The sequence below is a fragment of the Neolamprologus multifasciatus genome, chromosome 12 (assembly GCF_963576455.1).
Source record: "Neolamprologus multifasciatus chromosome 12, fNeoMul1.2, whole genome shotgun sequence".
Classification (NCBI taxonomy): domain Eukaryota; kingdom Metazoa; phylum Chordata; class Actinopteri; order Cichliformes; family Cichlidae; genus Neolamprologus; species Neolamprologus multifasciatus.
In genome coordinates this window covers 12,523,459-13,100,174 of record NC_140450.1, presented here as the reverse complement: position 1 = coordinate 13,100,174, position 576,716 = coordinate 12,523,459, and the positions used below count along the sequence as shown (strand labels likewise).

The window sequence follows — 576,716 nt, the reverse complement described above, 5'->3', positions numbered from 1 at the left end:
CGATGGAAGATAATGCTAAAAAAATATGAACTAAACTCCATATAGAATCCAAAAACCATTCATTAATGCTGGTCATTCATGAACTAACAAATATCCAGTATAAGGTAATAAATTCCCAGATTTCTGTTACATCCTGAATAAAGAAACTGCAGACTTATTAATAGTCTGAAATTCTTCTAGTTTTGGATTATGCTTGTTTGCACATTAGCACAAAAGTTGCCACAGAATCATTTAGGCTGACATTTGCTTTTTATGTGTGGAGTTAAAAAAGAACATTCCTTTGTTTGGTTTTGACAAACTCCACCAGCAGTCTGCATGTGCATGTATATGAATTTCATCTTAATTTTCTTAGTTTAGAAGTCTCACCGATGAGCTGTTTTTCTGTATTTTCACATAATGGTCAAAAACATTATGTTTTCTTGCTCCTTAAAGGTACAGATGTTTAGAAAAAAGAGCCCCAGTGCTTCCTCTAGAGGATTGGAGGCACAAATCATACAGAGAGAATTCAAAACTCCAAAGAGTGACCACTCTGTGTACCTGAAAGCAATTTGATTTTTTCAGACTTGTTGTGGCAGGTGAAGCTCCACTAAATAAATTCACCACATCCTTATCACGACTGGTTGCGTCTTTGTCTTAAATGCCTGCTGTGACTGACAAATAGGCAATTTAATCAACAAATTCAAGCTTATCACAACACGTGTAGATGTGTGTACAGGTAGTAAATAATTAAGTAAGTATCTAAAGTAATTATCTAGTGAATTTAAGACACTTAGGTTAGTTGGCGCTATGGATACTTATAGTATAGTGTTGGCCTTTGATGTCATATGCTCACTTACCAATCTTACTCTTGCAGGATAGTAGAATCTTACCTTGAAATGTCAAATCTCTAAAGAAAAACATCCCAGTTCTCTTGTATTTGCTTCATTTTCCATGAGGGGGCAGTAGTGTTTACTTTTTCACTTGCACTCAATCTCGCAGCTGCAATACAGCTGCAAGCTGAGAGCACCATTACTTCAACTGAGGCATGTTCTTCCTTTGGCCACCACGAGGCGTTAATGTTTACTTAACTTAATTTTATGCATTTTATTTCTCTGCTGTCTCCCTTTACTTTTCCTTTGTTATACCGGTCACCTGACTCAAAAGAAGGCATTAATGTCAAACCCCAGAAAAAATAAAGACATTTTAATGTCTTTGCAAACAAGAGGTACCTGTGAGATACAAATGAACTTCCTTAGATTACTATTAACACATTAAATGTAACTTCTAGCACTTTAACGCTGCATCTTTAGGTTGTTGAAGAAGAAGAAGATTTAATGATATAGATTTCTTTTTCCACTCCACATTAGATTTTTAGAGGTCGAATTAAATGGTAAATGGCCTGTATTTGTATAGCGCTTTTACTAGTCCCCTAGGGACCCCAAAGCGCTATACACATCCAGTCAACCTACAAGCTGTGTTGTAGCCACAGCTGCCCTGGGGCGGGGCAGACTGACAGAAGTGAGGCTGCCATATCGCGCCACCAGTAGTAGGCGGTAGGTGAAGTGTCTTGCCCAAGGACACAAAGACCGAGACTGTCCGATTACAAGGCAAACTCCCAACTCTTGAGCCACGATCGCCCTACATATAATTAAGAATTATATGCAGTTTTTTTTTGTCTGCTAATGTTGGGTTTTGGTGCAATGATTAGCACGTTAAAAAGGTCGTGGGTTTGAATCCACCAGACCAACTGGGGCCTTTCTTTGTGGAGTTCTCCTTCTCTGTCTTCATTCCACAATCCAAAGACATAGACTTTAGGTTAACTGGTGATTTTAAATGGGCTATAGCTGTGAATATGTGCCTCTATGTGTTAGTCTGTGACTAACACATAGAGGCCTTGCTGTGGGAGAAAGTCAGAGAACTCAAACAAACATGGGAAGAAAAAAGGCCCACACAGCAAGACCCCAGGGTACCCTGTCCAGGGTATGTCGGCTCTCACTCCATGTTCTGCAAAACAGTAAATAAGTAGAAGAACAATGATATCACATGCTTCTTTCAAGATGGCAAAATATGTATTTTCTTCATGATCCCTATTTATATCATAACAGAAATTTGTCAAGATGTAAGGCATCTACTTTAAAAACCAGAGTCCAGAATGGGCGAACCAAGTAAGTAGAGGGCTTCCTAAATTGATGGAGGATAAAAGAAAAATTAAAGAAACTGTCTCTTGTCCATCCAGGTGGTCTCTCTTCTGAACACTATCCTTGTGGTCACTTCAGCTCACTCTGGGAAACTCCTGCTGGAAATAAAGAGAGTTATACTTGGGCTTCACTTATGAACAGCAGCTGTTTTACAGCTTCACAGCTGATCTGAGCATAAAAGAACAGCTGAGTGAAACAGGGAGGGAAAGCTGTGTTACCTTTCTGCTGTTTTGTGACAGTTTGGTGAATGAAAGCATGAGAGTGTATGTATACAGAGACCTTAACTGGATATTCAAGTTTTATGATCTGACTTTCTTTGAGGGGGCCCTCAGCAGGTGGATGCCTCCCACCTCACAGTGTGTAAGTGACAGTTTTCCTGCTCTGTTGCATCGTAACATGCAGTTAGAGAGAGACAGAGCGCAGGAAAGGAACAGCATGATAGAGAAAGCACCAGAACAGAGTAGAGGCAGTGAGATAGAGCAACTGTGTTCCTGTCAAGCTTCTCGCAGCTGTTCAACGTCACAACTGACTCCTGACAGACAGCCACAACTGAAGGACGAAAATAACCCTCAAGGAGAGGGCATCTACCAACACTCAACATCAGGGGTCAGGGGATTTCTGCCAGTGTAAAGCAAAAAATGTGACAAATTGTAAAAACTGAAGACATCTCACAGATGACAACCAGCTTCAGTTGTGTTACTTTCGCACAAAGATAACTGGTTTTATTGACAAGCCCGCCTACTGAAGATATTTAATTTCTCACTTAACTAAAGAGACAAACACCAACCAACCCGTCTTCTGCATCTGTTGGTACATTTCAAGAGGTGCTCGGCTATTTTAGTAACTTGGGTGAGGAATGTACAGTCGCTGAAGAACACAGGCACAGATTGGAGGTCCTACACTAAGTCTTCTCTCATCCACTCAGACCATCATCCATTCACCAGAGTCTCAGAATCCGGCGCACCTACAATGGAGACCGTGGCAATATTTGACTCGCCTGGGAAGGGGAGAGGGTTAAAGGCAACAAAGGAGTTTTGGGCAGGAGATGTAATTTTTTCTGAGGCCAGTATTGCAGCTGTTGTCTTTGACAGGTAAGGTGAGGATGTAAGTTGTGGGTGTGGATGGTCATTGATAGGGGATGCCTTCAAATGCAGTCTTTATGGGATATTTGAACATGCGAATAATGGATTTCCTGGTCTTTTGTGAGTCTGTAATTAGAAATTAACCACAGCATGTTGTGTTTTTATATTTTGGAAAGCTATACTGCTGATTTTTACTTAGTTTAATGGAATAAAAGCAGTTTCCTTAGAGTATGGTGCCTTGCCACTTGTAGCGACTCAGCCTTATCAAGCAAACCCTAATAACATTAACTATGACACTGAAACTATGTTTCAGTGTTGTTTGTGGTGGACTGTGTGACAGTTGTAGTAGTCAGAGGTTTCTGCTTCTGTATCATAGACTTAATAACAAAACAAATTTTTGCTTTATTACCCATCATTAGCTTACATTATAATTTCAAAATATTAAATGTTTAATGTTTCTAAAAGCCTCTAAACAAGAATTTAAGTGCACAATACTTTTAAAAATGTGCTTCTAACACACAATGCCAAACTTGACTGCCTTAATATTAGTTCTTCTCCATCTCAGAAGTGCAGATTATCCACTTGTATTAGTGTTTTTTATACTTCTTTAACTCACTGATGAAAGCTGTGAACACTGATTATTTATTATTGGTGCAATTTTAGTTAAACATGACAGAGTGAACTATCAAAGCAGGTGCAAGTGCTGCTCTTTAAATGATAACTGAGTGTTGTATGCGTGTGCTACAGATTTTAAATTATGACGCCTATCCTTGTTTTCTTTCTTCTTATCCTCTGCAGTCTAGCAGAGCGTATTTGCCACAGCTGTTTCCGAAGACAAGAGAAGCTGCAGCGGTGCGGCCAGTGTAAATTTGCACATTATTGTGACCGAACCTGCCAGCGTGCAGGCTGGGCAGAGCACAAGCTAGAATGCAGCGCCATCAAAGCTTATGGCAAAGTACCAAATGAGAACATTCGGTAAGTGGATGGAAAGGGAAATAAGTGCTATAAAAAAGACTGGCTAGTCTTTATTACTTACTATAGGACAACAAATGTGTAATTCAAATAGGCACTTGTATGCTATAAAGCAGTAAATGTTAATACACTTCAAAAGTAATTTAAAGATAATGTGGATTTGACTTTACACGTCCATTTCTCCATTGCTCATTTGTCTGGTCAGTGTGGTGGCCCGCATTATGTGGCGCCTCGACAAGGAGGGGAGCACGGTGTCTGACATGCAGCTGACCACGCTGGACGAGCTGGAGGACCACATTGCCGACATGCCAGAGGACGACTTGAAGGAGCTGAAAGTGGACATTCACAACTTCCTGGACTACTGGCCCCATAACAGCAAACAGCACACAATTGATGATATCTCACACATATTTGGAGTGGTGCGTTTAAATAACTAAAACATATATTTGTTTTTTTTGTTTTTTTAAAGTAAAGTCTTTAGTAGAAAAACCTGATTCATTAATAAGACAGTTTACCTGAGACAACACTGTTTCTGCACTTAATGCCTTGATTCACAGCTGCCATGAAGCCTTAAATATTTACAGTTGTTTTATTTACCTGTAGCAGTCTTATATGGACAACATGTGTGCATGTTCACATCAAAGATTGCTTGTTTTTCCAGATCAACTGTAACGGCTTCAGTGTGAGTGACCAGAGGGGTCTCCAGGCAGTAGGAGTTGGTCTTTTCCCCAACTTGTGTCTAGTGAACCATGACTGCTGGCCCAACTGCACCGTAATCCTCAACCACGGCAAGTAAGTTAACAAAAAAATACTCTTCATGACAACTCATTGTTATCTACAGCTCCAAATTCCTCAAAATTGATTAAAAAGTGAATAATACTTAACGTTTTCAGAGCTTCTGTGCACGTTTATGTGCTGTTACGTGTGAATGTGTGTGTGTCGGGTGTAAAACTGCTTCCTGTTTGTCTTTCAGTCAATCGGCTGTGAATACTATGTTTCATTCTCAACGGAGGTGCGTTGCCTCATCCTGAGCCTTTGAAGTTTATTATTAGAGCACCCTTTAGACTCTGTCATTAAACAATTAAATCATTAAACTTAACAATCTGTTGTAATTTTTTTTTTTTTTTTATTAGCGAGCAGTGTTCTGTGGTGAGCACTGCATGTTTGATGTGACTCGAATATCACATCAATACATGTTCACATGTGCTACTTGAATGCTCTAACCCTTTAATTGTCTTGTTTAGTGTAACAAAAGGCTGCTAACTTTTTCTTATCTTCATATTTCTTCGCCCGTAAAAACCTTTGTTGTGTCCACACAAAGTTTTATTCGAATGCAGCTGATGTGTCACTTTGTGCGTCTGTCCGTCACACCAACACAGATTGCCGTGTGTGAGTGTAGTAGTAGCTTCTACCTTTTATACCACATTTCTTCCTATTGTTTCACCTTTAACGCAGCACAACACCAAAGTAAAATAAGACAAAAAGAGCATTTTCATATAAATACAACCTTTTTATTTATTACCGTTTTGCATGTTATGCAAGGAGACCGAAATTGAAACTAACTTTACAACAAATTAAAGAAAATGAACCAGATATACGTGAAATGTTTTGCCACTTAAGTGCTGTGTGAAATATACCGACACTCACTAATATCTCACTCAGTTGAAGGATTAGTCCTTGAACTGGACTGAAAGCCACGCCGTGGAACAGGATTTCACCATCAATCACAAACTCTGAATGAAAGACAGCACACATGAAAGGAAAACCTTTCTGCATGTGTTTCCACATCTCTGCTCGTGTTTGACTGTGATTCTCATCCCCAGGATCGAGCTGCGTGCTTTGGGTAAGATTGCAGAAGGCGAGGAGCTGACAGTCGCCTATGTGGACTTCTTGAATTTGTCAGAGGAGCGACAGAGGCTGCTGAAAACACAATATTTCTTTGACTGCACATGTGAGGACTGCAAGAACCGAATCAAAGATGACATGAAGATTGGGGGAAGGGAAGAGGACGGAGTCAAGGTTAGTGTTCGCTTGTCTCCAGTTTAACCAAACACCCCCCACTGCGTTTAGAACTGATAAGAACAGTCGAGAAACATGAGAAGCAGTCACACAGAGACTATTTTAAGCAAAGATAAGTCTCAAGTGGATTCAGTCTTCTGTGCATTCAAACCTGCTTTTGAGAAACAGCTATTAGAATAAATAACCAATTTTAACTTGATTTGCTGATTAATTTTAAATTACTTTCTTTTCTGTTTTATTTTTTTAATAAAGTTTATATCCAGCTTTCAGTGCCAAATACACAAATGTTTGTCACATCACTGAAAGTCTCAGAAGTGAGAGACACTGCTAGATGTAATCTGAATCTATGTACTCCTGTTGTTACACTAATGTGCTCTGTATGCTTTTATAGATTATACACGGGTGTGTCACAAGTTATAAATAACTTACCAGTAGCTATCAGCACAAAAAAATGTTTAAGGAGTTTCTGTGTTTAACAGGATAAGTCTGATTACTGGCCACATCTATTTTGAAGCGCCAGATTGGCTGCCTAATAATAATAATGTGGAAAATTAATTAAAATTGTAACGAAGTAAATCTTGTTTGTTGTAATCAAACATTCTGTGTGTGTCACAAGCAGGTCAAAAGTCCTTTTAGGAATAAAAATAACCAGACTTTCTGCTTTATAATTCTAGAAAGTCTTACCAGCAGTAAATAACTCTGAAACTTTGTCACTTTTTAATACTTGACTTTTAAAAATCTGTCCAATGTTTTAGCCTTCAGAGGAACAAGTGAAAGAGGCAACAGATTATTGCTTTCAGATGCTAGAGAAGATGGAAAAGGCTCGATTAAATGGTGACTACCATGAGGTATTGTATCAAATCACTTAAATGAAAAAATAAAACAAATGTTTTTTTTTGATACTGTGTAATCTTTCTTATTGCGGTTCGTCTCTTCAGGTTGTGAAAATCTGCAGGGAGTGCATTGAGAAGACAGAGCCGGTTCTGGCAGACACTCACATCTACCTGTTGAGGATGTGGAGCACAATGAGCGAGGTTCAAGCTTACCTGCAGTACTTTGATGATGCTGCAGATTACGCCCGGAAGATGGTGGAGGGATACATGTAAGTGTGAAAATACAAAGGATTTTCCTGTTATACACATGAACATAATTTATCTAATGTTGATAGAAAGAACAGGTTTTCAGCTTGAAAAGGTTAAAAACACAACACAAATCGAGTCTCATCCCTCTAACAGGAAGCTGTACCACCCGAACAATGCTGCTCTTGGTATGGCTGCCATGAGAGCAGGAGTGACCCACTGGCAGGCTGGACAGATTGAGGTTGCACATGGGATGATCTGCAAGGCCTACGCCATTCTCATGGTTACCCATGGTCCAACGCATCCCATCACTAAGGACCTTGATGTAAGCATCACCTTAAAATTATTCAAATTAGGTTTCCTTAAACTTTTTAATAGAAATAAAATTTTCCTGGCCCACTGAGTGCTGATGTTTCTGTTCTGATTTCTTCACAGGCGATGCGCATTCAGACAGAGATGGAGCTGAGGATGTTCAAGCAGAATGAGTATGTTTATCACAGTATGAGAGAGGCAGCTCTGAAGAACAAACCCATGACCATGATGCACGAGCCCAAGTCTGTGGAGGAGGGAATCAAAAATCTCTTCCACCGGAGGAAGTGATCACATGACAGCAATCAGGAGAGCCCCACCCTGTTGTTTACTGTTAACAGCTGTCAGAGTGTTGTTGTTAGCCTAGCCATTTAGTCACATGATCATTTTCTGTATCACTTAGTTTTTCAGGGAAATATGTCTTTTCATTTAAAAAAAAAAAAAAAAAAAAAAATGTCTTGACCTTGTGAGTTTGCTTTGAAGATGCAAAATCCAACCACAGGAGTGAATTAGAAAGTAACAAGCACTGTTATCTCTGCCCTCATAAAACAAACAAAAAAAAAAACAAAACAGGCTTAAGTTAGTGCACCTGTACATCAAATAGACCCGCATCCTTTGGTGTTTGCTGTGACACTACATAAGGTCAAAAGATACAGTACAAGAAATGCAATGACGGTATGTCGTACTTTAACCCAAGTTTTACATTACCAGAAGATGTTGCTAGCTTAACTGATCTTTGACTGCACAGATCAAGATGCACACTGATGTTTTGATAGTTTTATTTTAGAATTAAAAAAACATCAACAAAAAAACCCAAAAACTAACTGTCTTGCAGATCCTGGGCTAATCACCAACGTAAGCTAGATGCCAAATTTGATATAAGGGCTTTAACTAAGTTCCTGTCTGTAAGCTGTAAATATTTACAGTGCAGCTTCAGAGTGCCTCAAAGTCTCCTAAATCTCCATTTTTGACAAAGCCAGACATTCTAGTGTTGTGCCAGCATTCAGCTAGATTCAAGCAAGGTCTTTGAGTAACCCGGGTTACATTCATCAAGATATTTGTTAGTACTCACTAGGAAGTAGACTTCGTTAATGAAAGCATCTTTTATACTTAATCTTCACGGCCTCCACATTTTGCAGGAAAGTCTGACAAAATTGCAAACATGTCACATTCGCATCAACTTTAACCTTTGCCCCAACAAATTAGAAATACACTTCAAGTCCATATACTGTAAGCCTCATATATTACGATGTCCATATATTATTAGACAAATACTGCATTATCAATTAAATGAAATACATTTTCTGCACAGGACACATCCTTTAAGCACATTTTGTAAAGGTTTAAACTAATTTTTGACTGTTCTTGTCAATTTCAGGTTATGTTATTTTTTTTTCCACTTCACCTCTTGGTATTATGTATTCCCCACACTTTTGTTTACCTTTTTCAACTGGGAACCTATTGACTATGTGCACGTTAGCATATGCTACTTCCGGTGCGGAAACTCCTGTGGGGAGCTTTGTTTCCGGTGTCCTATTTGCGCCTGGTTTACGGTCCAAAACAAGTTAAGCAAATGAATGAATCAAGCGGCGATTTACACTTCTATAGATGTCTTGGGCATTTACCCAATATATCTGTAAATAATGTTCATCAACTTGTTGATATTTTTCCCCCGCGCCTCAGGGCAAAAGAGAAAATGGATTCAAATGTTATATTTCTCAGCTGTCCCGCGTTTATCGCGGGTGTTATGTTCTAAAAATAACCAGTGATAGGTGAAATCAATTAGCCAATTTTATTTTTTGACGGTGCAAAACGTGTCGTGGACATTGTGGACATACAGCACTTCAGAGTCACACTGCTAGCGATCGATGCAGAGATTCTAGCGATCGATGCAGAGATTCTGTACTGTACAGGAGAGACGTCACGGAGGAGATCGTCTGCAGCGATCAGGACGCAGGACAATGTGATGTAAAAAAATAAGCATGCAAACTTGCACGAAAAAAATCTCACAGCCAGGTGAAAGGTGAACCGCGTTATTAGCAAGGGACCGCTGTAATTTTTAAGGTAAGTCACAATATAACCCTTCGTAAATACTAATGTGTAGAAACCGTTACCAGCAATCATTAATTTTTTGTGTGGCTTTTTTTCACGGTTTGTTAACATGCTGTGTAGGTGTGATATCGACATAATGGGGGAAACACCTGGTTTGACTATTGTTCACCTGTAGTGTGAATGCTGAACATTTGCCTGTTTAAATCATAAGACCAGTCACTATACAGAGATGTGCTTCTGAATGTGGACGATGTGTCTTCTGCATGCAGTAATGCAGTTCTGCTTGTATTGAGTGATGTAAACAACTGATCGATCTAAACTCTTTAAACGTCAAAATTGATCATTAGATTTTTTTATGACACAACAGTGGTGAGTGTTCCCACCTTCTGCTCTTTGTAACTTGACGCGATCTTTCCGTTTTCGAGTTTTGGACATGATTTTGGAGTATATCTTTGCAGTAGCGATTGACCGCAAAGTAAGGCTACCGGAAATGTACAACCCCACATCCGGTCTCAAACCAGGAAGTTAGCATTTTCTCGTGCACAGGGTCAATTACTGTTACTATGTTACTGCTTATATTTCTTTAAATAAAGTTGTTTTAAAAAAAAAAACAAAAAAAAAAAAAACCCACAAGCAAGCAAAATTTCTGAAACCAAAGCCCCCAAATTAACTAGATGGGGGCTTTATTGCAAAAACGGTAATTAGATTACCGTTACCTTCCCGTAGGAACGCTGCGTTATTGCGTTACTAAAACCGTGATTTTTTTGCGAGAATGTCTCATGACAGTGACGTAAGCAAGTGCAACGTTTGTGACAACAGCTGTGTGCAGATCAACAATGGATAATATATCGAGTGCAGGAGAGAGTATGAGCATGCAGCGTTTAAAGCGTGGAAGTACTGACCTTATTTTAAGTTTGATTCCATAAAAAGTGACAAAAACAGCGTCCGTTGTACGTGGGAAGAAAACTTCTTTTTACAGCGAAAAAAACCCCCCCTAAACTTCCAAGCAAGCACCGAGTGCGCTACAACGTAATGGGAAATTCACAGAGAAACTCGCGGATTCTTCCACTGACCGCTGCGGCACACCTGCACCAGGGTAAGCCTCCGCCTATCCTACTCCTGCTTTACAGGTGAAAATAGAGCAACAGGACCGCTAGTCTTTGACTTTATTTATTTTCTGCTGTGTTTTACTTGCATCTATTTGAAAGAGTGAGTGTAAACACACAAAAAATATATTTTATGTGCTGGAATGTGCAGAAAATAGGTTTAAATATTAAACAAATTTCTTCCAGTCACAGAATGTTGCATATAATTAAATTTTTGCTTGATGCATAAAGTTAAGATTAAAACTAATAAAACAAGTTTTAAAAAGGGACTTTTCCATTTGATTACATTTTGTATGATGGATTATGTAGAAAAAGTAGAATTGGGCTGAAAGATCTATCGCTTTATCACCTATTCAGGTTGTAAATCGTGTTTTTAAAACCTAAGTAATTAATTACTTTTGAAAAAAAATTTTCACCCTCCTTTTATTATCATGTATAGAAAGTTACATGCGTTTGCTTGTCGTCTTTTGTACAATGTTCCCAAGAGTCAGTGTCTACAACGAGAAGAACAAAATGCATTAAATACCAGCTAGTTAATCAACAAGGAAGACTTTAAAGAAAAGAAAGTCAGAAAACCTACTTACTGAAACGAGTGTGTTTGCATCCACCAGTTCCGTGACAGACACGATGTTCTTCAGGGTGGTCTTCAGCTTATTGCCTTCACGCTGAACCACCCCCTTCAACAAGCATGATAAATGAAGATTAGGCTCAGTGATCAACTATAACATTTTATACAGACCAAATGTGTTATAAGTGTTTTAACTGTCATAATTGTGTTTCCTGTAGATTTAAGTTAAGTATCTTGGCTTACCTTGACTTTCTCTCCAGTGGGCGACGGTAGTTCAGCCTCCTGTCCGATAGTGAAATTGCTGACGATGGCATTTGAGCCAGTTGTGAATGTCACTTTGAAGGTGTCACCATTCTCCTCGATCTCAGAGATGCTCTTAAGATCTTTGATTTTCTGAATGATCTCATCAGACATACCTGCGGCAGAAAGCAAAAAGTTTGGAAAACGTTGGTCAGATAAATTGTTATTTTAGTTCATTCAGTGCAGGAAGCTTATTAGTTTTGCACAACTCTTACCAACAGCCTTCATGAAAGGCTCAAAGTTCTCCTGAGACTCAAGCTGGTATTTTCCAGAGAAAGACATGTTGGCAGGCAGTGAAGGTAAAGAAAGAGGCGAGTATCTGCCTCTTTTATATTCTCAAGCTACAGCGGATCAATCTTTAACCTCAGGTGCCTGAAATTAAGGAAAGTCCCTACTTCACTACTTTCAGGTGTGCTCGCAAAAGATGGGCGGGCAGAGAGATAAGTCTTCAGCATGCTGTGTTTATTTGTTTACTGCTTTGTTGCATGCTCTGTGCCCTTCTATGCATGCCCATAGAAGGACACAGAGAACCAAAGCGGACTGACTGCAAAGTTAACCAAAACAAAATTGGATCAAAGGTGAACAGCCTATGAGATAATAGTCCCAACTGTTGCAACAGGGATATTGTGTCACCAGAGTTGCCACAAAAACACATACACACCATCATGTGGGGATCATTTGAATTTGCCAGAGATTCTTTGGAGGATTATCTGAAAGATAAAGACTCTTGTGGGCTTTGTATATTTGTTTGCCAAACACAGTGCCCTAATACGGTTCAAGCCCTGGTCCCAGCTCCTATATTTGTTCCACTTTTAACAGTAATACACAAAACTCTGGACTCGGACCTTTCTCTCCCATAGTCAACACAATACCCGTTATAATCACAAACAGAGAGCAACAGAATTATCATAAATCCAGTAACTCCAAAAACATTAATAACCTCCGGCCTCTTCAAAAATGTCAACATCCATTCAACTCTGTTGTCAAAAATCCACCGGTCTCAATCAGTATGGCACTTTTAAATGTCCGCTCTCTGTTGAACAAGTCTTTTATTATTAATGATTTAATTTTAGATAATAAACTTGACTGTTTATTTTTAACTGAAACATGGCTGGGTTCGGATGCACCAGTTGTTCTCACTGAGGCCTCCCCACCAAATTTTAATTTCTCTTTCTCTATTAGAAGTGGTAAGAGAGGTGGTGGGACTGCATCTTTAGCCAACAACACACTCACCACCAAACACATTTTATTTGATCATTTTATCACTTTCGAATTCCATGCTATTGTTTTCAGCAGCCCTCCAGTTTTATCTGTCACAATTTATAGACCACCTAAAGACAGTGCTGCTTTTATCAAGGAATTCTCAGAATTTTTAACAAACATACATTTAAAATATAATATGATAATTTTAACCGGTGATTTTAACCTGCACATAGATAATCCTTCTGACCCTGCATCAAAAGAATTCTTAAACATTCTTCATTGTTTGGATTTTACCCAGCACGTCACGCAGCCGACTCACAACAAAGGACACACCCTGGACCTGGTCATCACCCATGGGCTGTCCGCCAGTGTGTCCTCTGTTGTTGACTTGGCTGTCTCTGACCACTACTGTGTGTTTTTTAACATCACCGGTTTTATTCAGCGGGAGACCTCAGTGCGAACTGTGAGGAGGCGCTATCTAACCTCTGAAGTGGCTGCAAATTTTACCAGGGTTTTAGACGAATGCCCCCCTGTGATTTTACCTGCACCCTGTGATTTTATTTTTAGTCATTTTAACAGCAAACTGAAGAAAAGCCTTGACTCCGTTGCTCCACTCACCACCAAAAAGATTAACGTAAAACATGCATCACCCTGGAGAAACGAAGAAGTCAAAAAATTCAAAAGAAATTGCAGGGCAGCAGAAAGGAGATGGAGGAAAAATAAAAATACAATCAACCATGAAATATTTTGCGAGCAACTTAAAATGTACAATAATATATTAAGGAATTCAAGAAATTCATACTTTGCCAAAATAATCAGTAATAACAAAAATAATCCCAAGGTCCTCTTTTCCACCATAGATCATTTATTTAACCCTGATTTTAACAGCTCTCACAGAACCCCCACAGACTCGCTCTGTGAGCAGTTTGCAGACCACTTCAGGGGAAAAATCAGTGCCATCAGATCTGATATTTTATCTTCTCGCGATATGATTTTAAACACATCTGAGGACTCGATTGTACCCGAGGAGACACTGGACAGCTTTGTCCTGGTTAATGCTGAGAACCTTAAGAAAGCTTTCTCCACAGTGAGACCCACCACATGTCTTTTAGATCCAATCCCTTCTTCACTCTTTAAAACACTTTATGGATCTTTTGAAGCTGAGCTTTTATGCATGATGAATTGCTCTCTTCAGTTGGGTGTCTTCCCTGCTGCCTTTAAAACGGCGGTGGTGAGGCCCCTTCTGAAGAAGAGCAATTTGGATTGTAATGATTTTAATAACTACAGACCTGTATCCAACTTACCATTTTTAAGTAAAATTTTAGAAAAACTTGTTTTTACTCAGATTAATGACTTTTTGAGTGATAGACAGATCCTGGAGATATTCCAGTCTGGATTTAAGGTGAACCACAGCACAGAGACTGCTCTCCTAAAAGTTTTAAATGATCTTAGATGTAACTGGGACTCCCAAAAGCTCTCAGTCCTGGTGCTACTGGATCTAAGCGCAGCCTTTGATACAGTAGACCACGCTATTCTTTTAAACAGACTGAAACACATGGTGGGCCTCTCTGGTGCTGTACACAAATGGTTCACTTCCTATCTCTCAGACAGAACTTTTATGGTGAGTATGGATACATGCTCCTCTAAGATCCATAAAATGACATGTGGTGTGCCTCAAGGGTCAGTTTTAGGCCCTGTACTTTTTAATTTGTATATGCTCCCTCTCGGCGGTGTCATCAGGAGGCATGGAGTGAACTTCCACAGTTACGCTGATGACACTCAGCTGTACATTTCCATGTCTCCTGATGACACCAGACCAATGGATGCCCTTTTTAACTGTATTTTAGATATAAGATCTTGGATGGCAGAAAACTTTTTACAGCTTAACCAGGACAAAACTGAAGTTTTAATCGTCGGTCCTGAGGCTCAGAGAGAGAAACTCTTGTCTAAATTACAGGCATTTTCACTATGTCCTTCGCTACAAGTGAAAAACCTGGGTGTTATTTTTGACTCTGAGCTTGGTTTTATCCCACATATTAAACATGTAACCAAAATTGGATTTTATCATCTAAAAAATATAGCCAGAGTCCGCCCTATTCTCTCTCGGGCCAACACGGAGATGTTGATGCATGCTTTTATTACCAGTCGCATTGATTACTGTAATGCCCTGCTCTCTGGTCTTCCTAAAAAGAATATTTCAACTTTACAACTATTACAAAACTCTGCAGCTCGTGTGCTGACGAAGACCAGAGGGCGGGCCCACATTACACCGGTTTTAGAATCGCTGCACTGGCTCCCCGTGTGTTTCAGGATCGATTTTAAAGTTCTTTTATTGGTTTTTAAATGTCTTAATGGTCTTGGGCCTTCTTATCTCTCAGATCTGCTTTTACCATATGAACCCTCGCAGACCTTGAGGTCCTCTGGTACTGGCCTTTTGATTGTCCCTAAAGTCAGGACACATACTCATGGAGAGGCAGCTTTTCAGTGGTATGGTCCTCGTCTGTGGAACAGCCTGCCGGAGGAGCTCAGGGCCGCAGAGAACGTACATGTTTTTAAGAACAGGCTCAAGACCCACCTTTTTAATTTGGCTTTTACTTAACGTTTATTTATTTTACGCTTATTTATTCTATCCTGTTATTCTATTGTTAATTTAGGTTTTACCTAATATTTATTGATTTTATTCTTATTCATTTTTTAATCTTCTTACTCTATTTATATTTATATTTATATTGTATCCCGTTCTTATTTATTTTATCTTTTTACCCAGTATATACTCTTATTAGGTCATATCTCCAGTGTTTCCTCAGAGGGCGCTCTCTGCACCGGGGCTGTGATCGACCGTGGCTGCTGGGGCTCTGGGGGTCCTCTCAGCCTGGCTGGGGGGCTTCTTTGCCTCCCTCCTGCTGTGTGCCCAGCCTGGAGGCTGCGGTCTGTGACCGGCTTCCGGTGCAGACGGCTCCCCATGATAGTGTTTCCTCACTTGGCTCATGCGTACCCAGTCCAATTTTACTTTTTAAGTGCGTGTGTGTTTTAACCATGTAAAGCACTTTGTGCTACATTTTCTTTTTGTATGAAAAGTGCTTTATAAATAAAGATTGATTGATTGATTGAAGCTGTCTTATAAGGAAAAGTATTTGGAAGGTTTGAAATACTGTAATTTTACACACAAGACTTAATCAGGTCAGGAAAAACGACAGCACTTTATACTCTCTTCAAACTTTATTTCAACATGCAGATAACAGGATGACCACAACAAGTATTCACCCCTAATTTCATACATAAAAATAGGCTATATTGACAAAGGCACTCTACAGAAGTACTGCAGGGAAAAAGAGCAAAACCAGCATCATGACAACAAACATAAAAACACAACTATGTGAACTACAAGTCCCATTTAATCCCTACAGCTCGAGAGCTTGCAGTGAGACCTTGACGTCAAGAGCAGCTCATTGGTGGACTCGATGAGGAGAACTGTGGCCAGCCAAATGCAGGAGCCTGAGGATGATGTCACCGGGGTCGCTGCCATCGAACTGGCTGGTTTGTTCATCTCCTTCCTCCTCGATAAGGCAGGATTGATCTGTGGTGCAGCTCTCTGAGGCAGGGTTAAGAACAAACCAGAAGGAGTTATTACCAAAAATGGTCATCGTCTACACTTTATGATCTGTTGTTATCAGTCTTTGTGACCTGTATTCATGGACCCTTAAAGAGCAGGGTAGGGTAAATTAGGTGATCATGACCAAAGTAGTATACTAAAGCATGCAGAGCTCTATTAGGAATAAGATTTATAATTCTTGCATTATTCCTTACATTATACAAAATAACAAAAAAACAACAATGATTACAACTTCAGGTTTGGATGAAAGTCATCATGTTTACACTAGAGAATCTGTGACTTGTGCAGGTTTAGCTATGCTGAACCTTGGACCGGAATAGAGACTGCACACTTTTATGAATCAATCAAGTGCTTGTACTTGATAACCCTCACTGGAGTTTTTCAATGTTATAGCACTTTATAATTGTACTTCACTACATTTTAGAGGAAAATTTATACTTTTTACTTCATGTTGTTTACTCTAGATACTGTGCCTTTATCAAGTCAGATGTAATAAGCTTATAAAATAGGATGTATGCTTACACAGAATACTGAACAAGCCACCCAGCTGTAAATATAATAATGACAATCAGCTTGACTGATCAGCTTAAACTATAAACTTTGCTTTCTTGTACTTTAAGCAAATATTGCTAATGTAGTAGTTCTCTGCTATTTGCTTTAGCTTGCAGGATTATTTTTATTAAGTATTCTGCAAATGGTAGTGGTATTAATTACTTCAATAAAGGACTAAAATACTCCTTTTACTACTGCTTATATTTACATCAGGATTTTCTGACCTGCATCACAGCAGAGTCCTGAAGCAGCGCAGCGTCCTCCTTCAGAACCACAGGGTCGTCCTCCTGCCTGGCAGGGGGTGAGCAGGTAGTTCTCCTCCACACAGTGAGCTGTTTCCGGGGAGCCGAGCAGGCAACCAAGACCTTCCCCGCAGCAGATACTTGGCCCGAAGCAGCGGCCTCTGTCTCCGGGGCCACATGACATGCACTAGAGGTTGAAACAGATGATTATTTTTGGTGTTGCTTTGAACGTCACCATAATTTACTACCTTATAAAGCATTTTTAGGCTTTCTCAGTTTGTATTTTCTTTCTGATGGTTTTGGCCCCTGACCCAAGTTTTTCACATGCATGTCTCCTAAATCTCTCTTTAGGCTTTGCATTATCTGAATAAATGAATGAAGAGAAACATGTGCCAGTTTGCTAATAATATTGTCAGAAGCTTCAAAAGCTGCAAAGTTAAAGAACTATTGGCTGACTGATTGAGCTCACCTTGCGCAGCGGTGCATCCATTATGGACCTTTTTCCTCCGATAGGGCAGTTGGAGATGTAACACGCTGAACATACAGACAGGAGAAAAAGCAGGCACACAGACACAGCAGCTCCGGTCATTTCTGCTAAGAATGGAAGAGAAAAACAGAGAAAAAAACACTTAGTAAGGCTGACCACAAAATCCACGCTTCACAGAGAGCAAATGTACACACTTGTTAGCTCAAGTTCCTCTTTAGGTTGCTCTTGGATGACTGCTGACTTCTCTGTGTCATACGGTGTTGCTGGTGTGTCTTATATACTTCCAAAGCACCTTTTGAGAGTGACACAGAAACTTAAAAGCCACTTAGAAATCCTTAATGAGGCCTTTTTAATCACCTTAGCAGATGAAGCTGACCACTGTGTGGGCCAGGTCAAAGGGCCTGGTAATTGTGTGGCCTGGTTTGCTTCTTCCTATTGGAGATCATTAGTTAAGGGCTCCTGCTGCGTGTCCGTGCATGTTAGAGATGTTAGGAAAGTCAGAGAGGTCAAGAAGAGCAGGCAGCGATGAAATTATTCAAAGCGCGACTGGACAATAGGGTAGCACCAATTAAATTTCTTTTAAGAACAAAAAAAGTTAATTTTAAGGATTCAACTTTTTATTACTACCCCTGGGAGGTCAGGAGAGAGTGAAAAAGCTGGTTTCAAAGAACATTTCTGGCCTGCTGAGCCACCATGTCGGTAAGCAATGCTTTTTGCAGAGCTTGTAAACAAACTCAACAACAAAGCAAGAAACACACATACCCACAAACGTATATACACACATACGCACACCTGAAAATTTCCCTTTCTATTAATAAAGTCCTTAATTCCTCAGAGGAATTGATGCACACATTGTCCAGGGCCGAGGTTAATTGGTCTCATGAGCTAATTAACACAGCTAATGATTGGCCACATCTCATAAAAGACAGTTTCACCGTTTCAATAATATGAGCTCAATTACTGCAGCTCCCTCCTGATTTACTAACTGCCACCTCATCTCAATTAAAGAGCTGCTAACATCGTCGTTGTTCAAAAACTTCTGTGCCAACAGAGACGCGTGGGATGTTAATTTACTCAGATTTCACAACCAGAGACAGGTAGCTACAAACGCTATATGATGACAAGCAGGACAATAAAGTGGCATTGTAGACAGACAGGCCACTCTTGCCTCCTAGTGGCTGTGCTGACGCATGTCATCTATTTGTACATTTTTCATTGCTGCTGTTTCCATCTGCCACGTGTTTTGTGGGAAGTGGAGAAAATAATGGGAATACTGATTAAGGTGATCCTGCAATTGATAACCAGAGCAACGCACACAATGCATGAAAAAATACAATTTCAAAAAGAAAAAGAAAAAAGGGAATAAAACACATCATGTCTCACATGCTTGGTTTTTTTCTCCTGTAATGTGATATATTACACATTGCAGTGTCTCCCTGGCTATTGGCCCCTCTGTGATGAACATGTACATAACAATCAAGAACTTTTGACAATATTTATTTCATAAGCTCAAGAAATGTCCTATTTTATCTAAAAAAAATGATACTTATTTTCTTATAAATATGAAAACAGCCAGTATTAAGATACATCTCCTTGAGCTGGATTAATGGAAAGCATTGCTATCTTCCATCATGACATGTCACTTTGCAGCTATTAAACCTAGAAATTGTGCTGTTTTCAAGTGAAACATCAGCACCCTCCTCCCCACATTCCTCCAAAGGCTATGCAAATCCCTATTTCATAGAGAAATAGAGATGTCTATCTAGTGTTTCCTTATTTTTCTGCAGGAAGGCACTAGGCTTGTTGACTTCCTCTCCCCTCCCTTCCTTCCTTCTCTCCGAAGGTACTCATCTGAAAAATGAGAACAAAGTGATTGTTCCTGTTCTCTTTCTTAAGTCAGTTCAAATGCTATCCGTGGACAGGCGGCTCATTGTCAGGAGAGTTGCAGTGCGAACAGGAGGGAGAGAAGAGAGGCACAGGTACAACAGCAGCTACTGCAGCAGCACTTCAGCCCCAGCATCACAGAGAAAACACACACACACACACACTCTGCTACACTCAGCTGGTAAGTTACACACGCAGACATATGCTGCAACCGCACACAGCACACACTTACATGGCACTGACTGGCACATGAGGAGGGGCTTCGGGTCTAATGGATTGTTTGGAATGCGCGGTGTGGCAAGGACAGGCTGGGGTTTCTGCACAGAGCAACTTAACTAAGAGAAGTGAAGAGGATAAAAGAGCAGGACAATGTCCAGGAGAGACCCAAAACTTCAGCAGGCATCTAGGGCTCTTTGAAAATCCTGGAAAGAGGCAGAAAAATCCAGTTTTTGCATTTGGCATCTTGTTGTTGTTGTTTTTTTTTATTCCTGTAGATTGATTTTTATGAATTTCCATCCATGTATCTGTGAAAGGGAAATTTACTGGTAGAAATGTGTCATTTTAATGTTTTTCCAGAAGTAAAATGCTAATTATTTGTTCAGGTGGATTTAAATGTCAAAGTTTCACTGGTTTTCATTTCATTGTCACATTAGCTTTTATGACGTTTGTGTTGAAAGAATGCATGCAAAGCTGGATGCAGATGTTGAGCATTTGCTTTCAATTCATCAGTTAAAATGTTTGAAAAGCAAAAATGCCAAAATGTGATGGAATTACAACCTCCACATTACGAGCTTTTGCTATTTTTTTCTTTGACTTGCGTTACTACAATTTTTTTAGTGTTTGCCAGAAAAAATGAGAAAATGTAAGACGTCTCCTTTAATTTCTGGAAACTGTAGCAGGTGTTCAATCATAAATTGAAGCCTTGGGTATTTTTAAAATGTTTACATTTAAAAAGCCAACAGGTATGTAACCTGTGACAGACATGAAGTGGAAACTGTAGTCATGCAAGCAGTGGACTGGTACAGGTCTCAGCAGTTTCTCACTGATAAGCACTGCAGTGTTAACAGGAATAGAATTAATCTGCACCACTATTTTGAATGTCATGCAGAAGTAAGATAGTTCCCCTCTGACTATCTTCATCTTTACATCCATTACAATCATCTATTCTATATTTCTATATCATACAGATGCAAACTTCAATTTTGTGATTTTGCTTAACTGAACTCCAGTAAAGGAGAAAAGAGGAAGCTCTTCCTGGCTATCAGTCCCCCCCCCAAAAAAAAAAGAAAAAAAAGAAGGATGAAGAGCACAGAGAAAAATAGATGGAGAAGCGAAAAGGGGCCAGGAGGTAGAGGCGAACTTCTCACAGATAACTTCCTGGTTTCAGACAAGGAGAAGACCTGTGAGAAACGAAGAAGTGAAAGGTTTCAGGTTGAAACCTGAAAGGTGTGGGTGTCAACGCCACACCGTGCATGCGTGTGTCCGCTTGCATTCCTTCCACAGGAATCTTCAGAGAAGTGGTTTCATGTCATAAATAGAAACAGGACAGAGTTTCATTTGATGCACTTTTGTCAAGTCTTTCTCCAAATGTTACAACTGGAAGTATATGTAAGCAGTGGTGGAAAGTAAACACATCCAAGAACTGAACGTGAAAGCAAATGTGAGGTATTTATAGTTTATTTACTTCCTTATTTGTATAGATTTTATTGGACAGGTGTAGCTACTTGCTATTTTTCAAATTAAGAATTAAAATAAATGCATATGATGGAAAGTATAGTACTGATTTTCAAACCAGTCATTCACAGTGTATTATTTTGCAAAATGGCAATGCCCCTCATAGATATGAGTTCCTGCTTGAGATTTCTGAGGTTTAACCAGCTTGTTTTTGCGCCACGTTGTTTTTTGCTAAGTCCTTTCTTCACATTCATGATGTTTTTCCCCATCAATGTCAAGAAAGCATGATAAGATGGATGCATTTTTTGTGTAGTCAGTAGCAGTTATTTCTGATTGTGTCATTCTTATAAAATTTTAAGTGTATAAAGAGTCCCATTAAATATGTGTTAATGTGTGAAACTAGTGGATACTGGGGACAAATGTAATATATTTTTTAAAAACATTTTCCTCACAGGCTAATTGAAATACACTTGTCATCTGCTGATAGACAAAACACAGATGTGCACCAACTAATAGTACAACTGATATCTTGTCAATAATGGGAACAGGGCTAAAATGCCTATTTTAATGCAAGAAACCAGAGTTTTACAGCTGAGCCCTTGATGTGGGAAATAGTAACAGAAGAGGGTGGAAAATGTAACACTGAAAAAATACATCATACTAACTGGGTAAATCTGAAACAGAAGCAATCTTCAAAGTAATCACCTTACTAACTAAAAATGTAACTTTAAAAAAATGTTCAGCCTTTGTACTTTCAAATTTATTTTGATATCAGGCAATCTGTGTATTCAAGGCAAACATCTCTTTTGATTTTTCCAGAAACATTGGCGACTATTCCAGAACCAACTAGATTTTGATTCTGTGAACTGAGTTAAAAGTACATTTAACTCAAATGCACAGACGATACGATGACAGAACAATTTCTAACCTGACATACATTAATAGACATCACAGATATTAATAGATCCTACCAATAATAACACAAAAGGATCATGTGAAGAACATATTAATATATTTATTTAAAAGAACCAGAAGGGAAATATATAAAAAATGTATGTGTATGATATAATGCATGACACATGTATTGCACAAAAAAAAACCTGACACTTTCTTTCTGTCAGTAGTTGGACTAATATTGTTTTTTGAAATTTTGAAATGTCATTTTAAATGTAGTTTTAGTCAAATATTTCTATTTTCTCATCACCCTTGTCATCACCACAGACAGACATAGTGCCTGCAATTGTAAATGTTACAAGTATCACTGATGTCACACCAATGTTGCTGACTTGCATTCTACTGTGGTTGGTGACATTGATATTAGTACTGGTTGTTCGTGTTAGTTTCTAACAAATATAGCGAGGATAGAACAGATGCAAGTGTAATTGCACATTATTTGAAGGCAGCAGAAGAAAATACATGTAATCACTCGAAGTTGGTTCTGGTTTCAGGACTTGCTTCGTGTTACTGTTACTCTTCTTTAAACCAGTCAATTCCTGACGTTTACTCTTGTAAATTCCTGAAAGAAAATTCATTTTACACTGGATAAAGTATTGGGATAGTTTTTGATGCTTCAGTTTTTCTGTGTGATTATGATGAAACTGTCAGGCTCACTCAAAAGTTAAAAGGAAAACTTCAAAGATCCACATTTTATATGAAGAACTAAAAAGCCCTTTATTTTTATGTCATGTCTTGCTTGCCTTCTGCATCATAAAGTGGGCTTTGTAAGCTCACAAGTAGTTTTAACAGACTCCCTCTAGTAAAAGAATGATTAAATACTTTCTTCCCTGTTTTACTGGAGATATTTAACAACTTCTTTTCCTTTTTCATGCAGAAAGAAGATGGAAAAAGATAGAGTAAGCATCTCACCACGAAGAAGTCCTCCCCTCCGAGAAGAGCTAAGACAAACATCTCAGCGCAGTTTCTACCTAAGCCCAGCTCCACTCTTTATTCAGCCCCCCAAATTTTCTCCTGCTAGATATCCCAGCATATCACCCACCAGAGATGCCTACAGTGCTTTTAGTCCACCTGTTTTCTTTCCCATGCTTGGCCCCAGTTACACCCTCAAAGAAGGATCCCAAAAACGCAAAAGGACTCCCTTAAAAGTGGATGGCCATGAGGGAGGTGAATCTCCTGAGAAGGAGGCAGAAGAGGCAGAAGAAAGCCGCAGTAAGAAGACAGTGGACCTGCCGCTCATTCCCTTTTCCCTCCCACCTCGTCCTTTTCCATCTCCAAAACCCATCCCTGGCATGATCGAGCTCAACAGCCTGCAGCTTCAACACAGACCCTCAGATGTGAATTTTCCTGTGCAGGTAAAACAGGAGCCACTCAGTCCTTCCCCCATCTGGCCACCCTCTCCTCTGCTTCTTCACCCTCCCTACTTCCCACCTCTCCACCACAGCCTTCTCCCTTACCCCTTCTTTATGCCTGGCCCTATCATGCACCACCCCCCTGGTGGTTTCTACCCCAGAGAGGACCTCCGCCCCAGTCATAGCGCCTGTGAAGGAGCTCCTCGAAGTGGTACGAGCAGCGCTGAGAAGCTCGGTCTCAATGTTCACGTAGATGACAGCTACTATGTGGACGTTGGCGGAGACCAGAAGAGATGGAAGTGTCGAATGTGTGAGAAGTCCTACACATCCAAGTATAACCTGGTCACACACATCCTGGGTCACAACGGCATCAAACCACACGGATGTCACCTGTGTGGGAAGCTATTTAAGCAGCTGAGCCACCTGCATACACACCTACTCACACACCAGGGAATGAGGCCCCACAAGTGCCAGGTGTGCCACAAGGCCTTCACCCAGACCAGCCACCTGAAGAGACACATGATGCAGCACAGTGACGTGAAGCCATACAGGTAAATTATTTTTACATACAATATGTCAAAGAGGTAGAGGTAGCCATCGTGATGTTGAGTATCTTGGCAGTCACCATCTTGGTGTTCTGAAGCTGGAGGTAATGAATAAGGGGTGAAACCAAACAGATGTCGATCGCAAGCTAACCCTAACCTTCTGAGGTCACAAATCACCTTAGCAGTTGAGTTCCCTTCCCCTTAGACTTCCATGCAGTTGGACTATTTGTCAGCCTGTGGAGTGGCCTCCTGTGTAGAATTAGGCTTATAATCTACTTTTTAACAGCTTTACACCAGCTTTACTTTCATTTCCACTCATTCCAATACATTATATAGAGTTTCTGCTGTTTAATGCCTAGATTTCCTGCTCATTCACACTTTTTCTGCACCTCCAGCTGCAGTGTGTGCGGTCGAGGTTTCGCTTATCCCAGCGAGCTTCGAGCCCACGAGCTGAAGCATGAAAAAGGTCAAGAGAATGTATGTGTGGAGTGTGGTCTAGACTTCCCCACACTGGCACAGCTAAAGAGGCACCTGACCGTCCACCGAGGTCCCACATTGTACAGGTGAGCTCATTTCCTTCCTTTCATATTCTTATGTTCATATTCTTGTTATTGTTTAAAGTAAGCAGTTAGTTGGCTTAGCACAGCAGCTCAAGCTCCACCTATTGAGGACATCCACTAATTCTTTCCAAGAAATAGATTTTATTTTTAAAATTTTAAATTAGGCTAACCTCTTGCTGGCTATGGCCTCAGATTTTCTGAGCAATATTAATTATTCGTGGAACTCCTGGCACAAAAGTGCATTTTTATATATGCATTTCCCACATTGTTGAGACATTCCAGCAGGCTAACTGCAAATGTTGGTTGCTGTGTGTGCAGGTGTACAGAGTGCCAGAAGACTTTCCAGTATCCCAGTCAGCTTCAGAACCACATGATGAAACACAAAGACATCAGACCGTATATCTGCAGTGAGTGTGGGATGGAGTTCATCCAGTCGCACCACCTGAAACAGCACACGCTCACTCATAAAGTAGGTGTATAACAAAAGGATTAAAAAATGAAATTTTAAAGTTTTTTTTCTCTCTTGTTTTTTAATGGCATCCAAGAATTATCAGCTTGCCCAATTTACATTTTGGATAGTAAAAATATCAGCCATGAAGCAGTTTCCTCTTGAATTTTGCCTGCAGCTACTTTTAACTGCTTAACATCAAATTTTTATTCTTTAGTAGCATTAGAGTTTAGATAAACCACCTGACTCCACAAACCGTTTATACAAGTCCTGTATTAGCATGCTCAAGCTCTAAAATGCACAACTTATTGTTTATACCATTATATTTACAACTGTAGCAGCGATAGTTTTATCAAATAGATATTTTATATTTCGTAAATAAATTTAAATGCATTTCCACTGGCACTGCCTGGCATATTTGTTATCAGGGGACGATCTGGCCTCTCTAAAGCAAACCAGAAGAATGACTCGTCTTTCTCACACCACTACTTCCACGTTATCTTGTTCTTCAGGGGGTGAAGGAGCACAAGTGTCGCATCTGTGGTCGTGAATTCACCCTGTTGGCCAACATGAAGCGTCACGTCCTCATCCACACCAACATTCGGGCCTACCAGTGCCACATGTGCTTTAAGAGTTTCGTCCAGAAACAGACTCTGAAGGCTCACATGATCGTCCACTCGGACATCAAGCCCTATAAATGCAAGGTTGGTCGAGTTTGGCATGTGAGATGTGGCTCTTTCTTTTGGCCTTCTGTACAGCAAATTTCCCAAAGGTTCACGTGTTCGAATGACAAAGCACGTTAGTGGCCTCAGTAAGTATGACTCATGTCTGCGCTGTCAGGGGATCTCATTATGGAGTGACAAAGTCCATAGGAGAAGAAGAATATAAATTTGTAATTTAACTTACATGACCCGAATCTTTCCCTGGCCAGTCAAAACCTGCTCTGTATTCAGTTAGTAACTGGAGGTGTTGGAGGTCAGTATGGCACATTTTGTGTCCATATGTGCGTCCATGAAGTCGGTTTGGCAGGAATCAATTATTTCATTTAAATAAAAATTTTTAATTATAGAGATACTCTTATTTTTTCCTGAAGTATAGAAAAAATACCCACAGTCTGTAAATTGCACAGAAAAAAGTCACTCCCCTCAGCAGGAAAACCACAGAACTGGCAACCCAAGTGAAGACAGGATTATCAGTATGACAAAAAACTAGCCCTTTCCTGCCCTATCACAACAAAATCTAGCCACAGTGTTTCTACACCATATGACTGAGCTAGTTTTCAGCAGTGTTGCTCTAAAGGGCAAACTGGTAAAAGTGTAACATCACATTTGTAGGATATCATTATGAAATTGCTGTTAGCAACCACTAAACCACAGTTTAAGCCTCCAACAAAAAGAGAAAATGAAGCAAAACAGTTTGCCAGGTATGTCTGAAAGCAGTAAAATCCATCTACTGTGACTTATAAAGTTTGATATTTATCTTATCACACTGAAATGTAATCCCATGTAGCAAAGGGCTTGATGTGGAACATTTTTGGGGGGCAGAGTGAGGATAGCTATTTCCACTCTTCTTGCTAAGCTAAGTTAATGAGCTAGACACGTGTGTAATGCACAAAATGTTATTTTATTATTACATTTACAGGAATGCACAAATCATGACATCGTAGATGGGCCTTATAAACATAAAACAGCTGTTAGAAAAATGCAAGCTGTAAAACATATATATTTATTTACATATAAAGCAAATACATACTTTCACTGGTAATCAGTAGAAGGCACGAACTGTAGTAAGATGAGAAGCAGCAGGTCATTGTTAGCTACAGGTCTTGTTGCTATTTCAGTTTCATTTTATGCCTTTAATACTCAGTTATTTTACTATAAGGAGTAAATAAAGGCATCTAAAATGCAAGTGTCTCCCTTTTTGCAAGCTACACAAACCAAGTCTTGATAATCACAGCCAGGAACCAGACTTGTAATTTGTAGTGGCAGCTGCTGTTAAAGAATTTGTCTGTTTTGACCTTGGTTTTTTGGTACAACTTGAGGACTGAGACGATGACCAGATAGCAGAGAGGCTTATGGGAGTGGGAGCCTCCTTGTCCATAGGAAGGATATCGCCGCACAAACTGCCTCTCTAACAATGGCCCGCTGGCCTCCCCGGAGAACAAGCCCCGCAAATAGATTTCATCTCGCTTTCTCTGCTGCTGGAGGCAGCTTCCTGTTTTCTCACGGTCCTCTTGGACAGTTTACAGTCCCTCTCTCCTCCTGAAGGAAAGGACCACCCTAATAAAAAAGAATGCAGAGGAAGGACAGCACAGGAGTTGCCCTTCCCTGTTCTCCTCCTGGCCATGTCTCAGTGTTGCTTCCTCTCTCTCTCTCTCTGTCTTTTTCTTTCTGTTTTTCTTGTGTGTGTGTGTGTCCTTGCTTGTGTGTGAGGGGGGAAGACAGAGAGGAAACGAGGAAAATAACTATAGAAGGAGGGAGAAGGAATGTGTGTATGTATGCATGTCTGAAAGACTTCGCATTCATTCATGATTACGTGTAAACTCTGCAACTCAGCATCTGAGAAAATTAGTCATCTAACAAAGGAGATCTGGTAGAGAGAGAAAAATAACAGGTAATTAGGGCTTGCCTGTTATTGTTGGATGTGGACACAGTGTTTATTACAGCCACTGATGAAAAGCTAGAGTATCACCTTTAATACTCGATTCTTACACTTTGAATTTGAATCAGAGAAATATGCTTTGTTTTTAATCACTCCATTCATCTGACCGCTGCAGCTGTTACAAATGAGCTTAAAATATTATTTTTATTGCAGATAGTTTTTAAGGTTTGTAAGGTATTAATGCTTGTGTGTGTTTATATTATTCAAATTGTAGCAAAAATTCTAATTCAGAATTTTACATTGTATTGATAACATGGAAATTTTAATACAAAAATATCTTGGCCTTTTCACTTTTCAAGCCAGAAAATGGGCAACTGGATTGGTTGTTAACATAATATTCACTTATTTTTTTTAATGACTTGAAATAAAAGCAAGAGATTAAAATGTACTTACCTGAGAAACCTTGCGAATGATTCAGGATGCATAGCCTATGCATTACTGTTAATAATGTGTCAAATTAAACCCGAGGTCTTAATGGGTTCCTAATATCTGGACATGTATTCTCTCTCTTCTCTTTCAGCTTTGTGGGAAAGAATTCAACAGGATGCACAACCTAATGGGCCACATGCATCTCCACTCAGACAGCAAACCCTTCAAATGCCTATACTGCCAGAGCAAGTTCACACTGAAGGGGAACCTCACCAGACACATGAAGGTTAAACATGGTGTCATGGACAGAGGCCTGGATGAGAGACGTAAGTGGGCACACACTGCTGATGATGTATATTGTTTTGTATTTTAGTAAAATTTGTTGTTAAATGTAACTTTTTTTTTCTCCCTGTGATTTCAGTATTTAGGCAAAGAGGACGTTTCTGTCTGACCAGCCCGATGGACCTCCTCACCCACTTCAGCCAAGAGGAACCGTTTGACCTCTCCCAGAAACCCCCGGGTCTGCCCAGCCTCCGTCTCTCCCAGTCTGATGGTGAGAGCATCCCGGGAAGCTCCTGTCAGGAGGAGGAGGATGAGGAGAGTTTGTACAGAAGGAGCCAGTACAGCCCTGAAGTAGACCACCACGAGCCAGCAGGTGATCAGTACATGCCCGAGCTGGAGGAAAGAAGGCAGGGATCCCCTGGTGAACCGAGGGAAGGCAAGAGACAGAAACAGCAGAAGTACCAGGAAAGTTTAGAGGATGAGACGTTTGAGAGGGAGTCAGGAGCAGAAGGTCAATCTAAAGTTCCCAGAGGTAACAAGGTGCAGCTATTGGAGTCCGAGACATCCTATGAATCAGATGCAGAATTAGGTGAGCAGGTGTGCCGCCAAAAAATGGTCCGTAGACAGTCATATGAATATGACTCAGAAGAAGAAGAAGCACATCAGCAAGAGCTAGATGAACCAAAACAAAGAAAAGAAAAGTTGGATAACTTTCACAAAGCCATCGATGTGGAAGAAACAAAGATATATGAGCGCATTGCTCAAAGAGTTTACGGGTCAAACGGTGAAGAAGACAAACATGAAGAAAAGTGAGTCAAAGACTCAGAAGATAATTAAATGTGTAGCATTGTTTCTTGTTTAAAACTAAGTGGTTGTTTTGGAAGGCAACGACAATATGTATGCTTCCAAACATCTCTGATTAGGGAAGGGTGGTGAGTAGCAGCGAATGAACTTGTTGTTTATTACCAGAGCAAAAAATCAAGAATAAATACAAGCTGTGAAGAATATTGCATGTAAAAAACATATCAAATTATCATTAATAGTGACTGACAGAAGCTTTGGCTGGAAACGTGCGATGTATATAAAATGCAAACAGATATTTAATGTTTTAGTTTTTTACAAATCATTTTGAAATGTTTCTTAAATATGTAACTCTGTTTTGACTCAGAATCTAATCTGTGATATGAAAATTTTAAGTGTTACTGATCACACCATTGTACATGCTCTACTCTTGTTTGTGTGATATTGTTCTAAAAGTCAGCAAAAAACTGGATGAAAAATGTTTTTGACAGACACAATTGAAAAAAAAAAGCTAAAATGATTTTGTTTTTTTACAATGTATGTCTCGATTGTTTTTTTTAATCTACATGCTCTTTTTTGGAGATATTTCTGTGTTTTATTGCAATGTTGGTGATCTGAATATGATTCTGATGAATAAATACTGAAATAAAAGCTTGAATACACAAACTTGATGCTTTTTCTCACTAAATGCCTTATAAACATCGCTGCAAATGTTTTTAAAGCATATGAGCCCAGATGCTAAATTTCGATTCTCTCCGTCTCGCACATACCGAGCGAGAAATGATTGCTGCGAGTTTCAGAAAGCTTGCCTCTCTCCTCCTGCTTCTCTTTCAAAGCAGAGGAAGAGGAAGAGAAAACACCTCTCCCCTTCTCTCTTTTAGGTTGTGATCAAACAGCAGTGATGGACACAGTGGGTGTCCCAGACAAAGGCTTCATATGTCTGTATGACTCAGAATAAAGCATTGTTTCTCCTCGTTGCAGAAGTCTCACTGAAAATAGAAATACTACATGAAAAAATGGAAATTGCAATATTGCACAGTGCGCTGTGTGGGATAACTCGCACTTAAGATTGCTGGATTATAAAGAAATTAGCAAAATGTGACTATAAACATTACTTACTATGCTTTAGTCCACAGTATGTGCTGTGGGCTACATCTCATATAATCATGCCAGTTCAGGTAAACAGTCATTTCTTGTCAGATGAAATGCAGAACAGCAGCTTCTCTATTTTGACCAGCGACGACCACCGTGTCCAAAAGAGCGAAACTGCTAACAGTTTGAGGAAGTTCTCACATCCTCCTCTTCTTTCCTTTCCTCACCTACATGTTTCAGTCCCAGCCACTTGCCTGAAGAGAAACCACAGAGAGTCGGCCGTATCACCATCTCCTGTTCACAGTTAGCTCCTCTTTATCTAATCTCCTCTGAAAAAGCATGTTGATCGCGTTGAGTCCATCACTTTTTCGTGAACTGAAAGTTGAGAGACAATGAGAATCCAAAGATGAATCAGACACAGGGGAGAACAGGTAAATACGTCTCGGGTGGGAAAATGAATCTCGTGGTTAAAAACAAAAAAACAGCTCGAGTTCTGTAAAAACACTGACCATAAGCATCATGCCTTCAGTGGTTACTCAGAGACAGCCAAATCACACAACCTTTGTGCTATGCTCTATAAACTGAAGAAGAGAGTAGTTGACCAACAGGAATAACCCTCTAAGCCAGGGATGGCTAACTCATTTTACCTTGAGGGCCGCATTCAGCCCACTTCTGTTGCAGGCTGGAAGAGTGAAACTGCACTTCCTGTCAGTGTTCACGTCTCAGTTTTTCTACAAGATAAATGTGTAAAATTATAAAATAGAATTTATGTGTTTTCGCAGGTCTTTGCAATCAGGGAACATAGAAAATATTAATTCTAATTAACACACATAGAAAATTATTCAGGGCAGCGCTGTGGTCCGGCACTATCGCCTCCCAGCAAGAAGGTCCTGAGTTTGACTCCATCACCAGGCCAGGGCCTTTCTGTGTGGACTTTGCATGTGCTCTCTGTTTTTGTCTGGGTAATCTGGCTTCCTCCCACAGTCTAAAGGCATGCAGTTAGTGGGGTTAGGTTAATTTGTGATTCTAATGCACTCATAGGTGTGAATGTGAGTGCAAATGGTTATCTTTCTCTCTGTGTTAGCCAGGCTGGCTGGAACTGTCCAGGGTGAACACCGCCTCTCAGCCTGTGGTAGTTGGGATAGGCTCCAGTGCTCCCCTCCCCCCATGACCCTGATAAGGATAATCCTATTCCCATTTTTCCAAAACGTTGCTTTACCCAAACCATACTGTAGGTTGTGCTAGGGTTGTCATCTGTCTTAAGTCCAATAAATTATTGTTATGATGTTTTCTGTTTCATAATACTGTGATTAAAAACTTGAGTCAAGGACTGTTTCGGAAAACATTTTGTAACTCAAATGGCTGATAATGACAACAGTTTAAAAGAAAGAAAGGAAAGAAAATTTAACTAAACTTGTGAAAAAATAGGAGTCACAACACTTGGCTGGAAAGTTGGGCTGTATATTACAGGGCGGTTCCTGTCCTGCTATCCTGTTTCATCTGGAATGTATTTGAATACTGTTATATAAGCAGGCAAATTACAGCAAGCCATTTTGGGTTTTTTTGTAGTTTTTTTTTACGCAATAAATGTTTTCCAAATCATGCACATTCAAGAAGGAACTCAGGATGAGTTGATAACCAGACTGAGGATTAGTAACTTGTAACTTTTTATAATGTGGCTAAAATTGTTTCTCCTTTTAGAGATTCTTATAGTTGTCTCATTGTGTAATGTACATTTATTTAATGTCTTAAATACAAATTAAATAAAATTCAGACTATCACGCTGCTCATCCTAGCAACCCTTATATGATAAATTTATCCATTTTATTTTGCAGACACATACTATTGGTCAAGCATGTATGTGTTCAATGACAGTTCACATCTATTGCATAAAAAGCCTCCCTACAAAATGCTTTGTCATTCCCTGTATAATGCAGTTCTTTTATCACATCGCACCAACCTGCACCAACGTCCTCTAACACTATGGATGAGAAATAAAAAAGGGAAGCAGCAAGGGGATGCCCGTAAGCAAGATCCTGAAAACAAATACTTCTGATTTTTTTTTCATCTCTAAACCACAAACATACCTTTTTTTAACATGATGAGAGAAGTGTGGGTTTTAAAAACGTGATTTTCAATAAAGGTTCTGTAGACTTTGTATGGCTTTTTGCATAATGGAAAAACAGAAAGGCACAAGATGATATCAGAAATCCCAGTAATGGAACTGAATGGTACACTTCTTGTTTACTTGTAGTGACTACACTGTAATGCATCTCAGGTACAAATTTCCTGTTTTGCTGGTCACTGAGAAAACGAGATGGTGCTAAAATTCTTCCATGTTTTGTTTAACAGAGTGGTCCCACCCTAGTCTCAACCTGTCACCTCCTTTGACCCACAGCCAAGGAGCTAACTGTAATAATAGCTGAGGGCTGTCCTCCTGCAGCTGAACAAAAATACTGGCTGACAAACACAGAGGTGACAGGGGCAACAGTTTTTTACGGACAAATTAATGCACATTTAGGTAAACAAAGTAAGACAACTCAACTCCACATTTATCTCCAACTTCCTGCTTAATTTTGGTGGTTTGCTAGTATTTTTGGGGCTGCCTGCAGTCTAATGAACATGAGAGGACAGATCTAGTAAGCCCTATTGAAAAGCTTGATGAAGCAGTGGTGCTCAATAACTAGCAATGGAATTCTTCATGGCTTTATGTGCAACACAGCATGGCAAAGTGAAGCTCCTTCACTTTAACAGCTGTGTGTGTTTTCCTGTTCTGTCTTTTTCTTATATGAACAGTGCCCTCTATTGTCAAAGAGCAGGTTCTTCTCAAGTATTTCACTCTCGCTTGCAACATAGAATATTATTTATGTTTAACAGATTTTGGGAGTGACCAAAAGTAGCTTCTCTTTCATTTTGATGTGACTTTAATTACCAAAGCCAACCAAGTAATATGTAAACAACTGAATCCAAAAAATCCCCAAAATGTCAAAAATAGAATTCGGGGAATATAAACTAATATTAATGAATTACACATACATCACACCAAATGTAACAAGCTGCAAAGTATTATAGCTTATTATTTAAAGATAGATAGATAGATAGATAGATAGATAGATAGATAGATAGATAGATAGATAGATAGATAGATAGATAGATAGATAGATAGATAGATAGATAGATAGATAGATAGACTATTTGTTGGTTAAATAAAAACGTTTTCAAGTTATTTTGATCAGGAAATGTTTATCGCTTTTCATCTACAGGTAGAAGCTGGTACCAAAGTGGAAGTTAGCAACCTTGTGGTGAAACTTGTGGTTAGTAGGCTGGAAGTGTGTATTCTCTACATTATCTGCAAGTCATTCCTGATAAATTTCATGAAATCAAAACATTTCCTGTAAAGTATTTTGTTGCTTGGTGCACACAGCAAGGTAGAACAGTAAAAATTATTAGATTAAGTTAAATTAAATATCAATAATATCTCATTTTAACTTCATTAATAATTCATTGAGTCAAATGTACGAATTGTGTTTATAAATTATTATTATTGTTTTTAAAAAAAAATATTTTAATTTGTTTTTATAGGTAGCAACATAAAAACAAAACAAACAACAACAACAAAAACCAAACCAAAAACTTTTCTGCTTTCCTGTTTTCACTTTTGGTATAATCCACTTTTGCCGGTCATCAAACTCCCCCGGCGCCTGCCACGAGATGGTATCGTCTAATATGGCAGCCTCCGTGTTGAAGCGATGTGCTGCTGCTGTCAAAGTTAAAATTTTATCTCCATCTCTTTCAGGTAGACACATCATGCATTTGGTTAAGACTCAATATAGAGTATGATTTAATTTTAGTTTCATGTTTAACGTCTATTTTTTGGTTTTTACGGTCAATATTTGAATGTTCATAGACGTGGAGCTAAATGCCCTCAGTTCATGGTAACGTTAGCTAACAACATGAAGCTAAATTAACCGGCATTTGAGTTTTCCTGTCATTTTAAAGCCATGAGCAACTCATTTGCCCTAATATTTGATTGATGTGTGCATTTCTCTTCACAGCCCGACGATGGTTGCTTTCAGCGGCTTACACAGACAGCAAAATGTGGGAGGCGAGAGAGAAAGATCCTCAGAACCTGGGTAAGAGTTAAATCTCCACATTACACAGTACATAATGAAAAGACAAGCAAACAAAGGGCTTGTCAAGATTTGGATCATTATCCAGGGAAACAATATTTTCCACCAAGTCAAGAAGTGTCAAACTAATAAAGCAATAAGACTTGACTATAATGCCCTTAATTCCAAATAATTATTAAAGCATTAATAGTTTATTACCTTTAATAAACTGTTTAAAAAACAGATCATAAGCAGCCTGAGACGTGTAAAGAAACCTAAGTGCCACTTCCACTAAATATGGCACTATATTCAGTTTACTGCACTTACAGGTTGTTTTTTTTTCTGCTTTTGTGTCTTCATTTTAAAACAACAAAATCTTCTCATTTTGGGACTAAAACATACAAGCGCATCTTTAAACAGCATGTCAAAATCTAGAAATACTTTTAACTTTACATATATTTGCTGCTCCTGCGCTGGTCCACCAAGAATGCATTTTATTTAATATTTTTCTCTATTTAGCACTTTCCTCTTCCAATCACACACTGGTTGTTATTATTATTATTATTATTATTATTTTGACCCCTACACATTCACACATGCTCACACTCAATTGGGGCAGCTTGAGGTTCATTATCTTGCCCAAGGTTTCTTCAATGTGAATGGAGGTGTTATGAAGTCAGCCACTGACCTTCCACTTAGTATCCTACGCACTCTACGCACTCTATCTTCTGTGGCTCAGGAGCAGGTTGGCTTCAACATGGATGGACAGGATTAGAAATGAGTACATCAGAGAGACAACTCCAATCAAGCAGTTTAGAGACTTTGTGTTGGATATGTAAAAAGAGTAGATAGTGAATATATTAGACACATGATGTTGAGGAAGGAGCTGCCAGGCAGGAGAAAAAGTGCAGACCCCAGAGAAGGTTGATGGGTGTAGTGATGGAGGGCGAGTTAAGTATAGGGTGAGATGAAGGCAAATTATCCATTGTTGTGGCCCCCAAAGGGAACACCAGAAAATTACCCCCCCATCCATCCATTCGCTTCCGCTTATCCTTTTTCAGGGTCGCAGGGGGCGCTGGAGCCTATCCCAGCTGTCATAGGGCGAGAGGCGGGGTACACCCTGGACAGGTCGCCAGTCTGTCGCAGGGCCAACACACAAGGACAGACAACCATTCACACTCACATTCACACCTAGTGGCAATTTGGATTATCCAATTAACCTAACCCCACAAGCTGCATGTCTTTGGACGGTGGGAGGAAGCCGGAGTACCCAGAGGGAACCCACGCAAACACGGGGAGAACATGCAAACTCCACACAGAAAGGCCCCGGCCTGATGGTGGAATTGAACTGAGGACCTTCTTGCTGTGCGGCAACAGTGCTAACCACCATGCCACCATGCCACTGTGCTGCCGCTATATAGTTGTACAAATATTACATTACAATATTATAGAACATTATTCTAGTACAGTAAATTAGTTTGTCTTGGGAGAATTATTAAAAAAGAGATTTTTTTTCTGGACATATTTACAACATTTCATGCTTAAGTCCAGCATCAAATACTACTGTGTGTACACTTCATCAACACAGGGTGGCAGTGTAGCACTGCAGCCTCATGGTGTTACAGACGAAATTTACCTACTTCACAAAGTGTACATAATTTATACTCGTAGTTTACCAAAGTTTAAATACAATTTAATTAGATAATACCGAAGTTGTGAAAAGTTGTAAATCACCATAATAAAACTCATATATTTAAAAAACAAAATGTGTCAGCAATTTATTCTACTCTGGAAAGCTTATTCTCTAGTTTATTTTACTATAATTCTGGTATTTTTTTTTAAAATCCTTCTTAAACTTGCAGCTGTACTCGCCAACACTATGGACAGGACATATGACAGGAATCTCCCTGTTAGCTCTCTGATTATGTCACGGGTAAGCTGTGTCTACATTAAATGGACCATATTTAATTTTTTTATTTATTTGCTGTAAACTTGATTTTTCATGGCACACTGTTTTCTGTTTCAGTTTGTGGACAACATATCATCCCGGGAAGAAATTGATCAAGCAGAGTACTACCTTTATAAGTAATCAGATATCATTTTTACATCTTCTGCATCTGTGCCAAATGTCTGCTGCTTTTTTTGGTTTTGGTGGTACCAGTCTGTGTGTTTTTGTTGGACTGAACTGTCTGTTTGGTTTGTCTGTTTTGGTTTATATTCAGTCACATGCTCTTCTTTGTTCGGGGCAACTCCAGACCTTTCCTGTTTACTCCTTCCTCTGGAATCTGCACCCATTCTTGTGATGGCAAGATTTAGTGTGTTTCCCAACTGCACTCTAGTTCAGGGCGCATTCATTTACATAATCGGGAAACACTGAACGAGTTTAGATGTGCTTCTGCTGATATATTCTTATTCCTATCTCTGATTTCCAGGATAAAGTTGTGGTTCAGCAGCTGAAACTGTTTACCGTATACTTGTCATGTGATTTCCTCTCTTCCTCTTGTTGTTGTGTTTGTATCTATTTCTATTTTAAAGCATGTGAAACAACTTTTTTCCCTGTAAATTTCTTTAAGGTTTCGTCACAGTCCAAACTGTTGGTACCTGCGAGACTGGACCATTCACGGCTGGATCAGACAGTGTCTAAAATATGGGGCTAGAGATAAGGCCTTGCACACACTTAAAAACAAGGTACACTATAATATTCACTCAGTTTATTCTTTGGGAAATAAACTACGCTGAGAGCACTGTTTGGGCCTTGCATATGAACCTTATCTCAATGATCGGAGAGGAAATCTGATCAAGGCTGTCATCATGAGACAGCACAGACTCATTGTGAAGCACTGAGGCGTGTTTTCAAACCGATCTGACCAGCACAAATAATGTTAAACATGGTTGGCATTTTCAGCCCAGCGCTTTTTTTCAGTTCCTGAATGCGCTATAGTATCTGAGCATCCCTGAATTACTCCAGAAACAGATGTCAGGTAGCCAGTGACGCATTTACAGTGAGGTAAAGGCGATCACCGCTGTAGTTGTTTTGATTGGCGGCATACAACTCTGACGCAAGAGCTTTCATTGTCACTAATGCACTGAGAAGCAGTCTTATTGCTGCATGTGATATACACCTTCGTCATTAAATAATGTAGAAAAAAGTTGGTGTTTTTCCATGATGCCAATATTTTGATATCTCTGTGTGCAGATCCAGTATGGAATATTCCCAGATGACTTCACCTTCAATCTCCTCATGGATTCCTTCATTAAGGATGCAGACTTTAAAAGTAAGACAGTTTAAAAATCAATTTTCATTTAACCTTTGGGAAGCATAAGCACCACACAGACTGCAAGGCCAACCCCTTGCAGGTTTCCAAGCACATTCTTGTTTGCTTGAAATGTTCAAATCACCAAAATCTGATTTCAACATTTCTTTCCTTGTTTGTAAAAGACGGGGGTAAAGGGAAGCTTGTTTTTTCTATTTATTTATGTTTTCTATAATAACATTAGACCGTAAATAATTGTCTTGCAGAGCCACTGTTTCAGTTGAATGTGAAAGTTTTGATTCCATTTGATAAAAGTGCTTATATGCTGTAAAGTTTCAAAACAGTAGCTCAGATCTGATGTTGTTGAATTACTTTTTAGGTTTCGTCTGTTAGTTTCCTTTATTAGTGGTTCCCAAATGTTGCTATTGTGACCTCAACAGCTTACAGCCTTGCCAGATGAACTCTCAATGCCCCGTCATGTTTTGTACAACAAGTGATTTGGATTAAAACTGGGTGGGTGCATAGAACTAATTTTGGGGTGGTTTTGGATCCTTTGTCATTAAAAGAAAATTACAGTGTCTTTAATTATATACTCATGCACGACACTCCAGTTGATGGTTGGCAAATTCTATGTAAAGGACTACATAGTGAGCTAATGGCCAGCCAAGATTTAACTTAGTTAACAGTGCCTAGAAAAAGAATTTGCACAATAAAACACAACGCATCAAAAATCAGCTAAAAGAATCAATGTCCTGCGAATATGCTGAGTGTAATTAATAAATAAGTAGTTAATAAATACTTTGGGGAACTTCATGTTTCAATACATTGCTGTCATACACCTTGCTTTCATTTTGCAAGGTGTATGACACCTTGTTTGTGTCATTTCGCTTTATGCACAGTTTACAATATACTATAGACCACTGGTTTTATGCTCCTTTTTCTGGGATACCAGGATTCTCTGCTATACAGGACATAATCATAGTGCAGATTTGGACACCACTGTAAAATGGTGAACTCATCATATACTGGTAGTTTATCATACAGCTTCTTTTCACTTCCAAGAGTTTATACACACATGACACACAGTGGCACCAAGATGGCGCCGAGTATGGCAGCCTCATCGCGAGCTCCCCCAAGGAACAGCTGGTTTAGTGTTTAATTTTCCTTTTCCTTTATTTTTTCTCCCATTCTTATATTTTGCTTGTTCTTATGTTATTGTATTGTATTTTGCTCACCCCTGTTGCTTGTGAAGCTTGGACACAAGAATTTCACTTGCATGTGCTGTACCAGTGTACCTGCACATGTGATGTGACAATAAAAGTATTATTTATTTAACAAAAACTAAGTACAGTGTAAGTTTTAGATTTCTCCTAGCAACCCAAACAACTCAAACTTATTTTTTCTTTTTTTTTGTACTTAACTTGTCATGAACATTAACATTTAGCATGCTGAGGCCTGCAGATTCTGAGATGTAGCTCTTGGGTTTCTCTGAGCATTGCACAGTGTTAGCTTGGGGTGAGGCTCCTGGGAAGTTTGGCACCTGTCTTGACGGTTTTTCACAAGTAATTAATCTTTTGTGTGAACTGACAGAGTTCAGATTGTTTGGAAATGGCCATATAAGCCGTCTCAGATTGATGGACAACAGCAAGTCTTCTCTGAGATCAGTGCTGATGTCTTTTCTCTTTGGCATTCTGTTAACACACATCTGAATGAACTGCCAAATCCTCTTTTTTTTTCATCTCTAGACCAAAAAATATAGAGGCGGTCACACATATAATCAAATAGTTGTGTGCATTTGATTATGAGTACCTGGCTGCTACTTATCCCCTTAGTTCTTATGTAAGCAGTAAGAGTTTACTCAGTTTTTCACACACAAGCTTACTCCTATCCAGATTATGAAACGTCTGTAATATAAAAAATGTTTGTCATATAGAGATATTGGGAAATGTTATCTGAGAATGTTTGTTTTTTATAATTGTTCAGGTGCGTGTTCTGTGGTTGAAGAGGTGATGCTTCAGGAGGCTTTTGATCTTCCCTCCACTCAGATCCTGTCTCTGTATGCTCTGGGCAGTTACCTAGCAACCAGACCACAACTTGCTGTGAGTGAATCAGCAGCTCTGAAGGTGTTTAGGACAGCTAATGACTCTAGAATATTCTTATGACTGGAAATCGCAAAATCAATTTCCTGTGATTCAAAAAGGGGCATCTTAGGGGGTTTCATTCTAAACTTTTATACATTTTTGTAAAAAGAGATGCCCGATGCTTATTAGCATGTTGCAGTAGAAGTAATAAAACACTTGTTCTTTGCTGCGATCAGGTGTCAGAAGAACGGGCTCTGGGGGCATCGCTGCTCATCTGTGGACAGAAGCAAGACAACACCATTGGCCTCAGTGCTCAGCTGCTTGGCAATGCTTTCCTCGGTAAGTGCTTGAGTTTCTTTTCTTGCATTTTTTTTAAGTTATATTTTTTGCTGTGATTGATAGTTTTCTCCTGTAGCCTTTCATTATGCCACTTGTCTCATTTGTTTTCCTCCTTCTTCATCATCCAGGCAAGGTAGAAAATTTAAAGGGCATACATGCCGTCTTCAAAGGGATGCCTCTCTTCTGGGGTCGAGGATATCTGGGCCGAGCGCTGGCCATTATGGAGAGAGTGGCTGCTGCTTCTAGTGATGTCAAACTGTCCAAAGATACAGTAAGGGCAAACAAATCGTGCTTCATTTTGTGTGTTTTGTGTTAGGGTTGAACAACAAATTACATTTTTTCCTGACTGGTGTTTCTTAGTATATTCACAGAAACGTTTGTGCAGCTTGTTCTGGAAGAGACTTTAAAACCACAGATGGTAAATGGCCTGTATTTATATAGCGCTTTACTAGTCCCTAAGGACCCCAAAGCGCTTTACATATCCAGTCATCCACCCATTCACACACTGGTGATGGCAAGCTACATTGTAGCCACAGCCACCCTGGGGCGCACTGACAGAGGCAACAGAGATCATAGAAAGAAGTGAGATGAAGGACACATTGCAGCCTCTTATTGTACAGATTTGTACCTGAGCAGCAAAACATAAGGTGCACAGCTGACACCAACTCATAACTAAAGCAAATCTCCTTTTTTGGAGTGGATCAGTTTCTCTGTGCAAGTGGCAAGTTAAGTCCAAAAATACCAAATGCTTTTTCCTTTGAGCACAAGGCCCAAAAAAGGAACTGAAATGGACTTGATGAGTTGATGACAACTGATTTAGTTGTTCAGTTGCCTAACCCTTGTACGTATCCTGTCTTACATAAGTATGTCCTCAGACTAGAGACGCTTTCCTGCAGTATTGACATGGTGCAACTTCTTTATTTTAAAGATCTTCTTTATTTATACAGTTGATTTCACAATTTAATTGGGTATTAATAGGGCCTGTGCAGTTCAGTTCAGCACATCTAAATTAATTATTGGTGCCTTTCTGGCCCCCATAGAAATTGGGAGCAGAGGGTGTGGTGTTTTTATTGTTTTTCTCTGGGAGTTCTGGTTTCTCACACCTTCAAAAATAAGCTAAGTCTATGCTGATAATGTCATCTGAGGACACTCTTCTTTTTATGTCAAAGTTGTATCGATCCCTGAATTGGTGTCTGGGCCAGCACTCACCTCATTAAGTGTCTCAGGGTAATGCACAATTTACAAACATATTTAAATATCAAAATCAGTAATGAGAGAGCAAAAACATTGAACATTGCAACCCCAGATATCCCTGATTATGTCCCATGTGTGAGTCTGATTAACTTTACAAAAGGTGCCAATGATGGCATACACTATTCTTTCATATAGGCAGAAAAATATCAGTAAGACAACTGCTGCGTAATACAACACAAATGTTCTGTGCTCATGCAAATGCACAATATGCTAGAACTGTTTATAGTTATATAGTTCATAACAAACACCTATCTGAGCCGTACCAGACAGCATTGCTCTTTGTTCTCATTTGGGCACCTGATATCAACCCCCTAACTGTGGGTTTGATGTCAAACGGATGTATTTCTTAACGTGTTAGTTTGCTGTTGTAAAATGAACGTGGATTAAACTGCGTGCAGCATTGCAAATAGTCCACAGGCTGCTTATTACTTTCCAGGCAGGCTGCTTGGCACAGACAGCATTGTGTGACACACATGCTGTCATGATTTTGCAATTTTTACATATATGCGCAGGCTGTAGCATCTCTAATCCGCTCTCTGCTGTCCAGTTCAATAGTTCAGCTTTGTCTGCATCTAATGAGATTTTGAAGAGCCCGGAGCTCTGAGGTTGTCTTTGACAATCACTGCAACAGAAAGTGAACAGCCTGCGTCACACAGCAGCACAGCAATAACGTAGACAGAGAAGATAACGCCATAGGACAGAGAGGAAGTATTACATCTCAATGAAGGTGCTGCTGCCTCAGGTCACAGTTAATCTTACTTCTTCCTAAGATTAAGAGGTGACTTGTCAAGTAAGGTGTATAACCCTGCGTCATTAAATGTCTGGCCTGTTTTCATTCCAGTAAGAGACTTTACTTGCATAATGTAATTTTCAGCAAAAAGACCAGAAAACAGTTGTTTCAGAACATGCTTCATTACAAAATGTTTCTGCATAAATAACATTAATTTTTGTGATTATTTTTCAGCTGGGATATGTGAATGACTTGTTCCATGACCTGCCTTTGACCTCAGAGTCAGACTCTTCTGGAGAAGAGTCAGGAGGTGAAGAGGACAAGAAAGAAAACACTGTAGATGAAGACGATCAGGCTGAAGCTGCTAAGCTACCTGAGTATGTCAAGAAATTCAAGGTGGGTCTTTGTTTGTACTTACAGCTCAAATTTGCATTAAAATGTAATTATAGGGGCATGCTGGTAAAAACGAGGTTATAACTTAGAAGTCAAGCTGCTGTGAGCAGCATGCTTTGGGTTTTTTTAAGGGACAGATTAAAATATAATTATAAGGCAAGAGGTGGGGTGGAAGTATGTTTTCCCTCCCATTTGTCCATCTTTCAGCAAGATTACACAACAACCACCAAACTGAAACCTGATGGAAAGGTGTAGCCTAGACAAAGGAAAGACCCATTAATAATTTGATGTGGATCCAAATCATATAGTTTTCCAAAAATGCAAAATACCCTGTTGGGTTATAGGATACGCTTTCCAACTGCGCTCTAGTTTAAAAAGTTTCCCCCTTTGCAAACAACATAAGATGTTTTTTTGACTGTCAGAAGTGCTTTTCTCCATTCTGCCTACTGTCTTGTATTACCACTGAACTGATAGTAAAATAAATTAATAAAATTATTATTTTCCACTTATTTTTGAATAAGTGGACTGTTAATTAGGGATTCTTACATTGGTAGTTACGTTGTTGATTCGCTAAACGATAATTTATATATATATATTTTTCTCTTTAAATTAAAGCAAAGCTTCTGTTTGCATTTGTCGTTGCTCACTAAGGTGTAGTGGGCATGTTCTTGAGACCATGCTGAAAACATTTCCTTCCTCATAGAACATTTTCTTCCAAATTTTTCCAGCTGGCATTCTTCTTCTTCTTTCCTGGCTTTGTAGATCCATTAACGTTCCTGAAACATAACTACCACCTGTAGATCAGTGGACCAGTGTAAAAGCCTTAGCTGGGATGTGGATTTTATCAGTTGCGTGCATCAGGGTTTATAATGCTTCCTGGTGCACCTACAGGGGAACAAAGAAAACAGAGTCCAGTTTGCTGTAAAGTGGTGGTCAGAGCTTCTTTTTGCAAATCCAGATGTTGATACTTTGACTTTCAGTACATTCTGATATCAAATGCTGTAGAATATGTACACACACATAATTACTATTGGATACATGAAATATCTGCACCTGCCAGTTTAGTTTTTATCAAATAGCTGAATTTGAATCATTATTGAAAGAGTACATTTCATTTTCTGCACTATGCATCCTGACATGCGCTATATGTATCCACATAAAACCAGGTTTAATTTATCAGTCTTTATTTTCTATTCATTTTAAACTCATAGATGTCAAATTATTGTTGTGTAGTAATGATGCAAATGGATATGCACTTATACCACAATCATAAATGATTAACCTTCTGAATAAAAGTAGGTAGGTTTACAGAGAAACTTTGATCTCAATACATATGGCATTATTGCCACAGGGTAAAGATAAATTTCACTGGCTGACTGCCCACGTGCTCCCTATAGGCTTGTGTGTGGCTGCATCCAGAGGGGGATTTCCCCTCATGGCCAAAATGTTTGCTGGATGAAAATTTGGAACAAAAGATAATAAACACTGGAATTATTGGAAAGTCCGGTGTTCTTGAATGCATCATATCTTGACTGATTTTCTGTGCAGCCATGATTCTCGGTGTGCGTCACATATTGGAAGTGACTTTTCTGGGTCACAGGGTTTCACCCAAGTCATTTAAATGAAGTGATGAGATCATTCCTTTGTGCGTTCAACTTTTTTTTTGTCGCCCTGCCTCTCCAGGAATTGAGCAGCCAACTGGAGTCTCAGGGTAAAGTGGAGTCAACCTCTTTCCACGATTTAGTGACCGCTCTGGCCCAGCAGAACCTGGCTGCTGCCGAGACACCGGACCTCGAGCAGTTTGAGAGCCGGGTGCAGGCCTGGGAGGCCGAGAAGAGGCAGCTGATCCAGAGAGAGAAGGAGATGAGGGAAAAGGCTGAGCAGGAGAAACAGGAGCGATTAGCTGCCATGGCTGCAGTTCAGCAGGTGTAGAAACTTTTTACATGGAGCCAACTGTGACTCACTGAACTGTCCGTCGAGTATGTACTTTAAAATGTGTATACTTGTGAGTGTATTATTATCATTGCACCGGATTCTGTCACTTATTACTTTTGTATATATCAGTTATTGTGTTTGTGGCTCTGTTTTTATAGAATAGAGCTAATATAAATAGGCTGTCAAAATAAAACACACTTTCAGTTCTACCACATATTTGTATTTCACATTTATTGTTTGTCTGTCGTGGACTATGGGATGATATCATCACTGGAACTTATGCTCACATCAATTGTTAAGCCCGATCGTAGGGTGACCTCATGTAAGCAAAAAGATGGAAAAGCTACGGAAAGATCGCCCCATCACATCCTCCCACTCCTTTTCCTCTTTGCCTGCAGTCGTCTTTGTCACATGTTTGTGTGTTTTCTGTGTGCGCACGTCTGTCAAAAGCATCTTGGGGAGTTTTTTCTCACGGGCCACATTACACAAGATAATTTGCTGATAGCAAATCTAGAGAAAAACAAATTATTTGCCTAGAAAGGAATGCAGTTTTGACCTTTCCGTTCACATGAAAAAGCCAATAATGTTGTATAGCTCCTGATAAATGTAAGACCAGACAAAGTGCACGTCAGGCTACATTATTAGGAAACTATCTTCATAAAAGTTCAATGTCAGCTAATACAGAAATATCACTCTAATAGCAACGACACGTTAACTAACAAATAAAGTTTGGACTCTGCACAATAGATAAGATAATAGATCTTTGGGGGGGGGATGCTGTTGTGGTAGGTCAGATAATGCATTCATTCTACATTATGCTGCAGCTATTCAGTATTCAGAGCACGAGCTTGGGAAACAGCCTGGTATGCAGTCCAGGATGAATGAGCAGCACAAAACGCTGAAACAAGAACCATTGTGATCCCGAGGCACCTCACTAACAGTTCTCAGAGTGGCTCTGCATTCATAGTTGGTGTTTGCTTAATGGTGTTATTGCATAAATTGGACCGCCTAGAGAAATATTAAAGCACGCAGTCACACTTTCAGCTCTGGCTCCACTTACTGATTTATAACTGATTATGAATTAAGACTTTGCGTTCTTAAAAGAAAAGGTTTACTAAATCAAGATTTTACAGTTTTGTGGTGTAAATGTTTGCACCACCTAATGAGGTGAGGGGACTCGGTGGAGATTTATAAACTTAAAGAGGTGGATTCACTGACTTTTTATTTGAATATCTCCTTTTATTTACATTGCACTTGTTATCATTAAGTTAGTAGAGTATATTGTATAAAGAGGGGTGGTAGATATACTGAAGAAAGGATGTTGAATGCAGAGCTGCAGACCACAGAAAGGGTTCGTGAATGTGGTGAAGGAGGGTTGATCTGACAACAGAGTGTCAGATCAACCCTCTCTTTTTTTCATACACATATAGCTCTTGCAGAGTGTTAGCGAATGCAACACAGTGTATATGAACCATCTTCATTAGTCTGACAGTTGGCTTTCATTCCTGCTATGCTTAGACCACCTTGACAGATGAATTTTCTGTCACATTCAAAGTCGCTTAAATCGCCTTTCTTCCTCTCTCTGATGATCGATTTAAACCTCAGCAGAACGTCTTAATATTTGGATTAAGAACTACCTGAATAGGTGCACCTAATAACCTAGCAGTTGAGCGTACACTACAGGAGAAATTCAGCTGATTCTTGGATGCCTGCACAAAGTCACACAGTGGTGAAATATGTGCCACTAGAGTGTAATTACCATAAAGAAAAGTGCTAGTGTCCTTCTTCCAGCTTATCAGTGAAGTCTTTCTTCTTTGTACACAGTCACAGATTATTTCCACAGATTCAGGCCTTTTTTCTGTGTGATGCTTATCTCATAGCGATAAAGCTGTTGAAAATATATTAGCTCTAATCCGCATTAAAAAAAAAAGAAAAAAAAAGATGGCCATCAGTCATTCTTTGGCAGGTTAAACATTGCTGGTTAACAGCAGTGACAGGAGTATTTACTTTCTCTGCTGTTGTCCCAGAAGCCTTTTTCAGGTGTTTGAGCACCGCTGATCAAGTCAAACAGGTGAGATGTCAGGAAGTTTGACATTCACGTCACTGGTTATCCGATGCCCAGAGCCTTTTAAGTGTGTTAAAACACCCATGTCTGTTTTCTTGGAGGAGAGGAGGACGGTGGCTAGCTATGATGTCATGGTTTATTTGAGATGTAAATATTAATCTCAAAGAGAAATGCGTGTGCATTAGACATTATCAGAGCTGGGCTTGGATACAGAGGACTTGCTTCTATTTAAACCTTTTCTTATACAAAGAAACCTCCTTGGGAGAATTAAAATGCCTTTGTTGGTCAGTAAATTTATAAACAAGTCAACACATTCTTATTTAATCTTTTAGGTTTAGTACGTGCTATCTCTGAACACCATGTTCTAATTTTATCCACTTTTGGGAGAGTTTTATCTTCCTGCAGATGCATTTTTCCTTGTTGCATGCCCCCCCCCCCCCGTTCTTTTATATTTTGCTCCTTTTATTGATTACGTTTGACATAAACGTCTATAATTCTCCAAGGTGGGAGGGCGCAGGTTGGTCCTTCTCTTGTAAAGCAGAAAAGATGCAAGATAAGAGGGGTTATTATTAAAGACTTCCCGCTGAATCTCCAGGGAAAGATGTTTATTAATCTTTCATTATTCATCAGGGTCACTCGCTTCAACACTTTAAAAAGATAAGTGAAAACAAATAATGTTTAATTCATCTGTCCATTTGTTTAGAGGGTATGCATGGCTTTTATGTGTCCTGACGCTGGCGCATTGTTCCTATATTAAACTAATAAATTAAGGTGATGTGCAACGGCAATTAGACATAGGATTTATCTGCTGTCTGATTCATTTACCTGTTATTTTGACACCGTGAGCTGAAATATATGACCTTTTAAGCCAATTAAAATGCAATCAAAATAATTTTTTGCTCTCAGCCATTAGCTACAGTTACATGGTAACTTTAAAATAATACTTTCTGACTTTGAACACCAGACTTTGACAGTGTGTAAGTTGGGTCTTTGTTAAACAACGCGAAATTTCCGTCTCAGTAAGTAACAATCAGGATTAAGCAAGTGAGCAACGAAGCAGCAACCTTCAGCGTTGCAGTTACTCAAAATGAGACCGGCCTTTAAAGCAAGTCAGTTCCCATAGAGGCTCATGGTTAAATTCCCAGCTTCACAGTAGAAATAAGCACATTTACAGTGTATTACGACGCAGCTGTACAGGTAATACAGTTTTGTATAACCCACCTCTGCAAATCTATTCACTTGGCTTTAATTTGCATCATTAAGATGATAATTTCTTCCTAAAATTGCTTTGAGAGGATGGGAGTAGGGGATTTTTTAAATTGCTGCTTTAATGCTTAAATGCATAATTAAAGGCACCCTGCTCCAAGTGATGTGTGGGTGCCCTGTGATCTCGTCCAATGTTTGATTGTGTTTAATTTGTCCAACAAGTAGGCTGTTTTTAGGTTTTAAGACAGCTTTTCACTGCCCAAATTTTGCATCCTGTTTAACAGTCAGACAGGGTTAGGATTATAGATACAACTTGCTAATCAAACTAGCTGCAGGATAGTGCTTACTTTAGTTCTTAACTTCTGATCTTTTGTGTAAACATGGTAACTTCCAGTTTCAAAAGAAGAAAGTCCAATGGCTAAAACAGTAAACAAAAGGCTTTAAGACCAGAATTAATACAGTACTTTATTAAATTAATGCTTAACATTGAAATCTGAAAAGTCATGGATAACGGTAATTATATTTTTGCATAAAAATGTATAATTTCATGCTTGTACATAAAGGAGTAACCATTACAGAAAGATAAGCTGGTTGTAGCTGTTAACTGCGGTATACACCTTTCATTAGGTGGTAATCTAGTATATTTGTTTGTAATGTATATGCTCTTGCACCTCTGTAAGTAGTCTCAAAATCCAGATTTGAATATCTGGATTTTTATTAAGCTGCTTGAATGGGACATTTTTATTTTAAATAACAGATGTAGCTGCACTTAAACTTGTGTTTTCCTTTTATCTGCGTCTAAATTGTTGATGTTTGTGAAAATTGTCATGCGTCCTGTTCAAAGACACCAATGACGTCAGTGCAACTGAAATGATCTAAGTTATTCAGCAATCCCAGGCAAACTGGTGGTAATGACCTCTCTTAAAGTCACATGACAAAAAAAAAAAAAAGTCACATGACATGAAAGGGTAAACACGAGTTCACAAGTTGTGTCGTAAAATCATTACAATTACAAATTATAAACCAAATAAAGTCATATTCATTTCTCCACAATAGAGACAAATGATGAATACCTGTTATTTATAAGGACTGTTGTTGCTAGGTATTCCTGTGTCTGATCACAAGCGGCCATTTAATCAACAAAGCTTTTTAGAGTCACATTGACCAAGCAGAGGTGGATGAACCGCGCCTGAGCGTTCAGTGATGACATAACTATTTGGCAAGATGTCTCACAGCTGTCCCACTGAACTGATAAGCATGAAGAAGCGCAGTGGCTACAGCCATGATGTTGAAGCAAAAATAGAAGCAGCGGGATGTTTTGATATGAATCAATCCTCAAATACTGGAAAGAAATCTCACGTGCTCTCACTTCCTGTGACAGGACCATGTGAGGATAGCTGGCAAAAGTTTTCAGCAAATGTTATTAAAAGCCAAATTAAATAAAATTAAATAAAAAATAAAAATTGTGTATGTATATATATATATATATATATATATATATATATATATATATATATATGTGTGTGTGTGTGTATATGTGTGTGTATATATATATATGTATATATATGTATATATATATATATATATATATATATATATATATATATATATACACACACATATTTATATATATGTGTATATATATATGTGTGTATGTATGTGTGTGTGTGTGTGTGTGTGTGTGTGTGTATGTTATGTAATGTAATATAAGTATTAGATAGATAGATAGATATCTGAATGATTTGATAAAGCTGCTTCTTAATGGCGTAAGCATCAGTAATTTGAATGGAAGGTTTCCATTTAGTTACCTGCATTTCAAAGAAATGACACAGCAGGAGCTCACAAACAACATCCAGCATGTCCAAAACTAATTCGTAGACTCAGGGATTGGAATATAAATAAGCTAATTAAACGGTGTTCCTCATTTGTCTTGCTTTTGCCCTTTGGCTATAGGTTTGCTCCATCAGCAATACAGCTTCCTGCAGACTTTTTCCACTGTGCTCTAGTGGCCAAATATAGTCATCCGGTCATTTACAGATTAGCAGAAAAAGTCCTTAATGTCTCTTTAGTTTGCTTTCCTTGCTAATGATTACCATCATAATGTCTTATGCGCATCTTAAGAGAAGTAAGAGCTACAGTTTTTCCCAGGAATATCAATTGGCTGCATTAACGCTTCAACTTCCCAGAATGTTGTTGTTTGACTGTTGCTACGATGAGTCACATCTACTTTGGAGAAGTAACGTGTAACGTGCAAAACGCAGACTCTTATTTGTCATTTTGACTTTTATAAACTAGAGTGAGCCTCCTTCTCTGGTGTGGTGCATACCAGCTGAGGAATAAATCACCCTATGAAGAGATATGTTCCCTTTAGATGGATGTTTTAGTCTCGAATCTGACTGAAGGTCATGCTTGCAGGAACTGTGAATGAATATTTTTATAAGGTACACGTGATTAATTATGACATCTTCATCGACAGTCTAAACAAACTGGCAGAATCTGATCTAAAAAAATAAAAATAAAAAATCTACAAAAAAGGGGACCTGTTTCTGTTTGCAAGTTGGCAATTCAGTGCCAGTTCAAACAGTTTACATGTGATTCTCTGCGCCGTGGCTTTGTTATGCTGAAGGAGATTGCATACGGATGTTATCTATAAATCAACCAGACCTCAAGATAAACACTTCCTTGCTATTTCTAAACTTTACATTTAAAAACAAGGCAGGCAGAATGTCCTCAAGGACAAAAATCCCGTCCACCTGGGCTTATTCCTGGAGATGCTGGGAATCTTTCGTCTGGCTTAAAGTAACTGTAAACTGCTCTGTTTAGAGCTACCAGGTCAGCCCCTTAAGCTCTGCGCTATTTGTTGATACATTATTGGGGGGGAAAAATCATAAAGTAATTCAATAAGAGTTCTTGAACTTCAAGACCAAACTGTCTGCCTAACCAAGACTGTAAAGCGGAGAGTAAACTGCAGTCATATAACTGTTATTCTGTCCTTGGTTGCAGCCCAAACACGTCTGATTCAGCAGAAAAGAATCGCAACGAACAGATCGTGAAATAATAAAATGTTTTTGAATGTTTAACACAAGCACTGCTGAGTCATAAGCATTACTGCTGACTGTTTGTGGGTTTGTTTGGCTTTTTTTTATTTTCCATATATGGTTTTTGTACTCCTCCCTATGACATTGCTGTATGGTAAACAGATTAAAACAGAATTAAAAAGATTAATTTCTCAGTTCTCAGTTTAGGAACAAGTCGACTCAACTTTTAAATGACTAATTAGAAATCTGGGGAATTATTTTGTCAGAGAAACCCATTCTTACCTCCTGTTCCCTTTAATTAGTGAGATTTCCACCCAGAGGTCAAGAAATAAGTTGATACAAAAAAAAAAGATATGCAGTGGTTGTAGGTAGCCTGCTCCAGTGTTGCCAACTTAGCGACTTTGTCGCTATATTTAGCGAGTTTTCAGACCCCCTAGCGACTTTTTTTTCCAAGAAAAGTCGCTAAAAAAAAAGACGTGAAAGCGCATATCGCTTTTACTCTCAACAAGCAGCGGGTGCTGTAACGCAGTCAGTTCTTCTTTTACTCTTATGCTGTTTTGTGGATCAGGTTTAAAACTACTTATAAACACACACACACACACAAAGTAACTCCACCAGAGTGCCTATTTCGGGTCACTTTTGCCGGTCCAAGCCCGGATTAAGGAGCAGGGTTGGAATTGTGACATTAAAAAAAACAATAATTGCTAAAAGAAATTTAATTTGTAGTTCTAAATAAACTCTAAATGCATTTAGGACGTTTTTTGCTCACTTTATGTCTCGTCCACGATGTTATTTCTCTCTCCAGCAGCATAGGCTACAATTACGTTAGCATGACCAATTATGCAAATTAGGTGATGACGTCATTTAGCGACTTCTAGCGACTTTTAGGACAACCAATAGCGATTTTCCTTACTGAGGAGTTGGCAACACTGGCCTGCTCATTGAATGTGCCACATGCTGGAACCTGCAAAAAATATTGATTGAAGTTTAATTTCAAATATTACCTGCAAGCATTTGTGTTAAATTCACAAACAGATCTGCAATTGTAGGAACAGTGTTTGGACATTTTAACACATTAACTGCTCGTTATTCAAATTAATTTAACTCTTTTTGTGAAGACTTCTGTGATGCGTGAAAGTATTCCAAACTAATCAAAAATATTATACTTGAAGTTCATTTTCACTTCAGCAATAAATCCACTCAGTGTTTAAATAGTTTGTCAATTTGAGAAATAGGTTATGTCCCTTATTCATAGAGTTGGAATGAAATTAACAATACTCTCTGAAGCCCAGAGCTTAACGATGCACAAAGTCCGGGCCTTGCCGCGTTTTCTGATGATTATCTTACAATAGCTCCCAGCTAAAGTTTTTTCATACAGATTTAACAACAAGACATGACATGTTTAACATGAGCGAGCATTAAAAGGCTGCTGAATGGATTTAGTTACCTTTAGAAAGAGTAGCACAGAGTACTCTCTCACTCCAACTCAAACATAAACTTACAGCTGCTAGTTATGGCACATCTGAGAACCTGTCAAAACCTTTTCAAAATGGTGAATAAGCACATTATTACAAATTGCTGAGCTTTTCACTTGAGGCAGTGTGAGAGAGAGAGGCAAAAGTGAGAGGTTACATATTTTTAAGCAAAAAATAGTCCAAAGCTCTAGAGCAACATTTGTCAGTTATGAAACTGGTGGGTGTGTAGGCAGCTCATCCCTGAGTACAGGGAATTAAATAAGGAATGAAGACAGTTTTCTTTGACCCATCCCCGAGCTATCAAATCTGTCTCTACCTGTCCTCAGCGATCATGCCGCTCTACGGGTAGCAGTCATAATCCTAGAGCCAGCCTAACAGTAAACCAAAACACAGGAGCATTGTTGCAAGGGAAATAATCCAGAGCAACGCCTACTGTAAATGCTGTAGCAAATACAGAGTGGCACACACCTGTAATAGCAGTTTTTCTTCTCTATAAATGACTGTTCTGGGAAACAAAATCATGGGAGAAAAATGTGCATTCCCTCACCCGTAAATTATAATACTTTGAGGACATAGGAATCTAAAATTCCTTCCACAACACAATGTAGTAATTGTTTGGCACAGGAATTAAAGCAAAAAGAAATGCTTTTGGGAAGTAGGGTTTTTTTTTGTGTGTGTGATTTGCTTTCTTTAGACAGTACAGCTCACACAAAAACAAACGTACAAATAGAAAAGCCCATGCAAAAACCACATTGTGCAATGGTCTATCTACAATAACTATCTACAGAATTGTATTTAGAGGAAAATTGATTATTTCAGTAGTGTTGGTGGTTATTACTCTAAGTTACAGTGCAGCTATGCTGCAGGTTATCTGACTTCAATACACAAATCCAGGAAAAGCACATTCATGTGAAGCCTAATCTTTCCAATCTACTTACAGCACATTCGGATAGCCCTGAAACTAAACATAACTTCAGAGAAACAAACAACTGGAAGTTGTAGGGTATGAGTATGTTCACGCACACAGCTGTGTTTTCTGGTCGGGCTGACGTGTTAAGGCCAATTATGTAATACGGACTACATATGAATGCAATGCTAAAACAAACAAAAAAAAAACATTTTCAAGGCTGTAAAATGTCTGTAACTTTGACAGCAACAGATTGTGTTTTGATAGGGTCACTATAACAGGATGACGTCAGATAAGGGGACTCAAGGTCTCAAGAGTTCAACGTGTTCTGTCACAGTCTAGTTAAAAAGAAGTAGCAGCCAGAAGTTGTGGACTCTCCCCGTGTGTGTGTGTGTGTGTGTGTGTGCATGTTTTTAAAGGCTTGCACATTCACAGTAATCTTTACTTATTAACTTAAAACAAAAACAAACACCTTCCATGCAGACAATTTGTCCGTGCTGATTTTGCACAGATGACAGGTGACAGGTAGCTCAGGGTTAAGCACAGCACAGGCGACAGTCCGGCTGCATCTACAAGTGAGCCCGCACATTGACTGATCCCACCCACCGAAGCTAAGTAGCAGAAACTGTTTGTTTGTCAACAGTCACGGAGGTCCTTTATAATCATTCATTGCCCTCACATGCAGTGCTGGGAAAAGGAATTTTTACCGCCTTCTGGTTTTTTGCATATATGTCCTATTTACATGTTTCAGATCATATAACTAATGTCTGTATTAGACAAAGACAACCTGAGTACATCCAAAATGTGAAACTAAAAAATTTAGAAAGATTCGATTTATTGATTTATTAAACTTTGAAGTTTAAATAATTAAAACTAGCTAAAGCGACCTAGCCCCTTGTTAAATCATGGATTAACTGCTGTTAAAGAAATTTTTTGAAAAGCTGAGCTCAGTTTTTCTGGCCACGCCCAGGCCTGATTACTGACAGACTTGCTGTATCAGCAGTGTAGGTTAGTTGTCATTTACTTCAAGTGAACACCAGTGATTTCCAACACATTGTCCTGACTCGGGTTATGTAAGTGTATCATGGAAATACAGTGTTGAGGTCGCTACCTAAAAAAAGTAATGTATTACACATTACTTGTTCCTTTTCTTGAAAGTAATCCAGTAGCATTCTTAAAGTTGGGTGGATAAAGTGATTCATAACACTCTTTATGTGACTTTCTCATTACTCTGCAAAATGAACTGAAAGGCTTTGTCACATAATTACCAGTTATAAACATAAACCTTAGCTACAGTCCCACACACCACCACAAATCCCTACTTACAGGACACACATAGAACATAAAGCCAAAAACACAAAGCAAAGATGAAAGAGATTTCAAAGCGATCGCTGCCATAACGGCACTCTTCTACTTCGAGCCACTGAAGTTTTGAGTGCAGCACATTAGGATCAGTTGTAACTTATGCAACAATAGCAAATATACATAGAAAAATGTGTGACTGAAACACACACCCTTAGTAATTTAATCTAACAGTATTTTTGCTGACTGAATGGTACGACAATAACTAACTATGAGTAGCATGCGATTAGATGTGCATCTGACTAGTTTTTAAGTTGTTGCTATAAATACTCCAAAAATATATATACATTGTTGTGCTCACACTCATAGTAGGTATAAAAGATGAATGATGAATGAAAAGATGAATGCACTGCTTGGCGAATTCACGCTATGAAGCCTCAAGCCTGGTAAAACTTAGCTATGACTAAAACTTTCCATTATTTATATGTATTATATATACCTGACGTTCTTAGACAACTAACTACCTCAGTAATTCATCTCTACAGATTAACTACCGTGTACATCTGCTGGTTTGTTTAAATGTCACTTTTGTTTTGATGTCTTTTGTGTTTTTTGACAATTATTGAAAAGAATTAAATAAAAAGAGGACTACTGCTCTCACCTTAACATCGTGTTTATGTACTCCACAGTGAAAATGATGGATGCTTGTTTTGCCTTTAATTGAAACAAAATGTGTTTGGCGGCTGAATTTTAAGTTACTAATAAACTGTTCTCATTAAAATCTGATCATAGGAACAGAAAGTTTTATTACAGCCTTATTCAAAGAGGCTGTTTGTTTGACATTTTATGACAATCATATAAACATATGTGATCAAAATTAGACTGGAGACTAACTGATGTCACTGGAGCCTTTTCACATTTTGTTGATTTTTATCAGTACCTAAGGAACAAAACAACTCTTGAACCAGTAAGCAAAATATGAAATGGCTGTAAGGAAGTCAGACTGTCAAAGTAGAACTTTTAGTTGAATTATTGTCTTATTTCCCATCGCCTAATCTTGCGTGTTTTCATGTGAATCATTTGGTTAATCTTTGCGATCAATCATTTCTCAAAGTAGAATCCACCCTAACAGATCAAAATGTAAGCAAAATATAGATTTTTGCCTTTTCTTCCTCTCTCTCTCTGAAGTGGAAACTTTGAAAGCAAAAAACTACACTTTTATTTTTTAGACTCACATTTGTTTTGTCCTTTTTTTTCGCTACCTAATAATGTTATACCATGGTGTAAACAATTTGCTGTGAGTTGTGGTTAATCTCTGTGTTACAACATGTGCCCAAGACCTTTTTCCTGAACTGCTGATTAGGGCTGTGAAGTGAAATGAAGGGGAGGGGCTGAGCCCAGCAAGACGCCAGAAGGCAGAGCCTCATTTCAATGAAGTCACTGGAGTTGCTTGCTTTATCTCTCTGGCCTGGTGAGTGAAATCTGCTTCTGTCTTGCACAGCCAGCTGAGGATCTGATAAGAAAGCACCACGGAGTTGTTGGTTACCACAGAGGCAGCATGCGGAGGATGCTTTGGGGGATTTTGTAAGTTTTTTAAAGGTTAGTTTTCAGATAAGAAAAATTATTTTATTATTATTATTTTGAAAATGCTGCCCAGGCTTCTTTCACTTGTAGGTAAGTTTCTTGCTCTGGACTGGAAATACAGGCGATAAAAAGAGTTGCTTCACTTGTCTTGAAGTGCGTTTGGACTTCACAATGAATAATCAAACCACAGGGAGGACCATGGTCCCCACCATTCCGTCCATTATGTTCATTTTCGGGGTGGTTGGAAACCTCATCGCCATCGTGGTCCTTTGTAAATCTCGGAAAGAACAGAAAGAAACTACGTTTTACACGCTGGTGTGTGGGCTGGCGATCACGGACCTGCTTGGCACGCTGCTGGCCAGTCCGGTCACCATCGCCATTTATGTGAAAGGCGCGTGGCCCGGAGAGGACCCGCTGTGCCAGTACTTTGGATTCACCATGCTTTTCTTCTCGCTGGCAGGGCTCAGCATCATATGTGCCATGTCGGTAGAGAGATACATTGCTATAAACCATGCCTATTTCTACAACGACTACGTGGACCAAAAACTGGCGGGACTGACTCTAGTAGCAATCTACATCTCAAATGCTTTTTTCTGCGCCCTGCCAATTATGGGCTTTGGGCAGGTGAAGAAACAGTACCCACAAACGTGGTGTTTTTTAGAGTGGAGGAGCAACAAGACCAGCGATGCCGCCTACTCCTACATGTATGCTGGTTTCAGCTCTCTTCTTATTCTCACCACTGTCATCTGTAATGTGTTGGTGTGTGTGGCTTTGATCCGGATGCATCGACGCTTTGTGCGTAGGATGTCGCTTGGCACCGATGTGGGACGCAGCGTGGACCCGCGAAGAAGAGCACGCAGCTTTGGTCGTCTGGCCGGTGCAGAGATTCAGATGGTTATTCTACTCATAGGCACATCGGTAGTAGTCCTCATCTGCTCTATACCACTTGTTGTAAGTTTTTTTTTTTGTTTTTTTCGGTTGCATGTTACCATTACGCACGCTTTACGCATGGTTCTTTTTCACACAAAAATGTTTTTTAAGTGCAGAAAACTGTTTAGTTAGGTTAAAAAAATGTGAAAAAGAAAAAAATATCTGTAGTGAATAAAATTTTCCTTTCACCTTTTCAGCCACAACACTTACAGTCCAGATTAATCACTCTTACTCAGCACAGCTGCTGTATGCAGGATTATGTAAAAGTGTAAAACAGTTTACATTAGAAGTGAACTGACTCTCTTCCCTTTCATGTTTATATTAGTGGCCTCTCAAACATACGCATCCATATCTTTTCATTCAGTCACTATTCTCCTCTCCCCTGCAGGCTCAGGTGTTTTTAAATCAGCTTTATAAGACTCCAGTGGAGGTGCGGCTGGACAAAAACCCTGATCTACGGGCAATACGTTTTGCCTCTTTTAACCCCATCTTTGACCCCTGGATCTACATCCTGCTCCGCAAGGCTGTTCTCATCAAGCTCATTGAGAAAATCAAGTGCCTCTTCTGTAAAATGGGAGCAAGGAGGCAACAGAGACAGGGAAACTTCCCCTGTATTGATGCCTATCAGCTCTCCTCTGTGATCTCTAACTCCTTGGTGTCTAGTGACCAACGAGATAGCAACAGCACCTGTCAAACCTTCCTCTACTATAAAGATAAAACTGAGATGTGCACTGAAAAATGTCCTAGGTCAAACAAACTCTCTGCTTCACAACCACCTTCAGCAAGAAATTCACAAGCTTCTTACTCATCCCAAGAGGGCAGCGCTGAGGATCAGACCAGAGACGAGACAAACGCAATCACAGATCATCCATCATCTCCATGCCCTAAAGATCCAGCACTTCAGGTCACGCTGAACACCGAGACAGTAAAGGAGAAATGCATCTGACCCAACCAGAGAAATACTGTTTTATTTCTCTACAACAGACCTTTTGAAGAACTCAAAAATGGAAGTAACACATAAATAATAAGTAACTCTTCTATCTAGTAGAGCCCATGCAGTGGGAAAGAGACAAGTGCTGTGAGTGATATCGTCCCGTTGTTTGTTTCAGCACCCAGCAACCTCTGTGATGACTGACTGTGTGAGCAGATTTTGCCATTTTGCCTAAGAAAGATGTTATGGTAAATGGTCTGTATTTGTATAGCAAAGTGCTTTACTCAATCATCCACCCATTCACACACTGGTGATGGCAAGCTACAGTGTAGCCACAGCCGCCCTGGGGCACTGACAGAGGCGAGGCTGCCGGACACTGACGACCACCAGTAGGCAACGGGTGAAGTGTCTTACCCAAGGACACAACGACCGAGACTGTAGGAGCCGGGGCTCGAACCGGCAACCTTCCGATTACAAGAAGAACGCCCAACTCTTGAGCCATGATCGCCCCTATATATGTTTGCGTGATCACCCTATGTTAGACACATAACATTGATGAAAAAACTTATCATTTTCAATTTCATTTACTTTGTTCAACCATTGTGGAAACCTTTACTGTAAAGCTCTATTTACTGTCTCCAAACTCTGCTGACTACAAGCTTGTGGTCAGTGAAATGGTCCTGATTGTGCTTCTTGTGAGTAGTCACTATGAGTATTCACATAGTTATTGTTAGGACTTATTCATTTGGAAACTCTACTGTACAGTGCTTTTTGAAGGGCACAGTCATGTTAGCTCCATGACTAATGTAGAGTAGAGTTTATAAGGTTGTGAACACAGATGTTTTTGTTCTATAGCCCGGAAAACACACAAAGATATTGTCTCAAATTATTAAAAAAACAAAACACAGCGAGGGCACAGAGGCTCTTGTTCCACAGTAGACTGGGAAATTTCTGCATAATTTCCACAGCTACAGAAAATGTTCTAAAAATCAGTGGATAGATGCTGATTAATGAGATGCATTAAGTGGTCAGCTTGAGAAAAATCAAGTTCTAAATGAGCGATCTTGTGTAAAATATATTTTTTTTGTCATATATAATTATTCTTCTCTAAGAGAAGGTCAAAATGAATAAATTCCATCTCCAAAAGGATTACTCGTCCAAAAGACATATTGATGCGCAGTTATAAATTGTATCAGTCATGCAGTTTGATTAGTATTTACACTCACAAATTGTTGTCTTTCAGCATCACTATCTATGAAGTCAGGACTCAAAATATCAAAGAACCTATTGAAAAATGTTCTGTATTAGTTAAGACTGAAGCTAAAGGTTAATTTTAGGAGTAACACTTCTCTTTGAGTGTAATGTTTAAAGTGAGATGTTCAGTTTAGCAGGAAAGTTTTTGTTGTCAAAGACATAATGTTTACAGTTAACAAAATCAGGAAAAGTCTGATGATGCTCACATTTAAAAAGATGGTACCAGCACCTTTTTCCTCCTTGAAAATGACCAGATACCACCCAATATCAGATCTAATATGAATTATCCAAGATCACAAGTCTCGATTTAAATATTATTCTCAAGTTTCATGTGAGTATACAACGTAATCCTCCTCTCTGTTGCGTTTATAAGGCAAATTCTCCATTTTAATATTAAAAGTTAAACCTTCTGGTATTGTAACACTATACAGACTGAACTTTTGAACTCCTGTTGGTTTGAAGTTTTTCACTTAGATTATCTTTTTGTCTGAGTTTGAACATGAACATTGTAAACATTGTACAGTGAGGGCAAAAGTTAGGGATTGACATACTAGTTGAAAACTTTTAATTTATTTTGAGTCATTAAATTATGCACTTTATGCTCAGTTGTGGTTCATATTGTATTGCAGAGTGAAATTTGTGTACATGTATATACTGTATGAGCTTTGAATTCATTTGCTGTGGTAATATGTTATATCTGTAAATATGACTTGATGTACAAGAAAAAAACTGAGTGGAAATGACAGAACTTCTGTCAGATAAGAAATATATATGTCTACATTGATGATGCAGTTGTAAATGAACACAAACTGTTTCAGAGCAAACATCACCTTTGACATGTTGTCATATTTTATTACCATAAAGCAGAACTGCTTAATACGAGCTTTCTTTCTCACAGTCACATTTTCCTTGTTTATATTTAGTGAGATCATCTCATGACCCCCATTAATTCAGACAAATGACCCTGAGAAAAGCGTGCTACCACTTTTCCGAAGTTTATACATAAATAAACACAAATTCGATTATTGCTAGTCTACAACAATCTTACTGAATCTTGATTGTGTGAAAGACACACACACACACACAATAAGAGGAAATCAGAGGTCTTTGCTATGATGGAAAAGAAAAATCAGGGGTCTCTGGAAGCAGAGGTGCCCCAGAGCACTTCTTTCCTGAAACAATAAACACAATTGAAAGCTCCAGTTCACTGCAATTAAGCTTAAACAAGCATTGCAGTGGCTTAAGCAAACACCTCGACTACAAGACGGAGTGTGAGAGGATCCTCCAGACTCTGGGAACGAGATGCGTTAATTTAATTAAACTGTGAAAATCAGGATTGTACCGTAGCGGGAGATGGTGATACGTGGAACATTCATGAAGATTCTCAGTAATTTGATCATCTTTGTTCACCAGAGTCTGCAATACCCAATTAAATGTATTAATGGAAAAACAACAAGATTGATATCTACCATCTGGGTGAACAGGTGCACAAGCACAGCCTGTACAAATGTTCAGGATCGCCTCAATAACCCCAAACAGGCAAAAGTAAGTGGTGACGTCTTGATGCATTCTCAATCATCCAGATAAGTAAATCTCCAAAAGTTGATTCTGTTAATCTGGACGTTTTCAGTGGGAGAAACGTTTGTGACTTCTTCAGTCTCAGCTGACTGCAGCTTTCCATAATCGGTCATTATGGAAATGTACTGTTTATAAGACAGAATCAACTTTTGGAGAAGTAAGTGGTGAGACCATCAGCTTTAAATTTCAGCTGTGAAAGAATATCTCGGTGATGCTCAGAGAATTTGATCTCATGTGATGCCCAACTTGACATGTTGTGTAAGTGGCAAAGCTGTGATGCTGCTTTATGTCAGCGGGGTCCTCTAGTGACAGTCTGCACAATGTCACCTCTGTGCTCATTGATAAACAACAGAAAGCACCGGTTGCTTGACAGTGTCCGCTGTCGCCCTCGGTTAAGGAGGAAATTAAACAAGACGAGTCTGAAAATATGTCAGAGCCAAAGCGGAGCTGAAGCAGGTCTTAGTGCAGGAGCTTCATCCCTCGGGTGATGGCGAAAAGAGAAATGAAATGTAATTCAAAGGGAAAATATGATCCTCTGTGGTGTGTTTGGAGCCATTCTTTTCACATCAGTGTGACGACCATCCTTTCTCCATGTGACATCAGTGAAGCCACACAAGCTAAGTGCTAATCTCCTCTTTTGTTACAACAATTACATTTTTTAAATAAAGTTAAACATACAAATACAAATAGATTAAACAAACAAATGGTATAAAAAATTAAAATACGCTATTGTAAAACAATATTTTGATGAGGTAAAAATTAACCCGACATCAAAATATGGACAATAAAATAAAAGACATACAAATTGAAACATAGACATAAAGTTACAATATAATATACAACAATTAAAATATTTTAATTTCCACATAATTTTAAATGGCTTACTAAAAAAAATACAAAAATATATTTTAACAAAGTACTGCTGTCTGCATTACCTTAGGCTATAGTCCAATAACATATTGCTTTATACAATCACTTAACAAGCAAACAATCCTGGCTGGGATCTTCTTCAGAGTCCTGATTGACTGTGGGGGAAAAAAAGAGAGAAAAAATGTGGTATTATTATTATTATTATTATCATTAATATTATTATGAAGGGGTCTCAAAGTTATATAGGAATTTGTTGAATGTAAGTTTGTTTGTCTTACGATTGCTTGTTTACATTTTATTTATTTTATGCTGAGAGCACCACAACCTGAATCCGTCATGATGCCGATCATTTGCAGGCTGTATTATAATATCTAAGTTAATAAGAACAGCTGATGTGAAAATTGAAAGACATACTGGAGGTGTTGGATCATCAGTCCAAAAATATTAGCAACTGAAAGCAACTTGACAACTTTCAGTCTTCAGAATTTTTTGTCAGTTTTGATTGAGTAGGTTTTTAGCTTTGGTTAGCTAATACTACAACACAACATTTTAAATTCATATCTCTGGCTGGGATCATGATTGTGGGGTTTACTGCCTGCAATGTCAAACATAAAGGGCCTGATCTTTTCGAGTGGTAGCAAAAATCTCAGAGCTAATCAGTAAATGTTCTGCAAAACGTTTGCACGTGCATACCTAAAGATGACGACATTTTATTTGATATCAGTTAACTGACTTCCAGCTAAAGCCTTGTTTTTCATACTTAAGACATGCTTTTTCATGCTTATAAGTGAAAATAAAGAAATACTTTAGTACTTCTTCTTAAGATTTCTTTCTTTTCCCCCCCCAAATTCTGATTATTATTGTCACATTTCATTCCATAGAAGACGATAGTGTGAACAGCTCCAGGGCAGAAATTTGTTAGGATTGGGCTCCAGACTGTGTTAAATCCCACACAAATATACAGAATGCAGGGCAACTTATTTCAAAGTTTTTTAAAACAGAATTATTTACAACAGCAAGTTCCCATGAAACCAGCAACTAGTAACTTTGATCTCTGCTGTTATACAAGCAAATAGGAAAAACTTAACCACATGAGGTGACCTGTTAGGCAACAGACAGTGGAAAAAAACAACACAGTATGTCCTCCAACATATTTCTAAATCAGTTTTGTTTTTTTTGCCGGGTCGTAACACATGGGAAATTAAATACTTCAACAAAATAAAAGTCTTACTGCAGTTACTTATCTGAATACAATAAATGTTGCTGGGAAACGTTTTACACAGTAGACAAAAAGTGTGGAGTAACAATGAAAGTGTTACACCATGTGTTACTGTTGCTCCTCTGTGTCTGTGTGTTAGTGTGTGTGTGTGTGTGTGTGTGTGTGTGTGTGTGTGTCTGTGTGTGTCTGTGTGTGTGGGTGTCTGTGTGTTTGTGTGTGTGTGTGTGTGTGCCATGTTTGCATATCTTTGTGGGGACTAACAGCCTTTATGGGGACAAAATCCCCGTCCCCACGGGTTTGAAAGCATTTTTTTGGCTACATCCACACTAATGCATTATCGTTTGAAAACGCATCGTTTTCTCTCCGTTTTGGCCTCCCGTCCACACTGAGACAGCATTTTCACTCAAGGAAAACGCAGCGTTTTGAAAACGCTCTCAAGGACGCGTACATTTGAAAACAGTGCTTTCGCCTGGCAGTGTGGACAGCGAAAACTGAGACTTTTTGAAAACGATGACACATTTTAGTCATGTGATGCAGTCAAGTGACCAATTAAACTAAGATAGCGGAGGGCATTATACAGCAGTAGTTTAGTTTGCTCTCAATTTTGACAGCCCTGTTAAAGATTAATATCAGTTTGTACATGCTCCAGACAGCTTTTCTTCAAATTCTGTAATTCTCACTCACTTTTGCAACTTTATACTTTTGTGTCACTCCATCTCATTGTTAGTTCATTTTTTAAAAAACTGTGCTTTCCTTGCCATTTTGCTGCACGTTTCAAAGAGCAAAGTAAATAAACAGCAGACAGAAATGAGGCAGGTCGAATCAACTTGCGTTTCAGGCATGCGCAGGACTGGAACGTAAGCGTTTTCAGCCGTTTCAATGTGGACGCACAACTCACAATAGTGAGGACGCGGAGCGTTTTCAGACAAAAACACAGTTTTCAAATCTATCTGGGCTAGTGTGGACGTAGCCTGAGACTCAAAATGTAGTTTAAGTGCCAGGATTACAATTAGGTCGTGATTAGGTTTAGGCTAAGGGTTAGGGTGCGGCATTCTGTTTTGATGGTTAGGGTTCAGTTAAGCAGCTAGGGAAAGCATTGTATCAATTAGATGTCCCCATAAAGATATGAAAACCCGACTGTGCATGTGTGTGTGTTTGTGTGTAGTCCCCAGAGTCACATTTATCAAAGAACAGTAGGTCATTCCTGCAAGTTTAGAGTTCACAGAGTCAGTAATTTCCAAATGTGCATTTCAGATGAGTCACAGACCACCCAAGATTTGCTTTATTGCTTGTGCAAACTTCATATTATTAAGGAAATTAGCTAAAGCAGGTCAAATGTAATAATAGCAGTTAAAATAAGTGAGTCATCAACACTTGTAGGGTTGTTTATCTGACAAAAAAGTGTTGGTTTTTGTTGTGTTGATACAGCCTTAAACTAATAGGATGTTCAGTACTATTCATTCCTCTTGTGTATTTCCAGCTACTTTGTCACCACAGTTTTAGAATTTATCAGTGACAGATGTCACCAAATTCCTGGAAGGATATTGCCAAGTACAAAGAGGTGAAAAAAACTAAAGAGACAAATATGTTTGCCTCAAAAAAAGGGGGGGGGGGGGGGGGGAGCTAGAGAGAGAAAAGATTAACCCCAGGAGGGAAAAAATGCCAAAAACAACACACAAAAGCATGAATGCTGGTAACAATGTTGTAACAGTGTTGACCAGTTACATGGGTTATGTCATAGGCACTGCAACATTCACCACAGAAGTGTAAATAAGCCATAAAGATGGCAGGAAGAGAACAAAGACAGGAAGTAAAAATACAACATGAAGAAATAACATTCACAATAAAACAGGAAGGAGTAAAAAGAACATGGAACTGTCATCCTGATTTATCAACACTACATTTATTAATGAATAACTTCAAACAGGTAGTCATTTATTAAATTTGAAACTTAAAAAGGGAAACAACAGAAACCAGCCCAGTAGTCCAAACATAAAGATTGTAAAATCTTTGCCATGGCCAGTAAAAACCTTCAAACTCTAAAAATAGCACCACATCACTGAGAAATGATTTATTAAGACAAAGTTAAGTGTCTATATTTATATGTGGTTTAACCCAAAAAAAAATGCAATACTAGATTCTTGGCTCACCGCTTCAGGTCATCAGGGAGGTGCTCCAACAGAAAGTCACATGTTCACATACTGGAAGCTAGCAGTGCTTCCCAACTCTCACCGTTGTTTCTGCCAACTCTGGGGCCTCGCTTAATGATTCTTGCAGCTCTCAGCTGTTTTTTTTTTTTCTTAAGTCACCTAATATAAGTACGTTTCTCTGTTGTTTTTTAAAATAATAATTAGCCCCTGTGATCACCAATTACATGCTGAGTGGAATGACCCCTCGTCGTTTGATTGCACCATTAATCACTACAAACATGTTTATTCGACTTCAAAAGCTTTACCAGATACTCACTGCTGAACTGCTTCGCTTTCCAGGAATCAAATTACTGAATCTCTGTCTGTGGGTTTTCCTTTAAATAAATGTTGCTCTGAAACAGTGTTGATAGCTTAAACCTGTTTATATCCTGATTTGTTTTAAAGTTTCAACGTCTCATAACTCAAGCACAGCTGCACAGTGTGCCATAAATATTTAAACATATTTATTAATCACAGGCAGACGTACTGACGCAGCGAATGTGGTTGTGAATCACAGAGAATGAATGTCCTGGTGTTTTTCTCACAGTTGTCTTGAGTGTTGTTATTTAAAAATATGGCTATTTTGTGCTGGATACAAGCTGAAGATTTACATGACAAACTGTTGTAAATTTGTTTGGTTTAAAAAACAAGTGCTTGTCACATTAAAGCCTGTCGAGGGTATTACAACATAGCAGGCACCAGAAAAAAATAGTGTAAATGAAAACAGGTTTTGCAATTTGTAGAGCAATCCTCTAGCCATACTGACTGCTCTAAATGCTTTACCCGTTCATACAGAACATCATTTATCTTCTCTCTTCACCTACAGCCAAATTAGAATCATCAATTGCCTAACACATCTTAGAGATGCTGGCAGACGGAGAATATGCCACCATGGCACCACCATACAGCCCAGGTTCATTTATGTGCACAGTGCTGACATTATACACAGACATTATCTCTGCTATCCTCCCCTGTAAGTGTATTATTCACACTGATTTATTTAATCTTTATGTCTCAGTTTATTATAGGAGACAACTTTCGCTGTTCAGATTCAAAGACAGCTCCCTGTCTCAGAAACCTAGGCACATTCATGAGGTCCTTTTGACTTTGACCAGGAGTCGTGATTCCACAATTTCACTACAAACAGCACCGCCAGGAGCGCCTTTGCTGTTTTTTCCTACTTTCACATGGCTCTGCAAAGTGAATTTGACCCCTAGGGTCAAACTGTGAACACGCAAATTTTCTGGACTGCAGTGTGTGATATCACGCATACGTTTTTTGGGCCTCATCAAGCTAAATGTTTCTTGGATACCTGAAAATGTAAAGGTTGCTGCTTTGACATATTTCAGAAAATCCAGAGTACTTTGCAGAGGTTCATGTGCAAGTCGTCAGAACAGAGACTTTTTTAAAAAGCCGCCCAAAGACTAGTGGTAAGGGCGAGTGGACAGATTTAAATAACACATGGTTTTGGAATTTTTGTCGGGATGCACATTTCTGATCACATCTTGTAAATGGTCCTGTCCTTGGGCTAACAGATGTAACAAATTGTGTCAGTTCAACACACTACATCATACTTCAGTTTAAGATCAATAAGTCATCTTAAATATCGCTGAGTATATATTAATGTTGGGTTAGAGCTTTACCAGATGATGGTACAGGGTAAAGTGATTCAGATTTGAGGTATTTTACCATGATTTTTAATTTATCTGGCTTTCACAAAAAAATCTGCTAAAACTTTGAATCACTGCAAATGGGCTCTTTAAATATCTGTTGTTGCTGCTGCACTAGCCGACTATTTGAAAACCATCTGTAGCTTAAGTAAGTTGTGTCTCTGAGCCAGCAGCATGCATGGGAAATTCTGATGAAAGGTAGCTTATTCTAGCATGATTTAGTAGATGGTTCATTTAGGCTGCTGAAATAAAACAACATCCACAGGTCATAAATCTGCTACTTTAAACCAGTTTGGAAAGGTTTATGCAATCTTCAACTTCAATAGGGCAAAAAATTAGGGAAAAGTGCACCCCTCTGTATTTAATGAGTAAATTACTCTCAAAAGAGTACCTAATAGGCACGTTATTAATCATAATAAGTGTGTATTGCATGTGTTTTTGCTTGTTTCTATGTGCATTTGTGTGTAAATGGGAATTGCCCGCACTGCTCAGGTTTCGTGCTCTTGTGATTCTTGGGTTCAGTTTCTTTTCTTCTCACCAAAGGCAGTGAAACGGTATCCTCATTTCAACTGCCCGGAACGGGGACCACTAATTGTTGATGGCACAGGTCAACATTTGTGTAAGTGCTTTAGCAGAGACTATGTATAAGCATGCTCATTTGCACACACTGTATCAGATGTCGCTTCTAAGTGCACTTTCAGCAGGCCCCCCCAAAAAAGAAATGATGGCATGAAGTAGTGCAGATGTGGAGCAAATGCATTTATATCAAATCTGTTTCTCTTTTGCACCCACACAAATTTCCAAACCATTCTCCGCAGAGGAAAAGGAGCGCTTTCATAATACAATTCTTATATCCTTTCAGGACATTAAATAATTAGTTAAAAAAGCCAAATAAACAGAACCTTTGTGTCAGTCGTCCAACAGTTTTCTGTAAACTGGATCGAGTTCCTTGTAGCATTCAAATACAAACCCAGAAAGGCTTTTGCAGATAAACAGATTGAGTCACACATCATAGAATTCATACTATTACGTTAAGCATGATGATTTCATTTTGAAGTAAATAATTTATTTACAGAATTTATTAACGTTTTATAAATCAGTATTTACCAAACTGCTCACTTTTCTGGACAGTTTTTTTTTTTCGCTTTGCTTTTCCACCCTGAACCTCAAAACTTATTTACAGCACTTTAAATGATGCATAAAGGGGTTTTTGGTTAATAATTTAAGTTGTGAAAGACCAAATATTTGACATTACATTGGAAAAATGGAAAAATGTTTATGTGTATTCCTGCTCCATGATCTTTTCTTTGGTACACCTCTTTTTCTGACACTCACCTCTGTAAGATCTAATAAATACAAAACACCATCATTTTCTTTCGTAAAAGCCACATCTCACCCTGAGAAAGTAATCTCCTTGAAGCACCCATATCCTAAATGCTGAAAAATAACAGGAAGCCCAGACTGAAGGTTGAAAGATGTTGATTAAGTAGAAGTTTGAAATAGATACTAAAGCTTATGTAACTATCTTCAAAGACCAGGATGTCTTTCTGTCTGGGCTTTGACGCTGACAACTCCACATTCTTCTTGTTTCTGCTGGTGAAGTCACAAACTGCTCAGAGCATGAAAACATAGTTGTGATCATTTTTTCTAATATTTGGAACAGTTTTCAATAAAAGACAATTACTTTGGGGGCAACCCAAAACTAAAAGATAAAGTTAAATTAATACCTTTCTTCATATGAATGTTATGAAGTGGCTTAACATTTAGCTTACCACTACAGTTAATAGCTATCAAACAAACCAGCGCCACCATCTGATTTCATTCTCAGATGTTTGAAGTTGTTTAGAGGACTAGTTATATGTGTACAAATACCGGTTAAGTTTGCTACCTTTTCTTTGTCACTGATTCTGTTCATAATTTTTATGGACAGAGTTTCTAGGCCTATCCAAGTGGTGGAAGGCTTCCACTTGGGCGGACTCAGAATCGTCTCTGCTTATTGTGGATGCTGTGGTTCTGTTGGATTCATTGGGTGAATGCCTTCAGCTCGCACTGTCCTAGGAAAGGCTGGGTGTTCCCCCGGACAAGCTGCAGGAGGTGGAGGAGAGGGAGGTCTGGGCTTCTCTGCTTAGGCTGCTGCTCCCACGACCCGGCCCCAGATAAGCGGAGGAAGATGGATGGACCTTTCCAGTGACCTTTTGTGAAAGGTATCAATCATATACAGGTCTACTGCTGTCCTCGATTACTCTAGCTGATTGAAGCTTGTATTGTGATACTAAGTGGGATTGTAAAAGAGAAAATAAAACCTGATGTGAGTTGTACTCAAAAATGTTCTCGCCCAATTTCTGTGATAAATCCCGCTTTTAAGTTTATATATACTTGATCCGTGTGCAGATGGTCAAGAGGAAGGAGATCTGATGTAACCATGACAACTGAGTTTTTTAGGGTTTGTTTTTCTTTCTGTCTGTCTGTCAGTGAAGACAATGGAAAAAAAAAAGGAAATGCTGTAGAACGGTATCGTTAATCAAATCAATTGAAGTTAAGTCAGTTTTTATCACAAATGCTTGCATTGGGTGTCCTCAGATACTGTGACTGTGTTCATAATTAATAATAAGTATTCAGTTTGTTTACTTGCTAACATCCAAACATGCTGCTGAATGCTGCTTTGGTGCCACTGATGACTTTAGACCAGGAGTGGGAAACATTATTTCTCAGGGGCGTGAACTGACAGATAAAGCATGCAAAGGGGCATAGCTGGGTTAAAATATAATGCACACAGCACTGAATAACAAAAGAATAAGTCAAGTCAGTGAAATGTAAACACTCTTAACTTAAAATAAACCCACTGAAGTGCTCCATCAACCTTTAATCCTTTTAAACTGTTACATTGTCTTCAAACTAGCATTTGATAAACTTTAGCTTTTAGCATGTTATGCTCAATATTAAGTTGTGCAGGGTTATGACTTAATGACTACAGAATTGAATTCATTGCATATTAAAGTATTTCATTATCGGTACATTAGCAGTGCAGCACTTCATCATTTTCCACATATACTGTGTATCATGCACACTGTCCCGCTTTGTTGATGTTTATCATTAAAGATATTTTTAAGTGAAACTGTAGTCCAATGTTCAAGCGCAGCCCACAGAGACTTGGCAACGCTACCCCAGGAGAAATGAGGAATGAGGGCTACATTACTATAAAAATATTGGCCACTTTAAACAAGAACATCTGTGTGGGTGGACTGTGAGTGTGCAGAGGCATTAATTGTTGCAGACAAAATGACAGTTAGTGATTAAGCACAAAGTAGAATTGATTGCTAAAATGAATTTAGTAAAGCACCAGATGGGTAATTATATGAGCTCTCAACAATGATTGCTGCCACTTCAGGTGAGCCGACAAATTGGTATTAGTATTAGTAGTTGTATCGGGAGGTTTCTGGCTTTATCTGTGGAAGAGTAAAATAAATTGGGATCAGAAAAGTGAAAGGCTTGTGATGACCTCTTCTTCGTCACCATCACCACAGGGCTGCATTTCTAAAAAGGAGAGAAAGCCTGTAATTTCCTGATGTCTACATTAGCGAGATTAGGGATTTAGGTCATTGTTAATGTCATTTCTTTTTACTAAAAGGTGAAACTATTTAAAGTATTCTCTGAAAAGCTTCAGGGATTTTACAGGATGTCACCTCCATTTTGGAAGAAGGGCAAGTTTAATCGCTGCTTTAAGGAAGCCCAAAGTATCAAGTAGCACCACTGATTGCCTTTAAATTTCCATGAAAGCATGCCGTCATGCGATTGTGATGTTTTAGGTGCTTTACCATTGCGCAGTGTTGTTTTGTACCCTCCTGAGCACAAAAGGGCTTTCCAGCCTGCTTGCCAACATGACACCTTTAACGTTGGTTTTCACTCTCATCTCTCCTTATGCCACCTGTTGGCCCCAGTCATACTACTATCAGCACAAGCCGTGACCTCTTTCCCTGTTGCATAACCGCCACACAAACAAGTTGCTCTGAAAACGAACCAATCACCTTGTCCTTGTCAAATAAATCAGTGTTTAGGTTTCACCACGATCTGATCCCCCTGTCACAACATAACACGACCACAGTCATGGACTGAGGTAGCTGGCCAAGCAACATGACAGTGCTGTGTTCCTCACGTATCCTTCTGTGGAAGTCGATTTCCTCTCCATTTCCTCCTGAGCATCCTGCGTGAACCCACAAACCCTCCAGTGTGTTTGTTTTGAATGACTTTGCGGAGTGTCTTCTGTGTCGCGAAGCCACGGCTATGTTATCACGAAGCTCCTTCTGGATGGGATAGAAAATAAACATTTGAAGTTTGGGAAACCAATTAAGCTTATAATCTGCAGGCTACGAAAGGATCTGAAGTCAACATCACATGCAGGAGGCATTTCAGACTCCCACAAGAGTTTACATTTCTTCTTGATGTTTATATCTCTAAAATAAATCAGAGTCAATCAGTTCATTTCCAAAAGCTGATAATGAATCAGTGTGTCGTGGATGTGCAGAGAGGAAAGATGCTCTGTTTGCTTTTTTAACTACCCTCATCTTTTAAAGACACAAACGTCAAGGATATCATAGACTCTTGTGATTCTTGGGTTCATAGACTCTGAATCGTTTAAATAGATTAAGCTGTTTTCTTAAGTAGCAACCTGCGTTACACAAATGGCAACCACTTAAAATTAAGTAAGATCAGTAAGACAGTTTCAATCACTTATAAAATAATAAAAAAAAGTCACAAATATTCATCATAAAACTTCTGTGGAATCCTTAACCCTTGTGCCCTCCTCAAATTTCACAGTCTTTTGACAGCTTCGCGGACAAAAATGTACACACAAAAAATCTGCCATAAAATCCTCATATAACAATTGTTTTTTTGTTTTTGTTTTGCTGCTTTTTATAAACCAGTTAATCAACTTGAGTCCATATCAGAACGATCAAAATTACATTATTTTCAGGATTTTAATCATTTAAATGCCAGTTCAAAACACTGGAATGATTAAGGAAATATTTAAACAAGCATAAATTGCACACCTTATTTGTTTTTTTTACTACATAACAAAATGCTTTTTTCCCATGATATAACTCCATTTTGCTACTAACTAAAGAATACTAAATACATTTTTAAAAGTGCCCGATTGGAGGCTCCACTCTGCACACCTCACCTCACAGGTATAACTGAAGCTTGTTAGTTTGGTGACCCCTTCCTGCGGTGTGCACATCACAGTTGAGATGCTTTCAATTGCTCCTCTTTAAGTTTAGGAAGAACCTCAAAAATTATAAGACCAAGCCTACATTTAATTAAGAAGTAAAGTCATTTCTGGGCTTTATTACCCGAGGATGACCACAGCAGATTTTCTTGGATATGGATTCTCAAGAACATAAAGCTTTTCTTCTGCTCCACCTCAGGTCTGCCTCAGCTCATCTGATGGTAAATGGTAAATGGACTGATTCTTATATAGCGCTTTTCTACTCTCCCGGAGTACTCAAAGCGCTCTATACAACATGCCACATTCACCCAGTCACACCCATTCTCACAAGCACTTTATCTGTCCTTAGTGCTTTTTCTAACTACATTCACACACATTCATACTCCGATGGACGCATCGGAGAGCAACTTGGGGTTAGTATCTTGCCCAAGGATACTTGGCATGCAGACTGGAGGAGCCAGGGATCGAACCACCAACCTTCCGATCAGTAGGTGACCTGCTCTACCTCCTGAGCTACAGCCACACCACATCTGATGCAAACAGTTTGTCTTTGTCACATTTTTTCCTAATGTCAGCAACCATTCCCTTATTTTTGTTGATGTTGAGCAGTAGATTACAGGATTTTCCTACTTGTCACGACATGGTCAAATCTCCATGTCTGGGGGTGCATTCATGGCTGACTCTTTTTATCCCCTTGCTTAGGGCGAATGGATTTTGCTAAAATCATATTGTTTAAATCAGTAGTTATTTACTTATTATGGGGGTTTTTTTTGCTCCACACCTGAGATTTTCTATTAATTTCTTTTTTCCCAGTTTTTAAACCCCAATGATATTACAGTTTTTTCTGATTGCTTAAGCACATTTTTTGTAACTATTGGCTATTTTTGCAAAACTCTACACACAAATAAGAAAACCTGTCACCCAATTATCAAAACATTGTAGTTCTCTTGCAAAAGCGAACACAGCTAGATTAACTCTTCACACCTTCGTAAAAATGGTGTTTTCGTATCAAACAGTACACACAAGCCATCATCTACTAAGCACACAATGCGCCAACTGCACACTGATGGTATGAATACAAAACACATCTGGCTTTTGCTTTCTCTGTGCACAAGCTAGGCCATGTCAGTTTGAGCTCATACTTTTGTCATAGGTCTGTAAACATGGAGGGATCCAAACTTCAAGTACTGGTGTTTATTTACACACATCAAAACAAACACAAGTGTTTATTTCCAAGTATAGGATTATTTGCAATCGCCATATTGACTATATGGGTTTCTTGGTCTGCAGTGAACAGGCTTCCTCTGCCCCCAGCATCTGGTCATCTAGCAATTCTGTAAAGTAACAATTTCAGTATTTTTACATCTATGGTATTGTTGTGTTTCTCATTAGCATATGGCAGTGCTACAAATCTTAGTGCAAAGTGACTGTACTAACCGATACTCATTTCAAAATGTCCTTATGATGCTTGCTACAGTGTAGCGGCTCGAGTTAGGCTGAACCCGTCGACCAGCTTCCCTCAGGGTCATTCCACGGTTGATTACATGGTCCACTATTGTAGCTCTGATGTCATCAGCAATTCTATTTCTTACTCTTCTTACCCTTCCTCTGCCCCCTCCTCGTCCTCTTCCCCCCTCCTCGTCCTCCTCTCCCCCCTCCTCGTCCTCCTCTTGTTCCTCCTTGTCCTTGTCGTCCTCTTCATCCTACTTCTTCACCTCCACGTCCTCTTCCTCGGCCTCCTCTACTTCTCACTCTTCCTGCTCCCTCCATTGTACTCCACACACAGAGCTTACCTGTATTATAGTGCTTGGGCTGATTGCAAAGTGAACTAATTATCTAAAAAAGTTTTTACATGTGACAGTGTGCCAGACAGTTGGCAAAATAGTGTAAATAATAGCCATAAATGTGTATAGTTTTGCTAGGAGTGTGTTGATCATTTGGAAATTGAGTGTAAAGCAGTGAGCTGTGTTTACAGTTCTGCAAAAAGAGTGCTGTGCAGTGGATTGTAGCTACAGGTTTTCAAAGTGTGTGTTACAAAATGGCAAACTGAGTGCAAAGCAGTGTTTGTGCTTTTAGTTTTGCAAACTCAGTGAGTGGTTTTGCTATAAGTATTAATAGTTTTAGAAAATGTGCTATAAGAATCACAGTTAGGGTTTAAGCATTCAGAAAAAACTGTAATGTTGCCTCACATTTTGTATGAAGTTTGACAACAAGGTATAGTGAATTTACTTATGAGGGGAGTCTTGCTCATTGAATCAAACTAGCATCCCAGAGTATCTGGAGCCTATCCCAGCTGACACTGGACAAGATGCAGGGTACACTCTGAAAGTTGCCAGTCCATCACAGGGCTAACACAAAGAGACAGACAACCTTCCTCACCTACACATCCTCTGTCTGGATAAGCCAACCGGCAGCTTCTTGAACAAGAACAACTATAATATGAGTGACCTTTAGTTGACTCCAGTGAACAAGCAGCAATAGTAATTGGCTGACTGCTGTACTAAGCTCTCAAACTCTTTGAATCTATGTTCAAAGACATTTCAGATAAATGCTGAGTTTGATGTCCAGTATTTGGCCCCTGTGGACACAGATGGCAGCTGATCTGCTCCTCTGTAGTGTAAACTTCTTCCTCTCTCAATGAATTCAAAAGAAATCTGTATTGATTTACTGCAGTGAGCTTGTTAAGGTTGTCAGGACTGTCATCGTGAACTCCTTTTCCTGGATCCTTCACTGATATGGATCTTATAAACAGCCTCCTTACCCAACAGCTTTCCAACTGAGAGACTACACAGCGAGGGAGTGGGTCTCAATTATCTCTCTTCTCTTTTAACGTGCATTTTGTTTATTTTACTGGTGTTTATTCAGTCATTAAACAGCTGTCTCAACAAACTAATGTTATAGTCTAGCCACTGAAGTGACAACATACATCTGCAGAAACAGTTTAACTGTTATTTTTTGTGTGTGTAAGCTGTGATTGCATAGTCATCAACTAATGAGGAAAATTAGGTGAGCAAATTGAACATTAGCTGTAAAATTAGACACATTCAGTGGCCCAAATCACAGACTGTGAAACCATTTAAATAAAGCCGTGATCGTAAGTTACAACGTAACTGCTGCAATGAAACGCTAATGTGCCTGTTTCACAGATGCAAACATTAACATTTAGGTGCTTTGAGTGAGTTTAACTATTTTGAAAAGAATCAGAACTGCATCAAGAGAATGAGATGTTGGGGGAAGAAGGCGGGGGGAAACAGAAGGAGGAAGATGAGGACAAGGAAGAGGAAGAGCTTTCATTGTGGCTGAGCCCATCGTGTAAGGGAATATGTCTGCTGTACAGCCAAAGGAAACATTGCTGAAAATGGAGAAAAAACATTTGCCCAGACAGAAAAGGAATACAGGATGAAGCTTCTTTTATTTTAACTGCTTATGTTGCAGTTTTTTTTCAGTTTGTTTAAAATTAAATTTTCATTACAGATATTGTTTTACTTATTACAAGCAGTTTGAAGCATATTGTGATTTTAACTGTATCACTGTTTCTTAATTTATTAAAACCAGCTGGGATAAGCTCCTTTTGATAAGTCAGTCTGGATGACAAAAGCAATGGTCATCCTCTGCTGAGTGGGTGCAAACACAAAAAGCACACTTTGAGCCGATCCAAGCGTAAATAGCTCCCTCTGCTGGTTGCAATTAAAACTACACGTACAAAAGTCAAAGGAGCTTGCAAAGAAAAGCGTCGGGACTTCTTTAAGTTGCTTGAAGACGTTTCACCTCTCATCCGAGAAGCTTCTTCAGTTTTAAGGTCAAATGGTGGGGAGTCCCAGTTTCAAACCTAGTGGGAGTATCCCCCCACAGAGGGACAAAAGGACCCCCTGATGATCCTCTAATCGCCTGAGCCAAGGTGTGAAACTGGGTGTGGTTCCCAATCAGCCAGGGTTTCGGGTGAGCTCATTGTGAAATCTGGCCCCACCTTATCATGCGAATTCCTGAGGTCAGATGGCCCATACACGTACAAAAACAGTTTTTTTCTCCATTGCAGTATCTGTTTTTAATATCAATTTAAAACTTTTTTTTTTTAATGGCCTACATTAGCTTAGGACGTTTCTATTACTACATGTTACTTCTAATACATTACACGTTAGAGAGAAAGAATTACTTTCCACTCGATTATATGAAGTCTAAATTTGGCAGGATATTTAAAAGTTTAGGATGTTTGCATGTCAAATATATCAATAACTTGCACATATTAGAGAAACCAACATTAGCTAAAACAACTGATTAAGCCTGTTATTTTAAGGTTTGTACAAAGAATTATGATTGTCTAACAAACTCAATCATTTGTGTAATGTTCAGCAGTTAGTTGATAATATAATAAAACAAATAATCCTTAATTAAAAATTAATTTAAAAATTAATTAAAAATACTCTGTTCGTATTTTGTTTTACTGTTTTAGAGCATAAAGAGAAAACAGAATCTGGATGCTAAAAAGGAAACCTGCACATGCAAAAAACATTTGAATAGAACAGTCAACATCTGTTTTACTGTTGAATAATACATAACCATAAAATGTTGTTTATATTTTAATAACAGCCTGTAATATAATACCAGTCATGTAATACTCACAGGGTTAGTGGATCCTGACACATGTTTAACATGTATCAGTCATTTCATTTATTTACTTGCTTTTCTAGCAGGTCTCCATTCTGGGAGGGAACCTGCCCTATGCTCTGCTCAGGTTACTTCATCATTTCTCATGAGGTCATGAATAAAGAGGATCATCCCCAGCCACCTACTAAGAAACTATGTAAACTCTGAGTCAGACTTGTCCTCGCAGTGGGTCAATCCTGTGCTGTCGCGGGTCAGTTTAATCAAGTTTCAGCCACAGGAATTGGCTACGGTTACAAGGTATTAAATAAATTAAGATGTCTACAAAAAAGAAAAAAGAAGTCAGAGAGCAGTGGAGGAAACCTAACAGGTTTTTCACCAGATGAGTAGTTGAGTGAGTCAAAGGAGACTGAAGAAGAAGAAGGACAAGGATGAAGCAGGATGTAATTCTGACTAATCAGGGTCTGATATGAGGAGCATCTAGAAAAAAAAAGGAAAATCAGGTTAAGAAGACAAAAGAGTATTCAGCAGCAATAATGAAGTTAATGACAGCAGAACCAAGGGTAGCACGAGAGGAGAAAAGTTTCCTGATGTGATTGAAACCACAAAGAAGAAGTCTTCAGTCAAAGATGGGATCAAAGGACAAAAAATCCAAGAAAGAGGAGGACCCTGAAGAAGAGGAAGGGAAAAAGAAAAAGAAAGACAAGAAGAAGAAAGGTTCAGTAAAGGGAGACAGTGATGAAGACACCAAGAAGACAAAAGGCAAGAAGAAGAAGATTGAAAATTATGTTGAAATCTATGAGAAAGAGCTTCGTACCTACGAGCCAGAAAAAGTGGAGAACTACGAGGATGAGTATCACAAAAAGAAAGGTGAACTTTTTTTTCATCACTTGTAAAATGCAGAATTCAAGATGAGGGAGCAGCAGGTGCAAAATATGTATATTCAGGAGAATCAAGGACAATATAATGTCAGTTCTGCTTCAGGAAAGTTATTCGACACCCAGAGGACAGGTGGATCTTTGCAGTTTCAGGAGTCTCACTGTCTCTAGCAGTGTTGCTGCCTTAGTTTAATGTTCATGAGGCGGATGAACATAGTGGTGTAGTGAACATAATGTCGTTAATCTTTACGTGGGGTGGTTTCACGTCCATCCCAGTCCACAACAACCCAAAGCAAAGTCACACTGAACCTAACAAAAAGAAACATCATCTTACAAAAACAAAGAAACACAATGACATGCACCACAATATTGTAAACTTTAAATGTTAGCACTTTATTTGAGTGTTTAGACGGCTATTCACACTCACATTCAAGCAAAAGAAGTGAAAGAAAATGGATGGATGGATTTTAGGTTTATCTTTAAAGTATTTAATTATATAAATAAATCTTGTTGTTTCAAGAAGTAAGAAATATAAAGATATATATTTGAGATTTGTTTAGTTTTAGCAATTTAATTTAGATGTAGTGGAGGGGAATTAAAAGTCATTTGAAGAACAATTAAGCTTAAATCTTGTCATGTATTTGACTTGTGTGTTGTTTCATCATTAAATATTTTTTCATAATCTAAGTAAAACTCAGGTTAACCAGTTACATGTCATGATAGCAGCTCTTAGTTGTGCCTGTCCTCTGGGTGCTCCTGTTTCCTCCCACAGTTCAAAGACATGCTTGTTGGGTTAATTGGTGATCCTGAACTGGCTGAAGGTGTGGATGTGAGAACGTAGAGTAACCTGCTCGTTCCGTGTCTAAGGATTAGCTCAAGCCCTCCCAAACAATTCTATTAGTAAACATAAGAAATGGAACACCTTTAACTTCATCAGATAAACACATCACTTGAATAGACCTTCATTATGCCTGGTTCCAATGATAACCAACCAAAATGATGGACAATTTTGAGAGGAAAATAAGCAATAATCATAAGATTTGTATGTTTTATCTTGGATATTGTGTCACAGTGGATTACTCCATCTAGGGTGCCTCATGACTAGTCCAAAAAAAGGACACATCTCAACAAGTCATAGCCTAACGGTCAGACATGTGGCCACTAGTATCATTCTTGGCTTACTTGCCCAGTATGACATTTCTTTTTGACCAGTTCAAAGCAATACTTATTGCTTCATAATCATCTAATTGGATACAGTGACTATCCTATATAAAATATTTAAGATTCAAAGTATCTGTGAGAAACTTTTGAATTAGTGCATTAAATATGGCAACCTATTGTCTTATCTGAAAACATAACTGGAAACATCTGTGTGGGTTTGAATAAATTAAGCTTACGATAAGTTTCAGAAGGCCAGAAGTACTAAAACTCAAATGCACACTGTCACCTAGTATGTATGTATTTATGTTTACCACAATACCATAATGCATCTTCACACGTTACTTGGTTTTATTGTTCTCTTCTTTTTGAACCCTGTAGTGTACGAGGTGGTTGCCATCACTGGTGATGAGAGAGGAGCAGGCACTGATGCCAATGTGTTTATTACTCTTTTTGGAGAGTATGGCATCACACCCAAAGTCCACCTGGCTAGCAAGTAAGTCAGCTTTAAAGATTAGTGGAGTTTAGATATAAGCTTGCCTGCAAGTGTAATAAAGATGAAATGACCTGGTTAAATAAACAGCAAAGAGTGATCACTCTAAGAGCCTCCAGTTCAAAATAAACCCTGTCATTTCAGTATTTATTTTCTATATGAACTAAAACGATGTCTTTCCTCCTCTTTCACAGCACAGAAAAGAAGTATGTATTTATTGTTGTGTTAAAAAATTGCTGTGACAGCTTAGCCATCAGATTGTGCTGTGGTTTCTCCTGCATGATTTTCTCAAAGTTTGCATGACTTTGGTAATTATTTTCCTAGATTTACATTTTTACTTCTGATTAGTTTGTATTTATTTTTTACTGAATATTATGATGTGTCAAAAGAGGATGAAGTTCAGGTGACTTCTGAATTTTAACCTTTTTTGGTATTTCAGGAGTTGCACAGCATTCGAAAGGGCCAAAACAGATGTGTTCAGAATTAGAACTCACAATGTTGGATCCTTGAAAAAGATACGGTTTGTTAGACATGAGATATTTTTAACACCCTTAACCATTTTTTTTTTTACCAGGAACATGTAATTTATCCACATGTTTCTGTTTCTCCAGGATTGAGCATGACAACACTGGCCTTAATCCCAGCTGGTTCTTGGACAGAGTCGTGGTAACGGATGTGATTCGACCTCATCTGAGGTTCTATTTTGCTTGTAATAACTGGCTCAGTAAGATAGAAGGAGATGGCCTTTATATCAGAGACCTGCTGGGCAGCATAGACCCCATGGACATACCCAAATGTATGTATGCATAGATAAAACCCTCTAAGTATTTAGTCGGCATTAGCAGCTGACATGTTTTTAAGAAGTTTATATATCAGGTTTGTCTTTAAACTCTGCAAAAATTGTGACTTTTTTGTACTTTTTCTTAATTTTCCAGATAATAAATTTGTTGTGAGTGTTTTCACTGCAGATGTAAAAGGCAGTGGCACAGATGCAGATGTCTTTATTAACATCTTTGGGGAGTTTGGAGATACAGGTAACACGTGCAGCATATCTGGTCACTTAAGTTTGACCCAAAGAGAAGCACTTTAATGAAACTATAATGAATAAATGAAACTATAATATGTTTGCTATAATTTATTTATTTATTCATTGATTCTATTTTAGGAGAGAGGCGACTTGACAACGACAAAAATAACTTTGAAAAGGGCACAGAGGACAAATTCACCATCGATGCACCGAACTTGGGCAAAATTAGAAAGATCACCATTGGACATAATAACAAAGGCTCCTCAGCAGGATGGTTTGTGGAGAAGGTAAGAAACAGACACATAAACAGACAGGACAGATATTGTTTACAAGACTGTTCCCCTATGAGTCTGTAAAATAAAATGATGTTGACATGATTCTAATGGTCAAAAGATATGCCCGTCATGAAAAATGACTTCCATTTGTTGTATAATACATTAAGGATTTTACTGTGCATTATCTTGAAACAAAAGAGTCTCGCTGTGCCGCTGCCCTGCTTCTGCAGTCGTACTTAAGACATGTGATCTCCTTGTTTCCTGTCGGCCGTCTCATCCGAGACCAGCGTCCCTGCACCTCCAACACATACAGTGAGAGATGAGTTCATTCAAACAGACACGCGAAACACGCATGTCTTCATTCTACCTGCTGTGTAAAGGGACACCATGCCCCATTAAGAGATTGCCTTACAGCAAACAGACAGACGAGTCGGTAGATTTGTTGGTTACTGCAGCACAGGCTGACACCAAAGATCAGTAGTGACAATGTTGCTGAGTCATATTCTATTTGCATTTCAAATGTGTTTTGTGCAGCCACTAAATTACTTATTACACTGAGATAAATTCTGGACTAAAAGATTCTGAGCAATTATTTGAGGCTAGCTTAGTTTTTGTCATTGCTACTGAAACCTCTATAAGCTACGGAAGAGGATTAGGGCCACTGGATAAAAAATCTGAGAAAAAAGTCATAATTCTGACTTTTTTCTCAGAATTCTGACTTTAATCTCAGAATTCTGACTTTAATCTCGGAATTCTGACTTTTTTTCTCGGAATTCTGACTTTAATCTCAAAATTCAGACTTTTTTTCTCAGAATTCTGACTTTAATCTCAGAATTATGACTTTAATCTCAGAATTATGACTTTTTTTCCTCAGAATTCTGACTTTAATCTCAGACTTCTGACTTTAATCTCAGAATTATGACTTTTTTTTCTCAGAATTCAGGAAAAGAAGAAAAAAAAAGATGTGCCCACTTTTTTTTCCCAGTGGCCCTAATCCTCTTCCGTAATAAGCAATATACAAAAATTCTGTGTTAAATAAAAAATGTACATTTTATTACAGTTTATCAGAAAATACAAAAATACATTCATAATCAAATCTAAGATAGCGAACACATATAAAATAACTGCAGATTTTTTAAGACCAATACCAATATTTGGTGATTTATCTATTTTATCAAATTTTTACAGTTTTTCTCCATTGGTTTGGCTCATTTCTTGAAACAGAAATTACATTCTCAAAATAACATGGACAAACCTCCAAACCTCTTGGCAAATGTTCACAACAGAATGGCATTTCTCATTCATTTTATCAAATGGCAAATGCCTTAGTACATGTCTCAATTGTCTCAGTGCATCTTTGCAAATGATTAAGTACAAGTAGCCTACAGTTATACAGTTAGCCCACATTTAGCACATTTTCCAAATGAATAGATCTTGTAGATCTAAAGTGATTAGTTGATTCTCAGTCTAATGATCATTCTCTCCAAAACATGTCAGCATGATTTCATTGTATAAGTACTCACATGCACAACCGTCTGTTCAATTGTCAAAATTGGTCAAGAACATAATACCATGAATACCATATATGAATTTCTTTGAATATTTGATAAACTGATGACAGTCATTGACAGTCAGGTGAAACTAGGTGTCACACGCAGGTGTGTTCCATGATTGTGTGCTGCCAAACACAGATGTATAGAGCTTGACCAGAGCCAGTCCGATCTCTGAACATGGATAGACAAGGCCAAGCAAACAGACAAGGGGAAGTTCTTCCTCAAGGAAGAGGAGGAAGAAGAAGAAGAAGAGGAGGACTGAGAATGCGTGGTGGAGGAATAGGGGGAAGAGGAGGCCGAGGAGCACGAAGACACTGTGCTGTCCCGAATGAAATTCGGGCCACAATTATAGACCATGTCATAAACCATGGCCTCACAATGTCAGAGGCAGGTCGTCGAGTGCAGCCTAATGTGCCTTGCTCTACAGTCTCCTCCATCATCCAAACCTTTCGCAGGGAAAACAGGTATGTACTCTATGTAATCTATAATGGAATTATATGTTATATAGGACAGGGCACTATGCGTGAGGCAAAAAATGTATAACTTACTGTAGAGATTTTGTGTGCACCTTCCTACAGTGGTAGGTCTATACTAGCAGGTGGAGAGGACTAGTGGAATGTTTTGATACTAAATATGACAAGAAATATATTGAACAAATTACTGTAAACTATGGAATTACCTAATTCATACAGTTTAGAGTAGTATTCCAGTCACTGTGCAGCGGGAGAATTAGTACAGCAACCACTGAATAAGTCCTTGTTTTTTGATTTTGTGTTCATACAATTTACTACTGTAATGTACATTTTCTTTTTACATATGTATGAAACTTTCTTTGCGTGTGAATAAAAAATGGTTATAATTTCCTTGGTAGTGTGAGTGCAATCTGTGATGTCAAACCTTGGAGGCTACTCTTTTCTGTTGTATATTGTTGGTCCTCTGCCATAGTGACAAAACATCTAAACATTTTGTATGGCAGCACTCACACAATGCCAAAGGGATGATGCATTTTGGGGGCACTGACTATTCAGATTAGAAAGAAATGTAGTTTTGACACATGAGTGAACTGTTTTAGGGGAGATATGAGCTTTTGCAGGTGGACCATGTTGTTGTGATCAACCATCCAGGTTTATTTTGACAAAAGCACCAAGAATGATGAGACTGTCCGATCTGTGTCGAGAAATGAGCCAAAGCTATTGAGAAGGATCTTTGCCATTTTGGAGACACTGACTGTTTAAATGAGAAAGAGATTTAGATTGAAGCCTGAGTGAACAGTTTTGGAAGAGATATGAGCATTTGCAGGTGAGCTATAGTGTTGTGCTAAACTGTAAGAGTGTTTTGCCAAATGATCTTAGAGTTTTGAGAATGTAATTTCTGTTTCAAGAAATGAGCCAAACCAATGGAGAAAAACTGTAAGACACATGAAACATAAACATATTTCCATAATATTTGTTATGTGAAGTTAATTATGAGTCTTTACTAAAATAACATGACAGTGCAGTTACAAGTCATCTTTTTTTATTGTTCCAAAAAGTTCAAGTTCAATTCTGGTCAGATTAGCTGGGTGTTGTGTTTGTGGTATTCTTCTTTGCCTCATAAATGTACATTTATCAGCTGTTATATTACCAATATATTGACAAATGACCAATATAAGCCGATGAGCATGCTTACTTAATAGACTTGATAGATAGATAGATAGATAGATAGATAGATAGATAGATAGATAGATAGATAGATAGATAGATAGATAGATAGATAGATAGATAGATAGATAGATAGATAGATAGATAGATAGATCATAGAGCATAAGGACAAAATGGATGCTAAAAAGGAAACCTGCGCATGCAAAACACATTTGAATAAAACAGTCATCAACATCATATTCAGCACTCTAGGAAAGGAACAGCCACTAAGTGGATACTGAATGACAATCTTGCATGTTTCACCTAGGCAGCAGACAAATGTGCTCAGTCAGCTTTCCAGCCTTTAATTAAGAAACTGTAATTTGAAACTCGGACTGCTCTGCCTCATTTCATCCTTCTACTGTAACTTTCTCTGTAAGACTGATCATAGCATTGCACTAATGTGACCTGTACTGAGCAAGCACATGAGAAGATGAAGCACCACTATCTCATTTTATTTAGGTTTTTTGATCTTTGCAGTTTCTAGTGTGACCAATTATACTGAATATTGCAGTTTTTTTCTACAGGTGATAGTAGATGATCTTGGAAACAAACTAGTGTATGAATTCCCCATCAGCCGCTGGTTTGCCATCGATGAGGATGATGGGAAGATCCAGAGGGACGTTTTGGTTGGAGGGAGTCAGCCCACAGGTGAAGATGAAATTTGGAAAATTGGTTTTTAAGCCTGAGACAATTCAACTGGCTTAAATGATGCCAGCTTCAAGGATAGTTAACAATTCGGAGCTGTCTTACAAAAAGGTTTCCCTCAGTTTTAATTAATTATTAACTATTAATGAATAACTGCAGACTAACCTTACCAGAAAGCTGTGTAAGCATTACTTCTTAGATCAGACTACTATTGTTTAGATCTGGGTTATCTGGTCCTGCTCGTATCCTTGGGAGTACGGGTGCTGTGAACCATGGCGACCCACTGGCACTACCTGCGATAAGCTAACATGTAACTGTATCCATCAGGTATTGTGTACAATGTCCAGATTGTGACAGGAAACATCCGGGGTGCTGGGACCAACTCCAAAATCCACATTGTGATGCACGGCACGAAAGGCTTGAAGAACAGTGGGAAGGTAAAGAGGAAAATCAAGACACAGAACAGAAAGCATTTTACTAATAAGTGTTGCAGGAGTCTTTATTTTCATTTCCAAGAGGAGAGATCATTTTAAGGAACTGAGCATGATTTATTGAAATAAATAAAGTTTTTGGCAATTAGACACCAATGAAGCCAGATCTCAGAGCAGAGTCCAACTGTGGTAGGAAGTAGGACAGGACCTGTGGAGACTTGATAAGGATCTCTGTCAGGATGAACTGAAGGTAGAGTCTGAAAAACAGAATGACATAGAGCACTGAGGTTAAAAGCACAGAACAGAGGCCGACTGACTCGCAGAAGGGGGGGCAAGAAAATAATTGGACCAGAGTGATGATGACAGAACTGAGTTTCACAGAATAGACTAGCAGCCCAAACACCCAAGAATCTAGGCAGATGAGTCAATGCAGATCTTCCTTATTAAACATTTGCCTTAAACTTGATTCATTTGAAAACAGAGTTGTTAAAAGTGGCCTTAACTTCAGTGGGTCTCTGCAGGTGTTTTTCTTTAACTCAACGTTTTTCTGGTCTAATGCAGGGCATTTTTTATTCTGATTTAGTCCCTTTTTTTTTACTACCTGAATCTATAAAGTAGATATAAAAGAGGGATAATTTTGAAGACTTGAGTTGAGAGACTGGTCCAGTCAAGTGCCTCCAATTAGCTGAGGTGCTGCCTCACCGGTTTCACCCTCCTTTTGTCACTCAAACCATCCCCACCTAATCATGAATTATTACAGATTAGATGAATCCACTATGGTTGATTTTACTCTCTATATAGCTGCCATAGCCATACAGAGAGCAAATCCCCTTTTTTTCCCCAGGCAGCACATTATATTTATTCTATAAATTCTTTGGCATTGTAGGATTTAAAGAACTTTTTTTGGTCACGTTTGCCAATTTACCAAGGTTGCCTCTTAATGTTAAAAGCTCATCACTTTCATTATTAAAATTAGAAACATCCTGTCTCAGAGTAACGCTGACACCGATCACCCTAACCGACCGCCCCTCCCTGAGCCTGGTTCTGCTGGAGGTTTCCAAAGGACTTGCTCTTAGGGGGTCATATGCTTGTTGGGGTTTTCGCTCTTGAATTATTGTAGGGTCTACCTTACAGTACAAAGTGCCTTGAGGCAACTGCTGTTGTGATTTGGCGCTGTGTAAATAAAATTGAATTGAACTGAATGTGTATGTATTACTGCAGATCAATGTTGTGTCAATGTGTCGCTTCTTTTTTTATAGGTTTTTAAAGGTATTTAAATACATAAAATACTCACATGCATTACATTTCTTTTCATGTGACACAATTTTCTGACCAGTGAGCATGAATTAGGTTCTTTGTGGACAAACCAGACTTAAACTTTTCCCTGTTGTGCTTAATCAAGGTCTTTTTGGAAGGAGGAAAGTTTGAACGGGACTTAACAGACATCTTTAATGTCGAGCTTGCTGCACTCCTCAGTCCCCTGAGCAGAGTCACCATTGGACACGACAACAGAGGGATTAGTACTGGGTGGTACTGCGAGAAGGTATATTTCCACAAGCACCCTTTAAAATGTGTTCATTTTCAATTAAATCATTTAACAGAACTTGCGTTCTTTGCAGGTTGTGGTTTACTGCCCATTCACTGGAATAGAGCAGACTTTCCCATGCAGTAAATGGCTGGATGAAAAGGAGGGAGATGGGTTGATAGAGAGAGAGCTCTACGAGATGGTCTCACTCAGGCAGAAGAGACAGAAAAGTGAGCTGAATGTCAGTAATTACGGCTAGTCAGCGGTGGCAGCTAATGCTGTCATTTCCACTTTTATTTCCTGAACCACTCAGTAAATGAACTCACAACCGCATCACATGTAACACAAATTTGCATAATGACTCAGTAGGCAGCCTGTCTTTATTCTGCTTTGTGTGAAATAGCCAGTAAATTAAGTCCAATATCTATTTTGAAGACATGTAACCGCTGATTGCATTTGTTATGTATTATCTTAGTTTTCTTCTGGTCGACAAACATAAACAGCAGAAGTTTATTATTTCGACATAAATTTGTAAAGTGGGCATTCCTTCACTGCCCAGCTTCATGCCCATTCACAATCACAAAAAATCACAGTTGGGAGCTGTCTGCTGCAATCACCTCAAAATGGTAGTTTCTGTCCTGAGAAGATTTTTAATGAGCAAAAATGCATTTTCAGCTGCTCCCCTGACATCTTTAAGCTCTTGTCAAAAAATCCTTCCAGAGACTTTGTGTTCCTACTGCCCTCAAATGTGTAAAGCATACTTTATTTCACTCTGCCAAAGCAATCAGGGAGAATGGATGAGCTCTTAGTCACACTGACAAACAAATTATGATGATGGCAGTCCTAATTTAAGATGATGATTTGAGTTCACATTCCTCAGAGCATCCCTGGTCGCTGTGGATCTGGACGTCGGACCTGCCCAGCGCAGGAACCGATGCTGATATCTCGTTCCAGGTGTACGGAGAAAAGGGCAAGTCAGACGAAATCAGGCTGGACAACAAAACAGACAATTTTGAACAAGGACAAGTTGACAGATTTATGGTAAGTATCCTACAATTCAGTGCTACACACATTAGTATCAGCACGTCAGATACTGAGGCTGCACACAGTAATAAACGACTTTTACCTTGACTTAAAATCACAGGTTGAACTTCCTGATTTGGGAAAACTGACCAAACTCCGTATCTGGCATGAAAAGAAGAATCCTTTTGGAGGATGGCATTTAAGCAAGGTGAGAATTTCTCAACTCTAGTAATTGGATAAATTATCTCAGCTGTGACATTTCCATACCTATTTCTGCTAGTGATTTCATAAAAATCTCAAACAGCCAGTTTTTAGGCATTCTAGCCTAGCAAACACAAGAATGGTGCTAATATAAAGAAATCAGCATCCTCAGCTCCAACTGATACAATCAAAAATCAATATCATCTTTATTCATTCAGGCAACATTAATGAAAACATTAACGAAGGAGAAGTATACATTTCCTTGTGAGCGGTGGCTGGATACTAATGAAGATGATAATGAGGTTGTGAGAGAGCTTCCCGCCACCGGAGAGCTTATTGCTGAGCCTCTGCCCTGTGTGTATATCCACATTCACCATGAACAATCCAAATCTTATTAGCTAAACAAGAAGAAGAATGTAAGCGACGATGAATTATGTTATTGTTCTCTGCAGTGATTAAATACAGAGTAACTGTCTGCACGGGGACGGTCGGTGGTAGCGGCACAGATGCATCTGTTTTCTAAATCTAATTGGAGACCAAGGGGACACCGGTGATAGGGACCTGATCAACTGCAAAAACAACATCAACAAGTTTGAGAAAGGAAGTGTATGTATATTTAGCACTGCACTCTTAAACATAGAGCTCACAAAGAAAGCTTCACTCTTGTTTTGTTTTTTCATTTAGAAGTCACATGACTGATCTTCATCCAATCTAATTGTGTGTTTTTCTAGTTGGATGAGTTTCTAATTGAGGCGGTGGCCATTGGGCAGATCCGCAGGGTGAGAATTGGACATGATGGCAAAGGTGGAGGCTCTGCCTGGTTTCTTGACAAAGTGATTGTAAGAGAGGAAGGACAAGCTGAGGCAAATGCCGTGGAGTTCCCCTGCAACAGGTGCTCTCATCAGTCACAGTTGTTGCGGGGAAATAAAATCGACACTAACTAGTCACTTTGTTAGGAACACTTCTTTAAAGACAGCCTGCCTCATTTCTTTATTTTGATGTGCACGTAAAGTAAAGATCCTGATCCTGAAGATTTTATTTGCTGCAGTGCTGGCACATGAATGAATGATTGGATGATTACATGTTCCTAAAAACATGTTTTGCAAGTATATACATAATAGTTGTTAAACTGTGTGTGTGTGTGATGGATGAGATAATAGTTTGTTTACTGAATGTGGCGTGCAGATGGCTGGCCCGCAACGAGGATGATGGACAGATTGTCAGAGAATTAGTTCCGTTTGCAGAAGGACAGCGTCTTTACAGTAAGTTAAAGGAATCTGACATTTCAGTAACGTTTGAATTTTATTGTCATGCTTATATTTGTTCTCTGTGTGTGTCAGATACCAACTATCACATCGCTGTGAAGACAGGTGACATCCCCGGAGGTAGCTCTGACTCTGATGTGTTCGTGAAGCTCTATGGCGAGAAAGGTGACACCAGTAAGATGATGCTGGTGGTCTCTGCCAACGACCTGGGGAACTACTTTGAAACAGGCCGTGTTGACATCTTCACAGTGGAAACCTTTGACATTGGACAGGTTTTTGTCATTTGATGTTGATGCCAATGTAAAGTACTATGCATAAGTCTTCCCCTTCTATTCTTTATATTTTGTTTCCATGGAAATTGACTTTTTTTTGTAATTTTTTTATGCACCAAAAGGTGATTCCCTTGTTTCTATTGTACAGACTGTGTTTTTAGCACATATTTTCATGTAGGTTTGCACATTTTTCAATAAATCTCTGCACCTATTTTCCAATTTTCCTTGCAAATTATAAAGATTATAAATAAGAGGTGGCTGGAGACTTTTACACACTACTGTAGTACTATGAAAAGCTTTACTAAAGACCTATTCTCACTTATGAAAGACACATAGCCTTTTGTGATTCATTCTATTCTATTATAGGGTAATACTATCTGTATTCTAATAAAAAAAAAAGATCTTAACTGTAGTCTAAATGCATTTGTACCCTTACTACTAATTACTGTTGCTTAGTTACTGTTACAAACACATCATAGAAACAATGTTTGTAGTGTCTGTTTGTGGACAGTGGCTTAACAACAATAATTGTCAGTAGTATTATGATATTTTATTCAATTTGCTCCAAATATGAGAGGATATTTGCTAAAGTAAAATGGAAAAAACACATAACAAAGATTCTATTGTTTTGTTTTTTCCTGTGAACTTTTAGAATTTCTGTGTGAAACGTCTTTAATAAAATGTAATTGGTATCATTTATTTATTCTTCCAGATCAACCGTCTGTTGATCGGCCACACTAACAAAGGCATGCGTGCGGGCTGGTTCTTGGACAGTGTTCAAATTTTGGTTCCAGTCCATGGAAAGAATTACATGTTCCCCAGCCACCGCTGGCTGGACGAAGATGAGGCCGATGGCAAAACAACGGTGGAGCTCTACCCAAGCGAGATCCTGGATGTAGAACAATGTAGGCAAAACATTAAGCACAGGAAGAAAAACACTAATAAACAGTATTTAAATGAGTGAGTAAGTCAAAAGTCAAAATGGGGAGTCACCTTCAGATACCAAGGTTAATAATGGAGCCCTTCAGTGAGGTTACTATGCAGATGATACTAGGGTTATTGTACTCAGCCCTAAAAATATGAGAAATAAGGCATCTAACCATCTAACTCATACTGGCGTTACTTTGGCCAACCAGTAACATTGTGATGAATCATGAGTCATTTTTGACATTTTTGATACTGAAAAACTAATTTATTACTTCTAGGCTGGGCCAGTGCAATTCATTGGTATCAAGATGTTCTGAAATTTACTTAAAAGGTCATCAGTTGATCCCGAATTCCACAGTTTGATTATTGACAGTATGACAAAGAGAAAACATATTTCTCCTGTATTAGCATTTCTTTATCGGCCACTTTTCAAGTCTAGAACTGAATGTAAAATCCTTCTCCTCACATGCAAAGCCTAGAGAAATCAGGTACCATCATATCTTAAATATTTCATAGTATCATATCATCCCAATAGAACACTTCGCTCTCAGACGGCAGGCTTACTTGTGCTTTCAAGAGTTTCCTAAAGTAGACTGGGCCCAGCACCCGGTTGATATTTGGGTGATAGACACACTCTCTTCTTTTAAGACTAAGCTCAAAACTTTCCTTCTCAGCAAAGCTTATTTGGGGATGGGTGAGGTGAACCTAAACTGCTATGCTGCTATGGTCCCAGGTCTCAGGGGGCTTCTGCAATTCATTATTATCAGGATGTCCAAAAAACTCACTGAAAAGCCTTCAGCTAATCCAAAATGCTGCAGCAAGAGTACTGACAGGGACTAGAAAGAGAGAGCATATTTCTCCTGTTTTGGCTTCCCTTTATTGGCTTCCTGTTAAATCCAGAATTGAATTCAAAATCCTGCTCCTCACATACAAGGTCTTAAATAATCAGGCTCCATCTTATCTTAATGACCTTGTAGTACCATATTACCCTATTAGAGCACTTCGCTCCCGCTCTGCAGGCCTACTTGTTGTTCCTAGAGTATTTAAAAGTAGAATGAGAGGGAGAGCCTTCAGTTTTCAGGCCCCTCTTCTGTGGAACCAGCTTCCAGTTTGGATTCGGGAGACAGACACTATCTCTACTTTAAGATTAGGCTTAAACTTTCCTTTTTGCTAAAGCATATAGTTAGGGCTGGACTAGGTGACCCTGAATCCTCCCTTAGTTATGCTGCAATAGATGTAGGCTGCCGGGGGATTCCCATGATGCATTGAGTTTTTCCTTTCCAGTCACCTTTCTCACTCACTATGTGTTAACAGACCTCTCTGTATTGAATCGTATCTGTTATTAATCTCTGTCTCTCTTCCACAGCATGTCTTTTATCCTGTCTTCCTTTCTCTCACCCAACCGGTCGCAGCAGATGGCCGCCCCCTCCCTGAGCCTGGTTCTGCCGGAGGTTTCTTCCTGTTAAAAGGGAGTTTTTCCTTCCCACTGTCGCCAAAGTGCTTGCTCATAGGGGGTCATATGATTGTTGGGCTTTTCTCTGTATCTATGAAGCGCCTTGAGGCGACTTTTGTTGTGATTTGGCGCTATATAAATAAAATTGAATTGAATTCTCATTATGCGCTGAGCATTTATTTTCCACTCTTTTCTCTCTTTTTGTTTTTACACACCACTTGCAGTTACCTAACTCTGCCTCTCTCTCCCAGTGTGTCTTTTGCTGTCTTTTCTTTCAACCAGTCCCAGCAAATGGCCGCCCCTTCCTGAGGCTGGTTCTGCTGGAAGTTTCTTCCTGTTCAAAGGGAGTTTTTCCTTCCCACCATCACCAAGTGCAAGCTCATAGGGGGTTGTCTCTTTGTTGGGTTATTTTAAAATATTTTTTAGACTGTAGGGTTTGGGGCCTGCAATATAAAGTACCTTGAGATAAAAGTTATTGTGAATTTCCACTATTTAAAAACAATTACACTGAACTGAATTATTATGTAAGGAGTTTTGAATATATGAACTTACACATCTATAGTGTATGTGTTAACACCAATGCTGCACGAAAAATACTTGTGTTCACTTTCACATTCATCGATCTGCATTTTCTAGTAATAAACTATGAGATAACAATCATGACCGGAGATGTGGTGTTTGCTGGCACAAATGCTGTAGTCTTCATCCAAATCTTCGGGGACAAGGGGAAGACGGAGGTTATCACACTCGAAAGCAGATCCAACAACTTTGAACGGAATACCACAGAAATATTTAAGGTTTCAAATCTGGATTTTATGATTTCCAAAACTCCAAATATATTGCAACAATTTAACGTAAATGCAGAATTAAGTGTCCAAATGTTGAATCAAAACTTTTCAATTGTTTGACAGATAGAGGCCAAAGATGTCGGAAAGATCTTTAAGATACGCATCGGTCACAATGGCGCCGGCATTGGATCTGGCTGGTTCCTGGAGACAGTGGACGTGAAACATCTCATCATGGCCTTGGTGCCCAAGGAGAAGAAAAAGGAGGACAAGAAGAAGAAGAAGAAAAAAAAGAAAGAGGAAGATGAGGATGAGGAGGGTGGCGAGGAGATGCAAGAAGTGGTGCTGACATATCATTTTCCCTGTTCACGCTGGTTGGCTGGGGGAGAGGAGGACGGCGAGCTGGTGGTGGAGCTGCTGCCTGAAGATGCAGAAGAGATGGAAGGTACTAAATGAACAAGCTTTTAATAAATGAAAGTGTTAACTGTTTTATTTAACACAGTTCATGATGATGATGATATATGTGATAGTAATAATCACCATAATAGTAATTCCCGGTTGTTCAGTGGCCATGGATTTGCAACATAGTACAAAACAAAACCCTTTTCTCCTTGCGTACTCCACAATAAAAATGCACCAAAATCACTCTTTCAAATATACCACCTGCAGCAAAATGGAGCTGCTATTCATGCACGGATAGAGTCAGGCAAACAAAGCTTTGTTCGCTGGTCCATGAACCCTCTCTTTAAATTATATCAAAAATGCAACAGCATTAAATGCATTTTTAGAAATTGCATATGTTCTTTAAACACTTCTCTGAGTTTGGAGCATATTAAAGTTTCAATGCGTGAGATTTTCATTATAATTTTTTTTTATATTATTAATGACTGACATCAACTTTTGCAGTCTCACTGACTGTGTGCACTCCTTAGTTACCTCCCTATGTGGAAATCTAGTCATGGAGGTAATCTACCATCTGCACTGAATTCAAATGCCTTTTCACATGAATAATGCATTCAGAGCAAAGGAAGCATACCAGTGCTGGATGAAATTCATGATTACATTGCACATAATAATATTATTAAGTCAACCAAAACTAAAAGATTTAACATCATGTCTTTAAAGTTAGAGAGAAGAAAAGGTTTTATTCAAAGAGCACCTCTTCTTCCCATATGCATCCCTTCTCCTCACATAGTTAATTAATTTAATACATAGGCTTAAAGCAGGTGTATTTTCTATCAGTTTTCCAGTGAGCAGCCACCTGTCTGCATTTATCTTTTTGAACAAGACTTCACAGTACCACCTTATCCCATTTTTAGTCATTTAAGAAATTTCAATTAGCTACAGCTAATAAGCAATAAAGAACTGAAATGTCTTTTTATTTACGACATCTTTATTGTGTCTTCAGTGTTGTGTTTTAGCCATAATTGGTTCACACATTTTACTTGGAGGGCATGTATGACAGGTTAACAAGGTGTTAGTAATTGAACCCTTGTTTTGTCTGACAGTCAACACCTACGAAGTGTGTGTCTTCACTGGTGACATGATGGGAGCCGGGACCGACGCCAATGTCTACATTAATATTTATGGAGAGAACGGAGACACTGGAGAGCGCTGCCTGAAGAATTCTGACAACATCAATAAATTTGAGCGAGGGCAGGTAATAAAGGAAATACACAATCACTTCTAAATTTGTATGATTATACAAATGATAATTTAGATTTAAAGACGTCGCTTGATTATATTTGTGATTATGCTCTATTGTGGCAAGTTCTACGAATTGATATTCTTTAAAAAATATCTTAGTTGCTTTCATCACAGCTGAACACCTTTATACATTTGCTCAATTTGTTCATTAAAGGTACTTTAAGATGCATATATGTTATAACAAAATTTAAGAAAGAGAGTTTATTTATGACCAATTAAAGCTCCTGAATAAACAGTGTCACCCTCAGTTCTGTAAGGGAATTGTTCTTTTTTTAAATAAATAAATAAATAAATAAATACTTTTATGTGATACAATGTAAAAAAAGAAAAAAATACTATATTTTACTCATGAATGAGTGCCTTAACAGTGAAATAAACTGAATATTTCCTTAACAACCCCACCTCTCTTTCTCTCTCTCCTTCTCACCTTTTCTTCCTTCCTTTTTTGCTTTCTTTTACTTTTCCTTTTCACACTTGGTTTGTTTCGTTTATTGCTAGTACCTTTTTTTTCTTGAGCTATGCCATCACCGGACATGTTGCTTGGGAGACTTCTGCTCTGTTTTCTCGACCCCTTATTACCATTTTTATTAAACGTGCTGCAGTTGCATGACGACCGGAATAACAACAACAGACATCCCTGCAGAAATCAGAGGATAACAAGCAGGGGATGTGGAAGTAGAAGGAAGCTACAAGGGAAAAGAAACCAGCCCAGAAAACAGACACTGTCATGCTTGTGAGATGACCACGGAGAGGCTAACAGCTTTTGTGAGAAATGAGGGGCCCTTCATGTTTGTATTATACTGAGTGTCACAGAAATACATCTTCAAGAATCATTCAAGATCCCGTCACTAACATCAACTGCTTTCAGATGATTCGGGAAGACAGAAATAAATTTAGGAGTGGCAACTGGAAGGGAGAAGGGAACAAACAAATGGTGCCATCTTTGTCACATTATCATGAAGAAATTTAACTGCAGCTCACATATTCATTTAACTGTTTTCTGTGGAGTATGACCAGCCGTCTTCTCCTTTTTAAACATAATTGGAAAGGTGAAAAAAATGAATTGACTTGCAAATCACTTAGTGTATTTAATTAAAAATGATACACAAGAAAAGCATAAAAAATAAAATTTTGAAAGCTATAGTATATGCTTGTTGTGAAGTTTGAATTGCATTTCAAACAACTGCAAATACTTCGGGGATTTTTTATCCTCAGTGGATAATATTTTAAAATTTGAATACACAGTATTGGAAATCACTGTATGGACACAGAAGCACTTCTGAAAATTGTTGTCAGTGAACAGCATCCACCAAAGTGGATATTACACTTTGCAACATCTATAAAATATGATCCAGAAACACTGCTGCCCTCTCTAGCCTCAAGCATATTTAAGACAGGGGGGAAAAAAACATCCAGTGTTTGAATTTACCAAAATGTTTAATTCTTTTTGGAAAACATGCCCATCACTTCCTCCTCTCTAAAAATGTGAGGAACTGTATGACTTAATATTAGTGTGCATTTTAAAAGCATGAGTAACTTGCACATGGTAGGCACTGTTAAGGCTGAAGAGTACATACAAGTTATGGAGAAACATATGAATCCCACCAGATGATTCCAAATCATATGCAGCCATACAGATGATGATTTCTCAGGACAATGTCAAACCACATACAGGTACCTCTGTGACGTGAATAACATGACTCAATTGTAAAAACAAAAGTAAAAGAGTCAAATTCATATACAAATACATATCAAATCCAATATCAAAATTGGATTTGATATGTATATATATATATATATATATATATATATATATATATATATATATATATATATATATATATATATATATATATATATATATATATATATATATACTGCAAGACCAGACTGACCAACCTGTGCACTGCCTGGATTGATTACAAGAAGGCCTATGACTCAATGCCCCACAGCTGGATACTGGAATGCCTAGAATTGTACAAGATCAATGGGACCCTAAGAGCCTTCATCAGGAACTCAATGGGGATGTGGCGTACAACACTAGAGGCCAACTCCAAGCCCATAGCACAAGTCACCATCAAGTGCGGGATCTACCAAGGAGATGCTCTGTCCCCACTGCTGTTCTGCATAGGCCTGAACCCCCTCAGTGAGATCATTAACAAGACTGGCTATGGATACCGACTACGGAACGGAGCAGTTGTCAGCCACCTCCTGTACATGGATGACATCAAGCTGTATGCCAAGAGTGAACGAGACATCGATTCACTGATCCACACTACCAGGCTATACAGCAATGACATTGGAATGTCGTTCGGGCTGGAGAAGTGTAGTCGGATGGTAACAAAGAGAGGGAAGGTAGTCAGAACTGAGGGGATTGAACTACCAGAAGGCAACATTGCAGACATAGAGGACAGTTACAAGTACCTGGGGATCCTGCAGGCAAATGGGAACCATGAAGAGGCCACTAGGAAAGCTGCAACCACCAAGTACCTGCAGAGGGTCAGGCAAGTCCTGAGGAGTCAGTTGAATGGTAAGAACAAGATCCGGGCCATCATCACGTACGCCCTGCCCGTGATCAGGTACCCTGCTGGGGTAATAGGCTGGCCAAAGGAGGAGATAGAAGCCACTGACATAAAGACAAGAAAGCTCCTTACCATGCATGGAGGGTTTCACCCCAAGTCCAGCACCCTGAGGCTGTACGCTAAGCGGAAGGAAGGGGGCCGGGGACTGGTGAGTGTCAGCACCACAGTCCAGGATGAGAACGAACAACGAACATCCAAGAATACATCACGAAGATGGCCCCAACTGACAGCGTGCTCAGTGAATACCTCAGGCAGCAGAAACCCAAGAAAGAGGAGGGAGACGAGGAACCATCATGGAAGGACAGGCCTCTGCACGGTATGTACCACCAGCAGATAGAGGAGGTGGCTGATATCCAGAAATCCTACCAGTGGCTGGACAAAGCTGGACTGAAAGATAGCACAGAGGCACTAATCATGGCAGCACAAGAACAAGCTCTGAGTACAAGATCCATAGAGGCTGGGGTCTATCACACCAGGCAAGACCCCAGGTGCAGACTGTGTAAAGATGCCCCAGAGACAATCCAGCACATAACAGCAGGGTGCAAGATGCTAGCAGGCAAGGCATACATGGAACGCCATAACCAAGTGGCCGGCATAGTGTACAGGAACATCTGTGCTGAGTATAACCTGGAAGTCCCGAGGTCAAAATGGGAAATGCCCCCAAGGGTGGTGGAGAATGACCGAGCTAAGATCCTGTGGGACTTCCAGATACAGATGGACAAAATGGTGGTGGCTAACCAACCGGACATAGTGGTGGTAGACAAACAGAAGAAGACGGCCGTAGTGATCGATGTAGCGGTTCCGAATGACAGCAATATCAGGAAGAAGGAACACGAGAAGCTGGAGAAATACCAAGGGCTCAGAGAAGAGCTCGAGAGGATGTGGAGGGTGAAGGTAACGGTGGTCCCCGTGGTAATCGGAGCACTAGGTGCGGTGACTCCCAAGCTAGGCGAGTGGCTCCAGCAGATCCCGGGAATAACATCGGAGATCTCTGTCCAGAAGAGCACAGTCCTGGGAACAGCTAAGATACTGCGCAGGACCCTCAAGCTCCCAGGCCTCTGGTAGAGAGGACTCGAGCTTGAAGGATAAACCGCCCGCAGGGGCATGCTGGGTGTTTTATATATATATATATATATATATATATATATATATATATATATATATATATATATATATATATACATATCAAATACAATTAAAGTTTTTTTTAGGTTGTCTTTGACTTTTTGGGGGGTAAATATGGGATTTTGCATTTGTTCTTCTCTACATTTTACACAGCATCGCAGAAACTGGGAGTTTTCATATTACCTTGTTTTTGCTTACATGCTTTTCTAATAAGTCAGATATACTGTAGCAACTCTGGATGGATTGCATTCCATTTTTATATATTTGGGCCTTTTCTGTCTTTCCCTTGTAAAGTTTCAAAGCTTTAATATATTTCAGTACTGTTTCAGACCAACTTCTCTTCTATCAGTTAACACTCTTGTGAGTCCCGATTCATTTCTGCTCTGGTATCACTTTGGACTATCAAATAAAAACAGTTAAATTAAAAGTGATTTGTAAAACATCTAGTCGCTGTATTTTGCAGGAGGATGTTTTCATCGTGACAGCAGTTGATTTGGGACCTTTGAAGAAGCTACGAATCCGTCATGACAACTCTGAGTCTTACTCCTCTTGGTACCTGGATCGTGTTGAAATAGTGGACACAAAAGAGGATACAACGTAGGTGCCACAAACATACAGCCATGTGGGTTTTGCTTAGTTATTCAGCTGGATTCCAGAAAAATCTGACAGCAAACAACAATTAAAGATTTTGTGTGATTAGGAGAGTAAATTAACAACATTATATCTTGGAGTGTTGACCAGAGGTGTTTCTTCTGTAGATACTACTTCCCTTGTAACCGCTGGCTTGCAGTTGATGAAGATGACGGGCAGATAGCGAGAGAGCTGGTTCCCGTGGATGAGGCCTTCATGAGGAAGGATGATGATGATGAGGGCACGAGTGGCACTCTGGGCCTGGAGCAGAAATGTAATGAAGCTTCAAAGCTTGTTTACGCCTCAGTGGGATAAGATTAGTGGAAGACCAATATGACAAGTTTCATATACTTATATGATAAATTTATCCTGCAGCTATGTCTACTACATATACTCTTAAGATAAAAACTGGAGAAAAGAAGTATGCTGGAACTGATTCCAATGTCTTCGCCATCCTCTTTGGTGAAAATGATGACACAGGTGCGATAATTCAGCATCATCCCTGCAGTATGATGGCATCCCTGTTACTGGCTAAATATCAGAATTTAAAAAAATCTGCATGTCACCCATAGGGATCATCAATCTAAAGGCTTGTAAAAACTACAAGAATAAGTTTGAACAGGGGATGATCAATGAGTTCACTGTGGAGGCCGTGGATCTGGGCGACCTGGTAAAAGTTCGAATCGGGCACGAGAACTCAGGTGGGAAAAGAACATACTGTAAAACAAACAAAGCAGTCATATACATAAGCACTGCACTGTACAAAAAAACTAAACTTTTTTTTTCTGAATCAGGGGGTTCACCTGGTTGGTTCTTGGACTGGATCGACATTGATGCCCCTTCACAGGGTCAGAGGATGCGCTTCCCATGTGGCCGTTGGCTGGATAAAGGGGAGGATGATGGTGCAACTGTGAGGGATCTCTATCCAGCTGACTTACAGACTGAATTCTACACACCATGTGAGTGAACAGCAGTGATATAAGTACTCAAATCCATTAGTAAACGTAGAGTAGGCTTATTGAGAAATCGTCCTCTGAAAGTGCTTTATGCAAAATTTCACTCTGATAAAAGAGCGGAAGCATTAGCAGTAAAATGTATTTTAAAGCAGTCTGCCTGAAGAATGGTGCTTGTCAGACCATTAACTCCAACCTGTAATGAATGTTATAAAGCTGCAGTGGTGTCCTGTCTTTTTATTATCGTTCCTCCAATATGAAGGCTTGTTTCTGCCCTTGAAAAAATCATTTTCGATTGGCAGAGCTAAGTCGAAATTTCAGGTTATTTTCCAAAAAAAGATTATGACTTACTCACTCAAACTTTAGACAAAATTACTCAGAATTTAAGTTATTTGAGTGCGAATGGTTGTCTGTGTCTGTGTGTTAGACTGGCGACCTGTTCAGGGTGTACCCTGCCTCTCGCCCTATGACAGCTGGGATAGGCTCCAGCCTCCCCTTGATAAAGTTATTTTCTCATTAGTTGGAGTTAATAAATCCAAATTTTGAGATAAAGTTTGAGACAACAGCCCGAAATATTGACTTATAGAGTATAGTTTGTTTTTATCAATATGTATGCAAACTCAACTTATACATTATGATCCATTCATGTCAGTTAGTTTATACAAACAACAAGAAAGAAAATAAATAATATTGCAGTTTATAAAGCGGGCTCAAAGACTGTTATTATTTAATCAATGACGATAATTTAATGCCCTTCAATATAAGGGCATTTTTATAAAGCAGGCTAAAAAGTTCAACCAATTTCAGGATATTATAGTAGGAATTATCTATAGATATAATTTCTACACATTACTTTGTATTTTCATTCAGTATCTTACCAGTTAGATGTTAACTATTTAGGACAGCAAACGTATTAAAAGATCAAATGATTCCTTTGAGTTTCAACAACAAGTTAACACTAAAACAGAAAAATGTCATCAGTGACAATAAACACATTTTAAGCCAGCAGTTATGACTATCAGCTAGCACAACTGTGATCACTCTCCACAGATAAATAACTACATATACTGCAGGACTTTCTTCGTAAACTTCTTGCTTTTAATTGCTTATCAATGCTTGTAGTAAGGATGGTGGACAGTTATTACAGTTAGATAGTTTAGTCTGATATGTTTTCTGTAAGGCATAAAAGCACGTCTGGTATCATAACTGTAAACGTTAGCTGTGAATACTAATATATCCTTTCCTAAAATGCAAATGTTTCTTATATAAAAGACTAGATTATATGCCAGCCTGTCCTCCACCTTCATCCATGACAGCCTGGCATGTTTCCCACCCACACTGTCGTTCAGTGAAGAGCAAAAGGGGTAGCTCTGTTTTGAGCGAGGGTCTTACTTCTGAAGCACTAAAACCAAATAACAGACAAGTAATCAAGGTGGGATAGAAACAAAGACTATTATACTCGTTTAATTGTGGTCTCTGAAATTCAAAACGCAAGCTTTTGAATATTAAGTTGAAATATACCCACTCCTACATCATCAATATGAGTTAACCATGATAGTATTTGCTCATCAATAAATGGTGAAACCGCCAAAGCAACAGAGTTTCAGTCTTTGACGCATTGACATTTTTTTGTAGTGTGTCTAATACATCCACAACAAGATTGTAACACCTTGTTTTCTCTTTTTCATGCAGCTTTTGTGTTTTACAAGTCTTAAAATAGTTGTTTTCTTTGCTGACTCTTGGTTAAAAAGAAGGCAAGGAAATCTGAACACAAGTGGTCAGCTGTACATGACACCTGATAAACCGAAGTGTAAACAGTGATGGGACCAGTGTGTGCACGGCTCACAAAGGGTTCTTCCACCTTACCTGCCAACAAAAAAGCTTTTCCTTTTTTTTCAGTTGTGCCTTATGAGATAAAGATATACACCACTGATGTATTTGGAGCGGGAACAGATGCTGACGTGTTTATAGTCTTGTATGGCCATAAGGGGGTGTGCACTCAGCAGAAGCACCTGTGTGTCAACAAGAGAGAGCGACGCTTGTGCTTTGAGAGGGGAGCTGAAGACATGTTTATTGTGGAGGTAAGTGTAATGTGTGGCTACTCACTGATAGAGCTTTTCAAAAAGTGGCGGCCGGTTTGCAAATGATAAGTTGTCTTTAAACAGCTGGAGGACATTGGTGATGTTATAGAGAAAATCAGGATAGGACATGACAACAGCGGCACCAATCCTGGATGGCATCTTGACAGAGTGGAGATCAGGCGACAGCTCAGGAAAGGAAAGGTAAGCAAAATCCACATGAGATGACACCTTAATAGCAGCATTATATTGCCAAAACTATTCACTCACTCATTCAAATCATGGATAAGGTTTTCCAATTACTTCCATGGCCACAGGTGTGTGTATAAAACCAAGCACCTAGGCATGCACACTGCTTCTACAAACATTTGTGACACAATGGGTTGCTCTCAGGAGCTCTGTGAAGTCAAGCACTACTAAAGACTCCACATTAAACTTTTACTGTTATTATAACAAAGTGGATGCGATTGGGAACGACAGCAGCTCAGCCACAAAGTGGTAGGTCACATAAAATCACAGAGCACATACTGAGGCACACAAGGTTCATAAAAACATGGATGAGCAAGTCTGGTGGGAAAGAATTTGATTGTCCTGTACAGAGTCCTGACAGCACCCTTCTCATCCAACATCACAAACGCTCTTCTGGAAGAGTAGTCAAATATTCTCATAAAAACACTCTTAAACCTTGTGGAAAGCCTTTCCAGAAGAGTTGAAGCTATTATAGCTGCAACATCATGTTAAACCCTATGGATTAAGAATGGGATGTCACTCAAGTTCATATGCCTTTGAACGCAGATGAGTGAATACTTTAGGCAATGCACTGTAAGTGCATCGTTAAGAGATTTCTTGTCTGTGGCCTCATTAAATGATTAACAAATTAATAATTTAACATCTTCTGGCTCACACAGTTCATTGAGTCTCAGTTAGAGAAACATAGCTGGTGCCAGACTGAAGAGTTGTCTGTGTTTAATGGCAGGGTTCTGAGACGACTATATTCCCTTGCGAGCGCTGGCTAGCCAAGTCTGAAGATGATGGTGAGACGGTGAGGGAGCTTGTCCCCTCAGACATCATCACTCAGAAACTCCTCAGGGATGGGACACTGAAAACAACTGAAACTGAGGTTGAAGATGCTTTGGAAAGTAGGTTGAAAGTTATGTCACCGGTGGAATGTAACTACACTTGCTTTCAAGTGCTCTGCTTAAGGAAACATTAGAGGTGCTTATTTTTATTTCAGCTGTTGCATGGTGAAGATGTTGAACTAGCATGGAGCAATATAAGCCTTGGTAGATTTTGCTTTTCAGCATCCTAATATGCTCTTCTAGCATGCACTTTTTCAAAGCTGAAGCTGAGTTTTGAAAGGTTTAGTGGGGAGAATGGTTTAAAGTCCAATTTTGAGACATTCTTCTTCTTTCAGCTGCTCTCTTTAGGGGTTGCCACAGCCAATCTCGCACTATCCAAAGCATCCTCTTCTGTCACACCAACCCTCTGCATGTTGTACAAATTTTTGAGACATTTTGCTGTATAAATAGACACGCTGTGAGACTGGAAACAACACAGTTGGGAAAAAAAATCTATTAGCAAACAAGGTCTGCATTTACCGACCAAAATTTTTCCTCCCTCACAGCTCACACATACACGGTGTCTGTGCGGACAGGCGATATGTACGGAGCGGGAACCGATGCCAACGTTTTCCTCACCATTTATGGAGATTTGGGAGACACAGGAGAGCGGAAACTCGCCAAATCTGAGAATAACAAGAACAAGTTTGAGAGAGGAGAGGTATTAGAGGAGAAGTGCGAATCGTTATGTGATGTTGCACAAAAATAAATCTAAATCTGTTCAATTCCTTTTGCCTTTTAGGTGGATAAGTTCAATATTGAGGCCGTGGATTTGGGGCAGGTGTTTAAGATTCGTGTTCGTCATAACAACTCTATGGTTGGGGCTGATTGGTACCTGGACCAGGTGGAGGTGCTGGATGTGGAAACAGAAGAGGTATACATGTTCCTGTGTGAGCGCTGGCTATCAACGAAGAAAGAGGACAAACGAATAGACAGGACCTTCTACGTCAAGGTTGTGTTTAAAGACAGTGTTTTATTATTTTCTTCTTTGTATGTCAGAATTATTCCAGAAAAGAAAATTGATAGCTGTGTTTATTTTGTGCCTGTTTTAGGGGTATGAGGGTGAAAGAAGCTCTGATCCATATTCCAAAATGATTGCTCAGGCCAAACTGGGACTGGACAAGAATGCCAACAAGAAGAAAAAGAAGAAAAAGGCAGTAGTAGTTGAAGGGGGTCCAAGTAAGGTCTATTCATTGTGTCTCTTTGTGAAATGACGTTTCTGGAAGTGGACACAAATATCAGGAAAAAATACTGAAATTCAACATGATAAATAACCACAATATCAACAGGAAGAATCAATACAAACTTATAGAAATTTCATAAATACAGGTGATATCAATCAAGTCATAGTTCACCCTAATATTTACACCAAATTAACCAACATTAAAGAAATAGGTAAACACAGTGTTTGTGCTTGGTGGCTTTCATTTTAAAGTGTTTAACTTATCAAAGTTACGCCTTGTGCCTGAACTCACTCACCACAGCACTCCTAAAACTGAGACTTTTGGAAGTCCTGCTAATGCAGCTCTGACTTTTTTTTAGTGTGGAAAGGAAAGCAGAGACATTCACAAAATTGTAGTACGCAGACCTACAATTGCTTCAAAAAATGACCAAAAAAAGACAAAAAAGTCAGCTTGGCTCAGACACCTTTTGTAACCTCATCCTCTATAATCCTCTTTGTATTTCTCTACCAGGGATGGTAAATGAACTGGTACTTATGTAGTGCTTTTCTAGTCTAAGTGAGCACTCAAAGCACTTGATTATTACAACCCACATTCACACACACATTTGAGCTATATTTTGTGCCTCTAAGGACTTTCAAACACACACACACACACACTTTTTGAAGGATGCACGGGGAGGCAGATTTGAGGTTCAGTATCTTGCCCAAGGACACTTCAACGTGCAGAATGAAGGAGGAGGAGGGATTGAACAACTGACCTTCTGATTAGTAGTGGAACTGCTCTACCTCAGGCAAAATAAATCTCTGGTCTGAAACGTTGCTGTTTCTGTTCTTCTGTATGATACAAGACACAAAACAAGCATCCCTCTGCTCTCTTTCTTTGGCTGCACATGATAGTATGTGTGTGCTAAAGCACTAGAATAACACTGATGTAGCCTTAATAAAAGAAAAGCATCTACAAACACCTTAAAGGCTCATTATTTAACACAACATGTTTCGTCTAAGAAGAACAGCTGTATGCTTTTACAGTGTATAGTGATGAAGGATTATTTCTTGACTATAAGTCTTCGTGCTATGCTAAGGTAAATGGCTGCTGGCTACAGTTAAAAGAGTGCTAACAATCTTCCACCTTAATCTGACTTTCTGTAAGAATACACCTTTCCCAAAATGTCAAACTACTCCTTTAAGATAAACTTTAATATTGTCTCCATCCATATTTGAAAAAGATCAAAAGGTCACACTCAGCCTGGAGCTAGATGATAGTACTAATATTAAAGAAGTAGGAATGTTCTCTGAAGTGGCTGAGACTTCAGACTGAATTTTATATGTGAAAAAAAAAACTCAAAGCAGTTTTTCTCTCTCACCCAGTCATCCCTTATCACTTCACCCTGTCCACGGCGATCGAACATGATGCCAGCACCACAGCGAGGGTTTATGTCATCATCATTGGTCCCAATGACGTCGAGACAGACCGGCTGTGGCTGGACCTGCCAGAGGGAAAGAAATCCTTCACAGCTGGCTCCATGGAGCACTTTGTGTGCTATGGAACTGACGTAGGAGAGATCAAGAGGGTGGAAGTGAGAATCTGGGACTCTTTCTGTAGCTAAATCTGTGAAACTGTCTCCTCTCTGCTGCCTCTACAGATGCACTGCTGTTAAAATTTTAATAAAACCATTCTAGCTCAGCAATAATTAATTCTAGATGTGCCTAGATCAAACAAAAATCAAGTGATATACCAATTCCCTCTCCATCTCCTCTCCCTTCTCTTCCCTCTCAGCTTGGCCATAACGGTGTCACACCAGAGAGCTGCTGGTTGGTGGATGAGCTGTCGGTTGCCGTGCCAACCAAAGGTATCAAGTACATCTTTCCATGTAAGTGCTGGCTGGCTAAAGACAGGGGAGATGGTCTGACTGCCAGACTGTTCAATGTGCTGGACTCCAGCACGATCAACATTATCCGCAAAGTGAGTCACCGCACCTAAAATATGAAGTGTTGGAAAACATTCAGTTAATGTGTTACATAAAAACTGTATCTGTATCTCTGTGTACTGTATTTCTTTAGGTTGTTTATTCAGTCACAGTTGCCACAGGTGACATTCAGTATGCAGGAACTGATACCAACATTTTCCTGACCGTGTTCGGAGCCAATGGGAGCACAGAGGAAATGCTTCTGCCCAAAAATGAGGATCGGTCAGTTCACAGTGATTACTTATCAATAAAGAAACAGTTGATACTTTCAGTGCAAATACTGGAAATGTGGGATGCCTGAGTTTAAACAAACAAAATGAGCTCATCAGCACCTTTAAAGCTCAATAATATACGTGCTGCATCTCATTAATGTGACTTAACTATAAAGAAACTTCACATTTTGGATCAAAGCAGTGATTTCCTTTATTGGCACTAAGATCGTAATAACAAAGAGTCTGCCATATAAATGCCACAAGCACCACATGTTTCTGAATAAACACAGTGTTTTATGTTAATCTGTGCTGTTGCCTATGGACAAAATTGGACAGGCAGTTTCACTGTTTATGCCGTTTAACCTAAGATAATCTAACCAGCTGCTGTGTACAGCTACAAAGGCATGAAAGTTAAAATGCAATTAAATGTATCTCCAGAAAGGTTAAACTATTTAATTAGCACAGTCATGTCTTTAAATGCAGCTTAATCCATATATATTGGTTCATTCAGGTTTGAAAGAGGGCAAGAAGACACATTTACCTTGGAGATAGATGACATCGCTCCTTTGAAGAAGATCAGAATTCGAATAGATGGCACCGGAAGCCGCCCAGACTGGTTTCTTGACAGGGTAATGCAAAGAGTGTCTGATGCAACACGTCTGGTATTAGAATACAAAATATAAATAAGAATGAATGATAAGAAATAATTTGCAATTACCGGAAAGCAGATGCACATTTTGAGGTAGCACAAAACTTTAACATCAGTTTATCATAAATATTACGTTTTACACTCATGTGCTACTTTATAAGGTACAGCTTGCTAGATCCCCTTTTACATTCAGAACTGGCTTAATTCTTCATGGCATAGGTTCAACAAGGTGGTGTATACATTCCTCTGAGATTTTACCCCTTACTGACACGATACCGTCAAACAGTTGCTGCAGATTTGTTGGCCCCACAACCATGATACAAATCCCCCGTTGAGCCAAATCCCAAAGGTGCTCTGCTTGATTGAGATCTGGTGACTGTAGAGGCCGTTTGAGAACAGTGAGCTCATTTTCATATTCAAGCAATCAGTTTGAGATTACTTGAGCTTTGTGATATGGTGTGTCATCCTTTTGAAAACAACCATCAGAAGATGGGTACACCGTGGCCATAAAGGGATGGAAATGATCAGCATCGATTCTCAGGTAGGCTGTGGCATTTCAATAATGCTCAGTTGGTACTAAGGGGCCCAAAGCATGCCAAGAAAATATCCCCCACATCATTAAACCACCACTAGCAGCCTGAACTGTTGATACAAGCAGGATGGATCCATGTTTTCATGTTGTTTGCAACAAATTCAGACACTACTATCTGAATGTTGCAGCAGAAATCAAGCAAACAGGAGTGGCACTTAGTGTGATCTACTGCAACATTTGACATTTTGTGCTTTCAGAGATGTTTTTCTGCATACCTTGGTTGTAAGTTACTGTGAGTTACTTTTGGCTCCCTATCAGCTCAATGCAGTCTTTCTCTGGCATCAAAAAGCATTTTCACTGCACAGAGAACAATCAGATCACTGGATATTTTATCTTTTTCTGACCTTCCTCTATAAACCCTAAAGATGGTTATGTGGGAAAATCAACAGTTTCTGAAATACTCAGACCACCCCATCTGGCACCAACAACCATGCCACGTTCAAAGTCACTTAAATAACTTTTCTTCCACATTCTGATGTTCAGTTTTAACTTTAGGAGGTCATCCGGACTATGTCTACACACTTAAAGGCATTGAGTTGCAGCCGTCTGACTTACTAATTAAATATTTGCATTATTAACCGGTTGAACAGATGTACCTAATGAAGTAAGTAATGATTGTACAGTATCTGTGAAATTATATAAACGTTCCTATTCAGGTAATGAAATGAGGTGGAACACTGAACAGTTTTCACAAGTTAGTAAATTTCACTTGCGTGTTTGGTATATCATTGCAGTGGATGGCACTGTCTCTAAGCTGTAATTAAAACAATAACTCTTGTGATTTTTAAACCACAATCTTTTAATTTGCTAATTTAATAATGAAGCAATTTCTTTTTTCAGCCTTCGCAAATACCGTTAATTAATCAGATTCTTTTCCAGTGGAAACAGATGAATGCTAGGTTAACTTTCGTGTATTTGTGGATTGTTTAACATTTTTCAAGCCACAAATATACATTAATGCATTTATTCCAAAATCACAGTCAATTTTCTCCTCCTCTGCTGCAGCTAAATAGTAGATTTCACATGTGGACATTTGTTTAATGCAAATTGTGATGTCATCATCTGATTTAAAATGTTAGATCCTGATGAGAAACCTGACCACAGAGGAAGAGTACCTGTTCACCTACGAGAACTGGCTGTCCAAGACCAAAGGGCCCAAGAGGACAAAGGTGTGTGAGCTGGCGGCTATGGTGGATGACGAGGAGATGGTAGAAAAAACAACTTACATCATCCAAGTCCAGACTAGTGACGCTGCAGGTGGGTCACAGAATGTTTCCAATGTATAGTCAAGTAATTGCCTCAACTATTAAGAATGTGTGTTTAGTGATTCTAAAAACAGAAAACAATCACATATATTTAGAAAGTTGACCAGGTTAAAGAAACTGTATCAGTCAATTTTAACTTAATTTGTCAGCTTGGAATAAAGTTTAAAAAAATAATAATAAATATAAATATTCAAGTTGGGGGTTTTCTCTAATCATCCCAGAGCCCTCGTTAACTGCGCAAATTTCTTCCCCAAATGAATCAAAATAGTTTACGTTTGTTGAACTTCTATGAGTATTTTACATATTTTTTAAGTGTTAAATAAGACACTGAGTGCTTAACTTTAACAAGCATGTTTACAACTACTAATAGATTTTCTCATAAGTTAAAGTTTATTGGAGTTCTGTTCTCTGATCTTTGCAATATTCTAGGTGCTGGCACTGATGCCAACGTGTTTCTGATTGTGTTTGGGGAGTATGGAGATACAGGGATGCTGCCTCTGAAAGAGAGCACCAACAGAAACAAGTTTGAGCGAAAAATGAAGGACGTGTTCAGATTTCCTGATATGCTCAGTCTGGGCGAACTGTCAAAAGTCAGAGTGTGGCATGACAACAAAGGTAAGGAGACAAGGAGAACTACGGTCATAAGTAAGCACATAAGAAAGGAAGGAAAGTTTTAGCACTTTGGAATAATCTGGAGCATCGAGTTTTTGTGTTATTGTCAGAGAATGAACAAGTTGTTTGGAATGGTTGCCACGAAAAGTTTCTTCCCTCTAAAAAGAAAATAACACCACAACTTAGATTTAAAAAGTTTCATCTGAACATACCATAAGACTTCCGGAACAATGTCCTTTGGGTAGATGTCATCAAAGTGGAGATATTTGGCAATAATGCTTGATGCCACATTTGGCGAAAATCAGATACAACATATCAGCGCAAACACCTGATGCCAACCGCCAAGCACGGTGGAGGAGGGGTAATGATTAGGGCTTCACTTGCAGCCACAGGACCATGCCACCACATAAAAGTATATAAGAGTCAAATGTGACTCTAGAATACTTTTGTCTCACAGCTAAAGTTTGGCCAAAATTAGGTCACGCAGCAATGTCAAGCTGCAAATCTCAACAGAATGATTTGCACTCCCCCAGTTAAAAGCTAGGTATATCAACTCAATTGAAATGCCACAGAATTAAAAGAGCTGTGCATAAGCAATGAATTGAAGCAAAGTACTTTTTTTATTTTAAATTTTTTGACTCAGGAAGCTAGACAAGATGTCTTACAGGGGTACTTGGAAGATGGAATACCAGAATCTTGCTTAGATACTGCAAGAGTGGATGTACACCATAGTGTTAATGTTAGCTTGTTTACTTCAAATCTATTTTATTTATAAAGTACCTGTTCACAATAGTAGTCATCTCAAGGAACTTTATACTATATATACTTTACCTTTTTTTGTTAAACAATGGAACGGGGAAATTTAGATAAGTGGTTGAGATATCATTTGTGTACAGATGGAATAAATTCACCATTGACTGTTGCTCTTACTGTAAACAGGCCCTGCTCCTGGATGGCACCTGGAGTACCTTGACGTGAAAGATGAGACCCTGGACAACACCTTCAGGTTCCCCTGTGACCGCTGGTTGGCAAAAAACGAAGATGACGGGCAGATTATGAGGGAACTGGCTTGTGCCAACAATGATTCTGTAGACCTCAGTGACAAAACAAGTTAGTTATCCAGAGAGTCTGTTGGCATAATCATGGGTTGTGTAATTATCTGAGATGAATCACTTGCAGTAAATTACAACCATTTGTCACTTGTAAAATAATGCAGCAATTTGTGTCTCTGTGCATGGCCACAGAATATGAAATTGCCACAACAACTGCTAACGCAGATGACGCCTCCACAACGGAAAATGTCTGGATCCTGCTGGAAGGAAGGAAAGCCCGTTCCAAGGAGTTTGTTCTGGAGAATAAGAAAAAGAAGTTCTTAAGGTAGGTCTTCAGAGAGTGTAGGGTTTGCGACTCATGGTAAAACCTCTAATGTGGTCTTACATAATTGCCCTCTTTTACACATTTTTTTCTACCCCCTTTTATCTTGTAGTTTCATTTTCTCTTTACTCTCAGGAGAGATAATCCCATGAGGTGAAACAGAACCTCTCAAGCAGACCACAAAATTTAACAGTTTAAAATCAAACCCTACAGAAACTTCTCTTGAACCTTTCCACAGCGGTGCCACTGACACGTTTGAGTTCTCGTCAAAGCACGTGGGGGAAATCGCTAGCATCTGCGTTGGCCACATCACAAAAGACGGCAAGAAGGTGAAGAATGAGGCTTTCTGGCATGTTATGGAGGTGGTGGTGACAGAAAAGGAGCTGGGAAACAAGTGAGTAGACTCTCACACAACATGCATTATGTTATATAAAACTGATGGTGCTGAATCAATGCATCCTCTTGTGGTTAGGTATTTCTTCCACTGTGATGCACAAATTCCCCTGGCAGCCAAAAAAGACCAGTTCCAGACATTCGAGTGCTATAAATCCATCGAGAGCTTTGCAAGCAAAGTCCGCAACCTGGTCCCTGTCAAGTATGAAATCATCGTCATCACCGGGGACGTCAAAGCGGGCGGCACAGATGCAAATGTTTTTATCACCATGTATGGCGTCAATGGTGACTCAGGCAAGCGTCACCTACGGCAGAAGTTTCGCAACCTTTTCGAGCGAGGGCGGACAGACCGCTTTGTTCTGGAGATGCTGGACCTTGGGGAATTGCTGAGGGTCAAAGTGGAACATGACGGCACCAGGCCCAACAGTGGGTGGTATCTAGAGTGTATTGAGGTGACCAACACAGCCAATTCAGTCACAACAATCTTCCACTGTGGAAAGTGGTTGCACACTGCTAAAGCTGATGGACAAATTCAGCGAGTGCTCAATCCCAGATATTAGAATAATGCTAGAAAGAAAGAGTGGGTGAGCATTTGCTTTTTCCTGTTTGACTCATTTGTTTTGTTGGGTTTTTTTTTACCAATTGTAAGAGAAACATTGCACGGAAAAGTTAGCGTTAATCCATCTGAATATAAATGTATTTCAACTTTTTCAGGATAAAGCCAGTTTTTTGTTTTAGTTTGTTTTGTTTTTTTAAGTTTGTGCCAACTGTTTAGGCTGTCACTCTTCAGAAAAAGCCATTTGCTTCCATCTCGCACAAAGAAACAGAACTGAATATTACCCAGCTCACTACAACAAATATTTACCTTCATTTTACTTTTCCTCACGTCTCACTGAAAGGTTTCATACCAGTGCCAATCACTTGAGGGATAAAGGCAAAGCTGGAAAATAGTTCAGCAAAAATAAATTCATTTGCTTAAGCATAATACATGGGCATTGCACTCCAACAGGGGTTAAAATTTTCAGTATGCATAAATTTAAAAACCATTTTGTAGAATGATGGGTAGTATTACACAGGGATCAGGGAAGGCGAATAGCCAATCGTTGCAGCAAAAACAAAGACAACTAAAACAAAAGGCGGAATGCTGTTTAACATGTAAATTAAAAAAACGAATGCAATCATGTCCAAATCTCATGAACCCATATTTCATTCACAACAGAACATAGAGAATATATCAGATGTTTCGACCAAGACATTTAACTTCACGACCATCTGCGCCCCCCAGTCTATGTATCACCTTGAACTTAAAAGGCTGTAAGGTCAGACACCAACAGGTGATTCGGGCGTTGGCATCCTGCATGTGATGGAGCCACTGTAGCGGAGCATGATCCAAACAGAGGATGAAAGGGCAGCTCAGGAGGTAAAAATGAAGAGAGTCAACCACCCAGCAGATTACCAAGCACTCCTTTTCAACTGTGCTGTAGCAAGCATGCAATGGCTGCTGTTTTTTACACCTGAGGGCGCACCGGCCCGCCTCCCAAGTGGTACCCCAAATACTGTACCTCCCTCCGTCCAACCGCACACTTCTTCTGGCCGTGAGCCACACCTGCCTCAGGGACTCCAGGACCGTGGCCACCCACTGCACATGCTCCGCCCAGGTGTCATTGTGGATGATGCCAGCCACAGTGACATCCGGGTAGGCGGCAGCATATGCAGCCAGTGGATGCAGCACCCAGTCCATGAGGAGTTGAAAAATGGCTGGAGCTCCAAAGAAGGAAGTGTGACAAATTGGTACAACCCGTAAGGAGTACACAAGGATGCTTTTTCCTGTGAATCTGCCAGTAGCCCTTGGTTAAATCCAGAGTTGTGAAAAACTGAGCAATGCCAGTTCAGGAACTCTTCGACCCGGGACATGGGGTAGGCATCAAACTGTGACACCTCATTCACCTTGCGGTAGTCAATGCAGAACTGTATAGACCTATCTTTCTTCACCACAAGAACTGCGGGGCTATACCACCCACTGTGTGACTCTTCTATTAGTGGAGATATCGTCTGAATTTCAGGAGAGGGACCACTCTTCCTTCACGCCCCCTCCGGCCTCAGGCTATAAAAGCCCCCCCTTCTCCAGTACCTGCTGTTCTCATTTTCATGCCCCATCTTTCCCCCCATTTTCCCCGCCCTTCTCCTCTTCTCCTCGCTTCCTTTCCTTCATTCATTTCTCGTTAGTACACGGGGATCTGCCTGGCTCGAGAGCCGTCGCCAGTCCCCTTCGAGGCCTTCCCCAAACCGCAGCACCAGTTCACACTTCCTCATCCCTCATCGCCCATCATTACCGAGGATGTGGTCCCAGCTAGTGAACTCCAAGCTTCAGCATTTCAGCCATTTCCCTCTGAACAATTAGCCTTTTATGTTCAGGAAACCTGCAGGGCCATGAACGCACCATCACGCCTGGGCATATTTCAAAATGGTGCTCTATGAGATTGGTATGGCCGGGCAGGAGGGAGAACACATCTGCAAAATGCTGTTGCAATGCAACAACATCCGCTCTCTGGGCCTGTGTGAGATGGTTATCACAATGAATGGAGGATGGAATGGTGGAATTTTCCATCTCTGGTCCTAACTCATCTGTCTCCTTCACCAGAGTCACCAGAGAAGCAGTCTGAAGGTGGTAGATGTTGGTCCAAACAGACCAGTACCTACCAGTCAGTCAGTATCTCTTTCGGGATGCCAAATCAGGAGACGACCTGAAACAGCACCTGCGCTGCACTCTTAGAAATGGTGCACAGTGGCACTGCTTCGGGATATCGCGTTGTATAATCCAACAGAATTAATACACAGTGATGCTTCATACATCACAGATCAAATTTTGTTGACCGTTAAGTATGGACGAGATACATTGAACGTGACACGTGAAACAAAGACAAAAGGAGAACATATAACATTTGTAGGGGGATGATGAAATAAACATAATATAAACCAAATTCAAAAGAATGTATTCATAATTTATAATAAATATTACAATAAAAACTTTTTTAACATACAGATTTCATGTTTGTACAGTCTTGTTTGGATTGGCCCACCTGTTGAGGAGTAGATAAAGACATACACATAATCACACGCATAATGTGATCATTAGAGTAACATTTTACAGTGTCCCAGTTATTTCTTTATATGTTGATTGTTTTTTTTAAATAAGTGTATCACCACATGGACATTATCTATGATTTTCAGATTTCAGGCAATCTTGGATTGCATAAGAAATACAAAAAACAGAACTTCATTGTCATAAGTAGCTCATCTGGCTTACTGTGACTATTGTCTATAACAATTTACAAGGTATTGTAATCTGTGAAATACAGAAAGAATGCGATATAGTAGGCTTCCTTGTCATTGTGGCTATATTGCACAAACTAATCAGGATGAAAATCCAGTGAGAACAATAAATGTGACCTTGAGCTTGACCGTGAGCACAATATCAATCAATCAATCTTTATTTATAAAGCACTTTTCATACAAAAAATGTAGCACAAAGAGCTTTACATGGTTAAAAGCAGCCCACCCCGCCCTCCAACTCACTCCCCACACTGTCATTAACATAAACAATCACGAATACACACATCCCCCCCCCCCACACACACACACACACACACACACACACACACACACACTTAAAGAGTAAAATTGGGCTGGGTACGCATGAGCCAAGTGGGAAACCCACTAGGTGATCAAATCTGACCAATACTCCAGGAGGATTAGTGAATCTTGTCAGCTGTGGATGGATGGACAGATGACGGACACCTCGCCAAGGCATGACTTTATCGGTCATGCTTGTCTTATTTAGTGAAGATACTTTAATAAGTGGGCAATATATTTGTCAACTAAAAAAAAACTCCACTTTAATATCGTCCTGATTTTTCTTTTAGCTGCTCCCTTTGGGGGTCGCCACAGCAGCTCGTCTGCCTCCATCTCACCCTATCCCTAGCATCCTCTTTTGTCAAGCCAGACCTTGACAAAAGAGGTCCTCCTTCACTGCATCCACTAGCACACAGAGCCTGTTTCAGGTACTCCCTCTCCTCTGCATTCCTGATTCTACACCTTCCACTGTTTAATAACATCTTGATTGCTTAATTTAAAATCCAATACAGTGGTGTACAGAGGCAAGCTTGGAAAGATTGTGCCGTTTTCCAAAATGTGTGGACCCACTGTATGCCGTTACAGATCTGTCTGTGATATGTTGTCCAACAACAATTCAGATAGCTTACAGTTCCATAAATGAAATGTTTTTTCTAAATTAAAATGACTCCAAATGACACACGGATCAGATTAGTTCTCAGCATTTTAGGCAGTTTATTTGAAAAACACATACAAAAAGATCATATACAAGACAATAAATAAAAAAGAGACAGAACAGTTTGGGTTAAGCTATGCAACTTTTTGCATCATCATTAGTAATAAATACAGTACAAAATCCACCCAGAGTGAATCTAAAGATTTTCCACAATATTCACTGATCATGTTATTCTTCATTATGATTTAGCTATTGCTTTCATATTATTGATACATACTTCTACTTTTCTATAAAATACTCAAGATCATAAAACATTGCGCGGTTACAGCAAAACAGCAGTGTGTTGTACAAAGATGGCCACTTCCCTTTTTCACTGGCAGGTTAATAATCAACATTTTTTCAGCAGCAAAGAAACATCTGAAATATTCAAGAAGGTACAGCATCATATTAAACACATCTACAGAGCTACTCCCACATACACATAGGAAAACCTGAGAAGGACATGCATTAAAAAGCTTGTGCTTTAAGTTCTACTGTTCATTCCGGTTCATCAGCTTGAGTTAATACTATGGCTACTGTCCAGTTCGCTCTGGAGTTATGGGGTACACTGTGGAGGGCACGGGGTAAGGCCAGTGAGAGCACGAAATGAAATCATAATAGTAAGACCAGCCAGCTTCATTCCAATCCAATATATGTTATAATAATTTGCAGGATTAGTAGAGTATTAATAAGAAATGCACACCGAAAACGTAGTTAGCTTATTATACCCAGGTGTAAAACATCTATATTGTATAACCACAGTACACCAGAAGTTTGCTCAATAAGATCAATGGCTCAAGTTAGCATGTTAGATATACGTTCCATAATCCCACACAAAGCAACTGCCAGCAACAAATAATACAGCTTGTAATGTGGGCCGTAAAGAAGCACTAAATTGAGACCCAGATATGATTTATATTGTGGTCAACTTAAAACGTGGAAAAACGAAAATAAATGTGACTGATTATGACAACAGAAGCGAGCTAAGACAAAAAACAAAAAAAAGGGCTGCACCCTGACATCTGCTTTGCATCAAAGCAGGGATGATGTCTAGAAAGTAAAACATTTATTAACAAAGAAAAATCGAGAGATGATATGAATGGAATGTAATCCAGATCAACAGCACCATGCTGGCTAGAAAAAATGTGTCGGGGGAAACAACCCCAGTCGATTTTTCAACAAGTTTCTTTTTTTTTTATCTCGCCTCCGAAAAAAGAAAACACAGACGGCATGCAAAAGCATCCCCACCGACCAATGCATAATGAGGTATTCTTTTTTTTAATATTTTGTGTTATTTTAAATAAATATATTGATTAAATTGCAAAGTTATGAGATAGAGACATTAAATATTCCACCACAATAGCTAGCTAGCTACAGTTAGTAATAAATAATGATTGTTAAATACTTAAGGCATCTTTAATCACAGCATTCTATGTGAACTAGCAAACCTCCATTTTCATCCATCTGTAGTTTTTTGGATGGAGGTTTCATACGAAAAGAAAGGAAAAAAAAAACGAAAAAAACAAATGCAACACAAACAGTCAAGTTACCCTCCAATAATACACAAGGAAGCATGAAAATATTTAACTGAACTGGAACACAAACTCTAGGACAAGAAGAACCCACACCACCAAAACAAAAAAAGAAAAAAAAATCAGGCAACTCCATATTATAGTGCATTTACAAAACACAAGCTACATTAGAACAACAATAAATATGTTTTTGCAGCATTGCAGCTTTTTCTTCACTATGGTTAAAGTGGACAAGGACTCGGCATATTAGTACCATGTCCAGATTGGCATGTGAGCAGAACAAAAAGAAAAAGAAGGAAGAAAGAAAAGTGTACAGGTAATAAAAAAGAAAGAACGAAATGGCAGGGAAAAAAAGACAATTAAAACAAAATTAATGTTAAGAACAATTGTTTGGTATTTTTCAAATGGATGGCTTTTTCTCCCTTTCACCCTCCTTCAAGTGAACTACGCCAACATGGTTCATGCATGATATAGAAAAACAGCTTCTATCACTGAACGTATCACAGTTGTTCTAGCAATACCATACACTACGACCATGGGGGGAGAGGGGGTGGGGACAGTCATACACATTCTAGCACATATCACAGGCAAACTAGTTTGTATTGTCCCTGTAACACCAGAAACAATCTTTTTTTCTTCTTTTTTTGTTTTTAAATCAAACAGTGGGAGCAACTCAGATTGAAATGAAAGGAGCCGATACACAACAGAGGCCATTCACTGGATATAGAAATCACGTGTGCTTGTTCGATAGGCAATAAGGTTCTGGTGATAGGTAATACAAATGTCAGGTACTCTGATGGCAAGACTCAGGCACTGCATCCTCAAGCCCATGCCGGCCTCTCATGATCACGAGCGTGAACATGACCATGAGCGAGGCCACAGAGAGGAGTTGCTGTTAGACACGGATCCACCGGCAGCTCTTTGAGTCCTGTTAGGAGCGCAATGCTTAGCTGGGCGGTGATCAGTGTCTAACGGCAACTTTGGTCTACTCGGGATGAGTGGGGAAGGGTGCGGGGGAAGGAGTGGGGAAGGGGGTATCAGGTGCATTCTTGTCCTCCTCTATGAATGAGTGGGATCATCAGAGTCATAATATACGGTTCACATGCACAGACACAGTCCCTGTTTCTACTGCTCCACAATATTAACGACACAGCCCAAGCCTGCCATACAGCATGCACATCAGAGGCCTCTGCTCTAGATTATAGAGGCCCGACTACGACACTACACAGATCACTGGAAGCCATGCCTGCAGTTAGCGTTTTTAGCATCAACTCTGATGGCATCTACTAACTGTAAATCCAAAACCATGTTAGACAAGAAAGAGGGATTTTTGGCCTTTTTACATGACTAGCTCTTTCTCTGGTTGCCTACGATTAAACACACTGAATATTCTTACTGTTAGAGCTGTATTCACCCTCTCTGTAGGTTTTATTTTTCACAAACATATTTCTCAAAAGGCTTTTGCTTGCTACACAACACTGTTACTCTGTAAATACTTATTCAGTACTATACTCCATTACACCACAAGCGTTCAGCTACAAGAGTTCACACCAAACAACCTCATGCTAATCATTTGATAATGTTCTGTACAGATGTGCTGAGGGCTTGGGCAGAGTGCAGCTTCAAGGATTTTTCACAGGCCTGGGGAGAGGAATGGGGCAAAGGGTTTGGTTATAGTGGCAGAGAAATGGCCTTGATACACCACACTGAGCTGGGGAGGTTGGTCGTCAGAGTACCCTTTCTCTTGGCGGCTGTATGGAGAAATGTACACAATCTGACAGAACTGTGTGAAGCCTCAGCACATCTGTCCATATGTCCATACACGTCCACTCCTACCTTTAACATCCAGCCAAGTCCATTAAACCGAACCTCAGTCCAGGTGCCTATCTGTGCATCAACCCCCCCGTCCCTCTTTGCGTTGTAGGTGAGTGTGCTTTGTTGATCCCTCTGTCACAGCTGTCTCAGAAGGCAGGCTCGTTGAGTGATGCAGAGGGGAAGAGGGGTGTTTGGCAGAGCCTCTCCCCCTGGAGGGAGGGCAATGGAAAATTAACAAGACCAAGATCCATAGCTGCAGAAGTCAACAGGAGCTATCAACTGTCGGGGGTCAGCTGAGTCTCAATGTCCACTCTGCAGATGGGGCATTTCCTGCTGGTGGCCAACCACTGGTCCACACACGCCTGGTGGAAGAGATGCATGCAGGGTAATCTCCTGAGGAGACAGGAGAGACAAGGTCAGGAATTTAAAACAAGCGTAAAAGCGTCCTTCCAAAATGTCAAGCTGTGTAATAATCCCAGAGGTTTATGGTATAAGTGGCTGATTGATCACCAAATCTAGGCAAAAGTCATTTTTCCTGGAAAAAAGAACATTCACAGAAATGTTGATTGCACACCATTTGCTTTCTATTTTACAACCACAACATAATCAGCACGTCTTGAGAAGATGTTAAAGAGCAATTGCAGTGAACGTTTTTTCACAGTGTGCCAATTACTTGCTTTTAAAGTACAACCTAATAACTGCAAGATTATTTACATTCAAAATCTGAATTTCCTAATGTTTTCTAATGCATTTACTTATGCAGCTGAATTAATTTGTTTTTTTCATGTGTCTACAACAGCTGTTAAAGTTAAATTTGATATTTCACTAATTGTTAAAGAAAAAATACCAAAAACACAGAGCTGCTGCTTCGTCAAGGTCAGAATTTGTTTTTCTTCACCAATGAGTGAAAGTAACTAAAGCTTTTTGACAACACAAGCACACCATTTTCTCAAATAACAAAAACAAAACTATAAATGGACATTTGTATGATTTTTTTTCCTCTTTACACCTCTTTCCTCACACTCTTAGGTTGAATAATATTTAATATTAAACATTTAAACGTGGTTTCCTGCTTGATGTGAACCCAGAAGTGACAGCAAGCTTCATCCTTCAGCTCAACTAACAGCTGGATAAAACAACTGTTGTTGCTCTGCTTTGTTACACAAACTTCACGGTCTTTAAGGCTTCCACATGCGTATGATTCATAGGTCTGTCATACCCAGGAATCCATTTGTACCCAGAATAAATCCAGCCATTGGACTATGATTCACGTTTGACATCTGAAAGCAGCTCACATTTGACTTTCATATGTGGGGGGGAATAAGCTTAACGTGTATGTCATAAGGAGGATTTCTGTGTTTGAGGTACAATAACGATATATTTACTGTAGGTGTTCCCTCATATCAAATCACCCGATATGTATTTTAGGACCACACGTGCCAAGATTTGCTTGTGTCATAAATAATGGAGGATTTTCAAGATAAACCAGAGCAAACGTAACACAATCAACTGAGATGTTGGGTGTATGCTTTGTTTGAATAGAATTAAAGTCTACTACCATATCACAGCTCCATCCCTCCCTTAAATGCAGAAGATTCTGTTTATTCTTGCCTCTTTTCCGCCTATTCAGTGGATAAAATAATTTGCTCTGTCACTTCTGAACACATCACAACACCGGACACACATCAAAAGATTTTGCGAGAAGCTAATGCTGCCCGCGGGGAGGGTTTTTAAGATGAGGTGCTGGGAGAAATCCAGTGATGGGATTTTAAGACATGAAGCTTTTTAACTTAGGTAGCAGAACCAGTTTAGGGTTTAGAAATGCTTTGATCATTTGTCTTTATATCCAGTTTATGGGAAAGAAATGTGGTTAAGGATAAATTAGTAAATTAATCTCTGAGGACTAATCATCAGCAAAAGCATTTACCCTGACAGGCTTTGGGAGAAATTGTTTTTTAGAGGGGTAACTAAACCCAGTTGTCTGTGAGGGTAATGCAATTAGTTTTGTAGGTATTAATATAGTCATGAACCCAAGTTAAGGGACACATTTAAGTTTAGTTAGGAGATGAGCAAAGTAATTCCGATTCCTCCTGAGGGGGACATGAATGTGTAAATTGAAATTCAATGCAATGCATCCAAATCCACAAATCAACCTCAACCTGCTGTTACAGGCACTAATCATCTAACTGAACCACAGTGGTACATTCACTGAATGACAAACAGACTGATAATGCGATACTATTTGAGGATGTGAGAAACAAATACATCCTTCTAGGGAAAAAAGCGCTTTTATGCGCAGCCTACATCAACATCTGCATAACCAACCAAAGAAAAAGCAGTACCTGACATCCTCGCCATCCTCCAGCATCGACAGACATATGGTGCATTTTTCATCGGTGTCAAGCTCCTCATCATCCAGACACATCTTCAGGTCCTGTGGTATTCTCTGCACAGAAAACCACACAAGAGCAAACACACTTTAATTACTGAAGTGTGCAGTGTTTATGCCACAGGGGTCTCTGAGTCAGCTCAGGCAGAATAAAAAAAAAGTCTTTGAATTATACTTCCCAGAAAAAAATAGACATCAAGATGGAAATGACTCAATTACTCCTGCTCACTCAAAATGTACCAAATAATCTTGCATTCTGAGTATTTGGGTCATATTTGGCATAGACGTTTCTTTAAATTCATTCCACGTACATATCTGCAGACAGCTAGATGAGTCACCCAGCGCCTTGAACTGTGAAGACTGCAGCCCTGTCTCGCTAATCTGGCAACGGAAATTAGTTTGACCTTTGAACTACAGTGAGAGACGTGACCTTCATTCCACTCTCGTCTTTGCTCTTTGATCCTTTCAACCTGCTGCTGCCTTTCGCTATCCCTTTCTTTCGCATCTTCAGTTCTTCCCCTTTACCGTACCCCGTCAAAAAGGTATATTTAATCCAGCTAGGAGCTAAAGAGTCTCCAGCCCTACCTTTTTGTACTTGTGGGGGAAAGTGAATCTCTCAATGGTGGTTTGGACCGCTCCACGGTTTACGCTGCCCAGTCTGTCCTCCAGCTGCAGAAGCTCCTATGAAAAAAATCCCAGTTGCCTTTAAAGGAAGGACCTTTCTGTATTTTGCCACTAAAATAACACAAATAAATATGCACAATAAAAAGATATTAAAGTGTGTAATGTAATCATATCGGTGCCTTAAGGAACAGGACACCTTGCTTGAAATGAAAACAAATGGCATGAGATTAAAGGCAGCTGGACCATTTAAAGCATCTGGAGCCCTGGGTAATTGGAAATAAGAAAATCAGCTACCACTCAAGCCTATCCAGAGATTGGTCACAGAGAAAACAATGATAAATTAGTGTAGACTGGTGTGTCTGCTGAGGAGAGCGAGGAAATAGGCGCACAAACCTCATAGCTCTCTCTAACTGCAGATGCGTGGCGGGAGGGGTTGAGACTCTGCAGAGCCAGCAAGTGCAACTGGGGATATGGGTAGTTTCTGATCTCATGGACAACCTAGGAGATGACAGATAAAAGAAGCTAGCGTCAGCTTTGCAGCAGAAATCTGAAAGAACAATAGGGACACGGGTCATCCCCAGTTGCTGGGTGTTGAGATTAATCTCAGAAACCAGGAGAAGAGTCGCGGTGAGTTCATCGAGATGAACATGATTGATCGTATGGAGGCAGAGGGGAGCTCACCACTTGCGTTGAGGCATTGTTTCTAGGGAAGTGGTGCATCCTAGGAGAGGTCAAGTAGTGCTGATAGTGCTGCGGCAGCGGGTGGATGTGATACTGGTGGGGGGGAAGCCCAGCATCCACACTTAGATCCCTGGACAGAAATGGAAAAAACAAATCAGCCAGTGGAACACTGCGAGGTCTCTGGAACACTGAGTTTCGATAACAGCAGACTTGTGTACTTCTGTAGCTGCTCAATGGGTAAATCTTTTAAACAGTGAGATTGTAATATGATTTTTTTTAAATATATATATCCCCATACCAGGTCAGATACAACAAATTTGATTACATGAAAATTGGTTATCATGCAAGCAAATGTGTGAGAGTTGTTATTATAAAAGTAATCAATACACATGGACCAGCAGAAGGTAACTGGACAAATGGCTGTAGCACACATAGCTAAAATTAAGTGATGAGCTACTTAAATAAATACATTAAGAAGTTGTTTGGGTTTTTTGGGTCATTATTTTGTGTTTGTTTTTTGGTCTTTATAAGTTGTACTCTGTGATTTCACTCAAGACTCCCATTGACAAGAGTGCTACAACAGCAATTTATTTGCTTTCAACTCTTCATCTTGAACTCATTCATTCAGATCTAAAATGTGTCTGTAACTGACATTTATCTTAAATGGTCTAAAGATGAGCTGGTAAAAAATTGTTTTCACAAGAAAAATAGCTTTTTGCATCTGTGGCGCTGCATGTGTAGTTGAGAGAGATGCACTGCTTACCAGTCTGTGCCCTCAGCCAGGTAGCGGGGCTGCTGAACCACAGGCTGCGGAGGGACATGGAGGGGGGGAGCAAACTCATAGCCGGGTCGCAGCCTGTGGGGTTGGTGAGGAACTCTCTCTGGGGTCCGTCTACTAAGACAAATAACTAAGCATTTGAAAACATCCTGGAAAATAAGAGTTTATCATTTAAATTTAAAATGTCACTGCACAACTTCAGTAGTTACCAACGAGGTGCTTAAACTAAATATTTTGCCTTTTCCTCTTTATTTTTTTTTTTGTACCATAAAGCTGTGTGGATACCTGGAGGGTGGCAGGATGTGTCGGTGCTGGGCCTCGAGGATCTGCTGCTGGAGGAGGTATTGCTGGTGTAATGCCTGAGGTAGGAAGGGAGGGGCAGGGATGTCCTGGAACTGGGGTGCAGGCAAAGGGTTGAGGGGCGAGTGGAGCGGAGGGCCGTGTTGGTGGCTGGGCGGGGCCAGGTGGGGGTTAATGCCTGACTGTGGCTGCCCTGGGTGGGGCATGGGGAAGTCCATGGGCAGCGGGGCCTGAGGACCTAACTGGAAGTGCCGGCAAGAGGTAGCATGGCTGTGCTGCTGCTGCTGTTGTTGCTGTTGCCGGTTGAAATGGGATCCTGTGGAGTATAAGGAGAAGTTATCAGGTACCTGAGGGGGGAAATTAGTTGGAATTAATAGTAGGTGAAATGTGGTGTCACTGTGTGTGAGATATAGCATGTTAATGAAGCCCTACCTCTTACCTAGGGTGAAAAATACTTCTGTGGGGGTGGGAAAATGATGGTTACCACAAGTACCATGAGAATGAAAACCATTTTTGGTGCTCCACACAAAGCGCAAGCGTTCATTTCTTTAAATGTATTTCCAGCCCCTGGATCGACTCCTTGTCTTCACAGACAAAGGAACTGGATCAGAACAGAAGAACTGTACCCCTATACGGATATTGACGTAGCTCAGTTCTTGTAAATTCTGCAGCTGACAGCAGGTCAGTGCACTCAGAGGTAAACCATTATTACCTCACTGCCTGTAAGAAATACATTAAACTGTTTCTCTGCCAAGTCTCTATCTACACAACTGTAAAGAACAATCTGTTCCATATAAAAAATTAGACATTAAATTCACATTATAAATGTGCTCTACTGAAATCAGCTGTCTCTCTGCGTTATACACTTCCAGTAAAGCTCTGCTATTCTTCTCCCATATGAACATTCAGGAGTTGACAGGAAATAGCTTGAATGCTTTTTTTAACTCTCTCCAACCACAGCTATTTGGCAACTGCAGCAAACAGACTGCTGTCGAGACTTGACAAGGAGTGGAAAATAAAGACATAGGCTAGCTTGTGCTGTGTTGCAATATGGTTTTAATACCCTGGTTAAGCTTAAGGAGACCTTATTGTATCATAGTGGGACTGAGAATAATTAAATTTAGCTTTGATCAGATTTTGGGGGGAGGGGATCTCTGCCAGAGGGAACCACAGTTATGCTCTGCCATGTCTGACTTTTAAACAGTTTCTTATAGAAGACAAGACAAAAGACAAGACTACTTTGCTCGTAAACACTTGATTTCTCCAAAAAAATAAATAAATAATAATTTATGAAGAAAAAGGCAAAGTCTACATTGCATTTACTCGGAGCACGCTTGAAAATTGCAGTTTGAATTTTAAATACAGGAAAGACAAGCAGTGTAGCTTTCCAGATTTCGCATTTCAGCTTGACAGTTTGTCAGCGTAGCCGAGCAAACAAGATATGACCTTGCTGCCGTGGGTCAAAGTCTCAGAGTCTAGACTGCAAGTAGCACACTGCGTTTTCAAGCGTCTCAGTGAGAACGATCACCATGAATGACAGCAGATAGACTCATTCAGGGCCCTGCGATGAAGTAAGCGTGGAAATCGTCTATCTTTGTCACAGCAGGAGAGGAGGTGGGTAGGTGGGTTGGTGGGGACAGGGGTGGAGGGAGGGGAAGGGGAAGGAGGGGGGGAGCAGATAGGGGACAAGGGAGAGGGAGGACAATAAATGGAAATCAGCAAGAAGCACACTGAAGGTTAGGAAAAACACTATATTCTTTATTGAAAAATATTAGTATTTGTGGAATTTGTGTTTTCTTTCTTGTTTGTTTGTAATAATAGTATAACTCCATGCAACAAAAATAAATAACATACACTGAAGGCAAGGCCCACCATGCTCCATATAGGGTTAAAAAGAACAAAAGCGGCATCCAATGAGCAGACGTGTTGGCTACAGCACATGATTTCAGTACAGCAGGGTACATCTTTTCTACAGAAAGATTACATTGGATTTTTCACTAGTCAAATGTAGAAAAAACATAAACAAAAAATTATGAATCATAAATGTGACCATGCATTGAAAGTACTATTACCAGAACAAAAGGTAAAGAGAAACCACAACCAAACAATAAAGACGTTATTACTAATAGAGGATCTCTTTAGCAGTGCAGGAAAAATAGGCATCCCTGTGAAATGGATAGCATTTTGGTCTTATGTTAGTGGGGTAAATTGAGAAGTGATGAACCACCAGTGAGCATGTTTTCCTACTTAATCGTTTAGAGTTTCAGATGCCTGTAAAAGGGCAAAACAGGCCCTGACAATTCAGTGTGATTCAAAGCTTAAAATTTGCAAAAAGGGAACAAAAGGATTACACAAAAAAATGGAGACAGTTATGGCAGGTTGTTGTGTGGAGGTGCAGTGTACCTTCAGTCATTTCAAGTGACATCGCCACTGGTTTAAATGTTATGTTTTTAACAGTACAAAATGGCATGCACGTGGTCCCAATTTGCATGCTTTAATTTATTTATTTGTTGTTTTCAATCGCAGGTCACTTTAATCATGTACATTGCACCTTGTGTGAAGAGAAGAAAAAGATGAGCCAAATTCTGGTGTTCAACAATGCAGTGCAGTATTTGAGATCATGCAAAATGTATCCACTTTACAGGAATTTACAGCATGTTGTCTATCAAGACTGGATGGGAGGTACACAATGACATTCAACTGATCTAGAAAAGAGCTAAAAATGTTTACTCAGTGCTACAGCAATTTGACAGAAAAAAAGACCAAAAAAAAGGTGCTCTGTTCTAGGTGTTAGATATTGTTTTAGTCTGTTTAACATGGAAAGTCTATGGCTGAGTACATCTTGGGAAAGGGGGGGGGTGCTTTTTTTAATACCAATGTCGTCTTCTGATGGAAAGAGGAAATGAAGAAGGGATTCACAATACAGCTAAATGCAGAGAACAGGCAGAGGCCACGCCACACCACACAGCAGCAGATGATCATTAGCTACACAATGGGGGGGACGACAAAGATCTGATAAATGCAGAATGTAGAGCCAGCCTCCATACTATGAAACAGGGAAATAAGAACAGAAATAAAAGCACAATGAAAATTACTGATGCCACTGTTGTGAAATTAATGTTGCACTGTAGCTTTATCATTGTTTGACTGATACCCCACACTCGATTCTTTTTCCTTTTGCAATTCGGCAGCTTCAAACAAACAGCTGCTGAATTGCCAATTAGCAAATGAGAGAAAAGGGCGACGGATACACTGATAGCCCGGAATTAAAGGCTCCCCGGTCGACTGGCCACTTATCGATTAGCACACTGGCCAATTGAGAGGGGTAATAATTGTAATAACTACTGAAATCACGGTGGAAAAAACGGCGAGCGTTAGCAGAAGCAGATGATCTTCAAATGACATCATCCGTGCACAGATAAGCTGACTGGCTGGAAAGGCTACGTCTATTTTGCGGTATTTTTCTTTACAGCACAAACACGGTAGTTTCGAGGAAACGTTGGATATTTTTCTTAAAACCTCACAAATAAAAATGCACCGCACGTTAATAAAGACGTCTTTTTATGTAGGAATGTGTTTCTTTTTCTTTTTTTTACATGAGGCATTTTGGCCGCATGTCGCGTGCATGTGCAAGCCTTTGTGAGAAATGTTTCAAGAAATAGTCTGAGCCCAAGAAGCCAGTTAGCTTATCTGTAGCAACGAAGTTAATTTTTAATTCGCTGTATTTGCACCAAGCAAACCTTATAATTCGGTGCCTTATATTAATCTGAGACGGATGCGAATATAAAGCGTTATCGCGTCGGCAAGCAATTTGACCGTTAATTTCATGCTAGCTAACGGGAGCTAACCCAACGGCGGAGCTCGAGCTAGCTAGCCCAACAGCTGCAGTGAATATTAAGATAAACAGGGCACATGTTTTGGATCGATATGAATATTAATACCGTACCTCTGTTTCTTACTGAGCCGAATACAGGAAGAACCAGATATCCGACATGCACTAACACCATCCTGGGATCCTTATTTTATGATTCCGCTGGGTTATTTGGAGATATACAGTGGTAGTAGCCCATGCGGATCTACATTCAGGCGGCTGGTTGTTGCTGGCTGGCTGGCTTGGCTAAACACTACAGGCAAACCAAACGACTGTCTGACTCGCCTGGTTGTCGTTGACAAAAGCAGACATGTCATTTGATGTACGGAGCAAAAGAGGGCGATGTTGCAGCGCTACATGCCAAAGCTGCAGCTATCTCTGGGTTAACCTATCCGACCTTGCCAAGTTAATCTTTATAGAAACAATGTAAACACATTAACAGACTTAGAAACGCAAACGGCACATTGAAGTAACTTGTAGTCTTGACTTTAAATTATGAAATCTTCACTTAAGGAAGTTGTTGTTTAGTATGCCCGCAACATTAGCAGACTCACTGGAAACCTATTTGAAAGAAATAGTAGAATAGATAAATAAATAAACACATTAGAGACAAAGATGTCCTGGCCCTACAATTCCCATGATTCAACGCAATTGCTCTTTTCTTAAGCATTCCCGGAGAGTAGGAAATAATCAAAAATATGATTTCCCTGTTAGCAAAAAAAAATCACACTAAGGTACCCTCAACTCGGAAAAGCAAGTTAATAGATAAGATAAATAAGTACGTATAAGAATGTTATCGCGTGTACTTCAATATACTCACTGGCCGATTTGTTTGGTTTTGTTTAGTTCCCTGTTAATGTAAATAATCAGCCAATCACATGGCATCAGCTCAAGGCACTGACCTGCTGAAGTTCAAACAGAGCATCAGAATGGGGGAGAAAGCGAATATAAGTGACTGTGAAAGTGGCGTGGTTGCTGGTGCCAGATGAGTTGGTATGAGCATTTCACAAACTGCAGATGTTATGGGATGCCTTGTTGATTTTAGAGGCCAGGGGACTATGGTCTGGCTGCTTTGAGATTATAGGAAGGCAACAAACTCACATAACCTCTTTTACAATCAAACTTGGAGAATATAAGTTCTTCTGATGGCTGTTATCAACAGGAACTTTCATTGTACTCAAATGGTCTCCACATTGACCAGATCTAACTCCAGTAATATACTTTTGGGATGTGGTAGAACCAAAGATTTCCACCATGGATGTGCATCAGACAAATTTACTATGATGCTGTATGGAGCAAAATCTCTGAAGAGTATTTCCAGCACTTTGTTGAAACTTTGTCACAAAGAATTAAAGCAGTTCTGAAGGCAAAGCGGGATTCAAACAGTACCAGCAAGGTGTAACTAATAAAGTTACCAGTGAGAAAAACCTTTTATTGTCAGTAACCCCAATAACAACTAAAGTAAAGCATTATCTACTATTATACTGGGAACTGCTTTTGACTGGTTGTTTAAAGGCATTAAATTAAAAGAGAGGATTATCTTCACATGCATCGAAAATATATATGCATATAAATGCACTAAATTCAGAACAGCAATGTACCAAATCCCAGTCTGTTTTGTTAGTTGTGCTTTGCTGTTATGCTTTCTCTTATTTTTGTATATATTTCTCTTGTTTTTTATATTTCCCTCTTAATTTTCTATATTTCTCCTGTTTGCTATTTATTCCTGCTGTCTACTATTTATATTTTATTTTGGCACAATTGGTGCAATGCACCCACAGTTTAGTTTTACATCTTTTTTTTTTTTTTGCCATTTTCAACGCCTTCTGAACACACTCTCTTCACTCATTAGTATTAGTTTTATTTTCATCCCTAATCACTCTAAACTCCTGCACATCCTTTCCAGCTTTCTCTCTCTGTCCAGCCAATCAAGACTTTTTCTCCTTCCTCAAATACCAGCCTTACATGTAAGTCAGTATATTCCTTTGCCTTTGCCACCTCTCTCTTAGCCATATAGCTAGCCTCCCGGTACTGCTATTTGCTCTGAAGGCAACAGTTTCTTCCCCTACACTCTGATGAACAGAGCTAAATAATCCACTGTTCTATCATTTAGGTCATGTGGACATATGCACATTGCACTACTCAATTTTGCAATTATAGTTTATACAGCTTCTTAAGACTTTCTGTATATATTGTATATACTGCCTATGTTAAAAAAAAAAAGAAAAAAAAACATTTATTTTCCTTGTATGCAGAGAGCAAAGTGAACCGGAGTCATATTTCTCATTTGCTTACACAAACCTGGCGAAGTAAAGATGATTCTGATTGTAGTCTCTTAATTTCTTTGCTTATCTCAACTTTTATTTACTGAAAAAAATAGGTCCAGTTTTGTACCGAAAGTTTTTTGTTTGTTGGTTTTTATAACCTATTCCCCGATTTAAGTTAAGTTGGTTTGCACAAAATAACGTTTTTATTTTGTACAACGTATAATTTCCGCGTCAGTAGGGGGCACCGATGAGCATTAAAGTGGGAACCAGGACCACAGTCGCTTAAATAGAAGAAGAGTTCATTCAGCCATTACGTTCACTCACAGGCAGGTCGGAGCTGCTAACAGTTGAGGACAGGTCATTAGCAACCCGAGAAAATGCTATCTGTTAGAGTTGCAGCAGCTTTGGCCAGAACCCTGCCTAGAAGGGCTGGATTCGTAAGTACTTTAATCAAGCAAGTTGCATTTATTAAGAATATTGCAGTAAGTTTATTTAATATCCGGGCGAGCATTTATGGGCGTGAAGGGTAACGTTAATGCAGCAGGCCGCTAGCTAACTTGTCACCGGCTTATGAATGCTTGCGAATACCCTTCTAATAAGTCCTAGTTAATAATCGATGCTAAAAGTCTTGAAATTGGATGTTTAATCGTGTTTTTTAATGTTGCCCTTGTGAAGTGACTGACTTCGTCCTGTAGCACTAAATGTAGCACTCAAGCTAATGCTAGCTGTCAGCTAACAGCTCATTCAGCCACGCTTTGAAGGTCAGAAAGCCTGACAGCGCAACTCCTCTTCGCTGCACAAACTTACATTTGCCTCACTGCAAGAAGTGCAGTTGTAATCCTTATTTAAATGTCTCTTAACTTTCATTTGCGCTCAACTTTTAATTAAGTGCTTGTTATTGAATCCAGGTGTCAAAGACTATACCGGCCGCCTGCGTTGGGGTCAACCACCTCCACACACACAGACCATGGCTGCAGAAGACAGGTGAGAAAGTCAAAAACAACAGACCAGAAACTTCATCCTGTACAATGCAGGGCATCTCATAAAGGCGACTTATTAAAATAATTGGTTCTGCTATGCCGGTGAAACTGCTGTGTAATCCCTGTGTGTACGTCTAAAAACACCTTATCTTAGAAAAGGCATCATCAGTGTTTGAGACCCACATAACTCCCTTCTAATTAGGTCATTTAGAAATTGAAACCATGGATATTTTCTTTCTTTTATTATTATTATTATTATTATTATTAAATTTTTTTTTTTTTTTTTTTGGATAAAAGCACATTGAGGTGACAAAATTAATCCCTTTTGCAGCATAAAACCATGAGGTTTCACAGCTGTTTCTCAATTGTTCCTCTACTTCTAAGTTCTTCAATAGATTATTGGGGAAAGCTTTTCTAATCAATTTAACATCCAGTTGTATTTATTTTTTGACATTTTGTCTTTCACAGGCACAGCCGAGGTGTCCTCCATCCTGGAGGAGAAGATCCTGGGAGCTGACACCTCTGCAGACCTGGAGGAGACAGGGCGTGTGCTGTCTATTGGTGACGGTATTGCCAGAGTGTATGGACTGAGGAATGTCCAGGCAGAAGAGATGGTGGAATTTTCCTCTGGCCTGAAAGTAAGTCCAAAGGCACAAGGTTTCTCTCCAACCTGCACATCTTTTATATATAAAAATGGTTAAAGAGGAGCGCACCGTGGGTTTGTCTTGTTGAACTGACAAAATTGTAAAACTAAAAAATGCTAACAGTTTCAATTCAGTGATGTTATGTTTTTTTTTTAAGAAACCATATTTATTATCCTCCAGGGCATGTCTCTGAACTTGGAGCCTGACAACGTTGGTGTTGTGGTGTTCGGTAATGACAAGCTGATCAAGGAGGGCGACATCGTGAAGAGGACCGGTGCCATTGTGGATGTTCCTGTGGGAGAGGAGCTGCTTGGCCGTGTAGTGGATGCTCTGGGAAATGCCATCGATGGGAAGGTAATTTAAAAACTTTTTAAAAATAATTTTTTGTTTGGGATTGTGACATTCAAGTTGATTAACTAGGGCCCTTTTAAAGAACTCATCACCAGACATTATCTTGTAGAGCAGCTAGACTGCCTATTAATCAGCAAAACTCTGCCAGTTTAAGCTTTCATAAATGACCTTGTCTCTCATTAGTAAGCATCAACATGAGTTATTTGGACCAGTGATGAAATCTTGCCTGTTGTTTTTTTGTTTTGTTTTTTCCCTACCTATTCATGACTAGTTCAGTAATTAAATGGCAGTCATTGCAACAGGACTTTTATTTCCCACCATTTATAATACTTGCAACCATTTTGATGTTGAAGTTTGCCTTAAATTAACATTCTCTCTCACTCTCTCAGGGTCCTCTGGGCTCCAAGGTCCGTAGGCGTGTGGGTCTGAAAGCCCCAGGTATCATCCCCCGTATCTCTGTGAGGGAGCCCATGCAGACTGGAATCAAGGCTGTGGACAGTCTGGTGCCCATTGGCAGAGGCCAGCGTGAGCTGATCATTGGTGACAGACAGACTGGGTAATTATCAAAATTCAGAGATGGGTTTTAACAGTGGTTTGGTCTTGATGGGAGAGCTGTAGATGAGTGGAATATAAGTTATAAGTATAAGTTCAATATTCCACATTCCAGCAAAACTGCCATTGCCATCGACACAATCATCAACCAGAAACGCTTCAATGACGGAACTGATGAGAAGAAGAAGCTGTACTGCATCTATGTTGCCATTGGACAGAAGAGGTCTACTGTGGCTCAGCTGGTGAAGAGGCTGACTGATGCCGATGCCATGAAGTACACCATCGTGGTCTCTGCCACTGCCTCTGATGCTGCTCCGCTGCAGTACCTGGCTCCATACTCTGGTTGCTCCATGGGAGAGTACTTCAGAGACAACGGCAAGCATGCCCTGATCATCTATGATGATCTGTCCAAACAGGTGAGGATTTGCAGATGAATCTGCAAACTTTATTCATCAGTAAAGTTTAGCATGTTGTGCAGACTTCTATTGGCAAATGTCACTATTATTCTCAAATTGAATAATTTTCTTTCTCCCACAGGCTGTTGCCTACCGTCAGATGTCCCTGCTGCTCCGCCGTCCCCCTGGTCGTGAGGCCTACCCAGGTGACGTGTTCTACCTGCACTCCCGTCTGCTGGAGAGAGCTGCCAAGATGAACGACAATTTCGGTGGTGGCTCCCTCACCGCCCTGCCAGTCATTGAGACTCAGGCCGGTGACGTGTCCGCCTACATCCCCACCAATGTCATTTCCATCACAGACGGACAGGTTTGTTTGAAAAGTGTTTGGAGCTCATGTGCATCTGTTCATGTCTTGTATTGCACCTCTGACTTCTCCATGCCCCCCCCCCCCCCCCCCCCCCCCCTTTAGATCTTCTTGGAGACTGAGCTGTTCTACAAGGGTATCCGCCCAGCTATCAATGTGGGTCTGTCTGTGTCCAGAGTAGGCTCTGCTGCCCAGACTAGAGCCATGAAGCAGGTAACATCTGGCTGACCTCCTTTTTAAATGTATTCAAGAATAAGAATTGCATGTAATTCAGCAGGAGGCTAAAATCTTAGATTCTCTCTCATTTCATATTTTCCTAACTTTATAGGTGGCTGGTACCATGAAGCTGGAGTTGGCCCAGTACCGTGAGGTGGCTGCCTTCGCCCAGTTCGGCTCGGACTTGGATGCCGCCACCCAGCAGCTCCTTAACAGGGGTGTCAGACTCACTGAACTGCTGAAGCAGGGCCAGTACTGTGAGTTACTATTATTATTATTTTTTTTATTTCTCTAGAAATCCTCAGGGTATTTTACAGTGCAACTAACTGTCTTTAATGGTTCTTCCAGCTCCCATGGCCATTGAGGAGCAGGTAGCAGTCATCTATGCTGGTGTCAGGGGTCACCTGGACAAGATGGAGCCGAGCAAGATCACAAAATTTGAGAAGGCTTTCTTGCAACACATTTTGAGCCAGCACCAGGACCTGCTTTCCAGCATCAAGTAAGAAGAAAAACAAATCTGTATGTTTGAGCCTTTAAAAACCAAAATTGTTCAATCTGACGTCATCCGTTTTTCGTTTCAGGGCTGACGGCAAGATCTCAGAAGCATCAGATGCTAAACTGAAGCAGATTGTACTGAACTTCCTCTCCAGTTTTGAGTAATAGCACTTCGATTGATCTTCAGTGAGCTAACTGTCTGTGTCCCCAGTCTGCTTATATATGTGAACACACTGAAGGCCAAAACCTCCATGTACAGATTTGTCCAAATAAAATTTTACAACCCTGTGGTGGTGTAAAACTCTTCTGATTGTTTGGTCAGTTTGGAGTTCAAGTTGGTTCCCTCTGAGCAGTTTTCAGTTTGACGAGAACAAAAGCAAACATGTTTTGAATAAATCTATTTAAATATATCAAAATGGAGAAGGTGATACTGCACATAATGAATTCATGAATGCTGTTTACTGTAAGTCGTTCTTCATAGGAGCATCATATTAAAAGGGGCTGATAAATGAGTATAGATTGACTTAAATGCTTTTCTCTGCTGGTTTCAGAACTTGGAGGGAAATGTAAGCCCAGTTTCTCAACTGTAGGGGGAAAATGCTTAAATAAATTCAGTGACGCTGTCATGAATCAGATCCCTGAGTACTGTCTTATGTTGAGAGATTGAAGAGACAATGTTTATGTCTGCCTGGCTTAAATCAATACTGCATTTTACAGCTCAACACGTATTTATGCAGTTTTTAAATCTGAACGAATGACTACTTAAAGGAGCTGCAACAAAATGTTTCATTGTGTATTGACTTATTCTTTGAAATTAAAGTTCCTCACAAAAGGCAGCGCCTTCTAGTTATGCTTTTTCTTAACAAGCTATGTCAGTGGGAGAAATGAAAAGTGGTAAATCTACATATGTTTCTCTTCATGTCCAGCAGGTGGCCATAAAATCTTAAATACTACTGCTAATGAGGATAAGAGGTGGTTTACCACTAGATCTCAACTGTTGGCATTGTTGACCTGGAGTACAAAAGAATTGGTAGAAATTACAAGATCACTGTTTATGATGTAAATTAAAACAGAATTCAATGATTCGTGTATCTCATAAACCAAATTTTATTCACTATAAAATATGAAACAAGTGTTTAAACTAACACATCTGAAGAAAGTTGGGACACAAGGCTGAAAAGTAAGTGATATAGTAGAAGGAACATTTCACAGCTAATTAGGTTAACTGTTAGCAGGTCAGTACTACCTAGTGTAATACCCAGTATTATTGGGTATTTTTTAAAAAAAGCATCTTAGAGAGGAAGAGTGAAGACTTTTACTATCTCATCATTTACAATTACATCATTTAATATTCTGAGAATATGGAGAAATCTATGTAGGCAATGAACAAGGTCAAAAATCAGTGTTGGATGTCTGTGACCTTCAGGTGCTCAGACAGAACTATATTAAAAGCCATGATTCTGTCATGGAAATCACTGCATGGGCTCAGGAATCCTTCAAGAACTCAATGTCTGTGAACACAGTTCTCCATGCCATCCACAAATGCAGGTTAAAGATCTTCTGTACAAAGAAGTACCCATATTTGAACATCCAGAACACCACCATCTTTTCTGGGCCAAAGCCTATTTAAAATGGACTGAGGCAAACTGGAAAACTGATCAGGTGGGGAAAAAAAGAAAATTCATTTTGGAAAACATGGACGCCACATCTAAACTGAGTAACCATCCAGCTTATCAACTTTCCAAAAACCTGCATCTCTGATGGTATCAGAGTGACCAGATATCCCTATTTATGTGTTAAAAAACAATTCAGTAAGATATGCAGTTTTAATTGTTAAGTTAGATATAAACAACTCTCAGCACTGTCCCACACAATTAGTGTTTTCCCCAATCGATGCTGAAAACTATGTACAGGTAGAGCAATATATGGACCCATCCAGATGATGTTGTTTTATTTGCATCTTTTACCAAGACAATGCTAAACTGCATACTCTAGCAGCAACTGTAGGCAGGCTTAACAGGCTAAATTGGTCTGCCTGCAGTCCCAATATGTTATCAATTGACAACACGTGATGCAGCATGAAACAAAAATATGACAAAGAACCCAGGACTGTTGAGCAGCTAGAATCCTGTGTCACACAGGAATGGGACAGCTTTCCTCCCCCAAAAGTCCAGCAGCTGGTCTTCTAAGTTTCCAGACATTTCTGGACTGTTGTTAAAAGAAGAGGTGATGCTATGAAGGGTAAACATAGTCCTGGCGCAACTTTTTTGAGACATGTTGCTGCCATCAAATTCAAAGTGGCCTTATTTTTCCTTTAAACTGTTACATTTTCTCAGTTTAAACATTTTTATAGGTTCTATTGCAAATAAAATATGGGTTTATGTTACTCGAAAATCATTGTATTCTGTTTTTTATTTACATTTTATACAGCGTGCCACCATTTCTGGAAGTGAGTTACATTTTGCGGCTGATGGGAAAGTTAAAAAGTGCCAACGTGAATACAAACTACCGCATACCATTTCTCATTCATAGATGTCTTTCCTGACATACCACTGCAAGTCTACTGCTGATAAGCTGCATTTTTCTCTTCCTCTCCTGGGCGGCTGTGTTTCTCTTCCACACTTCTCTGTTTGTCTCTTCTTAAACAGGAACAACATTGGACAAAAAGTACATTTTTGGAAGTTAAGAACTTTGTTCTCTTTTGGTTACCACATCAAAAACCAAAGTTTATCATAACGATGGCTCTCATTTTCTTCCTTCATTTTCTGTAGGTTTTTTTTTCTTAGCTTGTTTTTTTTCTTATCCACATAAATAAATTCTCCTGAATTTTTTAACTTACATAACATCGTCTTTTTTTCACTGACCGCTCTTAAAAAGTTGCCATTTCACATTGTGCTCTGAGTCGCTTGTTCCTCCAACAGCATCACTGCCTGGCAAGATATAGTGAGACATGTGACAGAGAGTGAATGGAGATGCTTTCAATAAGCGCTATTGTTGATGTCAGTGTGACAAGAGAGATTAGGGTGACCAGATCTCAACAAACTAAATGTAGGACAAATCCAGTGTTTGTCTGGGACAAAGTGGGACATGTCAACAATGCTGGGCGGTAGACAAGTATATTTTATTTGAATGCAACTTTTCCATCACTATTGTAAAGGAAATATAATAAGAACAATAGGAAGCTGAAGTTTGGTCTCATGCAAGAGTCTATCTCTGGTGACAGTCTTTGGGTTTCAGTAGGGATACATCCATTACTTGGCATACCTTTTTTGAGCTATATCTAACAATTGTAGCAAGTTTTAGCCAAATATGACACACACATATTTTATCATTACTACATACTGCTGCGTCCTTTTATGTGTCATAGTTTCCGTCATATTCACCATAATCTGCAAAGCTTGTGACTTTTTGGTAACTTCCCTGATTGGCATAGCATTAGACAGGCTAACCTTAATTTGATTATAATAACAAGCTTTCCCTCCACATGCACTGGGAAAATAAAAATGCAGTGCTGTCCCAAATAAACACGGTCATCAATTTTAGGCAACCTAATTGGTCAAAGGTGAAGCTTTTAATCACCAGATACACTTGAACTATCTATATATAATATTATTACTACTATTACTACTATTACTACTTATTATCCTTTAGCAGTCCTACATGCCAAAACTGTGAAACACCAAATCATAGTCCACCTAGAAAGCAAAGTGTGTCTCCAGTGTGCACAAAGGAGCAGTGTGCCCCTAAATCAAATTTGCTCTGTGGGGTTAGGAGTTTAGTCAAACGAGCAACAATAGTCAGCTGTCTCTGAATTTTTCATATCATCACATTCCTGCCACCATGTATATGTTACTGTTTGTGAATATCTAAAATTATGTGGGAATTACCGAGTCTTTAACAGGAATTGAAACTGTACATTTGCACGTGAGGTGATTTTAGACATTCAGGAAGGAGGAAGTTTGTCTCTAAGTGGAAGTTAGAGATTGATCTTTGTACAAAATATAGTTATTAGACTGCATTAACAGCCTATGAGACTGATTTGAGGTCAGGTTAGTATGTAGGTTTGTTTATGTCATCTACCCATTCTGCCATACTTGGAAATGAAAGCTAATATAAACTTCTCCAACCAGCAGTGGTTATTCCATAACCATGGCTGGCAGAGTTCCATGGTAGTTACAATATAACCAGAGACACTATCAGTGATCCTTTTAGAGAAACTTTGGTGTGAGTGACCTTTGGTGTGCTGGATCCACCACTTAGAGATTAAGTAAGTTGACAGAGCTTTGTTCAAATTACTTTACTGGACCATTAGCAGCAGGTTTGTTTTTTTAATTAAACTTTTTGTGATAATTTGTAGTCATAGAATTTATATTTTCAGATAACTAAGCTGCTCGGTTGCGCTGGGAGCCTAATGCATCTCAAACCTTCTGTTTGAGAGGGGAAGCAAGTGAGGAAAACAAAGCTGTCTATAAGGTAGAGATGCTAAAATGGCTTTTTTAGACAGGGGGTAAACACAGGGCAAGGAATAAAGATCAGTTTGAACTGTGAATCCTGCAAAGCTACTCAGTTAGTTACTTTTGGCTGCTTTCTTGTTTCCCTAACAGAGCACCACAGGAAATGGATCCACATGTTTGATTTGGCACAGATTTTATGTCACAACCCTTTCCTGACACAGCCCTGCCATCTGGGCTTGGGACTGGTATGAGAATCACACCAGCTCGTGTCCACCTGAGGGTGGGTTTGTGTGTCCAACGGGTCTTAAACTGGAGTTCTTTCCATGTTCTGTGCAATATTTTTGGCTCATGTGCAATATCCTTGGTATGTGCAATATTTTGGTCCCAGTAGAACTACCATCTCCACCCTAAATGACCATAGCCCCTCCACCCTTATTTATTTATTATACTATATAACTGCCCTTGTATACAGACTGACAATGTTTCTGTTTCAATGTTTCTTACACATACACCCTGTATATAGTTTCACTCACATAAATGTATACATATACATTGCTTTTTATTTTATTTTATTTTATTTATTTTCCCCTTGTTGTATATTGGTTTCTCTTCTTCTTACTTTTGCACCTTTGTGGTCCAGCTACCCAATTTCGCTGTGCAAGAAACTGCACAATGACAATAAAAAGCTCTAAGTCTCTCTTTTGCATGTAAGGTAAATGTGTTAACCACCACACAGAGTATGTTAATACGTTAAAACTCCACAACTCTTTTGTCTAATTTGACAATTAACTAATAATTAACTAGTCTAGTCTATAACTAATGGACGGGTGGAACCACATTTTAATTTGTTGTCCACTTTGACCTTACTTCCAGCAGAGACCTCTCCTGCTTTCATCTTCATTTAGAAATGTTTTTAGTTCACCACAAAGAATCACAAATGTCCTTATGATGCAAACATACTGTAGCTGCGTTTGCATTGAGATTAAGATAATGCTTTAACTATTTCTTTAACTATTAGCAAGTGCATAAATGAGGTGATTTACCCTATTTAGGATCACAAACAAAAATTAAACAACTTTAGTACATCTGAGCTGATATTTGTGTGTTCTACTGCTATTACTGAGTGCTAAAGAACTAGCTAGCATGCAGGTAATTAAATCAGGTTGATGGAATTTCAACTCTAAAGAACATTCTTACCTCAGTCATTTGCAACCACGGGTGACAAATGTGTAGTGATAGTCTGCCTGTTAGCATGCATACTGGTGCTTACCCTATATATCCACATATCCATAACATCACTTGGAAAACAAGTATCCTTTGATAAAATCCTCTACATTTGCATACTTGCGGTTTAAAAGGTCACCTACACTGACTAAATGACAAGCCAAGCCAGTGTTTTGTATTAATAACTTTTAGGTTTTAGTGTGGATTCTAATTTTCCAAATCACCATCACTCTATTCCTTCCCTCTTTTTCAGTCCTTTTATTTTCCCAAGACATTAAATTAGCTACTCTGCAGCAGCAAATTAGTCTACTTTTGTAAAATAAATAAATAAATTCACAAGTCACTAGTTATTTGCATTATATCTACACTGTATTTTTGAACAGATAAGGCATAAAAGGATTAGCTTATTTTCTTTGATTCAAAGTAGCAAAATGACAATTTCTTTATTATTTGTCTCATTTCTTCCCAGTATTGGAAACGGTACTTTTAAAAGCTTAAATGTGGACAGAAACAGCAATTTATACAATCTATAAAAGAAACAAAAAAAAAGTCAATAAACTGTATTTTACATAGATTAAATTATATTGGGAAAATTACTTAACAGCAGGTAGCAGCAAAACTCTAAGGCAAAAATAAACATAAGATGAGCACAAGATTTCTCAGTTCACTCTATTTTAAGGGCAGTCTTGGTTTTCTTATTCACAGGTTTCAGGCCTCTAAACGCCTGCTTGCAGTGCACACACAGACACTCTTTATATTCTGGGCAAAAGGAATTCCATTCATTCATGATGGTAGCATTAAACCAATACGCAAGAGTAACCACATTTCCAGAAGCTCACACTGTAAATTAAAACATAAAAATAACTTAAACCCAACATGCTGTGTTTTGTTTTACGGCTGCATAATAAACAGCATTATATTGGATTTAACTAAAACTCGCCAGGAAGTCATGCTTCTTTTGCGATGCAAGTCTCATCCTCTGTAGTGCATTTTCTTCCTGTGACCAAAGTTTCATGGCTACACTAGGTAGCAGCTAAAGCCTGCAGGCTGTTGCAATGGCTACTGCATGGTGGCAAAACGTGTTCAAGACATGCACACAAAAAACGGACAGCAATTTAAAACAAATTCTTCAGTTCCATGGATTTAAAGGATAGAGGTCCCCACACTGTACTGTCTGTTGGGCCTCATGTTCAGTCAGTGCTGCCATAGTGGTTCCCATTGGAAGGGTTGTCCTGTAAACTGGCATGTGAGGCTTCTTCCGCCTGTGTCACCACTGGCTCCACTGGTTGTGAAAAGAAGTTGGCGACACAGAAAACCTGCAGGAAACGTGAGAAAGTTAGTACTCTAGTATTGTAACTGTACTAGAAATATTTAAAAAAGAATAATAACATGAAACTTACTGTTAGAGCAGCCACTATACCGCCCTGCAGAAGGCCAGCGAGCACATCACTCCAGTGATGTTTGTAATCGGACACCCGAGATAGACCCACATACACTGCAGTAGCAATCAGGAAAAACTGAATGGTGGGACGCAAAAGCCTCGCCCATTGTGACCTCAGCCGGGTTTGAATGTATAGCTACAGTAGCAAGAGAGCAAATACCAAAGATTTTAGTATCTTCTCTTTAACAAAGCAACAAATCAGTTTGTATTAAAGACAATATATACTTACAACAAGGAACAGCATGCAGTACATAGAGAAGGATGAATGACCAGAGTAGAAGGACAGTCTACAATAAATAAATGAGAAATTGAAATTTAGAAGAAAAAAAAAAAAATCAGCCTTTTATGTTTAAGTCCTTCTGTCATAATCAGTGTCTAAAACTGTCCTGTTGTACACCATCCATCCATCTTCTTCCGCTTTATCCAGGGCCGGGTCGCGGGGGCAGCAGCCTAAGCAGAGAAGCCCAGACCTCCCTCTCCCCAGCCACCTCCTCCAGCTTATCCGGGGGAACACCAAGGCGTTCCCAGGCCAGCCGAGAGATATAATCTCTCCAGCGTGTCCTGGGTCTGTCCCGGGGCCTCCTCCCAGTGGGACATGCCCGGAACACCTCACCCAGGAGGCATTCTTGTCAGATGCCCGAACCACCTCAGCTGGCTCCTTTCAATATGGAGGAGCAGCGGCTCTACTCTGAGCCCCTCCCGGATGGTTGAGCTTCTCACCCCATCTCTAAGGGAGAGGCCAGCCACCCTTCGGAGGAAGCTCATTTCCGCCGCTTGTATCCGCGATCTCGTTCTTTCGGTCACTACCCACAGCTCGTGGCCATAGGTGAGGGTAGGGACGTAGATCGACCAGTAAATTGAGAGCTTCGCTTTTACACTCAGCTCCCTCTTCACCATGACGGACCGGTGCAGCGTCTGCATCACTGCGGCTGCAGCACCAATCCCTCTGTCGATCTCCGGCTCCCTTCTCCCATCACTTGCGAACAAGACCCCGAGATACTTGAACTCTTCCACTTGGGGCAGGAACTCATCCCCGACCCGGAGTGGGCACTCCACCCTTTTCCGTCTGAGAACCATGGCCTCAGATTTGGAGGTGCTGATACTCATTCCCGCTGCTTCACACTCGGCTGCGAACCGTTCCAGTGCGAGCTGGAAGCCATCACCCGATGAAACCAACAGAACCACAGCATCCGCAAAGAGCAGAGATGAGATTCTGAGGCCACAGAAGTGAAAGCCCTCCGCCACTTGGCTGCGCCTAGAAATCCTGTCCATAAAAATTATGAACAGAATCGGTGACAAAGGGCAGCCCTGGCGGCAGCCCCCATCACCCACCGGGAACGAGTCCGACTTATTGCCGGCAATGCGAACCGAGCTCTTGCAACAGTTGTACAGGGATCGAATGGCCCGTAGCAATGGGCCAGACACCCCATACTCCCGCAACACCTCCCACAGGACACCCCGAGGGACACGGTCGAATGCCTTCTTCAAGTCCACAAAATACATGTAGACTGGTTGGGCAAACTCCCATGCACCCTCAAGTATCCTTGAGAGGATACAGTGTTCCGCGACCAGGACGAAAACCACATTGTTCCTTCTGTATCTGAGGTTTAACTGGCGGACGAACTCTCCTTTCCAGCACCCTGGCATAGACTTTCCCGGGGAGGCTGAGGAGTGTGATCCCCCTGTAGTTGGAACACACCCTCCGGTCCCCCTTCTTAAAGATGGGGACCACCACCCCGGTCTGCCAGTCCAGGGGTACTGCCCCTCTCCATGTAACATTGTAGAGGCGTGTTAACCAGGACAGCCCTACAATGTCCAGAGCCTTCAGGAACTCGGGGCGGACCTCATCCACACTAGGGGCTCTGCCACCAAGGAGTTGTTTAAATGCCTCAGTGACCTCACCCCCGGAAATTGGCGGGTCATCCCCGTCATCCCCAGACTCTGCTTCCTCCTCGGAAGACGTGTCAGTGGGATTAAGGAGGTCCTCAAGTATTCCTTCCACCGTCCGACAATTTTCTCAGTCGAAGTCAGCAGCACTCCGCCAGCACTATACACAGTGCAGGTAGAGCACCGCTTTCTCCTTCTGCGACGCTTGACAGTTTGCCAGAATCTCTTCGAGGCAGTCCAAAAGTCTTTTTCCATGGTCTCTCCGAACTCCTACCACACCCGAATTTTTGCTTCAGTCACTGCCCAAGCCGCATTCTGCCTGGCCTGTCGGTACCTGTCAGCTGCCTCCGGAGTCCCACAGGCTAACCAAGCCCGATAGGACTCCTTCTTCAGCCTGGTGGCTCCCTTCACCTCTGGTGTCCACCATTTGGTTCGGGGATTACCACCACGACAGGCACCAACCACCTTGCGGCAACAGCTCAATGCAGCAGCTTCGGCAATGGAGACGCTGAACATGGTACATTCAGACTCAATGTCCCCAGTCTCCCTCGGAATGCTGTTGAAGCTCTGCCGGAGATGTGCGTTGAAGATCTTGCGGACTGGGGCCTCTGCTAGGCGTTCCCAGCACACCCTCACTATGCGTTTAGGTGCACTGGGTCTGTCCAGTGTCCTCCCCCGACACCTGATCCAACTCACCACCAGGTGGTGATCAGTTGACAGCTCAGTCCCTCCCTTTACCCGAGTGTCCAGAACATATGGTCGCAGATCTGGTGATACGATTACAAAATTGATCATTGACCTGAGGCCTAGAGCGTCCTGGTGCCACGTGCACTTATGGACACTTTATATTCGAACAAAGTGTTCGTTATGGCCAAACTGTGATTTGCACAGAAGTCCAATAACAAAACACTGCTCGGGTTCAGATCAGGGAGGCCGTTCCCAATCACGCCCCTCCAGGTCTCGCTGCCGTTACCCACGTGAGCATTGAAGTCTCCCAGTAGGACAACAGAGTCTCCAGGTGGAGCACCTTCCAGGTTCCGATAAGCCTATCCCGGGCAGGGTAAACTGTTCCCTCTATGTTTTTCTCATAAGGGTCGTCTGAATCGCTCTTTGTCTGGTCCCTCACCCAGGACCAATTTGCCATGGAGACCTGGTAGGAGACCCTACCAGGGGGCAAAAGCCCCCAGACAACATAGCCCCTGGGATCCCTGGGACACACAAACCCCTCCACCACGATAAGGTAGCAATTCACGGAGAGGCTGTTGTACACAGTAATTATTATTAATGTGGGTGTATTTCATATCTCACTTGTAAACAGCAAATGCTAAACAGTACAAAAAAATATAGGGCAAATCCACTGCAACTATCACACCACATTAAATCAAATATGTTTCATTTGGTTTGTGCTCAGGATCTTTACCTGGCTTCATCCACCAGAAATTCATCGCCACTGCAGGTGAAGTTCACAATGTATCCACCAGCTTTGCAGTTGATACGGTCCCACACCGGGTTGCATACAGCCAGGAAGTTTGGCCTCAAACGACCAATGGAGTATTTGGCTATGTCCGTCAGAGACTGGCTGGCAGCAGCTCCAAACACGTAGCTCCCCACAGCTTTGTAAAGACATGAAATATACTTGGTCCCCAAAGACTGGTTCCTGACGCGCGACAGGTAAACAGAAAGGCACTCTCCACATACGATCTGAGGAAAAAGATCAAAAGTGGGGGGAAAAAATAGTCACACATGTTGACCAAAGGCAAAATAAGAGGCTTTGGTTGTAGAAGAATACTCCTGACTTACTACAATCAGTGTGAAGGGGATCATGACTCCTCCCAGCAGCTGGTAGGATATGGTGTCCTCTTTGAGGGGGTACCTGATGGACTCATCGTTACAGAAGAAACCCCGTTTGAAAGGGCTGTGTTTCGGGGTAAGGATAAAAAATGGAAGCCCAACTAAAAATAAAATGGAGCAAATGGAACAATTTCAGGTTTCAGCTCATCTTATGTCATTAATATTTGCATCATACCAACACAGGGAGTGAAGAGGCAATGCTGCTGCTATACAGTGCTTTAAAAAGTGTTATGATTCAGACACAGGAAACATGATCTGTCTGGATCACACAAACAATCTTTCTTCTCGAAGAGACACTTTCAACACTTCTTCATTGTGAGATTTTCCTTTGTACTCTCCCCAAAAAGGGCATACTATTTCATAATTAACTGCCTGAGGCCTTGAATTACTGCAAAAACATTTTTCAAAAAGTAACCAGGAAAATCTGTGATACAGCAGGAAGACCATTTTTATTGGCATATAAGTCACATGTTTAGCGTTAAACACTGAACCCATGATGTTACTCTGTACAGAAAACACCATAACATATGAAACGTGTTCTGACTTGTGCTCTTCCCTTCCCCTGTGGCTTCTTTAGACATTACAAAACTGCACCGTCTCTTGGCTAAACTGAAAACAGTACTGCAATAACAGGCGTATTTCCAAACATGAAGACTGAGGAATCATTGGTATTGATGCTTTTAGGCTAAATGACCAAATATAGAGTCACTGAAGCACAAAGTAAATCGTTCTGAAATCCTGAATAAACTTGAACTTACTGTTCAGGACATATGAGGTATAATCGTGCAGACATTTTAATTACGCAAATCAAACAATAAAATAAGGAACCAGTTCATTAACTAGTTTGTTCATTTTCTGTCTTCTTTGTTGACATCAGGTTGAAATCTGTTTAAAAGTACAGTACAGTTTAAAAGTGTACTGTTTTGTTTTAATTTTAGTTAGTTAGTACAAACATCTTAATCTTTGTCAGGGATTTATATGGTCCCCTGGCTATATGGTCCCCTGCTCAACCAGTCAGCTAAACTGGGATCCCCACCATCGTGAACTTTAGAGCTTAACATGCTAAATTGGACCTGGAGAGTCTAAGAGTCTAAGCTCTTGGATTTTGGGAGAATTTTCACAGTTTGACGTAAAGGTGAATTTGTCAGAAGCTCCACTTCACTCCAAGACTTGAGCAATGTAAATGGTAAATTGCCAATGTGTCTACATGCAACTGATTGCTCCAGAGCAGCAGAATGACAAAACTTCTGCTGTTAAAGATATGCTCACCCTTGCTGATGAGCAATTAATCAAGTGCATTTCACTAGCAGCACAAGGCTGCTACTTACCATCTTAATTCCTAGGAAGCAGGAAGGGTGTAGTTAGTTTTTCACAGGCCTGCATGTAGTCTAGATATATAAGACTATATATACACATGCACCTTATTGAAGTATGACCATAATACCTTATATGTTATTTCAGAGATGAACACTGTACATCTGTTTGTTTGATAACTGTAAAAAAAAAATAAAAATAAAAAATAAAAAAACCTCTGTAATCAGTGCACAGAGTTGTTCAGTCCTACTTTTAACACAGCCTTCAAATGCTGCTTATACAATGATTCATCCAGTATTGTTACTGTTTTGCATGGATGCTTTTACTGCAGTACACCTTAAATGCAGGTATTTCACTCATTTCACGTAAATAAATGGATTTCAATATTTCTTTCAATTATAAGTTCTGTTTAAGAATTAAAAACAGGGTAAACATCAGAGACTCAGTTTTTCCAGTCTGACTGGTGCCAGCTCCAAAACAAAACAAGCAATGACATGTACGACTCAGCATTGCACAGTCAACCACAAGACCCTGACTAAGCAGTGAAGCAGGAGTGCCTTGTAATCACAGGGAAGGGCTTGAGTGTCTGCCTGTATCTGTCCTTATCAAACACGGCAACTATCAAAGTGAAGTGAGTGTCCCAGATACAAGGTTCAAGGCTTTTACAGCTATCACTAAAACTCCAGTCATTGTCTTTTATTGCATGATTAACTCAGCACTGTCGGATCCCTTTCGCAGACGTGCACCAGGCTCTGTGCTATGATTACATTTCAAACAGTGGGCTAAAAATACGGCTTTGCTCGGGAAACACGAACAGGGTGGGACTTTATCGCCCTTTTTCCATCTTCCTGCCAGGTTACCTAAACCTCAAGCCTTCCCATGAGCATTTACATAATATATATCCATACCATTTGAATAGATTTGCTTTGACATCAACTTTATCTAACGTCTCTCTGACAGATCACTCCTTTAAATTCAGTTTGATGTAAAAACAAATCCTACGAAACAAACTTGTTAGATATTGGTAGCCGATGAATAAACAGTTTACAAGTCTTCAGGCTGGGACAGAATTTGATTTACATACCCAGGATAAGACACGCGATATCCAGCGCGATGAGAGGGATCCCCGTGGATTCAAACATGTTGCTCCTTCTTGCTCTGGGGGTTTCTGCCTTTAGAATAAATGGACAGTCCCGACTGTCTCGGCTGCTGATCGGCCGTCGGCTGCTTTTTGGAGTGACGAGATGCAGCCTATCTGCTGCACATGTCTCGCTACTCAGTCCAGAAAATTAAAACACACCAGGGTCATTATCCTGGAACTGCCAAGGAGCTTCTAAATCTACCGGGGAGGTAAAATATACTCTGGGAGTTTTTAAAAAAGGAAGAAGAAGAAGAAGACACTTAACTAAAGGCTAAATCTAATCTAAAAACACCACCACACACGTGACGAGCCTCTCACCCTTTGAGCTGCTCACAAACCATCATAACTCAGCGGGATTTCTTCGGCTCATAATACCCTCCAGTCCCCAGATGAAATATTACCGGTGACGCTGTGACACAAGCGCCTCTCTCCAGTTGTGATTAAAGATGCCTTCACTGACAGCTGGGAAAATATGTAATTTTGCTTAATCCGCCATTCAGGCCTACCAATACATAAGAATCGAATTAGGCTATTTTAACGACAATTTAAGTCGATAATTAATCAGCATATATAAATAATGTTTGTAATAATGTTTCCTCCCCTCCTGTTTTTAGGAGTTTTGATGGGCTTGAGACCTAAATCGCAACAAAAACCAATAGAGATGAAAATTTGTTTAACCGGTTTTAGGGATGTTTAATGCAAATCTGTAAAGTTCCAACTGGTGACAGGTTATTTACTTAATTAACAGGATGTCAAAAGAAGTAAAAATATACAGACAGGCGCAAACAGACTAAAGACCTGTTAAGTTAAGAAAACACCACGAAGAGTTTAGAATCTCTTTTTGCCCTTGGAAACATTTTGTTGAATTTCCGAAGGATGCCTGAAGGCAGCACTCAACGTGGAAGCGGTAATAGGAATCGTAGACCTATGGCGTGCCTGTGCTCTCTGCGACAGTCATGGGCCGATACAGAGCTGCTCCTCCCTCAGGAGCTGTAATGAGGTTTCAACGCCACTGCTATTAATAGGAGAGAGCTTCCGTAGGCCTAATCGGTCAAACATATTGATCTGATGCTGCTTCAGGGAGCTTCCTCGGGTTGAGTGTGTGTAGCATTTGAAAGAAAACCAAAACACATTTCCTGTTGGATCAAAACATGGGAAATACTTCTTCCTCAAACATACAGCGTTGTACTGTTTGCCTTGTTTAGTGTTTTGGGGTTTTCTTGGAAAACTGCAGGGAGCTTTAGGGATAGTTTTTGCCTCTTCATTTCCCTCACTCACTTTCAGGAGTTGGGGAGGACCCAGAACCAAAATTGCTTCTTAAATAGGAACTTTGCAAAGTTAAAATAGACCTGTTCTGTTAAGTGACAAGAGGAGCAAAAAAAAAAACAAAAAAAAACAGCATGTGCAGGACAAAGACGCAATGTGGAAGACAGCCAGTGATTAATAATGATTCATGATTAAATGCAGAGCGGTGCATAAACACATAGTGAGTAAAAAAGGCGACTCCAGATGAAACACTCAATGCGTCATGGGAATCCCCCAGCAGCCCAGGCCTATTGCAGCATAACTAAGGGAGGATTCAGGGTCGCCCGATCCAGCCCCAAGTAAAAGTTTTGTCCAAAAGGACAGTTTTAAGCCTAAATTTAAAAGTAGAGGCGATTTCTGTCTCCTGAATCCAAACTAGAAGCGGGATATGGGACAGGGGTCTGAAAGCAGAAAGCTCTGCCTCAGGCTCTACTTTTAAATACTCAGGAACCATAAGCAAGCCTGCAGTGTGAGAGCAAAGTGCTCTAATTGGGTGATGAGGTCATTAAGATAAGATGGAGCCTGATTATTCAAGATCTGGTATGTGATGAGAAGGATTTTAAATTTGAATATGGATTTAACGGGGAGCCAATGAAGAGAAGCCAATATAGGAGAAATATGCTCTCTCTTTCTAGTCCCTGTCAGTACTCTTACTGCAGCATTTTGGATTAGCTGAAGGCTTTTCGGGGAGTTTTCGGACATCCTGATAATAATGAATTACAGTAGTCCAGCCAAGAAGTAATAAATGGATGAACTAGTTTTTCAGTGTCATTCTGAAACCGGATGTTTCTCATTTTGGAGATATTGCAAAAATGAAAGAAAGCAGTCCTTCATATTTGTTTAATATGTGCATTGAAGGACACTTCTGGGTCAAAAACGACTCCAAGATTCCTCGCAGTGTTACTGGAATATCAATCTGTGTAGGATCACATTGTTTACAGAGTTTCCCCTGTTTCCAGCAGTGTTGAAGTATATTTATTTGGCAGTTTAATGTAATTTTTAAATACCATCTGTATTTTAGTGCAAAGACTCACCTGACCAAACAAAATAAATCAGTCTGATCGCAAGCGGTAACAATTGTCATTACACCCTAAGCCTTATTTCACCTTAACCCTTTAAAACCCACATATTTCAAACATTGCCTGGGCTTATTTTGTCATTTTGGCTGTAAAATTACAAAAAATTCTTATCTTTCAAGAAACATGGTAGCTTTGTGCTGCCGTGATACACACAACATCCCTGTAAAGCATTATAAATTATTTCCTAATTTCCTGGATGCTCCTTTTTCTTAAAGATGAGGTGTTGCAACCTCTTGCTTAAAAGCCTACGTGTGCAAGAGGTGCTACAAAAACCTCTACAAAACATTTATTTATAACTACTTTAAAATATTAAAGTAAGTAAACAAAGAAAAGGAAAACAGATAGACATCAGGGTCTCCAACAAGCAAGATCCCCTCACTCTTACTAGGAAGAAAAATACAATGCTTAAGCTCCCTGGTGGGCCACAGAACAGATTCAGTTTCATTCAAATTTATTTATATTTCACAACAGATTTGTTCTGTTAAAAAACAGGAACAAATCACCAGCAGAACCAGGCACAGGGAGTGGCAGCCATTCCCTGTGACTGGTTGGGGGTGGGAGGGGTGAGACAGGATAAAAGACACACTTTGGAAAAGAGCCGGAAATTAATAACAGCTAATGATTAAATGCAGAGCGCTGTGAAAAAGGTAAGTGAAACTGCAGACAACCCTTATAAATCTTTTCCCCAACATATAGGAATGTTTAGTTAAACAGAGCAGAACAGGTCTGACAGGTTTCCCATGGTTCATCTTTTAAGATCACGTGAAGTTCACACTGACCAGCAATACTCCTGCAACCACACAACACAGAATGCTGTTCAGCTATGGCAATAAGGTGTTGCAAATGAGGACCAGAGAGAGAGCAGATCTGTTTCATGACAGGCCACAGAGATCAGTGGTTATAGCACCAGGGCCTTTGGATCTGACCGTAAGCAAATGGGGCTATAACTGGATATGACAGCAGTCTGCAGTATGAATTTCTTTCATAGACTTCATGGATTCTCATATTTGTTTTGGGGTTTTTTTCTCCCTCAGTCAGGTTAAGTTGCCTATAATTTATCTTAATACTATTTGTGATATATTTTATGTTTTGGTTTCCCTGTTTTGCAAAACATTGGATAAAATAAAATGTTTTGATCTGTCAATCCTGTTTAACTAGCGAAACTCTTAATTACAAATCCTGTTTTTCCTTTTTTTTTTCTTTCCTTTTAAGATGGTTAAGTAAGAAAGATCAGAAAAAAGATCAGAAGAAGCACCTTAAAGTTGTTTGCCAAACTCAAAAAATCAAGGAAAAAAAAAGATGGGGAGAAAAATAAAATATTTCAAACAAAGACACAGTTAATGCTGGCAGTTCAGCTTGTGCTACAGGGCAGCAGTTTAGGTCGCTGGTTGAGCAGGTGCCTGTATGCCATAGAGTGGGCTGGGTCTGACCAGCACCCATATCCTGTGTGTCTTCCCCAGGTCGCTCTCCTGTCTACTCTTCACTGCTGAACTGTCAAATAAAGGCTGAAAAGCCCAAAAATAAATCTTAAGAGAGAGTGTATAGAAGTTTTTATTGGTAATAATAATAATTAATTTTTTTTTAATTTTCGCTTTAAAAAACTCAAATGAAACATGTGATTCAGGTTCTTTATGTCCTTTCAACAAACAGATGTTTTTTGTCATCGCGTCTTTTGCTGAAGAAACTTACAGTAATCATGCCGAAAGAAACTTATTAGATAAGGAAAAAACACACAGGAGACAAGCAGATAAGATATCTCAGTTTTATCAACACAAAACATAACATGAATCTCATCATGAACTCATCACAAAACATCCTCTTTATTAGGGAATTATAATGTTTTTATTATATAAACTAACTTCTCTCATGAAGTTCCTCGTTTCATCTGTTTCTGAGCGTGAACCTGAATCTCTTGTTTGGAGAAGAGCTCCCCCAGCTGGCTGTGCGAAGCTTCGCTCATGGCTTTTGTCTGCATACACATCTTGTACTTGTCTGGAGGAAGCTCATCTGCACAGCTCTTCTCGTGCCACAAATGGAAAAGGCTGCGAGATGGAAAGCGAATCACCATCAGCTTACTGTGAAGGTACTTCCTGTACAGGTGCACGTCCTCCAGGCCCCAACCTTTGATGCTGCGATCAAAACCACCTGACAGGAGAAAAAATCCCAAGGCTGGATTAAATCAAGAAGTTGCTATTAATTTGACTTCTACTGCCCATGACTGTCTTTTTTTAACAGCCCAATCAACCAAAATTTAAAGCAGATCTGAAGATAACTAGTCAATTAACTGGTTAATCAGGTAAAGTTCAGTTTTGGTTATTTTAACATAAATGAAAAGCAGTTAAGCTCCTCGGCAGATAATTTATATGTATAAGAAATATCTAACCTAAAATATCAAACCTGTTTTTCTAACATTCTATAAAAATGAACTTGACATTTTTACTATATTACTATGTAAAAATCTCTGGTTTGCTATCTTGTAATGCTCCACTGCATGAGGCTACCAAATCAAAGTCATTTGGCAGTAAAAAGGAAACAATTATAACTTTTAAATAAATAACTAAAAGATAAAAATTAACAATTAACATATTTAAAAGAAAAACATTTTGCAAGGGTTTCTTGTGAATAAATTTGAGGGGTTTTGTTAACCCTGAACTTTAGTTGTTTTTTTTTAAGGCTTATCTTTAGTTGAGCAGTAACATTTAACTTTATTCTGTTCCTTCACATGAAATTAATATATCTGTCTTTACCTATGTTGATGAAATCAGACCTGTACTGGCATGTCATGCCGAACCCAAAGTCACGCCAGAATCCGCTCTCCTTCCTTATCACCTGAGGGAAGAGGAGCAGCCAGAAATCACCTCCGGATGACATTTGCTGAAACTGAGCTGTTTGTGTGTTGTATTAACCTACCAGCTGCTGCTGAAGTGAAGGCAAGAGCGTCTGATTTCTGTAGATGATAGATGGGTTGTACTGGCTAAAGAGCACTGGGTAGTACACTCTCTTACCTACAAGAACAGTTTAAACAGACACACTGAATCCTGTGACAGGTTACTTTAAAACATTTACAGTCATTTAATGTGCATTTTATATAGCATATAGTATTACAAAAGTATGTAATCTAATTTAAATAATCTCATATAAATATTACCTTGAACTCAAACAATGAATTTCCTGCACTCTGTATGGAAATAAATAAACCCCCACAACAAAGTTCAAAAAGATGGTTTTTCTTGCAGCAGCTCATAATCCTAAAACTGACCACAGTGTTGGGGAGTAACGGAATACATGTACCGCCGTTACGTATTTAAAATACAAAATATGAGTAACTGTATTCCGTTACAGTTACCGTTTAAAAAGGTGGTATTTAGAATACAGTTACTTTGTTGAAATAAATGGATTACACGGCGGTACTTCCCTGTTTCATATTGTGGCGGGTCAGGACTGTTTGGGTTTTGTTTGACAGCTACGTTCTGTTGTTCCAGGTGGCAGCGTTACGGTTGCCATGGTTACATGGCGACCCTCTCTCTCTGCATGTTTCCTGGGTGAGAGAGCGCCTGTTGTTGTTGTGCTAAGCTAATAGGCAGAATGCTACAGGTATAGCTCTAAAGAATGTAGCATCATAGGCAGTGTAGTCCGTGCTGCAGGGAGAATGGACTGCCATACCCGTTATGTGTCTGTGAGCGAGAGAGGGAGAAAAAGTACGAGCTGTCATCGAGCAGAAACGGGAGCTGGAAGCATGTAAATACAATAATAACCACTGCAGCCAAGAAGAGTGCCTGACGAGCCCAGTTGTAAGTAAGCTATTAAGACTCGACTGTACGCTGTGTTCGTGTTTTCCTCCGAAACAATAAGTTCCGTTGGAGCAGCCTTTCAACGCCTCTCTCTGTCTCTTGCTAGCAAAGTTGACCCAGATAACAAAGTAAAGCTAGTTTTCGGCTACGAGCCCGACACAGAACCCACCGTATTAGCCAGAGGTCCCTTTACTACGGTTTGGAGCCGCGGACCTTCAGTAACAGTAATAAATCACAGCAATAGTACATTCATGTAGTTGTAAACAGCATGATAATATATTAAGTAATCCAAAGTATTCAGAATACGTTACTCTCATTGAGTAACGTAACGGAATACGTTACAGAATACATTTTGGGGCATGTATTCTGTATTCTGTAATGGAATACATTTTAAAAGTAACCTTCCCAACACTGACTGACCATCTGTAAAGAGATAATTAAGTAATCCTAATTATATAACAATCTTTTCAAAATGTGATCTGCTTTAATAATTGTAATGTAGTAGTAATAGTAATATTACAAATAATATAATATTTCTTAGTAATCTGATTGTGCAGCTTTTTAGCATCACCAAACATGTCACACTTCTACAAACAAAAAACAGGAAGTGTAAAACACTAATAAAACAATGATTTTAATATTTCACCTAATGATTCAAGCTGTAGCATGCACATTTTCTATTTTTAACACTTGGTGACCGGTGGGTCTCTCTCACTCTCGGTTTTTTTGCTGTAAAAAAAAAAACTTTGGCAGTGAGGGGAGAGATGGATTTTTCTTTACTGGCAGCAACAGAGGGTTTCATTGGAGTGAAAAGAATAGAACTGTGTGGTTGGTATGGGAAGCGATAACCAGCAGGCCTGAACAAAGAAATGAAAGAATCACACTTCAGTTCTATAATAAGAGACTGCTAACAAACTTCCAGAAATATCAGAAATGCCACAAAGACTGAGACAAAATCTAAAAAGTTTCATATTTCTCAAAGCAGACACGAGTTCTGTTACCCCCCAAAATGACAGTAATGACTATTCATCAATCATTTATTTACTAAAAGTTAACACCCGTGTAAGCTGACTGTTACTTACACGGTGGATAAAAAAAGGAAATTTTGCCAGCAGAGCTTATGAATCTCCAAGGGTCAACGTTTGTAAATCTTGTCCTTATTAGCCAAATCGATAATCAAACAACTTTTTTTATCTGAAAAACTTTAGACATGGGGTGATGGTGGCTCAAGAGTTGGGAGTTCGCCTTGTAATCGGAAGGTTGCCGGTTCGAGCCCCGGCTTGGACAGTCTCGGTTGTTATGTCCTTGGGCAAGACACTTCACCCGTTGCCTACTGGTGGTGGTCAGAGGGCCCGGTGGCGCCAGTGTCCGGCAGCCTCGCCTCTGTCAGTGCGCCCCAGGGTGGCTGTGGCTACAATGTAGCTTGCCATCACCAGTGTGTAACTGGATGTGTAAAGCACTTTGGGGTCCTTAGGGACTAGTAAAGCGCTATACAAATACAGGCCATTTGCCATTTTTTAAAATTTCAAATCTATTTACCTTAACCTGTTTATTGCCTCTTCTTGTTTGATAGCTGTGCCCATGTGATTTTTCAGAACAGACAGTGCAGACACCTGTAGCATGCTAGCTCTGGCAGATGCCTGTTCAGTGGAGCTGGGCCATAATTTATGAGGCCAGGACCGTGCTGCTCGTTGCATAGCAGCAAGAGCAGATGTGACACTGAATCTCCATCAGCTAATAATCACACACCACGAGGTGTTAAAGATACTGATAGAAATTAGAATTTAATGTTGTTGGCTGACACAGTACAGTAGCAGTTTATTTTTTGGATTCAGCCACAATAATTTACCTATATTCTGTCCAAAAATGCAAGATATTCTTTCTACCTGCTCAACAGAGCAAATTATTGAAGTGTCACATGGCGCAGGTAAGCTTTTTGGAGACCACCCAAAAACCTAGGTGAAAAGAAATTTGCTAACAGTGGCAAAAAGTGTCCCAGTAAGACTAAAAATGAAGCTCATGCATAAGTTCAATAAGGAGGATCTGTAATCACTCATCTGCTGGCTTTCCTGGGCGTTAGGCCCCGTGTCTCTGTGTCTTTACATCACTACCACTTTCCCACACTGTTAGGCTCAATACTGACATCATTACTCCAGTCCAGTCATCTTCTTGTTCATCTTCTTTGAGTCAATCAGCCTCTACTCTCCGTGACTTAAATCTCTGCTCACTGCTATCATCCCCGCCAGACTCTCATGCAACCCACCTCCTCCCCATCTCCACCTCACAGACACCTCAGTCAGTGCTCCATTCAAGCCTCAGTCTTAATCTTCACCACCTGTGCTAAATCCTAGCACTGCTGGGATTCTGTGAGATGATGTGAGAGACCTGATTCTTAGATGATGGGTCATCTAAGTCTAATCGCCAAATACTTTAATTAATTTCTCTATCTTAGTAAATCATGTTCACTTCTGCAAAGGGATCTCTCCTTACTGAACTGTGGGGTAATTTTGAAACCACAAAGATGGTCAAAGAAGTGTTTCAAGGGGAAATTCATTTTTAAATATTAATTGGGTCAGTTAACCTTTTACCAGATTTGACTTGTGATTCTATACATGCAGTTTTGTAAGTGGAGCTAAATAAGTGCCCTGAGGCATTTCAAGGTGACTGTCGGGGGACAGGTCTTCCCGTTTGCATAAAATTCAGTGTAACCATTGTAAGTAGAACCTGTCGTTTACCTTATATGAGAACTTACTACTCTGTGCTTGAAAATGTTTAACAGTTTATATTGCATGTTGATGACTTTACAGACCAGCTCAAAGGAAAGCGCTCACCTTCAGCCTGAGATCTAATCAACCACAATATTTAATAACACCCACGGAACTGATTTTATCTGCTCCATCAGCTGTAGTTTCTCATTAAGCTATCTTATTCTTGATTGCAGGAACCACTTGGGGGGGGGGGGGGGGGGGGGGGGACTCTCACCAGGTTCTGCATTGAGACGACAGGAAGTTAAGAAATCAGCTGTAAAGTGAATGTCAACATCACAGAAGAAGAGCAGAATGTTCTGGCTGCGCCTCCAAGCCCTGGCACCCACGTCTAAGCCCCGGCCGCGAGAAAACTCCTCGTTCAGCTGGATCAACGTGAAGCTCCTGAACCGAGTCTCTCTGAGGGGAAAGACGGAAAAAGAAAACAGGAGGACTTTCATGGATGTTTGATTAGTCTTAATATTTCTGCAGCCTGCAGATATATATGTACAAGCTGTGATGATAACACCACAATAGCCTGCACAGCCACAGCATGTGTGTATCCCTGGAGGTGCAGAAGCCTCACAGAACTTATTTTTGTTTGCCTGCAGCCGTTGAACACTCGTGCCCGAGCACAGACACATTTCTTAAGACTGAAGAGACAAGGGGAGTTTAATATTTTTCTTGCAAGTGCACATTATCATGAGAGTCATAAATCTGTAGAGTCTCGTCACAATTTCACTATAACTGATTGATGCAAAAATCTCCAACTCCTGCAAATTTAAGCGTTATAGACAACTGTGGACTAATCTGCAAGCGATCAGTATTAGACATGAGATATTAGAAATTAGATGATGAGTGAACTATGAAATGGTCTGTACATACCTAGTGGTCTGGTCCAGCACAGCTTTTACCTCGTCTATCTGATCTCGACCAAAGTAGACAACGGTGAGATGAACCCTGCCGTCCTGCTGGATGCATACCTCTCTAAATGTAACAGACATATGAACAAATGTGGGAAAATTTCAACGAAACAGAGAGCTGAAAATTACCTTTTTTTAAATTAGGGCCGTCTTTAAATCTGTGCATTGTCTCCTTACTAAAAGGCAATGAGTTTTATTGGTTTCCAGATGTATCTCCAGATGTCTGTGCTGGGATCAGATGTACAGCAAAAATCCCCCACTGTGGGTAGCTGTGGGGCTGTGAGGCCAGGGCAAACCCACACTTATTCCACGTGGACCCCAAGTTGGTGTCTAAACACAAGCCCCACAGCAGTTTTGCCCTTTGGGGCCCTTATATGGGTTTTCTATGGCCAAGCCCACTGTGGCCCTGGAACCAGCATGAAATGTGGAGCAACTCCTCACCACATTTCCGAGCACTACTGGGGTCTTTCCACTGTGGCCCCATGTGGAGTATGTTTACTGGGTGCCTGTTTGTTAATTTACTTCTAAATGTTACCTGAAGTTTTTGATGAATTGTTTGAATGTGTCCACCCTCTTGGACAGAGGTACGATGATGTTGATGATGATGCTTTGCGTGTTCACAATTTCGCTCTTGACTTTCATCACGGGGCCAAAAGGCCTGAAGAGTACAAGCTGCGTGAAGTCCTGTGGACTATCACCTTTAAACGTCAGCTCGTAAATGCTTCCTCTGTCCCGCTCTGTGCGAGTCAGCCCTGCGATGGAGCAGAAAGCATCATGATATGCATTCTGTTTTATTGGGCCACTATTTTCCTACAATTTCTTAGCTCTCTGCAAACAAATTAATGCAGTGTATGAAGCTGTGTGTACAACATGAATGAATAACCTGAGGTCTTTTTCACCTTGGATAAAGTCTGAAGGGGAGAATGTGCGTTTTCTCCTGATGTTGTCAGTGTGATGCTTGGGTCCATTCAGGACATGCAGAGCTGTTTCCACAGTCCCTATCAGCTCATCTCTGCGGTCTTTTCTCACAGGCCTCTCCGCTGGATGCCTGGTCAGCCCTGTTTCCAGCTGGTACACGCTGGATGAAAAAACAAAACCCCACTTAACAGCCAACATAAGGTACGATTTAAGTGCTACACAGCGCTCCTGGGGGCTCCTGCTGCGCCGCTGTCCCACTTACCTCTGCAGGGTGAAAGTGTCAAAGGGAATTAGTGCATATTCGCTGGGCAGCTTCACACCTGAGTTCACCTCTGCCTGGTTCAGTTGGGAGCGGAAGAACTCCTGGAGGACATCATGTAGCATTTACTACTACAGCTATAATGTCACACAAAATGTATTTATTTTCTTGTCCTACCTTCAGATCAGACTGCGTTGGGGTTTTGTGCAGGCTCTCCAAACCCTGAGGTAGGATCCCTTTGATTTTAGCTTTATCCAGGGACTCCTGAAGCTGCTGCGTCCTCTCCTGCAGAGCTTCCTTCAGCTGGGCTATTTGCTTTGTCAGGCTGTTGATATAATGTCTGTGAGAGTCTTCCCTCTCCTGCAGTAAAGCCATGTACCTCTCCTTACTGGTGGCACTTCCAGACCATGGCAAAGACTGCTGGCTGCCGTGAGATACAGGTTTGCAGGCCAGGAGATACAGCAGCAGCACACAACAGCAGAGGGTCAGCACAATGAGGCCAACACGGGCCACCAGGGCCATCAGCCACCGTTTGAACATGGTGGATTGTCTTTTAAGGAAATCCTAAACACTTAAGGCTAAAGATGCACCTAGGAAAAGACAAGTGACCCATTGTTCCTAAAGATAAATTAAAACATGTGGCTTTTAGTCCTCCGCTTTTCTTGTGATGTCCCCTTCTTTCATATCCTCAGATAGCATCTTGGCACGTGGTTTGGATGGTCATTTGTTTTCAACAAATCTGTTTGTCTTGAAGTGCTGAAAATCACTAGAATGAAAAATATACCACTTTAAGTTGTTGTTCTCAATCACTTAGGCTATTTAGAGTAACAGGAGGTAGACCTAGAGATGGCAAAGTTGAAAATGATAGCATTTTTACTGGGAGTGATCAGGATCGACAGGATTACAAATGAGCATATCAGAGGATCAGCTCAGGTTGAGCATTTTGGAGGCAAAGTTAGAGAAGCAAGGGCTGAGATGGACTGGATATGTACAAAGGAGGAAAAGGGAATATGTTGGATAAAGGATGTTGAAGACGGAGCTGCCAGGTCGGAGGGAAAAAGGAAGATTGCAGAAAAGTTTCATAGATGTAGTGAAATAGGACATGCAGATGGCTGGTGTGACAGAGGAAGATGCTGTAGACGGGGTTAGATACAGGCAGATGACCTGCTGTGATGACCTCTGATTGGGCCAGTCAAAAGAAGAAGAGGTATATGAACCTTCATTAGTGGTTGTGAACATACAAAGGTTCCAGTATCTTCCTACAGAAAGCTGTCTGTGTGTTTGCTTCTTTGGCCATTAACACATCTAGTCCCATCTACCTGATCAGAACTTGAACAGCTAAAGTTGGCACACAAGTACATCTTAACCCTCTGACGGCCCTTAACAATATGAAATGTTATGATGCCATCATATTACCTCGCAACCACCTAGCCATGGGATAAAATTACCTGTCTTTTACCTTTATGCACCTACAACAACTTATGAAAACATCTTATCATCTTAATTTAATGGCCAGCACCACAAAAAGGCCAAACAACACTGTAACATGGCCATGTACAAGTTTCATCTACAGCTGCAATCACAGTTCTGTGAAGCAGTGCTAGGAGTTAACTAACATTCAAAGGCCAACGTGCTGACTGACGTGTAACACCATATAAAGTACAACTAATGCTAGGGAAGGGGAAAATACTAGTTTTAAGATAAGCTGAAGTTCACCAAAGTTAATGCAGATGAATACGAAGGCCAATGCCAGCCTGAAACATGCAGCAACAAATCCTCAAACAAAGTTGCCATCAGAAAATGCTGGAAAAAACAATCATCCTAATGACCTTTGACGTCTAAGGGGATTGTTGAAGGTTGAAGTGTCTTATAAAATAAGATGTATTTTATGTAAATATGATGTATTTTATACCCCTAGCCTAGAGTTGGTTAGAGGTATAAATAAAATCTGTACATGTAAAACATCAAAGCAAACACAGATCTAAGGAGGCAGATTGTGTACCTCTGGACAAACCTGTGCCAGCAGCAGATAAAGTAGACAAAAAACAAGTCGATAGATAAAAATATAAAAAAAATAAAAATAAAAAAAAAGCACCAAAAGATAAAATCATGAAGGAAAATCTTGATGTTTTTATCTTCAGTGCGAGTTTTTGTTACTAGTCCACAGCACATGGCCTCGTTTCATTGCTGTTGGACTGCTGGTTAGATTTAGTTTGGTTGCTGTAAGACGCACAGAAAGAGAAATACTCTGACCTGACTGCCACAACCCCCGAAAGTGGGAAGTGACAGAAACAAGCATTTCTCTGTGTGTTTCTCTCCACCCTATGTGTGTATGTGTGTGTGTGTGTGTGTGTGTGTGTGTGTGTGCGTGTGTGTGCGTGTGTGTGCGTGCGTGCGTGCGTGTGTGTGCTGCCATAATCAGTTTATTCACAGCACAGTTGGCTCTTTATAACTCAGGTAGAAGCTGATTTTATGAAAGACACTTATGTTTGCACGTCCATCCAGGCGCTATGTGTTAACATACATGTAGGTATGAGATCATAATATGTTGACCTTTAGAAACTGTGTATAATTAATATAAGTAATTACAAGTTAAAAAGTTTACAATCTCACTTCCATTTAAAATTAGTATTACAGTCATGCCTTTAATCTCTCTCTCTTAATGCTCCTATTAAAGTCTTTCATCTGTTTCACATAAAGCTTTCATCCACCTTCTGGCAGTAAATAAATCATCACATTTATAACTAAAACATTGAAATGCGACCTCAAAGCAAAGTTTTCACTATAAATCTGCAATTAAAGACAAAAAAAAAAGATGAAAGAAATGCACTCACCTTCTGCTGAAGGGAAGTTATGATAGGGCGTCTATTGTCCTAAACAGCTTGTCTCCTTTACTTTAAAAATGTGTGGAGACATTAAAACATCTCCCTGCCCTATCAAAAAAAGAGGACTGAAGTGCCTTCACAACTGAACTGAGGACCTCCTCTCTCCGTTCCTCTTTCCTCGTAGTCTCCACCTTTTTCCAGCACCTCCTCTCTTTTCTCTTCCTGCCTTTACCCTTTTATTACTTTTCATACTTCTACTTGCCCTACAAGATCTCACACCATCTGTCTTCATCCTTAATTCCCTTTCAGTTCTTCCCAGGCTCCGCTCCACCCTTAAGACTACTTAGAAGGCAAACAGAGTAAAGAATGCCATTCAGACTTCGATGCTCTGCCACCTGCAAGCTGCTGTGAGGGAAGTAGCTAGGTACCCATCCGGTCCCATCATTAGGATGGGGTCTTGCACATTTAATGAGACACTGTACAGATGGTCCTTGTTTTCATTCAGCCGTCAACTCCTGAGGTCAGACTCCTTATGGGCTTGAAGTTTGCTGATTCGTTACTGCTCATAGATTTTCTTTCTAAGTGCAGTTACTTCAATTTGATATTTAAGTTTTCTCTTTTTTCATCAATATTTTAAATAGTGTTTCTGAAATTTCCATTATTGTAATGTAAGTAAAATTAAACTCAGGCACAGAATAGATGGGATTTAGTTAGTCTTGTTACATTGTCTGATTCACTGCTTTTAATTCACCCGATCCAAACACCTTCTTTTCACCTGCTTTAGTCACACTTTTCTGGATTTTGAACTCTTGAAAAAAACTGTTAAACACACTTTTGTTCATACTTTTTCATTGTTTTTTTTGTTTTTGTCTTTCATCGTAAAGCAGTCTCATGGGTGCTTACTCGTGGAATATCAAGCAAGTCATTCCATATAAACATATGTTGCCTGCGTCAGTGAATACTGCTTAGAATTAACTGAAATTTGCTTTGTACTGAGTTTTGATCACCTTGGAGTCTCGGAGACAGAGTCAAAGTCTAAAAAAGATTCAGGAAAAACTATCTGCATGGCTAGATGTCACTGCAAGCTGGTGAGAAACATAGATTGGTTGTTATTTGTGGTATTCGACAATTAAAATCCAAAGTCTCAATAAATTATAACAACAACTGTTTCTGAAATATAAGTCTAGTATTAACAAAACAAACAATCAAGAGTTTTCTCAAGTTAAAAGCAAATAGTGGCTGTAGTGCTGGAAAGAGGAACTCGAACATTACTTGTGTATTTAATTAGTGTATTTAATTGAAAATTCTGTGCAAACAGTCTGGTTTCCACCAAGACTCTAAAACCTTTGACAACTGTTTGACAAGTAAATAAACAACCTTAAAACAATGTACATCACATTCACTTGATTTCACCTGATAGTGGTGCCATAACCATGATTTTCAAGAAATAAGCAAGAGCCTGCATGACCAGAGAACTGTAGTTTTTATTGTTTAACTTATTTACATCTGTTGGATTACAAAATGTGGAATGTGGTCAGAATCAGAGTGAACATTTCTTTTTCTCGTGTGCAGAAAATGAAACATGATCAACTCTTTTTTTGTTTGTTTGTTTGTTGTTTTCTTTTCTTTCCTTTTGGCACATGGCACATTTTAATTACAGTGCAGCTTCCTGCTGTATCTGGACAATGTGCTTTGTGAGTTTTGTGCTCAATTTAGGCAGTGTTTTGCTTTCAAATCACAAAATAGACAAAAATAACTTACGACTGAGGAATGTAAACCACCTGCAATAATGCCACGAAAATGCGGTTTATGAGAGTGAGATTTAGTTGCTTCCCAGGTGAATTCATTGAGGGCTTGCACTGCTGCTCACTTCATCACCCAGCTCTGGTACTTCACAGACTTTTATAAAAGATTCACCACACCTCAAAACACAGCTGTGCTGTAACCAAACCGAAGTCTAACATTTATAAGAACAAAGGCATGGAAATGTGTGTGTGTGTGTGTGTGTGTGTGTGTGTGTGTCTGAATTCAAAGTGCAAAACCTAAAAATAAAAAACCTTTCAACACATTTCAACAAAACTGTTACCGTGAACCTCAGGATGTGTTCCTTCTATATTAACATGAGAACACAACAGGACAATAAAACATCCCCTTGAACAACAACAACAGAAAACAGCTAGAGCCTGTGGTACTGTAGGGGTTGGCACCAGTATGGATTTTAGACGTTATATCAGAAATAATTGGTTTGTAAGAGACTTGATGCAGACATTTACCACACATGGACGAAAGCTGGAGCTGCATCTCAAAGGCTGTTTTTACAAACGTTCGGCAGTCCTGGACTTTTTTCTATATATAGAGCAGCCAACTGCCTGGAGGATTCACAGCAAACGGGTCTCCTGCACATTAAACCTAGGCACCACGCCTCAGCTCAGCCTTTCAGAACATTTCTAGTAAATTCATCACCTTTCGCGTGCTACATGTGAGCAAGGGCAGCTTCATGTCCCGCTCTTTTTCTACCACTGTTCTGAGTTCATCTGAATAAATGCAATATGAATAACCGTTTCCTTGAATTTTAAGCAGCATGACCTCAATTTAATCATAAAAAAAGTATTTCTTAGTTTTATTAAGCCCTCTGTGTCTTTGCTACAGTGATATTTATTCTCCTCGGCTGCAGTTTGTTGTTCTTTTCTACTACATCTTAAAAACTGACCTTGAGCTACTGCTGGGAATGTCAAACACAAACTATAATTTTGTCTCAAAACTTGTCAACTGAAAAAAATTCATGGGGTGCCACGTACTGGAATAGTTTTTCCCATTTGAGTTTTAAATAACTCAGCCAATATGGATAATATTTAACCCCAGGTAGCACATGACAGGCAGCATTGATACACACTCAGGGGGGATCGGCATCTTCTTGCGAGCACTGCTGTTCATCAACACTCATTTGTCCACTTCAGTGAGAAAAAACTGCCCTCTGTTCAGTGCTGTTGTTAACCTCAGTCGAACCAACAAGAGAGGATGTGAGGGACGTGGAGAAAAGGCATGTAGAACAGGATCGTGAAAGGAGAGTGCTGGAGTGATGTGTGGGCGGCTGAAGATAATCTCAACCACAAGGTGTTGTGTTGCTATCATGGAGATTGTTGCTAGGCAACAGCATCCTTCAGTTCATTTTTGTGCTTTGCCGTGTTTAAACAGCAAAGCGGTCTCCCTCTTCCTGATGGTCTGTAACTCACACCAGCTAGTTTGGCCGGGCGTCGGCGTCCCAACCAGGCTGGTTGAGGCTGAGAGGTTATACCAGTTCATCCAGCAGAGTTCCTATACTGTGGTGCTGCTCAGGCGGGCCGGCTATGGGTTTGTTGCACATGGGGCAGACGCAGCGCACCTCCAGCCACTTTACCAAACACCTGCATAGAGGAACACAGACAGGACAGGAATGAGGAAAAAGAAAGCTGGACTACCTTCAACAAAATCTTCAACGTTTAACAGCTTAGTAATTTTTTCACAGAGTGGCAAGCTTATGACCCATGCATGAGTATGCGAGAGCCCTTTAGAACTCACTTACACCAGCAATCAAAATGCGATGCTGCCGCCATTCATGCGTAAGCAGCATTTGCAGAAACTATTTCTAGGCTGGGGGCAGTTAATTCCTGGAGCCTGTGCTGGTTGTCTCACAGTGATGACAAGACTGCAGAAAGTTGGACCGATAATAGACCTATACACAGTCTCCCCAATGTGTCGGTTTTACAGTTTACGGAATGGACAAGCAGAATGTGCTTTAGCTTTGCTGGTGTTGGTATGAAGGTTCTGTTACCTTTGGATGGAATCAGGTTCCCCACAGTTTTCCAGTGGTCATGGTAATAGATTTTTAAGTATGCTACATCTTACTGAAGCTCTCCTTACTGAGAAAACAGCTGGACTGGTCACTTGTGCAAGCTGCTCCTGGAGTCATGTTTTAAAACCAAGAAATCTCTTTGGCCATCTGAATTGATCCAACTAAAGCTGTGTGCAATAAATGAAGGATGCTTATATTAAACAAGACCAGAGTTTCAAATAATGGGATCAGAGTATATACAAATAATACCTGTCTGCCAAAAGCTCAGGCTTCAGATGGTCCTAAAAATCGGCAGATACATGCAGCTCTGGCTGTGAGCACAGCAGCTCCACGTGCCTGCAGTTTAGACCTTCTGTTTGTGAGCTGGAGCCAATCAGAAAAAGGAAGAATTAAAAGGGGAGGAGCTATGGCTCATTTTAGAGAGGGGAATAAATGAAAGGCTGCACCAAAGCCGATTATTCAGAAACTTGCATGAAGTGTAGAAGTGTTCAAGAATAATAATGATCCTGGGTCCCCTCTAATGGGCTTGGTATCCTTGAAACCTAGAAAAGTGACATAACCCTGATAAAGCCGTTTTGGTGCCTAAACCTCAACAAACCACAGGAAAAGTTTAAAAAACAAAAACAAGCAAACAACAACAACAAAACCCACGTCCTATATGAGAGGTAAACCCCCACACAGATAAGTGTGTTTGCCCCACCTCTGCAACACCTATCTCCTAATGGAAGTGTCATCTCAGGAATGCTTGACACAAGTGTCTTTAGGCAATAGCAGCAACCCACATATGGTTGTTTACTTACAATATTTGACACACGGAGCTTTTTCAGTTCTATTTTTCTGTAAGAGTCTTAAGAAACCAAAATAATGTCCTGCTGCCTTTAGCTGTAGTTAAAACAACATGAAGTAGAGAATGTTTAGCAATTTATACCAAAACTACTGTAGCCCAAGGCTGCTAGCCCAGAATATCAAATTGCTCCTCTGATAAGGCCTCTTTGCTTTTAAACTCTTCTCACAGAACCCAGTAAAAAAAAACTTCTCACATTAAGAAGCATTTCAATTTTAGACAACTGAAAGCACAAGGATATAGCTTTGCCTCCTCTGCAAGGTCTTCAGACCAGCTCTGTCTGATGTGCATGCTGGGATCCTCAGCAGGAACCAAGACATGAATGAATGATGACGAGTACTCCACCAAAAATTTCCATTTAACTTTTGATCAATGGACTTCACATCAGACGTGACCATTTTCACTTTAACAAGCCCTAGCAGGTGCAAACTGGCAAGCGAGTGTGAAGAAAGACTCCACTGTGCTCTACTCACTTCCTGTGGAAAGCATGTTGGCATGGCAACACTCCCAGCTCGTCTTTCACTTTGAAGTCCTCCAGACACACAGCGCACGTCTGCTGCGTGAGTGACAGACGGAAGGAAGCGGGAGAGGACAGTCGTTAGATTAAATTATCCTGAGTCAACAGCTTAAAGCTGAACGCAAACAGGTAGAAATGTCAATTTCATTCTTACCCCATGAAGACTCAACTTTTTTGGATCTCCTTTTAAAACTACCTGTAGGAATAACACAAGACATTTTTAAAGAAATGCTTTTTTTTTTAATTAACAGTTTAAATATCTTAAATTATTAACACCAGTCTTACCTCTCTGTATCCAAACCGCTCACTCTGTGCTTGGTGTCGTAGTTTGCTGTGGATGAGCGGAGAAACACATAAATAAACTTTGGCAATTTGTAGAATGTTCCTTTAACCACAGTGTGCATGCATTTCTTGGTTTCTGTCTTAAAATACACCTGTAAGAAAACATAAATTCTTTTTTAGAGGCAAAATTTTATTTTTAAATAGATTTGCACGATTCATTGATCAAAATAATCTTCATTTACTTTAAAGTGGACCCTAATTTTCTTCTGATTGGCTCCCCCTCCCAAACAAAAGGTTTAAGAAGCAGTTGGGTGGGCTGCTGTGCTCTCTCTGTGTGTCTCTGACATCATGCAGATCCCAGATGGGATAGACCCCTTAATGTGCTCACTGTAACGATGTATATATGGCAGAAAATAAGGAAACAGATAAAAGCTCCCTCTTCATAAGACTTTTATTAACATCCTTAATTTTTTCAATAAATACCTAGGGTTGCTGGTTTAGCCCAGATGTTACTAAGCAACCACATATCTTGAGGTTAAATTTAGTAGCCTGGGTTCAACTCTGACTTGAGGCTTTGTCTGTTTCCCCACTTTTCTATTTAATCTTCACTGTAAGATCAAATAACAGCAAAGAGCCTCCAAAAATAATCAAGATTATAAATATCTATATAACCATGAACTAACTGCCAAGAAATCCTAAATTTTTTGATAATGGAGTGTTTGTTGTACCTTTTAGACAAAAAATATATAAAAATATATCAGATTTGAATCTGCATGTATGACTTTTAATTTGTATCACATTTGCTACATTAGCCATATTTTTGGAATTTAGTCATTAAAAGTGTGTCATGCAATTTATATCATTTTTTGAGGGCCAAAAGGTCACGCTGATGATGTAGAAGTCTCAAAAACTCACAAAAACACATGTATCAAATACAATACGCTTGGCTTTAAAGGGCTAGTGAAGTACTGTCTGCACAAATATATGGTATTGACTGCTCATATTTTCTGTATGCAACCAGAAAAAATAGACAATGTGCAAATGGTTTTTGAAAAGCATGTCAATGTGGGACAAGGTTGAAAAAGCAAGCTTACTGATGCTTACACTTATTAGAGACAATTTCATGCTGAAAATAGCTTAATGATCTTCCTGCAATCTCTTCATATTTAACTTATTGTGTAACCTTCTTGTCATAGTCAGTAGCTACAACAGGCGGGCCCTTAATGACACAGTTAGTCACACAATTATGAGAGCAAGATTGCATAATTGTCCCTTGTGGTTCCACTTAAGAGTTTCAGGCTCAGAAAGACACTGAATGTCCAAAAGGAACTGCAAGGTACTCTCATGTGAATCCAACATGGGGATTTCTTACATGCAGAACCCAAAGTGAATGCTGATTCATTTTAAATTAATTAAGCAGTTTTAAAAAGGCAATTAGCCATGAATGGGTGCTTCTTGATGCATTCTCACTGTTTGTGCTCTTTATTTGTTCTGCCTGTAGTTTCCTAATCAGTTTCTGTATCTGTAGCTGTGGTTTATGTATTTTTCAGTCTTACAGGGATTTCAAATTGTAGCTTATGCTAAAAATACTGAGGTGTATGGCATCAGTTCATGTCATATACTTGCATATATTCCCAGTACTAATAAACTTTAATAAAAATGTATCAACCACTTGATTAAAGTAAATACAGTAAACCAAAAATAGAATATTTACACATAAAACTCAATTTTTAACTGACGTTTTGTCATCAGGTTGTTGGTCTCAGATTAAAAAATTGTTTGGACAGTGTTTATGGATAAATACACACAGACGCATTGTTCACTCACTTAAGTAATAATGCAACTACATTCAAAAATGCTAACACACACTTACGCGCACACACATGCACAAACAAGCTAATGAGTATGTTGCCTCTTTGAAACTCCGCACCACCCCTGAAACCAACAATGGAGAGATCTTTATCACTTGGCGAGCAGTGTCTATTCAAGAGGTTATTTTTGGCCTCTTGTTTTTGAACCAACCGAACATGGACCAAATGTCTGCCGCTGTCCGTAAATTGGGCCTGAAAGTATGTGCAGCGACAACATCTGAGAACAAATTAAATGTTTATCTAGGATGATATCCCCCTAAGCAGTGATTCAGCGCTTACAGTAAGGAACTGACAATTTTTTCATTGTTAATGAAATTTGGTTGTAGTGTTTAGAACAGTTACTCCTAACATTTTTTCCACGTGAACAATGTGAGGATACACGTTTTTCTTGTTGAGGTTTCCCATGCTCGAATAATGATGTGAAGTGGGTGAAAGGGGCGCCATGACAGAGATTTCTGTGTTTCCCTCTAACCATTGTGCAGCAACATCTGCAAGACTTAAAATTCCTCTCGACAAACGTCAAAGCCTCTCATGCCATGTCCTGCTTTATTGTGTGCTCAAATATGAGACCCGTAACAGTGTTACAAAACATGGTTAAATGCTCGCATTGCTACACCTTTGAAATATATGTTTGAAATACTTTTTACAGTTAATTCCAAGCCGATTACTTGGTTAATAAATTGATCTGCTAATCTGCTACAGTTGTATTAAAATAATCGCATCAGAAACATTTTCATAAACTTTAACTGACAAAAATTAAAAAGTTACTTAGCTTAGTCTTTAATACTGAATATCATTCAGATTTTAAGTATACAGCAGTGGTGAAAAAGGCATGAATGCCATGGTAATTTTGGTCTTTTAATCATTTCAAATCCAAATTTTAATTTATTTTGGATTTTCTCCAATCAATCAAAAGTATAAATTCAGGCTCAAATATATACATACACCCCCACTAATATTTGATTAAATGTTAAATTTAATTAAATGCTACACTTTTGCTAGCCATGAAAAGCTTCTGACATAATTCTGGCTGGATATTTGAACACTTTTTTAAATGAGTTTGTATAAATTGGCTAGTTTCCTTGGCATTCCACTTTGTTCCATGTTGTGTAGAAGATTCCAGTTACCTTCAGGATCTGTCACTATTCCCTGACATGATTTAAACAGAGCAATAAATTGATTAACCAGAAACAACTTAATCAATAATTCCAACCCTACTACACAGAGACTTTTACGTAAATAAAAAAAAAGATACTATCCATACCAATCAGGTGGAATTCCTCATTAAAGGGAGTTGGACACAAATCTTTCGTTCAAAAGACCCCAGCTAAAAATACTAAAAAAATACTCATGAGAGTCTTAAAAGGTCGAGTGAGCACAGGCCGTCTTCTGTGACATAAAGTCATTTGTCAGTATAACCTGGGGAAAATGAAGAGCCCCTCTTATGTGCAGAACATCAGCGAACATAAAACTCAAACTAACACAGCTGAAAAGACCACCACCATAAGCAACTGAGTAGCACAAGGATCAGTACTTCTACATCAATCCGAGCAGAGTTAAAACTGTAAAGGTCCCGACCAAGCAAGTATTTCCAACCAAGAGTCATCACAGGAAACTTAGAGTACTTCCTGGTCGATGTTAAGATACTTCGACGTGGACTCAAAGATGAAGTATACCTGGAGTGCAACAATGACAGAAAACAGTTCCAGGCCCAAACAAAAATGAGAAGCTGCCAAATCTGTGAGCTCCACCATGACTCCAAGACTGCACTAAGCCAAGAGTCCATACAGCATGCCCTAAACATAAATACCATGCCTTTGGCCTCCTAAGGCATGGTATTTATGCCTTAGGAGGCAAAGAGACTGTTTATTGAGTTGAGACATGGTTCATGTCTCAACTCAATAAACAGTCTCTTTTCCCTCCCCCTTCTTAACGAATGGTGTTCCAACCAAAGTTCATTTTCGCTTCGCACGCTCCTCCAACTACAGTCTTGTAATACCCGAAAGTTGGCACCAAGACTGGTGCATACACTGTGGTAATCTGTCTTCACCATGCTCGATGGGGCACAAACATGGACGCCATACAAAAGGTATATTTAAAAAAACAAAACACTCCCAACATCTTGTGCCTTAAAAAGATGATCTCTTGGGAAGATCAGATCCCCCGGGCTGAGATCCTTTCCAAGACTAATCTGCATGGAAGCAGCAGTGGCCAAAAACCGCATTTGCTAGACAAGCCATGGTAACCACATGACTGACCTACATCTACCCTTACTAGCCCAGAAAACAAGCTGCTGATAGGGAAAAGAGGTGCTATAGAGAGAGACAGAAAGAGAGAGAGCAGATTCCTCAAAAAGGAAAGGAGAATTTAATAATTGCCAGTCAACATTCAAACTGGGAAACGTGTGCACAGTAGGCATATCTACTTGCTATCGTAGTAGGCATATAAATAAATGTACATTACATTATTAGCATGGCTTTTTATCAGTAAAGTGAAACCAGAGAGGTTGAGGTCAGCACTCTCGACTAATGAAGCAGTAGTATCGTGTAACTTTCTGCATGCGTATCAGAAGAGAAAAAAAGTTTAACTCTTATTTTTGGGGCAAAGTCAGAAACCATTTGAAGAGGTTTTCATTTCCATGTATTCCATAAGTAACCTTTTTATATCCTGGAGACCTTTGAAATAAAGGTTATGGATCTCTCCCCATTCATTTCAATAGAGGTTAAAAAATAACTACCCCGAGGCTGCCAGTGACTTGCTTGACTACACCTAAAGTCTACTGCACAGGAAGTACCAACTATTTTGAACATCTGGCACTCAACAGATCAACCTGGACAGACTGAGACGACTGAAAGACGTGATACACCTGGATTACCCCAGCATCTGGGCTCTTTTGCACCACATGTGAGCAAGCACAGCCGTGGTGCTGAACCCCGCCATCCCCCGGTGCAAGCGTCATCATCTGACACCAAGGACAGCTAGAAAAACCGCTGACTGCGTCTCTGTTTTCACAGTAGATGACCTCCAGCATGTCCTTTTTGCTGCTGTAGCATTTCTGAAATAATCATCCTTTTGTTTTTGCTAAACTCAATCTGTCCTCAGAGTGTATGCAAGCGAGATGACGTCAATTTAATGATGACAGATGAGGTTTAAGAAGCTCAGTTTGAGACTAAACTGTTGTTAGATGCAAAAGTATGCCGTAGATGAGTAACCATTTATATTTCCATGTTTTCAAATTAACTGTCTGTTGCTGTTCTTGTTGTTTTTCTGGGGTTTTCTCCAAGATCTCTCCCAGCAAATTAAAGTTTATTTTAGAAAGCCATTCACTTAACAGCTTAATATCTCTCCTCAGTCATTCTATTGTCTGGACAAAAACACATTACCACCTCCCTCTTGAGCCTCGTGGATCTTAAAATATCTCTCTGACTAGCTGCTGTGCTGCTGAGTACAAACCCTGTACTGCACTGTAAGACCAGATGGGGACGTAATTAAAGTTGTGATATTTTTGGCGTGCCCTTGGTGTGGAACACTTGTGTCTTTTCGGTCTTGTACTTTACAGGTACAGCTGCGAAGATCTCGTCTCTGTGCAAGAAGTGGCATGTATTTGCTAAAGAAAGCTAAATCGTAGCAAACTTTAACCACCGCATCTTAAAAATTAAAATAGTTTTAATAGTGGTGGTCGTGCATAGATTTTTCGGTCGCAATCTAATGTTACAGCTGTGCATCACAAACACGATGACACACAGGATTAAGAAAAGAGCCTGTCTGAAAGAGATAATAGGAGACCTGCCCCCTAACACAGAGCGCCTTTCATCACTCAGTATTCATGTTATGAATCACCCGGTCTATAAATGAATTCACAATCACACTCCCACCCAAGAGTACCTTCAGCATGTTAATGGAGCCAAAGGAAGTGAGTCGCTGGTTATGATTCTTCAGAAAGGGCTTTAAGAGAAACAGGAAGGATCTGAGCTCTTTCAGACAGAGTTGATGCTCAATTTAGTGGTGGAGCCAGGTCACAGAAAACATTTTCAATCAAAGAAGCGTGTCTTCAGCATGTGAACATGAGTCAGTCCAAACTGAAACAAATATTTACCACTTACAATTTATCATTGTAGCTGCTGATCTTTTGAGCATATGAAGGACTTAATGGTTGAGGCTCAAAGTTATTCCAGATCTTGAATACAAAAAGTGAAAGATTAATCTCACCACAAAGTCCATTTAGAGCTAGGGTTCGCTTTAGGGAGGAAGCACATCAGCGAGAGACGCAGAGGAAAAATGCACGCCTCAAACACTCCATTAGTGTTTGTAATGAATCTGTTCAGAGGATGGTGGTTTATGAATTGTCATTTTCATGATGCTTTATGGTTGTTTTTTATTTATTTATTTTTTCTTACCCATTAGTGCATAGTTGTTGTTTTTTTTAACATCGGCTATACTTGTCATTGTTAGGACAGCTTGTAATAATGGCCTTCCTTCTTGTTCTGTGGTGCCGCAGTATTACAGTGTGTGTGTGTGTGTGTGCGCCTATCATTAGTGTTATTATTTTCATAATTATCACTATTGCTACTGATTTTGATATCACTTCCATTTTTGGTGCAAACACTAAGTTTAAAAGAATTACTCAGTGATAGTTCTTCTTTTCTAAAAATACATTTTTTTAAATGTATGCGTACATTTTAGGTCACTTTGTTAGGTACACCTGTTCAACTGCCCCTGAGCACAAATATTGAATCCTTCAACCACATGCATTTAGCCATGTGGATATGGTCAAGACAACCTGCTGAAGCTCAAACAAAGCATTACAATTGACTTAAGTGACTTTGAACATGGTTTTGGTTGTTAGTGCCGGATGGTCCGGGCTGATTATTTCAGAAAACGCTGATCTATGCCCACTTTCTGATGGCTGCTTTCAGTAGGATAACACACCACAAAGTTCAAGTCATCTCAAACGCGTTTCTTTAAAATGATTACTTCAAATAAAGCACAGAGCATCTTTAGGATGTGTTGAAACAGGAGATTCACATCATGGATGTGCAGCTGACAAATGTGAAGCGACTGTGTGACGCTGTCATGTTAATATAGACCAGAATCTCTGAGAAATGTTTCCAGCAACTAGTTCAAGACGTGCCACAAAGAATTAAGGCATTCCTGGTGGCAAAAGGGTGTATCTTATACGTTTATAAAGTGGGTGGTGAGTGTATATCTCTTTAAAAGAAGAAAAAAATAAGATGAAAAAAAGGCATCAAACACAATGTGCTTCCTTTTGAACATAACAAAAAGAACAGGACTTCTTTGTTACTATTTTCAGGCAGCAGAGGAGGAAATGAGATGCACGCTTGTAGATACAATCTGACATAAATACACCCTTATTCCCAACTTTCTGGAATATGTTGCCAGCATTAAACTCAAATGAGCATATATTTAAAGAAACATTTTCGTCATTTAATAGCTTCTCCTGTGGTGTAGGGGTTTACATATTTTCCTGACAAGCAGAAGATCCCCAGTTTGATTCTGGAAGGATGCAGTAACACTTTTGGGGTTGTGTTAAAAGGAGGATCTGGTGTATATAAAAAAGAAAATCTACCAAGTCAAACATGCGGAGGTATCTGCTGTGGTGACCTCCTTGTGTAAAAGGGAGATGCTGAAAGCAGCTTTTAAATGCAATGATTTTTAGTTATTTCACTGTTTTTATTGGCCTCTTTTACAAACATTGTTGTAGTTTGGACATAAGAGTGGATGTAAACACCTTAAAATACTCAAAGAACAATGAGTATATTTCAGAGCCTGTACTTTTTCACTTGTGGTTCAGCTTTTACCAGAGAATTTTATAAAACAACAATCTTTTCTTCCACTTAAGTGACAAATGTGTGTACTTTTGCCACCTCTGCTGAATTGCCTTTTGGGATAACAATATTTTGTCTTAAGGAAATTGACTTTAGGTTTAGATTAATTTAGGTGTGTAGTGATGAAATTTATTTCACTAGATTTCCATTATATTTCATTATAAGAATTAAAACGACTGAGGAACAGAGGAGGGATGTTATCTGCACAAATGCGAATCAAGATTCTCGCTGACGTCCGTCTTTATTCTGACGTTATTTTCTGTGATTTATTTCCTGAACAGCACATTCGTCCTGCCTGTCTTCCAGACAGAAAATGTCTTAAACTCTCTAGCATTTTGATAACACTAAAATTTGAACAACATTTCAAATTCATTTAAATGTCCAACAATAGCACACCGCATTATAAGAAATCAAGCAATTTTCCAAAAACAGATGCTTAGTCATCCAGAGAGAGCTCAAGATGAAACACAATCCCTACAGCAGGTGCTGACGTTTCCTTTTTGTTCACTGTGGACCTTCATGTATGATGGCTTTATGTTTTCCAACTGTGCACTATTTGTGCCGTGTTTATTCTGAACACAGTTTCTCCTTTCCTCACTGCTGTCTTCACACATTGTGACGGGAGGCTTCCTGTTGCCTCACATCCCGTCCTCCCATCCTCAACTCATCAGGGAGTTCACAGTCAACAGCAGGATAGGTCACCCTGTTCCTCTTTTTTTAACCTCAGTCCCTCCTACAGTGTGTTTCTTGCCTCCACACACATACAATGTCTCTACAGTGGAGATATTTAGGGATTACAATGTTGGTCTCGGTGGTGTAGTTTGGTTTAGGCCGGAATTCAATGCCTACAATCACAGATGCTTAACTTTTCCTGATGATTTATCATGAGAACCTTTTATGTGTTTATTTGTTTTCCAACTAAAATAAATGTATACAAATAATTTACAGACATTTATATTTCCCATTGCATTATTTCCTATTGCTTAATAGGGTCAATATTATCCCAGTTTGTAAATGTATAACTGAATTAGTAGAACTTACAGTTTGTCTGAGCAGATGTGAATATGAAGTCTTTGTTTGTGGGGGGTAATTTATGTTACTCGAATTGAGAGTTGGCTGTATTCATTGTTTGGCTGTATTTCAGGAGGGAAAGCAGATCATGTACTAATCGGAAGGTTGGCGGTTCAATTTCTGGCTGCCCCGGTCTGCATGCATGTCCTTGGGCAAGATACTGAAGCCCAAATTGCGCTCCGATTCATCGGAGTGTGAATGTGTGCAATAGAAAGCACTTAGGAGAAAGTGCTTGTATGAATGGGTGATTAAGCAATTTATAAGAACAAGTCCATTTACTATGAATCTGATTAAACTATGAAGCATTTTCTGAAACTGTGAGCTAAATTCTTGTAGTCAGGTGTACTTTAGATAACATAAACCCAAAGTTGTTAGCATCTACAATAGCCTGAGATCTTCTCAGTAATCAAACCAGATAAATTTGAAGTAAACAGAAATTTCTCCTTAATATGAAACATAAGTGTTTATTTCGCTTGCCTGTAGGGCTATTTGTCCATCTTGGTTCTTTTTCCATTCATGAATACATTTCACCATTTATTTGAGAGGCTTCTTCAGTTTAAAAAACAGATGGGAAGTCTTATCTAGCGGGGTTGTCCACTTCAGTTGGTCCTGATGCTGCACTTCATTTGATCCAGTTGAGCATGTTCCAACAAAAAACAGAACTCGTCATTACTCGCAATACAGAGCAATGATTTTTAAGAATTGTCTTTTTGCACTTAAAAACATCGCGGCGCCACGTTCATCAACACAGCCTTTGCGTATGACTTCTTTAGCCAGACACAAATACACAACAAGTTTTAGAGGTTTACCAATGTTTGCATGGGCAACTTATGCCTGATTCAGACTCCTTTTCAAACCCTACATAACCTGACATGCACCTCTAGGGAAATATAACTACTGTTGGATCAACGCAGCCTTCAACAACTGAATGGCAAGCAAGGTTACAGCGTAGGGTTGAAAGCAGTTTCTGGGTATGTCGTCAGTTAGGCCATAGATTTTTCTGCAGAAGTCTAAATCAAGTTTTAGATTGTTAAGTTGAGGTTGGTGGGGCTGTTCCAATTTTCCAACTTGAGGGTCGCTCCAGGTTAAAAACAAACCATGGGAGTCAGTGGCCCGTGCTATTGTTATGTGAGTTGTTAAGTTTTACAAGAGGTATGAATCAGGAGTGGGTCATTATGGTCACAACAGCCATTCAGTGAATTCTTGGTGAGACACTGCCACACTCTGACAAATGAGGGCTGCCTGGCTCATAGCTGGTGTCACCACCTCCGTTCAATAACTCAGTAATTCACAGTGGACATAGATTTTATCCTTACTCCCCTTATTTAATTCTAATCAAGGGAAAGCAGATGTCTAACTGGGCAATTCTCACCAAAACAGTTCTGAAAGATAAATAGCACCACAGGCAAGAGGAGTTCTATATATATAATGTTGTTTTGCTGTGAACCGTTAACACATCTAGAATCTGAAACAAGGAGAAAACAATTCCTACAAACTCTGCCCTGATTTGAAGTGGATTAAGACTTTGGTCTTGCTGTACGATTCTGTTGCCTCTCACCTAATGAAATAACAGCAGAAGATGAGGCTCAGGATGAAGACAAAGATGCCTGTCCCGAAGATCACCATGTAGATGTTGAGAGGTAGGTCCTGGAAGGTGATGGGCGGCATGGTGCACGACTTGTTGGAGTAAACGAGTCCGAGACCACAGAAGCACCCTAAAACAACAACAAAAGCAAATTTACAGGAAGGGTATAGCATGAAACAACACTGAAAGCCTGACACTAACACTAACACCCACACACACACAAATATACCGCAAAACAAAAACTGAATGTAACCTGTAACCTCATCTCTTTTCTGAGGCTCAGACCTGCATTGTGAACCTCAACAAGAATCCACAACCCGAGCCTTTAAACACAACAGGCGGTTAGACTGCCACTGTGCACATGTGATGGTTTTAATGTACTTTCATATATATGCAACAAACGTTTTGTCTGTTAACAAGCAGTTTTCAGACTCTGAGACTCACACACCAAGAATTGGTGAATCTGTTTTCATTAAAATGGCAAAATACAATCTGTAACTTTTCCTGTTTTTTTTTCCTGTTCTTGACAATAGCATCCATATAATCTACTGATACTTGTGCAAATATAGCACAAATGCAGCACTGAACATTTTTTGAAGAATACTGCAGCATGAACCAATCAGAAGAGATGGTAACCTATGAAACGTGCCATGCTTCCTTCCTACTTTGATGCTGCACCCTGCACACGGTTTTCAGTATTTGATCAGGGGTGTTTATTATTTTTATACCAAAGCCACTGTAGTCTCCTTGGTTGAAATGTTTGAAATAACTGTAAGTAACTGGTTAATTTAACTGTTTATTTGCTCATCTGCATCTACCCTAAAGGATTAAACAGTTGGTTAATCGCCAACAGCACCACCCAGCGTAATTGCATATCATATAATTCAAAATCCCCAAACAAATGAGGACTCATTAGTAATTGTGAAGCCTGGTAGTGTGACTCCAGGGCATAGCTGCAGAGGAAGATGTGGTGAAATCTCCACAAATGGAGCGCTATGTAACCAGATCTCTGCTTGACAAGCTGTTTTCAATAATAACATGCAACAGAGCACATAGCTGTGTTCTGTAAAAAAGGGGAAAAAAAGACAGAAAATTCTGAGCTGACTCTTAAAACAGCAGGAAACAGTGACTTATGCTCAAAAACACGACATTAAGTTCAAAATTAGCAATTTGTGTAAATAAACTACCGATAATTGACTGATAATACCCTCCGGTATTTGAATTAGGTGCTATCCAGTTTTGCTATCCCAATAGAGAAATCAGTCTAAAGTTTGACCTTTATATACATTAATAAAATAATAAACAGGAAATAACCTTAAATCCACACCAGCATGAACTGACAAGCTGTTTTTAAGTTAGATAAACAGAGACGCAGAGAGCACACTATGTGTTTTGTGCATCTGAGTGAGTAATGAGAAGTCAGCATGTGAGAAGGAGCTTTGTGAGATCAGGGTCATGCTAACCCAGGGAGTGATAGTGAAGTGGAGCTCACGCCGTACTCGTCACACTCAGGCTTCTCATGTCCAGATTAGAGCAGCAACAAGGCAGAAAGCTGAGAGAGTCTGCAGGTTTTCATTTTCATCAGACACCGCAGCAGCTGATTTCACTGATTAGCATATTCACCCAGAGACAAGGTGCTAATCAGTGAACTTAGCCCGTGTGCTCTTTCACAGAGACACTTTTGGCCTTCCAGGACACACGCATGGAAACAAATTTAATGTAAAAACAAACTGCAACAAACTTAGCCTGAAACAAATTTAACACCCATTCCGTCTGCTCTGCTCTGTCTGTGGGTGTTCGTGTGTTATTTGTCTTTGCTTACTAATCCTGTGCTGGACTGACAAGCCCTCCACCATCATAGGAAAGATCGATTTTCAGCACCATATTTTAATTTAATTGTAACTTCTAGACTCTATGAGAGGAGCTATGTATGCCTCAGAGGACCAAATGATTGATATTTATCTTTAAGAGGTTTCTTAAGTGGCGTTGTGACCCAACCACAGGTCCTAAGGGAAATGTGTACTCCCAGACTGGTTGGTGAGTGGTTGCCAGAGGTTGTTACAGCAAGCGTTTGCAGACAAGTTGATACAAACTAAGAGAAACTGCAGATATCTGCAAGTGACAAAAGCTGTCACAAGGACATTTTTGACAGCCAATTAGGTACTACATGTTTTTCCATAACTGGGGCTTTTTTAACTTGACCAAACTGTGTCATGTGGTTAGCAGTGTGGCTGTAAAATTTCAGTACTGGTCCTTGGTACAGCCCCTTCCACCTTCCTATTATTTTCTGCCTGTAACAAACAAAATATTTAAGCCATAGAAGAGCTGGGCTTCTGTACCAACAGATGATATTAGCTCTAATTCATATCACATAGAGCCAGGATTTAAATAAACAAATAAATAAATAAATAAAAAACACCCTAAAACTGAGCAATTGGAGCGCCTGAGGCCTGAGATTTTGGCTCACAAGGAGCACAACCTTTGAGAGGCTGAGCATTTTTAATTTAAGCATCCACCATTATAAAAATATGTTTATTTAACAGAAATTCAAGAAAAGCTGAATGGGTCAACTTACTGAAGAGATGGATGAACAGGTGGAGGAATAGATGAAGATCTTTACCAGTTTCATTTCCGTGGGTATTATTTTCTTCCAGCACCACTTTTTAATCAATGAGGAGATTTCCAGTTACCCCCGCAGCCAAAGTAATAGACTGACATTTCTATCTGACGCCTCTCCCACCTCACAGTGGAAACAGAAGTATCAGGGGATCAATACTATCCGCCTCTTGGTTCCACTCGTGCTGAACAAGCAGAGCATGTCTATTAATCAAGGATCGTTGATGGCTGCGAATTCAAGTTCCACCACTTCACTCAGCCAGAAGCAATCAATGGTAGATACACTAAGGGTTGAGCCAGATTTTTAACCAAAAAGCCACAAATGTCTGAAAAGAGCCTAAACAGGACAAAACCAGCCAGCCTTATGATTATTCATGTGACTGACTGGAGAGAACTGGCATCAGGGTTGGAAATTGTAGCACAACTGACAGGATTTGACAAAGATTTTGAGAGATTTAAAAATGTAAGAAGTGAAATAAAACCCACAATATTTTTAATAATGCTCCTTCCTTCTCAAAAAACTATCTTTCACATACAACATTTTTTTCATCAAATGTGCCCATGCAACACATGTGCAATTAACTAATAAGGGCCTATTAAGCTCTATTTGAAACCATTGTACTAAATACCCAACATTAAGCATCCCTCTCATCGTGTAATGAAATGTGCTATACAGCTACTGTCACTGTCATCCCCGCTACCAGTTATTAAAGGTAGGCCTTCACTACCGAGCTTGATTTTTGTGAGGTCTGTGCGATCACAGCTAACATCATTCTACGAGAAACAACTGGCAAAAAAGGTCAAAGTTACTTTGGTTTAGTAACAGCTGATAGAACAGCAGGTTTGTCCAATCACCTACCAAATATTTTTCCCATATTCTTGCCGGTGATAACCTTTTATGTGCTATGTCTCCTTACAAAGACATGCAAAGTAATTATACTGATTGCTCACTGGCTTTCACACTTTGTCACAATTTAGTTTGCTTGTCTTTTTCACACTCTCTACTTCCTGTATGGCTAGAAAAGGGGTAGAGATGGTGATAAACATCTCCACTAGTCCTCTGACAAGTATTTATGACGAGTGAGTACTTGCAAGTGCTTTTGTGCACAAATTATCCTCTTTGGTCATCTATACAATTCATAATTACAGACAGAATAAAAAAAAGGGGTGCAACTTCCGGGTCTGAAAAGTGAAACCAACACTGAAGTGTCTTTCTTATGGTAACCAGGGTTTCACAGAGAAAAACAGGGCTCTGACTGGACTAAACACGTTCCTCTTGAGTTTAAGGCCTCGGTCACTCATTTCAGATCATGTTGAATAAATCATTAAGTCCTTTTTTTGTACATTTTGGTTGTTCTACAAGTCAGTGTGTTCATTTTTCATCATATTGTTGCCCAGAATAAAACACACTGGAGAAATCCAAATATTCAAACAGTCCTGCTGAAAGCATGCATTACTAATATTTTCTGTTCCACAATTTCAACTCACTATTGTCACACCTCTATTTAGATCTGACACAGAGAAATTTCTACTACATAAAATGTCAGATAACTATGTTTCTCACATTTTGAAATAAAGACACACCCTTTATTTTTAATTGCAGATGTTTACTCTCTCGTAATTAAGTTTTATTTTTTTTACACTGCAATTAGGTGGATGGATCAGACTGATGCTACTTTCCCTGAATATAACCGAGGACACAGAAAGATGCAAGGCGATCGAATTTACTTCATCCTCTTTACACATGTCAAACAATCTGCCTCACAAAGATCATCAGCATACAAAGAGACACACACAGTGAGAGAGAACGGTGTAAATGTCAGCTCCTGTATTCATGTCACTGCCCTGCTGATGACACAAATCACCTGAGCAGACTCACAATCCAAATCTAGGGCATTTGCATTCAAACCTTTGTGCGTGCGCACCATGTCACATCATGTTGCATTTCCCTCCTCCACCTTTGTATGCGGGGAGAGCAGCTATATTAAGTGATTTTTTGATTTGGTTGAAGTCTTGCATGACCAGTGACCTATATATCAACAATCTTATGAGGCGTGCCGTTGCCATGGAGTAGTAGATGCAGAAAGCGGCTGAAGGTTAGCTAATGAAAGTTCTCATTTCAGGACAAAGAGAATCCGAGAGATTCTCGAGTTATTCTTCAAAAAGGCAGGAAATTCCCTCTGAGATTTGATCGAGCTGTAAAATACCTCGACTATTGCAGTTTCCCTGACAGCTCCTATGAGATGCCTGCTGGGGTTTTGTCCTATATATGTCGTGTTCAAACAAAACTGCTTTCTGCTGCTGTTGCTGCTGCTGCCTTTGCTAAAGACTGAGCTTCCCATCAAATATTCAGCAGTTCACATAGGGGGGAATCACTCAGGCCTGCCTGCATGGCTGCTGCTGTTTTCAAGACGAAAGTAGGTTGGGGCACAAATCTCCCCATCACATGCATGAAAGCACGACATGTGTCACATATAAACAGTAGAATGAAAAGGCACGATCCCAGAAACACTGACACACACACAGAGTTGCAGCTGCCTGTTACTGCTTCATTTTTCCAGCAGAACTCTTTGATACTGTGTGTGTGTGTGTGTGTGTGTGTGTGTGTGTGTGTGTGTGTGTGTGTGTGTGTGTGTATTATTTCCAATATGAATGGCAGGCGAGTTGCTGCACAAAGGGAGTAATTGTTCTTGTCTGAACACCAACAGTCCACTGAGGAGGCTGCTGTAGTTGTGCATTCAAACAGGCAAAGTCAGAGGAAAAAGACCCCCAATCCATCATCTTCACCCAGTCTCACCATGACAAAGAAACACTGAAAGACAATTTCACTGGAATGAAGGGTTTCATTTTTGTTTAAGTGTGACTGCGTTTGTTCACACTTTTGGCCTGTTGGAAGATAATCAGCTGAAGCTGTGAAGAGTGTAAGTGAGAGACTGTAGATAGGGTCAGAGCAAACAAGATTACCTAGAGAGGCAAAACATTATACAAAGAGCACAATGACCGGCCTAGGTTAACTCTCTGGAGTGAGTTTAGGTCAAAATAAAGGTTTTTATCAGGTCAGGTAGACTCTTAACCTACAAATCAATACAAAAACTGACCAAATTTCTGATTGCCTAATCGCCCTTTTGGTGGATAGTGTATTAATTTAGGTAGATTACAACCTTTATAACATGCTGTAATCTATAGGGCTGCAGCTTATGATAACTTTCTTTATTGGTCATTTTCTTTGATTGTTGCGTCTATAAAATATCAGACAGTCGTGGCAAAAGCCTTACAGCCAAAAAATAATGCATCCAAGCTTCAAATTAATAATTCAAACGTTTGAGAACCTAGAACTGGGTGATGTGCACATTGCAGCTTCAAAAAACGATTTTTTATTAATACTGCTGCTGATTAATCTTCTAATTACTGCAGCTCTAACAGGCATTTTTCTAGTATTCACTCAGCACTTCTAACTTTTGCTGTTAATACTTTTCTTTTCCGTGGACTTTGACTTATTGGACAGGACGAAGTACAGAGCTGCTTGTGGACAAGAAATCACTTATCACTAATACCACTACTATGCAGCTGTCTGCCTACATTAGTCTATTTAACGAAACTAGATTTTCGTGTGTTTAACATTTAGCACGTTTATAGGGTGTTTATATGTCATTATTAGGGACACTTTTAAGAACAAATGAAGCACCGAGCACACAGCTTATGACAACTCATTTTGTGTCTCTTTGTTAAGATCCTGCACATTGTCGTTGCACTCGCTGGGGATGTCTAAATTTAGAAAGCACTGGCCTGAGTCAGTCTTGTTCTAAAATCTCTGTTTTAATCCTACTAAAATAATAGGACGTATTGTTCATTATTGTCACAGAGACTAGCAAAACAAAACAAAAAACAACAACAAAAATGACTCCTCACCGTTACACCACTGAAACGGGTGCATCAATGCACCAGATGGAGTCCTTGCCGTCGGGATCCGATTCGTGTTTACCAACAAACCGCAGGCCTCCTCGCAGATGGATGACCGCAATGAAGTGCACAAGTAGAGCCGGTGACTGCCCGCCAGCTGTGTCAAAGGTGAGCGAGACAATAGCAGCCCTGAAGAGGTCGTGAAAGACGAATAAAAAGGTGGATAAAGGGCGTTTAATCTTTTTGTATCGGAAGTTGCAGCTGGGTTATGTCACATTGTCCACGTTGGCTCGTCTCAAAAAGCAGTAATGCTGATGTGAGTGTTTCCCCAGCTTCTCCTCGCTGTCGCTGTTTTGACTCTGTTATTATTAAAAGACGGCATGACACTGACCCAGCTGCAGCATCTGTGTGAGAAGAGAAACTAGAGCACAGGCTCGATTTCCCTGCTCCCGCCCCCTCTCCGGCAGACTGACGTCCGGGGAGACCAATGGCGAGGCCGGTTGATCCGCGCTGTGATGTGACGGGCTGGTGTGTTTCCTGTAGCTCATTAACGTCTGCAGCTTACTGATGCATGTATGTTTTACAGCAAGGGGTCTGGTTCACTGTAGCTCACGAGCCAATCACCAGTGTGGCATAACAACCTGTATATTAAAGCACACACTCACACACCTCTAAATGTCACGTCTTTAATAGATTCACAGTGCCCCCCAAAGGTACTGGAACAGCCAGTCTAATTAATTTCTTTTTCTGTGCGCTGAAGATGTTTGAGAGCTTTTATTTCCATTTTTTTTTGCGTTACACACATCATAAATGTGTTACCTCCTATGCTGAAGAGCAAAGGCGGTAACATATTTATGATTCCCATGTTTGTCATAAGAAACTACGCTTAATTATTAAGTAGAACTGGAAGATATTTTTCACTTGGCCTTAAAATAAATTTTTTTTAAAAACACCACACACATTAAAAAATTGTTTAAATGACAACCAAGTACAAAAGACGTGGGCCTAGTTCTCCTAAAATCTATCCTGATCTACTTCAAACACAGTCATACTTCACTATGATAAACGAGCACATTAATGTGTTATTTTTCCAATTAAAGTAATAGTTCTGCGTCGATAATGCCATAATTGCCAGCAAAAATACTTCCTTAGTGAAATACAAATATACTCTGAATCAGCACAAAGGTTTACACAGCAGTTTTGATTATCTGGGATTAAAAGCAGCAGACTTCGCGAGCATCCTACAGACACTAGAGCATATAAACATTTACATGTGCAGAGATCCATTCAGCTGCAGGAGTAGCTCAGAAGAAGTAGACCTGCTCATATGCTGTGATGTTTGCAACATAGACAGGTGAGTAGTTGTAAATAAGTGAGGATTCCTCTTCTGCAGGACTGTCAAAGTGATGTAAACTTCTCCTTGCTAAACAAAGCAGAGCAGACATACATGTGGTTAGGTTACGTTAGAATAAAATAGCTTAATGGAGGAATTTGATAGATTGGCATATATAAGCTTTAATGGTAATATTTGTTGGTGTTGGTCTGTTCTGCTCTTATGTGGTTCATGTACAAATCCTGTGTACATTTTAGTCGTTTATCATGGACTGATGGAATTTTGAACATTTAGTTTTAGATCTGCGGTCATGTGAAAATCCTGTGAAAAACTAAGTATACGTTTACTTCTTTAATAGCAATTAATCAAACTCACTTGATAAAATAATCGACAGCAAGTAACGATTTTATAGACCCCTTCTATACAAGCAGAAATTTTGACAGTTTGCAAGTCTGGAGCGTTTAGGTGTGTGCCATAATTTTCCCAGAAGAGGACATCCCAGCAAATTCACTTCAAGTGCAATACTCAGAAATTTAAAGAAACAAAACAAACAAGAGCCAAAACAAGACATCTCGTACTCAGGCCTTAGTAACCATGTTAAATGCTACAATGCATGCGAGTATACTGATGGATACAAATATAGCTTGTTTGGAAGGGCTGCCAAGACAAAGCGACATTTTTCCTAAAAAGAACACGGCAGCACAGTTTAGGTTTGCAAAGATGCATCTGAACAAACTGCAAGATTTCTAGAACAAAGTTCTTTGGAAAGCCAAGACCAAAGTAGAGATGTTTGGGCATTATGCTAAGTGCCATGTTTGGAGAAAACCAAGCAAATGCAAATGAGCACTAACCCCTCACACCAGCTGCCAAGCACAATGGTGGAGGGTAATTATTTGTGCTCTTTTTCCAGCCACAGGACCTGCAGGCCTTGCAGTCACCAAGTTAACCATGAACTCCAAATACTAGTGATGCTCCATCACTGCATCTCACTGGGTGTTAGCTCGCTCTGCGGTAAGTAATATCACTTCCCGTTCCTGTTACAGCGCACAGTGGGGCCTGTGTAGCCTTTCTACTTAGCCAATTTAATCGAAAGCGTCTAAATTCATAGTGTAATCTTCACATGCTTTATTAAAAATTGTTGGGACAACGATCCCAAGCACAGCAGCAAACCTGCAACAGAATGGCTAAAAAAAAGAAAAGAAAAGAATCAAGGTGTTGCAACGGCCCAAATTCCAGACCTCAACCTTAGTGAAATCCTGTCACGGGAACCTAAAGGAGCCGTGCATAAACAATTGTCTGCAATCTTTAATGAACTGAAGCACTGTTGTAAAGAACAGAGGGCCCAAATTCCTCCACAGTGACGTGACAGACCGATAAAGTCACACAAATGGATTACTTAAGCTATTGCCACTAAAAGCGGTTCTGCAAGCTACGAGTTTACACAGCACTGCATGGAGTCCTGTGAAGTTGTGTTTTTTTTTTGTTTTTTTTTCTTCACGCCTGCAAGTGAAACTGATCAAAACAGGGCAATAAATATACCCACAGTTCTGAAAGCAGTTCATGAGAAGATAGCACACTGTTTTATATAAGGTTTGCATCACTGATGCTGATTAGTTAAGTTGGTTTCACCAGGAAATAGCGGTCACCACAAAGGAAGCAAAAAAATAAATAAAAATAAACGATTTTTAAAAAAACAACACACACACACACACACACACACACACACACACACACACACACACACACACAGATACCAGTCCTGGTGATGGGTTAGGACCTTCTATAGCTCTGTCCAACTCCTTTTGGTCATTGTACACGCTGCTGTGTTATCCTGGAGGTGTTGGACTACCTGTGTAACCTATGTAGGGTCCATGTATCACCTTATGCTACCAGAAGTGACATTGACCCTAGCTGAATGCAAAACTAGCTGAATGCATCTGTTGATTTCATGTAACACCAATGCAACTGAAAACTGATTAACAACTCCCTCTGCTTCTTATTCGACTAGATTAATATCCCAGTTTAATTGGGTTGATACTATACTCGGATTAAAAAGTGTTCCTTTAATTTTGTTGAGCAGTGTATGTTTTTTGATAATGCATGCTTGTCATGTTACCTTCATTGACAAAAAATTCAGCTAGCAGCGACGATAACTGCACAGCGTGACGGGAGTGAGGGAAGTTCAGCTTTCTGTACCACTGAAAACGATTCACCTCCGGGTGCCACTGAACTCCGTAGAAAGGATATCTTTTACCTGTCATAACAAAACAATATATCTCTTGGTACAGTGCTGTTTCATGGAAATCCTTCAGCTTCCCAAATAAAAAAAACCAAAAACCTTGTAACCTTCGAAAGTTGACACAAAGTGAGCTCCGTTCTTAGCGATGTTTGTTGACAAGATGGTGAAGAAACTCTGTAGCATCTCATTTTCCTGGAAGTCCTGTGAGAACATTCGTCATATTAGCAGTTATCATTTAAGTGTCTCTATTGATTATTTTAACTCTTCTTCTTGTATGCAATACTCAGAACTGTTTGGATTTATTAGAAGAATTCGCTTTTGGGCTTCATTTCTACTAATGCTTTGTTTAATGTCCGCTCAAATGACGACAACTCTTTTCATGGCAGACAAATTCATTCTGAATGCAGATTAAAATACATATCTGTATAGTATATCTGTTAAACCCCTGCTGAAACGAAGGCTCCTAACTGTGATCATTGGCTGGGATTTTATTTCTCCAAACAATAACTATTCAAAACCTAACAGAGGAAGTAAAACTTTCTGTTTGGCGACACCGGTCAGAAGAAAGCTTATGCTGTACCTTTATTGTAATTCCATAGTTGTGAAAATTGCCAGTCAGAGGTTCCTGGGTCAAAGCATTGATGAGCTCATCTGGGAAAGTATTGAACATCCGGCTGGACTGCGCCTCTGCACGCAACACAAAAGGGTATTTGATTAAGTCCACTTATAAAATTGAACACATTTAACACAAAAGAAGAAAAAAACATCTGAATAGATAGCGCCCAGCAGACTGTTCACAAAGCTGAGGGATCTAGGACACAACAGCCGTCTGTGTGCATGGGTGTTGGACTTCCTCACTGGCAGAACTCAGGTTGTGAGGGTGGGTAGGTGCGTCTCCGACAGCATCACCATCAACACAGGAGCGCCACAGGGCTGTGTACTCTCGCCACTGCTCTACTACTGCTCTTGTAACTTGCCTCTAAGCGTTTTGTTCAGGCACTCTTCTGCAAAAAATTTCTAACCACTGGAAAAAAAAAAAAGTTCCAGCTAGCTTGCTTGCATGCATACATACATACAAAAACACATTCCTCCTGTTAATTCAAAGAGTAAAAAAAAAATAACACAGATTTACATAAAGACAGCAACCAAGCACGAACCTGTGGTTAAGTTGAGAGGCAATGCTAAGTTCTCAGCTGGGGTTTTTGTCAGGAGATTTTCACCAGCCACCAGCACAGTGAGTAGCTGCAATCCCATGCATGTGCCCCAAATAGGGAAGTAGTCCCCGGCATCATTAGCCTGAAAGTCACAGGAAGTTGGAAATGTAATTTTTCTGCACCAACAGCAGGAAACCAAAACAAAAATTTACGCTAACGTACAAAATGTTGCTAATTTTTCTCTTTTTTTTCCTTTTGTAATCAACAGTAGCTTAAATGTCCTGCAGATGTAGGGCAAGTGTACGTCACATTAACAACAAACTAGTCTTGATCTTAAACATTGTTCTCAGTGCAAAGATTAACCTCAAACTATTAATAATTGATTGAAGTTAACGTTAATTTTGTAGAGCAGAATTCCAAAATGCCATGTGTAAGTGTTCAAATATTGTTCAATAAGAAGCCCTTATTTTTCTTTGCTATTAAGCATTGGAAACCTTCAGGACAGGTACAAGATCTTCCCCTAAGAGGAGTTCATTTCTGCACAAACGAGACAGGCTTTTGAAGCAGAAAACAATAAACAGAGAATGATGTTCTGTACTAACCGCCAGAGCGAGCCTGTAAAAAATCTTCGCCACCCGGGCAAAGTCTGAAGTCTCCAAATCTGCAGCTCCCCCAATGAAAATCAACCTGAACCGACATCACATGGCAAATAAAACTTAGTGTAATCTATTTAGACACAAATTTCAGTTACCAACAAATTTAAATCAATATACAGTAGCTCACCCGTTTATCTTCCTGAAAATGTTCTCATATTCAGATGTAGTCAGAGTTAATCTGTGCAGGGAAACAAAAAACAATGAGTGTTGTACTATTTTCCATTGTTCAGACTACACAATGGTGAGCTCACACAGGGGGTCAACTTCTTCTTCTTCCACAAAATGTCAGGACAATGGAAACATTAGGCGAGTTAACATTCACCTAATGTTGAACGCTGATGCAAAGTCACCAAGCTCCAATGACTCAAAATGAGTTTACTCAAAGAAACCCTCTGTTTTTAAATATGCAGATTTAAAGAGACTGTTGTTTTGAGTGAGGTTTAATAGGCATAATGAGCTCTAAATACACCCAGTTCTTTCCTTTTCATTGGAGCCAACAGAACAGACTTCTTTAAAAGCTCATCTTTACTCTTAAATGACTCAACCCACCTTATAGGCAGCACTCTGCTGCCCCCAGACTCGATGTATTTCACGTAAGAGGAAGGTATGTAAGTCCTCCCAAATGGTTTCATAATTTCATCTGTAACAACCTGAGTTAAAACACCTGTGGAACAAAAATCACAGCAACTCTGATTGAACAGTCAACAGTGACACAGCTACGGAAATGCAGTGATTCGCTCTGCTTTCTAAAGACGTGTATCTCTGTGAGTGAAATACCAAATATAAAGTCCTGATGGTGTATTTTACTCACCTATCACAGATCTGTCATTCACAGCCTCGTTGCTGAGTTTAGTCGGCATAGCTCTGCTGCAGCAGAAGCAGCAGGCAAAAAACAAGCACAGATGGGTCGAAACTCCTGTGTTAAACATGTTTTTGGTCACCAGCTTAGTTCAGCAGAGCAGTCTTTTTTTACAAAGCTGTCAGAGCTGTGGATAATGAAAGCAGCCGACTTATATAAGTCGCGTTAGAACAGGATATAGTCAGTTCAGGGAAGTGAGGAATGCCCAGATTTACATGTGACAACTCCTGTTCCACATGCCGGTCAAGCAACATGACTGCTGAGGTAAACATAAAGGTTTTGCTGACAGCGCGGAGTTTTTGGCAACATTTTTGATCATTGAGTTTATTGGAAATTACGTAGCCTCATTGGTTTGTGCTGAGGTTTATAGTAGAGGTCATGTGACCACTATAGCAGCCAGCTGCAGTTTCATGCATGGATAAAAACTGCTGTCAGACAAGTTTCTGTTCCAAAGTTAAAGTTTAAAAAGTTTAAAGGTGTTGCAGTCAAATTTTTCCAATAGTGTTGTTTAAATACAAGTTCCTCATAAGAGACCAAAATAACGAACCCCATGCATGACTGTCACAACTTTTCTAATGCTTTATGTTAAAAGTGGCAAAAACAACTGATTTTGTAACCGATACAGTTGATTCACAGATTGTGTAACACGTTTTTTTTTGTTTTTTTTTAAACTTCAACCACTGATGAACACACATTCCTACCTTAAATTATGCAGACAGATGGCTTATGGTTTAGGAAGAGGGTAAAAAAAAAAAAAAAAAAAAAAATCATTGGTGCTCCAAGGGTTTCTAATACAGCCCGCCCAAATTCTTGCGGGCATAAGGAAACGCTGACATGAAGGCTGCTTGTGTAAATGGAAAAATTCAACATTCGGTTTAGGCAAACACACGTTATGCAACAATAAGATGTTATTGTAACCACCGAAGCTTAACATGTATTTAAATACTATACAAAACGTTTATGTAAAATGTCACTTAATGCTTTACTTTCATATTTTAAATGACTAACCTGAATCAACAGGAAGGATTTAAGTCACCGAAACAACTGTGCACCATTTGAGCACTCCAGCCTTTCCACTCATGGAGGATTGTTTGCATCCAGGGCTTTCTGCCAAATGGGCAAAAGTACAACACCAGTACAACAACATCTCCAAAAAAGGCATAGTTTGGTATAAACTGGACTCCGTGAGCAGAATCAAGCAGATGTTTGCACGTCTTCATAAGAAAACAGAAAAGCAGGTTCTTGTGAGTGACTAGTTGCTTAACTGAGTTAACAGCCATGCTACTGGGAGCTCTGTCAGACAGGAGAGTGACTATTAGTGGAGTACCAGGTAAGTGGGAATGAGTATTGCTGCATTTGTAATTGATTGCAGTCTAACATAAAAAGATGGCTTGCAGTTGCAGGTAGTAAATAAGAAAAACTGCCTGGAGGTGCTCACAGTCCACAGGAGTGTTTGAATTGTTGTTCAAAGGTTTCCTGGCAGCTAGAGGAGGAGCAGAAAATACAGGTTACACAAGGTAAGTGCAGGAAATTACTCAAAACCAAGGAGGCCTGACGGTCACCATGTCAGGAATATCTGAGAACTGTGGCACCCAACAGTTACGCCATAGAAAACAGCTGGGGGAACGACAACATAAGCCAGAAGGCTCCACCCAGGGGCGGATCAGAGGGAAGGTGCTGGCCCAGCTATTCCACCTGAGGCTAAGAACAGAGGTTAACAAATAATAAAAAAATAAATAAATAGAAGTAAACCATGACAAAATCAGGATGCTATAAGATGTAAATAAAAACTGAACACCCCCCCCCCCCACACACCAAAAAAGGTAAACTGAACATCAAGAGATTTTTGTTTCTAAAAAAAAAGCTTATCAAGTTATCTTACTGTCACTAAATGTAAGGTATATATGTAAGGCAATACTTTCCTCAAAGACGATAAAGAAATTGTGAAACATGATATTGTGTTGCCTGTTAGTCATGTCAACGAGTCACCCCTGATGGAAGCAAGCTTGTCAGATTTTGCTCTAGTATCTGTTGTCAGATCTGAAGACTCTTCATATCATTCAAAAGGTCTGAAGGGACGTTGTTGCCTGGAAAATATTTCTCCCTGTTAATGTATCCCATCAACAGATTGTCCAGGTATTCCTCATCAGTGTCATTCCAAATGTCACCATAGACATTTTTTTCCAGATTTGTCACACCAATGACAACTCTCTTTAGTGACAATGGCATAACCAGATCAAAACATGTTTTGGTGTCACTTATTCTTGTCACAGAAAACCTTGCAATCCCAGGGGTCATTTTGATGACATTTGTAGCAGTTGCCCTGCCATATAAGCCACGAGGTACTGGACTCCAAGAGATGGTACCGCTTTTGAATTTGTGTGTTACAGGAAGAGCAGCTTCAGGCCCCATGACCGCCTCATAAGACCTCATATCATTGTCCTCTTCAGAAACCGGCTCGTCCATATTTCTGTTTTGTGTCCTCTGCCTTTAGCAGAGCAAAATCTAGATAACATTTAGTGTTTCTGTTAAGCTGCTTTAATGGATGTACACTTAACAATTTATTTTACAGAACATATTAGAAAAAACAAACTTTAAAAATTTCCTCACAGGATGCAGAGATCGAGTAAGAAAATGGAGTTAAAACCAAACTTAAGCTTACACATACCGATACGATTATTGGATTAGTAAACTGCAAGTCCTCAAACGTCACATTTATATGTCCCACAGTGTTTGTCTTTTCAAAATACTGTACATTTATGGTAAAGACATTTGCTTCAGTCTCCAGGCAGATAACTTCAGATGCTTCAGCTCGTTTATTCCAGGATATTCGCACAGCTTAATTTGGTCCTTTCAGTCACACATTAGTCTAATTGAGAGTGGTCCTAACATCCATGGGAGCAGTGATCTTCATCTTCAAATGGCAAATAAATAATACTCTGGTCAATTCAGTTTTTCTCTGAAAAGAAAATAGACAAAATGGTACAAACTTAAACTCAAATAATAAATATTTATTTATTATTCAAATTATGAATTGGCACAGTCTGGTCCTCGTGTTTTTGCTGGCTTATACAGAAAGCACTTCATATGATTCTTAATCTTAGAAATGATTTAAAACTAAAATTATTTAACTAAAAAAGTCTGGAAAACTTGTTTTTCAGAATAAGGAACAATCATGCATACCTGACACTGATTTTTGTGATCAGATGATTTTCTTATTGTATACAGTATAATCACAAATAAAACGTAGTAATCTAGTTTTAAAGTAGATAATATATTTCAAATAAAATAGCAAAACAATATCAAGCAGACAGACTTACCTCTGAGTCTTTGTATTTCCTGACAAATATCTTTATACACAGCTGCCAGCAGCTCTTCTTTTGGCTTCAAACCATCCAGAAATACTGGGGGAAAAAATGCCACATTAAAAACACCCGCATCAGTGTCATTTATTTTATTATTCAGTGATAGTGCAGTTTGTTTGTTTTGTTTAATAATATTTTGTTCTAATCATCACACATGCATTTTTACCAAATTCTGATGTGTCGCTCTCGATCTCTTCTCGGTTTTTCAGGTACATTGGCCACACGTATCCGTCGAAATAGTCGGGAGGATCAGGAGGTGTGTACACTCTTAAACTGTTGAAGACAGAAAGTAACACAGTTACTTTCTTTTTTTTTTTGCATTAAGCAATACAACAGAATAAAAGTGCACAAATAATGTCAAGAACTTCATACAAATACTCGATAATCAAATAAATACCTTCGTCTCCTCTTGCAGGCATCATAAGGTATTTCCATGAAATATTTTTTGTCAAACAGTTCATCCAGAGGCCTGGAAGGGTAAAACATAATAAACCAGTAGAAATCTCCGTCAGATAAACACAATTCACAAATTCTTCAGTATAAATTATTATTTCTATTTATATCTGTCAGTTTTTTTCTAGAAACAATAATACATTTATGAATGCTGTATCTTTGCCTAACATTTAACGTAAGGCTCAATAATTGCCCCAAGTGATTTAAAAAAAAAAATAGAATTTCATAAAAACTGACATGAACGGCAAATTCCAGTATTATCAACAAAGTATTTAGTTACTTTCCAAAATATAAAGTCCTGTAAATCTTAAGATTTAATTTGCTAAATTTATAACTGAAACACACATGATGTCCTTTTATTTAATCCTCATTTGTGTACCTGTAGTTGAAAATGAGGAAGCCTTCCACTATGAGCACGAACACCTGGTTATCGACTGATGGTTCTATAAGCTGGGTCTCCAGGCCTTGCTGTCTGAGGAACGACTCGGGATCTCTTCGCCAGGAGTCAATGTCCCTCATCATCATCTGCATGTGCAGAGCCTCGAGGACTTAAATAGACCAGTGAGCATGACTTTCTTTCACATTTAAAATGAAAAAAATTAAATAACTGAATGAATTTTGCAGTCAGCCAAATATTGTTTGGATACTTCTCCTTTATTTTCTGCTATTGTGGCATTTTTATATCATTTTTTATATCACTTTTATATCAAAAAGTGATTTTTAAGGTGTCACATTTTTACCATTTAATTTTAATTTGATTGCAATGAATGGAGAAGAAAATCAGTGATACCCCACATTACAATACCCTGTATTTCTTTTTAAAAATGCTTGGAAATGCTTATTGTAGTCAACCAACCATGTTTCTATATTTTACATACATTTTTATGCAATTTTTAAACATGTGAAGGGCTAAAAATGATGTATTTAAGATTTCTTAATGTCCTTACACTATTTTTCACAGTTATTGACCCTAATAGTGGTGCATATTAACATTTTAAGACTTTAAAAACTTCTCCAGTTTGCTAAAACTTGGGAACTCGTATAAAAAAAATACCACAGGTCATATTTTCAGATGGACAGATGAACTACAAATTCTGTAGTGATCATAAGTCTGGATATGAATGTAGCCACCAAGTCTGAAATGTGAAGCTGAAGGACAAATGCCCTAAAACCTGCAACCTTTCTACTGACCAGTAGGGGGCGGGTTTTCTTGCTGCACAAAGAAGTCTAATTGTATAGAGGTCTATGAGAAAAAACAACCTATTTCTAGCTTTTATCACCACAGGTTTTTCCAATAATCCGTCCTAGATAAGTCTTATCTAATATGTTGTAATACAGTGTAAAGCAAATTGTCCTTACTGTCATATTGCTTGAACCCATTGCTGTCCATTGGCACTTCAGAGTCATCCTGAAGAAAGAAGCATATGTGATGCTTGCACCAAGGCTGGAAAAGTAGCAGTATGGCTTGAACACAGCCTCACAGTCTACCTTAAAATATGAATCCTGTGCAATGATGCAGCTGTTGGGTATTTGCTCTTGCAGACTTGTGGCAAGTGTAGTTTTTCCTCCATTGGTCATCCTAAAGGAAAAAGAACATACATTAACTAATGAACATGTACTTTTAACAGTAAATCTACAAAAAATAGCCTTGATATTTTTTTTAATGTTTGCCTCTTTCATTTAACTAAACTCTCTGAAATCACAGTCAATACAGAAATGTTTATCTGTAAAATGTCCTGCTCAGCCAGTGTTTCCTTCCATTACCGAAATTACTGCAACTGACAAAGAGGTTTCTTGCCATCCATATGTTCATGAATAAATAACTCAATACGTTTTTTAATTATTCTGATGCTCCTTTTTGTCTCTCCCTTTGTTTTGTCTTTTAATTTATTTTCCACTTCCTGTTTTATTTGCCTTTCCCATCTCTTATTCCACCTGCACCTTGTCATCACATATGACAGTTTTCCTGCCCTCTTTCTAGTTTCACCTTTGTCTAATCAGTCTTGAGTGTATATACACTCACTGGTCACTTTATTAGGTACACCTCCTTAACTGCTTGTGAATATCTAATCGGCCGATCATATGGTAAATGGTAAATGGCCTGTATTTGTATAGCGCTTTACTTAGTCCCTAAGGACCCCAAAGCGCTTTACACTACATTCAGTCATTCACCCATTCACACACACATTCACACACTGGTGATGGCAAGCTACATTGTAGCCACAGCTGCCCTGGGGCGCACTGACAGAGGCACATGGCAGCAACTCATTGCATTTATGCATGTAGACATGATGAAGATGACCTGAAATTAAACCTTGATTGGGGGAAAAAGATGATTTAAGTTTTTTTTTAATGTGGCATGGTTGTTCAGCCAGGTCTGCTACAGCAGACATCAGAAAAATTGCACAATACATTTTTAAATGACATTTTTAATTATCTAGCAATTATTTCATGGTACAGACTTTAAAGGGTTAAGGTATCCTCATTGCAAATGTTGCTCATTATTTTTATTTATTATAAAATTAAAAAAGAATAACTGATTATTATGGTGCTATCAGCATCAGTTAGGCCCTAGCTGGTTCTGTTTATTTTTTGTGTGAATGTGTGGATGACTGGTTGTGTAAAGCGCTTTGGGGTCCTTAGGGACTAGTAAAGCGCTATACAAATACAGGCCATTTATCTGCAAAATGTGTTGTCAAATGCATAATAAATGGTTTAAATTCTTTAAGGAACTTTTTTTTTTTTTTTGGAAAAAAGTTGTTAAAATAGTACCAGTTGACATGTTTTTATAACACTCTCAGCTATTTGTATATCAGCCTAAAAATAGATGTAGTTAGGGGCACAGCCAGCATTTGCCCCATATCAAACTACACCCATCCGCAGTTTTGGGTGTGGTCTGAGGTTTAACTAGAAAACTTTAAAATGCAGATTAGTAAAGAATTCCTGCATGCTGTTGGTAATAAATAGGCAGTGCAAAGTTCAGTGCCCCTTCTTTCATCCTTCCATCAGCCTATGTACCATTTTCAGAGGAAGGGTTATCTTAAAACTGCACCTTCTACTGTGGACGCAGATATTCAAAGCATGGTTAGCGAACCTTTTTTTGGAATATTTAAAATAAGCATTTGCAGACAAGGTTTGCATTGATCATCATTAAACACATAACATTAGATTAATACTAGGAGAACCAATGCAATTATCTGTTGTATTTAAGTTATATTTAAGTAAAAAACCCAGGGAGATTGGGGCTCACATGTCTAAAGAGTAAACAACTCTTATCAGTGTTTTGACATCACTGCCATATGCAGTGGCTTACTAACACGTGTGCCCTCTGCTGCTCTGTGATACATGCATGCTAAACAGCACTGGTGAGTAATTTAACATTTAATAAACTAATATATTTTGTTGCCTTTCTTATCTGCCTGTACTTTCTACTCATATGAGCAATTACCAAAAAGGTATTTCACATTAAAAATTAAAATAAATAAATAAAACTCGAGCATGGAAAATATCCTCAAATGTCCCAAAATGACCTAAAAAGAAGTAGGCTGTAAAATTGGTGTTTTGCAAAAGGTTCAAAATTATTAGTGTGTTTAATCACTTACCCACCAATTCCTACAGTTAGTGTCTTCATTCCAATTGTCTGCGTCTGCTCGCCGCAAAGCTACCGATTTATAGAACTTGTAATACTAACGTAATTAAGGAGTCACGTGCAAATGTATACACCACGCTGGTAGCTAGTCCTGCGAACGCAACAGTCCTCCCACGTGCTATTCTGGACGCTTACGATTTGCCGTTGGAGCCTCTGCGTCACTCACGACCTGCCCATTGAGGGAAAAAAAATTGTTTTGTTTTTTATTCATGTTGTTTTCTCTTCTTTAATCATTTATTACATTTTATACTGATATGTTCGTACTCAAATATTTATTTGCAAAAACATTGTTTCAAAGTGTTACAACTTAAATCTAAACATGTACAGTTATGAAATAACAATAAAAAAACAAAAATAAATTTTAAGAAAATGTAAATATATTTATACTTAATATATAGTCTATCATTATAATCTATAATATAACCTATAATTTGTTTGTTGTGAAACGTTGAAAACTTGAAAAAAAGCGCTACATTACATCTAAAAGGCAATCGATTGAGCGAGCCACAGGTTGGCGCATGCGCTGAATAATTTTTCCGCGTACTGAGCCGAACTTCCTCATTGAGGGTGCTAACTGCAGAGAACTCGACAGTCTTGCGACGATTGTGACTGAAACAGCACAGCGCGTTTCTTTTCCCTTTATCCGCCAGCCTCACAAATGTCGAAGCCTCCTCCCAAACCAGCCAAGCCAGGTAAGACCAAAACTACGAGGACATGTTGTTTAAACTTAACCCAAACTTGTGACGTGTTTATACGAGGACAACGCACCTTGTTGGCGTTAAACGGTTAATGGGCGGGCGCTCAACACTCCTCCACGGGCTCGGTTGATTTCTGTTGTTTGTCTGTGAAACCTTGTTTAGCTAATAGAAAGACAGGTCTTAAACTTTAATTGGAAGCCGTGTCGCTTTATCGCTAGCCCTGCCAGGACCGCGTTGGCGTTATTGAAAGCGCTTTCTCGCCATTCAGTACACTGACGGGGCCATCCAGCTCTTACCAGCAGGCCTCTGTCACTTCCCTATTTCCATCACTCATGCAAAGAGAGCACCGCGAGTCAGTGGCTTTGGGTGAATAGGTGATAAGTCTGCGTGGTCAGTGACATCGGCTCTACTTCCTCCTTGCTCAGATTATTCTGGTAACCTCTTCCCAAACCTTACTTACCAACGTTAGAGCACGTCATAGCGTTAGCATTTACCTACGCACTGTGTCAGTGCAACAGGTGTACACAAGCAGCCTGTGTAGGAAGGAGAGGCGATATTCAGCTTAATAGGTATCCTTTGTTCAAAGCAATTACACAGATCTCCTGGTGCATGTGTTTGAGGCTAAAAGTGAAACTGTGACTTCTCCCTCAATAAACTTGTAATGCTGTGGCAAGTGTTTTTTAAATTTCTATTTATTAAACAAAGTGTAAAATTTCATCCATCATGGTTGTAAGTACAGCATATGTGCACCTGTGATGAAATTTTAAGGCAGCGTGATGAGAGGGAGGCAGAAAATTGTACTTTAATGCGATAAAAACACCTTTTGATTTATTGTTGTAATCATTTTTGAGCATTTCGTTTGTGCCCATGCTGCACTCTACTGCGCTGGTCTACCCATATTGAAATTGGGTGACTATTAATGTTTTTATATGATTTGTAAAACTTTGGGATGTACAGAAAGACATTTAAATGTCCACAATGTCAAATCAAAGCTTTCTAAAGGAAAAAGTCAATTTCTTTACATCTTCTAGTCCAGACGTTCCCAAAGTGTGGGGCCCGCCCCCTAGGGGGGGCGCAGAGCCATTGCAGGGGGGGCGCTGCATGAAAAGGGAAAAAAACAAAAAACAAAAACAACGCTTGGACACTGCTAGCATGGGGCGCCCACACAAACGCAAAGCAGGAGATGAAGCATCGCTGAATATGTTTCCAAACCAACTTCATTCTAAGCCAAAGACTAGAAAATATGGTGAAGCATATCTTCCCTTTGATTTCACCTGCACAAGTGCCGAGGTAGGTCTCCCTGCAGGATTGGTTTTCCCTTTGTCGGGAGCAGCGCTGGGCTGTTTAAATCACGGACAAACAGTATCCCACATTCTTGATTTGTAGTTCACAAACACTTGTTGTAATGACTAACTACTCCTGACATTTTGGAGATGTTAGCTCTTTATACAGTAAAGTTACAGTGGGATACAAATAATATCAGGCTGATCCTGCCACGATTTGTTCCCCCGGTTCAAATCACGGACAAACAGCATCCAACAGTTGTTTATGTTTTTGAACCCATTTTGCAGAGGGATTTTTTGAAAAATGTATTGATAGCAATGTTGAATATTATTACACAGGAAAAAAAAAACAACTACATGTAAAATAATTACACCGTGATGCCTCTGCCTTTCTAAATGGAGGGACAGTAACTGCGTGTATATGTAAGCGTGTAAAACCTGCAGATAGTCAGATTAACAGTATTTCGTCTCTATCTGCCATTCTGCAATTCATCTCATGTAAACAATAACGTGGCGCACAGCGTGACGTGAAAAAGGCACATACCTTTGACGTTGCATGACGAACTCTATATTCCTCGTCCACACATAAACGCAAAAAAGGAGTTTTAAAAAATCTCCATTCTCGGTGATTCGAAACGCCGTTTGCGCGTGGACGAAACAGCTGCGTTTTCAAAAATACCCGTGTAGGTGCCGACGTAGCATAAAATACTTTATTAGTTTATTTTCTTGCTACCTGCATATTACTTGTATTTGCTTAATTGTTTACTAAATGTTTGAGGTGTGAAATAAACCGCAATGGAGCAAAATATGGGTGTGTGTGGTTGGAGGATGTGTTCTTGCGTGCGTGCGCGCGCGCGAGGGGGGGCGCGAACATTTTTCTTGTAAAACAAGGGGGGCCCAGCAAAAAAAGTTTGGGAACCACTGTTCTAGTCAATGGTTTCTGCAGTAGTGTTGGCTAATTGCACCTAGTACACTGCTCTCATCTTATGAATCAAATGTGGACGCAGGTAAATGCAGGTGTTTGGAGAAAAAATCCATCTCACAGATGGGGAGAGAAGCATAAAATAACCTTCCTCGTGTGTGAAGTTAAAGGTGGTTTATGTCTACGAACATGCTGACACAGCAAACACAGGCACATCTCTTTACCTGCATGAAACACAATCTTTTGTGCTCCTCACAGTCCTTGACGAATCAGTCACGATGCCTCACCTGGCTGTAGGTGAGATCGCCTGTCAGTGACAGGTGGCAGGCCGGTGGGGCTTGTGCAGGAGTAACTGATCCATCCTGCTAAAGCTATTTTATCCAGATTCAGGATTGGTTTTCTGTAACTTTCCCTTTGGTGGATGTGCTCGGTGGATGTGCTCAGTGTCTGTGCATGAATTGGCTTTGGAGAAAAAAAAAAAAAAAACATTGGCAAGTGTTTGTAGCCATGTGTGACCAAATAGCACCCTGGGGTATGCGTTCAGCTTGAACAAGAGCTAGCATGTTTTCTTTTGTTTTTTTTGGTTGGTTGTTTTTTGCACCCACTTAGCCACATTTTTGCAAGAAGGTTATGATTCTGTTTTTAAGGTATGTGCAGTTTAACAGAGGGAGCCCTGTGCAAACTCTGGTTTAGCAGATTAGAAGTTTAGATTACGTTGTTAAACTGAGCACTGAACATGACTGAGGGATCACATAACCACCATGACCAGACATGCTTTTTCAGAAGAGCTGCTGCAATAAAGTAAAATGTACACAAAAAACACATAACTGGAATACATTAAAAAGCTCACACAGTAATAGATGAAATATATACTGTCATTGCTTTGCTCATGTTAAGGCACAAATTTTCTTCTTTGTTTATTCATTAGATTTCTTTTTATCTTATTGTGGGCCCAGGGTTTAAAATGTAGCAAGAATTTAACTGAGTCAGCACAGGCCCTCAGTATGGGTCTGCAAAGCAGACGTGCTTACTGTGTTTGAACAGAGCTGGACTTGTGCGGCGGCTCAGCCCCCATCAATCTGAGACACCGAGGCAGTGTGTTCACTAAACAGAAATCCTGAGTAACAGCACAGGCAGAGGGGATTTACAGGGTCCAGCGGTTAGGCCTGTGAAGTAAAGAGATCAGGAACGATGGACTCTAACTGGCCTTTGCATTAAATGTAAGACGGTGAATCAGTCACCTTGTGTTTAGTTGTGGTGAACACCTTTAACATATAATTTCCTCTGTTAGACAGTTGACACTGATAATCTTTCAAGTTCAAGCTGAAAGGATTGATAAAATAACCAAATAAAGGCATGATTGAAGATATCAGATATGCACCAATAGTGGGGGCGGACACATATTTTTTTCACTGGGTATATTATTTAAAGCATATTATTAACGCCTGTCTCCAATTTAAAACAAAAAACGGGTGTGTCAAAAATTTAAAAGGAAGTCCAAATTACGCTTATCTACCAGTCGATGCAAATCACAGGAAATTCTTTAACTTTGCAGGAGAGCATATTTATCCTGGTTTTGTTAACCAAAACGGGGTCGCTATTTGAGGGCTGAGTGTAACCAGCTCAGTAGTCTGTTTAGTAAACTTTGTGTCTATGTTGTAAACAACACAGCAGACTATATGTAACCTTACGTTAATGCCCAGAAACGGGCAGCTAGTTGAAATATAAAATGTTTATATCAAGTATTTAAATACGTTTTGAAAGCTTGACTGTGGCTGTTCAAGCTTTTGATGTAGTTTAGCAGTCGACTAAAGCCACAGCATAGTAGCATCTCAGCAGCAGAGCTCAACCTCTAGTTTGAACTACCAGTGGCCCCGAGTGCAGCTACACACAACAACCACTCACACTGTTGATGCTGTTTTTTGTGCCTGTTGTACGTGCTGAAATGTGTCTTTTTGTTTACATAATAGATAACGTCTCACCTTTGATTTGTGAACTTGACAAAAGAGAGTAGTTTACCACATTAGAAGCTGCCTTCTGCACGCACTCACCTGCATGCTCACCGGACTGAAACTAGCTGGGTGTTCTGCAGGGCTTAACCAGGAGTGGTTTCACCTCACTTTTGTTTGTCACAGAGTGCGCACACATATTGTGTCTAACATCTAGTCTGTTTTTGTCTTCACTAGGCCAAGTCAAGGTTTTCAGAGCTTTGTTCACCTTCGACCCACGGACAGTAAGAGTTTTTTCTTTGTTAAGATTGATTCTTTTTACTTTCATAACTTTATTCTGATCATCAATTAATCTTAGTGTTTCTCACAAGGTTAGGGTGCTAGGGATGGGGTAATGCCTGAACTGTGTTTCAGCTCGAAATCTACGACATAACCAGAGAATCCTTTTAACTCTATGCCATAACCTGATGTGCACCTCCCAGAAAGTGTAACTACACTTTGAGTAAACACAGCCTGCAATGACTTTGAATGGTGTGGAAGGCTGTGGTGTAGGGTTAAGAGTAGTTTCCAGTTAGTTTGTAAGAGGCAGCTAGAAGAAGATGATGATGACACAGGGGAATCAAAACAAAGTCCCAAAATCTGAATATTTGATCATAAAATCTTAATTATACTTAAATATTAGAGGATTTTATTTATACTAATATATCAATACACTCCTCCACTGGTCCTGTCTAGGCTGTCGGCCAAAGCAATATTAACAGTACTTCAAACCAGTGGCTCTGGTGGGTGGGCATCAGGAAGGGCCAGTCACATTTCAGTAGGAAGTACCATCCCACCACTCTGCACGCTTCCTGCAGCTCAGAGCAGGTGTCTTGAGCAGAAGGACTGGTGTTTTAAGCTGCAGTTCATGATGATGTAGGTGGATTGTATCCATCTTTGTGATAAGATCTCACTGGGGAAGTGGTTAACTGATATCGAGCACCACCACAATGGTAACCTAGACAGGAAGGTAGCAAGTACGTGAAGCTAAATTCGGGAAGGGTGGGGCCAGCTTGTTAGCAATGACTGAACTTTCAAAGTAAGAGCGAAGGGATGACTCACTGGTAAATTAGCATCAGAAGGTGTCATTTTTTTTTTCAGACTTACTAAGAAAAAATAAATAACCTACTAAACCTACCATAAAAGGTAATTCTGTTCATGTGGGCATAGCTACGTCCACACGAACAGAACAGAATCAGCTCTTTGGGATTTCCTTAAATGAATGATTGCACATGCATCAAGATACCAAACGTTTCCTCCAAGTAAGCGCTATACATGGGAAACACTTTGGCAGAATAAGTCTAAACCACTGAATTTCAAACTGAGTTACCACTTGCTTTCATGTTTTTCATGTGTTGGTCTAGATTTGGTTGCAGGAAAAAAAATACAAAATACAAATGCTGCTTAAAATACAACACAAATCTGACATTAGTGTTGAGGTCAGAAAAGTGTGAATGCCACATCCTGGGTCACTGATGGTTATAAATGGCCTGTACTTGTATAGAGCTTTACTTAGTCCCTAAGGACCCCAAAGGCTTCACACTACATTCAGTCATTCACCCATTCACACACACACATTCACACACCGGTTATCAACTTGTAACAGTGTCTTTTTGTTTTCTAGCCAGATGAGTTATATTTCGAAGAAGGAGACATCTTGTACATCTCTGACACAGTAAGTGGAAACCCTAGAAGCTACAACAGCCATCTTTTATTCCACGGTTTTGTTTCCCATCGAGTTTTAATTTAACTTAAGTTTTTCTTCCTCTTTCTGTGGAATCATAATCTTGCTTTCTTTGCATTTTTTGCCTTCCTTTTGTGTTATTATTTTTCCATTTTTACACCTCCCCCCACTTCAGTGTTGTATTGAAGCAGATTAACTTATTGCTTCATTTAGTTATTAATTTATTTTGGTCATTTCTTTCTTAACAAATACTTCTTTATTACTCAGAGTGACACTAACTGGTGGAAAGGGACATGTAGAGGAAGAACAGGATTAATTCCAAGTAACTATGGTGAGTACACATCTCAATTTCACAGTTAAATGGCAGATATATTAATGAGTACAGTACCATGCGGTGTAGCTCGTACAAAAACGATAGTTCTGTCCCTTAAGTTAATTTTCCATGATGCACTGATGCCCTTGTTTTGTTTTTCAGTGGCTGAGCAGGCAGAGTCTATCGACAATCCGATGCATGAGGCAGCCAAACGAGGTAGATGTCAATATTTCTACTAGTCTTTATTTGTTGCTCTTAATTCTTGGTTGAGGTGTGGCTGCATTTAGATACAGGACGGTTTTTTTTTTAATCCTGAGACAGTTCTCTTTTGTCTGTCTGTGTAACTGTTTTGACAGTGTTTCTGTTCCTGCTGAAAACCTGTACCACTGTTTACATTATTAGTAAAGTTCTCCATTTGACTCTGTGTGTTCGTTGTGTACATACTGGTTATTTAAACAGGCAATCTGAGCTGGCTGAGAGAATGTTTGGACAATAAAGTTGGAATAAACGGGCTGGATAAGGCTGGAAACACTGCCCTCTACTGGGGATGCCATGGAGGACATAAAGGTAAGAGTAAAGTAGTTTTTTGATGTCAGAGATTATGGATCAGCTACTTATTACATTTCAGAAATCTTAAATGTTGACAGACACATACACACGTACACAGGGAGCTCTGTTTCCAATGAAAAGTTAAGTACAAGAAAATAGGAACTTGTTCTTTGCCCTCCATTGTTTCTCCATTACTGTTAGGTAACATTTAACATGAAATCTCTTCTCTTGTATTTCTGTACCAGATGTGGTGGAGCTTTTGCTCACCCAGCCCAATGTGGAGCTCAACCAGCAGGTGAGGCAGGTTTAAAGTCACATTCAGAAATCAGAATTCAGAAGGTTTGGAAGGAGTGTCAACAGTTTAATGTGTGTAAGGAAACTGATGTTATTCAACACCCAGTTTATCATGCTAGAAAAACAGAGAAGAAACTGTTGTGGACAAAAAATTGATCAACAAAAAGTTCAGTGTGATGATGTCTGTTATGATTTTATAAACCTTGTGTGGTTTGGGTGAAAGTAGATGCTTGATGCTTGTCAGGGTGTTTGCCAGTAACAATCATGTTTTGTGTTTCAGAATAAACTCGGAGATACCCCACTGCACGCTGCCTCCTGGAAGGGTTACTCTGACATAGTGGAAATGCTGCTTAACAAGAGTGAGTATACATCCATGCTGCTTTTTGGGTTTAAAAGAATACATTGGTCAGCAGGGTCATCTTTGCTGTTTTGCTAGAAACTCTGCAGGGATGGAGGGAAAGAAATCTCCTGAAATATTTTATGAAACTCTGAGATGGGAGCGTGCAGCTTCAGTTTGAGTAGACAATAAGTGACTGTGATGCACACATTAAAACAAAGTTTTTCATGAAAACAGGTTTCATCTTTATCAGTTTTCATTGGCTGTTGTATATTCTATGTACAAATTACACGTAAAGAAAAAAAATGCTGCCAGACATTAAAATATACATAGGTAGTTCAAGACAAGGAAACTGCCATCAAAGTACTGTCATTATAGAAACATAACTAAAATTACACATCCTGTTGGGCTGATTTAAAAAAAAAAAAAAAAAAGTAGATCTTACCACTTGAGGGAGGTAATGTGGTATTATTGAAGAAAAAGCCTGCATTTCCTGTTAAATCTACACCGAGGATCTGGTTTACTCATAATTCTTCAGTTTGTATAACAAATAACGTCTTTTTAATCCAAGCAAAGGTGGGTGGCAAAATAGACTTTCAAGTTAAAAGAAAAATTCTAGCTGCAAACCAGTCTGGATGTCAGGTGAAAATTTATGTTACTTATGTTTGCTTCAGATGCGAGAATAGACATCAGGAATAACGAGAACAAGTTGGCTGTGGACATGGCCACGAATGCCCAGTGTGCGTCGCTTATCAAAAGGAGGCAGGGAGGCCGTAAGTAAAGCTGCCGTTACGGAGCAGCCACACAGCATAACCCACACACACTCACACAATCTCACATTCACACAGTCCCAGAAACTCTCTCTGCTCAGTCAGTGTAAGTTCAGCACGTACCACAAGAGTCACTTGTTGTAGTTACTGAGCTGATCACAGGAAAACTGAACTACAGTCAAGTAAAAAAAAGTACACCCTCTTGTAATGACAATAATAATAATGGGTGAAAGCAGCACATAACATATTACATCATGCCACCATTTATTTAACAAAAATGAAGCCAAAGTTTATGTGAAATACTGTAAAAATTAGGTACATCTTTACTGCTTCTATGGGAATTAGAAGATTCATTGGCAGCCGTGAATGCACTCGATTGAGAATCAGCAAATGTAACCAATCAAGCAAATTATAAAAGCAGAACTTTTGCATGCTTTTGCATGCGCATATATTAAAAAAAAAATTATTTTTATTTTTTTCCCCCCCATTCGTCAGTTGAGGAAAGACATGAAGTGTACAGAGATGATGCAGCTACACATAATATGTAAAAATACTGGAGTATGTTTGTCATTAACTATCCGTTTCCTGTGTTGCAGAAACCACCCGCACACACAGCAATGCTGAAGAGTATTTGGACGATGAGGACTCGGACTGAGCTGGCCCCATTAAACCATTGCCTCTGTCTTCCATTTGGTTTGGGGGTCGTGATCCTTGCAGAGTTTTATTACAGGACCTAAAGTGGAATTGCTGTGTAACTGTAACTTCATTTTAGTTCAGTTATTTTGTTCAAACACCTCACTCCTCTGCCCTCAGCCTCACTTCAGTGTGAGTCTCAGAGCTTTGAATTAGTGTGTTTTACAGTTGGCCTGCTTTTTCTACCCCGAGTGGATTTCCACACGTGGGGGGATTTGTCTTGGAGGATCGATTGTGCACTGTGGGCTGAAGGGCAGAGTATATGCAGTAGCGGAAAAGGGACCAAAACTCTTAGAAACACATTCCAAACATACAGCTTATGTTTAACCTATTAAAGTGCCAATGCAGATTAGACATTGATCTGGTGTGTTTCTACTTAAGTTTTTCAAGCTCCACTTAAATTGCTGAACTACAAACATGACCAGAAGGAATTGGAAACACATTATCACAACTACAAACCTTTATGTACATTAGGAAGACTATTAAACATGTATTTAGCTCCAACGTTTCCCCCCGAATAGATTTCCCCACGTATATTCTCAACACTTAAATTATGCATGCAACCGATGTGCATAAATGGGCTTAATGTGGCCGGAGTATGTGTAAGCATCTCATCTAGCAGTAAACTCACTTGTTGAACTCTATACTGCTTGTTTTTATAACATTTCCACCGCCATTAAGAGCCTGCTTTCAGCTCACTGTAATTAAAAATAATATTCCTCATGTAAACTAAACATTACTCTGAACTCTTTCAAGCTTTTGATTTCCATCTTGTGAGCATATTTCTGGTTTTATTGCTGCTTTCCAACTGATTGAGGGGGGGAAAAGTGCCTTAAATGTAAATTCGTGCGAGTGTTTGCGGTTGTTTTTCTCTTCTTCAGTGAGAACATGTTTGTCTTCAGAGATTATGAATTTCGTAAGAGGACTGTTCAGGATTTCTGTCTGCTCTTTCTTCAATCTCAAATAAAGATTTTTTTTTAACTTATAATGTACACTGAATGGATATTTTTGAAAGCAAATAGAGAAATGTGTCTTGACAGAAGCAGTGCAGTGGGATTATACACTTACTGACCACTTTATTGGGTACACGTGTTCAGCTTTAACACAGGTATCAAATCCTTCAATCACATGGCAGCAACTCTATGCATGTAGACATGGTCTGCATTCACACTGAGCATCACAACAGGGAAGAAACTTTGAATGTGGCTCAATCATGCAGTTCGGAAAAGTGTGGGGGATAATTTATTGGCCTATCACCAACTGAGCATCATTTAAACACTACAGCCTGCCTAAGTATTATTATTAATAAATTGTTGAACCTGTCTTCAGATGGTTGCTCAACACAGTATGTAGTGGAACGGGAGATTCACGTTATGAATCTGCAGCGCCAGCTGTACGATATCATCATCTGAAAGTGGACCAAAATCTCTGAGGGATGTTTCTGGCAACTTATGAATCACATGACGAATTAGGGCAACTCTGAAGGCAAAAGGGTGTCCAACTATGTACTAGCAAGGCACACTCAAAGTGGGCAGTAAGTGTAATTAACTACTCATAGCCTCTCATCCAAACAAATTCCTCTCATTACTAAGTGCACATGTGAAAACATGTAATAAGGTTGTAAACTCTAATAATTATAATAATCCAATAAAGAACATGTTCCAAAAAATTTCCTCAGACCAACAAAAATAAATTCATAAAAGTTAAAGATTTCCTTTATTACAAAGTCGGCATGTTGATGACATTCCACAAAGGCAAAAAATACAAGAACCCAAAAATACAGCAAGTCTTTGATGAGTGATTCACGCTACATGACTGCAGGACCAGAGAAACTAAGAGGACAGGTAGAGCAGAACCAGGACATCGTGTTCTTCCTCAGTTTCCTCCTGATATACTGACATAGTAAGAACTTTGTTTTTCTACATCCATTCAATGCCAGATGCAAAAATAAATAAACCAAACAGTTACTGAACATGTTGCCTATACAGCAGAAGAAAGGGAAGCGGCTGCTTTTATTTAATCAAGAGCTGAAAAAGAAAATTCTTCTTTTTTTGAATGAGTTGGTTCTTTTTTGTATTCTTTTAGGACTTGATTATTCTTTGCTGGGACAACTTTTTTGCTTTTTTAAAGAAATGTTGTCCTTTTCCTTATATAAAATTATGAAACTAATTTATCTTCATTCAGCAGACAAGGAAGAGAAGATGAAAACTAGATTTTACCTAATATTTAATAAAATATTTCTGCAGCTGAGTGGTAAAAGAATGTAGTCTCTTTGAAAAAATCTACCCAGCAGGATGTTTAGTAACACCGAGCAGCAAACAGCATGTAAATGGTGTCTCAGCAGGACTGCGTTTCACTCCTAGAACTATCAATATAAAGATTCATGCCTTGACTTCACAGTAAAAAACTGGTAATAAATACACGGCTCACTGTCAGGTAGCAAAAGATACAAATGATGCTATCTGTGGATTCCACATTATCTGTGGAAGCCATTAAAGAAGCTCTGATTGACCTCCAGAGATACAAAGGTTCTTCATAGTGAACCACACACAGAGGCATACATATATGTATATATTTATAAATTAATTACACAGATTCACACAGTCAAATAAAAAAACCCAAATCATGTCCACTCTTTTCAAGAAGCTCTAGAAATTCTGCAGGATTTAAAGTAGCAGTACTTGTAAGACTTACTAAAACACACTTTTCATCTCTTTTTAAAGCAAGGGTGTCAAACGTATGGTCCACAGGCCAGAACCAGCCTGCCAAAAGATCCAATCAGGCTCGTTGCGTGACTTTTCCAAGTGTGAAATTTGCAAAGAAGACATTCATTTTAGGTTTTCATTTTCTTTTGCACCGGTAAGCAAATCGTTCTGAAAAACAATGATGAAAGTGTTATTGTCCATCAGAATCATCATTAGTCTGAATGTGGAAAAACAACCATTTTTCTTAAAGATGTTTCAGTTTGTGCATCATCAGTTTTATAAATAGATCATTAGCAATAACCTGAATGTACTGAAACTGCTCTTCACAAAAAGAAAGGGGAACAATTAGTCAGAAGCTTCAGCGATGCAGGCGGCCGACTTGAGCTGTAAGTCACTTATGAGCAAAGATGAGTCTGACACCCTTGTTCTGAAAATGCAAAAACCACATTTCCTCATTTTCCGTGACGTTTCTGTCAGACTGCAGTTCAGGCCGTTACAGGCGACCAGTTGAGTCCATTGGTTACATAAATGGTCTACATTGTCTACATTGTAGACTCTACAACACATAAAGCACCCTGTGTGAAGGGGAAACTAAATGGTAAATGGCCTGTATTTACTAGGTTTTTAAACTTTTTTTTTTTTTCAAAAACACATGAGATTCGAGACCTATTTTTTTTACTTTTAGAGGCATCTGTGGGCAGAACTTGTTGCTGTGTAAACATACCCAGTGGAGCATTTACAAACTAATCTAATCTTTCAGTTGTTAAAAAAGGACACTTTTTTTCTGCTAATATGGTGCTACTTTAATTTCAGTGTTGTCAAATCCATAACCTTCATATTTTTATATATAAAAAACCCCCCAGCAAATTACAGCCAGAAGCTTCCCCTAATTCCTGTCAATTATTTCCAACTAAGTAAAGGATGGAGATGCCGCCCTTTCAAACAAGGCACATTTGAGTGTGAAACTTGAATAAGGCCTTCAATAAGGCCTTTTTAAACACAAGCTGTGGTTATCATTAAGCTTTAAGGGGAACTGAAAGAAAGTGAAAATGATCCCACCTAATTGTCGATGCCACCTAAATTAGAAATACAGACATAAAAAGGAAGACTTGCACTTTTTTGTTCGTATCAGTTTTAAACAGTGTGAAAAATATCAGCTTTCAACATGATTGCCATCTCCTGCCTCCAAAGAAATAAATATTAAGAACAGCAGACATTTAGGCTGAAACTATGCTTTTATGATAATGCAATGAGTTTAAAATCTGACCATGTCCCCCCCAAAAAAAGGAAAAAAAAAGTTAGAGAAAGCAGAGATGACAGTGATGATATATTGCACCAGTGTTTGCAAATTACTCAGAAGAAACACTTCTTTTTAATGAAGATCACATAGTTAATGCAGTAATCTTGACAAGAATTTATGTTCACAGAAAAAGTTCTGTAAAAGACTTCATCAAAGAAGAATCTCAAGACAGACGAGGTTTTCCAAAACACAAAATAAACATTTCCAGCTGTTCAGCAGACTCAGTGTGGCCTCAATCAAATACCTTAAGAGGAACCCTTTCTCCAAACACCTCTTACAAAGGATATTATTGTTAGATATGAGTAGACCACAAGAGTCAAACAGTGTAGTGAAGATTTCACTCTGACCAATCAACTAATGATATGACATTAATCAGACCTTAAGGGTGAGGATGTGGGAACATTTCTGGGTATTCAAACCTCTGAAATGAAATGACATGAAATATGGAAGGCCTCTGATAAACAATAATACTGACACATTAGATAAGTACGGTCTCAGTATGTACATGCATTTGGGGGGGGGGGGGGAGCATGATCACATTATAGCCCCTATTGCACATTCAGTTGAACATCAAGTTATGACACTGAAATCCAGTCCTTCCCCCCTGATCTGCTCTGGTCTAAGACCACACTGGACCAAAAACACCGGGGGGGTTTCTTTTGTGTGTGTGTTTCTTTGAGCTCAAGTAACAACCACTCCTGCTAGGAAAGAGTTCAAATATTAACTATGCAGGTCTAAATTCCAGCAGATACAACTGTGACGTGAAAGCAGCAGAGATTGTGTCAGTTTCACAGATAAACAACTTGAAATAAAACAGTGGACTCTCATCAAAACCATCAGAAATCAGAAAAACACATTGTTACTTTTATTTATTTTTTTGAAAGGGGGGGGGGATTTTGGGGGGGCTTCGAAAACGTCTGAGAACGTCTTAACTAAAGCTCATAAAAAAGGTATTCAGATTTTTTTTTTTTTGGCTCAAACGATTTAATAACTAATAAATTTAGTTGGAAGAGAGGTACTGTGAAACAAAATGAGCAAATCTGCCTCCATTTTTCTGATTTATGATGCTTTCTTTTACCCGCATTTCTGCTTCTCCCCAACCTCTAAACAACAAAAAAGGTAGAGGGAAAGACGCACGAGACGACGGAAAACCCAAAGCTTCAGACCATTTCTCTCTAGCGTGAGATTTTAAAGGTGTGTGGAAGAACAAAATCACATTGTAGAGCGCTTCTGTCAACTTTCGGACCCCAACCTACGAGTAAGGTATAAAATAATGGAATTTTGTTTAAATAAATACATTCCTTAGCAAGGTTAAAATAAAATAACATAAAATAGAATAAAATGAAATAACTGGGATAAAACACATGACATCTTGAATAAGCTGGACAAACAGCTAATAAAAATTTCCTCCCAGAAAATAATTTCTTTCACAGATTTTCATTTTTTTGGTCTTGCTTTTTTTGTTTTTTGTTTTTTTGCAAAAATGAAAATATAGTTGTTGGTTTTTTTTCTCCCCACATTCTTTGCAAGTATCCATAAAAAAAAATTATAGTACCAATGAGTCATCTTTGAAATATATCTACAGCTGTACAATAGCTCTTGCAACAGTTTGACAATAAATCTTGCAAGTAAATTTACGAAGAAAAAAAAATTTATACATAAAAAAGCTTTTTTACAGATATGAGTTAAAAAGGGTAATAACAAACAATATAAAAAGAAGATAGAAAGACAGCAGCTGCTAATGAGATTCTTGGAGATTCGTCTTCTCTTCGATGGCCTGTTTCACTATTTCAGCCAACTTCAAGCGGTCGACTTTATCGGAGAAGGCTCGTCCTGCAATGAAAAGCTGCTGGTTAAGGATCTGGTAACTGGTAACAATAAAATTACACTCCTAAATGAGAGCCATGCTTAGTCTTTTTCCGCTAATCTTATAATAACAGAGACAATTAATCTGGTTTCTGTAGATTTTTGTCAGTCTGAATAATTAGGGGTGCAGCGAAATTGTTTATACAGTCTTTTCTGATCTTTGCAATAAGCTATTCATTCACCATACATAAGCTCACACCTGAAAAGTGAATGAAAAAAAACATGGATGACTTTAGAGAGAGCAAGCGACACTGACCGTCCCAACTGAGCCCCTGCAGGCCATCCCTCAGCAGCTTACAGTCTCTGTTGAACCTCCAGGCTTCATACATCACCTCATTCAGCTTCTCATCCTCGTTCTCTCCTGCGCAAAAAATTTTTTTTTTTTTTTACTTCAGAAGTTTTTTCTTTCTCTCTGAGAGATGTGCAACATTGTCAACAGAAAAATTCACAAGCAGACTCCATATAGACTTTAATGTACACTATCCATGGCCACTTTGTTAGGTACACCTATTCAACTCCTCCTTAATGCAAATATCTAATCAGCCAATCACATGGAAGGAAAAAAATTAGTCACAGGGAAGGAAAGTGATTTCGCACACTAACATCTCTGCCATTTACAGAGACCAAAAAATGCCTTGTTGATGCTAGATGGACAGCTTTGAGCTGACAGGAAGGCAACAGTAACTTAAATAACCACTCGTTACAACCAAGGTATGCAGAAGAGTATCTCTGAATACACAACATGTCAAATATTGAAGCAGTTGAGCTACATCAGCAGAAAACCAAACCTGGAGCCAATCACATCAGCTGAGAACAGAAAACAGAGGCTGTAAGTCACACAGGCTCAACAAAATTGAACAATGTAAAGGTGTGGGGGATATTTTATTGGCACACTTTAGCTCCCTTAATACCAAGTGAGCATCAGTTTAACACAGCCTACTGCAGTGTTACTGCTCATAATATCCATGACTTTATGGCTACTGTGTACCCATCTTCCAATGGCTGCTTCCAGCAGCTTAATGCACCATGTCACAAAGCCCAATCTGATTTCTTTATACTCAAGAGGACCTGCACAGTCTCCAGATCTCAGTCCAATAAAGCACCTTTGAGGTGGAACAAGAGATTGCTGCCTGCACATCCATCATGCCAAATCTGCAGCAACTCTTTGATGGCATCATGTCAAAATCCACCAAAAATCTCTGAGGAATGTTTCCAGCACCTTGCTGAAGAATTAACGAAGAATTAAGGCAGTTCTGGAGGAAAAAACAAGGTCCAACAAAATACTAGAAAGGTGTACCTAATAAAGTGGTCAGTGAGTGTCTATAACCTTATACAGCCTGATTAGAATTCCAGCAAATATTAGTCATAAATGTTCAAACATCAGTGAGTTTCTCTGCATTTTCAAGTTACGTTACAACCAATTAAAGGTTTGGGGAAAAAAAAAAAAAAAAGCTTAGCTGATCATCTGTTCCTCTGTACTTTGGCAGTTCTTATGTTTACTTTTCATCACAGACTGCCAAAATGCTTCTTAGTTGAATAGAAGTGAAAAACAGACGCCAAACTCAACAAGCCAGCACAACTTTTCATACTTCTTCATTAAAATGCTAGTTGTATACCAGCGTGGGTTTACTGACCAGCTTGTGGTAGTATACACTGTGCAATGACATCTCGTAATTTTTCCAGTGCTACGTTGGAGTCTTCCCCTCCGTTTTCTGGGTCGTGAATGAAGAAACTGTCACTGGGCTTTGGGCTGCAACATGGACAGAAAAACATATTTCAGAGCAGATCCTTTTTTTTTTTTTTTAAATACAAGGACTTCCAAATAAAAAAAACTTTGGAGACACACACACAAACAAAAAAACAAAAGAGCAACTATACCCTAGAAGTTTCCGCTTCCTGAGGATTGGGTTGTTGACAGAGTTTAGGGGCTTCAGGCTGACATTCAGATCCTGAATTCTCATGTTGGCCAGCTGCTCTGCGTGGGCCTGCTGAATCCCTGCAACTACCGCCTGGGAAGCAGAAAGAGGACAGTCAAAGCTGGTATCTATATTTCTGCCTAAGGAGGGCTATACGTAGACTCCAAGCATATGCCCTAAAAATGATCCGTGCTCTCCTCGAAAAACAAACTAAACATGGTGTTGACAGAAGGCAGAAACTGAAACTGATCCCCTGTTTCTCCCCATCATGTTACCAACGCTGGTGAAGTCTGTGGAGAGTGAAGAAAACGACGACGGCAACAAACTTAGAACAAAGAGATAACTCTTCAGGCTTCTCCCCACAGTTTCTATACATCAGAAGCTCCCTATTCACTAACAAGAGTTACATAAATATCATTAAATATTACTGTGAAGCAGCTCCGGTGCTATTGAGTTTTGTGTGTAAAAGAAGAAACACGAGACCTAATTGAAAATAAGTAAGTATCATTGAAGAGGTTTCTATCAGCTAACAATCAAAACCTGCAGCACGACTCCTATTAATCTGAAATGACTATAAATCCAAAATCAGGAAAGGTAGAAACTAAGTCTGTTATATTATAATAATTAAGAATACTCATTTAGCACAGTTTCCTCTGCCAGTCAGATCACTGACGCAATGCACTCACCTTATCCATCATCATCTGTGCCGAGGGCAGCACATTGTCAAGAGCCTCGGTGCAGTTAAGCCAAGGATGAGCCAAGACTCCCTCGATTGTTAGCCTCTCCTCTGGCTTCACCTTCAGCAGCCTGCAGGGAGGAAACAAAGAGGCAACAGAAAATACATGTGGGTCAGAAAAAGAGTGAATGAGTGAGACTAACAGAGGGATGGGACAAATAAACACAAGGAAGACAGTGGAGAAAAGGAAGGCAATATGGGGTAAACAAGATGACAGGAGAGTTAATGAGTCTGCTGAGGGGTGTACTACAAAATATGCTGGACAAAGTCAGGTATTCTTTGCATCAACTGGATTGACAAACCTAAACCATAAATCAGAGATAATGGGTACGACAGTAGGGATTGCAAAGTTTCGTTGTTATCAGACTCTGTGCCTACTCACAAACAAAAAAAGGGGGGGGGGGTGCTTGATGGGTCATGTGATTCTTCAGTTTTCTTCAATTAAAAGGAAATGGTCACAAAGGACGATGAAGAACATTTAAAAGAATTTACATGGCAAAAAGCAAAACTTGTGCAGAGTGTTATTGGCATGAATGACTATTTTATTATATAAATATTTAATATAATTTTTATTTTGGTCATTTATTTATTTTAGATCATTTGAAGGTTTTTTTTAGTTTTTATTGTGATAGGAGAGTAGAGAAACAACAGGAAGCTGGAAATAAGATCAGATGAAGACAAACCCAGCCCTGTGCCCTCAGAGAGCTAAAGTGGCACCCCAATTTTCCATTTATTTCTCATGTTGGAGCTGCTCATCTGAACTCTGATACATACAAATTTAATATTTAAAAAAAAGGTGACTGAGGTCTGAAATTGTTTCATAATGAAGGACGTGTGATAATCTATTAGGTTATAGAAAAAGATCCTGTAGGTAGACAAAGTATAGAAATAGGAAGAAGACTTACTTGCGTACAATGTCCTTAGCCATCTCAGAGATCTGGCTCCACTCGTCTTCGGGAAAGTCAAAGCTGCCGGTCATAATCTTCTTCCTCATGTCCTTTGGGATGGTGCGACTGTGATGCTTGGAGTAGAATGGAGGGTAGCCACACAGCATTACATAGATAATCACACCGAGAGACCACAAGTCACAGCTCTGTAGACAGAAAAGAAACCTTTTAAAAAATAATTCACCAGTGAACCAGGCCCGACGCACCTACAGCAGGAATCCCAGATATGAGTCTTGCCTTGTTATAGGTGTAAGGAGTGGGTGAGGTAGGTATAATTCCAGACTTTTCCTTCTGGTGCCTTCTTTGAGCCTCAAGTACCTGTACAGAAAACAGGGCCAGAATACATCTTTAAGATATGATGCATTCAGTCATTACTGATGTGTCAGCCGTCAGTGGAATGAGAAAGCAAGTGCATCTTTTTTTTAACCTGAGGTGCTACGTAGTAAGGAGTAAACTGAGGGGTCATCAAGTCTCCTTGGTCGATTTTGGCAAAGCCAAAGTCACACAGCTTCACAGGTGCATCCTGCAGAACAGACAGAATCACCGAATAAGAGATACGAATATGTTTTGAGCATAAAAACTTTTTATTAGCAACTTCATGTAAGATATTTTCTCTGGGGCTTCACGGAGTTTCACTTGATGGGATTTCTTAGCTGGAACACCTTTGGGACATTACTGAAATTGCTGCCAGAGCAGAATTGATTTCCAAGTCTGTCACAGCCACTGCAGATTTTCTAATTCTACATTATCTTTGCCAAACTCTGCTAGATATAGTCTGAGAAAAAAAAAAAACAACCTTTGATTGACTGTGTCAAAAAGTCTAGCAAAGCTTCTACTCTTTTGCACTTCATTCTGTATTTTGTATAAATAATTAATTAGCTAAAAGTAATGGGCTGTGGCAGCTTTAACGTTACTTCAAAACTGCAGTATTTACATCTGTGTGTGCAACAACGCAGCATCAAGAGCTTACCAGAGAGTTATCTTTGAAGAGAAGGTTCTCTGGCTTCAGGTCACGATGTGCAATATTTAGAGAGTGACAATGCTCCAACGCTTGGCTGATCTACAGGGAGGGAGACATAAAACTGAGACACCATCTATAGATTTATTAAAAACAGCCTAGGGTTGAACTAGTGTGTGCCACTTAATCCAAACAGCAAGTAGTAATGACAAGGCGAGGCTGTGTGACATGTTACTGCAGCTTTACAGGAAAAGACAGACGATGTCAAAAAACACAAGATAAAGGTGGGCCACAGTTAGGTCTGTTCACCTACCTGTTTGGTGACCTGACTGGCCATCTTTTCAGTAAAGTGCCTGTGCTGACTGATTCTGTGGAACAGCTCGCCACCCTCCATCATTTCCATAACAATCAGGAGCCTCGCTCTGTGAAGAACAATTGGAGGAAACCGTGAAAACAGGAGATGGAGATATGTTAAATTCTTTCTTTTATGACAAGAGATTCACTGAATCCTACAAAAACAGACTGAGCGCCTCACCTTGGGCTGGATTCATGGGGGAATTGAACACTGTTGGCATAAACTTCCAGGATTTGCACTATGTTTGGATGGTTGGCACACATCATATGGAGACGCACCTGGAGAGAAAACAATCGAAGTGAATTTAGAGTAACTCTCTTAAATCGTTTAAATTCTCCATGTTTAAGCCAGGTGAAAGTCATTGCAACAGAGAATAGCATCATATCATCAGTACAGTCACTCTGATGGGCAGTGTCGGCACTTCCCAGGCAAAAAGAGAAATTTAATGTGAGATCAATGACATCTATTAATATTCAAATGTTTAAACTACATCAAAGCTGACACAGAAATCATTTTATTACACGTTTCCACCGCTTTACTGGTTTTATTAAGCAGATGAGTCAACTAATGCACATTCGTTACCAATGAATGCCAAAAATTTACAAATTCTGCAAATGTAAATGCAAATTAAGCAGCTGCAAATACCAATACCTTCTTCTAAATAATTAGACCATCGGAAATTATACAGTGTCAGACTCAGAAAAAAGCAGATTGCAAACCAGACAAAGACAGTACGCCAACACCAAGTCTGTGTAGCTTGTTTTGACTGCACTGCTTAACTGCTGCATAAGCTGCTTGATCAAAACAGTGGGCTGCTAATGACACGGAGAGGCTGCTAAGACAAACTGTTCGCTGCAGGGAGACAGCGTTACAGACAAAGGCGCTCATACAAACAGGCTGAAGTACAAGAGAAGCAAGGAAAAAAAAAAAACAAAAACAGGAATTAATACAGACTGATAACAGGCAGGCAGAACAAAGCATACTGACACAGCCCCAGACAACAAACAGCAGGTATTAATCACAGCCATGACAGTGTTTCCTCTAACCTCATTTCTGGCCTTGGGGCGATCAATAAGGATCTTTAGGGCCAGGCGTTCCTGAGTTGACTTCTTCACACAAACTCTGCAAAAAAAGAAAACAAGTATCAACAAACACCTCACGCACCATGATAGATGTGTCAGATGTGTGCCTGTGCCAAGAATCAGGAATTAAGTATATCTAAACTCGCAAGACTTTTCTCATTTTCTGCTGTTTCTATTAACAATCAGTTGTTCTGCTTGTCACTCATCTGTATTACGTGATCTGTTCTCAACAATAAAAGACGGGCTAATGTAAGGAAAGATCTGAAGGGATGATCTGTTACAAAGCTTAGTGACAACATCTGAAAAGGTGGTGTTGTTTTAGGTGCATCAAGAACCTAATATATTCAGATTAAAACCTAAAAACTGTGCAAACTCTTTAACACGTTATTGACATAACTTTATAGCAAATTGGCTTAATTATTTACAGTTTCACCTGAAAACGATTTAAGCCTTGCCAGCTTTTCACGACATCCTGATAAACACACTAAATCATTAAAAGGCGTCTCTCTTATACTTGCAACCAGCTCCTCTACATGAGGTCACAGGTGAAATCATTAAACCACTATGTCACATAAAACAAGCATTTTATAGCATTCCCATCTACCTATCTGATTAAGAAACAAGATTATCATCAAGTCCAGTCAGATTAAACTGCATTCCCCAAATCCACAACAAATAAAATGCCAGACAGTGTCCTGTCATTACTTAAACAAAACAGCTGATATCAATGAGGGACAATGTGTAGGCTGACAATGTCTGGACACTTTTTTTTCTTTTAACTTGAGATGCCATTTCACCCTTAAAAAAAGCTTTAAAGTAGATAAAAAACATAATTCAACAGTATCTACAGTTTCAAATATATATTTTGTCTGCAGACAGCTAATTATTTGCATGTTATTTAAAATAAATATTCTTCTGTTAATAGACTAATCACTTTAGGACTTATATTTATAATCTGTGTATGTGTAAATACTTTATCTGTAAAGCTTGAATTTATATTTGCGTAGGCGTTCTTATTTTATTTAAAAGACTTTAAAGTTGCAAAGGTAGTTTCTGTGTGCTAACGTGCTGTTTTAGACTATTACACTCCCACATACCGCCTGGATATGATCTGATGTTGAATTAAATAAGGCCAAACAGAAGCACAGAGAAGACATCAGCTGACTAGCTGGATTTACTTTATTTTGTCAATATCAAAGTTTGTTGTGGGAATGGTGAATCTGCTCTGCATCTTTGTATGTAGAGTAAACCAAAGGAAAAGTCATCTGTGGATGCATATTTTTCAACGTCACAAAGATAAAATGAAGTAAATAACTCCTGCAAATGGGTTTCCTCAATCCACATTTTGAACTGCACACTCATTAAATATGAAACGTGCAGATACATAATTCATTTTTGGAAGAATCTAATAACTCCCTTTCCCTCTCCTCTAATCTACAGGGGCTCAAATATTCACTTTAAACACTTACTTTGAATTCAGATTACACTATTAAAGTATTACTGGGAGAAACATTCAGCTCTGGCCAAAGTTCACTTCACTAGAAACCAATACCTTCCCAAATGAATGACAGAATTAGTCCGGTGGCAGGGGATACAGTAAAATACATGAATGTGGTAGCAGACGGAGGCAGGGAAGAAGGAAGTAATAAGAGTTCCGAGCAAAAAAAACGAATTAGAAATATAAAACATGAGGTGAGCAAAAGTTGGTCAAAAAATAGCATGAATCATACCAGCATGTTTACATGGTGGGCTGATGAGTCAATTTCACTGTTTTCTCATCACTCAAGGCCAAAAATATACACATTGGGTAATAACAGATTGCTCTCGCTTGATCCAGACTAATGATAGCCTCAAAGTGCAGAATGAGCAGAAGAAGTCAGTGGCAGACACTGATATATTACCACTGCCATCTAACTAGAATCAGCAAGACAGACAGACCTGCACTAAAAAGACTGCGTATAGCATAAACAGACTTAAATCTGCTGGCAGAGCTGCTGCCTCTCTGTAAAGTTCAGCAGAAACAGAATGAATCTAAAAGTCATTCCTGTGAACAGATATCCCAGTGAAGCAGGGCAATGCAGCGTTTACTAATTTTAATATTAAAAGGAGTCATTTATAACAGTGATTGCTACTTGTGCATATGCGGTATAAGCTTTCCTGTGATCGATTACTCCCCATTTTACGGTGTGAAGACAATTAGAGGAATATAGAAGGGAAATGGACGACTTAAGCAAACTGCTATGTTTTATAATTGATCCCTTGTGTATCCACAGCTAGACTAAACCCAACAAAGCCAAGGAATTGGAAATAAACTCACTTTCTTGAAGAGGATTACAATTTTAAGCTGTTAGTTTACACAACACATGGGTAGTAATGCTTTTAACAGTGAGTCTGTGAACTGAATCCCAGCGAGTCTGACCATTTGTTGTATTCTACTCGCACTTCATGTTTCTTGTCCCTCTCAACTGTTCCCATCAATATGGGCGCAACAGGCTTGTGCAACAGGCTTGAAAAAACCTACCATGCCCACACGCTGCTGTGTTTTTTACAGCATGTCTCCACATTTTTAAACTTTCATTCTGCAATGCCAAAAGAACCGGCACAAATGGGCACAAATGCTGAACTCCCAAACTCTGCTTAGGGCCACCGTCCTGTTAAAAGAACTTTCTTTTGGACTGGCTGCCCCTTCTTAACAGATTGTCTTCCAGAGCAGCTGTGTGGAGCTGCTGTGCTCACAGCCAGAGCTGCATGCCTGAAACGACCATATTATCACTGACGCCATAAAGAAGCAAGAGTAGAGACAAAGACATCTGAAACTGAACTGAGTAACTGAGGTTACTTGCACACATACTTACCTCATTATGGCACAATGCCAAGTGTTGGATGGAGCGGTGTAAAGCACACCACTACTGGACTCTGGACAAGTCTAGGTTTGGAGAATGCCAGGAGAACATTACTGACCTGACTGCACTATGCCAGGTTTTAAGTTTGGTGGAAGAAGAAGAATGCTATGGGACTATTTTTTCTGGGGTCTACCTGGGCCTCTTAGTTCCATTTTTCGAGTTTTAATGTTTGACTCTGCTATGAAAGAACTTGTCTGCCCTGACACCTTTGGGATAAACTAGAAGCTACAGGCCAGCTAATGGACAGCTTGACTGACGCATGCTTGCATATCTCACTTAGACTGACTTCGCAGGGGAGATGGAGAGGGCTTAGCTTCCCTGCCAATGGAGCTGTCAGGTCGAGATGGCAGGGCAGCATAGCATCATCCTCATTCTCATTATTATCATCTCTGATGATATCCATGATAACATCCTCCTCCTTGTCTTCTCCATGCTTCTCTTAGGAGTTGAAGAACTCCAGGTTTTCGTGGGGGGCTAGAGACTGTTACAAAGAGGGTCAGGAAACCCCATGTCCTTGAAGTCATTGATCTGACGTTGTGGTAGTGGAGCCTGAATGGTCATTCAGAGGTCATTCCCCATAGTGAGATACCTGACTTGGTTTTCAGAGAACTGGGGTTACGCCAGTAACCAAAGGATTCTTCAGTGTCTGATCTGATAAATGCTCTTAAATGAGTGGGGTGAAAAATTCCCACAGACACATCCCAAAATCTTGCAGGAATCCTTTCCAAAATTGTGGAAGCTATTATAGCCACAAATTGGGACCAACTTCATATTAATGCCTCATATTAATAGAATATGATGTCAGAAAATCGCCTTTAGGTGTAATGTTTAGGTAGCCTAATACTTTTTCCCATATGGTGTACATGAACATAACAAAATGAAAACATAATAAGTCCAGTTTAACTGACTTCCACTGAGGTTTTGAGGGATACGTGCATTGGGTGGGATTCAAGTCCACCATGCTGCATTTACATAGACTGTGCTTGTGCCAACTGAGCCACCTCCAAAAACAACAGAAATCGTGCCTGTGCCAAACATTTTAAGCTCCCAGCTGCAATGCTCTTACACACGGGTAGCAGGTCCAGTCAGTTATAGCAAGTGACAAGCACCTGGTCCTTTCATAATTTTTAATGTGTTAACATGCCAAGGATAAGGTCAGGCTGTGCAAAAGCAAATTTAATACAAGAGAACCGCTAGAAATGCATACAGACGAGTTCGTCTAGTCAATAGCTCAGCTAACAAATAAATCTAAATCAGCTCTGACATAGACTCTGTGGTGTATTCAGAGACTCAGATGTATACATAGATTTAATCATACACTGCATGGGGACACAACAATCTGTCACCCTCTTCAATCAAATCGCTTTACTTAAAAATACTCTGAATCACAAAAATCTATTTTCAGGTATAAACAAAGCTACACTGTAACCTCAGTTAACACTGACTGCGTTCTCACAGTTGTGTTTAACCCAGGAGTGTTAAGAGTTCTCCCTGTGGGATTCTGCAGCACTAATAAATGACAATAACTCATTTCCATAGACGTCAGAAGCACAGGTAAAAAGGTGATTTCTCAATCACAAACAGATATCATGATAATGTTTCCTGGTTGTGTAATACTCCTCACACTGGCCATAGTTCAAGAAAAATAATCCTGTTCCACATTTTGGCACCAACAGACTGCAGCAGAAAAGATAAAATTTCAAGAGTAAAGAAAAGTCTTTTTAAAAAAGACTTACCTGACAGGGCCACTGATGCCAGCTCCCAGTTTCTGTGTCCAGTTTATGTTGTACTCGTCCAAAATAGATGTCTCCTGTTAAAAAGACAAAATAATACCATATAGTATATCAGAACATTGAAGAAAAGGCAGAGCACCGTGGTAGACAGGAATGTTAAAAAAAAAAGACCTAGGCTTAAGTTTATGAATCATCTGTGCCTTTCACAACAGTCAGCACGGGGTATGTCATGTTTTATGATCATTAGCTCACGAGAAAGAAAAGAAAAAAACTGTATAAAAAAACAACAACATTTGATCAATGCCAATACACAGGCAGTGATTATACCAGTACACAGAATATGATGTTTATTATAATACATACTGTATGTTATATTCATAACATATATTCAAAAGACTACTGCAGATACTAGTTGCATTATACTAAATGGAAAGAAACACATTAACCCTACTGTGTTAACACTGGGTGGTGTAATAGCTATACATCTATGGGCTCTAGTTTCACAGTACTACCATTCCTTGACAGAAAAAAGATTTAGAAAAAAGACAGTTTGGCTGCTATAACACAAATGCACCTGGAAAAACATGCTGCTACTACTGGTGCCAAAATAAATTATTTAAGGACAAGTTCACCCAGACAAGTTCAGTAATCAACTAAAAAAATCAAAATAAAACAAATCAAGTTCTCTTTGACAAACCCCCAAACTTGAGCCCAGACATTTTTGGCATTAGTCCCTTTTCCTTATAACATAATTTTCTGGGACATGTGAACATTAGCTGATTAAAATATAACTGTTGCAACACTTGACAATGTTTTACTACAGCTTGACAACCAGGAAAGTGCGATTTTGTGTCAAGACACTATTAAAGTAATCCAAAAAAAGATATCCGCTTATTTGGTCAAGGTGGAGTATTCGGCCAAAATCTCCCATAGCTGTTTAACTGGGACTAGACTTGCTGATTGTGAAAGCCATAGCATATGATTCACATGATGTCCACACTCATCAAACCCTATGTTTGATGAATGTGAGGTTTAGTGAATCACTGGTGACTCACTGAACCAAAAGACAGAAGCACTGTCATTCTGGAAAAACACCCCTCCATTTAGTTTCACTAAGAGATAAACACAGTCAACAGAACAACTCTATTGAGTTGTTCTGTTGTTAGGACTTTGTTAGGTTGTGGGGGTTGTACAGCAAACCCCCACAACCTAACAAAGTCAACAGATCTCATCACTTTAAGAGGGAGTCCAGGGTTCTTTAATCACAAACCTTGAAGGACAAGTGATCAAAAACTACGCAGATTTGTAATGCTTTAATACTTTTTTTTTCTGGAGCAAGGAAACATGCAAGATTATTTCCCAGCATTTGGTTTAATGCGCCAGGAAATTGATAAAACAGAGTCAGGGTTAAGCCGAAACCTACTCAGTGAACGTGTGCTCCAGTTCTAGAGTACCTCTTGCCCAACCATGAAAGCAGGGGCCAGGGCAACTCCAGATCACATTTTACTGTTGACATAGATGCCAGGGCAATGACACACTGAGGGGAGCCAGCCAGGAACAAACCCCAGATCCAGTTTGCAGGGAAATAAGGCTGGTTAATGATCATGACCATTGTTAAATGGGTCTAAACTGCAAAGAAATTAATATTATGTTTTTTAAAACATGTTCAACATTTCTGCCATGCAAATCAGACATAAAACTCATCTGCTGTCAATAAATATGAGTTTATGACTGTCTCATGAAACAAGATAAAACTGCGCTCTTCATGTAGCATGCATTGAGCAACAGCTTTAAAAAGATAACAATACCTGAGTGGACCAGTAACCAAGCAGAAGTGTCATTTAGGTTACCTTGATGAATTTGTCTGCGTTGTTATCCTCCGACATGGTTTTGTGCTCCGGACAGATGAAGTCTGCCTCCCCAAACTGAGACTGAACACAGTGGAAACGAAGGTTCACGTTTGTGTCTTGTCTGACCTTTTTAAAGAACCCCGGGCTGCACCAAGGCTTTCTATACTACTAGTTATAACAAGAAAAGGCCATCGGGGCAAAATGATACTCGGCTACAGAGCAACCAAAGCCGAGTGCCGTTCCTTTGGAAAACTGAAGCCCAGCAGCTGGTACGATTTAACGTTAGATCAGACCAGCTCGGCTCACAACCTCGGGGCCCGACTCGCTCTTCCAGTCGTCTCAAATTCACTGTAGTGACCATGTAGAGTGGCAAACTGCGAGCAAGGTGACCAGAAAAGAGAAGTCCAACAGGGACAAGTCCAGCACTTTTGGAGGCGCAGCGAGCAGGGGGGCCTTACAGTGGTATTTTTAGCCAGCGCAGTGAGAGCAGTGCTCTGCTAACGCTGCGGAGACACTAAAGACTGGCCAAGCTGCTGCTACATTTCACGGTGAAAGCAGTCGATTACATAACAAAGACAACAGTGAACGATACGGCGGGACGAAGATACTCTCTGAAAATTAGTGATAGACACTGGGTGACACCTGGGTTGATCTGACAAGAAGAGCACACCGCGTTCTCAGCAGCAGGACAATCTATTATGTCGTCGAGCCTTCTGACACGCTAGGTAACGAGCTAACCGAGTCGCGTCCGTTTTCCTGCTCCAGTCAAAGCCAGGGATGTTAAAATTCTCAGCAGACCGTGATAACTATCAGAACTCGTATGGAACAGCAACAACACATAGCAGATGACAGGAGTTATCGGAGACTGCATTCAGCGGTGGCCAAAAGATATCCGCATCTCTGGACTGTTTTGCTAATCCCATAGGGGTCTTGCCAGAGGAATACACACAACGCCTGTCCGAACAGAACGCCTGATCAAAATTATTGACAACATTAATAAATTCGGACAATATGTGAGGCTACACGTTTTAATCTATCACACACCACGTAATTTTCGGCGTATAATACATGTATTTGTTTTTTGTATTTTTGAAACAACAAATTATTTTTTACAATCAAATACGTTTGAACTGGATACACTGTAATGGGTCCTTATAAGGACCTAGTTTTCAATGCGGACTCAAGTCCCATAAGCAGCATTGTAAACTACCAATTACTTAACAGTGGAAGAAGTTGAACTACAGCAGAACTACCCCTGGCGGAAATATAGTTAAGCTCAACTTAAAAATCTACACATTATAGGAAATTTTATTATATTTAAAAAGTTAAATGCCAGCAAAAAACAAGCAAACAAAAAAATCAACCATCACACTTTAATTAATATCAGAATGTGCTAAAATTAATTAATTAAGATCATTTGTTAAACACCTACCTTCCTATCCCCCCAGGTGGCAGTATTCCATCAGGTAACCCCTAAAAATAAGACTTCCACGACTTCTTTAAAAATGTTTCTTATACAGAGATATTACCTGCACACCCAATGAGCTTTAGCTAAATTCAAATGTGAAAAAAAAAAATCTCATTCGCTTTCAAATTTTTATTTATTTAATTAGATTTGATGTACTTTAACATAATATAGACTTTATCAAATAATCGGAAATACCAAGAAAAATAGATACTGTCAAATGAGATAACAGACTCTTCTGTTCATGGCATGGGTACCCACCCACCAACGACTCATTTTGGGGCAGGATAATACAATTCACTAAACAATTGTAATAAATAACAAGAAATGTAACAATAAATGATTAGGGGGAGGGAGCATTTGGTATGATTGTCTTTATTCTTTAACACAGCCTGACACAAACTTTACACAAACTTTATTGTAATTTCTTTAAGTAGTCTTCAAGAATAGTTCTTCAGGCTTCTTGAAACACAGTCAAAGCTCTTCTTTGGATGTTGGCTGCCTTTTGTTCTGTTCTTTTTCAACATGATCCCTCACTGCTTCAATAATATTGACACCTGAGGATCCATCAATGCTTTTACTGCATTGGAAATGTGTTTGGGATCACTGTCATGCTAATGGTACTTTTCTGGATTCATAATTCCATGAATTTCCATAAGATTCCAAACATCACTGAAATGCTGAAATGCAGTCTCAAACCATAACAGAGCCTCCAGCGTGTTTTACAGATGGCTGTAGATACTCACTGTTGTACCTTTCTCCTGACCTCCTCTGTACATATTCGTGACAATTTGAACCAAAAATGTCAAATTTAGACTAATCATTCCATCAGACCTGTTACCACTTAGTTTACGTCTAGTTCTTGATACATCAGTCTTTTCTCCCTGTTTCTCTTCTTGACAGGCACCCTTTAACTGAGACCATTTCTGGTGAGGGCTCAGCAAACCAAATGCATCTCTGAAGGACCAGATAAATCTCAGGTGTTCTGTGTCAGATCTTTGCTGTATTTCCCCCCATATTTCTCAAGGACATGATTTTCAGATACTGTTCATCAGCTGCAAACATTTCTTTAACCCCGTTGCTTTTTCTTTTGTCCTTCCCCTGTCCAGTTTCCTCAATATGCACACCATACTGAGATTTGCCACATTTCCAGCTTATCTGTCTTTGGTAATCACCTTCTTTGGCATTTTTCGTAGATTCAACAAAAGAAATGGGGACAAATTATGTATTTTTGTGAAAGGCTGCTAATAACAAAGTCCCCAAAGGTATAATTTAAAATTGGTTCTTTGCTAAGATGGCTGTTATGTGTCGACACATCACATTGTATATATAATTTACTACAACGCTATATGTCAGTAATAGTGTCAGAAAACCCAGCTAATTGTGTTTTCTTCTCACCTCAGAATGTCATACAGTGAAATCTGTACTGCTCAAGCACGTATAAAGGTGGAAATTTCTTGCTGCACCACATATACTACTATACAGTCCTTTAGTCAGTGCTCAAGTTATGCGCAAGAGAAGAAGGAATTTTATTTTATGACCACCCAAGGTGAAAATAAAACTTGATAAGTGGAGTTATCACCATCGCATGCATTTGATGGTGTTAGGCACTTATGGGCTTTTATTTAGTGTGCACAAGTTATCTTGTAAGATTATAACTTGTCCAGTCAAGATAAGAAACATCATACCAGAGAATCCATCCCAGAGCAAGTAGTAACAGCATCAGAGTATTGCGCAGCACTGAATCATTCTATTTACAATTCACCAAATGTGTTTGTCTGTGAGTTCTTTGTTGTGTCGGGTAGATGAAGAAAAATATATGGAACGAAGTAATCACAGCAGGGCTTTGGGGTGGGGGGGGTATTTATTTACTTGTTTTAACTAAACCATCAGTTGGGAGCACATTGTGGAGGACAAAATGGGAAAGACTAAAGTGTTATGACAAGATTAAAGAAAGGTCATACTGGTCATTGCAATTCTCCCTTTATGGTTGAAAAGCATAAAGCATTTTTTTCCCTCTTTCACTTTTTTCTTTTTTTGAGAATGGTTAGATGGCAGACCTTTGGGCCACAGTCCAGCTCAGATTGTAGTAATGCAGCTGAAAGATGTTTGCTAACCATAATAAATCCAAAAGAGGAAGACAACAGAAAAATAGCACTAAATAGCACTTGATAGGCATACACTTTGTTCAGGATAACATCTTCAATAATAGCTTCAATATTAATACCATTTTAATAATTTACATGACATAAATATTTATGAATCTCATTTAATCCACAGGCTACAACATTAAAGTGGCAAATGTATCCATCAATACCTACTTAAAGGACTATGTTTATCTCTTATTGTTGGTCTTTACATATGTTTCAGTTCCATATAAATTATGAAGTAATATCTTTTGATTATTATAGAACAGAAAGTCCTGATATTTCTTCATGCAGTGACTCATTATGTTAGACCAACAGGTCAAACCTTTGAACTTTTCTCAATAATATATTTCATATTTGACCGTGGAAATTTTAAATGAAAAAAAGGACAATGACAATTAATATTATTTATTTTAAAAAATATTGGAAATTAACTTCAGACACAACATGGACATGTTGTGAAGCTCTTTTTCCCCCAATGTTATTTATAATATTATAACATTATATTCATTTTTCATTTTTATCAGAAATTAGTCTCTCTTTCAATTAAAAAAGAAAGACAGATGGAAAAAACCCAGGAAGATCAAAAGCAACATTCAAAAATTTGAGGAAAATTAAGAAATGCTGAATTATGACTATCAAAATAAGTGCACTATGACCCTAAATTGAATAAGGAAGAAAACAGATACTCGAATGAAAATCCCTTGCAATGACTGCCTGAAGTTTAAAACCCATGGACATCACCAAATCCTGTTTCTACACTTAAGTTGTTCATTTAGGTTTTTACTGCAGCCACCTCCAGTTGCTCCTTGTTTGTGTCGCTCTGCCCTTGAGTAAGTGAAAAGCATACTCTGTTAGATTGAAATCAGGTGACCAACTTGGCCACTGAAGAATATCACATTTATTGCTGTGAGAAACTTTTAGGTTGCCTTTGCAGTAGGCTTTGGGTCATTATCCATTTACATTCCAGTCAGTCTTGCACTATTTGTCTGACTCAGTTCCACTGGCAGCCCATACCTGCCCATGCAACAACATTGTCTCTACCATATTTGACATTGTGGGAAAATGAAATAAAATAAAATTTTAAAGGTATAGAAATGGGCAAGAAAACACAATTTTCAGGCTCATGTGCAGCCCTGGTTCCTATTGCAGATTTGTTTTGTATAAAGTGATGCTGCACAAGAATTTAAGCACAATCACGCACTGTATAAATGTTTTGCAAAGTGGGAAAAAGTATTTAGACTTGTTACATAAGATCTTAGGGGGATTGGTGCCACCCAATGCCCCTCTTCTAGACACACCCCTTAGCCCTACTAGTTAGTTTTCTAGGTCCATTTATTTATTTTATTTTACTTTGTTTTTTATTTGATGAAACTTTTTTTTATCCTTACTTTGTTTTAGTTTAGTTTACTAGACTGAAATCCTCTTTGTACAGCTGTCTTGTCATATCAAGATTGTGGAGGTTCCACCAGTTATTAACGAAAAATGGGACTATCTCAAAGTGACCCTCCAATCCTGCTAATTGGAAACCTTCATGCTGCAGTGGATACTAGCCATCACTATGCCCACACCCGCCGTGTGTGTGTGTGTATGTTAGTAGTGAGTTCGCCGGCTCACGTGGATGACACTACATAGTAATTGAAAATTCATGGACTTCCTGAAAATAGTGCCATGATGTAACTGTGTCTCTTTTAACACAAATGTCTGCATTGGGTTTTTACGTTAAAGATGGTCATGTTCATCTGTTTACAAGATCAATAGTTTTCAAATAACACAGCGTATAAAAATATAGAGTGAAGCGTTTGCGAGCCGTCACGCCTCTCATATCCCTCCGCTGTTTTTGTCCCCCTTTCAGGCTGTTTTGGTCTTTTCGCTGTTAGCAACGGAAAGAATCCGAGATAGCTGCAAACCCGATTTTGAGATAATAATTATATAACAAATTGACAAGAGGTGTAACACACATGTTCATTTCGGAAAAGTTACTAGAGCGTGTTGTCTTTTTTTAAATATTATTTTTTCAGTTTTAATAGGAATTGTACAGGTCGCTAATTTAGCTAGCAACTGTTAGCCAGGCTAGCTGCTTAGCAAAGCATCCTCCTGAACAGGCACGTTGACTTTAGCCTGCTGGCTAAGCTAGGTCTTCGGATTGCCCAACGTTAGTGAGGTACCGCACACCGTCTCAGCGTCAAGAAATTGCGGCGTGAAACTGGTCTGTTAAAGACGCTGTCTTTTATGGGATCACCATGTCAATGAAGGCCGGTGGAAATCGCAGCAAGCCCGGCGGTGGTAGCACCGCTGGTGCCGCCGCCGCCTCCGGTGCCGGAGGAAGCGGCGGGGGAAGACAGAATCTGGGCAGGTATGTGAAATTAAAACGTTAACATAGCGAAGCAAAAACACAGCAAGGAGGGTTGGTTTGACACGTTTTCGATATTTGGCCATAGTCACTGCCAAACGGTAGCGGTTGTAAGAGATGACATTGCCGTTAAGTGGTCCAAAACTAGTGCGTGTTTGTGAACGTTGTGCGGGCCTTGCGACGTGTTGGTCAGCCAGTTGTGCAGTTCAGCTAGCGAGGCCTGCCTGTCTGCTTGGTCCAGTGCTGTTGCAACTTTCGACGTGACATTATCTTCTCTGGCACGTTAAATCAAACATGCCACCACGAGGTTGATTTTGCATAAATACATGTTCGGGTGGACATTTATCTTTCCTCACATGTGTGTAGTACTAGTGACGCTGCTTGCCAAGTTGCTGGTATCAGTTTACTCTAAGCTTGAAGCCAAGTCAGCTAGCGTTAATTAGCCAATTGACAGCCTATGCTTGCATTTCAGTTTTGTAACCGTTGGCTAATGGGGGACACGCAACGGCATTTGTTGTCTTTTGGCTGCCATGTAGCTTGGTACGTTACCGCAACATTGCTGCAACGGGGTTGCCAGGAAATGGATATAAAGCGTGTGGGCGCTCAGAAGAAAGGGGCGGGTGTGGAAACGGGGGTGAGGTGGAGGAGGAGAAGGGGGAATTACAGACCGACTGGCTTTCAACCTTGACGTTGCCATTGCTGTTCGTGAGAAATAGTGTCCTTGAGGCATGACTTTCTCTGTACACGTCGTCCCAAGATGAAGATAAAGCACACTGTCAGTGCATGAACAGCATGCATGCTGTGATTTTTGGTGGTCAGGCTGCTGTTCACCGGTCACTAGGACAGCACTCCCCATTCATTGCGTAGGATTCATCGTGAAGATGCTATAAATGAATATTGGACCAGTTTATAACCATGCTCACAAAACCTGCACATTACAGCTCAAAATGGCATGGCTAAGTGTGTTTTAGAAAGCTTAGGGCTGATTTACTGCAACGGATATAATATAGGGGTTAGTGGCCATTGCTTACGTTGAATGGTTGGTTATGTGCCAGCTGCTGAACAAGGTGCATTTTAGGACATGCCTGGGAAAACTGTGAGCTGCTGAGTGTTTGGCTAGATTGCATCACAAATATCATTATTATAAGCATAATGTTGTGGAGACACTGGGGAAATTTCAGAATTTACATTGCACATTGGAAATGTGATCTGCAAGAGCACTTCTGTCGATCTTAAATATGAAGTCAATGTCCACAATTAAAACAAATGATCAAGTAAGATGGCTGTGTTGATGGTTGTGGTGATGTCTCCACAGCTGGAATCGATAGTGATGGTAATAAATCTTATACTTGATAAAACCAAAGTGATTTCATTATCATGTCTGCAGCTGCAAACATTTCACGAGTGCTCTTCAGTCATAATCTCAGTAAAGCATCATTATAAGACCCTCATGTATTCTTAAACCTGGTTCTCTGTAGTTTGCTACAAGTGATTGTAGTATGCAGATACTTGCAGTATTCTGTGAAAGTATATTTTAGAAATGAGGTTAAGGTTAAAGCAAATTATATAGCTTGTATTGATTAACTTCAAGTGCAGTTCTGTATCATCTTAATCATTGCCTCTTATGATTTCTCTTAGTGAGTTGCACATATCAGAGCATGTGCTAAGTCAAGTCTTTATTTATTTTATTTTTTACAGTTGATGGTGAGTTTGACAACAATTTAATCAAAATGCAATTTTTTTTCTGTCCCTCAGGGGGAGACACAGTGGCAAAGGTCCAGCAGCAGTAAGTAACCTGTTATTTCTCATATACATTTGAGAAACAAAAATACCTTCAAGTTTGAGTATTTTAAAACACTTAAAAAATAAAATAAAAATAAATACAGATTTTTGAACATAGTGATGGTGTTTTTTCCTCTTGAGGCATGTCTTTGGTGGGCACCAGACTTTTTCTTATGCAGGAAAAACCCTCACAATGCTTTAACACTTCTTTTTCTTGGTTTCCTGTTTTTTAAAGCATTTTAATGCCAGAGAAAGCATAAATCCAGATATCGCCTTTTTAATTGCATTAAGAATGGAACAAGTGTATTGGTATTCCACAGTGATGAGACATTATTTGGCATCTTTTTGTGCTCAAAATGGGAGCATCAAAATTAATTGTATCTTTTCTTTAGGTCATTTTCAATGGTGTATATGCAAATATGAGGATGGTCCATGTCTTGACTTCAGTGGTGGTACGTTTACTGTGTGCCTACCTTGTTCCTTTTTTTCTGTGTATAATGATTATAAGAATATGCATAGTTGCAAAATTCCTTGGATGAAGCAGCCATGTGAATCATGCTTACTCTAAGTGAGTTAGTAAGAACATTATTTACTGCAGTCTGTTTTACCACATGCTGTTTCTTCAAATTGTTTACACAGCACTAAACAAAGCCTGTTGTAGAGACAGCTGGTTGCATAAAAGGAAACCAGTGATTGATCAATCAATGGTTTGCCTTGCAGAAAAATGGGTTTCTGAACTTATTTTTGAACATGTAAATTAAAATTTGTACTAAACGGCGTATACCATATATAACGACAAGCCTCTTTAATTGTAGGGGACCAAGTGTGAGCTTAAAGTGAAAAATGGAGCCATCTATGAGGGAGTATTTAAGACCTATGGCCCAGAGGTAAGGCTCATGCATAATGTGGTATTCTTTATTGTGCCAATATGGAGGGAAATCTGTTACTTTCTCACTAGCTGAATATGATTAGGCTTAAATGTGATGGAGTCTTGCTAACACTTGGTACTAGTTTCACCCCTAAGATGGTTTAGACCTGCATTGCTTTTTCTGATATGTGAGCATTTACCTTCCCTTTTAGGTTGAATTATTTCCCAAAAGTAATAATCATAAGTAAATTTGAGGTTTTCCTCTAATTCAGATCTATGCTAGTATGCTGATGCCAGGATTACACCAAGTAGTTTAATTGATAAGATCTGCTTTTATGTGATTTATTTGACTAATAGTTAAAGTAAGCCTGCTACAATTTTCCAGATCTTTAATTCATAACCATACACCACAAATCTTTCTTGTGATGCTTAAAACAGATCTCTTGAGATTTCTCAGTATGTTTTAGTTTTAGGGTTTTTCTTGAGATTGTTTATAGCTGTTTTGTTTCTCTAGCTACTGTGGAGTATGATGGGCATGAAAGAGTGCATTGTCCCAGTCTCCTGTGTCCATAGTTTCTTGTGTCTTTTGCAGATAGTTCTTTTTCCCTCTTTGTTTCAAATTATATTTTTCTCCCTCAGTGTGACCTGGTGTTGGATGCAGCCCACCGAAAGAGTACAGAACCGAGCACAGGGCCCAGGAAAGAAGATATTGTAGAGAGCATCATTTTCAAGGCTTCTGATGTCGTAGTTGTGAACTTCAAAGATGTGGACCTAAATTTTGCCAGGAAAGGTAGTGTGGTCATATTTTTATTTTTTGGCAAAGATTCTTTTAGTTATTGAAACTGGAGCTGTTATCATGCGCATGTTGAAAACTAGGGGTGCAACGATACTCGTATCGATATTGAACCGTTCGATACAGTGCTTTCGGTTCAGTACGCATATGTATTGAACAATACAAAATTTTTAATTTATTTTATCAACTTTTCTTCTGACGATGCTGTCTGTGTTGAGAGCTCAATGGATCTGCGTTCGACTACTCCGCCTAGGCTGCACTGTCAAGCGCAGATCCACTGAGCGCAGCACAAGCTAGCAAGACAGAAGCTAAGCTCGTTGCAACATGGCAAATTGAACCTCCCCCACCCTCATTCAGATATGGCCTTTGGAACTATTTTGGTCTTCATGTGACGTATGACCCTGAAGGTAAGCGCGTCATGGACAAAAGTAAAACAGTATGTCGGATGTGCCACGCAATGCTCAATTACATGGGTACATGCGTTAGCGCAGTTTGCTCGTTAACGTGTTGACGCCGTCCAGCCCCACGCACGTGGCGATCCGCGGTAGCTTGTTAACAGAGATTTGCCGTGTTGTGGCGTTAACGTCATTTCAGATTAACGCTGACAGCACTAGTGGGAACACAACGAATATGGCTGCACATTTACGCCGACATCATCCTAGTGCAAAGACAAGTGGAAGCAGACAAAAACAACAAGCACGCATGCTACAAACTTTACCGGAGTCATTTAGACAGCCGTTGGCACATGATTCTCCTTATGGGGACCTGATATGTTTAATATGCTGCTGAGAATATAGCCCAGAAGAAGCGTATAGTATAGCTTTTATTTTGGAAAGAGCCATTTCTCTGTAATAAACTCTCTTTTCCAAAGATGAGTGATTTCTCCATCAGATTTATTTTTTTTATTACTTTGTTGTTTCAGCAACATTAAATTTAAAAGCTGTACTTTTGAGTTAAAATATATATTTATAATTTTAATAAGTGACTAATTAAAAAGGCAAGAACATTTTTTTGTATCGAAAAAATATCGAACCGTGACACCAAAGTATCGAACCGTGAATTTTGTGTATCGTTGCACCCCTATTGAAGACCTATGGACAATGCACAATGTTAACTGGGTCAGTTTGTCACACTGTTCATTTACACATACAAAAATATAAACGTATGTCAGTGAATTCCCATCTTTGCATACATACAATGTATTACCCTTCTCAGTCTTCTCTATCTTGATGTTGCAGAGGCTTTTCTGTGAGTTAAGTCTTGTGTGTCTGCTCAGAGTGGCCAGTCATTGAAGTCTAATTTGATCTATCGATTGGTCCAAAGGTTGCTCTAGTGCAACAAGGACACTCAATAAAGGCTGAAGGAGCCTGCTTCATGTAATTCATGTGCACCCATATGATTCTGCTTTGGACGATAATGGACTCTGCGGGAGAGTTTTGATGTCTGAAAATATACAGGCGTGAAGGTGTGAGGGGTTTTGCTTCATGATTTGAAACTATGGCACTACAATGATGCCACTTCACTTTAACAACTTGTGAAGTGAGTGAAGTTTACACAGAAAGATAAATGTCAAAAGTGCCAATGTTTGTCTGCTTGCCCCTTTATTTTATTTTTTTAAAGAAATGCTCAATAAGTGATCAGTTGAAATCATGGGATGTGAGGAGTGCGCTAGACATGGCTTGACCCAAGCTCAAATTGTTAGAATTGAGTACCTTTACAACTTATATCTAGGTGAATCATATCATAAATATGTCTGGTATGAATTTAACTGTTGGTGTGATCGCCAGTCATTTTATCTGTCAGTCATTCTTCTGACTATCTGTCATCTGTGTGTCTCTCCTTTCCAATGGTCTAGTCTCCTCAGACACAGGTAATCTATGGCTGTTTTCTCCTTTTGCACATCTTTGTATGCTCTTAAAAATATGTACTGTGCTCTTATATTAGACCTGTTAAATTAGATATTAAATGAAAAATGTAACTTTTATGAACATTTGGGCATGATGTTCTATTTATTTTTGTGCTATGTATTGTTACTGCATTTTGATTCCAGTATGATTCTCAAAGTTTTAGGATCACTGCTCTCATACACCCAAAAACTAAAAATTAGATATATGTATTGCTGATCAGTGTTGCTTTATATTTTTACCGCGTCTTCAGACTGCATGTTGCTTTCGGTGGAAGAATCATTCCCTCAAAATCATTCAAACGGATTTTTGGAGTTTTTAAATATTATCCAGTTTTAACTTTTGATACAGCCTATGTGATACATTTGGGTAATTTTTTTTAATACTAATATAAACTCTGTTTTTGTTAATAAGGTTACAAAGTGCTTTGTATTTAAAAAAAAAAAATCACAGAAATTGTAAAAACTAGAGAAAATAGGATGGGGGAAATAAACAACAAGCAGTAGCAACGATGAAGTAGTGACTTGTATAAGAAAAAGGTAACATTTATTGCTTTTGTTTAGTTGATCTTTTATAGGATTTTTCCTAAACATCAGGTTTTTTGGGTTTTTTTTTTTAAACCTTTCTTGGCCTTGCTCGGGTCATGCCACACTTAAATGGTAGATTATCAGCAACATTAATGTGATTCCATTGAAAGCAACTGATTCAAAAGTCATATTGGGCTCTCTTACATCATTTGTTTTCTGAGCATTGTTTTTAAAAAGTTATTAGGAGAAGTTTAATTTTGTTTGGCACTGAAATGCTTTGAGGTCATGTAATTAACTGCAGTCTAAATGCATGTTTGCTTACCTCTCACTATTCTCACACATTTGATTTTAAAAATTTTCTTTCTTTGTATAATTCCTTTGGTGGACAGTGTGCACAAAGCATGCCAGCAAACACTGGAAATATAAACCCGGCCTATTGGCCCAACTGCTCGTATGGTGTCAGTCTAATGTTTCTGAACTTGCTCTGTGCCTGAAACGCTTAAATGCCTTTTGTATTGTGAGATGAGTTATGATGTGTGAGATAAGCAACTCCAGGTGGCTGGTATGCTTTGAGCACATAGTTCACTGGTGCCAGATCTGCAAATGTGAGAGCAGACTTGGGCTAACATGAGATTAGAATTTCAATTCAGTTATAATTGGGGGTTTTCTTTGAGCAGATCTGTCCGTTTATGACTTTGTTGAGTCAATGTATTCCATACATTTACATAAAAATAATGAACATCCTGAAACCGCAATTAGCCCAAAGTAAATTGTTTAATTAATGTGCTCCCTTTCAAGATGTTGCTATGGTGATTCTTAATAAATAGGGTGCAAGTCAAGCATTGTAGACACTCCTCGTAGCTGGATTTAATTTCTGATAAAAGTTAGCCATCTGAAAATACTGTAGCACCTAGAGACATTATGCTACATACTGTGACAGTGATTCAGGACTCTCCCTTTATTCACAAGTCTTGCTCACACTTCCAGACTCACCAATGCCAGCTCAAGAAAATTACTTTTTTTTTTTTTTTGTAAAGGAACCCCCCCTCCCAAAATCCTGTTGAACCTGTGTTTGGATGTAACTCGGTGTGTCTTTCTGAACTGTCAAACTCTCCATATAGACGTTTGCTGTAAGAACTCTCTCAGAGGCTCTTGAAGCATGATGAGCACTTTGTTTTCTAAGCAGTGAGAGTGGAGCCTGCGTGCATGTGTGTGGTATCATGCAGTACATAAATATATACATTCTTTTCTTCATGTTTCAGACAACTTCACAGATGCAGCAGTGACTGGCCGGATCAATGGCGAGCATAAAGAGAAAGATCTTGAGCCCTGGGATGGAGGAGAGACCCACAACTCTGATAGCCTCGAGTCTCTGGATACTGATGTGGTGAGAAAAGTATCAGACACCAGAAACAGGCTTTTGCTAAACTTGCTATATATTCAACCGAAACAAAGAGTTTGTTTCATGTGATCCAGAGCATTTAAATTTGTTCACATGCTGATTGTCAAATTCTGTCTCTGCTACTGTTTTCACATTAGTCTAATGGGTGGGATCCCAATGACATGTTCAAGTACAATGAGGAGAAATATGGAGTCTTGTCCACATATGACAGCAGCCTGTCCACATATACGTAAGCTTCATGTTCTCCATGTATTTGTTTGTATACTTGTCATACTAGATGTTTAATTTTGAATCTCTGACAGTAAACAAACGTTCACTCTTTAAGCTGGTTTTATTATAAAATTAAAGACTTAGAACCACGCTGTCCCATGTTACTCCTTGTCTAACCTGAATTTATTTCCCAGGGTACCTTTAGAGAGGGACAACTCAGAAGAGTTCTTGAAGAGGGAGGCGCGTGCTGCCCAGCTGGCAGAGGAGATCGAGGCTAGTGCCACGTACAAGGCCCGCGTTGCTCTGGAGAATGATGAACGGACTGACGAGGAGAAATTCACTGCTGTTGTGCGAGGGGAAAGGGAGACTCACACACTTGGCAGGTGGTGCCAGGATATGAGTTTTTACAAAAATACTACTTGTTTCTGTGAATACGTTTTGTGTACACTTTGCAATTATGTAAATGTAATTGTGTTCGTAAACAGTGGGTTCATATTTGAACGATTTTCAATTTTCATTGCCTCTTGATACATTCTGTGGAGTTGTTAGAACTCGCATTATTCACAATTTATTGTTATAAGAATTTAAGAGGAGCTGGAAAAGGATACTGCAGAGCTTTGCATACAATCATCTGTGTTGTAGCTGTGTGCTGTCACCAGGGGGCACTGAAATAAAACTGTTGCTTTAGTTTATGCTTCTCTTGCTCATTTGGCTTTGCACTGGCAGTGAAGAACACAGGGTCATAATACACAAAGAACTTCGAAACTGAGTGTTAAAAATTTTGAACAGGGCCTACTACTACTGCTGTTAGTGCCTTTTTTAAAAAAATCTTTGTGGAGTTTGTTTTCTGTCGGTTTTTTTCTAATGCTTCTTGTGCTGCATGTAGAACTCTATTGGCCCTTTTCCTGTTCTTTGGGAGGAATATTTAAGCCTACTAGACAAGTAGACAGCAAATGTTCCTATAACAAATACTTCCTATAACTGGTAATTAAAATTAAAAAAATAAGCTCATTTTAGCTAATGACCACTTACTGGAATGGAATAAAGTATAGAATTAATTGCTCATCTTTATTATTGCCTTGTGTATATGTTTAGCTGAGTTAAATCTGTTTGTATGTTTGTAGAGAGAACAAGTACATTCCTCCTGGTCAGAGAAACAGGGAGGCAATGTCATGGGGGCCAGGGCGTCAGAATTCACCTCGTCTTGGTCAGAGCTCAGCTGGACCCCCCACTCCTCGACCAGGATCCCACGACTACAGTCCCAGCTCTGGATCCGACCAGAGGGTGGTTAATGGAGGTATATTTAATATGTCACCTACAAATCTGCTGTTACTTGCTGCAAATCAAACAGCATTTGTGAGAGTAAAGGAGTGGATGAGTGAGTCACTGTTGTGGTCAAACCATGACTCGAAATAAGTTCTTTTGCAGTGGCAAAGTGTTTGGGTTATTCTTGTGTTATCTTGTTAGTTTATTTTTATTTAAGCAATTTTATTTCTGTTTCCCCATCCCTTGTCTTTTTTTTTTTTATTTTTTTTAATTAAATTTCTCTCTTCTTTCTGTCCCCACTATACCTTTGTTTCCCCTGCACTATAGCTTGTGTCATCCTTGATCATTTGTCCTTGCCTCTTTTAGGTTCATCCCATTGGCCCTCACCCTGTCCATCTCCTTCCTCCCGTCCCCCTTCTCGTTACCAGTCCGGTCCCTCCTCCCTGCCTCATCGGGCAACCACGCCCACCAGGCCACCTTCCAGGCCCCCCTCTCGACCTTCCAGACCTTCCTCTCATTCATCCCACCTCTCTTATCCCTCCTCTTCATCCTCCTTTTCCCACCATGGGCCCACATCGCCAGCCTCCACTCTGGCCAAACGCATGTCTTCAGAAGGTACCCACATCTCTGTGGAGTAGACCTGGGCAAAAAACACGAGTTGAAGGTGGAGGGATTTAAGTCACAAAGAAATGTGAAATATTTCAAAGTTGATGGCGATCAGTTTTATTTTAAAAATAAGTTTGCCCAGGTCTAGTGTGGAACAGCAGAAATAGGAGAAATTGCTTGGTCAGACTGAGTTGGGATCAGATTTGAAAAACTCTGATTCTCTGTCAGTACATCAGGCAGTTTCACCTTGGCATGTGGGTGCACCAATGTGTGCCATGCTTTGGGTGTGGTAACACTTAAGGCACCAATTTATCAACTTTTCTGGAAGATGTATGATGATATTCTAATTTCAAAAAAAAAAAAAAAAAGGCTTGATGTTTGAGGCATGAGAAAGATGCTCAGAGATATTTGAATTGACAAATTTGATAAGTGGTTGTAATACCAGTTAAGTTTCACATGTAGTTTTTTAAAAGTCTTCTCTGTATTCCACTCCATTGGGATACAAACTGTTGACCAGAAATGTGATCCGTCAATTTCAAGAGGCCCTCCAAACCCCACCCCCCCAAAAAACTAGTAGTGAGGCTTAATCTCTTGATGTTAATTATTTTTACTTGAATAGAAAAATTGTTAACTAGTGTTTGGCCTCTCATTATTTTTTTAATATGCTGTTACTGTAGGCCACTGCTCATCTCACTTTTTGGCCTTTGCTTTCCCATTTCTCATCTCTCACTTTGCTTGGTTGTGATGTGGTGTTTGATCACTTTACAGGATCATCTGTAATTTCTCCACTAGCATGCATGCAAAAAATAACCTTACTGTTTGGTGTGATATTTATCAGCATGTATACTTGAGTTTTTAAAAGTTTTTGTGAGGCACTGGTGAGTTAAAAAAAACAAACAACAATTAACAGAGGGATGCCAGGAAACACGTTTACTTTGCTGTCACTGTGTGTTTACCAGCTTCTATCCATTTGCCTCTGTCTTTATACATCTCTAGGTCCACCAAGGATGTCTCCAAAATCTCAGCGGACGCCTCGTGCTCACAGAGTGCCACCCTGTCGGACCAGTGGAGTACCCCAAGGAGTGGACTTAATTTCCCATAATCCCCCTGGAGAGTCCATAGTGACTCCACAAACCAGGAGTAGCTCTTCCTCTGGAGGGACATGGTCCTCAGTGGTTAGCGGAGGTAGACTATTAATCTGAATAGTTTGTGCCATAAAAGGCTGATGGGATATTGTTGTCACCCTGCTGGGCGGGCAGGTAGTGTGGACACCAAAGCTTGTAAATGCAATGTAACTTGAGAACAAGGCAACATTGGATTTTTAAATGCATCCCAATGGTGAACCTACTAGTCCAATATTTTTCTCCCTTTGCAGAGATTTTAGTTTAATGCCACTGGAGGGCATATTTCAAAGCACCTGTCATTGTTTGTTATTTAACCTGAATGTGTTGTGAACACCAAATTCTTCTCCCCTCCTCAGCTCACAGACCTCGCTCCCCCCGACAGAATAGTATGGGTGGAGCTTCCCCTGGCTCCTCTTCCCTCCCATCACCTCAGACAGGTACAGCTCCTGTGGAAACTGTTACTACTCCAACATCAGCTTCCTCTCCTACTGCAGCTAGCCCTGCCCCCAGCATAGTCACTTCTTCATCAGGAGATGGTAAGCTGAAGTTTAACAAAGGATTTTTACTGAGTATGAATAGTGATATGAAAACACATGTCTGTTGATTTTTATAATGTATAAATAAGTGCTACAATCAGAAAAAGCTATCGTTAAATCATTTTGATGGGAGTAAGTAAACTTTCTTTTTTGTTTGTTTAGCAAAAGAATGTCGTGCCCAGGAGACTAGACAAACATCTCCTACAAACAAGGAGAACATCAAGCCTTTGGAAAGTTCACCTAGTTTTACAAGACAAGTTTGTAAAGGTTGGTAAACACTCGAAATTTGCATTAACTTTTTAACCTCAGAATGTTGAGAAGCAATACAATTTTAAACATGAGTACGAGGGTTTCTCATCTGTTCCTTTCTTTAGTAGTCGTAATGTAACAATGTCTTTTAAAAATTTATATTTCCAGAATGTGCATTTATTTCTCTCCATTCACTTTGCAGGACCGCCTTCTATACCATCAGACCACAGAAAACAAATAGATAATTTAAAGAAATTTAGTGTAGATTTTAGGGTAAGTATCTCTTGAATTTATATGACATACAAATTGCTAAGATATCTCATTTCATGTTTGTGAGGCTTCAGCAGAAGTTGTGCCCCTCTTCCACTCATCTTTCCTCTGTCCCTCTGCCAGTTGCAGTCTAGTTCCAACCCAGAGCCTCCCTGTGAACCAGTGATGACCAAGTCTGCTAGAGACCCTGCAGACAAACCTAAAGATCTTCCCCTGGACAAAGCCTCCACAGTGGGGAGGGAGGCCACTGAAGATGGTGTTGTAGTAATTGCTGCTGGCACACCTAGTGGTACCCATGCTCCACCGACTACCACCACAAGCACCAGTAAGCCTGGCAGCCCCGCTGCAATGTCTCAGTCTCCCTCTGCTACTGACCAGAAGAGGCCAGGGCTTGATGTGACGTCACAGGGAGTTCAGACGACGGCCACTTCAACGTTCAGCGGACCCAAGCATGAAGAGAAGGAGGAGAAAAAAGAAGCAGTGCAGGAGTGAGTGGACAGGAGACTCATTCCACGAGAAAACCAAAAATGACTTTATTGCATTTTGTGTGGTCTGTAGTCAGTTTACTATAATGCACAGTAGGGATTTATTACTGTCCAAAACCAACAACAAATTATTTAATGATAAATATTTATTAATTTAAAGAAACACAATTTAATCAAGTTTAAGTAGCTTTAGAAACAAATTCTTCCTTTTCATTCCTTTCTCTATTTGTTCTCTCTCTGCAGTCAAGTGAGAAAATCAACCCTGAACCCAAATGCTAATGAGTTCAAACCCAGGTTTAATACACAGGTAAGTTATAACCCGCTTCTGCCAAGCTTAAAACATTTGGAAACCAAAAACTGGGTCTGGTATTTAATTTATTTATGTCTCTATATGCTTTTGTTTTTCTTTGCATTTTCCCTCAGCCCAAACCAGCCAACACCCCAACGCCTCCCCGGCCTCAAGGCCAGCCCAGCCCCTCCATCGTGGTCCAGCAACCTCCGACTGTTTATGGCCAGACAGTCTGCTTCCCCCAGATGTATCCGCTGACGCCAGTCAGCCCTGGAGTTCAGGTGAGATACACACCTGCATACTGAAATGTGCATTATGGAGATATTTATTTTTATTCAGTGCAAATCACCCAGAGCATCACACTGTTGGTATGAAATGCAGGGTTCATTCAGACAAACCCCTAACAACAGTGACTAACATGTCTGTCTATGTTTGTCCTCACGTGGTAATTTTCTTTCCTTTTCTTTGATTCATGCCTGCCATCATTATTTTCTCAGTGTATTTTATGTTTTTAAGGACAAAGCTCACATTTGTTGTCATTTGTTTCATTGTAAACTTTTCCCCTCCATGTAGCAGAAGAAGCATTAGGGGGGAAAAAAGGTCCCCCTCCCCATGACATGTCTTCTTTTGAGAAGGTGTTAGTTACATGGTTTTCTTACAGAGTGAACTGAGAGATGTTTAGGTGATTATTTGCATAACAAGCTTAGAAATGTTTAGTCAAAGCATTTTTTAGAAGTTTAATATAGATATAATTTTGATGTTGCATATATGTAGCTGTGATCAATACATTTCTTATGTTGCTTTAAGAAAAACTTGGTGATCCAACATCAGACACGTGCAAACGATAACAACTAAAAAGTGGTTCTTCTTCCCTTTTCTCCCCCTCCTCCTCCCTCTCTCTCTCGCTCCATTAGAAAAGCATAATATGGAAGGTTTGTGAATTTTTCTAAGATTTCTATTTTTAAAAACTTTTTTTTGTATTATTTTTATTTTATTTTTTAAGCCCAATAAGTACTGGGATGTTTTGCTTGCTTGTTGAATTAATATCATCAGATGTTGGTTTGCCAACTTCTTACTGCAATTCTTCAGATGGACTTAAAACTGTGCTCATTTCCTTTTGTTCCATCTGTTTTCCAAACAAATGGCTGCAAGCTAAAATGAGTTTAAGCTAGCTTGTTTTTGCTGAAGGGGTGTTTGTAACACAAATGCATGGTGGACAATGTTAATGAGTTCAGGAACTGAAAAAACAGTATTATGAATGCTGTAAAAACACCTTTTTGGCTCATGATAGTCAGGTGTAGAAAGTGCATGTGGCCCCAGGTAAGCGATGACTCCCACAAGCTCTTACATTCTAGTAAGCGGTTTGTGTTAGACAAGAGAAGATGAAAAGTTTATCTGCAGCCAGATTGTTATTAAGGGTCCCAGACAAATGAGTATAGATGTTTATCCTCAGACTGTCTGTTTTATAATCTTGTTGGAAATCTCACAGAAAATTGAGTATAAACATGTTTTTATTTTTTGTTTTTCCCCTACCTTTCCTCATTCCTCACCTCTCTCCAGTCTCCCATGTACCAGGTTCAGATGCCTATGACAGTGAGCCAATCTAAACCCTACAGACCAGGTAAAGGTGAGAATAACCACCGCTTTCTTTCTCTCATTTCCCTCCCACATAATCTTTTTCTCAACTTGGTGAACAATATTTACAAACCATGTGAATACATAAATATTTTTAACCAGCTATTTGGACAGTATATGATAATAAAAGGCTTGTTTTCAGAGTCAGCCCAAACATTGTTTACAAAGTGGCATTGTTGTGGCATTTTTTGCAAAACGGTTGAATTAAAATGTCTTGTTGGTGGAGTAAATAAATTCCCAATGGGGTAAAAAACAAAGAGAGGGCTTCCTGCAGAAGCACACCACGCAGGAGCCTGCAATCTGAAATATTACCAGTCACTCAATATCACAACGAGGAGCTGGGAATAATGAAGGCTGAAAATAATTCCCCAGGCTTACATGAAGTGTGATGGATTGGTTGATTAATTACGTTGATTATTCATGTGGGGGATTGAGCTGTTTTGCCCACACAAAATCAAACGTGCGACAACAGCAATCGCTATACAATCATTTAAAGAATGTTGTATGTTCTTCTCACTACGCGGGACACCAAAAACCACTGATGCTATATATGTTGTTTTACTACACACGCTTACCGACCTGCAATTATTACGCAAGTACAGAGATGCTGTTGTGCAAGTATTTTTGTAGTTTGCTTTTACAAGAGAGAAACTTCAGGATTTTGTTTTTAATTTCTGATCTTGCAAATCTTTATTATCTTTCAGTAAGTTTAAATATGGCTCATAATACGATCAGTTGCTTGTGTTTTTTCTTTCTTCTCCCCCTCACATATAGACTTTACTAGTGTCTTTCATAGCCGGCACTTCTCTCTCACCAAAGCCTCTAGAGTTGGTATATATATATGTGTGATATGTGATGGTGAACTTATTCTCCATCTTGCCCATCTCTTAACATAAATCTCTAGTACCCAACATGCCCCAGCAGAGGTCAGACCAGCACCATCCGCCAGGCACACCCACCATGATGCACCCAGCCACAGCAGCAGGGCCACCGATTGTAGCACCGAGCCCGGCTTACTCAGCGCAGTACTTCACCTGCAGCCCACAGCAGTTCACCAGTCAGCCGCTCGTCCAGCAGATGCCTCACTACCAGTCACAGGTATGATTTACTCTGGCACCAGCAGTATCACAACTATACAGCCTTTAGCAGCTCATTGAGCAAGGATAGATTGAACAGGCTCGTCTATTAAGACTCGTATGTAACCATTAAAGTTTCTCTGGTACCATCAATTAGAACTGGCAGTTTTTATCTCCCGCAGCTGTTCACTTGTCGGTGATTTGGCTGACAGATGCTGGTGGTCTTTAGCAGTTTGATGGGGTGCCAATGTCATGCCAGTTTTTTTTTTTTTAATCACCTCTAATTTATTGAGCTCAAAGTGTACTCCTGCTTCTTATACCTGAAGAGTTACTACCTGTTTGCTACAGGCTGTCATAGGAAAAACTGCAGCTTTTACTGCAGTGACTTAAAAAATCCTGGAAAATCCTCAGTTATACAAACAGCGAGGCTCAAGCACTTTTTGGAGCAGAGCCTACTCAAAGCACACATTTATATTTTTTATGTTGATTACTAATGAATAGTAGATGGTATTGACAAAAAGATATCTGAGGCTTGATGCCGATACCACAATGACTGCTAAGTTTAAGAAATGTAAAATAGGTAAATAAATTTAAGAAAAGAAGTTAAACCTCATGAATGTTGCATTTTGCTTAAACACAGTCATGAAAGGATTTGGCCTCTTAAATACATAATTCTTTAAGGAAGCATTTTTCAGTACATATCGAACACACATCGTACGCACACAATCATTGATGCCCCAAAAATATTGAACCTTATGTCACTTTGATCGTCAGTGCCAATTAAATTGAGTGAAGATGGCCAGCTTTGGGATGAGACAGACTCTGACAGACAAACATGATCTCACACACAGGCTCTTTAAGGGACAGCTTGTGAGAATGTTTTATGCAACCTATGAACACAGAATGCATTACTGTAGATTTTATCAGACCACAGTTCATGTGATATGCCAGAACCACAGAGTGAGACCATAGAAGCCATTTTTTTTTTCTCTTTCAGTTTCATCACAGCGCTTACAAATTGAGCTGGTGTTAAGAAATGCAAGTCGGCTAACTAATGATTACAAAAAAGTATAAACCAAGAAAGAAATAAGCTTCCTTTCTCTGAACAGATGCATCAGAAGCACAAAAAAGTGTTTATGTCCATATTTCATGTGCAGCCTTTGAACAAATGTTGGCTCTCTAAATTGGCACTCGGTTACCAAAACTGTGACGGCAGGAGTTGATAGAGGGTTTCCTCAGTTTTTTTTGGCTTCCTTTTTGCCTCTTTCAGGCACAGCATGTGTTCAGTCCAGTGATGCAGGGCAGTGCCAGGATGATGGCGCCTCCCACGCATGGCCAGCCCAGTCTCGTCTCTTCCTCTACTACACAGTACCCAGAGCAGACACACACCATGTATGGTACGTGTGCGGCCAATGCACGGGATGTGATTTATTTTTATTTATTTATTTATTTTTTTAATGCTTTTCACTATTACTAACGCTGACTGCTGTTTCAGTGTCTCCAGGGCCAATGCCTCAGCAGTACCCCCACCCTAGTGCCACCTTGCACCCTCACCCGCAGCACCCTCAGCCCTCTGCCACGCCTACAGGCCAGGCACAGCAGGGTGGACCACAACATGGAGGCCCTCCTAGCCATCCAGCTGCCAGCCCAGTCCAGCACCCACAGCACCCGCAGGCAGCAGCAGGTGAGTGCCCTAAGGTTGGTGGTAGTAATTACTCCCTCCCCCCATGGAGCTGAATTTTTTCAAGTGGAGCATTATGGTAATGTATACATGTGTTTATGATTTTTGTTGTAGCAGCAGCAGCAGCAGCAGCCCAGGCCCTCCACCTGGCTAACCAGCCTCCACAGCAGCAGATGTATTCGGCCTTGGCACCCACGCCACCTTCGATGACCCCAGGGCCAAACCCTCAGTCCCCACAGGCATCCTTCCCTTCTGCTCAGCAGGCTGTGTATATCCACCCACAGCAGGTCCAGCATGGCTACAACCCCAACCACATGGCGCATGTGCAGCAGGTAGGTCACAGCCTGCTGTGAACGTGCTCAACAGCGACCACGGTGACTCAAGCCAGGCAATCAGATTGGCAGTGTTTCCTGTGCTGGACTTAACTGTGGGTGTGAGAAAGGTCTGGGATCCAGTCCAGTAGGTGTTTGAGTTTATGAATGGGTCATATTTGGCTTTTGTTTATCCCTTTAAATGAGGTAGACATTTTGTTGGCAGTATGATCAAGTTGGGACGTAGCGCTGTCATTCTCACGGTACGCTGAGGGGTACAGAGGAAAAGAAACATTATTTCCTGATAAGAAGACAACCTAACCATGCAATTCAGAGATATTCTTGGATACCCATAGCAGTTTGGCCCCATTGAGTCTATGAAGGAATTCTTTAAATAGACCTATTGAGAGTTCTCTTGTTGTGTGTCATATGTAGGCTATAGAGTTAATCACAGAGAAGGCTCACAATAAACCTGCCCAAAGTTTCAAATGATGACTTTAGTGTTTGTGCACGACTTAAGTTACTAAGTGATCAGTTTCAGTCTTTTCTACTCTCATATGTATGAAGTCAGTGAGAGTGGATGGCCTTAATATGATCATTTCAGACATGCAGCTCTGGCTTAGAGCAGCTGCTGTTCAAATAATCTGTTTATGAGGGGCAGCCAATCAGAAGGAAACTGGTTAAGGAGATAATGCAGATTGCTTCAGAGGGAGGATGACTAATAGCTGACAGTTTTGGGGGCTTTTTTCCCCCTAGATACATGAAACAAATGGGTTTCCCTAGCATTGTTACATTATGTGTAGTTATTTACCTGTTTGTGATCTGCTCAGAATTGTACACCAGAGGCCACTCTGCAATCTGTCTGGCTGAAGAATGTTTCACACATCAACTTTACTTCATCTGTTGGCCATTATAAATGCAGACACCAATACACTGCCAATTAGCTAATATTACCATTCTGATACATCATTCTGTCTCTACTGAAGGCCTTCACCAAGGCCAAATATCAGATATGGATATTTTTAACTGTAAATTTTATGATGCTACTCGAGTGGAGTAGCTTTCCAAAGCCCTAGGATTGTGATTGGCAGGATTGCATACCCCTGTCTCAGTACAGTAGAGATATTATAAACCTTGTGTTTGGCTAAAGGAAGCTAAACTTTTTCTTCTAGTGGTGCATCCGTTTCAGATTTCGTCTAGGCATGTATGATAACCCACAGTATAAGTCTTAAAAGCAAGACTTTCAAGGTAATCATTGTGCTATTGTCCTGTCCTCTGTTGTCCTGGCTCTTCCTTCCTCGTACGTTAAGGGGACTTTTATGTGTGAAGGGTCGACCACAGTGAAAGTGCTCTTTTATTTTCTGTTTGTTCTGCAGGTGTTAAAGTACTCGCACCGTTTCATTTTACAGGAAGTTTTCGTTGCACATGGAAAACAAACGTTGCCGTTTCCAAGTCAAACTTGAAAAGTAAACTGTAACCTCGTGTTATTGTCTTAGCTGAAGTCACATGCTGTATGTGCGTTTGTCTCTGAGCCCCACCTTTATGTAAACAGGCCGCTGAAGAAGACATAAAGAAAAACATTCAGAATCATGCGGTTTCTGGTCAGAGCTGCTGCTCCTGTCGGTAACAGACAGGCGGAGCCGTGAAACGCTGTGTCACTGAAACTCATCTGATTCATCGTTTTACCCAGTCTGGCTTTTGTCCTTCTGTTGGTCTCTCACTGTCACACTTTTGTTCTCACTCTGGCGCACTCACTCACACTTGTGCTCTTTCTCTCGCTCCCAGGCCCATATGCAGTCTGGTATTGTGCCATCCCACCACCCGGCACCCACCCACCCCCCAATGATGCTCATGGCTACCCAGGGTCCTCCAGCTGGTCCACAGCCACCTATGCCCCAGACTGCCCTTAACCCCATCCCTGTTTCCTCAACCACACATTTCTCCTACCTGGCACATCCACAAGGTATTTTTTATTATTTTCCTTCCTCTATAAAGAGACTGTGTTGTTTTCCTTCTCTAATGTTCTTTTACATTACTAGCTCCTCTTTACACTCTTTAGTGAGTACTCTTCATGGCAATGGTTGAAATATTTAGACTTCAATTTTTTTTGCATGGGGGGTGAGTGTCATTAATAGATATAATGGCAGTTAGCTGGGGCAATCACACATAATTTAAATTTTTTTATTCTTTGGACAGCTATTATCCCTCAGCCATGAAAGTCTAATGAGGTTCTGTCGTCACTCCCTGTGCAGGCAGGGGGGGCATGGACACCCAAGTGTCGGTGCCACGGAGAACAGCAATGTAATCGGTCATGTTCATGGACACAAATTGTGTTTTTTCTGTTTTTTTTGTTACAGTCAGCTCAAAATAATGAATTTTAATAGGAAGTAAGATTTCTGTGTGGCGACTCCCGCGAACACAGAGGCCAAGAAAAGGTAGCTTTGAAAGAAGTGGCAGCTGCTGTATTTGACCCAAATCATAAACTTGGCGTGTAAAATTTGTCCTGTGTAGGAATTGATTCAGATGAGAATTTATCCCCTGGGAAATAAAGCAATAAATAAAAGTTGTGCACATGTTACACCTTTCTGATTCAGTTAAAAATGACCATAAAGAGGTGATTTTTGTATTATTCCCAGCAGGCAAATATGTGCGTGGACACTGCTGACACATAGGTCAGCAGTCACTGGTCAGAAGATTTTAACGTATTGTCATATATTTGGGACAAAGTAACAAGTGTCAAGTCAGTACAATAAACACATTTCACCCCTGGTCATAAAAGGCTGAAAGATGTAAAGGTGGTAAAGGTGCATCCACTGGGAGACTGAGGGGCCACCAGCTAATAACTAACCAGCTCTGAGCTAACTGCATTTAAACACTGGTCGAAGGTGAACTGGTGACTTTCAGATTGTGTTTTGTAAGGAAAACATCGGTTCTCTATTCGATACACACAATAGGAGCCATGCAGATGGTCGAGTCATACTGTGGGCTTTGCAGAACCATCACTTATTTAAAGATAGGTCTTTAAAAAGATTCAGCTTGGGACACATGATCAGATAGGGTGAGATTTTGAGTAATGGTAATTTCAGAAGAAACACACTTATTTATTTTTTTTATCAGATATTTAATTCTCCTCAGGTTAAAGCAGGGAAAACTCCATCTTTAGGTGCAGATTTAGATGATTGGAGGAGAATTACTGGTTTGTTATTTGAGTGTAATTAAAACAATAGTTTGTATTTTGTAAAGCTGTCTAACGTGTTACAAAGAAACTTTCTGTCATCCCTGCAGTGCAACCTCATCATCAGCAGCAGCTGTAGATGGAGTGCGTCAGCGAGCTGAGGGACCCGCTCTGCGCCGCGCTTCTCAACCAGAGCCTTCATAACCAGGCGATGAAGAGGATGAGAGAGCCCACCCTCTCCTCTCTTCCCTCATCCTCACCAGACATGCTTCACATCAGCTTTTCTCTTCCCTCCCTCCCCCTTCCCTCCCTGACCAGGCAATAAGAGAATGTTAACAAGTTGATGCAGTGACATGTTTTAACGAGCTAGAGTTTTAACAGACAAGACTGCTCCTATTCAGCCCCCCGCACACACACATACACATACAGATCTGCAAACACAGATAGTTATACCTACATCTACACACACTTTCAGGGGTCCCAAATTGCAACTTAAGTCAGCTTGCCAAGTAAGAAGTGAAAGAGAGTAAACAATCAGCGAGTGTGAAGAAGAAAATTCAACTGGAACTCGTAATTTTTGTCCGCACCTTGTTATGAAAAGAATCTTCCAACCTTTAGACAGTATTAATCCTACTGTTTATTGCTGCTGCTATGTGCTGCATTTGTTTCCAGACTACACGACACGTTTCTAACCAAACTAAAAACGAAACATGACGAGAAACTTTCTGTGAAATAAACTCATGTTGGCAGCCGAGAGGACAGGAGAAAGTGTTATTTATGAAATTATAACGGCTGAGGTGATCAGATCCCACTTCTCACCCGACCCTTATGTAACTTTTAAGTTAAAACTTTTACTTTGTAGATAATATAAATAATTTAAAAAATGAGCAAAAAAATTTAAAAACAATAAAAAAGTTTTAAAAACTGAACTGCTTCTTGTGGTTGGCTTGTACTGTTGGTGTGTCGTTACTGTGAACGTGCACTCTTGTGTTCTAGCTTTTTACAGTGGCTTGCAAAAGGTCTTTACAGGCATTCAAGTAGTAGGGTACAGTACTGTGCAAAAGTCTTGAGCCACCCCACAGTTGCTTTGAAAATGGGTGTCGAACTGCATTTTCATTACCATTTTTAATTGATTCAAGTAAATAAATGAGAACAAATGGTGTTTTTTGTGACAGTCTGTGCCTAAAGATAACCTAAGAACCAATTCAAAATTTTATCTGTTTTGTACAGGAGTGTAAACACAAATTCATTGCTTGAGTTGGGTGCCTTTTTACGCTTGAGTAATTAATAAGTCACTTTTAAGTGGCTTAAGCAACTAAATCCATCCCTATGAAATGGTGAGGTACAAAGACTGGACTTATATAATTTAAGCCCAGTAATTTATGTTTTATAAATTACTGGGCTAAAGTAGATCACAGAAAACTCAGATCTACTTATCTAACAAAATATACTTTTTTGCCTTTGTCAACAACCATCATGAAAATGACTACCATCTTTAGCTTTATCAAGAAAGTGATTATAAAAGAATGTATGCACCAACTGTGGGCATCCATCTGTGAACCATTTCCTTGTAATCTTAAGTTATCTGCTGCACTAAGATGGTTATATGGGGAAAATCCCAGCAGAACACACCACGTCATGTAAATCATCTTTCTTTTGATTCTCATTTGGCGTTTTAACAGGTCATCTTGACCGTGTCTAAATGCACTTGGTTGTTGCCATGTGAACTGTAATCTCTGTATCTTACAGCTGTAAAACAGAGAAACGCCACCATGTCGCATTTGCCAACTTTAATCTTTGTGATGAACAAAGACAAACATCAGATACACAAACTAACCACACCATTTTGTTTTTTTGGTTGGGTTTATTTTAAAAAATGGGTCAAATATACAGTTGATATATATTTAATATAATTTAGATGCTGAAAGGGATGCAAACACAATGACAGATTTTCAAAGGTGGTTTTTGTTGACTGTAGAAGGGATGATGGGTTAAACTGGAATGTTTACAGTGCTGAGTTAAAAAACAAAACAAAACAGGATGAACAGTATTGAGAACACATGACATTCATCTACTGGACATTAAAAAAATAAAACATGGATTTGGGGGGTGAGTGGGGGCATTTCTGGAGTAGATGTTAAAGATTAAAAGACCCCTGAGGTACATGGGGATTTTCTCTTGCATTATCTCGATTCCTGCAAATATCAGCCATAAAGCAACAGAAATATGCGGTAGCCCTGTTTATTATTTCTAACATAGCATGTTTTCCCAGGATCTTGGGCAAGTCATTGACTATTTTTTTACTTCAATCTATGACCAGGTGCAAACACCGAAAGCCATCCATCCAAGCTTCTGATCGCTCCCTAGCTACAAACATGAAGGTGTGAAGCACGGGGCATCTCTCAGATATTGCACTACACAATCACACCCTGAGCTCTGGAGAGGAAAAACAACAACAACAACAATTAAAAAGGGGAAAAGCAACAGCAGCTTTCTGGCAAAAGGCACAGTCATTCTCCCTTAAAGGGAAATCAGCAAAGAGAGGGGACTGGTATTTTTTTTAAAAATAGTTACTGTTACCGTTGCTTTCGTTTAGCAGAAGAGAAACAGAGGTGTTGATGGAGAAGGTGATTTGTTTTGACTTTGAGCAACATAAAAGTTAGGAAGACCAACCGTACTTTTGCCAAAAACATTCTTGTTTTTGTTCCCCTTGAAAGATGTCAGTCTTTATCATGATGATTACATTAAAGAGAACTACACAACCATTGTAACAAATATTCCTTTGGTAGACAAAGCTGACTTGTTATTAGAGGAGTAATGACGACGATCTCGCTCTGATCGTGACAAGGAGGGAGTCAAGTTGCATTTATGCATTTTTCTTTTTCTCTTATTTAAAAAAAAGGAAAGAAACCTCTCCAGCAAACTGCAATAATTAAGAGGACAGCGAGACAAACAGAATCATATCTAAACCATATATTAAGCACAGATTTACTGCAAGTAAACCTAAAATCATCTGCTAAAGTTAGTGTTAAAGCAAGGTTAGAAGACAGACAAGTCCTACAACACCATTCCCCAAGAAATCCTGCTGCTAGTGGCACTGAAGCTTCAATTATTAAAATAAAAATAAAGTAAAAATTACAGAAAACATGACATTTCATGTTTGGCGTGTGAAAAACGAGAACACCATAAAGTCTGGGGTAAAAATCAGCTCTTTCGATGCCCTTTGAAGAAACTCAACATGGTGAAATGAGAATTTTTTTTAAGTCAGCTCACAGCAATAAAAATTTACACCTGAGTTGACACCTGGCATAGTCAGTGCACTTTCAACTGGTGGGATAAACCTTACAAAAGCTATGATGACAAACTCACAAGGCACCTTATGTTATCGATTAAATCCAGTTTAAGTGCACAAAAACATGAAGCTGGAGGACAGAGGAACAGCGTCCGATCACTGGTGTCTAACATCTCGTGACACTTTCAAAGCTTTGCTGATTGAAACCAAACTTCTTCTATGATACAAACATACAAATTCTATTACAAATAACATATAGTGTAAAAAAAAGACATTAACTTCACAGCCATTCCTTGGTTTTTAGCTGCTGTGGTGAAGTTACACAGAAAATACGAAAAGAAATAATTAATGCTGTGAGTGTAAAAAATACAGATAAGAACATGACGCTCCTCCCCCAAATCAGGAAAGCACATGTTAATATTAACTGAGCCACCTCAGGTTTTCCAGAGCATTAAGGGTTTAATGCTAGATTAAGAGCCCGATGCAAAACTGATTGGAAAAAGGTTGAGACTCCAGACAACGTGAAGGATAAATCAATTAGACTTGTGTTAAATGCCCGACTTTGACTCAATAACTACTTTGTTTTGGTCTGCACATAAAGTTCCCCCCCCCTGTTGTGCTCTTTGAAGTGAAGCCATTCAAGTTTATGTCTTTGTTTTTTTTGACATACAAGTGCAAAATTCACATTGGAGTGCCAAGTCTTATTTTGGTAAATCGTTCCATGCCACAAAATCAGTAAAATGCAGTGAAGGTATTGCTGAAAAAACACCCAAGAGACCGCTTAATTCACACATTACTCTATGCAGAAAAACTAAGACGACCCTTATTGTTTCCACAGTAATTAAGAAAGTAAGAAGCAAATTAAACACACTTAACTGATCGTCTGCAAGTGTGAGCACCTCCATAGCACATTTAACATGTCTTAATGTTAAAGTCTATGACAGAATAAGTATGAATTGTTTGGAAGGAGACAACCTCTTCTCTCTAAAGGGAACATGTCAGCACACAGATTAGGTTTGCAAAGGAGCATCTGAGCAAACCACAAGACTTGTGGATCAAAAGATGCCACAGTCAGTGCCACATTTGGTGAAAGCCAAACACAGCATACCTGCACAAAGCTGTCACGCCAACGTTCAAGCATCGACTGAGTCGACCGGGAACTCCTTTGTATACCAAAGTATTCTAGAGCCAAATGTAAGGCCATCTGTGTGAAGGCTAAAGCTTGACTAAAACTGGATCGTGCAACAGGTTGACTATCCCAACCACAGCAGCCTGAAATACTGCAGTGGGTCCTGAACAGAGGTGTGCACAGTGAATGGCCGCAAAAGAAGAGTGGGATAAAAATTGCTCCTCAACTGTGACAGAAACTGATCCAGCAAACAATCACTCAGAGTTATTGCTGTTAAAGGTTGTTTTATGAGCTCTTAAATGCCTGCGACCTGTAAACCTGTGACAATGGAGGAAAACGTTTACACGTCACATCTTATAGCATATAAACCAGAGCAGAAGTACAATTTTCTGTCGTTCATTCGGTTGAAACTTCAAACTCTTAAAAAGTGCTTGTAATAATATCCACAGACCATCTAAACCCACCGTTCACGGCTGCAGGATGGCAACATATTAAAATTCTCTTGCTACTTTATCACTCCAGCTTATCTGATTTTGTGGCAGAAATGATTTCTGTGGTGCTTTGTTGTTATATAAGTAATTACAATTATAAGTAATAATTTACTCTCCTGTAAAATAGTTTATTTTTAAAATACCTGACTATATTACAAGTAAATAATATATTTTAAGGCATTCAGCAGCTGGATTGTAGCTGCAGCTGCTTTGGGTACAATTAAAGAGCCGGAACCTCGTCTATCCTTTTTATTTAGTAAATCTGAAAGGACAGATTTTCCAGCTGACACTCAAAGTGACCCTGACCTACCCATAAGTTGAGTATTACTGCCTTAGGTGATCAAAATTCAACATAACACCACACACTTGCTTTATTCTCGCATAAACGGTCACATCCAGACGCACAACTCAAACTTAGATTTAGGGTAAAAATTAAAGAGCGGTGGTGAAAATCTGATTCTGAATCCGTTCTTCTCTGTAAGTTTGAAGGAGTGGAAGCGGTGCTCAATCCATTTTTAGCAAAATGTAACAAAAGTTTCCCCTTTTTGACTGTAAAAAAAATAAAAATCATTATTATTTTTCTACAAAAGAATCTGTGCATAGAAAAAATACACATTGCTTTCAAAGTGCACTGAAGATATACTTCAATACATAATAAAGCACAAGTGGGAGAATATCTAATGTAATAATGCTCTAAAATGAGCGCTCGTTGTCTGTGTACAAAAAAACAGAAAGAAAGGTGAGAGTTTGCGCCACACTGGAAACTTTGTGTGGAGGGTAAATGTCTTTTAAATATTTTAAATTAACCAATTTTGCAGGGAGTGCCTTCCCATCAGTTCTGGTTAAGTGCCAAAGAAATGAAAACAAGTGCACCTCTATAAAAATGACCAGAATAGAAATATAGAAAACTATTTTCTGCCTGGGCTTTAGGTCAATAGTCATTTGACTCTCCCACTCTCACAGAGAACCTCAACATTAATAATCAGCACTGTTATAAAGCTCCGAAAATACATTCACTGTGGACAGTCTGGGTGGAGGATGTGAGGGTCTGACACTGGTAAACACACACACACACGCACAAAGCGAGTGTTTGTGTGTGTTTCCACATACACAGTGGTATGCATTCATCAGACAAAGACTTCTTCACTCAAGTTCATCAGTCTGCTGCAATCAGGTTATATACCTGTGGGAGGGAGCGACAAGCAAACACAAGTGTGTTTGTGTGTGTCTGAGTGTGTCAGCTTCACGAGTGTCTGCTGTCGTTCAGAGGTGTTGCAGGTGTTTAACTCAGCGGGGTCAGAGCAACATGTACTGGTTGTCTATTGCCCGCTTGCGACCGCGGTCAGGTTCCAGCTCATAGTCTGAGTCCCGCTGAGGGATGATGGGAGCGTGGGTGCTGGGGTGGCGTAGCAGGTTCCTCCTTCCTACCGACTCGCTCCGACGGAGTGGAGGCGGGGCTGACAGCGTGGGCTCGGGGACCATGCCAGTGCGGGTAAAAGAATGGATTCCAGACTGGGAAAAGGAGCTGGAAGTGGAAAAGCTGGTGCTGGCCGTGGTGTTGGTGGAGCAGGAGGAAGGGGGCTGGCTGGAGCTGCGAGCCAGGCTGCAGTGAGCCAAGCTGGGCTCAGAGCTCCAGCGATGGAGGGAGAACGGGACGAGGAAAGCGCCTGAGAGCTGACCTGAGGGAAACAAAAGGAAATAAATCAGCAAACATGAGCTGTAGAAGTTGATTATATAAAAACTAAAAACCTCTTTATTCAGTCTGAATTTCAGATGTGCACTGATTCGCGGAGGTACTACAAACTGCAGTGGAGCACAACCTCAAACCACTGGAGAAGCTGCTCCTTTAATTTGTATAAGTACGGGTGTACTGCCTTTAAACGTGTGTGCATCACACTACTAATTCAGCGATAACACCGTTGGTACACATTATTATTGGAGGTCCAAATCCACGAGTCTCACCCTGTGAAGGCGGGGTGGAACCCGCCACTACGAAGCGGGACAGAGTGACAGCACCGGCGGCTCCACACTCCAGTGGGATAGGGAAGAGTCTGAAATGACTGAGCATGTCCATAACAGATGGGAAGCGCAGGTGCTGCACCCTGCACTGACCCCATTCTGTCAAAGAGAGGCGCAGGTGCTGCAGAGAGGAAAGAGGGAAAAAAGATGAGGAAACAGACGTTTCACGTTGGCTGAATTGAATTCTTTTCCTAACCACAGTGCTCAGTGTGCACACTTGTTTATCTATGCTTGTGTAATGCTTCCTGTGTCTGCACAATTTTCACGTTTCCAGATGGAAAAAAACAAAACAATTTGGGTTTCAAAAGACAATCCTCAACTGCAACCACAACTGTACCCACATACTGATCCGTACCTTTGCTTTTCCCTGGTAGTTGAAGGTGAGGACGTAGTCGCCCCTGCGTGTCTCACTCTGTCGGACCAGAAACACCCCGTGTCCCTCTGGTCCGGAGCTCTGAACCAGGTGGGCCGCCTTGACGCGAGAGATGGGTCCGTGGAACCAGGGGTAGGAGAACAGGAAGTGATCTGTCTTCTGGATTACCTGCTCTGGCAGGGTGAAGGTGACAGGAGCTGTAGGGATGAACAAAGACAGCGAACTTGTTTGTTTCTGTCCGAATGTGCAAAACTGGCTGAAATAATCAATACTGTGTAAACTGTAATTGTTCAGTGTTCACTGTGAAACACTGGTTCAGTGTTCAGCCATCCTGCTTGTCTGTTTTTATCTTTGAGCTGCTGAAGAGAGCAAATAAGCTCTAAAAACACACCAGAAACCCGGTGACCACCCAGTTTAAGACAGAGGAGCGCTTATAGCAGACGAACGGGAGGATGTTGTTGTAGAGACTAAAAGCAGAGCTAAAGGAGAGCAAAACAGAAATAAACTAAATGTTTGCACTTCCTCTCGTGCTGTTACTTTATCTCTGGGTACCCACGTGTGAGTGAACAGGATAAAACAAAACCTCAGAAATATGAAAATAACAGTTTTTGAAATACTCTGATTATCAGAGGATGTGTCGCCGAGGTAACGTCCCCTCATCCCAGTACTCACGCTGACTCTGACTTTCTGGCTCTGAGCTCCCTCTGTGAATGGCTGGGGTAGAAGTGTCAGGCGGGGAAGGGAGGGGCTCCAGATCCACGCTGACTGACCTGAAAGACAAGAGCAGACTCAGATTATACACACATGAATGTTATTCTCTCTGTAGACTTTGCTTGGGATTATTTCACCACGCCTTAGTCACATTTAGGTTGGACCACAGTTCCAGTAGCACGGATTCAGTCCTTGGTGTACATAACCACGGTGATGAAAAGCTGCTAAGACGCTTCATTGTTACTGCATAGTTGTCTTTGTGAGAATTTAGTCTGGTCTTTGATTTATTTACTTGTCACAAAAGGGATTATTTGAACCCTCTTTGGTAGTCTTAGCCTTTACTTGCTAGCTATTAAAAATAGCTAATTTAATACTATACTGCTATGATACTACTCTATATTTGTGACTGAGATGCAAATTGTTTTGCAAATTGTCATTTGTTTTTTGAGATTTCTCTTGTAACCAAACAGCTGTTTGTCATAATTGATGCGATATAATCACATGTTGCTATGGAAAAATGTGTATTCCCCGACTGGTTGGCAGTGTTTCCTGGAGATTTCTGGCTCTAGCGTCTGCTTTGGCTGGTGGCGGATTGCCGTGGCTGTCTGTAGCTTTTCATGTTTGCCCACAAAAATTCACTAAGTACTAAATCAGCTGTAGTAGAACTTGAAAAAGTGAAATGCATACCAAAAATGAGAAGGTTCTCCTTCAAAGTAAAAGTTGTGCAATCAGCACTGGAGCCACCAAAAGGTGCAGCTCTTAATTTGAAGGTGAACCTGCAGCAGCAACTCGCAACAGGTTGGGAAATACTCATTTTCCCCTAACAAGCAGTGGTTGGCAGATGTTCATAGATCGATCTCTAGGAGTGTGTGACTGCGACCTTATTCACTTGACCTGCATCGTCAACCTCAATATGTAAGCTGCGGTCTCCCCATTTCACTGGTGGGGCTTTTATAAAGTGAAGTGCTACATTGAAAGCCCTTCAGGACTTTACAGCTATGGACTCGAACATAACACTGAGTTGTGAGCTTAGACACTGTGTCAGCTTCAAACGAATCTACAACATATCAAAAATGTCACTGGCGTGGCTCCATGTTGTTAGAATGGACCTCCAGAACGACTTAAATGCAGTTTGCATATCACAGCTCAACAGCCAAGATGACATAATCTAAAAACTGTAAGCTGTCTGCAGCTTTAATGTTTAACACTCCGAATCAGCAGATGTAGTTGAGTACGCGTCAAGACATAGTGTACTACACAAACTGGTTAAAGAGTTGCACAATATCAGGCAACTAACTTGTACATTTGCAACTACTGTTGAATTTCTGGGACATTATGCAAACATTTAGACGCACAGTATAAAAACTGAAAGTTGAGCTTTTTACAAAATAAAATAATGAAAAAGTGGGGCCTAATATTTTTGACAGAAGGCCAAACATTGCCTACAGACTTCTATCTGCTTACCAGCAGGCTAGGACATGCATTACACTACTGAGGGTCCTCACAAGGATGTGCTGGTGGGGTGAGTCTGCAGGCTGAAGGCAAACAAAGCCACAAACGGGAAGTGAGTCCAGTTGAGATCTGAACTTACATTTCTTCTGTTTCACTGCTCTCTCTCTCTCTCATACACGCACACACAAGTGGTATATCTGGGCCGCTTGTGTGTGCCGCTTCCCGACAGATGAGAACGGGAAGGTTAAAGAAGGAAGTTGGAGTAAAATCCTGCTTAAATGCTGACTTGAGTTTGCAGAGCAATGAATAACAGGAAGACTTTACTTCTCACTGTGTATGTGTGTGTGTTCATTCTTGTTCTTCTATCTTTGTGACAATCATTTTTTCCCCTGAGTATGGACATCATTTCACACAGTCAGCAAATCTTCAAGGAATAGAATTTAGCCCTCAGCACACTTAAAGCACGCTACACCTACCACATCTGACCACATCTGAAGAAAAATGTGAGTTTATTTCCCTCACACTGCTTCCCTGATGTCTCACCAAGTGTTGTGTGCCTTTTGAGGTCCTCTGTAGTCTCTGCATGATGAATCGCACGAATAAAACCACGGACTTTTGGACAACAAGCCTTTTCCACAGTAGACATTGTGAGTTGTACTGATAGGAAAAGTATAGATGCTGTTAATAGGATTAAGAATGACTCTGCTTCACATAAGAAACAATACTTTGTTAGGTTTGGTATCTGGACTGTGAAAGTAAAGCTCAAGTGTAATTGTAAAAATTTATATTTACATTTGAGGCGTGTCTGAACAGCACTGCAGAGTCACGATGATCCAAGTGTTGCTTGGTGAAGTTACAAAAACGAAACCAGCTTTTAGATGATATTAGTGGGAATTTAGACAAAAACAAGCTGTTTTCAAAGGTCCAGATAATGCATTCAAAGGATTATCAGATGCAAAGTATTACACACTTGATTTTACAACACTGGACTGTTATTTCTGTACGTCTTTTATTTTACTTTTAAAGCAACACTGCAGCAAAAGTTGATCCAGAATCATATGATTGTTTCCAAACAGCCCTTCTTTCATCTGAACATCTTCACAGCTCCAACGCATTTGTGGGCTGCTTCCATTCAATTAATGCAACATGCAGGCCAGCTGCGGCTCTAAACAAAGCCTTGAAGAATCTAACATGTACTAACATGTAACATTTATTCAAATTTAACGGCAGTTCTTTTTCTAAGTTCATTGTTTGTTTTTTTTAGAGTGTGTGCACTTCCAAATATCTGCAGAAACGAGAAATGCCCCGAGATTCTCAGACCTCCCCCACACTTCCTTTCAGAGAAACGCTGACACACACAAATAGACAGAGATTGTCTTTATAACAAGAAGCAGAAAACCTGTGTACCACTAAGTTTTATTCCAGGATTGGGTATTCCTGTGAGTACAGTTTGCACTGATTACTGCTTAACAGAAGTAGCTTCAACAGTGCGGTCTGCATCTCCTTTTAGAACATGACTGATAATTCTGTCTTCTTGCATGACTTCTACTCTTCTTACTTTTCCCATTTCTTTAAAATTCAAAGAAATTTCTTTCTTTCTTCTTTCATTCTTTCTGTCCAAAGTAGAGAACTGATAGGAAATGAAGGACCACATGAAAGATCTTAATAACGGGGCCTTCAGGGTTCTTAAAGCCGTCTCCTACTTTAACCTTTGAAAAGCTACATTTACTGCTACACGTTCCCTCTAAACATCATACGTTACCTCTCAAAGGTGTGCAGTGAACACTAAGTTGACTAATGGTTCTGTTGACTGGTCAGTTAGGAAGAATACTTCAAATGCAGCAAAGTTGAAACCAGCACAAAGCTGTACGGACAAACCAGAGCGGATACAAACTGTGCAGTTCAAGAAAAGATAAATACGCTCGAGGCTGCACACACACACACCTGTTTGTCTACATATGCACATACATCAACATTTATTCTCACTTCCTTTTGCAAACACATACCTCAGGACAAGTAAACATCCAACACACCCACAAACACTAAAAACAGCCAACTGTTAAATATTTCCTCTCGCGATGTCAATTTCTGGGCTGACGCTCGTGTTTAAAATAACAATTTGGCAGGTAAGATTTTTTTACTTTATGCATGCTTTGTTATTCTTGTTGTTTATCCCCCTTTTGTTCCAATATAGACAAAGAAACCCTCATTATATAACCCCCCCCTACACACACACACACACACACACACAGAGTTTTAGGTTCAGCTTTTCGTCACGATATCTTTGAAAATGTACTAAATCAATAAGATGCAGCAGATAAATATCATTTTAAAAATGCTACCTAACACTACCAACGTACTGATATCAGTCAACAAAGCTGAGATTGGCCAATGCTGGCATGTCAGTGTGTCTCCACTTTCCACTCAGAAGTGAAAGTACAGCAAGGAAGTACCCACAGCAAGCTGAGAATAAAAACGCTCGTTCTGCACTATATAACTAATGTGATTGATGAATGTAATCTTCTACACTTTAAACCATAAACAAAGTTTTCTCTAGGTTACCAGGGGGTTGCAGACCTGTCGCTACTCCTCTGTGACGTTACAGAGCTTGACTGAATATACTTTGAGTCTCTTGTGTGATATTTCGTTTTTGATTCGATCTTCAGTCAATTTACACTCATAAAAACAACGAACGGGGTAAAGAAATGAGACACGTGTAAGGCAGATCACACAAACATCTGTCCTTGTTTTGTGTTTACACATCTCTCACCTGCTGCTGATGCACTCTTTTAGCTCTGTGGTCCAGGAGCTGACCTGCTGCTCGTTGTCCGTCTCAAATATCAGGCTACCTCGATTAACCTGCAGAGATAAAGATGCTTAAAAAAAAAACAGGCTACACAAAATGGACATGATGCAAATGCATAAAATGCCCTGAACCTCTGCACTTACTTAGAGCTTTTTCGTTTTTTTCACTACAACAGAATTAATGGTGTAACAGGAAGGAATGCACAGGGCAATAAAACACTGCATACTAATGTAACCACCGCAATTTAATAAGTACAAAGAAGAAAAAAAACCCTCATAACAAAATGTTCTGTTAAATTTCAAAAGGTTTACCGTTAAAAAGGCAAATAGCTCGAGGGAAGGTGTGCTTACTGTGCTCTGATTAAAAACAAAGAAAAGCTGCCTGCACCTGCTACAGGAAAGCATTTCCTTGGTAAGGGTAGATACTATCAATATCAAGAGCCTCTGGGTGAAGCAGAACTTTTGAAATGAAAAACAAAGGCATGAGAGCTTTTTGTTAAATCTACTAAAAAAGAAGACAACAGTGAAAGTTAACACTTTTCACCACTGATGTGCAAAACCGCTATCAAATACTCGCTCCTGTGGTTGTGAAAACTTTGTAGTTTGCTTCTTCGCTGTGAACAAAGGCTGTAATCCTCTGCTGTGCACAAATGTGCTCAATAAACAAACAAAATGCCATTCAAATATTGCTGCAGATAAAAAAAAAAAAACGGCTGGAGTGCAGCAACACCGCTGTCTGTTTGAGTGGGTTTATGTTTGATGGAGAGCTGAGCAGCTGGTGGGTAAAAAAAAGGAGACTTTTTGGTGGAATATCGTTTCACTTCAAACCAGCAATGTCTACTTTGTCAGTCCACTTTGTGAGTTTTGAAATGACAGTGTTTATCCTGTTCTGGCTGAACGGTGAAGATCTAAGCAATGTGGATATAAACAACTCAGCGGTCAGAGTCCCAAACTCCAGCTTCTCTTAGGAAACATAATTTTTCCATTTAGCTGTAATCGTGTACAAACCTTTAGAACAAACGTGTTAAAGTTGTCAGGCATCTCCAGCCGGTTGCAACGCCGGACCTCTTGGATATCTGAGCAGTGAGTCGTCAGCTTGGGACTGGAGGCCTGAAACACACAGTGAGTACATAATTAGCGTCTGATACATGAGAGTAATTCCTCTGATGAACACATAAAAGGGAAAGAAACGGAAAGAAAAAGGGTTTCACAATTGTATGCATGGCGTCAACCTTCCTCATAACCTGGCCTGATAATCTTTAACACATTTTTAAATGGGCTTGTGCAAGTATCAAAAGTGCAAAATGAGTCATCAGATACGAGCATGTGCCAAATTCTTTGAAAGAAACAGGTCAGGGTTGCTGCAGGTAGTGTACGAGGAAGCCTGGTTTTTCAAAGAAAATCCTTTCACCTCCATTGTTTTTGCATAGCAGATGATGTGTCGGTGACATACATCACATTTCAACACTCAAGTATTATAAGAAAAACACAATCAGCCCATCGTCTTTTAAACAAGATGAAAACATTTTTTCCACGCAAACGTCTTCTTCAACTTAACTTAAAGCGTGCAGTGGTCAAACTTTCATGGTCTGTGTAGATTTGTTACTCATTTGGTTTTCCTTTTCTGAGAAGTAGAGACTGTTCCAAACAGGAAATTGCCCCCCAAAAAAGGATGTCATGCAACACCGTGTACTACTCAGCTCAATCTGGCTCTCATGGGTAACATTTAAGAAGGCTGCCAAGTAAGGACTCGTTTGTGCACTGGGGCCTTTTTCTATTTTGATTAGACGCAGTTTGCACTTGTGCGATCACCTCTGTAGCTTTATTTTAATGTTGACCAATTAGGCTAAAAATACCACGGGACACAAACGAGCGTGACGCAAGCTCCCGCAGCGGGGCTTGAAGGCTGGCTGTGTTTGAAGAAACCTAAATGAGATATGAGGGGCTTTCTGGTGGCTGTTTGACCCGAGGCCCTCAGCATGAACTTATGACACTGCAAGTTTATTCACCACCAACAAAACCAGAAAGGATCCAGGCTTCAATATACTAAAAAATATACAGGATACTCTGAATATAAGAGCACATATGGAGATATTTTAAACTTCTCAAAATCCCCTCCCAGTCAGGTGAACCTGAAGCCAGCTGGACAGAAGGATGATGATGTGAAAGGATCTTGAAAGCCAAAATACTCCATCCCAAGCTGCTCTCATATGACTCCACACAGCTGTTGCAGACTTGTGACATACTTTACCTGGAGCAGTTTGCACTGGACCTCGCTTTAGTTTTTATTTTTTAAAACAATCCATGAAGACACATTTTTTGGGGGAAAAATGTATTTTTAAAGAATGCACACAAAAATCCACTAAAACAGCTCTGAAGAGCCTCCGAACCCCTACATCCAAACGAGTGGTAACAGAGCCAACGGCATAAACAAACACACATGCACGGACGAATGACTCAGTCAGCCATGTGTAAAGTGCCTGCGGCATGTCTGGGTCAGAAGTCACTGCTGAAACGAAGGCTGAGTGACAACTGAGAGAAACACATGTAGACAAGAACATCAGCAGCTACTATAAAAAGTTTAAAAACTACAGCGTGTCTTACGAGTCAGCTGCATACAGTATTTTCATGTTTGACAACTGGAAATGTCAAATCCTGTCAAACCTTGACATTTAGTAGTCAGGCGTCATGAAGAAGAAAACGGCTCTCATCACTAGTTTCTGTTACTGCATGTGTGCGAGTGCAAACGTGGTCATACAGAACAGAATATGAGAAAAGCAAAGTTCTGGATTGAACTTCTGATTATTTTCGCAATAATCCAAAATTGGAGATAAAGAGCAGAATTTAAGAGTGAACGTAATCACAAGCTATAGCGACAACTCGTGACTTTTTACCTTATCGATTTATCTGACAATTATTAAAAAATGTGGCCCGCAAACTCCCTTCAGTCCAAGCTAACATCTGTCACACCCAGCTGTGTTTGACGAACGTTTCAAAACGCAAATCCTAAATTGTTGAATCTGTCTCATGTAAGGGACAAGATTTCTGCAACGATCCAAGTTATATTTCTGTGTGGAGTTTGCATGTTCTTCTTCGGCCTTCGGCTCAGAAGACATGCATGTTGGCTTTACTGGTGATTCAAAATTATTTCAGGTATGAGAACTAGATAAGGTGTGTGAAGTGTACAAAAGAAAGCACTGAATGGCTAAATGTGGCTTGCAGGTGCTTTGAGTGGTAAATACTGCTATATAAATGCCAGTGCATTTAAATACTAAGCAAACATGTTTAAGGGAGCATTGGTTGCATGAAGGTAAACAGTGCACATGCAGAAATGTAATCTCAAAAGCACTGACATCAATTTATCTTTATCAAATTAATCTGTGTTCATAGCCAATGCGAGAAGTTGGCCTGTGGGTTTCCAGACTGCATGACTGTCTGCATCTGTGCATTAAATTCAGCTTTTTGTCTTAAAGTTTTGACCAGAAATGGCGATTTGTATCTGCTTGTTTTTTTGTCAGCCATGCTGTCGAACTGCAAGACGAAGTAGATCTCCGAAGTGCAGCAGTTAGTGCTGCAAGTGCCTTAATAAATACGTCACAACTAAGTGAACTCCGGTGTAGTCCATGCTGCGAAGCATTTCTTCACATGATCTGTTCAGTTCCTGTGAAAAGCACATCACCAGCCAGACGAAGAGCATCAAATTGCCCCCGAAGTGAAACTGTGTAATTAAACAGACTTGCACAATAATGGAAGCTAACTAAATCAGCACCGTGAGAGAGCAGAAGCAACGAAAGGAAACAGACGAGACAGTAAAAGACACGGCATCGGGCGCGTAAGAGGGAGGAACGGAGGGCAAAAGAAAGTGCAGGGAGGACAAATTCCACTGCTTTGTGCACCGCATGAGTTTGAGCGCATGTGACAGTGCATGAGCCCGAGGAATGCATATGTTAATCCTTTGCACACGCATAAAACAACACAGGAGCGCACTCATCAAAAGAATAGTTACCTTTCTCCCTCACAACCCTTAATGCTATGAGTTTCAACCACAGTGTCTAATATTATCACTAAAAAGCACAATGACGCAGACAGGTCAAGGATGTGACTCATTTAGAGAACCTGAGTCAGTGCAAGAGGAACTGATTAAAGGGAGCTCGCACCAAATTGCTGCCGCAGCTGTATTTCAGTCGAGTATGTTCACAGAAATTTACATCACTGTTACAAGTTTCAGGCTTTCTAATAATTTCCCCTGTAGAAAGATTGAGATAAAGCCAGAGAGATGACATAAATATACAGTCTAAGAGAAAAACAACAATGCAAAAAAATATTTTTCTTTATACAAGATTTGTATGAAAATAATCATATTGTCTGATAACAAATTGGAAGGTGAGTTTGAAAGCTAATATTAATCAAAGTTTAAAAAATGGATTATTAATTTAGAAATAAGAAGTGACAAAACTGTGCACTGAATAATCCTGCTTTTCTTTGGCCACTTGGGGGCAGTGAACACAAGTTTTAAACATCACCTTATAGGTCAGTTGCTACCAACACATCTGGCAGCCACAGAGCCAACATCATGGCTCATTTCAAGTCTTGCTGAATTCAATATTCACTCTGTCTTAGCTCTGCTTTTGGTCTCTACCAACTCCCGAGGGAAATATCTGGCTTTTTAGCTGCTAAATACTTCAGTGTGGATCGGTGAGTCGCTGACTGTCTCGGTGCTGAGCACTGAGCAGGGGAATTTGTAGAGCTCACCTCGATAATGAACCACAACAGTAAAGCTTGAGCCTGGGCAGCCAAGCAATGAGGTGAAACTTACTGTAAAGCTCAGAGGATTCAGGTGATGATTATCTGGGAGTGCGTACCTACATGTGACCCCTCCGATACCCCTTCTTTGATCTATCTGAAATCTGATCTATGTGCCACATTTCTGTTTGTTTTTCTGTTTGACTCAACCTCAGCCTCTTTTACGCCACCTCATGCATCGTGCGGAAACAGGGATGCGTGATAAATTGGTGGCTCGAATATCATCAGCTCATCAAAGGAAGAATAAAATATCTCCTTATCATTTTGTCAGCTTCTTTCTACTTAAAATTATCTAAAAAGAGATTATATTTGAGCTTTGCACTAGAGTCTGAGCATCTGCAGCCCCAAAAAAGCAGCAGAAAAAGAGAGACATTTGTACGTTGTTGTTTTTTTATCATTTAACACGGCATGCAGTTAATCAAGAAAGCAACAGGCAGATTAACTGCAGCTGCAGCCTAATTTACAAATGCAAGTTAAAACTGCACCGGATGTGCAACAACTAATGCTATCAGTCACTCTCACTCTGGGTGTGTGTGTCGGTGAACATTCGAGCAGAGAGTGACTCATTGAGAAGAATTTATTGTGTGAATATGAATGAGAGCCTGACTAGGAGCATCTTTGAGGAACCATGTGTGTCTGTGGAGGGGGAAAAAAAACAGAAGAAGAAAAAACATTCAGCAGATGTCTGACTGGTTGAGCAACAACGTAACAGGCCTGATTTCTGTGAATCAACTTCATCGAGGGAGCAAGTTCAAGCTCACAGCGCATTTCCTATTACTGCAAACTGCTGCAGCCTGTAATACTCCCTGGAGAGTGTACGCACGCACACGCGTACACACACACAAGGCGCAGTCTTTGCTTTTTATCTTTCATTTTTTAATCTGGACCCATCTCCAACAGAACCAGTGAGTAATGTGGGAAAACAGTCAGAGCATTTACGAACTGCGTGAGTGTTAATGTTTTAAAGCTCTCAAAGAAGTGCAGAGGTCTAGGTCTCTTTTTCTTTCTGCTCACCCGTGGTGACCCCCGCCCCTCCCTCGGCAGAGTCAAAGGAAAGAACACAGCAGTCTTGTTAGTGTCATAAACCGTATATAAAAGACAACCACAGACACAGATGCTATGAGGAAGAGATTCAACACTGCGATCACAACATAAAGCATCGATTTGTGACCTTTTTAAATACTTTCCTCATGAGTTTATGGTCTCAAACTCTAGTTTCAGTTCTCTATCAATATAAAATTATCTTTATTTTGTAACTTATGGAGCACATTAATGTCGAGAACATGAGGAAACAGTAGCCTGCCCAAAAAGATGCACAATGATCATGTAAGGGATACAAACGGACTAAAAATAGCAGCTTTATACCCATAAAAACATTTTTATTGTTCCTATAACTTTTTAAACAAGACTACCACATTTTGTATCTTTATACTGCAGGAACCAGCATCACAGAAGCAAGTTTTGGTTTTTTTTTTGGTGGTACCTATGTTCAGACAGGTACTGCCTATGTCTAGCACAACTGACCTACATGTACAATGACTGATGTAGACGTAAATATATGAAGTTGTGTCATCAGGATTTTTAAAAATACTCCCATAAGCAACAGCCATGTTAGCAAGAATTAGGTCTAAAAATGGGCCTGGCTTTATTAACCACATGTGCAACAACAGCATTAAAACAAAGTACTGACTATTCTGATTAAATGGACCGGACCATCAAAAAAATTATAACTGTGTAAAGTTGGCCAGACTGTCCTGTAAACCCACAGTAAAAAAAACACAAATTAATACAGTAAATGCTGAAAAGTTATCATTTAACTGTTTATCCATTACTTAATTGCTTTGGTGTAATTAGTAGTTTGGTGTAATTAATTTTCCAGAGCAGTCCAGTGGGGCCGATTCTGGCCCCCGAGCCTTATGTTTAACACCACTGCTCTATATGATACCATTAAAAAACCCCAACAACAACAAAAAGACACACATAGTGCTCTTTTGTAGCTGCTGCTCAGCACACTGCCAGCTGGTTACTATGTCGACTTACTTGGTGTGAGTGTGAGTACAAGTAGGAAACAGCCCCTGAAGCTATGTAGCCCTGACAATGCTCTGTTCTGAAACTACTGTCTGATGATGGAAAAGATTTTTTTTAAAACTGCAATGTCCATAAAGACATGCAAAGTGATGGTGAAGTGATGCAAAACACCTAAAAACACAAGCAACACTACAGTGTGATGTGAGAGGAGTGGGGTCCTTTTGCACGACTTTGTGCAGAGGCCTGTTGATTCGTAACATGTTATAATAATTAACAGATAATGCACTAACAGCTATTTACTGTCCCTGATATGTTTGAATTCGTTTTGCACCAAATAAAAAGTATTAAAAATGTCGGTTAAGCATTGTCCACGACCGGGGCTAAATGTGAGTCACAGCAGCACATTCTCACTTCTGCTGTTTTCTCCCCCTCCCAGACAAAAACTTCAAACCCTGTCTGTGAGGTCTGCGAGCAACTACACAGCTTGATTCATTACTAGAGAGACATCAACACACAAAAGCTATGCTTGTACCAACTACTGCCTGGCATCGACCTCCTCCACATCCAGACGCAAGTAACCCTAGAGACTGAGTACATTGAATGCGTAAATATACAATAGCGCCCACGGGAAAGCTTTTCATTTATGTCTTAAATTACTGCTCCTCTTTGTCTCGACAGCTCGCTGCATTGTTTTGCCAGCAGACCTTAAGGCTATGGCCTGTTCCTCACCCTGCAACTGCGGAAGAACGCAAGGTTGCAGCACACTGCCACTTTCACTATTTTAGCAATTATTTAGGACAACTTTCTGTAAATTATTGATGCATCCAATCTGATTGTGTGTGGTTTAAACAGTCAAGAGAAAGAAGCTCAAGTTTTACCAGTAAAACACAACATATATACACTGATACCGGTCTGGTTGCGTGGATCCTCTGGCCCGCGTTAAAGGGCGGCTACATGCTGCTGAGTGCTCGCAAAACTGCATGTGCTGTTGTCATGGTGGTGATCGAATTTGGGATCAATCACACGCCTCTGTGATGCTATCTGAGCTTAATTCTAATTTAGCTCAGAATTAAACTTCCCTTTTTAATGAGGCCGGAAATCATCTTATTTCACAACGTTAAACATTATCAGTGACACTTTGTCAGTGTCAGCTTGTTCGGGCTCGTTACTGTTATCATTTATCTTTTATTGAAATATATTAGACATTATTACAGATTAAACCCACCAAAACTGTCTTTTGAAGCTTTGACATCCCCACGTGAACGATACTTGCCTAAAAGTTATACGTTTCTGTTTAAAATCCAGATTAAACAGGAGGTTGTTCCATCTTTGCAGGAGTCCACTCTGCAGGTGGGGGAGAGACATAGGAGAGGTGGAGAATAAACTTAACCTGGGTGTCTGTGTCTTGTGTAGTCTGGGAGATGATTGAATGTTGGGGTGGGTACAGTTTCCTCTGCGGTGGGGTAGAGTGGGCTGCCCCGGGTCCTGTGGGGCTTGGCGGTGTTGCTGCCGTAGGCCCCGGTCTGGATGGGCCTGGGCTCCCTTGCCTTGGTGGATACCAGAGGACGGGGGTGCATATTGGGGTCAGCGGGGGAGCTGGCCCTAGGGAGGGACACCCTCCCCTCCCTTCTTTTCCTCCCCATCCCCGTCTGCCTCCCTCTTCACGCTCCACCACACCCACCCACACAGGTAGGGCTTTGGGGTGCGGGTGTGTCACCAGGGTGCAGGGGAGACATTCCCCCCCCCTCTGTCCTCTTCTGGCCACCTGTGCCTCAATTTTATCTCACAACTTAGACATCCACATTACTTACACTCTCATAACACACACATATATATATATATAGGGCCTTGAGGGTGGGCACGTTAACGGCGTCCAGTAGACGGTCTGTGTATTCAAACCTGCCTCTGGCGCCGGTGCCCACCTCTCAATTTTAAATCCATGTAGACATTGAGGGTTCTCGGGAGGGGCCGTGCTAACACCTGCTGCTCTCTGGCAGCAGCACCATGCTCTCCCTTGTTTTAAATACACTTTAGAGCAACACGCAGCAACACTACACTTGAGCGGGAGGAGGGAGGTATGGGGTCTTAACACACCCCTGTTCTCTGCTAGCCATCGGGGCGGGGGGGCTGGGAAGAGATGCTGGCTGTCCGATTGGCCTCCCTGCTGCTGCGGAGCCTGGGGCGGTCTGCTTGCCTCCACCCCGGAGGGAAGGGTAACATCTCTTGGGTCTGGGTGCCGTTTCCATCTCTGGGGGTGAGGATACCTGGACCCGGGATATAGAGTATGTTTGGGGAGTGTGATTGTGTGTACATGTCCATTTACGTTTATTCCTGCGTTGGGTGAGTGCTGAGTGTTTGTATATGTGTGCATGAGGGTGGGAATGCATGTCTGTGTCTGTGTGTGCCTGTTTGTCTGTGTCTATATGTCAGGTCGGGTCTTAGACTTCACCTCTCTGGGAACTCCAAGGCCCTCCAAAGTGTGGAGGCCTATCTCCCCTCACCACACTCCCTGCCGGTGACTGATGCCCTCAGGGGTCGGTGCGTTGGTGGTTCTTGGTGTCCGGGGCTGGGCGCTCAGGTATGTACCAGCTCACTCCCGGTGACTACTTGGCGGGGCCTGGCGCCTGCTGCTCGGTCAGGCCTCTTCCGGGGCGCGGGGGGCCCTCGGGCCTCCGGCCTCTGTGCCTGTGGCTCGGTTCACTCTGGCACAGCTGGCTGCCGGCAGAGCCGGCGGGCACGCCGGTGCAGCCCCCTCTAGCTTCTGCCCGGTGGCTACTGGGTGACCCCTCATCTGGGGATCCTCAGCCCTTCCCATGAAGGTGGCACGGATGCCCCTCCGGTGGTCCTCCTTGGGCTCTTGCACTCTGGGGCCTCTGGATGTCTGGGGCCTGGATCTCCTCCATGCCTGCTTCATGCCCTGGGGGACGGGGCTATGGCTCTCTACATCCTCTAGCAGACCATTACATGGGGAAACCATTTGAATACAAGCGCGCCGATCCACACAGGTGTGCACATGGGTGTTCACTATTCGTAGACTTAAATCACACCTTTCTTGGCTGCTACTTCAAAGCACATTGTGCGCTGTCTGTCCTGCGTGCTGCACAACAACATTCAATATTTAGTATTTACTGCTGTTTTCACTTAGCTAGATTAATGCGATGGTGTTGTGTATAGTATGTTGCATTGTTTTGTTTTTTTTTTTGCTTGTTTTCTATTCTTTTTCTCTCAACAGGTGATCCCGGAGATATTTTTTCTTCCCCCCTTTCTCACTGTCCCTCTCCCCTTCTGTTTTTCTTTTCCTTCCTCTTTCTTTCTCCCTTTCCTATCCCTCACTCATGTCTGTCCCGTCTGTAACAACTGAAAATAAAATAAATAATAAAAACAAAGGTCGATCAAATGGACCAATACGGCAATGCCATGATGATCCATTTGGCAAAATAAATCCATTGGGTATCCTTGTTGGTCTTCAGACAACAATTCTGACGGCTAAAGAACCAAATGGGACAGGCGGAAAAGAAAAAAAAAAAAAAAAAAAAAAAAAAAAAAATAAAATAAAATAAAATAAAATAAAATAAAATCCAGATGGTGATGAAAGAACATACGAGATTATGACTTTTATTGAACCAAAATGTCAAATTTAATCAAGTCCAGCAGCAGGATTGTTTTTTGTGGGGCACTTTTTATTACCGTAAATTGAATATGACTGTTTAAAGACATTCTCTGAGTCATGTTTTATCCATCATTTTGATTTTTTAACTAAATAAATTACAGTTTATCTGATAATCAAAGTAATTATGGCAGGACAATTTAAAGTAAATCCTTTCATAATACAGTTTTTCTAGGACGAGAATGTCAACTATGAAATATTAAGCTGATGGTGATCAATGCCAGTAATAATACAACACCACAAATTTTCACTTTGAGTCAACTTTCACTACTATGTTTCAAACATACGCACAGTCACACAGATATGACAAATATGAAACACTGATATGCAGCAGTGACAATACAGCCTACATCCTGGGCTGCAAATTCCTAAAAATGAACTTGAGGTTGTAATAACTGCCTTGTATAGGTTACATCAGCCCCCCCCCCCCATAAAACCCAAATATCAATGGACTGTAATGAAAGTCTTTTGGAACGATTTTTGATTGAAGATAAGTATTTTTTCAGTTCTTACTCAGCATCTTTAGCAGTTAAATGGTAAATGGACTGATTCTTATATAGTACTTTTCTACTCTCCCGGAGTACTCAAAGCACCGTATACAACATGCCACATTCACCCAATCACACAAGCACTGTCTTCTATGCTTTTAAGTGCTTACTAACTACCATTCACACACATTCATACCGATGGATGCATCAGAGAACAACTTGGGGTTAATATCTGGCCCAAGGATATTTGGGATGCAGACTAGGGGGAGCCTACCTTCCAATCAGTAGATAAGCTGCTCTACCCTGAGCTACAGCAACCCCACAGTTTAAAATCTCTCCTTTATTATATTTTTATTATATTTGTACTTTTTGCATTACTTTTTAAAATAGGTTATTTTATGTATTTAATCCAAATCCTACAGGTCATATTCGTACAAACACAGATGCTTTAATAACGTGTGAGCTGCTTTTTTAACTTTTATATCATCATTAAAGTACCAAAAGAATTATTTTCACCATACAATCATAAATTACTATTAAAATAACTTTTCTTTAAAAAATTTTAAAAAAAATCAAAGACAAAGTAATTTTCAGACATTGTAATGACTCTTCTTTCACCTTGGTTTACACACATGGCAGCAGGTGTAAACAGTTGGTGAAAGTAGCGCACAAACAAACAGAGACACGACAACAGATGCAACCATGCAACCTCTCACCCACACAAACAGATCTACAGTCTGTACGCACACACCCACACACACGGGTGACACACAGGATGTTTGGAGTCCAAAACAATCTTCCCAGGGTCCCTTTCTCAAGGCCGTCGGCACAGCAACTGACTGACACTCAACATTCCTCTATCCCTCCGAGGGTCACCGTAGCCAACGCTGTCTGGGGTGCATGCATTGTGTGTGTGTGTGTGTGCTGCACTGACTTTAGACTCTGCAGGGTTACCAAACTGGTCTCTGGAGAGATTCTGCAAACTGTATGTGCACAGTTATCCTACACACACACACACACACACACACACACACACACACACACACACACACACACAGCTTAAATGGTTAGAGCACCACCCATCAGACCCTCTTCAAGCATGGGAGGTCATGACCTCAATCACAGTAACCAACACATCGGCCTGTACTTCCCCCGGTTTGACGTCGGGATCACTGACGATTTGTTTTGTGCTTTTCTAGTCTTTGATATTCCATTTAAAAGGACTCACACAGCGCAGTAAAATAATCTTACTAAACAAGCAGAGACCTATATCCAAAACCTGATCCATTCTTCTGTGCAACAGAGTGTTATTGTTCCAAAATATATCAAGAAACTACACCAGCCAAGTTTCCTTCTAATGATATTATATTTTTCCATAAAAAGCATTCAAAACAAATCCAAACTAACTTTCCAAACTTAATTGGTTGTGATTTTTTTTTACATTAAAAAGAAATGATTTTGCTGTTCCTAATGTTCTGACATATTAAAGCTAATGTTTATAATGACCCACGTTTCAGAGAATGAGGTCAACCTATATAAAAGTAACCCCTGTGAGCCAGATGGGACAGGGACTATCCCTGATACAGTTATCTCCGTGGGCATAGAAGCCCCGCCCAGCTACTACTCAATCTTCTGTTTGCGAGGGTCAGCCAATCAGCAGAAAGCTGGCTTAAAGAGAGACTACCTGCACTACCTACTGAGCGTCTGCACCCAGGCCTTCTTTAAGAAAACAGTACAAAACTACTATCTTAGCTTTAAACTACAAGAGAAAAGATGTGCGCATCTGTGATATAACTAGAAATGTCAACTACATGCAAGCAGTGTTTATTTTAGTAATTTCAGGAAGCTACACAGATGTCTTGTGTTCATTTGCATGGTTGACATTTAATGACAACGCAAATACTTCATATGAGAAATGCTTTTGTGCAGACTGGCGCAGACAGACTAATTCTGGCTTTGGTCTGTTGATATTAGCTACAGAAAATGGCCAGCTTTAATCTTCCTCTTTGTGCCTGTCTGCATGTTTTTTAGTGGACATTTTATGTTACAGGATTGTGTTTATAATCTAAGATGAATAGCTTACTGCGCCGCCTGAATCTTGGCTACCGTACACAAATTCCTGGTATGTTTGTACAGAAAAAATTGTTCCCTTTTTAACGACTTTATGAACACATACAGCTGCAGCTGGCATTGTTTTTCCACTCTGCTGCTTGATTCTAGCACCTGTTGCGTGTGTCATGCAGATAAACACTCCTGAGTTTGCCCTCCATAGCTGGTGGGACAGAAATAGACTTTCTAAACCCCAGCTAACTCCAGCTTTTTTCTTTGACGAGGTCTCTTTTAGCTTGCAAAGAAAACAGATCCAAAACACGATAAGAACTTTAGGTCCCTGCTGAGGATTACATAGACAGAGAGCAGCTGTAATCACAAAATAAAACATTCATGCAAACTGAATCATGTTTGAATTTAACTCTGGCAGCAGTAGCATTTTGAGATTTGTGCAACATTTTTTAAAGCAGCTGTGCTAAAAATGCAACTTTAAAATTAATCATCACTACAGGCATTGAAGTTTAGTTTACTTTAGTTTAGCTTTAAAAACATTCACGTCACTGAGAATAACTCGGTCCAGTCACCTCTGCGCAGACTAGCTGTGCATATAGGTGGAGTTCATGCAGCAGGAGATCACTAGTGCTGATCACATTCACTATCAGCTCTATCTGTGGCATCATGGAGGATGTGGGAAACGCACACACACTTAGCACTACTTGTGGGGTTACCAACACTGATGTGATGACTGTGTTCTTGGAAACCTGTCAGAAGCTGTCAGAGACGTAGCCTTCTGTAATGAATAAATGTGTCACTTCACTGTGCGCTGCCCTCCTTGCTTAGTTCTCAGAAATACTGATATATAAGCAAATATGAAGACGTTAAGACAGCGCACTAAAGATTCACAGAACCTAGGGCAGTTCCTCGTAAATGAATTAGCTGCGGTTTTGCACACGAGTAAAGACCAATTAGTAAGTCTGACAGAGCAGAAAAAAAGAAGAAAGGAGCAACATCTTTCTGAGTTTGTGAAAACACGACTCCTGTGACAGCGAGCTTGAAAAGTCAGAGAGTTACAACATAACTTATCAACATGCATTTTTACACACAGGCTTAAAAAACCTAAAGCCTTTGAGCCATGAGAATATACTATAACATGATATAAACAAGTCAACACTTCTGAGTAACTGTTTGTCAGTTATAGGTCATGCATAGCTGTATAATGTGCCTTTATTCTGCCAGTGTTTATGCAAATCACAGAGAAGCATTTTCCCCATTTCTCCATTTTTTAAACCCCTCAGCAGCACTTTAAATGTGAGATATTCACCAGTGAGACTTCTGTCATCGCTGAAACACAGCAGAGGGATATGGCATTTCATTTTCTTGTGCGTCTGACAAAAAAGCCAACTTTTTAAAACCTCAACTGAAACAGAAATCACATATCAGTTACTCAAGATAATCCTCAGACCCACTGAGAGTTTTCATTGGATCTTTCTTCTACCGAAAACGTGCACGGTTTGTATTGGGGCTGCTTTCGACCAAAGACAAACTCCCAATAATAACATCTGACAGAGAGGTCTGTGAAATACTTTGCGGCACAGAGGTTTTTGGAAATACATCTTTCTTTGGAAATTAATCATCCTTTTTTAAGCTTGAAGCACCACGAACTGACCTGCACAGCATTGATAACCAAAGGGCAAAAGTGGCTTCATGACCCTAAATAGAAATGCATGGCAGCGACACCACTTTCGGGGTGTCTCAGTGGGCCGACGAGTGGTTCTTAAACACAGGGCAGCCACTGACGGATAGTCATGGAAAAAAATATGAAGTGAAACTAAGCTGAATAAATATCATCTCTGCAGGTTTTCCACTAAAACCTACAGTGTAAACTTGTGTGAACGGCTTGCTTATAATCTGGGATATATAGCAGGGTCACAGAAATCCCAATCTGAGTCCCTTTTCTTATTTAAAGCCATTTCTTTACTGTCACTATGGTAAATGGCAAATTGATCAATATTTATATACCGCTTTTGTTTTGTTTCTTTTTTTAACCACTTCAAGTGCTTTCACACTAAAAGCCACACTCACCCAAACACACATACACACAGATTTACACAGCACTTTATTCTACAGGCGATAAGAGCTTTTATCCATCACTCAGACTCACTCAAGGGTAGTTTGGGGTTCGCTTAGACACAAAGAGTGGAAGATCTGGAAACCGAACCACGAATCTTCCTTTTGCCCCCCAAAAATTGTATTTAAAATAACTATAAACTATAGAAATATATTTTTCCAGACTCTCTATGGAAAGACCAATGTCTGTGAATAGTTGTTACCAGGTCATTGCCCTAACCGCTGTTCCAGTGGGACCAACTTAAATCTCTTTATCGCGTAAAACTTAAATCTCTTTATCGCGTAAATACAAAATAATCCATTCAAGATGAATTTTTGGAGACTTTGCTCCGATGGTGAAATGTGCTTACTGAGAAGCAGAAAATAGATTATGCGATTGAGTGTAGTGGTGAGCTGAACGTGAAACTGTGCACGCTTACATGGGCTTTGCTGCAGCTGAGTTTCCAAGTACTTTAACTGATTCAGTTTTGCATCAATGAGCAAAATCTTGCAAAAATATTTTCACACCTGCATGACACGCTTTTCTCAGTAAAGAAGTTAAGAGATGTATCATTTTGGAAATCTAACAGACTATGAAATAACAATGAAAAGCTGGCCCACAGCTCTTAGTCTTCCATAAACTATGCATGTAGTTGTGTCGTTATTTGCAGCGCGATGCTGTTTATGCTTTTTACTGGCTGAGCACAAATTTGTAAAAAAAAAAAACAAGAAAAACAACAACAAAAAGGCACCAAATTCATGCAGCACTGAATTGAAAATTGCTTGTTTGTGTAGGATCTAGTAACCCACATGTGTACTTGTGTCAGTTATGGGTGTGTGTGTGTGTACTTGTGATGGTCAGTTATGGGTGTGTTGGGTCCAGTAACTGTTCATATGTGTGGAGGAAAAGTGTAATCCTCTCCAGCATGAAGCACATTTTTCTTCACTCCCTTTCTGCTGTGCATTTTTGTTTTCTGTTTTAAAACTGTGTGCAAATCCTAAAATAACAAATTAAACTCAACTTTAACTTTGACCCAGACACAAGCCGCACTAATCACTCCTGTCTTGCTGGGACCAGAGAAAGCTCTAAATGTTTATAAGCTACAGCTCATTTAACAAATCATATCAGTTTGCAACAAGATTTAAAAAAGAAAAAAAAAAGAATGAGTCCCAGACTTTCTGAGGTGAAATTCAGAGGGGTAGATAATGAATAATTGTTAGTTGTGTTTGGCTCTCTAGTGGGAAGTGTAGTCCAGAAAGAATCGGGAGGAGGGAGATCTGCAGGGTTGGAGATGTGCCTCAGGATAAGCCGAGTGGAGAGACAAAAGTGTGATGAGGAGAGGGTAAAGTACGCATGGACTTGTTACAGCCTATTTAATGCTTCACGGAAAAACTGTAATGAGAAGGAGACAAAAAAAGTCATTAGTCTGCAGATTAGTTTCTCAATTAATATTTAACAACTTAGTGCCAATACACGTGCCCTAAATGTGTTTGTAGACTGCACAGAAAAGAAGCAGATATAGAAACATTTTTAGTACTGTTTGAACAATTTTAGTGCTTTAGTGCTTTTTACGGACTTTTTTTTCTAGTGTGTGAATACTTAGAAAACATACCACAATTTGTTAGTAAATAACACTTGGAAATAAATCTTATTAATGAAATAGTTTAATCAGCGAATTGCACAAGCCTCGGAAAACTGAGAAAAATACATTTGAGTTATATTAAAGTCCCGCATGCCTTCAAGCTCCTTTAGGTAGAAGTAACAAAGATGTTGTTTAGCGCAGTGGTTTGCAACAATTTCTAAAGTACCATTAATACATGTCAGTAGCAGTAGCAGCTAATTTGCAGCCCTTTTTTTCCCAGTACTGTTGCAACTTTGTATATCTGACATATACCTCACCTCTTTGCTATATTACACAATCCAAAAAACTTGTTGCTTATCATTCAGATTCAGTTCGTCTTTTGAAACAGGCCAAGTTTTTCTCAGAATAATTATTAGTTTCACAGAGCCTCTTTAACGAGAATCGCACCATGTTTAAGTTAGTATGACTCTCGTTCACATTCCTGGTCAATATATATATATATATATATACATATATACACACAAAATCTCATGTCTAACACATATATTACAAAATAGTGCATTTTCTGTAAATTCTGTGAATCTCGGGCAACACGATGTGTGTGAAGCGTATTCAGCTGGGTGTTATGCACTGGGGTCGAGTGTTTTGACCGATGCAGGAAACTATATATTTTTAGATATAAGTTGTAACGGCCGCAATTTTTATTTTATTTTTTTGAGTATTTATAAAATGGCATGCTGCCATTTGAGTCTAAGGATTATTTTGAACACCTGACAGTTCTTTTTTGCTTCTCATCCGTAAACTCTCTCCATACTCTTTCACGTGATTCTTGCGTAGGTGATAGAGGTTTGCGGCATAATTTGCATAGTGCAGTTTCCTGGTCCGTTTAAAAAAAAAAAAAAGGTTCCTGGTCCATGTCAGACTTTTCATAGCCAAACCATGTCCATGCTACAGAGGCAGACCCTCGTTTAGGAACAAGGTCCTTGATTTGTTTTGACTGGTCCTCCTGTTTGGAGCTACCTTGTTCTGCCTCATCCTCACTGGTATTCTCTGTGTCTGCATCCACGTGGTGACCATCCAAAAGATGAAAAAATATTGCCGTAAACAGTGTATTTTGCGACACCACGAAATAAAAGATGCTGTATAATATGAAACGATAGACGTTTTAATTTTGTCATCCGGTATATTTTGTCATATCGCACAGCCCTAGTGGTGAGTGTCTGCATTGGTGTTTGGCTACACAAAATAAAGTGATTCATGATCTCCCTTATTTACCAATCAGAAGCCCGTGATGCATCTCATAATTCCTAAAAGGCAAATGGGTGCATGCAATATACTGATTCAGTAATCTAATATAATGCAGTAATAATCTATTATTGCCATAATACCACCAAGGCACATCTGGTCCATCTGTGAACCACTGCTTTACATGTCTGAAGGTGCTGGAAGAAAAAAAATATGTGTGCAATTTTTTTTTTTTGCAGAGTTTGCACAAAAGTGTTCGTTTCTACAGTAAAACCAAATATGGAAAATGATAAGATTTTCACACTAAAAGAGAAAAACTAACAAAAAGCCCTCAATAGCCACATTTAAAGAACAGGAAGTTTGTCTGCAGCCTTGAGAAAATTTGTAAATGAGAAACAATTTTAGAGCACAGCCAACCTGAAGAATTAGCAAATGTCAGATTCTCACAATGACCTTGTGGGAATCAGATATGTGAATGATCAAAAACTGGTATTATTAGAAAAGTGCAAAATAAATATAGCAGGCAAAAACAGATTAATTCTCCAAATCATTGCATACATTGAGCTAAAAATAATGCAAAAAAGTCCCGTGACTAAGAAAGTCCTTCTTTAAGGTCATAATATTTATTTTTCACACATAATGGTTTCTAATATTTTCTGGACTAAATTTTAATAAAGTTTTGCATAATCATTTCAACTGTGTGGATCTTAAAAAAGAAAAGAAAAGGGCAACCATGGAAAAACCTGCTCTAACTGTGCCTTTATGTAAAGATGTAGAAAAATCCCAGCACTATAAAAGTAGGGGGTACAGGTTAGAGCATAGCATTGCCACGGCTAAAGCAGTACACAAATATGGTGTCGGTTGAGGGATGTGCTCTGCTGAGTGCACTGCACTAAAGAAAATTAAAGGAAATCACAGAGCATGCAATATGTGACCTTTGAATTCCTGTCTGAGGAGTTCAGCATTTTGATTCTGGGTGGAGGAAGGCCAAACAAAAGGGGTCAGCCTTGTATTTGTGCAACCCTTTCTGCCTGTGCTTAGTCTGCAGCTCATGCTCATGCTGCATTAAACATTTCCAGTTGATTTTGCAAAACAACTATACACGAACTTCATCCTCTGCCGACTGCTATGCAGTTCATTTCCGTGACAACAAACCACCTTCGATAAATGCACATGCCTAATATCGCTGCGATTTTGCTTACTCAAACCGTGACATAATTGTTCTTGGTAATACAATAGCCTTTGCAGGTGAGTGTGAAAGTGTGCAGGTGTGAAAGTGTGTTCATGTCTGCATGGATCTGATGAAGAAGATGAATAAAGGCCAAAAAAAACTGATGGGTGAGGGTGCTGCACAGCTTGGGGGCTTTCCACACGCCACTCAGCAAGGTCATGTGCGCTGGCACTGTGGTTGTAGGTTGCACACACACACACAAAACAGAGGCCAACAAAGAGCTTACAACACGAGGGGGGGGAAAAACACATTTAAAATGCATGAGCAAATAAATAGTAGCCATTTCATGAGTCACACATATGCAGTTTTCTTTGACACAAGCAAAGACATATAAACGCAGCATGAGAGGACCTTGTGCAGAAGAAGAGAGAACTAGAAAGACACAGCAAGAGATCTGACAAACATCTTGACCACATGACTCTAACCACTCTACTTCCTTTAGATGTTTCTCTACATTTTTGTCACACTGAAATACACACAGGCAAACACGTGCATTTTCAGCACTGTGAGAGAGGAGAGAGAGAACTTTTCCACTCTGCATGAGAAATATGTTGGGCTCCTTTAGACTTAATGCAAACAAAAAAAAAGAAAAAAGAAAGAAAAATTATGTGACAAGCTGCCCGCTGCCATGAACTTTTTCTTGTTTTCACCATATCTCAGCTCAGCTGCTTCTGCTTTACAGTGTTCTTTTAGGTATTAAAAAGCAACCTTTTGAGCCTCAATTTAAAAAAAGAAGAAGTAAGTAATTCAAGTATTTAAAATGGCATCAATTTCTTTACTATTAAACCTTTCCAGTCACAGAGTGAGCAGGCTATGAAAGGTAGCCCTGATTGTTTTCTTTGCAGGTACAACCTACAAGCTGCTTGTGAGGTTAACTTTTATTCAACCAGGAAATATAACTCGTGAGATTAAGAATCCCCCTGACAGGCTGCATATTTTACGATGACAGGAGAAACCAGAGTTCCCGGTGAAAGCGAATCCCGTTTTGCTGGAAAACCTATTGGAAGTAAAATCTTGACCTGCCATGAGATCTTTTACAACTTCTACTTGCCTACATCCTCCTCAAAGGAGTCAGTCCAGTGTCGGTGCTGCTTAGCTGGCTTCTTTTCTAATTGCAGATATTCACCCTGGGCTTTTTAAAAATGCTGCAAAACTATGTGGAGGAATAACTGCTATGCATTAGTAAAATGCATTGCACAAGTCAGATGGTACACAAGTCTGTTAGACTCAAGCTGGACTTTATAGATTGCAGCTTAATGGCTTCATGGTAATGGGTGACCTCTACCAAAGACCAAGGAATAGTGGGAAAAAATTACAGAAAATTATGTGGTTATTATTTGACAAGCATCCAAAGGCACAAATGTGTTTGGTTTTGTGGTTTTAGGAGGCATATTTTTGACTTTTTTCTTTGAAACCTGTCTGAAAAATTAGGCAAATTTCCTAATAGTTCCTGGCTATTTTTCTGCGCAGGTCTTACAAAGTTATTTTTCTGGGTTTCCATTCATCCTTTCTTACGGATACTGTTAATGACAAAGTTATGGAAACACTGAAACATAACTCAGATGTTCACTGAAGGCTGTTCTGCACTGAATAAATGAAAACGAGCTGCAGATGGAAACATCAGATCTGTGTGGACAGATGAGGCCATCACAATGCTCCTCAAATCAATATGCGAAACAAACACTAATGCAAAAGTTTGGTGAAGGAGTTCATATTGTTTGCCATGGCTTGTGGGCTTAAACTATTTCCCTGTTAATTATATCATCTTGTTGTAATTTAATGGCAGGCAGCTGGAGAATTAGTGCAGCCAGCTGTTTAACAAACCAACTCCTCATAACAGTGGATGGAAACATTAATCTGCATTGTTTTCAGGAGATTTTCTTAAAATGTTATTGAAAGTGCAACGCTCGAATGAAAACATAGCCGGTGCTCGTTCCATATAACTAAAGCTGAATGACAAATTAAAGGAGAAATGACCATAATAAAGTTATGGGCCGGTGATTCTTCTAGTCTAAAGTCTGATGGAGCGATGTTTGTAAGCTATTCCCTCATTTGGTGGTTTGGTGATGAAGGTGGAAGGCAGTGTCAGAATACAGGCCTAATCTCTCAAAGCGGACTACAAAGGTCATAGCACAATTGTCATGCACACAGTACTCAAACCATTCGGTGACTCTTTGGCCCTGTGAACGAGGGCTTTCTAGAAATATTTCAGAACAACTCTGTATTGATTTAGCCTTCCTTAAACTAAGCCAGCATCTCCTCCCAAGGGTTCAGGATTCCCATTAATAAGTAATTCATCTGTACTAGAAATATGAAATTAAAGCAAAGATGCTATTTGATTGTTAGTAGCCAGGAACTATTTGACTATTCTTCCACAAATAGCAGTAAAATGATGTGAAACGTGCTAATTTTGCTTGCAGCTGTGTACACTGCACCTCGATTTCGTTATTTTTTTTTCCCTTAAGGGTTTTTTGAGCTTTTCTTTCTTCTGTTTGTACTAATCTCACTGCAGCACACTTGCTTTACCTGCCGCCTGGTAGGTAGTAACACATCCATCCTCTATTTTGGTTGTTTAATATTGGTTTTCAAACAGCGTGTAAGTGCATTACTGCCACTTTCTGGCAGAAGAAACGCCTTACATCATCCAAAGCATTGGCAGAAGATGAAAAGTTGCTAATTTAAAATGAAAAATACTTGCATAAGTGATCTCATTTTTGTTTTCATAATTTAATGACTAATATATTTGAAAGTCATGGCCATCCCTGGAAACAGGATCAGCTGTTCCTTCCTGCTGTGAAGTGCGTGGGTAGACAGGTTCATATAAACACGTCAACTGAGATGGATCCGGTACATAAACTTAAAGAGTGTTTCCATCACAAATCTGTACATAATTCATATCACAGGACATCAATGCAGACGAAAAGAATTAAAGGTTAAAAAGTGCCTTTGTTTTTTCTGCCCATATCTAGATCGGGGCAAGTTGAAGAAGAGGAACGTTTGCCAGTGATCTATTGTCTGTAGTCTAGAACCTATGAGAGGTTTTACTCCTTTGAAGCCTTGAGATATATCAACACCAAGTGCTTTTCTTGGAAATTTGTGGGCTTGTACTTGGCAAGATTTCTATGAGTCCTCATGTGCTCCTGACAGGAGTCATTACTGCCAGTTCTTACTGAACACTGGTTTTCTACTCAGTCTTAATCCCTCAAGCCTACTTTCATGCAAGACTGGTCTGTGAAGACTTTTTAATTAAGATGCAAAATCTAAAATTATATATATAAAAAAAGAATTGTCTGAAATCCAGCACTGGCAAATGGAGCTCTTATGTTTAACCACACAGAGAAAATGGCCTAATGAGACATTCTGGTAAAGAATGACTAACACTGACGCTAGCAAGCTACCCGTGCTCACGTTTGTACTTGAAATCTTCCGTGCTTATTATGCTCACTAATTCATGCTCCTGCTGTATCACTTCATAGCACTGCCACTTCGGCTCCCACTGTGACAACATACAGAGGCAATTTTGTGACTAGTTTTGTCCAAGCACTTCACTGCACTTTCCCATGACTTTACTTTCAACACTAGTGAACTCAGCCATAATTCAGCACCTCACCTTGCCAGCAAACCTTTAAATCCAACTCTTTGAAACTCCACAAGAAACTGATTTCAATAAGCTCCACACAGGACTTCCAGGTGATGTCATATAATAACCGATCCACATAACTTGCTGAAGCTTCCAGCCTCTGTCAGCTGTTTTTAATGCATCTGATGTTAAGTCCAGGTGCTTTGTGAAATGTTTGTTTTTAGGTAGCGATAACCAGCAAGACTTCATTTGGTCAGCAAGAGCTGAAGTAAAAATATTCAGCCCTTGTGCAGGCTTTAGCCTGTTGAATTATGTTGAGTTGTGCTTTGGGTGGTTATTTTAACATTTACTTTCTTCCCGTTTGAATATAAATGATTAAAAAAATAAACATATGACTCAAATTCAACACGAAAATCAACTGACTCGCCTCTGAAGCAGTTTCAGTAATTAATGAAAGTTGAAAACTTCATGAAGTTGGATTTTGTTGGAGTGTTGGCTGCTGGCTTGGTACATGAACAATGGAAAACAGTTACACAAAACACAAAATGTAGTGTTAGAGACTGGCAAAAATCAAACAAGAAAGCCAGCAAAAAAAATGGGACATCGAAAGTAAATACAACTTCAGCAAATCAATCTGTGCCTTTAAAATAAAGAATCTTTGAATATTGCCAGAGGGAAAAAAGCAATAGAAATCCAGTTTTCCATCACAAATAACTTTTCGGCAGGCTACCTGGGTATTTTTTTTCAACTTACTTTATTTTATACATTTTTTTTTAAATATTAACAGTTGGACATTTAAGCCTTTGTTTGACATGACAGTGCACAGATAAGTAGGGAGACAATGTGGGGAATGGCACCAATCGTTTAGCCAGCAATACAGATTCTAGCCTTTGGTTTAGAAGTCTCCAGTGCACTCAATTGAGCTATAGTGGCATCCTCCTTTTAGTAAAACAATTTCAAACTTGTGCACCCAATGTTTGTTTTTTAGAGCTGTTATTGATGCTGTACAAGCAAAAAAGAATAGATCGCATAAATCATTAAGAGCCCAAAAATTACCACGACATTCATGCCCATGATGTGGGTATATAAACCTTTGACCACAACTTCATGGCATTATTCACTTAGTAACCTGAGAATGTGTGGGTTTGCCGTCTTTCACACTCTCACCCGCACAAAGGCCAGCCATCAATCATCTACCCGGATGGTCACAGACAGAACGTAATGTAAGCTGAAAACTTATGACTATCTTTTTTCCCCCCACTTTGACTTGAAGCCATTTTAAAAATCCTGCTCTAATCTCTATATAACCCTCCAATCAAATCCACAGTAGCGCCGCATACAACTCTTATTAAAGAAAAGAAAGACATCAATAAACTCATCCAGCAAAACAGACCTGTTTTTCCTTCACTTCAGAGTCACTATGGGCGGCCATTACATTTCAAAACATTTATTATTCCAACCAACCACACATGCTCAAAGCCAACTGGCTAGATGTTTAAGGTCTTTGCAGAGCGCTAACTATCCTAATTTCTTTCTTTCAAAACATCCCTCAGATCCCTGTGGACTGGATGAGATCAGATGATGTAAAATTAGAGGAAGCGAGGACGAGTTGAGGCATGTGAGAAGAACCTTTGTCCTCTTCCAACCTTGTTGCCTTTAACGTCACAAACACGAACATGAACGTTTAGTCTCAAGTCTGTTTCATCTGTCTCAATCCACCAAAACGGTTCGTTACCTGAAAGTTTGCACCTAAATACATGCGGTAAGCACACCTTTGGTGAATAGTCAAAAATGCAAGCGCACCCACACATATTACATGACTCAGTTACTTGAAGGCATCATTTGAAGATTTCATGAAACTCGATCCCTGGAAAGCAGAAAAGATACAACTTTGTGGGTGAGATATGAAGACAGTTCTGAGTAAGAAGGAAACTATTTCTGAAGAGAGACAATCTCTGCTGTTCTAAATACTGTTGTGAACGGTGACAGACTGATCATTGTGCTTCTCTTGGAAGAAAAGACATATTGCATTTCACTTTGTTAGGGTAATATTTCATTATGGATTAATCTGCTATTTGATTTGAGAATCGACTGACTAAATGTTTGGCCAGACAATGGAAAAACATTATTGTTATACAATCACAGCTGGGTAATGTCTTACAGGCAGTCTTTTTTTGCCCAACCACCACTCCCAAACCCAAACTTATTCAGTTTACTAGAATACATAAAACCTAAAGATTTTTCTAGATCATGTAATCAATCTATTTCTTTAATGATGTGCTTAAGTCTGGTTTGCATTTTCTGAGAAAGCTGAAATCAACTTTGTTTCTAAATTAGTGTAAACAAGTAGTCATCCGATGTCATCCGCATACTGGAAACATAAAAAAAGGGTTTGTAGCAGAGAAATATTGTAGTTCCAGTAAAGCCTCAGCACTGTGCATGTGATCCTCACGAAGTAGGACATTATTTATGGTAAAACACACTGATGTTGAGCCTTTGAAATGCCATTTGCAAAAGCTTGGAACAGCACAAATAAAATTTGATTCACTTTGATTGTGCCGGCTTAGCAGCAGAAACCACAGAGGCAAACTTTTAAAATTATGCAAGAAAACATGCATTTTTAAATGATTCGATATGGATAAAATGGGCAAAACTAGAGAAGACTTTTCACGAGGGAAAATTAACTTTGATAAATTCTGATATTTTTTTGATTTCAGCCTAACCGTCAGTCTGTCTTTCTCATGTCTCCTCCTGTTGTGTTTCCTGCATCTCTCTCGCCTGGTTTCATTCTGTTTCTCGGACAGCTGACTGGGGCCCATGTGTTTAGGGCTTTAGTTGTGGTATGCAACGAGCCAAGCCAAATTAACGCTGCATGTTGCCATATGAGAGACTGAATTACAACAAGTAACACAGAACAGATGGACACCAGAGTCTCTTTGAAAACTATTTTCCACTGATGCTGCAAACTCCTCTCTTACTGTCAGTAAGAAAGTGCAGAGGGGAAAAAAGCAGTGAATGTTCACTCAAAGAAAACAGCATCTAATGCATATAAGAAAGCATTTGATTCTGTTTATCGTTGTGGTAAAAATCCATGTTTGACTCAGAAGATCCATTTTTGAAAGTTCTATTTCAGACTTTTTGCTGCAGCTTCATGATAAAGCATGACATATTAAATGGGAGGCAAAAAAGAAGCTTGTACGATACATGCTCACATACATAAAAGTATGTGTGCGAAAATACAAACACACTAAGACAGCGAAGGACCTGCTCGAAAATCAACAATATACATCATGCATGCACATGTACACACAAGCATGAAACAAGAGCATGTGGGAAAGATTAGAAGAGCTGGAACAAACACATGCGAATGGACAAGCACGCACATATGCGCAGCTGAGATGAGATGGGATGAGATGAGAGGCGTATGATTAAGATGAAGTCTACAGGAGGTCTGAGGAAACATATCAGACTGTAGCAGTCTGTGGGAACTCTCTCTGGAAGACAGAACCACGATTTTCCTGGCAAGACACAAACCTTGTCTGTAACCTTGACTACTGAACATCAGATAAAAGGAAAAGTAGGAATCGCTATTGAATAAACAGCCTTAGCGGTACAGAAACAGCAAAGAAAATCTAAACTAATTATGTCAAACATACACACAAAACCTCACAATAAAACACTTCATCACAATAAATAATTTAAATTCACTTGTAACATGAAGTTCCAGCGTTGAATACCGAGGCGAAATGAGAATTTGGAGACTGCTTCTCTTTTCAGCTGACATAACAATTTTCACTTCTGCAATATATCAAGAGTTACATTGTCTTAACTTTGTTTTTTTACACTATAGAAAATTTCACAGCTATGTGTACCCTCACAAATAAAAGACTTGACTTATTCCTATGGACCTAAGACAAGGCTAATAGGCTAACTGACTCTAAATTGGCAGCAGTGTAAAAATTGGATGTAGCCACTATGGTGTCATTTTAACTCTGCCTTTTCAAGCCACTCTGTTAGTAATTTGTTTGCACACCTAGGATTCCAAGTAGCCACGCCCCCTATTCCGGTCTCATGTTGGACAAGTCACACATAAAAATTCACCCCTATAGAGGTCTTTAGAAAGGGGGAAGCCATCCACAGAAACCAGAATTGTTATTTGTTCAAGGCAGTTAATAATCCATGGTTGGACATTTTGCTTTTTGGAGCATGCCTCAAGTGGCCATTTGAAGAACTGCAGTTCATCCAACTAACATTGCGGGGGTGCTGGAGTCTATCCCAGTACACACTGGGCAGGACTTGAGTGCACATTAGATGAGACATCAGTGACTCACATAGTTCACACAGACAGTGGTGGTTCAGCAAGCAGCAGCCTGCAAGCCTAAAAAATGAAAGCAATTATGCTATTGCTACTAATTTGACCAAAGCAAGCAAACTAAGCAGGAGAAACCAGCAACAGAAAGTTGCGTTAAGTTCCTTAACTAGAACGCTATCGTAATTTTAGTGCACTGTTAGGTTAGAGGATGATAGGTTATAACATTTTCACAGTATGATAACCATCTGAAGAAGGAGATCAGATGCTGTGATATACTTTAAACATGAAACCAAGTTATTAATTTTGACAAGCTGCTGATGATGGAAGGATAAAGATATAGAGATATATTATCTCTCTTGTTGCCCTTTTTTTAAACACTAAAAATGCACATTCTATGTTACTCATCAATTTTAATATGAAACCCAGTAAAATGTTTCAACTCTACTATAAATGTGTGCAATTTATGACCAATATTTGACATTATTTTTCTGTAGAATATTAAAAAAGTATAATATATTAACTTTGCAATCACCGAGGAAACTCCCACAGCTGTACAGAGATATAAAATGGTGTGATACAAAATGTTCTTTATTGTGTTGCCATCAGATAAACTGCATTCACAGATCAATTCCTTAAAACTGCACTTCTGGGATCTCACTTTTCCTTGATTATACTCCATGCTGCAGACACGGACACGGATGGAGTCCCAAGAGCTGAGAAGTCATTCTCTCAAGTCGACTACTGGGGTGCACATGCACTGTAATGTAAACAGGCTGATAGGCAGACATCCGCGTGTACCCTTCACCTTCATCGTCTGATCACAGAATTGATGTCACTCAGGCCCGTACAGACCCAAGTGTACTCACGGTGTAATCGAGGCTTTAATCTTCCACACAGTACCTATAGCAGCTGCATGCTTCAAATCTATTTCAGGCCTAAATATGGGCTAACACTTCAGATTATGCAGAAGTGAAACTGCCCTCAGTTTTAACTATAATTATAGGACAAAACAGACATTTGTTAGGACTTGGCTGAAAAGCGACTGCATCTTTTCCAGAAGTAACCTAGCTGACTGTTGTCTTTAGCATGTTTTTGCTTTTAAAGTCAACCTACTAAAACAGCAATACTCAAAGACAACCTAATGTGTTGCATAAAATCTTACGGGGTATCATCTTACTGGTTTATTGCCTTTTCAGGCTAATACTAAGCAACCGACAACTGTGCTGTTGCCTGCTGCTTTCTCACGCAAATTCATTATCAGTTTCCATGCAGCTTGCGCCTTTGTGCTAAATGAGCTCACTGATATTACTTCTGTTTCTCACACATAAAGATATAAATAAAAATGCATGCGTACTTTGCTCATGGATTATTATGTTCTGTGCAGCCAAGATATGTGTGATGTGTGCAGGCGTGCATGCTCACACACTGACACATTGCCTACAGATGTGAAAAACCCCAATTTTCATTCAGTATAGGGAAACTGTACTAATAGCAACCTCAATGCATTCCAGCTTGGTGTGTTTAAATAACTGTTAAGGGCATTAATGCACAAGTTTTTCATGTGTACATTAAATGTGAGAATGCTAGTCCACAGCTCTCCTTCCTTTTAAGGTCATTCTCAGGCCCTTATCTATCTGCCTTCCAAGATCACACACACACACACACACTCACGTACGCACGCACGCACACACATTAAGAGAGCGCGTATTCGGAGCACCAGTGCATTAAAGCAAAATTGCAAACAGCCAGGCAAATCCTGCCAATGTCTTCCCATTCTAAATAAACACGCAAACACGTGCACACATGCACAACTTTGGCTCTGAAATCAACTGAATTACCTCACACACATGGTTAGGGCTGTAAGCGGCTGAGGACTCGAGGGCTGCTAAATATAAAACTCCACAGACACACATACGCCCTCAGACACATGCACATGCATGCAATGTCTCTCTCATGGACCTTTATTTGTGTCTGAATGCACACTTGCACACACCCTAAAGAGACTAAACTCTGCTTACAGTGACCTTATAGATGGCAGGGCCCAGGACAGCATTCGACCTGCTCTGATCACTGGTTTAGGGGCTAAGTGTGCAACTACATGCAGCCTCACAGCTGGCCCCATCTGGAAATATTGCAGGGTTTAATGCCATGAGGCCTTGTGGGGGGAGCTAAGCATGTGGGGAGAGAGAGAGAGAAAAAGAGAAAGAGAAAAAGAAAGAAAGAAATACATCCTGCTGTGCTGCGAAGAGCTTACAGCAACAACTGATGTCATGTTTCCAAGTTACAAGTGCCACTTGGCATTAACAAGTGCTAATTAAGAAGTAATACACCAGTCAGGCACTGCATTTAAACCACTGACAACTTTAGTGAATAAAACTAATCATCTTACATTGAGTCCTATCATCCATCACCACCCACCTACACATCGCGGTAGACCAACCCCCCTGGAAATACACTATACAATACAGAAGGGATAATCCTGGCAACTTATTTACTGGTTGATTAAATGGGAAGAAATACTACTAATAATAAATAATAATAGTTGACTAATCCAAAAGTCAGAAAGCTTGTTGACATGTGTCACTTTCACGTACATTATCAGATTAGTTTGCTATGTGAGGCACTAATGTTTGCAGTGCTAGCAGCAGCAACCTTCTTCTTTCTTTACTTGCAGGTTAACATGAACATGCATGTGCTGAACATGGCTGCCTACTACTCCTCTTCAGTGGTTATATGCCAGTTTACTCTGTTACAGCCAACATATGGATTGCATACAGTTCAAAGTACTGCTGGTTTGAGGGTTGTTATCCATCTAAGTTTCCACCTTGCTTGTTTACATCTACCTGCCACTTGCTGCAGCTACAGTTTGGTTAGTGATGTCATAGACAGTTAATCTGAACTGTACTTTGATAAAACGTAAATAATTTTTGAAGCTATATAAGCATTATTTTTAATTATTTACTAAAAATCTCTACTATATTCAAACCAAAACTGTTCAGACCCCAGACTCCAATCTGACCAACCATCTGTGGGATTATTGTGAACAAGCTCGATCCACTGAGACCCAACCCTGCAGGTATCAGGTCATTTCACAACCCTGACAGGGTCAGAGCTGTTTTACTGGCATTTGGGTAAGTTAACTAATGTTAGATCGTCAGTTTTAATGTCGTGGTTGCTTCGTGTAAGGAGAAAAGTTGTGACTGGCTGCAGAAAACCCCAAGCAAACAGGAAACAGTGTGGGAGGTGTATCTACTCACCAAGGATTAAAAGAAGACATGAATGTTGCAGATTCGTTGATGTAATCGAGTGAAAATGTCACAGCGAGAAAATACTGAGCTATATTTCTGAGCTATAGAAATGCCCTGCATATGTTTGTATATTAATAAAGGGATGAGTAACAATAGTCAATGAAGTACGGACTGATTAAATCTATCTCATATGACTAGCAACTTAATTTCCATTTCTTTAACTAGGTTAAAGGGTAAACCAGTTAGGCTAATCTTTAAAGGGTACCAGTGTGAAACAAATCATCTATGAACTGTGATGACCCTATTGTGCATGGAAAGCATGAGTGAACCTGAAGCTCATGCTCTCCTTTAAACTAAGCTGTGAGTATATGACTAATATCTTTTCAGTTTGTGTTTTCAGTTTGGTTAACAAAAAAGCTTTGCGTTTATCATCAAAACACTCCCTCTAGATGCCACCGAATCACCAGAAGCAAAGGTGAAATGCAAACCGCCAGTAAGACAAGACGGTTTTTTTTGAGGCAAAGCTAAATGTCATCACAGTTTTCGTCTTGTTTTGTCATGTGGCAAACTATTCACTAAAAGGAGCTTCTTAGAGGCAGTAAAAATACCATTTATGCAAACAAAAACAAACACAGGCAGAGAAAAGAGATGATTTGAAGGAGGGGGGGAAACCCCTGCAACTAAACAGCTGGAAACAGGAAATGACTTTGTGCCTTAATGTGTGTGCGCTTGTTTTTGTGTGTGCGTTAACTTAAGAGTATGTGACACTGCTTGGCAAACTTTACCCAGCCCTTTAAAGGCAAATGTGGGTTTCCATCCTATTGACACAAACAGATCTAGTGACCTACCATGCATAGATATGAAACACAAGATGACGAACCTGTCAGTTGTAACATGTCTCAGTGTGAGCAGTTCTGAGAAGAGGTTATTTAAAAAAAAACAAAAAAACAACACATGCACATCTGCAAAAGCGGCAGACACAATCCAGTGAAACTCGGCAAAGCTCTCCTGTACTGAGAACAGCAGCAACAGAAAACGATCAGTGGTTTTCATGAACATCTGCTTGTTGCAATCAAACTAAGCATCAAGAAGATAAATCGTGATGTGTGTAGATCAGTAGACAATATTTTGAATTGACTTCTTCAACATTTCTGAAAATACAATATTTTGTTTACTTTCTTTCTCGCTCAAATCTATAAAGTACTGAGGATGCACTTGTAGTGCATGACTAGTCTCTTTTCATACACAGTTAACAAAAACTGCAGACTAGCATAGCTAAATTCTATTTGTTTGAATATAGGAGGATATGAGGTGACAGGAGAGGTTACACCGTGACTTTTCAGACAAAAAAAACTCTAGTCTGGTGTGCCGAGAAATAAAGTAAATGATTTGCAATCTCCTTTAATTTGCAACATCATGGCATAATTTTATATATTTAGTTGCCTGACAAGCTAAACAGTATTTCTGTAACCTCTTGACTTAAACACTCCTCACACACTTTGATAACTTTTATGTCCAATAGAGACCAAAAGAAAACTATAAATAGTGCGCAACTAAATAATTATTTTACTAACAACTCATACTCTTTTGTCTTTTCCAAATTATAATAAAGGCAGATAAAGATATTCATACTAGCCTGACTAAATAAACTTAAAAAAATTGAGAATAGTGCCATCGGTACCATTCTTACACTTCATGCATGCAAATAGAGGCGAGCAATCAGGCCAGAAGATCATACAAGGGTTTTACAATTCATGATATAAATGATACTTCTTTTACATATTTAGTTTAACTCGTGATCACATGAGTAGTTGTGTACGCATGAGATGGGCTAGGTCGGCGCTAGCTGGTTAGCAGCAGTGGAGCTTTCAAAATAAAATACTTACACATAGCAGCATTAATGATTTAATCTGTATGATTTCTCTGCAGATAATGTGGCAGATAAAGAAAGACCACGGTAAACGATTGTGAGATCACCTAAACCTACATGAAACACCAGTCCACTGATAAGGATGTCAAGACAAATCTTTCTCTATCTTTCTTTGTAAGCAAAAGTCATGAAGCTGTTTCAGATAGAAACCCCAGGAGTCAAATTTTGCACAGAAAGCTATTTAAAAATAAAAATGAATACTTTTCACCTGCTGTGAACTGTTTTCAAAGAAATGCCCACATATTATCATGTGAAACCACAGCTGAGCTGTTAGAGTTTAGTAAATCGCGTGTACGATGAATATAAAGTGTGCAAAAGCTTGTGTTTTTACCTTTGGAGGATCATAGAGCTCCAACTGGTAACTTTCCCCTGCTCCTCTTCCTCCTTGAATGTCTCTGATCCTCCTGACCAGCAGGTGGCAACGCTGCCAGCGGGGCTGTGAGTCTGAAACAGTTTCGTCCACCAGAAAGTACCTCAACTGGCCCTCTTTACAGCAGCCGCTCGCCTCGGATCGCCTCTGCCTTTTACTACGAAACCTATTGAAAGGAGCCATGATCAGCTCCTTCATTCCAGGACGGTGTGAAGCAGCTGTGGGTGTGGCTTCGGAGGAGTGGGAAGAAGAGGATGACACCTCTTCGCTGATGGAGGAAATTGCACCCACTCTGTCACCATTATTTGGAAGATTACTGTTGGTGGTGGTGGGGTTCCTAGGAGTAAGGTCCCGGGATGAGCGCGGACTGGCTTGGGGTGATTTCTTTAAAAGCTTATTTACAGACTTCCGGATTTGGCTGAAAGAGAAATGTGTGACTTCTGAGTTTTCAGGGTTCGAGGTTAAAGAGTCAGAAGAGTACCGTTCAGATACCTGGCGATGATCTGTGCCAGAGATCTCCTCGTTGCTATGGCTATGAATCACCAGTGTCCCGCTGCCAATTGTGCGAGATCCTGAAAGGGAGTTTCCCGCAGCGCATCTCAGTGGCAGCTCCTGCTCCCGGCTCAACACCACCGGCTCCACTTTCGGTGATGCAGTCAGTGGAGCAGCTCCTCCATTTGGTCTGCCAGTCTCCCGATAGTCCTGCACCCGAGGCAAAGCCCGCACTCGAGTGATTACAGGCTGAGGACGAAGGACCACTGGAGACGATGAGGGAGCGCTACCGGAGGCAGCAGAGCTTGTGTTCTGACCCAGTGGCGTGCCGTCTTTGTCGACCTCGCAGCAGAAGTGTTGCTGGAAGAGGTCAGTAAATTGCTTTGAAAAGGTCTCTGGTGGAAGCACGTCATGGTGTGGTCGCTCTCTTGCAAAACTCCGGTAGTGCCGGGCCAGCTCCTGGGCTGCAGCGATGGCATGCAGCTCGCAGAATTCCGTCCAGCCTTTTTGGGCAACTGCCACACCTTGGCCTGCTGCTGTTGTGGTGTTGGCTGGATGGATAGTGTTACCATTCATTGCAGTAACCAGAGTGGATGAGAATCACTGCAGAACAGAAAAAGAAGTAGGGTAAGAGAAATGAATGGATGAAGCATGGAAGAAAAGAACGAAAAAAGCCAGAGGAGCAAATAACGAGAGCAATATATAGGAATGCAATTAGATCAGGATAATGTGGAGGGTTGTGCAAGACATGCAGCACTAAACATGGGAAATGGCACAACAGTTACAGCACATTTTGAATTGCTTCAAAGTTTAAAAACAGTTCAAACACTAAAAAGGACCTTCAAAACTCTGATTTCATCTGCGCTTGATCTGTAACCGCACAAATTGGATTACATGGGCCTGCAAAAAATCTCTGGCAATCAACCAGAGTATCCTAGAGTATCTCAACACAGGGCCACGGTTCACTCAAAGGACAATCGGTTACCATTCAGTTAATGGGAGAAAATGCAGCGAGTGTACACATTTTAAGTAAATTTCAGGAAATTGTTTCCTACAGCAGAGGCGAGCAGAGAGAAAGGAGAAACAGCGTTCTAACCTCTACTGATATGGATGATGGCAACTCAAGTATTTTATGAATGGAAACAGTAATTAGTCAGTCAGACAGAAGGTGAATGAGGCCCTGACTGAGGAAGTACAGTTAGAAAATCTCTCAATCAGCCACGCTGCCTGTATTTTCATCCGTGTGTTTGTGTACTTACACGTGACCTATTTTAATGGTCCTTCTGTTTTTTCCCCCCAGTGTATCACTCATGTTTTAAAACACGATACACAAACAACATGATTATTCATTAACTTAACAAACATCATAAGTGTAGTAAAAACAAAAGTGTTTATTTATTTATTTATTATACTTAAAGGGGATTTCTTTAAGTACAATTAACACGAAAAATAAATAAATCAGTGGCGTTGGTGGAGGGGGACAGGCTCATCCGGTAGAGAGCGAGGCCCATATTAATAAGCGTTTTTGACCCTATAACCTGTCTCGCAAGGGTAACCACTTCTGCCGGCTAGCCTCCACCACAACATCTGCAGGTGTGGGTGGGGGGGGCAACAAGGGGCCCAGGCAGAAGCTGACTTAATAGACAGAAAGTCGTAGCAGTCAACCAAAGGGCATTTCAGTCATATGCTACCGAAACCAGGTTTGGTGAGAGACTCTCAAAGATATGGAGAGAAAAACAGCTGCAGACAACATCTAATAAACTTCCTGAAAGATTTTAAGAGTTTTTAGCTTCTGTTGGACAGCTCTTGTTGACCAAAGCCGCGCTTCATAATCTTTGCTCAAACTGAAGTAAACACCGACTGCGTTTGGACTTAATGAATGTGGCAAAATCTTAAAATTTTAAACTGATTAATCATCCAGCCTTAAACATTCACACACGCAACCTCATTTTATGAGTGAGACGGTAAAGATGTGACATGTGGTAATATACTGCACTGAACTTGATGTGTTCGGGTTGCCTTGGAAGGCTTGGCCTCCTACAGTAGGGCTCTGCTACTTTTTTTGCGTGCACTGTTTCACTTCCTTGCTTCTGTTAATGCACAGTGCTTCAGTGTTTGCTGATTAGTCTAATCCCACAAGGCTTTCTCTGTTTAAACTTGTGGCTTTTCTTATAATAATCAGTAAATTGAAACTATCAAAAGCCGTCTACCATTTTACTCATCAGGGCCCACAAATACATTATCAACTGTAGGTACTGCATCATTCGTGCACCGAATACAGCTTCTCTGTACAGTGCACACGTGTTTCAACCTGTCCACCACCGTTAAAAAACTAGTACTGTTGTAATTTAAAAGAACTGTGTGGTTAACAGCTTTAACCACACAGTTCATCAGAATAAAGGAAGGATGTATTCCTAAGTATTCAACAAGCCCTTCTCTTTTCTTTCTTTTTAAACGCCCATTTGCTGTGTGTGTGTGTGTGTGTGTGTGTGTGTGTGTGTGTGTGTGTGTGTGTGTGTGTGTGTGTGTTTATCCTTTTTTGACCTTGAGTATACTAAACAAATAGGCATAGGGGATCAGGGAGAACACACTTTTGGGCATGTAGCATAAGGATGACATAAAAGTGTGTTGACTTGGAAGTGAGTAGCCCAGGCATGACTGGGTTTTATTCTAGTTTTGAGAGACCCCAAAATGGTAGCTGGAATAACTGGACACGACTTCTGTTCAGGTATAGCAAGATTCAAGTGACGTTTAGAGACAGCCAATGATGGCAATGAAAGAGTCACATTTTTGGTAGAATAAAGAAGCAGAATTGGGTCTTCTGGAAATGAAAGAAGACAAATATGACTGAACATTTAGATAAAGTCCTAAAACGCTGACATATTAAATTCTGAAGCAGACAGGAAGAGCCATAGATAGGATATTTTAAAAAAAAGAAGAAAAAAAAAAGGATGTAGCTACTGTAATATCAGCTGTGTGGACTTTTGGAGCACCCATTTTGGTACTTTGTGCGTGTTCATCTTAAGTTTTTGTTTTGATCCAGACGTGGCCATATTGGAACAAGAAGGCAGGGCTGTGGCATTATCACCTGGTGCTGGTGCAAGCTTACTTAGTCAGGTGTTAACTAAAACAGAATGTTTCCTGACTCCATCGAATGGACAGAAGACGCCTACAATGATGCCGAACTTTAAGTCTTAATACGATTTAGCCAGGAAACAGGAAAAAAGAAACTTCTGAAGGGGGAAAAACATCTGTAGAGACCATAACTGATTTTTGTACTAAACTGTCAAAATGTTTTATTTCTGCACTAAATGTGGGCATTTTACCACGAGAGTCTATGGCGACTGATTCACTTTTGGCACCTCCTTCAAATAGCCATTAGTTGCCATCTGCAGTTCTTGGCACTTCTACATTGGCTTAATTTTATAACTGGAAGTTTGTGCTTGGATATAAGACACTCAAACCCACCACTGGAAGAAATACAGCCACATACACAGACATACATACAGAGGTGAATTTAAGCTTCATCTTAAAACTGCCACTTTGCATGTGTAAACACTGCAGACACATGGTGTAACTAACAGACTGTAACTGGGATACAACAACTAGTCAGATTTCTTCTTATGTGTTGCACAGTAAAGCGGTGAACACAAGTAGAATATTCACCATAACACAAACCAAAAGCAACACCTCAAGGTGCTTTTAGCAAAGAAGTCAACATGCATTATATATAAGCTGCTTCTTTTTCTGCCCTGCATGTCTTTCCATAATAAAGTGTTGAGCAACAGCTGAACAGTTAGATTATAAGACGTAAACTGCAGTATCATTAACAGGAGTTTAACCTTCTAACTTCAACATGTGCCTACAGTACATACCATCTTTCTCCAGTGCTGCAGAGAAGAGTCTAATCGGCATACAGGAAGTGTGAGAGTGCTTTTGCATATGGGTGCGTGTGGGCTGTTGTGTCTCTGTGTCTGGTGGGGGGGGGGGGGGGGGGGGGTTGTCACAGACTGTGGTCCAACAGATCACAGACAACCACAAGAAACAGGGGGTGGGGGGTCGCGCTGTGGTCGGGCCAAAACATGGAGCAACGTGTCTTGTTATCTAATTTCTCTCCGTGTCCTGAGCAACAACCTTCTGAGATGAAGACTTGTAAAAGTCGTGAGGTCACATCTTAAAATAAGCGTGCCGTTTTTTCATTAGCACCATCAAACATATCAAGGGGACACGTACGTCAATGAGGCAGTGAAAAGTTGGCATCGTGAAATATTGCGTCACTAAAGTTCCTGGATGTGTCCTGTCACAACAACTAATTCCCTTCCTGTACTTTTTCAGAGCATGCTCAGTGCATGCCTCACTTTGCCCCTTCAGCTGGCCTCCCAGAAGCTTGGTTCTATCTGCCTGGCCAGCCCAGCGATGACTCAGCACTGCCTAGAGAACATACACACACACATGCACACAAAAACACAGACACACACTTCCTCTCGCCGTATCCATTGGGGTCTTGGCCGCCTCCGTTCCCAGGGTTTTCCCTTTCTTTTCATCCTCTCTGTCCTCTGAGGATCTCCAGATGTGTTTGGACTCAAACTTCCTTTACTTTTTACCTTGACGAAGAGCCATATTCAAACTGTGAGGGGAAACAAAAAGGCTAACACAGTGTTTGTGTCTCCTTTCTCTGTTCTTATCCGGGACCTCTAACCTCAGCTCAGTGTTTTGTTATTGTATTATTGCTTTCCTAGACAGCATTCGGCAGGAGACGGCAGAAAAAAAAGCCAATCCAAACACCCGAAATTGCAACTGGAAAACATTTGTGCACTCCTGCCTTTTTTCCTTCCTCACCTTACTCATCACTCCCTCAAGCTCCTTCTCCTCCCCTACAATGCCCGCATTCTTCTTCTGCGAAGCACACGCATGCTCGCAATGGCACACTGATTGCTTTCTTCGTCTCTCTCGTGGGCTTTACAGAAATATGGCACCGCTTTTTTCTCCCCCATCGACACCACAAAACAACCTGAGGAACTGCTGCACTGTGTCGAGATCAACGTCAGTTTTTTTGGGCAAGAAGAAAAAAAGAGAAAAATGATCTAACCAAACAAATGCTACTGTGAAACTACTGATGCAGCAAGTCAACCACTGCTGTTTAAAAGAGCAAACAGGTAGTGACGCATACCACACAAGTCTTTAATGGACAAATGGCAAAATGTCAAACAAGTGTCAAAACGCAGCAGCTAGTCACACTTGCTGACATTTAGACAAATATAAAACAATCTTTTCTGAGCATGTGACATGAGGCAAAGTCCTTGTAGAAGCAAGCCTAACTGCTCAGCAGCCATCTTGAATCACCTCCACAATAACTTAGGCAGTAATTATCTATTATCTAAATTAGCTTGTAGTTGGTCAGTGAATATAAAAACTGTATCCTGACCTTGTCCTATAAAGTTAACCCCACACCAGGTCAGGTTGCGAGACACCACAATGAGTCACACAGCTCTCATCTATCCCTAATACTCATGATGTACACGCTCCAGAAGTGGACATAAAAGAGTCTGATTTTAATCAAGACGGAAGGAAACAGGATGTTTGAAACACAGACATGAATCGATCTTGTTAGCGTGAGTAACCTCATGACTCAGGACTTACTGGGGAAATTCATGTGTTATATTGCGGCATTTTATTCCCACTAAATGGAAGTGCTAGCAGTATGATTTACAGTAAACAGCGTCCTGGATGTGGTCTGCAGGGAACAGAGACAACATGATCTTTTGCTCAATATTTTTTTGTTTGCACAAACATTAACACCACATGGCTCCTCTCAAAAAGAAAAGAAAAAGCTTTTTTTGGAGCAAAACCAAGAAAATAAAATCTCCCAAGACCGCGGCTTATATAACACTACAACTCATAGATAATAATCTATGCTGCTGGTGGATGTAGACTGCTATTTATATCTCACAGGCCTGGTATCAGCTCTCACACACCACTGAGTTACCCTGTTGTCCCCATTAGGGAACAGCTCGTTTGATGCAACGGACACACACATCCATGAAAGTGTTGAAGTGACCTGAGTTTTCAGGTCATGCATTCAAATTAGGAGGTAGGGGTCTGGTTTGAGAGTGCTGCAGCACCTCTAATGGCCACTAGATGCTGGATGCATAACCGAAATGCAGACTGGGTGGGAAAATGTTACAAGTCTGACAAGTGCTAAACTACCTCGTAAAATAAGATTTTAAAGGGTTTTAAAAACAAGTTTACTTAACCAATAAACTGATTTCGAGGCTCCTGTGAGTTCGTATAAGGGAGAATTTTTGAGTCCCGCTGCCAACCGAAGCTGAAATGTTTTGTCACCCGAGTCACGGGTGACAATGCAAAACATTTGATGTTGGTAAACATGAAATAGTATAATTATCTAATTTATGTTCTTAAATTTTACTTAATGCCTTTGAGTTTTAAGTGGTTTAACTCAGGTTTGCCAATGTGAAATTATCAGACCTTGCATACTGAAAAATGACAGTATTGGAAGATCCTAACACCGACAAGATGACTATATGCCAATGAAACAGTATCAATTTAATTTTGGCAGATTCTGTACATCTCGGAGTTGTTGGGTTTTTTCATGCTAAAAGTACTCAGCACTCCTGACAATACTCAGCTCAGAGTCCTTGATAGTACCAAAGAGGCACAGCCTCAGCAGCTCTGACACTTTGGTTGCTGAACAGGTGCAGGCATAAATACTCAGAGAGCAGCAGCATTAACTTGTCCTTCATTGCTGTTCCACACTTGTTGTGACATTCGGTCAGTGTGTTGCTCGACCGTCTTTCCACTGTTACTGGACAGCTGGTTAAGCTAGGAAGCGTGGAAAAGATGACTAGCACCTTGTTACGTTGCTACAGCTGTTTTTGCCACTGTAAACAACCGGAAAAAGCACGCCAGACTTTAAAAAAAATAAATAGACGAGACTTTGCAGATTTATGGAGATTACATTTGGATGTTTCAAAGCATACCATTTTTCATAATGTAGTCTTCTTTTCCAGCTACTAAACTACCATTAAACTGGTCCAGGAAGGCTATTGGTGTTGCACTTTTCTCCTTATGAAAGTAAGGGGTCAGCAACCTCCAGTCACTAAAGGAAATATATGTATTCCCCAACAGGTGGCTGTTTCTAGTTGAAACTGGTCACAAAGAGGATGCTATACCAACCTCAATGTGATAGTTTTGGCTGCAGATTTCTACAGTCGCCCATAGTTTGCATGGAAGATGCCAACTTGATCCAAGTTTGATTTTGAAGACAACCGGTCTTGTTTTCAATTTACATCACACTCCTCACAGTTTTAACATCACTTGGCAAAGATGTTCGCAAACAAGTCAGCATCTTCCATGCAAACTATGGACACCCACAACAATCTTCTGGCAAGCAGCTTGGTTTCAAGCAGGTTTTCAGCGCAGTACCACACAGGCAGCAATCACCAGCAATCACTTGCCATTCAACTGAGGAATACACATTTTCCAGAGTGACCTGTGGTTTTCAGGGGATCACCAGTCATTAGGCATGTGTGGCCGGGGCTTGTCAAAATCTATAGTCATGTAAACAATATCGCCTAAATAATCAACTAGCCAACTCTATGATTACAGCTCTACTAATCAGCAAATCATTTTAAAATAAAAAATGTTTACAAAAAATTCCAAATTCACTGAATTCACAGTGGAAATCAAGCGAACTTTCCCTAAAGAGCAAGCTGTGAAGAAATTGTAAACTATAAGAATAAAAAGATAAATATGAGAAACTAATGATAGCAGAAGTGGAATTGAACTCCTTTTTGCACAAAGACAGGAAGAAGATGCAACCACAGGCGCAATAAACATTAGTTACTACTTGACTGCTACACATCAGCTCCTACACTGCACTCCCGCCAGACCCTCCAGACATGACATCACAGACACTACCTCCATGTTTTTTCAGACACACTTAAACATGAATAGATATCAGATTGTTGGGCGATGAGCTAAACTGTTTGCTCTTGCTCTAAAACACACAAACATACAGATGTGTGAGCAACTGGTCTGGGAATGTGTGTACATGTACACCTCTATGTGCTGATTAGTTGTACATTATTGCAAAAAATAGGATGCAGTCCTAACTGTCACGCTCATTAAGTAAAATGCAATTTACAGCAAACCACATCCGTCCGACCTTTATATAGCCCGAGCCTTATTACCGAGATCAGCCGGATCCAATCTATTGCTTATGACTCAATTAATATGCATGGCATAGAGGCTCACAGAGACATCAAACACTCGGCGTTTCCTGTAAAAACTGCAGTGGAAAATTTATATAAATCACACACACAAAAACCTAAAGCCAAAAAAAAATAACACAGCAACATGTTATGTCCAAGGAACTCGGGTCAAAAACAGATTTTATTACCTCTGAATTTTCACTCCCTGAATCATTGAATGAATCACAGAGATACGGATAAACTTATGAAGCAGGGGCACAGTAAGTGATTGTAAGAGGGGGGAGAAGGCAATAAAGCAGTGAGAAAAGGAAGAGGAGGAGGAACAACAGTCACAAGGACAGAGAGAAAGACAGATGGGCGGATAATGAGAGGCCAGGCAGGAAGTGAGAATAACAAGCAGGAGAAAGCTGAGAGGAGAGGAGACGGCGCCAGGTTTGTGGATGAAGGTCCAGGTGGCAGAGCACAAGAGGAAAGGAGACCAAAGGATCACTGCTCTGCTCTGCCTGGGCAGCAATCACAGCAACAGGAAGCCCTGCCCTGGCAAGCAGCAAACAGTGCACACACGCAAAGACACCGTGCATGTACACACACATGCACACCAATGTGCTGCCTTACGTGGGGAGAGAACTAGAATATCAAGTACAAGTGCTGTTACTTAAAATATTTAACTGTGAGCATGATGAATACACATTTGTGGTGAAAGCTGCAAGTGAAAAAAAAACAAGTGGTTCTGGGAACTTTTCTGCTTTCGTATTTTAAGGCTAAATCGCATATTTAAGAATAACCTCTAAATTATTTTATAAATGTTCGATTTATCTACTCTGATACATACACCACACTGATTATTTAATAATGACCTAATATGTTAAATTTAAAGGTACAGTGTGTAAAATCTCACCACTAGATGTCAGTAGATTGCAGACTGCCATCGACTGAATTCTGTTTTGTTATTGATCCTGTTTTTGCCGCTATTAGCAACACCAGTCTTTGGAATTAGGGGTGAGTTTTGATTATCGATTTATCGATTAAAATCGATTCTAGCTTGGATAACGTGATATCGATTCATTAAAATCCTGAATCAATTTTTTAATATAAATTTATTTTGCCCGAAACGCCAGAATCTCAGGTTAAACCTCACAAAATCCACAACCACCAAACAGCTAAAACAGTAAATGAGAGCAGGTACGCGGATTCTTCACAAAGACGTAAACACAAAGCGCGGACCCGCCGACAGATCAGAATCAGCTAAATGTCGCCTTTCTCACCCGATGGCACGGACACGGTCGGGGCTGAAAGCCGACAGCTCGCTGATTCTGATGTTTCGACGGGTCCGCGCTTTGTGTTTATGTCCTTTTTGCGCTGATTCTGAAGCTGCAAGTTTGATCTCTCTCCAAACAATATTGACTGAAAACGCTTACCTGTCTCTAATAAACCCTCTGTAACTTTGCTCTGCTTCACTTCAGCAGCATCAGGTAATGTTCATATGTTGATTAACGGTCTTCTGTTTTTGATCTACTGCAGAATTTTTTTTATAAAATCCCAGGCCTGGAAAATTGCCTTCATGTTTTTCTGTGTTTTATCCTCAGTTACTTTGACACAAAGGCATCTGCTGTGATGTTTACACCTTTGATAAAGTCTCACAAGTGTCAGCCTTCTTTTTATAGATATAAAAATATAGAAATGTACTGATGCATGATCTGAATTATAATATTTCTGACTGTCTGAGGCAAAATTTCCCCAATTCAAATCAAATCGAATCAAATCGAATCGAATTGAATCAAATCGTGGATCGAATTGATTCTGGATCTTGTGAATCGGAATTGAATCGATTCTAGAAATCAGTGACGACACCCAGCCCTATTTGGAATGGAGCTAAGGTCATTGGACTTGGACACTTAGCGAATAAACTGTCATATAATATGAGAATATAATCAATCTATTTATCAAAGGGAAAGTGTCATTTTTAGGACACCTAAGCCTAACATTAGCCAGCATAATGTTAGCTTATAACCATCTGTTAATGATCCGTTGTGAGCCAACTCCTGAGAAGGAGAATAACAAAAAATAACTATCAAAAAATAACTAGGTATGCTTACGCACGTTTTCGTCTCTTCGCCACTACATAATGTATTTTAATAATTATAATTCCCCAAAACAGCTCCTCAGATAACCTAAAGAGTATGAAATATATGATGTATAAAAAGCATCCCACTAAACTCTGTGTTAATGAGCATTTACTTCTTAGCCATTACAAACTCCTGCACAACCCTACAAGTTTTAAAGAAGTTTAAAAACAACAGCTAAGTTGTGATTTCAGCTATAGGGTATTTCTAACTTAGACTAAGAGGGTGGATGATATGCGAAAGTGGCTAATGCTAATTTGGCATATGATCTTCTTTTCAGAGAAATGCCACAGACAGTGTCATTAAATAAATATATAATTAAGTGCAATTCAAGCATCCTCTCTCCACAAGAACAAAGCAAAACCGAGATCATTTGTGACACAGCTAAGGTTCATCATAGCCTGCACGATGCACCTTGGAAGTGCAAATTTATGCACTGGACCTTCAGCTTAGAGTTGCAGGGGTTTTTTTTTATCCACATGCATAAAAAAATTATATGATCACATCAGCTAAGCTAAAACTGTTGAGAGAAAAACTGTAAGTCAGATCATAATTCAGCACCAACAGCTTGTGACATGATCATTGGTCAGATATACGAGAGCACACAAAAAGCCAAATTAGCTACAAAATGTTCCCGCTGAAGAACAGCTGGTAATTTTAGCTCTTATCAACATTATATTAATGGGAGGAAATGGGTCAGCTTTTATCGGCTTCTGAGATAAAAATAAACCGAGTCACAATATGAAACTGAAAAGATGTGAAATCGCTAATTGTTTTTTTTGCCATCACTCCACTGAGACACGTCGTCACTAGTGTTCTTAGTATTATGATTACTTATTTTTGCTATGTTTTAACACTGTTGCTATAGATGGGAGAGTGAGAACGGCGAGAATAAATGGGTCATTACAATCCCATTTTAAGCAGCAGCAATCACGTTAGCAGCCTGATACAGAAACTAGCTTATTTCTCCTTAATAACTGTAGAGTGGATGAATAAAACCATTTTGACTGCCTTGATTGACAAGTATACCAACAGAGACCATTATAACCAGTAGCAGTCTACTAATTAGTCTTCATTCAAATCCTCTCAACCTGTGCTGCTGGTGCCTTTTTGAGCATATTAAGTTAATTTTGTTTTAGAACATGTGGGCACCACTGTGTGAAAGTTCAATTTTAAATTTCATCTATCTTTTTTTAGTACTATCAGATTTTAGATACAACTAACCAAGTTTTCTACTGTTAGCTGTTAAGTTAGTGACAAGACAAACTGGCAGTGACCAATAACCTAAACTAAATACTTTAAAACAAGGAATCAAGAAATTAATGGGCACTGCTTCAGTGGCTGCCTCCATCCAGTCTTTGTTAATGTTTGTTTATAATGGAGCACTGTAACGAAAAATAATTTCCCCTAGGGGTCAATAAAGTATTCGGATTCTGATCTTTTATGTACAGTCTACGATATGAACTAACAAATTTATACTTTCATAACTTCTCTAGTTTGGTCGGTAAACTAAGAAAAAATATCGCCGTGCCTGTGAAGAGGCTGCTTCATGGCTGTAAGTGTACATAAAGTTAATAAATGTCCCACCAAGTTTGATCAACAACATCCATAAAAAACAAAAAAACAGAAAACCGACATGAATAAAAATCCACATACCACTACTATCCAAGTCTGTTTTCAAGAGAAAAGGGTCCAGGAATTCGCTCTAATACAGCCACCATTCAATATTGTTTTGACAAGCACAACTGCCTGCTGTACTGATAGGCAACATACCAGTTAACACAAACCGACACCATGTGACCTTTTTTCCATTCCTTTCACTTCATGTTTTATACTTGAATGCAACAAGCTGCTCTGCATCACGCCAAAGTGGCACGGCCTGACATCAGCTACCCGCAACGAGCTGCGTTGAGGCCGATTGATCAGGTGCATAAAAGCAGAGGCTGACGTGAAAAAGACATAGGCTTATGTCTATGTCTTTTGACATAGCCTATGTCTATGACATAGGCTGAGGCTTACTGTTCCTGTTTGTGTGAAGTGAGATGTGAAAGAGCTTTGATAATACATAGAGCAGAAAGCGAGACGCACACAGCTTACATAATTGAAGAACATATTGTAAAGGAGGAAGTAGCGCTGAAACATGAGATAACTTTGGGCTTAACTTCCCATAGCCCGAGGAAAGCATCAGCTGATTCAAAGGTATAACACGAGGCACTAGGCACAGCCAGAGACCAGTGGTGTTGTTATACAAGGTTTAATCTGGATATCACAAAGACATGGATAAGCTTTGGCTCTGTAATCCTTGTTCCAAACGCTAACTTGTTGTTCTGTGAGAATGAGCAGGAAACCTTTTGTCTAACACATGTAAAAGGAAAACAATTCGGATGTAGCCACATTACTCACAAAGAAGCTACAGAGTAAGAGCAGGGGTGTAACAATACTGAAACTGAGACTGAAATCACACTACAAAGATCTGCAAATCTGGACTTGCCATGCCATAAGATTGAAAGTGTTAAAATATTCCTATATTAGAAAATATGTTGACCAGCCATCTATCCCACATGGTGATAGAAGTCCTTCAAGTTTCCCGAAAATGCACTTTTTCAGGTTTTCTTCATTGAATTATCAGAAATAAGGTCAAACATCCTGGATTGCCAGTGCTTGTTTCTTTTATTTTGTATCATCATCATCATCATCATCATCATCATCATCATCATCAAATTGGTGCAGTTTTTATATCTCAACAGACAGATGCTTAAATTTATGCTCAAAAATTAGATTTTGGCTTTAAATTCTGAAAACTTGTTTCTTCAGACCTGAAGATTTCTTTATTGGTGTGTTTTAAATTTATGTCCGTATAAAGACTCAAAAATGCTGAAAAAATAGGAATGATTAAAGAGCACTAAATGTAAACCCAACTCCATGTGCTTCAGTGTTGGCCAGTACATCGGATGTACTGATATACTCTTTATAATGTCAAGCGCGATATGAATTTTTCAAATACCACTACAGTGCTGAACAGATAACATACCCACTGTGGCTTTCAAGTGGTTTAAATGTACTTACTAGAGGCCACAAGAAATGGTGATGGGGCCTAGAATAAACTGTTCAGTCTTCCAAAAGCTAAAATACTTCACACTGATGCTCCAGGAGAATCAGAAGGAAATATTTTGTAAAAAAAAAAAAAAAATCTCCACGTTAAATGTGGAGTGAAAGCAGGGGGTGTAACAGTTGTGAAACCGAGACCAAAATCAGTCAAACGTCTGCCCGTGTGGAGTCTGCTTTAATCGTACTAGTCGCAAATGAGGAGTTTAGTTTTTTATCTGTGACCCAATCAGAAATCACATGATCAGACCTCTGGCAAAAATAATTTTTATCAGTCTTCTTTTTAAAGAAAAAAACTAACAAAACCTAAAGCTGTAATCTAAAACCGCTGTTTCTGAGAATTGTTACACCAAATCAGACCTTTACCGGACCTGATTGTAATGAAGTCTTTGCCTGTAACACAGACCTCCTTGTGGGTTGTGTTTTGTCAGCTTTGAGGCCTGTACTGTCTGTGATGCCTGTCATTTGCTGCTGACTTCATTCCCTCCTCACATGTCAAATCCACACAATCAAAGCAAAGTCATAACTTGCCTCTCTCTTTTCTCTTTTTTCTTTTGCCTGTTGCTACACGAGCCCTATAGTTTAGTATTTCCTTCACATGCCAGGGTCAGGATAATGACAGACTGCAGATTGTGTAAAGATGTTTTGTATTAGTCATTGGTAGGATGTCGGACAGCTGGAAGGATGTGTATTAGTCAGGATACATAATATCATCATATTAACTGTTTCATTTAAGCTAAAACCCCAGTTTTGTTTTCCAGTGCTCAACGTGGATTACTCCTGCACACAGTCTGAATTCCTTCTTATCATCATAGACCCAGCCTTTGCTTTTCCTACTTTCCCAACCTGCCTCCCTGTCTCAGTTCCCACCACAGGAAATAGGCAGAAAGTGGCTGGACTTTATTTCTGTGTCTTAAGAATAGCAGCATTGTGTTATTGTTGTTGGAATGCAGAGGCCTGAGCCTTCCCCCCCCCCCCCCCCCCTTAAGTAATAGCAATTTGCCCATATGTAGTGTATAGCAAGAAACAGTGTAACCAGTACAAAAGACAAGTCTTGACCACTGTTTTTATCCCCTCTTGACTTCTCCAGCTCTGTGATGCAGACTAATGCAAACATAGAGAAGAGAACAAGAGAATATCCACTACTGATGTGTCACAAATCTGTTGCATTTCTGCGTCATCACAGGATAAATGATACACTCCTGACTTTTAATATTTAATTATTATTTTCCCTAAAGCTACACAAATGAGTCACAATATCAAAAAACACTGACAGGTGGGTTGATCATCTTGTTACAAAGCAATGTTCTGCTGACATTCATATGGATATTACTTTTGACACTCAGCTCCAGAACCAAAACTGCCAATCAATAAATAAACAGATGTATGAATAATTACAAAGACCAGTGGCCAGACTCACTCACAACAAAAATGGCTGCCTGCAATCCAAACAGATCACTAAAGAACTGAGGGCCCTACTCGCACAGGTCTGAAAACCGAGCCAAAACTTTACCTCTGACCTTTTGGGTACAAAATATCCCCACATTATCAAGAGATATTAAAATTTTGGTCTAATTAGCTAAGAAATTGTTGGCCAAGAACAAATGAGAATGCTTTTTTTTTTACCGTTAAACACAAAAATCAGTTCACTGTTGAATTTAAAACAGCTTCTCAGCTCGACTGTCACCAAAAGCTCGAGCTCAACTTCTTACTGGAAGGGAAGGGAACAAAAGCTTAGTTTCGGAAAAGCTGATGACACAATCCTTGACTCAGCTACTCACCACTAAAACTGAGTCAAATCAAAACAATTCAGTCGATTCAAACATTCACGACTCAAAACTCCAGATGCATGTCTGTCTGAAATCCACAAGCACTTTATGAATGAGTCACATGACTGTTCTGATTCACTTTGCCAATATTTAAGAGGTGCAATACTCTATCACTGTGTTGAGTTGTTGTCGGGATTTGGCTGAGACATAATTGACTCCATCATTCACTCAGATCAGCAGTGAATCATCTGCAGGCATCTGACTTCCCGGAAGGCTAATTCAGGAGTCTAAACCTTTCTACGTCGGGGCTTATAAGGAGCCAACAGAGTTTCTGTGTTAGGCCTTACAAAGTGCCTCTTTTTGGCACAAAGACATTTCCCAAGAATCCTGTTTTTCTGCACTGATAGCAAATTCTGTGCTTGTGATGGGACTTGCTGCAAACTGGACATTTTGTATGAGAAATGCAATCCTACTTTCACTTCAGCTGAGACACGACTCGTATTTCTGCTAAATAGAAAAACACAGCTATGTCTGACATGCAAGGGCAGAAAATTCTCACATTTGCAATGCTACAACCATGAAGTACTTAGCATTTTTGTAAAAAAATGAAACAACAACAAAAGAATAGCACAGTTTAAATGCAGCGACCAACTCCAGCTCTGCACCACGCAGCCAAGGAATCTGGAAAAACTTGTCATGATGGGCAGTGTTTCTTTGGACAACTTGAAAACAAAACAAACTCTTGACCCCATCATGCACCTTCACTGTGTGCAACCACCCACACACACATATCCATCAATGTCCAGCAAATGCTGAGCCTACAAGCGCACACATGCTTTTAAGTGAGATCCTTATGCTGCTGCAGCTAAATCAAGACTATAATCAACATTCTTCCAACAAGAACAAGGGTGCATTGGAGTAAAACACACACCCACAGACACCCACACACACACATACTCTCTAATTATTGCTGTTTTGGAAAAAACACAGGCACGCATGCGTATCCCCTCTCTAACACTTGCACAAACGTGTTCACACACAGGCAAGTACTTAACCCTAGTGAACGCCTTATATGTATATGTTTGTGTGTGTCTGTGGTGAGAATCCACAGTTAAAGCTGAAATTTTAGGCTTCAGATGCCAAAAGCTGTGCAAGTCATATCACATAAACACACACCAACAGCTCAATAATGTCCGGGTTATGACCAGAAAATAGCCTTCTTTCCTTCCCCTTTTTTTGGTCCTAATTTGTTTCTTCTTTATTTCTCAGTCAACTCCCAGCTCCCTGCCAAATTATCTCCCATGGCTTTCCTCTCTCTTTTGCCGCCTCCTCCCTCCTCCCTCTTCCCCATAGGGCCACTGTGGGTCAGACCTCTCTCGTGGTCTCATCAGTGGATTTCTTAGAACCCCTGGGGGAAGCGGAAAAGCTGACTCTGATAACATCTCAGTTCAAGACATCGAACCATGACAGTGTCTGATCCGCATCTGATAGCCAAAGCTTCAGAGTTCACTCCTCTCACTTATTTCTGGATGCACAACTGGTTCAAAAAACAAAAAAGGTAAAAATGAACACGATGAAGCTGCACTCCTTTCTTTCAAGGAAATACGTCTCAGACAGCTTCCAGGATATTAATGTGCTGTATTGCATAAAATCCCCAACCAAGTAATCATATCAAGTTGGAAAAAATCTTGTTATAATCATGCTGAAAAGAGTCATGCTCCTCTCTAGAGAGACTCCAAGATACTCTGGTGGTGAAAAAATTATGGCAGTATCGCTAGGATGAGCCACAGAATTCAGGTTTATTATTTATTTTTATGTTTGAATGCTTAGGTGCGTACACCACACCGCCTCTTTAGTCCACGGGTGTTAAGCATGCACCACCAGGAGCCACTGCATGGCTTTGCAAAGTGTGAAAACTGAAAACAAAATGCACTGCTAATCCTGGATCGCACAGGAATGAAAATGTACAGAAAGCCAAAAGCATTTTGAGATCTAACCAGGCTGTCGGATTAATAAAAGTCATAAAACACTAATGCTGTTTAGTTACAACAACACCACATGTGAAGGTTTTGTTCCTTCTATAGCTCCAATCTGATCAGTAAATTCAAATGCACTACATGAATGCCAAAGGTCAGGCATAATGTTCAACTTGAGCTCATTTTTAATGGCATGTCTCTGTTTAGTTTTTAAAAAAAAAACATTTTTAGAATATACTTGTAATTGTATATTCAGTTTTTCTTCCCTTTCTTCCTTTTGCATTGATACGGTTTTATGGGCATAGCCCACTTCATGTGGCCTATGAGTGTGACACCCCCACTTTAGCCATACCACAAAGAGCAAAAGAGAAGTGAAGACAGAACCAATGCATCCATGCATCAGAAATCAAGAAAATCTGTGGGGAAGTAAAAGGGTTTTTTCTGAGAAATAACAGTTTCGCTTGAGACTACACAAGCCAAACAGGAATCTGGAAGTGCTGCAAACCTGTAAAAAGATTACAGATAGGCTTTAGTCTGTGGAGGGTTTTCACCAGCTTATAACAATGACGACCAAGACTGAAGAATTTTTTAGGATGTATTTTCAAACAAAAGATACTATCACAACAGACAAAAGAGTTAAGTTGTGGTTAAACTACAAAAAAAGGAATATTCCACGACTCAATACAGTTTCACCTTCTGATGCAATCAGTTCAGTCATTTTAGTTTGTGTCTGATATGGTTCACTGTTTTCCAGCTGGTAATGGCCTACATTACATTCTCTTCATGCTGGAAGGAGGAACTAAACTCCTTGCTGTCTCTCTTTTGCCTTTCTAATTCATTAATTTCTGCACAGAAGACGTAGCCATGGCTGCACCTACATCGCTCACCATCGCTCTTTATCCCACACTGTAAGTTATGGTGACTGAATAGCGCTCCCTTAACCCAATGCACTATTAAATATTCTCTTGGCTTTGCAGGCCTGTCTGGCATAAACCCCGTCAGGTTGGCTCGACAGAGTTAAAATTATCAGCCAAAGAAACTATATACAAAACCGTGTTACTTTACCACCCAAGAGGCATATTTTTTGCCTCTGTGGCTCAAGGTGTGACTGTTGCATCGAAATGACTCAGTCGTCAAAGTATGCAGACCTCACAAGGTAAATATGTACCCTGCAGGTAAGTTTCAGCACCTGTTAAGATCACACAGATCACACACGGGCAAAAGTAAAATAACATAACCACCGAAAAATGTAGAAGAGGCAGAATTATGCTAAGAAAATGTTAACGTGAATGACAGCTCATTATTACCTCCAATATAATGTTGTAATTATATTGTGACCCAAACAGTGGTGCATGTAATGGGCCATCTAATTTTACTGAAGTCAGCATGTCTTTATGCTATTTTACCCATTTGATGGCGATTAAGGATGGCAAAACATATCTGGTGGTCATGAAAATGTTTTAAATAAAAAATGCATTTAAGCCTTGATGTGGTACTCCCCAAGTTATATCACAACAAAACAAACCCCAATTGAGTGTTAATACATTGGTATTAACATGTTTAGCAGCCTCTGGTGTTTTTTGTTTTCATCTGCATCATAACCCCAATATTTTCCAAAAAGCATCTTAGAATGTAGTTTTCCATCTGCTCTTTACTACACATTTTTTGGTCAGAGGATTTCAGCAACCACCACAGCTAGTGAAGCTTTTACTTTGAAGGATCATGCTCCTGTAGTACACACACAGACCAACGTTGCCACATAAAGCACTCCACAGTCACACACCTTAAACTGAATCATCACAACTAAAGGCACGTTGGCCAACACGCCTTCACCTTCCCAAAAGTACCTTCATTTCAAAGCTCTAAAAGCTGGAATCGGTGCAAACAAAGACACACACACACAAACAGCCATGAGCCAGAAATAGACCTGAATTCCTTCCAACACACACACACACACACACACACACACACACACACACACACACACACACAAATGAGTACTTTGATTTACTCTCTCTCTCTCACACACACACACACACACACACACACACACTCTCACACACACAGCACTGGACTCTCAAACCAAGTGGCTTCTCCCCACTAGTTTCTAATCTCCATCCAGCAGTCATGAATAGGCGCAAACTAAATTTCAGATGCACGTTTTTAACACTGTATTTTTTTAAAGCGCACTTTATCAGTGCCTATCTCTGTATTTAAATACCTTACACGAATCACTAAAATCAAGGGACAGTGGGCTTAGTATTGCGTCATCACCATGGCGACCACTGCTGAGTAAATTTGCGCCAAAGCCTTAAACAATTTTTTGAGTGACATAAATTCACTCGAGTTAGTTACAAACTTGTCAACTGCACATTTTCATGTGTGTATATTGTGACAGCTGTGCTCGCTGAGACAGAAGAAGCTGTTCTGTGGTTTGACAGGACCAAGTTAATTTCTAGTTAAAAGGAAAAAAAACACTTTAGGGGCAAAAGGGGAAAAAAAGGAAAATCTGCGCCAGCACCGCCTGCATGCAACCAACTCGGGAAGCTACTCCTGCAGACCCTTTAAACTATACACGGCCACGTTTTTTTGTTTTTTTTTTACATTTCTTTTTTCCGATCTTGAAGAAAAAAATGTTCACATCGCTGCTGCAAATTTTGGGATTAGTCGCCAAGTGGCTACATTTAAGAAAGAAAGAAAGAAAGAAAGAAAGAAAGAAAGAAAGAAAGAAAAGTTTAGCAATGCTAAGAAGAGAGTGTGGGAGAGGGAGGGGGGTGAAAGTTACTGCCACAACATACTCACGTTCTCCGTTATCTCGGATGGGCACCCACCGCAGCACGACGACTAACCAACAAGTTGGACTTCGCATAACGGAAATGTGTTGTGCATTAAAGTAAGTCTAAACGACGTCAGTGAAGAGCAACGTGAAGTGGACACCGGAGGAGAAGCCGTGCGATAAAAAGTCCTTCGCTTTCTCCCTCATTGTGACTGCATGCGACTGGTCCTCCGCAAAAGGGGGGAAAAAAGAGAGAGGAAGAAAACTTTCAGCCACGAACTTGACGCGGAAAAAAATGGTTAGCCCTCATTTCCGTCAAAAAAAAAGAAAAAAAAAGTGTGGCGGTCCAGTGAGCTTTCGCGATTAAACTTACTTCCGCACTTGTATTTTCAAAATAAGACTTTCTATCTTAAGGGAGCAATATCCGAATTGTAACACCGTTATTACAGTAGACTAAAACAAAAGTAAAATATTGCGTGGAAAATATTTACTTAAATTAAATAAGAATTAAAAATTAGGGTTTTTTTTATAAAGACAAACAAACTGTGTGCTTACAAAACTCATTAGAATAAAAAACACCAAGGTAATGTGCTTAGTTTTAGCGTTTGCTTTTTTCATGTTCATTGAGACTGCAATGTCTACATGATGAGAAGTGTTTGCATTGTAATAGACTGACAAATGCCACCCCCAATTAAAAAGTAAATACCAAAAGTAACACTGAAACTAATAAAAACTGAACTGAAACAGAACATTTTCCAACAATAAAAACTAAACTGAAATGAGCAGTTCCACACAGGAAAGGAACTGAAACTAAACCTAAATGAAAATAAAAATTCAAAGTGAAATGTAATGTACTTTTCTTGTCTTACTGCCCTGTAAAAACAATTTTTTTAACCGTACATTTACAAGTCACCTTTTCTGCCTTACATGGCGAAATTAGAATGACCAATAAGTCTATAATGCATGTCTTTGGACTGTGAAAGGAAGGTGGAGTAGAGGAGGCCCACGCAGGCACACGGGAAATGTCCAACCAAAAGGGCAAATGGAGAGTCAGTGCAAACAAGACAGAATACACGTGTGTGAACTGTAAAGCTGCAAGGAGTAGAGGTAGTGAAGGTGCATGAGTTTAAATACCTGGGGTCAACCATCGAAAGCAACGGACAGTGCACAAGAGAAGTGAAGAAGAGAGTGCAGGCCCAGAGACGAGTGTCGGATGTGATTTGAGATAGATAATTACAGCAAGAGTGAAAGGGAAGGTTTACAGGATGTTGGTGAGACCTGCTATGATCTATGGTTTAGAGACGGTGGCACAAACAAAAAGACAGGAGGCTGAGCTGGAGGGGGCAGAGTGGAAGATGTTTACATGTTTGTTGGGAGTGGCCAAGTTAGACGGGAATAGAAATGAGTACATCAGAGGGACGGCTTAAGCGGTTTTAGGACAAAGTTAGTGAGATGGTCTGGACTTGTGTAGAAGAGAGAGACTGGATATACTGGACAAAAGATGTTGATCACAGAGGAGGCTCATGGATGTAGTGAAGGAGAACAGTGCAGATGATATGAATCCTAGGGATAGGGTCAGCTGGAGGCAGACCATCCACTGTGGTGACCCCTAAAGGAAGCAGCCAAAAGAAAGAGTAGAATTAAATTGTTTTATTCAAATAGATGGCCATTGAGATTGAGATCTTCTTTTCAACAAAGGGCATACAGTTTAAGAGCACAAAGTCACAATGACACAGTATACACGCTCAGAAATGAAAAAAGCTATGTACAAGAGGTCCCTTTAGGGGTTGCCAAAGCAACCCCTGTCTTCTGTCTTCTTGTAAATGAAGACAGAAGACAGCCTTCTTGCTGTCTTCTTGTAAATGAGAAGACAGAAGGAAAAAGAAAAAAGTACAAGAGTAGTTGCAGATACACAAATATAACATTTTAAAATGCTCCAATGGAATCAGATAACTTCATAGTTTTTTTTAGCTTGTTCCATCTGTGTGCAAGAAAGTATTCAAATGTAGTTCTTCCATAGTTTGCTGTGGGTAAAAGGTACAGCCAAGGTAACAATGTCCTGTGAGCTGACATTTAAAGTCCTATGTTTAAATTCAGGCAAAGAGCAGAGATAACCAGGCGATCTTTGTGGAGTCTTGCAAATAAACCCCATACAGTGCTGTTTAAGCTCTCTAGTACAAGATGAGAACAGGACCCTCTGTGATGAAACAGTGATACGTGAAATCAACATAAACCACACCTTACTTTTTCCTGCTGTTTTGTATTTCTAATGAACTTTCCTTTATATTTTCCTTTCAGTTTGTTTCCAAAGTTCACTTTTGCTTCATTTTTCATTAGTTTCAGATTCAGTCTTTTTAATTATTATAATATGTTGGGTGTTTCTAGTAAGTAGGCTATTACAAAACAAACGTCACATTGTGGTGGCAGTTAACATGAAATCATGAAGAAATGTGGGGCTTGTTGACAAATTTGACCAAAATTACACAGATGAAAACTGGGGACATTTCCTGTTTGATTTATGTATTTATTTATTGTTAGCGTGTTTTATGAGAGTGCTTTACTTTGTTTTTATTGGTTTTCAGAGTCAAGGTTTCATTTTTATTTGAGTCAACTGAAATTCTATTACATCTTCTTTTAGTTTTCAGTTGTCTTTTTGCTATCAATATCCTCACTTTGCATGCAATATGGCCCCTGTTCATATTATAGTGAATATTTATTGTCACCTTAGATCGTGTTATTATTAATTATACACGTGGCAAGTATGTAAGTAAGTAGTGTGTGGAAAGGGTCTCCAGTTTCAAGTTTCTGGGTGTGCACATAGACACAGACCTCCAATGGAGCTCTAACACCTCTGCGGTTTTAAAGAAGGCCCAACAATGTCTCCACTTTCTGAGAATCCTCAGAAAAATGGACCTGAAGAAGGAGCTGCTGACCGTCTTCTACCGCTGCTCCATTGAAAGTGTGCTGACATATTGCATCGGTGTGTGGTTCTCCAGCTGCACCACAGCACACAGAAAGGCACTCCAGAGGGTCATTATTATGGCCCAAAAAATCATTGGACATCCTCCTCCCTCCCTGAAGGACCTGTACAGCACTCGCTGTCTCAAGAGGGCACGCAGCATCCTACGGGACGGTACACACCCAGGACACCGGGTGTTTAAGCTGCTGCCGTCTGGCAGGAGGTTCAGCCTGCTGAGGTCCCGGACAAACAGACTCAAGGACAGCTTTTACAACAGGGCAATAGCCCTGATCAATGCAAATAGCTGACCTGACTGGCTACCTCCCTGGACTTTTTTTTTTTTTTTTTTTTTTTTTGGGGGGGGGGGGGGGGTAACAATGTTTAAAGCAATAACAATAATAATATTTATATTATAACAAGGTGCAATAATAATTAATGTGCAATAACAACAGTGTGCAAGTTAATATACTGTGTTGTGTTGTTTGTGTTGCGTTGTGATGTGTCATATCGTGTCGTGTTGTGTTATATGTAGTGCCGACGTAGGACAGTTTTCCAATCTCATTGTACTATTGTACTATGTATGACTGTGCAATGACAATAAAGAGTAATCTTATCTTATCTTATCTTATCTTAAACAGCTGACTGCATTTAGCAAATCCTCTGTTTAAATGCAGAATTTATTAAAAATACAGTAACTGAATGTGCTCATCTAATTCCATTTGCAAACTGCAGCTGTCAGATATTTTCCCGTGAAGATGCATGTGGCGCAAGACAAGAATAAAACAGCATAAAATCAGTCTCTTAATTGTACAGCTCAGTGCACACCAACTAAATTACTTACAGCCACTTTTCACCGGCACTGTGCTCGACATGATACAATCAAATATGAACCTATTTAGGAATATGCACCAAATATTGAAACAAGGCACAATCTGCCTGAAAACACGCATATCATTTAATTTATTGTCATCCTGTATGACTGCATATTCACAAAAAATATGAAGTAAAATGAGCTCACAACAAACACAGGATGTTTGGGACAGCTGGGCGGTCTATAATCACTCTGCCCAGCAGTGTCAGCAACCTATTTCCTGTGCAAACATGCTTATATGTTTGCCACCACTGACCCATTTTATGCACACAAACACTGTATTGTGTCTCAGCTGATTTCACTCAATGAGATGTATCCACAGCTGTAAATGTATCCTTTAATAATCTTCTAAAACTGTCATAAGGACAGATTTTATGACAGAAGTGTGATATACATAGATGAAAAAACACTTTCTGAGTCATCAGTGTTTAGCTTTAAGAGTGTACTTTTATGTTGAAATTATCAGGGAGGAAGTAGCTCCTATTGAATACCATCCTGGGCAGGTTACTGCAAAAGGTGTCTAGTTTCTTAGGTGAAGTCTTTTAGTTATTGCACCTTTATTTTGGTACTTTATTTATGGATGCAGATCATTAAAAAAAAAATGTTATTAACAAAACAGATGTTCAGGTGTGTAATGTTGTTTGCTGTGGCAGTTAAGGTAAGTAAGGAGATCACTTAAATGTGACGTTAATATTTTCTCTTTTTCTCTAGCACATAAGACAGGGGAAATAAAAACAAACGAAGACATATTTTATCTTGACCTACAATGGATAGTTGTGTTTTTCTGTTTTGTTTTTGCTTTTTATTTCTCTAGAGACCCGAAATCCGTTGTTTATTTCTTGTTTGATGGTAAAAACGTTAATTTATATTGCCAGGTATGAGTATAAAGTTTGCAGCTATTTGTGAATTACATATCTAAAATTGTTAAACAGCGACATCTGATGGCAGACGGCCTGCAGTGCATGAGGAACGTGTGCCTGTTTATAGAAAACGTCTTTTTTTTACGGTATCATAAAGGGAAATTGGTTAAAAATCACCGGATATTTACACAATAAACTTACATTTCCTGGAGTCTATCCCTTCTGTCACTGAGCAAAGGCAGGATATACCTTGGACAGGTCACTAGTCCATCAATTCAGACGTATAGCCACACTTACTGACATTTCAGAATCACAATTTAATCTAACATGCCTTTGTACTGAAGGAGGAAGCCAGAGCACCCGCAGAGAACCCAGCTAGCAGTTAACTGTTAATTTGGCACAGTCACATATTCCTTCAGTCTGCGATTACAGTAACAAAGTTTTGGAGTTGTGAAAAAATTTACCCATCCAACTAGACTTTTAATGATACGTGCTAAAAAAGAAAGCTGTCTCAATATTACATTTTGCAATTTGAAAACAAACAAACAAACATAAAATCACACTGTATCACTCTTACCCCTTTTCTGCGCAAGTCATTCGTGTATCAGTGATAATGGTGTTATGCACTAATGAAAACTAACGGAACTGAACCATGGTACCAAAAAGTGATTTGAATGGAGATGAGACTTGATGACAAAATTAAGAAACCAAAAAAAAAAGAGCAAAAGTCAGCTATTGTGGTTGTAGATATATGCTAATGGCTGCAAGTGTAATAATGTAATTGTGAATATAACACAACGCACACATAATGTGAACAGCTCCATGACTGGATATGCTAGAATTTCAGTGTCAACAATTTTAAATTTGAAAAGGCCCGTTGCAAAGTCTCTCAGTTTTAACATCCAAAGTTTAATAATAAATATTCATATAAACCAAGAGCATCACACACATTTTTGTGTGCGTTCCCCTTATCTAGAGATTTTCTACCAGTCTGCCGTGGTGAGAACGGTATGTTGTGCTCTGGGAGCAGCATCGGAGCAGACTCAATAAAGTAATTAGTGAGTCTTACTCTGGGATTTCCTGCAAAGTGGGAAAACACTTGAAGTTAAACAAACTGTTATCCATCATGGGCAATACTGAAGGCCCTCTGCATCACTGCACAGACAGCAGAATCAGCTCTGCTGCCACAAGGACAGACACAGAACATTTTTCATACGTCATGCAATAAATCTACAATGCAACCTTGAACTTACTGAAATTGAGCATGAGCTACAAGAGTACAAAAAAAAAAAAGGCTAACTATGCGTTTTCATGCTCATGTTTTTCATTCCCCTCTTTTCCAATCTCTCCTTCTGTGCTCCATGTTTCTTCTAGAGGAGTCAGCATTATGCCGATTGACTCCACTAGAAGCATGTAAAGGCTTTACAGAAAGAAAGAGCAAGCCCACATGCACTTCCCCTTTGGGGTGCTCACCATGAACCCTGCAGAGTCACGCCTAAGAGGTCCGTCAGCTCTCTTGTGTTTTCTGTGACTTTGCTGCTCAAGTTCAATCCATGTTCACTGACGGTTCGCTGCAGGCCGAAAATGACCTTCAGGCCACCGGGAAATGCTCTGGCACTTTGCAGGTTTTGAAGAACCTCACACATCTATTCTCTGAAAAGCAGAAATACATCTTTAAAGAATGATTTAATTTCACTGCAATTTAGAAATGCAGCTGGGGAGACAAAGTGTGAATATGTGTTTATGTGTTACTGTTTAGATCTCCTCTAGTGAGCAGAAGAGCTCACACAGATACAGGAGAAATGTGTGCAGTCCGTGTCTGTATAGCTATTTAATATGACTGTATGCATTCAGACTCATACTGTACCAAGACTGATATAAAAGCTAGGAAGTGGCAATAAAAACTAAAAACCAAACTAGGTGTAAAACCTTTGCAATTAAAATTCCAAAAACTTGAAAAGATAATAGTCAGGTGCATTTCCCTTAATGTCTTGATATGATATACATGCACATTCAAATACAACTAAAAAACACTGAAACAAGAAGCATGCCCTCAAAACTAAATTAGGAGAAAAGTAAGATAAACTTCAAGAAAAATGCACGTGTGTTTCTGTGTGTCTTTTTTATGTGCTGCAGAACTAATGGCAACCCAGTGAAAGAGACGTCTCTCTTCTGTATTGAAAATGTCAAACATGCAAAGAAATTTGCATGTTTGACATTGCAAATTTGCACACACAAAGAATTTCTTAATCCTTTTCTCCAATTCTGGAAGAGAAAAAAAGAGACAATCATCTAATCCACTGTCGTTCTAAATGTCTTACTACTTACATGGTAGTATTCAGTTCATTAAGGCACTAATAGGTCAGGAGGTGCAGGTAAATAGAGCAGGCAGTAAGCAACACTTGCAACCCTGCAATACTAACATGTTGCAGAAGCTCTGCAAATAAGGCATTGAGCCCAAGGCTAACTGCACCTGAGTCACTCAGTGACTGCACACTGAGTGTGCAGTCACAAAAAGGCAAAGTAAGTAGTTTCTTGACCAGTTTGAGACAGCCACCAGATCACAGCAAAACACATCTCTTCATGTATCATAACAACTTTCTCTCAGGTGGCAGTTGCATGGGGGATGTGGATGGGCGGCATGCATTAATGATATTCATGTGCAGAAGCCTGGAAGGACTTCACACAGAACATTCAGATTAATTGAGAGAGGGAACTCTGAAGTCCAGTGATCAGTTTGTTAATTACTCTACCTCATGTTTATGAGTTTATCAATTACCTGTACATAACTTATAGTTAACTATGCCACATCATACCTGAGCATTTTAATTCTGCTGTGATTTTTAGCTCTCATATTTATATAGTTTCCATTCTGATAATCAAGACATAAGGCACTCTGCAGATCTGCAGTAATATGCACAATGAGGCAGTAAAATACAAGGTTGTGACTGGAGTACAAATACTTTAGTTTTCCCATTTTGTGTGAATTTAGGCTATACTTCCTCTGAATTATACCTCAAAGGGAAATAATACATATTTTCTACAGAATACGGTGCATTTCTATAGATTAAAGCACCGAAAGACTGACAGGTAAGATATTTTTTGTGCTGCAGAGTGGTGATAGAGTATTGATGATATTTTTAAATACATGTTGCCGGTAACATTTACATAATTTTATTCAAGTAAGGTTTTGAATGGAGTCTTTTTATGCATTTGAAATGCTCACAGGCAGCTCAAAGGAAGAAGTTCTAACACAGCCAGGTGAGACTGCCAAAAGATGAAGCTGTGCAAGCATAGTGGAACAGGAGAGATGAAGGTAAGAGAGTCCAGTTGAAAATCACAACGTGGTTTGCTTTAGTCTGCTCTACTTGCCTGCATTTTTGTAAAAGTCGTGCCACTAGAGGTGGAGCAGTAGACAGAATTCCTATTAAAGCTTCAGGTGCTGAACTGTGAATTGTAATTCACCCACAATGCACAAAAGTTCTTCACGGGAAGCAAAGCATGTCTGTGGGGGGAAATAAAGGTGGCGACTTACCTGGAAAAGTTCAGTGCTTCTTAATTGAAGTTTTGACAAAACTCCTGGTGGAAACGAGTAAAGGTTTTGGAGTCTTGAAAGGAAGGAAAGCAGCTTCAGCGACCAGGTCACAATGCTACAGGCGCAGGCGAGAAAGCAGCGATGGTACCTAAAGCGTAGTGATTCTGCTGCTTTGACCTTCATGTCTCAGCTCTCGCACTGCCACAGAAAATACACAAAATATAGAGAAGATCCCTCAAAACCCTTTCCGATGATTATTTAAAAAAACAGGTTAAATGGGGCCTTTTTTCTGCACACATGACATCTGATCATGAGACTATTTCCATATTTCAGCGCCAGTGCTGACTCACACAGACCTGTCTACGATTCACCAGACTGTAATTCAGATTCTCCCAAAATGTTAAAAGGGGTTGACTTTAGTTTCCTGCCTCTGGCTGCTTTTAGGATTATTTCCAATGAGCAGAACTGTGCTAAGGGGGCCTGCTACCTGACCTGCATGTAAACTGCTTTGCAAATCAACACCTCGTACCCAAAGGGCTGTTAATATAATTCCTTAAAACCGTTTGTTCCATCTACGAAAATAATCTGTGCAGAATTAAACATAGACAACAATATTGTTAGAATATGAGTGAATCATATGAACCATATGAAGGTGAGTGACCTTCATATAGTTTCTGTAACCTGGAGGACATTGGACAGGCTGTGGAGGATGGAGGATTTAAACAGGTTCAAACTCAAGTCTGACTACTGAATACTTTTATATTATTTTAATTTTGCTCATTAGGCATAAATCTGAACATAATGAATAACATTGGTCAACTTTGATAATCAGGCAGTGAACATAAAGGTCTAAAACAGGGATAATTACTGATGGATATTTTCAGAGGCCTACCATTTCAGAGGCCTTGAGAAAGATTTGTGTGAGAAAGACAAGCTATAAACAGGGGTACAGAATAGCAATGATATGAGTTATAACTGTACAGATGAGACCAAAGTTTTGCTTTTCTTCCTGGTAATTACAATATAATACAATTAGCTTGGGTTCTGCTGAAAACAATCAGCAGGAGGAGCAGCAATAAAGGCTGCTGCTGTACTAGGCTTGTATTAGTCGATCTCCTCAAATGAATAACTTCAGCATAGCATTATTAATTCTGTCAACCACACAATTGCTGCAGATTTTTTGGTGGCACATCCTCGACACAAGCGTCCCGCTCCACCACATCACAAGGAACTCTACTGGACTGGGATCTGGTGACTGTACAGTGAACTCCTTGTCGTGATCAAAAACTAGTTTGAGATGATTAGAGCTTTACCAACTGGCGTGATATCCTGCTGGAAGCAGCCCTCAGAAGATTTGATTATCAAGGAATGGTCGGCAACAATACTCAGATAGGCTGTGGGATGTAAATGATCCTCATATTTGCTTTGCTTGGCCTAAGCAAATATGTCCCACACCATTACATCATCAGCCTGATGTGCTAATCAGGCTGATCAGTGCTTAATTTTGACCATGATCTGAATGTTGCACTAGAAATTATTTTTTTTAATTTTCCAACTTTGGTGAATTAGTCTGATAGTTATTACAGCTATCATAGTTAGTTATCACCCATTCTTAGTTGTCAGGAGTGGCACTCGGCATGGTCTTCTGCTGCTGTAACCCATCTGCTTTAGGGTTAGATGTGTTCTGCATTCAGATATTCTTTTCTGCGTACCTTGAATGTAAAAAGTGGTTTATTGAATTCCTGTTGCCTTCCCATTCTCCTCTGAACTCTGAAAAGAGCAAGAAATTTCTGCCCAAAGACCTGCTGCTCACTAGATGCATCCTTTTTCTCACCAGCCTCTTTAAACCCTAAAGATAGTGTGGGAAAATCCCAGATAAACTATGCTCAGTTTGAACTTCATGAGGTTGCCTTGACCATGTCTACGTGACTAAATGCTTTGAGTTGCTGCCATGCAATTTACTGATCAGATACTTGTGTTAAAGAGCGTGCCTAGCAAAACGGCTGACACGCACAAGCAAACAAAATGTGCAACTGTGTACGAAAACAGACTGACTCACATTTACAAATTATGTCTAATTAGGTGAAAACGGTTAAATGTTTAGACAAAAATATCCTAAAGAAAGTCAGAGAAACTGTAATATGTATAATAAAGTTTATTTATGCAGCACTTTTTAAAACAACGATACAAATTAAACAGAAAGCATAAAAATGTGGAAATGAACAGAATATTAAAGACATTCATAAAAGCTTTCAGTAAAAGGAAGTTTGAAGCAGACAGAGTCAGTCAATATCTGCAGAAGTGATTATTATATCAAAGTTATATGCATTGATCCCAACTACTATAGAGGACATGACCTCTTTAATCATTAGTGCATAATATGGAAATAAGTAGCCTAGTAATGAAATGAAAACACATTTTTTGTGCCTTATATTGTCGTGGTTAGAGGAATTTTGCCTGTTTCAAGAATGACAACGAAATATCTGAGGTAATATTGGACCTCAAGTAGACTGTGGCACTTCTCACCCTCGGGTATTTAAAGATTTGAAGGGCCAGGTCACCCAGATCAATAAAAATACTGGCGATGGCCATACACAGTACATACACCTGCACCTTACTATAGTGAAGTATCTCAGCGTTACGGCAGTTTGACCAAAACAGAAAATCCTGAATATATAACTTGAAATATGAAAATTGTCCTGGAGCCCAAGTCATTAGGTTGAACATGATTCAAAAACTCAGTCCAGCAGCTTTGAAAAGTTGCATCACCAAAAGGGGTGAAAGCTGGACAGCACAAAACTGGGACTTCAATCATAAAGCTGCAGAATTGTCTTTGCACTATAACATGGTTAATGTGACATTACAACTTCAAACTATGTGGATTTGTCTTGTGCAACGTCTCCAGATTGTTATTACACAACAGAAATCACCTCATGCTTTTCCTTTTCCTTATAAAAAGACTCTCCTGTTGTGACCTTATCGGTTACCTGTTGTTTTTTGCAATGTCCACATGCTTAGCAAAGTAATTTGCATGTACAATCTCTGCAGAATAATAAGGAAGGAATGAGAAACTTCATGGTTCTTATTAAGGGAAAAAGGTCACAGCAAATATAAAGCTGCATTATTTTATTTGTATCTAATAAAGGATCAATCAAAGCTAAACTCATTGCATCTTTTTTGAAAAACTGATGATTGTAATACATAATAAGAATTATGATTTTAAATACTGCAGATTTTCAAATTGCAATTGGCAAATATAACTCGGTTTGTGGACAAAGAGCATATTTTGTGTTTCTTGGCTTATACAAAGGATAGTGTTAACATTTATGGCAGTTTTTTTCCTCTCTGACAGGATTTTAAAATAATCTCAAATGCTTTTATTCCTTCATTTGCCATTAGTTAAGACTGAAGTTAAGTCTCCATTCAGTCACTTCACTGTATTGCTGGGTTCAGATAGGTGAAGCACTGCAGAATGATCAGGAAGGAATGATATACTGTGGAAAAAGAGGCGATCTACCTCAGTAAGCTTACTGGCTCTGCAGCCACTGCACTCTCAGTTCCTCCACCTCTTTGCCGTACCAGTCATGGAGTTTGGAGAAGCAGCCGGTTCCAGGGCATACGGGGCTTTCCAGAGATGCACCTTTTCTCCGGGGAGGCACAGGCGGAGCCCTCGCTCCATCAGCTCCGTACCCAGTGACATTTGCAGGGTCCCCGGAGCTTTCCCATACCGCACAGGATGAAGCTCCCTCCACAAAGCCGTTAGCCAAGGCAGCTGATGGTTTACTCCATGTAACTCCATTCTCCTTGGAGGGCCCAGAGATGAGCTGCAGCTCATCCTGTTGGTTCTTCTGGGCAGAGAAGGAGGCTGACATAGGAGGGACACTTGATGATGACGATGATATGGAGGACGAGGAAGATGAAGAAGAAGATGCTCCAGACCTGGACCGTCCCATATGGTTTCGCTTTGAGGACTTGGGCCTGCCCTGCAGGTTTCCAACTCCAGCCCCAACAAAGCCACCTCCGGCAGCCTCCTGGATCTCCTCCAGCTGCCTCTCCAGCTCTTTCACCACCAGCCTCATGTAGTCAAAGCTGGCCCTTGACAGCGCTTTCACCCAGGACTCCATGGCTGCTTGGTTCTCAGCAGCCATCTTGTACACACGAGCTTTGGCGCAATCAAACTTGATGGCAAAGGCAAACTCCTCGGTCGACTCACACAGCTCCACGGTACATCCTTCAAGAACGATGACGCCAATGGGCTCTCGGCTGTCGCGCTCTTCGAAGTAGAAGAGCATGTTACCCTTCAGGACAAACCAACGGCGGTGATAAGCAGTGTTGCGCTCCCCCTTTTTGAACAGGAAGCCCGTCTTGTCTGGGGGTGAATCACAGGTGGCGTAGTGCGCCACGCTGCGCTCATTCAGCTTCATCTTCTCCCCTCCTCCGTTTCAGATTTATTTACCTAAAGAATATTACAAAGTCAGAGGTCATCACAAGGTTAAATTTTTCAGCTCATACTCAAAAGGTACAACAAGAACCTGCACAGTTCTTGCAAACTTTAACTTGTGCTTATCTATGTTTGCTGAAAGAAAAAAAAACTTTATCACAGTACCATACTAAATTGTGGTTCACTGACACTGTAAAGTAGTTATAATAAGTTATTCAATAACAGTCTATTTGCATTTCTCCTTTCAGAAAAGGTCAGAGCCGTGGGGCAGGAGTTAAAAACGAGTGACTGAATTTTGCACTCTTGGGAACTTTAGAAAGGGCACATGCTTGCAAAGTGGACTTCAACCTATTCCTGTTCTTCTTCTCCCTGCTGAGACATCCTGCCAATGTAAACACTGTCTATTTACTTTGTTTTGCCTGTCATAACACCAACAGAGCGCTGTAGCATGCATAAATACTGCAACCCCCTGCAAGTGCAAGACAAATTGAAAGTCTAACTTGCACAGCATGGACAGATTAGTGCGTTACATGCTGTTTAATCACATGTTCAACTGTAAACTGGGGCTCAGATTACCTCCTGCTAATCCAATTTTACTCTTGTTAGGAAACAGAAGTAAGGCACTTTATTATCTTGATGGTAGTTAATAGCTTGTTTGTATTATAGCTTTCGCTTTTTGGTAATGAAGCTATTATCTGAGGACCATGAGAGTAAGCTGGAAGGGAAACTTGTCTGGGAGGCAGTGGAAGTCATTGAGGAAGATGTGGTGGAAGATCGGGCTGGAAAAAGGAAGACAGTGGAGCGTAGGAAGGTGGTGGAGCAGGAAGTCCACCTTGGTGTATTCTCTGTAGCTCCTTGATGGTCAAGCAAGGCTCCTCCGAGTGCTCGAGATTCCTTAATTTTCTAGTCCTTGAAATTCTACAAATGTTTTTTCTTTTCTTTTTCCTTTTTAAAATTTAAACTAGATGCGTACTGCCTTAGGATACTGGGGAAACCCCACGTCGATAGTTTTCCCAAAATGGGCATCAATACCCCATCAGACAAATTCACCTTCGCACATGCTATAACTCATGGTTTTTATTTTCCTCCAAGATCAGAATAAAAACAGGAGATACCACTTAAAAAGCTCATTAGCTCATTAGTTCATTAAAACTATAATAACTTAGATATGAAACAGTATTTTAGTTAACTGAGATAAGTACTTTCCAAAGGTCTATATATATTTTGCAAGGACAATGGTAAACAGTTGCAGTGATTTATTGAAACATGCAAACGTGACAGGAAATACAGCTTATACAGTGTTGAAGACATTCAGAGCTCTTCTCTGGATGTTGGCTGCCTTTTGTTGTGTTCTTTGTTAAGATCATTGTTTCAGTAATCACTAAAAATTGCTTCCATCAGACCCGTGTCCACTGATTTTCAGTTCTTCTGTAATTTGGCATTCCTTTGGCTTTTGTGTTTCCCTTCCTTAAAAAATGGCTTATTGACAGCCATTCTTCCACTGAGGCCATTGCTGATAAGGCTTCATGGAACAATAGATGGATCAACTAAAGAGCCAGATGCATCCCTCAGATCTTGTGTCAGATTTCTTTTCTGTTTCTTTGGAGCACTGTTCATCATTTTTAGATACTGTTCATCTGCCGTAGTTTTTTTTTTTTAAACCTGCCTCTTCTTCTTTTTTCCTCCTCTTGTCCAGTTTCCTCATGTCATTTAAGGACACACTGTATACCATTCCAAGATATGCCAGGTTTTCAGCTAATAGCTCTTTTGGAATCAACCTTTGGTGCAAGAATGTCATTTGTGTGCCTTTCAGACTGTTATCTTTGGCATTTTTCACAGATTCATCTGAGGAAATGGGAGCAAATTATGTGGCTTCGCAACAGCCTGCTAGTAACAAATTTCCTGATGACACAATTTAAAATTGGTTCTTTGCCAAGTTGTCAGACAAGTTGTAGACAGAAAACTGGTTCATCCTTTGAGTCAGGTGCCTTTTTATGCTTTAATAACTCATAGGTTAGTGTTAAGTGACCTAACAAACAAGTAAAAGACTGCCCTGAAAATGAGTGAAAAAGAGCCAAAGAAAAACTTTGAGAGACATTCAGAAAGCCTCGACAGCCAATGCTCCAGACCATTTAAAAATAGAAAGGAATAACAGAGGTAGTAATAACAGAAGTGTTTGTAACACAGATTCTTAACTTCTTAAATCTACTCCTGACAAATAAATATGCAAGTAAGGAAAAAGTATAACTAACTAAAGTATAACTCTTGCTTACTGACCGTCCAAACAAAACCCATCCCTCACTTACGTGCTTGTCTCATATCCAGCCGACATCCACCTCCGTCCTCCCATCACATCTGGAGCTCTTAACTGAACAGTCTCCCACTTCTTCTGACTTCTTCGCCCTTCTCGAGTAAATACTAAAAAAAGACCAAAGTAACGAGTTTTATTTGACGTTTATTTTACACTCGGGAAGCCGCATAAACGACAGAATCCAAGAGGAAGCGGCCAGTTCAGCGTCCTCGCTCGTTTTAGACGTTAAGAGGATTATTAGCCACAAGTTTTTTCCACCGCTTCGTGTTTTTTTGGAGCGAGTGATTCAGCAAGGAGGGCTGACTGGTCACAAGCATTTGACACATCAGCACTTTACAGGAATTCGTGCTGGCCTTCAGTAACACAGCGAGAGCAACACGAACGAGCGTGCTTGAAGGCACATCTCTCAGTGCCAACTAGCTTCACGCCTTTAGCCTCTTTCGTGGAAACAAACATGCATCCAACGTCTGTCCAGCCGGCAGACTGCAGACGAGCTGTTAGAGGTGGACTCTCACAAGTTAGGACAATATTATAATAACCAGCTAAGTGTTAGTATTCATTACCTGCGCGTAAACAGAAAACCTCCCTCTTCTTCCAAGTCCCACAGTCTTTTTTTTTTTTTGTTGCTTTTCCCTTTCTCTCTTCCTCGCCTCTTTCTTTTTTCTTCTTTCCCCCGGTCACGTGACACACTAACAGAGCGCGCGTTGTGTCTAACCCTGCCAGCTTAACAGGGCGGGGTGATCACTTTAGCTCTCGTGCCGTCCTGGTGAAACAGCCGTCATCCGGATAAGCAGTAATATAAAACAGGCGCGCCTGTCTGTGCCCTTGGAAAGGTGGCTGCTGTCTGCTCCACCTGCACGGATGGAGCATTGCTGGATATACAGGTCTGTGCAAAAGTCTCGAGTCACCTGTCATTACTTTATATTTAGGGTTTAAATAGAGTTTGTATTTAAAAAGAAAATGTATTGAACAATAATTCCCCTGGATTTCCTAAGGTCTTTCAAAGTTCCTCTTTATGTCTTTATGCCTGACCATTTTCATAGACATTGTTTTTGTTTATTGGGCAACTTAACACTGAGCTATGAATCATTCAAGCATGAAAAAGGCACCTAACTCAAGGAATTAACCAGTGTTGTGTCTACATCACAAACAACTTGGCAAAGAACCGGTTTTAAAATGTATCTCTTTAGGCACTTTGTTACCAGCAGCCTATTGTAAAAAGATCTCTGTTCCTATTTCATTAATTATATCTACCTGAAATACCAACAATAACACAGTTTGAAAGGCTTCAAATAGTATTTGGTACTAACAAGGTGATTCCCAAAAAACTATTAGCCCGAAACTTGGAATACCTCAGCACTTTGTGCAGTGTTGCCTTAACAAATTGAGGAAATTGGACAAACGGAGAACAAAAGATGATCTGACAGGCCTAAAAAAACTCTCTATAAGTGATATCCTTAAGAAACGGGGGGAAAAAATCTAGCAACAGGATCCTGAGAGATCCCTTCAGATGATCCAACTAATGTTTGGAAATGGTCTCAGTGGAAGGATGGCTGACATGAACCCTTTCTTAAGCAGGGAGTTCAGGCTGAGGTATGCCACATTTCACAAGAACTGGACTGAAAATCAATGGCAACAGGACTTGTGGAGCGATGAATCCAAATTTGCTTCAGTAATATTGATGCATTGATCTTGACAGACAAAAGACACCCAACATCCAAAAGACTCCTTTAAGAAACCTGGTTAACTATTCCTGAAGAAATAACAAGAAAGCCTTTCTAACCGAGTTTAGGCTATGATGCTCAGCAAAATTGATCATATTAGACGTCAATTTTCAAGCTTGTTGAAATTTGTAGGGTTTTTTTTCTCCCTTATTTACTGGATTTTCATGTATGCTTGCACATATTTTAATTAATCACTGCAAGCGTTTCCCATTTTCACTGTAAAACATAAAGAAATTGGTGACTTAAGACGTTTGCATGGTATTGCATTAATCGGAAACATTGTTTTAAACAGTCAGTAGCTTCTCGGGATTCATGTGGTCCTAAGAGTAGCTGTTTTTATTTTAGACATTATCTGGTCTCTTGATGTGGTCTGATGTGGACTAAATGGAAAATACAAACACCAGCCTCCCTTCTTGTGTTTTCACTCTTTCTCTGTAAATCTAATCGACTTTAACAAGTGCCTGAATAACATATTTTGTTAATCATATTTCAAGTAAAATAATCACATATAATGGTAATTACTGCCTCAGGATTCAAAATATATTTAACATTCTCCAATCAGTAGGGCTATTGGTTCCTAAATTTTTAATATTGTAACTAAATAATCATAGCTTTGTTATATATCAGTAACACATTCATTATAGTATCATAGCACCACGAGCATCTTTAGTTTGTTCTGCTTTGTGAAAATTTGCACATTTACTATAATTACAACATAAGGCACCCCGGGATTAAATGCAAGTAGTTTTTTTATTGTCATGGCCTGATTCCCATTCACTTCGGCTGCAAACAGCTGCCCAGCTCTGTTGCAGTCCTTTCATGGAGAGCCCTGCTTGAGGGCACTCCAAAAGGCAGAGTTAAAGATATCTTTTTCTCATGCACATTCTTAGCAGAGCTTTCCAGTTCATGCATTTGAACTTATGATGTTCCCCTCTGTCCTCTAGGCCACCGCTGCCCCGTTCCTGCAACCCTGTCACTTTTATGGCACTGAGCTGCTGGCTGCGGTCTGTTTTTGTATGACCATGACAAGCCACCATGAATTCATCTGAATTATTCTAATGAATACGGTATTCTGAATATCTTCGGGAGACAGCTGATGGCCTTTAGCACTGCCAGCTTGCTATCTCATCACACTAATCTTCAATTAACTGATGCAGCTGCTGATGCCATTTTCTGTCATTCTCTTTTTGAAACGTTTGCTCTCACTGCTTTTTGGTAACTTTGATGAAGTGTGACGCTCTCGGAGGCAGTTTAATTTCCTCCGTTGGGCTCCCGGTTCACAGAGGCTCAACATATCCGTGAGATAAACGCACAAGAGGACAGCTTTTAATAGAGAATACAGACATAAAATCAGCACTAAAAGTATTGTTAGGCTTAAAGTACACACACACACGCACACTGACCAAGTGCAAAGTGTTTACTTCTCACAGGTTATTTCCCAACAGTTTGTGGACACACAATAAAATATCACAAACAACTTTTTGAGACATTCCAATCAGCTTTAAAAGCGATTCATTGCTGAGTCAGTTTAGTCCTTAATTCAGTATCTGAACAAAGAGGTGAGGTTTACAAGTGTGTGTGATGCCTCTAATCTAAATGTATCAAGGGGGTGTGCTAATAAAAAAAAAGTTGCTCACCAGCAATCATGTTTGCATGAAATACCTGTGAATGCCTCTCATCTAACCCCCCAGAAAAGCTATTTTTGTGTGCAATATCTTCAGCATACTAAACGAAGTTGTGCAACATTTTCTGTTCATACTGTGGATATTTTCTGACTTACAGACCTGAAATGAGCACATGGAGCGGGTGGAAATTTAGTCACCTTTTAAGTCGCCTTATTTTTTTACAGCATTTTTTTTAGACCTCAATGTACTTCTTAAGTACATGAAGTACATGAAATTATCAGAGTGGAAAAACACATTTAACCTTAACCAAATGAATTTTACATCCACCCACCTAGAAGAAGTCACAGATGAGCCTGGTACCAAACTGGTACAAAGCAGACCTTTCATGCTGTTGGTTTTTACCAGTTACACACATGGTGATATCATTAAACTAGAGCCTGACTGATGTAGGACTTTTAAGATACCCGTATTTTGTGATTTAAAAAGTCGGCCAATATTTTTTTTCTTTCAGACACACCTATTTGTTTGTAGTTATTTATTTACTCCTTTATGCCGACTCTGTTCAGAAAGGCTGGTTGTGTTTCTGGCATTCTATATAAGTTGCAAAATGCCCTCTGCAGCTTCTCTACGCAATATCAACACTCATACCATATTTGATGGGTGTTTCTGTTACTCTACTTCACAGATGTTATATTAGTACAATTTTGCTGCTGAAACGGTGATTATATTCCATAATATTGATGCTTACAGTTGGTTTTAGAAAAAAATATGCTGAATTGGCTGTAGATGGGGACAGTTACAGTGGGTATAGAATTGATTTAATTTCAGCTTTTAACTGAGTTTAGTGCCTTCTCGGTGCTGAAAAGGTCATTTGGTGAAATTGCAAGGAATGAAAAGTGAAGGGAAAAAAAGTTTTAACCCTTCTCTACTCTGATGGCCATTAACTAATTTTCATTGTACTAAACCTTTCATTTAATATGTAAGTTATTGCATTTTTTGTTTAGCTGATTTTTTCGGATGTCAAGTGGGAACTTTGATGAGTTTTGACTGATTTTCTATGTATATCCTGTATATATTTGATCTATTTGGAGTAATATTCATCTTGTTACTCTGTTTCTTTATAACTCATTTGGTTTTTATAAGTGCTATATATATATATAAAAGTACTTCATCATTTTTTAATTACCTATGACTTACCCAGAGCAACATGGAAATTTGTCAGGTTTATAATGACGTCAGGATTGACCCGATGGATGAGGGAATGAGAGGGAATACTTCTTAACTCTGTTCTGGAGGCCAGAAAATCCAGCATTTCAGGCCCACTACCAGACAGCCTCTCCACAGAAATGCATAGAAAAACACAGTGATGGCAGGACAAAGTGAAGAGTCAGTCATGCGTTCATTCAGTCCCATGCCTCTCTTCTGATAAAGCACAACTAGGTATTTGGTTTTCGTCACGTTTCATCTCTGCATTATATTTTCCTCCTCCCGCTGCAGCCGACATTGTAAAGTTTCTCTAAGTTATAATAGTTAAGTTTTTCATTCATGTAAACACGATTCGGTATGTATAAATAACTCATCTTGCTCTGCCCTGAAAAACATATACCTCGAGGGAATGTCAGCTTTCATCAAAATACCTCTCAGTCATCCAACACAATATCAAAAATATCATCTCTTTAAATGTTAAAGTCTCTGTAGAAAAAATGCCTGAAATATACATGTACATTTGTATACAAAAAAAATTTGATGCAAATTATTACTTCTTCAATAACCCTTTAAAGCTGTAACTATGCCACACTGTACTGAATCTCTGCATGTCATTGTGAAATAAACACAGCTTGCATGGCACCAGATGAGCGGATAGATTTTGATGTACAATGAACATAATGTCTGGACAAGGACCAGTGACCGCATCATCAACCATTTCAAAACATGAGTCTTTCCAAAAACATGCTGTGGTTGTGCATATGGCACGTACTGACATAGCTATTATTTTCTCCTTATCTGCAGTCCAGCAGAGAGCGTTTCGCTCCCAGGCCGAACCGTTGGGCTTTCCAGACACAAACAATTACAATTCTTAAAAGGCAAATTCCATCGGTTGAGTGGAGCTATTGATTTCCATCTGAGTACGCACAAAGCAAAAACAAGTATAGACATCAATCAAATACTGGCTGACATTATTTCACCCCATCTTGTACTGGTTCATCTTTACTTTTGATGATAAGGTTTCATAGGTGTTCGAATCTTTAAATCAACCATTTATATGAATGAAAATATCACCTCCACATCAATAGATTCATCTTTTTGCACACACACAGTGACTACCCTTCCTTTGCCAGTTAGACAGTAACACTGCTCCAGCACAGCTGCTTCCCAGAGGTTGCTTAGTGCACAAACAGCACAAGCACTATGCAAGGGCTATGCAAATGGTGGTGGATGCTTGGCATCAGCTCTGGCTCTTCCCTGCCTGATCAACCGGGGTCGATCGGTGTATGAAGCAAGCATCCCTTTGTCTCGTATCTCAAGTGTGTCAATGGGCCCTGCAGAGAGAGAGAGAGAAAAAAGAGGAAACATATTAGTGTGAATATCTGGCTGCACAGTGGAGAGCCACTTGACAGAGCAGTCACAGCACTAACAATCACTTTTCATTGACCAAAATGAAAATATGCCAAAGCACAAACGCCCAGTAACACATATACGAGCCATCAAAGTTATTAAGACTGAACAGTCTTGCATTTTTCTTCGTGGATTAAAAAGCCTTCCCTTTTGTGACAGACAATTTGCCCAGATTGTGGGACTCCTTAAATAGCATTTTTTTTCTGTGTTTCTCACTCAAGTCTGAAGTGGTTCAATGAGCAGAGGACCCCATCTGGGCCACTGTGGCTCTTACAGATCTGATCCTGTTGTTGAAATATTGTTTACCTTCCCCGAGTAAGGTGCAGCTGATGCCTCTAACTTTTAACAATCTCCAAAGGAGCGTGAAAGCCTCAGATTAAGTTTGCTTCACCACCAAAGCTTTCTAAGTTGCACCGAGCCATCTCACGGCCTTTGACTCCATCTTACACACATGGCTGCATACACCCATGAGTCTTTTTGCACTCTTTTTCACCTTTTAAAACTCCTGCACACGTATCCCCTTTAAAATGAAAATAAATGCATATGAGCACGCACATGCATTTTAATAACACACATGCCCACTCACGTTCCCAAATCATCACTTTGCCTGAGTCACTGACAGAGAAGCACCAAGACGAGCCAGTATTCAGGCCTAATGTGCACCAGATTTACTTCTGAATGCTCTGGCGTTTGGCAATGTAGGTCATGTCTATTTGTATTCTAATGAACCCTGCACACAGCATCTCCATTACAGGTGTAATGCCTCTGGCACAAAACACCAAAATGATTTGGTTTTCATTTTGTTTAATGCTTCCCCATACCAATTTAATTTTTCAATGATTGCTATGAAATATAGTTGATTGAGGGAAACAAAAATCAAAGTAAATGATGCATGCAGAATGGGATGAGCAAACAGACAACTGTGTCTCTTGGCAGACTATCACCACAAACAATCAGACCGAGACACAACAGCTAATTAATATTCACTGGCAAAATGTGTCTCACTCTGACACATCTTTTGGGTTTTATTGCACATTGTGCACATGCCAGGTTGGAAAATGGAACGAAGACAATACAGTCAGTGGGAGCACTATAAGCACATGCATTGACTATTATAGCAAGAAACAAATCATAGTAACAGAGCAGAGGGGTGTACTACAAAGCATGATTAATGGGGTAGCAAGCTATGTTAAGCTTAAAGTCAGAGTTTTATGTGTTATAGAGGTGGTTATCACCTGATTAGATCACCATGGCAACTTTTCCTGAACATATAACCTGGTCTGGAGCAGGTTATGTTCTTTAATGTATTTATAATCAGCTGGGATCACCACAATTATGTTGATTTATTTACAGTGTGCTTTAAGTGCCATTCAGCTTCTCTGCTGAAGGAATGCAACCTGTTAACACTACCAATTGAAGCCCAGCTATAAAGTTACACCAGCACAAACTGTGCTTTGTATTGTCTGTGGTTTTACATTCATTCAATTGGTGATGCAGAAAATGTTTAACTCTGCTTGAATTGCAGCTTCTGGAACACAGAAAATCAATCAGGTGCATTTGTAGGCTATGTATCACCAAGAATACCAAAACAATCAATAAAATGAATTTCACTTTGATCTGGGCACAAAGTAAACTGATTTCCACGTCTCCTTTATTAGGCCGTGGGACATGTTTGGATTTACAGTTTTATTAAGACTCTGTGTGAGTCTTGGATCCAAATCCTGGACAAGCCCCTGTTTAAGTTACAATAATGTGAAATGGAGACCTACACTTGTAATTTGTCATTCTTAAACTTGGATTGTTGGTTAATTTAAATGAACCCCCGTTCATGAGCTCATCCTCTCCTCTGCACTTGTTACTATAACATATCCAAATGTACACACCAAGCCTTTACATGTAAGGATTTTTCAACTCATTATGGAACGCGGCTGTTTACTGATTCACCCGATAAATGGACAATTGACGTCAGCAGGACGTGGGACTGAAATGTAAAAGCTGTACATGGAGGCGGTGCTGGACGCATAACAATAGGGAGTAAAAGCCATCATCTCTAGAAGGTTTTTTGTCATTCAAAGTCAGAAAGTACCTGACCTTTTTTTTATTAAACCTACAAACGGGAGTGTTTGCTGTACAAAGTGTCAGATATGCTTTAATAATAGCTACCTCACCCACATGTATATGGAGCTGCATGTGCACAAAGAGAGTGTTATGCATACAGATGCTGCTGAGTGGGAGTAAAGCATCATCCAAGGGGAAAGGAAGTAAGAAATGAAGAAATAGTGAGAGAGAGCATGAGACGGGGGGGGGGGGGGGGGGGGGGGGGGGGGGGGGGGGGGGGGGGGGGGGGGGGGGGGGGGGGGGGGGGGGGGGGGGGGGGGGGGGGGGGGGGGGGGGGGGGGGTGGGGGGGGGGGGGGGGGGGGGGGGGGGGTGGGGGGGGGGGGGTGGGGGGGGGGGGGGGGGGGGAGATTGGAGAGAGAGAGAGAGCTGGGTTATAAACAAGAGCTGTGAGCTGTAGGGAGTAGGTCAGTGCATTTGAGTCAGTCCTGACTCATGATGGAGGCGGTGAATATCCACCTCCTCCCTGCCCATTACAACTTCATCCTCAAGCCTGGAGCGCTGGAGCTCAGCTAGCCTTTGCAAAAACTGTGAAAAACTCCTACACCCATGGTCAGAGGAGTAGTGATTTTTGTGTTACAAGAACAATCTGATAATAGGTCATGCATGTATTAAAACCAGTGACTGATGAAACACTTTTGCATCGGTCAGCCAGCCCAAATGGCAGAACAGTTTCTCCCACTTCATACTGGCATCCTTCTGTCACACATGTCTGGTAGATTAATACAGAGTAGGTTGAAAGTAATACCAGAAAGGCAGAGCAAATCTCAACACACTGAAACATGTAAACCTACTGAAAGCTAGCTGTAGTCTGTGTGTCCACAAATGATATAATTTAACGTCACTTTTACAAACAAAGTTCATGTGTACCTGCTTCTGTTTTAACTATGTTTAATGGTTGAGAAATTTTATTAAAATGAATAAATTTCCACTAGTGCCCAAACATTTTAAGGTTAAAAACAGGTTGATACAATGATAATCTGTTTTGCAGTGTTGAAATAAGAGGGCAAAACAAACAAATTTTTTAAAAAAAACAGCAACAAAATTTTGGAGTCAGCAGATTTAGTTTAAGAGAGAAATATTTTTTGAATAAACATTTAGAAACACTTCAGAAAAATGGACATGTCAGCCACTGTGATGTCTTGTATTGGTTAGTCCTGATGTGAAACATTAAGCAGAGCAAGTGTTCTAGTCTATCCTTACATGCCACACAAAAGGCAGCATGTAAATGTGCAAACATGCTTTTCAGACCAAGGGAAGAAATACTTTCATTTTACTGAAGCACCTAGTCATCCAAATCTATTCATAAGAATTCAGACTGAATACATTTTACGTAATGTTAACAACACTTAAAGTATTATCCTTCTTATGTTATCCTGAAATACACATTACCATTTTGTTTAAGACAGCTTGTTCCCACAGGGTAAAATGTTTGCAATGTCTAATATAACGTACTTAAGCTAATGTAATGTAATTGTAGTAATATAAGCAAGCTTCCTAATGTTTCAGTCAACAAAATATACTGTTAGCTTTTTAGGTTTTGTACTGTTCTTTGTACTGTGCTTAAATACATAATCATACATTCAAATACATGGGAATATCTTTGTGTTTTCATATCAACATGGGTATTGAGAGAAATGTCATTCTACTGTTTCTGGTATTGACCACCACCTTTCTGGTACCCTGGCAACTTTATGTTGATGTGGCAAAAGCTTATCAATGCCAAAGCAGCCACGCCCTAAAACATACCTGAATTGAGCACTTTTGACTCTAACAAGGCCCATAATTTAAAAAAAGTATATCATGTTGTATTCAGTAAGACATCTGAGTGGAAGATGCAACAGCAAATGGCCACAAATGAGACAGAGTGGGAAAGGAAAAATAAAGCAGATGCCTCCAAAGTTTTCAATGTTTTTCTTTTTGTTTAGTTATTTGATCACGGTTTTTGATCAGAAACGGGTAAATTTGGTATGCATTTTGGGTGGTATGATGTTTAGCGCTGTCGCTTCACCGCAAGAAGGTTTTGGGTTCAACCTCAGTTGGGGCTGGCCCTTTCTATGTGGAGTTTGCATGTTCTCCCACAGGTTAAAGTAAGGGTTAGGTGACTCTTAATTGGTTGGATGTGATGTGAATAGAAGTCTTTCTCTGTTTATCTGTCTATGATGATGTCTGACTCTGTCTAGCCCTGGTGACTTGTCCAAAGTCACCTCTCACTCTGTGACAGCTGGGTTAATTTCCAGCCGTAGATACTGAGATGGATAAGAGATTTAAAAAAAAAATATGGTAAAGGAACCTCTGCGACAGACTGGCAACCTGTCCAGGGTGTACCCCGCCTCTCGCCCTAAGACAGCTGGGACATGCTCCAGCGCCCCCGTGACCCTGAAAAGGACACGCAGAAGCAAATGGATGGATATGGTAAAAGATTTTTACGTTTATTACTAAACTGAGCTAGCCTAAGAGTTTTTAAGCACAGAATTTGCAACAAAACAACTTTAAACATCTTTAATCACATGATGACACTGTGCCAATTTCCTCAGCTACTAAAAAACTACTACAGTGGCAGAAGCCCATATGAGTAGGATCTACTGATGATGTACCTATTTGTATGAGTATTTCGATATGTACGCATGTGTGCATGTTGCTGCCGGACATAAAATCCATGAATACAACATTAATACAGTGGATGTTCTGTGCTGTGAGCACTAATCGAGTGGAAAAACATACATCCACATTTGCTACATAACAGCAGGGCAATGCAGCTAAAAGAGCATCAGCTTTCACTGCATCACCATCTCTCTGTCTGTCTCTCTCTACGCCACACTCACTTTCTCTCTGTCCCACACTTTTACCCTATGTGCCCTCATCCCCACTCGTGCTTACTCTTTCTCATTTTTTACATGGCTAAATATCCACTGATCCCTAATCTAGATGCCGATTTTAGATTGTAAGGCCAGCGAGGTCTTGCATTGGATTTAGTCATCAATGTGCAATTTTCATTCCCCTGGTTTTCTCAGCTTTAGCCTTCAAGATTTCCACCCCCACCACCACAACAGAACATATAAGTGATATACATATTAAATTCACTGTTTATATAACATGCCTCCCGAATATCACAACTGTCCTCCACACATCTTTACCTTGCTTCCTTATTTCTTACTTCTTATCTTCCTTATTTCTTTCCTCAGTTTCTCTGCTTGCCGGCTTGCTCTCTCCTCTCTCACTGTTTGTCATAAAAAAATATGTTTAGCAGCGGTTCAGAGCTTTGTCAAGGCTAATGTTGGTACAAAGGCTTTCTGAGGCAGTGCTGTTATCTCCTCTAGTCTAATCTAGCTAATTAAGGGCATTGCTGGGAGGAAGGTGCTACTATTCTCATCTAACTCCTGGGTGTGCTGTCTCCCCAGTCTGGCAAACTGACTCGTGCTTTTACACACACCTTTGTCAATACAAAGACGTATATGCAGACACACACACACAGATTTGAAAACGATCTCAGATGTACTGAAATATCAGCCATATGCTCACACATTTCTCTCTCACACACACACATGCAAAAATAACAGACTTTCTAAAACATGCTTCTTAATGGAAGCCAATAAAGTGGAGACTACCAACTGTTCATATAGACTGAGATGGTCCGATGTTACTGCTGATTTAAAAGGAAATAGTTCAGCATTGTTTCGCCTGATTCTCTCCACTCAAGAGGAGAACTGATAGGCTTACTGTCCATTTAGCTTCACATCACAGGGGGTGGTGCTGATACCACACCGGGTGGAGGGTAGATGTCAACATAAATGAGACTTGCATTACTAAAGACAGGTTTTTATTAGAAAATAAAGTAAAAGATTTTTCAATTAGTATGCGCTGTGGAGACGTCTGTCGATGCAAATCAAAATGCCAGCTGTGTCAGCTAACACTTCCTTCTCTCTCCCTCCAACCTACCGTGTCACTCTTTTCATTTTCTCTCCCTCCTTTTACTTCTACAGTCTCACACGTCAACAAAATGAATCCTGGAAGGTGATGAAGGAAGAGGTAGTACCAACTCACTTGTCTGTCTCACAACCCTAACTGTGAATATAGGCAGGTATGTGTGAAGATATATTCTGTTTATGTGCCAGCATATTGGAAGATCTTTAAGTCTTTGTGTAAAATCTTGGGGAAGTGGGTGCTATTGTTTCATCTAGAAAGATATTAATTCATTATATTATTGCTAATGGAGAAGATCCCAAGTAATAGACTCAGTACCAACAATCTCCTGGAAGAAACAAAACAAAAAACAGTCTACCAGTATCAGTTGGTAGACTGATACTGGTAGAGGACCAACAAACAGATACAGTGGTGTGTCCAGAGGGGAAACATGGGGTGGCACTCGCCCCATGTTTGAAATATGAAATAGGCACTCCTGGATACAGTGCCCTATATCTTTAGATAATAGCATTAGCAGGAACAGTACTGGGATATAACTTGTTATATTTAACAAGTTACTTTATAGTGTTTTAATGTACTTTATTTAAGTATTTCTTAAATTAAATATACAGACTTGGTATGGCATATGCACATGAAATTTTCTTTTAGTGCTTGCTATTTCTTTTTCACTATATTTTAAATTCAAATATACTATGTGCTCCACAACAACTGTAAATTGTAAGAAAGTGTAATTACCTTTTTTTTGCTTACTTTAAAATATACTGTCGTTTTAATATTTTTAAGCTATAAGTAATGAAATAATTTCCAGCTGCAACATTAAAAAGATCCAAATTTATGAATCAACAGTTATGATCTAATATTATCATGTATATTATACATGATAATATTGTGCCTATTGAGGCTTGGTAAGTTGCAGTGGCAGTTTTCAAGCAATGGCATCTGTATGAGGGCACAGGAGTACCCATGAACATGAAAATTGTAAGTTTTATACACCAATTTTAATTCCCTGTCTTGTTCTTGGTTCTTCCTGTGCTGTGCTCTTTAAAAATATCCTTGGAACACCTCTGTACTGTACATACGAAGATACTCTAAAAAAACACAAAAACACAGACAGACTCATGGGGATGAGCTGGAGCAAACAAACCTTCCTGATGAACAACTCGTATAGGCACACTCAGGAACACTCACCGCTTCTTCCTGAGCTCTCGATGTACATCTCGATGCCCACGGCGATGCCTTTTTCTGTTCCACTCACTATATCCGCTCTTTTGTTTATTATTTCCAATCCTTTCTTCTCTCTGGATAATCCAAAGTTCAACTGGAGTAGAAAGCACTCATAAAGTAGAAAACACTATGAATGATTCAAAAATGTTTAAACTAGACACAACAAGGGGGGTTGGTGTCAAACCGTGGTGGTGGTTGATTTGCGAAGGATTGTTTTCTGGGGCTTGAGAGAAGGTGTGTGGGGAGGCACACAAGGTGGAGCAGTGTTTCCCGTTGGTGGGAAACTGTGGCTGACTGGTAGACCGCCATTTTCCAACATGAATTCATGGGAAAGAGAATGAGGAGGAGGAGGGGAAGAGGAGCAGCAGTGTACTGGGCTGAGCCTCAAGTCATTCAGCTCAGCCTGCAAATGTAGTTCTGTGTCATCTACATCATACTGGAGGTCGCAGTCCGGGCAGTAGCCATGAAACTGAACCTTCTCGCTGAAACGTACACGTTCCCTCTCACGTGGCTCCCTGCCAGGGGCCTTGGGGCATTTGTTCTTTTCATGCCGTAGAAGAGGCATGGGTCTGGGCAATGTAGGAACAAGACCCGACTCAGGGATTCCACTGTCATTAGAAATGAAGCATGGTGTGGAGGAAAATAAATCCCTGTTTGATTTCAATGGGAAAACCCCACCATTCCTTAATAGAGACCCGTTAGCCTTGGATAGATTCCCTGATAACACTAAAGTTGGATGAGGCAGATTTTTAACGTTGTGGTCCTCGGCTCTCAGCGGGGTATGTCTTGGTGGTGGTAGAGGTGGGTGTGGCTTCTTGAGTACAGTCAGGACTCCAGGAGGGTTGATGGGGACTGGCATTAGGGAAGCAGGTGTTTTAAATATGCAGTCTTCAGGAAAGAGCTTCATCTTCTCCAGGCTGGATGCAGTGGTAGTGGTGGTGGTGGAGCTCGAGCTGGAGTTCAGTGTGTCTGTCTTTGAGCTGTCTGTTAGTCCGTCTTCCTCCAACTGCAGGTCACAAGTTAGGGTGTCAATCTCATGAACAACCTGTTGGTGATAATAGGAAGTGTAACTATGACAGCTGAAGGAAAAATGAATAAGTGTGTCACAAGAAGATGAAATTAGGCCACTTAGATTATGGTTTAAACTGTAAAAGCTGCGTCCTTATTCACAAGGGATGTCCACAGCAGATATCTCCACATGTTTCACTTGGCAGAATTTTTATGCTGGATGCCCTTCCTGATGCAAGCCCAGAGGGATTTGTGTCTCCTCCTGAGACTCACCCGAGGAGCTTGTGATTTGTTAGGAGAATGTGTGTAAACCACGTCACCATGGAGCCACTGGTTATGGTATAAGTTGTAATGATGCAATATTTTGGTCAGTGATTATTAATTAGATTGACCTAATTTTGAAACATTGTTTCTAGAACCAAAGTTCCTCCTAACAGCCAAACTCTTGTTAACAAAAGGTTCTCTTTTTGTCATCCTGGTTGAACTGAGATGAACTAAACCAGCCAAAGCATATGGGAGAGTTTGTTTGGATTTTTTAGTAAAGAGCAAAAGTTTAACGCTTTAGCAATTAGCCCACTTTAAAATTATTTGTTTTATATCAATAATCTTATTTCCATAATTGCAGAAGCCATCATAAGTTTATTTAAATGTAAATCAATTGCCCTACAGAAAATATTAACTATTACAGTCTCATCTAAAAAGTTACCAACTTGGAAAATATGCATTAGGATATAGGGCTGGACCAGGTGACCCTGAATCCTCCCTTAGTTATGCTGCAATAGATGTAGGCTGCAGGGGGATTCCCATGATGCATTGAGTTTTTCCTTTCCAGTCACCTTTCTCACTCACTATGTGTTAACAGACCTCTCTGTATTGAATCGTATCTGTTATTAATCTCTGTCTCTCTTCCACAGCATGTCTTTTATCCTGTCTTCCTTCTCTCACCCCAACCGGTCGCAGCAGATGGCCGCCCCTCCCTGAGCCTGGTTCTGCCGGAGGTTTCTTCCTGTTAAAAGGGAGTTTTTCCTTCCCACTGTCGCCAAAGTGCTTGCTCATAGGGGGTCATATGATTGTTGGGCTTTTCTCTGTATCTATGAAGCGCCTTGAGGCGACATTTGTTGTGATTTGGCGCTATATAAATAAAATTGAATTGAATTGAATTGAATTGAATATAGGGTAAGAAGATGAAGTAGAGGAAAAGACAAATTAATATCTTTGTAAGTTCTTAATTACATTTTAAAGAGGAAACACTTCCAAATTTATAAGACTGAAGATTGCTTAATACATCCCAATGACAACCACAGTGAGAGAAAATAACTATCAATAGGATTTATGAGAGAAGCCATGAGCCTGCCAGATTCTGACCTAAGTGATAGATTACATCAATCTCATGCACCAGCAGAATTCAAGAGAAGGAGCAGCACCAAACATATCCTTTGATGCAAGACGGAAGAACCATCATTTGTAATATGCAACAAATTTTGAGAAAGAAGAAAAGAGAAAAGATGACAAAGACAAAGGAATGTAAAAAAAAGGAACAGTGCAGAGGAGTGAAAAGATCACTAAACTGTTTGTCTCTTATTAATCAAAATACCATGAAAAAGACATAACCGAAGGCTTTGTTTCCTTGAAATGTAACATGTGACAGCAGACCATTAGGAGACATTTAACAAATCTGTAATGAAAAAGAAATTATGTAAAATGCCCTACTAACTTTAGCAGAAAGGATATGAATACAGTAGATACAGTAGATATGAAACAGCTGATAGAAAAATACATCTATGTCTTCCCATCGGAAGTTTGCATCCACATCCTACATAATGAAAGTACTTAAGAACTGTTTGGGAAGATAACCAGCAATATGTACTGATAAAAATAAATAAAAACAATAAATAGAGGAAAACTTTAATCAGAGTATAGAATTAAGCCAGTTAAACTTTTCATCATTTAAGTTGGAGGGAGGGTTAACAGATGCACTAACGGTGCTACAGTGAGACCCAATACAAGAATGGTTTTATAGATGAAGGCTACTGACCCCTTTTTTCCTCCTCATCTTTTCTGGTTGTTTTTTCACTAGTTTTGCGTTTGGTTATGGTCAGTGTCACTACTGGTAGTGTGAGATACCTGGACCCTAGAAAGGCTGCACAGTCCAACACCTCCGAGCACAGTCTCCAGAGCATGGAGGAGAATTCAGAAGACAGGTAGTTACTCTAGGAGCGCTGGACAGTGTTGTAGAAGATCCTTACCCATCAGCAGGGCATTCCTTTGTGTAAAGAGGAACAGGATGAACATTGCCAGAGGCCTATAAAATGAGCTCCAGCAGACTACCGATGGGAATGTCTCTGACCAAACAATCAGAAATAGACTTAACGAGAGTGGCCGGAGAGCCGAACATCCTCTAGTGGGTCCTGTGCTCACTGCCTGGCACTGTGGAACCTGATATGGCATTTGCCATAGAACCACAGAATTGGAACGTACACCACTGGCACCCTGTGCTGTTTACAGATGAGACCAGGTTCACCCTGAACACATGTGACACGTGATTTTGGAGACACATGTGATTGTCTGCATGACCAGTTTGATGATGGGTCAATGATGGTCTAGGGAAGCATATCCATGGAGGGATGCACAGACCTCTACAAGGTGAGCAACAGCACCCTGACTGCCATTAAGAAATGGAATGAAATCCTTGGACCCATTGCTTTAAACTGGCAGACATGCTCACTTGACCTAAATCCAATACAGCCAAATTGAACCCCAGACTGTCCAGGAGCTCAGATCTCCTCACAGATCTGGAAGAGGATGGAAAACCATTACTCATCTCATTAGGAGCAGGTCCTGATGTTGTCGGGCATGCATACAAGCACGCGGGGCCCATACACCAATGAGTACCATTTTGAGTTGCTGCATTTTGGCAAAATGGACTAGTCAGCCGCATAATTTTTTCACTTTGATTTTATGGATTGTCTTTGAATTCAGCCCTCTGTAGGTTGATAATCTTAATTTTCATCAAACAATGTGATATCCTTTCATTCCCAATAAATCCAAAACCCAGTCCATATCAGCAGAGATATCCAGCATGAATTTTTCCCCATTAAGATCTTATGTGTTTTTAAAATGTTCGTTTAATTTTTTTAAAAATTAGACCTGCATATATTCAAGTGCACATGCAAAATGCTATAGCTGAATTTCCTCTAACACTGTCTTATTAGATTGTCACATCATGATTATTGTTGTTATAAAAATGTATCAAATGTTGATAACAATATTAACTAGATATCTATTAAAAACAGAGATGAATACTTCATCAGTATTCACTTGGAAGTGTTTGACCATTCTTGGAAGATTGCACCATACACCACGTCGTACTGCTCTCAGCTGCTCTCATATAGCTAACAAATGATGGAAGTAGCCAGCTTAGTGAAGTCCCTTGCTATGTGTTTTCACTTTTGCCATCTTGGTGCTTTGATACTGGATGCGATGAACAAATGGTGGATCTGAAGGTTGGATGGACTACACATCTAAGAATGATTAATCTACATATATATGCATGTTTTTTCTTCTTTTGTTTGTTTCTGAAATTGATAAATAGAATTTAGTTTTAACCAGATTATTTAAAAATACTTATGAAACAGAGGCTAAAGGTGTTTTGCTTTGTAAATACTCACTTTGGTAGTGATTTTTCTTTAGCAAATATTTATTAATCAGTAGAACAATATATGTTATATTATTGTATATTCCTTATTGACACAATATTAATATTTCAATTTTAAATATCAATGTTATTCTCAGTATGTGATTATATTTATCAGTGGTTCAGGTGGTAGAGCGGGTCGTCTACCAATTGGAGGTCAATGGACCCATCCCAGATACTCCTGTCCATGTGTCAAACCCCCAAGTTACTCCAGATGCATCTTTCAGAGTTTGAGTTTAAGTGAATATTAGATAAGTGCTTACATATAGATAAAAGCACTGCCTGAATACGTGTGTTGTGTAATTGGATGAATTAAACTTGTTGTAGAAAGTGCTTTCAGTGCTCAAATTAAGTAGAAAGGCACTATGTAAGTACCAGCCCATTAACCATTTACCATCAAAAACCCAGGCTATTATAGTTAACTAGAGCTTACTATGAAAAAAGTCCAGCTAACTGAACCGAACTAATGAAAAAAGAACAAAGATGTAGACTGTAGAGGAAACTTCCTTCTGTTCTGAACTTCTACTTTGCCCCTGACAAATTTTAACTACAAGGAAAATAAAATTAACCTTTTAGTTATTCAAAATTAAACTGAACATTTTTAAATAACTGGCAATAAATTGAATAAGTAAACTCACTAAAGAAAAACATTAAAAAGTTGAAATAAAAAAATAAAATAAAAGCTATATTAACCCTAATTGTGACACCTCTAAATTCTAGCTGTCGACAAAACAAGATGCACCCACCTAAAACCAACCAAGGGCTGACTAGACAACTAAAATATGATAGACCATGCACACTTTATCTTTAGAAATGTAAGTACTTGCACTTTCAGCACTTCCATGGACACAGATACTCTACTATTCATTTACACCTACAGTGCTCAGGCAATATCTCGATGCTGGAAAGGTTTATAATACATCATAAACATTGCCCAAGAAATCTTTAACACAGCAGATAAAATTTAATAATCATAGAAAACTCTACTGGGAACTAATAACTGGTACTTAGTAATATAATGGCCACGTTATTGAGGCATTTTCAGAAGTCTTTCCAAAAACCTTCCCTTTAGAGTACATTTCCTTCCTGCTTCTCTTCCCTTGTTGGAGAGTGGTGCTTCCTTTGAAGCCCAGAACTGAAGTGGTGTTGGACATTTTGCTAATGTTTAACTCAGCAGCTCTCATAGGGTCTAAAAAAGTCTAACATAAGTTGAGCTGAGCATGCATAGGTTCACAGTATCCTAGCCGTTAAAGCAACCAAGGAGAAAATTTCTCTAGAAAGTAAAATTACAACTTTTGAGACAAAGATGTTGTTTATCTTTTGGATTAGGGGTTCTCATCTTAGAGTACCCAGTATGTTAGCCTGCTCTCAAGCACATTTGCTATCATGTGGTTTTAAATGCATGTGCAAACAGCAACTAAGGAGAGAGCAAGTGACTGAGAGGGAGCGATAAAAATAAAGATGAGAAGGCTAGGGCAGAGTGCTAAACTCTCCATGCAGTCTTTAAATGGATAATTTGTTGGGACACACACAAGAGGTAATACTAGTATCCCAGTGTGCAGCCCCTGTTGTAGGCCAAGCAGCTTCGTCGGCAGTGCCAAGCATCTGGGCAGGGTCCCTCCTTGGAGCCAGGCTCGGCTCCAGCCCCGTCTGTGAGTTATAACAGATAACTGCATTTCAAATGGATTACACCCCAAACACTGGCTTTGATAGTAACACCCCCTGGAGGTATGTGTTTAGTGTGTGCGGTGTCAGAATAACTGATCCTCTACACAATCTCCCAGAAGCAAAAGAAAAAAAAGCAAGAAGGGAAGAAAAAGGAAGGGCACATCACATAAAAAGATCACAATAGACAGATTACAATGGCTTCTTCTTCTCATTTATCTCTGGTGCCTGCTGTGACATATTGTAAACTGCTGAAAAACACAAAAGGAGCGTAATTTAGTCAAAGTTGCAGGAAAAAATGAGAGTGAGGGGAACAGAGCGGCAGAAGGAGACAGATGCTGTGTCGGCTACCCATCCATAATGTACCACAGGCTGTACGCAATAGAGTTGTATTAGAATGACAGCTTGTCATGTTAAGGTTAGAGGTTTGGCAGAGCGGACTGGATGCCTGGTGTGCGGTCGGCAGAGGAATGCAAGCATAAACGCAGGTAAGACTGCAGGTTATTTCAAGTGAGGGGGTGAGACTGATTCAGAGAAACCACTCTAATGTGAATGAAGGGAAAATATGTCACAGAGGCAGCTATATATTACTGGTTCTGTGACTGTGAATATAAACCTGAAATATCATCCTGATTTCTACAGAAACATCTGTAGTCTCTCCATCACTGAGATTTGAGACCTCAGTCAGACAGCTCTAAGAGTTTTGATCTTTTAGGACTAGAAAGGAGGAGGACAGCCACAAATACACATGCCAAGAGACAAAGAAAGATGAAGATAAGCAAGACACCACAAGGAGTCCAGGGAGGTGACAGGTGAAAAGAAGAAGACCACTTTCTCTCTATTATTTGGCAGGAAATCATTTGGACCAACAAAACAGTCAGCATTAAGATGATGAAATTCAATGCAAAATCACCTTCCTGCTTGCACCAACTTGTCCATTAAATATTAATTGTGATCACATTTTTTCACACTTTCATCAAAGCTTATGAGTCAGGGTGAAGAAGCTGTCCTGCCATTTCACACCCTATGTCCTCCCAGTGCCAAATGTCTCTCATGTTGGTGATAATGATCACACACATTAATGGGAAAGGCAGGAGCACGGTGTGTAGTCTTTTCCAGGCCCCACTGGTGAGGTCGATGTCAGCCCTCCATCTCCTCTCAGTCAAGGATGCTCAGAAAAAGCACCCTCACAGCAAGCCTGTGGAAATAACACGACACATGGCAGAACACTTCTTCTAATTTACCTCTTTGAGCTCTTTAGCTACATCCTTAAGATCTCCCAGGATGGTTTCCAAATTCTCCACGATTGTCTTGATCTCCTTTTTCACTTTTACTTTGGAGACTACTCCTTCACTTCTGCATTTGGTGTCCCCTGACATTCTTCAGTTTATGGCACAATCTATTTCATGAAGGATCTCAAGTCAAATCCTTTGCTCGCCATGCTGCCACTTTGCCAACGCATTTTCTCTCTCTTTTTTGCTATGTAGTCCCCCAGCTGCCGTCACCTTTTTCTCTCCTAAATCACGGCCAGGACGGAGAGAAGTGGCGTCGGGCAGCATTCTATAGCTAACACTAGGCATGCGCAATAGAGCGTAACACACAAAAATAACGGTTATGTCAAAATATTGTATCATACTGCCTGGGAAACGGCGCCCGTCCACAGGTTTATGTCCAACGGCAACAAAAAATGACGTGCCACGGGCATCCTTCACGTCGGACAGAGCGCTAAATTCAACATTTTGTTAGAAAATCACCGACGCCAGCGCTTTAAAAAATGGTTTAAGCAAAGAAGGGAAAGAAGAAGAAAAAGAAAAAGAAAGAGGGCAGCTGTCCGAAGGCGTTACACAGTTGTTCGTTATTGTAACGGTCCATAATCCTCAGGCATCGACAAAATGATAATAAGCTCCTCCTGTTCTCCACATAATTAATAGATGGTAATGATATACCATGATAGGTAACGACAACCGAGAGGCACGGTCCTCGGAAAAACACCCCGTCAGTTTCATCCTGTCTACATCGCAGCCTCCTTGGAGAGTCTGAGCACAGTGATGCTCGTGCGCGGTCTCATCTCGCTGTCCTTACGCGCTCTCTCTCTCTCCTCCTCACGCTCTAGAATCTCCCCCCCCCCTCTCTCTCTGTTACATCAAGAGGATGCTGCCTGATTCAGTCACTGTGTTTGGCGTTCTCGTCATTATTGTCCTGCAAATTGTTAACATTTCTTCGTGATTCAGAACGGTTCTGTTTGTTGCGTTCAAATACATCATTACATCCCACCACAGGTGGGCTATCCCTTACAGGTCTAACCTACTGCCAGTCCCGCAATATGCATAATTAATATGCAGGACTTCTTATTATCTGTACTAGGATATAGAATAAATAGTATTGTAAGGGCTGTAAAATAAATGTATTAAATATGACTATTATGAATAAAATTAGGATATTTGCCAACTTTATTTTGTTGATTATTTAGATATGGGTATGTAACGCTAGGAGATAAAAACAGTGATTTAAAATCAAAAACAACCAAACAATCTGCATCTCTCCAACTGGCTTTGAACTGGCTTATATTGCAACCTGTGAAGCCTCAACTTATTTTAGGCTAGAGCTTAATATTCTGATTCACAGAGGAGCAAAGGAGTTCTTAAAATGGTTAATTTCTCCCTGATGAACTCTAAACCATCTGCCTGATGGTAGCAACCAATGTTGGTAGCAACTCATACAAAGAGTACAGAATGTACTCAGATGGATCACACAGCATTCTCTGTGACTGTTTAAGTAGCCTACATACTTGTTCTGTTGTACTGGCTCAGACAGAGTATTGTTGAACTTAACCTGCTGAGTCACTATTGTTAGAAATGCGTTAGAGAGATACCACTTGATAATTGAAGAAGTAACTTCTAAGTGTTTGACACTAAAGGGGGGGGGGGGAGATTAAAAACACTAAAAGGCAAATGAGCATATGCTTTCCTCAAGATGTTTTGAAACTTAGTGGATAATGGAAGAAAGAACGTCATCCGTGCTGAAAAGCAAACTGTTTTGCAGTTTACAGCTGGAGATATGAATAAAATTGGTGTTTTAATAATTGTTGTGAAGCATAAGAACACCTGCACTGCCGCTAATACAAGCAGTCTTTGAGATTTCATCACCATTATCCTTTATCTTTTTCGACTGATTATCTTTCTTGTTGTACAATTCAGATGCTGCAGATTATGTGAATTGGACAATGTCATAAAACAGCCTGAATAATTTTAATATCAAAATTTGAGGTCAAAGTACACAGATTACACGTGTAATGATAAAAACGTTGTAATAAAATCCTGGCTTCTGATTGGTCACTGCTCGTTACAGCCTCCTTATATAGCGGAAGTGGAACTTGTCAGAGTTCATCCTGCTGTCTCAGAAAGCCAGTGCTGCAGCTTTTGTAGCTTCTGTGACCCTCTCAAACCAGACAGGAAATATCTAAAAACAATGTCTCTGTCTTTCGAGGGAAGAGTCGTGCTTGTTACTGGGGCCGGAGGAGGTAAAAATCGCCGTTAGCTGAGCTGTCGACTATGTTGACGCTAAAATAGCCTCTGTATTGTTAGCACCAAATGCTAATCTGGTAGTTGTGGAGTTAGTTCCTTAGTGAGCAGCCCAGTTATTAGGACGGAAATTGCATTAATCTTTTCTCTTCGTGCGCGTTTGTTAGCTGCACAGCTGCTCTAATCACGGCGTCTTGCTGACTGCTAACACTGGGCAATAACTGCAATATAGTATACCAAAGCAAAGTCAGTAAAGCAAACGTTTGTTATTGTTATACAACATGAGCTATTTTAATTCGAGCAGAAACAGACGTCTGTCGGTCTTTTTATTTAATGGAAACGGAGATCAAAGTACGAATGTTGCAATGGCTCGTAGCTCCAGGGAAAGTGTGTGAAAGGGCATGCAGCAACGACACAGCAGTGCTGCAGGTGGTGATGGGTTTTTTCATTCTTTGGAAGTAAGCTTATAGCTTTTTACTCATCTGTCTTTCTTTGCACAGGTCTTGGCAGAGAATATGCACTGGCTTTTGCTGAGAGAGGTGCCTCAGTAATAGGTAAATAAAAGATATTAATTTTTCACTTATTTTACCTTGTGTTTCTATCGTAGTATTGTTAAGATGTCCTGGGACACGTGCAACAAAGCAGAATTTGGATTATCCAGGTCAATGAAGCAAAGTCAAATCTTATTTATTTATATAGCACCTTTCAACATAAATATTACAAACAGCTACACAAGAAAAATTCCAAAACATTAAAATGAAAAAGTTACTTAAAAAAATAAATTAAATTAAAAACACTGAATTTTTGCTGCCCTTTCAAAGACATCACTGAGTCGACATATTCCAGGGTCAGAGGGAGAGCTACTGTTGGAAGAGCGCTGTCTTCCTTTAGTTCTCAGCCTTATGTCCTACATAGCCAGCTGACCCTATTCAAAAGACCCCAGGGATCTCCTGGGGATGTACAGATGTAAAAGTTCACCGATGTGTGCTAGTGCTTGTCCATGCAGAGCTCCAAAAGTCAAAACCAGAATCTTAAAAATTGGACTCTGAAGTTAATGTGGAGCCTGTGGAAGATAATTAGCAATGCTGTGATATGTGAAATCTTGGAAGATTTAGTCAGGTTCTGAACAACCTGCAGATGTTCCAGGGAGGCTTGGGAAAGAAAAGTGAAAACTTAATTACAATAATCCAGACGTGATGAAATCAAGGCATGAATAACAATTTCCAATTCAGAGTGTGACACAATGGAACTCAGCATAAAAGCAACAGTGAAGCAGATGTAATATGAGCATCTAGAAAGAAAGCTGAGTCAAATGTTACACCAAGTTCCCTGATAGATTTATCAAATGTGGTATAGGGACATAGTTTCCAGATAGGCAATGGCAATGTACCAAGTTAAGCTGCCATGGTAACATAGCTGTAGGCTTAACCTGTGCTGGTGTAACCAGTGTGATTCTGCGTTGTGTCTGATAAAAAAGGTAAAAGAAAGAAAGACCTCCAAGTAAATAATTTGCCCACTCCAGCTCCTCTCCCACAGGGGAATTGTAGAAAAAGGGCTGGCATTTATTTTTATATTAAACATAAAGTATGCATTTACACGTAATATATTTGACATAAAATAAAACAAAAACAACAACATGAAATCCGACATACCTGATAAAAAAGGTAAAAGAAAGAAAGACCTCCAAGTAAATAATTTGCCCACTCCAGCTCCTACGACCAAATACAAACAGTGGGGAAGAGGGTTAGCTCAACCCACCACAACTTCCAAGCTAGAAAGGAGTATATATTCATGCTAGCATTTATGGCGCCTAAGACACATTTATGATACACACATACTACACACTTATAACATCTAACAAAAACAGGCTTAATAATGACAATAATTGAACTAAAATCGCAATCATAAACATCAGGGTGGCTAAATATGAATTATATGTGTGTTTTAAGGTGTTGGAAAAGAAATGACACCCACCTCTCCCACAGGGAAATTGTAGAAAAGGGGAGAGGCAAAAGGGGTACATTGTATTTATAGGATTGCACCAAAGAAGAAGAAGAAAAGAATGAGGAGGGGCTCTAACTGATAATGAACATAACTACAGGCTTGGAGGTCCTAAAAGTCAGGTATAAAAGGAACGGTTTGGGGGTTTAGAACACATTTTGTGTAATTATAACAAATGTGATTTATGACCCTGTTACACTGGTAAACACCTAACCTGTAATTTAGTTAGTTTACATACTCCCTCCCTTTAGAGAGAGAATACTCTGTTTAGTTCATCTGTTTTTTAGCAGTCTAGCATCCACAATTTTCAAGTTATCATATTCAAATTTTGTGTGACAGTGGAGACCAACAACCGCTCGAGCTGATTCCACTTTGGCGAAAATCGAGTGAAGGTCCCACCAAATGTGAAAATCAGTACAAACTTCATATTACCCACAATTTTTTTTTTTTTTATGGGTTGTCCTCAAGCTTCAGAGCGTTTACTAGGCCTTGGGGGACATGAGTACCTTGGTTGGCTAAGCATTTGACCTTGACCTTTATTGTTACTTCCCAAGGTCGAAGTTGACCATTAAATTTCTTTTAAAGAAACCATATTGAGTAATATATCATATGAAAGGGCATGGAGAGAGCTGTACAACACACTTCTTATTTTTTTCAATACGATGCCATAATAGGGTTATGTCAGAATCATAAAACATCAAAGTTGTAAATATAGACCTTGCCCTTTCTGGGAAGTTGTGGTCTCTCAGTGCTGTATTTTTATTTTTTTAATTTAAAAAAATATTAGTGAGTATCATATTGGAATACAATATGATACTAGCTCCGCATGGATCCAGCTAGTTTCATATATCCTGTTCATAGTTTGAACATAAAGTTTATACCACTTTATGTTCATATCACTTGCTGCTGACTACACTAAAGCACCAGCTGATTTTTACCTGAAATGAGCAAAAACGTGCAGATTGCTGCATCTGTATGACATACTGGTGAAAATACCTGCTGGTTTAGTGGCGTTCCAGGCTGACGTTGAGTTGATTTGGGATTCACTGATTCAGTTTTAAGAGACTGCGACTGACTTCCATATTACAAAGTGCAACACATGACAGTTGGTTCCAAAAATGTGGGGCGCAACAGATCTTCTGTAACAAATGTCCTGAATTGAGGTGCTACACAGAATTGGTGGAGGGAGAAGTTGGACTAAGATAAATTATATTGAAATTGTCGGTAAGAAGCTTGCATTATGACTGTTGGTTCTTTTATTCTTAAAATTACACAGTTGCAGGCATAAATATTTTCAAATTTCAGTATATTCCTCCTGCCATGACTGAATTTGATCTTAACTCTGTCAAGGAATCAGCTTGCCTATGCTGTTTTCTTAACCTAATCACTCATGGAGAATTGCAAAACTCACCCCATTATTGCTAATCTTTTTCTCCTCGTTGCAATAAAGTGAATGACCTTGGGGCAGACACTAAAGGAGGCGGAAAGAGTTCTGCAGCTGCTGATAAGGTGGTGGAAGAGATAAGAGCGAAGGGAGGCAAGGCAGTGGCGAACTATGGTGAGTTCTTCTCTTCTCTTCTGCTTGCTTCATGTATTTAGTTCATGTAATGGCTGAGTGAAAAATAGTATTGATTTCTATCAGTTGGACTTGCTCAGTGATGAAACTGTTGGTGAGTATTGAAGATGTGTCTCACCTTTAGGAGAAAAAAATCGTTTTTGAAAACAAAACAATCACTCTGTTTTATTGGCGATTTTAAATGTTGACTTTTTGTCCATTTTTTTTGCCACACATCACATCAATACTTAAACTTGAAAGAAGAGTGAGGCTATAATCTTTATCACTATAAAAGTTTCTTATATGCCTCCCAAATCTGCTCATTGCTTCTGTATATATAACTATGAGCCAACTATAAAGGAAGTCCAATATAGTCAGGCTTTCTTTGCGTTAGCTGGCTTGATAAAACCCCAGCTGTAGATAACGGGTACTGCAACAGTGGTTATCAACTTTCTTTGTTAAGCCCGGATTCCTGCTTCAGCCTCTGTGAGTGCTAACATAAAAAGTGGCTTTTCACATGTCATCTGACTCTTCCTCTGCACAAATTGCTGCCTGCTCCGATCATTATCACATGATGATAATGAAAAAAAGGTGACAACATCTATAAATAAAATAAAAATAAAGCAGTGAAATGCAACATCTTGCAAATAAGACAGGAAATTAATGCCGCAGAAAATCATTAATCTTTGGATTTAGTGCACAGAGAGGTAAAATAAACAGTTTAACTCGAGTTAATTATGTTATCTGATAAATCTGATGGTCTACACTGATGTAACTTTACAGCTGAGCTTCATTCATGACATAATGTACGTAAGGTAGGCTCCTTAACAACTTGTACATATAAAATGTATTAACTCAGCAGAGCATCTGTATTAAATTTGGTGAAAAAAATGCTGATTCCAGTCGATTTTAACCTAAAATTCCCAACTAGATTATATATTCATATATTCAACATATGTTGTCGCTGTGATTGTACCGAGGGGGAAAATAGTCACTTTTGTGATATGAAAAACTCAGATTTTGAACTTGGTTAATCTCACTTTGAAGTACAACCTGAACTAAAGCTAACAAGAAACAATCTTTTAAGACCAATTTCTCAAAAAGAAAAAAAAAAAGAAAGAATGTAAAACTGTGAAAAATGACAGTTTTGTTATGTCTATGCAGATTCTGTAGAAGATGGAGAGAAGCTGATCCAGACAGCATTGGATGCATTTGGAAGAATAGGTGTGTATAAACCTTCTATGGAAATCCTGCGGCCACTAGTGCTGATACCTGTCACTACTGATTTACGAAATGATCATAAAATGATTGTCAGCAATGTCGTTACAGTTATTCACTGACTTTAATATCGTACATTTTTTTCCAGATGTTGTTGTAAACAATGCTGGGTAAGTCCTCTAATAGCAACAATCACACATTTTATTTTTTTATTTATTATTAAAAAAATGTTTACTCGTCTCATGTGCTATTAGAATGGCCATTTGGTTGCAGTTTCCAGATTCATTTGAGCATGTAATATTGGCTTATTTAAAAAAAGGGGGAAAAAGTCTAAATGCAGGGAAAAAAATGCTAAAACCCTTTCTTTGCTTTTCCCTACCAAGAATACTTCGTGACCGATCATTTGCCAGGACGAGTGATTTGGATTGGGGTAATTACACTTTAATTACATATTTACTTGATTACCTGTGTGTCTTCTTTTATTTACCCCACAATGATATAGGTAGATCAATATGTTTTAAATTGTGTTTAAAACCTGCCATATGCTTCGAACCACACTGTTCTAATGCTAAATATCAGAGATGTGTATTGTTATGCATTAATGTTTACTTGTGTTTTTCCTCTTACTCTGCATCACAGACCTCATTCAAAGAGTTCACTTGAGAGGCTCTTTCTTAGTGACTCGAGCTGCCTGGAACCACATGAAAAACCAAAAGTTTGGCAGGTAAGTAGCTCAGCTTGTAACAGCTATTGACGCAGGTAAAACTGTGTCATCCTCTTATTACGTGGGTAGGATATTTTTCTTTCCTTAGATCTGTCAAGTTACAGTATCCTCAACAGGCAACATTACTGGAGTGTTATCAAGACCTCGGTACCATGTGATCCATGTTCATACGTCAGCAACAGTACTAAAGATAGGCCGACAAAAAACGTTGACTATGATTAAGTGGTCTCTTGAGGATAATTGTCATAGACATATTCAGATGCTGCTTTAGTCACTATTCTTTAATACAAATAGACCTCAAATGGTGCAAAACCAAATTCATATCTTGGGTTGTTTTTGGGTTGTTTTTATGATTTTTTTTTTTTTTTTTTTTTTTACATGCTTTTATTAGCATGATTTATGGTTTTGTTTTTGCTTTTTTTCCCTACTATCTTACACCATAAAAACTGCTTGATCAAGACATGCAGTGTTAGAAAGAGTCTGTAAGCCTTTTGGAATTACCAGGATTTGTCTGTGACTAATACAATTTAGTCTGATTTTTGTCTAATTCCCAAAACACCAGCTTGATGTTCCATAGCACCGTTTTAATATTGAAATAATCAACTTGTTCTCAACCTGAAGTCATTTTACGAAAGTTGCCTTTTGCCCATAAGGCACCGTACACAGAGGGATTTCAGGAATATTTCAGAGATCTGCAAACACTGCAAACAGATCTGGGGGTGCCATTAGCATTAGTCCCATTTTTTTTATTAGCTGTGGCTAACGTCCAGCTGGCATCTTAGTGTTTTGCTCTTGGTGCAGCTTTTTACTTTCCGCCACTCATTATTTGTAGAGAGACGACTGAACAGCTGTGTCGAACTTGACCACATTGGAATTGTGGTCAAGTTGCACATCTGTTCCATATGAAGCTTACTGCCCACTCCACTGAGACTATCCTACACTTCTTTTGCCTTATCTAAAATAATTTATTTCTTTGGCTGCCTTGGAGCAAAGCGGACCACAACCGAGTGAATATGTCAGTTGTGTTTATGTTCTCCTTTGTTAACATTTAAGACTTTCTTGAACTTGTACTGAGGATATGTACAGACTGGCTTTGGCGACAGTTATTTTAGATTACAATGTATAAATGTATACATTGTTTATTTGGAACTGATGAAACAATTAAGTTTCCCTTTTTCTTTTATGTTCTTCTGTAAAAGCTGAAGATTTTACTTTATTATATGTTATATATACCGGTGTTAGTTGTGTTGTTCTTCAGTATATTCATCATGTTCAAGTTCGGACAGTAAAATAAATAGTATTTGAAACAAAATCAACCTTAATCTTCACTTAGGAGCAAAAGTGAACCTTTAATCTTGACAGAAATTGTGATTTGATTTATAACATGCTAATATTTTTTCCATGTCGCTCAGCCATTCTAGTGGATGATTGTTACTAACTTGAAACAGTGATGAAGTTAGCAGATGAAGTTTGTATTGATTTTTGCTTTAACAATGCCATGCGTTGCTTATGGAAGATAAATGATGACAGTGTAGACTTGAACAGACATGCAGTGCATATTCCGGTGTTTGATTAATGGGGGTTTTACTAACAGGCCTCTGTTGCATGTGCAGCTAATAACATTAGCAGTGGCTGTTTTCTGGAACGGAACTGTTATTGAGATTTTTATTAATTACAGATGGGCTTTTCGTGACATGCAAAACAGACTCTGAACAAAAGCCTGTTTTATTTATGTTCAGAAAAAAGTCTGTGTTATAGTTTGCAGAGGAATGTTGCTCAAGTGTTATCGTAAGTAATAGATGTCCTTCTCAAGTGCACACAAGCCATTTTACACAAATAGCAGCTCATAAACACTAAAGTAACATTTGTACTGCACTGAGCTCGAGAGCATCTTATTACTGTGTAGAATAAAACAACCTTTGGTAATAATGTTGCTGATACTGAATGAAGGTTGTCCGGCAGCTGTGGTTGGCTGCTTTTTGGTATAGTTTGGATCTACTTGCCCCAGTTGGAGCAGTGCTTCTCAAACATTTCAGAAGACAAGTCCAGGCTCCACACCCCACATCTTATTTTTTAAAATTATTCCTCTTCCAAAGAGTTCTGCGTGATTAGCTTTAGTTTTAAACCATCTATAACCCAATAACACAATGTCCCCGTCAGTGGGCCACGAAGAGATCATTAAATGGTGCAAAAAAGGATGTACTGACATCTTACAAGAAGCTGTCCACCACCATCAGCAGAACACCAGAGGAGGGACTGTCTCGAGAATGAACAATGTCAGTAGAGTTCCAGAAATGTATAGAAATAATGTCAAGCTTTATTAAGCCTGTTCCATAAGCACATCTTGGTCCACCGCCTTACACTTTGTGTTTTTGTTTTTCATTTAATTTGTCATCCCTCTGTATTTTGCAGTGCTCATGGGAAATTTTAAAATCCAATCTCGGTGTGCAGTCACCTCAAACAAAAATGTACGGTACATTTAAAGGTAAAACCACAGCAGAAAGAAATGAAATGATAAAGGTCATAGCCTGACTCCCCTGCTCACTCACTATATGAAAACATGAAGGAATACACTTACATAATGTGTTTATGTTCTGGATCAAGTCCCTGGTGCAACATTTTATCATGCGATGCTCTTTAAATATTACTGTGCTGAGACTCAGAAAACTGACTGAGACATTTGAGCACAGAAATTGATATTATTATACAGAGTATTGTATCTGATGACCGGCAAGGTGTTCCTCAGAAGTCTCCTGCACCTAATGTAGCGTTGTTTATGATGGTCACCTTGATAAAGCTAGTGTCTGTGTAAACATGCTAGGATTGCATGACTAGATGCTTACATATGCACGTTCCTGGGTGTAAGCAGGCATGAAAAATATCTAAGTCTTTGTAAGATTGTGTGTGGAGAGGCCGTCTGGGTCTCTTATGACTCCTTCGTGATGCCTGTCACTTTGTATTAATCCTAACGTTGCCTCTGGTTTTCTGTGGCCAGAATCATCATGACTGCTTCAGCCGCAGGGATCTATGGCAACTTTGGCCAGGCCAACTACAGCGCTGCCAAGCTGGGCTTGCTGGGGCTGGCTAACACTTTGGCAATTGAGGGTCGCAAGTACAACATCCACTGCAATACGATTGCTCCTGTTGCTGGGTCACGGCTCACAGAAACAGTCATGCCTCCAGGTAAGAGTAAAAAACATATATTAACATATATAAACATATATATTGTATGCAGCTGGTCTATATGATGTAGGTACACACACCCTTACAGATAATGTTTTTTTTTTTTTTTTAATTTTATCTCATTGAACAGGCTGAAATGGACAAATGGGTTTTAACCAAAGCATTTTTTGAGAGCAGTTGCATAATGTAATACCATGTAATGTGGATTTACAAAATTTGAGGCAACAGCACTCCCGTTCGACATGCAAATTTTTCATCTAATATTCAAGAGCAGTGTTTTCTTGCTTTTCCAAGGGCCATGATGAAATCATGCACCCTGTGAGTGCTTTAAAAGTTTTAATGTGTCAGCCCTTTATTTAAGCAGGCAGCTATGTCCTCCTTGCAATACTGTATGTGTTGTCTTCCAGTATTAAGAGAAAAAGTAAGCTAATAAATCATTTAGTTTTTGTGTTGAACGCATTTTAGAAAGGGGCAATCAGGATTGAATGCCTACAATTAAGATTAAGCAACTAAGATATAGAATTGGCAATCTTATCTTGTGTATTAATATAACACAAAACAAAAAAACATCACCCTTAAGAATAACTGGGACTGGGAATGTTTTTCCAACCCCTGACTCGGTATTTGTAAAAATCTGAACGTCACAGTTACACTGAGCATGCTTTGTGACTGCAGCTCTGGAATAAGAAGTATTAAGTGAATTAAGGGAAAGGTTTTGTTGCCCTGCCGTGCCAGCCTACGGTAGCATCTGTCGCACACTGCGTTGTGCCAACTGTCACAGGGGCCTCACCTTAGTAAATGACTTGGTTCCATATGTTTGCTTTCACTCACTGACACTTTTCTAAAAAAAATTAATGACAAAACCCATCTTGCTAAGCAGCAGCGAGTTCAGTGAAGCAGAAGGGCTTCTTTTTACCACTAGGGTACAGATATTTTCAGCACACACAAGGGATATTAAAAAAAAAGTTTAAGCTTGTGCCATATTTTCTTTTTTCAGTTAATTCCAGCATGTTTAAGAAATATTTCGCTAACAGATTGCTAGTACTAGGACTGATACTGACCTGGTCTCATGAATTCAAGCATTCTGTTTGTTTCTTCATGTGAAGCCAGTTCATGTTTTTGCCATCTGTCTTGCAGAAGATTATAAGTTAAATGCAAAAACAAACAATATGTAGTATTGTACTCCATGTATAAATGAACCAAATGCAACATATTTTAAAAATCAAGACCTTCTTTGCCCTTTATTACAGATGTAAACCAGATGTTTTGTTTTATGTAGATCTTGTGGCGTCTCTGAAGCCTGAGTATGTTGCTCCTTTGGTCCTCTGGCTCTGTCATGAACAATGCCAGGAGAATGGAGGACTGTTTGAGGTACTGAAACTGTCACTATACTCCTTGTAGCTTTGTTTCATCTTGGAGAAAAATAATGTACAATAGCATATTATTTTTCTATAGAGAGGCAATATTTCTTAATCTCCATGTGCATTTGCTGTTCTCTTCATGTTTGACTCCCTTTAGGTTGGTGCAGGGTGGATTGGTAAATGTGAGTACTGTGTGTTTTGTCCAGAGGAAATGTCTGTATGCATTTGCCATATTCATTAGTCCCCCAGACTGCTGCTACAGTATGTGTGGGGTTTATACTGTGCCATGACCCCTGTATTTGTGTGTGTGTAGTGCGCTGGGAGCGTACTCAGGGCTATATAGTGAGACAGAGGAACCAATCCATGAAACCCGAGTCCATCAGGGACCACTGGGAAAAAATATGTGACTTCACAGATGCCACCAAACCTGCTAATGTACAAGGTCAGTGATGCACCAGGCCAAATACACACTTACGCAATTGGTAACCTACAGAAAAATGTATAAGTGTATCGTCACACTTGAGGACAATATACACACACACACGACTTCAAGTCCATCCTCATGGGTTTTAGCTGTATTTTTTACTATATTAAAATATGTTTAATACAGTTTAATCATAAAAGCAGATTGTTCATAATGACTAATACATGGCTCACAGAAACGGTCAGGCCTTCAGGTAGGAGTAAAAAACATATATTGCATGCAGCTGATCTATATGAGGTGGGTCCTCACACTTTTGCAGATACTATTTTTTTTTTTCTTTTATCTTATTGGACACACTTGAGGACAATATACACACACATGACATGACAAAATATGGGCTCAGAGAGAAAAGAATGAATAAAGACACTCTGAATAGGCAGGCTTTTTCCCCCTTTCACTCATAGTGGAGTAAAACTTAGTAATTCAGCCTAAACAGGCAAAGATGAGCTAAATTGAATTAAAATGAATGCTGTTGAGATGCTTGTCATTTGGATTTCGGATGTGATTTAATTGTTTTCCGCTGAACTTGTTGTCTGTGTCCAGACTGGACATTAAAATTACCATCATTACCTGAGGCCTCAGTCAGATAGTTTTATTGATCTTACAGCGAGCAACTGGCAACCACTGCACTGGCGAGTAATCTGTACTCCCCAACTGGTTGTGAGTTTGCTGGCAGTTGCTAGCATGACACTGGTTGCAAAGAGGCTGCACTGAAACCTCCTTGTGATTGCTTTGGGTGCTAACAGGGAATCATTAGTTTGCATGGAAGATGCCAACTTGTCTTGCAAACTAATTACTAAGCAGTAATGAAACTGTGAGAAATGCAGTGCAATTCAGAAACATAAAAATGTTTACCAGTCTGGATGGGCAAGATACTCATGGCTGTGAATGGGTAAATGAGACATGTGGTACAGGTCGGACTTGAACCTGCGCTACTGCACTTTAACCCTATGCTTGTCTGCTCCCCGCTGAGCTCAAGTGCCTCCCAGAAAGTTTTTAAGTTAAACAAATATTACACTCTGAAGTGATCGGGTTGTCTAAACATGGACTCACAGCACTGCAAGCCACTGTGCCATGTGCTTTCTCTGAGCAGATAGTCGTCACAGATGTGCTCTAGTGTAACGTTTCACCAAGACTGCAAGCACGGCTTTTGACAGTTTCACATGTGAATTATTTCATGTTACTGAAGCTCAGTGGTCTTATCCTTCAAAGTAATTGACAACCATCATTGTTAAAAGATGTAAGCTTTTATGAAAATGTAAAACACGGTCTTTAAGAATTGATTTCTTGCCTTTAGTCTTGAATGGTCATTCACTGTGAGCTGAATCATTTCTCTTCAAAGCAGTAACCACGCAACACAGACCAGAGATTAGACTATTTTCACAGCGGCTTTCCTTATTAGTGCCTGGATCACACTTTCACACTTGTTTGACTCACTCTTTGTTGAGTCAGAATTATTCAGATTTCAGATCATTACATAGCTACATAATTTGCCCTTTGGTCTTGGAGTAGTAGTGGGCTAACTTTGTGCTACTCTAAAGAAATTCATGTCTTTCATGTTTTAGTAGCACGGCCTTAGTAAATGTCTAGATATACACAACCTTTTTTCATTGTCATTGACAATTGACATTGTCATTTTCCACAATACTGGTTTATACCCAAATAAATCTGCAGTTTTGTTGCAACATTGATGTGATATTGGTTGATTGTTAGAAGAGAGGGAAATAAAAAAGCTGTGTTTTGAGACCTGTCTTTTAATTAAAGTTAGGATTAGCCTCTTTTGAGTGGAACCACTTTTGAAGAGCTCAATGAAAGGAAAAATAAAAGCGCCTGGATTGTTAGCCCTCATGTAGTCATGCTGTCAGGCTCGGCACTTATGAGGGTGATAACCTTCTGAAATCATCTGTATTTACAGTGAGTTAGGTAACAATCAAAGACTGAGGAGCAGATGGTGGTGGAGATTGATGTGAATGAGGTGGAGAAAAGAAGCCAAGTTCAATATGATGTTGAGTGTGAACGAGTGTAGTATTGTTCAGAAAAGAGCTCCAGCAAACAAGAGACTGGCGATTGTTGATTATTATTTCTCTCCACCTCCTCCACCTTATCCTTCCTTTCATATCCACATTCAAAGAGAGGTTGGCGGTGTTAACATTAACAGAATGGGGGTGGCAGTCCCACAGGGCACTAGCTGGTCTCATTAGCATGGCTTTGTAGTACCACCTCATTTGTATCTTATTTGTTGCTACCTCTGTTTGGTAAGTGCCTGCCGCTGAGTGACGGTAATAGGATCTCTGGACTTCTCAGTCTTACCCTGGTCCCGGTCCGTGCACGTTTCAGCTATTTTCCTTTGTTCATGCGGCAACAGGTTGAATCAGCATATATATTTAAAGAGTTGTGTCGCCTTTGTTGTTACATTTACACTTTTTGGGTGTTCTTAAAACAACCTGAGAACCCGCAGGACTCGTGCAAACAACTGTGTGAATAGAGAAATGTTTATTCTGCAGGTACATAAGGGCTCGCATGTATTTCCATTTTAAAGCTGCTTCTGGATCAGTATGTTTTAGACTGAAATTCATTTATTCAGCATTTGTATAGTTTCACTGAAACATGAACCCCAGGGTTGTTGTTCTATAGCTGGGTTAAAAAAAAAAAATCAGTCTTTGCAGTTTCCTAACTGTGAAACCAGAATGAGCGACTACACATAAGAGACCTTTGAAAGAATATTTCGAAATTCAAAGACCTCAGAGTGAGGTTTGAAAAACGCAACCAAATTCCTGTTTTGCAGCCTTTTAACAGTTAAACAATAAATGCTAAAGAGCTGAACATACTACCACATGCCCATGCTGCTGTATTATTTCATCTGCTCATACGGATATTTAATTACACGTAGAAAATGTAATTACAGTAATTGTAGGTCTCCTGCAATGCTCAGGTCCTGCTCAATTATATAAATGTTGTTGTAGTCTGTTTGGTTGTTGCTAGGCGACGTGATCACATAGTATGTCATGCATAATTCAACCTTTTGTAGATATAGATTAATGTTATTGTCATGCCATTACAATGATACAATGGTTTTATAAAGTATTATAGTTGCATAAACAGTAGAAAACTGGTCATTTTAGCTCATTGGTAGGGTGTATACTGATTATGTCATAATATTCAAACCTCCAGGGGACTAAGATGTTCCTTTAGGCTTATAGAGGGAGACTTTTTGCATTATATTAAGAAAGATATAATGTTTATTTAGAGCCGATATGACCTGGAAGAAGGTGACTTTATTTGCATTCATTTAATATATGCTAAAAATATATTTTTAGAGCTGTTAAGTTGTGTCTTGCATCGCTTTGATGGCTGGCTGTTGTTGTCTTGGTAACCTTTTAATATACTTACTACCAGCTCATATGATCACCAATGAGTGATACTGTGCTCTCATTGGGGGACAATTCAATTGCTACCCTGGATGTTGATCAAATTTTTTTGCGTTCTGCCCACTTTGTGTTTGACTGTGATTTAGATTGTTTGACTTGAAGTCGCCAGATGTCATTCATTTTCTCTGGTCAGCCGCCACTTTGCTGTAAATCTTCTCCAGTGTGGATGCATCTGTAGCGCGAACATTAACCTTATTCCTGCAGATGTGTTGCTGTAATTTAGATTATCTGGCTGATTGCTTTCCTCAAATGAACCCCAAAAATGATCAAACTGTGATAATTTTGTCTTTCTTTCATTTTTCTCTCTTTTTTGAACAAATTTTGCATCTCTAAGGAGCTGTTATCATGATTTTAGATTGAAAACACCCATATTTTCATTGGTCATTATTTAACATTGATTACAGTATAACCGTTTAATTTCTGCAATACAGATTTTTTTTTCTGTTAATGGTTTGTCTTATATTGAATTAGTGAAACTTGAATAGATGCCATTTGTTTATAACTATTTGGTTTAAAAAAAGCATAATTATATTTGGCTGTCTGTATACACAAACTATATATAATTTATGTGTTGCAAAATTCTAATATGTAATAAATGTGAAATGGAATGCAGTACCTAGATGAGGAGTATTTGGTCAAATCCAGCATGATGGGGAGGGGGGGAGGGGGAAAAACAAGCGGTGCAGAAGGAATTGGGGGGAGGCAACAGTCTTTCTTCTGTTTGCAACACACATGCATGCAAACTGTATACTCGGCTGGAGACTGCCCAGCATGGTGAAACACACTGAAGATACTTCTTAGACTTGCTGCACAGCTTGGGGTGTGTGTGTGTGTGTGTGCGTTCGTGTACGTGCGTGTCCGTGTCCAGGTCCCAGCATGCTGCTATATAAAACGGCTCCCTGAACTACTCTCCTTCATTAGCCGAGTTGTAAAAACCACACCCCACTCTACACAATATGCTTAATGAAACATTTGACATTTAGCAGATGATTATGTTGATGCTTTTTCGTTATATTACCAAGAGCTACACGAGAAGACTAATTATTATTGTCATGCCTTTACAATATATTAAGCTAAGTGCAGCATCTAAATTAGTGGCACAATAAAAACAATCTGTGTAAGTTATTGTTCGCATAGATAAAACAAACCTCACACAGTTGTTTTACAAATGTCATTGGTTTTCCTTTAAGACGGGTAGTTTCCTCTTCTGTAGCAATTGTTGATTTCTACTCGTATAAGAGAGCCAGTTTCAACACTTCACTCATGCTGTGTTTATTTCCAAATGAAAACAAAACTCTTTGACTATTGCTGAGGAATAAATTCATCTTGCTGAGAAGTAACATGATTATCTTGGTTGGCTAACAGCATGTATCGCTCTCACATTTATTTAGAGTCTTTGCAGTCAATGGTGAGTGTGCTGTCTCAAGTGGAATCGCAGGGTGATGTTGGTGTGAATCCAGCAGCAGCTGCAGCCTCTGCAGGCTTGGGATCAGGGATTGATCCTGTAAGTAAAATAATCTGTTAATGTGTTTTCTTGCTTTTTTTTTTTTCTTCTTTAGTTCAATGTTGATATAAAATTAATCATAAAGTTTAGTTTAAAATCTGTATTTACAAGAGTCCTAACTGCTGTCTCTTGGCTGCTGTGCTTTATATGAACTGTGGAACATGAGAAACATCAAAGGTGGATGTCAGATATCAGTCAGATGTAAACAAAAACTCAGAGCAGCTGTTTATTAAATGGTTTGCAAAACGCATGTCTTTGTCTGGAGGGGATCACTGCATGTGTTTAATACAGAGCCAGTGTATGTTAGTAAAAGTGGAAGTAGCTACTGGGACAGGTCTAACTGATTTGTGGATTGATGTTTTGAAGGCTTTGCCCTAGCATCTAGGGCATCTACCCTAGCATCTGACTATAAATCGAATGACTTTCATACTGGTATCGTAGCAATTTGTCCATGACATGGTATAAATGCCTGAAAGGGATCAGGGTGTGGAACAGTTGCATCTTCAGGTACAGAGTAGCATTATAGCATTTGAGCTAGCTGGTTAGTATTGTAACTTCAGGAGATATATCTGGAACAGTTTAGATAACTGTAAACATAGCTTTTAACCCTCTCAAGGCAGGCGTTGCCGATTTGCAACAGTTAAAAACCAACAACCTGATTACCCCGCATACATATTTTCTGAGGTTTTTTTACTCAGAAGTACCACTGCAGGACTTGGTTGTGCATTAGCAACAAAAAGTTTAATTTGAGCCTGAGAGGGTTAATTAAAAACATCAGGACTTTATTATCTAATGCATCTGGGATGCATTTAGGAAACATGAATAAAGAAACCCATATCCATTCATGCTTTCCTTTTTATGATGTAAAAAAAACAGACATACAAGATTTTTTTTTAAAGTCTTCCACTGTTTCCTGGCTTCTGCAGTTCTTAACCTTATTGCCATCGGTGTTACTCAGTCATCTGTTTTGTCTTCTTTATTTAATTACTATCATTCTTCCTACTGAGACTGTTCTACTCCTTGATATAGCTGGGTCATAATGACACATGCAGCTGTAAACCGTGTTTCAAATATGGCAAATCATGACTTTCTAATGTCAACACATTAAATTTAGTTGGGAACAACAATAAACCACTCAGAAACTGCTCCTAAGACATGCCTGTGTACTTGGATGTCACCTGTAAATATTGGATGGTACCAGACAAGGGCCTGCTCAAACTAGCTTTTAAAATGTAAAGTACCTAAGCTGTTGGCGCACCACAGAGCAGCGATGAATCCCTGGATATGTTCTCCTTTACTTTAGTGTGTTTCCTGTTACTGAAGCTCAGAAAAGGGAACTTGTTACAGCTCAAACACGGCTGAGCTCCTAAATAAAACATCAAGCTGCAAGTAGTGCTGCATCCTAACATGGTTCTCCACATAAATGGCCAAATTGAGCTTGCATTGAGCTGCGTGTAGTATGCAGTAGTTAAACTGCCCAACAGATGTCCAAAATGCTACTCAAACCAAATTCTCTTTTTGCACAAATATTTATAAACTTATTTTGAATTGTGTTGCCATTGCCTGATAGAATGGCTAATTAACTGTGTATGTGAATTGCCACATCTAGAAGAAAGACGGAATGAACACTATTCAGTGGAGTGTGAAATCTGCATTGGTTAGGTAATGCATTGCTTAAAAATATTATTAGGTGCCAGATGATGCACAGTGAGGGTGTTTTTAATGGTTCAGTGGTTACAGTGTACACCAAATACATGCCTATACATTTCTGGACAATATTTGGGGTTTTCAGTAAATGAATTCATGTAGAAATTAAAAAAAAAAAAAGCTGACTGTGAAACATTTACCTTTTATGTATAATGGAATCAAATGTCTAAAAACAATAAAGAAAAATGAGCACTTGTGGAATGTTTGTATATTTTAGAATCAGATTTTGTGTCATTTTACACATAAAACTCAATGTTTTATAAAAAACAAGATTTCAAAACAATGTTAAGCAACAACAACAAAACTTTCATGCATTAGTATGAAATATGATAAATAGGCCTGCAACAGGCCTGTCTAGTGTATATCCATACTTTCACCCAGTTGTAGGCTCTAACGACAATAAATTGTACAAGTCAAAGATAATGTCAGTATTACTAGCTGCCTTGGTTAAATAATTTTTTCTTCTGCTGTATGTTGTTTGAAACAAAACTAAAATCTGCTCGGTGTTAAACTGTACTTTCACATCGGTGCACATTTTGTTTCTTGGTGTTTCATTGATTTGCCTTCTCAAAATTACCTTTTTTTTTTTTTTTTTTTTTTTTTTTTTTTTGGCAAACTGTTCTTTTAAATCCTGTGAGTCATTAACAGCACTTACTAGCCAGGTTCAATAATATCATGATTCAGTGCCTAAATGTGAAATGAGGTATACTCACTCTTGTGTATCACTGTCCTCTCTGCTGTGGCTCTCTGAGCTTTTGTGGCTCCCTGGTTAGGAGATTTGGAACAGAGTCACACTGTAGCCTCAAGACAAACATCACAATCGTGTCCTCGGCTGACTTTTGTGTGTGTCTGTGTGTGTCTGTGTGTAGTTCTGCCCACACATGCTCTGCTAGTTGCATTTGTGCCTTTGTCCTTGTCATGCTAAGAGGTACACACACTACTTAAGTTATCAGCTGTGCTGCTTCTGTATTGCTGGCATGCCATGGAGCTCAATCTGTATACAGGTCTGATAGCCCAAAATATTATTTGTTGTAACATTTATGTAGGCGAAGCAATATACCAGAGGCATAGCAAGGTTAAAATATAGAGGTTTTTATTCTAGTTTAGTGCCACGTTCATTCAACAGTAGTAATTATGGTAGTGTCATTGAAATATCTTGGTTCATACAGAGATGTTTCTGTGTCGTTTTCTAAATGGGGTGAAAAAGAGAAGAAAGCACCTTTTTTTTTTTTTTTCATAATGCAATTCAAACTCCAGGTTTCAAGGTTAATCTTTCTAACGCTTCCATAAAGCAGACAGAAACAGAACTCGATCATATTGAAATGTATTTATTATGTTTGTGTGAGCCATATATTTTTGTTCTTGCACTTTTTACTCATGTAGGTTGGCCTTATTCAAAACTCAATAGTCTTTAGTTATCTTATATTAGGCCATAGTGCAGCCCTGTTCTGTTTCATTCTATCTGACTGCAAGAGACTATGAAATAACTGGATATCCATCGCACACATGCACAGGGATGAAGACGTAATGCCGTCAAAATTACATATGTGAGCTGAGTGGTGCAAGCAACCTGATGTGGCTTTTTAACAGGTGTGCACAATGAGGCTGCAGGCGTGCTGCTAGAAGCCCTGTCCCAGTGAAAGGATATATGGCGGTGTGACAGTCAACCTGTTTGGTGTCTCAACATTTCCAAAGCAATCTACTGTTCTTCTCTCCCTTAAAACCAACTAGGCTACCAGAGCACACACTGGCACACCCCTGGCCAGATTGCCTGCTGTATGTCTTCTCTTGCTTCCTTTGCTCATGCACTTCACAGGATAGAGGGATACATACTGACCGGGGAGGGTTTGGTTCCCAGTGATCCCACTGAGTTTTGATGTCCTATCTCAGCTGCAGGGGTGTGTTTTTTCTTCCACACTCAGATCTCCTTCATCTATATGTATGGTCACTGAAGGGCTGGGCAAACCTTTGAGTTCTTCTGAGGAAACCCGGGCCCAGACCATATTAATTAATTGGGCATCATTAGTTAGGGTATTGTATTACCAATAGGTGAAAGCTCATTTCCAGCTGGTGTAAAGATCAACATGTGGTCCCTTAGCAGTGCTCTAAGCTTGTATTTCCAAATGTTACTGAACCACCGGCTCTCAGTCTTAACTATCCAAGTGTATGTCGCGCCTGTCTCAGCCCATCATGTTGTGGTGGATAATTGTTATGTTGGGTGTCATCCTCTGGTGGGTCATTTTCTGAATGGTGCTCTTTGCCTTTGGCCACAACATGCTGTCACTTCCTTCATGGAAAACACAATCGTTCTGGAAGCTTTGTCTTCTCCATCCTTTGAACCCCTCGAGGGGAGTTACCAGAGATGGTTATCTGGTAAGACTGCCTTTCTTCTCACTGTTGCATCAACAAAGCATGTAACTGAACTTCATGTCCTGTCTGCTGCCATGGACTGTTTGTGTTGTCATCCTAATGGGCGTGGGATTACTTTGTTTCTCATCACTTCTTTTCTTTCCAGAATGCTGTCCACCTGTCATACCTATTATTTTGTCTGCCTTTGGCACTCAGAGAGGGGGCAGAGGACCTGTGTTCTAATGTCAACTTTGCCCTTTTCAGGCTGTAAGACTGTAGATTGGCACAAGTGCTGAGTTCTATAACGGATGCATTCTTTGTCCGTTATGGGCACAGGAAGGGAACCCCTTTCACACTCGGTTGTTGATACCACTTCAGGAGCTTAAAGACTTTGAGGTTTCCAAATTCTGTGCCGCTGTTGGTTGGGCTTCCTTCTTTGCCTGCTTCTACAGGGGTAATATGGCTGCCCCCCTTTTTCCCTGCAGTCTGAGCTTGTGGTGAGTGGAGATCCCCTCTGACTTTGTGGGTATGAGTCATCCAGGTATTTCATGCCGTCTCTTGCAGTCAGGAACAATGGAATGAAACAAGAGTTAAAACTGTAACTAAGGGTATATGAATTCTGGTTGACCGCCGGAGTTATTGTAGGAATTTTGATGATTGCTGGGTCCATGTGTCACCCAAGACACACATGTGACTTTCTTGGTATTGTATTGACCTCTCTCCACATGCAAGGTGGATATCAAGGTATTTCATATTATTTCATATATTCATATTTCATGGCTGCCATTCAGAATGAATACAGTCTTAGTTACATTCATACTCTAGCAGTTGTGTGCCTGGGATGATCACATTATCCTCCTCCTCCTTTAATACATAAAAAGCTAAGTGTAGGGAAGAAAAAAAAAAACCTGTCACAAGGTAGTGAACTCCTCGTGCCGGTCCCAATCTGGGATAAATGTGAGGATTGTGCCAGGAAGAGTGAAAAGTCTGTGCCAACCCAAATATGTGGATCCATCTGCTGATAACTGCTTGGGCAATAATGAGGAAACTGCAAGTACTCCTTTAGTTTTAGGTTGGTGTACTTTATCAGAAATTGGCAACAATAGTTTTAATATAAGGAGTAAAAGTATTATAAAAATGCCCATAAAGTGCGTTTTATTATTCATGTAAGTTTAGTGTTATATTGATATATTTAGCAACATGGTTTTGCACGACTAACAGAAATATCTGAAAAAACAATAGGACAAATGCAAAAATCTCAATCATGACTTAAAATGTGCATCAGTTTCAGGTGGAGGTGAAACAGTTGTTATGGATTTATCAAACAGAATTAACAGAGTACTATGTATCATGTGTTTTGATCAACTAACTGAGTAACAATTAAAATTTTATCACCAGTCTGACTCTTCATTGGAAAAGCAATAATTAATATATGAGGAAAAAGTGGCAAAATATCAGCAAGCTTAATTTGAAGTTACATATTTGTACACTGAATAATAGATGGAAAGAAGAGAAACAAAAACATAGATCTGCAGTGTGGAGCAGACAGTAAATGAGTGAAGAGAGACCGGACAACAAAGCTGTCCTTTTGCTTTAAACCTTTTTTTTTTCCCTCTCCCATATCATCTCACTCAAGTAACTAGCTAACTTGACTTACTCCTACACAAGCCACTACTGCTTTTTATCCCCGCTCCTCAACTGCAGCTTTAATCTCGCCGTGTGCATGCAGGAGAGCAGGCACTAATAATATTCCCAAGTACTGGGAAGCTGGAATCGGTCTGAAAACACACAATTCCCCACATCTGCATTTAAATGCAGTTTTAATTAAAAACTGCTCTCCAGAGGCCAGGTTTTATGATGTCTTTCGATCAGCTGAGAGGTGATATTATGCAGAGTGTGAATCGCACCATTCTGCCAAGCAATATTGTTTCGAACAATAGCTGTCTTATTTACAGCACAGTGGCTGTAAACATGACAAATGAGTAACTGCAGTACTGCTGTGACTGTAATGTTGCCAGAGATGTATATTTATAGTGCGCTTTAACTGGATTTCTTGTATGTCTTAATAATACTCGCTAACATGAAGGAGTCAGCGGGACCGTTTCACCCCCTTTCCTGCTCTGTTTGAGTCAGACACTTAATACAGTTTGTGCTCTTATGTGTCGCGTACTAGTGCTTCAGTACAATGATAAACAACATTCATATTACACAGAAAGCTGCTTCTGAGAACCCAGAGGACCTTCATGCTTTTCCTGGAATATGTTTTATCCTTCAGTAAAAAATACATTTTTTTTAAGCAGTTTCGAGTTTATAGGATGCACTCAAGCATATTTAAATTTGACAATATTATGCTGACAAATAAAATATTTATTTAATCACACCTCAGTTTCTGGGATTGAGAAATGGGATTTTTATCAAGGCCTTAAAATTCTGAAAAAATTATTTATTTTTTGCACCATCATTCTTTCAAAAGAGATTTCTTCTTTTGGTGGTTTCATGATGAGTTTCAGTCAGGCCGCAGAAAATTATTCAGATATGCTATATTCATAAACCTTCTACCAGTAACAACCTCCTACCAACCTCAGCCAGGGATTAACGAGGGCTTTAAAATATTTACAATACCGCTGAGACCTTTAAAAGACATTTGTGACTATGTCATTAACACTCGATTACTGCGATGGCGTGTTCGAGTTTCAGGTCATTTTCCGGCTGCTCGTTAAGAGAAGTGCAAGCACAAATTTAACATGGCTCAATTTCTGGCCTCCCTGCGCTGGCCACCGTTCAAGACCGGGATTGTTTTGGACTGATTGCTGATCGCTCACAAAGCTCTGCCTGGTGCGACACAGGAGTACATTTCTGAACTGCTGATTCCTTTCAACTCTGAGGTCCCACGAGTCCTCAAACTACCTCCCTCACAGATCACAGCCAAATCAAATATGTGATCATCTGGGGAGAATCTTTCTATATCTTCTGATGCGGTCTCCTTTTATAATATTTTATTAGCTGTTCTGCATACTTTTGTTTTCTACGTGGTTCTTGTATATTAAAGAATAAGTTAAACAAAATCTTTCAGGCGTCGGTGTGGACGCCTCTTTTTCAGACCTGATGATAAACTCTTTAATGCACTTGTAATGTGATGGGTGATTAAATCTAATCAAGTCAGAGTCAGATGAGCGAAGAGGAAACAATCCATAGTAACGATTAACTGTAAAATTTCTTTGTGTTACTCTAGACAGCGACTCGCTGCTTAACAACAGCGGAGGGTGATTAACAAAAAAAGAGTCTAACAAATTTCCTTCTAACTTTGGAAGATATGCACTCACTTGTTTAAACTGGATGTCTGCAGCCTAATTGTTGTCAGATTGAATAAATTTTTGAAAGAGGGAGGGGTGCATTTAAAGATCATGGCTCAAGAGTTGGGTGTTTGTCTTGTAATTGGAAGGTTGCCGGTTCGAGCCCTGGCTCGGACAGTCTCGGTCGTTGGTCCTTGGGCAAGACACTTCACCTACCGCCTACTGGTGATGGCCAGAGGGGCCGATGGCGCAATATGGCAGCCTCGCTTCTGTCAGTCTGCCCCAGGGCAGCTGTGGCTACAACTGTAGCTTCCCTTCACCAGTGTATGAATGTGAGAGTGAATGAATAGTGGAATTGTAAAGCGCTTTGAGGGGTCCCGAAAAGCGCTATATAAATGCAATCCATTATCATTATTATTATATCATCATCATCATTATCAATTATCACCGGCACCTGAAGCGAAGCAACTGATCTTCTGATAAGCCGGCATTTCATCTGCTGCTCAGTGTTTTCTTAAATGATCGTGTTCATTTCAGCGTCCTAAAAAATACATGTAGCCATTTAGAAATGCCTTTTCTCTTGGTGTGTGTGTAGTTCCATTACATGGTGTACTGACCCTTTCTGTTTTCTCTTCTCAGACTAAAGCAGTGGGACAAAAACTTCCTCCAACCACTTTCAGCTTCAACCATACCCAGTGTATCCTGTATGCGCTGGGTGTCGGCATGTCCACCAAGGACCCAGACCATCTGAGGTGTGATTCTGCATGTGTTTGTGTTATTGACTGTAGTTTCCTCAGTAGTTGTAAAAAGGCAAATTATATGAAATTAGACAGAAAATAATGCTAATCATGGCTTCAATCATTACTTTTACCTTGACCTGCATGGAGGGGGGGGAAAAATGCGCTGGATTCCATCCACGCTGAAACGCCTGTGCAGCCATCTGTGCTGTTCTTTTTATCTGTCAGCAACCTTTTCCTACAGAGGTATGCTGTTTCACTGAGCACTAACACTTGCATTTTAATGTAGGTTCCTGTATGAAGGCCATCCGGACTTCAGCTGCCTCCCCACCTTCGGGGTCATTCCCTCCCAGGCAGCTATGATGGGTGGTGGTCTGAGCTCAGTCCCTGGACTCAACATAGATTTTACCCAGGTTAGAAAACGTGCATGTTGATGTCTGCCGTGTCTGTATTTGTCCTTGTGTGCAGCTGAGTTTGACTTTTTTTGTTGTTGTACGTACATGTTCGTATCGTACGGGATGCTTTTAATTATGCTAATGCATCCCATCGGCGGTTACGCTTGCATCTCTTTGTCGCGTCTTTGCGGCGAGAACGTGAGGGAGCGATACAAGGACGGATAAGCCGGAGCTGCCGAATGAGAAATGCTTAACACCCCAACATCAGTCTTAAGCGATGTCAGTTAGTTGTGATGTGCCAAACAGCTTAATCACCTGGCCTTTTATATATTTAGATTCCTAACTTTGTTAATGGAGCTGATGATTTATCATCTTCGTCCTATTAGCAGCACCACTCACTGGCGTTTTGTTCTTTCTTTGCATTGTTTGCACAATAACGTGCCACATAGCTGTCGACAAATGTGTGTATGTTTTAAAAACAAACTGCCGCTTTGTGACACGCTTCAACACATTAGCGTTAAGTTATCCCATATATTCAAATGTGTTGTCACACACGGGGTGATGGCACATTGTTTGCATCTCACCGTCTGACTGTGTTTTGTTTTATTATCTGTTGATCCATATGCACAAACACTACAAAGTAAGCGCTGTAAGAATCAACTGTCACATGGAGGTGAGGAGTTTATGCATCACGCCGCTTGATTATAAAAGCTCTTAGTTCCTCCAGAAGCTTCCTCTCTAGTTTCCTCAAGGCAAATTCATGGATTTAAAAGATCATGGCAGAGAGAGGGGGCGGGGGGAGTGACAGTTTCTGAGTTTTGGGAGGAGAGGAAATATGAGGAAGCACAAGCTGGCATTAAAGAGAGGGGGGAAAAAGCACCCCTGTTATAACACTTTACAAAGTCTTGCTTAAAACAGTAACTGAGGCTTTATGACTTTTATAATTATATGTCGTAACTGCTATATTCATTTTTCTTTTTGTTTGTTTGTTTTTTAGGTGTTGCATGGAGAGCAGTACTTGGAGCTTTACAAACCTCTGCCAACTTCAGGTATTTTCCCTTTGATAATTCTGCAGAAAGCATTTTTTTTTTTAATTGCTGGAGAAATTCTGGGAGATGAAGCAGCTTGTTTACAGCTGCTGACTCTGGCAGCTGCCGCTGCTGCCTTCTTGCAGGACTTGCTCACAGCTGCGATGGCGGGCTCTCTGTCCTTGCAGCTGGCTTGCAGCTCTCGAAGCTGGCAGTGGCGTGGAGCTTTGACCTGCCGAGGGTTGGGAGCATGTTTGTAGCTGAAAGCGCATAAGAGACAGAGCGTGAACGTTGTGTACGGTTGTTGTTGTTGTTGTTGTGGTTGTTTTTTGTAACTTGGCATTTCTGATCATGTGAGGCATTTTGCCGTAGGCCAGATGTGTCCATTCTGTAGCTTTTACAGTTGTTACAGTCTCATTACAAAATATTATTAGATTCAGTTATTTTGGCCATGCCTGCAAATGTTTGTGTGATGTAAAAAAACACAAGCAAAGCTCAAGGTTGTCCAGACATGGAATCTACAAAGTTTGGTTAAAAACTTCATGAAACGTGAAAATATTTTATAGAGGGCTTCCTTGTGGCTCCATGGTGTACTGGTTGACACATTTGCTTTTCAATAGCAAGATCCCTGGTTTTAGACTGGGAGGAAACACAGCCAGCCTTGGGGGCTCAGAAGCTAGTGTACTCCCACTGCCAGTCTCAAGCCTGACAAATAGGAGTGTTGCATCAGCATCCAGCATAAACTCTGTGCCAAATCAAACATGTGGATCCAGCCACTGTGAAAAATGAGGGAGCAGCCGGCTGTTGTTGTGATTTAGAATTGAATATCGACTCCAAACATTTATTTCTTTTAGCGTTTAAACATTTCTGTTCATTAAAAGCACTTTTAGAGCCTTTCTGTGTCACTGTAGCCTAAATCACACTGCAGTGGATAACACATTACATACAGCAAGGGACAAGTTTAGGTGTATTTACATGGATGGGTATTTTCAGTCTCATTTTTTTTTTTATAATGCGTCTAGAAATCTAAACTCTGATATGACCGAGGTTACCTCAAAAGCACTGATACATTTTGCACGTGTCCTATAACAGGACTAATAGGATTGTGAGGAGCCCAGCTCTGCCTCATGCGTTACCATTACAGAGAACGTTTTTCATTCATCTTCTTAAAGATGAATGCCTCAGAGTTTCTCACAGTAGCCGACATGTCCTTGCTTTGTACAAAGTGATCATTAAAAATATTTATTTGAAACCAGATGGTGTTTTTTCTGGTTTGATCAGTGTTGTAACACCCAAAGCTCTATTTAGTTATCCATTATTTAAGACAAGGAGAAGTAGCACACTCTTGTGAGTCTTGGTGTTTTGGCTTGAAAATTGACTTTAGTAATTAACCTAATTAACTTTCTGACTGACTAATCTGTAATTGGAGAATTGAGGATCCAGCACATGCTACAGAGAGGTTTAGAGATTTGTCTGAAGGCTTTTAGAGGACTTGGGGAAATAGTTTGTATGTTTACAAAGTATTAATTGACCTTATGTCAGGTACTTTGACTTAAAACTAGTGAGGTAATAGTTTGCAGGGCTTGGATTAAATAAATAAATAAAATACATTTTCAGGTAAACTCACCTCTGAGGCCACGATAGCAGACGTATTGGATAAAGGATCTGGAGCCGTCATCCTCCTGGATGGTAAGGTTTCTTTTTTTCTTTTGCCATATAGGCCAAGCACGTGATATCATTTACAGTATTTATTCCATATTCATTTGTTTTTACCACTTTAATGTGTTTCTTCCTGAGAGTTGCCTCTAAGGCTGAATTAACACGAATTAATTTACAGTCTGTGTCTGCAGGGACTGAAATATGGGACTGGGAGCAGCTCTTATTTTTGTTGGACAAATCCATAGAGATGGAGGATGTTAGAGCAACTCTGATTTATAATTAATCCAACTTAAAACAAATAGCATGGGACACAAGGTTCTCTGGAGTCTTCACAGAAACGTCTTCATGCACACGAAACCAGTCAGCTTCTGTTAGGATAAAGTCATTTCAGTAAGATGGCCTGTCACAGTCATGTCTGTTACAAACAGCTTTGTTTGTCTCTGTGCCTGTTATGTTTTGAATTGACTTAATTAAATTAATCAGGCAGCGCGTCGACAATGAAGAGGATTTGATTCCTTCTGATAGCTGCTAATTGTTCCTCTTCATTCGGCTTCCATGCGGTTATTCGTGCGCTTCCTCCTGCTCTGGCTTGTGTCTGGCCGGTTTGTTTTTACCCCTGTCTGTTTATTGTTTCAAGTAACGATATGTGTAAGAGTGTTGAATTCACCGTCGTTCAGTGTCTTTCCACACTAGGGATGTTTGTTTAAATGTTTTAATAAGTTTCTCACTGCGTAGTAATCGTGTACTGCACAAGGATGAGTTTAGCTTTCTGAATCTCAAAGACATCTCACTTCAAAACATAAAAAGTCTTCCTGGACAGTTTTGCTGGACGTTAGTTGAACATTCAGATCTATTGATCTGCTGGGTTTTTTTCCACACATCTCACAAGAGAAACTATGCAGGGAGTGTCAGTTATCTGGACAAAAGTGTCGAGCTGATGTCAGATGATGGCCAGACTGCTTCAAGCTGATGGAAGAGAAACGTTAACACAAAGAACCATTTGTTCAAATCGGTGGTATGCGGAAAAGCATCTCTGAATGCACAACACTCAAGTGTTGAGTGTCACTCTGGCAAAGAGCAGGAACCTGAGGCTTGCACAGGTTCACTAAAATTGACCAGCAAAAGGTTGCCTGGTCTGAGTGTCGATTTCTTTTGCCACATTCAGATTGTTGGATCAGAATTTGGTGTAAACAACATAAAAGCATGAATCCAATCTAGGGTGTATCATCAGTTCAGGCTGGCGGTAGTATAATGGTGTGGGGATGTTTTCTTGTCACACTTGGCAACAACTGGGCAACATTTAAATGACTTGGCCTACCTGAGGATTGTTGTTGACCATGTCCATCTTTTTATAACCAGAGTGTTGTCATCTCCCGATGTCTGCTTCCAGCAGGATAATGCAGCAAAGCTCACATCATCTAAAACTGATTTCTTGATGTCAATAATTTCATGACCTCCACAGTCTCATGTGGTGGAGCTGGAGATTCAGCTCTTGGCTGCGCAGCACCTTGTGATACTATTATATGACCTATATGTAATTATTTCCAGCACATGTTTGAATCCACACCACAAAGAATTGAGACAGTTTTGAAGGCAAAAATGTCCAACTTGGTTCTAGCAAGGTGTAATTAATGAATGTCTCGAATGTATGTAACACAGTTCCAAAGAAAGTTTGTATCTCAGGTCTAAATACCTCAATTATTTACATGATTAGTGACAAAGGAGCATCATAGAGTTTTACAGTAGGGGCTGGGATTGGTGCTCTGCTGTGAGAGACTGTGAAAATACTTAAGAAGAACAATACTTCTAATTGTAAGGTATCTACGGTATGCAATATAGTTTATAGATTTGGAGAATCTTAAGGTGTGTGTGTTTGTATGCAGAGGAAAAGACTGAAACTACTGAGTTATAAAATAATAAAAGGTTGTATTTTATTTTTTGTGTGCAATTCATTGCAGAAGTAAAATTCTGCATGTAGGGCTTTAACATAAAGTGTAGTAGTAGTAGATCGTTGTGGATTTGCTTTCCCTTAAGTAAAAGGACACGAATGCTCTCTCTGGCTCTGATATTTGTCATTAACTGCAAGAAATTGTGCTTCCTGCAGTGAATACCTACAGTGGCAACGAGCTGGTGTGCTACAACCAGTTTTCGGTGTTTGTTGTCGGCGCTGGAGGCTTCGGAGGAAAGAGAAGCTCTGAGAAAGCCAAAGTAAGTTTTCTGTATACAAGCTGTTTTACTAAAGGGACAGTATAAGAAAATGTAGAAAAATAAAAATGTTATCACATGTCAAGTGTTTGTTTTGTACTGCCTCCAGCCTCCTCTTCCTCCTCCTAAACGCTCACCAGATGCTGTTGTGATTGATTCGACCACAAGAGACCAAGTGAGTGAGTCTGTGTGGGTTTTGCCGCACAATAAATTAGCTGCGTTTATAATATATGGGTGATATCGTGTGGGTCTGAAATAAACGTGAAGTTTTTCAGAGAGGCAGAAGTGTTTGGGGAGGGGAGTGTGTGCTGACTGTGTGATGCAGGGGAAGAAAAAGAGAAGAGGAATTTAAAACTAAATCCCTTAAGCAATTTAAAGGGCTGTGACTGTATTACTTCAAAGATATTCCTATTTTAGGTATCTCTTCCATTGCCTTCATGATAATTTAATTTCATCCCAGATCTGTGCATGAGAAGTTCAGGGGTTTATGAATTAGATATAGATCTAAACAATTTCTGTTTCCCCTGTGGTCACAGGCTGCCTTGTATCGCCTGAGTGGAGACTGGAACCCTCTTCATATAGACCCCAGCTTTGCTGCTATGGGAGGTTAGAGTCTAACATGTTGGGTTTTTAAAAAAAATTTGCTCAGGACTAAATCTCTGTCTGGTATTTTGAATGCATTTTGGTCTTATTTAAACGTGACATGCTGTACTTGACGTGCTCTCTGGTCAGGCTTTAAAGCTCCCATCCTGCATGGCCTGTGTTCGTTCGGCTTCGCTGCGAGACACGTCCTCAAGCAGTTCGCCGACAACGACCCCTCCAGGTTCAAGGCCATCAAGGTGAGCGTAACGTGTGATTTTAAACTGTATGATCCTGCGAATGAGGCTTTGGAGTTCATGCAAGGACTGCTTTCGTGATTTCAGAGAATGTCTTACGTCAGTGGTTCCTCTTTGATTTTTGAGGGTGAAAAGAGCTGATGAGTGGATCGTTACTCTGGTCCACCCTCTCTCTAGATGGTTTTCTCTAACAGACAATTACTGACAGATATCATCTGAACCTGTCATTCAGACTGTGCGCAGAGAGGCTTTCTTTAGACGAAGGAAAAAATCATTTGATTTCGATCATCTTTGATTGAGATTGAAGTTTAATATTCCGGAGACAGAATAACCTCAATAAAAATGCAAAAGTAGACCTGCAAAATTAATATTCTGCCATAAAGTATCATCTTCATGGTCGGAAACTTTACCGAGATGTTAGGCAGCGTTTAATTTTGGCCACTTGTACAGCTGCGTCAGCTTCTTTAGACAAATTGCTTTCCAGGTTAACGTCATCCGTTGCACCCGACAGCGTGACAATAGTTTAATATTCTCTTATTCATTCCCATGACGTCTCACACTTCAGTAATGGACTGATTCACATTAACACAACATTTTATAATCTGATTCTGTGTCAGATTGCTCCCTCCTTATTTCCATCACAGCATGGCTCTGCTGTAATGATGTGTCACTGAAGCTTCCTTCCTTTTTTTTTTTTGTTAGCTCCGCAATACCATTGACACTGTTTTATGATTTCATCTCCTGATTTCTGTCACAAGGCGTTTAAGCTGTTTGATGTGAAATTCCTTTTATGCTTTGGAAATATTTTTTTTTTGTGATAGAAGCTTGTGTGCAAAAAGGAGTGGGAAGTGAAGAGTTAACATGGCTACCATCTCAGAAACCTGTATCTGCACACGGTCTGAGCACGTGACGAGTTCAGTTTAACTTCTAATGCAATCAAAATTCAGACAGACAAAAAGCAAAAGGCTGAGTGAGTGATTAAGAGTAATCTCTTAGGCTTATCCATCAGATCCGCCACCCTTGCTCTCCTTAACCGCCCGTCTTTGCTCCTCAGGTTCGCTTTGTGAAGCCGGTGATGCCGGGTCAGTCACTGCAGACTGAGATGTGGAAGGAAGGCAACAGAGTTCACATCCAGTGCAAAGTGAGTGTCTTTAAGTTCGGCTTGGACACAATCAGAATGATTTTAGGGATGAATGGGTAAATGTTATGCTACAGTGAAGTTTCAGCTCCAGTCTCTCTCATCCAGGTGAAGGAGACCGATGCAGTCGTGCTGGCAGGAGCCTATGTGGATTTGCACGGAGCCTCAGGAGCATCTCCAGAAAATCTCTCTCAGGTACATCAGTCGGAAATTACTCCATTCAATTAACAATCGTCCCTTTTACCTAACTCTGTCCTAGAGCACCTAATGTCTTTTCATTTTTCATATCTGTAGGTAATTTGGACAAAATGAATTTGTACTTGGGACATATCACGATAATGGATCCTGAAAATGAGAATAAACATGAGCTTTTCATGTCATTTCTACTTATTCGTGCAGGGAGGTGGTCTTCAGAGTGAGCTGGTGTTTGCAGAGATCAGCCGTCGTATCAAAGACGTGGGCTCAGAGCTGGTCAAGAAGGTGAACGCTGTGTTCGGCTGGGAGATAACGAAAGATGGGAAGAAAGCGGCACAGTGGAGTAAGTCTACTGAATGCTTTGAGAATAAAAATATAACTTTAGTTCAGGTAACTACATTTGATCATCAGTATAACACAGAGTCAGTTTAATATCAGGTTGCACAGGTAGTCCAGCTCCTCCAGGGTGGCACATCTACATGTGCCGCCTCAAGAAGGTTTTCTGTCTAGTGGAGGAGAGATCATGAGGAGAGCTGGATGGGGTTGTACTATAGTGTCAAGTTCCAGCGTTCTACAAACGACCTTCATCATGACAGTTGCACAATGGCGAGCACAGATCCTTAAATGAAGTGTGTGCTCACAGCCGGGCACCATGCAGCTGTGCAATACCATTCCTTTTCTAGGGGCTGTCTGATTGGTTTACCAGTGGATCTGTTGCACCAAAGTAGGTCTGATGCAGCGCGGTGGTTGTATCATATTTAGAAGGTCCTGACTTATATGTGGAATAAATAAATACTACAAACATCCCGTGGAGTATGTTTGCAGATTACACTGTGAATAAAAGTCTGTAAGGAAAGGTGTAACAGCGAGAGTTTAAATACCTGAGGTCAACCTTGCAAAGCAACAGACAGTGCACAAGAGGGGTAAAGATGAGAGTGGAGTGGGTGGAGACAAGTATCAGGGGTGATTTGTGACTGGAGGAGTGAAAGGGAAGGTTTCTAAGATGATAGCGAGACCTGCTATGATGTATGGTTTGGACACAGTGTCTCTGACAGAAAGACAGGAGGCGGAGTTGCAGATGTTAACATTTTTGTAAGCAGGATGGAGAAGACTAGAAATGAGTGCATCAGAGGTACAGCTAGAGACAAAGTAAGAGATGAAAGGCTGAGATGGTTTGGATGTGTGCAGAGGAATAAATATGGAGCTGCCAGGGAGGACGAAAAGAGGAAGACCTCAGAAGATGAATGGATGTAGTGAAGAAGGTCATGCAGAGGGCTGGTGTGAGACGGGGGGAGATGGTGCGCTAGACAACTCTTAAGGGAGCACATGAATAAAGAATAAGAAATAATAAAGATTTGAACCTTTTACATGCAACTTTTGGAAGTTGGTTCACGTATTCCAGGCGGATTTATTGTGTTGTAATTGGTCTGCTAAACATATCTAACAAAAAAGGCTGCTGCTCATGTTGCTCGGGTGGTTCGGAGTTCGCACATTTAAATTTCCCCAGAGAGGGTTGGGAGTGATTTTTGTGATGGATTTACAAGGCCGCAAACCTCCTGTCAGCATAAAATTGATTGTGCTGCTGCTCACTGGAGTGTCCCGTAGTAAATTTGTGCTCGACTGTCTTCCTCCTCCTTTCTTTTCTCCAAAAAAATCATATGATTGGCTCGCATACGCACCCATGAAACAAAGGTTAAGACACAGGTCACGGGTTAATCTGACCCTCACTGACATTTTGCTGTTCAGTAGACCATTAAAACCAAAAAGAGATTGGTTAATGGCTGAAGAAGAACCTCTGATGTAAACTGAAATAAGCCGTTCAGGTCAACTTTGAAGCTTTGATTTTGATTTAGGTTTTTTCTTCTGTGCCGTTTTCCTTTAGCCATTGATCTGAAGAGCGGAAGCGGGTCATTGCACAAAGGGCCTTACAGCGGAAAGGCGGATGTGACCATGACTGTGTCGGACGAAGACTTCATGGAGGTGGTGCAGGGGAAGCTCAACCCTCAGAAGGTGATTGTTGAGTCGTAATAAAACTCTGACGTGACGTTAATTAGTTGCTGTGTGAAGAACGACCTTGTTTCTATTTATTAATTTTTTAAAATTCTGCACATTGACTCACCTGCTTCATGCTCTTTAAAGCTTCTGTGCTCACACTGGTAAATATTTTAGTTAAAGTTTACAAAAACCTGTAGAAATCCTTTTATGACCAAGTGGTTTTGTTTTTTAAAAAAAGCCTCATATTTTAAATCATATCTTCTTTGGGATGTTAAAATCACTTCTAGTACATTGTAATTAAAGGGAAAGTGCCTTTGAGGAGCCCTTCAGTCTGTAACGACTACCTCCCTGATCTCGTCATGTCAGATTTAAAAAAAAAAATAATGAATGCAATGATCTATCAGATCAGAAAGCTCTCGGCGGGGGTAATCAATCGGCAGTACTTGTTATGTCTGTAGCATCCCATCTGTCACTGGCGATGGCCGTCACTGTAAAGAATTTATATGCTTCCCGGAGCGCCTGATATTGATCTGAGGAACGCGTGTGCACGCTCTTAACAAAGAGTGTCATCGGGCTGGGTGCTGAAGATCCCGCGGGCGGGGTGCTTTTCCACTCTCCCTCATGATGAAAAGGAGCAGCTGGAGGAAGATTAGTCGATGGGGTTGAAAGGAACACCGCTGTCATTGCAGGGTCATCATAACCCCATCATGTGATTGATTTTTTTTTTTTTTTTTTTAAATCTTATCTGTGGAAAGCAGTACAAGTCGGCAGTGGTTCAGTTTTTCCCAGTGAAGGCGCTTCTCTGCTGTACGCTTGGCTCCGGACCTCGTGGATATGAATAATATAATATTCTTTGATTGTTCTGCTGCCAGAGAACCGGTAGCCACAGATTCCCTTTTGTCCGAGACCTTGTTGGTGTTAGCTGCAGGCGTCTTGGCCCATTTTGCTCTCTCTTTGTTCTTGAAAACGATTAACAGCCAGCCGGCTCCTAAACAGAAGAGACTGTGGCTCTTTGGGAAGAAGAAAAAAATGCTCAAGTGTTTCTTTGTTGTTTTCTTTGTTAGGCCTTCTTCTCTGGCAAGCTGAAGGTTAGAGGGAACATCATGCTGAGTCAGAAGCTGGAGGTTATCCTGAAGGACTACGCCAAGCTGTGAGCTCCTCAGCCAGCCAATCAAATGACTTCAAGAACTGACCAACCTACAAGCTCGCCTTCTCCTTCTGTGTGTGTGTGTGTGTGTGTGTATTTACATACTTTTCCTCTGGAGGGAAACACACAAAGTGACCCTGAGAATTAATTGTGAAGTGTCACTAATCAAGTTTCAAATAAAACGTCTTTATTCTCAGCCATCATGAGGAGAAACTGTAATTCAGAGCACCTGGTTATTTACACCTGGGTACAGTCGGTCCTTGCTAACCTGTGCCTAATGAATCATGTAGAAAATAAACAAAGCATTTCATAAATGTAATTGCTTCACAAAGACTGTGCTCAAATGTGTCTAATGAAACGATTGCTCTTCTATTAAAAAGAACTAAATGAGAATAAAACTTCATCATTTAACACTTAAATGGCTAAAGATGTCTTGTTTTTTACTTTAATGTATCTACTGACTGTGTTTAGTGTGAATGAGAGACCTGCATCTGCAGCTCTCTTCGCTTCCAGCAGCTTTTTGCTTTACTTTATCTCCTTCAGACACTTTTCCACATTTCTGATTCACTCTCAGCACTCTGTTGTTGTTGTTTTTTGTATTTTTGGCAACAGCAGTACATAAACGCTCTACACCCCCCCACGCTCCTCGTATATGTACCTATACTCACTGGCTAAGGGGCCCCGCAGGGGAAAGCTATAAGATTGTCAGGCTGTTGGAAATGCCACTTCAAATGTCAATGTTGTGTCCAAAAATGTCAGTTATTGTAGGTTAATAAGAACTCACTGACCACTGGAGCAAACATTTTTTATGCTACAATCCTGTTTTGTTAGTTTTTCTGGCAGGAAATGTGGGACACTGCTGCATTTCTTTGCATGTTAGCCAAACTGCCAACCATGACACTGAGGAAGCCCTGTCGTATGTACAGCGCTCTGGTTTTAAAGTATAGAAAAGTACCATAGTTCCTGCAGAATGACAGATTTTCTTCACATCCTTTTTTAAAACAGTATTTATCCTGTGTTTTTATTGTACAGTCATCTGGAGTTATATAAAAATTGAATGAGTGTGAATATAGACGTAAACTTCATGCTGAGACTGATTTTTGTCTGAAATGGTAACAGAACTTTTATTAAAGCATTTACAACATCTAAACTGAATTTTAATATATTTTTTTCCTTTGTGCACCACAGCAGTGGATTTGAAACGAAGCAATCAAGATGTGATTGAAGGGCAGACTTTCAGCTTTAATTCAAGAGGTTTAGCAAAAATAAATTTCAGCCAGGTGTGGCCTGTTTCTTTCATCTTTTCTAACAAATGAAAGGATAGGTCTGAAGGTAATTCTTTGAGCTGAATTTGTGTTTTGTAGCTGCTCATATTGAAACTCTCATTATGTAGATCCACAAACAAGAAGGCAAAGACTTTGGAAAATCACTAACTGAAGAATTTTAAAACATAATCCTTTGTGTAATTACTTCTTCCTCTTCTTTGTAAAAGTACAACCTAAAATAAACATGTAATTTTGCAGTTAAAATCACACATTGATTGTTCATTTCAGGTCTATTGAGGTTTTACACAGAGGCAAAAACTTGTCAGGTGGACCTTGTTGTAATTGCTATAATTACCACCAAATCTTTGTCAAAGCAAAGGTGATGTGCTTCCCCCCCCTTTTAAAGGAAATGAAGTGATTCAGAGTCGAAACAAAGAGTCACCACTGGCAGCTTTTTAAAAGGAAAAACTGAATTTACTGTATTTTTAGCTGGTGTTGCAGTGGTTGCTACAGTAAGGACTCCTCTTTATATGTTAGTCTTACAGTGGTGGATCCTCTTTTATCCTCTTTTTATATATAGTTTAATATGAGGTCAGTGTATGTGCAGTTATGCCGAGTGTGTCATATTTGATACATGCAGTTTTTGAGACTTCACTACATCACCAGTGTGACTTTTTCCCCTCTGAAAAACCAAAATAAATTGCACAACACATTAAAAAAACCAGATGCAAATTAAAAGTCAATATGGAATTGGAAAACTTTTTTTTTCAGGCTTTAATGGGTTAAATCTTTGGTTTGTAAGAGATGGCCGATCCTACGGAAGAGGATTAGGGCCACTGGAAAAAAAAAATCTGAGAAAAAAGTCAGAATTCTAAGAAAAAAGTCAGAATTCTGACTTTTTTCTTAGAATTCAGGAAAAGAAGAAAAAAAAAAAGACGTGCCCACTTTCCCCCCCCCCAGTGGCCCTAATCCTCTTCCGTACCATGAGACGAAAGGTCAATGTTTTAAACGTAAAGGAGCTCGTATAGCTTAATTCAAATAAACCGAGAGATTCACCGAACAAAGCGCAAGAATACATATGGAGCTGGAAATGGGTGTGAAAAAGTTAACCATCATTTATTAAATTCACTTTCATTCATATAGCGCCAAATAACAGTTAAAGTATTTCGTCTCGTTCAAAATGACTTAAATCACCGTTCTTCCATTCTGATGCTTAATTTGAACTTCAGCAGGTCATCGTTGCCATGTCTGTGTACCTAAATGGATCGACTCGCTGCCGTACGATTGGCTGATTAGATCAATATGCAGATTAACAGGTGTAACTAAGTGAAAACAAATATGATTGTGTATTGCAATGCTCTGACATCACAGAACACATCTGCTCGTGTTATACAATTCTTTTATTACATCAGTACATTTTCCTGTTTATAATACACTGATTTATACAATATCTCTACTATAAAATTAGAATAATCTGATCAAATTCACATTTTCAATATGCAAGTGTTTTTTAAAGCGCTTGATATGACGATCCGCTTCTTTGTGATCAAGCCAAGTGAGTTTTTTCTTCATCTACTACTTTAAAAGTTAATAAAGAGAATCTGAAATGTTCCAGTCTTTGAAAGAATAATGAGAAGTATTAGTTAAAAAAAAAAAAAAAAATTATTTATTCTCCAGTGTCTGTACGAGCAGATATCGTTTGGCTTTGATAAAACTCATTTTATTGTCCTTCTGCTGCAGGAGTACAAAGGAATCTCCAAACACTTTAATTGGTGTGAAAAGCAAAAACAAAAATAGTAGTACACATCAGAAAAAACAAAAACCCAGAACAAAACAAAAAGAAACAATGACGAGAAAAGAAAAATTAGTAAGATTACATCTGCCGCCTGAACAGTATAATTCTAAATATGAACATTTCCATAAATATACCTGTTTGTACACAATGATTTTCTTCATAAAGTGGCTTTCGTCGTTACCTACCGCTAATCTACGACTAATCGTTGCGATTATGCAGGTATTATCAGAAGCTAGTTCGTGGATCTTTATATTTACACACGCAGTATGTACCTGTGATCAACCTGCTTCATATGAAAGGTTTTCTATACTTCATCCACCCTGAAATCAAAGCTAATCTCTATTTGCTTCCCTACAGCAGCAAAACAAGGCTCTATGGGCAGTTAGCTTACTGAATTAACTCCGCAGTTTGTAAGAGCCTCTTCCTTACTCAAGTGGAAGACGCATCATGTGATACAACAGCCTAGATTGCATTTTCCAAACGTGTACTGAAGACAATGAGCTGCATTTGGATGATATAAAAAGAAGTTAAAGAATTTTTAAAAAGATAATTGATAATTAACTGTGACAAAAGAAGAAGTAAATCTAATAAAATTAAAATAAAGGCAAATAATTCAAAAGACATCTGTCAATCATGGTCCATTAGGAGTTAGGAGTCGATGAAAGGGAGGTGCAGGGTAACCGGAAAAAAACATTTCCACAGCAAAACTGAATTTCCACAAAATTTGAACCCCTCCCCCCCCAAAAAAAACCCTTTCCATTGTCAACAGCAAAGCTTCCTGCTACATGATCGGAAGCTTAACATTTCCAAAAACAAAACTCACCCAGAGGTGGTGTTTTCAGTTATGACGGCCCCTATCAATGTGTTAAATTGAAGCTACCTTGTGCAACCGATTATCAATAATAATCAACATGAGCAGGACCAGCAGTCCTAGTACTGTGCCAGGTTGGCAGAAGCAGCCTTCAGAGATTTAAGGACACTTAATAATGAATGAATACCTCTGGTTCTAGGCCGAGATGAACAAATATCTCATTACGTATGGTCATCATCTCATCACCAAAGACTATGCCTGCCTTCTATCCTTATATTCATAACACTACATATAATTTAGCTTAGTTTTTATGTGCAAATACACAAAAATCTGGCGCAATCAGACAGTCCACTGGGTGGTGGCACGCATACACCGATCAGCCACAACAAACCATCCAAAAAGACCAAAACAGTTTCCCAAAGCTGCTCAGATGAACAGCTCTGACCGGCTGAAGCATGGAGCGAGTGGTTTCGGGTCGGTGCAGCGGATCCTTCGGGTCCTGTAGGGTTGTGAGTTTGGGGCGGAGGGGTGGCCCCCGACTATGAGGCTTGTTCTGGTGGCAGATCACATTGGAATCTGGGTGTCTGGGCTCTTTTCCAAGTTCTTCATGCTGTTCCTGAGCAGTATTTGTGGTGGCTTCTGGGAGGAGACGCTGGGGAGTGAGGGCGGTGTGCTTGCATGGTTGGTGTGTGTAAAAAACAAACAAACAAAACAGAGGTTTCCCGGCAGAACATGGATGATGAATGTTACTCACGTCACGTGAGAGTGGTTTAAATGTACTAAATCCTGCTAGCTTGGTTAAGGAGCAGCTCAACATTTTGGAAAACACTTGCTTTCTGACAGTGTTCGACCACTTTCATGTCTGTCTGTTAAAAATAAAGACAGCCCTGATGTGGAAACTATTGGCTTCGTCTAGCAGTAACAAAATCAGACAAGGAGCACTTGTACTGCTCTCTGATGGTGTGTATGAAGGTAAAAAGCGTCAATATGCCAGACTCTTCTTTAACGGACGGAGCTAATTACCTATGAGCGCGTGGATCCCAGGAAAGTGTGTGCTGGTCGGCCAATTTTGTGACCGTTATTAGCAGTTTCCCCATTTCTGGTTTTTGTTCTAAGCCACCCAGCAGCTCGCTGAAGGCTCATATGTAAGTGGACAAACACGAGAGTAGTCTAAAACTGTTGCGTAAGGTCTGTATCAGAAAATGAATGAGAGAATCTCCCAAATATGTTAAGCCGCTGCTTTAAATACATGAACCATGTTTATTGGTACCATAGTTATGAATCCTGCGTTCATTTCAATTTCAGCTGGGTTACAGAAAGGTGCCTAAAACTAAACACAGCAGCAACATAACACTAGGAGGCTGTGAAGCGTCCTGATCCTCTACTACTCCAACCAAGCTGGTTTATCTGGAGCACCAGAACTGGATATGATGTGCTTTGAACGTCCACCGACTGTTCCGCTTTGTGCCGAGGGCTCTGAAACCTCTAAGTGATCACCTGAATGCTTCCAGAAGAGCTTTTGCCATCATCACAACTGATTTCCTAATACAAACTAAAACGTATCTTTTATAAGTGAAACAATGCTGCAGGTTTAGATTTCACACCTGCTCCTACAGCTTTCACTTCCTGTGCAAAAAGTGCTCTCCATGTGTTGTTCGGTGGAGACAGAGATGGCAGTTTGTTTTGTGCAGAGTCTCCAGCTGCTTATTTTGTCTCTCCTTCAGCTGATTCGGACTGAAGGTGTCCCGCGCACATTAGCCTACATTTACCTTTCTCTACATTTTAAAACACTTGTAAAAGCTCCTGTGTTTGGTTAGCTTTAAAGTCAAATTTGGATTCAGGTGGATCACAACAGGTGATACAGCACGGTCACACCCGATTAACCGGCGAGCGCTCCCTTCTGTGAAAGTCTATAAATCCTAGAAATGAATCAGTTGCCATTCTTCCAATCACGTATGACGCGCACTTCACAAATCGTGCCTCTGCTCACATAAACTGTTTTAATGCCACACTTTTCTGTCTATATGAAGAATTTCACATCGTTCTTGAGGTTGCCGTGGTTGTTGTTCGTAATGCTGAAGCGGTTCGGGAGGATCCTCATCTTCATGGTACCGTCGGCGCCGCAGGAGAAGATGTAGTTAGCTGGTCCCACTTCGAGCTGCATCACACCTGTGCCGAGGTTCCTGAACAGCGACTGGCGAGCGTGTTCGTTGGGAAAGGTGTAAAGGAGGCTATGCGTGTTCAGGCTCCAAACCTGGAGGAAGCAGGGAAGATTTGAAAAATCAGAAACAGGACAGTTTAATGGCGTTTGTTTCAGTCAAAGTGAGAATGCGTCTCTATAAAAACACCTATAAACAGGACCAAACCTGAATGAATTGAACCTGCTAAGAAACCTGATAAATTCTCTCAGATGCTCTAACTCCAAGATGAAAAAGTCACAAACTGCTTCTTAATTTGATGATTGTGCTGAATTCTTTGCTTTCTACAAGTAACTGTGTTACTTGTGTGTTGAGTGTGCAACACACTCAACCATCGAACAATCGTGTTCTGACTCAGACTGGAATCAGTCTCAGATAAACTGGTGAAGGTTCCAATTTAGAAATGACAATTCCAGCATGTTTTAATTCATGTGAATCAGTCCGGATCAATGAGCGCAACTTGTCTGCGACGTGTCTCAATGTGCAGTAGGAGATTCAACTTAACTGGTTGCCAACTGATTGCATCCTTGTTTATATTCCTGTATAAAAGCAAGGTTACTAAGCAACTATGTCCTATGACTTACAGTTAATAACCATCCTGCAGCAACTGGGTCACTGTTTGCAGATGATTTTTGAATTTCTGTTTCAAAATGTATATAATTGCCAGCTTCTGTTTTATTGCCATCTTGATGCATGAAAGTTGCTCCAAAGAATGCAACTGACTGCAAGTGGCAGCAGACCTGGTCCAAGCCTTCAAAACTACTATTTCAAAAGCAGGTTCACAGCAAACCGTCCTAATAATCTTTGCAGTGCCAGGGTCTCATCACGGTTATGATTATTATTGTGATGTTGGACCCTCCCCCTCCTCTCATCCCTTTGTAGCTATAGTCACTAATGTAGTTTAAACTTAAATGTGCTCTTAGTGGTATCCAGTTCAAACTTGAGATTAATTTGGTACCTTTTATTCTGTCATGGCTACAACTCGCTGTTGACATTTCATTGTTTCATGCATTCTTACTTTGGGACTGCCCCTTTAAGCCTGTATTTAAGAATTATTTCTTCATTGAAAACAACATCAATGTGACACGGTCAGGTTTGGGTGCTAGAGTATTGTGGCCTCTTTACCAGAAAAAAACAGAAATGCATGGCTGAGTTTCCACTGAAGACCTCAACAGGCTCTGAACAACTTGGATCATTTGACTCGTATCCTCAGTCTGGGAGCTGCATGATTCATTAAGGTATCGAATTTATTGAAGTCCAGCTCTCATCAAACACTTTAATTGTATACTGACTGACTGCAAACTGAAAACGGTTGTGCTGCACATTTATAAGCTTTTAAAGACTTCAGATGAGTAACCTCACACACAGCTTTGAAAGGGTTTTTTTTCTGAGCAATTATCCAGAGTGAAAGTCATTTGAATTTCAAGCAGATGTGCACTGCACCATTCTACATCTGAGCGACACAGGGGCTTCATCCTTGGAGTGACAGCTGTGTGATCTGCAGCAGCATATCCAAGTCAAAAAGATAAAAAAAGACCTGCTGTCTCTGGTAATATATTAGCTGCAGACATTCACATCCTCCTCCTACTGCCTTCTCCTCTGCCTTTCCCAGTGTCAACCCACTTTCACCTTACATGTTAGTCTCCATCAGTTACACAGCTGTCCCGAGCAGGTGGTTAATCTCAAGTGACAATGGATTTCTTTTGCTTTGCTGGAGCTCACCGTCTCCACCGATAAACGCAACAGAGACATACACGTCTGGGTGCCAAACGCCCTGGAGGACAGTTCTGCCGGGGACGAGTTTAGGAGGGTAGAGGAAATGATCAAGTCTCTTCATATAGATTTTTAGGATCACTGTACCCAGCAAAGCCCATGTAAAACTAAAGACCTTCGAGAAGAAACTCGAAGAGCATTTATATCACAGCAAACTGTCTGCTTCCCACTTGCAAACAAATTAACAAGTACTGTACACCTGAAAAGAATGCCATTCAGAAACATTTTATCACACATCAAATGTCAAAAAGACTAGTTGACATACCTTAATGTTGCCCTCAGCTGATCCACTGATAAAGCAATCCTCAGTTGGATCGACGGCTAGTGCTTTGACCGGCGAGTCATGGGCCTGGAAGCTCTGCCGCTGGTGCTTGTGGGAAAGCTCCAGCACGCTGATCCAGCCCTTCCTCCCGCCTGTGATAAGCAGCTGCTGCCTGGGGGCCATGGAGAGCACGGTGGCACCAGACTCGTGGCAGCTGAACGCTAAGGATAGAGAGAGGTAGACAGAAGAGAAAAATGTCAATCATAGTTCTTAAATGTTTTTCGCCATTTGATTTAATTTGTTTTCAAACTTTCTTTCCAACACCAAAAGGTATTTATTACAGAACAGTGGCTCTGAATGTGGGGACACTGGCAATCTCCAGGAATCTGTGAGCCATAACCAAGGAGCCTGCAAGGCATCCTCCATTAATTTAATATCTTGTCCTTTTCCCTGCTATCATAGGGGGAGAAAACTCTGAATAGTCCACCAGTCCATCACAGGGTTAACACAGAGACGCAATCACTCATGCTCACATTCACAAGTACTGCCAATTTAGAAAGACCAATTAGTCTTATAAGCATGTCTTTGGACTGTTGGAGAAAGCTTGAGTAGCTGGAGAAAATCCATTGAAGCATGTGATTAACCATGCCAAAGACACTACTAAATAGGCTAATTAGGTGCAGTGTCTTACCTTGCACAAGGCTGTTAGCAGGAGTCACTAGTGTGTCCCACAGACACACATTCCTGTGGAGTCAAAAATAACCAAATTACAATATTTTCTAACATTTTCATTACAGAACATATCATTAGACACAGCAGATTCAGTGTTTAATGAGAGGTGGCATAGGATTAAATTGACTGGAAAGTCTGTGGGACCTGTTGTCTGTTGAAAGACCCGCAGTGGCGATGAGGGAGGAAGAGCCCACAAAGAGAAAGTCATTAGCTGTCTTGTTGTGGCACTGCAGAGTCTGGTAGCGGGAAACAGAGAAGTGACAGTGACATTAATAATAAAGCAGGACAAGAGTAAACAAAAAGGAGTGTGACAGAAAAACAGGAGGACACTCGAGGGATATAGAAGAAAAATCAGCTAAATGAGCTGCGAGCATCTCACCAGGTATGGTTTCGGTGTAGTCCCGCTTGTGTTGGTCTGCCAGAGACTCAAGGCTCCATCAGCATCCACAATCCCAAACTACAGAAAACAAGCACAAAGCAGATATCACACTTTGCTGTAAATAGGATAGAATGATCCCTTATATTGCATTTGACATATATATTAAAAAATGTTTGTGCTCACTCCCTCACTGTGAATTTGTCCTCCAAAACATGTCAACAGCCTCATACGGCCAAGCACCACTTACATAACTAAAGTGCTTTCTATATCCTCTCATTCCTTTTTGCCCTCTTAAAGCGTATTTTGCGCTCTGGGCTGCATCAAGCAGGTAGGATAGCGCTGGCACGAGAGAGGCACCATCTGAGAAAATTATTAGCTTGAGGCGAGTGCCTCAGTTCAGAGTGTTTGAATCACTGAGCTGAAGAACAATGCGTGCTGAAGCCAACCTCCCCGCTGTGGTCCGTGCCTGAACGGCAGAGGAAGTGTGAAAACGTTTCTGAATGTGACAGGCTCACATCACTCTGCAGTCATGTTGCAAAGCTAAGAATAGCCTGACATCTGTATGGCGGTAGTCAGCAGGCCAATGTGTTCACTATCCTGGTACATAGAGCAGGAGGGGTGTGAGAGTTTGTAACCTTGTTTCCTTGATGGTTGAATCGTATCCTGGTGACTCTGGAGTTGCCTGGACTTCGGAAGCAGATGATCTGCTGGGAGTGACCCCATTCAAACATTCTCACACTACCATCCTGAGCTCCTGTCAGGTCTGATGAACAGAAACAAAACCGCACGTGACAACAGCTCATCTTCCAATACATCCCAGTGACCATTCAGACCTCAACAGGGGGTTTTTGGCACTTCTTTGTTCCCAAATTCATCTACTACATAAGTGAAGACCAGGTTAAATTCAATGAAAGCCGTTTTCATCCCAGACAAACACTCCTCAGCTGCATCACCAGTCTGCAGTTTGACTGGAAAATACAAGTTTGCAGCAAAGTGAGCGTACTCAGCCTTTTCTAAATCAATAGCTGCACTGGGACTAATGGAAAACAGCTCTGCCAGTATACGAATATCAACATAAGATAAACTTTTTTTTGGGATGTGATCACCCCCTGAAGGCTGTTTTTCAACAGCAGATATATGATGTCTGAATACCACTTTTAATAGGCGAATAGTTTTCTAATCTACTGACAGACATCGGAGTTGTACTTACAGTACGGCAGTGTGGGATGGGAGGTCATTCTTCGCACATTGTTGATATTTCTCTTGATCATCTGGGAGAAGAAAAGTGAAGAGGAGGAGGAGGAGAAATTCAGTGAGAAAACAGAACTTCATCATGGTAAAGAATAAATCTTTAAAACCGGGTGAAGTGCAGAGAGATGTAGTGAAACAGTGTTATGCTGTTTTAAAGCCCCTTTTACACAAAATACACGTTTCTTGACGGTGTCACATGACTTGAAGGAATGATTTTTAAATCCCTTCTCACATGGCTCCCTCACACGTGCTTCGTTCAGAAATAACATGATGTAGATTCTGATTAGGGCTGGGTATCGTCACTGATTTCTAGAATCGATTCAATTCCGATTCACAGGGTCCCGAATCGATTCGATCCACGATTCGATTTAATTCGATTCGATTCGATTTAATTCGATTCGATTCACTTTGATTTGAATCTGGGAAATTTTGACAGTCAGAAATATTATAATTCAGATCAGTACATTTACATATTTTTGTATCTATAAAAAGGAAGCTGACACACCAAGACTTTATCAAAGGTGTGAGCATCACAGCAGATGCCTTTGTGTCAAAGTAGCTGAGGATAAAACACAGAAAAACATGAAGGTGATTTTCCTGTTCTGGGATTTTATAAAAATTTTCTGCAGTAGATCAAAAACGAAAGAAAACCATTAATCAACACATGAACATTACCTCTGAAGTTACAGCGGTTTTATTAGAGACAAGGCTGAGCGTTTTGCATTTTGCATAATTTTAAAAAGTTTAAATTTGTTCAATATTGAACGGCAGAAATTAGGTTTTATTTTCGGAAGTATATAAAACGAAAAAAAAAAAACGTCGGCCGACAGCGCTGTAAACAACGGTAGACTTGTGCTTAACAAGCAAGCGAATAATGCAGAAAACAGTACAGAGAGAGAGAGGGAGAGAGAGGGAGAGAGAGCGCGCAAGAGAGCGAGCATGCGAGAGAGAGCTGTGCATCGTGGTCGAAGCAAAACAATAAAAGTCAGAGTGAATTCATGACGTTGTTTATGTGAAGCCTAGTTTGGATCTTCTTTTGCTGCTGGTTCGGTCAATATTGTTTGGAGAGAGATAAAACTAACAGCTTTAGAATCAGCGCATAAAGGGCGTGAACACAAAGCGCGGACCGCCGACAGATCAGAATCAGCGCGCTGTCGGCTTTCAGCCCCGACTGTGAGAAAGGCAACATCTCACTGATTCTGATCCGCGGTTGGGCTGTGTATTTAAGTCTTTGTGCAGAATCCATGTTCCTGCTCTCATTTACTGTCTTAGCTGTTTGGTGGTTGTTGAAATTTTGTGAGATTTCACCAGAGATTCTGGCATTTCGGGCAAAATAAATTTATATTAAAAAATCGATTCAGGATTTTAATGAATCGATTTTACGTTATCCAAGCCAGAATCGATTTTAATCGATAAATCGATTATAAAAACCCACCCCTAATTCTGATGATTAACTTTAATGTGACCCCTTTAATCATGATCATCAAAAGCAAGAAAGGTGCTTACTCCTGCTTCCAGTGAATCAACTGACAACCTATCATTTTCTCATTAAAGTAATTTCTGTCTAAAAGGCAGACACTAAGTCTAACTTAATGTCTTCACATGCTGTAGGTGAGGCATTTTAATTGATATTCAATATTTTGTTCATGCAGCTGACGGATAAATTAAAAATACTGGCATCAAATACTGGAGGGTTGGCCAACTGCCATTAGCCAACCCTCAGCCTCCCAGTCAGCATACCTATGGTATTATTTTGAAAATCCTACGTTACCTTGTTTTCAAATGACTACATTCACAAACTTAGGTGTCCACGTTGCCCGCACACCCAGGGGGGTGAGGACAATACCCCATCAGCCTAAGCGGAAAAAACGTTTGCCACTTTGCTTCCCTCCTGTTTGACGCTCTCTTTCAGGGGTAATTAATTTGTAACTCCATATTTGTTCTTGCACTCAGAAATAATCAGTTTTTTTTTAAAAAAAGATAATAAAATAAAGGATTTTGAGCTGTTTTATGGTGCATTTCATTTTTACTCCTCTCCTTTAAGGCCACTGTTTCTTCTGATTGGCTGCCCCTCATAAACTTTAGCATTTACATGCTCAGTTTTGGCTTGCAGAAACTGATGTTCATACAGTAAACCCATTATTTGAAACTTCTGGCATGTGTAATATGAGAGTTAATGAATAACTGTAGGAGTACACTAGGGCAGTGCCATTTCGTACCATCCTCATCTGGTATATATTTTTACACAATTAAATATTCCTTAGCGTTCACACAGCTAATCACTTCTGTCTCTAAGAAAAATCCTTCATTTAAGCAAAGACTGAGGACATAGTTCACATTAGTCAACAGAGACCATCCTAGTATTTACTGTACTTCATCATCTGATACCAAACTGATACAAGTGTGTCAATTTGTTAGCTAATAATAAACCCTGCTTTGAAGTTAAAGAATAAATACAAGGCTGTTCTATTATAATGATAGGAGGAAAAACCTACTGAGCCTCAGTATATCAGAGTGAAAATATGCAACATGACTGTTGGCTGAGAGAGGCCGAAATTAATGGCAATGTATTTTCTATCAAGGATTTCATTTATCATTTATCTCAAAATATACTCCACTCCGACACTGAACAAACTGACTGGTTGGTAAAATACTTACGATACAAAGTGGCTCTTACTGTCCAGTCTGCATATCAGGAGCAATAAATTAACTAGCTGAAATAACAAACAAGACTCACATCTACTTGACTCAATGACACCACAAGAACCAAATTATCTCCCTTTTGCTAAAGCAAACCTTCTCCGCTCGGTAGAAATCAGCACAGTTTTCCACAAAAACAGCAGAAACGTTTGATTCATACATCTCACAACACCATCTCAGTTCCTCAGTAAGCCAATGACAGGAGCTAATGTTAGCAGCCGCAATGCTTTTGGCAAAATAGAGACAAAAATGAATTATTTATTTAAGCTATGCTTTGAGGATTTTATCTTTGAGTACAAAAAGTGCAGACAACATCAATTAATTACACAAAAGCAGCAGGGAGTATTATAAACCCATTATCACTGCGTAGTGAATGAAAGCTCATGGAACCAAACTGTGAAAAACTGTGCTTGATATTACATCTGATCATTTCCAAACAGCAAAACAACAAAAATCTGCAAAAATCTATTTGTTTAGATAATCCGACATTCAGCCAACTTTAATTTCACAACTGTTTTATCAGGTTTTGGTGAAATGCAAATGTTAAAAGTAACACTTTTAAAACAGTAGCACATTTTTGAAATCGGCCTAATATTATACAACAAAAGTCACAATTATGTTATTTATATGTAAACACAAAACAAACAAAAGAACCCAACAAAAATCCCAGCACTCCTTGTGACTTGGCCGTTTTATTGTATAAATCCAGGTTGGGAGCTTACCACGGCGGCACCTCTGCCCGTCTGCACGCCTCCTAGCCACGGTACGTTGATAGGAGTGCCAGGGTTACTGTGGGTGTATGGCGTGGTACCGTGGAGGGCGGCAAAATCATCGCGTGTATGGACCACCAGGAAGTCGTCACCACCCACACTTAGAGAAAAAAAAAGAAAGAAGAAGAAGTGATATATGTGATGAGACGAGGTGCCTGGCTGGTTCAAACCAGTCATAAAGAGCCATCATTAGCAACAACGAGTCCTGCAACAGCTGGACTAATATGCACAGAGGTTTCAACAACAAACCTGCAAAGTACCTTAACGCCTAACGTGATTTGTGAGCTAATATTTATAATTCTGTATATAAAAACAGATACTCTCTGTGCTATACAGAGAGAGGCAGTGCAGATGCATGTACACAATATAAAGTGTCTTTATCCAATGCCTACATTTTGCTCTTTTGGCACGAGGGTGAACAGTTGTTGGCACTCTGGATGAACTCATGGCTGTTTGTATATATGTAAAAAGCAGACTGCTGTCTTACCCTTTGGCTTCAGCCTCGTCATCATCGATCCATGTCAAGATCTGAGTAGCCAAGATGGATGACACATCCAACTCCTGAATGTCATGTGTGGAGGCCATGACTAAACAGTTACGATTGGCCTGGGAGAAACACAGAGAGAGAAGTGAGCACAGAGAGGATTGGGGTATGGGAAATATGCTGAGTCCCAATGTAAATAAAATTGGATTGGATGCATGTGCCAAATCTGAAATGTAGAGATTCACCAGCACTAAAACCACCCTTTTCCATTTTCGCTTTTTAGAAGAAGCCAGTACTAATACAGCACTCCGGATAAACACACAGCTCAGACTAACGTAGACTAATGTGAACAGAGATGAATATTGAGAAGAATTCACTAATACCAGGTCCGAACCATTGAACAAAATGAACAAAAACACAGAAGATAAAAAGGCTTGCACAATCAAAATCTGCACTTTAGTTTGTCATCGTTTTAGTCTGCAGCCCTGAGAGTGCAAACACGTCAGTCTGATTTCGTTTGCACCGACGAATGCAACTCATGTGCCACACATCTATTTGCAGCTGGGGAATCGACTCAAATAGTTGCCATCTTTTTATAATAGTACAGAAAAACAAGGTATCCATCGCATGTAAACAAAGCATCCGATATGGATGTGAAAATGTGAAAAGAGTAAATCGTGATTTGCAATAAGCAAATCACAATTTACTCAAATAAGCATCATATTATTTATCAAAGGGAATAGGGAAGAGCTCCCCATATTCACAATACATATTCCTTAATTTGGTAAGTGGTACTTTTGTTTTACCACACAAGATCGATCTGTCACTATGCACAATTGGGGTAAAGCTACTTGTTTGATTTTTTTGCCTCTTGAGAAATGCAACACTGACATATTTATTGCCTATTAGTCCAGTCCTCCTATTAGTCTCCTTTGGTCTGCACAAACTACTGTTAGAAGTATCTGCATCTTCTGCGAGTTCTTCCTCGTAACCGACAACAATGTTTGACCCCCTGCACACATGAAAATATTGATTAGAGAAACAAATATTCTTAAGGAAGATTTCTGGAGGCGAGATTCTTATCCTGGGGGTGTATATCACATTAAATGTCTAACTCCCACAAAAGGTTACCTCACACTTAACAAGCTGAATAAACTTAACAGTTTATTTAAGGTGTTAACTTCGTTTGTATTACAGTTTTCCAATAGATAAAAGTATGATTCCAATACTTTTGCACTGAGGAAACTTTGTGTTTATTTAGTTATCCTTCCAAAAACACTCTTAAAGAGAGAGATTACTAAATCAATTTAATGGTAATTTTCTTATATTAAATGTTTAATTAAATTGAACCAGAGTAATGCATTCTTTTATTCTCATAGTACTTCGTATTGTTTGATGACATCTGTGTCAGCAAATTGTTACCTTGTTGATGGCAAAGGCTGTGATGATGTCAGATTCCTTGTGGATGATGCGTGCTTTTCCTCCAGGGCTGCCCAGATCTGACTCGGTCTGCAGACAGCAAAAAACACACACACACGCACACACAGATTCAATCATTACAACTGAAACATTTCCCGCAGACAAATATCCGCCATAATTTCAGTTTCCTTTCATGCTACAGGACCAATGACCCGACAAGAGAAGGGTTGGCAAGTGAACTATCAAATTATTTGCTGTAGATGATGCTCATAAATCTAGGTAAGCGTACTCACAGTTTTCTCTGCTATGCAATTTGTGTATTTTATGTTTATGTATTCGTTTGTCTTGCCCTTAGGGTTAGGAAAGGCCATGTTCAGTGCATCAGGCCACACTGTTAAATACAGCAGCCAGCATAACTGGGCTACTGTCATTAGACAGCATGAGAACAAAAACCCTTCAGCAATAAGCACAAGTACACACTGTACCACTGTGGTCCTGTGGGATATTGTACAGAGATGTTACACTTTGGCAAAGACAAGCATCCTCTAAGCATGAGATTGAATTAACGTCTTCACCGCATTTGTTCGAGAGGAAAAGACCATGTCATTTTCTGTCGGATGGAATAAAATATAACTTGACTTGCAGAAATCTAAATATGGTGGTTTGCCATTTTTGCCGAGCACATAATCCCTGTAGGATGCAGATTCACTGCGACAGTGTTGGGCCCATTAATCAGAAGCTATTCAGCTTCATAGCTTGTCCTCAGAGAGACTGGGTTAATTAACACTGAGCCAAATGGAGTAGCTGTAATATGGGAGCTTGCATGGTGAGAGCAAGAAGATTAGAAAACCTCTATGAAGCATCAGTTTACAGTGCAATTTAAAATTTATGGTTCACATTCACATGAATATTTAGACAGCTAAATGCAAGATTAATATCAAACTCTTGACAAGAGCATTCAGGGTACATGGCACTAAAAATACATGTACTGTAATCTGGTCCTGATCACAGTTTTAGCATTTAAGATACGTGACAGGTTCAAGACGTAAAATGTGCACCTCTGCATTAAACAGTATGGTCTCGTTTCATATGGTATTTACATTTCATACAGTCACATGTATAATGGCTCAGCCACACTAGAGTAAAAGTAGGACAGCAACCTCCCTGCGACTAGAAACCATTGAATGTTTTTGCTGTTGGTAAATTAATGCAACAGATCCCACAGGTTCAGTGTATAACCCCCGAACACTGAGCAAAAATTTTGATTGTACAGATTACATCCAAACAACTGCAGTCCAACCTGGATCAGATGCAAATAACTGGCATTTTACTTCTAAATGCAGACACATTGTCAACACATTGCAGTCAATCAGACTCAGTTGAGCACAACTCGTTTATGACGCCTCTTTGACTCTCGACTTCTACTCTACTGGTTGTATTTTGGTTATACTATGAAAAGCACAGCTTGTAAGTATTTGTAGAGAAGTTTCTGAATTTCAAATCTATGAGGTTTTGACTGATCTCTGAATGTAAGTACTTAATGTTTAATGTGAATTTCTTTGTAGATGGCAAAATTTGCAAGTGACATCAAGAGACTTGTGATCTTTACCCATTTATTCCAACTGCTGTATTATCACAAACTCAGAGCAAACTGACACTGATTTCAAAAGCAATGAGACTGCAAGTTCTCTGCACCCGATCGCCAACGACCGTTTTTCCTTAGTGTGACTGAAGCATAAAGAGGGGTCTTGTCAACTCAGACATACTACTTTGTTATGCACGTCTGAATAAACATGCTACAAGAAAAACAAAAAGGCAAGGTACTGCAGGCTTCAAAGCTTTAAGTTTGCAGTTGTGTCATAGGGACAATATGTAAAACTCATATTTAAGTCCCTTATAAACTATAAAACTCTGTGACCAATTAAACAGCCTTGAAGCGACAATGATTTTCACTTATTTATAAAAAAAACAAAACAAAACAAAAAAAACCCCTAAAAACAAAAAAAGAGCAAATAAATGTGGGAGGATTTTTTTTGAAGCCGACTTGTCAAACTTGTAAAAAATGTACACAACATCTGACATGAATGTTACATTTCTTGCAAGCACGCTATACTTGCAAGGCATTTGATCACCCGCAGTCTTTCAGTATCCATCACTGTCGACGTATGTACCAATCTTAGGCATCAAGAACTACATTCAAGCTTTTGCTGAATGTAGTTCTTGATGCACATTCACCAAAAAAAATCAAAAGCTTCAGTTTTTGATTTTTCAGTTGGTTAAATATTGCAACAGATACTGAGGTTTGATCAACAACCCATCCCACTGCAACACCATGAGCAAAAATTCATCAGAAGCAGTACCTGATTGTTTTCTGTCTCGTCCATCCCTGAACATTTCATATTGTCAGTCTGGTCCTCAACCGACTTTAATGACAGGGGAAGCAGCACAGGGTGGACACACAGACACACACACACACACACACACAAGTACAACCACCACCAGTGGCAAGCCATGCAAACACACACAGAGACTTAATTATTGTGCTGTTAATCAAAAAAGGTGCATTATTTTCATTCAAATAATTCCAACTGGAGGCAGTAATAAGAAAAAAAAGGCTGGCATGCAAAAGAAAAACAGTATAACAAGGATGTTAAAGGAACAATAATGCAGTTTAGCTTGGGAATGATGCATTTTGTTATCATATCAAAATAGTTAATGTGTTATTCAGTGACTAGGATTACAATGTGCCAGCAACGCAATCATGCAGCAGGGGGATATGATGTAAATACCTGATGTGTGCCCGGTTTCTTGGTGAAGATATTTCTGATAAAGGTCTCCTGCACTTCTTCCTGCTTCACCAAAAAGTGCCATAAACGTTTGACTGGCAGCGCCGAGTGGTGGCTGGACCTGAAAGGAACATTTAACATCACAAAGCATGAATGATGTTGTTCAACAGTAAATCCATGGACTATGTTACTGTGGTATCCAACGGGGTCAGTCTGCACATGGATAAAATGGTGGTCTAAAAAAGGGGGAAAAACTGATTTCTGTTTGAATTTACTGAATATTTTTCTATTTACTCCACAATTTATTAAAGTTAAGAGATATTTGAGTTATCACAAAAATTGGGATTTTACTATCTTACAGTAGCCTGTTAAACAGGAAAAAAGTAAATAACAGACAGTAATTAATCTGTTTTTATCCTTGTGTCTGCTGTTCTGAAACAGATGTTAGCAAAAGTGTTGCAGCTGGATGTCCACTAAGTGGCAGGGAGGATGACTTGGAGCCATTAATTATCCACATTTTTTTATTTGTGGATTATTAGGTTAGCCGTTTCCTTTCTTTTGTTTTACTTTCACTTTTAATTATTATTAATAATACCTTTAATACTAATTTTCATTTAGCATTTTTCCCAAACCAAATTAACTGATGTATTTCTTTATTTTCTCCATCAGTATGCAAATTGTGTAAGTCATGAGTTCACTAAGAACTCTGCAAATGAATTTATTAGAACTGCCAATTGGAATTTTCTCCACTCATGTGGACGCTGTTAAAGACAGTGTTTTAATTAGTAGTATACATCAGCAGTACACAGAGGTGTACTTGCTGTTCATTGTGATTCATAGCCTGAATTTGTATGTAAACAATGCAGGGACAGTTGGGCACTTTCCTCTTAAGCTGCATGCACAAGCAGGGAATATTGTTTGTTTTTTTTTTTGCTGATGTGTTTACTTTGCTGTAGATGAAAACTTTACCTCAGGCCACAAACTGAATCACTGCCACCTCACTTACATGCCAAAATAAATAACAAATATATGAAGAAGTACTGACATAAACAAGTTTGTGGAAATAAACATGGGGAAAATGCAAAGCATTGACTGAGGACCTCTGTGAATACACAAGAGAAAAAAATGAATAAATAAACAAACCACAAGACAAAAAAAGGTAAAAAAAATAAATAAATCTGATTCAATACCTGAAAGGGGTATTTGATGCTTCAAATAGGGCTTTGTGCCTGAGGAGGGCAGGGCCAGGTGTGGCAATTTCATCATGGAGGTGGGTGGAGATATACTTGGAAGGGGGGCCCCCGAAGATCTCCAGCCTTTTCTGCAGCACCTGCTCCCACCGCTGCAGCGTCTTCAGCACAGCATGACACAAAGGAGAGGCCACAGGCAGGTCTGTGGTTAAAAAGAAGACAATAAGACTAGCTGAGACAAGCAGTAAGAAATAGGACAGTGCTTATTTACATCCTGGATGTACATCCGAGGGGCTGGCGTATATTTTAGTTTTTACCTAACAAATCATATCCTGCTGTAAGGTAGAAGGACTTGAGATTGGCCAACACCAGCTGAACCATGGCCAGCCGCATCAAACACCAACTTAAAAGGAGAAGAAACCAGTTTAGAACTGAAATAGAGTCTTTAGAAAATTACATTTAGGTTTATTCAGATAGAGTGGAGAAAAATTTAGAGGCAGCACAAATAAATAAAAGACAAGCAGCTGTAAAGAGCTTCAGGTTAAATCTTGGCAGCTCAAAAATGAGTCACTGACTGGAGACTCAGTGCACTCAGTGCTGTGCCAATACCTGTACGAATTGTGGTTTGAATGCTCCCTTTGCGGTGAGTTGGGATCAAACACATCATCATATTCATTGTCGTCGTCGTCGTCTTCATCTTCGCTGCCCTGGCTCGCCTCGGAGTCATAATCAACTCTGTTTTCTGACGGTGGTAGTGAAGGCTTGAATGCAAGAAAATAGAAGGCAGACAAACAAAATTGTTTAGATCAACAACAAAACCGTATAAGGAAAGAAGAGACAACTTACAAAATTAAATGTATTATAGAGGATGTTAAATTAAAGTTATATTAAAAAGTCATTCTATCATTATACAGGCTGAAGATGCAACAATATCCCAACAGACATGAGAGCAGATATGCAGGCTTATGTTTTAAAACCACTTCTTAACCACTGTTACTAATATTTGGATTACCTTTGCGATGAAGTAATCCCAAATGCTGAGCTCTGGAGGGATGAACTGTTCTTTAAAGACAGAGGGAGCTTCCTGTTCCACAACAGGGACATGGTGCTTTGGACTCAATGGTCCCTCCCTCTCTATCCCAGACTCTTCCTTGGATCCGCTACGTGATGAGAGAAGCCCGAATCGTTTGGACTTCCTGTCTGTGCCACTTGGTGAGGCTGGAGTGTTGAGAGAAAGTTAAGAGTGTGTTAAATCGCCCTTTCAAGCTGCCATTAAAATGCATCTGATTGTGTTCATATACAAAAAAAAAAAAAAAAAAAAAAAAAAAAAAAAAAAAAGCACCTAGATTTTTTCCAAATATTTACAGTAACTTTATATCAGGTCTACCAAACAGAGTAGCAAGCACTAAGGCAAACCCACACCCACACATTAGTTGGTGGATTTCACTACGCTAACAGTCCAATTAATTTAACAGGAGTAAAGTGGTTACAAGGTCACCTTCAGAAGAACACACCAGTGTCACAAAGGAAAATACATCCTCCAAATGAATCACCTGGTGGGGGTGTCCTTGTTGGACTGCTGAGTTTTTCGATGACAGGGATTCGAGCGCCTCCTCCAAACACTGTCACCCAAAGCTTGCTGTTGAGTGGGTGTGCCATGATGCGAAACAGCTCGTTGCAGGAGTGAGTGGCCATGCCGTGAACAAACAGACTGAGGAAGACAGCAGTCAGGATCTCACACAGCAGCACAGCTAAGCCTGGCTGGCTTTCTTCACCTGCTGAGCTCAACAGACGAATCAGAGAGGCGATACCTGGTGAGAGGAACGAGTAAAGGAGAGCGGGGGGAAATAAGAGAAAAAAGAAAAAAAGATATTTAGACAGCAGAATCTGAATATAGACTAAAAAACTACATTTGCTAATTGCTGAGTAAAATATTGGGCCCCGCAGACAGCAGTCTTTTTTGTATTTTAAGAAACCGTTTATGGAAAATAGAAGTATACTAAAAAGTAAGTAATACATTTAAAGTTTTAAATGAGTCTGGTGACATCATATACAGTACATGGACAAATGTATTAGGCCACACCTCTTAATCTTTGACTTTAGTTTTTAGTCTCACTGGGACAGGTGTAATAAATCAAGCACCTAGCCATGCATTTGTAAAAAAAAAAAACAGAAGGAAAGAAAAGGAAAAAGGGTCTTTCGAAAGAGCTCAGGGAATTTGAGCGTGGTACTGTAACAGGATGCCACTGTTGCAACAAGTCCATGAAATTTCTTGCCGTCCTAAATATTTCACAATCAACAGAAAGTTGTCTGACTGCAAAGTGGAAGCGTTTAGGAACCACAGCAACTCTGCCAGTGCAGACCATGTAAAGCTACAGAGCGAGGCTGCTGAGTGCTGAGGTGCATTATGTGTGAAAGTTGCCAACGCTCTGCTGGGTCCAAATCTCCTCCTCCATTAACATCAGAAAAAAAACTGGGAGCTGGGAGCTTCATGGCATGGGTTTTGATGGCTGAACAGCTCCTGCCTTATGTCTTATATGAATATCATGAGAAGACATAAGGCAATATTTATGTTGTGTGCCATGCATGGTCACATTATTAATAGTGTTCATAATTAAGAGTTCAAAGAGAAGTTTAGAAAAAGTTTTTATCTTATTAATTTAGAAACTTGTGCAGTAGGAAACACCACAATCCCATCAAATCCCCTATGTATGGAAGACCCATGATATTAAGACATTTATGCAATGCTTTGTTCTTGAGTTTTCAGGCTCACAGTCGGTGTTCTTAGTCCATTAGCTAATTAATTTGCACAGATTTGTAGCTTAAAAGCAGTTTCATTATCGAAATTAATTAATTAATTAAAAAAATCTCAGTCTTTCCTCATTTAAAAGCAAATTAATGCAGGAAAGTACTTGAAAATCTAATCAGATCAACTAATCTGTACTTTCTACCTGTGGCGCAGGTAGCTAAAGTGAATTATTCAGACAAAAGCATTAAAACATAACCATGTGTGTAACATATAACATGTTGGTGGGACGCAGAAATAAAACAGCATACCAATAACAAGATTTATTGCAGCGTGTCACAAACAGGAAGGGTGAGCTGGTAAAGACTTAAGTGTGTTGTTCTTGTTTACTGAAAACAACCAAAATATGCTTCGGTGTGAAAAGTTTGTTTTGATTGATTTACCTGGCCACTGTGCAGGGGAAGTGTTGGGCTGAACAGACTCATCCATGCTTATAGTTTTGAGAGGCTGCTTCTGAGACAGCAAAACACTCTGGTACACAGTCCCAGTGAAATGGTTCACGTGGCTGTGGGAGGAACAGAAACAAGAAATCGACCCTGCAAAGTATGAGGTTGCGAAGCCAAACATTTATATTAAACATGAAAAGCTGTACAGAAAAGTGAGGAAAGGAAGGGGTAGGTGGTGTAAATATATAATGCTAAAATGTTTTACTTTGTTCCCAATTCTAGGATGTTGTTTCTAAGAGACACCACTTTTGAGCTCTGTTCTGTCAGGACATGAAATACTAATGGGCTGCATCTCAGGTTAGCTGCCTATATATGCTGTTTGGTGATAGAGAAGAAACGCTACGTAATAAAGAAAACATCAGTGCCCGAGTTCTCACATCAAGTGGCTTTCGAACATACAAAAATCCTTGGATGGTTAGAGAGGAAATCTTTATAGAGAATATGGAATGCTCAAGTCGCCAGGGAGTCTATTAAGTTTGTAACATCCAATAAGTCCCCCTTTAAGCTCCTACAAAAAAACTAATTGCCTCCACTTCAAACAGAATTCAAAAGTCAAAGGGAACGTCATTCAGAAGGAGCGGCAAGTCACAACTCTGCAGACATTTTTTCACAACAAACTTTATTCATAAAGCCACACATGCTGCAACTGTGCAGGTATTGTAACCTCACGTATGTTTAGGCTTCATTTTGATACAGCTCTTGGCTGATTTCCTAACCAAATTGGACTGAAGATAACAAAATCACTGGTAGGAAGGAAAAGAATTAAAACCCTGTCAACCTTGCAACACTCAACCCCCGCAACCTACATCCTCAAAATACCTTTTGAAAAATTCACACACTTGCTCAGATGCTCAAGAGGAAAAAGCACTTCATCAAACCTCTGCAGCGACACAACGGGAGATTTTTATATTATAATTACCATAACAAAGATAGTGTTAAATTAGAAATTGCCTTGCAAATTTAGTTACACTATTTAACTCAGAACAGCATGGGATAGATGGCTGTGTGTGTGTGTGTGTGTGTGGGACAATCTGATATCCTCGTGATGGCGTTGTTCCCACATCATCATAATTAATGTTTTTCCAGGGTCCACATTACAAGTGACCAATCACCTTCTTGTGACATCATACTTTTACGACTTGGAAAAATACCCGCCTTCAAAAACAAATGTTCTTCGAGAAACTGCCTTTTGTCTGCCGATCCAGCAATTTGAATTCCACTCAAGATACTTTTCTTTAATAAACGGTAAGCATTATACATATATTTTCCTTGAAATGGCTGAAATGGATAGCTGTTTGCTTACTAGTGATAGGCTACTTGCGAACCAGTGTTCTCCAGACAGAGAATTGCGTGTCAATGTATTATGATATATAATAAATGTACAGGTGAATATAGCTGTCATAAAGATGTTGTCAGGCGAAATTGCAGTAGCTTTCCTGATCATTTTACAAACATAACTGAATAGAATTTCACTTATGTTGTCAACAACATTAACACGGTGTCCCAGGGACAACAAATTTGTAAATTTCTGGATTACTGTTAATCTCCATAGAATCAAGAACTCATGTCCAGTTTCACAGCTATGGACCAGTTAATTATGTTTCCAGGTGATATTTTGATTCATAGATTCAGCACACAACCATTAGTCTAGGCCTTTTAGTTCAAATTCTATTCACTTATGTTTGTAAAATGATCAGGGAAGCTACTGCAATTTTGCCTGACCCAACCCCCAGGCCACGAAACACCAAAAAAGTTGGGGAACGCTGGTCTAGAGAACACTGGTTAGCTAATGCTGTCGTCAAGGAATTATCACTAGCAAACAAACAGCAAGCCAAGTGAGGAATATGTATAATGCTTACCGTTTAAAAAGTATCCTAAAAGGACTTCAAATTCAGCAGACAGGCGGCGGTTTCTCGCAAGTGAAGCGGAGTGCTGGATTGACAGACAGAGGCGGGCACAAGTGAAGAAAATTTGTTTTAAGGTGGGTATTTCGAAGTCGCAGAAGTATGATGTCACAAGAAGGTGATTGGTCACTTGCAATGTTGAACCTGGAACAACATTTATCATGATGATGTGGGAACAACGCCAACACGAGGATATCAGATTGTCCGTGTGTGTGTACAGGTTTAAAGTATTTAGTGAAAAAGATGCCAAACCATGTGCTCATTTAATCACATCACTTAGAGTCGTGTTAACTATGAAATAGTGAGGTCAGACAGCTTGCTCTGAAAGAATAATGAAAGTTTGCTCTCAGTTTAAAAATGAATCTTCATCTTTTCTGATACACGACACACGAGCAATTCTTTCTGCAGTCACGCACTGTGACTCAGGTCCCAGTCTGGTGAAGCACTAGTTAATAAAATTTGCTACATTATTAAGAAAAGAAAAAAAAAAAAAAAAAAAAAGGAACTCACATAGCAACAGGGCTGTAAGCCAAATGGGTCATTAAAAATTTTTAATAAATAAAAACACACTCATCCATTCTTAGCTTAAATCCTTCTGGGTTGTTGTCAGAGTGATTGGGAGTTATGGTAGATAAGAGTCTTAAATAAACAATGTTCCTCCCATCTGTCAAAACCAAAAATCTAATGAAGTATTTACAATAAGAATGACATACAGCAGCCCTGGAGCTTTTATAATTCATTCTCAACGTGATCAAAACAGACAAGTAACTGTCATACTTCTGTGTGGTAAATGTCCAACACATCTTTATTTCACCTCTCCCAAAAAAAAGTGCAAATCTGAAACAAAGAATATGCTTAGATGATCTTGAACAGCAGTTTCTACATTGCTATTACATGTATAGTGTTTGGCTGTATGACTGCATTACGCTCCCATTATAAAGTATGCTTGGTTACCAGCAGTCAGGTCCTGTCCCCATTATTTCTTATTATTCTGCTCCAATAAGCCTAAAAACACTAACACATATACAGGGTGAACCAGAGGACACAAATGTGCATTATTATTGGCAGCATTTTGGCTTTAATTCAACCACCAGGGACATATAATAAGAGTAGTTATGACAGATTAATAATTTGTCTTAATATTCAATGTGAATGTGATGGAAAATGAACAGAAATTTGTTATTAGCTTTGCTTGAATACATAAAGAATTCAGACTTTTGCTCAGAGATGCAGCCCAGTGGATACCCACAATGAGCTCCAACCTTTTGGGTCAGGTTATGTAAGAGTTTTTCCAAATTGCCCTGGTGGATTTCAGTTTAGTATAAAGCTACTCGTGTACTCATGATGCCTTGGTGAACAGTGTCTGTAACATGACAGGTTAGGGATTAAAAGTCTAAAAAGTATAGTAAAGTGAGTGTATTTAGCAAATGCTCAAGAGGAAATAAAGTTCTTGCAACACTTACCTGTATGTGTGTCCATCACACAAACACTGATATATACAGGCAGACAAGGAGGCTGCCAGTGTGTGCATCACATAGATCTGAAATAAGAAAAAAATAAAAAATAAAACATTAATTAGCATGAGAGTTCAATAATCAAGCTACACTTAAAGTTTGTTTTTCAATCAATGCATAGTTCCCAGAAGTCTGATCAAGAGCAAATAACAGCTAAAAGACAAGTGACTTTTCTATTCATCTGTTGAATACAAAAACACATTCCTTTTCATTTCCCAAACACAAATGCTTCATGTGCAAACAGCCTCCTATATGCAGCACAGCAAATATATGTTGACTCAAAATATTGCAAAATTAACCAAAATCTCTCTAGAAACAAGTTTGATGATAAGGCAGCAATTAGCAATCATGGAGAGACACTCACACACACACACACACACACACACACACACACACACACACACACACACACACAGCATCTATTAACATCAATTCTGATTAAAACTGCCTACCATTTGCCTTACTACCCCAGGTTATTCTTATGTTACGTATTGCATATATATATATATACAAGATTTCACAAGACTGCGGTTCTCTGAAAAACTATGTACATTTAGAGGAACTGAGAGGGCAAATAGCAGACAATTGCAACACTTGATCATTAGCAAGTGTGAGCACCTCTATAAAAGCAGAAGTGTTTGCTGGACTGGCGCATTCAGGTGTGTGTTAACACAATGCCACATTCTTCCCAGGAGAGGATGTCCCAGCAAATTCACCCCAATATCAGACTGTGCAATGCTCAGAGAAAATGTAAAACAAAGAAATCCCAAGAGCTACACCTCAGACCCTACAGGCCTCAGTTAGCATGTTAAATGTTAAAGTTCATGTCAGTGCAATTAGAAAAGGACTGAACAACTATGGCTTGTTTAGAAGGGTTGCCAGCACAAAGCCTTTTCGCTCTAAAAAGAACATGGCAGCATGGCTCAGGTTTGCAAAATGACATCTAAACAAACCACAAGACTTCTGCAACAATGTTCATTAGACAGATGAGACCAAAAGTGGAGATGTCTAGCATAATGCATGGCAACATGTTTGGAAAAGCCCCCCCATGGTCAGAACAGTGACCCCTAACACAGCAGAAAAAGAAAAGAATCAAGGTGTTGCTTTGGCCCAGTCTAGTCTAGACTGACCAGGCTGCCTGAAATGCTGTGGAGGGATCTTAAGAGAGCTATGTATCAACAAATGACCATAAATCCCAAAGAAACAGAAGCAATGTGAGAGAGAAGAGTGTCATATAGAGGTTTTTACAAGATTCGGTGCAGCCCTACTAATAAACATCATGGATACCAAGAAAACTACACAGTTGAAACTGTTGCAAACCTCTACTGTGCACATATGTTGGTGCAAAAACACAAACAGCTCACTACAGTTTTTAATATTATTTGAATGCAACGTCTCTCCATCTTTCAACGGTTTGGCACACACATAATCCAAATAAAAAGCATATGTCCACAACAGTATGCAGTATATAAAACTACAGACATAACACAACAAAATCAACTCTTAATTATCTGGATAAGGAAGAAATTAATTGTCTCACCTCGTTGGTAACAACATCTGGATGTGGAGGAGAGTCGAGTGCACTGATGGTTTGCAGGATGTCATGAGTCAGGTTGGTCAAATAGACAAGTGGATTGGCCACCACTGTCTTTACATTGGTTGTACAAGCCATCAAAAGAGGGATGGAGGTGGGCTGTGAAGTCACCGTCACCACAGATTGGATGAAGTCATCCTGGGTACAAATGTCAGAGATGAGTGTGTCAAATCATTATGGTACATCTGTAGATGTCTATCATAGTAAATACAAACCCCCACACCTATACACAAGGACACAAACTAAGGTTACACAACAGTAAACTTAGCAAACTAAGAAAATGTAGATGGAGTCTACTTTCTTACGTCTTTCTCTAGGATCAGGAAAGAAAGACAGCTCACTAAAAGAACAAGAAAAAGAGGGGAGCTGCTTTGAACCTTTGACAGCACAGCCTTTTCTGTAGCTATAATGACAAGATGAGCCAACTCGTGTAAATGTCATACATGATTTCTACATACATTTTGTGTGAATGACAGTTAATGAGCAAAAAAAGAAAGCTTTGGCACTGGAGGGGTGTCTGGTTCTTTATGTATCTACCAAATTCCTGAATATGACTGTGTGTCTGCAAGAATACCACAGACTTATGTTCGTCACTCTTGATGAATCACATTCAGCTGTCACCATCTTAACAGAAGCTCTGCACCCTGACTGAAGTCAAGGCAAAAGCAAAAATGCAAAAATTTCCTTGACAGCAAAGTTGAAATTTGACAACCATGGGAGCAGAGCTGGTACAAAATAATCCAATTTTATCTCAAATCATCGCTTGTGCTAACATTTAAGAGCACTGTTCCCATGTTGGCTCATTGAATTGTTTACCTCCTAAAATTTGACTCTCTAATCGCCAGCCTGAGGCACGGCCCTCCCTTAGGAGCTCCAGGAATCAGTACAGCCTGTCAGTGTGCAGATAGTTGCCTGGGCACAACAACGAGGTCTGTGCATGCGCGTGGTGGTGTGTGCTAACACAAGCTATTCAGATGGCTTCATGTTCCGTCTATCATGTGTACTCTTTGACTCATCTGCCCAGTATCATTCCCTTCAAAGAGAATATGCTTCAGTTAAATTAAGTGGAAACTCTGGGCGGATTATACTGCCCAGAATACTTCACTGTCTGTAGTGAAAAAGACCTGCTTTAAATATGACGCAGTATTCACGTATTGTAAGACAACAGAGTGGCCATAAAGAGAGCACTGTCATAATTAATTATTCTTGACTTGCTGCTTAAGACTGAATTAATAAGACTATAAATTACTGCAAGAAGCCCCTTTGAAAAACCAAACCAAAACTACAAACTAAGAAAAATGGCAGTGTTATAAAACTTTAAAGCTATACGCATCACTTTTGTCACTTTTAAATCCATGAAGACCAACACTAGCAATCAATGAGCAAAAAACTGTTTCATGTTTAATTCTAAACATGCTGATAAACGCAAAATCAAAGAGAAAAGCATGAGAAAATCTTCCTCTGAATCACCTGAATTATAATTATGTTGTAATCAACTAATCATTTCATATCAAATTACCCCCCCCCCCCCCACACACACACACACACAAAAAACCAATATTACTATTGTTCATTCATTCACTGACAAAACAGCTCCCACTGAAAAGAAAAGTTGCCATTTTAATTACCTGGTGAGATTCTTGAAGCAGCAGTATAAGCTCCATGCGTACAGAGGCCAGACCTCCTCCATGTGAGCCGTGCAAGCTGCAGTAACTCAGAAACATCCTCAGTAAGGGCTGGTTACTCTGCAGCCAGTGTCTCCTGCTCCTGTGGCCGTCACCACGGGGGCTCCCAGGCTGACAAAAACATTCAGACTTCATTAGTTTTATAGACAGTCATTCAGCCTTTCTGTAAATCCACACAGCTGGGTAGGGCACAAACAAAAAGCAGCATGCTTTGAAAAGGTATATATTAACCTGGTCTATCAATGGAGAAAAAAAAGTAGTGGGTTTTCTAAAGTAATTTGTAAACACACAGTAGGTGCATTGTGCAAGGGTAAGTATATATAATTGAGTATGCATGTCTGACAAACAGAGATAATATTTCTTCAAAATATGTCAGTAGACACTGTTGCTGTTTTAATTTTAATATAGCAAGCAGCCAGCTATCAACACCCACCTGCTCCTCCTCCACTAACCCAGAAACAGGGACATCACCCTGGACCGACAGCTCTGGCAGGCAACGCTTATAGCTGCAGCAATGCTGGAGAGCTCCCACCTGAGGGGAAAAGAAACAAAAACAAAACAGAATCCGATCTGTCAATTAATCAACAAGGCGCTCCTCATCCATGAAATGTAACATTTATATGCACACAGACAAGATGCTCAATAATCATAAAGGCAAGAAGGAGATGTGTGGGCATTATGTAAAATACAAAAGTTTTATTGCGTGGCTTCAAGTCTGCAGAAAGACTTGTTATGTAACACAAATGAATGAATAAATACATTTAAAAAAAAAAGAAAAGAAAAATGAAATTTGACCTCAAAGTTTGCAAAGATGTTTAAATATGTGTATGTCAGTACCTCTCTTTCTAACCACAGGCAGAGCTGGTAACGTAGCTTTCCTCCATCCAGTTCGTACCCTGTTGACAGTGTCCGGAGCTCATTGGTCATAATCTTCAAGCACGCTGCAAATTTCAGTTGAGTCACCAGGATGTCATCAGACGGTTCAATGTAATCATTGCTGTCCTCGCTCTCCTCAACCAGAGATACTGGTTCGTGGAACACACTACCGCTGCCACTCTTGCCATTTTTAGTTTCTTCTTCCTCATCCTCATCATTTTCTTCATCATCTTTGTCGCTATCCCATTTCAGCTCTAGGGGCTCATCTGGAACTACCACTGACGGCTGGCTCCAATCGAAACTTAACACTGAATCCGACCGGCTGTTTGATAAGCTGTTGCCCTCTGACTCGTAGCCATTCAGAGCTGACTGAGACCAGTCCGGGTCCGATGCTTGTCCGTTCCTGCTCCCAACACTGAGCTCAGCAGTGTTGCCTGTATCATCCTGGGGTCTAGAATGCTTGCGGACTTTGGGCATCTTGGAGAGGACTTCGAGTGCAAGCATAGGGCACCCTGCATGCAAATGTGCATATGCAGCTGTGAAAAACAGTCTTCTCTCATCCAGGCTGATGGATTCAGCTCTGCGAACCTCAGCAGTCAGACCAACTTTTGCCTTGTTTGATGAGCCAAAATGCCGGCGAAGGAGGAGTGGGTGAGTACGTAGGTAGGTGTAAAAGTTGAAAACCTCAGGGTTACATGCCGACACGGAAGAGGTACCTGCCACAGACAGAAAGTTAGACAAAACGGTTTCATCTATTTCTTTGGCGAGTACTAGCAACAATACCTGCAAAGACAAGCTGTGATATTAGAGGAAAACAAAATAAAACTATACCTGACCTAACTGAATCACTGCCAAAGCTTCAGACAACTTCAGGTATGCACTTATGAGAGAATTAATGACTGACAAAACTACCTTATCTTGTCACTCGAATGCAAATACAAGATGGCACCAGTGTTCACGGCAAGCCGTCTCCTCCGCTGTTGTTTGTCGTCCTTCTCTCTGCCCTGATGTCTCCACGTTACTTGCCTATGATCGCCAAACGCTTTTGAATCTCCGGCCTTTAGACTACCAGACGCAAGATTTTAAATGGAGATCTGAGAATTCTCCTTCGCTTTCGAAGGACTTTCCTGATTACCTCTGCCACTTACCATCTATCTTATGGTCTGGATATTTGCATCATGGACATAAAGGACTCTGGGATTTCTGATCACTTCCCGGTTTTGTTTAATACTATAGCAATGTGGATTTGAACAGTGATGGTCCTGTGCGGCAAACGCGCACGACTAACTCCCAGTCAATCGCTCACTTCACGGATGCTTTCCTTGACTCTCCCCTCTCTGATGCCAACTGTAATGGGGTTTTATCAGCGGATGAGCTTTCTAACCTCTTTTATACTACATGCGCTGACATTATTAACTCTGTGGCACCTCTGAGGATTAAATGTGTCAAATTCTCATAACCCTGGCTAAATGATACTACTTGCGCCCTTAGGCGTGAATGTCGTTGTGCTGAAAGAAAATGGAGGAAAGACAAACTCCATGTCTCTCTGGACATCCTCCATAATTGTTTATCTAAGTATCAAAAGTCTGTTGAAGCTCCCAAATCTGCCCTTTTGTCTAGCATTATTATGACTAATAGCCACAACCCCCGAGCCCTTTTTAATACTTTTAACTCTGTGATAAACCCTTGCACTACCACTTATAGGGATGCCTCCCCTGCTCTTTGTGATAAATTCTTAAAGCATTTCTCTGAAAAAATCTCAGCTCTAGGGGCTTCTCATCCATCATCAGTTTTAGACCCAGTTCCAGCCTCTGAATGCTTGACTGTCTTTCAACAGTTTGAGCCAGTGTCTTATTCTGCTTTAAAAGATATAATTGATCATCTCAAAATCTCTGGTTCCCCGCATGATTTTCTTTGTTTTCGTTTCTTTAAGGAAGCTTTACATGTTATTGGTCCTTATATCTTATTTCTGCTGAATGCATCATTGTCATCAGGTTGTGTACCGTCTGTCTTTAAGCATGCTGTTGTGCAACCTATTATGAAAAAGAAAAATCTTGACTTAAATGGTCTCACTAACTACAGGCCGATCTCCAAACTCCCTTTTATTTCCAAAATATTGGAAAAAGTAGTTCTAAAACAACTTCAGGCCTTTTTAGATGCAAATGGTATTAATGAAACGTTTCAGTCTGGTTTGAAACCTCGCCACAGCACAGAGACAGCCTTACTTAGGGTTTTTAATGATCTTCTTTTAACCGTTGACTCTGGCTATTCCGTGGTTTTAGTTTTACTTGACGTGACTGCTGCTTTTGACACGGTTAACCACAACATTCTTCTATCAAGATTGGAACATGTTGTTGGTCTCAAGGTTTTAACTTGGTTTAAATCCTACCTCTCAAAGAGGTCGTTCTCTGTTGCTATGGGGCAACACTCTTCGTCTTCTGCCCCTATTTATTGTGGTGTGCCTCAAGGGTCCGTGCTCGGACCTGCTCTTGTCTCTTTGTACATGTTGCCGTTGGGATTAATTTTTAGAAAATACAACATCTCCTTTCACTGTTATGCTGATGATATCCAGATTTATTCACCTTTGAAATCCGATGTGTCTGCTTCTTTGCAACCTCTGTTCAACTGTTTGCATGAAGTTAAAATTTGGTTATCGCATAATTTTGTTACATTGAACGAGAATAAGACCGAAATCATAGTCTTTGGTAGTCACGCTCTGCTAGACCAGTTAGCTGATGCCCTAGGCCCTCTCGCTAGCCATCTCTCGCTCACTGTAAGAAACCTTGGAGTGTTCCTGGATGGCTCTTTTGAACTTGAGAAAAAGGTCTCCACTGTGGTAAAAAACAGTGTCAGATATCCAAAGCAAAGCCGTTCCTTCCTTTAAAGAACCATGAAAAACTTATCCACACATTTATCACATCTAGATTGGACTACTGTAACTTCCTCTGCTCGGGCCTCCAACACTCTTCTCTTTACCGGCTTCAGTTAATTCAAAATGCAGCTGCGCATCTTTTAACAGGTACAAGAATCTATGAACGTATAACTCCAATTTTAGCCAAATTACATTGGCTCCCTGTTAAATATCGTATAGATTTTAAAATTCTTTTGTTCACTTTTAAAATTCTGAATAATTTAGCGTCCAGCTATCTTTCTGAACTACTCCACTTATACAATCCCAGCAGAGCACTTAGATCGTCCAATCACATGCTCCTAGCACAACCTAGGTCTCGTGACCGGGCCTTTGCAACCGTGGCACCTAGACTCTGGAAAAACCTTGTTCATATTTGTACTGCCGAGTCTATCCAGTCTTTTAAATCACGTCTTAAAACTTATCTTTTTACTTTGGCTTTTGATTCTAACTAGTTGGCTGTTCTAGCTTGTTGTGTTGCTACCTATTGTTTGTTGTCCTGTTTTATTGTTTGTTTTAATTGTCTCATGCTTTTACTGACTGTGAAGCACTATGGTCAACATTGTTGTTTTAATATGTGCTATATAAATAAATTTTGATTTGATTTGATGTAGATGGAAGCTCAAAAACTGACAGTTAAATTAGAGGTGAAGCATCATGTCATAATTCATGCTGGTTATAATTTCTTTTAATAAATTGAGCTCTGTGGTCAGAAGGTTCCTTGTGCAATTTCAGCTCACTTAACGAACCAAAAATAGTTGCAAGGTTGTGAATGAGGACTTAACCTTAATGTGTATTACAATCTGCAGCACTTCCAGTCTACCTCGTGTTATTACCTGACAACCTATATTGGACAGCCCTTTGATATTCTGACAACACAGGCTATATCAAACAGAAATTTACAAAGGAATCTTTTGACAGGCAGATTCTGGCTGAATTACATTTTTACATTCATAAATAAAATGGCCCTTGAACCAACTGTTCTCTTAATATTTTAAAAGAGTGGTAAGATAAAAATCAGAAAACTGGATTGGATTCCTATATTATACTTAAATTTATCTGAGAAACTTTGTTTAGAAAAGCTAAAGTTCACTGTAGACAGCTATTAAAACAAATGTGATCAGAAATGATGGTATGTGTATGAACCTAAATTTTCACTATGCTCTATTTTCTTGATTCTTCTCATAGTTATGTACAATTTATGTTTCTTAATTATCTTAAAAAATAAAAAGATTGCAGTAATGTGAATCAGACAGTAAAACCAAGTGTAACAGATCTATTGTTACAAATATATTTTTTAATGGAATTTTTCTAGTTAAAGAACATAAAGAGCACAGCAGACCTACCAGTGTCATATTGGTTCTCAGCAGACCCATATCTGGCAATGTTAGCTTTTTGTTCAAGTAGAGTATCCAAGGCTTTGCTGTAGTCCTCCAGGACCCAGTAAGCCATGCTCCGCAGAAATGGGTCCTGATGTGCCGGAATCTGAAATTCATGAACCAATTACAACGGCTCATCTTGCGTTTTTTCATGTTATGGATGCAAACATTTGGCATTTTGCTCAAATTATACACTTAAAACTGAAAAAACAACTTTTGGTGTCTGCACACCTGTTTGTCTTGTCCTAAAACATGTCTCTGGAGGATCTTTTTGTAGGTGGATGCAGTCTCAAACTCAAACTCATACAACCTTGAGATCACCAACGCTAGCTGGAGGTCCTGCATTTTCTCTATACACACCTAGGGGACGACAAAGAAGCCAGGTATTTTTTAGCAGAGGATTCTGTTACTGGCAAGACTGAGTGAGGTAGAGCAGATAAATAATACATATGACTTGGTATGTGTTGATCATCTGAAACTGTTGTTTACCTGTCAAAATGGAAAGGAAAGGGCCAGAAATGCAAACAACAAAAGCCTGTGCTCACAGCAAAAACTGAGTGACTAGTTCAAGTTATTGTGGTTGCTCCCAACTGGGAAGGTGTGAGGTGCATATCAATGAGACTACCTCCCAGTCAGACAGACCTGAGCAAAGTCAATGATAGCCCTTTGCCTGAGTGGTGCTTATTTCCATAAAATGCTTAAAGGGTTTCCAGTTACTCATGCAGATGAAATAATGTGACCCACTGCTTCAGGGACTCACTAAACAGAAATAACCTTGACAAATTAAAGGTTAAACAATCGAGATGACCAGGAGCAGCTTTCTGGACATTTCTGTGGCTCGCACTGATTGACGGCAAGCTTTCAAACTACTATTCACAACAAACACATGTTTTCACATTAACTAACCAGCACTCTCCAAATATAATGTATGAGGCATTAAGTAGAGTCTAAAAAGGGGGTCAGAGATGCTGGTTTATGAATGAGATAACATGCAACTGATAATTCACCCAAAAAGAAGTAGCGACAGCAACACCCAAGAGTCAATTGCCAACATCAAAAATGCTTCAGAGAATTGTGCTAAAAGCTTTTGACAAAGACACCACAGTGGAAATGTATTGAGGTGTTTTAATAATACAAAGAACACCACAGAAATACTGGTGTGCTCTGTTTTTGAGCAATGTGGTTTCTCTGCTTTTGAATAGATCATTAAACATTGCCCTTGACTATTGTTGAGGGAAAAAAAACACACAAAAACCCCAACGCTTACAAAGTTACAGGCAGTTCGCAAATGAAAAGGAGGAGCACTTGACTTAACTCATACTGCAGTAAGGTTTCTAACTGAGGTTTAGCGAGCTGAGATGCGTCGGAGGTGTTGAAGGGAAATAACATGGTTCTTGGAAACACTGTTTTATGTCTGTTTTCCACTTGCCTCCACAGCATCCTTAAGGGAGCCGGCTAGAAGGAAGAAGGCTGCAGAATGCTGGAACCGCTGCTTTCCCAGCAGAGAAAAGGCATTTTTCAATGCTGCTTTTCTCCACCGGTCCTCGCTGAAGTTATTGTGGAAAAACTCTGTCATTTTAGCATTCTTCTGAGACCTGGGGAGAATGAGATTAGGGATTGAAAGCAGAAATATTAAATTCACTGGTCTTCAGCGTTCTAACATAGCTAGCCTTGGTTAAATCTAGTAACAAACGTGATAACTGTATGTGTATTTCATATGCAAAATCATGCCAGTTTCATCTACCTGTACAGTCCCCAAACCACTGCCTTCTTTTTCAGTGCAAGGTAAAATATAGCTGCATCCAGAGGATCATTATTTCTCTGAAAAGAAGCCTTGGCAACCTGACAAAATAGAAGGAAAAGTACATTCAGTCTCTACCACCGCACACCACACAGCATTATCCACAGAACAAGTTGCAAATTTATGGGTCATTTTAGGGAGTAACTCAGTATGCTGCAGTTTAGAGCAACTTCAGCACAACTGTACCCCCATATACCTGAGAGTATTTTACTGAACACCCGTGAGGAAGCAAACAGGCCTAACATACTATTTGACATCCTTCAGAGCTGTTAAGTGTGCATGCTTAAATTATATGGATGCTTTTTTTTTTTTAAGAAAAAAAAAGGCAATCTAGATCAATAAATAGATTCAATAATTTTTTTGTTAATGTTCACTCTGCAAAATACAACTATTTGATCATTAAATCTTTAGTAAGATATTTAACATGACACACATTTTAAAAAAAAGCAAACTCTTTAATATGCAGATTTACAACCAACTATGGTCTGAAAATTTCTACTTCAAATTAGTCAATTTACAAAAGTGGCACTGGCTCAGGGATTAGCATTTGGGATCCGACAGCTAACTTGTTCGCCTCACCTTTTCAATGCATCTGCGTAACTTGTTAGTGCTGCGAAGCCACCAGCCAACACCCATTGAGCGCAGCTCAGGCCAGGTTGGTTCTCCCTTTTGCATTGCAGGTAGCATGTTCAGGAGCTCTTCCTCAGCTTCAGAGTGGAAACCCCAGGCATAGTGACATGTTGACAAGCCTGCAAAGAGAGGAAAAGGAAATTATAAATCTCTATTTTTACAAGGGGCGATGACATTACTGTGACAGAACGCAGTAAAAAAAAATAAAAATGTCAATAACTTTTGTTTCTGCCCATTCAGGAATTACAGTGATAACAGGACTATAAAACGACAAGCAGCAAAGCAGAACTTTACAAAAGACTTAAAATCAAGACCTCACACCATTTTTGAAGGACATTTGACATAAAAGAGTTTGAAACAACACCACTGTACCTTGCCGCAGTAGTTGTGCTCTGTGGGCTGGAGGCAGCGAAGTAGAGAGGAAAGTGTGAAGTCTGACAGCTAGCAAGAACTTCAGACCGCACTCATCCAATGTCTCTCCCCCTGGAGGTAAAAAGAATGATAACAGAGCTTATTTATTAAATTTTTACCCATCTGAAAAGTCTGTATTTATGTTATCATTTCCTTGCAGTACCTTTGCTCTTGCCCTGGCTGTCATTGAGGTCTATGCTTGTAGAAGCAATGGTGTCAGCCAGTGCCATGAGAGACATCTGCTCCATACGAGTTAATCCTGGCAAACTGGAGTGGAGGAGATGGCTGGACAGAACCTGGGCGTGTTCTGGGCCGAAGTATGTAGGACTGTACTGGGACAGGTCTATAACCTGGAGACAGAAAAGGTGCCAACCTGTTAAATTCACTGTTTGATATTTCCAGTTTACAAAAGACAATACAGAATCGGTCAATAATGTTACAAAGCAGAATACAGCACCACTGGATTCAATTTCACAACATAAGCATGATATCTATGTGTAAACTGACTATATAAGCTTTTTCAAATGCAGTAACCTTTTTTCAAAAATCTAGAGATTAGTTAATAATGTAGATTTCTAATGCATTAATAAGGCCCATCATGAAGATTCGACTGGCCTGCTTTTTCAGACAGGAGTAAATTTAAAATAAACTTTGAGATGCATGTCTTGCCTACCAAGAACAGACGGCCTGTTAGGAGCACTGGGACATTTCCTGCTGTAAAAAGGAGCTTTAGCCAGATGTGACACAGCAGGCAGGAATGAGCTGATGGACCTTTCAGAAAGAGTCTTATTCTCACTGCAGTGTCCCTGGTGCAAGGATGTGTGCACCAAAGATGCATATAAATGGGCCAGCATAAACAAGTTAAAAATGTGTTATTTTTATATCGTACTAAAGCAAATTTCTAGAATTAATATGAATACCGCTTGCCAAAACACAAGTGCTTTTAGGACTGGGTGATAATATGTCGATTATTGACTTGCAGCAGTAAATCCTTCTGCATAAAACATTTGAGTCTGCATGTCTAAATGAACCCAGTGTCACAAAGTTTTCACAACAGCAAAGAAAATCAGTTTTCTTAGAAAGTTAACAGTCATGTCATTTGCATGCACTGAATGGTAGGGAGAGAGTCCCAGTTTAGATTCATGCTTTCTGTAATCTATACAATGGAATACCGAAAGAGCTTACCTTATTTCCTGTTTTCTCTCGATCATTGTCCAGGGGGTCCAGATCCATCACGTTGGGTGTGTGAAAGAGCTCATCATAAGCATCGGTGTGGCTGGAACCATGCCCACTATCTCCACTCACACTGCCCACTTTATCTGTAAAGAAGTGTAGGACAGAGTTAAATAACACGAGACAAGTATTTCACAAGAGGCCTGAAGAAAAGTATCCTCCTGCTGGGAAGATGGCAGATTAAAATATCAGAGAGCTTTAAAAAAAAAACAACAACCCAAAACTGAATACATGCATTTGCTTTCATTCTTTTCACTATGTATCCCCAGACAGATAATGAGGGAAAATCTGAAAGAAGTGTAGTTGTTATTCTCAGTTTCTTCACCTTAAGGCGAGGTGGTTAATAATAGTAACTGGTTTTACAATGTAAATACCATTTCTTTGTTCTTGTTTGTGTACCTGCTTTAATGCATATCTGCAGAACATTTTTGATTTCTGACAAATATGCAGGCATACTCTGAAAAAGTCACAAACATTCATTTTCAATTCAGCACTATCAAACAGTCACCACTGGTGCCCTATTCACATGGGATTGGTGTTAACAAGGGACTTTATATATGACCTTTAAAAATACCCCCCAACATCTGCGTTTTATGCTGCATATTCACGTGGCATGAGAAGTCTGTGTTTCACTCAGATTTACTGACGTCTCTAGATACCACCTGGAGACCTATTATTAATATTAATTAGTGCTGTCAAAATTAACACGTTAACGTAGCTGTCATCATGATTAATGCGATAAAAAAATTTAACGCTATTAATGCATCTGGAGTGCAGAATGACTCAAAATCCCTGAAATGTTTCCGTCCACGCATTTCGGGCAGTTTGTCCATGTAGTTTATGGATCACATTGTGCAAGAAGGAATTTTCTTTTCACCGAAGCACTTGCAGCTTAAAATATCACATTGACGAGAAGCATACGTTAGTTGGGAATGCTGCTAGGACTTTGGCTAACACGTCAACCAGCTTGCGACAAACCACTCACGGAGCATCGGGGACTCAGTAAGTCTACCTTGGACATATTGACTGACGCAATTGCCAAGTGAAGCGCAACAAACTGCAGACCTGTTAATGTTGTTGAGAACATGTGCTTTACATCAGCGGTCCCCAACCCCCGGACCGGTACCGATCCGTGAGTCGTTTGGTACCGGGCCGCGAGAGTTGAGGCTGGGGTGTGTAAACATTTAAAATTGTAATTGTTTGAAAGAACACACACACACACACACACACACACACACACACACACACACACACACACACACACACACACACACACACAAGTTTTAAAAAGAACCTGTGCTAAAACTATTCAAATTCTCTTTGAATTTAAGCACACATTCTCTGTGTTTATTCTCCATTTACTATATATTGCATAAATGTCTTTTACAAGCTTAAATATAAAGTTTAAAAAGTGTAATTGCAGCCAGGCTATTGATCAAGTAATTGCAATTAATCATAATTAATCACGATTAATTAGAGAAAATTGTGAGATTAATTAGTTAATTTTTTAAATCTATTGACAGCACTAATATTAATATTAATAAGCTGCCACATAACTGCCGAGCATGTTAAAAAAGGCAACAAGTTCTTTACAAAATGCTGCCAAGCAAGTCGTGCTTCTGACTTTTGTTATTCTGATGGATTCAAGCTCGCCTTTTACCTTTCATTTATTTTCATTCCAACAGAGCATCCATAATGCTGTTTATAGAAAATATCAAAGAAATCAGTGACATCCTGATTATTAGTGGACTTATACTATCACAGAACATCTGTGTTTGATGAAATATGTTATTAGCTGTGGAACATTTACTTTGAATCAGGTCACAGATGACTTTTGCAATCATTACATAGAGGTCCCAAGCTAAACCGTAAATGGACCGGTTCTTTTATAGCACTTTGCTATTTTACTTGAGCACTTAACGAGCTTTATACAACAAGTCTCAAATAATAATATTAGACTTGTGTGAATAAGGCTTCAATCTTAGTTGTGAAATGCTTTCACCTGCAGAGTGCCAGGTCAACAAAGGAAAACAAAAAGGCGAAAACAGCAGCAAAAAGTAGAAAAACAAAAAAGCCTAGGCTTTTGTACCTATGGTGCAGAGTGTTCTTGTTCACCAAGTCTTCTTGTTCTTCTGCTTTCAGTTGCTCCCTGTCCCTTGCATCGTGTTCTATCACACCAGTCTTCTACATCTCGTCCTTCATTACATCCATAACCTTCTCTTTTCCTGCTGCCTGGCAGCTCCATATTTAACATCCATTTGCCCTAATATATCCACTATCCCTGCTCTGCACACATCCCGCCATCTCAATCTTGCCTTTAACATATTTTTGCATGAGAGTTTCAGTAACTTCACTCCAACTTGTGAAATGAATTTAATACTTTATTTCTATATTTTTGCAGGATTTGACTCCAAAACTAGACATTTGACATTTTACCAGTATTTAATTCATTACTGGATTTATCTACAGTGGTCCCTCATTTATCGAGTTACGTTCTAAAAACAACCCAATAAGTGAAATCCACGAAGTAGCCAGCTTTATTTTTTACAATTATTATAGATGTTTTAAGGCTGTAAAACCCCTCACTACACACTTTATACACCTTTGTCAGACAGGTATGAACATTTTCACACTTTTCTCTCTTGTTTAAACACCCTCAAAGTTCAAACCTTAATAGAAAACTAAGTCCAGTATTATAGAATGAAACCAAAGATCAAACCCTGTTTTCAGGCTACCGCACGTGCCTTTGACGGTACAAAATGTTTCGTTGATATCGTTGCGTTTGTTGGGGAGAAAACGTACAAACAGTACACACTGCTAGCAATCGAAGATTTATGTAAATGTGACAAGCTAAACGCATTCTGTACTGTACAGGAGACACGGCACGGAGGAGACTGAATGACAATGGTCTACAGCCAATCAGGACGAAGAACACAACGCGCTGTAAAAAAAAAAAGAAGAAAAAAAAAAGAAAAAAGCAGAAACAGCGAGGCCGCGAAAAATGAACCGCGTTATAGTGAGGGACCACTATTCTTAAATCACATGCTGTATATACCCACCAGGTTTTGGTGTGTCGTCATCAGCTCCTAGAAGGGCGTAAAGAGGCAGTGGAGGGATGGAGCTTATCTCTGTGTAGTCAGCGGACGAGTTCTCTGCTTTGCTGAACATCTTCTGATCCGTGGCTGTGCTGCCCCCAACACTGATGGTTCGAGACCGCACACGTTTTTCGGGACTGGTGGAACTGTCTTGAAGTGTTACAATTTCTCCAGCAATGCATTTCACGAGATGGGAGAGGATAGCTTTGGCACGGTGAACCTGAAGACAGATGAATAATATCAACATAATAAATCAGAATACATTTCAGATTTTCATGGCTTTTAACTGTATCGGTGCACCTTACTACAGCTTAAGCTATTGTGGAAATCAGACAACTATTATTAAAAGTTTTTTTTTTTAAATAAAATATTAAACAGCCCATAAATAATGCTTCTTTGGTGCTTCAAACATATTGTAGCGATACCAAATAGCAGACGTTGGCATGTACTGATTATACAGTTTACTTAGTTCTGTCAGGAAATGTCAAGAAACCACACCGGAAGCTCCATTAGCTGAAGCAAGACGCAGGTAACTGGAAGCCAGCTACTTAATACTTCAATCCAATTTAGTCAAACACATCATCGACAAATGCATCCTGTGTACTCACGCAGGGGTTAAAGAGGGATCTGAAATGGCATTCAAGGTCCTTCAATTACTGAGTAATTAGATTTGACCGGAAGTTTAATACAAAATGAGCTCAGGTTTCATATCCTGCAGTTCGCTGGTCCTTTTAGCTGATGCCACACAGAGCCATTGATTAAGTAACTTACTCAATGGCTCTGATGAAATAGAGATATTGGATGACAAATTTGATCTGTACATGACAAGTTATCTGGATATTCCACACACAAAAACCTAATTGAGTTTTTACAAATGAAAAGACAATAAACAATTAAAATCAATTTAAGGTTTACACTGGACAGTAAGTGGGTAGCACCCTGTGCTGTTCAACACAAACAACAACTTACCTGATTTTATTCAAACAATGTTGGCCTAATTACTGCAATTGTTCTATAACTGCAAAAGAACTTATAGCATCAACTAAAGTAAATTTGGCAAGATTATATTGTCCTAATGTTATTTTATTAAAAAAAATAAAATCTAACTTCAAACACAAAGATGGACTAAAGAACATATACAAGTTTACTACATTATTTTTAGTTGGAAAACACTGTCATGGGAGGAAAAAAAAGACGAAGGAATAAATAAATACTAATACGAATGGGAAAAAAAGAGTATCAAGAGTAAAGAGGATAGAGAGAGAAATAGACAGAATGTAATCTTGAAGACTGAAAGAAAACAGGAAATGAGAGACGGGGAGCAGGATATTGAAAGCAGAGACACACAGAAAAGGAGGCTGGAAGAAAGAACACAGGGGACAAAGGAAAAAAGACAGAGCACACAGGCAAAAACATCTGACAATACACAAATAGATCAGACACATACACACGCAGGTCCACAAGTATTTAGACAATGACATTTTTTTTGTAGTTTTACCACCACCGTGGATTTCAAATCAAAGAATCAAGATGTGACTGAAGAGCAGACTTTCAGCTCGAATTCAAGTATTACAATATACAAAAGTAATACATTAACTGTTCAGGAATTAGAGCCATTTTTACACACAATCCCTACCATTTTAGAAGCTCAAAAGTAATTGGAGACTAGACTTACTTTTAAAAAAAGCCTATTACTGCTAAAGACTGAGTACAAAAAGTAATTGAGTAATTTATTTAACTTACCTTCCCTAGGTCCATAAGCTCTAGCAACTGTACAGGGTGGTATTGGGGTAGAGTTGGAAAAAGTTGGTGAGCTGCTTCAAAGAGACCAGAATCTTCCATTTCTACAGGTAAGTCATAAGCGGTTTTCTTCCCACTGAGCTTCTGAGCCAGACTCGTCATTGATCGTGTCAGGGTCTTTTTGGGAAGAGTCAGTGAAGAAGTGGGGGCCCCAGGGCTGAGACCCTCCTCCTGGCACTGTCTGACAGCTGAGATTATGGAGGAAACACTGCTGCTGATGTCTTTGTCCTGGGCAACTGTGACAGTCGGTTTGGGTGGTGCTGGAGGCTGCCACTGAGAGTACACGTGCATTTCACACTCCATGCCAACTACCAAGATTCCATCTCGTACCCAGGACAGGGAGACTGGGATAGGTGGTGAGCCTTCGACAGAGGAGAACAAACTGACCGATCGAAGCAGAACCAGGCGAGACAAGCTTTGGTCTCTATTAGCATCAGAAGACACTCCCAGATCTGGAGGCTTTCCAGACAGACGACCATATATATATATCTTTGTCCCAATGCCAACTGTCAGAATGTGTGATCCATCCTCCTGGGAAACCCAGTCCAAGTGAACCAGACTCTTACCAGTAGAACCAAGACAGTTCTCGTTTCGTATGGATAAATCCATGTTACTTGGAATGCTGGCACTTGCAGTGGTACTACTACTTAAAGGATAGCTGGACATGGGGTCTGTATTGTCCAATACTATGGTCTGCTCCAGAATCCACTGCGAACCACCAGTGGACTCACACTGAAAGATGCCAATGTGGACCAGTGGCTCTCGAGTGCTTGCATTAGGGCTGTGAATGGGTTTTGGGCTATGCGGCACATTAAGGGTCGGGGTCAGGTGGGTGTTGGTGGTGCTGTAGTTTACAAATGGGGAAGATGCAGAAGCAGGGGGAGAAGTCAGAGGTCCATGAGCATTCAGATGAGGAGATAGGTTCAGAGGTGTGCTAGGCATCTGCTTGTAGGCAACTGCAAACCGTCCAGCGTGACAGCAGCTGACCTCAATGGGCCGGCCTGGCACACTTACTGCGCTGCTGCTGGGAAGTTTTTCCTCCACCAGGAGAGGCCATTCCTCCCACTGGTACACCAAGTTGTCCACAGTGGGGGGTTCTGTTGTCATGACATTACACCTCCAGAAGCGCACCTTACCATCAGAACAGGAAGTAGCAAGGAGATAAGGCACGTGGCCGGCTGGAAGAGAACATGACGCACTCAGGTGACCTGAGAAGAAAAGTAATGCACCATTAGCAAAGAAAGATTTGAACTATAATATCATTAGAGTTTAATTTCTGTGATTTATTAAATTTTGAAGACATTTGGCAAATATATTAAAAAAAATACAATGTAAAATGTAAACGAAACAAAAGATTGCCTTCGTCTATTCTTATGTTTCATTCCAATAATGTTAGCAGCAGCTTTTTACTCAGGCCTCTTTCAGCCATACACTCTTTTCTTAATCTACAAGTCGGCTTCCTGTCTCACTGTGCACCCTGCTCATTTTTATCTTAACAGTGTTGCCACAATCTTACCACATTTGACCTAAAAAACATTTATGCACCATGTTCAACACAGAACAAGCCTGAATGCATTCTTTCATATTAAGGTGCAAGTACACACTAAATTATAACTCAGTTCACAAAAATACACCACTGCCTTGGTAAACAACCTAAAGAAAAATAAAGAGAAAAATAAAATCCAATACACTTTTTGCATGAAGCACCCTCTTTTAGACTGTCTTAGGTTCTCACTAACTAATCTTATAGAAGCATTAAACCGCTTCATTTGTGAAAAGAAAATAAGTGTACATGATAAATTGATTTAAGTGCAGGAGAAAGCAAAGTCACAATCAGGTATTTCCACACTCTAGCACCAACAATGGACCATAAACATCACACAGTGGAAGAGACACAGTGGTTGGTGGTTTACACCGCCTCATCAAAATCATTAACAGCTCAACTTCAAGGGGAATTCTTTACATGATGCAGACAGAGCCTGTGATACCACAGGTCAGATCAAACACTAATAATTATCAACTGAGTTCTGATGGCAATCTGAGTTTGTTGGTAGCTTTCAGCTGTTTTCTTTTTTAAGTGTTTTTCTGTGATTCTTACATTCCACTCATAATGTTTTTCATCAATTCATAATCACATGTTACAACAAAGGCAACGTCATTAATTACTTATAATAAATCATCCCCAATACAAGGACACTGATGGAGAAATAAAAGGAAACTACGATGTGCACTTTACTTCAGACGGGCAAGATGTCATTTATACGCAACGGTTTAATCATTTTTGATGGGTTTACTCAAGAGTGTGTATGGATGTTGTCCCATGACTACATATAGCATATAGACTACATATTAGCTTTCTCTAAATATCAAAATTGAACCATCCCGTTAGGAAAATGCTACACAAACTGTTACGTCTCGCTTACTGTACTGACAAGTCTCGCCAATAAAAAATGCTAAGTACTGCACTGATTGTGTGGTGGGTATTTCATGTGATTTCATGATATTTCATAAGATTTAATGCCTAAAATGACTTTAGTGAGTTAGGGAGTAACATCTTCCATCATTAGCTAGCCGATCAATTATTTAGAGTTTAGGTTCAAGCTGCAACATTGAACCTTAGCATGCATCAATATGCATAAGGAAACAAAGTGGTTTTGCTTTGCATCCTTGGAATAAGAATGTGTGTCCTCATTGTCCCTCACCTGCCGAGGGAGTAACACTGATGGCTTCCACTTCTGCTGGAAGAGCCAGCTCTTGGCTGTACAGCCTGTGTGTTGTGAGGCTGAGACGACAGGCACTCTGCAGATTGGAAGTGCAGGATTTACTCTTCTGAGTTACTGGAGAACTGGGTGCGTCATAGACAAACTGAGAGCCGTTCAAGGGAGAAGTCGTGGTGAGATCCTTATGAGCTGCAGTCCCCTCTGTGGGGATACAAAAAGTGGGAATATATTTAGAACAGTTAGGCTTGGTCAAATCCATTCACCATTACTACACTTCATCAGAGTCATTATTTGAAAAATCTATAAAAAAAAAAAAACAAAAACAAAAAAACCTTTCAACAGATGAATCACCATCTGGCTAAAGCACACTGTGATACTGGAGGTCTCTTTCAATCATTAGAGATACTGTTAAGAATTTCAGAACTTTTACACAGCAGACTTGTAATAAAGATTGCAAAGGAGACAAATCTGGACTTGGAACTTAAAGAATGCAAGGCATCTACAGTGATAAAGTCATTACTTAGTTACTAATTATAATTTTGCAATGCTTCCAGCTCTTTTAACCCTTAAAAACTTCCCTTTATGGTCTGCAATCATTTATTTTGGCTAAGGATTAAACAGGATGGCAGAAAACCTCTCTGACATCACCCAACCTTTAGGGTGTATGAATATATAAGTACCCACCCATAGTGACAGGTCGAGCAGCAAGATGGAGATGCCACATGTGGAGCAGTGAGCGACCTGTTGGGCTTAATTCTACCACCACCAGAAAAAAGCGGGCTGAGAAGGCTGGTTTACTGGAGGCTGCGGGGGAGGGGGGGGGGAGAGAGAGAGAAACCCACACAGTGATTTTTTTAATGAAAGGTGCAAGCAGCTGCTATTAAATACAGGCATGAAAACTAGGAAAAAATAGGTTTTACCCGTGCGAGGAGAGTCAGGAGTTTCATGTATGCTCTCCGTTATCTCAGTGCCAAGAATCAGATGTTCCTCAAAAACATGCAGGAGCTGTGTCTCCTTCCCCTGCTGCAGAGAACAGCAGCAGATATTGTCAAACTACATCAGATGTAGACTCTGAACATCATTTTCTGTCTACACACTGACATAGACACAGGCTGTATTAATAGTACATGCACAAAGACACGCACACCCTAAGGAGACGAGGGAGGTTTTTTTTTTTTGCCTTTTATTATTGTGGTTGACCTTTCAGCGACTCAGGGCACTGCAGAATGCTTCATGCCACAAATGGTTTGCAAGTCAACAATGGGTTCTTTTGGGGTTGTTTTCAGGGGAAAACCTTCAAAGATTTCTGACAATGTCTGTCTACTGTTAGATGAGACAATCAGAAAGTCCCCAAATAAAGGAGGTTGAACTTTGTTTAGGGTGAAAAACCAACTCAGTTCTCTTGGACTCCATGTATACTTACAAAGTCAGTAATGGCATCCAGTTCTATAATACACCCTGGTTTTGCTGTGGACTGCTGACTGATAATGTTGAAAACCTCCCCAACATATTTCTGAAAGGTGACAAACAAAAACAAAAAATCATCAGTATTACACAGTTTAAATATGCAAGCAAATTATTTTACCAATTTGAAAATCATTTAACATCTTGCAACTGACAGCTAACAGGTGGCATAGTAAACAACTTTTTTTTCTGAGTTTTAAATGTTTCACTGCATTTCCGTTTCGCCTGCAGTCATTTTTCTCCATCAAGTCATCTCAGGCCAACACTAGTAATAGCAAAATGGCAAAACAGTGACGTACATTATTTGACAGATTCTATAAATGGCTGAGTGTTGCTATTAATGTGCATGAAAATTGTCAGGCTTGATCACTTACTGATATTTCTGGATTGGAGAGCTCACTCAGAAGTTTCTTAGCCTCAATGACAGCCTGATAAAGCCTGAGTGATTGGCCATCACTTGCCACGAAGCAGGCACTGGGAGAGTTACAGTACAAACCTAAAAAGAAAAACAATTGAATGTTACCACTGTTATGCTTGTTTTTTCTAAATAAATATGTCAAGCATGGCAGGCAAACACTACTGAGGTTTAACATTCACTCCTGTTTAATTCAGAAAATCTGAAGTCATTTGGTAAAGTAAGTTGCTTTTGTACATGCACAATGCACAGTAGATGTGTCAAGTGGACTAATAACCACACATGGAGACTCGTCTCAGACCTACTCTTATTTGGACATAGTTAACTATATAGAAAACAATAACAATAAACAATCCTTCACATCAATCAACCCTCCCAAACAAAAAACAAAAACACCAAACCAAAACAAACAAAAAAAATCTCATTACTGTCTTTTTGCTAAGGCAACACACAATAAAGTACTTAGCAATCTGACCAATAATAATATTTTCTCACCTAAACAGCTGCTGGGAATGAGCGTGGGCAGCCAGGCTACATTAGCAAATGCTGATGCATGGAGAGAATTGATTCTAGCAAGCTCCGAGACCCCGCCTGACAACGACAGCGGGCCAACGGGGTCCACTCTCCATAAAATCAGCTCACTGTAGATCGCATTGGGATCCTGGGAAACCATACCCAGGGACACCCGCGTGGGTCGTGACCCACGAGATAGAGATGCAGAATGAGAAAAACCAGAGGAGGAGGCCTCTGGAGGAACCAAGATGCTGTCTGCCTCTGGAGTCCTCAAGGCATTGTGGTGTGAGGTGGTGAGGAGAAGAGGGAGCAGCGAGTGACAGGCCAGGTCGTTGAGGTGAAAGCGGTGACCACAGTACCGTGACTTATGAGAGACACTGAGCACAGTCGAGAAAGCAGAGTCCTCTGCAAAGCTGACTGCCCACTGGTTTAAAGAGCCATCAGCATGTTTGGAGATCATAAGGACATTGGGGGTGAATATGCTTAATCGAAGACTACTGCTGGGTGCAGATTTTCCTTGACCTCCGTAGCTTATTAGAGCAGATTTGGCTTGAGGCAATGTGCTCCCAGGCGGTCGCTGTCTGCCATGTTGGATAGCTAGATCCACATTCTTGTTGCAGGCATACATTACCACACTTTGGCTCAGGGAGATGGCGTCACCTGCGGGGAACGCTACAGGAATGCGGGATGCAAATGACACCTGAGACAGAAAGAGATGTCATAGCAATGTCATCAAAAGTGACTGTAATTTGCAGCTCAGATTTAAAGAGGAGGACTAATTAAACTAATTAAAACAGCCAGGCCTAAAAAAATGAATGCCAATGAAACCTGAGATTCGGTTTTGTGCCTGAATGACCAGATTCTCTGTTCTCATTATTTTTACTGCTCATAAAAATGCACTAGGGCATGTCTGAATTTGATATGAAGTCACAGACAAGTACAATATATTTGTGTGAGTCGCAAGATGAGAAGACATTAGAACAAGTACACCATCACAACTGTGAAAATAAATCACATCCTTACTCTGATGATAAATTAATGATTTTCCCACAAAGCACTTTCTGAAATTCTGAATATAAACAAATAACTAAATAGAAAACTGTTTAATCTAAAGTTTAAAGTTATATTTTGAGCAGAATTCAGTTACCTGTGATTCACTGTAGGGCTGCATGGTTATAGTCAAATGATTAACTATTATTTTGATCAATATTAAGATCACGGTTATTTATCAGGGTTATTTATTGATTATAGCGGGAAAAAAAGGTTTTAATTACAATTTTCAATAAACATAAACTTGCTTTTATGTTGTGCAATATTTCCACTAATGTAAAATCTTTGCTTAAAACAATACTGAACTTCCTCATTGACCTAAATTAAGTAAATCTCTTAGAAGAAAAATTAAGTCTTTCACCCCATCGATTGTACTTGCATGATTAATAAAACTTAGCAGCAAATGTTTTCCATATGGTGTAGGTTTTACCAGAAAAATAATTCAAGAATAGATAACAGCAGCATGCTGGCCAATTTTCCAAAGCCTTTGTTGCTGTTCACTGTGTTTACTGGACACTTGTCTCTGCCCAAATAAAATGTGATTAGATGGATGATTTTAGTGCGTCTTTGGGAGCTAGATGGTTATGCAGATGTGGTGTACAGGCTTGCTTTTATAAATGTCTCAGATGAGGTTGAATGACTCATGCTGGCAACATCTGCATTGTTTTTCTTAGCCTTCAAGCATTAATAATACTGCAGTTTTTGGCATGTTTTCAGGAGGCTGAATATAAGTTAGTAGTCTTGCCTTACAGACTAGTCAACCCTACAGCACTTTTTGCAGATGATTTCTTTATAGTTAACGTTACTTGTGCCAAATCAGAAGTACTTCCAAACAACGGATGACGAACCACTTTGAGGGACAAGTTCTTCACCTTCTGTTGTGCTAGATATTAAAATTTTGTAGTATCTGTATTTTTAACAAAGACTTTCTTATTCAGACCAATCAAGAAAATTTCAAGCTTGCATGGGACAGACGCAGGCACACTATCAGGTCCTGATCAAGGGGGTGCTTGACTTGTTTTTACTTTGTGTTCTTTTAGAAGAACATGCATTTTCAATAACAGTTATTTATGTTCATTTATTTATTATAGAGAAAATCCATATTGAGATTAAATTAAGACCAATTGTGCAGCTAACTGTGCAGTTTCTTTGTGTATCAACCTCTGAAATAAGACTATAAAAGATAAAGAGGAAAGAAACTGGAGGAATACTCTCATGAAAGAAACAGAATGAATGTACAACTGCTCTATATAAAGAACAACAGCAGCAAAGTACCTGAGCTTGTCTGAACATGCCTGGGTGGTATTCATCTAACCAGTCCACATGCCAGACCAACAAAGAGCCATCCATGGGATGAATACTGAACAGCATGTCAGCCCCTTTATTCCACTCCTCTAACAGCACATCCAACTGGTGCTCCACTGCTGCCAGAGGCAGCTCCACAGTTCCTGGTCCTTGGGGTTCACTTAGTCTGTTCTCCTCTTCTTCAAAGTCATCTTCATTTTCAGGCTCTGGAAAAGAATACAAATCATGGTAGCCAAACAATATGTTAAATTCTATTCTAAAGGTTAGACTTTAACTGTCACTGTTATTACAGCTTCACATGCACACACCCATTACTGACTCATCCAAATCATTTCTCTCTACCTTCATTGGAGCACTCGTTCTGTTGCTCTACACTAATTCGAAGCTGCTGCAGAAAGACTTCCATGGCTAAAGTAAAGTGAAGCTCTTTGTTGTTGAGCCAGTGGACAGAAAATGGGCCTCCTGGTTCCTCATCATCCACAGCGTTCAGAGAGGAGATGGAGGGCAACAGGGGAATGTCTGCGAAACATACAAGTTATACGCTGTTAAACATTTAGAAAAATTAATGAATAAATAACAACAACAACAACAAAATATACATCAGACCGGGCTGCTGACATGCAGGACAAAAATCTATCTGCTGGAGCAAATTAACTTTCATGAATGTAAGCATGGTTTAGTATCCTAAAACATAATCCAAGCATACAAATCCTGCAGGACTTCTCAGCCTGAAGGCTGAAAGAGTCTACATGATTTTATCCTAATTCAGGTCAAATTAAGCAACCCAACTAAAACGGAGAGGAAGAAAATGAAATGCTCACAGTTACTCTGAACAGCTCTCACTGAGCACAAGCTCACTGGAATGTTAAAGAAACAACCTCAGGCAATCTGCAAAATTAATGGTATTTTTGCCAAGAGGTTAAGACTTCTGACTTCCAGCTGAGTTAACCATCCATGTACTCTGTATAGTTCAGGAATAGCAAATGATGTGCTTTAGTTCATTTGTCTTTATTAAGAACTTTATGTCATGTTAAAGCTTTAGTTCTTCAATATGTTGTGAGATTTCTTTTGGTATTTAACAAAATACCAGTGATGGGGATCAACAGGATTATTAAGTAGTTTCAGAGTGTGTTCAAGTCAAACCTGTGGCTGGGTTGATGCTGGCAGCAATGTGAAAGTGGCAGAGAGCATTGGCATGGGGCATGTTATTGCTGCTCTTCTTGTGGTTACAGTGTCCACTTTGAAGGTGAGGCAGGCCGCTGGTCCATGATAGCTGAGGTATGTCCCGATAGTGCCGCGATTCTTGAAAATCCAGCTGTGCAGAAAACAAGTATGATTATTATGAAGTATTGCTCAAATGTCAATTTAATATTTTATGACTGCAGACATCGTCTGTGCCATCCAAATGCATAATACTAATTGTGAGAGGCACTAAAATATTACATTAACCTGTAGAAATGTGGAGCTACTTAAATAAGATTAAAAAGAGGAAAATGAAACACCATTGTTCCCTGTTGCCTTTTCAGGCTGAAACAACAATACAGGTTGAGCTTGCCTTTTGGAGGTCGATGTGAATTAATCAACTTGTGTCGACTAACAAACCTCTCCAGCTCTCATCCCAGTCTGTGCTAAGCTACTCTACTTTGGTGAACAGGTGGTCCCCTCAGGGTGGGATTTTAATTTATTGGTATTGATGTTTAAACTGCATTTAAGTGAAGTGCCCAATTTGTCTTAAAACAGAGCAACAGGGAGCTGGCAACATGGAGGAGTGGCTGTCACAGAGAGTGTATAGAAGAAATTGTAAAGTTTATTTGGCATTTAGGTTATGTAATTTGGACTTTGCTTTGCTGTCTCACAGTAGACTGCAGCTAAATGCCCCAATGGAAAACAAGTCTCACAGGATGACAAACAATAATTTAAAAGCAGAGTTTCTTTAACCAAATATGTGATTGTATCTAGACTCACAGGTGCAAAATGAGTACGATAAAACGAGCTGTAAACCTGCAGGTTTTGAGATTTATGAAGACTACAAGTAAACTCACCATTAAGAAGACATGACAAAGCAGGTACAAATACTTTTAAATGAAATCCCATAACCTTGCCTCCTCCAGATGTTCTCAAATAACAACTTATTCAGAATATTGGGGCTTAATTAACTGCACTGATTTGCAACAACATTTGCTGGGATTTCTAATGAATAATTCCATACCGGTACTCTTACAGACTGTGCGTATCCATTTTTTTTGTAAACTAATATGCCCCAAGCTTTTCAATCATTGGTAACACCAACAACTTTCCAAAGATAAAATGAATGTCGGTTAGGATTTTGCGAACAAGCTTGGTCAACACACCAGTATTGCAAACACAAACATGCGCCAGACAACTGAAAAAGATTAAACACCAATCAAAAGTCAGAGGTATAATTTTAAGGTATTGTACACATTACAGAAAGGCAGACAGTTTCAAAAACCTTCATGTCTGAGACCATTAATTTTTCCTTTTAACTATACCAAACCTCTGTTGCTCTCCATCTACCTTCTCAAAGTTGTTTTGAAATTTCTCAGTGCCTCTTTGTTCTTTTACTCTCATCCCTAAAGTATCACTGTGCAATACATAAAAATGCAAAAGCTTGGAAATTATTTCTGCAGAAAAAAGGGGAAACCACAAATCATATTATTTGTACCATCCATTTCCAACTACACAGGAAATTACAACTTATTTCTTTTTGCATGTTGTATACAAACTAGAGAGCGATACAGCTTTACAAATAATACTTCTGATACGGACAAGTTATACCCAAAAAGCACAAAGTTTCCAATGCACAGTGTGATGAAATGAAATGAAATTTCTGCAGCCAGTGTAACACTCTGTCAGATTATCATTTCAAAGCAAAAAGGAAAGAAAGCATGACATCTGAACACCTGATAAAGTGCATATATGGGAGTATCTAGGGAAGCCATGAACAACGCTGATGATCATTTCACAGCTTGTTCTCTGTTATAAAGATAGAATTATTTACACAAAATGATGTGAGGTCCTTTTAAATATTCAGTTCATCCTAATTATTAATATCACTTAAGAAAAAATAAAACACTGACATACAAGTCTTACTATGCAATGCTAGACTTAAAGGTGTATAATGAGAAATTCTTCAAATTAAATAAAGCACCATAAAAATCATGTGTTTCACTTGTGTTAGTAAACTATATTTAAACTGATCACGAGCAAAGGGTCCTGCCAATTTAAAAAAAAAATTAAACTAAAGTAATTGTGCATTGTTATGTTTATTGAAACAACAAATTGCATTTTTGTGTTTGATTTTTAATTTCGAGCCTGTGTGCAAATAGTATCGATTTTTACATTTCATGTGTTTTCAGTGATGTGTTGCTAAAAAGGCCTTGTTTTCTGCACTGTCATACAGCCACACTAATAAAAAGTGAGCACCACTATGACTTAAACTGAAAATAAAGGTTAAATGCAGGATTGCTTAATTAGACTGTGTTAACTTTAGCAAAGTCCTGCTGATTATACTGAGTGTTTATTTTAAGCAGGAAAGTCAAAGTCATTGTGGCTTACTTCTTGTGAAGCTTGTCTGTGTGTCTTCCCATTGCAGCCGTTTTTCTTTGAGAGGCCAGCAGAAGATTTAAGCGTTTCACTGTGTTGGCCAGAAGAATTGTTTTTATGGTGACCAGATAAGAGGCTGTCACCTGGCAACAGCGTCTCTGCCCACAGCCGACATACACTGTCCTTACAGCAGGTGAGCAGTACATTACATACTGCGCCCCTGTTAGGATAAAGGAGGGAGAAAAAGAGACAGATTAAAAATAAAAATTAATGGAATTTTAATTTCAATTACAATTCTGTCTTACAACGATTATTACATCAAGATAACTGAGACAGAAATGATTATTTGTCTCAATCCATTTCACATTTGTGCTCTTGTTTTGCATTTCTGCCCCTTATTTTCACTTACTTTTGTCCCTAATAAAAAAAATCACATTGTGACACCTTGCCAGCTCACATTTATTTATTTAATTCTTAAATTATAGTTGAAGTTCAGTTAAATCTCTTTAATTAAGATAACTGTGTTTTTCCTTTTCCAAAGTTCAGTGTAGTTTTCTTAAATTTAATTGTGTACATAATTGTGTGGTTCTTCTGCTTGATGCCTGCAACAAGAGCACCAGATTGCTGCAATTCCCCTCCTGCGTGGAAGCCCTCTGAAGGTCACATACGATTACCAATATTATATAAAGCTATGAAACAATTTGGAATGTGCCAAATTTATTCAACCCACACCATCTGTAGTGACATATTTTAAATAAACAAAGACAGACATCAAACCTGTCCACAACAAGTTACCTCAAGCTGCTTTCTACTCCAATGTAAAGAAGATAAAGACCTAATATTTTTCAACCATCCTTTCAACCGGCTTGTTAACTTAGGCATTTTTTTTTCTTTTGCCCAGCTGTGGAAAGTTAGGTCAAAATTACCTAACCTTCAAAGAAAAGGAAGTTAAAGAAAAGGAAGTTAAAAAAGGCTATGAGATGACAAATTAACAGTGTCTGTACCGTGGCATGTACTTGCTGGTCTTCCTCCAGGAGAAACTGGTGACAGAGCGGGGATGAGCCAGGTAGATAAAGGAGAAGGCCAGCTCTCCCGGGTCACTCATATTGGCGTCTGGAGGTGTAAAGAGTGTGGTAACACCCATCTTCCACTTACTGGTGCTGTACCAAACCTTTATTAGGCAATCATCCTGAAAAGAAGAGGCAATGAAGGATATAAGCGATACCATAGGTAGTTCTAACAAAAAACGCACGACACCACAAGGTAGAAGTTAATTATTATCTACTAATTTCACATGAATCTAGAGTGTTCAGTTTTTAAGTGCGATGTAACAAAGGGACACAACTTACCTGACCAGCTGTGGCAAAGAACTCACCGTCAGGAGAGAACTTCATTAAATTAACTGGAGAAGCAGTCCTTGAGATACAAAATAAAATTATATTCAACACTCCATGTCAATAATTTTAGACTTGAAGATATAAAATATATAATAAGTAATGTTTAGGACAAAATAAAATAGGTTTAAACAAATTTTACTGCAGCAGGACATGCACTCAACCAGATAACTGAGTGCATGTCCTGCTGCAGTCAGATTTGTATTGAATATAATGTTACAGAAAAATGTGCATTAGCTGATTTTATTTTAAATGTCCATTTGGTCAAGTCTCTGTCTTGTTTGTGACTATTTTACAAACTCTGTTCTTACTTGCTCTGCCAGATACACCTCCAGGCAGAACGGCAGTCTCTTATAATCATTTCTGCCGGCTGCGCCGTTTCATCAGCTTCATCCTTTACTCCATCAACATTAGACCACAACTGCAGGCTACTAGAGCCTGTTAGGAGAGTGCAACCTGGACAGACAAACATATACAGATATGATCTTTCAGGACAGCTATCATCAAATTTCTGCTTTAAAAAAAAAGTATTAAAATTTTATATTTTGCCAGATCTGTAGTACCACCCCAACACTTCTTTTTAAATCACAACTGTTTATCTTAATATGTCTGTGTTACTTTAAGAAAGAACAATGGTTAGAGTACCTGTAGGGTGCCATGCTAGGTTCCGTACTATAGACTGTAATACAAATTGACCAGTCTTCTGCCATTGGCAGTTCAATTTCTGTACAGGAAAAACAGAAAAAGGCAACATTCAAAACAAGTATTTCATGTTTTGGCAATTATGTTGGCTGAAACTTTGTGCAATAATTCCCTATTTGAATAAGCTCAGAAATAAATCAATTCCCTGTTTCGATGGTACATGTGGAACTATAGATGAAGCTTTAACAAGCGCTAACAGTGAACTTTCAATTGAGTCACATGCAATCAGGCAACACACACACACAGCATTGTAATACCAGGGAACTTCTGCAATAAACGAAATACGGTTTGTACTTAAGATGTTGTAAATTCTTCTCATTTCTTGTGGCTATTCTTTGACTTCTCTAACAACAGCTCAGACAAAACAAACGTCTTTACGGACTACTGAACAGAAACCAAAACAGTGAACATGACAATAATCGCATGATTTATGCAAGTAGTTGCAGAGGAACAATATTCTGCTCCATTTCAAATATCAAGAGAGTTTTGCCACACAGAAAAAGCTTCATTCATTCATTCTGGATGACCTGAAAACATGCATGACTATACTATGACTGGAAGAAAGTGCAGGCTACTCACGGTCAACGATGCGTCTTTTTGATCTGGTTGCTGAACAGGCTCAAAGACACACACAATGCTTCCATAGGAAGCTGCAATCTGCCAGCAAAAAAAGGTCGACATTTTAGATATACTACAAAACAAATAAAAAGATATTACTGCAAACAGAAACATATATTGTCCTCCATATCAGCCTAGTTATCCAAATTTAAGTAATTCAAAAAAATTTGTGAAAACTTAAACTTGTGCTTTGTAATATAGATCGAAAATACTAATACTTATAGATCCAAATCAGAATCAACTATAACTTGCTTTATGAGTCATGACATATCTACATAGTAAGAGAGAAGACACCTTGACAACAGGCCAATAAATAAATAAATACCTTAAGTCATAACAACTCAGTGATGAGTGAATATAGTACTCTATTCACACCTCAATTTCATCAATTTGTAAGGGCTAAATTTTCAAGTAATTTCCATGGGACCCAAGAGTCATAATGTTAACTGAGCAAACGATAATACAAGCTGTGTCTTTAATGTGGTAAATAATATGCCAACTGCCAGAGAGGGAATTCTGTGAAGGGGTGAGTCACATGCACATGTTTAAATGTGTGTACACAGACATACAAGTCATCACATGCACAAGCATAGTCACATGGACACTACACAATGGCTCAAAGTATAAGACAGGCTTTTTGGGGCACAAATATAGGTTCTGCAGAAGCAGCACAGTTCAAATTTAATTAAATTCTAAAAGGCAGACACATTTATGCTGAGATCAAGTTCTGGGGATAAAGCAGTCAATTCAACATGAGCCTGTAGAGCGACTGACAAAAAGAAAGAAAATGTGAGTTATAAAAAATTAAGTCTCCTTCTCTGTGGTTATAATGATGACTACTCTTTGGTCTGATTTTCATAAACCCCCAACTGAGACTTTAAGATGGTATTATGCTAATATATATGCATATTACAAGAGACATCGTAAGGCTCTCATGAAACCATTAACTTTACCAAGAAGAGATGAACAGTAGATTTGCAGGGCTAACTGTGATGGATGCAGCTTTTAAAAAGTTATTTTTACTGTTTTATGATGTTTGTAGAGCTCGCTTGCTCCACCTCCATACTGACTTTCTTTATTTGATTTCTCATTGCAAGTAGACATATATTTCTCAAAATAGTGTAGTAATATTTATTCTCTAGACACCTAATTACCCTTTAAAATAATGTATTTGGAAAATATATCCTTAATAGGAACAACTTACTAAAGCTCATAAAATGATATGAAGTGCTACAACACTTAAAGTATGAGCACAAAGGATGTACTATGTAAACTAATAGCATTGCAAATATCACAGTGAGCAGAGGGCAATGAAGTGGAAATGGCAAGCAGACCAACTTGGCATACTTAAACAGATGCTAGACCATGCTGGAGGCGTGTGTGGGTAGTTCTGGCCCAACGGAATTGGATTTAAGGTCACAAGGGAAGAAGTGAACGACTGGTTGAGCATGTTTTATATTTATTTAAATTATTGCAGTGTTGCCTGCACTTTTTAAAAAAAAGGCTACCACCCTCCCTAATTAAAAACTAATCCCAGTTCATTAGAATTCTGCTATATGGTCTTTATTATCAGGTTTATGCAGATGTTGCAAGCTGCTTTTGTGGCTCCTTTTGCAGCAATGCTACTTACCAACAAGCAGAACTGTGAGTACTCGACTGTATAATGACTGTTGTCATTATGTACCAAGTTTTGTTTCCAGAGACACAAGAAATGTGCAGTGTATTAAGAAATAACCTAAATTCTGTGTTATTTTATCCTCTTCCCTTTTCTTTTTTTTTTTTACTAAAGAATCAAATTTAAATTCATGAAAAGAAGCCACTGTACAGGGTGAATATCTTGTAAATATATATTTAGATTTAAATATATACAAATAAATAAATACAGCCTGAGACAAGTAAACAGTATCCACGAGGGACAACCTTTAAAGTAAAATTGTCAGCAGAGCCCAAAGTTGATAGAAGAGTCATACTCTTACGATGAAAACTTGAGATGCGCTGATATATTGGTCAATATCAGTCTACTGACTGTCTTTAATACTCAGATAAAAGAAGACAACATATTAATGGCAGCCACTTATGGTTATGGCTTAGTCACACAAGTAAAAGTTGGCCATCTCCAGCGGTCCGCCTCCAAATGGCTCTCGCAGGTAGGAACAACCAATGCTTGCCTGGTGACTTTTCGCATTTGGCAATCAATTATAAACAGCTGTGGCCACTAACTGATTAACCAAAGGTTGAACGTGCAACACTTTCAATCTTTAGCTGACCGCTTTTGATCATAAGGCAATCGCAGAGGTCACCTGCTATGAGTCTCCAAACATTTGTGGTCTGACTGCAGAGTAACTGATATGAAGCTCAGAAAGAATGGCAAGGGTCAGTCAGATTCTTTAAATTGCAAACTTAATTTTTTAAGTGACGTTATGCATTTCCTCATTTTCCTAAGAACTTTGCAACCGCAATGACATCACTATCTACTTCCTTAATTAGGTCCATCAAAGCAAATGCAAAAGAAAATCTTTCATCGTCTTTGTTCTGCATATGAAATGGGAAAGGCAATTAAGAATAGAACAGAAAGACTACATTAAATAACTACATCTTTTTTTTCTTAAATGCAAATTACAATCACAGAAGATCTTTTGTTTGTGCCCACATTAAAGGACTTGTCAGTGACAACAGCAAATGCACTTGCTGTACAATCACCAGCTTCACTGGGTGGTTTTTACTTCACTTAGAGCTGATGACGGGAAGCTCGAGTTCATTAAGCTGCTCATTGATGTTGCCCACAAGTGACTTTCCTGAAAGCATAAGCTGCCAACACTTAAGACAGCAATAGAGATTGCTAATAAATTGCACTGCAAAACAGCTAATATACCAAAACAACTAAAAACAGCAAGTCACAAAGTGGAACTTGCTTACCACTCAATATAATCAACCACACATGTGTGGTCATTATATTAAAGTCAAAGAAAATGGTATGTCATGAGGCCCTGCAATGTTTAGCACCTTCTGCTTTTTTTCTTTTTAATTTAATTATGGGTCAGATGTTTCTTCAAACATTAAAGCTAATTTATAGTTGATCGTTGCTTTGTCCCAAGTAACCAAAAGACAGTTTATGGGTTTGGAATGAATATAATGTTTTATAACTTTATTCAAGGCTGGAACTAAAATATATTTAAATTCCATTTTTCAATTAATTATCCATTTTGTCTAAAAAACAAAACTAATACAAACTAATACCTTAAAATGATATACAACAAAGACAAGCACTGAATCTGCACCTTTTCTAAGCTCAAGAAACTAAGTGTTTGGTATTTTTATGTGGAAAAATAAATATAATTAAAACAATTAATGAGCTATAAATAGGGCTGGGCCATATCATACCATCCACGGTAATACCGGTATAATGTTGGGCAATAATAAGAAAATGAAATATCGCGATAGAATATGGGTAAAATGCGCATGCGCTGTGCCTTTGTTTTCATACGCACATGCGGAAAAAGCATGGCGGCGATGGAGAATGAGAAGGGCGAAAGCGGATTGTTGAATGAAATGGATGAACCAGAATTGGTTTGTAAAAATGCTGCAACTTCAGTGGTGTGGAACTGGTTTAGCTTTCGTCCGTCAGATACACAACAAAGCACTATTTTTGGTAGAGCGTGCTAGCGGGCCGTCATTATTACTGTGTTGCTTGGAAAATACGGCACACTTAAAATCAATCCTTTGATTTTTCTGAAATCAAAGGATTGATTTGATTTCATTGCACTTATAATCAATCCTTTGATTATCCTTTGATTATAAGTGCCCGTTATAATCCCGTGTGCCTTATGTATGAATTCTGGTTGTGTTTGCTGACCTCGAAACAATTTTATTTGGTACACGGCGCTTGAAAATCTGTCAAATGTTTTAGTACAACTTTGCTAAGCTACGAAGCCGCACCACTTGATGGATTGTCGGAGCATTACGGCTATCGTAGGCAGGAGCCTCGTGGAGTGATACGTACTGTGCTTCAACATAATATTACTGTATTGTGTGTGTATAACCTTTTTTTAAGTTTTGTGGATATTATACATGGTTATACTGAGGATATGTCGGCCAATTTCAACTGGAAATGCCTTTTGGTTAAACTGTCAGCAAGGAATTTGCATTTGCACTGTAAAATATTTATGCAACTTTAATGCAAATAAAAAAACAGCTGCTTGTTTAAGTGAAAATACATTGATGGGGTTTTTTTTTTTTGCACTAATAAACTTGTGGAGTTGTAAAGTATTTTGTCTAGCGTCAATTATATCGTCAGTTATATCGTTATCGCAAATTTTCAAATGTATATCGTGATAAATATTTTTGGTCATATCACCCTGCTCTAGCTATAAATATATGTTATCGTCTAATGGTCTTACATAATTACTCTGTGGCAAACCATTTATCTTTTACTGAAATCTGGCTCCATTTATTTTCACTGGGTTTTGCTTTAGTTACCATCACTGGGATCTCACGCTTGAGCATTCAAGCACAGGTCAGCCTGAGGACCCCAGTGAACAAAAGCACCACACAGTTGGCCTTACCTGTCCACCCTGCAATGAGCAGTCGACACAGCCGACCTGTATGTTGCCATGTTTGGCCCCTGGGATGATCTGCAGCCGCTCAAAATCACTGCCCAAAATCACCACGTCACAACCTGATGCATAGGCCTATCAAGAGACAAGACAGTGAGAGGGTTAGAGAAATGAACATGATACTCTAAGATTCATCCGGCCAGGATTGCATGAAGGGTCACTTGAACTGCACTTGTCCCAGAGCTATTATCAAGGCATCAAACATGCCATCATATGACAGTCCTCAAGTCCAAGCAGATAAGATTAGAATTCCATGCTCTATTTCTGTGGCACTCATAAGGAGCTCCTCACATGAACTGTGATTCACTATGACTTTTCCTCTTTCACAAGAGGACATAAGGACAGAAATGGCTCCCCGATTAATCCATTCCTGAAAAGCATGTTGCCAGTGTCTGAAATTAGCACTCTGACTCACCTGTCAAGGGGTCAGGTAGACAAAATCCATCAATAAGGTTTTTTTTTTTTATACCAGTCTCATGAGATGGAATTACATTTTGAATAAAACCTACCCTTGAAGGAAAAAAGAAGTTGATTTTAGCCCTCAATGCTCATTACAAAAATGTAATGTAATCTAATTACTCTAATCAACTTAAATCTTCTTTCTTCACTGTTCAGACTCTACTGTAATCACATTCTTCTTTGCATGGTGTCAAAGGTTTGGCCGCCTCCTCACAAACTCATGAAACCACAGAATGACCAGTACAGGCAGGTTTTCACATACTGGTGATTAGTTGGTGTTTATTATTTACTTCGAGGCAGAGTTGGGTGACAGCAGAACATATGATAACATTTTGACAAATAATAAAACAATGACTCAGAAAGCCTATAATACAGCAGAGACTTTCATTATTGTTGTTGTTGTTTTTTAAATTACATTTATTTTATTTACAAAGTTGCCACCAGTGTGGCGAACATTTATTTAATTCTCTAATAGAGTTTTAAGCTTTGAGATCACATGTATTTCAGCTTCTGTTTTTCATACATAACAAAGTCCCAAGCCCATTAAACAACTTTGTGCGGTACATTAGCACATTAGGTTTCAAAGGAATCTCCTAGGAAATCTGCTATTGTGACAAATCAGTTTAGCCACCCCCCATGAATCAAAGCTCCTAAACTGCTGAGGGGGGAAATACTTCCACAGTCTGAAATATCTTACCGTGAATGGCACATTGTTTACGCTTCCTACAGAGAAACAGTTGTCTCCAGGGTTGACAGCTCCCGTAAGGACCTGATGGAGATTCATGACTCCTGATTATAGTCCACGTGTTATCCTTCCTCTTCTTGCTCTTTTCACAGAACCCTCCCACTCCAGGTGAGATTCATGGGAAACCATGAGAAGGATTTGCTCATCTTTGTGTGTAACCTATAATTTCACATCAGCAGCATCACTACAGACTTGCTGTCACAAGAAGAAGAGGAGGAAGAGATACACAGCACATGAGTTGGTTCAGTCAGCGTCAAGCCTCAAGTACATTACCGACTCCCGGATATTGACTGCAAATTAATTTTAACACTCAGCACTTGTAATATTAGCATGGAAGAAATAAATGTCTCTAAACAGTCTTTGTCAAACCACACTATGAAGGCAAGGCATTCAGTAATCTTAAAAACATTTTGTAAAAGAGCCTTGGTGTACCTTGGTATTAGTCTTTTTATTTAGCAAACAGACAGCTTAGCAAACTGGCACCAAAGCTCTTCTGATCCCCGTGACCCATCTCCGAATTTAAAAATGCACACCATTAGTTCAGCATCAGCACTTTTAGAGGTTATAACCAAGAGGGCTTTAATTGAAAGAGATATGCAGTCAGCTTGGCAGACCAGTTTCTAATTGTGCTAGAAAAGTATTCAGAATCTGTAATAAATGGAGTAACAACCAGAATGGATAAAAAGTGATAGGGGCTAAAATATGAAGGGAATTTTTCACTGTGGCTAAAATTGGGAGCACTGCAGAAGCAAGGTGATGGTGTAGCTAATGTTTTGCTAGCTCTGTGCACATTATCTAGTTACAGGAGGGAAATTTGAAACCACTGTCAAAGGTACATATTTGCACATAGCTGAAACAGCACTGACTGTCTTAACAAAAGACAAATACAAAACAGTTCTCCCAGAGTTACTGTTCCTTCAGTAACAGGAACAGATGTGGGATTTAAAAGGGTTTACTATTTACACTTTAACAAACAGTATTTCACCTTTGTGTATTTGGCAGTGAAGTAAATTCAATACAAAGAGTCCATTAATCAAAAGGGTGCAGGGAATTTGTACGGAGGGTTAAATGGATCACCGGTGCAGGTTACACCTTACTGTAACCCTACAAGCCCGGTTAATCAACTTATTAACTGAACAGTCAAGGGCTGAACAGTCAGCAAATCACACGTTTAAACAAGTATAGATTACGTATCGACCGCAGGTGCGCTACTGAAAATAATGAACAAAAAGTTTCAGAGACAGTTTTAACGATCCAAAAGTTTAACGCTACAGAACAAAAATAACACCACTAGAAGGATAAAAAAATCCACGTCAGAGGGGTTAACATATGCTTCCTGTGCTGTGGCAACTCACGTGATAACGTTTCACAAGCCAGCGCATTAAAACACAGCTACCGATACCTCATCTGACTACCATTTTTTCTCCCGTTTAGATAAAAGCGTGCATTTAGCTCACTGTCACTGTGCAAAAGCAGACATTTCATACATGTTTTCAATCCCTGCAGTCGTAACGGTAACTTAGCTGTCAAGTTTAACTAGCTATCAGCAGTCTTTCAGGACACACAGTAACACCACCAGTAATTATCTGCTTACCTTATGCTGCTGCTTCTTGACATCTCCTGCAGATATAACATCAACGGTTACTCCCGTCGCCTGATGTTTTCGGTGAATACAGTTATAATCTCACGGATTTGGTTTTAGTTTAGCTAGCTTTTGCTAGCGTTAGCTCGCACTAGCCTCTGAAGCTCGCTCTCTGAGCAGGCTCCTAGGCTACAACGCTAGCACTAGGTCACTTATGGCGCACATTTGCCCAACAGTCTCTACTTTACGAGAGAAGGAACTATCTATTGACTCAAAATGTTGACTCTGAGTAGGAGTCACCCTCTGCCCGAGGTTAGCAAATAAAACCCTTCCAAAGAGGAAGCTTTTCCTTATGTTGAAGATATGTGATGATAATGACTGTTTCGCTGCAAAGCATCGTGGGTCTTGTAGTTTTAAAACCTTGCTCGCACTCTCACGCGTGACGTTCACGCACACAGGCTTACAGTTGAAGCTAACACGTTTTGCGTTGTTTTTCGTGGGTGCATTGGCTTGTATAGAGAAGGTAAATAGTTAAATACAGCCATACCTGGAGATGGTTGTATTTAACGTTTTTCTTTTACACTTTAAAAATGTAAAAACGTAAAAATATGACTTTTATGTTGTTTGAATTTTGCCCCCCAAATTTTTCATTAGCACTATCATACAATAGGAGTATTTTTGAGCACTGTACTGACTGTAGGTTGACCAGTTCATAACTAAAACGTGTGGGGCAGGGGCGATTGTAGGATCAGAGCTTTGGGGGTGCTGAGCACCCAGAGAGCTGCCCAGCCAGGCAAGATAAACCTGTCTCTGTCAGTCCCTGCATCCTTAAATGTTGTCCCGAGTTCTCTCTGACTGTCACTTTGGTGCATTTAAACCCCTGTTCCTCCTTGTCCTCATCGTCTGTTGTCTTCGTCTCCGTTTTCAGTCATCATAATTTTACCATCTCTGTGCAAGTCTGCAAATTTCTTTATTAAATCATAAGATTCTTAAATTCATCAAGTCTCTCTGTCCCTGGGTCCTCGTCACAAAACATGACATCACTGTTTTGTACATTTGAACACAATTTAATCCCACATTTGTGAAAGAAAAGCAAAACATTTTTTTTTGAAAAGTCTGTAACAAAACCATCAAATCTGATCAAGGTTATTTAAATGCTGCAAAAGAAGAATGGATTGGAATAAAAAAAATATATACATATCCTAACCTTAATTACTGGGGAGAATAATGAGTGATGCTCATAGTGAGTAAAAAGTAAACTGAGTGCATTTTTTGGACAGAGATTCACTTTTAATATGTGTGTATAATATAATACAGATACATAAAAATACTCCCAAAACAGAATAAATTATTACAAATAAATTATTACAAAATATTAAAAAAAAAGAATATATAAATGGAGGCAACTTTGCCTGTGGTAGAATGTATACGATGCATGAAAAAATCTTTACTGCAGATACTAATTTTACTAATTTAATAATACTAATTTTGTGTTGTAAGATTTATGACTTTCATGCTTTCATAGTGGTACTTGGGAGAGCTTGACATTTTATCAGGTGGTACACACTGTAAAACGTTTGAGAAACACTGTATGTGTCCTTTTGGAAAACATTTAAAGCCGCTGTACAGAATCTTTGAAACAAGCTTAAAACATTTTTAGAAACAGAGCACTCTGCTTCTCTTTACAGCTCCTCACTCCACCAGGGCTGTTTGGCACTTTCTGATAGTGCGCAAATGTGGTGCACACAGACAACTGGACGGTCCAAAAGTTGGCCTACCTATTACTGGCTGAGGTTTTAGTAGAGTTGTGGCTGAACCACATAAAAATATATCATTAATTGTAATCTCCCCAATCAATGATAATGTTATGTTGGAATGTTGTTAAAGAGGGTCAAAAATGTTTCAACCCAGTTTGTTTAGCAGATTCTGTATAACAGCTTTAATATCGGGAGAACACAACTTCCAGATTGTGTGAGTAAAATCAGGTTTTTTCTCTTTGTCAATTTAACAGTTTCTGTTGTGCCTGTCACTGTTCCCTGTCTGTTTTCTTACCTGGTTCTTCCTGACCTTGTACTTTCTCCTCACACTCCCCTCTTTCCTCTCTCCCTCTTTGGACTGACAATCATACACAAATAGATTGTATTCAATTAGATGAAAAATTACATTAATATGAAAAAAATTCTATTAAGATCGCTAACAAAAAGTCCTCTCTCAGTGTACTTTCAACCAAAAGGAAAATAACCAAACCACATGAACAACCAATAAAAGATATAAATATTGAAACACTGATCCAACATTATTCTTGATTGACGGATCATTTGATTTTACACTTTTACCTGAATGTGGCTCCTTTTTTTGAAAAAACTTCCTTATATCCATTATGAACCTGATGTCTCTCTGTGTACACACACACACACACACACACACACACACACACACAAAACAGGAGTTATAAGGTTAACGGGCATTCAGTCAGTTAGCTAGTTGGTATCCATTTCAAATAGGACAGTGGTAACCAAGAGTAGGCTGCGGACAATTTAAAGTTTTAGATTTTTAAATAGGCTGTATACATTTCAATGGGAGCAACAGGACGGTCAAATGTCGCTGAATTTACCACAGAGCAGGACGGATTGTAGGGTAGCAAACATTGTCGGAAAACACGCTTTCAACACTGCAGGTTACCTGGTGTAATGTTTTTCAGCTAAAAAGAAACATGGTCTGACTCCTACCTAACTATATAAAGAGTAACTGAAGGTTAAATTCAGCTAATATTTCCTGTTTTAAGCCAGGCACTTACACCTCCGCTAAGGAGGGGGGGGGGGGGGATTATCTATACTTTTGTTGTTAAAATGTTACGTCTCAAACAAGTACAGTACTGTATGCTTTTTATATTTTAGCAGTGTGTCACACAAACAGCAAATATTGTAAAAAAAAAAAAAAAAAGGAAAAAAAAGTAAGAAATCTTTGGGGGTGCTTTGATTCATTTTCAAAAATGGGCTAAAATCGCCCCTGGTGTGGGGTAAGGAATATGCCTGTATGAGGGACTGGGATCTTACCCAATAATGAGAGGAAGTTTAAACCGTTGATACATCTAACACAGCTCTGTCATCAGTCATTTGAAGGACTAATACTATATTTAATAAGTGAAAACTTTAGCTGTAAATGACAGCTAAATTTTGTATTCATAGAATGGCTATTAAAGCTGTTAACTCATCCCCTTTTGAGCTGTATTTTACTCTCAGTCTCAGTTTTGGGTTTTGTTTTTTTTTTGTTTTTTTTTTTGGGGGGGGGGGGGGGGGGTTGAGGGGGCTGGATTGTGCATATTTGTCACACTTCATCACCAAAAGAAACAAAACCAAACCAAAATGCAGTTTCAAATGATGATTTAATTTATTAAGTAAAAAAGTTATCCAAACCTACCTGGCCCTGTGTGAAAAACAACCCCCACCCACTCATTAAATCATTAATTAGCTAAAAAAAAAACAAAAAAACAAACAAACAAAAAAAAGGATAAAGGATAATAACATCTAAGAATAATCTAAAGAAACTCAAAAACAGATGAGATACAAAGTCACTGACGTTTATGAGTGTGGCAAGGGTTACAGTAAACCACAGTAAGAGCCATTATCCACAAATGGAGAAAACTTGGAACAGTGGTGAACCTCCCCACTACCAAAATTACTTCAAAAGCATTTTGAGTACTCATCCAGGAGGTCACAAAAGACCCCAGAAAGGACTGAACAATAAGATGTAGGCCAAAAAAATTGCATCCATGGGAGAGTTCCAAGGAGAAAACTGCTCCTGACCAAAAACAGCACAAAGGCTTGTCTCACATTTGCCAATAAAAATCTTGATGATGATCCCCATGAATTCTGGGAACATATGGGTTTGTGACCCATTACATCTGGCCTAAAACAAACACAGTGTTTTATAAAAATAACATCATACCCACAGTCAAACGTGGTGGTAGTGTGATTGTCTGGGGCTGCGTCAGGACCTCTATGACTTGCTGCAGTTGATGGAACCATGAGTTTTGCTCTCTACCAGAAGGAGAATATCCAGCCATCAGTTTGTACCCTGACCATTTATGCTCAAAAACCCTCCAGTGTGGCTGAATTAAACAACTGTGCAAAAAATAGTAGGCCAAAATTCCTTTACGGTGATGTGATGTATCACAAATGCTTGATCACCATCAGCTGAGATTTGCAATCTAGAGAAGTCTGAGTTCTATGTGAGACGTGTAGCTAAAAAGCCACTGTTCAGATGTGGAATCAAGATGAAGCCTCACTTCAGCACTGAAAATGTGTGCAGAAAATAGCAGCAGGTTCAGTGGACTGATGAGTCAAAATGTGAAATCCTTTATGCAAGGAGTGTAGTCTAAGGACCCCTTAAGGTTTGGGGTGTAATTTTGGCGAGTTTGACAATTTGGTCAAAATCTTCTGTCTCTTCAGTGTTGAGAAGTACAAATCCACCATCGAAGCATCTGATGAGCCCCAAATGAATTTGGAAGCATAACAATGATCCAAAAGAATCAAAAAGCTACATCATCAATTGAAAGAAGTCCCACAGAGCCCTGATTTCAACATTCTGGAGTCAGCATAAGGATAGTGAAACAGCCTAAATATATGAAGTAATGTGGGGAAGTTTTCCAAGATGGTGTAACAGCCTAACTCCCAAAGTAAATGGAAAAACCACGCAACTCTTGGAGAACTGATACTAATTTTTAAAGAGAAGGCATGATCTCAACAGCTGCCGATTTGATTTTGATATTATTATTATTATTGAATTGGAGAATAAAGTTTATTAAATAAAGTAATGCCCAATTATTGTTTTTGTTAAAGGTAAATAAATATTGGTCCTTGCTTGACCGAGACTCCAAAATGTATAAGTGAGGCGACTGAATTTCTTGTATTAATTACAAATAACCACAGGGTGTCATTGTTGTTCAGCACACTGCATTCCAGTTTATTTTCACCAGTCGGAATGATTGAACCATTAGGCTATTAGGCCTAATGATGTGATGCTTTTCATTTCCTCATGTCGCACCTCCATAAATACTTTGTGCTATCGCCTTTTTGTCTAAAGCAATATAATTGGATGGAAATGCATTGAATTTTAGTGAATGAGCACAGTATAACTGTAATCTCATAGAGGCCTATGCTCTGTGATAATTTACCCCACAGATAACTTCTTAATGTGCACTATATTTTCACAAATTCGGCTTGAGCTCCACTGTAATGAGCAAAACAGTGTTGAACGGGGATGAAAATGAGGATGGTGGGGAGTGCAGGCTTCAAACTCAATTAAGTCATGTTGAGATAAATGGGACAGACACTCTCCATTACTAATTAAAATGGCTGACATGTTAGTGACATTAGGGAAGGTTGACGGCGTTTAGCGATGATGAAATTGTTGACTTTCCAGTCAGGAAGTAGGTCACAGCATTATTAAAGATGATACTATAAGCTATTTCATATTGGGGTTTTTTTTAATATTCTTAACATTCATGGTTGATCAGCGTACTGCTGCCAGTTAAATGTAACCTATGTCTACTATACATGTAGAAAACTAACATGGGAGTCATTTTTGCACACAGGCTTGTACACACCCACGTATTTCTGCACCCACACACAATCCATCTTGCTGTATATTGTCACCCTGTCTCCTTTTACCATCTCAGTTTTCTAGCAGTGGGTTTGACTTTGAACACCATTCACAGAGAAAATAAAAGAGAAATCTTTCATAGACAAACTCTAGCCTGCAGTGTAGAAAGGATATTGCTGCTCAGTGTACTATTGAATGCTGTGAGTTTGACTAAGGGGGATTAGTTCTTTGCCAACATCTTTCTTTTTTTTTTTTAAAAAAAAAACAAACTTTTTGCTGCAGAGATACAGTAGATGTGTACCATAGTGTGCCTTTTTTAAAAAAATAAAATAAAGAAAAAGGCACACTATGTTGGAGTTTTTATTTGAAACTGGAAATAGTACAGCTTAGTTACACATTTAAGCCAAAACAAGACATCAATGACAGAAGATACTGAATTACTGACCAAAAAAAAAGAGTGTGTTGTATTGAGCTTCCTGCACCCCTCTAGTCTATTTCAGTAATAGGCGTGCCAAGCTAAAAGTTAGAAGAGACCAAATAATGTCTCTGTGCAAGATGTATTTGTCAGCGTCCCTCAAAACCTACAAGATAGTACATCTATGGAAAATGGGAAGAAAATTTAGGTTTTAAAATACTGGGTAGGATAGAATACACGCTCTACATGTTATGCATTATTGTACTTTTAGAAGCTAGTTCACATGAATCAATAGCAAATTGTAACAAATTAAGTATGTGTGAATGATTTGTTCATATATACCTACTTTGTACTTTTTGGAAAATACTATACACTCTGCCAAAGATGCAGATGCAATTTCAAGACACAACATGGTTGAAGGGTGTCTCCCCGGGTCTCTTTTTTACTTCTCACATATTTCATAATTTGCATTTATTGGCCATTATCAATGCCAACATTCATATATATTAGCAAAAAGGTGATACTTGACCTACTGACAAGTCAGGCTCTTTGTTACTCTAATTTGGCTTATTTTCAACAAGAACACAATCAAATGTTTTCATTGCATTGCTAAAATTGTTACTATATTATTATTATTAGTAGTAGTAGTAGTATTGATTTGAATTGCTTTAATAGCAATAAAAAGAACTATTGTGCATTTGCATGAAAAATTATTAGCTATTAGTATATTTGGCCTTACTGAAACTTTCATTGTAAAGCTGTGCAGTCCACTTTGAGCTCCACATATGTTTGTGCAAATGAATCAAATTCAAAGTAGCCTCTATAGTAATAATAAAATATATAATAGGAAACAATAGATTTATAAATAGTAAAACCTTCAGTTTTATTTTGACTAAAGTCCAGCTGTAGATGAAACATACAAGGGCAGTGTTATGCTGAAAGTGGATAAATAAAAATGTAATTACTGTTAGTTACTGTTAAAAAACAACCATTGTTAACTTTAATTTCCATCTAGTCCTTTGTTAAAGCCACAGGGAGTCACTGAAGAAGGGAAAAGCAGCTGCAAGTTTGTGATTCCTGCAATATATTAGCACCATTTAATTTCCTAAAGTGTACATTATGTTTTTTTCACCTCGTGTTTGAATCTTGCAGTTAGTTTTGTATTTATGTAGCGGTACAGTAACACGCAGGTTATGTTTGAATTGAGAATTTCAGACGTGGAAAGGATTAGTGAGAACATTTTGGTGTGAAACTAGACTGCAGAAGGTTCTAGTCTAATTAGGGAAGAATATGTTTTTTAAAAAGATACAAAACTTGTATTTAATTTTTCCATATTGAACAAAGACACAAGAGGGCAGTATTGAAACGTAAATAAAATCTCTCTTGGCAAGACTCTAAACTGACAAGGCACTGCAGTTTAACCTCACGGTCTAAATTCATATGCGGCTGCTGCATAATCCTATTGTTCCATTGAAAAAGGCACTGCATTATGAATGAAGGTGAAAACACCTCAAACCACTGGCCTGCTCGGTTTTTACAAACACGTAAAATTTAGTTTCAAATTAAAGCCAACATAAATCTTCATTATGAAGTTTGGAGTGCGTTCCAGATACCGTGAACTGAGCCACAGAAGGTTGAATCAGTCCTTCCTAATGCATAATCCATGAGTTTTTATTTTTCCCTTGAAATCTGAGTTGCCTCTTTGAAGTGCTTTGTGGTGTTATTATACAGTGGTTTGACGAGTAATAATGTTGATGTCTTGTATGAACTGTAATTACTGGATCTGGAGGTAGGAGGGCAATGCCAAAATGGGGCTTGAAGTTTCAGTGTGGCCATGCTTTGATGTTTCATGGGTTGGGGGAAGTGGAGCAAAGCTGCTTTTTCACAGCAGAAAATTCCCACAAGGTGCTGAACTTTGCCTGACAGACAGGGACATAAGTAACTAACCCTAATGGAGCATAGCGGCGAATAAAACAACTGTTCTTTCACAGAGAATAGCCATTTAACATTTGGCTTCAGTAATCACAGAATGCTAAAGAGTCTCGTCGCAGTGTAATTAAGTGTATCCTTTAAACACTCTTTAAACGATAAGCTTTCATTTGGATGTGTATGTATAAAACTGCACTGAGAGGGATAATGGGCTTTGTTTGCACACAGTAAACCAAACCAGCTGCACTGCACTGCATGATAATATTGTTTTCACTGGTGCCATCTCTGGCAGGCTTTCTGTATTTGTAATCCACCAGCTCCTCGTCCTCAGTTCTATAATTTCAACACCGTCCTTCACTTCTGCGTAATACAGTGACCGGAGTGAAAGCGTCCTTGGCTGTGACTCTTGAGTCAACCGGAGGTGTGGTTATGTGTGTGCCCGTGTGTGTTTTTGGCTGTCAGCATGTGAGAGGGCCTGAGTACATCAGGGCATGTATCCATCTGTGCGTGCGCGTGTGTGTGAACACGTGTGCGTCATTGCATTAGAAGTCCGTGAGTGTTTTCTGTGTGTTTGCGTTGCTCTTGAGCACAGTCATCCCGCAGAGGTGACTGTGAAACGATGGGAACAGGCATAACCGATGGAGGAAGAGGGGTTAACGGGCAGGCAGCAGGATATCCCATCACATTCGGAGTGTTGCTGCTGCGCCCACTTCCCTTAACTCTTCCCAGCAGCTGGATCCAGGAAGAGGTCAAGAGGGGTCAGGCAAGCTCCTCCCTCTGTCATTATCCTTCCATCACCTGCCGTCCTCTCTGTGCTGACAACAAAACTTTCTCTTCTGTCTCTTTTCTCCTGACGTATGCTTCTGGTCTTTATGGCCCTCACCCTCTTATTCTCTCTGTGTGACACTGCTTTTATGATTTTCGCATTATTTCTCCCCTCCATCTGGTCTCCAGTTTTCCCCTTTCCTAGCCTTTTATTTGTGTCTTTTTCCTCTTTTGATAGCCCGGCATCACCCTTAATTTCCTGATGTCATTTTCTCTTGTGGATACGGAGAATTTATGGGGTCCCTCTTGCTGTGAGATTCCTTTTATTTATTTTTTTATATTCTTGCAGTTTATCTCTAGATCGCGACTGAGATACTATACACCCAGTACTGCTTTCACAAACAGACTGGAAATTGAACAAAATTCTTTCAGGGGAGAATCTCTAGTGAGGAAGAGAGGCAAGGACTAAGTGTGTGCTGAGAGCCTAACACAGCCAAATGTGTGTCAAAAATCAAGCTGAAATCTGGGGCAAGTGGTAATGCAATATAGATGTTATGTCATCATAAATATTTGAAGATACACAACAATGTACTGTAATAGAATAATGTATGGGCATCGACTGGAATGAGCAACAGAGGTGATAATTTGACGTCTTTATATTCTCTGTCATGCAAATTTAAAGTCAGATCTTTCAGCGTTGTCGCAAAACACGCCAGTCGCCTAAAAATGGGCCAAACCTTTATTGATAGAACTCAATCTTTAAACAGCGCTTCAATTCTTTAGCAAGGAGTTCAATATTTTAGGAAAAGCTCTATCTGTGTTTGGACCAGTCAAAGCTAGAAGCTGCTGATTTGCATCTTACTCATTAGATTTGAAGTTCAGATGCATTCTTTATCTCGTAGATGTCTTCTGGTTTTTAGAGGAAAGTTGGTGCTAAGTGGTTCACAGAGTATTTAAGCAGTATTTTCCCAGATGTGTTTTGACTTTCTTTGAACTCGAATCTCTTTATTGTCAGATACTTTGGCATCATTCTTTGTCTGGCTGCTTCCTCCTGTCTACGGAAATACGGAGTGAACTTGCTTAATGAGCAGATTTGAACAAAGATCACAGAACAGACGTCCAGAACACATCTCTCTCAAACAACATGTGCCTGATAACAAATCAGAACCACTGTTGAAACTTTGTAGATGGAAAAACATTTACCACAGGAATTTTCTTTCCTGCCTGTCATAAGAAGCCAGTCCCACATTAAGAGCATTTTCAAAATGTTCAAAGCTGCAAAGCTATTTTTGACAATTTCTGCCACCTTCACTAAAATGGTTTGTTATTAAAGTGGACATCGCAAGTGTAAGTGCTATTTGATAAACAGAGTTTACTCCAATCGAGCTCGAATCAGGAATCACCTCACGTTTAAATCGCCGTGTTTTTCTGCAACATCAAATTATCTGTTAGTAGTAAAATATTCAATCCAGCAGTTAGTGGCTGCGGCAGATTGTTGAGTTATAGCTGTTGAATATACCTGTAATGGCTCTGGTTTGGCCATTATCCTCCATGATATCTGGTTATTATCCCTGTCTGATTTATGCTGCTTCCGTCGACCCTCACCCACAGTGACCTACATTCCCTTTCATCTCACCCATCAATTATTTAGAAGTTCAAAGCTAAGGTCTGTCTGGGGAGGAACACATAGGGCTTGATCATAATGACATTAACTCTCGGATGAAACTGTGAAAAAAATTCCTAATATTTCTGGATCTAAACTTGCTTTTGCTGTGAAGCTGGGGACAGGAAGGGATACAAACTGCAATACAAGCTATAATAAAAACACACTGTTTTGACAATCAACGTCAACACAGAATCCAACTGTTATTAAGGGCAGCAATAAATACAGGTCCCGTGGTTTTTCATTACAAAGTCCAATTTCGACTGGTTCTTTTACCACCTACTGTTACATGGATCACAACCACTCAGCCCCAACCAGAAACAAACATCAGCAATTCAATAGAAGCAACCCATTAGGACTTCCCAGAAAGCAGGATTGACTCTAACAGGAATCATACATATATGTCGTTGAGTACAGGACATATTATTTACACAGAAACAAACAGACAGGCAGAGAGACATGGGCAGACAGGCAGAATGGCAATGAGATGGAAAAAGAAATTCCCAGGACTGAAAAATAGATGAACCTTATGGGTGTGTCAGTAGAGGCTAGATGACTTATTCAGTGGGGTCTGTGTGTACCTGTTATTAAATCAGCTACCATACAAAAGGTGAAGTTTAAAGGTGGAGTTCGGGCACAAAATTGAGATGCTGGAGTTCAAATCTAGATTTGGAATTGGATCTGGATCAACAGTCTGGCATGAAGATGGGAATTATAATATACAGTGTCAGGGGAACATCTGCTTCCACTTTGTATGCCGTTGTAGTTCGTTGTAGTGACGCTGTGCTCTGCAGCATCATTTCCTCATAAAATCAATTTCACTCAACACCCGATATGCATTCGTGGGTGCAACAAGGTACACTGTACTGTACACAATTATCTTGCTTGCTCATGTAGACAGAGCAAGGAGACAAAGGTCAGCTGCTTCTGGCAAAAAAGTCATAGGATATAAACCTGGGAAAACTTTTTAAACCTTTCAGTTCAAATAACCACAATTAACCTTTCTGTTGCATCAGGTCATGGAGATGAAGGGAACTTAGTCGATTATTCCATAACAATTGCTGGATGTCAAGTCCTGGTTTTGTACTCAACATGCTGCATGTGGAAGAAGGGAACAGTTGTAAAGACATGAGGGACTTTTATGATGGTCAAATTGTTGGTGACTTAGACGAATGGGTCAGAGTATCTTCAAACAGCAATAGGAATAAATCATGAAGTGGCGACAAGGTGGTGGGGGAAGTGCATGACCAATGTGATCCGTGGCGGCTTCAAGTCACATCTTACAGGCCTTAAGGGATCTGCTGCTTAGGTCTCGGGTCCTAGGCTTGAGAGGTTTGGAGTTGGCAGCACACAAAGGAACAACTGCATATTAAACAGGAGTTGTCGTAATGTTTTGGCTTTGCTTTGTATTCATAATAGACTGACAGTCATTCAGAATCAGGTGCCTTTAATGATATCATCGAGGTAAAATTAGAGAAACGTCTGCTTTTAGTCAAATTTTCAAAGCAGTATCTACTCATGTTGTGAAAAGAGAATTCTCAACATAAAATGCAATGCCATAAAATCCCTTTTAAACTATACTGGAATGGAAAATATTTTACAAGTTACTGCATTCATAGTGGTTCGGAGAAACACAATTCATTTGCAAAAACTTTGCACTTTCTATTGGATCCCCCAACACAGCAACTAAGAGGGCAAGTCAAACAAAATACCCACTCTTTTCCCAAAATGCATCATCTACTTTGTCACTCTAATAGTCAGACAAATGATATTGCAGGAGATTAAGCCTCCAATACCTCATTTTGCATATCAGGTACATTATCAAGGACTTCTTGAGGAAATTTAGCAAGAAAAGTAACCCCTACGTCACCAAAAAGCTGGAATTGCAAGACATTTCTGAAGAAACATGATCACTACTGTGACCATAAGAAGCAGCATCAACTTTATGGCTTCAAGCCTCATTGCTAAAGTTTGAGACACTGGTTAAAACCTAAATAAAGAAGAGCTGCAGCCTATCTTAGGTGACAGCCTCTTCTAGTGTGAGACACCCTGGAGGTTGCCTGTCCATCACAGGTCTAACACAGAACGACAGATACACTCCAGAGAGAAACCCCCTTGCTGCCAATATGCAGGACAGAGTGTATTAAACACTGAATTTAAATAAACAGTAAATCAACATTTAGATTTTACCGTGTTTGCACCTACAGAAACAGAAATGAACTTACTGTATCCCAGTTTCTACGGACTTGTAGAATACTCTGTAGTAAAAGTAGCATTTACTCTTTTCCCTCCCTAATGTTTCTATTTTGTTTACTACTTCTACCTTTGTCTTATCATTCTTGCAGTTACCAGATGTTACAGAATTACCCATCTGTTCTAAAATGGAAAAAATGTCAATAAACAGATTGGGGAACAAAATGAGAAAACATCAAAATGTGGGAGGAAGCTAAAATGAAGCGTATTGCTCTAAGTGTAAGTACCTTCATAGACAATTTAAGGAAAGGGAATATTCATATTTGAGCACAGAAATTCATTCAGAGATTAACTATTTGAATAGAAGACTCCTGTAGCCTACCCACTAAGTATAAGACAATTTGTTATTGATCTGATAAAGTTCCTTAGGTGACATGATGACACCTACAAAGTTTAGGTGAGAGGGCTCAAACACTGGATCTAAATTTCAGGAAAACATATGTGGACCTCAGAATATTTTATCCCAGAAATAGAAAATGTATTCCAGCAATATTGAGGTTTGGTTATGAGGAACCATCTGGTTTGCTTGAACTCTCTTTCCATTTGCTGCTGACGTCAACAACCTCTCCCCTCTCCCTTTCAGACCTCATCAGCAGCATGACGTCCATTTGTGAGGGATAAGGGAGTAGGGAGCACACAGGCGCACATGGACAAGCACTCAGCGACCCCACCCATACACGCACACACACCAACACGAGTCTTTGTATCCAGGGCTTGAAAGGACGTTAGATTGACTTGCATATTAATTTCCTGGATACTTAGACAAACATAAGAGCTGCTTGCCCAACCCTAAACTTAAAGAATGTCTCCACCTTAAATTTTGAAAACTTTAATAATTGATATCACAGAGAATAGGCAGTACCAAAGGGAACTCGCCATCACATCACTATGTAAACAGCTGTATGTCCTCACAATAGGAGTAATACCTGGAGCACGTAGATGCACATTTATTCATGCACACATGCACACTGAATCCCATCTGAGATCCTAAAGACTATGCTCTCTAACCATCACTCCTAGTTACAGACCTATCATGCAGAAATGCTAACTTATTCATGGCTTTCATGCCAACCTGGATGCAGAGAGGAAACTGAAGCTGGCTAGGGCAAGGTACAGCAGGCTGCTGTGTGTCTGCATATATGCATGTGTGTTTGTGCACGGATAATCATTCTCACAGCAATTTTTCCCCGGATGCTTTACTTGGCCGTGTTTTACATCGATTTACGGTTATAGGTTAATTAATCAGAGATGAGTGCACTTAAAAACAGAGATGCACACATTTGGGACATAAATCCTGATGTGCTTGCCTCTGACTTATGGCTTTTAATATTTTTTGAAACTGTTGACTTCATATCCTTACTAGAATAGAAATACTGTGCTCTGCAGTGTCACATATTCATATTACAATATCACCTCTTAGTGGGAGCATTTGTGGCCAGTTTGCAGTATCATAAAATTACAGGACACACACAAGCCCCTGATAAAAAATGATGAAACATTGTGAAAAATGTTAAACTGCTGCTGTGTTAAACATACACTGAATGAATAAACATTCAGAGTTACCGTTGTTCATATCCTTTATAAAACAGAATAAAGTTCGAGCTGCAGCAGCAGCTAGTCATTCCTGAATACAAAGCATTTTCTTTTATTTAGCTAACAGCCATTCTACTTGATTGAGTGGCACTGTTAGGGTAAAAATAATAACTAGAATTTTCCAGGAGACCAATTAAACTTGTGTGAAAGTGTCACTTGCCAGTAAAACTTGGTGCTAAAAATGTGGTGACAATGGGAGATCTGTATATCCTGTAATACTTAATATTGTCTCCCAATTATCATAATATCACCCCCGAACTTCATTGTCTCACTCTGTCTCTCTGTCTCTCTGTGTTTGTGTGACAGGTTCAAGTGCGCAAATGTGTTAATCTAGGTTAATGTGCATTTGTGCACATATACATCCACCTGTGAGTGACGTCTCCCTGTGAGAACTTTCAGGCATCTGATGATCGTTATTCCGCTGCTTACAGGCAACAATTCCACATCGTTTTCATTTATATAATATATTCCTGTCTTTCTGCATAAATTGACTATCATCCAGGATCTGTAGAGCCTTCACTTGAGGTATTTGACAGTTACTTCACAAGGAGGAAATATAATAACAGATGTGTGATACACATAAACACAAAGACACACATGTGCACTCTGTAAGGAAAAGGAAAAGCAGAATATGTCCTGCTTAATTCCTGTTTTTTTTGTTTGCTTGTAGGCATTGTTTTTAGTCACCAGTATGAACTATGTAAAAACAATCTGCTGCTAACTTGCTTTATTGGGTATCAGGTATTATAATAGCTTCCGTTTAGTGCAGAGAATAATTTGGTGTTGGTTAATTTAACTCTGATGCTACACTGATTTTTTTTTTCGGTTCATATCTTAACACAAATATTATCCTTTTTGTGAAAACCAGTGAAAATATGCATGCACTTTGCGACATATTAAATCCCAGTAGGTTGAATAAGCTATCCTGATGATAAATTGGCCTAGTGTCACCATGTAGCTTATTTTAGTAGAAATGCACACAAGTTTTGCAGAATAAGGAATTTGTTTTCTGTAGAAAGGACAAGTAACTTGCAACGTGTACATTTTAAATTAAAGTTCAATTAAAGCTTATCTTTGCATATAAAATTATACGCATTAACAGAATATTATGGCCCTGAAAGTTGTGCAGACAGTTTAGTGAACTCTGACAGTGTTTCCAAAAACCAACAGCATCATTTTCAGGCATGCAGGTGTTTGCCAGTGTTAGATTAGAACCTTGTAAGTCTCACTTTCCTGTTTGTTTACAGCATCCACATTGGGAATCAATTATAAGATGACAGGAACAGCTGAACACAGAATACACCAAACGTTGCATATAGAAAGATTAGTGATCAGCAGTATGTTCGCCTCAAGTTTTAGATGAAAATACATATTTGCTGTTTTTTCTGTTTATACTCGGAAAAAAACAGGCTGCAGCACCCATTAGAGTACAAAGACGGCAGGTAGCATGCCGATTCAGTGATTGGCTGACAACAGCACAATAGCAGTTACCTCTGTAAATGGGCTCTGTTTCTTTCTCAGCTGTCTGTATGATCCACAGGTGAGCTGCAGCCATTAGGACTCAGGCAACAGCAGCAATGGCAGTTTTAACAAACGATGTTCCTCCAGCAGTCCAGCTGTAAAACACACAGCTCAGCAGGCCTCAAATAGACACCCAATCACCTACACCGTTTTGTGATATAAAGCACAACAAAACTCTAGTGTCTCCTGTAGGGTTAGTAAAACCTACACGAGTCTTTCAGATAAACACTGGAATGACTTGTGTGGAAACTGGTGAGTCCAAGTACAGACATGATGTGCTTAAATATCTTCACGTGAATGTAAAATTACATATTACTCAAATACAGTATTTAAATATAACTTAGATTCCGTTTCTGCTTTTATGTATGTTTTTTATAAACGTTTTTTAAGTATGTAGAAAATATGGTGCATTTTGTATCTGTTCAAACTTGACTAGCTACAACATTAAACACAGTCGTTCTGTATTGGGTAGGGAGTCTGTCTTGCTTTCACTTTCCTGGGAGTATCCATTTAAGTGCTACTTTAGGAATTTTGGCATTCGTGGCCTAGCCATCTAAAAGATCACTGTTTCATTTCATCAGCAATGCATTTCGTCTTTTCCAGCATGTTTTTGCCGGTGTTCTTGTTTCACCAATAGATTTTAAGGATTTTTATTTTATAGCTAGCTGTTTTGGAATGATTCTAGTCTGTGGACGTCAGTTTGTGTTATTCAGCGGCATTCTGAACCATACAGCAGAAGTGATTTTACATCACTGTTTAACATTCTTATCTTCGTGTTGATGCTGTAATTACTGGATTCCCAGATGGGCTGAATTCTGGGATAAGCTGTGCAGCTTTTGACAATCTTGATTGTATGTCTTTATTTCTTGCTGGCACTGTACATTTAAAGGTAGACTCACTCTTGGATGCACAACACATTGTTTAATTTATTAGGATGTTGTTTCTATTTTAATTCAAGCAGGTCATGAGATCCATTCCACATGAACTGTATGTTGCAGTCATAGTGCATATCAGTGCGACAGTGGTTGCTTATGTAAATGTAAATAAATACACACTCGCCTGTTATGAAAATTTATTTGTGATGATGTGTTAGCCGTGTGAAAGATTGGGCATACCCTGCCTCTCACCCTATGGTAGCTGGGAAAGGCTCCAGCTACCATAGCTACCCCCCCCCCCCCCCCCACACACACACACACACACCCTACCAGACCCTGACAAGGACAAGCAGAAGAGAAGGGATGTATGGATGCATGGATTACATTTATACAGAATTTGGGAGGTAATTACCTAAGACCAAGTGTACAGTTTTGATATGGTATGAATTATTTAAATGTTTCCATTTGATCCTGCTTATCTTTCACTTTGTGCCACTTTATATAAATAAAACATACGTATGTCTCTTCTGCATTAATCTGACAGCTGTAGTCACTTTTCATGTGATATGCTGTTATAGATGATACCAATGCTTTCAGCATTTTGGTCTTGTGATCACTTGAAAAACTCTCTTTAGTCTGAGTCTTTTGTGCCATTTCAGTTATTACTTATTTGCAGCTACAGCAAACATTTTCGCTTTAGCCTGTTTGATTTAAAAAAAAAAAAAATAGAAATACATTCTTTTAAATGTATGTCAAAAAGCAGTTCAAAGCAATGAATAGAATCCTTATTTACCATGTCATAAAATGTAATATTTGACTTGTGCCACTTTAGGAAAGCAAAGGGTTAAACTACAGATTAGTCAATAAAGTAGTAAAACCTAGAACCACCTTGGTTAAGTAGAACAGTAACGCAGTCTGCTTTTTATAGTTTTACTTTATTTTTTTACTTTGAAAGCAGGAATCTTACTTACTTGTAATTAAGTATTTTTGCAGTGGTAAGACGTTTTGCTAACAGAAGAAAAGGCAGCAAAGGAGGCTGAAGTGCCAAAGGAACAGGAAATTGCTGCACGTTGCTACTAAACTTTTAAAGCCACACAGTGGCAGAAGGTGCCTGTGATCCTTAAAGGCTAGCACAAGGATGTGAATTAGTTGTAAGACATTACTGGAAGCCAATAAAATGAGCAGAGGATATCTGTGACACTCCAGGAAGTTAATGTCATGGATTCTGTTCTACAGGCTGGAGAGAAGACTGGCGAATATAGGAGCTGTACTCTTTTAGTTGGGAGATGTAAAAAGGCCTGAGTGTGAGCCGAGCTGATTCCCTGAAGAATCGCTGTTGTGTGCCTGCTGTCTGTCCCAGCCTGGGCTCTGATGGTTGCTCTATTTCAACAACAGTTCTTCCACACAGAGTCCTAATGCGCCTGGGACAACTTCACCAAGATAAGTAAGATAAGCTCTGACATGAGCATATTTCCAGAGTTCAAACTAACTGGCGTATATCTTGACATTATTGAGCTCGAATTATATCCCGCCCGCCTCCCACACTTTGCAACACTTCCACTTCAAAGTGTATGTGAGAGTGTGAGAGAGACCGACTGAGATAGAGGGAGAGAGATTAAAGATTGTAAAGATGGAGTATGTGAAATACACAGGAGTTGTATGTAGTTTGATTTGGTTTGAAACTTGGAGCATTTGCCTGACTATTGATGTTAGGAGATCTAGATGCTTTTCTCATCTGGGTTTGTGTGAATCTATAATGATTCACCTGCATTTGTCAGCAGCATGCAGTACATTGATATCAAACGCAGAATTTTAATGATTTCACACAAAGTTGTTGCTTATAATTATACTATAAGATGAGATTCATTCCAGCCAAAAAAATTGCCAAAGAGGTGCTTTTGTTTGCATGCACCTCACGTTTTAATTCCATCCATTTTTCTAACAACTACACGGATATCTGCAGTGAAAAAAAGATAAAAGCAGCAAAGCGATTATGTTTCCTCCATCACATTGCACAGCCCTTTATAATGCCTCAACTGCATGATGTTAAATGAGTTTTGCTTTTAGAGCAAATTAAATGATAACAGATGAGGCAAGGGTTGGCAGACAGGAGTGCATTAGTTTACACTGAGGAACCACTGTATAGAGTTTGGCATTGGGCCTGTGGAGACACACTGTACTGAACTGTTACAGTAACATTATAGCAATAGTGCCTGACAGGCTTATACTCAGGAGCACAATTACACACACACACACACACACACACACACACACACACACACACACACACACACACACACACACACACACAGCTGCCTTCACAGGTGGCTTGTTATAATGTAATGATAAGCCCAAGACCTGACACAAGTTAGCTTTGCCTCTCATGAGTTTTTTGACATGATCTAGATGTAGACATACATGCTGACATACATGCTCACAGGTACACAAAACACAGTATATGACAGAACACACACACACGCAAGCAGTTATGTTTGTGCTTTGTGGCAGGCTTTCAGTTTTAAATGTAACAAATTGATGTTGATTTTGGCTTAGTTTAATGCTGGGTGTACACACTAGTGTGTTTGTGTGTTTGTGTGTAAGAGAGTCGGGGAAAGGCTAAGTGGAGCACGCATCGCTAACATCAGATAGTTCATGTAGCATAAATTTAAGCAACAACTTTTTGAACTTCGTTGTTGTTTTCATATTTTTACCTGATGGCCTCTCTGATGAGATGAGAGTCAAGGAAAGTAAGGGCTCATTTGTAAAATCCCAGTTACAGCAGTGTGCGTGCGCGCGTGCCAGGCCCGGGACCACCTAAGAGGGAAGGCGGTAGGCGCCCTGAGATCAGCGCAGAGACAACTGGCAGCAGACTTTGAACCTGATCATATTCCGATTCGCATTGACAAAAGCGGCGGCAGCGGCGGCGGCGGCGGCGGGGGGGTCGAAGGAGGACCTGCATCTTTATTGTGTCATCAAAATTACCAGTGACAGTTTGCATCCGCGGCCCGGAGCACAGCAGAATACAGAATACCAGTTAATCTTATTGACATTCCCAATAACCTCTTTGTGTTTTTTTCCTGTGTCGACACTATTAATAGCCCCCAAGATTTCTCTTTCTCCAAAGCGCATTCCACTGCGTAAAAATAGAAATACAGTTGTCCATAACTGGCACCCATTGACACAATAGCTCCCGTTCCATAGACGTAGCTCCTCCCTATGCATGTGTGAGAGAGAGTGTGTGTGTAGCGGGTGGGTGACAGCTGGGCTTGCTGCGCTCCGCTTCAGTCTGGTAAGAAGCTTCATCTCCAAATAGGATGACCGTCGGCTTTTGTGGAAGGGACTGCGTTCAGCTCCGTAGCTAGTTCTGGGACACCCGGTTGTTTGTGTTCGTACAGTTTACCTGAGGGAAGTTTACAAGGCAAAGCGTCCTTTTTTGTCACTAGTGTGGATTTCCGATGGATATTCCGATTTGAGTGGTGTGATTTGAGCGCGGCATGTAACAAAAAGAAGCGCATGAGAAAAGTAGCGCTCGTATTGTTATCCTAAAGCGAGCACCATCTGAACTGCTTTGAGGGACACATCTCATGGATTACTAAAAGGCAGAGCTGTGTAACCACTCCGAGGGATATCCATTCATGAGCTGAAGGTGAGATTTCTTTGTTTACGTCTAACTTCATGCGCTCATAGCCCGAACCAGCCTTTCTCAAACCCCGGAGGCTTGTTTTCTGTGCAGCCAGGCTACCGGGCGACAAGTGCACCAGCTTCGCGCGGTAACCGTATCAACTTAGTGTGTTTTCCCGTATTTACAAAAGCATTTTTATTAAATGTGTGAATCAGAAGGTGTATATTTTAGATTGATATGAGAACTGTGATCCTTTTCCGCAAGAAAAATACCATCTGGTGATTTAAACAGATCATAATTTCGTGCGTAATCCCTCCTATGCTGTTTGTTCATATAGTAGAAAGAAGTGTAAGTCTCCGAGGACCTATTTTGGATCAAGCTAGTGCGTCTAAACACGAGAAAAAACAATACCAGTGTATAATTTCAAAACATGAAAATAAGGAGGGGAAACGTGTTTGTAGGAACTTGCTGGAGTGGACCGACTGTAGTCCTCCCGCCCCTATGACTTCACAGTGCTTACTTTCAAACTACAGCCATTAAACACACTTATTAAAATATTAATGTTAATGTTATGAAAACGCATAATACTCGCTTCATTATTACAGCGCATTTATTTCCACATTACGTGGAGTAAATGTATCTGTATGTAAAGCAGATATTCATAGGGTGGACTAATTTTGTTAACAATCTTTCTACTTCACAGTATTTCTACAAAACTCTTGATTGAATCACAGGGATGTGATGTGAATTAATCATTTTACATTCATGTTTTTATTGCGAAGTGAGCTACTCTGCGGGCTGAGACTTTCTTCCTCTCTCTCGCTTTCTGCGTGTGTTTCATACACACAGAGGGACAGGCACACTGGTTAGGGCGTGTTCAGCCACCAGGTGATGGAGTGGTCACTGTTACTCTTTTCCAAAAGATCAGTCAAATGTTTCTAATATTGACCAGGGGCGCAGGTTGAGAAGGGGATTTTCCAGTAGATGAAGTGCTTCTGCACATTATTTCTATTTATTTATCAAGCCTGGAGGAGAGATAGAGGCCTCACAAACCACATCCAACACAAGTGCCAACACCCAGTTACTCTGTGATTGCCCCTCTCTTCCCTTCTCCTCTCCTCTCCTCGATTTCCCCAGAGGCACTGGGAATAGCTGGAAAAGGGATTTTCAAACTCTGAATGTAGGTTATAGATTAGAAAGTGTGCAAGTGAGCTGATAGAAATGGGTGAATCCAAGCACTTTTGAATGCAGACCGCAAAATATGCATCATGTCAACTGTTTTCCAGATGCACCACATGGTGTATCAGCCTTTTTTTTCTAAGTGGAAAAAGAAAAAACAACTTTACACCAGCTCTGAGAGGAAAGGGTGTTGTAGTTCATGTTTTCCCTGAAATGCCTGGAAATATTTGGGGCTCCTCTGTGTTTTTTCACATGTGACCTTATGTTTTTTTGCTGTCAGCATACACACTGTGCTGGGTATTACACACAGATCTTAAATGGGGAAAGAGCAAAAATGTTTTAACATGTTACCTCTTCTCCTCCTACAACATTAGCCTGGAGGCATTGAAAAATCCTGGAGGCATTTTTTTTTCTTAAGATGTTGCACAGCCCGCAAGTCCCACCATATTGCCTCACGCAGCACATCACCACCAATAAGAGTGCTAATCCTACTATTAGCACTTTATATTTTGACATGTTGGTTGTGCTGACACATGAATTACAGCATGATTACCTTAGTGACAACAGTCTGCCTGTTGTCCTCCTGAAAAAAAAAAACCCAGAATAAAGCAGGGCGACTAGAGTTGCTGCTTGTATTTGGAGCAATGCTCTGTGGAGCGTTTGATCCGCCGATCCCCTAACAATAGCAACGGGGATGGCATTGTGTGTGACTGATGTGCATTTGTCACACTGTATGTGTGCGCGCGTGAGTGTGTGAGACAGAGAGAGGAAGAGAGAAGCAGAAATAGAAAGAGCGAGACAGAGTTTGTATTTACCTTTGCCAGTTAAGGACAGATGCAGATGTTGCTTTAATACAGTGGGTCTGAATAATTGATAAAGAGCTTTGCTCCTGTTCAAATGAATTGGCCTTCTATTATAAACAGCCACAACAATCAGCCACTGTTAACTGCTGGTCCCCATTCAGTCAGTGTCAATAGTCTGCATTCAATAGTGTGTGTATTTATGCATATTTAATAAAAGCCATGTTTTATTGATGCACATCCTTGGTGTGTGGGCTTTTTTTTTTTTTTTTTTAATTTTTTTTAAGAAACAATTAGACTACAAGAAAGCATCAAACGCATCTTAGTCATCTGAATGTGATTTATTGATGCTTACCCCATTTTCAGTTTCCACGTCTTTCTAAATTGCCGCCGCCTCAGTTGCACTACCGTAACACTAAATAACAAACCTCTAGTAGCAGAACAAAGCCGGAGAAAGAGCATAATCCCGGCTTTGTGGATGTGCTTTTAACACATTTTGTTTTAGAAACGCGGGTCAGCTCAATCAAAGAAGCTTGAGTCTGAACTTTTGCATCACAGATGTTATGGCACAGTGTCTGTTTTTGGCTGGCTCTCTTTGCAGATTCAGTGGGAGTCTGCTGTGATTCAGAAGGTAAAAAAGCAAGCAGGAAGATATCCTAACCTGCTACAACAAATTATACAACTGCTCTATATAAACATTATTTTGTACTTAACCTTCTGCTGCTCCGTCTCACTTTTTTTGTTGGCAATGAGTTCTGTGATTTATTTGATAACTACATCATTTTATCTGAAAATAAAAATGTTGACAGAGATATAAAATATATTAGACCTATGCTGAGATGTGCATCCACCCTTTTGTTTAACTTATATTTGTGATTTCCTTAAGAAAAAAAAGTCTATTCACTCATTATACACCATACAGCCTTCTTTTACTGGAACATGTTGCTCGTTGTTTATATGAGATGATAAATGGTATTCACTGTACTACAGGCACTTGATATATATCAGTGCTGTAGAGTCCTGTATGCTCTATTCACAGCATGGCTCATTGAGAATGTAATCACTAATCACTAGCTTCTGCGCGTTGTTCTTGTTCTCGCTGTCTTTCACACACACACACACACACACACACACACACACACACACACACACACACACACACACACACACACACACACACACACACACACAGACGCATGCATGGATTCAATGTGTTGTTCTAACTGGCTGCTTTCTCCCACTTAGCCTTAACCCTTGTGGCTCCATAAAAAATGACTCTACAGTGCATCCACAAAATTAACCATCCATGTGTTAAACACTCTTCATACTCATTACATTAGCATAATTGATTGAGCGTGTTGTAAACTGCATGCCAAAAAAGCCAGAGGCATGAAGGACCAAGCAAGCAGTGTCTGTTGGTGTTTTGGCTGTTGGTCCTTGGCAATGCTTTGTTGTTGGAAATTAAGTGAATTAGAAAGTGATAGCCAGCTCATCTAGGAGAAGACTGAGAGAAGCCAAACTTTGCCGTGCGTGCTAGATGAAAAGCCATCCACTGAAACATTTTAAATCAGCTTAAATTGTGCACTTTCTCTTCATATTATTATTTTAAGCACTTAGTGTATGCTACATTAACATGTGGTAATACCTTTGTCACAGCTGGGTTTGGTTGCCTGTCATTACTCAGATGGAATGGAAAGGAAATACATTTGCAGGGATAATCCAAAAACAGCAGGGCTTTGTGTGATTGCCTGGGAGATGGATGAATGAGTGGCCTTGAAAACAACCAAGTCTTGCGCTACAGAGCACATGATGTAAATCACGGCACACAGTGTTAAAATATGATGTCCTAGTTCCCGTCCTGCTGTTGTGCTTTTGCAGGTAAGAGAAGCCAGCTGTGAGTCATGGACACATCCACAGTCTTTTAAGACTCATTAGGGCTGCATCCGCTACTGTGGTTGTGGTTATTTCTGTGGTTAGTTTGCTTGTTGGGAGCCAATAAGAAAGTGTGTGTGTCATGTGGATGTTAAGCATCAGAAAAAAACCCTGCTTACTGCCTCTTAATTTGCTTATGTGTCTGTGTCTCTGTGTAGTGCCTAAGTCAGACCCTTTTCCGTGCGTATAATACCACAAAGCACAGAGGGTGGCTAATGGCGAGGGGGGGTTTGTGTGTGCTCTCATTGTGTGTACTCTCTGCGACTGTGTGTGCGTGTTTGCATGGCGTTGTTCGAGTGCATCTGTCCCTCCTCCCCAGGCCCCAGCGATTGGCACTGCATCTCTCATCTATTAATCATAGAGAGCGCTTGCTCTCTCATTCCGTTGCCATAGTTTCAGGACCTGAGACAGTGTTGGGGTGCGTTACTGCCTAGAGAGAGGAAAAGTGAGAGAAAGAAGGGGAGGAGAGAGGAGGAAAGGAAAGGAAAGGAGGTGTGACTAAGGAGGAAAAGAGGAAATTATATAAAGAGTGTAGTGTGGGGAAGACTAAACAATTGAAAGAGAGCAGAGGAGGGAAGAGGGGAAGTGACTGAAAGAGCAATGCCAGGATAACGCACTGAGCAGGTCCTCACACTGTGGGTGAGAGTGCTTCAAGAACCAAAATGGATTCCATTTTTATCTCATCAGTAAATCCTCTATCTCCTCTCTCTTTCACACACATACGTACATAAACTCTTTCCATCTCTCCGCTTTCTCCTTCCTAAAGAGAGCAGAAGAATATTTTCACAGTAGGCGTCATCTTGTGAATAGCAGGCTCATGGGGCTGGTGCATCTCCAGTGTGTTACAGTACATTGAACTGCTGCTATTTCACCTTGCTTTACAATGGAAAAATCCTTCCACTAAGCTGAAATGGAAGATGGGCAAGGGTTGCCTGTTTCATGCTCAGTTGGTTGTTTTGATGGCAAATCATGCTGAATTCATGTGTTATTCCACGATGGATTAGTCCATAAATCGACCACTATGGAAATTTCCAAGGCAGGGAATACCTCATGCTATCAGCTCTTGTTTCTCAGTCTCTTAGCATTTTATCATCTGCCTATCTTGTTGCTTTTTTTTCTTTTTTTTCAGCCCTGTTCTCCTTCTCTCCAGATTTATATTTGCTTCCTTTCACGCAGAAGGAAAACATGAACATGTGCTGGTACTTTCACAGAAGGACTTCTTGTTTTGGCTGAAGGCTTTGTACCTCCCATATGACCTCATAATCTCATTTGGGTCTTTTAATGGCTAACCATGCACTAATGTGGTGGTTGTATTATCGCCTTGTCTCATCACATCATTCCCTGCTTGTGAGTATTTCCAGTGGGGGCTTCTGGGAGTGCAGTCCACTGGCAGCACTGTAATCATGGGATTCTCACTGCACAACCACCTTTCACTCAAATGCGTGTACACAATTACACACAAATTCACTCATACGCACACAAGGCGCATTTTTAGTGCACACAAATTCATGCGTCAGGGCAGTTTCTTTCATGTCAGTAAGATTGAAGAGGGATAAAGAAAGCTTGTCATTGTTACAGTGGTGCACGTAATGGGTGCTAGTGGGCAGAAACTCAAGAATACCTGATTGTACAGCACACTCTGTAATTCTCCCTTCACTGGGTATGGACTTTCTGCTGGGGAATTACTATTAGGGGACATAGGGACAAAGGAAGAAGTGAGAGGGTGTGTTTGCTCTTTGTACTGATGGCACTGAGGTGCTTTTGTGCTTTTGAAGTAATGGGATTGCAGGTGACATCATAGTGCTCGCATTCTCAGGTGCAGCAGGTGAATTAATCCAGGTGGGGGAGGGGTTAAAGGTTGTGTGTGTGTGTGTGCAGATTTTCTAGCTCTGTGAGTTGCTGTGCAAACAGACATGCACGGTTGTGCACGTGTTGATATACATGTATGTGTATCACTTGTCAAAGTAGAGGAAAGCCAGTGTGTAAGGTGATCGGTATGCTCAAGGCAGAGCAGCAGTCACTCTTCCAGAGGCTATAAGCCTCACTGAATGTGGGAGGAGCAGTTGTCTCTGAAAGCCGAACTGCTGGTTTACATACGCGAGCCAAACAGGACTTGACAGATTTCGTTTATGATCCACATTTCTGGATTTTTTTTTCCCTCCACAGCAATATTTCTGTTTAAATTATCTGCGATAATCTAATGTTGCTTGCTGTGGTACAAGCAAGCATTAGCTTGCTCTGAGCTTGGCAAGCTTACCTTAAGCAACCTTTAATTGATATCCGAGTCAGCATGTGATTTGTAACAACCATCCCAAACTCATCTGATTCACTGATGATGATCATAGAGTTCTTGTAATTGGTCCCGGGTTCATATTAATTATTTACCGTGGTCTCTAGAGTTCTAGGCACATAAACATGAACGGTATTAAGAAAGGAGTTTTACATCTGGTCATATGCGAGCAATCAGAATCAAGGAGTAGATTTAGTTGCTAACATGAAAAACCTTACCCAACCAGTATTATCTTAGTTTATATTCACAGTGTTTCTTATTAGAGGTAGAAAAATCCAGACTCTGTGTGCTTCTTCAGCATTTGTCTCAACCCTTGTTAAAAATTCTGTCTTCCCCTGGTCACAGTGGCTGGTAGACTACAAGTGATTCCCCTGAGGGTCCTCTATTTCAGAATCCAATCAGGCAGAACTCCGAACAATATTACCTCTGTGTGTGTGTGTACATTTATTACATAGTTAATGAACAAATTGCAGCCATGTGGCAAGTTCTGGTGGCGTGGCAGGTTAACAAAAAAAAAGCAACACCGAAAGCACGTGCACGCACACACGCACGCACGCACGCACACACACACACACACACACACACACACACACACACACACACGACTCACCACAAGGCTCCCAATGTTCTTGGCCTGTCTGTCCATCAGCTCATGCAGAGCACTGGGCTGGGAGTACTTATCATCACTATGCTGAGTGGAGGCCTTACAAAGGCGTACACACACACGCACGCACGCACGCACGCACACACACACACACACATACACACACACACACACATTCATGCATGCAGTTCAGTCAGCTCAGGGAAGCTGCTTGGTATAGTCAGGGCTCCTATAATGATTAAATGTAGGGTGTGACAGCAGCCTGAGCTTAGGAAACTAAACAGATAGGCAAACAGGGTGACTAGCAGGCAGGTAGGCAGCTAGAAAGGCAACTGTATCTCCAGTTGAATATATATAAATAGCTGCCATAATGGTGTTTACAGGTAATGTTTTTACAATCCAGGAAACGTAAATCCTTATACAGCAGAAAAGTCACAGGAAGGAGGCCGGGCTAAATGGTGCAGAATGCAGGACTTTGACATAAACACCAGTAAACCGATTCCTAATCCCAAGTGCTGTTAGGTTCCTGAAACACTTGGTCAAAAGAAAAATTGTTGTTTTGGTTTAGTTAAAAATCCGAAGCTTTGTCCATTTATACTCGAAGCCAGCTGAAGGCCAATTTATGGTCCCGCGTTGGTGTCTGTTTTTGTAGCTTCCCACCTACGCAGGGAGATGGATTATGGGAATTCACACAACGTGGAGGCTCGCGTACAGTCCTTCAACGAGCAAACACCGTGTCGCCCCTGGGCGATGACGCTACATGTAGGTCAAATGATGATTGGTCGAAAGGTTGGCTTAACCAGGAAAGCGAATTAACACAGTACACCGCAAGAAGGAGAAGCGGGAGAAACAATGGAGCACAAAGAAGTACATAGGAGAAGCACAGACAGTAGCTGCAGGGGATCATTTTAATTATTTTTACACTCAGTTTCACCCACCTAAAACAAAGTTCTTTGTAACCTTTGACTTTGGTGTTTCTAGCAGCAAAGTACCAAAAACAGTGCACGCATAAAAATAGAGAATTCTGCATTTCCAGTTGTTAAACATATTTTTGACTCTGCCCCCAAATGGCAGCAGATAGCCAAGCTTAGCAAAGAATACGACAAACAGGGAAAACCAGTAGGCATGTTTCAATTACAGTGAAACTTAAATTTAAATAGATAAATTACACATAGTTTTGTAGCAGTTTCCCAATGTAACTCAATCATTGTAAGTTGCTCACAAAATGTATTTGTTAGTGCTAACTAGTGACATAAACGTAAAGTATAGACAGCAAACTTGAGCTGGGAAAATAAACAAGACTGTCAGATAGACAGTTATGCTAGGGGCATGCAGGAATGCAGACTTAGAGATAACTGGGACATTTAAAAAGACAGGTACAGAGGAAGACAGCCTGTCAAAGAGGGTAATAGAAAGAGTCTGGACAGTTAGGAAGGGAGGCAGTGAAGCTTTGAGGCACAGGAAAGAAACCAATGCATCTCCTTTTCAAAATGAATTCTCGTGAAAAGAAATAATATTTCATCCTGCCCCATCCATCCCCCTTTAATCTGGACAAAAGGTGCTCTGTATGTGGGCAGGTAATCAGGCAAGCAGGTTGATAGGCAGGAAGACAGACAAGCTGTGAGGCAGGAGAAGAGAATTTGTGCCTTGCATGATAATATATTCATTCATCCCCCACTCTGATAATGTTCACAGCATGCTTGGGTTGATTCATTCATCACAGCCTACTGGGGGCCTTTTTACGTTATTTGTTAAAAAGCTTTGCTTTTCTAAACCTGTTTAGGTTTGCTGACTGGATTATTCTGGAGGTGAATGCTTCTGGGCTTGTGAAGGTGGGTAAGGCTATAGTGCATGTATTGGAACTAGTGTCTTGTTTGTGTAGGTATGCACTCTTGCATAAATTGGTGTGTGTTGAGACTTAGAAATGTGCAGCGAGACTTATTTTGGTCTCTGAGTTTGGTTTGATTGGGCAGTGCAGCAGCTGCATACAGAAACGCTGTATCTTTTGATGTGCTCCCGTCCTCAGCTAATCTTGGACCTTCTCATCTGTTTCTCTGATGGTTTTCTGTACTTTCTGTGGGATCTGTTTAACTTCATCCCAATAACCAAGACATTTTCTGTCTATTGATTATGGTATTATACAGCAGTTAAACCCTTGATTATTTAATTGGGTTTGGAATCAGAGCGAGGAGTGATGGCTACGTGCCGAGCTCCTCTGAAGAGAATTTGATGAGTCAACGCTGGTCAGGCTTTATCACAGAGAATTATTTCTGTTTCGGGTAGATTATTACAATCTGTGCATTTTCTCAATATCAAATCTTGTTTGCATAAAGGCTTTTAACTGTTCTCAGTTGGTTGACAGGTAGGAAAAACAGAAGACAGCTAATTCATTAATCAACCACTTTAGTTTCTCTCTCCCTTGTGTCTTTTTTCCTTCTGCGGGTTTTTGTCATGGTACATGTGAGCTAAGCCTGGATGGACAAGATATCCTAATTTTACCTGGTCTAGTAATGCTAGCCTGGTAACTAGATAGGAACACTGGGTGGAAGGTGATGCTGTGTAGACGCACTATCAGTTAATCATTTACAAGGTTTTGGAGGGTTTTACTGATGAAGGAAGTTTATTTTCCTTCTTCTTCCTTAAGTAAATTATTTTTGTGTTTTTAAAAAAAACATATTTATAACAGAAGGTTATTTCTTATTAGCTGGTTCCCACCTTTTAAATGTGTATTGAAGGGTTTAAAACATTTTAGAAGATTATTGTTTTGGTTCCTCTTTGGCTGACTTATTCCAAAAACTGAGTGTTTTCATACAGGAAATCCACGGCTCTGCTACCTGGTGTTCATCTTGAGAGTTTACACTGCAAAATTACATTAGATTACATCACCACCCATGACAACAAAGAAATCAAACAGCAAGAAAAGGCAGTGTGATGAGTCTGTGGAGGTGTGGCTCTGACCTAGATAAGATTGGGAGTTTGGAGCATTGAGCTGATCCCGTGGTGTAGGCCTATTGTTGTCATTCAGTCTGTACCTGACTTTGATCTCCATCCTTCCCCCGTGCCGCACTGGATTTGCTTCTCTGTTCAGTCCTGTGAGGTGCAGTCATCCAGGGCCAGTTGAATCCCCTCTAGCAGACTGGTTGATTGTTGCAGACTCTATCTAGAACAAACAGCGTTTTATGCAGCCAGCTGATAAGATGGGACATGGTGGTGTGTTCGCTCTGGCGCCGCTGCAAGCGTCATTTGTTTCACACATTAACAGGTGAAGGACTTAGTGTGTGCTTACAACTATGATGGTGTGTGTGAGTGTGTACTTTGCGTTAGTCAAGCTATGTAACGCTGGCTGACCCACACTGTGGTAATTTAACAGTCACAGATAGCACAAACCCTGTGAAGAATGAGGATGTGGTTACCAGTAATTGCCGTAGCTTAAGTATATTGCCATATGCTTTATATGCACAGTGGTTCATGTGCTTCTTACGCACACATGACACCATGCACATAAGTATGCGCAAATATAATCATGTGAGCTCAGGACCCCGTGACAGCTGAGCAATTAAATGACAGCCTTAAATACATCCAATAGGAGAATTCAGTATTTATGGCTACTGCGAAGTGTGCTTCAAGCTGCACATGTTTAGAGTAACATTATACGTATGCGATGCAGTTGCGCTTGCCATTTTAGCAACACTTACATTTGTGATATTTAAAATGATACAACTCACAACTCATCCATCCATAGTGTAACCTGCTCAAACTGTCTGTCTTTTAATGCTTGAATAGTTAATATTTTATTCTGGTTCTGATTGCAGAGGTCAGACCACTGCAGAGTTTCACTTATTTTCACTTCCACTTTACATCAGCATCTTTCACTTCACACCAGGCTTGTTCAGGGCAATTGTCTGTAAGAAGCTGCCTACACGACCTTAATTACCTGGGGAGGCTGTATTTCTTACCTCCACCACTTGCATAATAAGGCATGACTGTCTGTTTGAGTGCTCTCGTTTCCTGTCCCGCCCTTGAGGCATTCAGATAGTTATTCCATCATCACGGTGATTTCCATGCCTGTAACTCTAGGCTAATTACTTATAGTAAATACTGCCTGGGTTGTGACTACAGCGTCAACTGGAGCGGTGAGCACAGGGGAGGTACTTTTCATTAATTAATTGTTATTTGGAATCCTCTGTGAATGATTGGAGTCAGTTTGACACAACACAGGAAGAGAGGCGCTATTTTTATCCAAAGTACCTTACTGGATAGCAACAGAGTGGATTTTTGAGCATGTCTGAATCAGTTGCAGCCACACAGGGGTACTGTGTAAACTTTAGTTAGGTGCTAAGATTTAGTAGCTAAGCTTCAGTCAATTTAGGCTAACCCAGTGTCTCTTACTCTGTTCTGACTGAGCAATTTCTCATCTGCTTTTCATCCTTAATTCCTCGTGCCACTATACTGAGATTAAATAAAGATTGTGGTTGGGGGAAATATTGATTTTAGTGGCTAGAATGTTAGCCGATTCTCGAGAGCTTTTTATAGCCATTAGCAATGGTTATTCGTTCCCTGGGATGCATTGTGTTACATCTAACGAGAGTGTAGAAGCGGATGGCGAGATTGTAATCAATAGAAGCATTAATACTGTTTGCCCTGTGTGCCTTTCCTCCTCACACGGATGACCGCTGTCTTCCTCTTTTCGGTGAAACCACTGCTATCATGAGTTCAGCTCATGGGTCAAATATGCTGCAGTCACCATATGATGTGCTCATAAGAGTGGACCAATAAAACCGTAGTGGAAAGGTTAGTCATAGGAAACAGCTTGCTGACTACTGTAGGCCTGCCATATGCCTCAAGTAAACAGAGCTAAAAGGAGATATTATTCACAGTGGGACCTAATGAGGAGCTGAATGCAGAAAAAAGGGGGGACCTGACAAGTGTAGAGGCTTTGGTTACCCTTTTAACTGATAACTATCTCTCAAATGGACAGAGAGACGAGCGCACCTGTATTGCAGACATTTGTATAAGAGAACAAATAGTGTATTTTATTACCTGGCAGATGATGGAACTTTATCCGCCTCTGAGGGGTTTTAAGGTGGAGTTTGATGAACAAACATGTGTGAGCGATAACAAGCTTTTGACAAGCTTTTATGGGATTATGACCCTTATCTGGAAATTCTAGAAGACCTCTATAAAATAATATACACGGTCAGGCTCAAGCACGCAGGTACGTGCACAGAGGTATCCAAAGAAACACGCTTTGCCTCAAGTTAAAGGCATGCGATTCGATGGGCTGGGTTACCTGTCCGGTATCTGCTATCCAGGTTTTGGGCTGGATTCTGTGTATCAAGTGACGGTGGGTCAGACATGCACTGGGAGTCAGATGACTTTGTGGTCAGACGAAGATCTGATCCATGAGAAGGTGGATTCTCTGACTCAGGTTTTCTTTGTTTTCCTAGCGTCAGGTGCCTGCTGGAGACCACAATTTAATGATGAAGGAAGGAGTCAGCTGGCATGTATGAGCTTAAACTGAAAGAATCAAAGGGTTAATCTATTAAGCAATCCACTAAAAATTAATTAACAACTACAGTGATAGTCAATTAATCATTTGAGCCATTTAGTGCAACCATTGCTGCTTCCAGGATCTCACTTATGAGTAGGTGGGGTTTTTTTTGTCATGCACTGCTGAGTATTTGTTATAAATCAAACTATTCAACTAGAACACTGTGAGTTCTGGAAGAAGTTGTGTGTTTTTTACTGGTGACATGTGGAGAGTCCAGACCTCCCACCCCCCACCCCGAGACCCTGAAGTGGATAAACGGTTAGGAAAATAAATAGGTGTTCCTTTATTTAACTTCTTCTGATGACAATAAAATAATCTGTTATTAACAGAAACAATATGGTGAATCAAATTGTTTTCATCATAGAATTACATTAATCACTACATTGATTGAGATACTTTTTAAAAATATGTACTGGCCACTCATAGTACAGTGGTGTTATATAAAATATAATCAATCCAATGTTTTAGTCAGAGAGAGAGAGAGAGAGAGAGATAATAGCGAATCTCTCACACTTAACACAAATGCTAGATCTCTCTGGCTTGATTGTTTTTGGCAGCATCATTTCCTACAACTCAACTGGGAGCACTAAAACAAGGTATGGTACAATATTGCTGCATAATATAACACTTTGTCACGCCATCTGCTGTTTCCAATTTCTTTGAATTACAATATGTTCACGAATGCGAACATCAGAGTGAGGCCAAACTAAGAACACAGAGTCACGGTTTGTAACAGCGTGAGTATTTCTGCAATTACAATTTTTGGCAGTGTGGTGAATTTATCATTTCCCCCCCCCTTCTTTGTGATGTGGAGAAAAGACATGTCACTGTGATGTAAGTAGATCTGATTGCAGGGTGTGCTCTGCGTTTCCTGTTGAAGCATATTATAAATCTGGTTTGCTACGTTCAAGCAGAGAAGAACATTAAGTGTTCACTTGAACCCATCTGATTGTGCTCCTGCCCACCCACCCTGCAGCCCGAGGATGTAAGCTATAAGCTGTAGTGGTGGATCACAAAGAGCCATTGAACAAAACTTCCTCCCCTAACCAGATCAAATATATAGATAAGACAAACAAACTCGTGTCGGGTGCCCAGCCAATTCATCTGATATTTCCCCCGTCTCTGTTTCAGTCAGTATGGCTGCTCTTGAATGTAGCAGGTTTGTTGTGTTAGCCTTTAAGGTGTAGAGATGCACAGGAAAGTATCAGGTCACGAGAAAAGCAGATCTACCTGCCTGCAGGTAGATTGAGAAATATTACTCGCAAGTACAGTTTGTCCTTGTACACATACAGATATTTTGGCCTGGTAAAACAAGCCAGGAAAATTTAATGACACCTTTCATAACAAGTGCCGTACTGGAGTTGCATTGCAGTGCAATTGGACAATGAAAACGTATCAGTTTCATTCGTTTTTGTTCCCGTTGCTGTCTGCCTTGTTTGTGTCTCTTAAGCTACTGTCGTTGGCTCACAGTAGCGGCTCCGTTCTTGCTATTTACTCTCTACAAACCTGTTGTCAGTGCAACGCAAACTGTTGTGCATAAGGAATTTTCTCCAAGAAAAAGTCAGACTTCCACCGAGCTGCAGTAAACTGCAGTTTAAATTAGATCTGTGTTGTAGTGTGAACTTTTCTATTTTAGTTCTATTTTAGTTTGAAAATATCGAAAAAGGACGAGAACGTTTTCATCCTTCTTAAAGATGTCAGCTGTTGACATGCTGTACTCTTTGTGTGAGGAGGTGGACGAGGGGAAGAGAAATAGATCTGTCTTTGCTGGAGGTTGGCTTCTCAAGTGCACAGTATGGCACTCTCATAGTTGAAAGCGTGTGCATGTTTTTGTGTGAACATGTGTGCAAGTGTGTGTACATCAAAGTTTTCATTTCATGTTCCGTGTTCTCTGTACTTATGCCCATACCCTGCTGTGAGCTCGTGTGTACTTTACGTGTGCGCGTGAGTGTGTGTGTGAGTGAGCGTCTTTGCTGCTGACCCCTCATGAGCTGAATATTGCAATGCTGGGAAGGCAGAGCCAGGCAGACCAGGCTAGAGCACCAGAGGCGAAACAGGGCAGACAGCCTGCACACAGACCCTTCTTTATACCCCATTAATAACACAATTCTACGAAGGACAGCCTGAGGCCACAGAAGGTCTGTCAAGGTAGTTCATTGTGTGGTAGGAAGTGAGTTGTTCATATGGTAATAGCTGCTGAAGCGGGTCCCTTCAAAGCCCGTTTGTTTTACTGAAAGTTGTAGTCACTCACTGAGTGGGACTGGATGGAATGTGACAGGGTGCACTGCTGTTTAGTTACTGTAGCTTAATTGACCCTGAGAAAGGCGAGTGAAGGCGGAGGGAGAGGGTGGAGGAGGCTGGGAGAAGACTGAGTGCAGAAAGGAACAGAGGAAGAGGGAGGAGAAAGAAATGGACAGGGCAGTAGGGGGCAAAAACTGAGAACAGATAGAGAAAGGGAAAAAATGAAAAGAAACAGAAAGAGAGAAAGAAAGAATGCTACTTCTGCCATAATGAAGCTCTCCAATGGAATCTGTTTAGTCGACAGGAAAAGTCTTATTGGTGAACGCGCAAGTCCCTTTTTCTAATGAGCCGGCTTGTCTAGAATCATCATCTTTCTAATTATATACTTCATTCTTATTTATGGTTCAATTTATGGTTTGTCTATTTATCGGATGCTGATCCGCTGTTTCATTTTCTGGGTCAGGGAAAAGCTGAGTCTTGTCTTTTCTCATTAGGCTACATTAAGGAAACGGTCAAAAAGATGCTGTGCCCCTGCAGGGAAGCGGATGTGAACGCTTTTGCAAAACAGCAACATCGTCACCAATGTGAGATAATGCTAATGTCTACACCAGAAGTGAGAAAAGCCTTTATGTCTTTGAGTGGAAACTTGGCTCACACACAGCAATCAATATTAAGAAAAGTAGAAGGGACAAAAAAGTATAAAAACAACAGTTGATGCAATATATATATATATATATATATATATATATCCCTTCTCTCTCTATATATATATATATAGAATATATATATATTTATAGAGACAGAGAGTGAGAAGTACAGTGCTGCATGAGTAAAGCGCTGTTAGAGACATTGTGGTTCAAACAAGAGTGAAGATATGCTGCAAACTGCCATCAAGTTACCAGGTAAAAACATTCTCACCACAAACAGTCTCCTCAGTTTATCTTCTTCAGCTGAGGAAACCATTAATGAACAAAACATTGTAGCTTTAAAACAGAGCTAAGAACAAGAGAGGGTGAACATCTGCGGTGGATGTACGTATGTGTGCCTGTGCCACCGGATACTTCTCAAAGTGGTAATGGCCCATATCAGATTGCTTCAAATTTTCTTTTTTAAAAAAATCTGGAGTCATTAAAGTCCTTAAAAAAAAAGTTCATACCAAATGTGTTAATGTTATTCGAAAGTCTGCAGTTGAACTGTTGTCCCTTCAGAAGAGGAGTCTTTAATAATACAAAAAAAAGTCTTAAACTGTGTGTGTGTGTGTGTGTGTGTGTGTGTGTGTGTGTGTGTGTGTGTGTGTGTGCGTGCATGCACACGTGCGTGTGTGTTTGACTGTTTGACATTTGCCTGAAGCCATTACTAGGTAGGTCTAATCTGACAGATATGATGGATGATTACTCAGACACAGCACATGCTTTAACAGTACACACACGAACCTGTTGTGCATGAGCTACATTGTCTCTGGTTTTATACTCAAAACTCTAATTAGAAAAATAAAATAAAAAATATTGGCCAAGGCTCCAGACAGAGACAGAAAAAGTTAGAAAAAAGCTCCTGTCCCACTTTTCTATCTCCTCCATATAAAATCTGTCTTCTGTTTCTACTCTCCGGAGGTCATGAGCTAATCAAAAATGTACAGACCTCGGCAGACCTTGGTCAGCCTCTCCATTATTTGGGTTAAAGCTGAGCTCCAATCGGTAGAACTATTTTAAGGCATCGGCTGCTGCTCGCCCTGTACTTCCTATCTCTCCCTCTGTGGAAACACGGAGTCATTGATCTATTGCCTAGCAGCCCTCCTGCACTCCCCCACCTCTCAGTGAGAACCCACAAAGCAGCTTTCACCTTCATACCGGCTATACTGTAAGGTAATGAAATACCATTGTGGAAGAAGACCAGGTGAAAATGCTTTAAGTGACACCGTCACCTTTACATCACAAAGACCTGAGCCTCAGCAGAGGTTTCTGTTTTGTGTTTGGTACACCGCAACTGTGAATTGTAATTCATAAATTACAGACTCTGTGACACTTGCCCTGTGTAACATTTGAGAATATAAAAGTATTCCTCAGGTATGGGAACTGAAACAAAGATAAAATGCTGCCTGACTCTCCAGCCAAGCATTAAATAGCCTGGCGGAGCACTATTGCTGATGATGATGAACAAAGAGCCCATGCGCCTCACTTGGAGAGCGTTCTCTGTTTCTGTTTTGCTGTTCAGAGGGGAGCCTAGTTTTTTATTTATCTATGTATTTTTTATTAAATGACTTTTTGGAGAGGATCATTTAACTGAAGCATGACCTTGTACATTTTTTTATTCAATAAACCTCTACAGCATGTAAGATTTAAACTTCTTTCTATGGAAAATTTATGATGCAATTTCATGATGTTTTAGGAAAGACTGCTAAAGTGTCACTTAAGAGAATTTCAGAAAAATATCATCATTATGGTTCTGTTCATACCTAGCGTTATTATGGGTCTTGGAGGATTCAGTCAGTGGATAGCTCTAAGTAAGCTAAAATGCACAAATGCATGCAGGATGTATTGAGGATGCAATGAAATCCGATTGCTCAGACCAGGTGGAAGGCGTCCTGGATCTGGTCTGAGCAAGCTGGTCTTTCATTTTTAACTGGGAATGTTGACAACACATCCTTTTATGCCTCAATAAACCTATATCAAATAACAGAACATATCGATTTTATGTTGCAGTTAAGTAAAGTAAGTGAACATGTGTCTATATATTTAGTTACAGTGGATTGTGGGTCTTATTCCAATTGACTGGAGCAAGTCTAAATGATAATTTCAGGTTACAGGCATTTCCTAAGTGTGGCTATATAGTATGTATAGACAGATATTAGCTGAAAAAGAGAGCTTGTGTAACAAACAGCTACTTGAAGTCTTGTGCACAAGGCTCTCTTCTTGCAAACAGCTGAGCTAAGATGCATGTAAATGCATGACCACAGCCTATCACAATAATGCCTGACAGTTGGGACTTTTTTTGCCTTACTTTGATCAGATGGGAGGTCGCCGTAAAAGCTTAACCTGTCTTGGCTTGTCAGTACTCAGTTCATTGGACAGGAGGATGAGCAGCAGGAGAAAGGATTGCTGGAAAAAACTCATGTCCATAAATATCTCACATTCATCCTTCTCTTTTCCTCCGGTCTCTCTCTGTTTCTCCCTTCTTTTGTGTTATGTTCTCTTAGCTCTCTGCCAATGGCCAGTCTAAAAAAGGTGAGAACAGAAAATGGCACGTTTAAATCTGTGTGTGTATGTATGTGTGCGTGTTCGTTAATTAGACTGTCTGCTTGCTTCTTGGGCGCCTTATCTCTTAGAGAAAAAGTCAATGCATTCAAACTGTTTTTCAAAAGGATGAGGAGATGAATGTTAGCGTAGTTAAGAGGTGTGGGGTTTTAAGTTCAGACAAAAATCTCTTGAGTCTGTGTCTGAATAATTTTTGTATCGAGATCATTTTGACTTACAATTTTGACTCATGAAAGCCTTTATTTCATCTATAAGCAGGAAGAAATTAGCCTTTCCTGCAAATTAAGGCCCCCCCTTAAAAGCTAATCCATCTCCGATAAGCACTTGAGGGAGGGGCTCGTAACAGTGATAATGCAACTATTGAGACATCTCGTCACCGTGACTTGTGTTACGGTTCACCAGCAATCACTGTGTTCATTCAAAGGCTCACCCTGCTCCTACTCAGTCACCACTTTAGTTTACATAGCTTGTCCAGCCGTGTTGGGTTCCTGTTGCAGACTCTCCTGCTATGTCTTTGTTTGTTTTGGTAATGGATTCCAAGTTGGTATTGTTGCTTATGTCACTTGGTGATTGATGGGAAAAATTCACCTTCTCTTAACCCCCCCTTCACCTCCCAAAAGCCATCCTTGTGTGCCTTGCGGGGTGAACACACAGTGCGTTCCATCGCATTCTTCTGACAAACTGACTCGCTGGCATCCGGATGCTCGCTTTTTGGACCAGCGAGCCGTGTCTTTAAATCAAGAAGGCTCTTCTGAAAACAAGGTGGAATCTGTGTGGCTGTGACAGTGTAACTTCCAAAGCGAAGGCTGAGATTATATGCGTGGACGGTTTGGAGGTCTTTCTATTCATCGCCCTTGTCGCCCCATGGGGAAGGACTAATTGGTGGCCCCAAAGAGCCCCCTGTTTTGTCCCCGCTGCTCACAAAGGGATCTGGGTGCGGTCGCGTAGAGGATGGGGGTGGAGGGATGTAGCAATGGCGATGGAGAGAAGAGCAGGTTTCCCATAGAATAGTTGGCTGAGATGAACTTGAGCTGGGGAGGAGGAGGGGAGGGGGCCCTCACACCACTGGGTTTGCAAGGGGACATGACACACTCGTTCACTCACCCACTCACTCATTCACACGCTCACACATATACACCCTCAGTGGGGGATTCTGGTGCCAGTTGCTGGCCTTCTAGTCTACAAATGATCCTAGGCTGACCCACATAGTCAGCCATGTGTGAGGCTTCCCTTTATCCCGAAGCCCAGTTGAAACACTGAGTTATGGGTGTTTTCTGGTGCTCCCTGCCTTCTCGGCTGGGACTGCACAGGGGCCCCATGTGGGACGACATTGTTCACCCCGACCCAAGGACAATGAAGCTGTTGGCTGGGCTGAGAGAGAGAGAGAGAGAGAGAAAGGGAGGGGAAAAAGATGGGTAGAAGGGAAAAAGAAAGGAGACAGAGTGAAATAGATTGCGATGGACAGCCAATAGCTGGAAAGAGAAAGAGTGGATGAGAGGCTCAAATGGAAAGATAGGAGGTATAGAAAATGATTGGGGGGAGAGATTACACCTTTGGTAACAGAAGAAGAAGAGATACGAAGGCAGTAAGACAGATGGTGAGATTGACAGCGAGCTAAAGACTGAGCCAGTATGAGAAAGTATTGATTGCAGCGTGTGCTGGGTGTCTTCAGCTGTCGTGGCTGCTCCAGAGCGAGGTCGTTAGTGTCTGTGAAGCATGGAGCCACGGACATTAGTGGCTCTTTAACAAACTCTGTATTGATTGGGACTTAGAGGAAGACTTACATGTATACCAAGGGATAATGTCCTGTATGTAATTAGCACCAAGGCTGTGACGGTGACATTGCACAGGATGTAAAGAGGGAAACCTTCAGTTGCAAGAAGAAAAATGCACTTTTTAAAAAAAAGTAAAATCTTCATTTGATCATTTCTCATCTAGCAATTTTATGAGGCTTTTAGCCTTTTCACCTTCACCAATAGTCAATCTATATTCATGCATTTATGCTGCTAAAAGCAGCTGATGAAGCTAATGCCAATAGTTTATCTTAAAGGCATAAAAATGATAAATCAGAGAACTGGAGCTACAAAGGTTTCAAGGATCATTTAATTTGTTCCTATTCCCTTCTCACCACCATAATTTCTCCCTCTCCAATTGAACATGATTTGTGGCTGGACTCGGCTCTCAAAAGAGGGCAATTTAATTGACAAATGACTTTGAAGCTAATCCAGTGATTGAGGTGACTGAGAGAAAGTGTTGACTGATATGCAGCGCAGCAGGTCAAGCACACACAATTAAAAAGTGTATATTTAACTGATTCTGTTGCTGTTTTTTTCACGTGTGCTCGCCTGATATTACACTGTTGCTTGTTCCACTAGGATGAAATTCTTTTTCTTTTCAAATATCATACAATGTGTGGGAGTCATCTATGTTATGTGTAGCACATATACATATATATGTGTCTGCTTGTCAACACAGACCCACACATCCATGCACCCTTGCTGAGTACGATGTTTACATTACCCGAGACAAGCAGATTCATCTGTGAGACGTCTCTTTCTTGAAGTAGTTCCTCTGAGCTATTTGTTTTGACATTTCGCAGCATTGGCATCCATAGGTACAGTTGAAAGATGGTGCTGAATAGGATGATAAAAGCTGCAGTACAACAGGCAGCTGATGTATGTCACCTGTCATGTTTTAGGCGCATCTGGGAAGATTAAACACTTGTTCATGTGGGACAGTAAAGAGTCTGTGGACATTTTAGTCTGCATCTTTGCAAAGAGTTTGGCCTCAAAGGCTTTGTTGCAGTTAATTGCTTGTAGCATTAAAGAATGTACGGCAAAGTACTGATTTCAAGGCTTTTCGTGTGCTTCAGTCAGTGGCACTTCTGCGTTGCCTCATTTAAGTTCTTATCCTCAGCTCATATTCCAGCTTCTCCTCAGTTTACCACATAACATAAATAAAAACAAAGGACTTGACGGTTTCTCTCACTGTGTGCGTGTGTGTGCTTGCACGTGTGAGCGGTGTCACTGATTAATGATCTTCATATGCATCTTTCAGCACACATACACGCACACCAAACCAGTAGCTCATGATCAAAAGCTTAGACTTAAGTGCTGTGTGTACGCAGCATGCTCGCTTCTGGAACCCATTTTAGAGTGGGGTAAAACCACATGAAAGGTCTGCCCCTATCCTCAGACCCTTATCCCCATCCCTCCATTTTTTAAATCCCTACCTCCTTCCTTCCATTGCTGTTAGAAGATTAGACAACTTCACTGGATCTTATAATCAGAGATGTCAACCACAGATTAAAATACCCAACCGAATGCATTTTGATAGCTCCCAAAAAGAAGGAGACATATGCAGGTCATTACGCTTTTTCCTCAAAGACAGCTGCTGCCTCTGGATCTCAGGACTCCCTGAAAGTCTCTGGCATAAATGGAAGGTAATTACCATATCAGAGATCAAGACTCTGGGCTCTGACACCACTTTTTCAATTACTCAGAAAGGTTGTTAAGATGCAAATTCAACAAAATGGCTCAACCCCCCAGAGAGGGATACAGTTTCACACCCAAAGCTGCTTCTTAAGTTTCTTAGCTCATCACATTTTGACAGACAAAGAGAAAGATAGAGGCAGAGATAGACTCTGGGTGGGGTGATGCAGGCGATCTATAATTCATTCAGTTTGTTAGCATGACAACGCAACGTCTGTCATCTGCATACAAACTTAATCTTAATTGTGCTCTCTTGGCAGCGGGTCTTCATTTTAAAGCATGAAAAATCACCGCATTCAAACTCGATTCGGGTCTAACTTTGTGATGACACTGTGGGCGGGGGAGAGGAGAATATGGTTTTTCACATTAAATATACACGAGAAAGTTTGGCTGTCCTTAAACCGAGGTCTGCATTTCCCCCTTAAAACTTTGCAAGTGTCTCCATGCCATTGCATATGGAGGCAACTCATTCCGACTATCCGTTTGTTTGCTTTTCAGAGTTCTAATATTTGGTTTTCTTGGATTATGTCTTGCAATGCAGATGAATTATGCAGCAGCAATGTGCAGTATAGTACATCTCTTGCTATAGTTATGCAAATCTGGGATTCTGCCCTTAGCGCAAGCTCAGAGGAAATGATTTGCATTATATGTAAGGTGGATTTTGGAAAGATAATAAACAAAGTGGACTTAGTCATGACAAACTGGATGTGGACAAAATAAAAAAAAAATGTCCACATTGGATAGAATGAAATAACAAAAAAATCTCTTGTTTTGTTTGTTAAAGCTGAGCATGTAACTCACTTGTTATAAATAACATAGCTTCTGTACAGTTTCCTTGCACTGACTAAAACATAAAGAAATCCAAAGAATATTTTATTTTGTATGGCCTGTTAGGAAATTGGCTCTAGGTGTAAAATTGAATGTGAATGGTTGTCTATGCGTCAGAGTTAGAGTACCCTTCCTCTCGCCCTGTGACACCTGGGATGGGCTCCAGCCCATTCCTAACCCTGAACTTGATAAGTGGAAGAAGATGGAATGATGGCTGTTTACTTCTTATGAGTCCATTTTGATTAAATATCTCCACAACAAGAAGATCTGAGGGTTTACCAGTGGGAACCAACAGAAACTGTAATTTTGAAGTTGTCGAAAATTTGTTTTCGCTAACCGCCTGCCTGACGGTCTAGGCGACTGACCAACATTTGGCGTCCTTACAAACCCAATGCTCTTGCTACCACTGGGCTAGCAAGATCTGACTGATATGAACACTGAGTGAAACTGGCATACCCTGTGTTTGTGCTAATTTCACAGTTTCAAGGCACTGAAAAAGAAGAAGAAAAAAATCAAGACCTTTTTAGAAAATGTTTTTGAGAGGACTAGATGGTGCATCTTTATTGAACTTTAAGAGGTTTTTTTTCCTCTTTTTTTTTCCGCTAAAGCTACCAGTGGAATAAAACCAGATATAAGAATGATCATGGCTGTACAGGGAGACTTAGAGGAAATTATCAGAAGAAGTTACTAAAAGATTTGGCAGACCACTCTGGTTGGACTGGTGCTGCCAGGAATGCTGGGAACACTCTATATATCTATGTGTGTGTGTGTGTGTGTGTGTATGTGTTCATGGGTGTACATTTGAGTGCCAGGGCCTGGAGGAGGGAAGTCTCTCGCTGAGGTCATGCCATGTAAGCCTCTCCTCTGGGGCCCACCCTGCCTGGCAGCCACACACACACAGTGGAGCTCCACACGGAGACTTGAGGAGGCTCCGCAGCTTTGTGCTATGAATGGCTCTCTGTTGACTCTGTGTTTCCCTCATCATGATGGCCTCATTATGACGGACCTGAATTGTGTTGGCATGGATGTGTGTGTACGTGTGTGTTTTTGAGTAAAATGAAAAAAGGAGGAGAAAAATGAGAAGAAGATTGACAGATCCAGTGACACAAAGGCCTTGATGTGCGTTCATGTGCAGCATGTTCATTCAGTGTGTGCATCTGTGTGTGTGTGTGTGTGTGTGTGTGCTCAGGGGGTATTCACATTTACTAGAGTGCTGGAGTGTATCAACAGGATGTTTCTTCTCGGTGAATACTTTTGGTAGGATGTCTTTATATAGTGAAAGAACAGGACTCCTACAGTTTCAAGGGAAGCATTGAGGGGCTTATGTAATAATTCATTAAACTACATATTATACATCAAGTTTGCTTTCTATTGTTGCTCCTGTGCCTTGTGTTTCCCTTGACAGTCTACGCAGAGGATTCATGCATTATGCAGATCACACAGGGGGACTGGTTTGCTGTGAAAGGGGAGAAAGAAAAACATAACTCCATTGCGAATTATTACAATACATACACTCAACAACACTTATATTTCAAGAAAGAAAAGGCATGAGAAATGTAATAATTGGAGTGAAGTTCTTTTTACTTCTCCCTTGCCACATGCAGTTTTTTATACAATAAAAAGACTTTGGTGGCAAGAGGGGATTTATTTGTATTTCCATGCCAGGCTTTTCAGTGCCAGTCTTTGTTTTCCTTTAAGTAAACAGGAGTATATCCCATGAGCAGTGCCCTCACTTCTACTTTCAAAATCCCCCCTCGCCTCCGCCTTCTATAGCCTAGCACTTATCTCTTCACTCCCTTGTGTAAATTATTTGTAGTGCCTCATCTCCTTACCCCTGATCATTCTCCACACATTCATAAGAAACCCTTATATTTACACCCAAGTCTGCTCCTGCGTGCCCTACTTTCTCCTCCCTCTTCTCTCAAGTCGTCTCATCCCACGTGTACTCCCCTTTTTCTCATTGCACATTTGTGCTGCTCCCCATGGACAGAGCCCTCCCCGTGGCCCTTCACCCAACCCAATTCACACATTGGTGGCATTGCAGCGGCATAATAACATTTAATCGGCACAGTCTTCCCTGTGCACCCGGTGCTTTCATGATGGCCTTGGCTCCACTCCTGAAACAGGCATTTCTGATTGTCGCTCTGAGTGAGCATATGCCTGTATCCTACTTGATTAAAAGAAAGCCTGTGCACATGAGAAAGGAGTGTGGGGTGAGAAAGATGAAGACAGAAAGTGAGCAAAAGATGCTACAGGGCTAAAGTAGGGAAAGGAGAAGTAAACAAAGAGAAGGGGGACCGTAATCTTACACAGAGTTTCAGAACGTGGGCGAGCCAGCAGTAGACGTCACCTTTGCTTTTAAAATAGTTAATCTGCTCCCAGAGGGACAATGACTGCTTTAAGTCCCCCTCCCTTCTCCCTCTCTCTTTTCTAAGTCCCTCCCCAGAGCTAAACCCCTCGGTGGCACATTGCACGGATTAGCTTGTGTTGTTGTTGCATCTCTTTAGCTCTAGTCTATAGCACCAGCTATAGATGCAAACACAGCAGTTAAACTTTTTAAACTGGCAAATCCACACACAGGAGTTTATAATTGTGGATAGAAGGGGCTGGCAATTTTGTAATCTGAAGGCGTATCGGGTGTTAATACACAGAGTAAAAAAAGACATGAAGAGTAACTGGCTTTTTTCTTAATATGTAATGTTGTATTGCTCTTACACAAGATCAATGCTTCCGACTTGCCCTCACTACTTGTCTTGTTGTTGCACTTGAATGGAAAGCAACAAGAAAACTGCTCTGTTGAAATGTGGATCTATCTCATATTTGTGAACACAGCCATCAGGGCACTTAGTTTTGCAAATAAAAGTATTTGGGTCCTTGCCCAGTGATGTGCTCTGGTTGTAATTTGTATGCCAATTTATTGAGACTGCTTCAGCCTCTGGTTTGAGGGGTAATTTTACCTCGAGCCTTTCTGAAAAATGAAAGGCAGATGGGGTTGGTTGAATTCTGATTCTTACCACAGAACAATACTACCATTACTGTAGCTGATAAACTGTAACATCACTGAGCATAATGAAATGACATGTCTGGAGATTATATCTGCATGGCCTCTCTAGATTATCTATTCCATTTGGATTAATACTGTGTACTAAATTCATTTTAATGTACACTTATAAAGTCAAATGTAATTAGAGAGAATGCAGCTCTGTGAGTCCTGTGGCCCTCATCCAACCCCTGTCCCCTAGAAATTACATTTATGTACTACTAATTTGTTTTTCCAATTATGGTTTGTTAGGCAAGGTAATTGTGGCCTGGATTATGTTACCTGCCAATGTTTTTCTTTTTTGTTCTAGGAACTGTTACCTTTTTGTACTGAACATAAGCCATAAGGATGTGAGTGACGCAGGTTTTCTGTGTTGGAGTAAAAAATAAAGTGTAATTACTTCCTTTTGAATTTAGGTTGAAGGGCTTTATCACTTCCGGATAAAGAAACCTATCCCCTTAGACCTCTGTCCTCCTTCACCTCATTCAGCCGACCTGAGTCTTCTGTGCATGCTTGCGGTCTGCTCTGCTGCTGCAGCACGAGGGGATTAGCTGCCACCGCTACCATCGGACACCAAGGTAGCAACAGTGCCCTTAGCAATTCAGAAGGGCTATTTTGCTCCCCAGCCACAGTTTGACAGCACTTCACTTGTCAGTTTCGGTCTTTAGACAGATGTAGAAATGGTGTCAAAGGGCACGTGTCTGTGTTCTTTTGCAGACATGTCAGAAGCAGGCACACCTCTGTGTGCTTGTGATTGATTTTACAGTAATGGCTTGGATTCAACATGACAGAAGGATACAGACTTTGAGTCTCTTTTTACTTGCTTGTTGCTCTAAACCCCCCCCCAGGAGAGGAACTCGTTTGAACAAGCTTTAATTAAAGACAGCTGCTGGCCACACAATATTCTCACTTGCTTCAGCTGAAACATTTGACACAAATCCCGCTTTCCTGTTTGCTTACTTAATTCCAATAATGTGTGTGTCCTTCCGATTAAATATAGTTAAAAGTGGCGATATGAATCTGGACCTTCTTGTTAAATCTACCATCATACAACCACTAAAACACCTCGTAAGCATCCATTGCAATTCCATCCTTACCTGTCAGTGTGGGATTTTAATTCATCACATTAATATGCCACGAGAGAATGAACCTCTATAGTATCATTTCACAGATGGCTTATCTTTGCAGGAGAAAAATGAAAATGAAAAATGAAGTCTTCTGGACTGTCGCACTGAATTGGTTCGTCACAAACTAAAGCGACTACCAATTAACAACCCGAAAGAGAGAAACAAAGACAATAAATGATTTGACATGCAGTGTAAAATGTTATTTGCACATGCTAATGACTATTATTTATTCTGGTCAAAGTTTTCCTGTAAAATCGGACTTAGATCAGAAACAATGGGCAGTCCTGCCTGTAGTCAGCATTGTGTGATTACATTTTCGAATTTATAACCTGCAGTTACTTACTACATAAGATATGGGATTGGCTGATTGTGGGATTTATTTATTTATCTTTTATCAAAAAAGTAGATTAAGAGAATGGACTGAGTAAACACTGACTAAAGGACATATTTTATGTTGTTTTAGCACTTAAAAATGGCTTAGAAAAAGAAGGAACTTAAATGTACACAGAAAAACAAGCCTGAAAAATTAGTCCAAGATTGTATAGCATTGTGTTTTATCGGGTTAAGTCCAAAAAACCCCTGTAAGCAGTGCTGCTAATTATCTCATTGTCATCGTACTAGCCTTGTTTTGCAGATTTCGTTTTAAAGTAACAATAGTAATCCGCAGATCCTCCTTTAACAATGAGACTAAATGTTGTGGAGGATCCGGACTGCAGCACTTAAGCTTTTAAGTTAATTACACAACGACAAAGTTTGCATTTACACAAGCACACCATGCTGAGTTTTTTTTTGTTTTGTTTATTATTGTTTCAAAGACAAAAATAAGAAGCCAAGTCCCTGCACCTTATTTTTCTAAAATATAAGAAAGAAATACACAAAGTGCAGCTTTTCCACTGTTAAGGTTGTTAAAGTCTCTTCAAACGAGAAGTCCTCCAAATTCATTTCGGTTAAGAGTCTTAAGCCTCATTGTTTGACAAGACATCTCCTTTGCATTGTTTTCTGTTTAAAAATTGCATGTCAATGGAGTTAAGTGCACAAATGGTTAAATGGTTTAAGTTACCGGATGAGCAACTTGATCCTCTTATGTCTTTAGGGGTCCTGACTCTGTCAGTAAAGCACAGATTTCATTGTTGCAGCTAGCAGACTGTAAAGTGCTGTCTCTTAGGTTTTCTGTGTGATTGTGTGCACGTGAAGGTGTGTGAGCATGTGTGTGCATGTGCGTGGTGCTACAGTCGCTGTTCTTGGATTAGTGATGGTGGTGGTGCTGCTGGTGGTAATGGTTTGGACGGGATCATATCTGGTTGGATGAGAGGATTGGGTGGAGGGATGGATGTGAGGGAGGGGCAGGGTACTCCAGGGACTCATAGTAAGAAGACAAAAGAAAGGAAAGATGAGGAGAAGGAGGACTTTTTTGGTCTATCCTCCTTTTTGTTTCCCTCAAAGGCCGGTGTGACAGCAGCTGAGGCCTGCTTACTGCTTTTGCATTTCAGTTGAGTGGAAATCTGAACCCTGAGCAACCCCTGTCCCTCTCCTCCTCTATCTCTTTTTCCCTCTTGCTCCATCATTTGGTGTCTCCAGTTCCATTAGGTTGATTTACGTTATTCAGACAAACTCATTAATCACGTTTTCCCCTGGATATAATCTGCTTGTCAATCTGAACCCTGGCGAGTAAGAGGGGAGTAAACCCAAAAAAAGAGGAGTGACTGAGGTAAGCAAAGACGAGGTAGACAGATGGATAATGTTCCACAGGAGGGTCACTTGGACTAAATAACCAAACTGTGATTACGTTCATCTTTATAGATATTTTGTCTGGGTGAGGAGAGCCAGGCTTGCGTTTATCTCAAGAGCCAGATGGACCAGAGTAAGATAGAGAAACATCAAGAGAGGACATGAGAGGTAAAGCCAAAAATGGGGGCAGAAATGGGAACGAAGAGGAAACCTGGAGACAGAGGGAGGGAGATGGAGGGGAGAGACATGTGAAGTCGAGGGAGGCTCCACTCCCAGTCTTTTAGTCGATGATGATGAATTACTTTGACAGAGACAATCAGGATGAAATGTTAATGCGAGTGTGCTGGAGGATGCAGTCTCAGCCAGACTAAGTCCTCCTATGGGGAAATGAGATGGTTGGTTACAGCACAAACACACAAACACAGGCAGACATACTGAAATGCGCGCAGAGATACATACAATAATGGAACAAACCTCTGGAGAAATGGAAGTTATATTTGCTGGCCGCTAGTTCGTGTATGTACTGGCGATGTGCTAGAGTAAGCAATGAAATGTATGAAATGCCACCGCTCTTCTGACCTCTGTATACAAGTAGGTGTGCATATGTCTGGTTAATGTTTACTTCAGGAGCCAAGGAGAGGTTTTTATACAGTGTAACAGAGGCTGTGTGGGCCGCAGGGTGTGCTGTCACAAAACAACAGAAAACTTTAAAGTGTGAACACATCCTGCGCTCTCTGTTTCCGCTCATTTGCTTACTTTACAGTGACGGCTGATTCTCAGCAGCTCATCGTCAAAATACTTTCCTTTTTCAGATTTAAAAAAAAAAAATCATGCAAAAAAGGCCTGGATCTATGAATGAGTCTGAACAGATCCCACTAACTATTGCACTGCTATAAAAGGGCATTCCTGGACTTCCGAGGAATAACCCCACTACACTATTAATCATCTGGTTTTTCATCATGATCAGTTTCCAGTTGAACATAATAACATTCATCATTTAAAAAAAAAGTCCAATCCACTGTTTAATGAGAACTGAACTAATTCCACTTCTATCACTCTGAACTTTCCCTTGTGCTAATTAGCAAATCTTGGCGTTACTATGATGGCCCTAACTGCTAAACTTTTACATGTTTTCCCCCTAAAGAGAGTCAAAACATCAGTCTTCTTCAATAGCATATACTGCAAAAATGAAGGTGTACAGGTATGGCACTGCGGGCATAAATCAATGTCTTCTCGCTCTCAATCATTCATCTTTGATAAAGCATTGCTGCTCTTTTGTCTCTTTCAAACTTCAAAGTGTTTGAGACAAAGAAGGAGCCCCCCTCTGTATGATTCATCAAACTCCCATCATCCTCTGGATAAACAGCTATGATAGATATGTCTGCTTAACCAGACATTAAAAGAACCTTTTTTTCATCCCCTCTTTAGCACGCCTCGGCAACCGATCCCCAAACTTCTTCTTAAACTCTCCTGAATGTTTGAAACCATATAATTAAGAGGAACTGGTTTACCCGATTGTGCTGAGAGTTTGTTGTCTGGCAGTCAGTCAGGCAGACAGAGCTGTAGACAAAGATATCAGGCAGTGAGGGAAATAACTAGGTTTATTTTCAGGGTTTTGATTGAAAGGAAGCAGTAATCTTGGCATTAGCTTAGCATCACGGTGAGTGGGCTCGACTGGCTCGACTGGCTCAGGTTTCCCTCTGTGTGTCCCACGGTGTAAAAACCTGGGAGCTGCAGGTAGGCGCACGCCCACCATCCGACCAACTGACTGTAACACAACACCTGCAAGGGCAAGCACATAACCACGTCTCAAAAACACTCACAACCCTCCATCACTGCAGCCTCTCTCTGCGGTGTCTTCACACTCCATCCTTCATTATCACTCAGATTGAGCACAACAGTTCAGGGCTGAGGTTTACTCTGGCTCTCCTCACTTTTATTTTCTCCTGTACTGCCCTTTATGCTGGTAGTGTGTCGTAAATGCACATCTTTAGAAGTTGCCTAAGTGGGGTAACGCAAGAGGTTCGAAGGTTGCAGATGAAAGGCAAAAGATTCGGTCGAGGGTTTTATCAGAAGGTTCACGTTGTGATGTTTCCTTCTAAACTCTTTGGTGGCTGATTTAAAAGCAAGTTTTAACCCCTCCTACTTCCCATCCAAAAAAAAAAAGTAATCAGGATTTGTAGGCGTGAAATGGTAGGCTGTTGAAGCTTTTATCACTTGAGAGGAACAACACTTGGTGAATTATGGTGTGAAAAGGAGAAAATAGCTAGAATGGAAAGAAAGAGTAATTGTATCTTCCACCTTCCAAGTAATTATGCGTAAACAGGCTTTCTTCTAGTTTAATGTGCACTTGTTTTCTGCAAATTATACTTAGCTTTTCTTTTTGTGACTCTTAAATAAATCTGTCTTTTATTCTTGATCACACATATTTTTTTTGTATTGTTAGGCAATAGACAAAAGTATCTAGTGATCGTGATCCTAACACCCAGATACGGTGGCCTTTTTTTGGATCCAAGAACAAATGCATTAGACGCTCCAAACATAGCGTGGTATGGTTTCATAGAAATTCTCTAGCGTTGTCTGGCCTGGTTCACCTCAGCTCCCACAAGGGAAATATACAGGCATGATGTATGGCCAGAGCCACTGAATTAATGCAACATTTCCATTAGAAAAATTGCTTGACACGGCCGATATAAGAAGTTAGTGATCACAAAGAGGCTCTGACATAGCATGGAAAATTACTTATCGGAGAACCGTCATCTGCACTTTGCTGAAATTTGTGATGGAAGGCAGAGACAGGGAATGCAATATATGTGATCCCGTGCACGGGCAGCATCTCCTAATTGCTCATGCAAAACTTAAAATTACACTTCGGCGCAAATGTAAATTGTGTTCTGATGCTTACAAAAACAGAAAGGAGGTGATTCAGATTTAATTTGACACTTTTTAAATACGAATTAGACATGATTTCGAAGTCTGAAGTACAACCAGACAACCAGTGCTCAGTGTAATCGTACACTGTAATTGTTGCATGATTATTGTGCATATGAAAACTCGTGATGTGAGTCTTGGTTCCAGCAGCTTTATAAAAACACCATTGTACAGTACGTCTTTGCTCTGTGCGTCTGAATTGCAGCTTTTCGTTTAAAACCTCTTCATTGTCAAGTATGGAACCCAAAGGTGGCTGTGCTGCGTGTGTTCATCTGTTTCGAAATTACCTCACAAAAGAAAACAGCATGTATTCTTTCTTCCATTACAATATGTACTTTTTCACTTTCACCAAACCAGTCAAGCATTTAGAGTGCCACACAAACTTTCATTACGATTATGCAACAATCAGAACATTGGGAGGATTGTATTTCTTCTCCCTGAGCTGATCACATAACATTTTTAACTAGATTCACTCTCATCCTAGGGCTTTCCTTATATCCTGCTGCCTAAATGAACTTGCAGAGCTGCGCGGCGTCTCCTCTGCATTGATTTTGTGGTCTCATTATAAAGAATGCACCTCTCTTGTGGCACCAGTATTCATACAGCTCATTACATAATGCTGGCATTCAGTGTTTATTAACTTTTGCTTCAGTGCCTGCCATGCAAATGCTCTCAGTTTTAGGATGTGTTTGCCAGTAAAAAAACGGATGCACAGATCATGTGGTAATAGGTTAATTCTTACCTGTTATTTGAGACCCCAAATATACTACATGTACCGAAACCTAAAACATACCTCGAGTTTACTGTGGTTTTGTAATAATCAACCCTCAGGGCTGTCATACTGAAAAAAAAGATAATGGGTGGATATTACAATAATGTATTATTGTAGGGTGTTTATCTTACAATATAAAGCGCCTAGAGGCTACTTTTGTGATTTGGCGCTTGAACTGACTTAAATATTCGTGTCAACTCCTCTCCCTCCCCTCACTAGCAGCTGAACACATGAACTGTATGAGGAAATTTGAGAGGTCAGTAAAGCCCCCCATTTAACAACTCTGAAATTATTATAAATGTTAACCTGGCACCTTAATGTCTTAGCTATTAGCAATTACCTGATAGCTAAAATGGTTAATAATGTAACATTAAGGTGAGAGGTTCCCATCTGTAAATGTATTGGATGATGTTAATTAAATGAGATATCAGGAGAATTTGTGTCTCAAAGGTCTTTCTTAAAGCCCCAGATTTCAGCTGAGTTCTGTCTACCAGCAAGTAGACAGAGATAGCGATAACCTGCCTAACCAACTCTATTTGAGACACAATGTCAGCAGTGAGTCACCAGAAGCACACCAACACCTCAGACAACACAAACTATTATCTTTTTCATTTGTTTTTGCAACACCTAAGATAATTTAAATGATATATAGTATAAATATTTCAACAGTTGTGGTTTTGAATGTTTGTGTCAGATAGCTTTATTGTTTGTATTGCTCTAATCGACTTTTTTTTTTTCACCCAGGGTATTGAAAATTATATTGAGTATTTTCCTGTGTATTTATATTGAGTTTGAAATTCTAGTATTGTAGGAACCTTAATGTATGCACAGACTTAAAGGTGCTTTTTAAAAAGTTTTTTGCAGACTTGCAACTCATTACTAGTTTGGGCGTGGCTTTATGAATAAAAATAAACGTTATTTATTCTTTACTTTATAAGACTGGAAATAAAAAAAACAAACATATTTGTTCACATTTGATATTTTACATTAAACATGTTACATTACCATGGGCTACCACTGAGTCATGGCTTGCCTTTGGACAAGCTTGCGTTTATCTTGTTATGAAACGTGTCTTACGTCTAGTAGCATGTGTAGCGTGGGCATAGTGACACACTAATTACACTGATCGGCCTGGCTCTCATTAGGTTTACAGGCATAGACAGTGGTTTGTAAAGGATTACTAGGTTATATCACTTCCCTTGTGTTTCATTTAAGGCATTTTGTCTTCCCTTGCATAAATGTACTCATTTATCCATATTCTGTTCTCCTGCAGGGTACATTATTGGCAGTTAAGCCAAAACACAAAGAAGAAATAGCATTCAAAAGTCTTCCCTTTGTCAGAGTTGGTAACTGTACTTGTCATATTGTGTTAGCTCATCCTTTGACAAACAGTAATAACAATCTCCGCTGCAGACTGACAACATTCAGAACTATTTGCAGGTGTTCGGTGTTGTGTAATAGATTTCATTTCCATACATTTTGTTTTGGACACTGGTGGGATGTCTCAGTGATCTGCCTGCTGGAGCATTGTCATTTCGTTCATTAGTACAGAGCTGGATGTGAGCTGCATCACTCCTACAATATGGTCTGTGGAGATAACAATTCAGACAGATTCATTCTGTACATTGGCAATACAACAGCTACTGTGGTACAATGCGTTGTCAGTAAGTGACTGCGGCCTCGTGCTGCGGCAGGATTGAATGTCCTGGTTTATCACAGATGATTCATATTGCTATTGGATATGATGCACTAACACAAAACAAGATACTCTGTTATCAGTATCACAATATCACGGGCTAACACAGACCATAATTGTGTTTAGTTTATCCCATTCTCCATTATAAATATATGTTTCCTGTCATAAAAGACCAGCATCTGTGGGAGGAGTTTTTATTCTATTTTGAAGATGGATTTGGGGTTTGGTTGCGGGGTGTGCAGGGAAGTGAAAGAGAAAACGTAAGGTATACAGACACTGACTGAAAATGTCTGAGACAGATAATTAGAAAAGGACTGAGAATGTGTACTCGCGGTGTGCTTTTCTCTTCCCGATCCGTGGCCACCTTAATAGAGATTAGGATCATGCTCAGTCAGATCTGATAGGCCTGTTGCTGTGGAACGGAAGGCCAGCCAGTCAGTTATCAGCGAGGACACAGACTCAGTCACTTAGCATAATGGAACCTGCATCAAATGAACTGGAAGCTCAACGAGAAAAATGTCATTAACAGAGCTGAAATGATTTTGTGTGATGGTAAAATCAGCAAATTAAATCAAGGTGCATTTGCAGGCTTTATGACAAAAACAGATGCACATAACGTGTTATCCAGCAGCCTCATTTACAAGGTTACATGGCATTTATACAGCATGTGCTTCTTTCTTTGGACCCATTACTTATGATATGTGTACGTTGATGTTCCAGTGTTAGCAGCACACGGTTGTGAATTCTTGCAATAGCCTAAAAACAACTTTGGATTGATTGTCAAAAAAAACCACTTGAACATGCTGTAAAGTGTGCTGAATGGAAATATATAGTGATGACTGCATTAGGTACACAATGAGGCACTGACAGAGACTGTATCACACCTCGTAAAACTCTGAAACACACCTATTATGAAGAAGCAGGAGGCTGCGAGATGTGAAAACTGCACCAGATGGATAGAACAACAGAAAATCATAACACCTCTTATTCAGTCCCTGCAGGCCACCCTCTTATATCCTGTGTCTACTTTTCTAGTTTAGTTGCAAGCAGAGGGAAAGAATGCAACAAAAACAGCTGCATAGGTTGACCGTTAAAGCATGTGCAAATCTAAAACAACAACACAAAAGGCCACAAGAATTATGAATTTATATGTGGTATATTCTTTGTCTTTTTCTGGTTAGTCACAGTTATGTGTGATGCAGGATTTTTAGATTTTTTACATACATGTCATATTGATTACAACTTTGTTTATTTAGTCAAGGTCCAGGAAGGAGAAAAGAAATGTAATTTCTTTCCTCCACATCTCCTTGAGCCTTTTATAACCGTAGTAAAAACCATTTAGCGAGCCGTCGTTGAATATTGACTCTGAGACTTTTCTCATTTACAGCCCAGGCCTGTCGAGGAAAAGGGTTTGCAACTATCCAGCTCTTGGGCCAGAATACAGCTATTGTTTTATTGATTGCTCATCCTCTTTTATTTGTGGGGAAAAAAATACTCCGGGGACACAATGTCCCTCAGCTTCTTCTCCTATGCTTCTCTAAATGCCCACACTAATTTCTGCTGTGACTCAGAAAACTTATGCATGGATTGCTGCAAGTTTATCCTGCTTTCCCCTCTTCCTCCTAGTGAACTTTTTTTTCTCCTTGTAGAAATTACATAAAAAATCATTTTAGGGCTCATGCATTTTGGATTTGGAAGTACCGCAGAAATGGATTTTTCTGTTATGCTTCTCCCTGCTGATGGCTCAGCTGATGTTTACTAAAGACAAGAGTCTGAGATTCATTTAGTTCTTCCTGTATTGGGCACACATTTCTAAATATGTTGTCATATGTTTCCAACCCCAGGCACCCTAATTTAAAGCATTACTTGACTCACTAACCTTACAGACTTGAGGTCCCAGGTCTGTTTTATGGCTAAGCATAGCATGAAAGGGTGCAGCAGTGCCTGAAGGCACCCTGCAGTTGGCCTTCATGAAGTGAGTTTCTAAGTAAAATGCGCATTATGCCGTGTGACAGTTTCAACACCCCAATCACTGCTCCACAGGGCACCACTTCACTCATTCCAGCATCTGTCTCTATAGAAATAATGCGGCATTTAGCTCAGTGGCATTCTGACTCTTTTTTTAAAAAAAAACATACATATCTTCCCTCAGTCTCAGTTGGTATCGCTTGGCTGCTTTTGCTCTTTTGACAAGATTTTAACTTAACAGCACAGACAGCTGATCTTTACTCAAAATGACCAACTATGTGTATTGACAAAAAAATGACCTGATGTTACAAGACATATTAAGAGCAAAGGGACAGGCAATATTAAGAAACTGAGATAGAAGAGTTTCAGACCAAAGAGGTAATTGGATCAAAAGAGACAGAGAGGGCCATGTGCTACCAAGCATGTCCTTATCAGCAGCAATTTTCTCTGCTTTGCCCACACAGCTCTGTATCAGCTGCTTGCAGAGTGATTAGGGTGCCCTGCTAATATCGTCACAACCAATGATGGACAGGGCTGGAAAAAGTTCTGATATTTAAACATGTAACCTCCTGTTTTTTGAGGGGGGGGGGGGGGGCGCAATCTCTTAAGCAGCCGTTGTTTGTGTGATGTGAGTTGGGCTTTGTGTTGGTGTGTGTGTGGTTGAATGTGTGTCACTGAGTGAGTCTTGTTTTGATTCATAAATGCCTTTTTCAGACGAAGCAAAGGAAAGGAGCAACCTACATCCCACATTCACCTTTTTCTTCTCTGCTGCTGTTCTCAGGGAGATTTGGAAATATAATTAGTAGAAAGAGAGATTTGAGAAAAGGAGGAATGATGGTGATAATGGAAAAAATGTTTTCATTATGCCTGAGAGAGGTAGTGAGGGAACATTTTGGGCAACTTGTTATGTGGGCCTGACAAAGAGAAATAAATCAAGACTTAGAACAAGAGACTTTCTGACACTGGATTAAGACGCTGCAGGTTAGGCGCTAAATGCTGAACATGTTCACATGCTAAGGTGGAAAGGTTTATCTGGCATCTACCAGATATATTAATTAATATTATATATATTATAAGCATCCTAACATTTGCTATTGTGCATACAAAGCAAATTATAGGCTGTTTTCATCTGATGATGGCACTAGATGATACAGGAAAGTAATTATCCAGTACAAAATATGAATGTGTGTAGCAAATTTTACAAATTCATTTATTAAGCAATCAGGAAACATACTGGTTAATCTGCTGGCTTGAGGTGTGCTAAAGGCTCTGGCCAGTTTGGGGGATTTTGGATGTAGCTGGCACATATCCTGGCAAAGATCTTAAGTTCTGTGCAGAAATTGCTAAAGCAGAAAAATGTAAAAAATTGTAATAACAAGCTAAATGGTCACCAGAGTATAGCTAGTCATTATCCAGTGCATTTTGGCAAAAGCCAGCCCTCATTTGCACTGAGCATGGACTGTTAACTTGCATGCAATCAAAGCCTGCTGTGACTTGACTGATCAGTAGCGTATGGACTGCAGTGTACTTGCACTTTTCTAGTCTTGCTGATCACTCAAAGACTACAAGCTACATTCATACAGCGCTTTATTCTGCACACTTCAACCACTCTATCGGCCTTGGAATCATTCACATCTTCAGACTGTGGGAGGAATACCTGGAAACCCGCGCAGGCACAGGGAGAACATGCCTGCTCCACACAGAAAGACGCCAGCTGGGTTTGAACCAGGAACCTTGTTGCTGTGAGGTGACAGTGCTAACTACTGCAGCACCATGCTGCCAAAAATGAACTAAGAAAAGAAAACAGATTTTTTTCCCACTAAAAATGTGTTGATTCCACTAAAAACAAAAGAATTTAGCATTATTTCAAACACAATACATACAGTTTTTTTAAATGGCAAAATAAGTTTGCATTGCAACTGTTCAGTATTATGGTGGATTCACTAACTGCCTGACCAGTTCTGCCATTGCTAGAGCCATGCCCTCTTAGCAGCACAGTAACATTTCAGCAGTAAAATGCACGCTATTTCCCTTTATCATTTGTTTCTAGCATACATTTAAACTAACTCTACCTCTATCTAATATATTTGTCTTGAGGGTTAAACATTTATCTGTTAGAGGTTTTCCAGGGTAAATTTGGAAGCTCATCTCTGGCCCAGCAGCCCAACAAGTTCCTGACCTACTTTCACAAACACTGTAGAGTGGTAGTTATCTCCTCTCATCTTTCTCCTCTGCTGATTTGTGCTGGTGGCGAGGTTGGTGTGATGTCAGTTTACTTTGGATCATTCTCAGACAGTGAACACGCATTAACCTTCCCTCCTTTTCCCCTCCCTGCTTTGCTATCTTTTCTTTTCCTTTCCTCATGTCTCTTTTAGGTTTCACTTTTTTCTTTTAATCCTCATTTCTATATCTATGGTAATTTGCTACGAAGAGTGTCCTGAAAACGTCCTGGAAAAGGATATCCATTGCTTCACAACAGATAATTGTTTTTAATGATTAAGAATCACAGAGGCATGTCGAGGCCTAATAGCTGTTAGATCACAGAAGCAGTGTTATAAAGATAGGCACTTATCACCAGTCTCTGAATATCTTTGCTAGGTTACAGTTGTTTCAAGTTGGCACTTTGCCTCTCTATTCCCATGCTGTTCTCCTGTCTCTCTTTTTCCCCTTTTTTTCCCCCCCTCTTCGTCTTTTTGAGTCGTCTTTGGCTGTCCTCCAGAATCAATCCGTCACCTCTTTAAAGGGAGACGTTCTCGGATTTTGGCTTCTGTTTCCATAAAGAGCCTAAAGCGACAGGGTGCCTCATTCATGTCCACTTCATTGTCTTTTAATAATCAAACCATGATGGATTACCACCATACAGATATTCGTTTCAAAGCAGCATCTGACGGATGAAAAACGGAGGAGGAACAGGAAAACACCAGTATGCTTTTTGATAGCTCAAGGATTGTTGTAGGAGTATGCATGCTAGTGTGTGTCTGTCTGTGTGTGTTTATATTGGATGCTAGTTTGGCTCTTGGTCTCAGAAAGACAGACAAGTTCCTCCTTCTCACTCTCTTTCCATTCGCTCTTCTTATCACGGCCTCTTGGGTTCAGGCAGACAGCTCCTCCTGTCTTTTCTCTCTGATTATCAGGCCAGGACTGACAAGGTAAACACCTGCCAAGGTATCCTCCCCATTTGGGAGCCCTAGGTGGTTGGATGTGTTCCATTTTTTTATTCCCATATGGTGGATCAATGCATTGCTCTCACCTGTCTGTCTTTTCAACCTTCTCTACCTGGTCCAATTCTCATCTGCTTTCACACTTCACCTCCAAACAGCATTTCTTCCAGCAGGCCTGTGAACAGGTGACATAGTGGATAGTAGTGGCATCTCGGTTAGGGTTTAGCAATATGATATTTTTGTGGCTGTGTTGTAAAAGCGTCTGGTTTTAGTGCGGTCTGGTGATGTGATTTGTGCTGTGTTAACACGCGTGTGTAAAGCCTGTTTCTTCTCTTTAACGCTGGGAGATTGTCACAAACAGAAACTTCTGAAGTTGTTGGAATTACCCTGCTGTCACTCATTCGCCTGTAAAATCACTTTAGCTTTCATTGGGTTCCAGCAACTCTGAAAAGCAACAACCATACAAAGTACTACTTACTCTCAGACATACTTTTTTTTTTTTTTTTTTTACTGGTTTTACTGATGTTTGAACCCTTGCTTTATCTCTTGTTTGGAGGTATTTTGTCAGTTCTGATTCCATTTGTCCAGGTTTTGACCCCTCTCTTTTTACTTTTCTGCCTCTACCCAAGCACACTGCAGATGACTCAAATCACAGAAACACAAAATGACTTTTAAAAAAAACACACACACACACACACACACACATAATAGTTTCTCTTCTTCACAGAACATGTGTCAACAATTTTCTTTGGAACTATTTCTTCAGGAGTAGTTCCAAAAGGTCTACATGTAGTTAGGCCAACACTTTTATTACTACTGAAAATTCACAAAAGAGATAAAACGAATACTAATGTGGCCTCCATTATGTATATTGTGAAATTCCAATTACAGATACAAATGGCTGCAACTGCTGTAAATGTGGTGACTGACCATAATTACAGACACGTACCAGCACATTGCCAGTAAGCTACCCTTCTCTTTGGCATTCCTGTCATCTGTAAAACCTTCAAAACCAATCTGTGGACATTACCCAGATTGCCAAATATAAACACAAGCAGACTGCGCTCGTATCAAAGCTGTCAGACAGCATTTACCAGAAGCTGTTACTTTAAAACCTTTATATGGAACACTTCCTGCATTCCTTGAGATGATCAAAAAGCCAATTGCAAAAACAAATGTCTCTTATACTCTGTAATGACAATGAGATGTTTGAAAATATCATCATCTCTGCTGCGCAATTTGTCTGATGAGAGAACATTAGGCACACCCACACAAGAGGACTGTTCTGTAAAGCTGCGCCTTGTAAATCCACCTATACGTAGCAGCAATCCAAAGGCAAGGTCTCAAGTACAGACTGATGGCCATGAAGTGAAGTGTGAACGATCAAACACAAATACATGAGTATCCGGCATGAGTATCCACAGGAGTGTGCAGCAATTGCAGCAAAGCTGTCATAAATAAACTCCTATCTGATCATACAGCGCTACAGTTACACTTGGTTAACGCTAACACACAGTTTGGGTCCAAATGTAGGAAACAAAAATAAAAAGCTGCCTTTTGTGTTAAATTCTGCTTTTTGTGGACCCGTCCACCCACCCAGACAGCTTCCCTCTTCAGGCTGTATGGCTTTGTACCAATTTCACATCACACTCTTCTGATAGACAATCCTCCTAGATGGCTTTGTCTCTCAACAAAATTGTTGTTTTTTAGCTAACAGACTGTTGCTGCTGTTTCTCTTGGGCTACCAGCAAATTCAGAAGCATCAGTCTTTCATCAGCTGGTCTCCTCCACATGTAATTGAATGGCAGTCTCTCACTCCACTGCAATTAGCAAAGTGGGGACTTCAGAAGATGAACATTTGGGACCTTGTCAAGGCTAACTAGGTGTGTAGGTGTGTGATTGTGTGCTTTACGTTTGTTTGTAGATTTAACGAGACCGACAAACAAACCTATAGCTAAATGTTGCCCAACATTTCCTTCCCGTTCATCACCTAAAGCGCACTCTGGCTGACCTTGTCTTTATGATAAATGTGTGTTATTGTGTTCATGTTTAAGCTCCAAGCAACCATAGTTAACATGTTGATGCAACAGCAGCAATAACATAATTAGGCAGCTAATTTGTTTATTGTTAAAGGTAATGCAGCTTGGGTCAGCTGCCCCCACGGGTAGCTGCCTGCATCTGTGATTGTTTGTCTTCTTCGAGATGTATGCGTTTGCTTATTGCTTTATCACTGGGATTTATGTGTGTTTTTTCAGGCTCTCTGCTTCTAGTTTTGCGCACCACAAGGCGACTGAGCGTGAATGTGCCCGCATGCACGTGTGTTATTCAAAAGATGATGTGGTACGGTGAGGGATTCTGGGGGGTCCTTGTGTTTTTATTACCTGCTGGCGGTCTCCTGCCAACATCCAGCTTGATTAACTCCACCCCCTCTCTCGCGCGCACACACAAATAGCTACTTTATCACTACAAGTCTGCAGGAGTTGTAAAGGAGCAGCAGCTAATGTTCTCAAAATGTTATTAGCTATTAAAAGCCTGGGTAGGAGACAAAGGGATCCACTGTTCCACTTTATTTCTTACGACACTTTGTCAACGAGAGCTTTTACAAAAGAGGAAATCCACACGCTCCCACCTGTGCGATTCAGATGTTTGCTAGCAGGTAATTTATTACCAAAGCTTGAATTGCGGGATGTTCTCGGTTTGCGCGCGTCTTTACAGATGTCTACAGTACTTTATAAAGGTAACATTTTAAATAAGGGTCTAAGGCACACGCGGTAACACTCTCACACAAGGAAGCAATTTGCTCTTCCATAGAACGAGTATAATTTGGTAAAGACAGACTGTGTCCCGCTGCCTCCTGTTACTCATGTGTGGCAGCTGGTAATGAAAGGGCCACTGGAAGTCTTAGTGGTTTCACTTAAGCCATTTTGTGCTCAATTTATTTTGTGTATCAGAGTAGGCAGTGTGAGATGGTTTGCCTAACAGTTTTTTACAACCCACTGATATAGATGGACGATGCGCCTCTCCTTAGGCGTCCACTGATTAAAAGAAATGTCTACCATATGATTAATCTCTTGATGTTTAAAAAAATACAATTGCAGGATCTACGTGGAAGAAACAGGTATTTCCGACATAATTAGGTCCTATCTAAAAATACAATTATAGTTATTTTTCCTTACTGTACAGCGCTCACATCGGTGCAGCCTCCATCCATCATCCATTGAGTTAGGTCCCTATAGGGTAACCCCTCTGTCTTATGCCACTTTCTGCTCATCAATCAGTCAATTACTGGAGGAGTTCAGGGTCAGAACTCAGGCCAGACATACATTTAAGCCCTCTAAAGTTGTTCATTGTACTGTGTAGAAAAAGCCCATTTTTATTTACAATTTGTATTTGTAAGTCGCAGTGTGCAGTGCAAGCTCAGCTCAGTCAGACTGAACTGTATGATGCAGGAAAGCTGCAGGGAAAATCAGTTTTTGTATTTTTTTTTCCCTTCATAAAATATAGTAGTACATAAAAAAACGAGTGTAAGGATAAGAGGACTAGACCAGGGAGTGAGAAAGGAGGGAGGGGAATGGAGCGGCTTGTGAGATCAAGGTCGTATCCAGGCTTTAGTATTGGTATTCTCCTCAGTGTTAAAATGATTCTACCAGTGAATAGTGTTTTCATTCCTCTCCTGAATGAGATTCACAGGAGCATGGAGAGAGAAAGGGGGAACAGGAGATGGAGAGAGAGCGAGAGAGAGAGACATGACAAAGAAAAGAGAAAGCTACCCCTCCCCTCTCCCACTTTTTCTCCCCCTTTCCTCCCTACAGTTTGTGCTCCCCTTGGACATACAATAGCAAATGAAAATACAGCGTGGGATAAACAACTTTTATCAGACTGGAGCAAATGAAATCGACTATTTTATTCAATTCTTCATCCCTGAAGCATCCCTTACTCCATTTACCCAGCAACCTCACCCCTGCAGTTTCATCAGAGAAAAAAAAAAGAAGGTGCTTTATGCAAATCAAATGCTTTATTCTTGATTAGATTACAGACGCAATAATTGTCTTGGATGATTTATGGTTGTAATTGGTTGCCACAAACTGCTGCAACAAAAGCTCAGTTGCCATGGTTTGTGCTATGAACACATTACATCAACAGATTTTAGGGTTTCTCCTATAAAATCCACTTCTGCAGGCACATATAAGTTACATTTGAAAAATTAATTTGCTGAGCATGTGGAGTTTTCTAGGTTTTTTATTACTTAAGCTAAATGATGATGTCCACAGTTGCACTTTTCCCCCACCACAGACCATATAAAAGATGGACAAGGTTTAAAGGTCTGAAAATGAAAGTTTCTTAAATTTCCATGTGTTTAATGACCAGCAGGGGCCACTTCTCTGGTTGCAAAAAGACTTTTGGTTGTATAGACGTCTATGGGAAAAGGGCTACGGCTCCTGTGCTTTATGACCTCAGTAAATGCTTTATGTGCTAAATGACTAATTTCAGGTCATACTGAATAGAACATGAAGGCTTTTCTATAAATTATGGTAAGTCTAAGAGTCAGGAAAGAGAATTATCCAGAATATGTTAATTAGCTACTGACTTGTGCTTGACAAGTTGTTAGCCTAGTCCCAGTCCCTTATCTGTCATAGCGCCAGAAATGATTGCTGCAAAAAAGGCCTCGCTAACCAGTGGGTGATGTAACTATGGTTACGTTCACTTTTTGTATAGTGTCTTTGGTTTTTGCACATGAGGGATCTCCCTTCACCTCAGCTTTGGAAGATCAATGGCCGAGCTACGAGACCTGGAGTGGTTAATTAATTTTCCCAAGGGGCCACAAGAAAAACTGGGGTTATTGTGGAGGGCCTCAGCAAGAAGCTTATAAAGAGATAAAATTAATAATGAGCCGAACTGGGTTCCTTTTAGGGTTGTGGCCCTCCACAACAGTCCCAGTTTCTCATGTGGCCCCATGGTGAATTGAATTGCTCACCCCTGTATTAGACAGTGCCACAATAGATGATTAAAATTGATTCTCCCTCTCCTACAGCCTCCCACATCATGCAAACACTAAGCTGCACCTGATTGGTTGAAAGCCTCATGGTGGCTGTCTTCTCATGGATTATAAAACATAACCAACATGGTGGATCTCTGACAAACTTTTGAGTCTGGCAAAATTGTTTTTGAAAACACTGGAAAGAAATGAGGAGAGTTGAGAATCAACTTTCATTATACATTGACAATGGATGGATAAAAGGTTTGGGGGGAGTTTCCAGAGTCATACTACAAATCCCTAACTTGCATAAATGAGGAGCAAATGACTCGACACCCCATCGTTTGAAACCCAGCACAACCCTATCAGCATGCATTGCTCGGCTGGAATAGAAGCGATGAATCCTGTGAACAGATACCACGTGTAGAGACCAAATGCAAAAATAAAAAAGATGAATAGGAAATAATGGAAACAGTTCTCCAACCAGAGCAGTGCTGAAAATGAAATATTTAATAGCCAGACTGGTAATTGAGTCCGTAGAAGTCATCAACCTGTAGGAGTTAGGACATGGGATTGCTACCTTTGTAAGAGACAAGTGGCAAATTAGGTGCCTGCCATTGCCGTTCCTTTCCATTATCAGGTGCTGCTGATACTTCTCAGCAGGCTTATCTCACCGAGAGCTCTTACACTTCACTAAGACCCTGTCACAGAGAGAGTCAGTGAGAGAGAGAGAGAGGCACAGAGATCTTCTCTGCTTGACATCGATCTGTGACGCATATCACCACCCCTAATCCAATTAATTTTGTTTTGCTTCCATCGTGGCTTACTTGAGTCATCAAAATTGTATACACAAATACATCTCTGGCACACTGCATTGGGCAATACAAAATGCACAAACAGCTAAATCTGGTAGAGTGAAAATTCTTTGGGTAATTCCTTTCTGTTTCTGCCTATCCTCGAGTCTCCAGCCTTCCTAATTACTTTGTTTCATGCAGAACCCAGGAAGGAAAGCAATTTATGAAAGAGTTAATTGAAAACACTGTTTGACAAACTCCTTTTTCCCCTCCGTTCTTCCCCTTCTGTCATCCCTCTCCACCTCCTCCTTGTCCACCACTTCTGCCTCTCTTTGTACAGGCTGAGGCAAATCTCTAGTAGAGGACCAGCAGCAGCAGTGTTGGTGCGACCATGAGGTCAGAGGCCTTGTTACTCTACTTCACACTACTGCAAATAGCCGGGGCGGGCTTCCCCGAAGACAGTGAGCCTATTAGCATCTCACACGGCAACTGTAAGTATATCCTTTTTCTTGCTTCTCCTCACTTTCTTTATGTCTTTCTTTCGTTCTCTGCTTGAGCACCATCCCTTCTCTCATTACAAGTCCTCCCTCGCTCTCTGCGTGCACTCTTTTCCCTTTCCTCTTTGTTTTGTACTTCGCAAATCCCCTTCTCGATATCTGTGTCACTTGTTCTATCCTTTTTCACTCGTCCACATCCCTCTCAACACTTCTTTCCTTAGCAACCCCCACCATCCCCTACACTCAACGCATTCTGAAGGCATGGAGTGTAATTTGGCGCCCAAGGATAGCCCCTCTACACACACAAAAACGAAAGACTTAAGGCAGAATTTGAAATGGAGCCCACCCTACATCAAAGGATAATCCGCTATTTTTCTGTTGGGCTCCTAATGCTGTGTGTGATAGTGTAAATGCTGTAGCAGGCTATAAAGATATGGTCATTGTTTCCGCTGATTCTCTCTGTGTCTCTCCCTGTCCTGTCTTGCTGTGCTCACTTTGGGCTTAACGCTGTCCGAGGGAACTGAAACGCAGGCCAGAAAGCCTCACATAGACCTGCGCTCCTCTATCACAGTGTTTATTCAAACTAAGCGCTTTCATCCAAAGCCACTAACAATAGAACGATTGCATGGTACAGTGCAGCATATTTTTAGCCTACAATTTATGGTTACACGAGAGCCTCAGCTGACAATTGCGGTGGCGTTTTCTTATCCAGCAAAGACACATAGGTTGACATTTGACCCCAAACTCCTGGGACGTATGACAAAAGCTGTGAAAGCCAAATTACAAAATCCCTCACACGAGCTACAATAAGTGGGCACGCACAGGGATTAATTTTTGTCCTCCTTCTTGCAGACACAAAGCAGTATCCAGCATTTGTAGGCCACAAACCTGGAAGGAACAACACGCAGCGGCACAAACTGGACATTCAGCTCATCATGATTATGAACAGGACATTATACATCGCTGCCAGGTGGGTGATAGTACCTCAATTTGTGCAGTTTTAGAGAGACAGGCATTAATTCTGCTTTCATTTATGGAATAATTACAAGGAATAAATTCAGGCCATTGTAAATTAAGCATCTTCAGGATTATTTTATTCTTTATGACCTAATACTAATTACAGTTGCTTTGTGAACTGCTGTGTTAGCTCAATAAATGCAAAACCCTCACATTTTGAACCATCAAGCTGAACTTCGGGGGCCTGCTGTGCTGGTTTCTTTGAAAGTTTTGGTTAATCAGGAGGGAATCATTCAGAGCAAAATGCTGAGACCTGAAATCACTTAGCAGTCTGGACTTTTTCCCTTCATTACCTCTTGTTGTTTTCTATTTTCAGCTCACCGTCTGCCAAATCCCTCTTTACCTTGTACGATGTCCCTATAGACTCGTGCCCTGTTTTTTTTTAAAAAAACATCCAAGCACACAAACACAGAGATAAACTGCAGATAAGTTAAAAACTAATGTCAAAGAAAACTGTTTTTTTCTGCTTTTTGTGTTGTCAATAAACAGCAACACAGGACATACAAAAGGTATTCCTTCATTTTATGGCGGCCTAGTTGCTCTCAAAAATCGATTTTTTTTAAAACTCTTTGTCGCTTTGTCTGGCTGACCCCCACTCCCCAGTCTGTCACCTACCTTTATTGCTTTTTGTCCATCCATCAATGTGTTTTTCACCTGTGCGTCTTTATTTGGGTGTGACTCATTTTTCCTGAGATAATATAACTCACTTACAGCATCTGGAGCCATGTAGAAAATCAATATTGATTTTTGTCTTTCCTCTTGTCATCGGTATTTTTTAAAAATGGCGATGTTGCTTCACCTCGTTGCAAAGTGAGTGGTTTGACAACCAGTCAGCTCCATTAACAGGCAGGTTTTCCTTCAGCATATAACATTACAGTAGCATTAAAAAGGCCTTAATAAAACGGATCCTTATGTGCTTGTTCTCTGCCCTCCATAGCTAATTGAGTGGCAGGCTTGATTGGATCCTGTTGAAAGCCACAATAGGGGTCTTTCTTTGTTTCCCTCCGAAGCATGTCAAATTAAGTGGCTAAGGGAGGCTGCTGCTTTAAGAGAGCTGTTTTTTAACATATCTCTGGTCATTAAGAGGAGGTGTATGGAGAGCGAGAAAAACCAGACTTAAAAAAGAGAGAGACTGTGTGTGTGTGTGTGTGTGTGTGTGTGTGTGTGTGTGTGTGTGTGTGTGTGTGTGTGTAGTGGTTTTTCCAGAGACTTTGGTCTGCCTGTCGCCCACCTGCTCCACATGGGGTGGTAGGGCCTTAGGGATAAGGGAGGGAAATGAGACACATGGGGTTTATTGGAGGGGCTTGACTGTGTGTGTTTGTGTGTAAGAGAGTGAGTGAAAGAGGGTGTGTATATGTGTCAAGTTTAGTATGCTGACCAGTTGTCTGATGGCCACATGTGTGTAAATGAATATATACATTCAAGGGTAGTGAACATGTGTGCTGGTGGGTGTGGAAGCTAGTCTGTGATCGTGTCTGCAGTGGCTTGCATGTGTGAGGTGACCCGGTGCAACAGTCCTACACTTGCTAAAAGCAGACACACGGCCGAGGTATGTGACCCCCGAATGACTGGAATGGCTGCCTCAGATTAGACTGAGTCGGATGACCGCCATTGATCCGGACACAGAGAAGAATGCTGGGAGTCGATAAAATGGACACACAAACGACGGCCCTTCCTCAAACATCCATCGGCTCTAACAGAATGTCGATAAAGACACGTGAAAGTTAAATGACAAGCAGTTTAAGGCAAACAGCACAGACAATTACCACTTCAGAAATCAATGTGAAAGTGAGCCAGCAGTTAACCCAGCAAGACTCATGCCACGAAACAACGCACAATGGTGGAAACGAGCCCCCCCACACAAAAAAAACTAGGCAACATCAATAGTTGCTTTTATGACGGTTGTCCAGTCAAATGGCTTGTTTATTCTGGAGCCAGCGTCACACAGCTCTGCCATCATGCCTCTAGACCAGTGAGCCTCAGTTCTTGGTGTGCAGCAGCTTGCAGATGGCCACTGTGAACGCAGTCCAAAGCCCAACACTGTTTCAGGCTGTTTTTTGAATGACTGCTCAGTGTATTAAATCCCTTTGGCTCCTGTTTTGGTGCTGGCAAAAAAATCACAAGATTTTTAAGCTGTGAGATGCATACAAACATAGCAACTAATGAAATTGTAAATAGACAAAAGTGCCTTAATCCATAGAGAGAAAGAGTCAAGTCTTTGGCAATGTGTGAACTGAGCAACAGATGCAGCGATTGATAATTTATCCTTAGTTTTAAGCCTTGAATGAAGTGTATTGATATGGTGAAATCAGGCGATCGAGCCCTGTTTTAGCCAGTGTTTCTGTACAAGTGTAAAGAAAATAGCCTCTGCTGATGAGGTCATATATCTCTTCTAAAATTTGTAAAACACCATTAGCCTTATTAGACTTGTATATATTGGGTGTTAATTATGTATTCAGTTCATGACTGCTGCAGGTTTTTAATATTATGAATATGATTCCATGGCCAAGTTTCTATCAAGCGCGTTATCCAGAGGGATCCTACAGCTTGATAACATATCTGACTGCAGTCTTTTCATATGCAGCCTTTCAAAAGCCCTCTTGTTTGTTAGGATTTAATAAGACTGGCACTGGATTGAGTATAGTATTGATTTCTTTCACTTTAACTTAAATATTTTCTCTTATCAAAAGGGATGCATAGCAGATCTTCTGCTAATAAGATCTTAAAGAGAAATAAAGTAGAATAGAAATACAACATGGAAGTTATGCCAAGAGGTGTTTGTAAAGTCATAGTAATGACCATTAGATCCAGCCTTGGAGTAAACTAATTGCTTTGGAGCAATCAACAATACATTATCCATGATAAACTGAGACATGGTGTATATTAAAGTGCAGGTAATGAACATGAAAACATCTTAATGTGCAAGCTTGGTGGTTTATGCGTGTCTGCTGTCATGTGTATTTTAGATGTTTAGCAGCAGAGTCACGTTTGGTAAAAGCAATAATTTGTTCAGTGAGAGACGGACGAGGGAGGACTCGCATCCCAGAGGTCCATATTTCATGGTCAGGGTACACTGTGTACTCCATTCAGAGGGAATTCATCATGGTGCAGTGGGAGATTCATCATTGTGATCTTTGCACATGTGTGTGTCAGAGTAATATGGTTTTGTGTGTGTGTGTCTTCAGCTGTAAACAAAATAGCTCGTCACAAACCTCCACTTTCATGAGAACTGCTTTTTAGTTTGGAAACTTTGCAAACTAAGTCTAACGTTAAAGAGCCTCAGTTACTTAAACATTTATTTTATTGTTTTAATACTTTTTGTTTAGATCAAGTTCTTTTGGGATATATTTTTTCTAGTTTTCAGTGACATCTTGGCAAATTTTGTTAATCCTGTGCTCCCCAGTGAAATTGCTGGACTCTGGAGAATGTTTGATTAGGTGAAACAGATAGACTGGCTCTTCACATGCTAATATATGAAAGAAATGTGATCACCAAGACTTTCTGTTTGGATGCTTTAAAAAAAGCTGTTGTTCAAGGTAACCACTGTTTTTGCCAATTGCTCTCCACAACTGTTTGCCTGCATGCAACCAAAGACTGCCCAAACCTGTTTGATCAACAGAACTCAGACTATAAGCAGTTTCCAGTACCAGACGTCTCATCGACTGCCTACAGATTCTCTATATTCATAAGGAGACAGTCTTTTTAACACTCTGCTTTTGTCCCCTCACAATGTCTAACCACCTTTATTTGGAGGTAAATAGAAAGGATAAGAGCAAAATAGTGGTGATAATCACCCACTGCTCAGCAAAACCGTGTGTTTGTGGACATCAAAGGCAGGTGCAATACTTCAACCTTGGATGAAGAAGTCAGTCTAGAAATTTCAGAATTGCTTACAGAAGATAGACGTATGGTATGTGTATATATATATATATTTTTTTTTATTTGGCACATAAGTCAAACTGACATGGATATTTGTTTAAAGTCTGTACGATCATGTCACAGCCTGTTTCCAATATGTCGTTTGCCTAGTGTTGCCAAAGGACGTGATGGCTGAAACTATGAATAGGTGTCTCAAAGGTTCACGCCAGCTGGAGAAAAGACATGCAGAGGATGATAAAGACAGTCCATACATGCTTGTGCTTGTGGGTATGTGTGAACGCGTTGCTATATACCCTGCCTTGCGAGCATATCCTAGACCTCTCCACATGCAGGGCATAGTCGCCATTCCTAGGCCACAGTCACCCTTCACCATGGTAACACCAACCACACTCTGTTTACACCCCTCTATGAGGCTGCGAAGCATGGGAATCAGAGAGACAGAATGTGTATGTGTGGGACAGACAGAGAGAGAGAGAGAGTGATCGCCGTGAGTGAAAGACCAAAACTTGTGATTACAGCGAGACACGCTCACAGACGCACACTCAAAAATCCTGATTACCTTGTCTCCGTTGAATCCTCTAGAACAGCCATGCCTCTGTGGCTGCTGTTCTTCCCTGTTGGGTCTCTTTGGGTCTCGCAGTGGAGGCCACTAGAGTCTCTATTATTGTAGCTCCACCAAATCCTGTTAAAACCCACTAATGATGGGGATTACACGGTTGCCTCCTCTCCCTCTCCTCGCAGCACCGACGACATCCAGCTATGTCCACCCTCTGAACCAACTTTTGCAGCTTCGGTAATCATAATCACCTGAAATGAAAATTGGAACAAGTTTAATTTCATAAAATAACTCTGCAAGCATGTAGAAAAAAATGTCCTTTCACCCATTCTTTGGAGATTTGCTGCTGATCATGTAAGAAAATTATTTCAAAATATACTCCTGCACTAGAATTAGTGCCACATTGTTCTCATAGCTTGTCTGGTTAGCTAGTGAGGAGTATCCTGGGTAATAGCAAAAGGAACTGAGATGCCTTTATGTGAGTTTATATGAAAATGTATGGTATCCTGATAAATGCAATACAATTCACAATTTAATTACAAGGGAATAAAAAAACAATTAAAAATTAGGAATGACAAACAAAATATTTCCCATACTGATCTCCTTGGAAGTTAAATGTAAGATTACTGGGTAAGGTTCAGTAAATAAATCACATCTTATACTGTGATTATGCATATCTGCTTAATTGTTCCAAGAGTGCACCCTCAACACATGCCCCTTATCATACTGAAGCAGCCACGCACAAAAAACACACATACATTCACATACAAATACACACAAAAGGAAAGGTGGAGGGAATGCTGAAAACCATAATGAGAAATTCAACCTTCGAAAAGAACAACCTGCCTCAGCCTGGGGGTGAGTGAACCCTGGCTTGTTGGATTTCATGCCACCACATCACCGAGGGCCTCTCGATGCCCTCAACTCATTCAGAACTTCAACAGCTCCCTTCACAGCCTGAAGGTGCCTGCTGGCTTACCCAGTTCCCTCCCGCCTACTTTGTGAAGAGGATTTGAACCAGTGAAAGCCAAAACAATGCAGAACGGGCCATCGTCCACCACCCATGATCCAGTTATGAAGAAAGGGGAATATAGGTGAAGAGGGTGACGAGAGAGAAAGTGTGGGAGGGTGGATTGCAGGAATTAGGTTTGCGGAAAGTGGAATGGTGGAATAAGGTGCGGGGCGCATGCTAATTGTGTTCCCCTATTTTCTGCCACTGGAGTGGGAGATAGTTTCACAAAGGCCCAGCAGATGGACCGCGCTGACCTGTGGTTACCCCAGAAGAAATGCGCTGTTATGAAAACGACATTCCTCCACACAAAGAGCCTGTGTTCTCGTGGCCACGCATGGCTACGTGTCCGACGCAGACCCTTTCTGTCATTCTGTTGCACTCAATCTCACACTCTTGCCCACGCTCAGTTAGTCTACTGTTCTGACTGGATCATTCAGCTCTTCCTCACTGTGTACCCATCTTTTTACAGTGTCTCCATCTTTGTCCCTAAGAGGATATTTGCATACCTTCCATCCTACTCACGCATTTTTTGTCCCAGGATTTCGGGAAATGAGAAGCCCACGCCAAGTGATTCACATTGATACCCAATGTGTCGCGTTCATCCACTGTCAAAGACGCCTGTTATTTCTCGTTCCTCACAATCTCACGGTGTTTCTAATTTCATCATCTGCACCACAGCGCTATAGAACTGCTTCCTTTGTGTTAAAGTACTGTGCCATCCTCAGGCTGTTTGATTTACAGCTGAAAGCGGGAAGATTATGGGAAAGTGAATGACTTGCAGCAAAGCACCCTGTGGATTTTAGTTAAAAAGTTACTAAAGTTTTAACCAAGTAAAGACCGTGTCAAACGCATTTGCTTTTAAAAAACCTCACTGGACTGTAAATTTTAACATCAGAACAAGCAGAACTTGTAAAGAGCATGGCAAAGATTTCAAGATGTGACGAGTACATCTTGAGGAAGTTATTGGGAGGAGGAGGAGAAAGAGTCGGCAGAGGGCACGAGACAAATATACTGCCTAAACTAAAAGATACAGGTGCATACTGGTCTTTTAAAAGAGGTTTGCTCAGGGTTACCTCTCACAGTTACTGCAGCAGAAGCTCCTCGAAAAACACTTTTGAATTTGTAGCTGATTGTTGCAAGTTGTGTCAAAACTGTAACTTTAAACACACTCTCACAAATTGAGCATCTTACAGGATCTGGAGATGTAATTATTTATCTCCCACATTCAGCTTGAATAAACATCTATGAATCTCATGAGAAATAAGAGAAAAACAAAACTCCTGCCAACTCCACGACTTGCATGGGAATGATTAGGCTTTTCTCAGTTTCTTCACTACCAAAGTAATCCAGTGATAGTTTTGTATCTACAGTTACACTGCAGAGCCGCCAAGTGCAGATATTTCATTCTTTTAATGTTGCCAATTTGCCAAACAAATGTAGGCTAACACAACACGGCTCAAGTTGTAGCCCACAATAAATCTTAATTTTTAAAGTATCGAGGTTCAGAAAAGCAATAAAGCGTAGACTATACCAATACCATGACTTTTTATATTCCTGAAGTTAGAGAAAGAAGGGTGAAGTGGTTTGGATGTACGGAGGAGGGATAGTGGATATAATGGGCAACAGGGAGCTGCCAGGCAGGAGGAAGAGAGGAGGAATACAGAGAAGGTTCATGGATGTAGTGAAAGACGAAGGCTGGTGTGACAGAAGAAGATGCTGGTAATAGGATGAGATGGAGGCAGATGATCCAGTGTGGTAACTCCTAAAGGGAGCAGAGCAAAGAAGAAATTCTGTGGATAATCTATGTGAGCTCTCTAATTCTTTACAAAACTTGATTCTAAGACACTTATCTGATCTAAAACACCTGGATTAAGCTGCATACTGCATGCAAATTAAACAGAGTATCACATTTTTCATTCTCATAAATAATTTTACAAGTAAAATTTGTACATCAGTACGGCAAATGGATTCCAAGCCTGAAAACAATAGACAATGGGACACCTATTTTTGTATTCTCAGTGAACTGCTCAGCACATATGGAAATGGGCTGTTGCATAATAAAATTGGTCTTTGCCATACTTTTGCCCCAGCAGAACAAAAGCTTTTACTCACAACAGGTTGTTTAGTCTGTACCGTGCTCAGCAGGCAAGAGCGTCTCTGAAATCAGAATATGTTGCGGGGTTATTTTTGGGGCTAAAATATTTGCAAACCATCAGATGAAATGCTGAAATATATTCAAAGTGACATCTACGATGAAATTGTTCTATTTTGTAGTAACATAAAAATAGTAGTAAAACGTTTCCTGATAATTTTCCTGAGAGTTTTTCGAATTAATGACTTCCCTTCAACCCACCACAATCTGAAAAAGAAAATCAATTTATGTGCCGTTCTTGAAGACGAGTGAAAAGGTTATATGAAGCCTTTATAATCCAAGAATCAATTTTTTCAGCAATTATTTAAAAAAAGAAAAGAAAAATCCATTATTCATTTCAGGTATGTTTTCAAGAAAATATGTCAAAAGATTCTCTGGCTGTGTGAAGATGTGCTGTTTTTCTCAGAACTTATCCTGTTAAGAAAATATGCATTGGATATTTTGTGGGTGGGTTTATATGACAAGAACAATGTACATTTTAGGGGGTCTATATTGGAGTGTGGGAAACAAAGGTCGGATCATACTTCAGGACAATAACTAATAACAAATTAGCAACAATGGGACTGTGATGGATCATGTGTTTTATGCAGGTTTCATCTCTGGAAGTTGACTTTCATTTAATAAAAGATAAATATAACTTGGCGTACCGAATGCCTGGAAGGTAGATAATTGATTTTAAAACTTCAAATAAAAAAAAAATAGTACTGATGTTTACAACATCCAGTTTAATGTTGCACAGATACATGTTGAACTCTGCCTCTGCTTCTTTTCTTTCTTCTGAGCGTTTCATTGATGTGACTCAGAGACCACAAGGATGTGACTGTGTTGTAATATGAGTTCAGGTGCAGGGCTGAATAGGGGAAAGGGTGCATGTGAAATTTTGTTGGGGTAAAGACTCAGGGGTGGGGGGTTGTTCCGTGCACGTGTGTGTGTGTGTTTGGAAAGCTGGTGTTGACACAGACACAGCCGCTCCATTGTACTCCCCCATCTCCAGTCAGGATGTTTGAGGAACGCCTCATCGCTTGGCTCGCTCTAATCTCTGCTGGAACCAGAAACCTGCGGCGGGAAGGCCTCAGCCCAGAGGACTTTGTCAGCACCGGGATAAGAGAGGCACAAGTCAGGGAGAATCGCTGGGATGGTTACTACTCAAAATTATGCAGAAGTCAATTACAGATTGCTCGTGAGCTGCTTTAAATTTGCAGACAGTAAAATAACCCAGGGGATTGCAATAAATCCGCTAAGTAATCCTTTGATTTAATAGCTTTTGATTTATTTAGGTCTTTTCAATATGAAGTTTGAATTTTAATATAAAGATAAAACAAGTTAACTTGCTGAACTTAAGGATACAAATCAGAACATTTTAGTGATCATCGTCCACCGTTTTTATCACCTCGTGTGTTTCATCTCCATTTAAATGTGTCTCTGTTTTTCCACTATTTTAAATGTAGTGGTGCTGATTTTTATAAGCCAGCTTTTTAAATATTCACATATACTCTAGAACATGTAATTCTGACTGCAGTGAAAGGGATACTGAAAAAGGCAAGACCGACTGACTCGGGAAAATCAGATCAGAACAATTAGCACAGAGCAGTTCAATGGCAGTGGAACCAGTTAGGCCTAATGAAAAACATTTTGGAGGGGAGATTGTGGTTTTGGCCTGAGCCGCAACAACCTGTAACTTGTTGTTGCTCAGTTTTTAATCATGGCAGACTACGAAGCGACAGTCAGCATCTGGCATTTGCTTGAGCAAAGGAACTTGGAAGGAAGGCCACGGGATGAATCTGAGTGACCTAAAGCTGACTTTGCTCTTGGCTTTTTTCATGAAAAGGGTTTTGTTTTCATTTCAGCTGAAAGCAATAATCACAAACATTTAGTTATGAGAGGTAATCCACAGGCCAACTTGGAAATTAGTCAGTGTTGTCCATAAAAATGGACTTTTGAGTGCGCTGTTGTGGAAAATTAGTTTGAGAAGGGATGAAAAAAAATTGAACGCGTGACATTTTTTGTTCTTAAATGTTAAATGGCAATTTGCTAAAGGAATTTTTGTGTTTGACGGCGATGATATTAATTATGTATATTTTTTTATACTGATAGGTCGGATCAGTGGGCAGTTACTATAGAAACCATAAACAGCCTCAGTGTGGAGAAATGAAAAAAAGAAAACAGGCATTCATATGATGTATTTTACAGTTTCTTTGAGAAATTTCAGAAGTTAAACCGACAGAAAAAACAGGTATTTAGCCCCCGGCCTCTCTGGAAATGTGATGAAAGCTGAAATGTTTTCCTAATTTCAACCACTCTTAAAGATTAATTATTCAATTTAAGAATTGTGGCTGATAATGTACAGTAGACTGGGTTTTATCCTCGATGAGACTGAGGTGGCCCCCAGGAAAGCGATATAAGTGGATTCATTTCAAGATGCCTGTTCCTCCAAAGACTTTATTAGATTTAGTTAATGAGAGAGCAAGGCAGGCAGGCTGGCTAAGCGCAGGTTGGGGAGCTGGAATATAATTAAGCCGTGAGTCAGATGATGCCACTGTTACACACTTTGATTAAAAACACGTTCAACAGCTAATCTTCAACAAATTAAAGCGGTTACATCGTTTGGCACGGTCACCTTTGGTTCTCTCCTCAAAAGAAATAAACCAGCTTTGCTTTCTGACTCTTCCGTTCATGCCACCTCTACACCTTCTACCTCCCACCTCTACACTATTGTATCCTCCCTCTCCATGTCCACACCCCAATTCTCCACGGTAAGAAGGTGTAGCGGCATGGCCGGTCAACTAGCCTTGTCTGTCTGTCTGAGATGTAGTTAACCCTTGTGATTTTTATGTCTTCCATATGCCCTGCTGGGGCCTTTATGGCTGGACTGTGTAACACAGGAGAAGCTTGTATATTTCCAGGCCAACACACATAAGTCTTCTTGTCTGAGCTATAATGAGTGTTAGTATAGATTTCCTGTGGCTCAAACACTAGGCTTAATTGACCTGAACAGCTCTGAGTGACTTGGCACCTCCCGTCTCAAGCCTTCCCTCCTCCCTCACCCCCCACCAAGACCTTTCTCTGGGACAAAGAAGCTTTTGTCCCCAGGCCTGCGCCACGGCGCTCCGAACCTTTGTTGACTGTTTCTGTCTGACAGAGCAAATAGATCTGGCCTCCTTTTGTTTATTGTCATTTTTTGAAGTTTGAACAAAGTTTATACAAAGCCCCATTTTCTGACGCTGTTTGCTGCCTGCAGGGGGAAAACAGAGAGGGAAGAAAAGAAATGGGTTTATTGTTTGTTGAATTTTGACTGTCTGCTGCTGTCTGACCTCTTCTCATCTCTCCCTCTTCTTTCTCCCAATCTCTTTCTCCCTTCCTCACTCGCTTTCCCTCAATCACTTGCAGGGATCATATATACACAGTGGACACAGACACTGCCAACAGTGAAGAGATATTTTTCAGTAAGGTGAGTGAGACGTCTTCCTCTTTGAGGATGTGTTGTTCTCTGCGTGATTGACAGCGTAACCTCACTCTGACTGCCACAGTGTGTACGTATGTGCATGTGGGTGCATTTGTGTGCCTGCCAGCAGTCTTACTCACCTGCTCACCGATTGGACCTGGCGCGTTCGCAATGGTGACCCTGTTAAGAAGATTATTTAATCAATCAGCTAGCTTGCGTCATCCACGCTCATCAGTGGGACAGCTAGAGGTCTGATGGGTGCGTAACGGAAGCTGAGGGGACAGCGGAAGAAGAGCGAGAGGGAGGAAGGAGAAGGGGGGAGGAGCAGGAAATGGAGAGCGAAAGCAAAGGTTAGATGAGTAGCAGAAGAAAGACAATATGGATGCAGAGGTGAAGAAGATCCCATTGTATCGTTTCAAATTATTCAAAAAAGGGGCCTCATATTTACATAGGGCCTCGACTGTGATAACCCACTCTTTATTCCATTTCAACCACTCTTTGCTGGCATCGCATGCCCTAAACATAATGCATGCAAACAGAATTCAGACAAGGCCATTCTCGTGTATGCAACAACCAGCAATCCCTCCACCTCATCCACTTCAATGTCAGAGCCTGGCGAGTGGGTCTTAATGAGAGCAGGCTGCAGATGAAAGGCTGGTGGGAGACGCGCAGATTGATTGATGACTGAGGGTCTTTAATCAGTGGCTGAGCTCCAAACATGTTGTACAACAGCGGCAGGTACATAGTGGTCTGAACCTGCGGCTGGGAGCTGACCCTCAGGTGACACAGGCCAGGGACACACGTGGTGTGTATGTGTGTGTGTACGTTTGTGTGCATGGCTATAACTTAAGTATAATTACCCGTATGTCTGTTTGTAGTCCAGTGACACGTAAAAGAGGGCTGATCCACAGGTCAAGGCAGTGCGTGTGTGTGTGGGTATGTGCACACGCAAGGATGGCAAGCCTATTAATCCACAGATTTGTCCACGGATCTGTCCTTGGACAGTCTGTTCTGATCCAGGGTCAGTATTGTATTTCCTTCGCTCTGGCAGAAAATTCAATGTTCAAGGAGGTAAAATGATCTCCAAACAAACTTAGAATAAAGTTTGCCTCAGAGCAGGTGCCTCATGAGAGAAATCAATGATGTAGAATCTCAAATGATGATTATTGATCTTAATATAGATGGGTTATTGAGCTCCATAGTGCTGTCTGTTTTTTCCCCCTCCCACCTCACTGTTTAGTCTGCTTTCTTTGTGACTCGCTATTTTTCTCTTTAGCTTCAGTTATACTTCCATCTTTTTCTACAGAAAATGACATGGAAGTCCAGACAGGGAGATGTGGACACTTGCAGAATGAAAGGGAAGCATAAGGTAAGGAAAACACATACTACAACATCATTTGTAGAGCAAACGTCACTCAAGTTTTTCCACTTTTTTTTGTCAGTCACACACTGTGCATGGCAGACAACCTGTAACTGATGTAATTGCGCACAGTCTCTGTTTCATTGTCTCTCTCTCCCTCACACACACAGACACTCTTAACACACATTTTAAAGACACAAGATCCTGAAGGTGCAATAACACACCTCTTGCAGTTCATATAACCTTCGGCTGTCAGAATTTATAGAGCATATCAGTGGGAATCTTTATTCGGGAATCTCGTGGTTGTATAACTTTATTTTTGAACTTAATAACACTTTCATTATTGTTTGAGAAGACGTTAAATGGCACATTAAAATCTCCTGCGGATTTGCCTTTATGTGCCGTGATCAAATGCATGTCACGATACTGTGTTTGTTACATATGCCTCTCCCTGCTCACCGCGTGCCACATGCTGCACTTCAAAAGACAGAAAAGCAAAAAAAAATAACAGCCCACATGTGGCTACAGATACAGATGTCACCATGGACTTCCTTTCTTCTTTTTCTCTTTCTTTTTTTCCTGCCCTGCTCTCCCTGAAGGATGAGTGTCACAATTTCATCAAAGTCCTTCTGCAGCAAAATGAAGACACCTTATTTGTTTGTGGAACAAATGCTTTCAACCCCTCCTGTCGGACCTACAAGGTAGGAAAACACACACACACACACACACAAATGACTATTTTTGTGCTCTTGCCCACTTTTGTTTTATCTCAGTGACATTTTTCACATCTATCATTTTGCTCTTTTTTTTTGCTCTTTCACACACACACACACACACACACACACACACACACACACACACATATACACACACACACACACACACACACAAATGACTATTTTTGTGCTCTTGCCCACTTTTGTTTTATCTCAGTGACATTTTTCACATCTATCATTTTGCTCTTTTTTTTTGCTCTTTCACACACACACACACACACACACACACACACACACACACACACACACACACACACACACACACACACACACACACACATAACACACACTTTGACCCCAGCCCCAGCCATGTGAGAGTTTAGAGGGGGTGGGCTATGGAGCCACGGACATAGATGAATGACTTTCACAACTCAGCAGGCCGTCTTCCTGTGCCTTTACCTCCAGGTGTACTTTGACAAACTCAGTTCAGAAGCAGAGAAAACTACTCAATCTTACCTGCTTTCATGCATGCTCGCACATTGCCAGATCTGTTTTAACCTTTTCCTGAAAACATATTTCCGGACATATTCAATTTATGGAATAGCTGCAAGATTCCTTCAGGAAAAGTAAAACCACGAGAAGAAATGGTGCATTTTATTTCCTATGAGTCACTAAGGAGAGCACAGGTACACATTAAGATTGACGTAGTGCACCAAAATAGAGATGCCAATAAAAAAGCAGATGCAGAGAGATGATTAAAGTTTGGCATACGTGGAAGCAGATGAACAAACGTTAAAAGCAGATGGGCTGTGTTCAAATTGAACCTTTTTTATTTGCTGTTGACATAAATCTGATGTTTCTGATGCTCCAGTGTGAAAAAGTGAACATAATTGCCATTATAGTCTTAGTTTGTTCAGCTTGGCTGACCTACTAAGTTTGCTAAGCAATAGTTGAAAATATTGTAAAATATTAAAGTTTTAATTGGTATTTGTCTAATTTTTTTTAGCATACTCTATGACAAAACTTCTGGAAACCAACCAAAGATCAGTATCAGAGGTTTAATCATAGTAATACTGTACAAATACTATGCACTGCTGTCCGGACAGGCCCAGTATGAAGGACACCTTACAGAAAAGGAAGAATGTGGGACAGTGAGACAGTCGGATAGACATGCAGACAGTAATAGAGACAAAAGGACAGGGAGACTTAGTAGCAGTCCTGTCCTGAAGGGTGTTGTTCTGTGGTTTATAAGGATGTGTTGTGATGGTCAAAGCACACAGAGATGTTATCTAGGTGGCCTGTGGGGAAAACGCCCCTGCTTTGGTTCAGCAGATCTGCTTACCAGAAAAGCAAGACCTCTTCGCTCCACTGCCTTTGTGGTTCAGCATGCTAAGCACACAAAGTGGACGTCTTTCAATTCACTGACTCCTCCAATAGGGAAAGTGGAATTTATGTCTCCGCATTTATCAGGCATGGTTAGCTTTTATAGCGCCTCCGGTTATGGTTTCAAGGTTTGTGTTTTAGCTGTTGCTGCACTGATGTTGCTGCTAGTCGGCTGAAGTTAATGGGAAGGGAGGGGAAGTGTTGTACATCAGTGTGAGGTTTGGTAAAAGAACTCCACATTTACACACAGCCTTATATGCACCTGTGGTATAAAAATGATGCTTTTTATTGATCACTTATGTTAAAAGTCAAACTTCAGTCAATAACGGTATGATAAAAAAGGCAACTATTGTTCTTTAAAGAACGCCGATCATTAAAATTCATGTTTCGTATTTGCTCAGTCCCTGCCCTACCTTACCCAAGTGAATTTATGTGTTTGCAACTGCCCTTCCACACCTACTAAAACACTCATGTTTAGTTGAATAAAATAGCTGTTTTAGCCAGGAAACAACTGAGTTATTACCAAAATCATTACAAGAAAGTCTTGACACCTTCTAAAATGTAAGAAATATGACTGATTATGGGCGCAAAGATACAAATCCACACAAAACACATATACAAGAAAATGTGCACCCATGCAAACACTGACTGTGAACTGTGTACATTTTAAAATAGGCATCTCTCTTTCTCTCTCTGTCACACACACACACACACACACACACACACACACACACACTGTACTGCTGGCAGGCTGGCAAACTCTCTGGGCAGATACCAGACCTTTGATGGCGTGCTGGGCTCATCCACTTCGCTTGGTCAGAAGTGTATTTGTGTGTGTTTGTGTGTGCGTATATGTGTTTGTGGTTAAATCCACCTTGGCCACAGTTTGCCTCTCCATCTCCCCAGTGTGACAGCACTGAAAAGAGCTTCTGTTTCGGGGCCAGCCTCATCCCACATTAATCAACAGCGCTGCGAGGGCAAGCGGGAGGGAAAGGGAGGCATGGAAGGGGAGAAAAGGTGGTGGAAGACAGAGGAGGGAGACAGAGGGGGCAGGGAGGGCAACCGCCCAAACCAGCAACACCTCATGTTGGTTTTTGTGTTGTTTTTTCCATCAACCCCCTGCCTGGTTACCTCTGATTTTACCTGTCTTTGAGTTTCTGACATTTATGTTTTTTTTTAAACAAACCTACCAATTTTCTCTCTTTATTGGCTGCTTCTTCAATTGGTGGCGTCAACATTAAAAAAACATGCACTGTCACAGATGCATTCATATAGAAAAAACACAGGCAGACACCTCGGCAGCATGGCACAGCCCTCTCCCTTAGCACCACACAGCACCCAACTCCCTTTTTTCTTCTATTCATCCTCCCTCATACCTCTCCTCTTCTCCCGCCAGCCTTAATCCCCCCCCTCCACTTCTCCCACCACTCCGCCATCTTTCCCTCTGTTGCTTTCTCCCTCTGTCACTCCCTTGCTGTGTTGTAATAATAAACACTCCGTCCAGCTGGGCTGATATATGACTGGAGTCAGTTTCATCGCCTGTTGCCGGGTGAAGCAGGGGGAATCAGTGGGAATCAGTGGGGAGTCTTGGAGGCAGCGACTCCCAGGTGATACGTCTTAGACCTGATACCGGCTAACCGAGGTGTACTGGGAAATTTCATCCCTTCCAAGTCTTTGCATTTGAAATGACGAGGTGGAAATGCTTCCATGCATGCCATTTTTTGCTGCAGCTTTTCCAGAGGCTGTCTGACTGACACGCAATAAAAGACAATACAAATTTAATACACTGCAAAAGCATTAATTAATTACTGAATAACTCTTCAATAGTAACCACACATAATTAACAAAAGCAATTGTTATATTTGTGTAGTGATTCTTCAGCAAAGTGTATTTAAAAAAGATCAGTAATTTTAGTTTATATATATATTTTATTTCCCCCATAAAACAAACTAAACACGTATCTCTTTCAGCAGCTGCTTAAATTCCTTAAATTTCCTACTCTGGTGTAAAAGGTGGTTGGGGAAAGTTTTCACCCTCCCACTGCTCAGAAACAGGTTGAAGAGAAATGGGCCATGACTATTAATCTCCCCAGGAGATATGTCCTTGTTTAGTTTATACAACTGCTCCTGGTCCAGGTGTGAACTTGTGCACTTGACCTTTATAGATGTGGAAGGTTGTTGCAGGTGTATGGATGGCATACAAATAAATTTTCTGGGTCTGAAAGCGTGCTACTAACTTTAGGTCACCATGTAAAAATGTATCAGTATGCCAGCGCCAGTATAGTCTGACAGTGGCTGGCCTTTCATGAGGTGCCTAAGTCATGCATTATTTTGGAAGCGCAGTTTTGCAAATGGATATGTCTCAGTAAATACGCCCTTTACTGTGCTTATTCTATTAAATAAACAAGTCTGGGATATTTCAAGGAAGCTGTTCTGAGCAAACACTTCATAAGTGGGACGCCGGTTCAGTTTACCCCATGTTTGTCCTCAGTAAGATTTCACAAATCCCTCAGCAATGATAAATAAAGCCCATAAAAGCGTCCTCATAAAAACAACAGAGACATGGAATCAGAACATGTCCCTCACCTCCCGAATACTGGAGCTGATGCTGAACCAATTAAAACACTCCTGATGGGCATGTTTTGGATCTACATTGTATTTGTCTAATTAATTAGCATATAGCCTATGGAAAACACCAATACGCTGTTGTAGTAATTAATTCATCTTAGATGCACTGCGCTCCCGGCCAAGGTTGCTGTACATTCTTCTGCTAAGCTACAGTAGATCCCTATAGATCAGTGCGCTTTTAAGGCAGGCCTGACAAAGTGTGACAGCGCCACTGTTCAAATTACTCTGAATTGTGCTCCCACTAAGTTGAAGCACTTCTTTCTTTTTTGCAGCTAGTGGAGTTGACAGTATAATAACATTTTCCGGGTAAACAAGGTAAAGGAATAAGAATCCATCTTGCTGCTTAGACATCAAATTTCTTCATGGTAACGTTTAAAAAAACATTGTGGTTTAGTGTGGCAGCTTTATAGATTTCTTTTGCCCTTTCAAAAAAACCCCACTGGTTATTGCTTTAGACAACGGCATGGAAGTTGGCTGTTGTTTCTCTTCACATGCAAACTTGACAGGAGACTGAAGCCATGCGCTATCTGCGGCTGGGTTGGGAGTGTCTTCCCCTGTTCAAACGGCAGGAATAGATTAATGACAGCCGGCCAAACCCAGTAGACAAAGGTCACTACCTTGGTGAAATCCAACGGAGGAGATGGAGTGCTGGGGGTTGCTCCTTTGGTATGAGAGTATGTGAGTGTGCGTTTGTGATGTGTCAGAGAAGGAGGGAGCGTTTGTGTTAGGTAGCTGACACAGAAGCTGCTGACGTTTCAAGCTTAACTAAGTTCCCATGTCACTCTGTACACACAGACGCTGTGATTCAGTAGACACACATGACCTTCAGCGACTCACGTCTCTTATGATTAACTCAGTCTAATCTATAATTCCAGCCCCCTCCCCCCCCAATCTAATAACAATATATGTCCAGCTTGCTTCCATATATTGTCCTTCCACAATTTTTGGAGAAACAGAAGGAATGAGAAATCGAGAAATACACTGCCGCTGGTGGCTCTGTGTTTGTTGTAAAAGGTCACTTGTAATATTCTCTGCCAAATCAGCCTCAACAATTTCTCTGGCAAGCTTTTTTAGCGTTGCGCCGGAGTGTGTGTGTGTGTGTGTGTGTGTGACCTTTTTAGTGGGCAGATGATAACCGTTTCCGCCGAGACAGGAATAGAAAACAAAATGACCTGTTTAGAAACCAGAAAGGGCGGCGTAAGCAGTTTGCAGCCTTGGCAAGCTACGGACCTCTTTGTCGAGAGCAAGGGAAGCAAGGAAGAAGAGTATGGGATAGATAGAAGCAGCGATAGAGAAGAAAAATGACTATGTATTTGTGAACTGTTGGGTAAGTGTGTGTATTGTAATCTTCTTTGACCTCAGCTTCTGGTCAGCGCAGCGCAGCCTGTCCTCTGTGTGCATGTGTGTGTTTCCCTGAGCTTAAGCCATAGAGAGTGTCCTGAGGCATGCTGGGGAAGACAAGCCTACCCACGGTGGGATGATAGTGACCTCTCACCCACATCTGATTTTCTGCCAATTGCACTGTAACCAAACTGGACTGGACTCCAGTTCACAGTGATCAACGCGCTAAGGAGGCCCAAACTAGCACTTTTTAAACAATGAACAATGGCTCAAAATAGTTCTAAGAAACGAGACTGCTGAGTGACTGAATAACAAAATTGAATTACTTAACTCACAATGCTGAGAAAAGACAACTTTCAGATTGTCTAGGGGCAGAATTAAAATTAGTATGTCTTATGAAATATACCAAATCAGGAGGTAAGCATTGCCCAAGGAAGAGCTCTTAGCACATGAAAAAGTTTGTGCTGCAAAATACGACTTAAAAAACGGCAGCCGTACTCTGGTTTTGTGAAAAATTCTCACATTCCCAGCTCAGGGCTGTGTGCTAATTTATTTTTCCTCTGTTCAGAACAAAAGCGCAAGCTTTAGAAATCAGGACAGGGGAAAGCGGTGCTGTAAATGGGCTGAAGATCGGTCTTCAGGGTCATTATAACGCTTCTTTAAAATGAGTACAGCTGAAGGATAAAGAATGACGGGGGAAGCGAACCACTACTGTGAAACATGTTGCTGCGGAAATGTCTTTTTTTCCCCCTCCATGACAGTTTTGAGATTTTCCCAGTTGCTTTGGCAGCCCTCAGCAGGACACCAGAATGGCATACAAGTGATATTAGTTAAGGCTACACTTAGATTGATGCACTCTCGGGCTGCTTTTTGAGGACTATTTTATTATGACTCACACTTCAACACTTTTTAAGTGCTGCCTATAGTTTTTGATTGTCTTGACATTTTGACACATTTCCTCTGCTAGAGTTTTACCTCCAACTGGGAACCAAGACTTCCTAAGTTTTTTTCAAGTACATTCTTTTGTTTGACACCGCACACCACTTTGCTTTGACCCCCTCTTGACCTTTCATCTCATTCCTGACCTTAGATTGACACCTTGGAGGCTCAGGGAGAGGAGATCAGTGGAATGGCGCGCTGTCCGTATGATGCCAAGCACGCCAACGTTGCCCTCTTTGCTGGTAAGATTAAACATTTCTGCGCATGTTTAACTGACAGCGATCTGTAATGCATTTAACATCACTGTGATTTTTAAACTTCAGTCACTCTGCTTTGGGTTAAAATGAAAGAAACCCAAATTTCCATAAGGTTAAAATAGTTTATGTGATATTTCTACTCTTCATTGGATGCCATGAGGCAAAAACATTATTCCCAGTTTTCTCCTATCTGCAGTTACTTAACGCTGGGAACAGTTTGAGCTAGATGGGAAAGTTGAGTGTATTTCAGTGAGGGATTAGTTGCGGTTGTATTTAATATTCTTCTTAATACCCTGCGGTTTACTCTAATGGCAATACTCTGACATGTCAAAAAAGAAAGCCAATCTATGTTACATGCACTAGAGCAAGTCATTCGATTTGGCGCTACATTGCTATTCTTATTGGAGCCTTTTGGAAACACTTTAATAGTACTGTGGTAACAGATTCATCTGTCTGCGCCTTCTATTGTACTTTTCTGTCATTCTCTTTGTCTCTCATTCACTTCCATTCAAAATGCTCAAGATTAACACAAGTCGCACATGGATGTGACCAGAATGAGTCATCTTTCCGTCGGCGTGGTGAGATTCTTCTGGTGCAATGAACCCACGGGCTGCTAAAGACATCCAGTCCCTATACACATTTGCTATGAAGCGATTTATGGCAGTATTGATGATCTGTCCCTGCCGGTTTAAAGTAGAGGACAAGAGTAAATGCCTAGCTTGACCAGTTAATGTGTAGCAGAGCTGCTTGGAAGAAGCTGGAAGCACTGAGTAATCAACAGGGTTCCTCTGACTGCTATCCTTTCAATTATGTAGTTTGAGTTTCCACTGTGGTTATAGCTGAGGCAGGCTGAGGTCATGCTAGCGGTGGATTGTGTTTGCGAAGAATGTGTGTGTATGCATGTGCATGTAAGCGTGCGACTTTGGCTTTCTGTGGTGCTCGAAGACTGTATGCGAGTGCAGGGCTACAGTGTTTGTGCTTTTGGAGAGCGTTTGCAAGATTGGCCAATTACAAATGTTTAAGTGCGTACAGCCTGTTTGTTGTCCATCAAAGAGTGCCTTCTGGTTGTGTGATTCATTCATTTTCCAGGTCTGAATCATCTGAAACATGTTTGTGTATCTCACCACAGGGAGCAGGAATCTCTGGGTGGCTTCATGCATTTCTGTCTTGATTAACTTTACTCTCTTCACCTTTTTTTCTTGTCTCTCTGTGTCTTTCGCTTTTTGTCCATCCTCCTCCCTCTTCGTCTACATCTTTCCTCCTTATTGCTCTTTCTCCCTCTGTGTTCACTCACCAGATGGCAAGCTGTACTCGGCCACCGTTACAGACTTTCTAGCGATCGATGCGGTCATCTATCGTAGCCTTGGAGACAGCCCGACTCTGCGCACTGTCAAACATGACTCCAAATGGCTGAAAGGTGAGTGGGGGACACAAACACAGTCCCTGTGGTTGGAAAGTGCCAGGCTGACTGACAAGTTAGAAAAAAAACTAGGGTTCGGACATGCATGCTTGACCACGTGTTTGTATTTTATGATTCATGTGCAAACATGTGTTTGTCCCTCTGTGTATGAATGACGGTATGAAGAGCTGGAGCATTTATGCTACATGCTCTGTTTGATGCAGTCATGTTGCCAGCCTGCACAAGTAGTGTTGAAATTACTCTGCCCTGGGGAGAAACAAGCACAAGTCCAGTCTGTCAAAACTCAATAGAGAAATCCGCCTTTTCTTGCATGTGAATTGTTTTGCTAATATGATGGATGATAGTTTGAGGCTCTCAAGGCTCGCAGTCGCTACCTTTCTGCATAATATGACAGATATTCTGGCGGTTTACTGTGAAATATGGTGTCAGAACTGTTTTTTCACAGCAAAAGTGCTTCTTTGACTCATAATAGTTTTTCTTTTTCCCTTCGCAGAGCCCTACTTCGTCCAGGCAGTCAATTATGGAGACTTCATTTATTTCTTCTTTAGGGAAATTGCTATGGAGTACAATACAATGGGAAAGGTAAGCACATACACTATTGTTTTAAACTCTAATCAGAGGTGACTTCCTATTTACAGGGAGAATCAGGAAGCGCCCGAGGAAACTAACAGGATATGGGTAACGCGTAACGGGAAGGAGGCTTTTAGGAGCAGTAAAGTGAACAAACCCTTTTCCAGTAACAGATAAACACTAGGCAGGAAACAGCACCTAAAATAGGTTCAAAAAGAAAATATATGGATGTCTTGAGATCCCATTTTGAAGTCTAAATATATTACTTGAATTGCACGTCCGCATCCATCCTGCATTGCTCCCATTTGGCCTACCCTCTCAGTGTTTCCCATGAGAAAAAACGCCCAAGTGTCTCTTAGAAGTGAGACAAAGTATCAGAAGAAGATGGGAAAAAAACCCCAAGCTTTTCTCAGGTATTACACCATAAGGACAGAAACGTTTCTATTAATCTCTTCATTTCAGTTTTGGGCTCTGTCCTGCAAAAGTTTAATTGGACACCAGGTAGAAGAAAATACGTTATGCAAATGAATCACTCTTTTTATATTGCACAGAATAAATGAAAGAAAACACGTAAGAGAGAGTGAGAAAGACAGAGGGGACGAGATGAGAACAGAGCGGAGGTAACATAGAAATAATGGATTCACTGCCAGAAGTGACAGCCATGTGTTATTGCAGAGCATGAATACAGATCAGGCCTCTCAATCTGCCGGGTGTTTTGAAAGCAGTGTCAGTATAATTATGTATGTGGTGGTAGAACTGATGGCGCAGAGAGCAATTTAACATTTAGTGAATTGATATCTCTTTATTATTACGAAAAAGACTGGCCTACCCTGACAATGTAAACAGTCGTCTGTGCTTTATGGCAAACTGATAAATCCGCTGTGGCAAGTTGTTTGCTTTAGGTTTAATGTCGGGTTGTTACATTGTTATCTAGATAATACGAAAGGATAAACCTTTCAGTGCACAAGTGAATTAAAAAGCCTCCACTAAGGCGTTTGTTTGGCGAAGCGATGTGTATATTTGGACCGTTTATGTATATGCGTGTATCGAGTTGCGTCCAAGTCGCTCACAGATTAGCGAGCGCAGAAATGTGACCCACTGATACACTGTGTAATCTCAGTAATCTAAAATTTCACACTGAACGGGCCTGTGCAGGTTCTAGAGTCTTAGCTGGAATTGCTGCATTGCTTAATTCATATTTGTGCATGGTTCAATGGGAAAGCGGAGGGTCGTGGTGTGTTTGCAAGAGTGAGGGTGTGTGTGTGGTTGTCTGTGGGTGTGTGAGTAGGGATCTGTTTTAAATGCATGGTTGTTCCCAATCACACCATCAATTTCAGTTCAGGGCAAGATTTATAGCTGTTAAGTATAGTGTCACAACAACTAATTACAATTCTGGCTACGTGAACTTACGACAGAGTTGTAATTACAGAGCTCGGGCCTATTTGAAGCCGTATACTTTAAACTTTCTGTTGCCAGGTGCTGACTGTTTAACAGCATATCAAATGCACCACTTTTCTTCTGTCTTTAATTTGCTATAACGTGACGAAACCCTAGATTAACACATTGTGGTGTACCTACAATTTCTCCCATTCAAAAAGGCCTTATAGCAATAAGATTATCGATGTGAAATGTGTGACTGTAGATATCTCAAGGTGAAATCTTAAGCTTCTTAAATATAACCCACGTTTGACTTCTTCAGGTGGTGTTTCCACGGGTGGCGAGGGTTTGTAAGAACGACCGAGGTGGATCGCCGCGTGTTCTGGAGAAGCAGTGGACCTCGTTTTTAAAGTCTCGCCTGAACTGCTCCATCCCCGGCGACTCCCATTTCTACTTCAACATCCTGCAGGCTGTGACCGATGTCATTCACATCAATGGGAGGGATGTAGTAATGGCAACTTTCTCCACGCCTTACAACAGGTAATGACGACAGAAGGTAAAAGTAAACAAGCAGGGAAAAGTGAGCAATAAACTGGTTTTGCTGAGGGTATTTTTTCCAGCGTTTCCCAGCATCTCAGATAAATTCACACGCACCAGCACATGAACTTTCCCTTTATTAAACCGATTATCTTTCTCAGTTTGAAAGACATTTTGAAATTCATCAACACTTTGACAGTCTGACCTTTGTTAACGTTGGTAGCGTGTGTCCCTGCCGTGCCTCTTGGCGGCGTGTAATTTCTAAACCCACTGGGTCAACATTCACATCTTCTGTCAAAACAGTGTTGTTGGCCTTTTGACATGCAGGTGCTTAATCTTATTTTCCCTCTTATAATTCATATTCTGCACGGCTTTCATGTTCGCAGTCAGTGGGAGTTTTTATCTAAATTGAAAATTACCACAAAGCCATACAGCTTGGCTGATAGCTCACACATATTGTAATTTTCCATTTTATGGCTGCTTTTTAGCAGATAAGACAATTGCTTGTGACAACGCAATTGAGCATGGTTAATGGACATTAAAACCCAATGAAGCAGCGCCTCTGAAAATTTCTATAAGCGGGAGTTTTGATCCTAGCATTAATTTTCCATTTCATAGGGGGTGAAGGGAGCACATTCAGACAGTAGGCAGCACTCAGGGTTTTGTGTCATTCGATTGTCTTGCTGAGTTGCTTCACGGCCCAGACTTTTGCTAACCGGCCAGCTAATTCTGTCTCGTTAGCAGCCCGATATAAACAGACATACGACTGTCTAACTTTTTGTACATATTCAATGCAGAGGGTAATTACTGTAATTTAGTAGCTAAGCCAAGAATTAACAGCTTTCTGACCTTGCTCTCAATAATGCTACCCTTGTGTCTGCTGTCTTCCAAATGTCTACATGATGAGTTTAACCCATGATGTAACAGCATGGAAATCCAGCAAGCTGAGAGAGAAAGAGAGGTTTCTTTCTGTAAACAGCCCTTAGTTTTTATTTCTGGACAGAAAAAAAGCATAAAAAATAGAAAAGTGACTCAGTAATCTGCTATGCATTGATTTCACACAGACACAAAGAAATCAGTGGCTCCACTGCAATCATAAGATGGGTATTTTTCCCCTTAAAATGAAAAGTGATAAGAAGATAATCTGTTGCCCATATTTGGCCCCAAGCGTGGACTGGTGATGAACTTTGATGCCTGGAGGCTTTCGGGGAAAGTCAGTGTTAGAGGTTACTGTACGGGAATGTGTGAACCCGTAAATCACTACATTCAATAACACATAAGTGAATGCACGAAAGCTCTGACATGGTGATCAGTAGAGAACAAAAGAAATAAATGCTTTTATTACTGAAAAAAATTGATCAAATTATGTTAAAAAATAGAGGAAAGTGTAAAGTGTCTTCTTGTATACCTAAGGGAAGTGAGGATAAACAACGTGCCTCTTTTTTTCAAATCTGGCAGAACCTTCACAACACTCAAAACTTGACTGTATCACCCAGTCTAAACAGGCAACAGCTAAAATAAGCCATCCTCATGGGATTTAACCCTTCTGAAAAGGGATTGTAAATCCATTTTTCTGTCTCCTGGTGATAGCAAGGTGTTTCTTTGATATGCTCAGTCAAGGATTGTTTATTTAGTTGTGTGTGCTTGTGTGTGCTGTCGCAGTATTCCAGGTTCGGCAGTGTGTGCCTATGACATGGCGGAGGTGGCCAACACGTTCACAGGGCGTTTCAAAGAACAGAAATCACCAGACTCCACCTGGACACCTTTTCCTGAAGAGAAGGTTCCCAAGCCAAGGTACAGCAGCAGTTAATTAACCAGCGAGCACACTTGCATACACACAGGCACGCACAGGATTTAAGGCAGTCTCACACACCAGTCACTGAGTGTTTCTCTTCCTGTGTTTCTCCTCATTCCTGGCTGTCTCACACGTGCACGCACAGACAAGATATGTAACTATGCAGTCAATTCATAACACTTGTTATACCACAATGTGATAATAATCACTTATTCTTAACTCATGTTGCCTCATATTTTAGTGCATCGCTAATTTCGTCAGAAAACGCTCATCATGTGTCAAATTGTGTCACACGCAGCACGCACCTACTCATGTAGAGACCACTTTTCTTACAGTTGCACTCATATCCCATTACCTCACCTTACCGCTGCCACCCACACCTCACACGCAGCTAATTTAGTATCAATAAACGAAGCATGACATCATTTTACAGACGGCTGGCTAATTCCACAAATGTACCAACCTGATCAATCTCCCATCTATTGCAAACTAATTAGTGCGCTAACAGGATGCTCTCCTTTCCTCCAGAAAAGAGAGAGAGAGAGATTTGCGACAAAGATCTGGGCCGTGATAAATGTGTGTGTGTGTGTGTGTGTCCCATATGGCTGAGGACACAGTTCCTCACCATCAGAGAGCCCGTACTGTATTTTGTGCATTAATCTCCATGCATTGTGTGAATGTGTGTATCTGTGTGAGTTCACGCACTTACCTCAATTAGCATGTAATTACTTGTTTATGTTCAACAAGGTCAGACGCTTCAAAGAGCAGGTACAGCCACCACTGTTTTTGTAGTAACTGATGTGATTGATTTAATTTCCATCTCTTGGTTCTTTCAGACCTTTTATCACTGAGCAAACAGACGGAGAGTTGTAACAAAGCCACCTAGGTCTGGCTCCGCAGCAGACTGTTACTCCATGTGTTAGATACTCATACTGAATCATTTACAGATTTTCGTATTTAAGAGATGTCTGCTTTCGTTCTGCTGCCCGTATGCGCCCGGACGTAAATGCAGTAACAGAAATGTTATAATTCTAGCATAAATAATTATTCTCTTCTTTTACAGTGAAGCAGTAATACTTTTGAGAATAGCTTAACATTAGAATCAGCTGACATGTTTTCTATGGTGTTCCCTAAAGTCCTGTAAGTTGATGTTTATATCTGGTGTGTTCAAGTTATTATCTTGCGCACCCGAGATAATTTGCTATAAACGACTTCAGATGCACACGGCCGCCATATAATACAGAAAATTCTGCTAATCATATTCAGCCCACAAGGTAATTTGTTGTAAATTCACATGCGTCTCTAATGGCTTTAGATGCACACAGCTGCCATATAATGGAGATCACTTGTCTAATCAAATTTTTGTTTTGCACCAGAATGCCGTAAAGTGACGTTTTTGCATGTAAACATGGGGATTTCATTATCACGAATGAATTTCTATTTCATACAAATCAGCAAAGGCTTCACTGCATCATTCTGTCAATAACATTCTAATTAAATAAATTAAAAATAACATGTGAATATACACATAGTAAGGTTTGTATATTTTTATGACAGACTATAGGGTTTGGTCTTTTCATGTCACACATTTAGTGGCCAGATGGCTAATATTTCTGGGATCTGTTGTGGATTATATGCTATGGCAGGGTATCAAAGACCAAGCAGTAAAGGGTTTTAAAGGCTCTCAGAGGTGAGATGGCTGCAAAGGGGATATGCTATCAAAAGAAGCTTCTCTTTTACAAGAAGCTCACCAACTCCCCGTAAAAGGATCAGATAGATACAATGCTTCAGTGCTTTAGCCTGAAGCCACAGAAAAGGAGACATCTTGCGCCCTCCTATGTGACCAAAAGCCTCTTGGAATGAGAGTTTAGTCATTTAAAGCAGCGCTTTCATTGATTTTAAGAAAGTTTAACTTTCTTTCCTCCGTTGAAGCTCTTACCATGAAAAATGGCTCATTCCTACTGCGGTCAAAGTGGTGGTTTTTCATTTGTGCTTTTTTTCCATATTCTATTCACTATTTTTTTCCCTCTGCCATTATCTCTTCCTCCACTCCATTTGTAGGCCTGGCAACTGTGCTGGTACTCCACCGATGGAGAGGTATAAGGTATCCAATGAGTTCCCCGATGACACACTCAACTTCATCAAGATGCATCCTCTGATGGACGAGGCCGTACCCTCCATTGCTAACAGGCCCTGGTTTCTCAAGACCATGGTTCGGTAAGTATCGCACACTCCAGCTTCCATCATCATCATCAAGGCTACGAGCCCCTTCAGCCCAGGACAATAATTACATGAAGTGCTGCTGTGAGGATCAGGCTCATTAAAAGAAAGCCTGAAGGTACTCCAGCCACTGACCTATTTTCATTGTAGTAGAGGAAACACCTATCTATACTAGCTTTCTCTCTGAGTGACAGCGTGGTGATGTCATGAAGTTAACGCAAACAGTTTGAATCCTTAGTGATCTTCATGCTGAAACGTGTCATTTACACGAGAACAATGAGTTCAGCTCTTTGTCACTTGTTTAAAATCCTCTCGGGAGATTTCACAGGGGAAAAAAAAACAAAAAAAAAAAAACAGATTTTTTTTTTGTTCAGTGGTGACTTTTCCTTTGAGTTTCTGTAGTTGAGCCCATTTCTCAAAAGTCAGTGCACTGTGGCTGATGCCGTTTGATCATAAAGGTCTGTCTGGCTTTTACTTGCACTACACACAGACATTTCAGCCTCTGGGGGGAACGCGACAGCACACCGCCATCCCATCGGCAGGGCAAAAGTAGCTGACAGAGCATTTAGTAAAAAGTAAAAAATCTAGTTTTTCATTTGGAGTTGGATATGGATTACAGCTGCTCAAGATTTAAAGTTGGGACAGCTTACCAGATCCTTGACAGGCCTCAGTGGTGGTAATATCACTTTAAAGATAGCTACATAAAGAATTCTTCATACGTTTTATATGTTATTTGCATCATATCACATCTTGCTGCTCCTTTGCCGAGGTCTGACCTACATACTGCAGTGGCTTAGTCAGAATATGAACAGCTTTCATCAAGGTTATCCCTACAACTCTGTGTTCATTAGTGTGCTTTATCACAAGAATACATTATGAGTGACACGCTTTTTTTCTTTATCTTTACATAATCAGCAATCAGACGATTTGATTTGATTTGAAATGTCATCACAGCGAGCACAGCGAGTTTGTAGGGAAGTCAGAGGCGGTTCTTGAAAGTATTATGTAGGCCCAAAAAGCAGCATGAAAGCATATGCGGTGGAAGAGGAGTGAGGCTTCTTATGATATCTGTCAGGGTTTCAATGTGGAATACTGTTCTTCAGCTGAAGTCAATTGGAAATGAAATCGGTAATAGGATTTGATCCTTGTTACACCCCAGAGGGGACACCTCAATACATAGAAAGAAGTTCAAATTTGAAAAATCTTTTCCATCTTGAGACCGCTTGAGACTTGCTGTGCAGTGGCACAGACCTCAGCTGTCTGGGCACAATGAATCACCAAGACGGGTGAGACAGTGAAGAATCCCCTTCTTGTGATTTTTATTATCTTGAGTAGGAAAGACAGTGAACGTCTTATTCTTTGAGATTGTATTATTTAACTGGGATCAGCCTCATTGAAATGGTTATTGGAGCATCTGTTATGAGTGAATAGATCAAAATCAAATTAAATCTTCAGACCGGTGGTAATGTTGACTAGATAAAGCTGGAGGCACAGAGCATTTCAAAGGATATACTGTATAAAGAAAACAAAAACAGTGAATGGGATAAGAGGATGTGGCTGTGTTTATTATTATTTGTTTTAATGGACTCATGGTGTAAAACTGTACTCGAGTAGGGTTAAGTTTAGTCTCATTACCCCCAAATAAATATGATCTGATGACAAACTTTTTCACCTAGACAGTATCTAGTAAAGCATTAACAAGGGAAAAACAAACTTCCAAGATTTCTGAATACACTCTCATCTTTAAATCACATATACGTCAATTAAAAATAATTGGTTAAATATTGGTGTTCACATAGGCAGCATGCCTGTGTGATTACTTAAACAGTATCTTAGATAGATATTTGCATCAGTCGGTAAGAGTAAACAGCCTCGGGAGGTATTTCTAAAAACCCCGTTCACCCACAAGGATAACAGGGCGCCGGTCCAGATCTCACTGACTGGCAGGTGTCTAATTTTCCAACCTTAAAGTGTTTGGTATGCTTCTGAGTTTTATGCACATCCAACTGGTGCTAAGCCAAACTGTGCGATCAGCAGCTGTCAATTAGAAATTGAAAGTAGAGCTTGTTATCTGTTGCTTGAGCAACTTCTTTGCAGTGTTTTTACTCGAGGAACCACCTGACAGGCCCTATGGCAATCTGATTGTGAGCTTCTAATCAAATGACAATCAGTTAGTGGGATTAATGCACGCCCCCTGCTGTTCTTTAGTCTATTTTAGACCTCTGACATGCGTGGTGGAAGCTACGTTAATTGATTGGCTGATTAGGTAATTATTATCTGGAAAATGACATCCCCCTATTTTTTTTTATTTTGCTCTTTGGCTAACTTTTTCCAGTGGCCCAGATGTGGAAGAAAAAGTTGAAAACAGTTGCATTAGGTCCCTGCTGTTGGTGTTGCTTTTCTAGTGAGCAAAGATTTTCCTCTGCTTGCAGGCTAACCTACTAATTAATTGACTGATTGTTTTTTTTTTACCTGCTGCTCCTTTTTCAGGTATCGTCTGACGCGCATTGTGGTGGACAATGAGGCAGGGCCGTATAAAAACCAAACAGTAGTATTTCTGGGGTCTGAGAAAGGCATCATCCTCAAATTCTTGGCCAAGATGAACAACGGCTTCCTCAACGAGAGCCTGTTTCTTGAGGAGCTCAGTGTCTACAACCCTGACAAGTATGTAAAACCGAGCATACGTGTATATGCAATGGACAGAAATAGAGAAACACATGGATACAGTTGCTATAAACACAGAAAGTACAGTTATTGCATGCGTGTGTGCTCTGTAGAGAGCGAATGTGTTTAATTTTGCTTGTTTCCACCATCTATCGGCTCAGCCAACCCACCAACCCACCAGCTCCATCACTACCAGTCCGTTCCCCTGACCCAAGCTATGTTGCGAAGCCAGCCAACCAGATGGCTACTCTATCATTTAAAAGAGTTTTATCAGGTTACATTCTGCCCAGCCACAGCTACTAAATTAAAGACATAGACCCTAAGGCTCTGGATAACGTAGCACTGTGGTTCGCAACCACAGCAGAGCCAAAACCTTGGCTGATTAAAGAAAGCACACGCATAGAAACTCACACTGAGGTCTGTGTGTGTCTCAGAGCCAGCCTGGGATCTCTCGCTAATACATTACACATCTGTTGGTGCATGTATGGATGTACGTCTGTTTGTGTGCGTGTGAGTGTGTTCATGAACTTGGTACAGAGGGTCGAGCTGGGTATTGTTGTACATCTGAAGTATAAGTTAATAGGGAAAAATCAGCCACAGTTTCACTCTGCCAAAACAAATATTTGGTTGAGAGGTAATGGATGGAAGCACAAACACAGGAGGGAGAGAGAAGAGTGGTAAAGACCAGAGGGAAGAGATGGGAAGACTGGAGGCTTGTGTTAGGCAGCAGAGAAGAATACGGGAAGGAGACGGAAGACTTGATGGGAGGGCTTTCAAGGCTCCTACTGTTGATTATCCAACATGCTGCGACCATGTGATGGGCCATATGTCCGGTATGCAGGGCAGGCCCTCGCTTCTACTTCTTCACTTCTACTTGCTGTGTCTCCTTTTGCCTTCTCCCGGTATCGCCTCTCTTTGTTTCCCTTCTCTCCTGTTCTGTGTCTCTCTGGCTGGGACCGAGCATTCGTGGGCTGATGGCCATCTGGCTTTAGCCGCATACGGCGTGTGACTTTGCCTGCCTGCTTCCCTGTCTGGCCGGCCGGATCAGTGTAGGCCTGATTGCTGTGCATTACCCGGTGTAGATGGACTGTAAGCCCCAATTTAGAGCGTTAATACAGGACCAAAGCTCTGCGAAGGAAAGATTAAATCCCAGGAGTTGGATGGTAGAATAGACAGAGGAACAGAGGGAGCGAGAGAGAAGGGATAGAGTGATGCTTGACACGCCCCAGAGGGATTACAGTGCACTCCTATGGGGCTGTTGAGACAAAGAAGACTAGCTGAGATAGAGGAATGTTGGAGCTGGGGGGGCTTTGAGTTAGTGTTAGAGGATTCTCCAGTTAAGTGCGTGTTATTGCTGACTGCTCACAGTGCCCATCTGTCTGTTTATCTGTTGTATCTGTATCACCCTTTTCTTTATCTCTCTTTATCTCCCGCTCTTTTTGTGACCTCATGCTCCCAAGTCCAGCATTATCTCTGTCCTCCCTGACCTCACAGTTTGTCTCTCTGCCACATCCTAATCTTCCCCTTTCTTTCATTAAATGAGCTAAACCTCATTTTATGATGCCCAACTTTTCTCTAGACTCTGTCTTTAAACTACCATATAGTTAAGGGCGATATACTCTAGATCAGCTTTGCTAATGTTCCTCATTTATCTTATGCTGGCCCTTTCGTTCATTCCATGAAATGAAACAAGGAGTTTTAGCTGCTCCGAGTCTGCTCCTTAAACCAACTTTTTCTGCTTGCCTAACCCTTGCAAACAGGAGAGTTAAAGAGCAGGTAATTTCTTGCGAGCACAGTCAGAACTGTGCTTGATAAGACCTGATTATAGATGTCCACTCTCTTTGGCACCAGGTGGATCGAAGACCCGATGAAACTGTGAAATTTATTTGAAATTTTGCCTTTATTTTAATGAGCATTCACCATTTTAACAGCATCTACTGAAAAGCACAATAAATCAGCCGAAAAAGAAAATACACAGTAATCAGTTTTTGTCTTCTTTTCCTCCTCTAGGTGCAGCATAGATGGAATAGAAGATAAGCGCATCATAGGTATACAGATAGACAGCAAGAGTCACGCTCTGTGGGTCGCCTTCACCTCCTGTGTGGTTAAAGTGCCACTTTCTCGGTGTGAAAGGCACGGGCGGTGCAAGAAGTAAGTTTGCTACTCTATTAAATCATCATTCCTACTCAAGTGGTTGAGCAATGTTCATTCCTTCTGAAAGAAGAAAACAATATGTGCAGAATGGGCCTAATGGTGTGTGCAATTCTTCTCCAGGTCCTGTATAGCCTCCAGAGACCCATATTGTGGTTGGGTCCCAGAAGGAGCCTGCAGACAGGTGGTTGGCAACACCAAGTAAGTAATAAAGACAATCGAAGTCAAAGGAGCTGCATGCTTTGGGTATTTGGCTCCATGAAAATGTATTAAATTGCATTTAATAACTTAGTTGTATACGTTAGTAAGCTGGTTAAGATGCTCTGTGGAAATTTAGCACTTTTTTGTTAGCTTACTGCTGCTCTTCCTTTTCCTCCAACTGGAGTTGAGGCTCATGGGTATTGTAGTATTTAGATGCACGTACTATGCCCACAACATCATCTCATAATACATTTATCTCTAACAGTGTATTTTTTCATTTAAACTGTTACTGTGGACTGCTTTGGAATTGGCTGAATCGAACTAGTAAAACAGCATTTCGCCTTTTTGTCATACCTGGTGCCAGTCCCTCTCCCTGCTTGTCATATCTGTGATCTTTCTAATTTTATGGTTTGTAACTGCAATTTCCTTCAGCTGAAGGGGCTATTGGAAGGATGAATGGAAGGAAAGTGTTGTTTGCAGCGGGCTCGGGGTTTGGTACGCAGCGCTCGGGAAAGCTGGATGGTCGCAGTAACTATAATTTGTGGCTGTAGTCATGACACAGAACCACTTTATGCTTTCTGAACAAACAGCATATGGAGTTTTGTGGTGGGAAAAAACATTTTGCAGATGAAGTCATAACAAAAGGCGCGGTGCTCCACTGGCTATTTGACGATGAATGAATTTGATCCCCCTGCTGCAAAATGATTGGTCTGGCATGCCAATACACCGAAGGCACACGTTCCCGCTTGCACACACAAAACTTAGGGGAAAAAAACCCACACACTCACACACGCAAGCACACTGCCCATCCTATTATTACTCTGCAAAGCCAAAGCAGTGGACTGTTCTGATTGAGTTTCCACAGCAGGAGGAGCAGGAGCTGACACACAGGCATTCGGAGGGCAGATGACCTCGCTCCTTTACTGTACAATATTTTTAAGTGAGAGAGGGACGGGATTAGATCTGATAGAAACTGCAGGTCTGTGGTGAGCCATTCAAAACATTTGCCAGGCTGGACAGAAGGGTGGATAAAATAAGGGAGGGGAGAGTCAGTGACATTTTGTTGTTTGCTTACACAAATGGATCCCTGCAGAGAAGACAATTTCATTCTGCTTTTCTCACTTTCCGTTCTCCTCATTAAAATTAAAAAACAAAACCCTGCTTCCTTGACTGTCTACCTAATCAGCTACGCGTTACTTTCGTATATCCATCCACGTCTGTGTTTCTATTTTTACCCATCTTTCTTTTTCTATCTTTCCTCTGACATATTCTTTCTCTCTTGTAACCCTCCCCTCCTTTCTTCTTCCATCTGGCCCTGATGCTAGTGTGCCAGCTTTCCCATGTGAAGTTATGCCTCTTATACCCGCTGCCTATAAACAGCTTGCACTCTGGTTTCCTGCAATATGGCCCCTAGTTGCCCAGTGTTCATACATTTAATTGCATATGATCCTGGATGGTACTAATTTTGTAAACAAAAAACCCAGTTATGTTGTTATGAGCATCAGCAGTGTTTTTCCACCATTGTCTAAAACACTGCAGTGAGTTTTCTCTGGATTAAACTGAGTGAATGTGCTCTTGTGAGCCCCCTGATCCTTTGTAAATCAAAGCCATGAATCAGAATGAATGGGTGACTTTGAGGGAACATTATGCTTACTCTCTTTACACTGTACACCCAGTATATGAAATCCCTGGCCGCCCATTCACTTCTGATATGAATAATTAATGCTATTATGCCTGACCTGCATTTTCGGCAAGCAGTTCTCTGTGCAACCACATATCTCACATAATAATCACGCCCGATGCGAGGTAATATAAAACGGAGGGCTTGGCTGCCTCCAGTTATGTACAATGTTGCTTGAATCTGATTTAAATATGCATTATGTAGTTTCGGTGGGATCTTAACCCCAAGCTGAACCATCTGTAATGTCACACTTGAACAGACTGCACTTCTGTTGCTATAATGCAGCCGCCATGGGACGTGAACCCGTTAACTAAAGGTTCGCACTTTGGTTCATTCACTTTTATATGTGCCAAGAAAGGCCCAGACACTGCATCTGTATTGCATGTCTGCTCATTACTAATTTGCCCTCCTTGGTGCTATTATAAGTCTGAATTGGAAACCATGACGCACCTGTGTTTTGCAGGCCAAATAATATTTTGTGATAGGGTGGGACAAGGTAATGATGTTGTTGAGGAAAATCCAGCAGATTCCTAGAGTGCCTGGTCTGTATTTGTGCTTAGACAGGTTCAAATGTGCAACTCTGCATCCGCTTTGTGATTATGACTGTGGATGATAAGCAAATCTGATAAGCTGATTAACTGTACCCCCAGATATGAAGAGAGGATACTGCTATTGTGTAGTGGTTGTTGTTGTTGTTGTGCTTGAAACTGAAGGGGAAATTAGCAATCAAAACTGTAAAATTAACCCTCTCCTTTCAAATTAAGGGTCTGTTAAACCGGGGCAAAAAAAAAAGAGTAGTAGATTAATTTGTGACTATATTTCAAAACATATGATCTGAGTATCAAATAACAGGGCTCCAACTGTCTGTTCTTCCTAAATGTGCTGCTTTTTTCACATATTTTCAACCCTGATCAGGCCACAAAGGTTGGCTGATGCTGTTTTAGAAAATAATTCTTTATTCTGTAATTGCGACCAGTGGAGGGTGAAGAAGGTGGGAGGCGGGTGGACAAGCAGGAGGAGGTGGAGCAGCAGCAGAGGATAGGGTAGGCTAAGGAGGACTGTGAAGAGCTGTCATGCGTGATCGTGATCCTGCTCGACGGTTGGTCCGCTCTGTTTCACAGATCTTCTTACTGCCTGCTCGGTGGTCTTTCGGGGAGAAAACAGGTCTTGGTGCCGATTGCATCAGAAAATCACATCTCTAAACTCTCCCCCTCTGTGTCATATGATGGCCCTCAAGCACGGTTACCCCTCACTGCTCTGGTCTTGGCCCATGTGATTGTAACTACACACTCATCTCCTCTAAAGCGAGTTGAGTCACACACTGCATTCTGTAATAGAAGACAAGACTGTGCAAAGTGAAGTTCTGGTGAAAGCAGTAAATTGGGAAATACACCCTTTTGCTTTCTTTCTAAGAGTACGGTGAGATTAAAACTTCTGTCGCAGCTATATGATGATTATGAAGCTAGAGCAAACTTATCTTAACCGGAAGTGCTGTTTCCAAAATAGCATGCTTTCACGTTAATAATAAAGCTCACTAAATTTATATCAAGTCTTTCATCAAACAACATATGCTGGTAATGACTGAGCAATAGGCTATTTCTCCATGTTTTTCCACATATGTTATTGCACTAAGTTGGGTTAGCTAGCTTCACATTCACCTTCTAGATGAAGAAATCAGTCCCATCTAGCTCCCAGCAAGGAAGCAATTAGGGATACAAATTGTTGAACACTTTTTTTAAGCTTTAGAGCATGAGATAATAGTTTTCATTGCAATTGCATAAAAGAAAATCTGTTTTTATCAACACTACTGGTAATACGTCTTGTGCCAGCTATGGATTTACTAACCTGCTTGCATTCTTCAGAGCCACTGATTTTAGGTCTCCGGGGCACCTGCTAGGTGTTCTTTGATTCTGATCCAGCAAAGGGCTTTCTGCAGCTCACACTGCGTGTTAGCATAGAATATGCTGCGATTGGTGGTGTTTTTTGTAGTTGCTTCCCTATAGCTTTGTTACTTTGTTAGGTGTGGCGAGCCTGCATGGCCTGGCCTGTTTTCCACTGCTGACCATGATGTCTCTGTTCCCTGCAGATCAGCCTTTGAGCAGGACGTGGAGCATGGCAACACAGATGGCCTGGGAGACTGCCAAAGTAAGCAGGCCCTCTTCACTCTTATCTTTCCTCCTTCACTCTGTACCCCCACCAGCACCACCAACACAACCACCCCCACCACCATTCCTCTCTTCTTTGTTAACTCCATCTCCCTCTTCACTCAGCTCTCCGTGTGCTTCTTTGCTGCCGTTACCTTTTTCCCATCCGCCTGTTCCACCCTCACAATCCTCTCTTTCACCCACTTCCATCCATCTGTCCTTTCGGCCCACAGCCTCCTCTGTTGTTTTCCTGCTGCTTTTTGGTCCCCCCGGTCAATAGAGTGCTGTGTCCTATTGCCGAAAGACTGAGGTTCCTTCTTGCAAATCACTTCAAAAACACAACACAAACATTCAGAGAAACACGGGGAAGGGATTTCGCTTGTGAGCAGTCACAGGGTTCATTTTGAAACACAAAACAAGAAGGGGCTCTCAACCGAGTCAGGCCAAAAAGTCTCGAAAAGGCCTCTTTTACTCTACAACAGTGAATGGCGCATATACAGAGACAGTATTTCTTATCTTTTCATGTCCAAAATAACAGCTTGGGTTTCTCCAACGGAAAACCTTGTTGATATTCTAGTGAGCAGCTCAGTTTGCGAAAGAAACTTCAAAACAATTTGATATTAAATCATTAATTTTGGTCCATCTCATCTCAATTTCAACTGTTTACTGAGAGTAAATAAAGGCTATGCATTTTCCCTCTGGTTTCATTAGTATGTTTAGTCAAGGGAACCCATAGTGTTGGACCTTCATTAGCTTTAGAAGCTATATAGATCACCACTGATTAGGGCTGGGAGAATATCGAGCAGCCAGTCGATTTTAAATTACTTTAAAAGTCATGGCTTTTGATCATGTTAAAGCATAAGCTCCCTTTACTGCAAGCAATAACAGGTTTCTCCCTCGTTTCTTTTCTTTTTCTTCTAGATACATTTGTGGCCCTGAATGGTAAGTACCCCACATGTCCTGCACAGGCAATCCAATAAAAGACAGGAGCTGCATTTCATCTCCTTTTAGTCTTTAACTTCAGCCACACCTTTTCGTCTAGTCAGTCAATCATCCCCTCTCAAGGAAATGAAAACTCCTCCCACACGTATAAAGAAGGGTTATTAATGACTGAAGGTTTTAACTGAATTGATTTCACTCCTTCTTTTTGATAGACGTCCCTTCCAGTTACGAAGGTAATGAAACATTAAAGTACACTCGGTCACTTTCATTGCTCATATTATTTCTCCCCGTGCTCCTCGCAGTGTTTAGAATAAAGGTCGTAGTGATAGAAATCAGAATTAAAGGTCTTTAATGCTGATTGTGATTCTATTAGTTCTCTTTTCCCCCTCCTTGTTCCCAGTGCCCAATCACCTTATCCCCATGTGCAACAGCATCGATTATCCCTGACCTTTGCTTTGCTAATTGGATAGATCTAGTTGTTAGTGGTTAAAGGCCTTGGTGGTAAAGAAATACTTCAGCATGCGCATTAAACGGGATATGTGCTGACAGAGAGAGAGAGCGAGAAATAAAACCGGCCTGTTTCGAGTCTGGAAATATGTTCCCGCTAACTGCACAGACTCTTTGCACAGTTTGAGATGCTTAATTCAAAAGGGCTAATGTAAACATGCACAGACATACATGCACACTGTTCTACGGCTGGCTTCCTTTCCTAGCAGATATGTTTACTCTCTTAATCCCACAACACAATATTACGATTACACTTCACTGCCGCCGATTGATACCATTTTCCTCACTGAAGTCTCTTTAAGGGATGATAAACAGATGTGATTAGCCTGCAGTAAAGTCCCTTTTATCCATATCACCCACACCTACGCGCACATCCACCTTATTTTTATCTAATCGGAGGAGGCATTAGTTTTGTTTTTAGTGAATCTCTTTCTCTCTCACACACATACCTCGCAGCTGCCAGATCAAAACAGCCAGATCCATACAGAATGACAAGAATAGATATTTTGAAGCCGTACCAGAAAGCCCAGCACTTTCTCTCGCTAACCCTCCTGTGGCTGTACCCCCACTGTGAATCTCCCTCCTTTTGGAAATCCAGGGTCATGGAAAAAGCATCTGTGTTGTTGTACACCCCTGTAGCGCTAAATATGCTCCCACAGGCTGGGCTGTGTGTTTTCAGGCACACACTTAAACACACCTAGTTTACAACACCCTCCCCCCAAACAAAGTCTCAGCCCTTGCATCTATCTGACAGTGGTTGATATGGATTTGAAGATAAATAAATGCCCTTTCTCTATTCTCCTCTCTCCTACTCCAGACTAGACTTCCTTGCCTCTCTTTTAATCTGTAGAGAGAGAGAGATGTGCATCCGTCGGCAGTTTAGGCCCCCTGTTTTTTTCTCCCCTGATCCGTGGAGGAGCTCTGAGGCTCCGAGCTCTCTCTATGTGTGTCATCTGCCTAAATTGCACTTCCCCTGGCGGTGGGGGAATGAATTATAAAATAGGCCTGTCACACTAATCTCTCAGCCTTGGGCCAATAGTTAAATAAATCATTTTAATGATTGCCACGCCACACAGAAGAGGAGGAGGCTCTGGGTGGTGTTGTGTAGGTGGCTGTTGTGCGTACTCTACCAGCAGCATCAACCTTAGCCTTTTGAAATGCCTCCCCACCTTCAAACACACGCCTAAACACATATTGAAAAGGAGCACACATGCGCATGCACACACACACGCACATTGCTGTCACCTCCTTCACGCAGATAGCGTGTCAAAATGGTAACTGGGGGCTGAGCTCCACAAGAGGCTGTTGATAAAAGTGTTGTCACTCTGCATCTAGGGAAGATCAAAAAACAAAAAAACACGCGGCTCATTACATTAAACACAATGTATAGCTTCTTCAGAATTGTGCAGGGTGGCTTAACTGTAAGCATGTGGGATGGTAATGTGATTAGCATGGTTCAAAAATAAACTCTCCAGCAAAGCTTATGTACAGATTTTGCCTATGAAACAAAATGAGAAAACTTAAGACTGACAGAGACAGGCAAGCACAGACGGTATGAGCTATATGCAAAGCTGGACACAGAGGAGGGGGGTATGATCCATCCTCCACAAATGAAAGAGTACTGTGTTGCAGTAGCACTGCATTTATTTCCTCTGAGATACAGCTGGTGTATTTTGTTCAGTGTTAATGGGAACATTTACATGGAGCCTGATATTCTGCTTATAATCAGTTTAAAAGCCCAAATAGAATAAAAGTGCTCCACAAAAATCACCTCAGTTAAAATAAACGGTGGGATTCAATGAGTTTCCGAGGGGTGTAAGAAGCATCTGATCAGTAGGAAAACTGTACCAGGTAAAGTTTATCAGATACTTTCAGGCTGCATTTTATTCTGAGCGTGCCCTCTGTGTTGACTCAGATGCACGGGGACGTACGCAACATTGGTTTCCAAAGATGGCAGCTTTCCAAGCCAAACTTCTCCTCTGCAGATGGTTTGGTTTTAATACAAACTCAAGGATAATTAAAGAATTAAGAGCAATGCAAAAGCAGCAGCTTCTCCACTGCGCAGAGGATAGACATGTGTTTGTTTCAGAAACTGATAAGACACCTGCCAAAGAGTTTGACATTTTTATGCATGCCACACTTTTTCAGTTTAGTGTATTGAAGTATGTAAACACTATGTCACAATGATATTATATTCCATCTAAGCAGTGAAGACAAGATGAAAATAATATGCATTCTGTATTGTGCAATTACTTAACATATTGTCTGAAAAACCCTAATTATTAAATTGCATGTTTTTCTTTTGCACACTATTACATTCAGTAACTGAAAGCAGTGAATCTTAACGGTCTGGAACTAGGGCTGCAAAATATTTAGGATTTTGGCTTGAAAATGATTTAAAAAATGGTTGCAGAATGAATATTAATTTTCTTTTGGCTGCTGTTTAATACAGACTGCAATTTTGAGTTGGAGAAGCCATCGGTGCACATCGAAATGAATTAAACATTGCTGCAGAAATGATTGGAAAGCCAGATTTAAAGTTAGCTTGAGAAAAGGAGCAGGATGAACATGAGCAGAGTTAGAACCACTTTAGCTGGAGAAAAGTTACAGGCAGACTTCTTGACAGGAGCGATGGAAAAGAAATTTTGTCTCTTGTCCTTCATATCAAAGGCAGGCACCCTACGGTGATTGTAGAGAAATACAATTGTACTCTTTTCAACTGTGACGGGCCCAGCAGTGTCAGTCAGAACAGGAGGGGGGAAGAATGATAAAGATATAGAGACTCTGAGAATGACAGACAAAAAGAAACACACACACATTCACTAATGAGTTGCCTAGGGTCACACTTTGTTTCCTTACACAGCCCAGCAAGTGTGTGTTAGTGTGTGTGTGTGTGTGTAAGCACCCCTGCTGTGCTTTCATGCACTGAATCTGGTCCCTGACTGCCACAAGAGTCAGTTAACCTGTGTTGTGTCCGGCAGGCCACCATCACCACCGTCACCACCACACCCTCTCCCTTCCCACCTCGGCCCTGCCTGAGGCCGCGGATGGCCCCCTGGGCCGGGGCCGCATGGTGGAGCGGAAGGACCCCCCCATGAGTTCAGACAAAGGGGAGGACCCCTACATGGCCGTACCCTCTCAGACTCAGCCAGAAGCCAATGGTAAGCCTTGGAACGTCACAATAGCAGTCAGTTTGGTCCATTGTCACCTGTGGCAAGGGAGGGGGAGGGATAAAGGGGAAGGGAAGGGTTTGCGTAATTGAGATTTACGGCCGCCTAGCTGCTTCCAGCTGACGAAGTGTAGAGATGGCGGATCGCTTTCTCTCTAGGGGACAAATCGCTTCACACTGTGCACATAAACCCCCCACTGAAACATATGCGCACACATTTACATTTGTAGGTACATGCACATAGACATTCGGTGGTCATAAGGTAGCATGTAGGCTATGTACACACCAACCTTCATGCACACACCACTCTGTAGGATGGATTTATTGTCCGTGGATTGTAATGCCCCACAGGAGATGTAATATCCAGACCATTACACTCTGAAAAGGAAGATGGCGATGTATTTATTTCCTCGGGAAGATGGCCCAGTCCCCAGCTCTGTCATGCTTTGCGACACGGTGACATGACATTGAACGCCCTTTTCTCCTGTGTTAACAACCTGCCTAATGCTATACCGCCTCAAGGACGGCTCACTGGATAAATGAGTCAGAGTGAAAAGGGAGGAAGGGGAGGAGACGAGAGGGACAACCCACATCGTAGAGGGAAAGAAAAAAAGGTCACTGCGGTGCTGCCAATCCAGCCTGCTCTTTACTGTCACAGACAAAGCTTAGAAGCCATTACAGCAACATGCAACATGTTTCTGCTAGTTTGTGCAGTCCATGCTAACATAGGCATTACCCCGAAACATTAATTGAATTGAAATTAATATTTTCATTCTGACTGTGGCCTGAAAGATGCAGTAGCATACTCTCTACAAACATACTAAATGTAAAGAAAGACAGAAAAATCAGCTAACGAGCTGAGTCTAAAATGTCTCCTTACTGAAGTCAGTGTTTAAAAAAAAAAGCATGCATGCCTCTTTCAGTTACCCAGGGCATAAATGCAGTTTCAACCTAAGAAAGAACATACAGAATACTTTCTCATTCACAGGCTTGGAAAAGACTTTGGAGATGCTGAAGTGTTGACAAGTGAGATTGACGGGTTGATTTTACCTGCGCTGAATAAATACATTTCAAAAGAGTTTAAAAATACATGACGGTATGACTCAAATGCAGTGTCTTCACAAGGGAACCGTAAACTGGGGCTAGCTAAAGTCACTAGTGCACATTTTAAATGTCTCCTGTCTATGGGATAAAGTGATGAGGCACAGCAGTGATTGAAGCACGTCAGCTGGAAGCAGTTAAGCACCACTTGGTAGATCCAAGCACAATGGTGGCAGAGACTTCAGACAGCATGCCTACAACCAGCATCACAACATGCTGTCGCTCCCCTTGTTGCCTTTGCCTGAGCAGGTGTAACCCGACGAGGAATGGCAAGAAATGCTGAGAATCAAACGTAACGAGAGCCAAAGCTGTCTTACGGTAATAGCTTTTTCCAAGAATAACATTCTGATTTCGTGAGATTTGTGGGTAACTCCGTGCTCAGGTAACTGCAAGACGACTTCATATTTCAATACAATGCTTCCTGCTGTTGTTGTTTTTTTTCTTTCTGTATGGTCATTATTATTCTTATTATTATCATTTTATGAGACACTTTTGCAGCTTGTGTCACTATTTATCTGTTCAATTTTAGCTATAGTCTTTTCTTTTTCCTTCGTTATGAAAGTCGGCTCTGATGATATTTTTTTTTCTTATTTTGCTGATTTGCGTGGTTTCTTGTGAGCAGTTCTTGATATTTTGCATGGCACTCACACTACGTCTTTTTTTGCTATTTATATATTTGCCTTTCTTCCTGTGTTGATTGCTTTGATGGTATTAAGCACAGTTTTGCCTCCATACAGCTTAATGCTTTCAGCATGGCAAATTGAGCACCACAATCAAGAGTACTCATTTCCCGCTCCACCCATCCTTCCTCCTGTTCCTTCCTGTCTCCCTCAGTATGATTGGCTTCAGGTGTCAACTGTACTGTGAAAACTTAGCAAACTGCATGTATGAGAGTGAAAACCCAAACATGAATAAGCTATATTAGAAAAAGAAAGCAAAGAAGTCATTTTATCTGCATTTTAATTGCAAAGCAACATATCCATGCAGCCTATTTTGCAGAAGAAATCAGGGATAAACATTTAACCGATCAATCTCACGTTTATGCTTGAGTGAAAATGTATTAGCTCATATCCAAAGTCTTTTGCGAGCTTATTTGTGATTTTAAACAAATTACAATTACATCCCTAACTTTTTCATTTGCAGTTGAGACATTGTGGAATCTTATCTGCTAATGAATATTACAGTGCTGCCAATATGTATTAGTCCAGCACCACCAGAGTAATTAGAAATGCTGCAAAGTGATGAGTATTTGCACGCGAATGATATTCAGCACCCAACAGCATCACTATCTGCCATTCCAGTGGGGCCATCACAGTAGTCAGGTGGCTGCTTGTGTTTCACAGTACATTTGAGCTCAGGGTCTGTCTGTGTGTCTGGGCATCATCTGCCTCTGTTATATTTTCTTCTACTTCTGTCATTCCACCATACACTCGTCGTCTGTCCTCCCATCGCTCATCCAAACCCCAAAACCACCACCAGCTCTGCCTTTTCCACCATCTGCTGCCATTGTGATCAGTCTCCCTTCCACAGGACCTCTCATCTGACTGGGATGGCATGTTCCAAGGCTATACCGTACCTTAGCGCAAATTAATTCCTGAACCAATTTATGGAGAAACCTTCCTCAAATGTCCCTCCCCCTCTCTTCCTCCACCATCTCTGTATCTCTTCCTCTTCAGTTTCTCCCCTTGCAGTCTGCCTCTTCTCCAACTGTAGTCATATCTCTTCCCCTGTCTGCAGGAATGAATCCCTGCTCTGCTCCCCACTTTGCTCTCTCTCCCTTTTTTTTCTACCTGTCTCCCTTTCTCTGGCAGGCTCAGATCTACCCACCTCATTCCCTACTTACATCCACCCCTCCCCCTTTAAACCCGACCTGTAGCCACCGCTGTGTTGCTCCAATTTATGGGTTCATTACAGCAGCTATCCAAGGGAAAAGGAAAGTGGAGAGGTGGAAGGAAAGGGGGATGGAGCGAGACAAGAGGGGAAAGAGACTTGGGAAATGAAGGGACTGAGGTACACATGATAAAGATTTATTAGACAGAACAGGGCAATAATGTAACATTGAACAAAGCGGTAAACAGACAGCAGGTGAATGAACTAGCTGAAAGATCTGAACAGAAAAGATGCAGGACAGGTGAATCAGAGAGGAAATAATATATTGTAGTTAAACAAAGTGAACAATATTGTTTCTCTATCCCTTTCAGTCTATATTTTATGCTTAGTTAGCTAACGCTAAAAGAGCTGAATGTGAAAAACACAATCAAACTAAACATCTGGTGAAACTGAAACAAATTGCTCAAAAATACAGGATGTTGTCTGCAGTAATGAAGCATTTTCTGTGACTCAGGTTCTGAACAGTACGTGCTGATGCTTTTGAGAAGCAAAACGTGAACCGCAAGCAATTATTACTTTTTACAGTTTAATATCACTTTTGCTAAATATTTAATTTTCAGTCATTAGTTTGCATATTTTTATGGTTAATTCAGTTAGGTTGCATTTAGACTTGAACACTGGTTTCATGTTAAAGTCTAGCTTGGCCACAACAAGAGTCTGGTAGTGATTAATCATGTTGAAGGTCTTTGTTAAAATAATAATTACATTAGCATTCCTGTAAACATGGGTATGGGAATCTTGTCATACTTCAAGACAGAAAACTGAATTCAGTTAAATTAACCTACAAATGCTTTTTACAGCATATTTATTTTTGGAAAACAAACAAACAAACAAACACCCAGATTATCAACAGAATAGATTTATTAATTACAATTAATAACAATAAAAGGTTTTCAAATTAAGTATTTTAGTTGTGGTCAACAAAATATAGCCACAATAGTCCAGTTCAGTTTTAATGTAAAGGCTTGTATTAAGCTTTAGGATCATGTTAAGGAACCCCAATGAAGCCTTTAAAAAGTCAGCACCAACATGAAGCAGGAGACAGTTTAATTAATGAATTTACATAACTCCTAACCACCACAGATGTGGTAGCAAAAGGATGTATAATAGAAGAAACTATTTTGGTTGCTCCATTATATTCAATGGGTCAACTTATCATTTAGCTCCACGTGTTTGTTTTGGTGGTTTATTTTCCACTTTTTAAGTGAAAATAAAAACAACTTTAATAACACAACATGTATTAATATTAGTAACAAAAACACATTAGTCATGTTCTAACAACAACAAACTGTACAAGTTTGATTTAAAGTGCTTAATGCTTTTTATAACAAATCTTATCCATGTTTCCTAACAGTCTTTTTTTATTTTGTTTGTTTTGTTTTTTGTTTTTTTATTAACTATTAATCCTGTGACTCCATAGTGTACTGGTTAACACATTGACATAACACATATAAGATCCCAGATTTTAGAAGAGTAGAAACTAAATCCCGAGGATGGCTGCATATGCATATGGTGTGTAAACCATAAGACAAAGCCAAAAGAAGCTTACTTATGAATATGTTATGTAGTCTAACTTCCTAACGATGTTCTTCATATTTTAATAAGACAATTATTATTTCCTTATTACCAATTAACTAATGTGTGGAGCTTGAAGTTAAGTGTTATCCCTTCAAGAAACTATGACTTGAGTGTAAAGTATAGCATATAGACATTTCTACACAAGCTTTAATGCCTGAGTATTACACGTAATCCAGGCAACAAGTGCAATTCTTACTATAGACTAACTAAGAAAGTATTAAAAAGTGTTAAGAGACTAAATGCAAGTATTAGAGGCCATAATTATCTGATGAAATGTTTTGCTCTCTCGTGTAGTACCATTAAGTATTGGTTTACCACACTGATTCAGACGAGGAAACAGGACAAAGAAAACTTCTTTTTGGATTTAATGTGTTTCTTGTACAGCATTAAAAAATTTTATTTATTTTTTATTTTTAATGTTACAAAACAACTGTACTTTTCTAGCGGTATGCTTTCCTTCAGTCTCAGGTTTTCAAATTAATAGCTGTTGTCATCTGACAGCTGCTCTGCAAGGGTTATTTTCAGCTGCAGGCAGCTCTCTGACACCTGTGTGCCAAGGTGAGGCTGCTATGATAGAAGGAGAGTATGACCCTGCTCAGACAGGATTGCAGCACAATTCTTTCTATGACAGAAAGTCTTGAATTTGACTTCATCTCAGTTGCTGGAAAGCAGTTGACTGAACATCTCACCGTAGTTACTGGGGATGCCCTGTCAATCTTAAATGTTAGCTTTACTTTCACCAGGAAAAATGTTCAATTATGCAGCAGTGAAAATAGCACGTTTGTTTACAGTCAAACAATTGTTCCAAACATTACTGTATTGCACTCTATTTTATTAAATTTAATGATGCGTAAGGATGGCTTTAACCATTGATTTGTCTTTATATTAGCTTTACAATTCATTCAAAAACAACTAGTCATAATATCGAATGTGACCAGTAATGATCACATTTTACCATGTAGCTGCGTTTCTTTTGCAACCTGTGAGCAACAAAAAGAGAAAAGATTATTTTCTTGGTTGTGTGATTATTATGGGTATGGCTCTTGTTTCAGAATGCCCTCTTTTGTAGGTGAGCCAAGAGGTTTTGAGGTAATAGAGGCTTAGACTTAGTTTACCACGAACTCTGCTCACTGTCAGATAATGCACTTGGCTCCGGAAGTTTTTAAGGAGCCTATGAGGTTTAGCAGATTTGGAAATTTAATGTTAGTAGTTTCATATGTCCTTGCAGTTGAATGATAGGATTAAGGTTAATCCTGTAAAGTAGGATGATAGGATTTAAGTTAAAAGTTTATGGAGTGGCCCTTTAGGGGAGGCTGAATGTCTGTGTGTGTGGAAAAGACTAAAAAATTTTTAATTAAATGTTCCCAAAACCCATGTTTCTGTCATTCCAACACCTTCGCAATTAAGTAGTGGATTTCGGTTCAGTGTTTCTTACTGGTCAAAGATTGGGCTGGATCTTTGTGAAGCAGATGAATTATTCGCAGCTCATTGTGAATCATAATAGAAACAGCGAACTGGATGCGTTCCCAGCATTACGCACTTCCCGGACTGACGTCAAGCCATAAGCCATAATTTCCTCCACTGATTAGCTTATTGTTCTCTCAAACTGCTTTTGTTTAAAACACACATTCGCTGCTTACTTTTCCACTTTTATGTTTTGGTTACGCTTTTTAATAAGACCCCCTAACCGTTGACGGTTCGTACAAGAGCTTTGCTTTGTCTCTCGCCCATGTGAGACTGAATCTCATATCACTGCGGCTCATCCCTTTGTGCTCTTGAAGCTTGTCTAACCCACATTCAGCTGTCATTATTATACTTTGAACTGGATTTAAACAGTTATGTCCACGTTGTCCATGAGTGAGCCCTCATCAAGCAGATACAAGCCGAGGCTTTGTTCTCTTGTTGAGCACTAAAACATTTCTAAACAATTACCAATGGCTGCCTTTATGGATTCAATGAAATGCAATGCATATTAGCACACACACAGCACTCCAGTGATACACAGAAGTCATTTTCTGCAGCCCACGTGGTGAAATACACTTTGGTGGGTCACCAGCTGTATTACAGTGACTCATCGAGATTGAATATTAATTGAAAGAACTCGAGATTATAGACACGAATGCACACATAATTTAAAAGTCTACATTGTTTAAATAGTGACAAGCTGTTTTAACAGTTGCACTTAAACTCTAATGTGAGGGACCTTTTTGCGTTCAGTAAATCAGCATGTAAAAATCTATCACCCAGTAATCCGAACGGGAGCGCTGTCAAGTCAAGGCATCAAATAGCTGATGAAAAATGGGATGTTTAATTTATGCTGATATCTTGTGACTATTAAATATTACAGTTTGTATGCAGGGAGTTGGATAGGTTAGTACATCAATGTTAATACCTCAGGTGCTGAATAACATAATTAGGGGTTTAATTATATCTTAACTCGCTCATCAGTATGCATTGCTCCGACTCAGGATTGTCTGATGAATGCTTTAATATTGAATAACACCATTAATGCAAGTGGCTCTTAACCCAAACATACACAAGACTTAATGGGATAATTTGCTAACAGGGAATTTAAATAGAAGTTAATGAATTGTTGTCACCATCCAAATACCAGTGTCCTTTTTAAAAGATGACAACAAACTGGTTCCTAATGAAAAAATAGGGCGTTTTTCGAGCTCTTGCATTAGTGTAAATAAATGAACACCACTTAACATTATCTGCTTTTTCATCCTTGCTTCTGTCTGTAGTCGGTAAGGTCCACTGTTTCATCTTTCAGCGAGTGAAGCATAGTAAGTAGCAGTTAAGTCCAATTAAGATTTTTATCATTTTGCAGACAATGTCTTTATGCAGTCGCTCGCAGTCAGAGGTTAGGGCCCTCTCTGTAACCCCTCTGTGATTTTTAACTACCTTTGAAGTTTTCTTTGCAACAACACAAAGACAAGCTCTGTGGGCTTAAGTCAGTTGGTGCGTCTCAAAAGATTAAAAGAGTGGAAGAGCATCTGTGTGTGTCAGACAGATAGAGAGAGCATTCACAAGTTCCAGTCACAATAGATTACAATGTTTCTGATTTATAAGTAAGTGTTGCCGACCCGGCCTGTTTTGACAGCAAGACATATCTGAGTATCTGAGATATGTGTTTAATATCTGAATGTTGAGGCTTGAGGCGGTGTGAAATTCAAATCAATTCATCCGCTGAGAGAAGTGTTGAACTGCTGGATGCCTTATGATGCATTCTGGGGGCGAGGCAAGAGCGAAACCAGAAGATTATAAGTCACTGTATAGTCAGAACCTCAACAAGATGAGACTAAAGCGGAAAATCTGTGAGTTTTAGCAACACTTTGATACTTTTCAAGGTCAAGTAGTGGAAGTTTTAGAAAGTTTACAAAGATGGCAAATGATCAGAAATGAGCGGCATAGCCATCTTGATTCAAAACCCTGAGGTCCCGTGATTCAACTGAGACGGCCTTGGTGTCCTCTGTGGCAACTTTCATCCTCTTTGATGTTAAGATGAGAAACAATTCCTCACTTGAAAGATGGAAGTTTAGCTTTTTTTTTTCTTTGTGTTTTACCCGAGGCCTTGGGCTAAGTACCTTCTGGAAATGTCTGCGTGTGCAGGAGAAGTAAGTGATGGAGGAAGGAGAGGAGAAAAAGAATAAAAGCTTCAAAAGAAAAAAAAGGAGCCTTACAGGGCAGGTTAAATAGGGTTTTAACTTTAGTTCACACACCCACAAGAGAAGACAAAGATCCAGCTCCACACTTCACCTCCTTCACCAGAATGGACAACCACTTGGCCCTGCCGCACTCCGGTTTTGTTATTCAATATGAAGTCCAAACGCTCGGTCGCAGAAAGTTAACCTTTAGCAGTAATAAATTCACTGTCATGAAAATTCATAACAGTTTTGATTTCCTCTTTTCAGCTTCTATGTGAGCTCCACAGACAGAGACATATGAAAGTATTTACTTTTAACAAGGATTATGAAAAAACGAGAGATTTGCTAATGTATTTGTTTATGCTTGCACTTTTATTTTCCTACATAACTGTCCTTTGGAGATTTCCAGGTCTCCTGATCTCAAGTGAAACTGAATTCCTTTTACATCCCTTCCGTGTGCGCTGAAATATTTAACCCAGCAACTCTCAAAGAGCAGCGAGCCCCCACCGACGCTGTTGTTTCTGCTAAAGGGTGATAACTTGGAAAGATCACAAGGTTGTAATTACAGCCTTCCCGGTCTCCACTGAATTGAACACTTACCATATGGAGGCTGAACAGTGTGAAAGAAAAAGAAAGTCAAAAAAGTGATTCATTGTTTCTGCAAAGGAGAGAAGTAGCAGAAAGTGTGAATGAAAGATCTAAGTGAGGACAGTGGAAAGTCAAAGTTAAAGATAGCAGCGCAGAAAAGTATCTCTCTCGTTCTCAGATGTTACAGGATGAGATGGGAAGCAGATGTTTCATCAGACAGGCCGGCCATTTGATCACGCAAGTTCGCAGCGTAACACTCGTCAAACGCGGATGCTTCGCTGCAGATAACGCTCATCACTTCTCACACTATCCACACGGCTGAGCGTGTCCTCGATAAGGAGAGATTTTGGCCGGGAAACCTTTTGTTTAACTTTTAGTGAGTTATGGCGGTGCTGCATGTTGTCAGCACTCTATTAAGGAGAAAAGTGAAGTTTTGTTTTTACAATAAATGAGGAATGATCTGGGTAAATGTAAGTGTCCTTTCTTATCCAGGTTGAGCTTCAAAGTCCAGACAGAGACTAAAGAGTGCTTAACTCCGGCTTGGAAAAAGGGGCTTTAACTCATGTTGTTGGGCTAATGAAGTATGACTGCAGCGAGTGAGATTATGGATGTTAGTTTAAGACAGTGTGGATTTCAGATCCATGAGAAAAGATTACCATGCTTTCTCTGTGTCTGTGTTATGTCTCACTGAGGAAATGCAGAAAGAAGATACTCTCCAAGTACATCCTCAGTGACACCGCTGAGCTGAAAAGCCAAACATGATTAACCAGCTCCTTCAGGATTTCGGAGAATTATTGGAACTAATGTTTGTTCTGTGGAAACTGCTTTTGAAAAATTACAGGGCGAATTGAAAAATTTGCACGGAAGATGAAGAAAGTGACTCGTGAAGACGGCAAACTGTAAAAGGACGAAATTACTTGTTGCTTGTTGACAACTGTTGTTCAGCTTGCTTGTGAACAAATGTTTATATTCATGCAGCCACTGTATATTTCATTATCTGCAATAATAACTCAGGCAGTCCTGTTCCTTGCACAGCGTGTCACTGTTCCAAATTGCAAAAACTGAATTTCAAAATATCAGAAAAAAAGATTAATAAGACAGAGTCTGAAGTTGGCAACAGAAATATTTTATTAATGCACTTCAGTAAGAGCAATCTCAAAGAAGTGAAACAAAAGGAACAAAAATCAAAATTTCATCCAATTTTTCCACCTGTAGCTGGATTAGTAGTAAATGAAAATGTCTGATTTGTAAAAGCTGTTGTACAAATCATATCACCCACCTACTGCTTATTTTAGACCACCGATTCATTGTAAACAAACCTCCTCTGTACAGGAAAGACTCACGGATATCAGCTTAAATTACTACACATACATTCCAGCTTGTTTTGGATGTTTTTCCAGCATTTTGGGGTAAAGATTCCTCAGTGTTGAGGAATCTATACATGCCTTACACATGTGAAACTGAGTCACGTTGCGGAGACGAGCGATGCCCCTGCTGTAGCCCCTTTACACGATAGAGCCCACCTGCCTAATCCTCTATCTGTGGTAACTGATCTGTACGGGCCACAGGTCATGTGTGAAGGCATTATAAATCTCTCGGCTGTGGACCGGTGTGTTTAACTCAAAGAATAGTGTGCTGCATTAGATGTCTGCATTCATCCACAGGCTGCAGGCTGTCATCTTTGAGCATGCATGTGTGGGAGGTGCATGTGTCCACGCTCATGTGTGCGTGCGTGCAGTCTGTTGTTGACCCTGTTTTATTAAATACAACCTGCCGCTCCCGCTCACCCACCGCTAAAATGCTCCATAGCTTCCTTTATTGAATTATCTTTTATTTGGCCGTATCACAGTGCGTCTTTGCCAGTCTTTGAAAGTGGCGCTTTCATAAGACACTGATGACACAGCTCATTGGATTTAGCGCCTAATCAGAGGCTTTTTAATGTATTCGCTGTGATTCATGAGATTGGATCCAAGCTTTATGAAAAGTCTTCCATTTGCATCTATGAGAAGAAAGGGCTCGGGTATTTCAGGTTCCTTTATCGGAGCTCATATCTTTTTTCATTTCAGCAGAAGGTTTTATCTGGGATTTAAAATGTGAATCATAATCACCCCTCCAAAACACATTTTCACTCTGAGATTGGATTTTGGGGGGGGGGGGGGACATTGAATCTTGCTACTTGAAGCTACAATTTTGAATAGATGTTTCCTATGATGGAATAAATCCTTCTGCATTTGCATGTTTTTTGTGAAATTATTTAAACCGTTAATCTTTTTGCCCAGAAGATATCTTAATTATTGTAACTGTTTTTTTATGTTTTGCTTCATCTTTTAAGAAGAATCTTTTCCAGCATCTCTTTTATTTTCTTTGACACAATTGGCTTCAAATCTCTTTTTAGTCTGCCTGTCTGAATGTCATCTCTGTGTCTCTCTGCAGGCGTGATCCGTGAGAGCTACCAGAAGGGTCGTGACCAGCTGGTTCCTGTAACCCTCTTGGCCATCGCCGTTATCCTAGCATTTGCCATGGGCGCCATCTTTTCTGGCATCATTGTCTACTGCGTCTGTGACCATCGTCGTCGAGACATGGACCTGACGGGCCGTAAAGAAAAGGACACCCACCACCTTCACTCCCGCCGGGGATCCATGAACAGCGTCACCAAGCTGACGGGTCTGTTTGAGACGCAGGCCAAAGAAGGTCGCCCCGAGGCAATTCTCACACCTTTGATGCACAATGGAAGACTGACGCCAAATGGGAAGATGCTCATAAAAGCAGACCAACACCACCTGGACCTTGCGGCTCTGCCAACGCCTGAATCCACCCCCATGCAGCCGCGTCGTAAGCCCAGCCGGGGAAGCCGTGAGTGGGAGAGAAACCAGAACCTCATTAACGCGTGCACCAAGGACATGCCACCAATGGGGTCGCCTGTTATCTCTACCGACCTGCCGCTGAGGGCCTCACCGGGGCACATCCCTAGCGTTGTAGTCTTACCTTTGCAGCAGCATCAGCACCAGCTTCAGCCTCATCTGCAACAGCACCAGCAGTCCTACCAACATGAGTATGTGGAGCAGCCCCATCACAGTGATATGAGCATGGGCCACGGTGTAATGGACGACCAGGGGGCCACCCTGGAGTACAAGACAAGGAAGAGCCCGTGCCACAACCTCAACATGGCTGATCCAGATGTGGTGCTGCCACCTCGTGTGCCCCAGCGGGAGGCCTCTCTCACCATCCCACCTGCTGTCCCACAAATGGGCAAACGCCTGGAGGTCCACTCGTCAGTCTACGGGCTTCGGAAAGGATCAGCATCTGGTGCTTGTGGATCCTCCGCCCTCAAGAAACACAACACCAACTCCTCTAACTCCTCCCATTTGGCGAGACATCACAGCTTCAACCGTGTTGAGACTCCACCACCTGCACCTCAGAGGGTGGACTCCATACAAATGACAGCACAGGGCATATCTCTGTCAAGGCAGCCTGGAATGAGCTCCTACGGATCACTGCCTCGAACGGGCGTCAAATATCTCAAGCCTGATGTCCCCCCCAAACCCTCTGTAGTCTCGCTCTCCACAAAAGTCAAGTCCAGTGACTCTGGCACATAGTTAGGTTGTTAGCCTGTCAGTCCAATGTGAACAGACAGTAGTGAAAGGCGTTTTCTGGCAGAGAGAAAAAACAGGGAATACTGTACAACTTGCATCTCCTTTTTGTGTTTTTGTTTGTTTTTTGGTGTACAGTACAGTGGAAATGCAACACAGTTTTTTTTCTTAAAGAAAACACTTTCTTTTTATATAAATATGTAAATATTATACCATGGTTGTTGTCGGTTGTGGCAGTCATCGAGCTCATGCTCTGGCTGGCTCACAGCTCCTCTGTAAACACACATGGGAACATGTGCTACTGAAAAAGAAGATGATGCTTGTCCTGAATATTTCATCCATTGGCACCTTGTAGCATTCAAGACAGTGGCTCTCTTGTTTGTGGTGTCTTTGTTTACTGAGACTTGATTCGATACTTCGTCATGCTGGTAAGAGCACACACGAAGACGTCACAAGGGGGTTGGAGAATAATTGTTGTACAATACCTTGAGGACAGGAGGATCTGAGCAAACAAGCACTCAGAGAGAACGAGTTCGGACTGAAAGGACAGACAGCTGCCTGAGTTCTGGCGGAAACTGTGAAAAGCCTCTCAGTGTTACAGCAATCAAGTCCTGCCTGGGCATGACTGAAAGCCTGGGCCAGAAGAATCTTCTACTGTACTGGTGACTGAATAACACATGACTGTTAATACTAATAGCTTGTTGTATTTATTTTTATTAAGTGCTTTTGAAAAACAAACAGACTGACTTTCTAGGCTTGGAGAGAAAGAGGACAAAGAAGAGATCTTTTAATATTAATTAATCAAGAGTGAGGAAGAAAATATTTAAAGTCATTAAACTGGAGCCAGTAGAACTTTCTTAATGACTAAAGTTCAACTAGGTCTTACTGTGTGCTCAGTGGGACCTGCAGCTTGAGAATATACGTGACCTCTGTGACAACGAGGAGATATTTATTTAAACTGTGCCAGACCAGGACTTTTACTTTTACGGACCAGAATCTCCTTTGTTTTAGACCAATCATTTAAGAAAAAAAAAGAAAGAAAGAAATCCTGAATCTCACCCTTTCACTCCTGCAATCAGCACTGTGGTTTTGTGTGAGTCCCAAACATTTGTCCTGATTGGTTGCTGGCTTTATGGTGCCATCAAAGCTCACTGTTGCATGTTGCAAATATAAGAGAAGCAGCTGCAGCAACCGCACGGGGGGATCTGCATACAAAAGGAAGCTGTATGTGAGGCTGCAAGCAAACGAGCGGTGCCTCCATCTTGGAACGTATCGTCTTTTCTAGCGGCGTCACGCGGAAGAGCGGGCGAAAAAAAGGATATTATAGGAACATCTGTCTTGCCTGCTTCTTTTTCCACATGTAAATTTGTGCCTTACACCCTGAAGTAGTGACAATGTTTTCTTTAATAGCTGTTAACTCTGTCTCCTTGTTGTATTTTTTTATTTTCTTTTTTTTTTCTTATGTCATGATATTTTCCTTGTTTGATAAAAATGCAATTAAAGAATGTAGGTGTTATTGTTGTAATTCTGGTCCCTAGACAAAACACACTTACAGACCAGAGGGAAGAGAGGAAGAAGCAATTCCTTTCTTCATTCACACTCTCTCTCTCTCTCTCTTTCTCTCTGGCACACACACATAAACACACGCACACATACACACACACACACTCATCTTTGTGATTCATTTCTGATTGTGCCATTAATGCGCTTAAAACGACCCTTTATGTTGTGCTGGCAGTGTCGATAAAGACTTTGTGAGTGTTTTTGATTTCCTGTTTTATACAAAGTCCTGGTATTTGTTTTTACTTGTTTTTGGTGTTCGTTTGGAGTGATGGTTAATTGGTTAACGGAACAATTAACATTTGTTGCTTAAGGAGGCCAACGTAGGTGTATCTTCCCTTGGTGCACTGCGATAGCACCATAGCAAGCGTACAGTACGAGATACACGCGAACACCCAGCGTACTAACACGAGTCGAGGCTTCTTGCGCGCATTGAAACGTTCATTTGTTAGACGGTTGCATAAACAGGCTGGTTCCTGTGGAAAAGAAAAAAAAAGATGACATTTTGAAACAACACTATTAAAAACTGTACATTATTTAACCCCCTTTTTGTAAGCGAACACAGTTTGGGAAGTTTAGAGATTTTTTTTTTTTTTTGCCTCACTAACTCTCGTTATCAAAGCCTTATGAATGGCTGAGAGTTTAACTAATCAGATGATTTCACTTCCTTTTTACTTGAGGGTTTTTATGGATCACCCCACACTGAAACACTTAAGTCATTGGAGCACCCCCTTAGTGTTGTATGTGTAGATAGGTTAAAGTTTTCTCGATATCAATATTCTTTCTGGAAGAAAGCCAAGAGTGTCTCAGTCCACAGCTCGAATAAGACTGACATGCAGGATCTGGGACCTGACTAATGTGTACATAGATGCTCGAAGGGAATGGTTGCACGTGACGAGGTCATGGGCAATGGATTAGTTCAAAATATGAACCGAGAGGAACGCGTCCCATCTAAAACATGGTCTGGGATAAAGCTGCAACAGTTATAGCATCGATTAACTTGAAGCGAGGACCTTCAAAGTTCAGATAAGCATAGACGTGTGTTCACTCCAGACTTTCATAAAACTACTTTGCTTTAAATTAGTGTCTGAACACCTTACTTACACCCTCCGGTGCACTGAGTGCATGAACCAGCAACATTCCCACGCCTGGAGTAAGGCTTATCCTCAGCTGAGTATTTCTGGTTTTGAAATGCTCAGTTGCGTTGTCTCCCACCTGGATGAATTGTCATGTCCACACTGAATGTGAACAAGAGAACCTGTCTAGGTTTGAAGGTCAAATGTCCACATCCTGTGTAGACAAGTACTTTTGGCTGTGGGTGCATTTATGATTCAGCAACATCAAGTGTTTTGATATTAGAGAAAAGTTGAGCGTTTTAAAGGCTGAAGGCTGCTGTGGACAGTGAGGTTCTTTGGTGTGTGCCTTTTTGTCTTTCACCCTTGTTATAATACACTGCTGTTAGATGCAAATCGACTCTCTTCTCAACTTCTCAAACTTTTGAACTTTGTAAGCTTGTAAGATATCGTGACGTCACAAAGTTTTTTGCCCTACTCTCTCCACTTCCTTAACATCTGATTCACAGCTTAATGTATGTTGTAAAGAAAAAAAAGAACTCTTTAATTTAATGCAAAATGTAATAAAAAAAAATAAAAATAAAATAAAATTCTTGTCATGAAGACTGTGATATGTCCTTGACTCTTTCCACTTGTTTCCTAGCCTGAAGTTATCTTTATTCTTTGAACATCTTTAGTTGCTGGATTTTGTGCAACACTGTCTGGGGGAAACCAAGCCTTGGTTTTACCCAGGATTTAAACATTCTTTTGATAGAAAATATTATATTTTTATGACCTGAAGTACACTATTCTATTTTTGCTTGTAATACCACCACCAACCCCTTGAGATCTGACAAACATTGCCTACAAAGCAAGCGTGAGCTGATAAAAGGAAACTTAAATTTAAGTAGTTCTCAACTTCATTATAGATAAGTGAAAAAAAGAGAAAGGTTATGAGCAGAGGGAAGAAGCCTGTACTCCATTTCTATGGTTGATCATGTTGGTTAAATGAAGCAGGCAGCTTGATGGAGACTGAAAGCAGATTTCTCTATGCAGGTTGGTACTCTGAGCACTCCAAATGATCTTTTAACCTAGAAGGAGCTCGGCCCATTATACTTTTGGTGTAATCCATTTAATGCCATACAGGCAATCAACAGAATTCTTCACAGATGTTCTGAAGGCAAATGAAATAGAGAGATTTCTTTCACTTCCATTCAAAAACCTTGCAAGTTTTGTGTATGTGGACTTTTAAGTGAACTCAGTTCAATCCCTTCTCGAGGGCAGAGTCAGATGGCTCAACTTTGGAAACGCAGATAAAAACATTACCTGTTGACTTCTCAAAATGACAGTAACCAATGTTGTTATCAAATGACTATGAGAGGCAGGTGGCCACTAGAGATTAACCCACAGAGAGTGATCCCCCAAATCCATTCACTGTATCCCATCAGCCCACAAAGTACTACAATGACTTGGAGTTACTACTAAAAAAAA

At 40.0% G+C, this 576,716-nt stretch overlaps 23 protein-coding genes and 1 long non-coding RNA gene across 60 annotated transcripts; 11 read left to right on the top strand and 13 right to left on the bottom strand.

The window, feature by feature from the left end:
- Nucleotides 1-3,012: 3,012 nt before the first annotated feature.
- Nucleotides 3,013-8,208, top strand: smyd1b (SET and MYND domain containing 1b). Of its 2 annotated transcripts, XM_085180200.1 has the most exons (10): nucleotides 3,013-3,268; nucleotides 4,058-4,234; nucleotides 4,437-4,650; nucleotides 4,893-5,023; nucleotides 5,205-5,243; nucleotides 6,055-6,250; nucleotides 7,006-7,098; nucleotides 7,189-7,352; nucleotides 7,486-7,654; nucleotides 7,765-8,208. In XM_085180200.1, the coding sequence occupies exons 1-10, from the start codon at nucleotides 3,147-3,149 to the stop codon at nucleotides 7,927-7,929; spliced, it is 1,470 nt and encodes a 489-aa protein (XP_085036326.1). In that variant the 5' UTR covers nucleotides 3,013-3,146; the 3' UTR covers nucleotides 7,930-8,208. The 2 variants fall into 2 exon arrangements, with proteins under 2 accessions (XP_085036326.1, XP_085036327.1); XM_085180201.1 differs by lacking the exon at nucleotides 5,205-5,243.
- Nucleotides 8,209-11,205: 2,997 nt separating this feature from the next.
- Nucleotides 11,206-12,037, bottom strand: LOC146506591 (fatty acid-binding protein, liver-type-like). The gene is made up of 4 exons (XM_085180208.1): nucleotides 11,880-12,037; nucleotides 11,608-11,780; nucleotides 11,381-11,473; nucleotides 11,206-11,290 (listed from the first exon to the last, which is right to left on the bottom strand). Exons 1-4 carry the CDS (start codon nucleotides 11,944-11,946, stop codon nucleotides 11,240-11,242), a joined length of 384 nt encoding a protein of 127 aa, XP_085036334.1. The 5' UTR covers nucleotides 11,947-12,037; the 3' UTR covers nucleotides 11,206-11,239.
- Nucleotides 12,038-16,067: 4,030 nt separating this feature from the next.
- LOC146506590 (isotocin-neurophysin IT 1) lies at nucleotides 16,068-18,114 on the bottom strand. Of its 3 annotated transcripts, none has more exons than XM_085180203.1 (4): nucleotides 17,956-18,114; nucleotides 17,744-17,868; nucleotides 17,257-17,461; nucleotides 16,068-16,459 (listed from the first exon to the last, which is right to left on the bottom strand). In XM_085180203.1, exons 2-4 carry the CDS (start codon nucleotides 17,861-17,863, stop codon nucleotides 16,314-16,316), a joined length of 471 nt encoding a protein of 156 aa, XP_085036329.1. In that variant the 5' UTR covers nucleotides 17,864-17,868; nucleotides 17,956-18,114; the 3' UTR covers nucleotides 16,068-16,313. The 3 variants fall into 3 exon arrangements, with proteins under 3 accessions (XP_085036329.1, XP_085036328.1, XP_085036330.1); XM_085180202.1 differs by having other exon boundaries at nucleotides 17,744-17,865; nucleotides 17,956-18,099; XM_085180204.1 differs by lacking the exon at nucleotides 17,956-18,114 and having other exon boundaries at nucleotides 17,744-17,948.
- A 1,537-nt stretch (nucleotides 18,115-19,651) lies between these two features.
- On the top strand, nucleotides 19,652-31,171 carry znf366 (zinc finger protein 366). Of its 2 annotated transcripts, none has more exons than XM_085180198.1 (7): nucleotides 19,652-19,740; nucleotides 23,151-24,176; nucleotides 24,566-24,733; nucleotides 25,049-25,199; nucleotides 25,691-25,882; nucleotides 28,360-28,534; nucleotides 28,630-31,171. In XM_085180198.1, exons 1-7 carry the CDS (start codon nucleotides 19,667-19,669, stop codon nucleotides 29,301-29,303), a joined length of 2,460 nt encoding a protein of 819 aa, XP_085036324.1. In that variant the 5' UTR covers nucleotides 19,652-19,666; the 3' UTR covers nucleotides 29,304-31,171. The 2 variants fall into 2 exon arrangements, with proteins under 2 accessions (XP_085036324.1, XP_085036323.1); XM_085180197.1 differs by having other exon boundaries at nucleotides 19,716-19,826; nucleotides 28,630-31,167.
- Nucleotides 31,172-34,066: 2,895 nt separating this feature from the next.
- Nucleotides 34,067-44,690, top strand: mrps27 (mitochondrial ribosomal protein S27). 2 transcript variants are annotated; one of them, XM_085181065.1, is made up of 11 exons: nucleotides 34,067-34,179; nucleotides 34,439-34,516; nucleotides 36,355-36,425; nucleotides 36,519-36,577; nucleotides 37,066-37,180; nucleotides 37,689-37,767; nucleotides 39,730-39,845; nucleotides 40,064-40,166; nucleotides 40,295-40,437; nucleotides 42,385-42,546; nucleotides 44,227-44,690. In XM_085181065.1, exons 1-11 carry the CDS (start codon nucleotides 34,095-34,097, stop codon nucleotides 44,473-44,475), a joined length of 1,260 nt encoding a protein of 419 aa, XP_085037191.1. In that variant the 5' UTR covers nucleotides 34,067-34,094; the 3' UTR covers nucleotides 44,476-44,690. The 2 variants fall into 2 exon arrangements, with proteins under 2 accessions (XP_085037191.1, XP_085037190.1); XM_085181064.1 differs by having other exon boundaries at nucleotides 39,730-39,869.
- An 11,188-nt stretch (nucleotides 44,691-55,878) lies between these two features.
- On the top strand, nucleotides 55,879-60,002 carry ptger4a (prostaglandin E receptor 4 (subtype EP4) a). The gene is made up of 2 exons (XM_085181123.1): nucleotides 55,879-57,006; nucleotides 57,374-60,002. The coding sequence occupies exons 1-2, from the start codon at nucleotides 56,227-56,229 to the stop codon at nucleotides 57,929-57,931; spliced, it is 1,338 nt and encodes a 445-aa protein (XP_085037249.1). The 5' UTR covers nucleotides 55,879-56,226; the 3' UTR covers nucleotides 57,932-60,002.
- A 15,142-nt stretch (nucleotides 60,003-75,144) lies between these two features.
- On the top strand, nucleotides 75,145-113,820 carry loxhd1b (lipoxygenase homology PLAT domains 1b). Its single transcript, XM_085180864.1, is given in 46 exon segments — nucleotides 75,145-75,232; nucleotides 76,653-76,721; nucleotides 77,035-77,152; nucleotides 77,154-77,392; nucleotides 78,940-79,054; nucleotides 79,246-79,257; nucleotides 79,491-79,571; nucleotides 79,663-79,847; nucleotides 79,987-80,085; nucleotides 80,217-80,365; nucleotides 84,113-84,236; nucleotides 84,561-84,670; nucleotides 86,067-86,207; nucleotides 86,284-86,419; nucleotides 87,070-87,230; nucleotides 87,334-87,420; nucleotides 87,632-87,767; nucleotides 87,866-87,925; nucleotides 87,928-88,019; nucleotides 88,145-88,305; nucleotides 88,599-88,675; nucleotides 88,754-88,950; nucleotides 89,663-89,855; nucleotides 91,967-92,127; nucleotides 92,242-92,560; nucleotides 93,624-93,775; nucleotides 97,993-98,126; nucleotides 98,288-98,433; nucleotides 98,535-98,639; nucleotides 98,732-99,118; nucleotides 101,012-101,193; nucleotides 101,278-101,394; nucleotides 102,167-102,329; nucleotides 102,815-102,969; nucleotides 103,051-103,260; nucleotides 103,361-103,487; nucleotides 104,860-105,068; nucleotides 105,269-105,454; nucleotides 105,553-105,680; nucleotides 106,182-106,299; nucleotides 107,991-108,168; nucleotides 108,606-108,791; nucleotides 109,728-109,898; nucleotides 110,033-110,165; nucleotides 110,401-110,556; nucleotides 110,635-113,820. Coding segments are annotated over 46 exon segments (7,134 nt in total). The 3' UTR covers nucleotides 111,116-113,820.
- Nucleotides 113,821-114,882: 1,062 nt separating this feature from the next.
- Nucleotides 114,883-127,907, bottom strand: ark2cb (arkadia (RNF111) C-terminal like ring finger ubiquitin ligase 2Cb). Of its 3 annotated transcripts, XM_085180390.1 has the most exons (9): nucleotides 126,948-127,898; nucleotides 123,441-126,047; nucleotides 122,987-123,317; nucleotides 122,687-122,818; nucleotides 121,924-122,053; nucleotides 121,636-121,740; nucleotides 121,204-121,299; nucleotides 120,572-120,675; nucleotides 114,883-118,622 (listed from the first exon to the last, which is right to left on the bottom strand). In XM_085180390.1, the coding sequence occupies exons 3-9, from the start codon at nucleotides 123,217-123,219 to the stop codon at nucleotides 118,505-118,507; spliced, it is 918 nt and encodes a 305-aa protein (XP_085036516.1). In that variant the 5' UTR covers nucleotides 123,220-123,317; nucleotides 123,441-126,047; nucleotides 126,948-127,898; the 3' UTR covers nucleotides 114,883-118,504. The 3 variants fall into 3 exon arrangements, with proteins under 3 accessions (XP_085036516.1, XP_085036514.1, XP_085036515.1); XM_085180388.1 differs by lacking the exon at nucleotides 123,441-126,047 and having other exon boundaries at nucleotides 126,948-127,907; XM_085180389.1 differs by lacking the exon at nucleotides 123,441-126,047 and having other exon boundaries at nucleotides 122,687-122,815; nucleotides 126,948-127,907.
- Nucleotides 127,908-129,420: 1,513 nt separating this feature from the next.
- On the top strand, nucleotides 129,421-133,424 carry LOC146506584 (ATP synthase F(1) complex subunit alpha, mitochondrial-like). Its single transcript, XM_085180387.1, has 11 exons — nucleotides 129,421-129,576; nucleotides 130,048-130,123; nucleotides 130,588-130,757; nucleotides 130,944-131,117; nucleotides 131,504-131,670; nucleotides 131,782-132,082; nucleotides 132,204-132,428; nucleotides 132,531-132,638; nucleotides 132,754-132,898; nucleotides 132,990-133,140; nucleotides 133,223-133,424. Exons 1-11 carry the CDS (start codon nucleotides 129,517-129,519, stop codon nucleotides 133,299-133,301), a joined length of 1,656 nt encoding a protein of 551 aa, XP_085036513.1. The 5' UTR covers nucleotides 129,421-129,516; the 3' UTR covers nucleotides 133,302-133,424.
- A 6,123-nt stretch (nucleotides 133,425-139,547) lies between these two features.
- LOC146506583 (phospholipid phosphatase 1-like) lies at nucleotides 139,548-146,905 on the bottom strand. The gene is made up of 7 exons (XM_085180391.1): nucleotides 146,767-146,905; nucleotides 146,392-146,579; nucleotides 143,943-144,094; nucleotides 143,563-143,843; nucleotides 140,485-140,542; nucleotides 140,215-140,391; nucleotides 139,548-140,130 (listed from the first exon to the last, which is right to left on the bottom strand). Exons 1-7 carry the CDS (start codon nucleotides 146,790-146,792, stop codon nucleotides 140,005-140,007), a joined length of 1,008 nt encoding a protein of 335 aa, XP_085036517.1. The 5' UTR covers nucleotides 146,793-146,905; the 3' UTR covers nucleotides 139,548-140,004.
- A 2,216-nt stretch (nucleotides 146,906-149,121) lies between these two features.
- LOC146506582 (chondroitin sulfate N-acetylgalactosaminyltransferase 1-like) lies at nucleotides 149,122-161,446 on the bottom strand. Its single transcript, XM_085179911.1, has 10 exons — nucleotides 160,302-161,446; nucleotides 157,645-158,233; nucleotides 157,471-157,571; nucleotides 157,190-157,368; nucleotides 156,826-157,042; nucleotides 156,253-156,354; nucleotides 155,606-155,787; nucleotides 151,743-151,837; nucleotides 151,580-151,661; nucleotides 149,122-150,977 (listed from the first exon to the last, which is right to left on the bottom strand). The coding sequence occupies exons 2-10, from the start codon at nucleotides 158,005-158,007 to the stop codon at nucleotides 150,697-150,699; spliced, it is 1,602 nt and encodes a 533-aa protein (XP_085036037.1). The 5' UTR covers nucleotides 158,008-158,233; nucleotides 160,302-161,446; the 3' UTR covers nucleotides 149,122-150,696.
- Nucleotides 161,447-161,564: 118 nt separating this feature from the next.
- rnf122 (ring finger protein 122) lies at nucleotides 161,565-183,083 on the bottom strand. 3 transcript variants are annotated; one of them, XM_085179921.1, is made up of 6 exons: nucleotides 182,666-183,083; nucleotides 176,114-176,270; nucleotides 165,771-165,816; nucleotides 165,640-165,681; nucleotides 165,442-165,521; nucleotides 161,565-163,696 (listed from the first exon to the last, which is right to left on the bottom strand). In XM_085179921.1, the coding sequence occupies exons 1-6, from the start codon at nucleotides 182,688-182,690 to the stop codon at nucleotides 163,582-163,584; spliced, it is 465 nt and encodes a 154-aa protein (XP_085036047.1). In that variant the 5' UTR covers nucleotides 182,691-183,083; the 3' UTR covers nucleotides 161,565-163,581. The 3 variants fall into 3 exon arrangements, with proteins under 3 accessions (XP_085036047.1, XP_085036046.1, XP_085036048.1); XM_085179920.1 differs by having other exon boundaries at nucleotides 165,442-165,524; nucleotides 182,666-183,081; XM_085179922.1 differs by lacking the exon at nucleotides 182,666-183,083 and adding an exon at nucleotides 177,604-182,659 and having other exon boundaries at nucleotides 165,442-165,524.
- Nucleotides 183,084-183,458: 375 nt separating this feature from the next.
- Nucleotides 183,459-188,967, bottom strand: LOC146506580 (gamma-glutamyl hydrolase). Its single transcript, XM_085179913.1, has 9 exons — nucleotides 188,850-188,967; nucleotides 188,588-188,702; nucleotides 188,166-188,216; nucleotides 187,985-188,069; nucleotides 187,386-187,524; nucleotides 186,809-186,915; nucleotides 186,336-186,429; nucleotides 186,106-186,243; nucleotides 183,459-184,079 (listed from the first exon to the last, which is right to left on the bottom strand). The coding sequence occupies exons 1-9, from the start codon at nucleotides 188,965-188,967 to the stop codon at nucleotides 183,961-183,963; spliced, it is 966 nt and encodes a 321-aa protein (XP_085036039.1). The 3' UTR covers nucleotides 183,459-183,960.
- A 1,152-nt stretch (nucleotides 188,968-190,119) lies between these two features.
- LOC146506579 (uncharacterized) lies at nucleotides 190,120-193,100 on the top strand. Its single transcript, XR_014877171.1, has 3 exons — nucleotides 190,120-190,227; nucleotides 190,369-190,414; nucleotides 192,472-193,100. It is a non-coding gene; the product is annotated as an uncharacterized LOC146506579 (long non-coding RNA).
- On the bottom strand, nucleotides 191,413-196,522 carry nmrk1 (nicotinamide riboside kinase 1). Of its 4 annotated transcripts, XM_085179917.1 has the most exons (8): nucleotides 196,318-196,488; nucleotides 194,204-194,294; nucleotides 194,075-194,123; nucleotides 193,095-193,263; nucleotides 192,660-192,731; nucleotides 192,429-192,535; nucleotides 192,218-192,301; nucleotides 191,413-191,856 (listed from the first exon to the last, which is right to left on the bottom strand). In XM_085179917.1, the coding sequence occupies exons 1-8, from the start codon at nucleotides 196,344-196,346 to the stop codon at nucleotides 191,846-191,848; spliced, it is 612 nt and encodes a 203-aa protein (XP_085036043.1). In that variant the 5' UTR covers nucleotides 196,347-196,488; the 3' UTR covers nucleotides 191,413-191,845. The 4 variants fall into 4 exon arrangements, with proteins under 4 accessions (XP_085036043.1, XP_085036042.1, XP_085036041.1 ...); XM_085179916.1 differs by having other exon boundaries at nucleotides 193,095-193,240; nucleotides 194,075-194,294; nucleotides 196,322-196,522; XM_085179915.1 differs by having other exon boundaries at nucleotides 193,095-193,240; nucleotides 194,075-194,294; nucleotides 196,318-196,516.
- A 369-nt stretch (nucleotides 196,523-196,891) lies between these two features.
- Nucleotides 196,892-206,255, top strand: ostf1 (osteoclast stimulating factor 1). Its single transcript, XM_085179919.1, has 10 exons — nucleotides 196,892-197,056; nucleotides 201,454-201,500; nucleotides 202,880-202,930; nucleotides 203,207-203,270; nucleotides 203,415-203,468; nucleotides 203,712-203,819; nucleotides 204,047-204,096; nucleotides 204,376-204,454; nucleotides 205,107-205,205; nucleotides 205,799-206,255. Exons 1-10 carry the CDS (start codon nucleotides 197,023-197,025, stop codon nucleotides 205,855-205,857), a joined length of 645 nt encoding a protein of 214 aa, XP_085036045.1. The 5' UTR covers nucleotides 196,892-197,022; the 3' UTR covers nucleotides 205,858-206,255.
- mapkapk5 (MAPK activated protein kinase 5) lies at nucleotides 201,529-225,194 on the bottom strand. The gene is made up of 14 exons (XM_085179912.1): nucleotides 224,247-225,194; nucleotides 222,400-222,473; nucleotides 217,725-217,800; nucleotides 216,859-216,956; nucleotides 216,637-216,745; nucleotides 216,336-216,425; nucleotides 215,793-215,888; nucleotides 215,603-215,683; nucleotides 215,324-215,511; nucleotides 214,369-214,489; nucleotides 213,645-213,775; nucleotides 213,401-213,516; nucleotides 212,023-212,127; nucleotides 201,529-211,733 (listed from the first exon to the last, which is right to left on the bottom strand). Exons 1-14 carry the CDS (start codon nucleotides 224,280-224,282, stop codon nucleotides 211,639-211,641), a joined length of 1,416 nt encoding a protein of 471 aa, XP_085036038.1. The 5' UTR covers nucleotides 224,283-225,194; the 3' UTR covers nucleotides 201,529-211,638.
- A 4,289-nt stretch (nucleotides 225,195-229,483) lies between these two features.
- atxn2 (ataxin 2) lies at nucleotides 229,484-251,329 on the top strand. Of its 14 annotated transcripts, none has more exons than XM_085181141.1 (26): nucleotides 229,486-230,214; nucleotides 231,967-231,997; nucleotides 232,386-232,445; nucleotides 232,809-232,880; nucleotides 233,501-233,651; nucleotides 235,510-235,524; nucleotides 237,348-237,472; nucleotides 237,625-237,716; nucleotides 237,892-238,080; nucleotides 238,822-238,994; nucleotides 239,330-239,578; nucleotides 240,566-240,754; nucleotides 241,050-241,229; nucleotides 241,392-241,496; nucleotides 241,681-241,751; nucleotides 241,872-242,236; nucleotides 242,477-242,540; nucleotides 242,657-242,803; nucleotides 243,437-243,454; nucleotides 244,083-244,149; nucleotides 245,062-245,255; nucleotides 246,504-246,630; nucleotides 246,729-246,917; nucleotides 247,029-247,246; nucleotides 249,011-249,225; nucleotides 249,285-251,329. In XM_085181141.1, the coding sequence occupies exons 1-26, from the start codon at nucleotides 230,102-230,104 to the stop codon at nucleotides 249,355-249,357; spliced, it is 3,492 nt and encodes a 1,163-aa protein (XP_085037267.1). In that variant the 5' UTR covers nucleotides 229,486-230,101; the 3' UTR covers nucleotides 249,358-251,329. The 14 variants fall into 14 exon arrangements, with proteins under 14 accessions (XP_085037262.1, XP_085037267.1, XP_085037256.1 ...); XM_085181139.1 differs by having other exon boundaries at nucleotides 229,488-230,214; nucleotides 247,035-247,246; nucleotides 249,011-249,188; nucleotides 250,511-251,329; XM_085181137.1 differs by having other exon boundaries at nucleotides 229,488-230,214; nucleotides 249,011-249,188; nucleotides 250,511-251,329.
- Nucleotides 251,330-252,248: 919 nt separating this feature from the next.
- Nucleotides 252,249-316,129, bottom strand: sh2b3 (SH2B adaptor protein 3). 5 transcript variants are annotated; one of them, XM_085181145.1, is made up of 8 exons: nucleotides 315,807-316,129; nucleotides 295,274-296,407; nucleotides 263,681-263,782; nucleotides 262,638-262,726; nucleotides 258,377-258,474; nucleotides 257,687-257,901; nucleotides 257,275-257,452; nucleotides 252,249-256,991 (listed from the first exon to the last, which is right to left on the bottom strand). In XM_085181145.1, the coding sequence occupies exons 2-8, from the start codon at nucleotides 296,378-296,380 to the stop codon at nucleotides 256,609-256,611; spliced, it is 2,172 nt and encodes a 723-aa protein (XP_085037271.1). In that variant the 5' UTR covers nucleotides 296,381-296,407; nucleotides 315,807-316,129; the 3' UTR covers nucleotides 252,249-256,608. The 5 variants fall into 5 exon arrangements, with proteins under 5 accessions (XP_085037271.1, XP_085037272.1, XP_085037273.1 ...); XM_085181146.1 differs by lacking the exon at nucleotides 315,807-316,129 and adding an exon at nucleotides 307,815-308,129; XM_085181147.1 differs by lacking the exon at nucleotides 315,807-316,129 and adding an exon at nucleotides 299,680-307,808.
- Nucleotides 316,130-326,172: 10,043 nt separating this feature from the next.
- On the bottom strand, nucleotides 326,173-328,442 carry LOC146506573 (sesquipedalian-1-like). Its single transcript, XM_085181150.1, has one exon. The coding sequence runs from the start codon at nucleotides 328,431-328,433 to the stop codon at nucleotides 327,537-327,539; it is 897 nt and encodes a 298-aa protein (XP_085037276.1). The 5' UTR covers nucleotides 328,434-328,442; the 3' UTR covers nucleotides 326,173-327,536.
- An 11,963-nt stretch (nucleotides 328,443-340,405) lies between these two features.
- On the bottom strand, nucleotides 340,406-352,441 carry prr16 (proline rich 16). Of its 2 annotated transcripts, XR_014877338.1 has the most exons (3): nucleotides 351,602-352,441; nucleotides 343,955-345,035; nucleotides 340,406-343,854 (listed from the first exon to the last, which is right to left on the bottom strand). XR_014877338.1 is itself a non-coding variant. In XM_085181149.1 (2 exons), exons 1-2 carry the CDS (start codon nucleotides 351,734-351,736, stop codon nucleotides 344,169-344,171), a joined length of 1,002 nt encoding a protein of 333 aa, XP_085037275.1. In that variant the 5' UTR covers nucleotides 351,737-352,441; the 3' UTR covers nucleotides 340,406-344,168. The 2 variants fall into 2 exon arrangements, 1 of the variants encoding a protein (XP_085037275.1); XM_085181149.1 differs by having other exon boundaries at nucleotides 340,406-345,035.
- Nucleotides 352,442-353,722: 1,281 nt separating this feature from the next.
- On the top strand, nucleotides 353,723-392,607 carry hsd17b4 (hydroxysteroid (17-beta) dehydrogenase 4). The gene is made up of 25 exons (XM_085181142.1): nucleotides 353,723-353,877; nucleotides 354,379-354,432; nucleotides 357,330-357,437; nucleotides 358,599-358,658; nucleotides 358,801-358,822; nucleotides 359,036-359,082; nucleotides 359,292-359,376; nucleotides 362,372-362,559; nucleotides 363,839-363,930; nucleotides 364,078-364,102; nucleotides 364,234-364,362; nucleotides 369,224-369,336; nucleotides 377,325-377,437; nucleotides 377,712-377,835; nucleotides 378,815-378,866; nucleotides 380,463-380,534; nucleotides 382,609-382,712; nucleotides 382,819-382,884; nucleotides 383,246-383,315; nucleotides 383,442-383,548; nucleotides 384,600-384,686; nucleotides 384,792-384,878; nucleotides 385,083-385,221; nucleotides 386,761-386,888; nucleotides 387,938-392,607. Exons 1-25 carry the CDS (start codon nucleotides 353,826-353,828, stop codon nucleotides 388,025-388,027), a joined length of 2,214 nt encoding a protein of 737 aa, XP_085037268.1. The 5' UTR covers nucleotides 353,723-353,825; the 3' UTR covers nucleotides 388,028-392,607.
- On the bottom strand, nucleotides 390,238-453,505 carry dmxl1 (Dmx like 1). Of its 3 annotated transcripts, none has more exons than XM_085181125.1 (51): nucleotides 453,074-453,505; nucleotides 451,432-451,581; nucleotides 450,225-450,350; nucleotides 445,624-445,701; nucleotides 444,988-445,066; nucleotides 444,654-444,798; nucleotides 444,298-444,364; nucleotides 443,953-444,137; nucleotides 442,961-443,168; nucleotides 440,528-440,699; nucleotides 439,727-439,903; nucleotides 439,355-439,590; nucleotides 437,012-437,729; nucleotides 436,476-436,597; nucleotides 436,061-436,150; nucleotides 435,558-435,660; nucleotides 435,322-435,441; nucleotides 434,620-434,838; nucleotides 431,861-433,125; nucleotides 430,082-430,337; nucleotides 426,975-427,108; nucleotides 425,953-426,139; nucleotides 425,751-425,861; nucleotides 425,328-425,497; nucleotides 424,692-424,789; nucleotides 424,377-424,542; nucleotides 423,179-423,307; nucleotides 422,915-423,053; nucleotides 418,622-419,376; nucleotides 418,218-418,316; nucleotides 417,728-417,895; nucleotides 416,046-416,237; nucleotides 414,455-414,531; nucleotides 411,025-411,146; nucleotides 409,389-409,646; nucleotides 408,848-409,053; nucleotides 408,445-408,596; nucleotides 408,153-408,238; nucleotides 407,836-408,037; nucleotides 406,649-406,766; nucleotides 406,220-406,282; nucleotides 403,863-403,949; nucleotides 402,444-402,562; nucleotides 401,909-402,056; nucleotides 398,446-398,506; nucleotides 397,871-397,998; nucleotides 397,236-397,313; nucleotides 397,001-397,092; nucleotides 396,816-396,868; nucleotides 396,128-396,345; nucleotides 390,238-394,145 (listed from the first exon to the last, which is right to left on the bottom strand). In XM_085181125.1, exons 2-51 carry the CDS (start codon nucleotides 451,516-451,518, stop codon nucleotides 393,912-393,914), a joined length of 9,303 nt encoding a protein of 3,100 aa, XP_085037251.1. In that variant the 5' UTR covers nucleotides 451,519-451,581; nucleotides 453,074-453,505; the 3' UTR covers nucleotides 390,238-393,911. The 3 variants fall into 3 exon arrangements, with proteins under 3 accessions (XP_085037251.1, XP_085037250.1, XP_085037252.1); XM_085181124.1 differs by having other exon boundaries at nucleotides 451,432-451,674; nucleotides 453,074-453,504; XM_085181126.1 differs by lacking the exon at nucleotides 406,220-406,282 and having other exon boundaries at nucleotides 451,432-451,674; nucleotides 453,074-453,504.
- A 19,400-nt stretch (nucleotides 453,506-472,905) lies between these two features.
- sema6a (sema domain, transmembrane domain (TM), and cytoplasmic domain, (semaphorin) 6A) lies at nucleotides 472,906-575,849 on the top strand. Of its 5 annotated transcripts, XM_085179055.1 has the most exons (21): nucleotides 472,906-473,325; nucleotides 498,925-514,547; nucleotides 518,001-518,151; nucleotides 519,010-519,127; nucleotides 530,161-530,221; nucleotides 531,522-531,584; nucleotides 532,175-532,276; nucleotides 538,733-538,823; nucleotides 540,136-540,255; nucleotides 540,752-540,840; nucleotides 542,528-542,745; nucleotides 544,405-544,536; nucleotides 546,599-546,754; nucleotides 549,248-549,421; nucleotides 551,432-551,572; nucleotides 551,696-551,773; nucleotides 555,541-555,599; nucleotides 556,520-556,540; nucleotides 556,753-556,773; nucleotides 560,029-560,208; nucleotides 571,457-575,849. In XM_085179055.1, the coding sequence occupies exons 3-21, from the start codon at nucleotides 518,052-518,054 to the stop codon at nucleotides 572,617-572,619; spliced, it is 3,087 nt and encodes a 1,028-aa protein (XP_085035181.1). In that variant the 5' UTR covers nucleotides 472,906-473,325; nucleotides 498,925-514,547; nucleotides 518,001-518,051; the 3' UTR covers nucleotides 572,620-575,849. The 5 variants fall into 5 exon arrangements, with proteins under 5 accessions (XP_085035181.1, XP_085035180.1, XP_085035179.1 ...); XM_085179054.1 differs by lacking the exon at nucleotides 498,925-514,547 and having other exon boundaries at nucleotides 472,906-481,938; XM_085179053.1 differs by lacking the exon at nucleotides 498,925-514,547 and having other exon boundaries at nucleotides 472,908-473,325.
- The last annotated feature ends 867 nt before the right edge of the window (nucleotides 575,850-576,716 follow it).

Coding starts and splice junctions, on each gene's coding strand:
- smyd1b (XM_085180200.1), top strand. CDS start 3,147: ATGGAGACCGTGGCAATATTTGACTCGCCTGGGAAGGGGAGAGGGTTA. Junction 4,651..4,892: donor TCTCACACATATTTGGAGTG/GTGCGTTTAAAT, acceptor TTGTTTTTCCAG/ATCAACTGTAACGGCTTCAG. Junction 7,353..7,485: donor AAGATGGTGGAGGGATACAT/GTAAGTGTGAAA, acceptor TCCCTCTAACAG/GAAGCTGTACCACCCGAACA.
- LOC146506591 (XM_085180208.1), bottom strand. CDS start 11,946: ATGTCTTTCTCTGGAAAATACCAGCTTGAGTCTCAGGAGAACTTTGAG. Junction 11,781..11,879: donor GCCTTTCATGAAGGCTGTTG/GTAAGAGTTGTG, acceptor TTTCTGCCGCAG/GTATGTCTGATGAGATCATT. Junction 11,474..11,607: donor CCACTGGAGAGAAAGTCAAG/GTAAGCCAAGAT, acceptor TGCTTGTTGAAG/GGGGTGGTTCAGCGTGAAGG.
- LOC146506590 (XM_085180203.1), bottom strand. CDS start 17,863: ATGACCGGAGCTGCTGTGTCTGTGTGCCTGCTTTTTCTCCTGTCTGTA. Junction 17,462..17,743: donor TGGATGCACCGCTGCGCAAG/GTGAGCTCAATC, acceptor TTCAACCTCTAG/TGCATGTCATGTGGCCCCGG. Junction 16,460..17,256: donor AGGACTCTGCTGTGATGCAG/GTCAGAAAATCC, acceptor ACCCTGCCTCAG/AGAGCTGCACCACAGATCAA.
- znf366 (XM_085180198.1), top strand. CDS start 19,667: ATGCTATCCGTGGACAGGCGGCTCATTGTCAGGAGAGTTGCAGTGCGA. Junction 19,741..23,150: donor GGGAGAGAAGAGAGGCACAG/GTACAACAGCAG, acceptor TTTTTCATGCAG/AAAGAAGATGGAAAAAGATA. Junction 24,734..25,048: donor CGAGGTCCCACATTGTACAG/GTGAGCTCATTT, acceptor CTGTGTGTGCAG/GTGTACAGAGTGCCAGAAGA.
- mrps27 (XM_085181064.1), top strand. CDS start 34,095: ATGGTATCGTCTAATATGGCAGCCTCCGTGTTGAAGCGATGTGCTGCT. Junction 34,180..34,438: donor TTTATCTCCATCTCTTTCAG/GTAGACACATCA, acceptor TTCTCTTCACAG/CCCGACGATGGTTGCTTTCA. Junction 34,517..36,354: donor GAAAGATCCTCAGAACCTGG/GTAAGAGTTAAA, acceptor TTAAACTTGCAG/CTGTACTCGCCAACACTATG.
- ptger4a (XM_085181123.1), top strand. CDS start 56,227: ATGAATAATCAAACCACAGGGAGGACCATGGTCCCCACCATTCCGTCC. Junction 57,007..57,373: donor TCTGCTCTATACCACTTGTT/GTAAGTTTTTTT, acceptor TCTCCCCTGCAG/GCTCAGGTGTTTTTAAATCA.
- ark2cb (XM_085180388.1), bottom strand. CDS start 127,008: ATGGTGTTAGTGCATGTCGGATATCTGGTTCTTCCTGTATTCGGCTCA. Junction 122,819..122,986: donor CACATCCTGCCACCCTCCAG/GTATCCACACAG, acceptor TATTTGTCTTAG/TAGACGGACCCCAGAGAGAG. Junction 120,676..121,203: donor TCCCCCACAAGTACAAAAAG/GTAGGGCTGGAG, acceptor TTTTCTGTGCAG/AGAATACCACAGGACCTGAA.
- LOC146506584 (XM_085180387.1), top strand. CDS start 129,517: ATGCTATCTGTTAGAGTTGCAGCAGCTTTGGCCAGAACCCTGCCTAGA. Junction 131,118..131,503: donor GAAATGCCATCGATGGGAAG/GTAATTTAAAAA, acceptor TCACTCTCTCAG/GGTCCTCTGGGCTCCAAGGT. Junction 132,429..132,530: donor TTTCCATCACAGACGGACAG/GTTTGTTTGAAA, acceptor CCCCCCCTTTAG/ATCTTCTTGGAGACTGAGCT.
- LOC146506583 (XM_085180391.1), bottom strand. CDS start 146,792: ATGATGGTTTGTGAGCAGCTCAAAGG. Junction 146,580..146,766: donor GTTTGTGAGCAGCTCAAAGG/GTGAGAGGCTCG, acceptor TGGACTGAGTAG/CGAGACATGTGCAGCAGATA. Junction 140,543..143,562: donor TTTCTGGTGGATGAAGCCAG/GTAAAGATCCTG, acceptor TATTTATTGTAG/ACTGTCCTTCTACTCTGGTC.
- LOC146506582 (XM_085179911.1), bottom strand. CDS start 158,007: ATGTTCAAACGGTGGCTGATGGCCCTGGTGGCCCGTGTTGGCCTCATT. Junction 157,043..157,189: donor CCCTTCAGACTTTATCCAAG/GTGAAAAAGACC, acceptor GCTCCATCGCAG/GGCTGACTCGCACAGAGCGG. Junction 155,788..156,252: donor GTGCTGGACCAGACCACTAG/GTATGTACAGAC, acceptor CTTTCCCCTCAG/AGAGACTCGGTTCAGGAGCT.
- rnf122 (XM_085179920.1), bottom strand. CDS start 182,690: ATGCACCCGTTTCAGTGGTGTAACG. Junction 176,271..182,665: donor CCCGTTTCAGTGGTGTAACG/GTGAGGAGTCAT, acceptor TTGTTGTTTTAG/GGTGCTTCTGTGGTCTCGGA. Junction 165,817..176,113: donor TTCTGCTGTTATTTCATTAG/GTGAGAGGCAAC, acceptor GCTCATCCACAG/CAAACTACGACACCAAGCAC.
- LOC146506580 (XM_085179913.1), bottom strand. CDS start 188,967: ATGTTTAACACAGGAGTTTCGACCCATCTGTGCTTGTTTTTTGCCTGC. Junction 188,217..188,587: donor AGCAGAGTGCTGCCTATAAG/GTGGGTTGAGTC, acceptor TTCCCTGCACAG/ATTAACTCTGACTACATCTG. Junction 186,244..186,335: donor CTTTGTGTCAACTTTCGAAG/GTTACAAGGTTT, acceptor TTGTTATGACAG/GTAAAAGATATCCTTTCTAC.
- nmrk1 (XM_085179915.1), bottom strand. CDS start 196,346: ATGAAGACACTAACTGTAGGAATTGGTGG. Junction 192,732..193,094: donor TTCCTCATTTTCAACTACAG/GTACACAAATGA, acceptor TTACCCTTCCAG/GCCTCTGGATGAACTGTTTG. Junction 192,536..192,659: donor GCCTGCAAGAGGAGACGAAG/GTATTTATTTGA, acceptor TGTCTTCAACAG/TTTAAGAGTGTACACACCTC.
- ostf1 (XM_085179919.1), top strand. CDS start 197,023: ATGTCGAAGCCTCCTCCCAAACCAGCCAAGCCAG. Junction 202,931..203,206: donor TCTTGTACATCTCTGACACA/GTAAGTGGAAAC, acceptor TTTATTACTCAG/AGTGACACTAACTGGTGGAA. Junction 205,206..205,798: donor CAAAAGGAGGCAGGGAGGCC/GTAAGTAAAGCT, acceptor CCTGTGTTGCAG/AAACCACCCGCACACACAGC.
- mapkapk5 (XM_085179912.1), bottom strand. CDS start 224,282: ATGTCGGAGGATAACAACGCAGACAAATTCATCAAG. Junction 216,957..217,724: donor GCCCCAAGGCCAGAAATGAG/GTTAGAGGAAAC, acceptor TTTTCTCTCCAG/GTGCGTCTCCATATGATGTG. Junction 216,426..216,636: donor CCAGTCAGGTCACCAAACAG/GTAGGTGAACAG, acceptor CCCTCCCTGTAG/ATCAGCCAAGCGTTGGAGCA.
- atxn2 (XM_085181127.1), top strand. CDS start 230,102: ATGTCAATGAAGGCCGGTGGAAATCGCAGCAAGCCCGGCGGTGGTAGC. Junction 242,237..242,476: donor AAAAAAGAAGCAGTGCAGGA/GTGAGTGGACAG, acceptor CTCTCTCTGCAG/TCAAGTGAGAAAATCAACCC. Junction 244,150..245,061: donor ACCCTACAGACCAGGTAAAG/GTGAGAATAACC, acceptor ATAAATCTCTAG/TACCCAACATGCCCCAGCAG.
- sh2b3 (XM_085181145.1), bottom strand. CDS start 296,380: ATGAATGGTAACACTATCCATCCAGCCAACACCACAACAGCAGCAGGC. Junction 258,475..262,637: donor AAAGAGTGCATCAGCAGCAG/GTGAGAGATGTG, acceptor CTTGTCTTTCAG/GTCAGTCAGCGTGGATCTGG. Junction 257,453..257,686: donor ACTACCAGGGAAAAGCAAAG/GTACGGATCAGT, acceptor TCCTCTCTGCAG/CACCTGCGCCTCTCTTTGAC.
- LOC146506573 (XM_085181150.1), bottom strand. CDS start 328,433: ATGAAGCTGAATGAGCGCAGCGTGGCGCACTACGCCACCTGTGATTCA.
- prr16 (XM_085181149.1), bottom strand. CDS start 351,736: ATGTCAGGGGACACCAAATGCAGAAGTGAAGGAGTAGTCTCCAAAGTA. Junction 345,036..351,601: donor TAGCTAAAGAGCTCAAAGAG/GTAAATTAGAAG, acceptor TATCACCAACAG/GTTGTTCATGAGATTGACAC.
- hsd17b4 (XM_085181142.1), top strand. CDS start 353,826: ATGTCTCTGTCTTTCGAGGGAAGAGTCGTGCTTGTTACTGGGGCCGGA. Junction 369,337..377,324: donor TGGGATCAGGGATTGATCCT/GTAAGTAAAATA, acceptor TTCTCTTCTCAG/ACTAAAGCAGTGGGACAAAA. Junction 377,438..377,711: donor AAGGACCCAGACCATCTGAG/GTGTGATTCTGC, acceptor ATTTTAATGTAG/GTTCCTGTATGAAGGCCATC.
- dmxl1 (XM_085181125.1), bottom strand. CDS start 451,518: ATGAATCTCCATCAGGTCCTTACGGGAGCTGTCAACCCTGGAGACAAC. Junction 434,839..435,321: donor TGCTCGACCTGTCACTATGG/GTGGGTACTTAT, acceptor GTATCCCCACAG/AGGGGACTGCAGCTCATAAG. Junction 416,238..417,727: donor TGCTTCAAGAATCTCACCAG/GTAATTAAAATG, acceptor ATTTGTACCCAG/GATGACTTCATCCAATCTGT.
- sema6a (XM_085179055.1), top strand. CDS start 518,052: ATGAGGTCAGAGGCCTTGTTACTCTACTTCACACTACTGCAAATAGCC. Junction 531,585..532,174: donor GAATGAAAGGGAAGCATAAG/GTAAGGAAAACA, acceptor CTCTCCCTGAAG/GATGAGTGTCACAATTTCAT. Junction 556,774..560,028: donor CGTCCCTTCCAGTTACGAAG/GTAATGAAACAT, acceptor TGTGTCCGGCAG/GCCACCATCACCACCGTCAC.